Genomic DNA, 576716 nt, shown 5'->3' with positions numbered 1-576716 from the left:
CATAGAAAGCCAAGACACTCTGGCAAAAAAAAAATGACCTAAATGAAAGATTCTGAGTGAGATCCCAGCAGAAAAAAGGGGCCATCAAAGAAGGAAGTACCTTCTCTGAAGGGAGAAGAGAACTTCCACTTTGACTATGTCCTTGTCTAAATAAGATGAGTTGGTGAACTCAAGAGGCTTCCACAGCCTTGTCAGCTTATAACAAGAGCCTAGGATGATTACTGAAGTCATAAATAAGAATGTCAATTGTTAAATCAACAACAGGAGTCACTGTGCACTTACTCCACATGTAGGATCTCTGTCCTTAATGTGTTGTACTATGTGAATTAATGCTGTAACTAGTACTCAAACAGTACTTTATACTTTGTGTTTCTGTGTGGGTGCAAACTGTTGAAATCTTTACTTAGTATATACTAAATTGATCTTCTGTATATAAAGATAATCGAAAATGAATCGTGATGAAGAATGGCATGGGAGGGGGAGTGGGAGATGGGATGGAGGCGAGTGGGAGGGTGGTTATGGGGGGAAAATCCACTATAACCCAAACGTTGTACTTTGGAAATTTGTATTTATTAAATAAAAGTTTAAAAAAGCTGTGTAATAGAATAAACCTTCACACCTTATTTTTCAAGATTATGATGCTTATTCTTGTCCCTTTGCATATTTTAGAATGAGGTTTTCAAATCCTGCCCAACACACAAACTTGAGGCTTTTATTTGAACAGCATTGCACATATAGATCAATTTGAGAAAAAATGAAATTTTTAAAATATTGATTTTTCAGATTCATCACCATAGCATATCCATATATTTATCTGTCTTTTTTAATTGAACTCAGTGAGGTTCTTCTTTTCTTTATGAAGCATAATCATCTTGGTTTCATTTTTAGATGCTATTTTTATGTTGTTGTGACACTTATTTTTAGAAAAAATGATAAATTTTCGTGAATTGATCTTATAACCAACTCACTCCTTAAACTTATTCATTCGCATGTTTTATCTATATATTATTTGACTATATACCACACAACATAATCCATAAAAGTCAAAAAGGCAGTTTGAGTTCTTAATTTCCAACAGCTATGTTTTCAAAACAATTTTTATTGATGTAAATCTGTATACAGTAAAGTGTTAAATAACAAGTGCCAGAGAAATAGTATATGTATATACAACAACTAGAACTGGGCAAAGCCAAAGATGAGAACCAGAAACTCAATCTGGATCCCACAGTGGGTGTCAGAGACCCAACTACTAGAATTATAACCTACTGCCTCTCAGGGTGCACATTAACAGGAAGCTAGCTAGCACTGGGACCAGGAACCAAGGCACTCTGATATGAGATGCAGGCATCCCAATCCGTGGTTAACTGCCAGATTAAATGACTGCTTCAGCTATTAATAAGTGAGAAATAAAGCCAGTTGAACAAGGTGTCTTTTTTTTTTTCAAGAAAGTTGTTCTTCAAAGTCTTTTCTAGCCTTTTCAATGGTCATTGGTTTCATTCAAGTTTTCTGCTGCCTGGATTAAAAATAGCATATTATATTTTAATTAAATCAGCTACTTTCTCTAAATTTTAAAATTTATTCTTATCATAGTATGACCCTAAACTTCATATTTTCAGTGAATTTTGAAGTTAATTTCTCCATTGACCATTCAATGGATGATATTGATATTAAAATATTCACTTAAATAGTGTGATCACTTTGTTGCTCTATGTCCTATGATTTTAGTGTTCTATTTTTGCTTAAACTTTTAGTTTGTGCCTTCATTTGTTTTAATCTATTTTATTTCTTCATAAGCCATATATGCTTTTTTTCTCATCTCAAAATATGAAAATAGAAAATATATTTTGTCCCTAGCTCAAGACTTCTTAAATACCTAATTCATGTTACTTTTCTAGGTAGCTTCAGTGTTCTCAAGGAAAAGGGATCTTATTCCTGGCTTCCCAATTTTTTTGATTTTATCTCCAAAACCTCTTCCCTTCTCTATCTTAGCATATGACCCTTATAATTGCATAGATCCATCTACCCCCAATCTGATCCTTCCCTGTTCTTTCCTATGTATAAATAGGCACTAATTGTGAGGTGCCTTTGGTGATTTTAAATGGAGCTCTAAAATGCGGTTAGATTTGAGTCTAAATTCAAAGAATTGTATAGAGGTATTAAGTTATGAGACAAGCCCCTGGATAAGATGACATGGAAATGTGGAGTGGAGTGGTTACAGGTGAGGGCCTGGGGTTGAACCATAACTAGCTTTAATATTTAAAGGCCAGGCAGAGGAGTGTGAGCCAAGGTGGCCAAGAAAACAGGCAAATGTGGCCACAGAAGTTACAGGTGTCATGGAAGTCAATAGAATAGAGTGTTCTGGAAAGTGGCAATTTACAATGCTGAGAAGTGAAGAGTGGAAACTGTCAAGTAGTTTGCGTATTACTGAGGTTATTTGAGTACACATGAAAAGCCATTTTAGTGGCACGGAGGAATGGAAACCACATTGGAGAAGGTGAAGAAGAGAGGAATATTTAAAAACAATACGTTAGCCACTCTTCTGGAAATTATATTGTGAAGGAGAGAAGGATAAGTTAATGCAGGGGGTGGAAGTGCTTTTTAAGTATATTTTTATGGATAAAATAAAACCACAACTTAAATGAGCTTACCTCTTAAGTTTTTTGCAAATAGATGATCTTGTCTCTGTCTCCTCTTTTTCTTTCTTTTCCTTCTTTTTAAAGATTTATATATATATTTGAAAGTCAGAGTTATACAGAGAGAGAAAAAGAGGCAGAGAGAAAGAGAGAGGTCACCCATCCTCTGATTCATTCCCCAGATGGCCTCAATGGCTAGAGCTGAGCTGATTCGAAGATAGGAGCCAGGAGCTTCCTCCAGGTCTTCCCACATGGGTGCAGGGACCCAAGGACTTGGGCCATCTTCTACTGCTTTCCCAGACCATAGCAGAGAGCTGGATCAGAAGTGGAGCAGAGAGCTGGATCAGAACTGGAGCAGCCAGGACATGAACCGGTGCCCATATGGGATGCTGGCACTGCAGACAGCAACTTTACCTAAGCCACAGCACCGGCCCTTCTCTCTCTCTCTCTCTTTCTTTCTCTCTCTCTCTCTTTTTTTTTTAAGACTTATTTACATATTTGAAAGGCAGGTTTACAGAGAGGCAGAGGCAGAGAGAGAGTGAGATCCAAAACCAGGCGCCAGGAGCTTTTTCCTGGTCTCCTACATGGCTGCAAGGGCCCAAGCACTTGAATCATCTTCTACTGCTCTCCCAGGCCATAGCAGAAAGCTGCACCAGAAGCGGAGCAGCCGGAACTTGAACTGGCACCCATATGAAATGCCAGCACTGCAGGAGGCACTGCACTAGGCCACAGCGTCGCACCCCGCCCCACTGGTCTCCATCACCACTTGTAACACTATCCTCATTGTCACCATTACAAGATTCTTATTTCAAGTTGGCATCTTCTTTTTATTCTAAACAAGGTGTGCAACAATAGGTTACTCACTGATCTCTTCTTATCCTTTCTTCTCTTCTACTAATTGATTCTTCACACAAAGCCAGTGTGATCGTTCATAAATATAACTTGTATCATTCATGTGCTTCAAATATTTTAATGTCTGTTACTCTTAGCATAAAGACTGATTATTTTCTCCAATTCACAATACTCCTCTGTGATATATCCCCACTTTCTGCGTTGTCCTCATCATCTCGTGATCCTTTCCTGCATTATTTCAAGGCTGGAATAGGAGCATGGAACTCACTAGGGGTCTCTTCTGTGTGTGGCAGGGCCTATCACTTACTGCCCCGTATGGTATGCATTAGCAGGAAGACGGAATCCGGGGCAGAGCTGGGACTTGATTCTAAGCCCATGGGTTTGGCATGCAGGCACCTCAAGTGGCCTCTTGGCAGCTGTGCCAAATGTCTGCTCCCATTTCCCTACTCTGAACTTCAGGTGACACTGTTTTTATTTCAGCCTCCTGAGCGCACTAAGCTTCCCCACCAGACTGGTTCAGGAGGGATTGAATCATGTCTGTCTCACCGAGCAGGCTTTCCCAGGGCCCAGCAGAGCACTGTCTATGTAGCAAGTGTTCAGGGAAGATTTCTCGAATGTATTCATGATGCTTCTTGTGCTTCATTGACATATACGGGAAGAAAGAGGAAGTGAAGGAAAAGAAAAAGTGGGGAAAGCAGAGAAGAGGAACAAAGGGAGGAGTCAAGAAAGAAAGGGTGAAACAAACAAGGAGGGCATCGGTTGCTGCTTTTTCCTGCAGTGATGTAGCCATCAGTGGTGGGTTCTTCTGAGAACACATGGATGAGGGGAGACGGGGTACACAGTGAGGATTTGATTGCAGTGGGGACTGCAGCTTTATTTTGGAATCCATTCTTTTTTCACTTGCGAAACACCCTCAGAGCAAAATACTGTTGTACTGACTGACAAGAGATTACAGTCCTATGGACAATGGCTCCTGGTTGAGGTTCTTCTGAGACAAACTGTCTTATTTCTTTAAGAAGGCAATGCTTTGAAACAACCATCAAATGAATAAAAAAACCTGAAAGACTTTTAGTTATTTTAGAAACAAAGGAACTGGGCAAATAGGTTGAAATCATAATATCTGACACTATTAAAACAGCACACTTAAATCTGGGAACAAAATATACACATTCATTTGAATCTGAGTAAATGATGCCTTGATCGTAACTCATAATCCCAATTTGGAACTTCCCACAATTATCACAACTTTAGATTAGTCAAAAAATACATGATTAATTTAATTATGAAGATATACCATACTTTTTGAAGGAGGGGAAATAGTTTATATACCAAATATATTTTATAGCTGTACTATGTGCAATTATTATTTTTTAAAGTTAATGTGCTCTTTCATCCATTAATGTTAATTTTTTATAAACATATGGTGTTCTTATTTTATTTATTTATTTATTTATTTATTTTTACAATTTATTTATTTATTTGAAAGGCAGAGTTACAGAGAAGCAGAAGCAGAGGCAGAGAGATCTTCCATCCGCTGGTTCACTCCCCATTTAAGTGCAACTCCCAGAGCTGGGCGGATCCAAAGCCAGGATCCAGGAGCTTCTTCTGGGTTTCCCACACAGGTACAGGGGCCCAAACACTTGGACCATGTTCTACTGCTTTCCTAGCCACAGCAGAGGGCTGGGTCGGAAGAGGAGCAGCCGGGACTAGAACCGGCAACCACATGAGATGCTGGCACTGCAGGCGCAGCTTTACCCACTATGCCACAGCACCTCCCCCCTCCAGCCCCAGCCCTGGTCTCCTTTTCTTGTCACAGGTGAATAAGGTTTCTGGTGGGCAACTCCCGCTTGAGACTGATTATTTTGCTATATGCCCCTATTATAAACTGAACAGACCCCTTGAGTTTGCTTACAACTTGAGCAATGTTGGAAAGAGTGGATAATCTCGGTGTTAAACTGTTTAAGAAATGCATGGAGAGACTTAAGGCCTGACAGATGTATAGCTGGTGTATTCTTATAACACAACATTCAAAGGAAAGTGTTCTATATGCCTTAGGATTAAGGGAATGGAGTCTCTGACGGGGGAAAGTTGTAAGCAGGCATATAGGATAGAATTGATCAGGTTTGTGAGCTGGAAGACCACGCCATCACCAAGCCCCTGTGTAACCTCATGCCACTACCTGGCCACACCTATGTGTCCACCAGCCCATCAGGCTAATTAACCACTCCCCTTTGGACGTGGATTAAATGCCAGGGACATGGTGGCCCCAGCCCTTCTGTTTGGCCTTTGCCTCCAGGGCATGTGGCTTTTGGGGCACCTGCCCCATGCTTCCTGGCCTTCATGCGGCTCCACATAGCTTGCTCCTGGCACTCGGTATGAACCCAGATTTCTCTCTTTCAGATAAGGCCCTCACTCTCCTATACATTTCTCCCACCGAATAAAAGCTGAAAAACTTATTAAAAAAGAAAGTGTCCTCAGGGCATGAGAGGGAAGGGCGGCCTGGGGTGAGTGCTTTCTTGAGGAGCGAAGAGGACACCTGTTGCAGTGTCAGTGATGTGGACAGGGAGCAGTCACCGTGGAGGGGCTGCAGAGGGAGCAGTGGGAGCGGTGTCCTCAGGGTTGAGATAGGATTCAAAGGAAGCAACAAAATGAAGGGACAGAGTCAGAGTCAAAAGTAGGGAATTTTGTCAGTGGCTGATCGTGAATCCATTACAAAATGCCTGATGATTTGTCAACCTCAAAAAAGATATTTTCTGGTTTGGCCACCAACACTTTATTTTTTTAAAATCATACACATGAATCATGTATTGTATTTGTTCGGATTTAGAGATACAAATGATGCCAGGATTTTTAACAAGGCTAAATGTAAAATACAAAGAACCTTGACTGTGCTTCAATTACAGAAATAATTGTTGAATATCCCTTTAATTTTGACAATTTATTTTATTTGTTTGAGAGGCAGAGTGACAGAAAGAGAGAGGGAGAGACAGAAATCTTCATCCAATGATTCATTCCCCTTGTGGCCGCAAATGGCCAGGGCTGGGCCAGACTGAAACAGGAACCAGGAGTCTCTTTCCAGCCTACCATGTGGGTGCAGGGGCCCAAGGACTTGGGCCATCTTCTGCTGCTTTCCCAGCTCATTAGTAAGGAGCTGATCAGAAGTGGAGCAGCTGGGATTCGAACCAGCACCCATATGGGATGTGGGCACTGCAGGTGGCAGCTTTACCAACTATGCCACAGTGCCAGCCCTTAATATCATATCCCTTTAATTTCCATTTCATTTTTCAGAACATGAGCCATGAACAGGGATAAAAGCAGCAACTTATTAAACTGTTTGATGGGAAAGATGTGAAAAAAAAAAATTGGTCAAGACTATACATCTGGTCAGGACAAGAAATGATCCCAAGAGGAATTTGAAGAATTTTTATGTACTTTCACTAAATTCCAGGAAGTTTTCTCAGGAGAAATGACGGTGATTGAAAACCACTTCATTTTTGGGACAATAGGAACTTCTGGTCTGCATATGTGACCTCAGGGAGAAATAAATAATTCATATTTTGACAAATCCTAATTACATAAGGATGACTCTGTAGTAAAGTCATAGGGTAAGATGAAAATGGACATGGGTCTTGTTTTCCCTACTTCCTTTAGGACCCAGTGAGGAATAAGTGGAAGCAACACCATGAGTTAGTGTGTTCGTAAGCCCGCTATTTGAGCTCTTTTCTCTGTGTTGATTTATATTCCTGTATGTCACAGGCATTTCACTATTTCATCTCTGTGCACTTGTGGATTTGTATAATATTTCCTTATTAAAGGCAAGAATGTCTCTCACGACCCTCATATCCTGCATATTCTGAAAAAGGCTGGATATTCAAGAATTAGATTAACTTGATAAATCAAAACCTTCAGGTTTTCCAAATTTTCTATTTTTTAAAATACATGAATGATTACCAAGCTTCAGAGGTCAAAGAAAAAACAAAGTATTCAAAAGGAGTTAAGTAAAAACAAGCAAAAATAAATATGAGCCTGTATGTGGTTTGCATCTCTGCCTTGTCTTTCTTTTCCTTGTTAGTCTTGCTTGAAAGGAAAGAATTCAATTCTGAGGAGCAGACAGTTAACATTTTTGAATGTAGGATGACTGTTCCACAAAGAAAATTTCAACCTTCAAATTAACTTGCTCATGGTCTAGCGCCAACAGTACTTTCAAACCAACAGCCTGTCAACCGAGTAGATTAAAGCAAGTTAAAGCTTCGCTGAGATCTTTCTTGAAATTACTGAGTTAAGTCACATAGAGAACATACTCTTAACACTTACACAGACCTCTAATAAATGTCTTTTCATCGTAGTTCTTGTTTTAACGTATCTCCTGCAAATACATTGTTTCCCAGATCTCCTTTATTTCTCAGATACTTCAAACTCTCCTTTGAACCTTGGTGTTGATTTTACATGTTTTTCTCCATGGCCATTGCTCTATCCACTGATCTCCTGCAACCTTCATTTACACAGAAAACATTCAGAAATCTGGCAAATTGACTCTTCTTTAGCTGAAATGGGAGGAAATTGGCTTGTGAAAGCTCAAACTTATGTCTTAGTCCTGGCCAAATAAGTTGTAGTGGAGGCTGAGAGGAAATGAATGAGAAAGAGAGGTCTTTATTTGTTCTTCAAGATTTTCCATTAAAAAACTAGTAAAATATATTTACATTTAGCTTTTAAAGTCTAAGGATTTTCTTAGACATTTGCTTTAGTTTAAAGTTGTGTAGAAATGAAAACTCTTCATGTCTTTCATTCCATATATAGACTGATTTGTTATCCAATGATTCTCTTGCTTTTGCTCTGTTGATCTTAGGGATTTTCTCACTGCCATCCCCATGAAGGAGGAAAGGGCACACAAGGAGAACATTCTAGCACTGAACTTCATGCAGGGTTGAGGGAAGAGGGGAACTACCATCTTCCAGAAGGCCCTTCAAGTGAAACAGCTCACACATTTCCTAATTAGCAAGAGCAGACTCAGAAAGCAAGCAGGCAGGCTTCTGTTTACCTCAGGACCAGGAAGGAGCCCAGCTGGCTTGCCGTCAAAGATAGCAAATGCTATTTATTGCTGTGTGAAAGAACCTTGCCAGATTAAGAGTATTTGAAAAAAAAAATAAAGTTCACAGTGCTGTTTTTCAACCTCTGAAGAAAATGAGTGTGTTCTAGGATGCTCTGGAAGTCAAGGTAACTTTGCGGTTTCCTTCCCTTCCTTATCTACAAAATGAAAATAACAATAGTCGGCTTACAGGACCACAGATGGTTTTTATTAAAGCATTAGAAGAGATAAACTCTAGATTTCCATTTATATTATACATATGCAAAATATAATTTATTACAGTGCTATTATATCAAATTATAAGCCTTTCTTTCTTGAAATAAAATGAAGAGGAGTCATTAAAATTAGTTTGACGAGAGAATATTTTAATAATAAAATGTAAACTGAGAAATTTTCAAAATAACAAGCTACTTTTAGACTTAAATACCTTCTTTATTGAATTAGAACACAAAGAGAAACATTTTAATGTAAATAAATCTTTTAAGGGCTGCACAAAAATTTTGTTTCTAATAGTTCACTTTCTAAATAGACATGTTGCAATAATCAGTTGCAAGCACTGATAACTTTCCTATCCCAGAATTTGCTAATTGGAAGAGACCTCAGGGACGTACAGTGTTTCCCGGGGGTACAGATGTTTCGGACTTTTGGGGTAGGAGAATTCTTCATTTTGCTTTGGTGATGCTTGATCCTTGTATTCAGGGAAACACATCAGGCAGCTTTTCGGGTCATCGAGACAAGCATGTTGCCAGAATATCCCAACACATTTCCAGTATCCCTCAGGCTAGTTGTAAATCTTAATCCACTTTTTCTGAGCCACTTCATTTTACATGTATCAGGGTCAGAGTCCCAGGGAGACCTTCAAAAGCCAGAGTAGCAGACCTGGGAAGATGCTCTTCCATGTTGGTGTTTTTCCAATACTTCATGCAGGTTCTTTCCAAGACCCTTTAAAGTACAATTGGAGAGGGGCTGGTGCTGTGGTGTGGCAGGTAAAGCCACCACCTGTGACTCGGCATCCCATATGGCTCCTGGTTCATGTCCTGGCTGCTCAGGAGTTTGGGCCCCTGTCACCCACACAGGAGACTCTGATGAAGCTCCTGGCTCCTGGCATCAGTCTAGCCCAACCCTGGCCATTGTGGCTATTTAGGGAGTGAACCAGTGGATGGAAGATGTTTCTCTCTGCCTCTTCCTCTCTCACTGTAACCCTGATTTTCAAATAAAGAAGTCAATCTTTTTTTTTTTTTAAAGTGCACTTGAAGGCTCTCTGTAAAACTTCATGGCAAAGTTCTGCAGAGATCACTTCTCTATGATGAGATTGAGGAGATGAGGCAATGAAAGTAATTTCATTGTTCTACATTCTTGTATTCCTCGAAGAATTCACAAGAACACATTGGATTTGTAGTGTCTAAAATAAGACAAAAAATTTCTATTTGGTGTCTTTCCTTGCTGTTCATAAGACAGTTTAGAGAATATTTTCTACTCTGTAAAGTATCTCTTTCCATTTTTAAACATTGAAAGAGCACCATATGCTGCTCTGGGGGTGTTACTCTTCTGCACAATTGTAGCTCCCCCACTCTCTGCTGCTTGTTAGCATCAGACTTTTATGAGCAGGGTTTTTCTTTCTACTTGATTTTCTTATTCTTTGTGTCTTTTTCCCTCTGTCTCCCGTGTTACTCTGTAATTTCAATAAAATCTTCCCACATCATCATACATTGGTGCAGATATACTGAAAAATAGCAAGATTATGACAAGATAAAAAGGATTACACATTTAAAACACAAATGACAAAATACATTTATTCTGCATATGACATTTACAAATGTGAATGTGATTTTTTTATTAAGGGATAGCAGATGAGATGAAGTCATTTCTAATAGTAACAAAAAAATATCTATTTTGAAAATTGATAGTATCATTTACTCACAGAAAACCAGTAGTTTGCTGTAATAAATTAAAACTTTTCTGTTAAGTGGTGTACAGACTACATTCTTTGGAGTGCTTTTTTTGTTTTGTTTTGTTTTGTTTTCTTTTTGTACATGTTTCTTCACCAAAGTCTTTCTTCCCATGTAAATTCAGATGGGAATTAAGTTGAAAAGAGACTCAGTGTACTACCAAGCCACTCCTTCCCAAATTGGGCCAACTTCTCTCTTCTTTGAATGTATTGTTGTCATAGAAACATGTGTTCCAAGTTGACCTCTTGTTTTTCAGGGGAAAGATAAACATGCCACCCACTGTAGGGGCCGACTCAGGCTGCTCCCCGAGAACTGCCCCTTCCCAGCTGCAGGGCCCAGCATATGCGGAGGAGCGGATGAGCATCTCCCCATCCTGTTGGCAGCGACAGGCAGAGACTGGGTGCCAGGTGAATGAGGGCTGGAGCTTCAGGAACCCTTTCCTATTAGGCCACATCCTGTCTGTCTGTCGGGAGCACAGGAATGTTTCAGGTCAAATAAAGAGCAGTCTTATGCAATATAACCCCCAGGATTAATTTTTTGAAAATAACAGCCGGCAGGCCACCTGAGGTGAAGAGTGAGGAATAAAATCTCTCCAGCTGGACTTAATGGGAATATGCTACCTGTTATAGATGAGATTGCTGTAAGGGAGGTAAATGTTAGGGCTTATAAATTCTGCAGACTACAAATGCTTGGAAGACACCTTAGGTATAGAGAGCTAAAATCTGGGTCCCAAATCACAACAGCATTGCATCTAAGATACACTGAATCTTTGTGTGGCATTTTTTAAAATGTACATTGCTACTGTAAGTTTATATATTTATTAAAGATTTATTTATTTGAAAGGCAGAGTTACAGAGAGGCAGGGAGAGAGAGAGAGAGAGAGAGAGAGAGAGAGAGAGAAATTCTCCTATCCTCTGGTTCATTCGCAAGATGGCTGCAACGGCCCAAGCTGCGCAGATCTAAAACCAGGAGCCAGGAGCTTCTTCTGGGTGTCCTATGCAGATACAGAGGTCCATGGACTTGGGCCATCTTCCACTGCTTTCCCAGGCCATAGTCAGAGAGCTGGATCGGAAGAGGAGCAGCCGGGACTCAAACGGGCACCCATATGGGAGGCCGGCACTGTAGGCAGCAGCTTTACCTGATACACCACAGTACTGGCCCCTGTGTGACATTTTTAAAAGGACCCCCTCTGTGAAGATGTTGCTGGATACCTTTGTGTAACGCATTTGCTGCATATCGCTTGGATATCTATATTTGTATATCAGATATCTTGACTTAAATGTTTCAGAAACATCTTCATACCTAACACAGAACGTTTGATTTCTTCCAGAAACCTTTTTTCTCCTTTTCTCATTTCAGTAAAAGGAAGCTCAATATACATAGTTGTTTAAGTCAAAACCTGTGGTCATTCTAGAGCCCTTCCCTTCTCCTGGTGACTCCCCAATCCCATTTGCCACATAGGGACTGTAAGAAATTCTGTGACGCTCATCTCCAACACACTTTGTGAATAGCTCTCCTCAGCTGTACCTCTAGGCCCCATCCAAACCACCACTGCCTCTTATTGGGCCTGCAGCTGAAACTTCTAGTTGATTTCTCTGCTCCCTTGTGTTTTGCTATCATGGTCTGCTCTACATACAGCAACCAACATGTTCTTTTACAAAGCCAACTAAGCTAATTCATTTGCCCACTATAACGTTAAGTGTCTTCCAAATAGTCTTAGAATCAAAACAACGTCCTTATTATGGCCTGAAAGATCATGTATGGCCTGCCCCCTGCCAGACTGTCTATGTCCCCTTCACACAGCCCTGCCTTGCTCCTGACTCACTGTATTCTGTTGTCTTCTCCCAGCTACACCAGAGTGCTTCCTGATCAGACCTTTGTATGTACCAATCCACTGCCTGAACTATTCTTTCCCTAAAACTTTCACCACATTCAGTACTAACAATATCTCTTTGGAAGGGGCTTCTCTAGCAAACTTTTTATAAAGTAGATAAAATTAAATTAAGTTAAATAAAATATTTAAAAGGAGAAAACATTTTCCCAGGTACTATGGTATCAGCCAGTTGATTTCCTCTGTAGCAGTTACTGCAATCTAATACCTACTAGAACAGTGACTTTGTGGTTAACACATTGCTTGGAAATATGTGGAAAGCATCAATTAAGCACATAGATAAATACTCTCACATATACACACACAAATGCAATATCACAAGAAGACTAATATATTTTATTCCTGCTTATCAGTAATGTCTTTCAGTACACTTTCTTTCTGATGCTTACATTTTAGTCTACTTGCTTCTTCTGGAATGTAGTAGAATTACAACTTAGAATGCACAGGGAGAAAATGAGTTAATTCACAGCTAGTTTTATACAGTTGCTGGGTGCTAATCTAGCACTCTAGATCACCAGTCTACAAAAGTTCTTTCCCAAGAAACATCTGAATTGTTGTTTTAAAGAAGATTTAGAAGTGTTTTCCCTCCTTGGTTCGGCATCAAAGAGTGAATAAACATGTTTGGACTTACTGGAAGCTGCAGGGCATATGTATATAGATGAGTACGCTACACTCTAAAAACTTGCTCTCAGAAAATACACACATAACGTCCAAGCAGAACACACCCTGTACTGAGCTCAATTAGCTCCTGGGTGGTCCAGCACCAGAATCTTCACAATGATAGTTCAGTGTATTCTTCATAGCATCTTCAAGCCAAAGAAAGCAAAGTTTTAATCATCATAGTATTACACTGACAGTATTGAGTGTAATATTTCACTTCTGAGTATCATCAGTATTTTATTTAAAATAAAGGAAATATGTGTTTAGGCCATAAATTTAATTTAATTATTTTTCTGTAGCCAGTGATAACAGCTCTACCTAGTTGTGTGTTGGTTCTTAGCAAAAGCATTTTCCTCTTCATCTTCTGAGCAATCCTTACTTCAATCTAATTAGTTTTGTTCTGCTATCTAAAATGTCTTTATCCTTTAAATTATATATTTTTGCATTTCCTTCTTCATTTTAATGAGATTCCATAAACTGTACATATTTGTAGCTTATTTGCACCTCCTCACCCCTTTTTATCACTCTTTATTAGATGACTTCAAGAATCTTCGATCCAACCTACTTAAATGATTTCTCTGCCATGTCTCCTGCTAAAGCAATCTCCATTTTTTCCTACACAATTCCACTCTTGACTAACCTAGTCATTTAAAACTTTGTTTCTCCAAAGTCTTGGCAGTTTTAAGGTGAAGCAGCAAAATGCATGTGTCCTGAAGAGAGGACCCTGAAGGGCTCCACTGTGGGATCCTTGCTTCCCTTTCCACCAGAAAAGACCCACTTGGTCAATTTTAAATGGGGGAATCCTTAATAATAGTGTTTGAAGAAACTATTTTCACTCTAATTTTAAAAGTTGAAACATCATCATTTGACTTATGACCTGAGCAACCCTGGACAACACGAGGTATGGACCAGACAGAGGATGGCTTTGCACACCTGTTACTGTCAAGGAACTTGGGTCTATAATGCAGCAAAGTGTTTATACTTCCCAGATGTCTTGAAAATTGGTCTTCGGAACTCAGGCTGTGGGAAAAGCTCAAGTTCTCCCATGCGTATGACTGAGATTCTTTTTTCTAAAAATAACTGGATCATTGTCTCTAAAGTGGACTATATTCCTTGACACTTCATTACATTTGCATGAAACACAGATCTATATTTAGGACCTTCATGCCTTTTACTCCTGACTCTCTGATTTTGATTATATTGTCCCCTAAGTCTAGCACTGGGAATCTCTGCTTTTCATTTTAGCCATGGCCTTATCAAATATCATACTCATTCCTTCAGGTTTAATTAAAAAAAATCTCTGTCTTTCATAGAGCCTTGAATTATACTATCAGTAAAAAAAACAATTATTACTTCTTCTCTATTGCATGTCTTGCACTTTGATTTGATGCTAAAATCATCCTGTCTCTGCTTACAGTTTTTGCATGCAGTTCCTTGTAAAGAGCAGCCTTGTGTCTCACATGTTAGTATCACCTCTACCCCTACCCCTTCACTTCAGCACCTAAAATAGTTCCTTGAATTCAGTAAATAGTTACCATATTACTGTTTGGGATTTGTCAGAAAAGTAGGTGATCAATCAAGGTTCTTTTTTTTTTAAATCATCATATTTGGAGAGAGAGAGAGAGAATATATTCCATCCATTGGTTCACTCAGCAAATGGTTGTAACAGCTAGGGCTGGGCCATGCTGAAACCAGGAGTCAGGAACTTCATCTGGGTCTCCCACATGGGTGCACAGGCCCAAGGACTTGGGCCATCTTCCACTGCTTTCCTAGCAGCATTAGCAGGGAGGTGGATGAGAAGTGGAGCAGCCAGGACTCAAATTGGTACTTCTATGGGATGCCGGTGTTGCAGGTAGTGACTTAACCTGTTACACCCAATGCTGACCAGGAGTGAGTGACATCTTAACTGCTGTACCAAATGATCCTTTCCTCACTCCCATCCCCAAAGTTATTAATTTTAGGCTTCATAAGCCAATCCAGCCTAATTTAAGCAGAAGCACTATTTATTTAAAAACATTTAGCACTTGGGCCATCCTCCACTGCACTCCCTGGGCATAGCAGAGAGCTGGCCTGGAAGAGGGGCAACCAGGACAGAATCCGGCACCCTGATCAGGACTAGAACCCTGTGTGCCGGCGCCACCAGGAGGAGGATTAGCCTGTTGAGCCACGGCGCCGGCCACAATTCCATGCATTCTTAAAGGGGAATAAAGATGTTTATTTCCTATTTGCCTTTATGTGTATGATCTGTTTACTTTCAATTCTATCAGAATTATATCAAAATTTAGTTGCAATTCAATCCCAAATGCAACACTTTTATTGTATAAAGTAAAATTGCCCTGCTCTTAACTTACTTTATGCATACTTCTTCAGCCACACCTTTAGGATTTCTTTGGATAGTTCCTGTTTTCCACCAAAACTGCTTACTGTTGGTTGATACAGTTATGAAACAATACCTATTTTATATGATATAAACATTACCTCCTCCTTATAACACATCTCTTTTCTACACTTCCTCTCTAGCTAAGACTCTAAATTCATCTACTACTTCTTCATAACTGTTGATAAACCCTGGTATAAATTTACCAGTATGGGGACCAGCACTATGGAGTAATAGGCTAAGCCTTCTCCTGAAGTGCTGGTATCCCAGATGGGTGCCAGTTAGTGTCCCGGCTGCTCCTCTCCTGATCCAGCTCTCTGCTTGTGGCCTGGGGAAGCAGTGGAGGATGGCCCAAGTGCTTGGGCCCCTGCACCTGCGTGGGAGACACAGAAAAAATTTCTGGTTTCTGGCTTTGGATAGGCTCAGCTCCAGCCGTTGCGGCCATTTGGGGAGTGAACCAGCGGATGGAATACCTTTCTCTCTGGCTCTCCCTCTCCCTGTGTGTAATTCTACCTCTCAAATAAATAAATAAAAATCTTTTAAAAAATTTTAGAAAATTTACCAGGACACTCTTGTGCCTTCACCAACAGTGTTTTATTTGTAAAAATGAGTGACAACAAAATGTTCCTAGTCTGTTATGTAGAAGAAATTCTAATCCTTTTGCAACAGTTTCATGCTCTCCCATCATCCGAAGCTTACATAAAAGCTTCTTTGGAAGCTTATATAAAATATTCTCCAAGCCAGAAATGTGGCCCTTGGTCTAACTCCATGACATAATGATCAGGGCCCCTAAGTAGCCTTTTACTAAGTAGTTTCTCTCATTCTTTTACTAAGTGACTGGGTTCATATAATACATCTTCGAAACTCTTGAATGTATTGAAATTGAATTCATCTCAATAAACCCTTGTTGAGATATGAATCAGACTTTCCTAGTCTTGGGAGTATGTACTATATATAAGAAATAAATCTCTACCTTTAAGAAAGGCATGCGGTAATGGGAGATGGAAGGAATGGCATGCACAAAAAGTTCAGGAGCTTGAAAAGGCTTTCAGTGGTTAAAGAGAATTTTAGGCAATTTGCTTAGTAAGCTAGATGTGGTTGAAAGAGCATGTACAGAAGAAAGCATGTATGTTCGTGCATGCATGCCAAAAATGTTCAGCAGTAATTTAGCTTTAATCCTGCGGGTAATGGGAAGCTGTTGGGGAATGCTGAATGGGAACATGACATGATCAGACTTAGATTTTACATATATTAGAGAGATCCCTTTTGGCCACAGGTGGAGGAGGGTAACACTGGAAGTAAGAAGATCAGTTGAATAAGATGCTATTGTGCTAGAACATGAAAGAGATGATAAAAATGTAGCAACTAACTGAAGATAGGTATGGAAGTAGAGTTTTTTATTTTTTTGCTTGGGAGAACAGCTCCCTAATGAAGAAAGGAAGCCAGAGACAAAATTTCAGTGATGAGTGGAAAAAACATAACTTCCAGTGAGGTGTTTTATTGTTAATACCTAGTAGGCAATAAATGCATGGGTCAGGTGCTTTTCAGAAATCTCTCAGGTAGAGATGCAATGTTGAAGGTTATCGCCCTATAGGTTTTGAAATTGAGCTTTCCTAAGGGAGATGGGATAGATTCACAAGAGATCTGCAATTCAGAAATATAAATTTAAACAGCAGGTGGAGCCAGCATTATGGCGTAGGGGGTAAAGCCGTCGCTTGTGATGCTGGCATCCCATATGGGTGCCGCTTCTTGTCCCAGCTGCTCCACTTCTGATCCAACACATTATTAATGACATGGGAAAAGCAGCAGAAGATGGCCCAAGTACTTGGGTTCCTGCTGTTCTAGTGGGAGATCTTGATAAAGCTCCTGGCTCAGCTCTGGCTTTTGTGGCCACTCGGGGGGAGTGAACCAGCAGATGGAAAATCTCTGTCTCTGTCTCTCCTTCTCTCTCTGTAAACTTGACATTCAAATAAATAAATAAATCTTAAAAAAATTAAAGAGCTGGTGAAGATTTTCAAGCGAGTAAATCTGACATGTAAGAAGATAATCAAAAGCAAGCTTCATAGAAATCCAGGGTACAAAGGGAATAATTAAGAAGTCATCAGGGCCGGCACCGTGGCTCACTAAGCTAATCCTCTGCTTTGCGGCGCCGGCACACCGGGTTCTAGTCCCGGTTGGGGCACCGGATTCTGTCCCGGTTGCCCCTCTTCCAGGCCAGCTCTCTGCTGTGGCCAGGGAGTGCAGTGGAGGATGGCCCAAGTGCTTGGGCCCTGCACCCCATGGGAGACCAGGAGAAGCATCTGGCTCCTGGCTTTGGATCAGCGCGGTGCGCCGGCCGCGGCGGCCATTGGAGGGTGAACCAACGGCAAAAGGAAGACCTTTCTCTCTCTGTCTCTCTCTCTCACTGTCCACTCTGCCTGTCCAAAAAAAAAAAAAAAAAAAAAAAAAAAAAAGAAGTCATCAGATTATTTATCATCTCTGTTAATGTTGATTAAATAATATTATGTGAATAAAAGAAGCAGGTGAAGATTTTTTATTTTTTGAAATGAGAGATAGAAAGAAATACAACGTTCTGGAGGAGTTTATCAATGGTGGATACTAAACAGGCTGAAAGGACAGGTATAGTGGCTTCCTGGTGGTATGACTTATGTCCTCATTCCTGAAAATGCTGAACCTCTGGTAGTCTCTGGTTGAGATTGCTGTAAGTGTTCATTCACAGTTACAATTAGACATGAATACTAAGAGTGACCAAATGATTCATCTCAATTCCATATGTATTTTACGCTGCCTTCACTGTATTTAAGAAGATTTTACTTCTTCTGTTGATGGATTATCTGTGCCAAGATGGTGCCCCATCTTTTCACCTACGGGATGCTGCACAAACTTTTCCAAAATTCCCAGGTGGGAGCTACCTCTTATTATCCAACTGAATAACACTATAAGCTCTGGTAAAATACACCTCCTTTGGGAACCAAAATTTCTCTCCTGTAGGACCAAGAATTATGGAGACAAGGTACCCAAAGTTCCCCAACTGCTCTTTGAGAAGGATATTTAGAGAGGTCACTCCTCTGAACTATCTCTTGGTTCCTAGACTGACATGTATTTTCCCTAGTGGGGACATAACACCATACCCAGGACTTTGATTTAGTGTGTAGATGGCATCCCTGCGGGGCACATCCTATCCTTACAGACTATTTTATTCAAGCTAGTGCTTCAACTGTTCCTTAACTTATCCGCTCCATTGTTCCGGCATCTGGAACTTGTCCAGGCAACGACGCTGTGAATGCAGAATGGATACTGGAGGAGACAAACAATGAGAAATATTAGCGTGGCTCTGATATCACTGCAGAAGCTGTAGTTACCTCCACAACTTCTTCCTGGGGAGGAGAGAGAGAGAAGAAAAGAGAGAGAGTAGAGAAGAAATATCATTTCTCAGCCTTTTGATTAAGATCAAGTGTAGGGGCTGGTATTGTGGTGCAGCAAGTAAAGCTGCCGCCTGCGGTGCCAACATCCCATGTGGACACCGTTTCGAGACTCGGCTGCTCCACTTCTGATCCAGCTCTCTGCTGTGATCTGGGAAAGCAGCAGAAGATGGCCCAAGTCCTTGGTCCCCTGCACCCACGTGGGAGACCTAGAGGAGGCTCCTTGTTCCTGGCTTCGGATTGGCTCAGCTCTGGCCATTGCAGCCATTTGGGGAGTGAACTAGTGGATGGAAGACTTCTCTCTCTGCATTTGCCTCTGCCTCTTTGTAATTCTTCCTTTGAAATAAATAAATAAATCTTTTAACCAAAAAAGATCAAGTGCAGTGGAGAAGAGAAGAGAGAGGAGAGCAAGAGAGAAGAGAAAGAAGAAAATAGAGTCACAGAAGGACTGCGGAGGACTGCTCTTTGAAAATGTGTAGAGGACTTGTGTGAAGTGGGGGGTGCACCCGGGCAGCCCTGGAGGCATCCTGATATGAGAGGGACATTTGTAGCGTCAGATGCTGTGTCTTGATTATTCACAAGGATCACACCAAGACCATGTTCACACTAAGCTCTGTCAAGGTTAGAGCCCAGCAGTGATAGAGCAGGGCAGGTGCCAGGGCATTTCTGTTGAATGAAGGATTCCTCCGATGGAAACTATTTGCTTTGAAGCTCCCCACGTGGCTGAGACTTCCTTGGATCTGCAGTGTGGTCTGGGGCTCCTGCTTTCTCCTTTCTCAGATATCAAACCTAGTCTTGTTGACTCTACCCTTTCTCACTCAGAGGGACTTTCCTCCAAAACTCGCTTGCTGGCATCTTCTATCTGGAAGGCCTTACCTGACAGAAAAGGTAACTCTAAAATCTTTCCTGTGTCATTGAACTAGAAATTGTACTAATTTTGCCAAAAAGTTGAAAACAATTAAATTCAGAAACATTAGAGATACTTATTTCAACCTCATGATTTCCAATGAATCCTTGATTTCTTTCAAAACACAGGATAGAATATCAAGGAACCACCCCACAGGCATGAATTCAAGTCCAATAAGTAAACAAATTTTAGTTACACAGTGAATACTTTAGTTTTTTAATATTTCTGTAGAAAATAATGCCAGATGAGTTTAATTCTGAAGTCTTGTGCTAACCTTCTGTGGGTAAAAATAATGAATAAAAGGCAGATTTAGGAAATTAAATTCTTACACAAAATCCTCCTTTAATTTCCCCTCAAACAAAATCTTTTGTATAGTTTTGGCCAAAGTGTAAACTTAAAGATTTATATATTCACTAAAAACTGTCCCTGAGGTTTAAAAGCTTCAACTTCTTGAAAAGAATATACTTAGATTTCTAAAGCCAGCCTTAATTAAATTTTTTATCTTATCAAAAATTTATTAAAGTGTATATCAGGAATCAGAAGATATGAATATGATTAACATCCATTGAGTGCTATTAATAAAAAAATCAATAGCTAGCTTATGAAATTAAGGTTTCTATTCTACTCATTGATTATTCTAACTCATTGTCATCTTAGAATATTCAGAGTATGTTTCTGATGTAACATTAAGGAGTTAATTCTAATATTTAAAGTATGGTTGAATATATATTTTTCTATCCTTTATACTTATGGTCTTTTGAGATTGGGAATGTCCTTTTATTTTGAATTTATGCTTAAGGATCCTTTCTATTTCAAAAAGGAGATGTACAATTTGGGACATGCTCAATCGGACTTGCCCCAAATGGTGGAGTTAGAATCGTGCCAGGGGATTCCAATATAATCCCATCAAGGTGGCATGTACCAATGCCATCTCACTAGTCCAAGTGATCAATTTCAGTTCACAATTGATCATAATGATAGGTCTAAGAGTCAAAGGGATCACACAAACAAGAGTAGTGTCTGCTAATACTAATTGATAGAATCAAAAAGGGAGAGAATGATCCAACATGGGAAGTGAGATACACAGCAGACTCATAGAATGGCAGATGTCCTATATAGCACTCTGGTCTCAGAATCAGCCCTTAAGGCATTCAGATATGGCTGAAGAGCCCATGAGAGTATTTTAGGCATGGAAAGCCAAGACACTCTGGGAAAAAAAAAAGAAGACGACCTAAACAAAAGATCTCTGCAAGTGAGATCCCGGTGGAAAGAATGGGGCCATCAAAGAAGGAGGTACCTTTCTCTGAAGGGAGGAGAGAACTTCCACTTTGACTATGACCCTGTCGGAATAAGATCAAAGTCGGTGAACTCAAAAGGCTTCCATAGCCTTGGCAACTCATGACTAGAGCCTAGGGAGATTACTGACACCATAAACAAGAGTGTTAAATTGCTAACTCAACAACAGGAGTCACTGTGCACTTACTCCTCATGTGGGATCTGTCCTTAGTGTGTTGTCCAATGTGAAGTAATGCTATCACTAGTACTGAAACAGTATTTTACACTTTGTATTTCTGTGTGGGTGCAAACTGATGAAATCTTTACTTAATATATACTAAATAGATCTTCTGTATATAAAGGTAACTGAAAATGAATCTTGATGTGAATGGAATGGGAGAGGGAGCAGGAGATGGGAGGGGTGCGAGTGGGAGGGAAATTATGGGGGGGGGGAAGCCATTGTAATCCATAAACTGTACTTTGGAAATTTATATTTACTAAATAAAAAAAAGAAAAAAAAAGTTATCTCAAAAGGTAAAAAAAAAAAAAAAAAAAAGTGGAAACCCTGATTATGTTCCTAACCACAGAAGACAATTTGTTCCTTCATTGTTAATCCTTTAATGCTTTTTTTACCTCAACATTCTTGCTGCCTGGAGCCTTGTTACCCAAGTAGTCCACTTAATATATAGCTACTGCAGTGATCCATCTTTCGTAGCTCATGGTCTGCCTCCACGTCTCACTGAAGTACTGTGCTCTCTTCAGTCAAACTGAATTATATGATAACCTTCACCTGGGATCTTGCTCCTTTGAAAATGGCTCTCTTCTCCTTGACTTAAATCTTTAGAGCGTTTTCTACTCATTCCAGGTCTTGCTTCAGGGAAATATGAGGAAAATGATAACTGAACTGTAATTGAGGGACTTGGATTTTAATCCTGCATCTGCCGCTGACAAGCTATGCACATCTTGGCAAGTGCTCACCTCCTTCTGCCTCAGTTTCCTGTTCTGAAAAATGGGAAGGCATGGACTTAGTGATCCCTGCACCAGCAGCATCAGTATCATCAAGGATTTGTTAGAAATGCAAATTCTTGGGCTCCCCACCCCATCCCAGCTTTACTGAGCCAGGAAATCTGATGAGGGTTCCAAGAAATCTATGGTTTTGACAAATCCTCTAGGTGACTGATTTTCAATGAAGTCTGAGGACCACTGGAAGAGCAATGTCCAGGGCTCCTCCTCCATAATGTGGTTTAAAATCCTTTTATGCCTTCAGTGCTGGTGCTTTCACATCATTTGACTTTTCTCCTACTAATCATATCTTCAAACTAGAATTATTTTTTTAATTCATTAATTTAATTATTTTTACCAGATGATTCCCTGAAGTTTAGAATTTCATCTTACTTATTTTCATGTCAAGGGCAGTGTTTATCCCAAGAACTACAGTTCTGAGAGATGCTTAGAGAATATTTGAACATTTAAAACTTCATGAATTTTAATTTTCATTGGAAACAAAAATAATCAGAAAACTATTATTTGATGAAAAAAAAAAGTAAGCTAGTCCTGGAGCATAAATGAAGACATAAGAAGATTCAAATGCAATTCTTAGGTACGGAGTGGCAAAGCATCTCCCTGGGCTTATGTTCACAGAGCAGGCTACCACGTGGAGGGAAGAGCAGCATGAAATTGGTTAACTAAAAGTGACCCTTATCCTCAGCATATTCAACTGAGAAAGATTCAAGTTGGAAAAGGATTGACTTACATCCTGATAATGTGCAACATACAAAGATGTAAGGAGTAATCATAGTACAAGCTGTTAAACCTATGAAAGAATAGGAGGAACAACATGCTATTTAAGCCCCTTAAGACAGAATTCTAAGGAAAAGAATGACATTTAATGAACATAAAGAATAGAGTGTGTTGACTGTTAGAAAACTGCATTGAGACTAGTGTTGTGGTGTAGCTGGTGAAACTGCCGCCTGCAATGCTGGCATCGCATATGAGTGCTGATCCATGTCCTGGCTGCTCCAATTCCAATCCAGTCCCCTGCTAATGGTCTGGGAAGAGCAATGGAAGATGGTTCACTTGTTCAGGCCCCTGCCATCCATGTGGAAGTCCTGGATGAAGCTCGTGACTCCTGGCTTCAGTTTGGCTCTGCCCTGGCCTTTGCAGACACTCGGGGAATGAATCAGCACATGGAAGATTTCTCTCCCTCTTTCCATATCTCCCTATGTCTGTGTAATTCTTTCAGATAACTAAATACATCTTTAAAAAAGAAACTTAATATGTTATCCCTCTTAGTATTTTTTTATTTGTTCTACTTAATACTTTTGGTTGAATACTGTAATCAATACACAATTCTTCTTAAGTGCTGAAACTTAACTGAAAAGTGATCGCTGTTAAATATAAGAGTGGGAATAAGAGAGGGAAGAGATGTGCAATTCGGGACATGCTTAAGCTGACTTACCCCAAACGGTAGAGTTAGAAACATACCAGGGGATTCCAATTCAATCCCATCAAGGTGGCATGTACCAATGCCATCTCACTAGTCCCAGTGATCAATTTCTGTTCACAATTGATTATAATGATAGGACTAAGAACCAAAGGGATCACATAAACAAAAATAGTGTCTGCAAATACTAGCTGATAGAATAAAAAAGGGAGAGAATGATCCAACATGGGAAGTGAGACACACAGCAGACCCATAGAATGGCAGATGTCCTAAACAGCACTCTGGCCTCAGAATCAGCCCTTAAGGCATGCGGATCTAGCTGAAAAGCCCATGAGAGTATTTCAGGCATGGAAAGCCAAGACACTCTGGCAAAAAAAAAAAAAAAAATCCACCTAAATGAAGATCTACGTGAGTGAGATCCCAGTGGAAAGAACAGGTCATCAAAGAAGGAGGTACCTTTCTCTGAAGGGAGGAGAGAACTTCCACTTTGACCATGGCCTTGTCTAAATATGATCAGAGTCGGTGAACTCAGGGGACTTCCATAGCCTTGGCAGCTCATGACAAGAGCCTAGGGTGATTACTGATGCCATAAACAAGAGTGGCAATTTGTTAAGTCAATAACACAAGTCACTGTGCACTTACTCCTCATGTAGGATCTCTGTCCTTAGTGTGCTGTACATTGAGATTTGATGCTATAACTAGTACTCAAACAGTATTTTTCACTTTATGTTTCCGTGTGGGAGCAAACTGTTGAAATCTTTACTTAATGTATGCTAAACTGATCTTCTGTATATAAAGAGAATCGAAAATGAATCTTGATGTGAATGGAAGGGGAGAGGGAGTGGGAAAGGGGAAGGTTGCAGGTGGGAGGGACGTTATGGGGGGGAATCCATTGTAATCCATAAGCTGTACTTTGGAAATTTATATTCATTAAATAAAAGTTAAAAAAAAGAAAACTGTTTCATTTACGTGAATCAAAAATTATAAATTATAAATCATTAAGACAGGCCATGCAGAATGATTTGGTGATAGCCATATTGTTGGTAGAGAAGTTATTCTTTTTCTGAAGTTGGAGTCAATGCAGACTTGGGCAGCTAACTAATGAGACTCTGAGCCCGAGTGAAAGCAGAGCAGGCGATATTCTTACCTAAGACTCCTTCTCTCTTAATGATCGTTGAGAGGTCTTTTTACATAACATAATGCACTTGAGATCCATATATGTCATTAGTATGTATCAGTAGCTTATTCATCTGTTTATTTTTTGCTAGGGACTATTTAATTGTATGGGTACATAATATTGTATTCATTCATCTGCTAGAAAATAGATATGTGGTTGCTAGTATGAAAAACTGCTATAAACATTGAAATACAAGTCATTGTAAGGATACACACACACACACACACACACACACACATAGTTCCTGGGTAAATAGTTGAGAGTAGACTGCTAAAATATGGTAAACTAAATTTCATAAAAAAATAACAATATTTTGTTCTTTGAAAGATACTTGAAAGCATATAAAAAGGCACCTCACAAACTGGGAGATGAGGCAAATAATACATCTGATAAAGAACCATCCAGAATATATAAGTAATTCTTATGACTCAAAATAAGACAGTTTGTTTTTTTAAGGGGAAAATTATTTAATGTATACTTGATCAAAGATATATGATTGGTAAATAAACCATGAAAAAATGCTAAACAACTAGTCATCAGGAAAATATAAATGAAAACACATACAATAAACATTAAAATTTTGTTAAAATTTCTAATTTAAAATGATGATGACGTCAAACATTGGCAAGGATTTGGAGCATTCAGAACTCTACTGAACTACTGGTGGGAATGAAAAGTGCTAATACTCTGTGTAGAGAAACGTTTGACACTTTTTCATACAGTTAAGCCTACACTTAGTGTTTTTATTTGTATAATTTGGGCAAAATTTTACATTCTCCAAATTCTTTATAATCACACACACATACACACATTTGCATGTTATCCATTTTTACTAATTATTTGTAGAATATTGTAGATCCTACTGTTAATACAATGAACAGTCACTAATTCAACTTTTCTTCAAACTGCATACTTACTAGGAAGGATAATTTCTGACTGCCAAAGAAGAGTTTGTTTGTGTGCATTTTAATCAAATATCGGGGGAAGGGGTATCATATTTATTTGAGAGGTAGAGTTACAAACAATGAGAGGGAGAGACAGAGAGAAAGGTCTTCCTTCTGTTGGTTCACTCCCCAGATGGTTGCCAGAGCTGGAGCTGCACCGATCGGAAGCCAGGAGCCAGGAGCTTCTTCCAGGTCTCTCATGTGGGTGCAGGGGCCCAAGCACTTGGGCCATCTTCTTCTGCTTTCCCAGGCCATAGCAGAGAGCTGGATTGGAAGCGGGGCAGCCAGGACTGATACCGGTGCCCATAAAGGATGCCAGCGATGCAGGTGGAGGATTAACCTACTGAGCAATGGCGCTGGCTCCCACAATTTAAATTTCACAATGTATATTCAAAGACAGAGACAACAGCATTATTTTAAAAAAAAACAAAATATTTGTATTACATTAGAAATAAAATCCTTTGGAAACATACATAATTCTGAAGAAAAGTTTTAGTTATCAAAACTTAAAATAACTGAGGGTGTACATGATTATTAAAAATATTTCTATAGGCTAAATGAGCAAAAAGTTTAGAGATCAATGCTTAGCCCACCCAATCTGGGTAAGAGATGCCATTTTGAAGTTATTATGCTTCCTTCTATCACAGAATTTGCTATATAATTGTTTGTTAACAGTCTATTTATTTGTTTGCTTCCTCCACTAAAAAGGATACTTTTGTTAACAGTCCTGTTTTGTGCAAGCCATCTTGAGATTTTGCTAGTGAAAGTTTTTTTGGCTGAATAAACAAATGAAGTGAATTGTTTTGGGATGCTGATTTCTCAGTGTTAGTGTTTTGGTGCACCACCATTTATGCTTCTATTCTTCCTTTTGAACTTTCAGATCTTCATGGAAGGAAATCAATAATGTTTTATGGTAGAAAGAACGCTGTGCTGAAACTGGATGGAGTCCAACGGCTGACAACAAAACAGCTGCATGACTCTAGGCGAGCTGTAAATTCCTTAGACCAAAAATTCCCTTCTTTGTAAAATCAAGGATGAATTTTTAGATTTCTTCTTGCCCATGTTATTTTCTTCATTTCTTTTTTTTTAAATTTTAAGTTATACAAGTTTTATGTATTTCATATGTGCATATTTAGGAACAAAGTGATATTTACTTTCTTAAATATCTAAATAATGCCTTGACTCATAAATTGTTTTGCCATTACTAGGTAATGATTGTAAAACTCTAAGCACACAGAAAAAAAGAGATAAATATAAATATATGACAACTGTCATTGCTGTTTTATCCCTGAGTAAATGATTGTACTGTATCAAGATGGTAATTGTAATTTTACCTTAGTATCATATTAATAGACAAGAATAGATCTTAAAAATTATGCCTATTTGTTTGGTGCACTAATCTTTTTTTTTTTTTTTTTTTTTGACAGGCAGAGTGGACAGTGAGAGAGAGAGAGAGAAAGGTCTTCGCCGTTGGTTCACCCTCCAATGGCCGCCGCGGCCGGCGCACCGCGCTGATCCAAAGGCAGGAGCTAGGTACTTATCCTGGTCTCCCATGGGGTGCAGGGCCCAAGTACTTGGGCCATCCTCCACTGCACTCCTCCACTGTACTCCTGGGCCACAGCAGAGAGCTGGCCTGGAAGAGGGGCAACCAGGACAGAATCTGGCGCCCCGACCGGGACTAGAACCCGGTGTGCCGGCGCCGCTAAGCAGAGGATTAGCCTATTGAGCCGTGGTGCCGGCCTGGTGCACTAATCTTACTAAATATCTTGGACACAGGGTAAGGCTCATAATGTAAAAATAATGTAAAAAATTATTCATGAGTTAGTATATCTCCTTATCCATCAGTGATCTGTGAATTTAAGAAGTATTTACTGAATATTATGTTCTAGTCTCTGTGTCAAACACTGGGGATCCAGGCAGAAATTAACCTGCTCTAACTTTGACAAGTTGAAAAGTTAGATTTTGAGCAAAAGACTCTAATAGATGTGTAAACCAATCCCTACAGAAAACATTTCTTGTGCTATAATATTGAAATTGAAAATTGCCTTTTACGTGAGTCCTCATTTCCTGCAAAATACAAATGCCTAACAAGTATATTGAAAAATGCTTACAATCAGTGATCATCAGGGAAATGCAAATAAAAATTTTAATGAGATATCTTCACATAACCTGTCAGGATGGCTCTCGTTAAACACGCACAACAACAACAAGTATTGTCAAGGATGTGGAGAAATTGGAACACTTACATACTTGTGAATGGGAATTAAAACTTGTGTAGCTATTAGAGAAAACAATATGGAAGTTAAAAAAATTAAAAATGGAACTATGATATGTTCTAGCAACCACATTTCTGACTATGTATCCAAAATAAGTGAAACCAAGATTAGATGAGATGTTGGCAATCTCATGGTCATAGCGGTGGTAGTCTTAATACCAAGGTATGGAAACAATCTAACCATGAGAAGATGAATGGATAAGGAAAATGTGGTATATTCCTGCAATGGATTAGTATTTGGCCTTTAAAAAGCAGGAATTTCTGCAGTGTGCTACAACATGAGTGAAATAAGACCATCACCTGAAGACACATATTACATGATTTCACTTATATGAAGTATCTCTAAAAGACTCAAATTCATAAAATGAAAGAGTAGAATGATCATTGCCTAGATGGGCATAAATGTACAGTTAGGCAAGATGAATGAATTTTAGAGATCTGTTATACAAAAGACACCTATAGTCAACATTAATGAGTAGATCTAATTGTTCCTGCCTCAATAAAACAAATCAATAAAGTAAAAATAAAGGAGTTGCTTTTGCAACCCATGATCCCTCTAATGCATCCCTGTCTTTCTCTCTATTAAATTGCCTCACCTTCTATCAAACCAATTGAAAACCAATGCAAACTGTTACTCACACTTTCCTTGAAGTGATGAGAAAGCCTGTCTACATGAAACTGAAGTTTACTTAACCCATTTAGGAGGTCTTGGAACAGGATCCCTATCCAAATGGAGTGCAAAAGGGGTGAAAGCACAAGATCAGCATGAAAGAAAATCCACATTGCAAACTGCTCTGTACTCAGAACAGGTCAGATTTTGTAATCAGAGCTCTCCCAGATGTTCTCAGAGTCTCAGGGCGATCATGTGAAAAATAAGGATATGAGGCAATGAGAGAACTATATATCCTGGGGATTTGTTTCTTTATACCAAAACTCCGTTAAAGTAATTTATCAAAGTCACCCAAGAACTGAAGACATTTAACATGGCTTGTAAAATCTCAAACTTAGAGCTCTCCCTATGGAAATTGAAAATGCTGCAGGCTTTTTGGATTCGCTTCTTCTTCATAATGTCAGATTGCTACTTGCTGTAAACAGGAGAAGGAGATGATGAAAAAGAAAATGTTTTCAGAATACAATACACAGATGGCAAAAGTTAGAAGCTACTAACAGAGTTTATACTTGAGGTCATTTTTAAAAACATGACATTATGTATACTTGTAAATAAAGCATACACTCTAAGAGCAACTATTATTTCTGTTTTTGAAGAAATGACACATTCTGTGAATTTTAAGTCCATAAACATCAGGAACTAATCTCTTACATAAGCCATTTCTTATTATCTTCTCCAAAGTTGAGGTCATACACTAGGGAGATGGGGGTGAGTATTTTATTTCATACACACCCATTGCTGGCTGACTCTAGCATATAAGTAAAACTGTTACCCTATTAATTATATGAACTGAAAATGATTTTTGTTCGTGTCAGTCAGAAGTATATAACGATCTTTGTAGTAAGCAAAGGAAGAGATTACTTTAAAATGTTTTGGAGAATTTTGTAAAAACACAGTTGGGGCAGTCTGCTGCCAGCTGTAGAACTGCTTTTAATTAAAACCCTGTTCAACATGCTTGCTGCAGAGTTTTCTTATTTTCTTGTTATATAAAGATATACTGAGTCAGCAATTATTGGGCCCTGGACACGCTAGAAGGCTTTCTTTTGAGGTTCTTTAGCCAGCAAAATCAGCTGTGATTCATTAGATAATAACACTATCAGGAAGAATGCTCTCTAAGTTATCCTTTGGTAATAGGTCTTTGGTGGTTGTAGACCATAAAAGCACAAACTAAGAAAAAGACTTTCTCAATTAACATTTAATAGAAAATTTGTAATGAAATGGTAAAAGTAGATTTATATGCATGTAAGGTCAGTGAGCCTATAACAAAGTATAAAAGATTAACTGGTTTTCATTCACATCATTGTTAGTCTCTGCTTCACCATACATCCTTGTAAAACTTACTCAATACATAACACAAAAACTCAACTTGCCTATACATGAATATTATGCAATTTCATTTCAAATATGCATATTATAGAGGACCAGAAGAACTACCCTATAGTGCAGATTCTAATCCTGGGTGCTCTGGTTTTTTGGTCCAGCTCCCTGCTAAAGTTCCAGAGAAGAAAATTTCTTTGAATTCTACCAAACACTTAAAGAATGAATTTCAAGAATAAAAGAAAAGAAGGGAAAGCATCTCGAATCATTTTATGATGCCAAAGTTAATTTGATACCAAAACCAACTATAGTGCAACAAAGGAAAGTTATAGTCCAATATCCCTCATGACTGCATACACAAGCATCCTTAGCAAAGTGAATACAACAATATATAAAAAGAATGTCCATCATTTCTAAAGGAAGTTTCTTTCAAATTATGAGAAGCTGGTTCAAAATTTAAAAATCCACCAGTGTAATAATCCACCATCTCAACAGGTAAAGTTGAAAAATAACTTAATTAGATTAAAGAGAAAGATGCATCCATGCCATAGAATACTACTTGGTAATAGGTAGGAATAAACCGTAGTGCTGATAGAGGCAACAATTGGATTAATATCAAGGGAACTACGCTTAGTGAAAAAAGCCAGTGCAAGCATGTTGTATATCGCATGATCCCATTCATTTAGCAGTCCTGAATTGCCAAAGTTGCAGTAAACAGATTAGTGCCTGCCCAGTGTAATGGATCTGGGGGATGGATAAAGGAAGGTAATAGGCTATTAGTAAAGTATTATGAGAGGTATTATTAAACTGATAACATATAAATAAATTATACTTTTATAATTCTTTTTAAAAATAATAAAATCAATTACGTCTTCAATAAAATAAATTTTAATTTTTTAGTATTTTATTTGTGATTGATGCATAATAATTATACACACATATGGAAGCAATTCTTTTCTAAAATGTTTATTTCTTTGAAAGAGCAAGAGAGAGAGATGGAAAGAGAGATCTTCCATCTGCTGTCCAAATCCAAATGCTAACAATAGCTGGGGCTGGGCTGGGTTGAAAGTGGGAGTCAGGAATTCACTTGGGGTCTTCACAAGGCTGGCCAGGACCTGTGTAAATGAGCCATCATCTGTGGCTTCTCAGGTTGTACATTGGCAGGGAGCTGGATTGGAAGCAGAGGCAGGATGTGAATCCAGGTGGTCTGATATAAGGTGCAGGTGTCCTAAGTGGTAGCTTAACCTGATACACCATAATACCCACACCATTTAGGAACAAATCTTAAGAATATTTCTGAGATAACTCATTGAAGAAACAATAACCAAATATGATAGCCCTATAAAACATTAGCATGACTTTGAGTTAATATAAAACATTAAGCACCAATATAGTAATAAGTAGCAAGATGAATATTTAATAATATGTAAAGCACCTTACTTCCTTTGAATAGAGAAAACACTAGACATGATACTCATATTTCCAGAAAATACCAACCCGCAATTCTTATTCTAGGAATGTTTCATGTGGTTGTGCTGAGACTTTCAAAATGTGGCTTCAGACTTTGTCATAAAGATCAGTCCATTCTTGGCATCATAATTTCAGAGGATTATGAATTTTTAAAGAGAGTTCAAAAGAATTTCAGAACATGATTACAGGAGGGAAAAAAATATCCTAAGTCAAAGCTTAGGAATAAAGAATCATCAATAGTTTGAGGTAGAAGAGAATGATGTGAATGGCTTCAAGTTCTTCAGGTTATTTACCAAAGATAGTAATTGTCTACTGTTTGTAATCACAGAGAATGAGGCACAGTGACACAGTTTTATTTCTCTATTAGAAAAAGTTTTAGCCCAATAATAAATATATTTGAATGTATATACAAGAAGAAGTTAACGTTAACCTTTACATTATTAAATGACATCGCTGTATTGATTAAAAAGGAAACCTGGAGGTTTAGGTGTGGTGGGGGAGGGAATGCATTTTCCCCAAGGTTGCATAATAAATGGGAGGCTTTGAGTTTCTTATCAAGAATGGCAAATTTCAAGCAGTGAGTTTTGAACCAAAGTACCAACTCAGAGGTTGGCAATTTAATACCCATAGAAAAATCCAGCTTCAGGCTGTTTCTATATGAACCATTAACCATTCATTTCAAGGTAAAACTTTTTTTTTAAGAGAGTGATGTTTCATGAAATGCAAAGTTGTATAGTCAAATAACTGACTAGTTTTAACAGACACTATATGTGCCAAATATTAAATACTAAAACATTTTTATAGATTTTAATAACTCCTGCACTAGGGTATTCCATGCAATGAAAAACTGTACAGAGAAAATTTCAATCTTATAATCTTCTAGGAAGTGGAGAAATCTTCTCTGATGGGTTGTAAACCAGAATATATACTCTTGTGTCAGCATATGATGAATTTAGAGCCATCTTGAAGATTGGAAAGGAACTTGATAGCTTTAAAAAAAATCCTCTAAAGCAATTACTCTTTGTACTTTTAAGCACTCGAAATATATATAATAAAACTGGAATGAAAACCTAACGTGTCTCAAGTTACAGCTCAACAGAAATAGTAAGGAACCTACATTACACACTTGCATAAACTGGGCAGAAGAAATTATATGGATCAATGTCTGCCTAAATCATATAGCTCACCTTTTGTGTTCTATGTTATGTTCTAAATAACCATAAAAAATCAAAAAAATCATAAAAATCTCAGGAGAATTTATATGAAAAGACTTCAAAGAAATTAATACATTGACAGTGGTGCTATCATCCCATTACTTTCTTAAAATGAATAAGCAAAGGCTTTTACAGAAGACTTGAGTAGAAAGAAATAGAAGTTCTTGTACCTAGGTGTCTCTGTGCCAGCCCATGCTGACACCTTAGTTGAGCAGACACAACAGCAAGAGATACTTCCTGGAAAATGGTTTGTATCTTTAAAGCAATGAAGTAGAGTTTAGGGAGAGATGAATGAAAGAATAATTCTCTGTGATTTCTCCATTCTTCCTTTCATATCAGAGACACTATTTAAACCTTTTTAGTGTATTAGGTTTTCAAGAGGAATCTTTCTGTATTGTTTGTATGTGGGTAAATTATTTTCGAATTCAATATTTTTCAGATAACATTTTTATTAACAAAACTTGGTCTAGAGAAGCATTGTATTAGAAGAAGCCCTTGGGACTCTATCAAATCCAATGAAACACTTATCCAAAGAAACACCACCTTCTCTCTTCATTTCAATTTTGTTCCATTTATAAAATAAAATAAACAATCTCTCAAATAACTTCTGCACATGGTCACCCTCAAATAAATTTGTAGGCTAAAGAAGATAAATTGATAATAGATGCTGACCTTTTAAAAAGAATTCATCCCACTCAGTCAATTAGGCATTATTCTATTTCTACATATTTTCGGCTTAAGTAGTTTGGAAGGCAGACCAAGAATATTAAAGCATCTCACTCTGTCGAAACAAAAACACTGATTTTATTCATGTCTTCTATAAATGTTCTATAAATCTGGTTTTGGCATAATATTAGCTACAAAGAAATAAGTAAAGAAAGTAGAATGAATTTTGCCTTGGTTCATACGGAGAAGTTACTGTATGATTCAAGAGTGCTTTCAATAGTTGATGTTAAAACAAGTACCAAAAAGTTCTACTTTTCCATGACTAAGAGTAGATGTCTTCAGAAGTTCAGGAAAAGTTCACATTGCCCTTGAACAAATATGTTTTCCATATTTCACTGCCAAATTGGAGAGGAAACACAGGGCCAGAAATTAGTGAAAAACTCTGATCTCACTTTGTGTTTCTGGACTTCCCTAGAGTAGGAGGTACCAAAAATCACACTGGAGAAACTAATGTTTTTTTTCCCATTGTTTTTGCCAAGAGTGAAAAGTATTTCACATAGCTTGATGCCTAAGCTAACAACAGACTCAAAAATGTTCTACTTCTTCAAGAACTCAAACACTGACACATTTTCGTTTATCCAGTTAAGACTCAAATATTAGAAAAATTATTCAGCCATAAAATGGATGAAGTCTTGCCATTAGCGACAATATGGACGAAACCAGAAGTCATTATGTTAACTCACATAAAAACCAGGCATCCCAAGTAGTGGCTTAATCCACTGAACCACAACGTCCACTCCTCAATAGGCACACTCTTATAATTAATTAGCCAGCATCTATATTTGATATTTACTACCCAGTAGATTGTACCAACTTATATGCAAAAAATGTATCAGGTTTTTAAAGCCAAGGTTTTGAGGCCTGCCTGTGCTTTAAAACTCCATCTTCCTGCTAATGGCACCCTGGGAGAAAACAGATGATGGTGGTTTCCTCTCACCGACGTAGGAGGCCTGGAGGGAGTTCCTGGCTCCTGACTTTGGTCTGGACTATCCCTGGATCTTGTGGGCATTTGGGGAGTAAACCAGTGGATAGAAGACCTCTCTCTCTCTCTCTCTCTCTCTCTATTCCAGACTTTCAAATAACTTTTTAAAAATTAACATGAGAAAGGAATCCAGCAGTAATGTGTGTGGACCTAGTCCCATTGATGTGGAAGACACTGGCAGGCAAGAAGCAAAGCTTTCTTTTTGTTCTACATGTCTATAACCAACGTGGCCTTTCCACATCATTTTCAAATTTAAACCCCCTACTTAGCATAGTTTAGCATATGCTGTTTTGGATAAACCAAGCCCCAATAATGTATACTTCTCTAAGGGTCAATAACAGCCTTATCTTCCAAAAGACAAAAAAAGAAACAAATAAAATGGATTGAATCTGTAGCTGAGGATAGATGCTTCTGTAGAGTTCTACTGACCTACTTTTAGTGGGAAAGGTTTATCTCTGGCACAAGATTTTAATATGTCTTCCCATCTTAGCCATCAACTCCTGGGACATCATTAAGGAGCAACATTTCTTCAAATGAATGTTAAAATTAAAACTTTGTTTAGTTGTTTAGTGCAATAGTATTTACACAAAATGCTAAAATGAGTGTTTTTGTCTCATTCAATATGTATTCATCAGATATATACCTTTAAAATATACTATTCTTCTTGGAAAAAAATGATGTTAAGTTTTGAAAAGATGATTTTGGAGATTGTTTTAAAGATTTATTTTATTATTTATTTGAAAGACAGTTACAGAGGGAGGTATAGACAGAAAGAGGGATTTTCCATCTGCTGATTCACTCCCTAAATGGCTACAATGCCAGAGCTGAGCATATCCCAAGCCAGGAGCCAGCAGCTTTTTCCGGGTCTCACATGTGGATGCAGAGGCCCAAGGACTTAGGCCATCCTCTGTTGCTTTCCCAGCTAAATTAGCAAGGAGCCGGATGGGAAATGGAGTAGCCGGGACTTGAACCATTGCCCGTATGGGATATTGGCACTGCAGGCCATGGCTTTAACCTGCTGTGTCCAGCTCCAGCCCCAGGGATTTTTAGATTTATTTCTGTGAGTCTGTGTTTCCACTTCATAAATGTAGTCATATATCCTTATGCTTACAGGAAAAACATGACAAAAGCTTAGCTAATTCAATAATTCTGAGAATGGAATGCAAATCTTATATCAAGGTATGGCACCACCATTTTCTATTTTTAGTTTCCATCTACAGAAAATGTAGATCTATATTATTGCTACATTATTTTAATATAATTAGGTTAGGTATAATCTCTTTTGTTACATACCTAATTTCTCGGTAAATGAACAAGACCAATGAGTAAATTTATATCAGATAATTCTCTCTGAGTGTGTGTGTGCATCTTAGATTATAGAATGAATTGAACAATACATTAAACCTAACTAGGGCAAGCTGAATGAATTCAGACAGAATATTTGGTAGGTGGTTTTGCATGATGATACAAAATTACAGAGCATCTATAAGAGGAAACACTTTCACCAGGATTTAAAAAACAAGAATGGAATGATTTGGAATCTAAGCCAGCATATGCTAAGTGATCAGAAGCGTTTGTTAGTGAATTCGATATTAAAAAAGGAAATGGGCAGATAACAGCAGAGCATGGGCCCCTGTTGCCCATGTGGGAGACCTAGATTGAGTTCCCAGATCTCAGACACTTAGGGGGTGAACCCGAAGATGGGAGCTTTCTCCCTGTCTCTCTCCTTCTGTAGCCATCCTTGTCAAATCAATAAAATAATATTTTTTAAAGGACACAGAAGTTTTCAGATAAGGAAAGGGACCAGAGTCTGTGATGCCAATGTTTTCATAACAAATCAAAAGAAGTGACAATTACAGTATGCAGATTTCCCTACTGTCAATTTTCATTAAGCATTATTTATAATGGAAGTACTGGAGAAGTAATGCAGAATTTTCTGGAACACCAAGCAGAACTTCTCACTGCGAAGTTATGAGCCAGTACATGGAGAACTTATCTACTTTTTGATTTAATAATAGGTAAATTTCCCCAAATCTAATAGTTACATAACTGATAAATAGTTCCAAGGCCCATTTATTTATATGAACTTCAGGCTCACTTACTTCCCCTTTGAGGAGATGGACATGGTTTTACAAACAGCAGGTGCCCATGTATTATGACCAGAAGCCTTTCCTGTCTGCTGTCTCACTGATCCTCCTCAGAGAATCTCGGATGAAGACGCAATATTCCAAGTTTCATGATTTTCACTTCCAAGACAAGAAATCAGTAAAGAATTATTGAATTACTTACTCAGCAAGATTTTATTACCTCTTGTGTGTATTCCAAAGTTTGTGCTAACTTCTGTTGCATTTCAGACTCAGTTTGAAGCCAGCCATTTGAACCCTGGACTTTCAATTGTCCCATCTTTCATCATTGTCACTTTAAAGGTAAAGTTGGTCATCACAATTGACCATTCTGATCCAATCTCGATTTTTGGCCATAACACTTGTCATATTATTTTACTTGTCCATATCTCTTTAGGGCAGAAATAGGTCTTATTTTCTGTATCTTTTAGTCCTCAAAACAGGTTAGGTGACTTGGTTACATCAGTTATCATTTTTTCTCCCTGAAAATTGTTGACTTGCATTTTACCACAGTTTGAAATGTTAGGAGGTAATTCTGTAATGTTTCTACATTCCCAGAACTTAACCTAATACTCAATACAGAGAACTAGGACAATGACCATTTTCCAAAATTTAATATATAAATTAATACTAAACTAACTCCATTGCTGTTGCTCAAGCACCATTGTAACCACTTGTCTGCTTAAACTTTCCATCCATTTCTCCTCACTGGTAAAATTATGTTTAGTCCTGTGTTAATCACAGTGTCTGGTGAATGTTAATAACTTAATAATGTGCATTGAATGAATTAATTAAAACTAATTTCAAGTCAAATTCTACTTTCTTCATATGAATGTCTTAATCCACAACTAGATAAAAGTTGTACCACCTTGGGTCCCTCAAGCAATTATTTTTGAGGGACATTGTTGGGCAATGTTGTGTATATCTTTATATGTCTTAGAAATTAGTTAAATATTTTATTTTGTGGCTTTAAAGTGAATACTGTATCATTTCTTCAATTAGCTTGTAAAATTTTGAATTTGTGATGACTGTCATCAATACTTTCTGTTTTAATTGTCCCACACATTGTCAGGTTCAATAATTCTGACTTGAATGTCATGATGCAAAAAAAAAAGGATATGATATCTGTCTCAAGGAGATGGTGAATGTGAGGATGTGAGGCTTTACTCAAGCCTAAAGTGCAATTAACAAGGAAAAGAGGAAGACATATTAATAGTACAGTGAACCTGTACCTAGGAAACACTGAGGTTATGTAAAACAAATACTGTATCCGGGAAACAGCAGTTAAGGAAGTTTCCTATAAGGCATGAGTTTGGTACCTTCTCTTGAATCAGGATTACTGGAAAAATATAAAGAGGGAATTCCATGAGACTTTATGATGCAAAGGGAAGTAATACAGGAAGAGTTAGCAGGAAAAGAAAGGCAGAATACTTTAGCATGAGAGAAGCCATGACTCCAAGTGAAATGAGCATTCAATAGAAGGATTTTTTGAAAACGTCTAGAAATTAGAGTCCTGCTTATTTTACAATAACTATATCAGTAACTAAAGTATCGCTGACATCCTAGAACTACCTGGGAACTTCCTTGAGGATATAGAAGGGGTTAAGTGGTTGTAACACCGGCACCTTGGGTCCTGGGTAGACAATGTTAATTTGGTGAGGAAAATTGAAAATCCTTGCTAGCACATAGACCTCATTCTTTTAAACACTGCCTTAAAACTTCTGCCAACAATCTCATAGAGTCAGGGTTCTGAAACCATTATCTGGTCAGGCAAGACAACTGGGAAGCTGAGTTTTTCTCCCCTGTTGGATTTATTCTTATATATCACTTCATTAATTGAACTCTATCGAAGTTCCTGTTTGTCCTGGATTCTGGTGAGATAGATCAAAAATATCTTAACAATGTGTCCCCAAAGAAAACAAGAATATAAGTTCCACTGGGTCCTTATAAAAACACAGCTAGGGGAATTGGCATTGTGGCATAGCAGGTAAAGTTGCCACCTGTGAAGCCAGCATCCCATGAGGGTGCTGGTTCATGTCCCAGCTGGTCCACTTCCAATCCAGCTCCCTGCTAACAGCCTGGGTAAAACAGCAAAAGATGGCCTAGGTGCTTTGACCCCTATTACCCATATTAGAGACCTGGAAGAAGTTCCTGGCTCCTGGTTTCAGTCTGGCCCATCACTGGCCATTGCAGCCATCTAGGAAATGAGCCAGAGGATGGAAGAATTCTCTCTCTCTCACTCTCTAACTTTCAAATAAATAAATAAATCTTAAAAAAAAAAAAGGATCACAGCAAAGAACACATGTTACAATAAATCTCAGATTATGTCGTTCCCTTTCATTAGACTTTTGAACTGCAGGGAGACATGACTCCAATAGCAACTCCTGTTTCCAGTGCCTTCTTGTTTTCCTGAAGTCAATACAGAGCATGAAGATGTTAGCCTTTCCCTCTGCTTGCGGAAGAAAAGACGTATCTGCCAAATAGCACTGGCTCGAGGGATAGCCCTTCCAAATTCTTTTGCTGGAGTAGCTATTTATGTGAGATGGAAAATGGAAGCTTAACACCTCATTTGGTGACAGTGTGCATGAACTGTGCACATTCAGTGATAGTTTAAAAAAATCAGAGCTGGAGAGAGTTTCTGCTGACAAAGTTAGACAAACATGGATATTTAATAATATGAACAGTTCACAAAAATCAATCAGTTGGAATCTACAGAAGCCAATCAAATCTTGGTAATAGGTAAGGCAGGGAGAAATCAAGTTCACTTTTCTCTGACAATGCTCTGGAACTGTTAATGCAGCTCAAGTCTAACAGTCAGGAATTTTGTTCTGTATTCCAGATGTGAAGTCGTTGGCTGGGAAAAAATGTATAAACAAAACATGAAATAGAAAAATGAATGCCATATAATATTGAAAAAACTCACTTCATTTTCCTAAGTAAATGTGTTTTATCTCAGTCACAGGTGCTAATAGCACAATCATTGAATAACACAGTCATTCCACAAAACCAGGAAAGCATACTGTCACACTTAAAAGTTACTGCCATATAAGGACAACCACAAATATACAAAGGACTTTCCTTTTATAAGGCCATTTTTTCATGTAAAATCTTCATTATCTATATGATGAATATTTTCTCTCCAGTGCATTTTCCTTTATTTTAATTTTATTTATCAAGTGCTTCTGTTTCTAAAATTATATTTGTCTCCATTTTTATTTCAAAATGAGAGAGAGAGAGAGAAAGGGAGAGAGAGAGAGAGAGAATGGGTCTTGCATCTGCTGGTTCACTTCCCAAGTGCTAGAGCCAGGTCAAATTTAGGAGCCAGGAACTCAATCTAGGTCTCCCACATGGTTGGCAGGGACTCAAGTATTTGAATCATCACCTGCTGCTTCCCAGGGTGTGCATTAGACAGAAGCCAAAATCAGAAGTGATGAAGCCAGGACTGGAACCAGGCACTCTGGTATGGGATGTAGGCATGACAGGTAGCAACTTAATTGCTGTGCCAAAAGCTTGCCCCTTCTTCATATTTTAAAAGAAAATAAACAATATACTACAGACAAAGTTGTAGTACTCTTTGAATTTTCCTATCCCCTTCCCTGTCACATGTCTTACTCTTTCCTTGAGGGTACATTTATTTCATAAACTTGATATATGTGTTTTATATCTCTTTAAAATATTTTTGTTCACAAATATATTATCTCATGAATGTAATAGTATAAATAGTTGCACACTATAGATTTTCTGCCACTTTTTTTAAACTCAAAGTATATATATATATATATATATATTTTTTAATCACTGTTCCATGTGAATGCAATGTATACTATTTATCCCTTTCCCTCTGAGGTAATTGGGTTATTGGATTATTTCCATTTTTTTCCTCCATTAAAAATAGCACTGGCAACATTCTAGCACCTATTCTACACAAATGTTCAAGTAAAGCATTGATTTTCCAAACACTTTGCTTTATAATCTAATTCTCATAGAAAGCCTAGGATAATTTTGTTTTATTGATAATTAAGCAATTATGTCACCAGGGTTGGGTAGTTTTGTGAAGCTGATTAAGTTGCCACTTGTGATGCCTGCAGCCCATATCTGAACATCTGGGATCAAGTCCTCCCTCTTCTTCCAATCCAGCGTCCTGCTAATGTAACCTGGGTGGCATTGGATGATGGCACAAATGCTTGTGCCCTTGATACCCACGTTGGAGGTCTGGATGGAGTTCCAGGCTCCTGACTTTGGCTTGGCCCAGCTTTAGCTTCTGCAGTATCTGTGGGTAGGGAAACAGTGAATGACAGCTCTCTCTGTTTCTGTCACAGTGCTTTTAAGGTGGACAAAAATAAATAAAAAATAAACATTTAAAACATGTTTTAAAAAATTCATCAAAAAGGTTTAGAAACATTACCAAATTTACACAGCACATGAAAAGCTGGGATTACATTTTTGCCTATGGCTAATTGAAATCTTGTTTATTTGTTCACATGTTTATTTTGTCACATCCATTAGAATTCACAATCTATGAGGGCAATGGACCTTCACTTATTCCATGTATCTGTCATATTACTTATATCCATCTTACAAGAGGTGCTCAATAAGAACTTGTTAAATGAATGAACAAATAAATGGATAAAAAAAAAACAATAATTCCCTTGTATGTTGCAGAGTCCAAAAAGTGAAAGATTATAACATGATTTAGGGTCCCTAACTGAATCAAGTTTAATTTCAAATAATTCCATGTTCAGAATGCCCAGGAGTACTGTCCTGAGTTTGGCTCATAATCAAATGTCTGTGTTTGCTCAGACTGGGAATTTAGGTTTGTGTGTATTGGACAAGCAAATTTTGCATCATTTTAGATGTTGTACAAAAAAGATTTTGGTTCTGAAGGAGAAATCCAGAAAGTCCAAGTCAGCCCAGCTCATTGGCTTAGTATATTTATTGCTCATTTTGTAAACTCTGGGGAAAAATACATCTTCAGGCTAAAGCCACAAGTTAAGAGTATGACACATCATGCTCCCCTCAAAAATAAACAGTTAAAATAATACAAACTACTAGTGTCTTAAACCATCAGAATAGTCCGGATTCTGGGAACAGTTTACAATCCACTATCTTTAGAGTTGTTGGCAAAACATTTCCATTCCTTTATTCTCAGCCATAGACATTGGATACGCTATCAGGAAAGCTCTGTTAGCATTATTGCACTCAGGACAGTTATCAGCATTGGATTTGTTTGAGTCACGAATTTTATTCAAGCCTGAAACTAATTGAGTGATCCTAATTCATGGAGAATGAGTGATTCTGTTTATTAAATTTTTAGCCACTTATGATGTATAAAAAAGCCTGTTCTGGGCTGTTTTTTACCTTTGTATTAGCAACTTGCTAAAATGTGTTAAAAATATATGTTGTGATGCTATTGCATTTAATGTAAATAGCAATCCCTTTTGTTCAACATGTGGAATCCTATGTGTCTCAGGACCATCTCACTTTCAATAAACTCTTGAAAATTTTTGTAAGGGCTATAGCAAATGCATAGAAATTGTAAGACATATTCGAGGCTGGGCCGCGGCTCACTAGGCTAATCCTCCGCCTGTGGCGCTGGCCCCTGTTGGGGCGCATGTCTGTCCTCATTGCCCCTCTTCCTGTCCAGCTCTCTGCTGTGGCCTGAGAGTGCAGCGGAGGATGGCCCAGGTCCTTGGGCCCTGCACCCGCGTGGGGGACCAGGAGGAAGCACCTGACTCCTGGCTTCGGATCGGCGCATCACGCCAGCTGTAGCAGCCACTTGGGGGGGTGAACCAACAGCAAAAGGAAGACCTTTCTCTCTCTCTCTCTCTCAATGTCTAACTCTGCCTGTCAAAAAAAAGACATATTCTAGACTTTACTTTTCAGTGACTACGTGTTTTTTTGTTTTGTTTGTGACTACATGTTTTTAAGTAAAAATATTTGGGCTTATTCTACTTTTTCTCAGGTAACTGGAAAAGATGCTGAAGTGGGATCCCAATTACCTAATTATTTTGGATTACTATTTTCCGAGGTTGAGCATAAAGTGAACTAATATAGAATATAAAAATCACACATGTTCTTGTTTTGGGCTTCATATAAATAATACTTTATTAATAAAAAAAAAACAAAAAAAAAGTTCTACAAAAACAAAAGTGCTAACCCTATAAGTATGCTGATTTTTCTAGAATAGCCTCTAGTGTATTAATGCTAGAATGACTACTTAGATGTTTCCAATTTTCAAACATTTTGTAGTCTGTACTTATTTTACTGAAAAATATATACAATGGTAACCTCAAAAATTCTTGAAAAAAGTAATTAGAAGACAAGTTTATGGGGCCGGTGCCGTGGTATAGTGAGTTAAGCTACCACCTGCAGCTCCAGCACGCCATATGGAGGCCTGTTCAAGTCCTGGCTGCTCTACTTCTGATCCAGCTCCCTGGTAAATGTGCCTGGGAAAGCAGTGGAAGATGCCCCAAGCGCCTGGGCCCCTGCATTCATGTAGGATACCTGGAAGCTCCTGGTTCCTAGCTTCATGCTGGACCAGACCTGGCTGTTGCAGCCATTTGTGGGATGAACTATCAGATGGAAGATCTCTCTCTCTCTCTGCTTTTCTCTCTCTCTAACTCTACTTTTCAAATAAACAAAATAAATCCTTTTTTTTTTTAGAGTTAAGTTTATTTTGGTGTAAAAAAGCTTTGAGATCCTTGCATTTTTTTAAAAAACAGGAAACTACTTTGCTAAATATTTTGAAGATCCTTCATAATACTGTTTTACCTGTCCATTACAAATTAGAAAGAGTACTGATTGAGAAATCAAGTCTTTGTACTTAGATTTTAAAATTAGTTATTTATTTTGAAAGGAAGAGAGAAAGAGGAAAAGAGAGAGGAATAAATAAAGAGAGCATTCTCATTTGCTGATTAACTCCACAACAATCAGGACTGGGATGAAGCCAGGAACTCAATCTAGTTCTCCATAGTGAGTGGGAGGAATGCATCTACTTGAATAATCACAGGATGTGCATTAGCAGGAAGCAGGAAACAGGAGCTGGAGCAGGGAATTGAACTCCGGTACTAATACATGAACACCATTTCCTAACCGGACCCAACAACTAGCCCATCTTTCTACCATTATTTTAAACCTTTTATGTGGCACTTCCAAATATAGATCACAGTTGAGAATAGCATAAGTAATTCCATGAAACTATTACCTGGTATTAGTACACAGCAAATATTATTTTTTCTATATCTACTTACACAGTTCATTCTATTCATTCTTACTATAAACCTTAAATGGCAGAAATACTAATTAATATGAAGCAAAAATCTAGGTCCAAGTCTTTGCTCTACTTTGAAGAAGCTCTCTACTGTCCCCATAACCCACCCCACATACAACAGTGGGTATATGTTACCAGATCTCCTTAGGCTCCTTTTACGATCCTGTTTTATATCCTAAATTGTCATAGATTATTTTGGGTCAGTGGAATCCACTGAGCACACTCTGCATCTTCAATGACCTTTCTCTTTCTAAATAGAAACTTGGATATAATCTACCTAAGCCACAAAGGCAAAATTATAACCAATTTTAAAGAGAAAGTAGAACTTACAATGAAATAGTTCCTTTGACCACATTTACATAATCATTATAATGATGTCAGCACCTAAAAAATAAATGCTGATAGACAAAAAAGAAAAATGTTAAATTTAAATTGATTCACTATTTTATATAAATATGAAATCAATAGAAACAAAACTGACAATAAGAACGCCGAAAAATGAAACATTCTGAAATAGGCTTGTTGCATTTAAAATACAGACCAAAATTATAAACATTAATGATTCTGTCTCAGCAGAACAAAATGTTCTAAAGGTTATTTTAATGTGATGATGTTGTAATCAATCAGCAATTAAAACTGATTACACATGCAGAACCATGGAAAGATTAACTCAGTGAAGTGGAACTATGCTCATGTCACAAGTTGCCATTGTTTGCTTTTCATTAATCCTTTGGTGTCACAGACTTTGTTGACTGTGTTTATTGTTTCATCCTCAGTACTTAGCAGAGTATAGAGCAGGCACACACATACACAGACACACACACATGCACACAAATTATGAATGAATGAGTGTATTTAGAATCAGTGTATCATGTGAATGAAAAATAAATAATATTCATTTGAATCATGGTTATTTGGTTTAGATTTAATGAAATGGTATTTACATATGTTCAAATACAGTTTTTATTCTGATAGTGTTATACCTAAATACCTCCATATCTACATGAAGATAAAGGCTTGGTAGTATTTAGTTATCATTTTTAATAAAATTAAGTATGTTTGAAAATAAAGGAACATTGTAAAGAAGAGAACAAATATTTGTGAGTAAAATCTGTACTAAAAAAATCCAACAAGGTTTTCATAAGTACACAAAATAAAACTGACTGATGGTAAGCGGGAGCCTTCATGCGTGTGTAGTCAACAAAATTCACCAGCCAAACTTAAGGGGCCATGACTCAGCAGCAGTACATTCAGTAGCTCATGACTTCATTACCAAGGGGTTATACTCTAGGTAAATCCAGAATGGCAGATGAAACTCTCTCTGTGTACTGGTTACTAAATGTTTGGACCGTTTCTGCCAATTCTGAGTATATCCATTTAGGATTTAGGTTGATTAAAATCTATTTACCAAAAATAACACACAATTATATGTGATGCATATTTATGATAAATAGAAATCCTTATCTTAGAGATCTAGAACCTGATTAAGGGGAATGTGAACGTTTTTAAACCTATCAGTTGATGTCACCAAGAAGAGCAGCTGTCCCTTTTACTTTCTCAGCATGTTTTATATTACTTTCTTTCCATAAGCCAACGTCATAACTTGCGATGGTTTCCAAAGCAGTCAAATGCATATCTTCCTATGTCAGTTCTTGATCCCCATTCCAAAATTTCGCTCACAACTTAGCAGGAATTAGAACATTAGAGAATTTCTTCTAAAGGGATATGTGGTGAAGAGTACAGAATGGAAATGAAACTTACATTTCTTTTTATTTTCTCACTTAACTCTCACAACTCTATAGGAAATAAATGTCATTAACCCTACTTTGCTGAAACAAAGAAACATGACTCGGAGCTGGTACTCTGGTGTAGTTGGTAAATCCTCCACTTGCGATGCTGGCATCCCATATGGTTCATGTACCAGCTGCTCCACTTCTGATCCAGTTTCCTGCTATGGCCTGGGAAAGCAGTAAGAGATGGCCCCTGTATCCATGTGGGAGACCTGGAAGAAGCTCCTGGCTCTGGCTTCGGATTGGCCCAGCTCTGACGTTGCAGACATGTGGGGAGTGAACCAGCAGATGGAAGATTCTTTCTCTCTCTCTGTCTCTCCCTCTGCCTCTCTGTAACTCTACCTTTAAAACAAATAAATCTTTAAAAAAGAAACATGGCTCAAAACTGTCCATTGGCTTGATCAAGAATATATGATTTGGAAGCTATGCATCTAGTACTAGAAATGAACTCTACTGTATTTCAGGCTTCCAGTTTGATATGCAAGCAAGTTGTTTGTGGGCCCAAGAAATAGCAGCAATGTGTTTCAGGATGAGGGGTGGGGAGTTGGGAATAGAGCTCCTGCTGTGTTAGCTTTCTATTGCTATGTAACAAATGACTGGAAGCCATAGAAGCAGTACCTGCTATGCCAGCACTGGCCTGAAGGCTAATGAAGTATGGGAGACTCTATTTTTCTATGCAGAAAGCTATTCACTATGTAAGGCTTTGGCATACTTTGCAACAACCACACTGGGAGAGAGACAATCAAGTTACATGAAAGAAACCATGTAAATTGGAAACTGATGTGCATGTGGTGCCCCGCAAATGAGCCATTGTAGCTAGCGTCACCATCAGCAGAGATAAATTGCACAATTCAGCAGCATAACACTATAAATATGTAATATTTCAGTTTCTGTAGAACATATCAGTTTCATTCATTAATGTATTTCATGCTCAAGTATTATTAAAATAATATTGAATTAATAAAAATAAATGGAAGTATGTGTGATTAGGTGAAAATAATGTATTATGAAAATGGATACCATTTCTATGCACAATTGTTGCTTACATGATTACTTTCATTTAAGCTTTTTCTCCAAATATATATTGAAATTATTGGTAAAGCAATGGAGAAATTATTTGAGAAATAAAGCAGCTTTTGATTGATTACAGATGCAGAGATCACATATAGGCCCAACATAACACAATATAAAATTTCCCATGTTGAGAGCAAAGCCTAGATGAATTCAGGTGAGAGAGTTCTGAGAAATATACAGGACGTCATAGGGCAAACAGTAAGCTCTCAGAGAATCTGAACCAGAAAAATATGTGGCCTAGTCTAAAGAAAATTAAACTAAGCAATTTAACGTTATGACATTTGAGACTTGAACCACTAATCATCTGTCTCTCAACATATGGTAAGCAGATATGAATTAAAGCAAGAAGTCTGAAAAGCGGGATAAAACACCCAGCTTCTTCAACGATACACTGCAAAACAAAATAGTCAAACGATCACCATCCATGAAAACAGTTGACTCTATTCCAAGCAAGTGGATATTATTGGTTTCAATTAACACACTTGGAAAGAGAGGCTCCAATTAGGGAAAAAGCACTAAAGGAGCATTTGACTCTTCTCTACATACTTTACTTTCTGTACAATTAAGATTCCATTGAAGGAGGAATTATTTATTGGCCATTGCTTTTAAAAATAGTTGAAGCGTAGCATCATAGTTTTTAGGAGATTCTTGTTCTTCAGATAAAGACAGATGTTATTCTCAGGTCAAACACACAAACCTCACTGCCCAGCAGGGCCCTGCTGGGAAAACTCAAGTTTCAGCCCTAATAGTGCACAATAAAATAATTGAGCATATACAAGTATTTGAGCTTCTGTTTACAATTGTTTATGTGACTGGACCTTGGGCAAATGTTCAGAAACCCCAAACTGGGTATTAAGTAGCCTATTATATCCTTGTTTAATTCCATCTGACAGTTGGACTTCATTAAAATTCAGGAAAAATCAGAGTGTTAGACATTCTCAAAATACATTTTGTTTGGCATCAACACTTTCTAACAAACAAGACACCTAGGTAAACAGTAGTCAGCCTCTGGGAAAGTAAATGAGACTAAACGAAATCTGTCTTTTCAGGTTACTGTTCTATATAGGATAAATCTGAAATACTGATTGGAATAAGTAATCAAGATAGCATATCATTAATTTAATAAATATGTATTGAGATTATTGTTTACATTATTCTATTCTATTCACTCAGAACAAATCAGTGAACGATATAATTACTACCTCATTGAAGCTAACATTCTGCTGGGGGAAATGGAAGAGAATGGTAAGGATAACAGAACCTCATATAGTATGTGAGTAGGTGATAAATGCTATGGAAATAATAGTAGAACACCTTAAAGGCAGTTAGCATCAAAGCAGAAGGAAAGAATAAGATGTAGCATCAGTAGGACAGTGGCTAAGCCACATAGGAAGTTAACCATGAGCAAAGAGTTGTTCAATGAAGGGAAATATTTCATTCACATGCAAAGAGGCAGGAGAATACTTGGATGGTTTGGGCAACAAGGAAGTAACTATGGTGGGTCAGGAACAAGTGGAGTAATATAAAATAAATGAGAAACATTACAGTAGTGGTTGAGGTTGTTTCAGAAAGCCTCATGGCTTTTCAAGAGTTTTGACTGTGCCTTCCAATGGGAATGAGGAGCCACAGCTGGATTTGGGTACAGAAGTGCCATGTTGTGAATTAGGTTTTAGCACTCACATTGTTGCACTAAGAGCAGTCTAGCATGGTTTAACCCAGACATCTTCCAAGATTTTAATGTCAACTCCTTGCTTTACTACTCTTACTTCCTTCATTAACTCAACCACGATGCAACTGCTCACATGATTTGAACAAGTTCTTTAGAACACCTGGTCTTTATTTGCATCCTCTCTTCTAATGCCATGTAAATTAGTCAGAAGAAGGAGCTTTTGAACACACTAACAACTGACAGACAGAGAACAAATGTGAAGTTTTACTCCAAGTTCTCCATCTGTGAGCTCATCGTTGTTAAGTCCCAAATACTGGAAATGTTAATTAATTAAACATGTTTATTGCAATTCTTCTATGAGTCATGCACTATTCTATGACTTGGGAACCTAGTATTCAACAAAATAAACCAAGTCCCTGCTCTCACGAAGTTCATATTATGCAATATATACTTGTGAAAGCTAGCTATCAGCGCACACACATACAGACACACACACATATAATTTGCATCTTATTTCAGAGAGAGAAATGGAAGAAATCATCCTTAAGAACAAGACTGTCATCCATAGACGCCATGGCATACGAGGTCACAAGTTATTTTAGGTCCAGTTTTGTGTCTCTTGAATGGAGGACTTTTATTCTCATATTTAGCACATTCATCCTTCCTACTTCTTACTAAAAGTAATTCGAGTTTTAGCCTGGTTTCTATTCTTCTCTGGGGGGTCATGCAAATGGAGGGATGATGATCATTTTTCCAGGTATGTTTCAAATGCAAGAAGTCATCCAGCACAAGCCGTGCCCATAGCCTTTAGAAATGAGTACATGACCAGATGCAGGTCAGGAATGGGAGATGCCTTCTGAGGGCTTCTGAGACAGAGCTTTCTTATTCTCCCAAGAGAGCTCCTCAGGGAATCATATTCTGCTACTAGCAGATGATGGTAACCAGGGCAGCCATTTATAACCCAGTAAAAGCTTCCTTAGATTGAAACTATAGTCAGGAGGCCGGCGCTGTAGCATGTGGGTAAAGCCGCCTGCCTGCAGTACCAGCGTCCCATATTGGGTGCCGATTCAAGTTCCACTGCTCCACTTCCAATCCAGCTCTCTCCTATGGTCTGGAAAGCAGTAGAAGATGGCCCAAGTCCCTGGACCCCTGCTCTCAAGTGGGAGTCCTGGAAGAAGCTCCTGGCTCGTGGCTTCAAATCAGTGCAGCTCCAGCTGTTGCAGACATCTGGGGGAGTGAACCAGCAGATGAAAGACCTCTCCTCTCTTTCTCTCTCTGCCTCTCCTCTCTCTGTGTAACTCAGACTTTCAAATAAATAAATAAATCTTTAAAAAAAGAAATCATCATGGTAGTATTTCAAAAATAAATAAGTAAATAAATAAACTTTTTTAAAAAAGAAACTATAGTGAGAAGGGTGTCAAGGAGATCTAGAAAGAAACTAAGTGAGATGCGAGTGGGAAGAGGCCATCAAAGAAGAAGGTACTTTTCTCTGAAAGGAGGCCCTGTCTAAATACCAATGGAATTTATGGTTTCAAAAGGCTTCCAGAGCCTTGGCAGCTCATGATAAGAGCTTCGGGTAATCACTGGCGTCATAAATAAGAATGTCAGTTTTTAAATCAACAACAGGAGTCACTATGCACTTGCTTCTCATGTAGGACCTCTGTCTTTAATGAGTTATGAGAATTAACAGTAAAACTTGTTTTCAAACACTATTTTATACTTTGTGTTTGTGTGTGGGTACAAACTGTTGAAATCTTTACTTAGTATAGAGTTGGTCTTCTGTAAATAGAGATAATTACAAATGAATCTTAATGAAGAATGGGATGGAAGAGGGAGTAGGAGGTGGGATGGGAGTTGGGGTGGGATGGTGGCTATGGGGGGAAGAACTGCTATATTCCTAAAGCTGTACCCACGTAATTTGTATTTATTAAATAAGAGCTTTCTAAAAAAAAGAAAGAAAAAAGGAAACTGAGTCTTTTGTGATGTCTTGGAGATATTGGGTCACATCTTGCCTCAGGCCTAACATAGGTCTAGTCTTCAGTTACTTACTCCAATTAAGTTCTGTTGTTTAAGCCTGAGGTTGAGATAAGTTTTCTGCTATTTTAACTAAAGATCCCTTTGCGACACAACAACTATATGCCGGGGGCTAGCAACAGCAAAGGAATGACACAAGAGTTTTATCAAGGAACTTACATGTTAGTGGATAAAACAGATACATTAAGAAAAGAAACCCTCTAATTATATATTGTGATGAATTTTAGAAAAAAAAGGGAGGATAAGAGTCCACCCAGCAAGAATTCACTCTGCTGTTAGAGAAGAGTGAAGAACTGCTAGGGAAAATTACATGGCAGGAAATGACACCGAGGTGCCTTCTATAAATGAGTGAAACAGAAAAGTGAAGAGCAGTCAGTCAGAACAAACAGCGCCAACACTACCAATGATACTAACATTTGTTAACATTCACTCCTTGCTATTTCACTGTTGTGCTTAAATATTTGCATATGTTGTCTCCTTTAATCCCTACAATTTTGTGAAGTCATGTGTAAGAACTTTGATAAATGGGAAAATACAGCCTAATAAAATTTAAATAGCGTCTCAATTTCAAGTATCAAAGAAGTTGCACATCTGGGAACTCAACCAAGCACTCTGATACTTGCACTCCCATTTGAATCCACTCTAGTTTCTGGCATCTCCAACTTCAACACTACAGCAAACACACTGTAAATGAAGTCAAGCAAGTATTTATTTTGGAGCCTTGGATTGGAGGAGGGGTAAAAATATATGCATGGGCTAAAATAAAATCAAGGATTATATTCTGAAAAATGTATCATGTTCACAAGTTTGGAATTTAGGCTTGAAAATGTTCTTTCTTACAAAATGGGATCCTGGCCGGTGCTGTGGCTCAATTGGTTAATCCTCCGCGTGTGGTGCCGGCATTCTATATGGGTGCCAGGTTCTAGTCCCAGTTGCTCCTCTTCCAGTCCAGCTCTCTGCTATGGCCTGGGTGGGCAGCGGAGGATGGCCCAGGTGCTTGGGTCTCTGCACCCGCATGGGAGACCAGGAGGAGGCACCTGTCTCCTGGCTTCAGATCGGCACAGCGCTGGCCGTGGTGGCCATTAGGGGAGTGAACCAATGGAAGGAAAACCTTTCTCTCTGTCTCTCTCTCACTGTCTATAACTCTCTCTCTGTCTCTCTCTCTCACTGTCTAACTCTGCCTGTCAAAAAAATAAAAAACAAAAACAAAAACAAAATTGGATTCTAACTTTGGGATCTTATTAGACATATCTGATCCCCAAAAAACATCCATAATAAATAGATACCAAGTATTTGTATTCTCATTAAATAATAGCATTATTTGTGATCATGAATGAAATGTTACAGAAGTCCAAGGCCGGCGCCGTGGCTCACTAGGCTAATCCTCCACCTTGCGGCGCCGGCACACCAGGTTCTAGTCCCGGTCGGGGCGCTGGATTCTGTCCCGGTCGCCCCTCTTCCAGGACAGCTCTCTGCTGTGGCCTGAGAAGGCAGTGGAGGATGGCCCAAGTGCTTTGGCCCTGCACCCCATGGGAGACCAGGAGAAATACCTGGCTCCTGGCTTCGGATCAGCGTGGTGCGCCGGCCGCAGTGCACTGGCCGCGGTGGCCATTGAAGGGTAAACCAACGGCAAAGGAAGACCTTTCTCTCTGTCTCTCTCTCTCACTGTCCACTCTGCCTGTCAAAAAAAAAAAAAAAAAAAAAAGATATGTTACAGAAGTTCCTGGGACTTATCAACTGTATATATAACTTGTAGTAATATGAGGATACATGAAACTAATTAAACATTATCACATGTAGCTAAAGTGTTATAAAATAACAGGCAAAAATATTTTTCCACATATATGAAATATTTGATACATAGATACACATTTTAATAGATGATGAAATCTATAAAACACTACAACTGAACACCACATATTAATGCTTTTTAGCATACAAAATGGGAATTCTCATGGCATGATATATAAGTTAATTGATATTATTTGATTACTCATACTCAGAAGCAATTTTTTAAAAGATTTATTTATTTGCTTATTTGAAAGTCAGAATTACAGAGACAGAGAGAGAGCGCTTTGGTCTACTGGTTTACTTCCCAAAGGCTGCAACAGCTAGAACTGGGCAGATCCTAAGCCAGCAGCCAGGGTCTCCCACATGAGTGCAGGGGTCCAAGGACTTGGACCATCTTCTGTTTTCCCAGGCCACAGCAGGGAGCTGCATTGGAAATGGAGCAGCCAGGACTTCAACTGGCACCCACATATGATGCCAGTCCTGCAGACGGTGGCTTAACCATCTGCGCGCCACAGAGCTAGCCCCTCAGAAGCAACTTTAAATGAGTTAATTTAGATTTTAATTATTAAAATAAAAAACTGTTGGTACCAGCGCTGTGGCACAGCAGGTTAAAGCCCTGGCCTGAAGCGCCGGCATCCCATATGGGCACTGGTTCGAGACCCGGCTGCTCCACTTTCAATCTAGCTCTCTGCTATGGCCTGGGATAGAAGTAGAAGATGGCCCAAGTCCTTGGGCCCCTGTACCCATGTGGGAGACCAGGAAGAAGCTCCTGGCTCCTGGCTTCAGATCGGCACAGCTCCGGTTGTTGTGGCCAATTAGGGAGTGAACCATCGGATGGAAGACCTCTCTCTCTGCCTCTCTTCTCTCTGTGTAATTTTGGGCTGTCAAATAAGTAAATAAATTTTTAAAATAAAATAAACTGTTAATAGAAACTTTCATTCACTGCTAGTATGAATAAAAATGGTCTCACAGCTTTGTAAACTAGTTTGACAACCTTCTACAAAGATAAACACAGGTTTCACATGCAATCCAGCAATAATACTCTTGGATATTGACTGATGAGTTAAAAAACTTCCCACAAATGTGTATATCAGTTTTATTTATAATCACCAACTATTAAAAGTAGACACAATATTAAATATGATAATGATACACACCATGTGGTGGGTGCATCCACTGAAGGGACTATTATTCAACATTAAAAGTAAACGAGTCATCAAGACAACAAAGACGTGTAGGAACTTTAAGTGCACTTTGCTAAGAGAAGGAAATTATTATGAAAAGGTGATATACTACGTGATTCCAATCATAAGATATTGCGGAAAAGCCAAAACTAGAGAGACATCAGAAAAATCAGAAGTTTCCGAAGAGTCAGTGCCAGGGCAACAACTTTTACAGTGTTGAAACTATTCTGCCTGATATTGTAATGGTAGGTGCGGAACATTTTGCATTTGCCAAAACCCATGCTAATAGAAATTATGAGGAAGGAGAGAGAGTTTATGGGAAATTTCTGTGTAATTTTTCTCAGACTTAAAACTATTAGAAAAAAGTCTACTAAATTAAATATTTATAAATATATGATTTTTTTCCCAGTGTAAATCAAAGATAATTGAATTGTATGATTAGAGTGGTAAGTGTCAAGGCATTTCAGAGTTCACATGGCACCCAAAGATTCTCTATACATATATTTGTTCATTTTAGAAACACAAGTTCAGAAAGTTTAATGACTGTTCTCCTGGATGACTCCGGATGAGCCTGAATGTGAATTCAGTTTGCTTGACTCATGTTATAGCACTTGTTACTACACCAATTGTCTGGTTGGGTAGTGTGAAAAAGTCAATGAAGTAGAACCAGCAGATGTGAGATGCTTTTGAATAGTAGTGAAAACATTGAGTATATATATTCTAAATACTTTTGGTTTATCCAATATTAATTCATTTTTTGAAAATACACATGCACACAACTTTGGCACACATACACAAGCATCTACTACTATACACATAAACACACAGATGTAAGCACTCTCTAGCAGGAGTTTTTGGTGCATTTCATGTAAAGATATAATGATGAACTTTAAAAGATTTTATTTATTTATTTGAGAGGCAGAGTTACAGACAGAGAGGGAGAGACAGAAAGAAAGGTCTTCCATCTGCTGGCTCATTCCCAAAATGGCCGCAATGGCTGAGGCTTGGCTGATCCAAAGCCAGGAGCCAGAAGCTTCCTCCAGGTCTCCCATGCAGGTGCAGGAACCCAAGTACTTGGGCCACCTTTCGCTGCTTTCCCAGTCCATAAGCAAAGAGCTGTATGGAAAATGGAGCAGCTGGGACACAAACTGGAGCTTATATAGGATGCTGGCACCAGACCCATGATGGATTTTTTTTTAAAGATTTATTTATTTATTTGAAAGTCAGAGTTACACAGAAAGAGGAGAGGCAGAGAGAGAGAGAGAGAGAGAGAGAGAGAGAGAGGTCTTCCAACCGATGATTCACTCTCCAGTTGGCTGCATTGACTAGAGCTGTGCTGATCTGAAGCCAGGAGCCAGGAGCTTCCTCCAGGTCTCCCATGTGGGTGCAGGGGCCCAAGGACTTGGGCTATCTTCTACTGCTTTCCTAGGCCATAGCAGAGAGCTGGATCAGAAGTGGAGCAGCTGAGAGTCGAACCAGTATCCATATGGGATGTTGGCACTGTATACAGCGGCTTTACCCGCTACACCACAGCGCCAGCCCTAGGATGGATTCTTAAAGCAATGGACCTGATTATTTTGTAGATAAACTTAATAATATTTGTTTCAGTTGTTGGATTGCTTTTGTGGAGGGGATGAGTGGTTAAAGAACTATTCCTAGCTTATTGAATCCCTTCTTTTTAAAATCTAGCATCTGTGTAAATTTCTATAATTTGGCAGATCCTGTATTTGGAAATGATGAATTTCAGCTGGAAGAATATGTTGTGAAAAATTTCTCAGATGTCACATCACAAATGGGGACATTGCTAAACCCAAAACACAGCTGGATCATATTATTGCACAGCTATTTTATTTGCATTCTTAAACCCTAAGAAGTGAGTAGATTTCCACCTGGCATATTATATCATTCTTCTATGATGAGGGTAAAATGTTAAATAATTTATACTAATGGCATAAACACCATTTACAACTATCAATCAAGTTATTTAAAAATATTTTTCTTTAATAACTTAATAAGGAATTGTAAAACCAAGTGCATTTCAAAAATAAAGAAGAATAATATACATATGATCATTAAATATATTTCACAGAGTTGAAAAGAAAATTAAAAAGTACATGTTTTTTATTAATGTAATATTTAAGGAATATAAAGAAGTTTGTGGAAAAAAATGGAATTAAAAGATACATTCATTTGGGTGCAAACATTTTTGCACTTGAATAAACTTATTATTTAATTCCACTTTCCATAAAGTTTTGAGATATCCTCATATATTTAAGGTGCCTATTATACTGATTAGTGTTGTCTGATTTTCTCCAAATCATGAAACTAATCAATACATAACTCATGGCCAAAATACCACTTCTTCCCTGAGTTAAACAACAGGAAATTTTATGTTGTCAGGAAAGAGAGTGTTTTTGAGCTTTCCAAATAAATTATAATTAACATAAAAATTCTCATGTTTGTTATGTGACTCCATCGCTATAACAAGGCAAGTGTTAATATTATAAAAGTATAAACAACAGCATGGCTTCTCAGTGAGTTTAAGTGGACTCTCTGAGCTGGTGAAAAGTAGACAAAAATTTACCTCAATCTTCTGCTTTAAATTATACCTGTTTCTTTTGTTTAAGATTTATTTTATTTATTTGAAAAGCAGAGTTACAGAGAGAGAGAGAGAGAGAGAAAGGTCTTCTGTCTGCTAGTTCACTCCCCAATTGGCCTCAATGGCTGGAGCTGCACAGATCCGAAGCCAAGAGACAGGAGATTCCTCTAGGTCTCCCACACGGGCACAGGGGCCCAAGGACTTGGGCCATCTTCTACTGTTTTCCCAGGCCATAGCAGAGAGCTGGATGGGAAGTGGAGCAGTGAGGACTCGAACTGGCACCCACATGAGCTTTAACCTGCTGCACCACAGTGCCGGCCCTATACCTGTTGAGGCTGCTGGTACTAGAAATGACTCAAAGAACTGGAGGATGGAGGGAGAATTTATGGGCCTCACCTCCTCTCCCCACCAATTCATGTCAGTGACTGTTCCTCAGCAGTTGCCTCCACACCTAATCGAGACCCTCCCTGCCAGGGCTGAGCTTCTGCTGGAGCTGACCACACAAGCCACTGCCCTCTTTTCTGCAAGGATGATGGTCATTGTCACTGTTGCTGATTCCTGGATGGTCAATTATTCCTGTTGGTTTTCTTGATCACCTGACCACAATTTTGTATTGATTCATCATTTTTTGTCTCTGCTTAAATCCTAACAAATGCAAAGTAACAATAATAACTAATAACTTATTGTATTTCATTAAATGAATTTTTATGGAGTTTATGATAATTGTCTGAGGCTGATGTGCCTTATTTATAGAAAAATATTCTGAATCTTAGAGAATTTGAATGACTTCTCTCAAATCATGCATCTCATATTGATGAACTAGGTCTGACTCAACTTGAGATTTTCAGACACCAGCACCTCGTCTCTTTACTTCTATCAAAAATCATAGCACTCCTAAACAAATATCAAAGGAACCTATATTTGAAAGTGCTTAGGAAAAAAAAAAAAAGCTGTACTTGAGAAAATCAAAACAGAACTGGCTTTTCAAATTACTTTTTCAAAGGAACAAAATTTCTACATTACACTTGGCTATTATAGCATCAGATGATACAGCAAGTATTCATACTTCTTAAACTAATGGTGTATATTTTTACATGTGGAAATTCTGGTTTTAACATTAGCTACGTGTTAGTAGAATGCCTATATAAATCCACCCAACAACAGAAGAGTGAATGATATAACATCTGTCACTGTTTTTCTTCAAAAACACTAGCAGTTGGGCAGACTAATCCCACTGGGGCAAGCTGATCTCATCCTGCATTTGATGTCCTGAGAAATATCCACTGGTCTTTAAAACTTATCACCAACTGCAGCAGAGAAAATATCATTGGTAACTGTTAGAAGTCAGCTTTGCCATGAAAGCCTAACAATGCTGGAAAGTGACTTGTTCAAAAATACCTTTAAAAAAAGACAAGAAAAAATTTACCTTATCTATGCTTACTTATTGGACAAGGGGATGTGATAATTAGATATTACATGTTAGAGTTGTGCTAAAATGTTTTTTTTTTCTTTTCAACTTTTATTTAATAAATATAAATTTCCAAAGTACAACTTTTGATTTATAGCAGCTTTTCCCCCCATAACCTTCCTCCCACCCACAACCATCCCATTTCCCACTTCCTCTCCCATCCCATTCTTCATCATGATTCATTTTCAATTATCTTTATATACAGAAAATCAACTTAGTATATAATAAATAAAGATTTCAACAGACTATACCCACAAAGACACACAAAGTATAGAGTACTGTTTGAGTAGGGGTTTTACCATTAATTCTCATAGTACAACACATTAAAGACAGAAGTCCTACATGGGGAGCAGGTGTACAGTGACTCCTGTTGTTGATTTAACAATTGACACTCTTATTTATGACGTAAGTAATTACCTGAGGCTCTTGTTATGAGCTGCCAAGGCTATGGAAGCCTCTTGAGTTCACCAACTCTGATCTTACTTAGACAAGGCCATATTCTTCTAAGATATATAGATTCATTCTAGAGATGATGGATTGAAAATCATGGATACAAAGTTGAATTGTTATTATTTGTCATAGGTTCTATGAAAGTTCAGCAGCCTTAGTTATGCTATTCTATATGAAAGGGGGGTGGGCAGGGGACATTAGGTCAGAAGGACACAAAAACACAGTTGTATTTCATTCTTCTGTGTTGCTAATTTTAAAATATAAATATTACACACAAAGCTAAATTTAGTCTTGCCATTTTATCTGCCAATTACTCTGAGAAGTAAAAATAACTACATATGGATGGAGGGCCCAATAAATGAATGAACAACCTATCACATTAAAATAATGTTGCCAGGGCCTGCGCTGTGTTGCAGTAGGTTAAAGCTCTGGCCTGAAGCGCCGGCATCCCTTATGGGTGCCGGTTCTAGTCCTGGCTGTTCCTCTTCCCATCCAGCTCTCTGCTATGGCCTGGGAAAGCAGTAGAAGATCGTCCAAGTCCTTGGGTCCCTGCACCCATGTGGGAGACCTGGAAGAAGCTCCTTGCTCCTGGTTTCAGATTGGCACAGCTCCGGCTGTTGCGGTCATCTGGGGAGTGAACCAGCAGATGGAAGACATCTCTCTCTCTCTCTACCTCTCTCTCTGCAACTCTTTCAAATAGATAAAAAATAAATACATGTTTAAAATGTGTGAAAGAGAAAGGTGGAAAAGTTAGTGTTACTGTGTTGGCTTTGAGAAAGACAAGTTGTTACCACTGCCATTGATGACAGAAAGCGAGGATGAGCCACAAACTGTGCGTAGTCTGGAGGGGCAGGAAAAGATAAGAAGGTGGATTCTATCTTACAGTCTCCACTAAGGAATGTAGTGCTGCCTACTCTTACCTCCCTGACTATTAGATAATAATGTGTGCTGTTGTAAGCCATTCACTGTATGGGAATGTGTTACAACAGCAGTAGGAAGCTAATCCAAACTGCAGACACAAGCGTATCTTCCTCAGCACCACACTGTCTCCTTGTACCCACACATGCAAACGTTGATTCAAAGGCCGAGAAGGACTTGGTTAGAATGTGAGGCAGCAAGAATTCCAGATGTTGCACAAGACCAGCAGGCAAAGGGTTTGATCGGCCACTGATATACTTTGAGAACCATAACGCAGCAGGTTTTACAGGAAGGCGTATGGAAGAACGAACTCCCTTACCTCAGTGAAATGCCTTCTTTTGCCAAAATTGCACAAAACGACAAAGAAAGAGCATTTCTGTAGCATATTTTCATGAACACATTGTGCTTCATAGGCAGTTTTAAACCACACTGTCATTCTGTGGCTCCATCAGTAAAAACTGGTTACAAAAATACAGATTACTCCAAAGCAAAAGAACTCTCAAACAATGTATCATGTCTGTTTAACGCTACCTTTTAATCTAACACCAAACCAAAACATTTTGAGAAAAATGACCAACATTAAGAGTAACTTGTTCTATTTTAGAACTGGTAAAAATGGCTATTAGTAGTTTGGGTTAATTATGGTCTTTGGCACAGAACTGCCCTTCTGAAAAGGAGCTTCTTCCATTTCATAGAAATCAGGCCTTTTATTTGGAATCTACCTGGGAAGGGAAGAAGTCCCAAAGAGAGGGTGTAAAAATACCATGGACTTCAGGCAGGACTGCATTAGGAAATTAGAAATAATAGTAAGCACCCTTATCTTCTCACAGTAATTTACAGCAATTTACAGAAGAAGGTCATTTGCTTCTACCCAGAATTCTGACTCTTTGGAACATATTTTTGTGCCCAATCCTCAATCCCTGACCAGTTTTGTCTATCCAGTAAGTACTTAAAAGAGCCTCAAGGCTAGAATTTAGAAAGAATTAAAAGCTCCTGCCCCCTCCACACATGATCACCTCTTTCAGTCATGAGATGGAGCCCTAAGGTGGAGCCTGATGCGGCTGAATTTTCTTTCCTCAGCAAGGTTTCTAGGAGAAGTAACTTAAAACGATAGCTGGAAATTGTTCTATAATTTCCTGAAGTGAATGCATATGATAGGAAATACATATTTTCTTATTTATTCTTTCTCAAATTTGTTTGCAAGATTTTAAGTAATCACCCAAGGAGAAACATATGCAGCATAAACAAAGGTGGTATTAATACATAGAAAGTGTTGGTTTTTGTTTTTTGTTTTTTTGTTTGTTTGTTTGTTTGTTTTTAAATCACAGCTACTGCTGAACAACTGAAATTTGCATGTGGTCTCCTGGCTGCGGAAAAGCTGCACTCAGGTCAGGCACATGGAGACTGAAGGTCCTTTAGCATGGGTTTAAATGCTTAACTTACAGACTTCTATTTAAATTCAATCTCTGTTCATATGGACAAAGGGCCTCTTCTCTTACAATAGTCACGATTTCTACTGGTAACAAACTCTCTGTAGTTTTTTTGCCCAGTAGCAGAGAAGTAGCACCATTCTGAAAGCTTTTACAAAATGTTTTAAAAATTACTTATTTTCATTTTATTTGAAAGACAGGGAAGGAGAGAGAGAGAGAGCGAGAGAGAGAGAGAGAGAGCGAGAGAGAGAGAAAGAGAGAGAGAGAAATCATCCTTTGCTTGTTTACTCCCTAAATGCCCACAATATCCAGGGAGGGGTAAGGCCAAACCAGGATGCAGAGACTCCATCCAGGTCTCCTACAGGGGTGGCAGCGACTCAAGGACTTGAATCATCACCTGCTGCCTCCCAGGGTACCCAAGAGCAGGAAGTCAGATTGGAAGTGATGTAGCCAGGCCTGAACCAAGCATTCTGATATGCAGTGTAGACATTCCACGTGGTGACTTACGCCACTGTGCCAAACACCCACCCCCAGATTGTTTTCTTTAAATTAATTCAAACAAATGAAGAATGCAGAGAACCATTTGCCTCAGGATAAAACATGAATTTATTTTAAGAATGAGCGATAGCCCGAGTTCTAACCAGACTTACCTGAAAATTTCAGCTTTTTTCTTTTTGGTGGAGCCCTAAGTTGCCCTCTGGCACAGTAAATTGGAACCATTTTCAGCCTGGCACAGGTGTTATGAAAGAAGCTTTGGTGAGAAATCAATAGGTGTTCTTTTTCTTTTAATAAGTAAGTTATTGTTTGTTTTTTTTTTTTAATTTTATTTGAAAGGAAGAGGAACAGAGAGAGAGAGAGAGAGAAAGAGAAGGGAAGTAGGGAGATCTTGCCTAACTAGTTCACTTCTCAAAGGCTTGCAACAGCTGGGAATGACTTGCCAAAGTCAGGAGCATGGAACTCAATCTGAGTCTTCTAACAGTGGCAGGGACCCAAATTCCTGAGTCATCACCTGCTGCCTCCAAGGGTGTGCATTAGCAGGAAGCTGATATTAGAAGGGGAGACAAGCTTCAAGCCCCAGGACTCCAAATATGAGATGCAGGCATCTTAACCACCAAGGACCAGCCCCAAGGTGTTCATTTTAGGCAAGTGAACCAAAGCAAGGGTGACCCTTTGGGTGGGTAACGATGGATTAAAGTTTGATTTCAGCCTTCACTTCCACCCATCGTATTTGCTATAAGGCAGCTCCTTAACTGTCTAGAGTCATCCAGGACCATTAAATAAGTAGATTTCAATAACCAATCTCTGCCTTCACTCCTTTAAGCATTTTTAAATAGCACTTGTTTTGTTCTTTTGTCATGCAACAGTAATAGCCTATAGCTCAATGAAAAGAGTGAATAGGTGATTATATGAATAAAAGAGAATAGAAATAGAGTTGAGTGCTAGTAGCCTTGATGACTCTAGTGTATCATAAAAGCTTTGGAATAACACCAATGATCAATGACTCCAGTGAAGGACTTTATCATTTAAAAGAACTTTCTCCTCCAATTCTTGCATTATTCTACTTTGTCATAATAATAGGAAGGATATGTTTTCTAATTTTTCAAGTACAGACTCTCAGGCACTAAGTATGTACACATATAATATATACATCATGTTGAAGACATAATAATGATTGTAACATAAAGCATTAATCATAGGTAAAGTTGATGCATTGCCAACAGCAGCTTTTGAGGTGCATGTCCCTATGATTGTGTTTGGATTCCACAAGAAAGTTAGGTATTTAAAATTAGTATATGTTATATAAAAATCCATATGTTCACATTTGGCATTCCAAAATGGTACCAAACTGCTGGAGGTGAACAGTTGGCAACCCCTTAGGTAAAATGTATCCCTTTCAGGTGGCCACAGTCTCTGTGATTAACTCAATACCGGCAAATGCAGGGTTCAAGCAAAAAGAAGGTCCCACCAGTCTTTTTCTCTCCTATTCAAGAAGTTAACATCTTCTTTGATTCACTCAATCTTCATATGTATATTGAGGATCTGCCAAATGAATTATTTTGAGCCTTAGAGTGCCATGAAGAAGACAAAGTTAATTAACCTCGTGGAGATTAAATTATAATTCTAATGCGTGGGGCAGGCACTGTGGCATAGCGGATAAAGCTGCTGTCTGCAGTGCCGGTATCCCATATGGGCATTGGTTCGAGTTCTGGCTGCTCCACTTCCAATCCAGCTCTCTGCTGTGGCCTGGGAAAGCAGTACAAGATGCCCCAAGTCCCTGGGCCCCTGCACCCACATGGGAGACCTGGAGAAGTCTCTTAGCTCCTTGCTTTTAGTCGGTATAGCTCTAGCCATTGCAGAAAATTGGGGAGTGAACCAGCAGATGGAAGACCTCTCTTTCTCTCTCTCTTTCTCTCTTTCTCTGCCTCTCCTTCTCTCTCTGTGTAACTCTGATTTTCAAGTAAATAAATAAATCTTGAAAAAAAATTCTAATGTATGATTTTTGCTGGGACTTGATGGAGTCCTCTGTTATATTTCATTGTAAAGGCCACATGCAACCTTTTGAAACATATCCACATCATGTAGTACAGTGTTTGGGACTCTACTGATGAACTATGATATTTTAGGTGCTGTGGCAACAGATTGTATGTACTATCTAAAAGTGAAAGCCCTGCAATAACTCTCTGAGGCAGGGTTAATTATTTTCCTTCTTTCAAACATGATTCTGCAAACCAGATCTCAGGAAGAAATACTTGCTCATGACCTCTAATCTTTGAAGTTGTGAAGCTATGATTCAGATACAGGTCTGAGTAACACAAAAGACCATGTTTCTTGTAGTAATATATGATGTGTTGCTACAAATAATTAGCACTTGCTAGTTAGGCAGGTAAAACCAATGAACATATATTTGTGGTGGTAAAAAGAGGAATAACACCAATGCTTTCACATTAAAACATATTGAGTGATTAAAGCATATTACTCTCATTGATAGCAATGTCACATAGATTAATGGCTGTCAATGGATTCTGCATTAAATGTATGAATGTGAGAATAATTAGGCCTTAAAGAAATTAATTTCTAAAATGGTAAACTTAATTAAGTGTCTAGCAGAGCTGTTTTACAGCTATTGCAATTTCTTTTGTTCATAGATGGAAATTCTCATAAAATGAATTACTTTCTGCAAGTTAATGTTCTTGTTCTTAAGAGTGAAAAATAACTTTTGAATTCTAGTCTTCATCACACCATAAATCAACGAATCCTGTGTTTATATGTCAACCAAAAAAAAAGCATCTTGAGTAATATTTACAGTTATCTTCAGGGTATAATTTAATGCAAGTGAAAACATGTAGTAATGCATTGCTCCAAATACATAAATTATGTGTCTTCATGATTCATAGCCTTACACTCCACGCAAACATTATAAGAAAATTTGTGTTTCTTTTAGATTACAACCATATTTGGTCAATAGTTGCTTACAAAAAGCAGTGAGAGTGGAAAAGCTGTCAATTGATAATAAATTTGAAAATCTTGATTTAGCTACTTCAGTTATTCAAAACCATATCATAAAATATATATCTTAACCCATCAGTTACTCTATTATGTCACTGAAAACTTCTAAAAGTTTCCAAAATAAGAATTGTACATTTGAATTGACAGATATGTTTTATATATGGTAACCAATGCTTATCATTGGAATATGGTATAGTAAGACCACAAGATTTCACATTCAGCTTCTTAAATTTCAACATATAGCACTATCTCCAAAAAGTTATATAGTAGAGTAAGGCAGATAAGTCGATAAAATGTAAAGGGAATTACCACATTTCTTTAAAGGTACAGTTCATTTCAAATCCCATTTTTACATCTTAAAGTTTAAAATGTCAATCCATCAAATATAAGGAATATTGTTTTCTGCCAAACATTTAGAGACTTTAATAGTATGACATTTATTTAATGAAGGATTTCTTTGTGTAGTAGATATTATAAGAACATGTAGCCAGTTTTTAAATTAATGGTATCATAGACTCATGTGTCTATGTATTCATTCAACATGTATTTACCTAACATCTGTAGAACACCTATTGTGCTAGGTAATTTATGTATTAGTGTAGCATTTTTTTCTTCAGAAATGTACTAAACATATTGTCTTATAGAGAGAGAAAGAGAGAGAGAGAGAGAATTTACAAAGTACCTCGAATGCCATAGTTGATTTGAGAAAAGTATGTCCTAAGTATATGATGCAGTGAAAGACAAAAATGTAGTGACTATGTCTAAAGATCAGAACAGGAACAAATAGAATTGGAATTTATAGAAAAGTTGCAATTTAACAATTTCAAAATGTAAGTGAATTTCACCAATAAGTAGAAAAGTGTGAAGTATAAGCATGAACCAGGGAGTATAAAACAATAGGATGGAGATTAGAGTAAGATGGCAGAGCAGGGAGGGAGCTTGCAGCTCAAGTCTAGGAGAAGATATTTTTTAAAAAGTGGAAGGAGTGCAGTCTCAGAGAAGAGTTAGCAGAGGAAAATCTATATAAATTGGAAGCACACAGTGGACCTACGTGGAGGGTGAGGACATGCACAACTCAAGACTCTGCACCAGCATTGGAGAGCAAGCTGAGACAAGACTGCAGCAGCCCAAGCCACTGGCAAAAAAGCTGCTAGAAGAATCTAGAGAGAGTACAGCTGGGAGCCCCATGGAGGATAGTGTACCCTCCAAACTAGAGGAGAAAAAACAAGGATGGGGGCACATTTTCTCTCTCCCCAGTCATCCTGCAAAGGAATCTTATAACAAACTGACAGAGAGCAGGCACCATTTTGGACATATTTAACAGCCACACCAGCTCCTGTTAGCACCCAGCAGCCAGCCAAGCAGAGACTCCTCAGTCAGGTGGGGAGAATAGACCAGAGGCTGGGTGTTAGTGACTGTGGGAGGCTTGTGTGCCAAAACTGTGAAAACACTGAGGCTGTGTGGGAGGACCAAGTGTGTGGGTGGGGCATTGGGCAGTCACTGTGGGAGGCTCCACATGATCAGGGTTCCCTGGTTACCTGATGAGAGACATTGCTGGGGGATCTGAACTTATACTGAGGACTGCACAGATCCTTTGTGTGGTCCTTGTGGCAGAGCAGATGAATAATATACTCACTGGGGCTAGCACCTAGGCACACGACTCCTTCAGAGAGACTATGCCAACAGATAAGAAAAAACCTTCCCACTGATTAAAAAAAAATAAAGGAGATTTATCATGCCAAACCTGTGTGTGTTACCTCACACATGCTTTTCACCCTGGAGCACAGAACAGAACTCACTGGCTACTCCTACCACACACTTCTAGGTATTCCATGAAAGCAGACACTCTACTAATCTTCTCAGAGCACAATGCAATGAAGTTGGGAGCAACTCAGGAATCTCTAGAAGACTTGCAAACACAAGGAGACTGAACAACATGCTCTTGAATGAACAGGGGGTAATAGAAGAAATCAAAATATAAATCAAATAATTTCTGGAAACAAATGAAGATGACAATACAACATATCAAAACTTATGGGATACAGCAACAGCAGTGTCAAGAGGAAAGTTTATAGCAATCGGTGCCTACATCAAGAAATTGGAAAGGCACCAAAAAATTGAGCTACCAATGCATCTCAAGGAACTGAAAAAATAACAAAGCAAACCTAAAGTAAGAAGGAAATAATTAAAATTAGAGAAGAAATCAATAAAATTAAAAAAATACAAAAGATCAGCAAATGAGGAGATGGATTTTTGAGAAAATAAATAAAATTGACACAATTGTCCTAACTTACCAAAAATAGGTGGAAAAAGACCCAAATCAATAAAATTAGATAAGAAAATCTAACAACAAACACTACAGAAATAAAGAGAATCATCAAAAATTACTACAAAGTGCTGTATGCCAACAAACTGGGAAACCTAGAAGATATGGATACATTTCTGGACACATATAACCTACCTAAATTGAGCCATGAAGACAGAAAACCTAAACAGACTCATACTAAGATAGAAATTGAATTAGTAATAAAAAAGACCCTCCCAACAAATGAAAGCCCAGGACCAGATGGTTGCAATGCTGAATTCTACCAGATATTTAAAGAAGAACTAACATTAATTCTTCTCAAGTTATTCAAAAGCAATTGAAAGGGAGGGAAGCCTCCAAAATTCTATGAAGCCAGTATCATATTAATTCCTAAACCTTTAAAAGATGCAACAGAGAAAAAGAATGGCAGATCAATTTCCCTGATGAACATGGATGCAAAAATCCTCAACAAAATTCTGGCCAATTGAATCCAACAACATATTAATAAAGATCATTCACCTGGACCGAGTGGGATTTATCCCTGGTATGCAAGGATGGTTCAACATTTGCAAATCAATCAATGTGATACATCACATTAACAAATTGAAGAGCAAAAACTATATGATTGTCTCATTAGAGGCAGAGAGAGCATTTGATAAAAACAACCCCCTTTCGTGATGAAAAGTCTAAACAAATTGGGTTTAGAAGGAACTTTCCTGAGAACAATCAAGGTAATTTTGACAAACCCACAGCCAGTGTCCTATTGAATGGGGAAAAGTTGGAAGCATCCCCACTGAGATCCAGTACCAGACAAGGATACCCACTTTCACAACTGTTGTTCAATATAGCCATGGAAGTTTTAGGCAGAGCTATTACACACACACATACAAAAAGAAATCAAAGAGATTCAAATTTGTAGGTGATATGATTCTATATTAAGGGGATCCAAAAGACTCCCCATAGAGACTGTTGGAACTCATAGAAGAGTTTGGTAAAGTAGCAAGATAAAAACTCAATACACAAAAATCAACTGCCTTTGTATACACAGTCAATGCCACAGCTGAAAAAGAACTTTTAAGATTGATCCCATTTATAATAGCTACAAAAAAATCAAATACCTTGGAATAAATTTAACCAAGGATGTCAAAGATCTCTACAATGAGAATTACAAAACATTATAGAAAGAACTAGAAAAAGATACCAAAAAATGTAAAAATCTTCCATGTTCATTGATTGGAAGAATCAACATCATCAAAGTGTCCATTCTTCCAAAGCAATTTACAGATTCAATGCAATACCAGTCAAAACATCAGAGATATTCTTCTCAGATCTAGAAAGTGATGCTGTATAATTTGGGCCATGCTCGGGCTGACTTGCCCCAATTGGTAGAGTTGAAATTCATATTAATCATAGGAGACCTCGAATAGCTAAAGCAACTTTATACAACAAAAACAAAACAGGAGATATCACAATACCAGATTTCAAGACATACTACAGGGCAGTTATAATCAAAATAGCTTGGTACTGGTACAAAAACAAATGGATAAACCAATGAAACAGAATAAAAAAGCCAGAAATCAATCCAAAAATCTACAACCAACTTATATTTGACCAAAGAGCTAAAAACAATCCCTGGAGCAAGGACAGTCTCTTCAACAAATGGTGCTGAGAAAACTGAATTTCCACATGCAGGAGTATCAAGCAGCACCCCTACCTTACACCTTATACAAAAATGTATTCAAAATAGATTAAAGACCTAAAGATACTACCTGATACCTTCAAATTGCTAGAGAACATTGGGGAAACCCTGCAAGACATTGGCACAGGCAAAGATTTCTTGGAAAAGACCCCAGAGACACAGGCAATCAAAGCCAAAATCAACAAATGGGACTACATCAAATTGAGAAGCTTCTTTACTGCAAAAGAAACAGGAAAGTGAAGAGGCAACTGACAGAATGGGAGAAATTACTTGCAAACTGTGCAACTGATAAAGGATTAATAACACAACATATAAAGAAATCAAGAAACTCCACAACAACAAAACGAACAACTCAGTTAACAAATGGGCAATGGACTTAAACAGACGTTTTTCAGAAGAGGAAATCCAAATGGCCGACAGACACATGAAAAAATGCTCAGAATCACTAGGCATCAGGGAAATGCAAATCAAAACCACAATGAGGTTTCACCTCACCCAAGTTAGAATGGCTTTCATACAGAAATCAGAAAACAACAAATGCTGGAGAGGATGTGGGGAAAAGTCCCTCTGTTGGTGGGAATGTAAACTGCTTCAACCACTGTGGAAGACAAGATGGAGATACCTCAGAAATCTGAATATAGACCTACCATATGATCCAGCCATTCCACTCCTGGGAATTTACCCAAGGGAAATGAAATTGGCAAATAAAAGAATTATCTGCACCCCCATGTTTATTGCAGCTCAATTCACAACAGCTAAGTCATGGATTCAACCTAAATGCATATCACTTGAAGACTGGATAAAAAAATTATGGGATATGTACTCTATGGAATACTACATGCAATAAAACAAAATGAAATCCAGTCATTTGCAACAAAATGGATGAATCTGGAAAACATCATACTTAGTGAAATAAGCCAGTCCCAAAGGGACAAATACCATATGTTCTCCCTGATCTGTGATAACCATTAGAGCTCATAAAAGGAAATCTGTAGAAGCGAAATTGACACTTTGAGAAGCAATGACTTGAACAGCCCTTTTCTTGACTGTCAAAGAACAGCTCTTTTTTTTTTTTTTTTTCTTTATGGAGAATGGGACTGGGAATGGAAGAAGAAGGAGGCGGTGTGGGAGTGGGGTTGGGAGGATGAGCATGATGGGAAGAATCACTGTGTTCCTAAAGTTGTTCTTATGAAGTTTGTACTCATTAAATAAATGGGCTTTTTTTGGGGGGGGGATAAATAAAAGTGCTATTTGGGACAGGAAAAAAAATCCTTCAGGCAGAAAGAAAATTATGTGAGCAATATACATTGAACTAATCATTGAAAAGAAGAGCACCAGGCTAGGAGTGGGGGTGTGGGGGATGAAGATATAAGAAAAGCCATTTTCTTATTATAATTTGATCTATAACAGAAGTTTTCCAGAGTGGACAAATGGAGGCTATATTACAGGGAAGAGAGAAAGAATTGGAAATGCTCTAAAGTGCCTGCACTACAAGTAAAGCGAGATGGTGTTATTCGAATGAAAATAGTTACTAATTTGTGTTGGAAGGTCTGAGGAAACCGCTAAATTAAAGAAAAACTATATTCTAAGACAGGAGATAAAGTGGAGTCATATAAGATGCCGACAGAATAAACAGAAGAAGGGGAGAATAAAAGAATAAATGTAATAAATATGACACAGTTACAAATATGGAAAATACGATTGTACTTAATGCTGATGCCAATTCTCAATGATCAAATCCTGCCTAAAATACAGAGTTTACCAGAGTAGATCAAAAAGCCAAACAACCCAGGAACTGATTTCATGTTGTCTAACAGAAACTAACTTTAAAAATAAGATGTCAAATTGGGTGTGTGTGCTGTTGGGGGGATTGGCCAGGAATTTGGCCCAGCGGTTAAATGTCTTTGGAGACACTGGCATCCTATATCTATCAGGATGCCTGGGTTTAAGTTCTGGCTCTGCTTCTGAGTTTAACTTTCTGCTAATAGACACCCTAGTAGGTAGCAGCTGATGGTGCTCCTACTTGGAGTCCTGTTACCCAGTAGGACACCCAAATTGAGTTCCAGGCTTCTAACATCAGCATGGCCTAACCTCAGCTCTTCAAAGTATTTGAGAAGTGAACTAGCAAATAGAGGATATCTCCCTCTGTCTGGATGTCTGTCTTCTCTCTCTCTCTCCCTCCCACTGCCTTTCAAATAAAATATGATAAGTAAATAAATAAATATGGAGACCTCAGAATGGTTAAAAGTAAAAGAATGGAAAAAGATAAAACATGCTAGCATTAATAATAAAAATCCAGCATAGCCATATTAACTTCAAAGTATCCTTAGACAAAGCACTATTATTTTTAAAGATTTTAATTTTTTTATTTCAGTTTTATTTAAAAGGCAGAGAAAGTTTCTTCAACCACTGATTCACTTCCCCAATGCCTGGAACAGCCTGGGCTGCTCCAGCCTGATGCCAGGAGCACAGGACTCCATTCAGGTCTTCCAGATGAGTGGTAGGGGACCAGGTACTTGAGTAATCCTCTCCTGCCTCCCAGGTGCACATTAACAGGAAAGTGGATCAGAAATGAAGTAGCCAGGACTCAAACTAGGTCTTCCAATTAAGTCTACAGTCTCCCAAGCAGCAACTTAACTGTTGCACCAAAAGCCCATCCTAGAAAATTATTGTTGAAGAACAGGTACCACCTAATGGAAAAGCTTTTATTTCTCCTAAACAACAGACTATCAAAAAGCATGAAGCAAAGTCTGATAAAATTGAACAGAAAGATAGATGAATGAATCCACTACAATAACTGGAAAGTTCAACACTTCTTGTTCAATGACTGATACATCATCAGGGAGGAAATCGGAATATCTTTAACTTCAATCTTACTGTCAATCAACTTGACCTAATGGACATTATGGAATACTCTAGCCAACTACAGAAGAGTACACTAACTTCTCAAAATTCTATAGGACATTTAACAAGATTGGCCACATTTTGGGCACATAAAATATGCCTTAACAATTTTAAAAGAGTGTAAAACATATAAAGTGTGTTCTCAGATGCAATGGAATTAAAATAGAACTTAAACAGAAAAATCGTTGACAAACTCCCAAATATTTGGATATAGGTAACACAATTTTTAATAACATTTGAGTCAAAGAGTACATCTCAAAATAACTTTAAAAATAGTGAAATAAACAAAAATGAAAATAAAACTTTTGAACATTTGTGGGAGGCACTGAAATCGGTATTAAGAGAAAAATTTATAGCATTAAGTGAGAAAATTAAAAAACAACAAAGATCTAAAACTAATAGACTCAACTTCACTTTAGGAAGCAAGACAATTTTTTACATGTTGATTCTTTATAAGAGCAAACATTTTTAAGTTGATGCATCTAAGTTTATGTATCATTCTAATTATCTTATTTTAGAACTGTTTATAAATGTGAAAAACTGAGATAGCTTTATAGACATATAATGAAATGGGTGTTGAAAATTAAGACTTTTTCTCAGTTATTGAATGATTTGAACATAAATTAGTGTTGTTATGATTGAAGAGGAGTTTTAGGAAGTATCAGGTCTGAATTCCCCTAGTTTATTTAAAATGCATCACCATTTGATTTATTTATATATTTATATTTATTTTTTAAGATTGATTTATTTATTTGAAATAGTTACAGAGAGAGTGAAAGACACACACACACACACACACACACCCCACACAGACAGAGAGAGAGAGAGAGAGATCTTGCATCAGCTGGTTCACACCCCAGATGGCTGCAATGGCCAGGGCTGGGCCAGACTGAAGCCAGGAGCCAGGAGCTTTATCCTGGTCTCCCATGTAGGTGGCAGGGCCCAAACACTGGGTGATCTGCTGCATTTCCCAGTCACACTAGTGGGGAACTGGATGCGAAGTGGAGCAGCCAGAACTTGAACCTGTGACCTTTTGGGATGCCAGCATTACAGGCGGTGGCTTTACCGATTATGTCACAATGCCAGCCCCACCACTTAAAAAGTGCTATAAAATAGTGCATTTTGGTTTTGTATCCTATTAACAATATATAAATGGTTATGTAGAAGTCTATTAACCAAATCCATGATTTCAATACACTGTTACGGCAGTGTAATTTGATTAGAAGTTTATGGACATGTGTCAAGTTTCCAGTTTTTTAATTTCAATTATTTAACGAGCAACTAATGAATAGCTATACACCTCTTAGACCAGATGTCAGGAATACACAGTTGAAAAGGTTTTTGCCCTGCTTTCAATCAAGTTATGTCTAGTGAGAAAACATTACAAAGAAATTTTCAAAATAAAGGAAAATATTGTGAGCTTTATTTATAGGCAAAGAAAATTTGATATTTCCCTTGTGATAGGGTAGGAAGTTCCAGTGGTGGATGCTGTGGGTCATTGCTTCAATCTTATCTTCAGACTCTTAACTCTCTAGCTGTCAGGAGTTTTGAGAACTGTCAGTTCAGAGTTCGATCCTTTGCAAAAGGGAGCCACATTGTCTGAGGTTAAGCTTCTTCCCCCAGGGGATGCTCACATACCATGCCAGTCTGATGGGGCCCAGAGGTTCAGCTGTTGCTAAATTCAAGGCAATTTCTCAAGGGATTGGCTGAGGCTTTTCTTGTGACAATAATCCAGTTCAATTGCTCCTTCTGACTAATCCTATTTTCCACTCTCTCTTACAATTGTTGTCTCAGATTCTGCATTCTGGTGATCCTGACCTGACATCTCTGATTGTTTATACACATCAGATTTCAAAATGCCAAGAAAAGTATTAAGGTGGGCATTCTATGAATGAAATAACATACCCATGAGGGTATCTATTAGGGGAAATCTAATGTGGGATTTATAGCGTATTAGAAAGTCCATGAAACTTGATCTGGTGATTCTTGCTTCAGGTAACTCTACCCAATAAGAGCATCGTGAAAAATGGGCCTGCAACCCACACAGAAATAGATATAGCACTTGTTCCTAAGATATAAGGATAGTGTATCTTTATATAACTGCTACTGGGAATCCTCCATGACACAAGTTTTAATGGCTACACATGCTTAGAGAACTAAAGATATGTTTCCAATGCAATTCCAACAAACTAAAGAGGACTTTAGAAATCAATCCCCCATATACCTTTATTCCTGAAATCTATTATAGGTTAATTATCACCAATATCATATTAAATACAAAGTCTTGAAATTTGGTTTTACTAGCACTGGATTAAGGATTATTGAATATTTTCCAAAAAGTAATGCTATGCTACTATACTAATCGTAGGCAACTTGATTATAGGCGAGACAAATATGAAAAGTTTTATTAATAACTATATATTTATTTTAGCATATAAAAGAAAGTATAACAGAAAATATAGAAATCTCACAGGATTTTAACTTTCAGATTTTATTATTATTTAGAGTTATAAGCATTGAATAGATAATAGAAGGTGATAAAAGTTATGAAGTTGATAATCAATCGACTTTTGAGGATTTGAACTATGGAAGGATTATGATATCTGGAAAAACCTTGGCAATGGAAATGGAAGTAGATAGGCAATAAGAGGGATAAACAGATAATGTGTTGCAGCTTCACATCTTGGGTGTCTTGGAGTTAATTATGTGACTGCGAGAACAAATTAGGAAGGTGAAGTCTCACTCTAGAAAATGACAAGGAAATCTGGAAGAACTAAGATCTCCAAAATGATCACTTTCAATAGATGTTCAGCTCGGATGGATCTTGAAATTGATCCTATGCCCACCTAACAGAACTTTGCCTGTGAGGACAGAATCATCTAGAAGTTTAAGGAGATGCAAGACATAAAAACTGAATGTGCATTCCTCAGGGCTTGCAGAATCTTAGGTCCTACAGAGCTAATATTTCAAAACTGTCTACCTAGGTTCACCATGTGTTATGCCTGTTCTAGGCAGAACCATGACCAAAAGGGATGCTATCTTACCTGTTTTTTTAAAAAAATTATTTTCTTATTTTAAAAATTTATTTGAAAGGCAGAGTTATAGAGAGAGGAGGAGAGACACACAGAGGGAGATTTTCCACCCACTGTTTCAGTCCCCAAATGGCTGCAATGACTGGGGAATGTGCTAGGCCAAAGCCAAAAGCCCAGAGCTTCTTCCAAGTCTCCCACGTGAGTGCAGGGGCCCCAGTAATTGGGCCATCCTCACTGCCTTCCCAGGTGCATTACCAGGGAGCTGGATCAGAAGTGGAGCAGCTGGGTCTCACATGGCTCCCATATGGGATGCCAGCGTAGCAAGTGGAGGCTTAACCTACTAAGCCACAATTCCGGCTCTGCTTTCATTACTTTTATGGAGCTAGCATTCTTTTTGCCAGCCAAAAGATGCCTTAGCATTAGTTAGGTAAGGATATTAACTAAACAGTAATTTTTAAACTATGAGCCAAAGTAACTTTACTTTTCTCTTTTGCTTGGTACTGACTTTTTTTTTCTAAAAGTCTTTATCCGGTGTTTAAATTATTTCTATCATTTAGAATTAAACATTTAAGTGGTTTGTTATAAATTTCATAGTACTCAAATTTTTAAAGAAATTTAGAAAACACTTTATAAATTTTTTTCTTTCAGAAAATCTGAAGTATTTTCATAAAAACAGCTAGTTTGTATGGAAAATATTTCTAGCAAGATCAGGATTAAAGCTTTTATTTAAAAGATTCTTCTCCTGTGTCACAGAACTAGTGTGACAAGACATATACATTACTGTAGCTCTATTTTCCATACACAGTAGAGAATTTAAAATGCATATATGCAAACAAGGAGTCATTCTTATTGCTCCAAATGCATTAGCTAGTCTCCAAATTCCATCCTTAATGGATACTTTGTCAACAAATATTTGGTGACATTAATGCTTCCTTGATGAATTGATATATACAGACAATATGCACTTTTATTGTTAGTTTTCAGTTTTGCATTATTGTCATAAATAACACTATGCATTTACAAATTATACATCTTATATAATCACAGGACTTTTCTAGGCCTATCAGTTTAACGAATGAGGCCAGACTCTATTCCTAGAAGCCCTTCCCCTAGATAAGCATTGTAGTGCTGGCTCCATCATTGCCTTTGACCATTTCTATTCCCTTCCCATTTAAATTTGAGAAGAAAATTTAGCCAAAATACATACATACATATGTACATATAAATATACACACATGCATAGATAAACACATAAATATAGAAAGCTCATTTTTGCCTTCAGTTAAAAGTTTCTGTGATTCTACTTATAGGAGGAACCTAGAAAGGACAAATCTATGGAGACAGGAAATAGGACAGAAGCTGCACTTGGAGAGGAGGAAAATGTGGAGTTGTTTAATTGGCATAGAATATCTGTTTGGGATGATGAAAATATTCTGGCAATGGAGAATGATGATGGCTGCAAACCTTACAGAGTACTTAATGCCACTAATATGCACATTTAAAATCTAAAATGGTAAAAATTATGTTGTGTGTATTTTCCCATGATAAAAAAAATACACAAACAATGAAAAAAGTCCTTTGAACCATCAGATTTGCAATGGCAGCCTGATATACTCATTAATGTAATGTTGGTGCTACCACGTTTTAATTGCTGGTTGGCACCAGTAAAGATGTGCAACTACATGGCATTAGAAACAGACAAAAAAACCTTCACAATAGTTTTTGTAATCTCTCATCGGCTTTCAGTACATGGCTTGACTTTTAGACAGGCTCACAATGTTCTTATCATTCAGAGGGTTAACAAATCACCTATTTAAACAGTGTTTTGATGGCACAAACTTCTATCGTTCTTGGTCCATGGGGAGAATTAAGTACTGTTCCTAGTTGGGTATTTGTATTGTATTGTCTTAGACCATGAGTAATGCTGGGGAAGCTATTGAAACTAGCCTCCAGGAATGAAGATGTTTCATGAGAAGCCAACCTTTTGATGAAGGAAGCTACAAAGAGATTTAAACCTGAAACACTAAATGTGATCATGCCCCAGTTTTCTTTTATTTTCCCCAGAGGCTCATAATTATAAAGTAAGCTTGCATGTTGGTAATTTAATGCTTTTATAAATGATAAGCTCAGACATCATTCTATAAAGAATGGGCATATATATTATTTTCAAGCATTAATATTTCTTCAGATATTTGTAGTGGATTTATTTAAGATATAGAATTATTTCCAAAAATAAAACAGCATATGATTCAAATGGAAAACACGTTTCACTTTGTTGTCATGTTAATATATATCCGCATCAAAAAATTCATCTCATGAATTATGAAAGAAATAACCTCAACAAGGCAAATTACAAGGGATGAATTATTACCATTGAGGGGATAACTTGAACCAAATCCAGTAGCTCCAAAGGGGTTGTAACTATCTCAGAGAAAAAAAAAAGTCCCTAAACTAAGTCATTATTTCATAGTAACGACATTAGAATAAAACTTTTCATTCATTTGCCTACTTAAATTCTGGAGGGCTGACTCTGTGGTGGAACATTTACTTTTCCTAGGTTACAGAGTAAATTGAAAGGAGAATATTTACAGACCAAATAGGTGCCATGCAGTAAATACACATTGCACAGACATGACTTGCATTTGAATGCTCCAAACTAAACAAGACATAGCTTTTAGCCTAAAGTATATGAATAAAAGGCATTTAGAAGGAATCTTGCAAAATCCTGATCTATTCTGCAATTTTCATTATTTAACACGAACTTGCAGAGCTTGTCCTAAATGACAGGCTCTGTTCTAAACCCTTTACATGATTTAAGTCATTTTATCCTAGCATGAAGAGGATACTATCCTTAATGGAGAATCTGCCTACAGTCACACAGACCCTAAAAGTGACAGAACTCATAATCAAACCTAAGCAATACGACCTCAGGGTCGTAGCTCAACAATTATACCGTGCAATTTCCCTGAAAAGCTAATGGCAGAAGGGCTCTTTGCTTAAGGAAATTACAAATATGAAATGTCCTCTTTCGATAATTCAGGCAGTGTACAGTATTGCATTCTGTCTTGCCTTGTGTTTGACTTCAACTTTTGTCTTTGCACAAGATGTTTTTCTTTGTTTGAGAAGGAAATAACGCATTGCCAAAGGAGTCAGATTTGGCAGGTTTATGGTAGCAGGCCTTGTTTCCATCAACATTAGTCAACTAAGATACAAACAGTCAGAATCAGGGCCAGGAAGCTGATCTTCCAGGTAGTGTCTGGCTTTTATCTTTCCCTTGTGTAGTTTCCACTCACTTCAAATATGCACAGCTCCGAATCTGGTCTCCTCTGTAAAAAGTCAACCTTTCTGCCATCACTCAGGGTGAGAAGGCTTCATTCACCACCAGGTCCTTTCCCATGTGAGGATTCAGCCAGTCAGGGGAGGGCTGTGTTAGTTCTTTCTTCTCTCTTTCAGTCTATCATTCTGATTGCATAACTTCAGCATTCCTCACACCAGAGTTACTGTCAAGAGTTACTTTATTTTTGGACTCTTACCGTTAAATTAGCATAGCATGGTCGATTTCTTTTTTTTTAACTTTTATTTAATGAATATAAATTTCCAAAGCACAGCTTATGGATTACAATGGCTTCCCCCACCCCATAACTTCCCTCCCACCCGCAACCCTCCCCTTTCCCTTTCCCTCCCCCCTTCCATTCACATCAAGATTCATTTTCAATTCTCTTTATATACAGAAGATCAGTTTAGCATATATTAAGTAAAGATTTCAACAGTTTGCACCCACATAGAAACACAAAGTGAAAAATACTGTTTGAGTACTAGTTATAGCATTAAATCTCAATGTACAGCACATTAAGGACAGAGATCCTACATGAGGAGTAAGTGCACAGTGACTCCTGTTGTTGACTTAACAAATTGACACCCTTGTTTATGGCATCAGTAATCACCCTAGGCTCTTGTCATGAGTTTCCAAGGCTATGGAAGCCTTTTGAGTTCACCAATTCTGATCGTATTTAGAGAAGGCCGTAGTCAGAGTGGAAGTTCTCTTCTCCCTTCAGAGAAAGGTACCTCCTTTTTGAAGACCTGTTCTTTTCATTGGGATCTCACTTGCGGAGATCTTTCATGTAGGGTTGTTTGTTTGTTTGTTTGTTTTGCAGAGTGTCTTGGCTTTCCATGCCTGAAATACTCTCATGGGCTTTTCAGCCAGATCCGCGTGCCTTAAGGGCTGATTCTGAGGCCAGAGTGCTGTTTAGGACATCTGCCATTCTATGGGTCTGCTGTGTATCTCACTTCCCATGTTGGATCGTTCTCTCCCTTATTTTTAAACAAGACTAGTGTCTGCAAATACTAGCTGATAGAATAAAAAAGGGGAAAAAAAAGCATGGTTGATTTCTTATGCTATTTGCATAGGAAACAATCTTTTTTTTAGTTACACTTTTCCAATTAAAGCGTGGCTCACTAGACTAATCCTCTGCCTGTGACGCCGGCACCCTGGGTTCTAGTCCCGGTTGGGGCTCTGGATTCTGTCCTGGTTGCTCCTCTTTCAGTCCATCTCTCTGCTGTGGCCCGGGAAGGCAGTGGAGGATGGCCCAAGTGCTTGGGCCCTGCACCTGCATGGGAGATCAGGAGGAAGCACCTGGCTCCTGGCTTCAAATCCGGGCAACGCACCGAAAAAAAAAAAAAAAAAGAATGTTCTTGGGGAAAAGATGCAATCAAAGCTCTTATCATGTTATTACTTCATTCCAATACCTTTGATAGCATTCAGATTCTAGACAAGTAATTGTAACATACTAGTCACCCAATGAACATTTGTTGAACAAATAAATAAGTGGATAAGTTTCCTATGGAAGATTTTCAAGTCTTTTCACAATTAGATGTTACCCTCATTTATTTGCCCTTTAGCAATTTCCATAAACTTTAGATTTTTATTATCATTTGACTCCAATATGTCAGACATTATAGCAGCTGAATAAGCAAAGATGACAGAGGAGTTCATGGATTTCTGAAAGGAGGCATCCTCTTAAATTACAGTGACTTCTTTGTTGTCTCCTGCTTTCTCCTTGCTAAGATTTTTTAGTACATTTTGCCAGCCCCAAGGCCTTTTCTCTCCTTTCACTCCATGCACATTTATTTTTATCCCTCAGGGTTCAGTTCAAATTGTTCTCCATAAACACTTATCTAACCTCTCACGTGTAAAGTGATCTCTCCCTCGTCCCTTCTCTGACTTGCTATGATAATTATTTTTAATGCTTTAATTTGGTCAGGAGTTATGCATTCTAAGTTTTCAGGTATGATAAATACTAAAATGCTGAATTATACTTTATGCCATATCTCCTTGTGTTGTGTCAATCTCTTGTGGTCATGCCTTTCACAATGCATTTTGTGTTTTCCTGGTGTCTTCCACAGGGCCTGGTATGAACACATTCTCCCATAGTGGTTCCTCAGTCAATATTTCGGTAATGATTGATTGATAGGTTACTGGAAATTTCCTTGTATTTAACAGATTGGTATGTCCTGCACAGACTACTAGATAGTCAGTAAGTGTTGGCTTATTGTCCAATTACAAACTGATCAATATAACGGAGAAAATAAAATATCCTTTGCTTGCTCCTGAGCATTCAAGAAGTCAACAATGAAGGAACTGATTATCTCCTTGCATTGGAAATGAGGCCTATAACTCCAGATTTTTCCTCTGCCTTCATTCATTAACTAGCCTGTCCCTGACTCTGAGCTCATTTCTACTTCATGTCTTAAGGAAGAGATTTTTAACCTGGAGTCTCTGAACCCATCAAAAGTCTATGAATGAGGGCCGGCGCCGCGGCTCACTAGGCTAATCCTCCACCTTGCGGCGCCAGCACACCGGGTTCTAGTCCCGGTCAGGGTGCCGGATTCTGTCCCGGTTGCCCTTCTTCCAGGCCAGCTCTCTGCTGTGGCCAGGGAGTGCAGTGGAGGATGGCCCAAGGGCTTGGGCCCTGCACCCCATGGGAGACCAAGAGAAGTACCTGGCTCCTGCCATCGGATCAGCGTGGTGCGCCGGCCGCGGCAGCCATTGGAGGGTGAACCAACGGCAAAGGAAGACCTTTCTCTCTGTCTCTCTCTCTCACTGTCTAACTCTGCCTGTCAAAAAAAAAAAAAAAAAAAAGTCTATGAATGTATTTCTGTAGGCCTTGAAACTCAGTAAAATGCTATGCTTAAAGGAAGTCAGGATATTTAACAATGCAAAGTAGAGGCTTAAATTCAAGCTTATTTAGCTGCAAAATCCTTCTTTTCCAACTGTATCATAATGTAGGTGATTTCTTGGATTGGTAGAGAGAAAATCCACTGGGCTATAAAAAGAATGTGGTCTGCTTTTTGTACTGGAGTGTCCCAGGTCAGGTTTGTAATAACAGCCCTGAGAGCAACAGCAGTAGTAGCAACAACAAATATGTGTTGCTGGAGAGGTGTCAGGCACAGCTCTAAACATTTTCTGTATTACCGTCTTAAACCCTATCACATACCATAATAAAGGCAGTGCCATGGTTTTCTGGAGGTTCTAGACTAAAATCCTGAAGATCAGAGAAGTTAAGCTACTTGTACAAGGTCCAAGGGTACTGAACACAAGGTGATGGATGGGGGACGTGAGCATGGGAAGAAAGCCAAGGTAAGAGTCATCTACATGAAATTTTATTTCAAGATACCCTGCATTTAAGACTTCCCTAAATTCCATTCTAGCATTTTAGCTTGGTTTATGGAGCAATCTGTCTAGGGGGACAAGCTATAGAGCCAATAATCCACTACAGTGCCTGACTTAATCTTGAAGAGTTAGTTTTGAGAATAAACCAGTCACATCAGGTTTGTGAAGACAATCAGTTGCTTCCTGACCTCTAAGAAAATAACAGAGTGTCAAGAGGAGCCCTTTCTAAGCCTTTAGCCTTCTTCACATCCTCAACATTCAGTTACAATTTAACTCACTCATCGGTGAGGTTCCTGAGAAAGACTAAGTAGTCCAAAAATAGACTTCGACAATACGCAAAATGCAATTATTCCATTGTTAGTAGGTCGTCCATAGAACTTACACTTGAAGTTGTTTTAATGCCAGATGAAGTATGTGCTCAGAATTGGAATATTCCAAATATCTCTATAGCAGCCATGGTTTCAGGCAATCCTATCCTAAACATTCCAAGCCAGGATAAACTCAGGCAATCTCTACTGAAGTGCTGACTTTAGCCTAAAAATTCTTCCATTTCATGTCAGATCACAAGAGATCTGTATTCTAGTGATAATGCCATGTGATGTAATTGTGTATGGTTTTGTTGTTAGTTGCTTTTATCTAAAAAATGAGTGTGACAAACTATGTATAATTTAACTTATTACTAATGGTTCATATTTAAATAAGGTTATGGTTGTTAGAATGTTTGGGATTTCAAAAATGAGATTGTTATTAAAATTTAAAAAAGGAAATGTTTGCCTGTTCTCACATAAAATATAAATGTTTTTTTTTTTTTTTTTTTTTTTTTTTTTTTTTTTTATTTGACAGGCAGAGTGGACAGTGAGAGAGAGAGACAGAGAGAAAGGTCTTCCTTTGCCGTTGGTTCACCCTCCAATGGCCGCCGCGGCCGGCGCACCGCGCTGATCCGATGGCAGGAGCCAGGAGCCAGGTGCTTTTCCTGGTCTCCCATGGGGTGCAGGGCCCAAGCACCTGGGCCATCCTCCACTGCACTCCCTGGCCACAGCAGAGGGCTGGCCTGGAAGAGGGACAACCGGGACAGAATCCGGCGCCCCGACCGGGACTAGAACCCGGTGTGCCGGCGCCGCAAGGCGGAGGATTAGCCTAGTGAGCCACGGCGCCGGCTATAAATGTATTTTTTTAAAAGCACTGTAACTTGGGGCCATCGTTGAGGCGCAGCTGCTGCTTGCGACACCAGCATCACATACGGGCACTGGTTCGAGTCCTGGCTGCTCCTCTTCCCATCCAGCTCCCTTCTAATGTGCCTTGGAAAGCAGCAGAAGATGGCCCAAGTGCTTGGGACCCTTCACCCACATGCAAGACCCAGAAGAAGCTCCTGACTCCTAGATTTGGTCTAGCCTAGCCTTGTCCATTGTGGCCATTTGTGGAGTGAGCCAGCAGATGGAAGATCCCTCTCTCTGCATCTCCCTCCCTGTTCCCTTCTGTCTCTGTAAGTCTGCCTTTCAAATAAATAAAATAAATCCTTAGAAAAAGCACTGTAACTTGATCGCAGTTTTTAAAGCAGTCCCTAAAGGTATTTTACCTAAGAATTTGGGTAATTTTCTCTCCATTAAGAGTTTGCTATTGAGGTGTAACAAAACAATGGAAACTGGATTAGGTATGAGAGAACTGGTATTAGTTTCTGCTTCGCTTCTTACCAGCTCTGTGAACTTGGGACATCATTAGGATTCAATTTTTCTCATTCATAAAATCAAAATACTAAATAATGTCTTTGCGTAACTTAATGGTTTGCTGTGTATACATCAGAAAAAAATAAAAAGCTAATTTTATGTACAACCTATAAGGGTCATGGTCTATGTTAATTGATTTTTTTTTTAATTTGGGTGCTAGAGAGAGAGAGAGAGAAAGAGAAAGGTATTCTATCCACTGGTTCACTCCCCAGATGGCTGCAATGGATCCGGAGCCAGGAACCAGAAGCTTCTTACAGGTCTCCCATGTGAGTGCAGGAGCCCAAGCACTTGGGCCATCTTCAACTGCTTCCCCAGGTTATAGCAAAAAGCTGGATCAGAATAGGAGCAGCTGGAACTTGAACCGGTGCCCATATGGGATTCTGGCACCGCAGGTGGAGGTTTAGTCCACTACACTTCAGTGCCATCCCCAATGTTAATTGATTTATAAACTCATATATTGCCACATTGCACTTTCTCTCCAACCTATGATTAAAGTAATCATTTGTACCCATTTTACAGACATGGAAACAGATTCAGTGATGATTAATAGGTTTCCTGTGATCATACAGCTTGCTGTCATAGGGAGAAACTAAGATGTATATATTAACCAAAATGGTTCTGCTTTTATGAGTATAACATTATCTAATATAACAGTGTTATGGCATGGCCCATAGGCAATTATAAAGTCTTTAGTAATTCGTCAAGTGTTTCTTAAGAATTTACATATGTATATATGTATATGTATATATACATGTATATATATATAATGTACATATGTATATATGTATATGCAAACATATATTTGCATATATGCTGAATATACTCGCAAGGGCTCCACAAATATAAGCATGATGTACTTCTTCCCTTGGAGCAAGATATGGAATTAAATCAGTGTTAAAATAATAAGTAATTGCATGTCATCAAAACAGAGGTAATTCCCATGCAAGGAGAATTAAGAGGAGAAATTCATTCATTCCAAGTAAGAGCCTAATGGGTTTTACAAAAAATGTACAGAGAAAAATTGCTTGTCTTTTCCTAAACCATCAGAGAAACTGGGTATTTGGTTACTAAATAGCAAGAGAAGAGTGGGGTAAGGTATGAGAGTGGGTTTAAAGTTAAATTCCTTCAAGTTTCATCAAGGCAAAGAAGATTTACAGTGGAAGCATAAACTTAGGTAGCTGTAGGAAAGGGGGTGAAGATGGGAGGGGGATCCTCTCCTATTTCACAGATGTTGATTTCAAATTTCCACCTGGTAACAGCCTAGGGGGCTAGGGCATAAAGATACAAGTCAAAACACAAAGACCTACCCAGAGACAGCTAACTGCATCCAGCAAGGGAATTATAAAATCTCAAAAAATATCTCCAGTAGCTAAATAAATATCTTTACTTGTATTTGATCTTTTTTCCATTTACTAAAGTTTAGAAGGAGCCATAGAATCCATTACCTTTTAAAAATTCTGGATTACATAAAATATAGCCTAAGGATATCAGATTTTTCATACAGTGACTAAATTACCTTATGATCAACTTCCAAAGTGGTTTTGTTTAAAAAAAAAACAGACAAGAAAGCTTTTAAACGATGAGTAATGAAAGTAGTAAGTAGCATACTTTTTGTATAATACCATTGCTTTTTCCCAGGACTTCATAATTGCATTCAAAACACATAGAAAAACTCCACAGCATAGTATTTAAGCTTGCACAAATATTTCAAGGCAAGTAAGAATCCGAATGGATCTTTTTACATAAGGCTACTCATTTATTTTTGCAGACCACATTTAAAACAACTGCAAGATTAATTTCATTCCATTTTCTGGACTTGCACATCTTGAAAGCCAACAAACAGCAACAACAACAACAAAAAAAAAAACCCTGTCATTTTGGAAGCATAATAAATGTTTCTTATAAACATGGCTAAGAAGAGTGGCTAGCAGAGTAGGGCTGGGGGTGGGGAAGCAAATCCTTTAGCCTCAATAACTTAGGGAAAGAATCATCCGTAAGACAAATTTCAAATCAAGTTTTTCCACTATACAACATAAGCAGTTAAGAATCTTAAGCAGATGTAAAAGGAATACAGCAAATGGGGAGAAAAAAAAGGCCGATAAAGTTTCTGGCTACAATACAAGAGACATATCATTACCATATGATCTAATGTGGGTGTCAGCCGGATTGTGTTCATTGAGGGAAACCTTAGTTTTTAACTGTGCTATGGAGTAGAAGCAGGAGGTTTTCAACCTAGTGACAGTCACAGAGCAGCACCTACCCCCTCCTTCTTTCCACACCTGCAAACTCTTTTGCTTGGGCTGAATATTTAGTGTAATTACATCTCAGCTTTGAGGGCTCCAGTGGCAAATTCCCGGATTAAAAGGTATGGTTTTCAATAATTGTCCTGAACTCTGCTACAGACTCAAAACTTCGGTCAAATGGACAGCAACAGGAAATGTTTGGTGAGAAAAAGAAAGGAAAGAAAATTATGCTAAACTTTTAATAATTTCTTGAAACATTTTAAGCATGTATTGCTTGAAAACAGAGGTTAAATATTTGGTAAAATGGTTTAATGTGTTGTTTGAGCTCTTTATCTTCTGTTCTCACAAAGATGCTTATTAAAAAACTGTAACCTAACACCGTGACTGTCTGTATTGATGTTTTTGTATTGTATCAATTTTGTATTAATGAAATGTTTAGCTCTTTAGGAAGTGTTAACAGAAAAGTATTCTAAACTAGCATACTATTTGTAGCTGAATTACACATCTCAGGATTTTTTTCCCTGCTGAATTCTTGTACACTTTAAGAACTTTTAAAACCTTAGCAATGTTGGTGATTAGTTGCAGAGATCTAATGTATATTTCTGCAACCCCAGGAATGAATAGAAGTTACCACCAGAAAGGAGAAAAATCAACATAGAAAATATGTATGCTATTAAGACCTAAGATATTCTCATAGTTTCCTTACTTTAAAGTAGTGCCCCTGTCAATATTTTGAATGAAAATGAAATTTTATTATAAGATACACTCACGATACAATGAGGATTTGGGTTAATTTTTTTTCTAATTTTAAAACAGGGTAACATGATGACCACTGGTTAAGTGGGCTCACTGTGATGTAAATACCTGTGGCTTTTTCTTCCTCTTGCTATTTGCACTGGAAAAAGAGCCAACTGCCTCTTATAGCAGCCCCGTTAATGGTAGAAGCTTTTATTATTTATTTTTTAAATTATTCCTGTTATTACTTAATTTTTTATTTCACCCAGGGCTGGGGCAAAGCTTTTCTTATCTCTTATTGGTTAAATTTTTGCTTTGAAAATCACACCAAGAGCACAAGTAACATTATGCCAAATGTTGATATGAACAATATAGTTAATTTAACATGATTAAGTAGTTTAAGGAGTTAGAAACTGTTTTTGCTAAAACATTTATAAACTATGGTAACTAGCTTTATTGGAGGAGAAGCATTATACTAGCAACAAGCATCTAGAAACGTGTCATATGAGAACATGTGGAGAATAGTTGAAACAATTTCAGTGAAAATTTACAAGTAGATTATCTCAGTAATGATCTCCCTGATTTCAACATGAGTAACTGCTGTTTGCAGTTCATATCTTTGATTCATTAAGGGAGGAAGGGAATGGTTAAAGAAATCATTAGTATCAATAGCCCACATTAAATGTTTTAAGATGCTGGGTCTTTACGAATCATGACACTAATTTAAAATAAGTTATTTCTTGGAAAAACTCACATAACGTTTCTAGATATGCTGCTATGGTACCCTGGGACATTCATGGTTAAATGCAGCACAGGCAGTCTCCTACACACACACACACACACACACACACACACACAACAAATGAAAGTTATATAAAAATAAGTAATTGAAAATATATATTGCCTGATTTCAACTTCAATCAAAAAGAATATTGTGCGAAGCACTGCACCATTTTAACACAAGTAAACAAATATAGTGATGATACTTTTCCTCGGAGCAAATCTCAACATTTCCTTTTTTGGATTGTTAGTGAAATAACTAGGCCCTTTTTGCTCTGGAGAAAAAATTACAAAACGACATCTGCATTAACTCAGCTTGCTATTTATTAAATCTGCAGTTACTTTGCCTCATTTTTCTTCTAAAATTGTAATATATTAAATATGCAACGCCAGCAAACTTGTGGTAAACCATAAACATTGCATTTTAATGTAAAACAGATAGAAAACCACTTCCTTAGATTTAATCCAAGCAAACACACTGCCAAAACAATAGAGGCTCCTCTTAAAGGGAAAGTCAGGAACTCAGTGGGGATAGGCTGCTGGAGAAAACTTGATATTGAACTTAAAGTGACCATGCGACTAATAATAATTATGGTAGTTTTTAAGTGAAAAGCCATGTCTATATGTAATTTAGCGATAAATGGAAATTAAGAACAAATGAGTAAAAATTCGAAAAATATTTGTGTCCTCTTTAGTGGATCTTGCATAAACTTCTAGAAGTTACATTCATGTTAGAGCACACAACGATCTTTTTTCTCTACTCTTCTTTGCTATCTGTGCTACCACTGCACAATAAACAATTCTTTCAATCTGATCATGAATGTATAGCTTTATCAGTATATAATTCAAGGTAGAGATGATAAGACTAAATGTAACATCTGCAATATGTTTTAAGAATACTTAGAATAGTTTCATTAGGATTTATTTTAAAATAGATTATCTCACAAATGGACTCTGTTTTTCTATGCAATCAACTACATTTATTTAGTTCAATTTGATCAATTTAGAAATGTAGATATATACATATGTCTAGAAGCTCTTGTTTAATAAATGGATATTATATATATTTATACACTTGTCAAATCTGTACATTTTTAGTTTCCTTGTTGTTTTTAACAAAATAGCCCTGTTGGTAAAATCAGATAACATAACATATATGTCATATAAAAATAAGTTAGGATTTTCCATATGTATTTCTTGTATACTTAAAACAATTAGTTTGAAAAAGAAGCCAATGGAGTTAATATTTGATAAGAATGTTGATAATACCAAGTTTAGGTTTTCAATTTGGTAATTTTTTATACCAGAAATTAGATATAGAAAAAAGGATAATTGTGTGTTTTTAAAAATCAGAAAAATTGGATGCTAAGAAGAAATCAAAGAGATCGCATTGTTAATATATTTATGGTCAATTGAGTCATTTGTGTGCAAAATATTGTGCAAGGCCCGGGTACAGAGCAAGGGATAATAAGACACGCCCTGAAGGACTACATCTTCTGGTGGGGAGGACAGAACAAGTAGGCACAACAAATTACAATCTAATGTGATAAGTCCTTTAAAAGAGGTAAGAGCGACGTGCTTTGGGAGAACAGAAGAGAGGGAACGCAGCATCCTTCCTGGATGAGCCAGGGAATAGAGAAGGGAGGCCCATTGTCTCAATTCATCTCTGCAAGGCTCCTGCAAGGTAGGTGTTCTAAATGATGACAAGCAGCTTTGAGTGTTGGGGTTGAGATGGGGACTGGTAGTGGGGAGAAAATGAAAAGAAATATGACTAGAAGTAGCTGCTGCTATCAGATTATGAGTAGTCCTACGTGTAACACAGTCAATGTGCATCTTATTGTTAAGCCATGGAAAGTCAATGAAAGGTTCATAGTAGAAATTAACAGATGAGTTTTAATTTTTTTGAAAATGACTTGTACAACATAGTGGCTAGAAGTAGAGAAAATACTCAAGACAGAGATGAGTAGCACCTCTTGCAAAAGTTCAGGCAGTGGTGAGAAGGCCAGGACAAAATAAATACAGTAGGACCAAGATATCAGATTGGCATCCAGAGATATTTCCGAGGCAGGAATTGGAGATCTTTCATGTGTATAGACAGAATTTTATCTGACTCCTCCGTGGCTTGTGTTGAATGAGCAATGAAAAGTCCAACATGATTTATTATCGTGAGAATTTTGCAAATGATGTGATCACATAGTGTAATGTCTTAATTCAGACCCCAAATCTAAACAAGGAAGCCTAAGTAATATTCAAATTTCTCTTCATATGGAAATAGTTGTGCAAGTGAGACTGTATTGGACCCTATCACCTTTCAAATACATTTTTAATATTCTGCTTCTGAATAATAAGTGAAATCTTAGAATTTATGCTGTTCCCTGTGCTCATGCTATGGTGCAGCTTTACGGACCAGGCAATGCTACTCTTCCCAAACCTTCCATTTGTTTCCTAGGTTCCCTGGTTGTGAAAATACATGAAATAAATCATGACGGCAACTCTCATCCTCCTTCTGCTTGCACAAGTTTCCTGGGCCGGGCCGTTTCAACAGAGAGGCTTATTTGACTTTATGCTAGAAGATGAAGCTTCTGGGATAGGCCCAGACGAGAGAGCTCCTGAACTTCCCGACTTGGACATGCTGGGACCAGTGTGTCCTTTCCGCTGTCAGTGTCACCTTCGAGTTGTCCAGTGTTCTGATTTGGGTAAGTTGGGTGCAGGCTTTCATTACCTTCCTTGTTTGAGAGTTCAGTTTTCAATTTTAATCTCTGAGATTCAAATGCGAGAGACAGTGCCACCTAATGAGTAGGAAAGGAAGTAAAGTAGAACGGAAAGAGAAGTAACTGAGTTAGTAGTCCTTTGCTTTTCCTTAGTCACAGTTCTATTACTTCGGAATAAAATGCTTTTTTAAAAAAAATCTTTCTTAACTTCATGGACTCTATTTTTGCAGCATAAAGCTTTCAACAAAATACTCTTATATACTAGGATTGCAGAGTGATGGTTTATTTGCATTCTGTAAGTTGTGTTCATGAAATCTCAGATATTAAGAAAACCCAGGGAAGTCTCTCACTCTTGAATTGGCCCAGATAACAGAGTTTGAGCATTACTAAATTATAAAGTATGCAAAGTTACCAGCAGAAAAACAAGATAAATGTTACGCCACAAACTTATCTTTCAAGTACCAAAATACATGCTTAATCTTTGAGTCTTAGTTTTGCCTTTAACTTTGGCATTTTGTAATCCAGCTGTTTATATTCTTTAGAAAGTTTCAAGGGAAATATTTATAACTAAGGTACAGTGTAAATATTAAACATGGTCTCAGAGCATTTATCTTTAGCCTAACACCCCAGAGACAGTTTGATTTATCATCTTTTGAGAAAAAAAAATTGGCCTGGAAATTCCACAAGCAACATACTTAGAAGATAAATCTCCAGAAACTTTTGAGGCCTCAGACGATGAGCCAAAGGGAAAAAAATTACTTTACGTGGCAGCTGATTTATATTCATCTTTTCTTTTGATATAGTTTCTTACTGGAAAGAAAAAAACATTCCTTATAGTATGATTCTACCATAGTGCATTTCCTTACAAAAGAAATTCCATCACATAGGAAGGCATGTCTTTCAGTAACCCTGTACTTATACAGAACGTACTTTCTAGCAGTATTTTGAAAAAAGCACATTGTTACTAACTGCTGCAGTTGGAATAAATGACATGCAGGAATATGGAATCACATGAAATAGGTTCCACAATAACAACTGAAAATCGAATGCTGAGGTAGCTTCTTCAGTGCTGATATATATGGTATAAAACCCAAATAAAATGTGTATATCAAGGTTTTCAGAAAGCTACAGGAAATTTCACTTTCCTGTTTTCATTTAAAAAATTAAAAATTCATTAATATAAAATAACAAATTTCATGTATTTCATAGCTACAACTCTAAGAAGATAACATACGTCCCTAATTTGTCTATTCAACCCGCAAATCTACTGAGAGCATGCCATGGGTCAGCTCTGTGCCAGGCCAAATATGGTCGCAGTTCCTGTGAATCTTAGATGTTAGGGGTGCTGACTGGTCTTTTTTGATTTGCATGCTTGCTACAGGGGAGATTGAATTGCTATCAAGTTCTCCAGAAACTTTTAAAAGCATCTGACCTGTATCACTGTTTTAGGTGAGAAAACAAAAGACTGAAAAATCTGAATAAAGAAACCATCACAACTGATAGAGAAGTGATAAACTGTCTTTCTCTGAGATTACTAAAATGGCCAAGTTCCCAAGAAATATGCTGCAAGTTAAATTTCACATTATTTCTGACAACAAAGTTAAAAGGATTCATTACTCCCACTGCACACATTATCAAAAATGAACAGTTGATATTTTAAGGGAAAAATTAGATGGCTAGTGACTTTACTGAAATTTTATTTTTCTATATATATATTTTGGTTTGGTCCCATAACAAATTTTTAATAAAGCTTGACTCTGATTAAAGTAATAGGTCAGGACTATGGCTTGAAACTAAATAGCAAAATCTAGTTTTAGGAAAGATAAAGTTCACTAACTGGGGAATCTCATAATACAATTTTGCTGTTGTTCTCATTTTGCTTTGATTGTTTTGTTTTGTTTTCAGCCTGGAAAATTTTTACATTTCTAAAAAAATAACTAATATTATAATAACCATTTGTTTTAAGGTATCATATTTAACTAAGTTCTGGGGAGCAATGGGCTGATCCAAAGTATCTCTAGTTTTTATTGACTCAGAAATGCATATTAAAAGATACCATGAACATTTTAATCAGATATTTCTAAAGCAGAGTATACTTCTGAAGAGGAAGAAAAATGCCCTTACTTTGAAAGAGAAAAAACCAGCTCTATTCACAATTTCAACTACTATCCAACCCTTTCTCATTGGCAAATCGTTAAGGCCTTGACATCTTCATTTGCAGAAAAATCACAGTTAAGCCTAGAACTCCTCTTGTAAGTGTGAGATAGTTGGTTCATAGAGCATCTCGACTCAGTTTCTTATTGTATGATAATTATGTACATCAAAAAATGAAAGAAAATAAGAAAGCAGAAATGGGTAACTTCATTCATAGTTAGGGCAAAGTAGTTTGTTTCTTTGTTCCAAGTTCCCTAGTGATCTGACTATAAATCTTGAATTTTCATAATAAAAGAATAAGTGCAATGCACTTTGGGATTGGAAATGTTAATCATTATCTGTATCAAGGGCTGATGTTGTCTTCAGAATTATCCTCAGAAGTTACAATGAGCACAGAGAAACTACAGTGTGGAAGGACAGTAGTCCTTTGCCATCTTACTATCTAAACACTGTTTAATACAAACTTTTAAATTATGATCATTAACTTTTCCACTAAGCAATATATCTGATTAAGTTAAATAGCATCAAATTGTTAGACAGTTTTTCCCAAGCTAAGAAGTCAAAACTGCAAAATTAACACAAAATTATTCCATGAGAAAACTTTAGGGCATGTGGTAGATGCATTGAATGTTTGTGTCCCTTGTTATAATTCATCAGAGTAGCATTGCCATGTGCTTTTTGAGCCTGAAATACAAAGGAAGCAATCGTATATGCTTCATAAATTGTTTTGCTGAGCTTGTTATAATTTACATTAATAATTTAAATAAGAATTTTATGGTTAAAATGTCTTATTCTTAAAAATTGTATTCTTAAGGCATAAAACAATTCACTTTGAATTATAGCACTTATAAAAAACAACAGTATAAAGTTGTTAAATAAGGTTAGCAAATTGAGAAATTATGAATTACCTTAAAATTATAAAACCATAATGTCACTACTTCTTTTCAAATCTTTTGAAAATGTCCTAAATGCTATCCCATTGGATGTTCTGGTTCATGTGCTTGGTATCTTGAAGGAAATCAATTTCTCTTACATGTATGTGGACTCTTTGGCTCAGCCATTCAGTTTTGGATGAAGTGTCACCAGGGAGCTAACTGGCTCTGACTTCATCTCCTTGCTGAAATGCAGATTAATTCTAACAAGTCTAGTAAGCATAAGCACTGCCTTTAGACCATTCTCAACAATTAAAGTAGCTGTTACTGATATCTTTCTTATAAACAAGTCTCAAAAGGCTTGAAATGCCTTATATAAATTATTTGACAGTGTAAAAATCTTGGGCTAGGCAATTAAACACCTATGAATTCAAATCTCACCATTTACAAGCCGTGTAAGAAACTTTTAAAATCTTATTTCCTCACTTGCTAAATGGGACTATATCTTACTTCATCAGGTGATAATTGAAAATATATGTAAAAACGAGTATTATAGAAACCACAGTAATCAGACATCAAGTTAGCATTTCAGATAAGGTCAGTAACATTGTAAGGTTGTGTCTGACACATGTTTTTATTTTCATTTTGAAAATTTAGAATTTCTAATAAGAGTATGGCTTGTCAAGCTAGATACAAACTACCACCTTCTTTCCCCCTCCCCACCTAAAGATGGCCACATTATCTCCAAGTGGAAATAGACAAAAATCAGAAATACTATACAATTATCAAGAAAGTCAACATTTTCCAATCCAATATTGTTTTAAACAAAATTGCCTCAGATGGACTGAGAACAATGAAGCAATGGCCATGGTGTAATCACAAGATTCTAAACTTATATATAAGCCTTCTAAAAATGGTTCTAGGAGATGGACTGCATACAGATAACAACTGCTTGGGAAAACGTACCTCACAGTGCAAAGGAGATTTTAATTTTAAAGATCTCGGGAGAAAGTACAACTCTTTAAGCTGCAAAAAGTTAATTTCTTCTTCTCTTTAATCATTTTGCTTGAACTGGTAAAAATTTTATCACTGCTTGCCACTTGGGACATATACCACAGCTTATTGCATGAATGGGAAATTGATTTTCTAGAAATAAACCTTATATGGGAGATAAATGAACTGTAGGCTTCTCCCATGAAATCAACCCAGAAAAATTAACCAGAGCAGTTTTGTAGAGGAACAGACAGAATGCTGAAAGCTAAGTGTTTCCCAAGGCTTTTTTTTTTTTTCTTTTCTAGCTCTGCAGCCACAAGGATATAGATATCCCTTGTTCAGAGTTTCAGATACATAAAAAAGGTATCTCCAAGCATGGTAAAAGGAGGCTTGCATAGAGCATGCCCAGTGGCATACAAAGAGGGTGTAATATGACTGATCCTCATATGAAGCAAGAGAAATGTTCAGGTGTGACCTACAATACCAAGGCTCCCGATTCGAGGGGTTAAAGATGGGAGGAGGAAGAGAGAAGTCAGTGAAGGCTAAGGGAAGCATCTGTCTGCTTAACCCCACAGAGGACTGACATATCCCTGGTTTCCTTCTCTGTCCCTGGAGGGGGAGAGGGAGAAGCAGCTGTGTGGGATCAAGACATTCTGTTAGAGTGCAGCTGTGATGCATTCTCCTATGGAAGAAAATCCTGGCTCCAAGCAACAGGATGGCAATAGGTTAGCTGGAATATCAACTCCCTGGGTAAAAGAGGAAAACCATGAGACCGCCTAATCTTAACAAGGGCAGAAAGATGATTATGTGTATTTCCCTGAAAGTAGACATAAGTAAATTAAATCAGTTTTCTATCCCATCTCAGGAAAAGGAGAAAGCCCTATCACAACTTTGTTGTTAACACTCAAGATTCAATAACCTTTTAATTTACTCTGCGGATAGCTTTGAAAAAAACTTCTGTAACTTTTCTACTTCTGTACTTTCACCAAAATCTACATGAGCCTTGAATATTCTATACCAATCAATTACCTATATAGAATTATTCCGTATCTTTTAATTACATCTTTATGTATACACATACTTTCTATACCAAAAGGGAAGTGTGACAATTTACCTTTGTATATCTTCTACTCAACAAATGGCCTTATTCCTGAAAGTCTCTTCAACATCAAAAATGCCCGATGAATGAATAAATGGACATATGCGTAGCTTGGTTCTTGGATGAGGGCTTGGTTGAAAAGTCTACAATATTTTTGACCTCACCAAGCTGACAAAAGGAGGGGACATGGCAGACAGGAGCTGCAGCACAGTTTTGCTTCTTCCTTTTGAGGATGACCGAAAACCAGAAAGCTTAACTTCCATGAGTTTGTTTGAAAAAGAATGAAATTAAATCTTCTGTTTATGAAGCCTCCTAAAACTGTCATCACAGTCAAAAATTGCCATTTTTAAGAGTGAAATAGGTAAACACGCCTATTTTCAGCAGATAGGTTTTTGTTGAGATGGTGGCATCTAAATAGCACTTTGCTCATTTGACAAAAACTGGAGTGAACTTCCATTGTCCTATTTCTTCACTTGAAGATAGAATGATATAAAAGAATATTGGTGGAAGTCAACAAGAATAAACTTGGGGGTTTGGTCCCATGCCACAATGGTGGGAAAAGGGTGGTGTTTTAAGGCAACGTGGTCTTTGTCCAACACAGTGTTTACAGATTGCTGGCATTTGCTAGTAGAACAAGGCTATTCATCCTCCAGACAGCCAGACAAGAAAGACGGGAAGGAGATGGGGAGGAATTTCTTTCCAGTCTTTATTCAAGTTATTTTTTTGGTAATCTCTTAAGTAGAGTTTTCTTGACTGTGATAAATAATCACATTTAATTAATTAATTAATTTGTTTATTTTCATTTCACTTGAAAGGCAGGGAGAGGAGAGAGACAGAGAGACAGAGATAATTTCATCCACTGGTTTACTCTCCAAATGCTAGCAACAATCAGCACTTGGCCTGGTCAAAGCCAGAAGTCTAGAACTCAATCCAGGTCTCCCACGTGCGATGGAAAGGGACCCAAGTACTTGAGCCATCACCTGTTTCTTCTCAAGGTGTGATGAATAGGAAGCAAGATCAGAAGCAGAGAAGTCAGGATTGTAACCAGACACTCCAATATGGGATGCAGCATTCCAAGTAGCAACTTAACAACTGCACTGAACACCTATCCCATAACCATATTTTATTTTATTTTTTTTAATTTATTTGGCTGGAGCCATGGCTCACTAGGCTAATCCTCCTCCTGCGGTGCTGGCACTCTGGGTTCGAGTCCTGGTTGGGGCGCCGGATTCTGTCCTGGTTGCTCCTCTTCCAGTGCAGCTCTCTGCTATGTCCTGGGAAGGCAGTAGAGGATGGCCCAAGTGCTTGGGCCCTGCACCCACATGGGAGACCAGGAGGAAGCACCTGGCTCCTGGTTTCAGATCGGCACAGTGCACTGGCCGCAGTGTGCCAGCCGTGGCGGCCATTTGGGGGGTGAACCAATGGAAAAGGAAGACCGTTCTCTCTATCTATCTCTCTCTCACTGTCTAACTCTGCCTGTCAAAAAAATATTTATTTGAAAGTCAGAGTTACACAGAGAGAGGAGAGGCAGAGAGAGAGAGAGAGAGAAAGAGAGAGAGAGAGAAGTCTTCCATCCGCTGGTTCACTCCCCAGATGGCCTCAGTGGCTGGAGCTGAGCTAATCCAAAGCCAGGAGGCAGGAGCTTCTTCTGGATCTCCCATGTGGGTTCAGGGGCCTAAGGACTTGGGCCATTTTCTACTGCTTTCCCAGGCCACAGCAGAGAGCTGAATTGGAAGTGGAGCAGGCAGGACTCGAACTGGCACCCATATGGGATGCTAACACTGCAGGCGGCACTTTTACCTGCTACGCCATAGCACTGGCCCCCATAACCATATTTTAAAGATTTATCTTCTTTAAGAGAAATAGAGAAAACAAATTACTGTGGTGGCTTCTGTTTTAATGGAATATTTAGAATGTTTTTAAAGGATGCTCACTGAAAAACAAATTTAGTAGACAACTTTGTTCCTGTAAATTTTGGTAAATAAATATTTCACCAAATTATTATGGTTTAAAAAATTATATTCTTCTCATGAAGACAGGAACAAGAAATTTGGGAACAGCTCAGGTGTGTTGTTCTCACTTGGGGTCTCATGTATTTTCAGTCAAATATTAGCTTAGAGCTATAGTTGTGGGAAGGCGACAACCCCCAAGATAGCTCACTCTCAACTGGGAGTTGGTGCTGGAACTCAGTTGTTCTGTGATCTGCTAACTCAGGTGGCTTTTTCAGTATAGTAATCTCTGTGTAGAAATAGTTCTTCTATGAGCACTGGTTGTCACTATAGGAAGTAACCTAGAACTCCATAACAACTGTACCATTTTTATCTCACTTAGCCTTAAACGTCATGTTTCTTTTCTATATAACCTAATGATTTAGGAAATCCTCATATAGGCATCCCAGATTCAAAGGGGAGGGAGAAGAATTAGTTTTCATCTTTTTTTAAAAAAAAATTATTTATTTATTTTAAAGTCAGAGTTACACAGAGAGAGGAGAGGCAGAGGGGGAGAGAAAGATTTTCCATCTGCTGATTCATTCCCCAATTGGCCACAAAGGCTGGAGCTGAGCTGATCCAAGCCAGGAGCCAGGTGCCTCTTCCTGGTCTCCCACATGGGTGCAGGGGCCCAATGACTTGGGCCATCTTCCACTGCTTTCCCAGGTCATAGCAGAGAGCTGGGTCAGAAATGGAGCAGCCGGGACTCGAACTGGCACTCATATGGGATGCTGGCGCTTCAGGCCAGGTGTTAATCTGCTGCACCACAGTGCCAGCCAGAATTTATCTTTTGATGGATTCCTATTGTAGAAAATCATGTAGAATACAAAAATCATATCATTTATAATGAGAAGTATGAGGGAAAATCATATATTATGTAGAAAGTTTCACAGATACTATATGTTCCAATGAATGCCATTGTTTAAAATTGCAAACTATAATGATATATTGTTTAATGATGGGTAAGTTCTGAGACCTTCACTTTCTTGTGCAAGTATCTTAAAGTGCACTTACACAAACTACGATGACAATGATCTCACTAGGCAATAGAATCTTTTTTTTTCTTTCTTTTTTTTTTTTTTTTTTTTTTGTAATTTGACAGCTAGAGTTAGACAGAGAGAGAGAGACAGAGAGACAGAGAGAAAGGTCTTCCTTCCATTGGTTCACTCCCCAAATGGCCGCCATGTGCTGCACTGATCCGAAGCCAGGAGCCAGGCTCCTCCTCCTGGTTTCCAATGCGGGTGCAGGACCCAAGCACTTGGGCCATCCTCCACTGCCATCCCAGGCCACAGCAGAGAGCCGGATTGGAAGAGGAGCAATAGGAACCGGAACCAGAACCCGGCGCCCATATGGGATGCCAACGCCGCAGGTGGAGGATTAACCACGTGAGCCACGGCACCAGCCCCTAGGCAACAGAATCTTATGGAACCCCTAGAAGTTCACACATGTGTTGACTGAAATATCATTATGCAGCATAGGATTGAACTTAAGGTGTTATATAAGTGATATACAAATTAATGTTCAAGTTTACTTCATAGTTAAGTCTTAGATTTAAGATTGTAATAAAGGGATTAAATCATATTTCTATGACTGTTTTAATATAATGCATTTTTTGAAGAAAATTTTACCTGCCTAATTGATACATCACTTACAATGTCTGATGTCCAACTTTCTGTATCATTTTTCGGGTAACCATAAAATTTATGAGCATCAGTAAGAATGATCATGCACAGGGACCTGTGTTGGGGCCCAGGGGGTTAAGCCACCGCTGCTGCGAACATGACATTTGCTGGCATCCCACCTTGGATTGACAGTTCAGAATGCTGCTACTGTGCTTGGGATGGGAGCAGAAGATGGCCCGAGTGCTTGGGTCTCTGCCACCGATGTGGAAGATCAATGTGGAGTTACTAGCTCCTGGATTCAGCCAGGCCCTGCCTGGCTGTTGCAGCTATTTGGGGATTGAATTAGTCAGTTTAAAAGTACCCTTTCTCTGTGTGTGTGTGTCTCTCCCACTCTATTTTTCTGCTTTCAAATAAATGTCTTTTTTTTAATTTTTTTATTAGACAGGTAGAATTAGACAGTGAGAGAGAGAAAGAGAGGTCTCCCTTCCATTGGTTCACTCTCCAAATGACCGCTACGGCCAGCGCACTATGCCGATTTGCAGCCAGGAGCCAGGTGCTTCCTCCTGGTCTCCCAGGTGGGTGCAGGGGCCCAAGCACCTGGGCCATCCTCCACTGCCTTCCCGGGCCGCATCAGAGAGCTGGACTGGAAGAGGAGCAACCAGGACTAGAACCCGGCACCCATATGGGATGCCGGCACTGCAGGCAGAGGATTAACCAAGTGAGCCACAGCGCCAGCCCCAAATAAATAAGTCTTAAAAATAAAATTATATATAGTTAGTACAATCACACTTACATATAAAAATAGAATTTTTAAAGTTGTTGATATAAAAGATTTAAAAATCTTGATGTACATGAACCATTTCCAAAGAAGAATACCAGTTTTTATATTCTTTAAAGATTGATTTTTAGTTCAAATAAAATGTTTTATGTTATTCATAAAAAGTAATTCTTGGTTCTAGTGAATTTATACCTCAATTTACTTCAGACTCAGCATTTTCCGATGAGAAGCTTAGGGTTGAGGGATACTAACTTACATGTACTACTTGTCTCTAATTTGTGGCAAAGTTGACTTTAACTTATGTCATTCTGGCTCAAAGTTTTTATAAATAAGATATGATATTTTATAGATATGGCATTTTACCTCCATTATGTAGGGTTAAGTTGACCAGCAATAGCTGTTGGGAAGAGTGTGCTTACTAAACTAAAGGCTAACTATCCAAAGGTAGAGCTCAGTAGACAAGTTCCGCTAAGGCCTTGGACTTCAAAGGACCAGTGAAAAATACGACAAAGCTAGGAAATATTTGATTAAAAATTGACTGGAATCTTCAGTTGCAAATCTGAGTTTGATGTATCTGCAAAATAGATTTTGACCTTATAATTGTCTTACACAGGAAAGAAAAATACGTACAGACTAATAATCAGCAAGGTAATTAGCACTGTACCCTCTCTTCTCCTTTTGGGTAATGATTCTAACTAGCAGTAATTGATACCCTGCTCTGCACATTGGTAGGATACCACTTTGCAGTGTAGCTTGATTGCATAGAAAACTTCTATAAAATGTGTAAGACAGTTGAGGCACAGGAGCTTAAGCACAAAAGTTTGAATAAATTTAAAGGATATATATTCAGTTCATGGGTCTGAAAATGGGAAGTTCAAGATCAAAGAATATTTCTGATGAGGTTTTGCAACAGTCGGCAACTCTGCGCACAGTTGCAAGGCAGCACAGCAGATTTGATAGCTCAGATCACTCTCATTCTAAAGCTTTAGCTATCCCTATTCTCATGAGCTTATCTAATCCTAATTACCTCTCAAAGGTTGCACCTCTTACTATTATTAGAGCAGCAATTAATTCTTTTTTAAATTTTTTGACAGGCAGAGTGGACAGTGAGAGAGAGACAGAGAGAAAGGTCTTCCTTTGCTGTTGGTTCACACTCCAATGGCCGCTGTGGCCGGCGCACCGTGCTGATCCCAAGGCAGGAGCCAGGTGCTTCTCCTGGTCTCCCATGGGGTGCAGGGCCCAAGCACTTGGGCCATCCTCTACTGCCTTCCCGGGCCACAGCAGAGAGCTGGACTGGAAGAGGGGCAACCGGGACAGAATCTGGCGCCCCGACCGGGACTAGAACCCGGTGTGCCGGAGCCGCAGGCGGAGGATTAGCCTAGTGAGCTGCGGCGCCAGCCTAGCAATTAATTCTTAAGATGAGTTTCAGAGAAGACAAGCATTCAAACTATGGTAGAGAGAAAGGTCTGTGTTCTTCAAACGCACATGTGAAAAAAGGTTATTTCACAAATACATCAAAGCACAGAAGACAGTAAGAGGTATTTTCAGGGGGCTGAGAATGAGAATGGCATATCTGATGGTAGCATTCATTTCTAAAATGTTCCTGGTCAGCTGCCGGCGCCGCGGCTCACTAGGCTAATCCTCCGCCTAGCGGCGCTGGCACACCGGGTTCTAGTCCCGGTCGGGGCGCCGGATTCTGTCCCGGTTGCCCCTCTTCCAGGCCAGCTCTCTGCTGTGGCCAGGGAGTGCAGTGGAGGATGGCCCAGGTGCTTGGGCCCTGCACCCCATGGGAGACCAGGAAAAGCACCTGGCTCCTGGCTCCTGCCATCGGATCAGCGCGGTGCGCCGGCCGCAGCACGCCTGCCGCGGCGGCCATTGGAGGGTGAACCAACGGCAAAAGGAAGACCTTTCTCTCTGTCTCTCTCTCTCACTGTCCACTCTGCCTGTCAAAAAAAAAAAAAAAATTAAAAAAAAAAAATGGTCAGTTTGTGAATTAGAAAATTATGACTGCTGTGATCAGTGGCATCTTAACACCACTAAGGAAAATAGAAACCTACAGGATTACAAGATAGGGAGACATGTTGTGATGATATATGGCAGAAAATATCTCCATGCTCACCAACTTCCCATCAGGGACAGAAAGGCAGACAGATTCTAAAAACAATCAGAAAAATGTGCCCTATGAGTTAAGCACCTAGAGCAGCACTCTGATGAAAACATCATTAGTCTGCACAGAAAAAACCAACACTAAATGGAGGCAGTATAGTCTGCACACGTATGTCTACAAAAGAAGAAGTTTGGAATCTACTGTTATTTGGGGTGATCAGGATGAGTATTATGGAAGAGGGGAAATAATGGGTAAATTGTAAAAGGATTGTTAGTTTGAAAGTAGAAGGGAATGAGTAAGTGGTGTCTTCCAGAAAATAGGCCTTGTACAAATGAAATGACTGGCTGTAAATGAGCACAGTATGTCCAAGGGATAGCTGTAGATCCACTTTATTTTTATTATGTACAGTGGTGGCCGTCTGCATAAATGGCACACCAGGTAGTTGTGTAGTGAGCTTACTCAAACCATATTGATTTTTGGTCTAAGTAGGCTGGGAGACACTTTGGATAATCTTTTTAATTAATTTGAGTTTCTTTCTTTACCTATTACTAAAGAATATTGGATTAGTTTAAGAATTTCCTAATTTCTGGGACAAGTAGATGTTTCTGGATGTTGAACAAGTTAATTTATTTTTTATGTCAGAACCAAATCTAACAGAATAACAACAACGTGCTATCTACTCGCATAATAATTTTTAAGGAAGGGATATGTAAAATTAGAAAAGTGGAAGCAGGAATTGTTCTCAGAAATGTGTGTGTGTGTGTGTGTGTGTGTAGTAATGTAGGTTGAAACTAACCAGATTTCCCCAGTTTTTCTTTCCATCATGGCAGCTACCTGATCAGCACTTGAGAATAACAGACAAAGCTATTGTTTAAGGGCCCTCCCTATTTTCAGAACCATGAACTGAATTTGTGACATTTTAAAAACTCATGATTTGGATACTTTCTCCATTATAATCTGCCTCTAGTCTTTGAGGAAGACAGTTAACATCCTGATGCCTTGTTTATCCTCTAGTTGTACAGCGTCTTACTGGGTCTAATGTCAGAAAAATTCTCCCTGGGGACACAGATAGGTATGCACCAAAAAAACCACCCTGCTGGAAGCCTGGAGAGTTGTCTTTTAGTCCAGCCAGATGGGCTTATTCATATTTTAAACTTTATAAAAAATATCTGGAAAATGAAATTAGTATACTATTTTACCAATCACATTGAGTTCTTGTGAAGTGAATAAGATATCATATTTTTCAACTTTTCAAATAAACTTTAAAAGTTGCATAAACTGCTACCTCTGTATGTGAAGTCTATCAAATGGGTAGGGACTTCTTAATAATTTGGAGACGATTGTAGGATCATTATTTTCATCACTGGAATAGCTCTTCAAGAAATAAATAGCAAAAATCACCAGACTGAATATAGTATTTTATGTTAAATCCCCAGAAATTATATATATATATATATATGTATATATATATATATATATATATATATATCACTATGAAGTTCTTGTTGTTATGAAATTCTAGGATGGCAACAAAATCAAAATTGTCAGCCATCCAGACACCCTATTCTTTCCTTTTGCATCTGAAGTTTTATTTTCAAGTTGGCATTGACCAAACATGAAGAGAGTCACTGGAATTTATGTTCATCAACATATAAAAGTACATCTAAGTGGAAATTAAGACTTTGACAAAAGAGCACAAGGAGTAATTATGAAATGAGGGCAGTTAACTGTATTCCAAATGAGAGGAAATGTCTTTTCTTGGTTGGAGAATGCTAATTATCAAAGCTTTGGCAGAAGTCTACCAATCCTAATTGCATGAAATTAGCAAACTGACATTTCTGAAAATGGCAGTGATTACAACTGCATAGAGCCATTCAATAGCCTCCCCGCAAGGTAGCTGTTCTGGTGGTTTACTGTTCAGCACTGGAAACACTTCACTCTTGCTATTTCTGTGAGAACTGTTTCACTAGCAAATTCTGTATTTATGTAACATTTTTAAGATAGCTCAGAATCACTTGCATTTTGATATTAAAATTTATGTAGTGCTTACCGAATTAAGAATAAGAATTTGTTTCAACTATCAACAAAATAGTGGTATTGTGAGCAAAAATTATTTAAGAAAACTCAGAAGTAAGTGTTTTGGAATATGTTTTCTATGATATTCATGGAAGAAATGTAAATAGTTGAAATATGGCTACAATAACTGTTTATATGCTTATGTAAGACTCAAAATCCATGTAGCAATTAATACACATTGTTGCGGTTTTATTTCTAATTGAAAACTGTAGAGTGAATTTTATTTGTTATGAATTGCGGGGAATTTCTGTCTTGTTCCTGCTGTACCCTCAGCACCTTATAAATTGATAGTACCTATGCAGTGCTGGACAAAGCTTGGTTGAATGAATGAAAGAATGATCTTTAGTACTTCAGGTTTCAGAAATGATGGAGAGGTTGTTTCGACCAAAAGTTGAAACACTCCTGACACATGCTATTTTAAAATGTAGAAATTATTACATTAATTTTAGTTAATATTATAACAAATTTTTACTTAACATTCTGCATCAATGTGGGGCAAAGTCACTGTAGGAGAGAAATACAAAAGGCTTCCTTTAATAGTGTTCTCCATTAGCATTTATAATGATTTGCTGAAAATGACAAATATTTTGAATAGAATTGCCAAGTGACTAATGAAATATTTTTAATACCATGACCACTTGCTTATTCGATGAATTTACATGCATAAAGTAAAATCAATAATTCAGTTAGTCAGAACTAAAAGTAAAGTCCAAGACTAATGCTTCATATAATTAAATTTTGGGAATTATACTAACAAATTTATATGTTTCATAGTTAGCTGCTTACCTATTGGTCATAAGATGTTAATTGAAATTGATATTGTTTTAGCATTCCAATTAAAACTGAAAGCAGTGCTCTCTCAGAACTTTGGACAAGTTTTCTAGTTACTGACACAATTGGGTTACATGTACACATAATTTTAATTTTAGACTTAAATCTTTGCCAGTGTTAGATTTATCAGAAAGATCTTTATAGCTTATGCTTTGGCTAGAGGACTTGTCTATTGACAGAGTATTTACGTAGAATTGTGTAGATTCAAGTATTGGTCAGACTGAACACTTGCACAAGAGCGTTGAGGTGGAACACAGTGTGCACTGAGCCGGTTGAGCCACACATTATGGATTTTCTGCTTAAGCAGAAGAATCATCATAGGGAAAACATGTTCAGTTTATGACTAACAAACAAAAAATCTTTTGACTTCACTGGAAATGATAAACATTGTAAACTACAGTGTGAGCAATTTGTAGGAGAAAAAAAATATTTTTCTGGTAAAACTATCACTGCAATATAAGCTTGATTGTATGAATATATTCTCTGTGACTCTGCAGGCCTGTGCGCTTTCTACTCACTCCACATTCCTTTCTTTGACATGCTAGGTCTGGACAAAGTGCCCAAGGACCTTCCCCCTGACACGACGCTACTGGACCTGCAAAACAACAAAATAACTGAAATCAAAGATGGAGATTTTAAGAACCTGAAGAACCTTCACGTAAGAACAGTTTTTATTTTTAGTTACAAGATATGACTCAAAACATTTTCCAAAAAATAAAAACTAAGTAAGTTAAAAAATTTTATTGGGTAATGCACTAGTGCATAAGTGTTTATTAAATTATTTTCGGTGATGGTGGAAGAGGAAAGAATCATATTTATAGATCACTCTGAAATCATCCACTCTTCTTACATATATCTTTAGCATTAGCTTCAAAAGTACTTTATATCTTAATCCTCTCATGTTCTATTGAGTAAAACACTTATCTTCTGAAATAAGGGAACAGAATACAAAACAGGTTGATCCTGGTATAATTTATTTATTTATTTTGTTTCCTTTCATTCATTTTACTAAAAGAACTATGCAAGACCTTATAAAGTCTCAAAGATTGACACCAAGAGAAAAAGGGATAATCATTCATATCATAGTTAGTAAATATAATTATATTTCCAATTATATATAAATACACACACATTTTCTTACTTTGTATTTGGTACTATGTTTGTGGCATCCTTAGCTGTGTTGTTGTTTTTTCACTAACCTGCCCAATCTACCAGACACAATGCATTGAGAAAAGAGATCATACCCTCCAAGAGTTCCATACAGACTTTATAGAACGGACTGTTTGCGAAGGTGTACAGCCACCACCAAGCATTGTGAAGCGATCCGACTCCCAAGGCCTCAGGAACTAAAGCCATGGAATAGCTGAGGGGCTACAATCTTCCCCGCAATGTCCTACCAGTGTCTCCTAAGACTGAACCTACCTGAAGGCCACAAGACAAGTAGCATTTTATTGATGTGGTTTTCTGAGGTCATGTTTCCAGGACGTGTGAGAGGACTAAAAACAGGGCAAAGAGTGAATATATCTATAGTTGGGAGAAGGTATGCCATGAATGAAGAATAACAAACCCAATCAAGAACAGCTAACCTTGGGGATGACATTTTGACAGGCTGAGGAAATTCTCCTCTACTCCTAGTTTACCAAAATTTCCATAATTAGTAGTTATTGGATTTAATCAAATAAATTTTTGTGGCCCAGCACTGTAGCATAGTAGGTTGAAACCACTTCCTGCAATGCCAGCATCCTATGTGGGCACTAGTTCATGTCCCAGATGTTCCACTTCCTATCCAACTCCTCTGATAATGGACTAGGAAAATAGTGGAAGATGGCCCAAATACTTGGGCCCCTGCCCCATGTGGGAGACCTGGATGAAGCTCTTGCTTTCAAATAAATAAATAAATAAATCTTTATATAAAAGAAAAAACAAATCAAGAGTAATTAACCCAATCAACAATAACTAACCCAATCCAATAGGCATGAGACAGCCTTTCATAAAATTAGATTCATTATCTCTTCTCATAGGACACCAGAATAAACGTTATTTTATCTAGTCCAGAAATCTGTGAGATGAATATGATACAGCTTTTCCTTAAAATATTGGTGTACATTAGTATGTATACACCAGACTTCAGTGTGTAAAAGAAATACGATAAAAATCTCAACATATCTGCATTTCACTCTGGAAGGACATTCTTTTTGAATCTGGTCCTCAGCAAGATTCAAGAAATTTTAAGGAGGGCATCAAAGAGCATCCAGAGAAGGAAACTCACAGGGATAAAACTCTGGAAATATTGTCCAATCAGCACTGTTCGAGATATGGGTGTCTAGCTTGAATGTAATTCTCTTTGACAGGTCATGTTAGAGAAGGGAACCTGTGTTTACTTGCTTCATCGACAAGATGACAGAATTGCTCTACAGAGTGGAAATTGCAAGGAAACGAGAGAGAGAGAGAGAAATCTTACATCCACTGATTCACTCCCCAGATGGCCCCAACAGCCAGGGCTGTGCCATGTCTAAGCCAGGAGCTAGGAGCTTAATCCAGGTCTCCCACATGGGTGGCAGGAGCCCAGACACTTGGGTGATCTTCCACTGCTTGACCCAGACTATTAGTAGGGAGCTGGATCAGATTGCCTAGTGATGTGTCCCTACCCTGCATAGATAACAGTTCACAATTTCTTTTAATAGGTGTCACAAAAACATTCTTTGGTTTGAAAATATAAACATAGAAAACTAATTTCAAGGGGAATACACATTAATAATAGTTAATCCATAGTAAAGTAAAAGTATAAAATAAATCACCAGGTTAGTATATAATAAAAGAAGAAATATATACATGAATAAACCACAAAATTACATAGAAAAATGAAATTAAAAGGTAACCTTATTTTATTTACTTGAAAGGTAGAGTTACAGTGAGAAAGGAAGACAGAGAGAGAGAGAGAGAGAGAGAGAGAGAGAGAGATCTTCCATCTGCTGGTTCACTCAAGTGGCTGCAACAGCTGGGGCTGGGCCAGGCTGAAGCCAAGAGCTTCTTTTTGGTCTCATATGTGGGTGCGGGGAACCAAGCACTTGGGCCATCTTCCACTGCTTTCTTAGGCACATGAGCAGGGAGCTAGATTTGAAAGGGAGCAGCTGCGACTTGAACCAGTACCCAAATAGGGTACTGATGATGGTGTAAACCAATGTGCCACAATGCCGACCCTAGTAATTTTATTTTTGTACTTATAATTTTTGAAATCAAGACAAATATTTTTCTTAAAAAACTCATGGTAAATATATATTATGAAAAAGCTATGTATTAATTTTTAAAATTTTGCATTCAATTACTTTTCCACAAAATTTCTAAAGTACTTGTATACATGGGGCTATAATGCAGTATGAAACAGAATACATTGGTCATTAGGTATTACACAGCATGATCAAGATGATATTCAATTGTAAACTTCCTGACAGTCAAGATGGAAAAAGCAATAAACATTTATTCACTAGGATAAAATTTCTCAAATTTTTTTGAGGAAGAAGATATTTTCCCTAAATTTTTAAGATTCTCTATGGAATGTTTACAAAAAATAATAGCACATAATAAACTGTCACAGTCAGTTTATTGATGTGTTCAACAATATAAGCACAATGTAACTAGTGAGTAGTAAGGGCACAAAAAGGGTAAACTCAGGCATCATGATTTATGAGGTCACCAGTTAGTGTTTTGAGAAAACGTGGAACAAAAGAATTCTGATTGGCAGAGAGTGTAAGAGAGGTCTTTCAGTGCAAGAAGATAGCTAATGTAGAAGAAAATAAGGAGCAGACACAAGAGCACAAGCTGGTTGGAGTAAAACGTACTGGTTGTACTGGAGGACAGGGTTGAAGCTGAGGTCCTGAACCCTGCACCACTGACAAGATGGATGGTAGGCATGAACCCCTATTCGCCAGCTCTTCACTTTTATCTTACAGGTGTACTGGAAATGCGATGTGGCAAAACTGACAGGGTTTGTCAGGGACTACTTAACCTATCATTAGAATAAGTTTAAAGAGACTATATATAAATGAGTATAACTTACTTTAGTAAACTAAGATTTAAAACCTTCATTTTATTTGCATAAATTTACCCTGACTCTGCTGTTTTGAAGGAAAATGTTTCTCTTACTCTAATCTGAACTTCCTGTACATTTAAGTATAAACTGAACAATTTTTAAGGTCTTTCTATCCTTAAAAAAGAGACATCAATTTCTGTAACATTCTCATTAAATATGGCGTTCATGATAATGTGTTCTTTCTTTGCCCGTCTCTTTCTAAGCATGTTTTCTAGGTAACCATCATTTTAGTAATCGTTTTCTTTCAACCTCCAAGCACACATCAGATGGAAGAGGAGAGTTTATTAGAGCTTCCAAGCCCTCAGAGGATTCTGAACAGCTACTTTTCTCATGCTCTTTCATTCATGATCATTTTTGCCTCTGTTATTATACAAATAAACATAATAATTTCAGCTCAAAAAGCCATATGTGAATGAGAAGGCAGGAGAGAAATTAAAATTTAGCAAGGTTAAATATAGAAAGGATTTAACAGAAAATTATTCCTTTATTCTCCAATTATCCATTTACACATCTGGTTCATTATGAGTGGTACATGTTGTATAAACATAGTTTTATGCTTACCTACATGCAGTAGAAAACAACATATAATTGTATAGCAATTGCTATACACTAGGCACTGATCTTCGTACCTGATAAACATTAACTTATTTAATCTTATAGTTATTCTTATGACATATACATACTTGATATTCCTTTTTAACAAATGAAGAAGCAAAGACACAGGGAAGTCAAGTTGCTTTCTCATAGTCACACAGAAATTAGGGGCAAATCTCGAGTTTACAGACTCAGGGGCAGTCTGTCTTGAATGAATACAGTAATAATTGCCTATAAATAAAATGCTAACCAAAAAAGACCTTGAAACTAATCCTTGGTTACAGAATAAACCCTACATGAGTGGCTTTCGAGAAAAATGAACATGATATTATGAAGTCATATTTCGTCATGTAAAATAAAATAGATTTTCCATATCTTATTTAATACATTTAATTATATCAAGACTTCAACATTTTCCTCAAAGGCCTGCGACTGATTATCTCCTTTGATTTTCTCATTAAGCGTCTGCCATTTTGTGTGTCCTGTAGCAGTGCAAATCACCTCGCTCTGCTCCTCTGACTCTGGCTTTTACCAATTTCCCTAATTTTTGCCTGTGGATGACAATTTCCTATACCTTAACTCCTATAAATATTCGAGTTTTAACTCCTTTAAGTATTTGGGATTCCCTTAGAATTTTGTATTAATCAACCAATATATTTTATTATTTTTTGAAAAAAGATTTATTTATTTATTGAAAGTCAGAGTTACACAGAGAGAGAAGGAGAGTCAGAGAGAGAGAGAGAGAAAGGTCTTCCATCTGCTGATTCACTCCCAATTGACCACAATGGCCACAGTTGCACTGATCCAAAGCCAGGACCCAGGAGCTTCCTCCGGGTCTCCCATGCTGGTGCAGGGGCCCAAGGACTTGAGCCACCTTGTACTGCTTTCCAGGCAGAGCTGGATAGGAAGTGGAGCAGCCGGGACTCGAACCATCGCCCACATGGGATTCCAGCACTCTTGGAGGTGGTTTAACCTGCTTCACTACAGTGCCAGCTTTAACCACTATATTTTAGCTGAACGCTTTGCTAACAGATTATGCTACTTATAAAATGAAGTTGCAATTAATCAAATAGTGTAAGCTAATGAGGATGTTCATAGGTTAATTATACATCTTAATACTCTTGCATTTTTGAGACTGAAAAATTTCATTCTCTTTCACTATAGTCCCCTTTTCCTCCTTGTATTCTCAAATACACAGACATTCAACAATTGAGGACAAATTTCTTACACTTTGTTAAATTTGCCTAAGTGCCTTTATTCTCTCTCTCTCTCATCTGTCCCTTTGCCTTTTGAAATTTGCTTAAAAAGAAACATATTAAGGAGATGCTGTTTTTGTTCATACAGGCATTGATCCTCGTCAACAACAAAATTAGCAAAATCAGCCCTGGAGCATTTACACCTTTGGTGAAATTGGAGCGACTTTATTTGTCTAAGAACCATCTGAAAGAATTGCCAGAAAAAATGCCCAAATCTCTTCAAGAGCTGCGTGCCCATGAGAATGAGATCACAAAAGTACGAAAATCTGTGTTCAGTGGAATGAACCAGATGATTGTCATAGGTACGGATTTCTTATACTTTGAGACCAAGAATCAAGGTTCACTTTAAGAGATCTGAAGGACACTTGAGCTGTAGGAAGGTAAATCAGCTAAAGCCTACATACCTTAAGCCTAAATGAACTACGGAAACAGGACTGGGAAATTTGCGAATTTGCACTTGGTACCTTACAATGATGCTTCTCTTTCTTGTCCCTGAAAGTCTGAAAATGTGGAGAAAACACTAGGGCTACAGGTACCCTGTGACACACAGGACAGATTCAAGTCACCTTAAATAATTTAATTGTTACTTTTTTTGCACAAGTTTTAGGTCTTTTTCCTTGGTTCTAGGAAGGGACATTTTTACTCCCATTTTGCTATTGTTTTGAGGGACATTCTTTTAGTTTCTCTTTTGTTTTTCCATCAAGTTGTAGACCCAAATTTCTTTTTAGAATTCTTGCTGAAACAGACAGTATTCTGATTTTTAATACTCTAAAATGTTTACTAAAAGTCTTGCATTTCTTGCATTTGTAGAACTGGGCACCAACCCTCTGAAGAGCTCAGGAATTGAAAATGGAGCCTTCCAGGGAATGAAGAAGCTCTCCTACATTCGTATTGCTGATACCAACATAACCACCATCCCTCAAGGTGGGGAAATTGTCCAAAACATTTCAAAAATCTAAATTCTTTTGACATAGCAGTTAAGGCATTAGTTGGAACACCCATATGCCATATTAGAGTACATGGGTTTGAGTCCCAACTCTGCTTCTAATTCCAGCTTCCTGCTAATGCACACTCTGGAAACAAGTGATACTTCAAGCACTTGGATCCCTGACACACATGTGGAAACCTTGATTGAGTTTTCAGCTCGTGGCTCTGTCTCGGCCACACCCCAACTATTGTAGGCATTTGGGGAACGAACCAACAGTATGGATCAATCTCTCTCTCTCTCTGTATTTTAAAGTCTTTGACATTTAAAAATGTGGAAATTTTAATTATTAAACAAGTGGACAATGTTATTTCTGTTAAATTCTCTGTCCCTGGAATTATTTATACTGGGCATATGTGATCATTGGACTTCAGTCTCACTGTGGAGATGCATTAACTCCTTCTAAAATCCCTTCTAAGCTGTAACTGAACAACTGAACAGGTCACAGTTATATATTATGTATTTGTAATGTCACAAAGTATAGTTAGCTATTTTAAATAGAGCATCTCTGTATTACAGATATAGATATGCATGCAAGTACCTCTGAAACTGGATCAAGTTTTACTTTGATTTTCTAGTATAATTGGTAATCCTTTTCTATTTTAGGACATTCCAAAACTTAATAACTGAATAGGGAGTTCCATCACTCTTGCTTAACAGGGGTGGTTGTGTTTTGCAAAGTGTAGATTTTTGAAGTCAATTGGCTTGAGTTCAAGTTGTTGCTAATTGGCTTAAGGAACTTGAACAAATTATTCAACATCTATTCTTCAACTTATTTATCTGTAAAGTAGGAATGAGGTTAATATCCACCCTATTGAGTTGTTTTAGAATTTTAATATATTATTAAGAGAATATCTGGCATATGTGTGAGTAGGATATTATGATTACCTTGTATTTTTATTAAAAATATTTTTAATACTTGCTCAGTTTAAACTATGTGCCAAACACTGGAGATAGGTCAATAAATAAGATATGCTACCTGCCCTGAAGAACTTCTTACCCAAAGCAATGCGAGACAAGTAAACAGCCATCATCCCACAGTCAGAAGGGATGAGCTCACCATGCTGAGGTATATAGAAGAGGCACATAAACCGGTTTTTGTGAATCAGAAAAGGCATCAAACCACAAATAATAAATTCTTCTAATTTGTCCATTTTCCCTATGATAAGTTTTTCAGTCTCACATAAGCCCTTCTATGCCCTCAAGGTGTCTGTTCAGACTCTCCCTTTCTCAGCTTCAACACCTTGTTCTTGAATGAGGCACAAAATACAGAGACATACTCATAGGGAACAGGACTGGTCCTTCATCATGCTTTCACATGAATTCTAACTCTTGAGAGCACATATTCCATGGGATGCTTTCTTACTGTCCTTTGCTATTTCCAGTCTTTTTACTACAAAGCATGCTTTTGATGTCCTTAATACTCATTCATAACTACTGGGATGGAGAGATTGGCAGGCAAGTAGGCAGGCAGGTAGATAGGCAGAAAAAAGTTGATTTGTAGTGTAAAAAGAACTTTCATTTACTTGTTGTGCTCAACTAGTGATTTTTTTAGTTCCTAATGCAGGATAGATGATAGATGATGATAATGAAAGATAAATAGCTATGCATGTATATTTAGGTGTGTATACATACGCAAATATACAGTCAGATGTTGATCTCATGCTTCTATATCTGTAGATTCAACCAATCATGAATCGAAAATACAAAAAAAAAATTTGTACTGAACCCATACATAGTTCGGTGGAGTTTTTTGGTGTTTACTCAACCATACAGTTTAACCACTATTTGCTTAGCATTTGTTAAGTATTAAAATTAACATTTTATTAAGTATTATGATTTGAAGTATAAGGAGGATGTGCATAGGTAATAAGCAAATAGTACACTATTTTATACAAATGGCATAAGCATCCACAAATTCGAGTATTATAGAAAAGGAGTACTGAGACCACACACACACAACACAGAAGTTTATATCCAGAGGCACATCCCAAATCCTATCAGTACATATATCTATGCATAGATTTTTAAAATGCATTTCCACTAACTTTTTGAAAACCCTTCTTTTGCATAGATTTCAAGATTTTTTTGCACCAAAATAAACTTATCTTTTAATTCTATTTTCTAAATATATAGTTTTTACATATACTTTATACTTTTATATATACTTTATTTACATAAAGTATATATATTTTTACATATGCTTTAAAAATGTATTTGCTATTTTCTATTTATTTGCGAGGCAGAGAGAGAGAGAACTCCCATCAGCTAGCTTGATCTTCATTGTCCATAATAACCAAGGCTGGGCTGAGACCAGAGCTATGAGACAGAAATGCAATTCAGTGTGAGTGACAGGATTGCAATTATTTGCACCATTACCACTGCCTCTCAGAATCTGAATTTGCAAGAAGTTGGAGTCAGGAGCTGGAGCTGGGAACTGAGCCCAGGACATCCATTGTGAGATGCAAGTGTCTTAACTGCTAGGTTGAATGATGCTCCTCCAAGAGTTACAAAGTCATTTAGTGGCAGGAGTGGAAGTCACTGGATTTCCCCCTCACATCATGCAGACAATCGACTTGAATTAAGCCCATATTTGACTTTTCTGTTCCTACTAATGCATCCTCCAAAATATCTCTTGGTGAAATATCCTAATACTTATTGATGTATTTTACTTTACTCTCTTATATCTTCTACCTATGCTAGGCATTCTTTTCTCAACATTTCTCACTTGCTTTTATTTACTACCACTTAATAATATAATAGTTTTAGTAACAACCCTTTGTTAAACACTTATTTACAGTGAGGTATTATGCCAAATGTCTTTCATGGATTCTTTTAGATGATCCTCAAAACATCTCTCTATAATAATACTGTCATCCTTGTTTTGTAAATGAGGAGAATAAACCATAAAGAGGTGGACTGAGTTGCCACCAAAGTCTTATACATAGCAAGGATCAGATCTGTAACCTCACTGGGCAGATGTCAGAGCTCATGTGGTTAATTGCTTTGCTCTGCTACCATATTAAATCCTCTCTTCTGTGCATACCTCTGTCCAAAACACGGGTCTACTATTCTTAGACTGGATCTCTTAGGCACGCACATCATCCCCTCCTGGTGTATTCTCTTTCATCACAGTGTTAATGGAAAATCAGTAGAGTTTAGTGTACAGATGTAAAATTGTTGTGTTGGGTTGGACCAACCTGGTGAGAGACCTAACTCAGCCATTTACTTATTCTGTGACTTGAGGCTAATTATTTACCTTTCTGAAACATCAGTTTTATCTGTAAAATGGAAATTTTAATGATACCTATATTCTAGGATTTTTGTAAGGAACAGGTAGGGGACCATAATGTACACATGTAGTACTTGACCCAAGTGATTCTCATTAAATTCTATCTTAAAAATGGAAAAAGGAAAAGATAAAAATGAAATTAACTCAATTATTGGTTCTTTAGCTTAATACCTCAGTGGAAAAATAATGCTATCTCATAGCAAATTTTCTTCTACCATCAAACTTTCTTCTGGCTGTAACTTTTACTTTTGGAAAACTGATACCCTGAAAGTAGAAATAATTAGAAACTAGATGAGGTTGACAGATGATAAGAGAGAGATTCCAGGCACTTAAAATTATGTTTGTGTTGATGGGGAAGAAAGGATACATGTTTAATTTGCTTCATTACGTACTTGTTATACTTAAGGGAGTTTATAACAATTCATATTTTTTCTAAAGAAAACCAAATGGCTAAACTATCTTATTTCTAGAATGATGATTGGGATAATAGTCATTCAAAAGATAAATGCAGTTATTCCATTTGTTGCAGTAAAGAGCATATTATTTTAACTTCCTATTGGCATCCAGGATTATATTAAATTATCCACTTTTAAGAAAAACAACCCATGGGGCTGGCGCTGTGGCACAGTAAGTTAATCCTCTGCCTGAGACACTGGTTCTAGTCCTGGCTGCCCCTCTTCCAATCCAGCTCTCTGCTGTGGCCTGGGAAATCAGTGGAAGATGGCCCAAGTCCCCTGCACCCGCATGGGAGACTGGGAAGAAGCACCTGGCTCCTGGCTTCGAGTCAGTGAGTCAGTGCAGCTCCAGCTGTTGCGGCCATCTGGGGAGTGAACCAATGGAGGGAAGACCTTTCTCTATGTCTCTCCCTCTCACTGTTTGTAACTCTACCTTTCAAATAAATAAATTTAAAAATGAGAGAGACAGCCCACAATATTTGTAACATTAGTCTCTGTTTCCTTATCTATTATAGGGAATTAACAATTAGTAATTTATACATGGAAGAATTATTGGAAACAAATTAGGAACAATGCCATGATCAATGTTCAGTATTTAAGAAACCTAGTATAAGTAGAAGTTACTTTCTGTAGTATGTCACTTACAAAATATACTACCATAGCTAAACTATTTTTTTTAATCAAATATGGTCTAAGCTGTGAAATTAAATATACAATATTTACAGAATTTAGTGGGCTGTAATGAAAAATTCTGACCAAACCTAACCTGTAATTTTCCAATTCTATTACCTTTATAGACAACTAACCAAGTTATTCTGTCAATCAAATGTCAGTTCCATACATAACACATTTGCTATTTTCATTGTAGTTGCTATTCTTTTAAGTAGAACAATATGCTATTAAAAAGTTTCATAAAAACATGGTACATCCTCATGTGGCAGCAGGAAATGAAAATAAAACATTTAAACTTACATTTATATTACTAAATTTTTGAAACCACAACCATTCAAGAAGTACTATCCTGAGGCTTGATGGGTACTTTGCATCTAAAGTTATTTCCCCAGATGGTCCACATATGGCTTTTAAATGGGCTCTGTACTCCTCCAACATAAAGAAACAGTCATGGTTTTACAGATTCAATTGAGCTTTAACCTTTTCTATGCAGCCTATTGAAGAAAGCATTTCATGACTTTATGGAAAAGTACAGTAAGACTAATGCCAGACCAGCATATTAATGTTATTATTAATGATGCTCATTAATGAACCACCTGATTGGATTTGTGCATAGAAATAACTTATACATAATCTCTTCATTATAGTTCAAATGTTCACCTCTCCATTTAATAGTTCGTATTTTCTGTCAATGGCAGTGTTAGCCCATTAAAAAGGTGGAAGAGAATAATTAGATTGGAGATTTGACTTCAGTTCTGTAATTCCTACGACAAGTATTTACTACACGACAGAACCAATTTATGTTTTCTTAAAGCCTATCTATGATAAAACTAAAAGGTCTTGCACTACTTCCAAAAGCATGTATTAATATAAAAGAAGCAATGGGAAAAGGAAAAGAGGAGAAATGAAATCAATTACTTGAAACTCTGTATTTTAGAATAGTGATGGTATGCCTTCTCATTAAGTTGCTCTACTTTCTGTACGTAGAATGCTTATCTGCTATTTTAAATCTTGTATTTTTCTTATTCCAGGTCTTCCTCCTTCTCTTACGGAACTACATCTTGATGGCAATAAAATCACCAAAATCGATGCATCTAGCCTGAAAGGACTGAATAATTTGGCTAAGTAATAATATATTCTCCTCATATTCTATCAAAAACTGTCTAGGTAGATTAGTACCTATATGCTCAGAGCTAGAAACGTGATGATAGATTTTTTACTGCATCACATTTTGTTGTTGTTGTTTTTAACAGTCTCAGACTCCAACTTATCTGATTACTCTTTTAATAAAGCAAAATAAACAGGATACTTACTATAATCACCAAGATCAATTTCATATTTTTGAACACCATATTAATTTTATAGCTTATGAATAAGGTTTTCTATTTCAAAATCAGTTTTTAATGAATATGTTCATTGAATATATTCTAGTTTATTAATGTCAAACAGAGGATTAAGTAAATTCAGTGTCCTGAATTTGCAAATGCATCAGAATGAAAGCTACTAGGACGTGGAAATATCAGACTTCTGACAGATCCCTATTAAAAAACTTGTGATGAGATTTCCGAATCCTTTATTCTCTGGAGAGTTTAAAAGAAAATAAAATGGATCTGTACACTAAATATTTTTTTTCTCTTTCTGTCCATTGTTAAAATTTTTCTTCATAAATGATAACTTGTGCCTGTCCTGATTTCTAACAACCGCAGTCTCTGTATTCACAATCTGGTTAAGTAATAAGGAAGGAAAGCACTGGGAAACTTTCTCAGCTGTATTCAAGAAGTACTCTGTTCTCAATCCACGTATTTTGCTAAATGTTCCAATAGAAAAGCACAGTATTATGCCACATTGACTCTCTTGTCTTTTTGTATATAAACTCCGTGTTGATGAATAAAAACGCAGCACATCCTTGTATCTTTGAGAAATGCCTATGAGCAAATCGATGCAGAACACAGTTTTCCTCATTTCCATGGCTATTTCCCAATGATTCCGTGCATGAAGAAAACTGAAGAGGACCATACGCATGTTACTGTAGCTAAAATATATTATCCTGGTGTCCCAAATAGTAAGAACTGCTTCATCTAGAGCTATTTTAATTACAGTCTCTAAGGATGAAAACATTTTTCACAATGACATATGCATCACCTGCACCCCTTTATTGATTAGATCCCTCTAGTTGCTGAAAAATGTAGGCAGATAAGTTGTGTTGTTTTCTGTGTAAATTTGTCTTTATGATGGTTACTGTTATTGAATTATTATTATAAGTGGTTACAGCAGTAGTAGGAATAAATAATATTCTGAAGTGATAAATAGACTATATTCTAAATTATTCATAATGGATGTCTTTTTGAAAGTTCATATTTGAAAGTGGTAAGGAGGTCATGAGATTCTGTACCTCAGTAATGATATGTCATATGCTTTGTATCAGATGGAAGTGTAGAGAGCTAATATATGCTGAAAAGCCTAATGGAAGTTCAAATTTCTCTTTAAATGGACTTTGGATTCCATGTGTTAAATTAGAGCACATTACTGCATTGGTCAGGCAAATTTCCACAGTTCTTTAGTTTATCATGCACATTGCTTTTAGAATCAAATCCATCCAGAAACATCTATATATTAAACCACTAAATATTTTTGGTTTTTACTCCTCATTGACACTGGAACATGAGAAGAACTTTGATGCTGAAAATGAAAATTGTAAAATGAAAGAATCAGCCACCGATATCAAAACATTGTTTCATAGAAAGTGTTCCAATTTGTTATTGAGAAAAACAAGTCAGGAGAAAATAGTGAATACCTCCATCACAAAGAAAAAAATTCCTTACTGAATATACAATAGGTAGCTGAGTAAAGGAATATTTTCCTTGAATTAATTATTAGATATTTTAAAACAAACATGCCAGTCCACACTGAGACTTGAAATACTGTGAAGAATAGGAAATACAATTTGAAATAGAAAAATGAAAACTCAGAAACAAGAGGTGAACATTCAAGATGGGAAAAAACCAAAATTTTCTGAGTCAAGATGTCAAGTTAATAAGCAAAAGCTGAGATAAACTAATGATACTATCAATTCCAATTGTTTCAAAAAGCAAAACATGATTAAAATTGGGCAACTCTACTTACCTAAGTCGACATCCAAATCTCTACAGAGTCCATTGATCATACATAGCTTAAATTTAGGAAAATATATCTTATGGTGTGCAGATACTATCCCTTTTATTGAAAAGAATCCGATAGATTCTTCCTCTCTCTCTGTCTCTCCTTGTAATATTCTGGCTCTGTTCCATTATCTCCTTGCCCCATTCCTGGCAGCCCTATCTGTCTGGTGAATTGACATCATGCTATTCTTGAAGATTTCATTTATACAATGTCGAATAGTCTAGCAATATCCCCATGTCAACTTTTGTGCCTGAATTCCCATTTACAAGAAGGGGATGTCACAGCAGCAAAAACCTCATCTATTACACCTTTAACTTAAAAGATATGAGCCAAAACCTTGATTGAATCAAACCTGCAGGGTATATATGTGGGGCGGAGAGATATCTAACTCAGTACCTAGGAATGCTGGGGCCAGGAAAGCTCTGAGAGACAGAGGACCACTGAGGAATGTTCTGCACCTCTTATTTCCAATGAATAAATTTTTAAGATATATGATTGCTTATTTTCAAAGTGACCAAAACAATACACTACTTCTTTAGGTTCTCTCTTAGATGAGTTTGCTATATTCATTATACATGTAAACCAATTCAACATCTATTTATGGGACATGACAAATTCTGAGTTAATACCACAGATAACATAGAGTAATCATTATTACAAGGACAGGGACACACATTGGAGTACCTGGGTTCAATTCCCAACTCCAGCTCCTGATCCAGCTTCTTGCTAATCCAGACTCTGAGACAGCAGTGATAGTTCAAGTAATTGGGCTTCTGCTACCCACATGGATGTGCTGGCTTGTGTTCCAGCTCTCAGCTTTAGTCCCTGTTAAGTGCCAGCCACTGTGGGTATTTGGGGAATGATTAAATGGATTATAGGATCATAGAGTGTTCTCTCTCTCTCTACCTCTCTCTCTCTCTCTGCCTCTCAAATAAGCAAATAAATTTTTATAAAGATTTATTTTTATTTATTTGAAAGACAGAGTTATATAGAGTTAGAGCCAGAGAGCGAGAGAGGTTTCCATCCGCCGATTTACTCCCCAAATGGCCCCAATGGCAAGAGCTGAGCTGATCAGGAGCTTCTTCTGGGTCTCCCACATGGGTGGAGGGGCCCAAGAACTTGGGCCATCTTCTACTGTTTTTCCAGGTCACAACAGAGAGCTAGATTGGAAGTGGAGCAGCTGGGACTGGAATCAGCACCATATGGGATGCTGGCACTGCAGGCTAGGGCTTTAATCTGCTGTGCCACAGCACCGGCCCCTGCATATAAAATTTTAAAAAGCACAATCCTCCAAGTTTTATTAGAGGTTGGCCATTCAAGGTTATAGAGTACTAGTACAAGAACTCATGTTTTTGTCAGAGATATGTCAAAGAAAGTAACTTTGAACTGAAACCTTAAGAATAAATGGCTTTGTATAGGCTTTAAAAAGGTGGGAAAAAGCAGTCTAAGCACAAGGAATGATAGGAGCCAAGTCAAGCTCAGCCTTTTCTATCAACTTAATTATTGACACAACACATGTAAGAAAGGCACCCATATGTGGTGTACAGATTCATTTCTGCTTTCCGTTGCAGGTTGGGTCTGAGTTTCAATGACATCTCTGCTGTGGACAATGGTTCTCTGGCCAATGCCCCTCATCTGCGAGAGCTTCACTTGGACAACAACAAACTTATCCGAGTACCTGGTGGTCTGGCAGATCATAAATACATTCAGGTAATACAACACCACTGCTTCCTATGAGGGATAACTTAGAGTAAACGCTCCCTACGCTTATGCTAAGAGTCAGGAAGCACTACTTAGAAATGTTGCTTGCAGAATGTCTTAGCTAGAGCTCTCATAACAAAATAGCATAAATTGAGTGTCTTAAACAACAAAAATTTATCTCTCATCATAATGGAAGCTGAGTATCTGAGATCATGGTGGAGGACTGGTAAGGTTCTGTCAAGATACCCCTTCCAGTTTGAAAACTGCCAACTTCTTGATTTTTCCACACATGGCATTAAGAGAGCAGGCTAGGCCAGCGCTGCGGCTCAATAGGCTAATCCTCCACTTGCAGTGCTGGCACCCCGGGTTCTAGTCCCGGATGGGGCACTGGATTCTGTCCCGGTTGCCCCTCTTCCAGACCAGCTCTCTGCTGTGGCCCGGGAGTGCAGTGGAGGATGGCCCAAGTCCTTGGGCCCTGCACCCACATGGATCAGGAGAAGCACCTGGCTCCTGGCTTCGGATCAGTGTGGTGCGCTGGCCGCAGCATGCCAACCGCGGCAGCCATTGGAGGGTGAACCAATGGCAAAAGGAAGACCTTTCTCCTATCTGTCTCTCTCTCTTTCACTGTCCACTCTGCCTGTAAAAAAAAAAAAAAAAAAAAAAAAAAAGAGTAAGCTAGTTTTCAGGCATATTCCTCTAAGAGCATGAATGCCATTTACGTGGACTCTACATTTGGGTCCCCAAAGCCTCACCTCCAAATACCACCACACTGGGAAAGGATTTCATCCTCTGTGCTTGGGAAGGAAACAAACCTTCATATGACTGTACAGGGATACATTTTTAATGTTTCCATTTAATCATTCATCCTTATCTTATAAAACACATAGGTTCAAATTATTGTTTTCTTTTTTTTTTAAAAAAAAGATTTATTTATTTATTTGAAAGTCATAGTTACACAGAGAAGGAGAGGCAGAGAGAAAGAGAGAGGTCTCCCATCTGCTGGTTCACTCCCCAAATGGCTGCAATGCTCGGAGCTGCACCTATCCAAAGGCAGGAGCCAGGAGCTTCTTCCTGGTCTTCTACAAAGATGCGTGGAATCAAGGACTTGGGCCATCCTCCACTGCCTTCCCAGGCCGCAGCAGAGAGCTGTATTGGAAGCAGAGCAGCCAGAACTCAAACTGGCACCCACATAGGATGCCAGCACTGCAGGTGGCGGCTTCAGTTGCTATGCCACAGCACTGGCCTCTAAATTATTATTTTCACGATAACACTATTGCTTTGAACTTACTATAATACACCAAGTACTTTGGTCATTTTCTGCTGCCCTCTCAGATACGTTAGCAGGTAGTGGATAGAAAGTGAAGCAGCTGGGACTTAAACCTATGTTCATATGAGATGCCAGCATCACCTGCTGCACCACAATGCCTGATCCCCAGATAGCTCTTTATTTCATATCTAGTCAATTGTCAACTTCATTCTTAGCCACAAGAATTTATGGATCTAATTTATTGTATTAGTTTTAATTATGGACTAGAGTTTTGCTACTGAATTAAGAATGCTTTATGTAACTTCTAGAAATTTTATATTCTTAAATCCTAGCTTTATGTCTATAATCAAATTTTCAGTTAATTTTAGTATTTTATAATTATATATTATAAAATAAATATATAACTATAAATAGTTATAAATAAATAATTATAAAATAAATAAATTATATTTAGTAATTAGAGTCTAATTACATTTTGCACAGAGAATGCCAATTGTCCCAATAACATTTATTAAGAAGACTATTATTTCCCTAATGAATTGCCTTAAATCTTTGTTAAAAATCTGGACATAATGTAAAATTTATTTGTGAGCTTCAGTTCTGTAACATTTATCTATATGTATATCCTTTTATTATACCTTTTGATTTATGTAGCTTTTGATTAAATTTTTAAATCAGGAAGAATATGTGCTCCAACTTTGTTCATCCTTTCAAAATTGTTTGACTTTTCTTATTCCTTTGAATTCAGGGTAAGCTTTAGAATCAACTTATTCATTTCTGAAAACTAAAAATTTTTTCTGGGACACTCAAAGGGATTGTGTTGAATATAAATATCAGTTTATGAGAACTTGCATTAAAATTTCTTTTTTTATTTGAAAGGCAGAGACAGAGAGAGACACACACAGAGAGAGAGAAACAGAGAGAGAGAGAAGAGAGACCAACAGAGACAGTTTCCATCTTCTGGCTCACTCTCTAAATGCCCACAAGCCAGGGGTCTGGAATTTACTCAGTGTCCCGTGTGTGGTAGTGGCACAACAACTTGAGCCATCACATCCACCAACCGGGATGTGTGTTGGTATGAAACTGAAATTGGCAGCAGAGTTAGGACTTGAACTAGTCCTCTAGTATGGGATAAGGGCATCCCAAGTGGTGTCATAGCTGCTGTGCCAAACCCTCTCTCTAAGAATTGCCACCTTAGAAATATTGAGTCTTAGGCCAGCGCCGCAGCTCAATAGGCTAATCCTCCACTTGTGACGCCGGCACACCAGGTTCTAGTCCCGGTCGGGGCGCTGGATTCTGTCCCGGTTGCTTCTCTTCCAGGCCAGCCTTCTGCTATGGCCCAGGAGTGCAGTGGAGGATGGCCCAAGTGCTTGGGCCCTGCACTCGCATGGGGGACCAGGAGAAGCGCCTGGCTCCTGGCTTCAGATCAGCGCGATGCGCTAGCTGCAGCGGCCATTGGAGGGTGAACCAACGGCAAAGGAAGACCTTTCTCTCTGTCTCTCTCTGTCTCTCACTGTCCACTCTGCCTGTCAAAAATAAAAAATAAAAATAAAAAAAAGAAATATTGAGTCTTCCAATTCATAAGCAAGCAGTATCTTTCTTTTTATATCATTTTAAATTATTTTAAATAATGTTTTCTCATTTTAGATTATAAGTCTTACAATTCTTTTATTAAATCCAGCTAAGTTTTCATTATTTTTATGCTTCTTTGAATGAATTATGAATTTCATTTGTTTGTTGATGATAGAAATACAATGGATGCTTACATACTGATCTTATATCCTAATACTATGTTGTGCCTATTTTTAGTTGCAGTCATTTTTATAGTTTCCTTTGGAAAGTTTACTTCTTTATCAACTCATTGGTGAACAAAGTTTTAATTTTTCCTTTCTTATCTAGATTTCTTCATTTGTTTATTTCCCTTAAGTAAGAATCCTCAGTGTTATACTAGAAGGTTCAGTCTAATGTTGAATGGAATGTATTAAATTAGACATATTTTCCTTGTTCTCTCTTTTGGAATAGGAGACATTCAATTTATTAAGAATATTAGCTATAGCTCTTCAGTAATCCATCACCAAATTGATGAAGTTCCCTTGTATTTCCAGTTTATTGAAAACTTTTATCATAAATTTATTCAGTCTTTCTAAATGTGATAACTTGCTATGAAGAATAATAAGGCAGTGTAATTGTGTGATGGTGACAATGGCAAATCGTGGTTAGATAAGGCCTCTCTGGTAAGAATACATGAGTTTCATGAGGCACGAAACTTTACAGAGATCTTGGGGAAGTTTATTCCAAGTAGATAAAGTATGTGTGACTACCCAAGGGGAGAACCATGGTTCTTGTGTTAGAATTGCAAGTACGCAGGATGGTTGGGTTGGACAGTCTGCAGAGATGAGGTTAAAGCAGAAGAGGCAGACATGACATCATTGGTTTGCTTTTTAAAAGAATGGCTTGGAGAAATAAATAATTATATAAAAATAATAGACTTTTGGAGGGTGAAGGAGGAGACAAAAACAACATTGTGAGCAACTATAATCATCCAGAAAGAGACAAGGACTTGGACAAGGTTATTAGGACTGGACTTTGGGAAAAGAAGTAGATTATGTGTACATTTTGAAGGCTGAGGTACCAGGACTTGATGATTGGGTAGAAAGTATAAGAGTAACGGAGGACCAAGAATACGAATAATGTTAATAATTAAGCATCTGAAATGAGTGACAGGCAAGTTACTGTGATGGGGAAGAGTCTATCGAAGGGAAAAGCAAATTTGGAAAATTTGAAAAATGTTTTAAAATAAAAAAATTGATTTGAGAAATTCTAAGGTATTCAAACTGAAGGATGAACATATGACCAAACAAATTATTTACATGAAGATCCATGATGTATTTGGGAAAAAAATAACCATTACCCATTGTTTCTTATTGTAGGTTGTCTACCTTCATAACAATAATATCTCTGTAGTTGGAGCAAATGACTTCTGCCCTCCTGGGTACAACACCAAAAAGGCTTCCTACTCAGGTGTGAGTCTTTTCAGCAACCCTGTGCAATACTGGGAGATCCAGCCATCCACCTTCAGATGCGTCTACATGCGCTCTGCCATTCAGCTCGGAAACTACAAGTAACTCCCAAGAACACCCTCATGTTTATAACCTGGCAAAATCCTGTTAATGTCATTGCTAAAACTAAAAATAAAATAAAGAATAAAAGCTAGATACTGGGAACCTAACTGCAATGTGGATATTTTTCCCACATGACTTATGCATAAAGCTAAATATGCAGTTTAAATAATTGCCTACAATAAAAAAATTGCCTGCCATTTTGAGAATCATTTTTGAAGTTTTCTGTTGATGTTAACTGAGCTACCACAATTAATCTTATTTCACTAATTGTAAAATTTTGAGTAAATATACATATATCAATAATTTAGTAAAGTGTTTCTTTTTTAATTTTCAGAATGAATCAAATAAAGAGTGTTGGTCTTTTGTAATTCATAGGTCAGTTAGCTTTGTTGACATAAAGTGAAATACGATATACTAAGTGTGTATTAACCCACCACTGTTACTGCTAAAGCCACACTTGAATGTGTGAATTCAGTACTGGCTATGTAAACGTTCTGCTAATGTCATCACTTTGAAAAAATAAATTAAAAATACATTCAAAATAACTATGGCAAAAAAGTTTAATTGTAAATATTCCCTAAACTCAATTTTCTGTAGAGATTTGACAATAACAGCATATATTTTCAATTTCACAGCCTGTTTTTCTTGAGTATGGCAACTTACACTATCTACACTCAGGGTTAATTATATAGTGCACAAATCAGATATTTTCTGATTTGTCTCAATAATTAATATTCCCAGTTAGTAATTTGATAAGTCAATTTTAAAGCTATCATGTATATAATTAGGAGTATAGTCTGAGCGTTTCTACAGCTGATAGACATATTAAAATACCTTTGTCCACAGTTAACTACTGATTTTAGAATTTTTTCCATAGGATTTAGAAACAGCTATCAAAGTAGACAGTAGAACAAGTCTGAGGAATGAGCTGATTTCATCAGAATAAATATTTATCAGAAACATTTGATAACAATTACACTACCAACATACAATAAGCAAATATGTGAATACAATTTGTTTATTTTATGCAGGTAGATGTTTTATGGTTCCAAGTTAAAAACAAAACCAACTTTTTTAATCTACAAAGGCAATAAAAGATAGTCTTTCTATTGATGAACCTTCTGGTACAGTTTGTCCCCATTGATCAAACCCAAAATGAAAGTAATATAATAATGACTGATACCATCTTTGACTTTAACCCATTTGGACCCAACCTTCCAATTCTGCAAACATTTCAGCCACATAATATTTATTTCCAAGTTCCCAAAAGCAGTATATCTGTTGCTCAAGTGTTTATAGGTCTTTAAATGTCCTTTATAGGTGTCCTATATGTAGGACTATGGATCATAATGGATTTGATTATATAGTTTTTTTAAAGATTTATTTATTTATTTGAAATAGTTACACACAGAGAGAAGGAGAGGCAGAGAGAGAGAGAGAGAGAGAGAGAGAGAGGTCTTCCATCAGCTGGTTCACGGTTCACTCCCAAATTGGCCACAACAGCTGGAGCTGCATCGATCCGATGCCAGGAGCCAGGAGATTCCTCCAGATCTCCCACACAGGTGCAGGGGCCCAAAGACTTGGGCCATCCTTTATAGCTTTACCAGACCATAGCAGAGAGCTGGATCAGAAGTGGAGCAGCCAGAACTTGAACCACCGCCCACATGAGATGCCAGCACTGCAGGCGGCAGCTGTACCCACTATGTCACAGAGCACTGGCCCCTACTCTAATAGTTTAATAGAAGAAAAAGTGGTTGAAATATATCAGGATACATTTTATGATAGGAATATATGTAAGTTATAATGCTGGCTCAGTGTACAGTAGTATAATGAATGTAAAAGAAAATGAAAGACTTCTATGAGGAAGTCACAGTTAAGGTGGGTTTTGATTGATGCCCGAATTCAACAGAAAGAATTGACAGAGAAAAGCTAGTAGCGGCAGAAGATAACTTCAAAGACCAAGAGGTGTATCTGGGAACACTTTTTTATAAAACTATGCATTCATTTATTTGAAAGGCAGGGCAGGGAGACAGGGAGACACATACATATACAAACATACATATACAAACATACCCGACCAGAAATAGAACTTTAGTCCACTGATTCACTCCTGAAATGACTTCTAGAGCTAGGTCTGGGCCAGGTTGAAGCCAGGAACCTGGAACTTCATCCAGGTCTCATACATGGGTAGAACAGGCCCAAGTACTTGGGCCATCTTCTACTTCTCTGCCAAGCACATTAGCAGGGAGCAGCCAGGGTTTAAAACATTGCTCTGACACAGGATGCTGGCATCGCCAAGATGTGCCTTAACCTGCCATGCTGCCATGCTGCCCCCCGGGCACATCTTCAGATAAGCTGGCACGAAGAAGGGCTTTCTCAACTTCTTCACCTTCTGAGGCAGAGGAAGCAGATAACACCTACATTTGCTGTATCAGAGTTAATGACAACATTAGGGAAGCCATATTTTTCTCTTTCCACAGTCTTGTAGAACCAGAAAATATGAATTCCCCATATGTTCAACAACAGGGAAGGATACTATTTCTTGTCTCTTCTATCTTCCAAGAGATTCAGCTTTCACACTTTTGTGATTTGAAATCAGAAGAGGAGATTTCCACTGGAAGACAATCAGCTATTCAAAAGGGGTTCCATCATTGGATACTGTTTGCTTTTTTTTTTGTTTGTTTGTTTCAGAGATGAACTTTGTCTGATGCACCCTTACTTTTGTTGCAGCTTTGATGACATACCTTTCATATTGTAGTCTTTTTTTAAAGATTTATTTATTTATTTGAAAGATTTACACAGAGAGAGAAGGAGAGACAGAGAGAGAGAGTGGGAGAGAGAAAGAGAGAGAAAGAGAGGTCTACCATCCGCTGGTTCACTTTCCAATTGGCTGCAATGAGGATCTGATGCGAGGAGCCAGGAGCATCCTCCAGGTCTTTCCACATGGGTGCAGGGTCCAAGGCTTGGGCCATCTTCTATTGCTTTCCCAGGCCATAGCAGAGAGCTGAATCGGAAGTAGAGCAGCCAGGACTTGAACCAGTGCACATATGGGATGACAACACTGCAGGCAGCAGCTTTATCCACTACACCACAGCGCCAGTCCCCATATTGTAGTATAGAGTGATGCGAATTTCATGTTGGAGGTTTAAATGATGCACCTTCACACTGTAGCTTTTCTCCTGTTGAAGGAAAGCCTACAATTATCTTGCTACTTAATGGACAAGCAGGATAAAGGATGAGTAGACAGAACGATGGAAAGACCATTTTGGACTATCACTTGCAAGGCAGATCCTCCAGTACACCACCTCTTTTAAAACAAACTTATTAATATATAAAGAACAGATTTTATGCATTCCATAGGAGATACAGTCCTAAGAGGACAACCACATTTCCCTCACTCCCCTGCTCCCCATGAATCCTCATCCCTCCCTGCCCTCTCTTCATCAGTTTTTGCAAAGTCATAATTTTAAACCACTCTATGTTCACAGTCTTAAATCACCCCAATCTCAGCATTTAACAAGTAAAATGTAGGAAGACTGTAGTCATAGGAGTATATACAAGGACTAAAAATGGCAATCATATTCAAAAATGACCATTTCATTCCTATACATTTTTGGAATTCTATATTAACTGCCACTTATCAGAGAAAACATATGATATTTGTCTTTTTGAGACTGACTTATTTCACTAAGCATAATATTTTCCAGTTACATTCATTTTATTGCAAAAGATTGGACTTCACTAGTTTTTGTGGCTGAGTAGTATTCCATAACTTTCTATCAATAGGACTATTTCAGTTTTGAAAGCACAGAGAGGCCTGATTCTTCAGCACTCATCTCTACAGCATGAAAACAACTTCTATTTTCTTATATTTTTTTCCTGTGAAATAAAGATACATGCGGTACAACACACTGGGTTGCTTAGTTAATAGAAATTTATTTTCCTGCAGTTGCACAGGCTGGAAGTTCAAAAAAAAACAGGGTTTTGATTGCGCCAGGGCCCTTCCAAAGTGTCTAGGAGCAGGTTTTTCCTTGCTTTTTCCAGCTTTCACATGGCTGTACATATTCTTTGGCTGCAGCAGCACTGATGCCCAACTCTTCATGGGGTCTCCTTCTCTTGTGTGGCTACATCCCTTCCCCCTTCTTATAAGGACAGGAGTCACACTGAATTAGGCCTCCCCTCAGATTTATTGTGAGCTCAATTGAACTTTATTATGACTAAAATGATTGTATTTCCAAATAAAGTCACATTCACAGATACGAGAAGATAGAAGTCGAATATATATTTTGAGGTAAGACATCAGTAAATTATTAACATCCAGTCCCTTTTTCCTTTAAAAATATTTCTTTATGAATTAAAAATTCCACTTGACCATGTGTGGTTAACTTGATTGAAGAGAAACTGAATTAGCCTCTGGCCCTTTGTGGCTGGGCAAGGCCCCCTCATGTTTGTGCTGGCCTCATCTGCACCTTTTCCAGTCTTGAGAGCGGTCATCTTGCCATGTTCAAGTGACCCAAATTTTCCAGAATAGAGTGTGTGAGTTCTTTTAATGCATTTTTCTTCGCGACCTTGATTTGGCAATGAATGTTACTGTGTCATTCTCCTCACATAAATCAGGCATAAATTGGGCCTCCCCTTTCCTTCTGGTTCACTCAGTTCACTGAACCATCACCATTATCTTTCATTGTTATGCTTTCCTTTGCTCTTTTCCAAAATACAGTTCCAAGGACTTCTTCATTCCAACTTTATTGCATCTGCAGATGGAGGATGTCATCATTTTATCTTCATGCAAACGAAGAAACGCCCAATCCCTCAAGGAAACTTAAAATGTTCTATTCATTGGTTTCTCATTTACCCCAGAGTTCCAGACTTGCCTGGTATAAGACACAGAATTCTCCACAAGACCTCATTATCCTTCAGGTCTGATTTCCTGTAGCACAGGCATTTCTGTCTGTTGAGCTGACATTATAGTTACTCTTGACTTTTTCATTTTTAATTCCCAAACTTATTGCTGAGACATTTCTCTCAGTGAATCGGTTTATGTATTCAAGCATACCATCTGTAACAATTACTTCCAGTCACAGGTCTGTGACAGACTGTCACGTTCATGCTATAAAGTTGATAATGGAAAACAAAGTAAAATCAAGAGAAGGAAAACACTACACTTATTAAAATCACATACATCATAAACATCCAAGAATGTAGAATGACCTTCAATGAAGTTAAATAATCTTAAAGAGAAAACCCTTCTGTTCAGCAACAACAACAAAACAGAAGCTGAGGTGAGATGCTTCCTAAGTATGACCCCATTGATGTGTTAAGCATTGTGGTCAGAAGACGTTCTCTCCAGGGACATTTCTCCAACAGTGACTGAAGGAGTAACTGAATACACGCAGACCATCAGGAACAAGTATAGGAAGACAAATCAATTTTAAAATATACTCCCTCCACATATATAAAAGTATTAAACTCTCCTGTCCTGGTTTGATAAGTCTACTAGCACATATTCATTTCTTCAAAAATACTTATTAATGATCTTGGATGTGCCTAAAGCTGTTCTAGTGACTCAGATATAGCAATGAATAATGTCTACCAGACATCACAGATGAAGTACGGGACAGTACATCAGGACCTGGGAGTAAGACATGTGAGAGGGAAGACTTGCTGTTTTATATAAGATAGCAGTCAGAAGCGATATGGAGAAGAGAGATGGAGGATAGGATGACAACTGAATAAAAGGGATCCAAAATTAGGAAGATGCCTGGCAGGTACCAGTAATATCACAGAGGGCAAATAGGAGTAGATAAAGAGGTAAGGAGGGGCTACATATGACACAAAGTTGGAGGGATCATAGGAATTGAATCCAGTAGGTCTTTTTAGACATTTCATTTTTTTTTTTTTTTAATTTTTGGGCCACTCTAAAGACTAGATTTTACCCTGAGTGAGGTGGAAAGCTATCAAAGGGGTCGTGACTTGATTAAACTGTCTTCAGAAGGTTTCCTCTGGCTGTGTAGACTGTAGACGGATAGGAATAGGTGAGGAAAGAATACTTAGATGCTACTGCAATAAGCAAGCCACAAATGGGGTGACTGTGACCTGAATAATAACAGAGAAAGTATTCGGAAAGGATCAGAATACAGATCTTGTTTTGTAGATAGAGAAGATACGGATGCCGGAGCAATCGTATGTGAAGTAAGAAAGATTAGAGATTTGACCTAAGCCACAGGACTCCCAAAGGTTTGGCCGGAGCCACAGAAAGGATGAATTCATCATATTTTGAGATTGGAAAGACCGTGAGAAGATTAAATTGTACAGAGTGGGATGTTTGGTTCTGGATCAGTTCCTTTGGAAGCGCCTCTTCAACTTCCACAATGGAATATCAAGGAGGATTTAGAGCTAGAACTTCAGTGTCAAGAGGAAGGGTTGGGCTGTAGACATAAGTGCTAGAGATGGCAGAGTAGACATTGTGATCCTTCTTTATCAGCACAGAAATGACTTTATCCAAACTAAGCAATCAAATTGTACATGTTAGCAACAGATTTTACAGTGCCAATTCTGGACTTTTGCAATGTCTGTGGTTTCTAAGATAAATAAACCTATTATATGTTTCCCTCTGGATGCCTTTGCTATGATTCTGTGAGCTTTTCCAAAACAGTCATTGCTTAAACAATACCACGAAAGAAAGATCAACCTCTTGAGAAAGGATTTTATTGCTTTTTTTTAACTTTGTGTTTTCTCTTAAAAGTTTATGATTGTAAAAAAAAAAAAAGTCTAGTTTCTTTTCTCCTCAAGAATTCATATTAACAAAACATTCATTGGTGCCTGCCTTGAATATGGGTTGATAACTTGCTGGTGGTTTGACAGTTATAAATAAACAGTTAGAAAAAATGTTTGTGAAACTGCAAGAGGTCTCAGTGAGCTTCATGAACTGTAGCAGTACATTTAACAAGAAAAACATGGGACTGTGTATAAATTCCACAGATAAGACCATTTTACTTGCAATTCTGTTGTAGAATGTCTGCAGAGAATTCTGTAGTAGTTTATATTGATCACTAGCTTATAAAGAACTCATACAGTCACTTTATCTGGCATTGATATCTGTAAAATATAATAAAAAATTCTTTAAATAATTTACTTTTCCTCATTTTTTTTACAAAATGAGGTGTGGGTGTGTGTAGAGTTTTTTGCTCTTCTAGTCTGAACTTGCTCACATGAGAGCAAATAAAATTTAAATTAATTCAACTTTTTTTATTCTATCAATTCATACATTTATTGAAGACTTAGAATGTAGCAAGAAATGTGCTAGGTCTGAAGAAAATAAAAACAAAACAGATATATATTTTCTTCCCTTTAGAAGATAACTTTGGAATGTGAAAAAGATATTATTTCAATAAACTTTAAAAATGAATAAAAATTCAACATGTAAGGAAGTCCCGAGAGGAAATGAAAGTCAAAACTTATTTACCTATTCATGATTAAAAATTATAATGTTAAACAAATTTCCTGTGGCTACCCTGACTTCAGGAAAAACATCTGGAATGCTGTAAGAAATACCAGGCCACCTACAAATCACAGGACACAGCTTTTGCTGAGGTCCAGGAAATGACAAACAAAGCTTATGGGCCAGATGTTTCTGTATGCTGTTATTTTGATTAAGGTTCTTCTCAGACCATCTGGATTGCTAGATGGATTTTTAAAACTTTTAAGAGTCTATCTTCATCAATTCTCTTGGATAACTACATTAAAGATACATTAATGAAAGATGAAGGCTACTATCATGTAGTTTTCTGAAAAGGAAAGTTTGTGCAGAAAAATGCACTAGATGACTGGGCTGTGCAATTAATCTCATGTATAAAAGTGGCTGCCATTCTCAGAGCCTGCATTTCCTCCAGATTATAGCTTCATTTTTGGACTCCTTTCTCAGAAGGCATGCCAGGCCCTGGATGGCAAGAGATGGAAATCAAGTAATAATGTAAGAGCAGTCTTTTGGTTGACCACTAGAGCTGCTTAACTTTGGTTCTATTTGATGCCTAAAAATAGCAAATTTAATTCAATTTTCTATCCATTCTCTGAATTTTTGTTTGCAATATAAACAATAATAGTAATAATGTCATTTCATATTGATACACATACACACGCAATCTCATTGCTCTTTCACAGCTAACCAACAGGACCATTGAGTTACATTATGATAAGAGAAAGAGATAAGGAGTAAGTTATTTAAAAGTGTTTTGATTGATAAGATAATGATGCTTTGAGATTAGACATAGCCAGGAGGAAAGGAGTTGAGGAGTTAAATTACCAACCGGGAAAGAAAATGAGAAATACTTTGTTTTACTGGCTCCCTATTCTTCTCACTGATAGGCCCATCAGCCACCCTCTTGATGCATTCCAAGCCCCACAGAGCACAGACTCACACCCTTGCTACATGAGTGGGCCACGAAACAGTGGCTCTGGCTCAGCAGAGAGGATATGTGGAACTGGCGTGGGCTGCATCACTCACTCAGGTGTAGGTCTTAGAGCTGAGGGAGGATGTGCCTGGGGATCTAAGCATGGTGCAGGTAGCCTGGGTGGAGACCTAAAGTGTAGCTGCAGAATCTGAGTCAACGTATGCTGAGACAGAGTGGAGCAGCCACCAAGAGTGAAAGCCTGTGCTTGGATTCACTCGGAATAGTCCTCGTTTTGTTGCTTCAAGCTGCATGGAGTTGGGCCTGTTTAAAGTGGAGACAAATAATAAAGCTGCCTGGCCGCTAATTTACTTAGGACAATTATAAGACTATGGTAAATAGCTAAAGAAAGAAGACTTTCTACTGACATCAGGAAATAGCAAAAATGACTGATCTTAACTCCCCTGAGTCTTTTTTGAAAAGGTAGACCCCTTCCCCCCCCCCCCCCCCCACACACACAATCACACACGCACGCACAGATCTTCCATTCACTGGTTCACTTCTCAAATGGCAGCAACAGCCAGGGCAGTAGCAGGCTAAAGCCAGGAGCCTAGAACTCAACCCAGGTCTCACCCGCGGGTGGCAGGGACCAACCTACTTCAGCCATCAGCTGCTTCCTGCCAGGGAGTGCATTAGCAGAAAGCTGAGATCAGAAGCAGAGTTGGAACTCCAACATAAGCACTCTGATATAGGATGCAGGCATCCCAAGTGGTGTCTTAACTGCCATGTCAAATGTCTGGCCTGGTCTCAACATTTCTATTAAATATTGATTAGAAGATGCAGCAGAAAAGAGAAGTAAATGACAAGCATGAAGACTGAAAAGGAAAATGTGAAACTGTGTTCATCTGAATATGATACAAACATGTGCATAGGAAATCCTGCCCCCCAAAACACCCCTACCATAATTAGTAATTTAGCAATATCGCAAGATAGATAATCACTATATAACAATTATTTTATTTTTATTTTTAATAAAATAACCAGAAAATAGATCTCAATATGTTTATCTTAGAATCATAAAATACATAAAAGAATTTACAAATGAGTAAGAGATGTGAAAGATAAAAATCATAGAAGTACCAAATACTGCTAATGGAAAGCACAGGCCATCAAAGAAGGAGGTACCTTTCTCTGAAGGGAGGAGAGAACCTCCACTTTGACTATGAGCTTGTCTAAACAAGATAAGAATCGGAGAACTCAGAGGGCTTCCATAGCCTTGGAAACTCATGACTGGAGCATAGGGAGATTACTGATGCCATAGACAGGAGTGTCAGTTGGTAAAGTCAACAACAGGAGTCACTGTGCACTTACTCCTCATGTAGGATCTCTATCCTTAATGTGCTGTACATTGAGATTTAATGCTATAACGAGTACTCAAACAATATATTTCACTTTGTGTTTCTATGGGGGTGCAAACTGTTGAAATCCTTACTTAATGCATACTAAACTGATCCTAAATTTCTAAATTTGAGGTAACCAGAAGTTTCTTAGATAAGATACATAAAATATGAACCATGACAGAGTTGATGAATCGGACTTTATCAGAATTGAAATCCATGCTATTCAAAAAATAACTGAAAGCAAAGAAAGCTTCAGACTGAGGGAAATGCTTATCATGCATATATTTAACAAAGGACTGTATCTAGAGTATGTAGGTACTTCTATATACAGCTCTCAAACTCAATAAGGCCAATCAATCAAAGTTCAAAAATGACAAAAGTGCTGAATAGCTGGTTCTCATGCTTCATTCCCTCCAAGCACAATAAATATCCAAATAGCACATGATGAGATCAATTTCATACTCATCAAAGGAATGCTAATTATACTATAATAAGGAAATATCATTGTTTTCATATAATTATATCTATGAACTATATATTTTCATTTTCTTTATAAAAGTAAATAAAAATTAGAAAAAAGATAAAAAAATAAGATAGCACTATATACCCATAAACCTGATTCAAATTGAAAACTGCTAGATCCATGCCTTGGCTATGATGTACAACAACTGGAATTCTCATACACTGCTGATGATGAGGCTTGTTCTTAGAGCCACTTTGGAAGGCATGCATGTAATTTCTCAACAAGTTAAACAGAAACCAACCATATGACCCATGTATTGCATTCCAAAGTATTTAACAGAAAAAATAATGCCTACACAAAAACTATACTGAATTTTTACAGCAGTTTTATTTGCAATAACCAAAACTGAAATAACTGGAGGCCTGGTGTTTCATGCAAGGGTTAATAGTCCTGAATCCATTGTTGGAGTGCCTGGGGTCCAGACATAGCTCCTCTTTCCCTCCAGCTTTATGCTAATTTGCAATGGAAGGCAGCAGATGATATTAAAGTAGAGGAGTCCTAGAAATTCAAATAAGAAACCAGAACTGGGTCCAAACTCCTAGCTTCAGCCTGGCTCAGCCCCAGCTGTTGCAGGCATTGGTAGAGTTAACCAGTGCATGAGAAGATATTTTTCTCTATCTCTCTCTCCATTTCTGGGCTTAAGTATAAATAAAAAAGAAGTAAAGGAGTAAATATAATAACAAAGAACCCAACCCAAATGTCCACTGACAAATCAATATATTTTAATAAGTAGTTTATGACTAAAATGCATTAATACTCAGTGATAAAAAGAGATCCAAGGGATTGATGGATTGCAAAGGAGAACAAAATTCTTGGTGATGACAGTATTGTTCTGTGGTGATTAAAGTGGTGGCTTAATGAATATGTGTATCTGTCATAAATCACTGAATGGTAAATTTTAAATGTATTCTGTTTATGGCAAATTGATTTGGATAACAAATTAAAAGACATAGAAGACATTAAAGATGGTCCCAGCAACAAAGGCAACATGGCAGTAGTGTAGGATGTAAAGACAGAGACATCCAAGAGGACGCTGGGAAGGAAGATATCCAGTTGATGTGGTACGAATGGTGACAAGTGCTTTCTATTTTAAATTTTACTTTTCTAGGTTATGACTTCCTTATTATCCATACCAAATATCATGCATACTTTGCATATTTAAGAACATAGGCTAAATCTTCCATAAGGTGTACTTAAGCATTTCTTCCAGTCCTACCTACTAATTATTACAAAAAGATCAAAGGGGACTTGTGAAGGAAGTGGGGTTGAGAGATACAAGCACCATGAATTGTTTCTGGAAATTTTACATCATGTAGATTCTTAGAAATCTACATGAAATCTTAGGGAAGGGGTTCCATAAAACTCTATATGCCATGCAGAATGAGGACTCAGTCCATGTTTCTTGTGTATTAAAAAGACAGCAACTCAAAATGGTGGGAGGAGTTAAGGAAGGCTAGTTAGTTAATTGAACCTAATGATGAAATATTTTTTAACTTTTATTTAATTAATATAAATTTCCAAAGTACAGAATATGGATTACAATGGCTTCCCCCACCTCATAACTTCCCTCCCACCCGCAACCCTCCCCTTATCCACTCCCTCTCTCCTTCCATTCACATCAATTCATTTTCTATTCTCTTTATATACAGAAGATCAGTTTAGCATACATTAAGTAAAGATTTCAACAGTTTACTCCCACACAGAAACATAAAGTGAAAAATACTGTTTGAGTACTAGTTATAGCATTAAATCTCAATGTACAGCACACTAAGGACAAAGATCCTACATGAGGAGTAAGTGCACAGTGACTCCTGTTGTTGACTTAACAAATTGACACTCTTGTTTATGGCATCAGTAATCACCCTAGGCTCTTGTCATGAGCTGCCAAGGCTATGGAAGCCCCCTGAGTTCACTGACTCTGATCATATTTAGACAAGTCCATGGTCAAAGTGGGAGTTCTCTCCTCCCTTCAGAGAAAGGTACCTCCTTCTTTGATGACCCATTCTTTCCACTGGGATCTCACTCGCAGAGATCTTTCATTTAGGTTCCCCCCCCCCCCGCAGAGTGTCTTGGCTTTCCATGCCTGAAATACTCTCATGGGCATTTCAGCTGGATCCACATGCCTTAAGGGCTGATTCTGAGGCCAGAGTGCTGTTAGGACATTTGCCATTCTATGGGTCTGCTGTGTATCTCACTTCCCATGTTGAATCATTCTCTCCCTTTTTGATTCTGTCAGCTAGTATTTGCAGACACTAGTCTTGTTTATGTGATCCCTTTGGTTCTTAGTCCTTTCATTACGATCAATTGTGAACAGAAATTGATCACTGGGACTAGTGAGATGGCATTGGTACATGCTACCTTGATGGGATTGAATTGGAATCCCCTGGTATGTTTCTAACTCTACCGTTTGAGGTAAGTCAGCTTGAGCATGTCCCGAATTGCACATCTCTTCCCTCTCTTATTCCCACTCTTACATTTAACAGTGATCACTTTTCAGTTAAAATTTAAACACCTAAGAATAATTGTGTGTTAATTACAGAGTTCAACCAATGGTACTAGAACAAAAAAAAAATACTAAAATGGATAAAGTAACCACTTTTAATATTAACTGGTTTTATTTTTCTTACAGGTATCTCCATATTACTAATGGTATTAGTCTTGTTTTATTTAGCAACTTTAGGCAGCCAAATGGCTTCTGCTATGGAAGTTCTTTAGTATACCTGTTCTGTTTAATCCTCTTTCCTATATTTTGATAGGCATCATCTTATTATTTTTATTTCTTTACTTAGTCAACAAGCTGTGATGAAAGAAAACCTTGAGACCAGTGCTGTAGCATAGTAGACTAAGCCTCTACCTGTGGTGCTGGCATCCCATATGGACACCGTTTCATGTCCCTGCTGCTCCTCTTCCAATCCAACTTCATGCTAATGTGCCAGGGAAAGCAGTGGAAGATGGTCCAAGTGCTTGGGGCACTACCTCCACTTGGGAGACTCAAGAAACTCCTGATTCCTGGATTCAGATAGGTTCAGTTTCAGCTGTTGTGGCCATTTTGGGGGTGAACCAGCGGATGGAAGATTTTTCTCTCTCTGTCTCTCCTTTTCTCTATAACTCTGACTTTCAAATAAATAAATAAATCTTAACAAAAAAGAAGACAGCTGCAACAAAAAGGGATAGGGATTATGCATGGTCCTTTGGGTTACTTGACTGAGCAGACTAGGCCTAATTGACCTTAGACATATATTTAGGAGGAGGAATTCATTTGTGGGAGGTCAGTTTCCTACAGGGAATGCTATTTTTTATTGTTAGTAATATCACATTGCAGCCGGCGCCGCGGCTCACTAGACTAATCCTCCACCTTGCGGTGCCGGCACACCAGGTTCTAGTCCCGGTCGGGGCGCCAGATTCTGTCCCGGTTGCCCCTCTTCCAGGCCAGCCCTCTGCTGTGGCCAGGGAGTACAGTGGAGGATGACCCAAGTGCTTGGGCCCTGCACCCCATGGGAGACCAGGATAAGCACCTGGCCCCTGCCATCGGATTAGCATGGTGCACCCGCCACAGCGCGCCGGCCACGGCAGCCATTGGAGGGTGAACCAACGGCAAAGGAAGACCTTGCTCTCTGTCTCTCTCTCACTGTCCACCCTGCCTGTCAAAAAAAAAAAAAAAAAAAAAAAAGATTGCCATTACAAAATACTATCAACTGGGTGGCTTAAAAACAGACATTTGGGGCCCCTGCACCTGCGTGGTAGACCCAGGCTTCTGGCTTTGGTCTGGCCCAGCCCTGGCTGTGGAAGCCATTTGGGGAATGAACCAGCAGAGGGAATATCTCTCTCTGTAACTGTAACTTTCAAATAAATAAAATAAATCTTCAAAAAAAAGAGCAGATATTTCTTTCTCACAATTCTGGAGACTGGCAAATTTAAGATTAAGTTCAGTTTCTCCTGGGACTTATCACCTTGGCATGCAAATATTTTTTTTTATGGTGTCTTCACATGACTGCTCCTCTGTGTTACACATTCCTGATATCCCTCAGTACGCTCATATTTTGTCTTTTCTTAAAGACACCAGTCAGACTGCCTTAGGACCCTCCGTAAACTCAGCCTAAATTTCATTATCTCTTCAAAGAGTTTATTACCAAATACAGAGTCATTTCGAGGTGCTGGGAATTCTAGTGGCAACACATGAATTTTAGGTGTACACAAACAGTAGAAATGTGCTATGGTTTGAATGTATTCTCTCCAAAATTCTGGTGTTGAAACTCAATGGCCAATGTGATGGTATTGAGAGGTGGGCTAAGAAGAGGTGATTAAGTTGTAAGAACTTCCTCATGAATAGGCCTAAGGCCCTTCTATTTATTTATTTATTTATTTATTTATTTATTTATTTTTTGACAGGCAGAGTGGACAGCGAGAGAGAGAGACAGAGAGAAAGGCCTTCCTTTGCCATTGGTTCACCCCCCCCCCCCAATGGCCACCGCCGACGCAGGCGCATTGTGCTGATCCAAAGCCAGGAGCCAGGTGCTTCTCCTTGTCTCCCATGTGGGTGCAGGGCCCAAGGACTTGGGCCATCCTCCACTGCACTCCCGGGCCATAGCAGAGAGCTGTAAGGCCCTTCTAAAAGAGGTTTCACACAGTACTTGGCCTTTTGCCCTCCCAACCTTCATCATAAGGCGGAGTTCCTTCCCTCTGGAGGATCCAGCAACAAGCTACCATCATATTAAAAAGACAGCAACTCAAAATGGTAGGAGGAGTTAAGGAAGGCTAGTTAGTTAATTGAACCTAATGATGAAATATTTTTTTAACTTTTATTTAATGAATATAAATTTCCAAAGTACAGCTTATGGATTACAATGGCTTCCCCCACCTCATAACTTCCCTCCCACCCGCAACCCTCCCCTTTCCCTCTCCCTCCCCCCTTCCATTCACATCAATTCATTTTCTATTCTCTTTATATACAGAAGATCAGTTTAGCATATATTAAGTAAAGATTTCAACAGTTTGCACTCACACAGAAACACAAAGTGAAAAATACTGTTTGAGTACTAGTTATAGCATTAAATCTCAATGTACAGCATATTAAGGACAGAGATCCTTCATGAGGAGTAAGTGCACAGTGACTCCTGTTGTTGACTTAACAAACTGACACTCTTGTTTATGGTGTCAGTAATCACCCTAGGCTCTTGTCATGAGCTGCCAAGGCTATGGAAGCCTCTTGAGTTCACCGACTCTGATCATATTTAGACAAGGTCGTAGTCAGAGTGGAAGTTCTCTCCTCCCTTCAGAGAAAGGTACCTCCTTCTTTGATGACCTGTTCTATGATGAAATATTTTAATAGACATTTGAATGTTAGAGACACTTGATTTGATCTCTTGCATCTTCTGAATGAGAAACTAAACAAAACAGTTTTAGTTAAGATGACAATAGTTGTCATAGAAAAGAAAGTCTTCTATCCCCTAGCGATTTAACACAGTAAAAGCACCATTTGTCTAGAGTTAATTTCTGGATTAGAAGAAACTTTCAAAATCCTTAACCTGTGCCTTAATCAACTTTGTTTCTTTAACCATTGTTTTTGAGATCAGAATTTTAAGAAATACATACAAAATTGAGTAGAGGATGATAGTGTCCAATGATATCAAATATGAAATAGAAACATAATTCATTATTGTAACATCTTATATGGGCTTTTTGCTTTAATATTTCCTGGCAGAGCCACAGAAATAATACACTTTTGAGTCTCTAAGTTATCTGTTATATTTATATCCTGTCTGGCTAGATATGATGGCCAGGTGAAGTGATTGGGGGATTCTGGTGTTTAGCAGTAATATTCAGGAAAAGAAATTCTGCACATCACTCAGTTCTATTAATTCTATAAAAGCTGGGAAAAAAGAAATGGATGTCAAAAAGAACCTGAAATTTTGTTTATGTGCAAAGTATCAGCTTTGATAAAAATCACTCAAGGATGACAAAAATATTTTAAAAGTAGCTACAACCTTATGAAAAGATAAAGACTGATGCTATGGAAAGAAAAATCCTACTTTGGAGCCAGCATCATGTCACAGCAGGAAAAGTGTCTGATTGCCACCTTGGCATCCATGGTCTGAGTGCTGGTTTGAGTCCTGGATGCTCTGCTTCTGATTTAGCTCCCTACTACTGCACCTGGGAAAGCAGCTGAGAATGGTTCAAGACTTTGGTCCCCTGTCTCCCATATATGACATGAACAGAGTTCTGGGCCCCTACCTTTGGTCTGGACCAGTCCCAGCCATTTTGGCCATTTGGGATGTGACCCAGCAGATGGAAGATTCTCTCTCTCTCTTTCTCGTTCTCTCTCTCTCTCTCTCCCACTCCCTCTCTTTGTCTTTCTCTTTCTCTCTACCTACTTCTCTCTGTCACTCTGCCTTTGAAATAAATAAGTAAATATCTTTGTTTTTTTAAAGAAAGTCCCATTTTGAAAATCATGTCTATTTTACTCTAAACAAATATTGATTTCTAGCTTTTCAAATAAATATGCATAGTATATTATTATTAGCTACATCCTACAGTGCAATAGAATACCAGAACTTCTTACTCCTCTCTAGTTATACACTGGTACCCAATAAGCAACCTTTCCTCTTCTCCTTACATGCCCAGCCTCCGACAACCACAATTATACTTTAACATCTATGAGCTCACCTTTCGAGCTCATATGAATGAGATCAAGCAGTATCTATGCCTGGCTTATTTCATTTATCATGATGATCTCTAGTTCTATTCCTGTCATTTCAAATGACAAGATTTAATCCTACTTTGTGGCTTAATAGTATTCCATGAGTATGTTTCGCTTTTTTTAAAGCCAGTTAACACTTTACAGAGACTTCTGTTGTTTCCATTTCTTGGCTATCGTGAACAGTACTGCAATAAACAGAGTGTAGATGTCTCTTATACAGAGTGATTTAATTTCCCTTGGATATATACCAAAAATGGAATTGCTGGATCACATGGGAGTTCTATTATTTTTTAGGGAATCTTCATACTGTTTTTCATAATGGCTACAAAACTTTACATTTTCTTCAAAGGCTTCGTTTTCTCCACATTCTAGTTACCACTTGTTATCTTTTGCATTTTTGTTTGGCTGCTAACTGGAGTGAGGTGATATCTCAGTATAGTTTAGATTTGCATTTTTCCTAATGATTGGTGATATCAAGCATATTTTCATGTACCTGTTGAACATTTGTATCTCTTCCTTTTAAAAATGACCATTTAGTTCTACTATACATTTGAATTGTATTTTTTAAAAATTATTGAATTGAGTTCTTACTGTACAGTGATTGTTAACTCCTGTCAGATATATGACTTGAAAATATTTTCCACCATTTTGGGGGTTGTTTCTTCATTTTATTGTTGATTATTTCCTTTGCTGACCAAAAAGTAACTAGAAGACAGAATTTTAAATGTTTTCATAACCAATATATGACATATGTTTGGGGGGATAGATATGTTTAACTGATTTACATGCTATATAATGTAATGTATATATGTCACAAAACATCACATGCCATCCAAAAATAAGTATAATTTTCATACATCAATTAAAAGTTATAATTAAATAAATGAATACTCAATAAATTGTATAATAAAATTGATATTGAGATAAAGGAAAATAGAGAGCTAAATTATATAATTTAATTGTATATAAGGCTTATTTATTTGAAATGCAGAGAGACAGTGAGAAAGAGAGAGATCAAAAAGAGAAAGAAAGAGAGAGATAAAGAAAGAGAGAGACATGTCCCATCTGCTGGTTCACTCCTCAATTGTCCACAACAGGCAGCTGAAGTCAGGGACCCAAAACTTAATTTGAATCTTCCATGCGGCTGACAGACGTAAGTACTTTTAGTACTTTTTTTTTTTTTTTTTTTTTTTTTTTTTTTTTTTTTGACAGGCAGAGTGGACAGTGAGAGAGAGAGAAAGAGAGAAAGGTCTTCCTTTACCGTTGGTTCACCCTCCAATGGCCACGCCGCGGCCAGCATACCACGCTGATCCGAAGCCAGGAGCCAGGTGCTTCTCCTGGTCTCCCATGCGGGTGAAGGGTCCAAGAACTTGGGCCATCCTCCACTGCCTTCCCGGGCCACAGCAGAGAGCTGGCCTGGAAAAGGGGCAACCGGGACAGAATCCGGTGTCCCGACTGGGACTAGAACCCGGGGTGCTGGCGCCGCAAGGCGGAGGATTCGCCTATTGAGCCACGGCGCCAGCTGTAAGTACTTTAGTTAGCACTTGCTGCCTTCCTGGGTGCTGCATTAACAGGAAGCTAGAATTAGGAACAGAACCAACACTCAAACCCAGACACTCAACATGGAATGTATGTAATCTGAGTGGTGTCTTAACCACTCCACAAGCATCTGTCCTAAGTAGACAGATTTTAAATAAATAAAAACACTATATAGGAAAAAATATTGCTTCATAAACAGTACATAGAAGTAAATCACTACATTAGGAAATTCAAATAAGCCACATTTTCTGAATTTAGTGGTCCACTAAGAGGGGAGAGAAATAAAAATAAAGAGATGAATGGCATGACATCCAAAACATATCCTGAATACTTACCTTTTGATCATCTACCCTGCTACCACCTATTTCATCATGATGACCTCTCACCTGGGCTATGATATATTCAGGTTGATTTTTCTGCATCTACTTTGTCTTTTACTCACCCATTTCTCCAAGATTAAGCCATTCAAGGACTCCTCTTTGTTTTTGGACAAAAATTCCAATGATGAGGCTGTGCAGTATCCTCTCTTTGCCCACCTCTCTGAACTTAACTCTTACCAGCAGCAGGCCAAGCCTGACCCACTTCATGACATTTGTAATTGCTCTTCGCTCTACCATGGCCACTCTCAGATCTAGATGCCCAGGTCACTTTTCTGACCACTCTTAATAAAAGAGTATATGCTGTACTCTGATCCCTTTCTGTTGTTTTCTCTTACTCTATTTTATGTTTATAGCACATATTAGTGTAATAAAAGTATTCTCTTATTTATTATCTTTCTTCTCCCAAATACATCAGCTCTCAGGAGAAAGGACCTTTGGTGTCATGTTAGTTTTTGTATTTCTAGTACATAAGATGAACTCTAAATCCATGGCTGGGAATTCTGTATTTATTGAAATAATCAATAAATGATTAAACAAATGAAGGATCTGAACAAATAAGACATTGATCTCTGGACTCACCCTCAAAAATTATTCATAAGTCTTGGAATTATTTTAAACCATGCAAGCATTTATCTCTTCTTATTTAATTTTCGGGGTGGGAGGAAATGTGGAGTTAAAAGAGATGTTTTGTTACTTGATTTATGCCAGCAGAAACTAAGGAACTGACCTGGATACTGGGGAATGGGGAGATCAAAGCAACATCCTACTAACACATCTGAGTCTCCTTCACTGAGGGTAAATACCCATAGACACCCATGCTATGAAATGAGTATACTATTTGCAATTTTTTTTTAAATTTGAGAAGCAGACACATACATGTTCACACACATATGGGGCTGAGAGAGAGAGAAATCCTATACACTGGTTTACTCCCCAAATGTCTGCAATCGCAGGAACTGGGCTAGGACAAAAGTGGGCGCTAGGAGACAAGAACTCAATCTCTGTTTCCAGTATGTGTGTGGCAGGAACCCGATTACTGGAGCCATCACTGCTGGCTCCCAGGATCTACCTTAGCAGGAAACTAAATTCCACTGCCACATCTGGGGATTGAACCCAAGAAAAATTCAAGTACTCTGATATTGGGTTTGAGTATCTTAACTGGTGTCTGAACCACTAGGACAAATACTTGCTCCACATTGTACTTATGCTAATGGAAACCTTTTTTTTTTTTTTTTTTTTTTTTTTTTTTTTTGACAGGCAGAGTGGATAGTGAGAGAGAGACAGAGAGAAAGGTCTTCCTTTGCCGTTGGTTCACCCTCCAATGGCCGCCGTGGCCAGTGCACCGTGCTGATCCGATGGCAGGAGCCAGGTAGTTATCCTGGTCTCCCATGGGGTGCAGGGCCCAAGCACTTGGGCCATCCTCCACTGCACTCCCTGGCCACAGCAGAGAGCCGGCCTGGAAGGGGGCAACCGGGACAGAATCCAGCGCCCCGACCGGGACTAGAACCTGGTATGCCGGCACTGCAAGGTGGAGGAAGCCTAGTGAGCTACGGCGCCGGCCAGAACCCTTTTCTTTCAACAAGATTTCTTCAGCTGTCATTAAGTGTCCAAAGAATGTTTATAGGAAAGAAAAAGAAAAAGGGAAAGAAAGAGAAAAAGAGAAAGAGGTGGGGTAAAGAGGAAGAAACATAGAAAATGAGATGAGATAGAGAGAGAGAGAGAGAGAGGTACCCATTTCAACAACTGAACCAAATTAGAGAACCAAATGAAATTCCTTAGTTTGATTCTGGACCCAGAAAATTGCAGTAGTGATATAACAGCACATTATTTTCAGCAAACAAAATGAAGTAGAGTCACATCGGTGGTACTGGGTTGGCTGAATGGTATGAGTTAGGTGGATACCTCAGGGAATGGGCCTTAGGAGCTGTGTACCGTGAAGTGTAGATTCTGGTGAAATGGGAAATTAGAATCAATAAACTTTAACAAAAAACTTTAATTTCATCTCAATCATTCCTCCCAGTAAAATAAACCAGGTCTTGTTTGAGATTTGCTTATGTTTACAGTATAAATTATATCTGAAAAGCCTTCTTTGGTCATTGGACTGTATACATAATTAAAATATTTTGAGGTGCGGTAATGATTTCTGAGTAGCTAGTTTATTTTCCTTAGGTTAAATATACGTATATAAAATGAAGTAATAAGAACATGATAAAATACATCAATATTTTTATCACGCTACATGAAAATGTGGTGGCACTTGTACACTAATTTTTAATTTACCATCTGTCAAATTTGAGGCAGAAGATATACTTTATTTCTTTCTTTAAACTTTTAAAATTCTCTTACATTTTTATTAACATGTGATAATTGTGCATATCTATGGGGTACACTGTGATATTTCAATGTTGTACACTGGGTACTGATGATATAATTTTCCATTTCCTTATAATTTTTTTCATTTGGAGATTGCAAGCCAAGCCCCTGTCTTCTTGTTCGTCATAAGTATATAATGTGCTATTGTGAGCTATGTTCACAACACTGTGCTTTAAAGCACCCACCCCATTCTTCCCAACCTCTTGAACATCTTTTACCACTTCATTCAGAATAAAGTGTGTATGGCTGGGAGAGGGAGACCTTGAGATTTCATTTATGTTTGTATCATCCTCTTCCCAGTGTTACTTTTTCTTCTTACATTTTAGCATATTATTAGGAGAGAAATGATTTTTGTAATTGAGGAAGGGAGGGATGAGGTCAAATTAATTTATATATTAATGACAGTAAAGGAATATTTATACATTACTTCTTTTTTAAACTTTTCCTCAGATATAGTCCCCAAAATATATACTCCAACAATCTCTTTAGGCCATTGTGCATGCAGTCAAGAATCATATATAAAGGCTAAGAAAGTTGAAGTGGTCCATCTAAAAATAAAGGGGCACCCCCTGCTTTTGTACTTCCATTTTCTTTTTAAAATTTGAGAGGCAGAGTTACAGAGAAAGAGAGAAAAGTAAATGTGGAGAAAGAAAGATCGTCCATCTGCTGGTTCACTCCCCAAATGTCCACAACAGCCAAGGATGCTCCAGGTGGAAGCCAGGGTGTAGGAGGTTTATCTGGGTTTCCTACATGGGTGCAGGCGCCCATGAACTTGGGCCATCTTCTATTATTTTCACAGAGCATTAGCATGGAGCCAGATCAGAAGTGGAGCAGCAAGGACACCCACTGGCACCCATATGGGATATCAGTGTTGCAGTCAGTGTCTTAACCTGCTAGATCGCAGTGCCAGCCCAGTGTATTTCCATGTTCTGTGCGGTCCATTTTGTGTGGAAAACACAAACACATTCAGAGGACAAGGGAAGATGGCACAAATCATCAGAAGAGCAGTAATGGGAAATATCATTGAGAAGAAGGTAAGGATAAGGAGGAATGGGTGATGAGACTACTATTTTTTTTTTTTTAATTTTTTGACAGGCAGAGTGGACAGTGAAAGAGAGAGAGAGAAAGAGAGAAAGGTCTTCCTTTGCCGTTGGTTCACCCGTCAATGGCCGCTGCGGCCGGCGCACCACGCTGATCTGAAGCCAGAAGCCAGGTGCTTCTCCTGGTCTCCCATGGGGTGCAGGGCCCAAGCACTTGGGCCATCCTCCACTGCACTCCCGGGCCACAGCAGAGAGCTGGCCTGGAAGAGGAGCAACTGGGACAGAATCCAGCGCCCCGACCAGGACTAGAACCCAGTGTGCCTGCACCGCTGGTGGAGGATTAGCCTATTGAGCCGTGGCGCCGGCCAGAGACTACTATTGATCTTAATAAAACTCATGTACCAGAATGATCAACATTTGGGGAAGAATTCTCAATGGGTGTGGTCCTTAATCCAGTACAATCACTCTGTGTTTTTCCTGCATAGAGCCTTGTCTTTTTCCTTTTTTCCAAAGTGGCAAAATGAGATTATGATTCATTTCAAGATTCCACTATGAGTCACGACCATGGCAAGCACAGAAATAAATCCAGACTCGCCAGCACTCAGCTGTTCCTCCTCTGGTTGGCCAGTCCACTGTGCTGCATCACTTCTGGGAAGAACAATCCACACACCCGCAAGCAGACTTCCCAGTGTACTTTATAGGTTACTGCAAAGTCTATTCCCAGAAAGGACATTAACCAGACGCAGAATAAATCCATTGTAGTTTTATTTTCCCTGGCTTCCAAAGGAATGTTAAATTAGCAATTTGGAGATGTAACAGCTGAATTACTCTGCTAAAGATCACATCTCAACTCACTTTCCTAACTGGCTATGAAAAGCTTAAAGGAAAAAGTCAGATTCTCTGATTTTAGACTATAAATTAGGAGATACTATGTAGTGCAGTAACAAGTTTTTTTTTTTTTTAAGATTTATTTATTTGAAAGGCAGAGTTATAGAGAGGCAGAAAGAGAGAGAGAGAGAGAAAGAGAGAGAGGGAGAGAGAGGTCTTCCATCTGCTGGTTCACTCCCCAAATGGCCACAATGATGCTGATCCAAAGCCAGGAGCCAGGAGCTTTCTCTGAGTCTCCCACATGGGTACAGGGGCTCAAGGACTTGGGCCACCTTCTACTGCTTTCCCAGGCCACAGCAGAGAGCTGGATCGGTAGTAGAGCAGCCAGGACTTGAACCAGCACCCATATGGGATGCCAGCACTGCAGGTGACAGCTTTACCCACTACGCCACAGTGCCAGCCACCATATGGACACTTAAAAAAAAGATTTGTTTAATAGTTGATTTTTTAAAAGTCATTATCAAACATTATGAAAGTCGTAGAACTAACATACAGAGTTTTTTTTCCTATCAATCTTTTTAGATTTTGTGTAATTGAATGTATAATTTCAAAACAAAAAGTTTTGGAAAGTACAATACAGTAATAGAACTTCAAAAATGTCTGCTTTGTAATTGCCAGAACTTGTTACACTGTATGGCAACAGGGGCCCAGGTAGGTGGTGGAATCAAGGGTACTACTCAATTGATTTTAACACTGAGAGTTCATCCATATGGACTTAATTTACCACATAATTTTTTAAGCTTTTTTTTTCTTGATTTATTTGAAATGCAGAGTTACACACAGACAGAGGGAAAGACAGAAAGAAAAATCTTCCATCTTCTGGTTCACTCCCCAAATGGCCACAATGGTTGGAGCTACACCAGTCCAAAGCCAGGAGCCAGGAGCTCCTTCTGGGTTTCCCTCATGGGTGACAGGGGCCCAAGGACCTGGACCCTCTTCTGCTGCTTTCTCAGGCACTTTAGCAGGGATCTGGATCAGAAGTGGAGCAGCTGGGACTCGAACCAGTGTCCATATGGAATGCCAGCATAACCTGCCGTGGCTTTACCTGCTATGCCACTCTTTATTTGCTTGCTTTCCTACTGAGATTCCATCTTGTGTAAGATAATGGTGAAGGTTATAAACTTTGGAAGGTTAAAATGGCTTTAAAAATGGACAAGGACTATTTAAATAGCGATGAAAAAATGTAAATTAGCCAGTTCAAATTTCCTAATGTCCAATATTGATGGAAGAGAATATAAATTAAAAATCAGCAAAATTTGCCAGTTTTCTTATATATCTGAATATAGTTATTATTTTTACTAAAATTAGATGACTATTCTGTGATTAATCTTACCTGTGAGTATTTCTGAACAATAGGGAAATTCTTGAAGACCATGAGTCTTTCAGCATCTTCTTCCTCAAATTTGCATTATTCATGGAATGAGTGGGCAGGCATGAAATGGTCTTTCTGAACTCATCTCTTCATTTCTGCATCTCCCTTGGAGATTTTCTGTTTAACCATGGTTTCCCCTAATTATAGCCACATACATGCACACACACACACACACACACACAAGCAGAGACACTATTTCCAAAAGATAATTGAAAATGGACAAAAGTTACAAAGGGATTGTTTACTTGGTGTAATAGACACTAGATATCAGGATTTGGAATGTGAATTCCCTAGAAGGAGATCATTTGAATAATAAAGGGCTAAGGCCCCAAGACAAGAGGGTGATGAGATCTACTACACAGAAATAAAAACAGAGGAGAGAAGAGAATATAATTTATGTCCCTGGACCTAACAATGCCTAGTCACTTTTAAAAATATAGATTTCTCAGTTGTTCATACTCAATCAGGGTCTCCTAGGGGAATCTCCTGGGTAACTTTACTTTTTAAAAGTTATTAGAATAATTTTAATTGACAGTCAACTTTGGAAATTGTTGACTTACTATGAAATCTGAATCATGGACAACCCTACCCAGAACCACCCCCACTATGTTTTTTGAATAAAGAAATAATGAAACCAACAAATCATTGCAAAGTTGAATATAATGTAGCTGCCCACTTTTCTTTTTGGAAACTTTAAAAAGACTTTTATGCATTAAATTAATTTCACTGTTGTGCAAAGAAAACAATTGGGTCTAGGTTAGAATATAATAAGTTTGTGTAAGTATCCAAGCTATATATATTCCTCAGAAAGGAAGTTTTGAAGCATGGTAGGGTTTTAATTTTGAAATGAGTACCATTAAAGCATCTTTGTGGTTTATGAATAAGTCAACTACAACATGTATTTTAAAGCCCTAGAGCTATTTTCTCAAATTCCCTTCTGAATTTTAAGGGAAACCATATAACACTGGAAAATGTGTATCATCTGAAAGTGTATTAACTACTTAATCTTAAAGCCCAACCACTTCCTTGCAGATATAATGGAGGAAGGATATTTGAAATGACAAGTACATATTAAATTTCAGGACCAAAACTTTCAACACTAAAATAATGAGTACTTATACAGTTTTCCCTTAGAAGTCAATTTATTTTTGGTGGAACCTATTTTATAATGAGTCAACATTATGTCATTTACAAAACATGCCACATAATTTTGGTACTAAAAACACACATTAGAATTATCCAAGTCTTCAAAACTTTATATTTTTATGAGAATATGCCTACTAAACCACTAGGAAAATGTTCATTTGTAAATAGCTTGTGACAAAGAGTATTTAATCTTACATGTTATTTATGCTTAGTTAAACCTTCAGTTAATTCAGCCTCCTGGAAAAGTGTGTGCTCTGAGCGGTCCTAGAGTTGATCTAAAGACAATGCTCATGATTTCAGCCATAGAAAACCAGTCATTTCCCCCTAAAATGGACTCCCCCATTCATCTGGACCCTTATAAAGCTTTCTTTCTGCTTAGAATTGTCTGAATTTTGACCCCTTGGCTAACTATAGCTCACCCTTCACTCTAAAGCTGGATGTGAGTTCATTTTCATTCCCTTCAGTCAAACCCTCTTCAGCAACATAGAGCTGGTTTTGGTGCTGCTTCTCTATGATCCGGTAACATCTTCTTCTTCTTCCTGTTAAAGAAGCTGCCACATGGTGCCATAACTGCATGCTTATTTCATCTCTTCCACATAGAGTTTGTGCTTGTTAATGTCAGTGGCTGTTCTTTAGTGCAGAAGGTGCCCAAGTCTTCATGTTTGGACTCCTGAATAATGATTGAGCTTTCCTTCAAGGGGCAAATCCAATGTAAAAAAAAAAAAAAACTGCCTTACAAATAATTTATAGTTTTGTATTGATTTTAATTTGAATTGCACATTGGGGAATAGCAACACTCTCTCTCTCTCTCTGTGTCTGCATGTGTGTGCATATTTCAGTGCTCAGGGTCTTTAACATTCTTAATTAGGCTCTTCTACAGAAGGTTGAAAAGAATATTTTTATGTAGTTAACTCAGTACTTGATTATATTGCAATGGAATATAGCAAGTTCTATCCATCTCCACCGTCACTTCTCTAGTCCAAGCCATGATGTCCATTTCTTGCCTGGACTAACACTGTTTTGTCTCATCCAGACTCTCCCTTTCCATGTCATTCCACTGATTGCAAATGATCACAATCATCAAGCTCTAAAACAAAAATCCAAGCTAAATAATATGCCTATGACAACCTACATAAAGGGGCCTTCTTTATAGGTCCAATCATAATTTTCATGGCAATCAGCTATTAAACTTTTGCCACCGATCCTCTTTCAAAAATTCTGAGACCTTTGAATTGAACATTTTTTCTTTACCTCATTATTTTGCCCTATCCAGTTACACTATAAGTTTAGCCAAGAGGGGTTTTTTAATTCAATTTGCATTCTATTTCACTACCTTCCTGCCACTTTATTTTATAATATTTATGACAATCTGTACTTAAAATTTGTTATTTAATTGAGGGATACAAAGAAAGGAGATAGTTCTGCAAATGCCTGTAATAGTTGGGGCTTTGCTGGAGTCAAAGCTGGGAACAGGAATACAATACAGACCTCCCACATGGGTGGCAGAAATCCATTACTTCAGCCACTGTTGCTACCTTTAAAGATCTGCATTAGCAGGAAGCTGATGTCAGAAGTCAGAGCTGAGTACTGAACCAAGGTACCACAATTCAGACATGGACATCCTAACCAGCGTCTTAACCACTAAGGAAAATACTATGTATTTTGCTTCTTGCCTTTGTAAATATTAAGTGCATATTGAAGTAATCATGCTTTCTGTATTAGCTTACAAAACAAACCAGAATATGCTTCCAATGTTCCAAGTGATTTAATGTATCAACTCACTTAATTCTCAACATCCCCATGATGGAGGTAATCAACCTTGTTTTGAAAATGTGGCAAATGAAGCACACAGTGTTACTATGCATTGAGTTGGTTGCATAGCAAAAAATAGCAGAGACAGAAGCAAAGACTTCTATCATGGTGTGTTTCTGCTCCTAGACTATGCACAATTCTCCATATCACTGTCTTTTAAAATAGAGGAGAGTGATAGACATCTGTAACAATAGTAACCACTGGGCCGGCGCGGCGCTGTGGCTTAGCGGATAAATGCCCTGTCCTGAAGCACCGGCATCCCATATGAGCGCTGGTTCAAGCCTCAGCTGCCCCACTTCCAATCCAGCTCTTTGCTATGGCCTGGGATAGCAGTAGAAGATGGCCCAAGTCCTTGGGCCCCTGCACCCATGTGGGAGACCTGCAGGAAGCTCCTGGCTCCTGGCTTCGGATCAGCACAGCTGTTGCAGCCATTTGGGGAGTGAACCATCTGATGGAAGACCTCTCTCTCTCCCTCTGCCCCTCCTTTCTCTGTGTAACTCTGACTTTCAAATAAATAATAAATAAGTCTTTAAAAAAATAGTAACCACTAACACTTGTTAAATACCTACTATGTCCAAGGAATTATTCTAAGAATTTTTGAGACATTAATTCATTAAAGCTCACAAAGAAAGTTTTATTTGATGGGCACCAGGATCATTCCCATTTTAGAGATGTGCCAACCAAGGCTAAGTAAACATCCCAAGATCACAGAGCAAATGTTATGGAGCATTCTTCAGCTAGAATGCATTCCTTAATAGACATACACACACTAGTTGTTGGAAGAAGGAGGCTTGGTACCTGGTATCATCATTTTTCTTTTTAGCATAATACAAACTTGATGTAGATTTTTATTTTCATATTTATAATGGTAAATTACACTTTTCCTACTTCACTTGAATTAGATTTTGAAGTATCTGAAGTCATTATGTATATGACAGCACAAAAATATAAAGTAATAACAACTGGATGGCATGACTTACATATAGTGATATTCATCTATCATGAGAGCTTTAGAGAATATGTCAGAGAAACTTATTGGTTTGAATAAAAATACTATAAATGTCATGGACATTTTCTTGTGCTTTATCTGCTTCCATGAAAAAAATAAATGAAATTTTAGTTCTTTCCTGCTTATATCCTATACAATAAAATTAAAATTTATGATCTTTGCCCACAATATTTTCAGATTTGGTGAATTCATTCATTGAGATAAGATTTCCCGGAGAAAACTGGACCGGGAGAAAAGATATTTAAAAGCTATTGTAAATTACCTAATAGCAAACTAAAAATAGATCTATCACATGATTTGCCTATTCCACTTCTGAGGATTTATATCAAAGGAAATTAAATAAGCATAAAGAAGGACCTGTGCTCTCAGGTCTACTGCAGCATTATTCACAATAACAAAGTAATAAAATCAATGTAGATGCACACCAACTGGCCACAGTTCTCAAGGTGGGGATCGTGAGCCTTGAAAACTTCTTGGGAAGTTCTTTTTATTGTAATATTCAGTTGTCTGTGAGGTTTTGTATTTAATTTTCTCAGAGGTGACCCGGGAGGTTGTGACATGTGATGGTGTCTTTGTTCAGATGGGTAATAGAAGACCTGCTTGTATTATGTTTTCTGGAATTTTCTGTAGTTGTGAGTTTAGAGCAGAAACGTATTTTCAAAGTCTAACTCAGCTTGTTCTCAGTAACACGAATATGTTCTACTATCTTTGTTTATGTTTGCTTTTCCTCTTCTAATCCTGTAATCTACTCATTGTCCAATAAATCACTATTTTATAATCTTTTCAGTCTTGTTTTTGCAATAATTTTTCTTTTAAAAAATGTTTCTAGCAGTAGGTGGGTGGCACAGCTGCTATTTGGGGACACCCAAATCCCAAACCAGAGTGTTTGGTTTGAGTCCTGGCTACTCCACTTCCTGTCCAGTTTCCTGCTAATGGACATGCTGGCAGTACTAATGGCTCAGCATTTAGGACCTTGTCACTCATGCAGGAGATCTGCATTGCCTTCTGGGCTCTTGGCTTCAGCCTGGCCCAGCTCCAGCTGTTTCAAGCATTTGCAGAATAAACCAAGAAGAAAGATCTTTCTCTGTCTCTCTCTCTGTCTTTGCCTTTCAAGTAAAATGAAGAAAAAAATTTTAAAGTTTCTTAAAATTAAAATTGAATTTGTTATTTGTATTTTAAATGTTTTCTTCAATGATAATATAATATTCATATATTTCAAACTAGATTACTATCTTTAAAAAGGTACATTTTCATTTACAACCCACAGCTATATTGCACAAACTTGATAAATCACACAGCTCTGTGCATCATGGAAAGGTGGGCCATATTCCAAATAAAGTGGTTGAAAATGAACATAAGCAAAAAAATGATGAAATTCATATTTTTTCTGGACTTCCAGATATTAATAATTTACTTTCCCTTATGCAACAGAACATTTCAACTAGTTTAAAGGTAACAACTGGGTTGTGGCATCGCCATGGGACTGATGACTTTAAAGATGAGTTCAATGAAAAATGAATGAATTAATTATAGATATGATGGGTTCTAAAAGCCAAAGAAAATTGTCGCAGCTTTACAAACTAGAATTGAAAAAGCCACTAAGTATTTTTCTAGCTCAAGTACATTTCATGGTCTGAGAAGTGCACACAAAACTTGAGAAACTAAGATGGCTCTGCTAAATGCTTGCTGGATGAAAAGCCAGTGACAGAAATCAGTCACTTTGCAATGAAACAGTAATTCACCAAAATAAAGAATTTTCTAACACATGAAGACCGATCTAATATTGCATCGGCAGAATTTCATGCTTGCCTTACAAGTGCCCTTGGCATAATTAGCCACTTTTTTATGGCGCGCTAATTTTTAATTAAAAGTGGGGCTTATATACAAATTGTGGTTTGTCAGGTTTGGCAAATAGACTAAAAAAAAGTACAACTTCACTTCAAGGAGATTAGCTTCTATTTGACACATTTCAGCCTTTCAAACAAAAAGTAGGATTTTATACAGTACAGCAGAAAATATTGGAACAACGGGGCAAAAAAGAGGAAAAAGAGAAAGAGAGTGGAGGTATTATCTCTCCAAAGCACATCTACTAAAGTAACAGGCTCTTAGACTACCATGAAAAAGAGAAATGAAACTCTATTGTAAATACATTTTTTATCTGAAATATTTGAATTAATGAACAAAATCTGAAAAATGATTACTTCTAGAAATTGGGGTTTGAGAGTCAGCTGGGAGAGGAGTGATTTCATATTAAACCTTATACCCTAGTATGCTATTTCATATTTCATCAGGTTGTACCACTCATGTGCATTATTCTTATAATATAGACATAGTAATGGAAAAATATAAGCCATGTTATTGATAATTCTAAAAATATACTTGCCATGTAAGATGTCAAGAAAAGTAGAGGCAATTGAATAAGCTTAAAATATATATCCGTATGAGCATAAGGACTATGTAGATGAAAGATAGGTTCATGGCTCACAAGATCTGTGAAAATTAAGACTGGAAATGAGATTAATGTGATGAAACAGAAAGAAAATTTGAATCTGGTTACTCAAAAGGTGCTTTCATTTAACATGTGTCTATTCACATAAGCAGAGTAGATAGGTCAGGTACAACCTGTATAAAGAATAAAATTCTGGGGCCAGCATTCTGGCATAGTGGATAAAAGCAACATCTCCGACGCCATATTCCTGTATGGTTGCTGGTTCGTGTCCTGGCTGCTCCACTTCCCATCTAGCTCTCTGCTAACAGCCTGGGAAAAGCAATGGAAGATGATCCAAGGGTTTGGGACCCTGCTACCCAAGTGGGAGACCTGGATGAAGATCCTGGATCCTGACTTTGGCCTTGCGCAACCCTAGTTGTTGTGGCCATCTGGGAACTGAATCAACAGATCGAATATGCTTCCCAGACCCCACACCCCACCCGCTGGAACTCAGACTTTCAGATAAGTAAATAACTTTTTAGGCCGGTGCCGTGGCTCACTAGGCTAATCCTCCGCCTTGCGGCGCCAGCAACACCGGGTTCTAGTCCCGGTCGGGGTGCCAGATTCTGTCCCGGTTGCCCCTCTTCCAGGCCAGCTCTCTGCTGTGGCCCGGGAGTGCAGTGGAGGATGGCCCAAGTGCTTAGGCCCTGCACCCCATGGGAGACCAGGATAAGTACCTGGCTCCTGCCATCGGATCAGTGCGGTGCGCTGGCTGCAGCACGCCGACCGCGGCAGCCATTGGAGGGTGAACCAATGGCAAAGGAAGACCTTTCTCTCTGTCTCTCTCTCTTTCACTGTCCACTCTGTCAAAAAAAAAAAAAAAAAAAACCTTTTTAAAAAAATTCACTGAATGTGATTGTGCTTTGCAAAGCGTAAGAAACTGCAAATGTCCAATATTAAATATTTACACCTATATTATCGTGTATCTATATAACAGAATTTCATGTAGCATATAAAAGTGACATTAGATAATATCTAATGACATAGAAAAGTATGCCCTATTTACCAGTATATGAAATATGTTAAAACTATAAGCATATTTATTATTTATGTGAAAATAAAAGTATGTATGTCTTTATATTTGTACACACACACCAGAAAATTTTCTTTTTCCCCCTGAGATAATTCTCCAAATATGTAAAATTCTGATTTTATTCTTCCTCCCTGATTTTCAAAATATACTTAAATAAACTATCTTTATGAAATTTGTAATATAGAAAAAAATTTAGTTTAAAACCTAATGTGTAAGATGATAAAATAGAACATTCCTGAATATTCTCAGTGAACTGTTTTTACATTTCATCATGTTCTATGCTCTCAGGTAACTTCCCATTGTAGAAACTGTTATATACCACTGAATACAGAATGCAGGAAAACATGCAATACTGTTCACCCACCCAAAAGAAAATGCTGGCGTTTGTTTGGATGAGTTTCTAGGAAGACATTAGATTTAAACATTCCATGAGAAAAAAACACCAGCAACAGAACACTTGGAGAATTTATTTAACAATACCTACCAATTTGATGATGTCTGTGAATCATTCCAAATCTGTAGATCTATGATTCTGTGAATAACTAATGAAAACTGTAAGATATTAAATATGTTAATAACTTACATTTTGCTGAATCAATATACTAAAGACATTACACATATGGTGTTCTACAAAATCCCTAAGTTTTTCTATAGATTTCACCAAACTCATTTTAAGGAAGACACTGGAGTGTCAAGACCACATTTTCATTTCATTTTTACTACTATTAAGTACCCTGAGGAAGTTTTGATTTTATATCTACTCTTCCACAAAGTCTTGGATCTTAATTACTTTCTTATTCTAGGACGGAGTCTTCAGAGCTTACCAAGCTAGGCTGGCAATAGCAGGACCTACCATCAAAATGCTTATGGCAGCAATGAGAATCAAGTTGTGCTGATTCTGGAGGCTTTGGAAAGTTCAGCATTGAGTTCCAGTCAAGGTGAGTGAAGCAGGCATTAATGTTCACCATCATTCTTATTGATCTCAAGTCTTTGGGAATCCATTGGCAGACTGAGGGGAATGGGTGCAATTCAATGTCTTTAAACTGTTGTTTCCATAAAACACATTTACATCTCAATACTCATTTCCACAAATCCTATGAATCTCTATATGTCAGGATAGAAATTTCAAATATCACCCAAAAGTTCTGAAGCATGGATATGGCTTTGTAAGTTCCTGTAAGTGCATGATGTGCAAGCAAAGAGTATACAAATTAACATTTGTTCTAAATGTAACTATTGCCTAGTTAATATTTCTCCTTTTTCTCAAATGGCAATAATATTGCCTATAAAATGTTTTGAACTGATTGAATTAGCTGCTTTGTTTTCATTCAGTCCTGTCCATCTTTTTCTTAATGAGTGAAGATATTCATAGTTTTCATAATTTTAATTTCACATTTACTTATTAGATGATTTTCACAGAATTATTTTCTGGGTCTCTGTTTCTACTTCCAGAAAAGTGATAATAACATATAAGGATTTTAAAGGGTTATATTTAAAGAAATATGTGAAAATTCTGAGAATAATTCAAGAAAATAAGTAGTTTATAAATTTTAACTTCATTTCTTCTAACAGACCTATGAAATAAACTTTCAAATGTGCAGTTATTCAACTATTGATCTCATAGAATCAATTTTATTATAAAAAGTACATTGACAATATCAACTTTGCAAATAAACTGAATCAAATTTCTTGCATTTAAAATCTATGTTAGACAACATAACACAGTTATAACCTTATGAAAAAAATAATCCTAAGGAGTAAAACATTAGAATTTTTCAGGGAGCTCAGATTACAGAGTTTAATGAACACAATGCTTACAGTTTTTTAAAAAATTCTCATATAGAATGGCCAGTTAATTATAATTTACTTGTCTATTGTCTTTTTTCTTGATTTCTGATGTTTATACATTTGATTTATTATAAAACTAATACCTTTCAAAAATTTTTATGAATAACAATAGCCAAATTTCATGCTTGTGAATCATCCTACACATCTCTGAATTACTTTCAAGATTATGGTGTTTTTTTTCAATTTTCTTGGAACAAAAATGAGATACTTGGTCAAACAAATGCAATATTAGTGATGGAAATGAAATTTACACTGATTTTATGGCTAAAAAAATGGTATTTTAAGTGAAAAAGTATAATATGTTTCATTAAAATTTCTTGTTTTAAGAAATCTTACAAACATAAGTAAATCAAAATTTGGTGGAACAAGCCTATAAGTATAGGTGATCCTATCAAAAGTATAATAGACAAGGACTCAAATAAACTCTCGTTTCCTAGAAGCAAATGTTAGGAACTAACAATGAAAGATATATCAAATCAGGCCTGTGTGAGATTAAAACTTCAAATAGCTTTTAGCTTTAAAAAAATCATACTGTTAGCATTCAGTGACAGAATGAAAGATGATTGCCTTGTGATATTTTTAACATAAATTTATTTCTCTCTTTGTTCTTTTCTATTTTTTGGCATTAAGCTATAGAATACTATCTCCAAGTAGGGTTTTGGGTGAATTCCTAAATGAAATCCACAAAATAAGAAACAGGCAAAACATTGCTGATTGGTTCCAGACATGAGCAGCATAAAGAATTCCCTTAGCATAAGAAATAAAATGGAAATGTTGATAATTATCATTCCTATCAGAGTTATATGAAGTATTTTTTATATCTTAAAAGCTAATGTAAGTTGCCTTCTTGGTAAAAATTAAGTGAGGCCAAGTAAAACAGAAAGGATTCCAAGAATGATGGGCAGAAGGACCACAATCCTCTGAGTTTGCACATTTGTATTTTTCTGAAATTGTTTTGTTTATGATTTATGAGACCTTTAGATGAACATGAAAGTTGGCTGAGTTAATTGAGCTTAATTATTGCCACAACCACAGATGTAAAGAGGTTTCTGAGAGCAATGTTCTCACTGTGAGATGCCTTATTTAGAGTAAGACTTAATTCTTGGTGAAAAGCTATGCTATGTGAACTAGTTAAACATCTCTCTCTCTCTCTCTCAATCCATAGGGGAAAAAAAACAGGGCTGTGCTTGCTCACCACGTCCACCTGCACTTCGTTAGAGAGCAGTGTTCTCATGCCACACCACAAGAGCCCCACAGTGACATAACTCCACTCAGAGACTGGCGTGACTGGGCTGGTCCCCCTCCCTCCCCAGCTCTTGTATCACTAAGAATCTGGCAGCCAGCTCCGTCCTGACAGAGTTTACAGCATATATTGGTGGATTCTTGTCCACAGTGCATCTGCTTTAAGAATTAACGAAAGCAGAGGCAAGACAGTAAGGTAAGTGCTGTTTTAACTATTGCACTGGGGATGCTAACTATTTGGGACAGTGTTTATTGTAACAGGAACAGAAGAAGAAGAAAAAAAAAACTCTAGAATCACTTTTCCAACTGCTATTCAGCAGCAAATTCAGTTGTGATCATTTACTTTTGTCTTTTGCTTAATATGCTTTCTATTATTTATGGATTTTAGATAAATTTTACACAGGACTTTCTGTACTGCTTGGCAAGAGAAGTTAAAAATGTTTCAGAGTTAAAATGAGAAATTGTTAGAGACTGTGAAAAAAAGAATGGAAATTAAAATGTTTGCCATTTATCCAGTTATATATGTTAGAATTGTTGAAACCTAATATCAGATCAAAGAAGGACATTTCAATCAGCATTCAAAATACTTTTCAATGAATATATTTTTGCATTTTATAATAAACACCCTATGTTGTTATAAAATGTGAACTAAAGTACTTACATACATATAATTACTTGCTTCTATGTTATTGTTTTTAAAGATTTATGTTTTAGATGTAAGTCTTAAGGAACATATTTTAAAGTTATTCTGGAAAATGATTTACTTTTTGAAAAACCTATTTCCTCTACAGCAACAGATATGTGAAAGCACAGGAGAAAGTATATTGTGCTTTTGCCTCATAGTGGAGGCATTATATGGGCACAAACTCATTTTTACTCTGTAAAAAATATGGAAGATTGTTTTTGCTACCATTAAATACTCACATTATATTTCCCATGACTATCTATCACTAATTTAAATAAAATGGGAGCTTATTAATGAAGCAAGACAAATGTTAACAGTATCAACATACTGTAATTTATAAGGGATTTTAGGAGTCTGTCATCATGTTATTTTTAGTACTATTGAATTATTATCATGGTCAAGTCATGTAAACTAAATTGAATGTCCCTATTTTAATTTTAGGGAATAACTTACTAAGATGCTATTATGTCAACAACTGAAGTGTTTCTAATACCTTTCATAAATGTTTCATTTTCTGAAATCAAGTGCCTTATGATTAAACTTAAAGCAAAGAAAATTTATTTAAAATTCTTGGCCCTCAAAATCCTCCTTATCCAAACCATCGTGAGCCAATAGTTTGTGTCATACTTCTCAGAGGAAGATGATAATATTCTTTGCTACATATTGGAATGTTCTTCTTGATTTAACTTCTCTCCAAGAGCTACCAACTTGCTCAGTCATAACTGCACTCTACAAAAGTCCAACCCTTATATCTTAATTGTACTTCACCTACATGACTAATTCTGTACTTCCTCCAAACAATTAAAATGTGTTTTATTGATATTCATTTTCAAAACATGTACATTTGAGAAGATAACTCTTAGAGTTTATACTAAATCTGTGTCAGCTGATTCCTTCACTACATGTTTCCTAATAGTAGTGTTAAATAAAACTTTTATTTAATTCCAAGTGCTCCTGTACTATCATTATGTGAGGCCACTAAAATCCAGATTAGCAAATCATGACCCCTTAAATTTTGGAAGGAAGAAAGTAGAGAACTTGTAATTGAGAGAGAGAATTTAATTTCCAAACTTGAAATAAAATATCTTTCTCTACCTGTTTGAATCCATTTCTAGATGTGGGAATTCTTAGAGTTTTTCCTGATTAATAAACATAAGTCTTAAATATTAATTTCCTAACAGAGTTTTGTAAAGAACTTAAAAGTATGGAATATTAGACAAAACTTGAAATCTTATAAATACACCATAAATTCTGTTTCCTCTCCTAAGAACCAACAATAACCTGGCAGTTTAAAATTTATCATCCTCCTCCCACCCCCCCACACACATAATAAGAACACTCTTCTTCCAAACCAACCCATGGATTGCCCATGTTTCCAATAAGGATCTTCTTAACAAGACATTTTAATGATGTCAAATAGTAGGGTGAAGTGTACAGTCTGCAATTGTCTTCTAATTTTCATTTCTTCTGGTTTTGAGGGATATTCTGAAACTGTGTTCTAACATTGTGGTCAATGAGCATCACCCAGAAACTTCTTACAGGAAGGCATTTCATTCAGGAAGCACTTGAGCTGACAAGGACAATTAAGCTTAGCTCTCCCAAAAGGGGGCGCCTGTGTATGCAAACAAAATTGAAGTCCCCTTTTCTCTGCCCTGAAGTTATAAACTTACACCCTTGCCAACATACTTACATGAAATATTTTAAAACATCACTTAAGACACTATTGTAGATGCATTGAAAAAGCATAAAATAAAATACATATTTGCTAATGCACTTAACATTGAAAATAAAATTTCTTTTTCTTGAAGGTATGCCATTTTTATAATAATATATGTTTCCACTCTATTTAGGTTTCAACCATTTGCTGAAAATGAATCTAGCTGCATTTACTCTCTTCCTGGCATTAGTCAATGGTGCCAGTGGCCAATACTATGATTATGATTTCCCCCTTTCAATTTATGGGGTCTCATCACCAAACTGTGCACCAGAGTGTAACTGCCCTGAAAACTATCCAACTGCCATGTACTGTGATGAGCTGAAGTTGAAAAGTGTGCCAATGGTACCTCCGGGAATCAAATACCTCTACCTTAGGAATAACCAGATTGACCGTATTGATGAAAAGGCCTTTGAGAATGTCACTGATCTGCAGTGGCTCATTCTAGATCACAACCTCCTAGAAAATTCCAAGATAAAAGGAAAAGTGTTCTCTAAACTGAAGCAACTGAAGAAGCTGCACATAAACCACAACAATCTTACAGAGTCTGTGGGGCCGCTTCCTAAATCTCTGGAGGACCTGCAGCTTACCCACAACAAGATCACGAAGCTCGGTTCCTTTGATGGACTGCTAAACTTGACCTTCGTTCACCTTCAACACAATCAGCTGAAAGAAGATGCTGTTTCAGCTGCTTTTAAAGGTCTTAAATCACTTGAGTACCTGGACTTGAGCTTCAACCAGATGAGCAAACTGCCTTCTGGCCTCCCCGCATCTCTTCTAACTCTCTACCTAGACAACAACAAGATCAGTGACATCCCTGATGAGTATTTCAAGCGTTTCAATGGCCTACAGTATCTGCGTTTATCCCATAATGAATTGGCTGATAGTGGAATACCCGGAAATTCTTTTAATATATCATCTCTGGTTGAGCTGGATCTCTCCTATAATAAGCTTAAAAACATACCAACTGTTAATGAAAATCTTGAAAACTATTACCTGGAGGTCAATGAACTTGAAAGTAAGTAGAAAGCCATGGCTGTGTTTAATTGATGCAGCCTCAAGCGATTAAAGGCATAAGCTGTACAGCCTAAACACAGCAACACAAAAATATATCTCTAATTCAATCATATAAGAACACTGGTTCAATTGTACATCCAATATCTGGCCTTTTCTGAGAGTATGCAGATGAGGAACAATTAAGATTATAGTATTTGATGTTGAATTTCTTCAAATTTAATTAATAATCCTACTGTGTTATCTCTTGATAGCTACCTGTCATTGTTTGCCTCCTTCATGACTTCGACTTGGTCTCGCATTTGTTTATTTGCAATATCCAGCTGAGGGAGGAATAAACAAGTTCAGAAGAGGTAGAGCTATGAAAGGTGGTGAAATCTCCCTCCCATTTGTCCCCATAACAGACCATATCTTCATGGTCTTCCCTGATATCTTTACTTGGTACTCAACATGTTACTCTGTTTCCATGACAATCAGCTACCTCTCTTATCTCTGATACAGTATGTATGGTTTTCATAGCATTCTGATGGGGAATCCAAGAATGAAGGGGAGAACCAAGAGGACGGTTTGGGACATCTTTATTATTATTATTGTTATACAACCCCTTTTTATTATACACAATGTTTACACTAATTTGATTTTCCTATAGTTTGTTTTTTCCATTTTCTTGCTGCCATAGTTCCATTTTTAATTTATCTTCTGGGTGAGGTTAGACCTTATCTACTTGGATTTTGTGTGCATCTTTCTGACCTTATGGAAACATTATCAATTTAAGCAATACAGATTCAGGGACCATTCATCACCTTAGTCTTTAACAAAATTTGGCAGAAGAGAAAAGCCAAGATTCATGGATAAAGTTTTTAAAATGAAAAACCAAGTATGAAACACTGATTCATATTTATGGCAATAATAGCTACAACTTAATCCGTTGAAATTTAACATCTGTATTTAATGACATTTGGTTCCAATTTTATACTGGAGAAGAATATTGCTATCAGAAAAATTATAATGTATCCTATGAATGTGATATGTTGCAATTCTGCAACAATTTCATGAAACTTCTTGAGGGTTGGGATGGTCTCATAAAGGAGACCACAACTGCCAACTATGAAACTCCACATGTTCTTTGCTGTATCTGGAAGACAAGCAAGGGTTGGTGCTGTTGGACTACCATCCAATACACAGTCACACTAATCTAACTAACCCCCTAAAGTTGTTACAAAACTCACCATGTGGCAACATATGATCCCACATTTTAAACAGCTGTGGTTCAAGGGAAGAATATTCTGATAGGTTATAGTTCCAAAAGGATTAAACATGGGTCAGGGCTGAAGAAATCCGTCAGTTTTAGTAAGTGGGGTTTTGCCATATGAGCAGGATTACTTCTTTTTCTGAAACTAGAAGGAAGAAAGGCATAAATAGAGGCACATATACTGGAATACGCTGTATGGATGAAGCACAGAGTTCATGTGGGATAGGAAAGGCAGCCTATGGCAGAATAGCACCTTGGTACCAAGCTGGGACAGAAAACATAGTACCTAGCACATGGTGGTTATTTGAAAATGTAACATAAAAGGTACCTTTGCTCCTTCTTTCTGCTTGACATCTGGTCAGACATAGTTTGTTAGTCTGCATGTAGCTCCTTAATACAGAATATTTTTCAGGATAATAATCATGCATAAAATTGTCTCTAAATATAAATATTACAGCCCTGGATTTTTTAATGTCTAAGATCAAATTGAGTATCTGATATTTGTGTAATTCAGTATTCAATGTCTAATATTAAAGGTTATATCTTTATTAAGGTATAACCTCGAACTATTTTTCATATTTACAATTCTAAAAATTAGCCTAATCACAGATTTTCCTAATGTGAAAAATTTGGAAAAGAAAAAAATTGAAAGGATATTTTATTACCTAGGATATACTATGTACTGGTACTATGTGAAGTGCTGGACATACCTTAGTTAATTGTATAAAAACTGAAAATTGGCAGAGGTAAAATTTCAGCTCAGTCCTATGTCTAAATTTTCTCTCTGTTGTTTCATCATTTATAAGAAATAGGTACCATGATAAGATCTGGGAATTAGACTGATGAGTTATTTAAGACACCATCTTGGAGGAAAAGAAGTACAGTGTGATTGGGTTTCCATTAAAGTCATTGTGAACTAAGTTTGAGAATGAACAAAAGTAACAAGATAAGTGACCAAATAGTGTTAATCTGCAATAGACATATGTAAATATAGATAGTTTCTATGTATACACATAGATATGTAATCCAGTGAAGTCTTAATTTTTATTAAAAACTGAATCAGTTTTCATTGGTGGCTGCTTTTTTTTAAAAGATTGATTTGATAGGCACAGTGATAAAGAGAGGAGAGATATATATTCCATCCACTCCCCAAATGCCCTCAGCAGCCAGGGCTAGGTCGGGCCAAAGCCAGGATCCAGGAACTCCATTGGATTGTCCCACATCAGTCTTAGGGATCCAAGTACCTGGGCCATCTTCAGCTGGGTTGGAAGTGGAGGAGCCTGGACTCACACTGGCACTCTGACAGGGAAAACATGCATCATAAGCAGCAGCAGCTTAACTCACTGCATCACAATTTCTGTCCCGCAGTGGCTACTTTTTGACCACAGAAGAAAAGAAAAAGAACTTGGATGGTGGACATGGCATGATGTGCTTTTTGCCCCAAGACTTTTAACTACTGTCACAGTATATGGTTGCTGAAAAATTCATCAGATATCGTATAGTTAATCCTTCTTATTTTAGGATGCAAAAATCCAGATGCTTATATGGCAAGGTTGTTCATACAACAGCATCAACATATAAATTTTTTCAGGTCAGAATAAACATTTCAAGAGGGTTCTTAGATAATAATTAAATACTTGTAGGATACTTTTTAAAAGTCCATTGTTAGCCGGTGCCGTGGCTCAATAGGCTAATCCTCCACCTTGCGGCGCCGGCACACCGGGTTCTAGTCCCGGTCGGGGCACCGGATTCTGTCCCGGTAGCCCCTCTTCCAGGCCAGCTCTCTGCTATGGCCAGGGAGTGCAGTGGAGGATGGCCCAGGTGCTTGGGCCCTGCACCCCATGGGAGACCAGGAAAAGCACCTGGCTCCTGGCTCCTGCCATCGGATCAGCGCGGTGCGCCGGCTGCAGCGGCGGCCATTGGAGGGTGAACCAACGGCAAAGGAAGACCTTTCTCTCTCTGTCTCTCTCTCTCACTGTCCACTCTGCCTGTAAAAAAAAAAAAAAAAAGTCCATTGTTATCCATAAGCTGTACTTTGGAAATTTATATTCATTAAATAAAAGTTTGAAAGCCAAAAAGAAGTCAATTTCTAATAATAATTAAGTTCTTTTGTTCGAGAAATTCCACGAAATACTCTTGTCCACCCTAGTTACTGTTCACTAAATATTCCTGCATTATTTTTATAGCTACAAATATGACCTTAATAGTCCAAAATTTAAGATATATAGTACAAGGCTTTACTAATTGAGACTTACTTGATAATACAGATGAGAATTTTTGTAAAGATTCTTGGAAGCCAGTAACTAAAATACTCATTAAAGTTCTCTATTCTTTGATTTGCAGAGTTTGAAGTGAAGAGCTTCTGTAAGATCCTGGGGCCACTATCCTACTCCAAGATCAAGCATCTGCGTTTGGATGGCAATCACCTCACCCAAATGAGTCTGCCTCCAGATATGTATGAATGCCTACGCGTAGCAAATGAAATCACTGTTAATTAATACCTGCTAATTACAATTATGCTGAAGTGTATCCTGGAGCAGTACTCTATGGTTAGGTTTTTTTGTGTATCCATTTTTTATTGCTGTTTATTACTTCCAAAAATTTTAAATTCTGAGGGAAATGTTTTGTAAACATTGACCACATTTTTTTAAAAAAAGGAAAGATGAAAAGCAGGCCTATTTCATCACAATAGCACATGCACACACACATACAAATAGAGAGGAAACTAATGCTATATTTGTAAATTTAGTGTTTTCTATGTCTACTATCGAAGAATGTGCAAAACCTTTTACTGATTGCAGGGAAGTCAGCCAAGTTCTCTCATCCTTAAATCTTAATTTAATGTGTCCGCAAACATGGACTACACATGCATGTATGTTTACTGTCTTAAACAAAACTATCTCAATATGTTCAAATTTACTTTGTTGAAAAATTAGTGGTATATAAGGAGCTCCATAATACTCATGGAAAATTCATGTTATCTTTTAATTCAATTATTGTGTGCTCTTTTGTAGCCCCCTAGTATTATGGGACCAGTAATTTTGCAAAATAGTAAATGAAGTTTATACAGTCACATACACTTAGAAAAGTATTTTTAGTATTAAGAATTTGCATATTTACCTTGTGAAACTTTTCTTTCTTAGAATTAATTTTCATTCTCATTCATGTTCATGTTTCTTTTTGAGTATTTACATGTTATGTTAACAAGTTAATAGCAAAATAAAACAGCAAATGGCATCACAGTGCTTGGTGTTTGTGAAATTCGTGTCTTATATATAAGGTACCTAAAGGAATTGATTAGATTTCAAAAGATATCTCTGTTCTGCAATATCTTACTGATATGAAGAGAGCATTTTACATGATGTAAATTATCTGCTTCTAGAAGCCACTTACAAGGAGTTTTGAAACACGCATTAAGTCTCACAAGGTGCTTGGGTATTTGCTGTTACTTCCATTGCTGTTGTTTTCAGATTCTTATGCAATGAGATCCTGTTACTTAAGGAGCTGCTACAGAATCTCTGCAGTCATCCTTTGGTTGTAAGGTAAAAAGAGTGGCTAGCTACCAGGGTTCTCTAACATGGAATAAGCACAAAATTTTCCTAAAATGAGACCTTAAAAACCAATTTATGTTGTAGTCAACCAGAGGTTTTGAGCTCTGTTATGGGAAACTGGGTTTATAATTTATAAGAATAACTTCCATTTTACCTAGTTAGCAATAAAAACCTGTTTGGAGACTAATGGCATGCTGTCAAAAATGTACTCATTCCTAGTGATGTATACAGAGCCAATTATGTGTACAAAACAAAGGAAGCATTTCTCTAAAGCACAATGTGCTTTGGCAGAACGTTTTCAGTGAACACTATCTTATGGGAAAATGGAATGCCATCAAGAACTGTCAGCACTTAAGACTGAGTTGACTAGCAGATATACGATACATATTACATTAGATACAATGTGCATTTTTATGTAAAAGCTTTTTTTCTACAACTAGGTAAGTTACTTGAACCTTGCGCTGTGATACCACTCTCAGATTATGTTCTTTGGTATAAATTTAAATTTTATTTTCTCTCAAAAGACTGTATTATAGAAGAAATGAAAATAAACTTTCCTCCTGTCATTTACAAAATGCATCATCAATCATTGGAAAGCTATTCTTAAGTAGGTAATAGAGAATTTGCCATAAATTCTCTCTAGAAAGAATGTGAAGGGCTTAAACAGGCTTTTCCTCTGTGCTGCTTAGGGAAAATCTCTTCCCAGCTGGCAATCTGCCTTTTTAAAAGATCTTGATTTCTGTCTATCCAAAGTCCTACGGTATTCTTAAGTCTAAAAACTGTAATTTTCAAAACAGCCATTTCCTGTATAGTTAATGTCAGCTGACAATGATCAAACTCAGTGCCAAGTGATCCTTCTAGTAGAAGAATAGAGGGAAGGCAGTAGGGAGAGCCTACCTGAGGACAGCTCCTCTTTGCAGAGGCCGAATCTTACCTCTTCAGGGCACAAACAGCTGCAGAACAGCAGCTTCTTGCTGGCTCCTCCAGGCACCTTGCGTCAGTGGCCCATCCTGGAGAAGGGTAAAGGGAAGAAAATCTGGAGACTGCCTAATCTGTTCTCCCCGTGCCTGTCCTCCTCCTCCCCAGGTAAGGTAGTGCTTTTCGACATCTTAAATGAATAACCAGCATGTTGTGGTGCTTTGCTAAAAACAGAACACCAGACACAGTATCTCAGGTATATAGACTTGCTTTATTTAGTATGTCACCCAATGTAGGATTCTAACATTTTGAATCCCTGGGTGAGTCTTTTACTGGAGCTTAGTTAGAGTGTTACTATGATATGATACACAGCATAGTTAACATAGCTAAAAAGTAGAAAAGTTTTGTTCTCTAAGGAAGCAACTAGAAATAAACCTGTTATTCACAACATGCATACATGAGGATAATTTTTTTTTTTTTTTTTTGCATCTTCAATGCATTTAAGCACTCTGGTCCCCAATTTCTTCACCTGAGAGCAAGGCATAAAAATGCTGATTTAGAGGCTGGGGTTCTGGCACAGAGGATTAAGTCGCCATCTGTGATGTCAGCATATCATCTGAGGGCCTGGTTTCCAGTCCCAGTTGCCCCACCTCTGATCCAGCTCCTTGCTAATGCATCTGAAAACAGCAGAAGATGGCCTAAGTCCTTGGGCCCTGCCACCCATGTGGGAGACTCAAATGGAGTTCCAGGCTCCTGGTTTTAGCCTGGCCCAGCTCTGGCTGCTGCAGCCATGTGGGAAGTAAATCAGTGGAGGGAAAATCTGTTTCTCTCTCTCTCTCTCTCTGTCTCCTTGTCTTTCTCTCTCTCTCTGTAACTCTGCTTATCAACTAAATAAATCAATCTTTTAAAAAATGCTGGCTCATAGATATTTTTTCTGTTCCATTTTTCTACAGTTTAATTGATGTATATTCAAGGCACAATACACTGTACCTACATAAAGTGTATAGTTCAATGGGTTTTGACATGTATATCTTCATGAAATTATCATAATCAAGATAATAAACTTATCATCCCAAAGTTTCCTTTTGCTCCTTTGTAAAGTCCTAAAGCTAGCGCGAGACACTCCTGCACCAAGCGTATTTGAGAGTCGCTCTGCAATGCTTCTTCCTGCTCATGAATTTTTCCTTTCAGAGCCCTCCAGCTGGTGTTCTATCAAGACAGGTGGCTTCATGTTCATTCTGATGGAATTTCCAGGAAGGCATCTGGGAGATGTGGTCAGCAATAGGGTGAATTTTGAAAAGAACCTTCTCTCAATTGTTTCACTAACAATAACTGTGACTTTCTGTATAAACTTCCTCATCACTGAATTGAAACAAAGATGCATATGGATTCTCTCTTTCCTGATTCACTGGAGACTTCACTGCACTCCCTCATTTAGGAGGAAAATGTAAAACTGAGAAAAGTCCTGCTTTGTTTTCAAAACTCCATTTGGAAATTAGGGCCAGTGGATGCCTTTATGGTGAAGGAAAACTCCAATGCACTTGTTTTTGAGGTTTTTTGAGGAATTATCATGCCCTAATAAGTACAAAAACACTCAAATGAATAACAGACCACTAAATGAGCCAGAGGAATGTTGATTTCTTAGTTAAAAGTTCTCCTACTAGTAATAGCTATGTTTCCAGAAATACTGGAGGGTTAAAAAGACTGGTTTTTACAAAGCACTATGAATTTTATTTTCCCCATGATCTTTTAAATTTTGACTTCCAGCCTCTCTATAGCTGTAATTTCATCATAATGATGGCCTTAGATTTTTCTTTGGTTGAGTTTTGCAACCATCATGCATACTTGCTTAACATTTACCCACAAGCAAAAGAAAGTGCTTATGTGATTTAAAGAGAACTGCAAAGCAATTTCACTTCTATAATAAAAAGTATACCAAATAACAATAAGATCTAAATTAGACATATACCAAATATACAAAATAAACATAAATACATTTTAAAAATATGCAGGAAATTGTACTCATGCATTCAGTAGATTTTGTTTCCAGATAAAACATAAGAAATTAGAACATGGTCAGCGCCTTGGCTCACTTAGCTAATCCTCTGCCTGTGGCACCGGCACCCAGGGTTCTAGTCCCGGTTGGGGCGCCAGATTCTGCCTGGTTGCTCCTCTTCCAGTCCAGCTCTCTGCTGTGGCCCGGGAAGGCAGTGGAGGATGACCCAAGTGCTTGGGCCCTACACCCGTATGGGAGACCAGGAAGAAGCACCATAGCGGCCATCTGAGGGGTGAACCAATGGAAGGAAGACCTTTCTGTCTCTCACTGTCTAACTCTGCCTGTCCAAAAAAAAAAAAAAAAAAAAAAAAAAAAAAGGAGAGAGAGAGAGAGAGATTAGAACACATTGAGAATAGTAGAAATTTAGGCAACATCATAAAATGAGATCCTATATATCTTTTTTTTTAAAGATTTATTTGAAAAGCAGAGCTACATAGAGGGAGAGACAGAGGCAGAGAGAGAGAGAGAGAGAGAGAGAGAATCTTCCATCCGCTGGTTCACTCCCCAGATGACCACAACAGCCAGAGCTACACCAATCCAAAGCCAGGAGCCAGGAGCGTCTTCAAGGTCTCCCGCGTAGGTGCAGGGGTCCAAGGACTTGGGCCATCTTCTACTGCTTTCCCAGGCCACAGCAGAGAGCTGGATCAGAAGTGAAGTAGCCAGGACTCAAACTGGCACCCATATGGGATGTTGGCACTGCAGGTGGAGGCTTTACTGGCTGTGTCACAGTGTTGGTCCTTCATTACTTACCTGTTGACAGCCATTCAATTATGTATCATTTTCATGCTACTCAAAGCCTCACAGCAGGTACCTCAGGACACTGAAGGAACTTGGCAACCTGGTCTTTGGTTAACTTTTTAACTTCGTGTCTTACCAGGTCTTGCAAAGCCTAACCATGTACAATATTAAATTGCTTGGTTTCAACAATACTTACTAGTCTGCAATTAGTTAGGACAATTACTTTCTAAGAAGCCTCTTTCCTTTCTTCCAACAATCCCTTTACACTGTTTCTAGCCTGTAACAAGTATTTTTGTAAGATTTATTTACATATTTGAAAGAGCTAGAGGGAGAGACACACACAGAGAGATCTTTCCATACATTGATTCACTCCCCAAATGGCCTCAATGGACAGAGCAGGGCCAAGCCAAAGCCAGGAGCCAGGAGCTCCCTCCATGGTTCCCATGTGGGTTGCAGGGGCCCAGGCATTTGGGCAGTCTTCCACTGCTTTTCCCTGACCATTAGCATGGGGCTGGATCAGAAGTGAAACAGCAAGAACATGAACCAGCACCCATATGGGATGCCAGCATTTCAGGCAGTGGCTTTACCGGCTATGCCACAATGCCAGCCCTGACAAGCACATCTTTCAAGATTCACCTTCAGGGGCCTGTGCTGTGGCATAGTAGGCTAAGCCTCTGACGGTGGAGCTGGCATCCCACCTGGGTGCTGGTTCGTGTCCCATCTGCTCCTCTTCTGATCCAACTCCTCTTCCAATCCAGTTCCTCTTCTGCTAAGGACCTGGGAAGGCAGTAGAAGATGGCCCAAGTGCTTGGGTCCCTGTACCCATGTAGGAGTCTAGAAGAAGCTCCTGGCTCCTGGCTCTGGATTGGCCCAGTTCTAGCTGTTGCAGCCATTTGGGGAGTGAACCAGCGGATGGAAGACTGGCCTCTCTGTCTCTCCCTCTCTGTCTGTAGCTCTGCCTCTCAAATAAATACATTAAAAAAAAAAAAAAAGATTCACCTTCAACTGCTTTGACTCTTCACCAGAGTACCTCCTCAGATTGAATAACCTTTACCATTAAAAGAAAACCCATTATTATAAAAACAATTCCCTCCATTGCACCTGCATCAGCACGCATTAATTCATTCCACGTGTGTTTATTTATTGGGCTTCTACCAGACTCCAGAAACAGATTTGGTTCTCAGAATACAGTAGTGAACAAGACCAATCCAACCTGATCCCACCAAAGTCGACATTCTTAGAGGATGCAGACAATAAACAGATACACCAACATTCTGTGGCATGATGTCAGCAAGTGAGCGGTGTGGTGAAGAAAAACAAGCCACCTGCAGCGATAAGAGGGAGGCAGGGAAGTAATAACTCGGTGGATGGTAAGTAAAGACTTTCTGGGAAAGAGACTTCATTGTAATTATAACATTCATTTAGATTTTATGATGTGTTGGATAATTCAGAGAATATCCTTTATGTATTATTTTGGCTCAAGTAATATCTATAAGTTATATGTCTACTTAGCAGGGAAGAAAAAGCAAGATGTAAAGTCAGAAATATTTTCCGTGTTGTAATCCTCATTTGGCACCAGATCTCTTCTCCCAGAGTGTTGTAACTCAACAAACTCCCATGGCATTAAGAGGGCTTAGAATGTGTTTACGTGAGTGTCTGCAAATTCCTTCTCCCCAGCTCTGACTAAACACAGGGCCTGGCAGTAAGTTTTTAAGATGTGGTTGTTGAATAGAGTCACTGGGATTAAACTGTGGTGGGAACAAACAAATCACAAGGGTCAGTCTGCTCTTCTGGCAAACTCCAGTAGAAATGCTTCTGTTTTGTTCTGTTTAACTTAACAGAAACATTTCCATTTACTTTAATTCACAGGATCATCTACTTATATTCATCAAATCTATTTTTATTAAGATATATCTTAATCTCTATACCTCTATGAATTGACCCTTTTAACTATTACAATGCAAATATGTTACTTCATACAATGTTTCTATGTGTGTACCTAGCTTAATTCACTTAGTGATACATCCTCCGACTTCATCCATGTTATTGCAAATGACAGAATTTTTAAAGTTTAATGGTATATAATATTCCATTATATGTATAAATACCATATACACATAACATATATAACACTTATAAACTCTTACCTGATTTCATATCTTGGCTATTGTGCATAACCAGAGAACAGGTATGTTTTGAGACACTGATTTAAATTCCTGTGGACCTATACCCACTGTGAACTCATCCTGCAGAGTCCGCACTGCTGGGGACAGTGGGGTGACAGTGTTCTTCCACAAGAACTGGGGGACAGGCTTCAGTGAACATGTCCATCTTTATTCACGGTCACGTACACTTTTAAACGGTAGGCAGAAGGGGTGTAACTAATTCAGGGCAACACTGACTCTATAAGACAGAACCAACACTGGCTTGTATGCCTCTCCAATCAGCTTGAAGGTCACATAGCTAGGGTAGCTTTCCAGGTGGACCTGGGCCACACCTGGGAGAAATTTACCTGATTGGCAGAAGGCAGGTGTGGGGGGAAACGTGCCTGGGGGTCTCGCCGCCTTCCAGCAGTCAGGCTAACTGCATAAGCTAGACAGGAAGTCGCACAGGATCACCTAAAACCCACAAGTAAGACTATTGAATCATATCATTTATTTATTTTTGAAATTTATTTTATTTATTTGAAAAGTGGAGTTACAGAGGGAGAAGCAGAGGCAAAGAGAGAGAAGTCTTACACCTGCTAGCTCACTCTGCAAATGGCCTCAACAGCCAGGACTGGGCCAGGCCAAAGCCAGAGCCAGGAGCTTCATCTGGGTCTCACACTTGGGTACAGTGGCCCAGGTAGTTGGGTTATCTACTGCTGCTTTCCCAGACACATTAGCAGGGAGCTGCATCAGAAGGCGGGGTGGGTGGGGGCTGTTGGGAGTTGAACCTGTGCCCATACAAGATGAACCAGCGCCTATGTGGGATGCTGGTCTGGCAGGCTGAAGCCTAACCTGTTAGCCACAGTGCAGACCCTTATGGTTTATTTTTAATGTTTTTTTGAGGAAATTCCAGGCATTTTTACATAATAGTCATCCTAGTTTATATTCTCATTAACATTGTACAAGCATTCCCCTTTGCTCACATCTTTGTCAATAGCTGTTACCTTTTGCTTTTTGATAATAGTCATTCTAAGAGACATAGGTAATATCTCATGTTGGCTTTATTAAATTTTGCTGATAATTAGTGATGTTGATTATTTTTCATGTACTTGTTAGCCATCTGTATGTCTTTTTTTTGCCCATTTTTAAATCAGGTTGTTTGTGTTCTTGGTGCTAAGTTTTCTGTGATAACAGAAGAACTGTTCAAGGAGTAAGAAGAAAATTAAACAAATTAAATGGCAAATATTAGGCAAATGAAAATTGTCATTTAAATGTCCCATTAGACTGATTATGTTTAATTTTACAAACATAAAAAGTATAGAAGTAATATATGTAAAAGGCAAATTAAAATATATAAAGTGGGAAATGTAAGACAAGTGAACATTTCAAGCCCTTTTGCCCCTAGAGGGATTAGTGCTTTGTTTTACTTTAGTTTTTCAAGTTAATTGTGATATTTTAAGAGTAATAAAAATTAAAGTGTAATTTAAAAATCAATGAACATTTTAAATGTGGACATGTATTAAGTAAATAAAAATTGAAGGACGTGAAGAAGAGGAGAGAAACAAAAAGATTCGAAATCAAATACTAAGATGATAGAAAAGTTTCACACATCAGCATTTGCAAGACCAAATTCATTGGTTAACATACACAGCTGGTCATAATGATAAGGAAAAGTAAAATGTAGAGTAGAAAAAAGACCTGTTGAGTAAATTATAACTATAATCATTTTGAACAATGTACACCTGAAGTCAAAATAGATCATTAGGAATGAAAGGTCACAAACAATAAAAAAAAAACCTCCAGATAAAAATAAAAGAAATTAAAATACATTTTCAACTGTGATAATGTGAAACTTATAAATATTAAAGGAAGGTAAATATTCAAATAGAGTTTAGTAGATTTCTTTGCACTCCTCCAAATATGCAGTCAAGATGAAAAATCAGGAGATACAGAAGAGTAAGGTTAAAAAATTTCAAGTTTTGATTATTGCATAGACATCAAAAAATAAAATTTGCATTCTTTTTATTCTTTTTCATTTCAAATAGATGATTTGTAAAGGCATTTTACACTACACCACAAAACCATATTTGTTCCAATGAATTTAAAGCAGTATATAACCTACTGATGCCATTTACAAGAACAAGATAAATCAGAAGTTGAGAAAACATTTAAAAGGATAATCCCTCTATATTTAGAAATTACCAAAACAATTATACAACACATATGGATCAAAGAAAAAATAAGAATGGGTACTTAAAAATATAATACAAATAATTGTGAATATATTGTATATCAAATTGACTTTGATTCTTTATGTGGTATTTCAAGTTTAATTTTTAGCCTTAATCTATTTATTGAATTAGAAATTGATGAGTAAATGTTCTATTTTTAAAGGATGATTGCTTTTAAAATCTGAAATAAAGCAAAGATATTCACTGTCACCATTCCTATTTCTCTATTGGTGGAATTTGCCAGCATAATAAGCAAAGAAAAATAAATGAACTGCATTAAGAATTAAAAGAAGAAAATATAACTTCAAAATATTGCAGATAATATGATTGTTTGCAAAGAAAATAGAAGCAATTCTACAGATACGTTATTAAAAGAAATAAAGTGCCACTTATTTACCTATAGATTTTCACATCCAGAGCTATATCTTTACATTTTGCTATGAAGGGTATGGAGTTTCACAAGTTACAGTTCCTAAATGCCTCTGCCTGCAGAAGTCTGCCAATGGAAATACGAGATGAAAAACAAAAGGTGAAATAAGAAGAAAAGGAGCTTTCAATGTAATTATTTTATTTATTTATTTTTTTGGACAGGCAGAGTTAGACAGTGAGAGAGAGAGAGACAAAGAGAAAGGCCTTCCTTCCATTGGTTCACCCCCCAAATGGCCGCTACGGCCAGCATGCTGCACCAATTGGTAGCCAGGAGCCAGGTGCTTCTCCTGGTCTCCCATGAGGGTGCAGGGCCCAAGCACTTGGGCCATCCTCCACTGCCTTCCCGGGCCACAGCAGAGAGCTGGCCTGGAAGAGGAGCAACTGGGACAGAATCCGGCACCCCAACCAGGACTAGAACCTGGGGTGCCGACGCCGCAAGTGGAGGATTAGCCTAGTGAGCCGTAGCACCCACATCAATGTAATTATTTTGAGAACTTAACAAATGATTCTAAAATTCACATCAAAATCAATAAGCTAGGAAAAGTAATCAAGATAAGATAATACTGAAAAGAATGAAAGAGTTATCTACTAGAAATGAATAGAAAATCTTAACCATATTCACTCCTGTGCACATATGGAAATTTAAGATATCATTAGAGACATGCCATTGATTTTCACTAGAGAATGTAGGAGTACTCAAGAAAAATAATTGTAATATTTTGTAGTCCACAGCAATAAAAGATGATTTATGGTGCCGATGTTTTTGGTGCAGTGGTTAAATCTCTACTTGACATGCCTGCATCCCATTTTGGAATACCTCTCTTCTGTTCAATCAAGTTTCTCACGGCTGTACACCTTGGGAGACAGCAAATGATGGCCCAAGTATGTGGGTGACTGCCACCCATATGGAGACCTGGATTTACTTCTGGGCTCATGACTTTGGCCTGGACCAGTCCAGCTTGTTGCAGGCATTTAGGAAGTGAACCAACTGATGGAATATTCATTTCTGTCTGTCTCTTGGTCTCTTCCTCTGCTTTCACCTTTCAAATAAAGTGAAAATAAATTCTAAAAATTTGAAATGATGAACTTTGATACTTACTTCATCTTACAAACAAAATTCTATTCCAAATATTTGAAGGCTTAGGAACAAAGCTTTAAAGTGTTTATAACAAAACAGATGAGTATATTTCTGATGAGCCAAAAATTATATTTAGGTGTATTTATTTATGTGAAAGGCAGAGTGACAGAGAGACAGGTTGAGACAGGAGAGAGAGAGATTGACAAAAGAACAGAGATCTTCTACCAACTGGTTTATTCTACAAGTGCCCACAACAGCCAGGGCTGGGCCAGATCAAAGCCAGGCATCAGTAGTAACTTCATCCAAGTCTCAAACATGGGTGTGTTGGTCCCTAGTACTTAAACCATTATCTGCTTTCTCTCAGGCATGTTAGCAGGAAGCTGGATTATAAGCAGAGAAGCCAAGACTTGAACAAGCACTTCCATATGATATTCAGATGACCCATGTGGTGGTTTAAGCTGCTTAAGCTGCTACCAGAACGCCTACCCCAGGAATGATTTCTTAACTAAGACAGATCATGATAGAAGAGATTAATGAACTGATTTTATCATATATGTGTGTGTATATATATATATATATATATATATATATATATAGGAAGTGAATGAAAAGACTTAACAAAGAGAAGATAATTACAACATATATAACCAATGGAGGATTAATAACAAGAATTGCAGTAAAGCAGTTTTGAAACATAGGGCCTCCCATGTGTCACAACAGGTTAAGCTTCGACTTGCAACACTGGCATCTAATATCAGAGTGCTGATTAGAGTCCCAGCTACCATAATTCCTATCTAACTTCCTACTAATACTCCTCAGAGGACAGCTGAAGATAACCCAAGAGCTTGGGCTCTTGCCACTCACATGGGAGACCAAAATGGTGTTCTTGGCTCATGGTTTCAGGCTGTCTCAGACCTGGATGTTGTAACCATTTGGAGAGTGAACCAGAGTATGTAAGGATGGAAAATACTCTCTCTTTCTCTCCCCTTCTGTGTATGTGTGTGTGTGTGTGTGTGTGTGTGTGTTACTCTGCCTCTCAAATAAATAATTTTTTTTAAAATCTAAAAAAGACAATCATTTAAATTTCAACATGGTCAAAGAGAATGACTAAAAGAAATGAAGAGAGTTTTAAGTCATTAGAAATCATATAAATTAAAACCATAAAATGATATCATTTTGCCAATTCAATTATTAAATTAAGAAAACTGCCAATTTAAATAGATGAAGGAGTTGTGAACATTCTCATCTGGTATCAAATGGTGTAATTACTTAGATACAAATGTCATTATCTTATAAAGTTGAAAGTTTCACTTTTTACAGTACTTCCTGTGCTTTTTTTAAAAAATATTTATTTTTTAATTATTTGAATGGCAGACTGAAAGAGGGAAAGGGAGAGAGAGAGAGAGAGCTTCTATCCACTGATTCACTCTCCAAATGGCTGAAACAGCCAGGGATGAGTTAGGCCAACAAATTAAATTTATATTAGTTCAATCCTTTCCTACAAAATCAGCATTCAATGTTACAATAGATTGAGACCAAAAAGAATAAAAAAATCTTAACTCAGTAGTGGTTAAGGGGAACTTTTCCCTGTCCTCTTCTTAACTTTTGTCCTTTGCCATGCTGCATTCTCCTCCCTTCTCATCCCCACCTCCAACAATTGCTCAAAATATGTAGAAATTCAGTTGTAGCATATGGAAGCATTTCTCCTCCTGTGTTATCCTGAGGGGTGGAGAAAGTGATGTGCAAAATCTGTCAAATAAAATATGTATTTTGTATTTCCAAATGCTACTGATTGAAAAAAGTTTCACAGATCTGAGTTTCAGTTCATTTATGAAAGCTTCCTTTTACTAAAGTCAGTGTTTTTGTATCAGCTGGCTACTATGGAAAATAGTTCACCAATAGAATATATCAATTTTCTATGTTTTGCTAAAATATTAGTGGGTTTTTTCCCATGTTGTCATTTAGTCACTTAAGAATAGGTTTTGGGGGCAAGCTTTATGGTGCACGCATTAAACCATTGCTTAGGATCCCTTTATCCAATATCAGTGTCCCTGGTTCAAGTCTTTACTACTTTGCTTCAAATCCAGCTTCCTGCTAATGTGCCTGAGAGACAGACAATGATGGACCAAGTACTTGAGTCCCTCCCTCCCACATAGGAGACTCAGATGGAATTCCTGTCTCCTGGCTTCAGCCCAGCCCATACTCAGCTGTTGGGAGTATTTGGGGAATGAACCATTGGATGTAAGATCTTTCTCTATCTCTATTTCACTCTCTCTTTTACTCTACAAGAAAATAAATAAATCCTGTAAAAGTAAGATTTTAATTGATATAAAAATATCAATATCACATAGGATAATTGTATTAGCACTTGAGGTCACTTAAACAATCTTTTATATTTTAATAAGAATGTATATCTTTAACAAGAATTCTCATATGTAACAAGGTGAATAACATTGCTATCAATAATTTTCTTGTTATATGCCTTTTTGTTTCATCACTGGAATATGTGATGCACTGTGCAAGGCACAGTTCCCAATCTCTGAGGAAGCCAGATTCTAGTGAAAGAGTATCAGCCCTTATGGTAAATAAAGAGGTAGCCAGCAAGGAAGAGCTTTGATCACCATCTGTGACCCATCTGTAATGCAGCCCTGCCTGTATCACCTAAACCATTACCCTCTCCCTCAACTTTCTGTGCAGTGGAAGACTGCAGCTTTCACAAAACAGCTGCTTGGGACTGAAACCTACCAAAGATAACTAACATAGCTGCCATCTGCATCCCTGCAGTGATCTTTAGCCTATTGTAAGGTAATTGTAATAAAATTACCATGGCTGACACAACTACTTCCATCAGTCACTTGATGCCATGACACTTTCCGAGTTTAAAAACAAAGGGGCAAGGAAATGAATGGAACTCAAGTCCTTATTCAGACTGACCCCTTAGAATATTCAACTAACCATTCCAGGCATCACCCTGCTATGCTTCCAACTCATATAAATGGATGGCTCAAATAGTATTGAGTTTATTTCTCTCTTGATCATGCCTGAACTCCTTCTTGATTGTGTCAAGTCATCATGATATTTGAAGCATGTCACCAAGGAATGGCCATGCAACTTGAGTAGTGTCCATCCAGAGTATATCCTGAGGTCTAAGCTGAGTATAAATCTGATTAAAATCCAGAAAGAACTCTATAAATTGGGAAGGGATGAAAACACAAATTTTCAATAAAACTGAGGTTAACTTTAGGAGAGGTAATAACACAACCCAAAGATTATAACAAAATCATTGTAAAGTTACATTACATTATAATGTAAAGTATACTACAATTAAGTGCCCATTTCTCTGTTGCAATGGATACAAGCTGGGTAGATTTCAGTCCATGTTCTTGTTGCTGGTCAAGAAGGAATTGAGGGAAGGAAAGAAGAAAAGGAGGTAATCAGAGCTGGCACTCACCAGCTTTTTTGTTGTTGTTGTTCCCTTTTTATTTGATTTTTGAATGATAGACATTCTAACTGAGGTGAGGTGAAACTTCATTGTGTTTATTTATATTTCTCTGACTGACTGATCCTGTGTGTATATACCACTTCTATTTCATCGTTTGAAAAATGCCTGTTCAAGTCTGCCAATTCCTTAATGGATTTCTTATTTTGTTATTGTTGAGTTTCTTGATTTCCTTATATATTCTGGATATTAATCCTTTATCAGATACATAGTTTGAAAATGTTTTCTCCCATTCTGTCAGTTGCTTCTTCACTTTGTTGAGTGTTCTCTTTGCCATGCAGAAGCTTCTTTGCTTGATGGAATCCCATTTGTTTATTTCTGCTTTATTGCTTGTGCTTCTAGTCTTATTCAAGAGGTCTCTATCTATGACAATGTCCTACAGAGTTTCCCCAATGTTTTTGCTGGTAATTTCATGGTATCAGATTGTAGATCTAAATATTCAATGTATTTTGAGTAGATTTTTGTGTAAAGTGTAAAGTAGGGGTCCAGTTTCATAATTCTATATCCATTGATCCAATTTTCCCAACATCATTTGTTGTAGAGATTTTCCTTTCTCCAGAGAGTAATTTTGTTTCATTTGTCAAAAACTAGTTGGTTGTAGATCCATGAATTAATTTCTGAGGCTTCTATTCTAGTCCATTGGTCTACATGTTTATATTTGTACCACTACCAGGTTGTTTTGATTATAAGTGCCCCATACTGTGTCTTCAAATCTGATATTGTGATGTTTACCAGCTTTGTTTTTCTTGCCTTGATTGCTTTAGCCCATTCTGGGTCTCTTGTGCTTCCATATGAAGTTTAGCATCATTTTTTTCTAGATCTGAGAAGGATGTCATTGGTATTTTGATTAAGATCACATTGAATCTGCAAATTGCTTTGGGCAGTATGTACATTTTGATGATATATATTCTTCCAATCCATGAACATGGAATATTATTCCACTTTTTGTGTCTTCTATTTCTTTCTTTAATGTTTTATAAGTTTCATTGTAGAGATCTTTCACATCCTTGGTTAAATTATTATAAAATATTTATACTTTTTGTAGCTATTGTGAATGGGACTGATCTCACAAGTTCTTTCTCAGTCATGACACTGTTTGTGTACACAAATGATATTGGTTTTGTGTGTTGATTTTATATCCTTTAACTTTGCCAAACTCTTGTGAGTTCCAATAGCCTCTTAGAGGAGTTTTTGGATTACCTATATATAGGATCATGTCATCTCCAAATATAGATAATTTCATTTCCTCCTCTCTGATTTGTATCCCTTTGATTTATTTTTCTTGCCTAATGGCTCTGGCTAAAACTTCCAGAACTATGTTGTATAGTAATGGAGTAAATGGGCATCCTTATCTGGTTCTAGATCTCATTGGAAATGCTTTCAACTTTCCCCCACTCAATATGATGCTGTGGGTTTGTCATATATTGCCATTATTATGTTGAGATAAGTTCCTTATAAACCCAGTTTACTTATTTTTTTTATTTTTATCATGAAATGATGTTGTATTTCATGAGATATTTTCTATCCACCTATTGAGATAATCATGCAGTTTTTATTCATCAATTTTTTAATGTGAGGTATCACATTTATTGATTTGTGTATGTTGAATCATCCCTGCAACCCTGAGATAATTTCCACTTGGTCCATGTGGGTGATCTTTTTAATGTGTTGTTGGATTTTATTGGCTACTATCTTATTAAGGATTTCTATGTCAATGTTCATCAGGAATACTGGTCTTTCCTTCTTTCTCCTTCTTTGTTGTATCTTTTTCTGGTTTTGGAGTTAAGATGATGCTTTTCTCATAGAAAAAGAACAGAGGATTTTCTCCCTTCAATTGTTTTGAATAGTTTAAGAAGAATTGGGATTATCAATTTTATCTTAAAAGTTCAGCTCTTCATTTTTCTCCTCTTTAGTACATTTATTAATTTAAATTATATTTATTCTCTAATTTTCCTTATTTCATTTATCCTAGTAATTTTTAGTTTGTTTTTTTTTTCTTGTTTTTCTAGGTTAGATCATTTGTTTAATAACTTGCCAATTTTTGATGTAGGTCCTAAACTTTACTTTTAATGCTGGTTTTGCTGTATCCTGTAAGTTTTGGTATGCTATGCTGTCGTCTTCATTTGTTTCAGGAATTTTTGATTCCCATTTTACTGTCTTCTATGACCCACTCTTCACTCAGGAGCATGTTGTTCAGTCTCCATGTGTTTGTATATTTTCCAGAGTTTCTTGTGTTGTTCATTTGCAGGTTCATTCCATTGTGGTTAAAAAAGACATATGGTATTTCAATTTTATTGAATTTGATGAGAGTCACTTTATGTCCTCACTTATGGTCTATCCTAGAGAAAGTTCCATGCACTGACAAAAAGAATGTATATTCTGTGGCTATGGAATAAAATATTCTGTAGATATGTTAGATCCATTTGGTTGATAGTATAGATTCACTCTGTTGTTTATGTTTTGATTTTTTGACTAGTTGATCTATACATTGATGAAAGTGGGGGTGTTGAAGTTTTCCATTAGTATTGTATTATAATATATTATTGTATTGGGGCATATGTCTCTTTTTAAATCCATTAACATTTGTTTTCAGTAGCTGGATGACCTAGCATTGAGTGAATATACATTTACTGTAGTCGCATCTTCCTTTTGAGTTGATTCCTTAATCATAATGTTTTTGTCTTAAAGATAGGTAATCCTGCTTGTTTTTTTATTTCCATTAGCATGGAATATCTTTTTCATCCTTTTACTTTCAGTCTGTGTGTATTTTTGTTGTTGAGATATTTCTTGTAGGCTTTTTAATTCATCCATCCAGTCTGTATCTTTTAATTTTAATTTGAAAATTCAGTCCATTTACATTCAAGATTATTATTGATAAGTGATGACTTGGTGATGCCATTTTCCCATATAAATTCCTGTTGTTTGTTTTGGATATCCTTTGTACTTTTTAAAAAAATGTGTATTTTTTAATCTGAAAGTCAGAGTTAGAAAGAGAGAGAGAGAGAGAGAGAGAGAGAGAGAGAGAGATTCCATCCACAGCCAGGTCTCAAACTGGTGCCCATATGGGATGATGGCATTGTAGATGGTGGCTTAACCCATTCTACCAGCATGTCAGTCTGCTCCTTTGTGCTTTACTAGGAGGATTTCTGCCTTCATGTTCCTTCATGATTCTGGTTATCTTTCTGTTTCTGTGTGTAGCACATCCTTAAGTATTGTTTGTGAGGTTGGCCAGATGGTGACAAATTATTTAAATTTTTGTTCTGGAAGGTCTTTATTTCACCCCTATTTATATACGAGAGCTTTGCTGGGTACAATATTTTGGACTGACACCTTTTCGTTATGGACTGTAATACATCTCTTCAATCTCTCCTAGTCTATAGGGTTTCTGAATAGAAATCTGATATTAATCTAATTGGAGATCCTTTAAAGTAGTCTAGTGTTTCCCTCTTGCACATTTTAGGATCTTTCTTTTCACTTTTGAAAGTTATTTTTATGTCTCTAGGTGTGTTGGAATGCCTGAACCTTCAGGGAATATCTGAAGATGTTTGCTGGGTGGGAATAGGGAGCTCTGCCTAGCTTTTGCGGGTCCAGTAAAAGTCCAGGATGACACCCACGTTATGTGTGGTAGGTCTCTGTAGTCATAGGGGAGAAGGATGATCATCCTGGCTGGCATGATCACTGCTTTCGCTCTTCTCTGTGTCAAGGTGAACCTGTCTGTGCCTGCACACTGCCCCCCCCCCACCCTCCCTACACACACACTCAGGCACAGGAACAACACAAAGCATCTATGTGCTCCATAGTGTGAATGTGGAGCCCTTCACAATATCCATTCCCAAAACTCAGGGAATTTTGGGCTTCTGGAATTGGGCTCCATAATTGCCCAAAGACCCAGCCACACCCCACGCCTTTATCTGTTTCTGGGCCTATCACACTCACAGGCTTCCCACAGTCATCGGCTGCAGGATCCACTCTCTGTCTTGTGACCCTCCCCATCTACAAGAGTGTCACCCTGTTCCTGGAACTAGCAGTCGTCCTGCCAGATGTTTGAGGGTGACCCACCCTAGTAGGCTGAGTCCTGTGCTTCAGTGGTAGGAAGGGAGGAGAGAAACGGGCCAAGTGGGTGCTCTTCTTCACCCTCCCCTACCCCCAGTTCTCCAGGCCATATTACACTTGCCTTATTCTGGGAAGATGATGCTTCTGCTGGTTGTGTGGTACCTTGGTGGGGAAGGGAGGGAGACAATGTGGCTCTATTAACAAAATCAAGTGGACACCCTGACCCTTAAACCGGTCCATCTGCCCTGACTCAGAGTCAGTGGAGGCCACGGATTTCTCCCTCTGACAAAATCCACCAGAGGTACTCAGGCTACAGCAGCCTCCCCTTCCTCCCTATGGGAAGATGGTGATTCCTCTGCTGGTCACTGGCACCCTGTTGAGGGGAGAAGAGGGAAGCAATGTGGCCTTCATTCACAAAGTTGCTCCTGCCAACTTGTTTGCCTAAATTCAAAGTCAGTGGGGACCATGAGGTTCTCCCCCAGAAAATATCACCAGTGCATAATGGGCTTCTGCAGATTCCTCTCACCTCACTCTGGGAAGATGGCTCCCCGGCCAGCTGCCTGTCACAAGAGTTGCTGGTGGTGTCCTATGGGTTGTTGCATGTGAATAAAATAATTGAGCAGGAAAATATTCAAAGAACATTCCATTATAATGACCCTCAATGACTAATGGGGTCACTGGCATGAAATAGCCTAGTTCTGGTATTATCTTATGTACCATTTTCCTTCTTCCATCATATAGATTCCTGTGCTAATATCAGTTTGGTCTTAAATGTTGCTGTGAAAGGATGATGGGGAGAACCAGAGAGGTTTCTTTTGCTGATTATACATGGCTGGCATTAATTCTTTTGAAAGTTACAATCCTCCAAACATAAACTGAAAATCTGGTCCATTCCTGTTGGATTTGAAAATTTCATTGATAGGTAGGTGACTTCTCTTTTCTTTCATTAAACTAAACTTTCCCATAATTTTGCAGGTACATTTTAGATTTCTTACCTCAAAAAAAAATACATCTGTCTTCTTACTCCTATTTCTTGGCATTTTCCCAAATACTAGGCTAAAAATTTTATTTCAAGTCTTTTCTAATGGCTTTGAGTCCTGAGTGCAATCCTTTTAATTTTGTGTTTTATTATCGAGCATTCATTGCCGTGAGAAAATAATGTCCTTTATTTGTCTTACTTGGAAACCATAAGAACCATGACTTCATGCTATTAGCACATATAAGGAGTTTTTTGGATGCATTGGCCTTGAAAATACCAAGCCTTTGTCCAAATTATTTCCCAATAGTTGCTTAAAGAAGCATTTTTTAAATAAAAAAATGGAAGCAAAATGTTAATTGCTAAATTTTTTACTCATAGTTTATTTTATTTTTTAAATATTTATTTTTTTGAAAGAAGAAAGAAAGAGAGGGAGAGGAGAGAAATATCTTCCATCTGCTGATTTACTCCTCAAATGAGTGCAATGGTCAGGATGGGGCCAGGCTGAAGCCAGGAGCCAGAAGCTTCACCCAGGTCTCCCATGTGGGTGGCGGTGGCCCAGACACTTGGACCATTTTCCACTGCTTTCCCCAGGCCATTAGAAGGGAGCTGGATTGAAAGTGGAGCAGCCAGGACACAAATTTATATCTATATGAGATGCCAGCATCCCAGGCAGCAGCTTTACCCAATACATACAACACTGGCCCTGGTCACAGTTTAGATGTCACAATTTGGATAATTTTAGAAGGGGACATTTCCCAGTAAATATGTATTTAAGCCGGCACCACGGCTCACTAGGCTAATCCTCCACCTTGCGGCGCCGGCACACCGGGTTCTAGTCCTGGTCGGGCCACTGGATTCTGTCCTGGTTGCCCCTCTTCCAGGCCAGCTCTCTGCTGTGGCCAGGGAGTGCAGTGGAGGATGGCCCAAGTGCTTGGGCTCTGCACCCCATGGGACACCAGGATAAGTACCTGGCTACTGCCATCGGATCAGCGCCGTGCGCTGGCCGCGGCGACCATTGGAGGGTAAACCAACGGCAAAGGAAGACCTTCCTCTCTGTCTCTCTCTCTCACTGTCCACTCTGCCTGTCTATATATATATATATATATATATATATATATATATATATATATAGGTATTTAAGATTTTAGCTGGAAAGTTTATCTGAGATGTAAATAAATCTTCACTTCTAGAAGTTGGTGTATTTGCTTACATTATTTTCAAATACAGATATTAAAAGACATTTGAGAGGAAATTTCTTAGAGATTACTTGAAAACTACTTGTGATTACAGTTATAGATCATTTTCATTTTCATTAAGGTTTCAACTCTTGCTAAGGCTAGACCTTCCCAACAATTGCTAGAACTCTCCTAGCTGTCTCTGGAGTTCTACTTTCCCTGCAAAAATCAAAATCAAATGAAAAGGCACTTGTGCTGTCCTCTTTATATTTCCCTCATTTCACAGCTGAGTTATTAAGCTAAAAATATATCTAAAAATAAGACCCCCAAATGCCATAAATTAACTCTAGAACAATTTTGGCTTACTTTTATGCAGTATATTTTTTAAATATATTCTCAATTTCAAACATAACAACCAAGACTGCTTTATCTCTACACCCTTTTTATCTTTTCCCCCAGTTGTAAGATGCAAGTGGAATTAAGTTTCAACTAGACTTTGAAAAAGCTGCTAGAGATACATTTCAGCACTGTTTGTGACCAGGACAGATGCCTGTGCACTCAGCACTAGAGAACTCTTTCATTCTTGTACCTTTTTTATTTTTTTTCCCTATGCGGTATCTAGTTTTCTCTTCAGAGATGTAATATCAGGCAGTGGTCTGCCAGGTTCCAAATAAGTGATTTACTGTAAAAGTTAAATGCTTCATTGTTTCTTAGGTAAACCCATCCAGTATGTATTGAGCTGATACTCAGATTCCAGTAGCATGGGTCCAGGTTTCCCTCCTGAGAGGATGAGAATTTTTTTTTTTTTTTTTGACAGGCAGAGTGGACAGTGAGAGAGAGAGACAGAGAGAAAGGTCTTCCTTTGCCGTTGGTTCAAACCACAATGGCCGCTGATCCGAAGCCAGGAGCCAGGTGCTTCTCCTGGTCTGCCATGCGGGTGCAGGGCCTAAGGACTTGGGCCATCCTTCACTGCACTCCCTGGCCACAGCAGAGAGCTGGACTGAAAGAGGAGCAACCAGGACAGAATCCTGCGCCCCGACCGGGACTAGAACCCCGTGTGCCGGCACCGCAGGCGGAGCATTAGCCTAGTTAGCTGCGATGCCGGCCGGATGAGACTTTTTAACTAAAGAGAGAAGACCCTCTCTTATGTCTTTTCCATCTCTGGTTTACAGCGAGGACAAAGTCTGAAGGTTTATTATTTATCTGCAGTATGAGCCTTGGCAATGGGAACTTCTGACTCCTCTTCCTCCTTCTGTTCCTCCTCCTTTCTTCCTCCTCTTTTCCCTTCTCTTCTTCCTACTCCTTCTCCTTCTCCTGCTTCCTCCTCCACCTCCAGCTTCCTCACCCCCTCCTCTTCCAATATAAGCTATGAGAACAAACATATTCAACATTAACAAAATATTTTTATTTATACCAATAAGTTAATTTTTTCTTTTTAAAAACAGATTTATTTATTTTTTTTCTTTTTTTTTCTTTTTTTTTTAAACTTTTATTTAATGCATATAAATTTCCAAAGTACGACTTATGGATTACAATGGTTTCCCCCCCATACCGTCCCTCCCACCCACAACCCTCCCCTTTCCCACTCCCTCTCCCCTTCCATTCACATCAAGATTCATTTTCGATTATCTTAATATACAGAAGATCAGCTTAGTATACATTAAGTATGGATTTCAACAGTTTGCTCCCACACAGAAACATAAAGTGAAAATTAATAGATGATTTTTTTAAATGATGATTAAATCAGATCAGACCTATTGTCATGTTTAATCCCAGTGAGAGTCAAGTTGGGAATTGATAATTTCTTTTTTTTTTTTTTTCTTTTTTTTTTTTTTTTTACAGAGGATCAGTTTAGTATGCATTAAGTAAGGATTTCAACAGTTTGCACCCCCATAGAAACACAAAGTGAAATATATTGTTTGAGTACTCGTTATAGCATTAAATCTCAATGCACAGCACATTAAGGATAGAGATCCTACATGAGGAGTAAGTGCACAGTGACTCCTGTTGTTGACTTTACCAATTGACACTCCTGTCTATGGCATCAGTAATCTCCCTATGCTCCAGTCATGAGTTTCCAAGGCTATGGAAGCCCTCTGAGTTCTCCGACTCTTATCTTGTTTAGACAAGGTCATAGTCAAAGCGGAGGTTCTCTCCTCCCTTCAGAGAAAGGTACCTCCTTCTTTGATGACCTGTTCTTTCCACTGGGATCTCACTCGCAGAGATCTTTTGCCAGAGTGTCTTGGCTTTCCATGCCTGAAATACTCTCATGAGCTTTTCAGCCAGCTCCGAATGCCTTTAGGGCTGATTCTGAGGCCAGAGTGCTATTTAGGACATCTGCCATTCTATGAGTCTGCTGAGTATCTCACTTCCCATGTTGGATCACTCTCCCCTTTATTTACTCCATCGGTTAGCGTTAGCAGGTACTAGACTTGTCTATGTGCTCCCTTTGACTCCCAGTCCCTTCACCATGACCAACTGTGAACTGAAACTGATCACCTGGAACAGTGAGATGGCATTGGTACATGCCACCTCGATGGGATTGAATTGGAATCCCCTGGTATGCTTCCAACTCCACCACTTGGGGCAAGTCAGCCTGAGCATGTCCCAAATTATACATCTCTTCCCTCTCCCATTCCCACCACCATGTTCAACAGGGATCACATTTCAGTTAATTTTCAACACTTAAGAATAACTGTGCATCAATTACAGATCTAAACCAGTCATATTAAGTAGAACAGATAAAAAAACTACTAAGAGGGATAATGTATTTAGTTGTTCATTAACAGTCAGGGCTATGCTGATCAAGCCACCATTTCCCATAGTGTCCAGCTCACTCCAACAGGTTTCCCTCTTGGTGTTCAGTCAGTCGTCACCGATCAGGGAGAACATATGGTATTTGTCCCTTTGGGACTGGCTTATTTCACTCAGCATGATGTGTTCCAGATTCCTCCATTTTGTTGCAAATGACTGGATTTCGTTGCAGATTTATTTATTTTGAAAGTCACAGTTACAGAGAGAAAGAGATCATCCATCTGCTTGTTCACAGCCCAGAGGGCTTCAAGGCCAATGCTGGACCAGGTCAAACCAGGAGTCAGGAACTTTATCTGGGACTCTCACATGGGTGGCAGGGACCCAAACACTTGGGCCATCCTCTTCTGCTTTTTGCAGACCAGGGAGCTGGATCAGAAGTGGAGCAGCTGGGATGCAAACAGGTTCCCATAGGGGATGACGGTGTCACAGGTGGTGGCTTTATCTGCTATGCCACAACAGGTTAATGTTTTAATCATTGACGGTTTTACTCAAAATTCTCACATAATTACCTTCTTTACTAATCATATAAGTTCTGTGACTTGATTCTCATTCCCATTTTACAATTATTTGAGGGCTCAAAAGAGTTCAATTAGTCAGCCCCATTTCACACACATGGGTAAATTTTGCAGCTGAGACTTAATCCAGATCAATCTTACTTAAAAGACTACGAACTCTTCCATACACAGAAGCATTCATTTGTGAAAGAAATCAATCAGGTGGTTTCATGTAATGGAAAGGGAGCGTCAAGAGGAATAAAGAGGCCTGTATTACCGTCATGGTTTTGCTACTAGTATGATCACAAGACTCTCTCTCTGACAACTGGTTTCCTCACTCATAAGTCAAAAATACTGGACTTACAGCCTTTCATTCCTTTAGACTCCAATAATCTGTGTTGCTCAACCTAATCAGACCTGCAGAGCTAGATGGTGGGACCACAGGCATCTGGATTATCTCAGTTCTTTCAGTTGAGCCTGTGGACAAGCAGGAAACCGAGACCCCTAACTGAAGAAATGATAGTGTGCAGAACCAGACTCATGACATCCTGCAAAGGAAGCATATTTGTTGGATTCATGTTTATTTATAGGACAAAGATGCTAGGGTATGATTTATCTCTTATTTCAGGATGTTTAGGATTATAATGAACCCCTCCTCTCCTCTCCTGTCCTCTTCTCTCCTCACTTTCCTCCTCTTTTTCCTTCTCCTCTTTCTCTCTTTCTCCTCCCCTATACCCACAAGACTATTTTTTCTTATTCGTCTTCTTGCAAGTTGACAGATTAGTAGAATGGTGAAATTTTCTCTGCCATGCCTTTCTAGTAATGATGGAAATTAAGGTAAGCCAGGCACACGTCACTCATTTGTGAAATATTAAAGAAGTTGATCTCATAGAAGTTAAGATTAGAATGCTGGTTACCAGAGACTAAGCAGAGTAGGGGAAAGGAGAGATTGGCAAAAGTGGTTAATGGATAGTCAGTTATAGTTTTTTTTTTAAGATTTATATGAAAAAGCTACACAGAGAGAGGAGAGGCAGAGAGAGAGATAGAGGTCGTCCATCTGATGGTTTACTCTCCAACTGGCTGCAATGGCCAGAGCTGCACCGATCCAAAGTCAGGAGCCAGGAGCTTCTTCCGGGTCTCCCACGTGGGTGCAGGGGCCCAAGGACTTGGGTCATCCTCCGCTGCTTTCCCAGGCCATAGCAGAGAGCTGGGTCAGAAAGAGAGCAGCCGGGAAAATTGTGTTTGTTTGTGGCCTCTGAAGGCTGCTTCTAACCTAGGGAAAGGGTGTCCTCATAAAAGCCAATATTGTTACTTAGAAATATTGGGAGAAAAATTCTCAAAGAAATGTGGCCTTTATTTCTGTATATTTACTATTCAGATCACTGGGCTGGGAAAGTGGATTAGGATAGGATAGGGACCTGGTGATTCCTTGGTCTTGGCTACTTCTCAGTATCTTTTTCTTTCTGGATACGGGAAATCAAAAGGTTAAGAGAAAAAAACAAATGTCAATAAATTACAATAAATAGAACTAACCTGATGGAACTAATTCCTTACTCCATGTGTAACTCATCAAATTTTCCACATTATTGAAAAAGTACACGGGGAAACTCGAGCTAAAGAAATAAAATAAATTCACTATTAGATTCCATGTAGTATGTCTGTTGTCTTTTCCTAGAGGAGCCACTATAGCATCAATAAGTTGTGGTTTCTAAGCTAATTTAACCAAAATTTATTTTTTGTTTCACAGCTGAAGTTCAACAAAAGAAGGAAAAAATGTGACATCTGTGAAATGCCTTTTAAAAGTCTTTTTTTTTTTTTTTTTTTTTTTTTTTAGGGATTAGCCTGGCTGGATTTTTATATTTTTGACCAGATAGTAAAGAAAACTTTGTTATTTGGTGTCCTAAATGATTAGGCAGGTGATATAAGAGGAGTTTGTCATTTGTAACTGACTCTCAGAGTGTTCGGTTGTTTTGTTAAATGCTCCACAGCCTCTTCAAAATAGCCTATTCCCTGTCCTGGGGACTCTATAACTGGCACTTACTGATTAAGTGAATACAAAGGCTGATGAAGTGTTTATCAGGGATAATTCTCTCTACACTTTAAAGACAGGCTGACCATTCATTGCCTTCAATATTCCTGTATCACACCCAGGTCCCTCTGTTGTATGGCTGACTTCAATGTCACTGTTTCTATAAAGTCATTACTATTTCTCATCAGGAAATCTAATCACTCTATTCCTTGAATTTGACCCCCTTCTTTCTCCCTCACTCTTTCCTCTCCCATCTGACCCCGATCACAGTTATCTCTGTCTCATGCATGCCACATACTCATCTGTATCTTGTGTCAATTTTACACTCTTTGTTTATTCACATTTGGAATATGATTTCTATGAGAGAAGTGTTTATCTCCACTTATTCAAGTGATTACTAAGGACAGCATTTTTTTTTCCAAGAAATGTGCTAAGTTTCAGGGACACAAATGGATTTCTACCTGCAATTGAAGTTATGTGCTAAATGTGTTTGCTAACTGTTGTGTTAGGCCAGCTGGAAAGAGAGTATAGTTTCCTCCACAGCGCTCAGGGAATAAGCTCATGTCAAAAAAACAAATGAGCGAAAAAGAATTAATGGTAAACAGTAATTAATGCCTTTTGCAGTGATGATCATAAGTTTTTCAAGGAGTAAGTTTTTTCAAGCAAAGGGTGGCAATAGTGAATCTGTCAACACTGGAGTGTACAATGTTTCTCTGCTTCCCCCCTTCCAACCTGAGAGGCTTTTTTAAAAAAATGAACTGTTACAATAGACTGCATTTGGTGAAAATGGCAAAAATATTAACTTTGTTTTGGTTACACTCCCCACATTTGAATAGCTGCCAGTTGGCAAGAGTGCATGTTGGAGGTTTCTTGGATTTTTATCCTGTTCTTCTAAGCTTTGGAAATGTCTAAACTTTAAAGAACAATAAGGCTATATTTCAGAGGTGACAAAGTGAAATTCTCTGCAGTTTCTCCACTTCAAGTTCAAATAATTCATTAATACCACATTATTTATAGCAGAAAGAACAACTCTGGATACCTGGATGCCTCTGTCCTAGGCTTCCCCAAGAAGCATAAGAACAAATGGTTGAGACCAGGAATACAATTCAATAAAAAATACAGAACAATTTTTTTCAGAGTGTTACACTCAGCCAATCTGAATCAACACTATCCTGGAACCCTGAAAGAGTGATTCCTCAATTCTCTCTCAAACCTAAAGCCAGAACCACTGAAATTAGGACTTAATAACATGAAATTCTGTCAAGCTATTGGGATGGTTCTAAATTTTAAGAATCCATTAGGTAAAAATATATAAAAGATAAGGAATGATTATAAAAGAAATCTGTTAACTATTTGCTTCTTTTTTCCTTTTTTTTTTTGTTTAAAGATTTATCTGTTTATTTGAAAGAGTTACACAGAGAGAGGAGAGGCAGAGAGAGAGAGAGAGAGAGAGAGAGAGGTCTTTTATCCGCTGGTTCACTCCACAGTTGGCCAAAATGACCAGAGCTGTGCCAATGCAAAGCCAGGAGCCAGGAGCCTCTTCCAGGTTTCCCATGTTGGTGCAGGGTCCCAAGGAATTAGGCCATCTTCTATTGCTTTCCCAGGCCATAGCAGAGAGCTGAACTGAAAGTGGAGCAGCCAGGACTCAAATCTGTGACCACCTGGGATGCCGACACTGCAGGTGGTGGTGGCTTTATGCACTATGCCACAGAGTGCCTTTTGTCCTTTTGTTGTTTTTTCTAAAAGTTATTCCTAGATGATTTTTTTTTGAAATCTGCTTTTGTATTATTGTTTTTGTCTTCTAAGAATATGAAAAGGGTAAGATGTTTGTTTAAAATTACTTTTGCACACTCTCCACATATTCCTACAGTTATATGATAAAAGTAATGCAATTAGTTGGTCATTGAAAGATTTATGAAGCCAAATATTCCACGTGTTCTTGCATAAAGTTTATGAAATTGAGCTGAAATCCTAGAAATCAATGTAGGGAGTGAGTTTTCAATTTATGAAGCCAACCAGTTAAGGCTTTTTCAACAGTCGCAAATGGATTTAACAGTGAAAAAATTTATAGTGTTTGGCTGAAAGTATTATTCAGAATTAAGTTGCTAGCTTAGGAGAAATGTGAAATCTATAGTGTATTTTGCTGCCAATTCTTTTGAAATTTCTAATACTTCCAATAAAATCTACAATTTTCTATATGAGGGAAAATATCTGATGGCATTTATTCCTTTGTCCAAGTCAGCTCAACTTCCAACAGTTTCACTTTCCAAGAATTCTTTTCTATAAAATATGTGTGCTTGTTCCATTTCCCTCACTTTTTGTTAGTATTATTCTCTAACCTAATCTTCTTTAGTGAAATTCCAAGCAAACTAAAGATTAACTTTTGATTATAATGGAGAATATATGAGGGTGAAAATAATAATTCTGTTAATTTATATACAGACTTCTTCATAAAGAAAATATTTGAGCTCACTAAAATTTCAGCTAGTTATGGAAGAAATAGTTTGCAGTGTGTGGAAATGCATGGAAGTATTTTTGAAAACATAGTCTCACCGTCTTTTGTTAAGGTGTCAAGGTTAATTTCAGGGTCTACAGTCATCTCAGAGACTTTCAGACAGTCGTTTGATACTGGGCTATCTCATGTGGCCCAGCTGATTAGGTGTCTCCATGCAGAACTGGAACGGATAAGCTTGTGTAAAAATTTAATTTGATGTTGGTCTTTCACATCTCAGTAAGGTAACCCTCCTTCTCTCTCTCTCTCTCTCTCTCTCTCCCTCTCTCTCTCTCTCTCTCTCACACACACACACACATTTAAAGCTTAATAATTCTAGAAATAATATCCTCAGAATCAATTGAAACAGTTCAAATGAAGTGATATATATCACGCCATAAAATCTTTTAGTAGAAAAGTCAAATATGAGAAAACTCAATTGTTGTTGATTGTGTGATATTTCAAGGTACAAAATCCCAGGGAAGATTTATTCCAAGCTCATCTAACACCCTTGCACATACCTTGCACTTATGAAAATAAATACATCATAGTAGCCTTCAAATATGGCACAGAGATTCTGAGTGATCTGATTACAACAAATTATTTTTTCAGAGACCAAATTAACTGATGAATGAATGGTGAAGTAGTCTGATACTTAACTGAATTCTTGTGAATTCCAAAGTAGATTCTCTCTTCTTTATTTCTTGTAGCTTTTACAGACCTTAGCCAGATATATCTTAACTATTTGTAAATAGTTGTTGAGTTGATACTTATTTAAAACTGAAATTTTATGAAATTTCTGCTTAAATCATGCTACAGAATCCACATAATAAATAACTTCCCTCTTAGAATTTTTCTATTGAAATAACCATATATGCCTGCTTATATATGATTTATTTTATTTATTTGAAAGGCAGAGTTACACAGAGAAATTGTCTATCCACTGGTTCACTCCCCAAATGGCCACAATGGGCCAGGGCTAGGCCAGACCAAAGCCAGGAACTAGGAGCCAGGAGCTTTTTCCTGATCTCCCACATGGGTGCAGGGGTCCAAGGTCTTGGGCCATCCTTTGCTACCTTCCCAGGCACATGAGCAGGGAGCTGCGTAAGAAGTGAGGTAGCCAGGACTCAAACCAGCACCTATATAGGATGTAGGCACAGCAGGCAGCGGCTTTACTCACTACACCACAACACTGGCCCCTAAATAAACATATATTTCAAATAGTTTTTCTTTATCAAATAATGACATATTAAACCAACAAATTATCTTCATTAAATTCTAAATTACTTCTAAATTCTAAAGTAGCCAAAGAAAATGTCCATTTTAAAATTGTTATCCTCTTTTACCTTTCTGAAGCATTGAACACTGATAGATATTTGGTATTTATTTATTTTACTTTCCCCTAGAAATCTTGAATCACAAATATTATTTTCATTATTTTTATTTGCTCATGTATACAATAATTCATCTGCATTTTTACCAGCATTAATAATTAAATCATACAAAATAGAAAATTTCAGAAACCAGTTCATCTGAAGAGAGGTGAAAAGTAGTCATGATTTTTTTTAGTAGAAAAATATTGTTAATGACTTTTCCTTCATACTACTGGTAAAAATATTTTTAAAAAATTGGATAAAGAACAAAAGTCATCAGGTTGAGACTTTCATGGTCCAAATGCAATCTCTTTGTTTCTGTCTCCCCAGGTCAGCAGGTAGAGAGTGGAGAAAGATTGGCTACATTAACATCAGCACAGCTTATTCCTTCAGATTCAATAAATGAAATTCACAGTAGGGTCTGGAATCTCCATTACCACACTATCATCAAATACAGGATTAGAAAAACACATATTTTGATTTTATTTAAGAGTTATACTCAGAAAAGTAGGTTTGTGTAACACTTCTTTAGCACCATTAGCTATTGTATCCACACAAAAACATCACATATTTTTCTTTATAGTTTCTTAGACAACTTCTTTTTTAATGTTTCAAAAATAAATTATATTCTTTTAGTTGAAAAGAAATAGCACCTGATTCAAAATTATGAATATGGAAAATATGGATGTGATTTCCAGCCAAGAAGATGAATGACTATTCCAATAAGTAAATGAAGAAAAGAAAATTGTTATACAATATCCTAGCTGTTTTCAAGAATTTTCTTTTTCCAAAAAAAAAGTCAGATTCTTGATTAGAAGTTATGGACCAGATGTACACCGTACAAGGTCGAATCTTAAAAATAAGTTGTTCTTGCTTGTTGAAAAAATGAAACAATAAGACATAACTAACAATATTTACAAATATTGAAAACACACTTACCATTACGCTTAGTGAAATAAGGCAGTCCCAAAGTGACAAATATCGTTATCTCTAGTATATGGTAATTAATATAAAGTAGAGAAAGAAAAAAGTGTATCAGAATGAAACTGACTTCTTGTGATTTGGTTATTATTTATAGCCCTTGTCTATATTCCTGTAGGACAGTGGTCTTTCTACTTTTTACCTGTTGAATATTATGGTTAGAGGTGTATTAAGCCTGTAATATAAACTAAATTGAATTTCTATTATTGAAAAATTAAAGGAAAAAAAGAAAGGAAGGAGGGGGGTTGTAGTTATGAAATGCATGAAATTTGTTCTCTTTTTGTTAATAACAATTAAAAAAAGAAAAGGCATTCACATAAAAATATACATTTAAAAGCAGAATATGGGGCCAGCACAGTGGCACAGTGGGTTAAAGCCCTGTCCTGAAGCACTGGCATCCCATATCGGCGCCAGTTCTAGTCCTGGCTGCTCCACTTCTGATCCAACTCTCTGCTGTGGTCTGGAAAAGCAATAGAAGATGGTCCAAGGGCTTGTGCCCCTGCACCCTCTTGAGAGACCTAGAGGAGGCTCCTGGTTCCTGGCTTCAGATTGGCTCAGCTCTGGCCGTTGCAGTCATTTGGGGAGTGAACCAGCAGATGGAAGACCTCTCTCTCTCTCTGTCTCTATCTCTCTGTAACTCTTTCAAATAAATAAGCAACATATAGAAACAAAAATGTATGTGCTGATTATATAAAACGTATGGGGCATGTGGAGAGGCTTGAGGACAGGGACTGGGGAAAAACTGCAGAATATCAGTGAAACCAGAGAGGAGCCTTGTACGGACAATCAATGCATCATCCACAGGTGAGGACTAGCTCTTTAAACGAGAAATGCCTGCTGGCTTTCTGACTTCATTTAAAAAGTATGCTTTGGGGGACATTTCGTCAATCCACTTTTCACAGCACCTCCAATTTGACATTTTTTCTACAAACATTCTACCTTTCTTATTCCTTCTAATAGTAGTGTTAATAAAACTATCCTTAGATGAATTAATGTACTTTGGTTTGATATGTGTATGAGTCAGCTTTTCGTGACTACAACTGAAATATCTGATAGAAGCTACTTATGAAGGAAGAAGACGTTTTTCAGCTTTCAGTTTTAGAGGTTCACACATCAACAGCAGGCGAGCCCCACTGGTCAGAGACCTGATGAAGGTGATGGAATTTGTGCAAAAGAAGGACCAATTAACAAGCCAGGAAGCGAAGATAAAGGTTAGGACAAACTCAGTTTACAAAATCAACCCTCTTGGGGCCGGCATTGTGGTGCAGCAGGTTAAGCTGCTGCTTTCAGTGCTGACAACCCATATGAACTCTGGTTCGAGTCCCAGCTGCTCTACTTCCTATCCATCTCTCTGCTAATGCTCCTGGGAAAGCATCAGAAGATGGCCCAATATTTGGACCCCTGCCACCCATGTGGGAGGCATGGATGAAGCTTGTGGCTCCTGGCCCAGCTGCTGGCCCAGCCCTCAAATTTCAGAGGCCATTTGAGGAGTGAACCCATAGGTGGAAGTACTCTCTCTCTGATTCTACCTGTCAAATAAATTAATAATTATATATTTCTTAAAAACCCTCTCTGAACTACCTCCGAGGTCATGCCTTCGAAGACTTAAGGATCTCTCACTAGATTTACTTCTCAGACATCATAATTGGATCAAGCCTCCTCCTTCCTTACCCCATTAGCCATTAACAACACTTTGAGGAAGAAATTCCTAGTGAATTAGTCTTTGGTGGATACTCAAACTAATATCCAAATCATAATAGTCTTTCCTGGACCCCAAAGATTCCAGTTGATCTCACAGTGTAAATTACATTTATTCAATCCCCACCTAGTCCCAAAGTCTTAATATTACAAAGTCTTAAATCAGTCCAACATTCAAAAGTCTGTAGTCTAAAATTTTATTGACATCTAAGATAAACTCCTTCTGGGAACCTGGAAAAATCCAAGTGACGTGTTCTAAGATACAATGGTAGGGCAGATGCAGGGCACACACTTCCATTCCAAAAAAGGGAGACAAGGTGCAGAGAAAGGATCTATGGTACCAACACATGACCAAAACTCGGCAGGGAAAACCTGGAATCCTAAAGTTCCATGTCTGACATTCTGGGCATACTGGTGAGGGGAGTCCCACATCAATGGGTTTGCTGATCATAGTTCACACTTCAGTTCTTACATGTTGGCTTCCCTCTTCAGCTTCACTAAGCAGTGACTTGGCAGGAACTCGCTGTGGGAATTCTGACCCCTTATTTTCATTTGACCTTGCCATTGACAGGGTTTTTGGTAGTGTCTCTGCCTCTGTGAATCCTGGAGCTAAAACATGGAGAGCATTCTCATGCCCTAATAACAGTCACTGTATTCTTTTAATCAGGTAATTATATACTTCTGAGTATAAGAGTCTCATCTTCATCTGTCCCAACTTCAAACTCCTTCACTACATCTACCACAGAGTAATCAATTGCCCTTGACTGTAATCTTAATGAGCTCCCGTAGCCTACAAATATTGCTCTTCTCCCTGTCCTAGTGAAACAAGGGTGGAGCTTGCAGGGAACTTAGCTATGTAAATACTTGTTTTTGGCTCAGAATCTACATGCAGTCACCTCCGACAGTAATGACAGCTGAAAACTGTCCAGATTGTTTCTATTTTCCAAGAGCCTCCTTGTCTCCTCTCTGTTTTCTGAGTGAAGCTGTCCAACTTCCTCTCATTTATGTGATTCCATACATCTCCTCTGAACAAAAACCCTTTCTGCTACTATCTGGTACTTGCAACCCAGCAACTTCCATAACAATGGTGTTGATGCCAAAGCGTAGTTCCTGACATCAGATTTGGGATATATATATATATATATATGTATGTATGTGTGTATATATATATATATATATATATTCTTATGACAGTCTGCAGGGCAATGACCCACAAAAAAAAGCACATGTTACATGATGTTACCTAAAATGATACATCTCCAGAAGGTAGGACTTTGAGGGACAAGAAATAGGATTGAAAGTCAAGTAGCAACTTCTAAGGACCCAAGAAACACACAGAAAAGAGTGAATGGGAAGATGAAATCCCTAAATACTCAGCCCAAGTTCAAGACTAAGGGTTTTATATAAAATTTTTTTAAATATTTATATCTTACTTCTCCCCTCTGTAAGATGAGAGAGCTAAAATAACAATTGTATTGTGAATTGGAGTGAATGTACCCTTTACCTTGTCTCTTTACACATCATATTATTGATCTGACAATGAAGGGGGGTTCCCTAAGTATTGGGCTAGGACTTCTATAAAAGATCCAGATGAGTTGGCATGCTCAGGATCGTCACTGCCACAGAACCTTTGCTTGCTGAAAAAGCCCCACTTCCCTCAACTTGTAAAGCAATCCCTGCTTGTTTGAAGATACTGATACTCCCGCACACAGGGCATTGACTTTAAAAAGAAGCCATTCATCTCACGTCCTGCCTCCTTAATTTTCAATGTTTCTCATTTTATAATGAGGCAGTGACAGGATATCAATTAAAAAGTAAAAGCTTGGAATGAAAACACTCTAGATGAACTACAGGACTTCCCTAGTTTATGCCAGCGAAATATCAGGTAAGATACAAGGATACTTCAAAATGTTTGTGGGAACTGGAATTAAGGGATAAGTTTGGGTGTGTAAATTAAAATTTATATACTTTTTTCATAATAAACATTTACCATAAATCATTTGAACACCCCTTATATGTTTGCATTTCAATTTTCTTTGTACTAAAATAAACATCTTTTAACTCCATTTTTCTAAAAACTTATTGAAACCTCTTGTCAGTAGATTCTGAGGATAATCAATCCAGGAAGGAGAATGACAATCCTGAATAAACTTAGTTATAATATGCATCAGGAATTCTGGAGTCATTAAATTAGTTTAAGGAGCTTGGAATATGTTTCAGAGTTTACTAGGCCACTTATCACAAAATTGAAGTTAATGATAGTGTTACATTAAAATAAGTTGATATTTTGGTATACTGCATAAGTTAAAATCAAAACTTTCACAAAATAGAATTCCATGTCATGTATAATCCACTTCTCCAAACATGGAAACATGTTGGAGTGGCTGGCGCTATGACATAGGGGTAAAGCCACTGCCTGCAGTGTTGGCATCCCATATGGGCACCGATTCAAGTCTCGGCTGCTCCACTTCCGATCCAGTTCTCTGCTATGGCCTGGGAAAGCAGTAGAAGATGACCCAAGTCCTTGGGCCCCTGAACCAACTTGGGAGACCCAGAGGAAGCTCTTGGCTCCTGGCTTCAGATCAGTACAGCACCGGCTGTTGCATTCATCTGGGGAGTGAACCAGCAGATGGAAGGTTCTGTGTGTGTGTGTGTGTGTGTGTGTGTGTGTCTGCCTCTCTGTTACTCTTCCTTTCAAATAAATAAATAAATCTTTTAAAAATATGTTGGAGACAGGAGTACCAGCATCTTTAAGACTTTAGTGATACTCTTAGGTTGCTGGTTGTCTTAGTCCATTTGAGGTACTACAACAAAGTTTCACACAAATGCATTTATCACAGCTCTAGGGGCTGGATAATCCAAGATCAAGTTTCTGGTATATTCAGTCACTGGGGAAGGCAAGCCTTGTGGGGCATAGATGATGCCTTCTTGCTTTGTCCTCACAGGTGGAAGTGATGAGAGCTCTCTGTTGAGCATCATTTATAACAGAATTAATCTCATTCATAAAAGGCTGAGCCCTCATCACTCAATCATCCCCAAAGGCCCTCACCTCCTACAGTCACTTTAGGAGTTGGGTTTCAATGAATGAATTTCAAGTAAATGCAGACTCAGAACCACTAGTGGAGGTCATTGCAATGAAAATTGTTTCTCTGCCTTCAATGAGGAAGGAAAAATAACCAATGGAAGAGATGGAGCACCATCATTTTCCTGTCAGTAGGTGATACAGACACATTATTTTATTTTATTTTATTTGACAGGTAGAGTTATAGACAGCGAGAGAGAGAAACCGAGAGAAAGGTCTTCCTTCCTTTGGTTCACTCCCCAAATGGCAGCTACGTGTGCTACACCCATCCGAAGCCAGGAGCCAGGTGCTTTTTCCTGGTCTCCCATGCGGGTGCAGGGCCCAGGCACTGGAGCCGTCCTCCACTGCCCTCCTGGCCACCGCAGAGAGCTGGCCTGGAAGAGGAGTAACCGGGACTCGAATCCAGTGCCCATATAGGATGCTGGCACTGCAGGCGGAGGATTAACCAAGTGAGCCACGGTGTGGACCCCCAGACACATTTTCTATTGATAGGTATGAAGGCCGTAGCATAGCCAGACTGCTCTGACCGAGGGAGAACTTAGTAATGGTCAACTGAAATTAGGTTTATGGGGATGAAAGGGATGGGAAATCCACATCAGTGTTATTAGATTTGTAACTGCCCCAGAGACCTGAATTGGGCCATTGCATTAAGATGCAGAATTTTTGCCTTTCTCTGTTTTTTTTTTTTGTTTTTGTTTTTGTTTTTTTTATCCTCAGAAAATCATGAAACTTGAGCCTACAGAGAAAAAAAATACAGCTTCTTGTCTTGAATAAGTAACTTGCCATGGCATCACAGGCATGCACTACTATTTCCTTTAACTGTGTCTTTCCATAAAAGAATCAGGGATAATTACCTGAGAAAATAAGCATGATTTTGGACCACAGCTAATTTCTGGAGAACATCAGCCAGTTCTAAAGGCCACTAGTGAGGGGTTTGGGGAGCTAAGACAACAGATAGGGAATTTACCTCATCCTAACTAATTTTCTCTCAAATTTCTGTGTATACAGAGGGAATAAAGGACCTCAGAAAGTGATTTATTTCCCTTACTGGCTATGCAAGGACCATTCCATCTGAACAAACACATCAAAATTTCCATTGCTACTCACCTTAATACTAATGAATTTAATGTTAATTTATTAAATTAATAGTCTTAGTACTTCAATAAAAGAATCAGAAATATCAGTGTAACCTTTAAAGACTTAAAAGTTCAGGGTTAATGAGTCCCAGAAGCTTCTCATTTAAATCTAGTGTTTAGTGGTACAGTGCATGAATACTTCCAAAGGATAAAAATGGATTTTCCAAAGTTTAATTAGACGGCAGCTCCTGTTGCAACTGCTGTTCCATATGTGGTTGAGATCATTACAGCTTTTAGTGCTGTATATGAAGTAAATGATCTGAATAATGTCTTTTTTGCTCTATTCTTTAGTCAAATAAACAAAATTATCAAATACAGTCTGCTTTCTTTCACTAGATAAGAATGATATAATTTTGCCATATTATTTCTGGGTTGTGTCAACTTCTTACATTTATACTACACTTCAGTCTTCAGAAATACCATCTTGTAGGACATCATGTGACACAATTCAGAGGGTAAATTTTATTAACTAGATATATTTATTTAATTCTTGAATGCCCAAACTTTGGAGATGCAGTGAAAAACCAGATAGCTGCCAAATCATTGATTTACTACAGTAATTTTAGATGCTCAGAGAAGTGAGGACATTTCTCCAAAGTGAAGACAAATCATTGACCCACACACTCAGTACCTCTAGGAAAATTATAGTCTCTTTGAATTTTGTAGACCACATATTGCCACATGAGAAGCTACAGTCTTTTAGTCTGCCTCAAGACAAAAGAGTTTTGCCAGATAATTGATGCTAGTGACCCCACAAGTAAGTACTCATCAGATTAAAGAATTTTCAGAGTTAATGGCAGATCAGGCTACTATTGGCAGTCAGAGGTAAGCCTAATAAGAAACTTAATCCTTTAGCTTTCCAAAGCAAAGACATGCTATTTTTAGTAAGTTATTACTACTCTTTCAAGAAACAAGCTCCTAGGGGGAAGTGAACAACAATTGGTCATTAGCTGCTTTACCTGGACAGACCTAAGTTCCCCAGCATTACCCAACAAGTACATGATATAAATTGTAATGTGACCAAATAGGTGCTAATGCTTTGGCACTGCTGACCTTCTCTTAAATCACACTTGTGACCTCATAGAGTCTTTCTCTATGGCCAACTGACTGAGAAGAACGCAAGTACAATCAAACTTCAGTTAAAAATCTCATAATATGCAGGAACCAATTGATAGTGGACTATCACAGAAATACAGTTTCAGTATGGGATGGCTTGGGAAGCTTGGTTGGAAAGAGGTTAAGGATGACAAGAAAATATCCAGGATTCAATATACTTGTCTCAAGACCCTGAGACATATGAATCTTCTAGTATTTTCTCAGCATGCTGATGAAATGGTGTCATTCCCTGAGAGACCAGTTCTGAACTGTGTTGGAAACAAAATTGAGATAAATTGATTTTCATGTTGGTCGACTCTTGTTACCTCAGTCTCCTGAAAACCATTAGCATAAAGACTGGCTTAGAAGAAAAGGAGAACATTTTAGAAGGTGGAAGAAATTACCTAGAGTGGAGTGCTTCTAGGGAGTGGTAACAGAGCTTGCTCAACAAAGTATGAGTAGTTTTATTTTTTAATTCAGTGATAAAGTCCTTCCATATAGTCTTGCAGCAACTGGCATAGAAAGCTTCATAAATATGAAAGTTGAATCAGAATATAATTATCTTAGAAGAGATATGGCTTACCACTAGTTTCAGATCAGTATCGGAATCTGTATAGCCTCAGTATGTTTCAGATATAAGGACCAAGGTATAAATAGAAGTTTATTTGCTAAGAATATTTATTCACAATGACAGAAAAATTCCCAGTAGTATTAACAATACATTGTACTTATGAAAAAGCATGGCTGGCACCATGGCTCACCAGGCTAATCCTCCGCCTGTGGAACCGGTACCCCAGGTTCTAGTTCCGGTTGGGGTGCCGGATTCTGTCCCGGTTGCTCCTCTTCCAGTCCAGCTCTCTGCTGTGGCCCGGGAAGGCAGTGGAGGATGGCCCAAGTCCCTGGGCCCTGTACCCGCATGGGAGATCAGGAGGAAACACTTGGCTCCTGGCTTCGGATAGGCGCAGTGCGCCGGCTGTAACGGCCACTTGGGGAATGAACCAACGGAAAAAGGAAGACCTTTCTCTCTGTCTCTCTCACTGTCTAACTCTGCCTGTCAAAAAAAAAAAAAAATGCACTAAGAATACGTGTTTCTTTTCTTAGTCAATTTATACCTAGTGGAGGCTAGGCTAGCCTTAGTGTGTTAAGCCACTGCTGAAGCCCCTAACAATTGGGGTTAGGGTTAGGGCTCTATATTGTTCCAGTTGAAGTCCTGGCTCTCCACTTCTAATCCAGCTCCCTGCTAATGCACGTGGGAATGTAGCAGAAGAGACCAAAGTACTTGGGCCCCTATATTTATGTGGGAGAGCTGGATGGAGTTCCAGGCTCTTTGCTTTGGTTTAGCCCAATCCTAGCTGTTACATCCATTTGGGGTACTGAATCAGCAGATGGAAGATTCTCTCTCTCTCTTCCTCCCTCTATAATTCTGCCTTTCAAATAAATAAATCTTTTCAAAAATTTTTATCCAGTATATGCATGCATTTTTTGTGTATATATATACTATATATATAGTATATATATTTATTATATATTTATATATGTATAAATGTTTTTAGAGAGACACACAAAAGACAAAGACAGGGAGCTTTCATCTATTGGTTCATGCTCCAAATGCTTGTGTTAGTTGAAGCTGAGCCAGGCTGAAGCTGAGATTTGGGAACTCAGTCCAGGTCTCCCATATGGGGAATAGGAAAAAAAATTCTTGAGCTGTTTCTCAAAACCTGCATTAGCAGAAAACTAGAAATAGAAGTCAAATTCCCAACCCAAGTGCTTAAACAAAAACATCTGAGACAACAGGAAATGGTCCACGAACACTGAGAAGTTTGGCAGGAATGAGCAGAACACAAAATGGAGGCAGAAACAGAGGACATGGGAAAAGGAAAGCCCAGGAATACAGCCATCTTTCAGGGGCAGAAAGCAAGGCTTGCATTATCTGAAACTGCCTTAAAAGATGCTACTTCAACAGACTGTATGACCTTATTTTGAGTTGGCTTTAACTGACACTTTAGGTATGCTTAAAAATTGAAGAACCCACAACATCAACTTTTTAAACTTGGCCAAGCAGTTAAGATGCCAGCTAGGAAGTTTACATTCCATGTTAGAATGTTTACATTGATTTCTGGCTCTGGCTCCTGATCTCAGATTCCAGCTAATGTAAACCCTGGGAGGCCACCCATGTGAGAGACCTAGATTGATTTCCCAGCTTCTAATTTAAGCTCCTGCCATTGCAGGCAATTGGGAAATGAATCAGCAGATAGAAGATTGTGTGTGTGTGTGTGTGTATGTGTGTGTGGGTCTGTACCTTTCAAATAATAAAAATTATTTGATGCCATTTAGTAAAAGCTGAAGTTGATCTTTGAAGAGAAAATCATCTCTCTTAGCTAAAATTCAATGAAGTATTTATAAACAAAGATTCTAAAAGCATCCAAATAGTACAACCAATTCGTTGTTTTCTAGGTAGATATGCCAACAATTGAAATTCTACTTTACTAGAGTTTCCTGTCTCCTGTTCCTCCATGCATTGCCTGTGATCTTTAGGAATGGAGCAAGCTTAGTTCCACAGTATGATAGTTTAACATACTTTCCTCTCTAATAGGAAAAAGTAGAAACAGCATAGCAGCTTCAAGATACTTAAAAATGCTACACAGGAGCCAGCACTGTGGCATAGCAGGTAAAACCACCGCCTGCTGTTCTGGCATCCCATATGGGCACCAGTTCTAGTCCCAGCTGCTCCACTTCCAGTCCAGCTCTCTGCTGTGGCCTGGGAGAGCAGTAGATGATGGCCCAAGTCCTTGGGACCCTGCACCCATATGGGAGACCTGGAAGAAGCTCCTGGCTCCTGGCTACGGATCAGCCCAGCTCTGGCCATTGTGGCCAATTGAGGAGTGAACCAGCAGATGGAAGACCTCTCTATCTCTCCCTCTCTTTATTTCTCTGTCTCTCTCTCTGCCTCTCTCTCTCTGCCTCTCCTTTTCTCTCTGTATAACTCTGACTTTCAAATAAATAAACAAATCTTTAAGCAAACAGAAAAATGCTAAACAGATGAAATAGTTTTAACCAACAATAACAACTTCAACAGTGACACTTTACTTCTCAAGTTTCTGCAAGAACTATTGCAGGGAACAGGAAGTGTTTATTATCACCCTCTTAGCTGAAAAATAAATGAGTGGGCTGCTTTTCCACATATGCAAAAGGAAAGTTCTCGTTGACCTCTAATACTTCTTACCATGAAATTTCACTATACTCTCAGAGCATGCTCACTCTCATCATCTCATTTAATCATGTTTAAAGATTCTTTTTTTATTCTAGAAGTAGAGTTACAGAGAGAGAGAGAGAGTGATAGAGAGACATAGAGAGATATCCTCTATTTGCTGGTTTACTCCTAGATGGCCATGATGACCAAAGCTGGGCTGATCTGAAGCCAAGAGCCAGGAGCTTCTTCCAGGTCTCCCACGTGGGTACAGGGATCCAAACCCTTGGGCCACCTACTACTGCTTTCCAAAGCCATTAACAGGGAGCAGGATCAGGTCTTAAACCCGTGCCCATATGGGGTGCCTGCCCTGGGGGTGGAGGCTTAACTTACTATGCCACAGTGATGGCCCTGAGTTTCCTATTTTCTATATCTTTCCCAGTATTTGTTACTGTCTTTTTAATAATAGCCATTCTGATTAAGGATAATATGATGTCTCATTGTGATTTTGATTTGCATTTCCTTGACAACTAATGATGTTGAGGGCTTTCTCCTAAATGTATTAGCCATTTGATTTTCCTATCTTGAATAATGTCTATTCATATAATTTTCCCACTTGTAAAATTGAATTTTTTAAATATTTTTAAGACTCTTCATATATTCTAATTAGTCATTTGTCATATGAATAGTTGTGGAAAATTATCTATTCTGTAGCTAATCTCTTCATGGTCTTGTTTTCTTTGCTGTGCAGAAGCTTCTTAGTTTGACATAATCTCATTTATCTGTTTTTCTTTTGTGTTCTGCTAGTGGGTTATATGTGTTCACATGGTTTCATAATGCCAGCCAGTTACTTTTCCATCGCATCTCTGCATAGAACTCTCTCAAACATCTTTTGTGAGGCCAATCTTGTAGCAATGAATTAACCCAGGTTTTGCTTATCTTGAAATGTCTTTATTTCTCCTTTTATGAAGGATAGCATTGTTAGGTATGATATTCTTCAGTGGCAGCTCCTTTTAAAAGCATTTTATTTCAGAATAGCTTTAAATTTGCAGTGCAAAAACTGTGGAATATAAATATAATTGGGTTCCTTGAAGGAATCATGTTAAATGGCTTTTTCATATTTTTCATGTTGATATCTGCACATGAGCAATTGTCTCTCTTGCTCCTAAAGGGTAACTTTTATGGTAAGAGTCTTTTGTGTTTTTGAAACCATGTCTTTGGGTGTCGTATGCTACACTAGATACCATAGTTTAATCTCCTTGAACCTCATTTACTGTAAGCAATGCCAGCAGCACTGGTGGTCTAGGGCACTGCTCTGTGTTAGAAGAGTCCCATGGGTTCAACAGCAACCTGCATTAAGGGTTGTATGAGCACAGGCTTGCAGTCATGCCAGGGTCTTGTGAGTCCTGTGACAGTGACAGTGGTGGGTCTGGGTTGCCTGATGTGTTTGGGTTCTGGTGAAACTGCCCTGAAAGGTGGGAGGAGTCACGAGAATAGGGGGATAGGCCTTAATTCCTAGGGAGCAAGATTCCTAGGGAGCAAGATTCCCCTGCTGTTCTGTACTCCCTGTTCCTTGAAGGGCTAAGCAATGGGTGAGCTGGTGAACTAGAGTCACAATTTCTCTTCTGGGTATCATTGGATTTGTGAGACTGCAGACTTTTCTGCCAATGTGCTGGAATGTTAGTGGGGCATGCACGGTGGGTATAACTAGGGGGTTCTGTACACTAGGACAGTATGGATTCCAACAGAAACTCCTGTCTCAAGATGGCAGTACACTGTTGCAGCCCACTCTCTGGACGTTGGGGTAGTGAGGACATAATGAGAGTTCCTTTTCTGAAACGAAGCTACTGCAGGTATCCCTCTTTACTGGGCTCCAAGCCTATGATGACTGTGGATCCTTCCTATTTAGCTAGGATAACTAGATAGGGATCCCTCTAGCTAGCTAGGATAACTAGCATAAGGACCTTGTGGAGACGAGTTCTGCCAAAGCTCCCCTACTTACCATTCTCCCTGCCATTGGGATACCCTTGGCTGTGGGGTCAAGGTAGGCTTTGCCAGTTGGCTTTGTTTCTCTCTCCATGTTTGCTTCCCAGATCTCTGTAGCCTACAGCATTACTATATTTCCCTTGCTGAGTCCTGGTGCCCTCCCTCAAGCACTCATCTTGAAATGCAGCTATTTATTCGTTGATCTGTTTCGTCTCTGTAGTGGATGAGGCAAGCACTTTAAAGTCACCTTTAATTGGCCAACTTAAAAAAAATACTCCTTTTTTCCTTGTGTCTTAAGACTCTCCACTACAATCCTATTTATATATTTACACTAATTAAGAAAGCCATGGCTATTAAGATGATACATAGACCTTATGTGTGTATTTGTTGATTTATTCATTTGATGAGTTTTTTACTGAATTTTACTATGTGACAAGTTCTACAAACTTGCAAAATAACAATATGTCACAAAAGTGACATTGCCAATACCATATCATCAGAACTTAAGCTTACTTTCTCTGTCTTTGCAGAGAGCAAACATTCCTTCATTAATTCTTTTTATAACTATTTATTTGAGGTGAACAAATTTCATGTGTTTCATTTATATACAGATTTAGGAGCATAGTGATACTTCCTACCCTACCCTCCCTCCCACCAATGCTCCTATGCTCCCATGTCCTTCCTTTCTTATTCTTTCAATTTCTATAATGGCATGCTTTCAGTTTATTTCATAATCATAAGCTTAATCTTCCCTAAATACTCAACAAATTGTAATAAGAAAAAAACCACCCTTCCTCAACAGTAGAGACAAGAGCTGTCAGCAATAATCAAATCTTAAAATGGCAATTTTGCTCATATACATTATAATTTTTCTACAGCTATCATGATTCAGGCAGTATCACAATATTCTTAATTTAATGTATTAAACTTCCACAGAAACATTTTCAGAGAAGAGTTAAAGTCCCCATCCTCCAAGAATCAATAATCAATGGAGGGTAGATTAGAATGTTACAGGAAAAATCAAGATAAAGAAATTATAATATCTATGCTTTGAATCAGAAAAAAATGTATCCAAATCTAGTAAGCATAGTAGCTGGTCTTATTTAGTTATATCTTATCTCCCAGAATCCTTAAAATGTGGTTATCATATGCTCACAAAATGAGAGGAAATAATCCAGAATGATTTCCAGATTTCTGGTTTAGGAGACTGAATATGATGAGGGTGTCAATCAAAACTATAAAAATGACAAGAGCAGTTAGAAGTGAGAAAAGCCAGTGAGCTCTATTTTAGATATATGCCTGTGAGGCATTCAACAAATGTCTATGAAACAGATGTACACAAGTACACTGGCATAGAAGCGCTGCTCCAGAAGCTGGATGGGAGAAATACAGAGTAATACAAGGGATGATTTTAGCACCAAGGAATCGCACAGGAATTGTGGAGGGCAGGAAAAGCACAGAACAGAAGACAGAATCTCAAAGATCTCTAAAATCATAAACATTATTTTTTAGCTTATTTATTTGAAAGGGAAAGTGACAGAGAGGGAAAGAGAGAGAGAGAGGAGAAAGGGAGGGAGGGAGAGAGAGAGAGAGAGAGCAAGCGAGAGAGCCTCCATCCAGTCGTTTACTCCCCAGATACCCATAATAGTCACAAATAGGTTCAAGTCAGGAGTCCCATCCAGGTCTCCTATGTGGGTGACAGCAGTCCAAACACTTAAGCCATAATCCACTGCCTCCAGGTGCATTCGCAGGAAGCTGAATCAGAGTTGAGTGGCCAACACTCCAATATGTGATATGCAGATGTCCCAAGAGGTGGTTTAACCTACTGCAGCACAACAGTAGCTTCTGAAATGTTAATTTTAAACAACAGAGGAAACTGAGAGTTTTGGGATATACATAGAGACAAGTTGCTAAAGAGAAGATAAACTAAGAGTGAATGATGGCAGAAAGAATTTTCAGGGACATTTAATAAAAGGGATAGGTCAGTGTCGTCAAACATCTAAGGCAAAGTAGCTGGACATCAGAAGAATTTAACAGGTTGGTGCATATGAATATCATTGCTGATGTTTTTTCAGAGAACTCTTAAGGAAGTGATGGAATTAGATGTTATATTTTGGTGGGTGAATCATGAGTGGAATAGTTAACGGAAAGCAGATTCTCAGAGGCAGCCAGTATGCTACCTTAGCTTTTCTAAAGTGAACACGGAGCAACATTTGTATGATAATTTGAAGAAATGGTTGAAATCAGTTTGGCTAAAAAGAAAAAATGAAGAGGGGATAGTAGCTGGAGAGACCTGTGCAGATCTGAAGGTCATCTGTTGCTTATAATCTAAGGGTTTAGAAAATGAAGAGAGAAAAGAAAAAATGGAATAGCAAGAGGAAATAATCAGAGAACAATAACACTTGATTGTTTTCTTAAAATAGGATGAGTATACCTGTAGGACTGCTAAGTGACATGTCTCAATCAAATCTTAGTGTAAACATAAATGCATGTTTCAGTTGCAGATATAGAGATAATACTAAAAAAAGGCAAAAACTTTTGTAATAATTTATAACAAATTGGAGCCAATTTTGTGAGCAGTCTATTACTCTTTTACAGATGACAAAACAGCTCTAAAGTAACCTGCCTATGGTAGAGAGGGAGGAAAAATGCGGTTCAGAAAACATCTTATGAAGCCAGTCCTCTCTCCCTTTTGCTGTGCTTATCTTTGATAATACTCATGTAAGCAGAGTTGAATGGCTCATATAATTTCACTGCCTGATCTCAGAATAAGCTAGATTTTGGAAAACAAAGGACTGCAGTCAACAAAATAATGTCTAAGTTTAAAAATTTTTATTTCTATCTTTCCTCAAAAGGCATACACATTTTTTTCTCAAATAGAAGGAATGGAAGACACATTATCTTAGGCATATGTTACAGAGAAGGAAAGTAGCAGAATGTATTACAAAGGACTAAATGCAAAACATGTGTTTTGATGAGTTTTTCCTTTGGACTAATTGTTAAAAGAAATAAGTTGGAAATGAGATTCAAGAATTATTTCTATAAAGTGATACATAATTATATGCTATCAAATTCAGGTATAACTTCTTATATGTCATTTAAAATTTTTAAATATATTGTTTTCTATCTCTTTTCCCCTTAAACACATCCTAGCATCTATTTTATATATGAAATGAACAAAGCATGTCCACATAAACAGAAGACATTGACCTTTATGTCTTTGTATTCGATTAATAAAAGAGCATCATCTAGGAAAAAATGATGGAAAAGTTTTCGTTATACTTGACATTAAAACTGCATTCAGTTTTCTACTGTTGGAACAGGTCTAGCTATCTGTGTATTACAACATCTTTAAAACTTGGAATTAGAAGTAAGAGTTGCCCTGAATTTTTGTTATAAGATGTTGAGATTACAGTAAGAATTTCCATTGCTGGGCTGCCTAGGCACTGGCACTGAAGTGCTGCAGTTGTTGGAGGGGTTAACATTGGAGCCAGTGGCACACATATATTATGGAGGATTCATAAAAACACGACAGTGGAGCTTGGGTCAATCCATTACTGTGAACAAGCAGTGACCAATAGAAAAAGAAGAAGAAGATCCAAGGAGGCTGGGGTAAGCAGTCTTCTGAAGCCCTGTCAGAGTGGAAACAATAGATCAAAAGGTGTTCTTGGTGACCAGTCAGTCACAAGAGAGCCTTTTTTTCTCATAGGCTTGTCAGTACCAAGTAAAAACAAGCTGTTTTAGTCAAAAGTTATCTTTTTATCTTTTTAATTTTTGTTACTATTTGCTGATTTTTTTTTTTTTTTTTTTTTAGCAAGCTTCAGCCCCAGACGCAAGATTCAAGGGTGTATTCCTGGAAGGCAAGGTAACTATTTTGTACTTTTTCAAAATTCTAATGTATCAGATGTTCGATTAAAACTTCAATAAACTAAAGCAAATCCCCACTCTGAAAACAATTTTTTTAATAAGTCTCTGTTGGAAGGTGTCCAGAGTGGTATTCTATAGATGTGGGAAATTTGACAGCTTGCAAGCAGCTTTGCACTTGTCATTTTCTGCAATTTATTGGCAAAATTGAAAGATCAGTGATTCAAAAATAAGCTGCTTTGATCTTTTTCTAAGAAATAATTCACATTTATTTTGTCCTTTTTAACAAATGGTTTTGCCAAATGTGCATTGGTCAAAACATTACTATTTTATATACATTTATACATAGCATATACAGTATAAATATATGATTATATGTAAAGCATAAATATATATATATATTTCCTGCTTAAGAAGTTATTTGTATTTATACTCTTTGATGACATCAGTGGGAAGAGTTATGTGTTTTAAATGTATCAAATGTCAGTACGTTATAATTTTATCCAACTGATGAATGATTATGGTTGATATGAAACGTATAAAGGACAGTTTATAATTCTTCACTAAGCAACTTTGTTCTGTACTTATAATTATAGACATGTTTTTGTTCCCAAAATAAAACTTACCTGAGAAGTTCAGCAATAGCAAAAGAGGTTAATCAGAACTTTTCTTCAGGTCCTAGAACCGTCCATCACAATAAACTGTTGAAATATTCTTTAATTTTTGCATTTCTTTGTTTCAAGGGCCAAAAAGGTTGGAAATCTCATCCAGATGTTCTTCTCATTTAGCAGTAAAAGTAAAAGCATATGCCTACTTCTTAGGAACAGCACACACTCTCAATTTGAGTTATTAAAAATCATTTTTATATTTTTGCATTCAACTACTGGCTTTGGTTAAGTTCCCTGAATTAAACAGCTTGAAATGGAAAAGCACTTAGTGCTGCTAAAATTTGCTTTCCATTTCTCAGCTTTCATTGTGATTGGGTTAAAACCAGAGAGCTGCAAGTTGGTGAATTAGTTTCAGTGTTTGCAAAATACCTTGCCTAGGATGCCTACTAAATTAATATGTATTAATTGATATCTGCATAAGAAATGTTGATGTGTTTTCACCTTTCCTTTGAAAAAGCAATGCCCATTGATCATTTTGAGGCACACAATTATCCGAACGTCAAGATCTTCAAACACACAACAGTTATGTCTCTTATTTTATAGGTGGTATAATGGCAACTACAATCTGTTTCGTCATCTGGGTATTATTCATAACAGGCAGCGTGTGGACTCAAAGTGTGAGACAGGCCTATGAGGGAAATGATCCAGAAGACTGGAGTGCGGATGACTTTGATTGTCCCATGGAGTGTTTCTGTCCCCCTAATTTTCCTACTGCTTTATACTGTGAAAATCGAGGTCTCAAAGAAATCCCTGCTATTCCATCAAGGATCTGGTATCTTTATCTTGAAAACAACCTGATAGAAACCATTCCAGAGAAGCCATTTGAGAATGCCACCCAACTGAGATGGATAAATCTAAACAAGAACAAAATAACCAACTATGGAATTGAGAAGGGAGCCCTAAGCCAGCTGAAGAAACTCCTTTTCTTATTTCTGGAAGACAATGAATTAGAGGAAGTACCTTCTCCACTGCCAAGAAGTCTAGAACAATTACAGTTAGCCAGAAATAAGGTATCTAGGATTCCTCAAGGGACCTTCAGCAATCTAGAGAACCTGACCCTTCTTGATCTACAGCACAACAAATTGTTAGACAATGCCTTTCAAAGAGATACCTTTAAAGGGCTGAAGAACCTTATGCAGCTTAATATGGCTAAGAATGCCTTGAGAAACATGCCACCAAGACTGCCAGCCAATACAATGCAATTATTTTTAGACAACAATTCCATTGAAGGAATACCAGAAAATTACTTTAATGTGATTCCTAAAGTGGCCTTCCTGAGGCTAAATCATAACAAAATATCAGATGCAGGTCTCCCCTCACGTGGCTTTGATGTGTCCTCGATTCTAGATCTCCAGCTGTCTCACAATCGCCTCACAAAGGTCCCCCGAATCAGTGCTCATCTACAGCACCTTCACCTTGATCACAACAAAATTAAAAGTAAGTAACCCTCAGGGTGTGCCCCTCACACAAATGCTGAGTCATTACATTTATTCTATATATTCTTTAGCAATAGCAGCTGTGCCCTTCCCTCCCAACTAATGTGCCCTTAGGGTTTTTAAGTGTATTTTCATTTTTCAATATTAAATCATGTCTATTTGCAGTTTTAATGAACCAAGAATTCCAAGTCTTCAAACTGAATATTGGAAAGCGAACTTAATCATATACAGAAGGCTACTGTCTATTGGATAAGTTAATGTCTGTCTTCTTTTCCTAGAGTTTCTGCTATTTCTACCTCACCATAGGACAGCTGATACCTGAAACAGTTCTAATCAGAGTTTCTAATTATCGCCCCTAATAAGAGGGAGCCTCTCAGACTTCAATGTGTACAACTTTGTGACTCCACCCCCAGAATTTCTAACTCAGTAGGTCTGGGATTTTCATTTCTAACAGGTTCCCAGGTGATGGTTGATTCTGATGCTCTGGGAACCACATACTGAGAACCACCCATGTTTAAGATTTTACTTAATTGAAATGGAAACAAATGTCCTTGGAAGCTGGTAATACCCTAGGATTTAATGGCAATAAATACGGTATAATACTCTGTTTTCCTGAAAAGAGACTTGATTAAGAAAGTGAGGGATGAGTGAAAAGTCTTTGGAGATAGAGGTATCATTAGGGAAGAAGTCTTTATAGAAAGCAGATGCTGGAGTTATTAGAAATAAATCTGACATCTTCACAATTCTGCCCAAGGCCAAGCTAGACCTGCTGTAGTAGAGGGATATATCTTTGTCCAGCCACATGTATAGATATCTAACCTTGCACCTATCTATGCATCTGTAAGCACAGTGCAAGTTCTTCAGAAAAGCAATCTTGGAGAGTTTTCTCCTGGACAACCACTCAAAATGTGTTCCTAAAATGAAATTCACATAGAATGATTTATAAAAAAAGTAAGACTGATAATAATGCAACCATGAACTATTTTTCCACTGGGTACTGCAGTTACTCAATTTTTTTTTGGTAACAGCATACTTGGGCTTCAGATCCAGGAATTGAATGGCAGGCTGCCGCCAGAGAAGTTAATTTTTCCATGGTGATGAAACATCTTGTTTTATCTGTAGTCAAAAGCAAAAGAAGAAATAGAAATAAAAAAGTTTGTAGATTAACCCATTTAACTGAAGCAAATAACACAACAGCTAATAAAGACCTAAATAACAGTTATTTCCTAATGAGAGTTCTACACTTCTGCGGGCACATTCCTTATTTGACAACAAAAGCTCTGCAGACAATTGATGTGGAAAGATAATTTCACATGATTCTCACAGAGTCCTGCTTGTGAATTAGAAATCCTATACTGAGCATTTGAGAATGAGGGTGTTTAGGAGTGAAGTAAAAATACTCAAAACATGCTTGAGAAGTACAGGACTATGTCCTTCCTCCATTTAATTTCAGAGGGGTTCCCTAAGTGTTTTCTCATTTATTCCTGTTTGGCAGTCATTGTACTGGGCATGCATCATAATCAACAGTAGGGATTATTAACATACATTGCTGGGTTTCTGACTCAGGAGGTTTGAAATGAGACCTAATGGTTTAGTTCCCATGTAGTACTGCTGCTACTCATCCGTGGTTTAAGAAACCCCGATTAATCATCACAAGAACTTGTGTGATATGATCAGGAATTTCTAAGGAGAAACAGAAGCTCAGCGAGGTAAGGATAGTTCTCCAGGGCAGAAGAGTGCATTCAGCAGGGAGGACTTGGACCTAGGACTTTCCATCTTGTTTTTTCCACTCATGGACTATGATAACAGCACTTTTCTTCAATCTGGAAAAATAAGAATTTAGAAAAAAAACATCAATAGTGTTCAACAACAACACAGATTGAATTATTTGCTTCTTAATGTAGATATCAATGGTTGGCTTTTCTGTATTCCAAGAAAATAAATGTAAAATAAAAATCTATCTGGCCGACATTGTTGGCTTATAAACTATACCATACTATGTGATACAAATGTTAAAACACTTAGCTCTTCTTGTCATATAATCTACTCTTGCTGTTAGCAAGTGATTTCCAAGAAACATACCCTTTATATGAAGTCCACCGACTTTACAAGAGCAGGTAGTTTTCTCAAGCAATATGTTTATTTCTTCTAAAACCTCAAGAGACTTCAACTTTATTGAACATTGTTATCTATTCAAATACTTTATATTCTGGAGTTCCCTGAGAAATGCTACAATTAATTTATAAAAAGAACACTTATTTCTCACATTTCCTTGATTGAGATATACATTGATTATGGGCATGAGGTTGATAACATCAGAAGTGGCATGCTGTCTCTAGTACACAAGGGGTTCTACATAGTAAGAGACAGGATTAGCCTGGGTCTCACTGGTGCCACTTATTTGCTAAAATAATTTGTGTACATTTCCCCCTTTTTAAACCACTACTTCAATAATGCCCAGATGAGAATACTAACACTGACTGATATAGCCTGTGTATGGCATATGTGAAAGCCTAACTTTATAACCACAAAACTACTATTCAAAACTGAATCATTATTTTTTTCAAGTTAAAACAATCACAGAATGGCAAAAGGTCAGAGCACAACAACCTTGGTGCAAGGGTAAAACCGTTCAATATGTTGCATTAACGCACAAGTCCACACAGATGAGGGTATTGTTATAAGTTAAGTGAGTTTAATCAGAGATGATCTCTAGCCCAAAATAGTTCCAAAAAAGCAATGGTAAGGCAGTCTGTGGGTTCATAGTTGAAGTGAGACTTTGCACACTTTCCTTCATTTTGCTAGTTTAACTGCCCTTCCTTTCTGGATGCTTCTAAATCTTTGAATGGTTATTAGGGCTGAGAGCTCTGACTCCAAGCAAGTACACAATTTTTCCAATCCTAACCATGTGAAAAGGTTGATAGGATGTTTCCAGACTTGAATTATTTGTAATTCAATTTTTGGCAAATGTTTCTTTCTAATTAAATACACTTACATGTGAAGATTCAAGGTTATTTTCTGTACCATGTATATAAAGTTATGTTAATTATCCTTCTAAAATCTTATGCTCTACTATTCTGCATATTTTAGGGTGATTTCAAGTACTCTGTTTCTGTGTAAGATTACTTTTCTAACTCCCCTTTCATCCATCATCCGTTCATCCATCCATACACCTACCCATGTACCTAGCATTAATTCAATACCAGGTTTGAAATATTATCTCCACCTCTACTGCCCTCATTATGACCTGCTATGCCATAGTAATCTAAACATGCATTATGTAACCTGCAAAGTTAAAAGACAATGATATGTTGATATGCCCTTATTCCTATCACAGATCTTAACAATATTTCCTTTGTAGTGCTCCGTATTAAGTATAGCAGAACATAAAGTGAGATGACTACATATGTGTGTGTGTATGTTGCACAATTTTTCAGTTACTTTCATAAAGAGAAATATCTAATTTCCACAAAAGTCATTTGTATTTCTATTACTTTCATCCATATGTCACTAGGTCTTCCTTTAGAACCACTTCCTCCTCTAACTCTCTTATGTTACAGTTCATTCATTCATGCTGTCTTTGCCTCCTTAGGTGTGAATGTCTCGCTAATATGTCCTACCACCAGCACACTGCACACTGAACAAGATTCGTTCATCCATGGACCTCAGCTTAGCTACCTCCGCCTGGATGGAAATGAAATCAAGCCACCAATCCCAATGGATTTAATGACCTGCTTCAGGCTTCTTCAGGCTGTCATTATATAAACACATTTTCACTAATCAAAAATAGTTTTAGGGAGCTAAGGTTGCTGACTTATATAATTTGGTTACCATTCATAGATTTAGAAGAAAAATCACATTTTCATTTGCTGTTAGCCACTATTTTAATTTGTGTAGCTTGTTTTTATTTTCTATTCAAAGATGCTTTTGCCAATGACATACACGGCTTTTCAAAAAATTGAGTTTTTTTCTTTCCGTAATTAATAAAACAGACACAGAGTTAAGATAGTTTATCAGCTCAAAGATAATTCCTTTTATCTCTTTTACGGCTTATTAATTAATATCAAATATTAATTACTTTGTTATGCAATGAAAAGGATTTGTGTATTTTCAAAATTACTTCTGCAGCTATTATATTTACAGTATAAATACAATCAACAAATAGATTAAAATAAAATGAAAAAATGAGATATATCTTTATTGTGATATGTTGAAATAAATACAAGTTGAATAATCAGTTTGGACTAGCAAGCTTGGTATTTAGCTCACCAGTGGGTATGAAGTGAGACAAGTTCTAGTCATTTAATACCAAACAAAAAGAGCAATAGTGATTTCTAGTTACTTATTCCTTTTAACTGTTTTTCTGAAATACACTTTCTGAAGCAATTATACAACTCCTAATTTTGCATTTATTAAAATGCATTTCTCACAGAATCTTAGTCCTTTAGCACTCAAAATCCATTTGAATTAGAAATTATTCAGCTGTTATAGTTGTCAGCATTTTTGTATTTTTCTGAATAAAAAGAGTGATTGTTTTTAACAAAACAGAAGTGATATTTATTTCAAGGGATATTAATCACAAGCTTCATTTAAAACATTTTAATAAAAGTGTTATAATTAGCAGTCACTTATATTTTTCTAGCATGAATATATGCAAATATGTTTTCCACCACATTATTTCTCCTTTTCTTTTAAACATTTTAATTATTCATTTTTATTTAGTTGGAAAACAGAACTGGGGTTGCCATAACGACATAGCCGGTTAAGCCACTACCTGCATCCCATGTGAGCGATGGTTAGAATCCCTGCTGCCCAGCTTCAGATCCAGCTCCCAGTTAATCCACCTGGAAAATCAGCAGAGGATGGTTCAACTTCTTGGGGCTCTGCCACTTATGTGGGAGACTTGGGTGGAAATCTAAGCTCTGACATCAGCCTGGCCCAGCTGGGGAGTGAACCAGTGGATAGATCTCTGTCTCTCTGTCTCTTGTTCTCTCTCTGTAACTCTGCCCATGAAAAGCAGATAGTCAAATACCTGTAACAGCAGGGCTGAGTCAGGTTGAAGCCAGGGACCAGAAACTCAATCCAGGTCTCCTACAATAAAGGTAAAGGACTCAAGTACTTGATCCATCACCTGCTGTCTCCCCTGGTGTGCATTAGCATGGAACTAGAGTTGGAAGCAGAGTCAGGAATCCAACCCAGCCACTCTGATATGGGATGCAGGTGTCAAAAGCAGCATCTTAACTGCTATGTCAAAAGTCTGCTCGTTTTCCCGTTTTCTCCCAGTAAATATAAGAAAACATTTGTATCATAATTACTTGATTTAAAATATCTGTTTCTTATGAGTTCAAAAACCAGGATTTTCTTATGTAATAAAGTACACTTCAGCATGCTAATTTTATAGGATTTATTCTACAAATAATAAATATTCCACACAGACTAATTGATGCCTAACAGCATTCTGAAAAAAAAAAAAACTAAAAAATTTGATATATTTAGAAATAAGATCATATACACTTGTCAAACACTAAGTTAAAGAAAATCCAGCAGGTTATTTTACTCCCAAGCATCTCAGAATTTTAATTGCTATTCTGTAACTTTTATGCCACAAGAGGAGAATATAATGTGCAATAATGCCTATTGATGTTCACACCAAAAATTATTGGGTAACGTGGGAGAAGAACCAATTAACATACATTCTAGCTGAAGACAAGAATCAAACTAATTGACGCTAGAATAAGAATTAACTTTAAAATGTTTTAAAGCAAGAAATATATTTATAAAATTTATTTCATTATGAAATATTATGTCATATTAAGTTATGTCATAAAATATAGATAATCAGATAGCACTAGAATGAGAAAAAAAAATATGTGTACGGTTTTGTTTTCCATGGTTTCAGTTACCTGTGCTCAACTGTGATCCAAATATACTAAGTGGAAAATTCCAAAAACAGAAGCTCAGAGCAAGGTGCTCTGAATTGTGTAAAGAAGTCTTGCCCCATACCACTCTATCCTACCCAGGGCGCGGACCATCCTTTGTCCAGGTGAACCCTGCTGTATGCACCTACTGTTTGATAGTTACTTAGCAATCTTGGTTATCAGGTCAACTGTCAGTATTGCCATGCTTGTGTTCAAGTAGCCTTCATGTGGCACCCTCATATTATGCCACAATGCCAATATTGTTCACCTGACTTCATTTCATCACATGACATTGGATCATCTTATGTCATCATAAGAAGGGTGAGTACAGTACAATGAGATATTTCAAGAAAGAAACCACATTAAAATGACTTTTAATACAGTGTATTGTTATAGTTATTCTCCTTATTATTATTTATGGTTGTTAATCTCTATTGTTTCTAACTGATAAACTAAATTTTATCATAGGTAAGTAGGTGTAGGGAAATACACATGCAGTGTTCTGTGCTACTGGAGGTCCCATATTCCCACTAGGGGTCTTAGAAGGTATCTCCCACAAATAAGGCTTAGAAGAATTTTCCTCTCTTGGAACACCACCTTCCATGCACTTCCAGTAATACAGAAGTTCTCTGAACCTATCCTTTAGGGTTTTTAGGGAAGCCTAATTTTGAAGGCATGATTGATTATACCATGAGCCATTGCTGGCTCACTCAGTTTCAGATCCTCTTCCCTCCCTAGAGATCGGGGAGCAGGGATGAAAGTTCCAAACTTCCAATACCAGGTTGATTCCCCTGGCAGCCAGATCCCATCCTGAGGCTACCTAATAACTGCCTCATTGGAACACAAGGTGTTCCTATTACCCAGGAAATTGGTGGGAATGCAAATTTGTTAAGCCACTATGGAAGTCAGTTTGGAGATTCCTCAGAAACCTGAATAGAACCCTACCATTCAACCCAGCCATCCCACTCCTTGGAATTTACCCAAAGGAAATGAAATTGGCAAACAAAAAAGCTGTCTGCACATTACTGTTTATTGCAGCTCAATTCACAATAGCTAAGACCTGGAACCAACCCAAATGCCCATCAACAGTAGACTGGATAAAGAAATTATGGGACATGTACTCTATAGAATACTATACAGCAGTCAAAAACAACGAAACCCGGTCATTTGCAACAAGATGGAGGAATTTGGAAAACATCATGCTGAGTGAATTAAGCCAGTCCCAAAGGGACAAATATCATATTTTCTCCTTGATCGGTGACAACTAACTGAGCACCAAAGGGGAAACTTGTTGAAGTGAAATGGACACTATGAGAAACAGTGACTTGATCAGCTCTTGTCCTGACGGTTGATGCACAATGTAATACTTTATCCATTTTAGTATTTTTTTTTGTTCTAGTACCATTGGTTGAACTCTGTAATTAACACACAATTATTCTTAGGTGTTTAAGTTTTAACTGAAAGGTGATCCCTGTTGGGAATTTGGAAAACATTATGCTGAGTGAAATAAGCCAATCCCAAAGGGACAAATACCACTTGTTCTCCTTGATAGGTGACAACTAACTGAGCACCAAAAAGGAAACCTGTTAAAGTGAAATGAACACTGTGAGAAACGGTGACTTGATCAGCTCTCACCCTGACTGTTGATGAGCAGCTTAATATGTTATCCCTCTTAGTATCTTTTTTGTTTGTTCTACTTAATACTTTTGGTTGAATACTGTAATCAATACACAATTCTTCTTAAGTGCTGAAACTTAACTGAAAAGTGATCACTGTTAAATATAAGAGTGGGAATAAGAGAGGGAAGAGATGTGCAATTCGGGACATGCTCAAGCTGACTTACCTCAAACGGTAGAGTTAGAAACATACCAGGGGATTCCAATTCAATCCCATCGAGGTGGCATGTACCAATGCCATCTCACTAGTCCCAGTGATCAATTTCTGTTCACAATTGATCATAATGATAGGACTAAGAACCAAAGGGATCACATAAACAAGAATAGTGTCTGCAAATTCCAAGGATTTTAAGAACTCTGTCTCAGATATTTTATTATCCAGAAGATTACAAAGTTTTAGGATCTCTGTGTCAGGTTCAGGGTCAGGTATATATATTTCTTATCACAATATGGATGTTTGATATATATATATATATTTAAAATATAGAGTGCTCTATGAAATATGCATTACCTGGCAAGAGTTGAAAGTTTATCGGTTACAGTTAGGACTATATATCATACAGAAAGTGTTCATTTTTTTCTCAAAATTAACCACAAATGTAGGTAGAGAATGTACTAAATGCCAAGCTAGTGAACCACAGAGTAATTATTGAATCCAAAAGAAGAAAAAGCCTTTTTTAAAAGGATTTCTCCAGCAGATCAGACAATTTTACAAATACAAATACGTATGGTACAGCAGGTTAAGCCTCCACTCGGGATGCCTGCAGCCCATATCAGAGTGCAAATTGTAGTCCTAACAACTCTGCTTCCAAACCAGCTTCCTGCTAAGGGGTCAGGGAAGCAACAGGCGATGGCACAACGACTTGAGTCTCTGCCACCCAACATAGGAGGCAGAGAGAGAGTTCCCAATTCCTGGATTCAGCCTGGCCCATGGGCATGGGGGTAATGAGGAGAGAACCAGCAGATAGAAGATCTCTTCCTCTTTTTCTCTTTCTCTATCCCTCCTTCCATCTCTCTCTCCCTTTTTCACTCTTACTTTCAAATAAGTAAATAAAAAAGTAGATCTTTTTAAAAATGGTACCACATTACTTTACAAAAGAATAAAAAAAGGCAAATGTTGGAACTGATCCAGGTTACATGTTTTTAGTTTGGGTACAAAGGAGGGGTGACAAAGTGGGGCTGCTGGAACATCATGTTGAATTTGGATAGTGAAAGAAATGAAACCATGAGAGGATGGATAACTGAAATAAATAGCCTACAGATTCAATGAGATGAGGCATGAGTGTGAGGGGAATTAAAGTGTATGTGAGCTCAAAGAAAAGGAGTGACCTGGGCCTATGATTTCGCAGTTTCGAATGTCTGAAGTGACCCGATGCTGAGAAGTTTCTGGGTGTGATAATTGGAAAGAACTGCCAAACTACTGAGGAAGGAAAAGTCACCAAGGCCAACAGGTCAAGGAACTGTGATTTTGTACAAACGTCAAATGTTAGTTTTCACAGTTTTTTTTTTTTTTTTTTTTGAGCATCCTGGAGAGAAAAGTTGTCATAAAATGATGACATTTTTGAACACAAATAGTTGAAATATCCTCAGTGTAATTGCTGAATGACAGATACAGGACACAACCCCAAGAAATCTGGCTTAAGAGCCCCTTCTTTTAAACATTGTATTATACTGCTTCTAAAAAATATGACTCTATAGTTGAAATAAATAATCTGAGATAACACATACATATCCATAGCATTTTATATTATTAAAATATCAGCTTAAAAAACATTATGTCCTATTGAATGATAGTTTGCACAATATCTGAAGCCTTATATATACTGAAGGTAATTTATGATTTAGCAAAGCAGAAAAATGTCATAATGCCAAATCTCTACAAAGAGGTTTGTTCTTTTTGCATCTGAGACAGATCTCAAAACATTGTGCTGAAAATATTTCTATACTGAGAAAAGAAAGAAAAAATATATATAGCATGTTGCAGAATTCAAAAATGTCAAGCACATATAATGTGATTTGCAAAATCACAAGATTATTATTTTTAAATTTGTATTTATTGGTCTACCATTTAAAAATATCACTTTAATGTGACATTTAGTTAAGCAAGCAAAATTCAAGTGCAGAAAGAGATTCACTGAGTCTTAAAGATTTCAGAAGACAAGTTAAAATTTTCTTGGAAAAAGAACAGAACAGAAAAATGACTATCAGGACTTATTTTGAAAAGAAAAAAAAAAAAAACTGAAAAGCCGTCCATAGTGTTTGTTATGGTGCCAGGGTTTGTTTCCAAAAGGGCAAGAGTCCTGCCAGATATTCCATTCTCAGGTCTCTCACTTGGATTAAAAATGACATAACAAAGAAAGCTTCTGGTTAGTGGAAGTGTAGACCAAGAAGTTATCCAGATTAAGAGGTAGGGGCACAGTCTTCAGAGAACTGAAAAGAGAAACTGAACAAACATTATTTCTACACGATATATAAACTAATTATACAAATTTAGATGCATAGGTTAGAAGGAAGTGAGTTAGAATGAAATGAATCACTTAATACTACATATATTAAATTCAAGAATGATGAGATGAGGTATATTAGGAAGTGCATAGAGAATGTAGATTCCAATATAAATGTATTTGAACTTTAGATCTGCTAAGCAGATCTGAGGAAGTGACTTAAAATTTAGAGTTTTGTTTCTTTAATTACATATTAGGTAAACAATAGTACACATTTTATGTGTTAGATTTGTGTTAAACATATTTTAGACTGCAATAAATCTAGACAAATGTGTGGTGAAGGAACAATTTCAAAATGTTAAATATAGAACCTAGGTTCCTACCATAAGAGTATTTATTATAAAACCTTCCATTTTGCCAGTTGAAAGTTTTATAACAAAATTTTGTCAGAAAACTTTAAAAACAGAGAAATAATTTGCTAATCGATTGTTTCTTTTCTCCTCATAATATCTTAGTGGATTACAGAGGTTCTAAAATGCTATTTCAGCATTATACCTACCCCAAATTTTTAAAGAAACATCTGTATATTTTGATGGAGTTGTCCAAGGTTAATCTATACCATTTTTCTCATTCTTAGGGCACACAGAAGGAGTAAACTTTCCCACCTTCTTGAAAGGAAAAAAAATACAGAAAAATAAACCTAAATTAAGTTTTGGTCACCGTGCAATGAATGAACTTGACAGATATCACTTTCAGGGCAAAAGACTGCATAGTCCAGTTGCAACTTTTTTTTTTCAGTGTTATAGGTGGGGAAGCCAACATGTTCCAGGTTCTAGATAGCAGTGGGTCTGCCATTCTATTAGTCTGGATCTCTAGAAGATTATATGGGGCATTATATGGGCTCTGCCATCTAGTAAAGAAACAAGCATCATGAGAAAGAGGAACATTTTATTCAGTATTAAGTCAGAAATTTGAGATATTTGTCCCTACACTTTAATAGTAGGTTCTAATAATTCATTCATATTTTGATATCTTTCTAAATCATACATGAGCTTGATAAAAAACCAAATACCTAAGAAAAATTTCCAGTGAAAACAACTACTTACTGACCCACAATTTCCACCCCAGGCCAGCTCTCTAGAAGTAACCACTTTTTTTTTTTTTTTTTTCGGACAGACAGAGTGGACAGTGTGAGAGAGAGACAAATAGAAAGGTCTTCCTTTGCCGTTGGTTCACCCTCCAATGGCCGCTGCAGCCAGCGCACTGCGCTGATCTGAAGCCAGGAGCCAGGTGCTTCTCCTGGTCTCCCATGCGGGAGCAGGGCCCAAGGACCTGAGCCATCCTCCACTGCACTCCTGGGCCACAGCAGAGAGCTGGCCTGGAAGAGGAACAACCGGGACAGAATCCGGCACCCTGACTGGGACTAGAACCTGGGGTGCCAGCGCTGCAGACGGAGGATTAGCTATTGAGCCATGGCGCCGGCCAAAGTAGCCACTTTTAATATTAACTGGTTTTATTTGTCTTACAGTTATCTCCATATTACTAATGGTATTACTCTTGTTTTATTTAGCAACTTTAGGCAGCCAAATGGCTTCTGCTATGGAAGTTCTTTAGTATACCTGTGCTGTTTAATCCTCTTTCCTATATTTTGATAGGCATCATCTTATTTTTATTTCTTAACTTAGTCAACAAGCTGTGATGAAAGAAAACCTTGGGACCAGTGCTATAGCATAGTAGACTAAGCCTCTACCTGTGGTGCTGGCATCCCATATGGACACCGGTTCATGTCCCTGCTGCTCCTCTTCCAATCAAACTTCATGCTAATGTGCCAGAGAAAGCAGTGGAAGATGGTCCAAGTGCTTGGGGCACTACCTCCACTTGGGAGACTCAAGAAACTCCTGATTCCTGGATTCAGATAGGTTCAGTTTCAGCTGTTGTGGCCATTTTGTGAACCAGCGGATGGAAGATTTTTCTCTCTCTGTCTCTCCTTTTCTCTATAATTCTGACTTTCAAATAAATAAATAAATCTTAACAAAAAAGAAGACAGCTGCAACAAGAAGGGATAGGGATTATGCATGGTCCTTGGGGTTACTTGACTGAGCAGACTAGGCCTAATTGACCTTAGACATATATTTAGGAGGAGGAATTCATTTGTGGGAGGTCAGTTTCCTACAGGGAATGCTATTTTTTATTGTTAGTAATATCACATTGCGGCCGGCGCCGCGGCTCACTAGGCTAATCCTCCGCCTTGCGGCACCGGCACACCGGGTTCTAGTCCCAGTTGGGGTGCCGGATTCTGTCCCGGTTGCCCCTCTTCCAGGCCAACTCTCTGCTGTGGCCAGGGAGTACAGTGGAGGATGGCCCAAGTGCTTGGGCCCTGCACCCCATGGGAGACCAGGATAAGTACCTGATCCTGCCATCGGATCAGCGCGGTGCACCGGCCACAGCGCGCCAGCTACGGCAGCCATTGGAGGGTGAACCAATGGCAAAGGAAGACCTTGCTCTCTGTCTCTCAGTGTCCACTCTGCCTGTCAAAAAAAAAGAAAAAAAAAAAAAGATTGCCATTAGAAAATACTATCAACTGGGTGGCTTAAAAACAGACATTTGGGGCCCCTGCACCTGCATGGTAGACCCAGGCTTCTGGCTTTGGTCTGGCCCAGCCCTGGCTGTGGAAGCCATTTGGGGAATGAACCAGCAGAGGGAAGATCTCTCTCTGTAACTGTAACTTTCAAATAAATAAAATAAATCTTTACAAAAAAAAAACAGATATTTCTTTCTCACAATTCTGGAGACTGGCAAATTTAAGATTAAGTTCAGTTTCTCCTGGGACTTATCACCTTGGCATGCAAATATTTTTTTTTTTGTGGTGTCTTCACATGACTGCTCCTCTGTGTTACACATTCCTGATATCCCTCAGTACGCTCATATTTTGTCTTTTCTTAAAGACACCAGTCAGACTGCCTTAGGACCCTCCGTAAACTCAGCCTAAATTTCATTATCTCTTCAAAGACTTTATTACCAAATACAGAGTCATTTCGAGGTGCTGGGAATTCTAGTGGCAACACATGAATTTTAGGTGTACACAAACAGTAGAAATGTGCTATGGTTTGAATGTATTCTCTCCAAAATTCTGGTGTTGAAACTCAATGGCCAATGTGATGGTATTGAGAGGTGGGCTAAGAAGAGGTGATTAAGTTGTAAGAACTTCCTCATGAATAGGCCTAAGGCCCTTCTTTTTATTTATTTATTTATTTATTTATTTATTTATTTTTTGACAGGCAGAGTGGACAGCGAGAGAGAGAGACAGAGAGAAAGGTCTTCCTTTGCCATTGGTTCACCCCCCCCCCCCACCAATGGCCACCGCCGCCGCAGGCACATTGTGTTGATCCAAAGCCAGGAGCCAGGTGCTTCTCCTTGTCTCCCATGTGGGTGCAGGGCCCAAGGACTTGGGCCATCCTCCACTGCACTCCCGGGCCATAGCAGAGAGCTGTAAGGCCCTTCTAAAAGAGGTTTCACACAGTACTTGGCCTTTTGCCCTCCCAACCTTCATCATAAGGCGGAGTTCCTTCCCTCTGGAGGATCCAGCAACAAGCTACCATCTCAGAAGCAGAGACTAGGTTCTTACCAGCTAGTGCCTGAATTTTGGACTGCCAGCCTCCAGAACTGTGAGAAACAAGTTTGTTTATAAACTACCCACTGTCTTCAGTTACAGCAACACAAATGCTCTAAGATAGCATCTGAAAATACACCTTGTTTTCTAACTACTTTATTGAATAACAATAAAAGCACACAATAATACACTATATGTGTGCTTTTCCCACACATATGGTTTTGTAGACCAACCATTAATAATACGCACAAATATTTATGCCAGAGCTTTTAATTCTTAGAAGACAATCTGACTGCATTAGCTTCTGTAGCTTTAGGGTTGATCCAATAAGTTTTTTAAAAGGCTTAAATGAAAAACAACTCATAAAAAAGGAAATATATCAATCACTCCTGGATCCAGCTTTACAAAATATATCAAATTTAAACTATAAGTATGCAAAATTTCTGGTAGAAATAAACTAATAGGTGATGTGTTGTTTAAACTTAGTTCATTGCTTATGAGAAGGAAAGCTTTTACTCAGAGAACCTTAGCAAATAAACTTCATAAAAATTAGTGGTCAGTCTAAATTTTCAGTAACACTAAATCATGAAGATAGTTCAACAATTTCTAAGTTATCTGATAGAATCCTTTGGTTCCAAGGAATAATTCCAAATGTTTGGCAAAGGATCTCAACAGAATAACATGAGAATTGCCACATCAAAGTTTCTGTGTTTGTAAAAGAAACAGCTGTGACTAAGGAGCCTGAGGGCAATGAATTAATATTCAAAGTTATCTTTTTGAAATAGAGTTATGAATTTGGACACGTTCAACGAAAACATAATAAGCTCACACCCGTTTCAAAGATCTTTACAGATGCCATGTAAATATATACGAATCAGCTTTGCAATTAAATATCACATAATTAGTTCAGCAACTTCATGCCAAAAGTATGCTGTAATTCTACTGAATTTAAATTGTGCATACTGGTAAATGAGAATGAATATTCCAAAATGTTAGCTCATTTAATATGTTCCTTAGACACACATGCACACACACACACACACAGACCCCAGAATCAAACCAATGGAAATCTGGAAAGAATTAATCATTTCTTATTATCAAACCCGAAGGAAAAGTTCCAAATAAAACTAGTTTTACATATAATTTATCATATTTCATGCACACAATAAAATAAAAGTTGGCAAAAAATTCACTTCTCTGTATCATTTGAGACAGTAAAAAAATTGTATAGTCTACAACCACATTGTAAAGATGCCCAAAAGTCTTTATCTACTTTTTTAAATGACAAGTATTTTGATTCCAGATGGTACATATTACACAATATCATTTATCAAAAGTTAGGTGATTCCAAGTACATAGACTCTTGCTCAAAAAATGTGTAACAATACCGTTCTTCTGTTATTTCCTTTTTTCGTCCTTCTTTCTCCTTTTTTTGGAATTGGTGGTGGTAGTGGTATCAATTTCTGGTAGTGTGTTATCTAACACTATCTTTGCAAAGCTATAAGGATTCACAGACCGCTAGACTTTGCAGGTGAAAAATTAGTCTTTCCATAATTGTTTTTTTCTTAAATTTCAAAATTATTATTATTATTTGAGTTGAGAGACAAAGAGCAAACAAAAAGAGAGAGAAGAGAGAGCTCCCATCTGCTGGATCTCTCTCCAAAGGCCTGCAACAACCCCATCAAGTCAGAGATCAAAGCTGGGAGCTGGGAACACAATTCAGTCTGCCATATGAGTGGTAGGAACCCAACTGCTTGTGCCTTTACCTGCTACCTCACAAAGTGTGCACTAGAAGGAAGCTGGAGTCTAGAGCCATAGCTCGAACTCAAGCCCAAGTACATCAATGTAAAACATAGATGTTCCAACCGCAGGCTGAGGGCCTACTGCTCACACAGTTCTTCTAAGAAGCATTTCTTACGCTACACATTTTGTTTAGGGAAGTGTAAAAGACTAAGCAGACAAAACAAAATAAAACAAAAAGCCCAGAAAATCACAAATGTACACTAACATGACTAGAATAGCATAGAAAGTATTTGATCTAATTTTAGTGAAGGATAATGTGTCAAAAATATTATTCTATGCCTGTATGAGATTTTTAACATCAGAAACCAGGATCAAAAATGCCAGCAGGGTCCAAGATCTTGGTAAAATCAATTTCTTATAATTATAATTAATTACCTTGTTGTCTAAGATAACAATTTACTCATCAAGATTATGACCGGATAAAGAAGAATACAGTTAAACAAAGACAAATGGTCGTTGTTTTCAATTACCAAAAGGAAACTGCAAAATACATAAATAACCATATAAATACATTATAAATATCTAATGCAGAGACAAGCAGGTGGTAGTAGAAATATTAACTATGTAACCAGTGAGATTATTGTAAATAAGAACTCAGAGATGTTATTTCTTAGTTTGGGAAACAGAGGAGAGAGATGGCAGAACCAGCTAAGGTGAAAGAAACTCAATTCACATCTATTTGTGGTTTACATCAGCCACAGGGAGAATGCTTTTACATCCTCTAGTTGGTGGTGAATAAACAAGATATTATATTTTTCAGTCATAACACTGAATTACTGTAAGACTTCAGGCAACTTACAATATATAGAGAGTTTAATTTTCTCAATTATTAGATGTGATTAATAATAGATGCTATAACAGAAATGGTTGGTTAGCTATGCCAGGAGCCACTGCCAAGTCTGATGCTCTATCTTTCACTCCTCTGTAGAAACTAGAAATTTTAAATGTTTACTTTTCAATTCCACTTTTGTCTGAATTTCACTGATCTATAAATCAGATTCTGAATTTGAGTGTGTATTGTTAATGGAAGTTATCCAGAAGAATTGAATTGAAAGAAAGGATTGAAGAGTATAGCAAAAAATAAAGGAACAAAAATAAAAATGGGGTGATAAATTAGTATGATTTGTAACTAAGGATCAAACACCATGGAGACTGACTATGCAAAGCATCTCTTAGAAATATCCAGTGAGGAATGAGAAAGCTTTTTATCTAACTAATCACATTCTTACCACTTTGATTTTTATTTTGTGTGTAATGGGCAACTGAACATAACTGTATCACAAACACCAAGATGTAGGTATTGGTTGAGAAATGTCATGCTGAAATGAGAGCTTATACAGTACAGACAATCTGTCCTGATAGTAGAAATAGGACATGCTTTGATCTGGAGATCTGGTTTGTATCTTATCCCATCCTAGCCATTAGCTGAAAACAAAATGTCAGAGTCTCTCTGCATGGGCCTTAGAGTTTTGTCTTTTGGAAAGTGATGGCCTTCAATCACTGATGAATCTAACTCTTCTTCCTGTTCTAAGTTCCAAGAGTATTTTTATTAAATATGGTTTATGAGGTTTACAAACATCTACAATGCCTCATTTATCTTTTTTCATTAAATAGAAAATAGAATGTTTTTCAGAAGCAGAAAACCATCTGTAAATAAATGAATTAGCATGGTTAAAATAAAATCTCTCCACAGGAGAAATCAAATTATCTGTTAAAGTAATTGGACAAAACTCACAGATTTTCATGATAGTCCAAGTATAACCAGTAACCTTAGCTCAAGATCTGGAAAGAAGTTAGTAAATGTTTAATTTTGAATTTTAAAGAGAAAGGGAAAGAATGATACCATGTGTAAGTAATAAAATTGCAATCTCAAACCAGATCCTCAAAAAAAAAAAAAAAAAAACTCATGATCAAAATTGTTTCCCAAACTACCATTTTATTGATGCCAGATGTTAATCATGAACACAGAAGATAAAGAACTTATGGAGAAAGAAAGCCTCGTTTTGAACAGTAGGAAGTTAACTTACGAAAAAATGGAGTTCATGAAAGTCTAGTTGGGCAATGAGCCTTCTGTAACATTTTAAAATATTTTTTCCATTGACAACCATAGTTTATAGTTTAAACAGTCAAAATCCTTTTTACAGAATGAAAAACACAATTTCTTTCATAAAGTCTTAGACTGCTAGAGGTTAGCAGCCATACAATTAAAGAAAAAAAGGTATATTTTGAGAGATTTCTGGGGATATTTTTGTGAATTTTCCTACAAAGAGATTAGTCACATTTCTGACCTGTAGCTATAGCTCTAAATCCTGCCTTTCTCTTATAAGCTAAATCCACATTTCAGAGGTCTTGTTACACCTTGGCTTGATTGCTATTTCAGCAGCAAAAAGTTATTAAACCCAAGTTTAATTTCTCTTTTAAAAATATCTATTTTATTTGAAAGTCAGAGAGACAGAGAGAGTGACAGATAGTGGTCTTCCACCCACTGGTTTACTCCCTAGAGTAACTGAAACTGATGGGGCTGAGCCAGTTCCAAGTCAGAAACAGGGATGTGAGTCCCATGTGGGTAGCAGACAACCAATTACTCACTCCATCATCTTCTGCCTCCCAACGTGTGCATTACAACATACCTGCCCCCTGAACTCAACTTCTTTTACTTAAATGTTCTTCCCTTTGCTGATTTCCCTTTCACTCGACAATGCCTTCTTTCATTCAATCATTCCTTCATTTATTTAATCATCTCTTCATCCAGTGAAATATGTAAGTATCAGTGGGGTAAGGTATTTTGGTAGGAGCTAAAGTAAAAGAAACAAAAAATGAGGGGGTCTTCAAAAGTTCCTGAAAATGCATTTTATTAAAAAACAAACAAACATGAATTTCAGAAAATTGCACCTAAATAAGCTTGGGTTTTATTTGTATTTTTCCACACATTTTTGAAGTATCTGCATCTAGTGCTTGGTTTTGATGGTCCAGAGATTGTCATTTAGGGTAGTTATATTACAATAGAGCAGTGCTATCATTGGTGGTAATGAATCCCAGAGTACTTCTTCACATTGAAACTTCTCAAAAGTTGCTTTGGTTAGTCACTTGAATTTACTATTGAAAACCTATTCATGGCCGGCGCCGTGGCTCAATAGGCTAATCCTCCACCTTGCGGCGCCGGCACACCGGGTTCTAGTCCCGGTTGGGGTGCCGGATTCTGTCCCGGTTGCTCCTCTTCCAGGCCAGCTCTCTGCTGTGGCCAGGGAGTACAGTGGAGGATGGCCCAAGTGCTTGGGCCCTGCACCCCATGGGAGACCAGGAGAAGCACCTGGCTCCTGCCTTCGGATCAGCGCTGTGCGCCGGCCGCAGTGCGCCGGCCGTGGCGGCCACTGGAGGGTGAACCAATGGCAAAGGAAGACCTTTCTCTCTGTCTCTCTCTCTCACTGTCCACTCTGCCTGTTTAAGAAAAAAAAAAAAAAAACAAAAAAAAAAACAAAAAAAAACCTATTCATCATTAAGATCTTACACTTTAAGTTTTTAAGCTCATTTATTATTATCTATCTTTTTTTATTGAATTCAAGATTCAAGGTATTTTAGCATTGACTATTTTCTTAACTATAATCACTTATTTTTCTCATTATGTATCACTTCTTCACTTTACTGTAGGTATTGTGAGGGAGTCATTGCAGAAATTATGTTCTATCTTTCTGAAGAATAATGAGTTTTATTCTACTAGGAATTAAATCAACAGTGAAAACTGACAATTTAGGCTTTCTTGAAGTTGGCATCAGTTGAAACTGTGCATTTCTTAGTCTTCCAGCTGGTGTTTTAATCTGAGTTCTTGAAATTTCCTTTGCATTTGTGTAGTTCAATACTTACCAGATTTGGGACTCTCCCCTCTGTTACATCGTCCTCTAAGGGATTTGCTTTCTTGCTCTTTGCAAGTCAGTACAATTCCAGGAGTACACTAACCAAAGGGCACTTTCAGATGCAGAGAGGAAAGAATCTCCTTTGAAGGGTTTATGCCTTCTGGTTCCTATCTACTTTGGGTCCTCACTATTTTATTTGAATATTTTTATCCAGTGTTTGTCATTTTTATCTACACAAGCATTAGTCATAAATAAGCTATTCTATCAACCAGGATTAGAATCTTGGATAAGATTTTCATGACAGATTACACTTTTAAAATATACTTGACAAATTAGGTTTTCTTGTTTCCCTCTCATTTTTTTGATCATCTTTAGAAAGTTGCATTTTGTAAGTACTTGTTTATTTCATGCTTTTTTGTGAAATTTGAATGATACATCATATGGAATCTGAAACCAACTCTGCCTAACGACTCTGAGTTGTGAAGTATATAACATTAGTTTATTGATCATAAATTTGAGTCTGACTTTTCTTTTTATTTAATTTGAAAACATTTGACTGAATATCTATTAAAGAAATACTGATATAAATGAAATTGCTAAAATCTGGAACTTTAAAATAAAAATTAACTATATATTATCATCTATTAAAATCTTTCTGATTAAAATGGTAATTTCCCTAACTCAAATGTTTTCAATAACTGGCACAAATCTATGGTGGTGGTGTAGGAATGTGAAACTTTTGAATATTTCATTTAAAAATTAAAATAATTTTCTTTAATTGGTTCCTTGTGCATGTAAGTAAAATAATTATACAAGTTACCACCAAACATTGGAGGAAGAATTTATTGTAAGGATGCCAGTGGATATGAAGACATGAAAAAAGGCATGCAACTGGGTTTAAAGAATAAGGGGAACCATTCGTGTTCCATGGCATCACACAGACTGGAACTGAATTCTAAGTAGATCAGTAGTGATCAGTCTTTAATATAGTATTACTGCCGGCACCGCAGCTCAACAGGCTAATCCTCCACCTAGCAGCGCTGGCACACCGGGTTCTAGTCCCGGTCAGGGCGCCAGAGTCTGTCCCAGTTGCCCCTCTTCCAGGCCAGCTCTCTGCTGTGGCCAGGGAGTACAGTGGAGGATGGCCCAAGTCCTTGGGCCCTGCACCCCATGGGAGACCAGGATAAGTACCTGGCTCCTGCCATCGGATCAGCGCGGTGCAGCGGCCGCAGCGCGCCGGCCGCGGCAGCCATTGGAGGGTGAACCAAGCAAAGGAAGACCTTTCTCTCTGTCTCTCTCTCTCACTGTCCACTCTGCCTGTCGAAAAAAAATATATAGTATTACTGTCATCCAAATATCTGCTCTTCATTCTTTTTCTTAAATCATTCTATCTCCTTGATAACCTCCACTTTCTCCTAACTTTGCTTTCCTTATGATTCCTTATCATTTTCTTTGCCTTATGAAAGGCCTCTATCTCTGCTTCATTTATGTTTCCCTTTGCCTATGAGTACATATTCTTAGGCTGAATTGGGATACTTTCTATTACAAAAATTAATAGACAACTAAAGACTTAAAAAGTTAACATGAACAGAAATCAACATTTACTCGTATGCAGAATTGATTAAGTAGAAGTTTACCATTTAAGTTGAATATATTTCAGGGGCTCAAACCTCTCTCTCTCTGAGGACAGTACAATGGTACAGTGGGATAAGCCTCCATCTGCAGTGCTGGAATCCCATATGGGTGCTGGTTCATGTTCCCATTGTTCCTCTTCTGATCCAGGTCTTTTTATGGCCTGGGAAAGCAGTAGAAGCTGGCCCAAGTGCATGGGCCCCTGCATCCACATGGGAGACCCAGAAGAAGCTCCTGGCTCCTGGCATAGGATTGGCCCAGCTCCAGCCATTCTGTCTATTTGGGGAGTGAACCAGCAGATGGGAGACCTCTTCTCTCTGTGTCTCTCCCTCTCCCTGTCTGTAAATCTGCCTCTCAAATAAATACAATCTTAATAAAAAAAATTAAAAAAAAAACTCTCACTCTCTTTCTCAACCAAGCTTGTTCCATGTGGTAAGGCATATTGACTATACTAGTCCTACTAATACATCTCATTTAATGACTTAGTTAGAATGGAATGTATAATCTGACAGCTTCAACATACTATCATATTCACCTCATATGCCTATCTTGCAACCATTCTTTGTGTCATGCCTGGGATGGGTGTAGGGACAGTATCAGACCCTAGTGAGCTATCTCCAGTAGGTTTTTGATAAGTCAGATTACTCTAAGGAGAAATGTGAAAATAATTATTGGACATTAACACACAGAAAAGAAGGAAATCAGAGTCTAGTGCTCCTAATTCACATGCTGACAATATTTAGGGCAATTTCCATTGGTCACCTTTAAAATCTGAGTGACCCACTTCTCTTGGGTGCTGCATGCAGTCTAGTAAGATGTGGTTATGAACGGCATCGCACTGTATAAAAGTGGGTGTAGAAAGCAATCTTGCCTGTCAACAAAACAAAAAAGTGAAATTTTTTCCCTTAGACGTGGCTTTGGGATTGGCAAGTGTCATAACTGTCATGCCTCGTTGAGTAACTATTATTTCAAATGAGGAAAGTTGGTTGGCTATAGTCCTTTAATCACCTCCAAATTTGTCATTTTCTTTTTCAACCTCTACCTAATATGTTTATCAATGTATTAATTCTCATTACAATGACAGATTTTATAGAACATTAGCATTTTTGTAAACAGTTCTATCTGATAAGAGCATTTAGGTGGACTGGCAAGTTAAAAGAAGTTGTCACCAACCAATATTCCCTTTAGGGAACTGTATGAAGATCTGGATTTACTATGATTTAGTCAATAAAATTAAGCTATTCCAGAGTTATAATTCTACTGAACACAAAGATAAATTTATGAAAAAATGACCATGTAGACATGGAAAGGGATAGGATAAATTTCAATCTGAATTGTGCTGATATAAATATTATTATTAATAAACCTCAATATGTATTTAAATTATGAACGTCCTTGTATTTTAGTGTCCAAAGCAAAATCTGTCAATATGAGTCATTAAATTAAATCAGCTAGCGTTTCAGGGCACAGTGCTGAGCACCATGACACGGCACAAAAATGCATAGGACAAGTAAATAAGGAGGGAAACACAATGCTCTATTTTCTGGTTTTAATCTAAAGTAGGGCACCAACTGGGTATAACTGTGCTTCATTCTTTATGTATTTTCAGTATGATCGAATGCCAAAACAAGTAAAAAACAATTTCCATTCAACAAATAAAATAAAAAACAGAATGAATGTTCCTTTCCTTTGTATCTGTAAACCTAGGAAAGGCTTAACTTTGAAATCTGAATTCTACATTAAATATTCAATAATTCCAAAAGTTTCTCTGTAAGATTAAAAGGAAATTCTCTTTCCTGAATAAGAATTCCTCATGCATTCCTCAAAATAAGAGATACGGACTGATCTACTTACTCATCATAAACACTTGTGTAAACACCATTTGTTCTTGAAGTTCATAAAAAGTTCACTGCACTTCCCAGCCCTCCACATGTTGGAAATGTTTCACAGCCCCTACCGTAACTGAGAAATAGCAGCTGAGGCATCAAACTGTCGCTACAAACTTCTCACATGGCGCTTTTCAACTTTGCCGTGTTCATTCCAAGACTTTGAAAGCAACAATAGTGCCTCATCCATCAGTGAGTTTCTCAGTTATAATATCTGCCAAGTAATCATCTGGGATTTGCATGTAGCTCCCTCCGCACGGAAGAAATACAGTGACTAGCAGCTAGACCACGTGGCTCCAGCTCAGCAGGCAGGAGAGTGGCCAGGGCAGTGCTGGCCTTCTCAAAGGTAACATTGGCAATAAACTGGATTTCAAATCCATCGTTCGGGTGATGTCATCTTTCCACTTTTTAAATGGACAGAAATTAGAGATAGAGGACAAATTTGGTACCACGTTTTGACATAAAGAAAATATTTTACATGAATAATTTTTAACTGCTGCAACATCTTTTCTTCTATGACTTACAATATCCTTTCAATGGAATCACTATCTACTTGGTTTTGAGACATATTAATATTCCTGTTTTCCTCATTCTTTGACTCCATGTTATTTGCAGTATCTGCTTTGCTATGTGTTGTTTTCAATCTGTTAATGCTGTATGGATTTCATTTTTTTTTCAGTTCTCTTGAGCTCTACCCAATCATATTAGCTTTCATGTTGCCTTGCTGCTTCTCCTTTGAGCACTTAGCTATTTAGCTCTGTGAATTATATCTAATTAGAGCGAATTACTTTCAAATTACTTATACCCTCTATGCCTCAGTTTTCTAGGAATGAGATTGTAGGGGCTTAGCAAGAATTAAATGAGATAGGGTATGTCAATAAAACTTTTAAAAAGTTCTTGGCACAAAATTGACATTCAATAATGTTCATTATTTCATTCATTTCTTAAAATGCTTTATGGAAAATAACCACATACAGAAAATTTTTATTTTTAAAATGTATTTCTTGATTTGAGAGACAAAGAAAGCGAGCTCCCATTTGATTCATTCTTGCGATGATATTGAGGGGCAGGAGCCAAGGCCAGAGGTGAGGAAGACAATCCAGACTCCCGCACGGATGGCAGGGATTCAACTTTCGAGCCAGCACCACTGTCTCCCACATTGTCAGGGAGCTGGAGTCAGGAGCTAAAACTGGAATCAAAACCCAGGTACCCTGATATGGGACATAAGTTTATTTTTTGTTGTTGTTGTTAAGATTATATTTATTTATTTGAGAGCTAGTGTTACAGTGAGAGGGAGACACAGAGAGAGAGAGAGGTCTTCCATCCTCTGGTTCACTCCCCAAATGTTAGCAACGGCCGGAGCTGGGCCGATCTGAAGCCAGAAGCCTGGATCTTCTTCCCAGTCTCCCATGCAGGTGCAGAGGCCCTAGTGCTACAACAGAGAGCTACAGAGAGCTGGATGGGAAGAGGAGCAGCCGGGACTAGAACCAGAGCCTATCTGGGATACGGGCACTGCAGGTGGAGGCTTAACCTACTGCGCCACAGCACCAGCCCCAGGACACAGGTATTTAATTACAAAAATAAGCATCTACTCCTGTACACAGAGAGAATTATTTAGTGCAACAAATGACCAAGGATGTGAACACAACCTGTTGACATAGATTTCCTCAGAATATTCTCATCTAGTTTTTTAATAACAGGATCTTCAAATTTTTCCTTTTTAATTCTCATCTTATATCTCCTTTTTGCCTTGATCAAATTAATAAGGTATTTATCAATTGTGCCAGTTTTTCAAATACCAAATATTGCTTTCTTAATTCTTTTCTTACTTAATATTTTTATTATGTTATTCATTTTTTTCTAGAGTTTTCTACCTTAATAGAAATGCTTTAAATCAAAATTCAACTCACTAATATTTTGCCTTTTTCCTCAGATTAAATTTATACACTTTAGGCTACTTTAACTACAGCACATGGTCTTTTATATATTGTACTTTGTTATTGAGAGAGAGAAACACTGCTGGTTCACTCCCAAATGTCTTCAACAGTCAGGGCTGCCCCAGGCCAAAGGGCAGTAGCTAGAAATTCAACCCATGTGTCCCATGAAGGTGGCAGGGACTCAATCACTTTTGAGCTATCACTACTATTTCATGGAATATATATTAGCAGTAAACTGGAGTCCAGAGCCAGAACTAAGTATCAAGTCCAAGTACTCCAACACAGGACTGGAGCATCTTAATTGATGCCCTCCCTTAAACAGCTTTTTTAAAAGGTTTATTTTTATTTATTTGAAAGTCAGAGTTGCAAACACTGAAAGAGAGAGAGGGAGAGGTTTGGGGAGAAGAGGGAGAGACAGAAAGAGTAAGAGAAATCTTCCATCTGATGTTTCATTCTCCAAATGATAGCAATGGCTGGGGGCTGGACTAGGGGGAAGCTAGGAGCTTCTTCCAGGTCCCACACATCTAGGCCATCTTTTGCTGCTTTCCCAGGTGTATTAACTGGGGTTTGAATAGGAAGTGGAACAGCTGGGACTCGTCCTGGACCCGTTATGGGATACCAGTATCAAGGCGGTGGCTTAACCTGTTACATCACAACACTGGCTCCAAACCTAAACTTATAATTCCACTTTTCCACTAATTTTCGAAGTACTTGCATATTTATTAGGTTGAGTTTGTATTAGACCCTGCAATTAGCCCCGATTCTCTGCCCTCTCTACATTTCCATCCTTGCCATGGCCTCTCATGAACAGAATATATTTCTTTAAACCTTGATTTTGGCCTTGACTATATGATTCGCTTTAATTGCGTGTGACTGGAAGTGACAATGAGCCCATTTGGAGCTCGCAGTTTTAGAGGTCTCACAGGTTTCCAATAGCTTTGCTGTACTTTTTCCACTGGCAGGAACACATTCCTGTTCATCTGCAGGTCCTAGGGGGACAAAGTACTTTTAGTAACAACAGGCAGAGTTGTCCAGGGCAACTTCAGATGCATAGGATTAAATAGCTGATACTTCAAGCAGCTGAATTGTCAGTGGCTTGTAATATAGCATTACTTTGGTAATAGCTAGCTAATACAATTTCATTGTTGCCATATTATGCATCCTTACTGATATTTTGTCTTTACTGATACTTATTTTTTATCCTGTCAATTTGATTCACAAAGATGCATTTGGCCATCACATTTTTCAATGCTGTGTCAAAATGTTGTCTTTGTATGGAGTTTGATTGACTTAATTGTGCTATGACATTTTATTACAGATTTCTCAGGTACACTAGAAAGTTGAAAGAATTTTACATTGATATCTCATAACCTCACCATGATGATTTCGGAATTAACATTATAATATATATAAATTCTTCTAGCCATCCATAAAAAAAGCATTTTATTACTTGATGCTTCTCAAAATAAACTGCAGATTTCAGTATATCAGTCTAATAATAATAATAATTATTATAATTATAATATATATAATATATAAATATATAATGATTATGATTATATATTTATAATGTGTATTATAACATAATAATGATTGTTATAAATATATAATCATAATGTGTATTATAATGTATATTATATGTAATTATGTGTATTATAACATAATTATAATTAACATAATTATGATTATGTTCTAATACACATTATAAATATATAATAATGCAATATTATAATGTAGGTCTCCCACATGGGTGGCAGGGTCCCAAGCACTTGGGCCATCTTCTACTGTTTTCCCAGGTGCGTAAGTAGGGAGCTGGACGTGAAATGAAGCAGCTGAAACTTGAAGTGGCACTCTGATAGGGGAATGCTAGCATTGCAGGAGGCATCTTAACTCACTACACAACAGCCTCTAGGGTTTTTCTTTACTTTTATGTAAAAATTTGCATACAAAAATATATAGACCTTTAGATTTCATTTACTGACTGTTAACAAATACATATACCTATATATAAAATCCTTACTAAAATATAGATATCAATACCAGTCTAGGGGCTGGCGCTGTGGTGTAGCATATAAAGCCGCCACCTGTGGTGCTGGCATCCCATATGGGCACCAGTTGGAGTCCCAGCTGTTCCACTTCCGATCCAGCTCTCTGCTGTGGCCTGGGAAAGCAGTAGAAGATGTCCCAAGTGCTTAGGCCCCTGAACCTGCATGGGAAGACCTGGAAGAAGCTCCTGGCTCCTGGCTTCAGATTGGTGCAGCTCCAGCCGTTGCGGCCAACTTGGGAGTGAACCAGCAGATGGAAGACATCTCTCTCTGTCTCTACCTCTCCTCTCTCTGTGTAACTGACTTTCAAATGAATAAATAAATCTTTACCAAAAAAATACCGGTCTAGAAAGCTCCGTCATGGCTCTGTCCAGTCCATTACCATCAATCTCCTAGAAATGCATGCTTTTCCCATTACATATTAATATGTGTTATGGTCTCAATGTATCCTACAAAACTGACATGTTAAAAATAATCAATGTGATAGTATTAAGAGGTAGGGCCTTTAGGAGGTCCTTAAGTCATGAAAACACTGCCTTCACAGAAGAGAACAGAGCCCTCATAAACAGGGCTCAGGGAGGGATGCCCTTTGCATCCCTCTGCCACATGAATTCAGGGCTCATTCCCTCCTGGGGACACAACAAAAACAAGGCACCATTTTGGCATTGAAGACTGGGCCTCAACAGCCACGTTGATCTTGGACTTTCAGCCCCCAGAATACATTTGTTTGTATACATTGCTCAGTCTCAAATATTTTTGAATAGCAGCACAGGAGGACTAGACAACTTGTCTAGTCTAGAATTTGATGACAATGGAATCATGGAGTATGTGAGTTTGTATAAATTTTCTTGACTCATCACTATGTCCTTGAAATTCATCCACATGGGGTATGTCAATACTCCACTCCTTAATTGTATTATTTATAACAACTCTCTTTTGATAGGATGTGCTTTTGCTTTTTTATTTCTTTTCTCTTTTTCTTCTAAAACTGTTACTAGTATATATTTATGGGGTGCCATGTGATGTTTTGATACATGTATACATTATGGAATGTTCAAATCCAGGTAAGCATATGGGTCTCTTCAAATATTTATCATTTATTTATAGTAAAAAAGTTTCTTCTAGCATATACACTCAGAGTACATAGCTTTTTTTTTTTAAGACTTATCTATTTATTCAAGAGGCACCATTACAGAGAGAAAGAGATCTTCCATTTGCTGGTTCACTCTATGAGTGGCCACAACAGCCACAGCTCAGCCAGGCTAAAGCCATGAGCCTAAAACTCCATCCAAGTCTCCCACATGGTGTCAGGGGCCCAGGCACTTGGGCAATCTTCCACTGCTTTTCCAGGTGCATTAGCAGGCAGCTGGATAGGAAGCAGGGCAGCCAAGACCCGAACTGGTGCTTGGGATGCCAACATTTCAGGCAGTAGTTTAACCTGCTGTGCCACATCACTGGCCCCATTATCTGTTCAGTCCACTAACATTTAATTAAATTGTTGATATGCTAAGCTTCGGGTCTTTCATTTTATTATTTATTTTCTGTTGTACACTCCATTTTTTGATTCTCTATCCTGTTTTCATTTATTCCCCCCATTTTCTTTATTTGGGTGTATTTAAAACTCTCCTTTAATTTATCTCTTTGGGGCCGGCGCTGTGGTGTAGCAGATTAAAGCCCTGGCCTGAAATGCCGGCATCCCATATGGGCGCCAGTTCAAGTCCTGGCTCGTCCACTTCCGATCCAGTTCTCTGCTATGGCCTGGGAAAGCAGAAGAAGATGGCCCAAGTCCTTGGGCCCCTGCAACCACGTGGGAGACCTGGAAGAAGCTCCTGGCTCCTGGCTTCAAATTGGCGCAGCTCTGGACATTGCGGCCATCTGGGGAGTGAACCAGCAGATGTAAGACCTCTTTCTCTCTCTCTACCTCTCTCTGTAACTCTTTCAAATAAATAAAATAAATCTTTTTAAAAATATCTCTTTAATTTTACATTCCTTTTTGCTATATTTTTGGGGGCTAATCAAGGGATTGAACTATACAACTTGGAATTTTCTTATACAACTTAAAGTTTCTAAGTTGTTAAGAGGAATAATTGTTAAATAAACAACAGGAGTCACTGTGCACTACGTTCGCATGCAGGACCTCTGTCCTCAAAGAGTTGTATTATGAGACTTACTAGTAAAACTTGTTCTCAAAAAACTTTGCTTTAGTGTAGTAACTGGAGGTTATTCTTATGGCTCATAAGTTATAGTGATGTCTAAGTGCTTGCAAAAGATGTATCATTCTTGGGTTCTTCTTTAAAGATAATTAAGTTTCTAAGAAAAACGAAATTATTTTCGAGATGCAATGACTTTTAACAACCCTTATCTGGACTGTTGAGAAACATTTTTTTCTTTTTCTTTCTCATACAGAGTGTTGAACTCTTTACCTAGAACAGAGTTAATCTTCTGTGTATAAAGTTAAATGAAAAAAGATCTTAATAAAAAACAAGACTGGGAACAGAAGAGGGAAGAGGTAGAGGGTGGGAGTGTGGCTGGAAGGGTGAGTACGGTGGGAAGAATTACTATATTCCTAAAGTTGTATGTTTATGAAATGCATGAAAATAAATAAAAAAGCTTATATATTGCCCATTCTGCTTTGATAATTCATTTTTGAATAAAATATTTTTCTGTTGGCCCAATTGTTTGAAGGAGATGTTTTCAAAATATGGGTTGGTGTGATGCTCCAGGATGGTGGGAAATGTTTTATGTTCTAGGTTAATGTGTGTGAGAAATTTCTTTAATTTTACTTGAGCAAAAATATTGAGAACATCAGCTCGCAGGCAACCGCAGTGTCTGATTCCCATGCCCTGACCTTCAGTGAGGGTTGTCTGTATCTTCTTTCCCTCAAGATCAAGCCATCCCACAGAAGTCCCTAGCATTTAGGCAGGTATCCTGTCCCCAGTCTTCTAAATAAAACACAGGGTTTTGAATCTTAGGATTATTCCATCAACTTAAAAATAAACATTACTTATGGCTTTTTACATAAGCTCTGCAGCCAGGAAATTCTTTTTTCTGCATTCAGTTTGTTTTCAATGTTTGGACAATCCTTTCTCCTATTTAATGTCAGGATTGCTTGCCAGTATAACCACGTTGTGTTTGCTTATTTTTATAGAAGCTTCTTTATGTTTCTGTTTTTACCCTCCTTGCTGTCTTGTCTCCGAATGATCATCAAAAAAAGAGAGGGGAGCAGATACTGGTTCCACTTGGACTGAAATACAATTATACCTTCTCAGGAACATAATTTCCTCTTCACTTGCTTTATTTTCTTTATAGCACGTATCATTTTGACAAACATTTCTTTTTCTTTTTTGCCTGTTTCCTCCGCTGATACAAAACTCAGTGAGAGCAGCAGCTTTGATTTTCATCGATTATCCCTGCAACAACGTGCATAAAACATTCTGACACTGTAATTGACAAACATTTGTCAAGATAATAAGAGTTCGGAAATGTAATTTGAAACCTATAGTTTCACCCACGGAAAACAAATGTCTCCCAAAGCTTTGACACACTTCCAGTTGGCTGAATTAGAAACTTATCTTGGGCCGGCGCCGCTACTTACTAGGCTAATCCTCCGCCTTGTGGCGCCGGCACACCGGGTTCTAGTCCCTGTCGGGGAGCCAGAGTCTGTCCCGGTTGCCCCTCTTCCAGGCCAGCTCTCTGCTGTGGCCAGGGAGTGCAGTGGAGGATGGCCCAAGTGCTTGGTCCCTGCACCCCATGGGAGACCAGGATAAGTACCTGGCTCCTGCCATCAGATCAGCATGGTGCGCTGGCCGCAGCGCGCCAGCCACAGTGGCCATTGGAGGGTGAACCAACGGCAAAAGGGCAAAAGGAAGATCTTTCTCTCTGTCTCTCTCTCTCACTGTCCACTCTGCCTGTCAAAAAATAAAAAAAATAAATAAAAAAAGAAACTTGGCAGTTTACATAGGCAGATTTAAAATCTATTTTGAATGTGACACACATACTCAAACAACTGTCTACATGATTTCACAGAAATCATTAGACATATAGGGCTAAATTTGTGAAGGAATCAACTTTCACTTGATTTAATAAAAATATTAAGTAATAGAACAGTTTTATGTAGATATGAAGAAATGACTACAGTGGTCTGGGGATGATGGAAGTTTGGAAAATACTGCATTGAATCATATATTTAAACAAGGCATTACTAAGACACAGGAGCTTGGGACTTAAAAAAGTTGACTCTTTCTTTAATATTCAAATTGCAATTACTCCAATCTCCTATTTGTCCATATTGCCTCTTCTCATGACTGCTTCTCCAACTATTCCTACAGCCTTCATTCCTTCTCTTTGTAGACTTTGTTATAGGAAAGCATATTTCCATGTTCACCTATTGTCCCCAGTCTGGTGAATGAAGATTCAGATGGGCCCTCATCAAGGCATCCTGAAGCCTAAAATTGAGTCCACAGGAGGACAAGTGTTGGTGCTGTGTTTTTGTTTTTGTTTTTTTTTTTTTTTTTTTTGACAGGCAGAGTGGACAGTGAGAGAGAGAGACAGAGAGAAAGGTCTTCCTTTTTCCATTGGTTCACCCCCCCCCCACAATGGCCACTGCGGCTAGCATGCTGCGGCCTGCGCACGGCGCTGATCCAAAGCCAGGAGCCAGGTGCTTCCTCCTGGCCTCCCATGTGGGTGCAGGGCTCAAGCACCTGGGCCATCCTCCACTGCACTCCCGGGCCACAGCAAAGAGCTGGACTGGAAGAGGAACAACTCGGACTAGCACCCGACGCCCCAACTGGGACTAGAACCCCAGGGTGCCAGTGCCTCAGGCGGAGGGTTAGCCAAGTGAGCCGTGGCACTGACCACTTAGTATCTTTTAAAAGAAATGGCAGGCTTGAGAAAAATGGGCAGAGACAAATTGGATTTTGAATGCATCTCTATTTTTTTTCCTGCTTCCCCTTCAGGCACAGGTTCTTTTTCTCCTGATGGGATCTGCTGTCAGAGAGCTTTGGTCAAGGTGTACATTTGATCTTCTCCCACGTCATCTCTCACACTTCCTATATCTGCCAGAGGGTAAATTATTTACCAGTGGCCCCATTTTGGAAAATTATTTGTATTATCGGGAAGGTTTAACAAAGATGTCAGGAAATAGACTGGTTAACAATAACTTGGTGTTTACTTTCATACTTTTGGATGTTCTTTGTAGTGAGGCTGCCTTAGAAAACAGCCCACGATGAGGAAATGTGGCTCAGGTCAAATTTCAGTATTTCTTGGACATCCAGCTAAATAACCCATGAATAACACTAGTTCTAATACAAATCATTATGTTTTACAGGGTAGTAATAACTATCAATGTAAACCAAAGTTAAATTTATGAAATTCTTGCTGTATATTAGAAGTTGTGTCACACATACATGCAATACACCATTTAAATATATGATGATATTTCAAAAAGTTTGTGCTAAAATGGAATGGGAAGTTTATTTTGGTTCAAAACACTTGGGAAATCCATGTGTAGTGTTTTCATAATATGCATATTTCATGTACTTTTCAAAGATCCTTCATCCAGTCCTCATGTTAACTGTATAAGGGTATTGCTGTATCTGTTTTACAAGAAATCTGAGATTAGGTGACTTTTCAAGGTTACAGAATTGTAAATGTTGCATTCAGAGAACATCTAACTGCAAAGTAGAAGTTCTTCAGCCTATGTTCCAGAAGAAATGATTATCAGCTAACAGGGTTTATGTCACCTGGGCTAGGCTATGGTGGCCAGTTTTGTCAAGTAATGGTCTAGAGGTTACTGTGAAAATATTTTGTAGATGAAACTAACAGCTATAATCATTGACTTTTTTAAAAAAATTTATTTATTTGAAAGGCAAAGTCACAGAGAGAGGGACACACACACACACACACAGAGAGAGAGAGGAGATCTTCCATCCACTGGTTCATTCCCCAACTGGCCACAATGGCCCAGGCTGGGCCAAGCCGAAGTTTCTTCCTGGTCTCCCAGGTGGGTGGCAGGGGCAGGCACTTGAGCCTTCTTCTGCTGCTCTTCCCAGGCCTTTAGCCGGGAACTGTAGGGGAAGTGGAGCAGCTGAGACAAGAAACAGCACCCACATGGGATGCTGGTGTCACACGCGGCAGCTTTACCTGCTATGCCACATTGCTGGCTTCGATCGGTTATACATAAAGGAGATTACCCTGATAAGGAAGATGTAGATCCTCCTGTCAGTTGAAGGCCTTAACAGGGGAAATAGGTATGCCAGAGAAGAAATATTTCAGCCTCAAGACTGTAAGTTAGAAACCCTACAGGAGGAGTTTCCAGTGAGACCACCCTGAGAATTTTGAAATTACCAGGCTCCACAATTATAAGCGTATTCCTTAACATAAAGCAGAATCCATATAAGATGTATACAAATGTGTCTAACTTCTGTTTCTCTGTAGAACCCTGACTAATATTAAGGGCATTCACAATTTCTCCAACTTACATTATGTACTTCGCTAACCCTTAAGGAAGGTTGTTGGTCTCAAACCTACTTGAAACAGACTGTTCTGTAAAAAACAAAACAAAACAAAAACCCAAAACCCACAACATCTTATCATGCTCCATAGTGACTCATGCTGGCCACTGTAAAACAAAGAAATCTCTTTGGGTGCACGTTTCAGAAATACTAGACTCTGCTATGCTCTGACACTATATATACTTTTAACATTTCAGGCAACTTCAAGGGTATCACCTTGGGTTTCAAAGAATTAATAATCACCCCTGGCCTACTGCCACTGACCTGAGTCTCTAAACCAGTTCCTCCATCCTCCTTGATCAAGACTCAATTGCCTTCAGTGAAACCTTATTTCGTTTGAATACCTCCTGAGAGTATTTAAGTATTGTATATTTTACTTTCCTAGATGAACTTTAAATTCCTTGCCATTGGAGAAATGCCAAGGTTCTATAAGCAATCTTTGTACTGATGAGTTGAGATATAAAGAGATTCACTCTTCCTTTTTTTCTTATTTGAGTTCTGACCTAATTAGAATTAATGGTAAAATATAGGATGCTCTATTAATTTGAATTTCAAGTATACAACTCATAGTTTTTTTGGTATAAAATGCTACAGGAACCTACTTACAACAAAAATGAAGATGTTTGATTGCATGGTTAAGATGCTCACATCCTGTACTGGAGTATCTGGATTTGATACCTGGCTCTGCTACTAACGTCAGCTTCCTGGTCATGCAGACACTGGGATGTACCAGTGATGGCTTAAGTAGTTGAGTCCCTGCCACACAATGTGGGGGACCTGTATTAAGTTCTTAACTCCTGCTTTCCACCTGGCTTGGTTCTGGCCATTGCAGGCATCTGGGGAGTAAACCAGAGAATAGAAGCTTTTTCTGTATTTCTGTTTATCTCTGTCTCTTGCTTGCTTTCTCTTTTTTCTCTCTCTGCCTCTCAGACAGAAAGTTTTAAATGAGTGAAAAAATTATCATTTATTTGAATTTTAAATTTTACTAGGTGTGCTGTGCTTTTTTTTTTTTTGCTAAACTAGGCAGTGATTAATAGTAATTGAACAGGCCAGTGCCGCGGCTCACTAGGCTAGTCCTCCACCTAGCGGCGCCTGCACACCGGGTTCTAGTCCCGGTTGGGGCGCCGGATTCTGTCCCGGTTGCCCCTCTTCCAGGCCAGCTCTCTGCTGTGGCCTGGGAGTGCAGTGGAGGATGGCACAGGTGCCTGGGCCCTGCACCCCATGGGAGACCAGGAAAAGCACCTGGCTCCTGGCTCCTGCCATCAGATCAGCGCGGTGCAGCGGCCGCAGTGCACCGGCCGCGGCGGCCATTGGAGGGTGAACCAGCGGCAAAGGAGGACCTTTCTCTCTGTCTCTCTCTCTCACTGTCCACTCTGCCTGTCAAAAAATAAAAAAAATAAAAAAAATAGTAATTGAACAATAAAATTACAAAGTAAATTAACTAGGAGAGTAAAGCATCATATTTTCCGTTGATAAATTAATAATATTCATATAATACAATATTCATACAATAATAAAGTCAGAGTTTTGACTTTAATACTGAAGGGACTATTAAATACATTATCATAAAAACTGACATAAAGAATTCTGGCTTTTCCAGGTGACATGATTCCACAGATAATTTACTCATATTATTAAGCAAATAGCAGATGACTATTTTTAAGCTTAAAACTAAGACTTTGAGAAATGGGGGTGTTCATTTGTCGTGGTGGGTAACACACCAGGTAGGACACCCACTTTCATATCACAGTACCTGGGTACAAGACTTAGCTCTGGCTCCTGATTCCAAAGTTATGCTAATGAAGACTCTCAGAGGCAGCAGTGATGACTCAAGTAATTGGGTCCCTGGCACATACATTAGAAATTTGAATAGATTTTGGGCTCCCAGCTTTGGCCTGGGCCAGCCACTCCAGGCAGTTGAGAGCATTTGGGAGTTAGTCAGTGGCTGAGATCTCTCTCTGTGTCTTTTTTCTTCTCAAATTAATAAATAAAATGATTAAAAATCATCAAAATTATGGAAAATAGTAATTGTACAAAATAAAATAAAACAATATTACCTGTAATCTTTTGTTTGTTTGTTTGTTTTTGACAGGCAGAGTGGACAGTGAGAGGCAGAGACAGAGAGAAAGGTCTTCCTTTGCCGTTGGTTCACCCTCCAATGGCCGCCGTGGCCGGTGTGCTGCGGCAGGCGCACCACGCTGATCTGAAGGCAGGAGCCAGGTGCTTCTCCTGGTCTCCCATGGGGTGCAGGGCCCAAGCACTTGGACCATCCTCCACTGCACTCCCGGGCCATAGCAGAGAGCTGGCCTGGAAGAGGGGTAACCGGGACAGAATCTGGCGCCCCGACCGGGACTAGAACCCGGTGCAAGGTGGAGGATTAGCCTAGTGAGCCGCGGCACCAGCTATCTGTAATTTTAATGCATATATATATTACTAACGTTTGGGTGTACTTCCCATCAGTCTTCTATGTGTGTGCAAGTGTGCATATGTGAGTGTGTATGTATATTTACACAAAATGGAATATACTTACATATGTGTGGAATGCAGAATTGTTACCACATTTTCTTTACGGCTTTCTAAAACCTCCCTAGCTTTGAAGCCTAGAGTGTTTACTCACTTTTGAATCCTTAATACCAATCTGTGATTGGCAATGTCAGCATTCAATAGAAACTGCTCAAATGAATGAAGGGAGAGTTATTATAAAATGATGAGTGGGAGAAAAATTAGAGAAACTAAATGACTGCTCCCCAAGTGGCTACAATGGTACTTCATTCAAGCTAGTATCCAGTAATTGGCACCAGTTTCAGTGCTGACACAAGATACAATGAGTAAACACCAATACCAAGTACTGTTTGCAACAATAGATTTTTGAACAATATGAACAAATAGTGTCCTAGTGATCTTCCTAGATTTTAATTGATTTTGATGTATTTCTGTGTTAATTTCTCTCAAGGCATTGAGTACTTTAAATGCCCATACAATATAAATTTTGAAACTGTAAATTCTTCATTTAGCAGAAAATGATTGGCATCCTCCTTTGTCCCAGCAACAGAACTCATAGGTGGGAAAAGATGACATGATTTTTGCACTAGTAGAATTCAAGTTTTATGGAAATTAAATTGTTTAATAAATAAACGCAAAATATTCAGTTAAACATACAAAAAATAAAGCAAGATACTATGGAGGATAATCACAAGAAACATAATTTGGTTTCGAGGCTCCATGAAACCTCCCGTGAGACAAAGATGGTTGGTAGTAGTATTTTTGATAAGGAAATAATAGCACATACAACACAAAGGGAACAACACAGCAAACGAAACTGAAGTGGGGAAGAACTTGGTTTATTGGAGGAATTGTAGGACTGATGTGACTCAGCATGTAGAAATTTAGAAAGGTAGGAGACCACCTCAGGAAATATACCTTAGGTTACACTAAAGATTTTATATTTAGTTCTAAGGACTTTCTAAGGAAAGTCATTTCTTCATTGTAAATGACTAACGATAGAACACTCAAAAAAAAAAAAAAGTAACAACTGCATAAAATGATGTGCTATAGATAATTTAAAGCTCAGACTAAACATAGTGCATTAAGTGGAAATATAAAATTCTGTAGTCCTTTATATGAAAACATTGCCTAGAATTTCAAACAGAACACCTAAATTTTCACTTAGAAAACAGAAACATGTCTGACTTTTAAAATTTATAAGCAAAGATGGAAAAGATTTCAATTTACAGCTTTGGTGATTATGTCACCTGATGTACCATATCAGTACTTTTTTCAAATATTTCATTAAATATTAATAAGCCTAAATCCCATTTTTAACTTCTTTCTTAAGAGTTTTATATCTATATAAACATCCATTATGAATTCCTTTTGATAATTACAATGGCAATAATATTTTTAAAAACTAATATCTGGAAAATTACTGTAAGTGAATCAATCTATGAGACAAGGAGAGAAAATTTTTACTTTATATTTTGAAAGGTTTATTTATTTATTGGACAGGCAGAGTGACAGAGAGAGAGGAGGAGAGACAGAGAAAGAAATCTTCCATCTGCTGTTCACTCCCCAAATGGCCTGAATGGTCGGGGCTATTCCAGACCAAAGCTGGATCCAAGAACTCAACATTGTTCTCCTGTGTCAGTAGTAGGGGCCCAAGAACTTGAGACATACTCAGCTGCCTTCCCAGGAACATTACCTGTGAGTTGGATCAAAGTGAAGAAGCTGAGACTTGAACTTGTACTCAGATAAGAAATGTCAGCATGGCAAGCAGCATCTTAACCTGCTATGCCACAATGCTGGATCCCAGGAGAGAAAAATTTTAGGGGCAACTTGTAAAAACTGTACTGAAAGCTATCTCTCCAGGCCGGTGCTATGACACAGTGGGTTAACGCCCTGGCCTGAATCGCCGGCATCCCATATGGGTGCCAGTTCAAGTCCCAGCTGCTCCACTTCTGATCCAGCTCTCTGCTATGGCCTGGGAAAGCAGTAGAAAATGGCCCAAGGACATGGGCCCCTGAACCCATGTGGGAGACCTGGAAGAATCTCCTGGCTCCTGACTTTGGATCGGCACAGCTCTGGCTGTTGTGGCCATCTAGGGAGTGAACCAACGGATGGAAGACTTCTCTCTCTTTCTCTACCTCTCTCTGTAACTCTTTCAAATAAATAAAATAAATCTTAAAAAAAAGAAAGCTATCTCTCAAGTTACAAAGAGTAGAGTAAAATTAATAATTGAGGTACAGAAAGAGTGAAAGTTGGATGATGTTTTGAAATCTGCGTCAAGCTCAGAGCAAAAAGCCTATTCACCTACACCAGCTTTGAAAGCCAAAATGAAAAACATACCAGTTTGTAAACAAGTACATGAATTAACTTATTTAATTCAGAGCAAGTGATTCAACCAAATTAGAAAACATCCAAAAACACCGGTCAAGAGAAGACTAGATATGAATCATAACAGAGCAAATATCAGAGTTAGAAAACTCAGGACCAAAGAGCTAAGACTGCTACCATTTACATGTATGTGTAAACTTTAAAAGTCAGATGTCAGAGAATATTTTGCAGTAAAAATGCCATAAATGCACTGTGTGATACAGTTTCCTGCTCTAGTGAAAACTTCTTTTAATTTCAAATGTTTTGGTTAACAAAAAATATTTGCTAAAGACACAAAACTTGTTGAGTGTACGTATAATCTACACAGTGTGTGATCCTTGAAGACCAGTGAAGGATCCCATCTATAAGTGAGGTAACAGTGACAGTAATAGGACCCCTGAGAAGAATCCCTTCATTTTAAAACTTGGTCTCTCCTTAATCCACTACTGTATTCTATGTTTGTGTTCTTATTGCACCATTAGAATTCCAGGGGAATGTGGACCAAATACAGTGTCTGTGATATATTAGGTAAATAAAAAGGCGATTAGTGGATAAATGAAAGTATTGATCTTTTATTGGTAATGGAAATACTGAATTTAGAACAGAGATCCTCATAATAACTTCCTCATTCCTGCACATAATAATAATTATTAGCATATTGCATATAAGTGTGGGGCATTTGTTATAAGTAAAGAAACAATATTAATATAGTATTATCAAATAAAGTCTGTGGTTTATATTAAAGATCTCAAGTTCTGTTGTACAGTTCTGTGGGTTTTGACACATGCGTAATGACATGTATTCATCATTACAGTATCTTACAGGACCATTTCATTGTCCTAAAAGTCCTTATCCTTCACGTTCTACCTATTCAACCCTACCCATGCCTACTGAACCTTTGTTAACCATTTATCTTTTCACTGTGTATAGGTTTGCCTTTTCCAGAATGTCATACAACATGCAGATTTTTCAATTTTCCTTTAGTCTTTTGTAACTGGATAGTTCAGTTTTTAAAAAATACATTTCTGAATTATACTCCACTGGAAGAATATACAAATATCTATCCACTCACCTATTGCAGGATATCTTGACTGCTTCTAGGTTTGGGCAAGTATGAATAAAACTCCTATAAATAGAGTGTTCCCAATTTTCCTTGTTATCCTTCACAGAATTGTTGTTATTAATTTCATTTATCCATGTACTATCTACAACCAGTATATTATTTTCATTATTATTTTTAACAAAACATTACTCATTAGATAAATTTAAAATGACAGAAATAAAACATTTTATTTTATGTTCATGTATATCTACTCTTAAGCCCTTCTTAATGAAAGTTTCTAATCAGTATCATTCTCATAACTAAAGAAATTTTTTCTTATCCTTTTTAATGGTGTATTTATTTAATTGAAAGTCCAAGTTACAGAGAGAGAGGGAGAGGAAGAAATAGAGGAAGAGGTCTCCCATCTGCTGGTTCACTCCACATATGGCCACAAGGGCTAGGGCTTGGCCAGGTAGAAGCTAGGGGCCAGGAACTTCCTCTGGGACTTCCACATGGGTGGCAGGAGACCAAGCACTTAGACCATCTTCTGCTGTTTTTCCAGGCCATTAGCAGAGAGATGGATGGGAAGTGGAGCATCAGGGAGTTGAACCAGTATCTATATGGAATGCTGGCATTGTGGGAGGCAGGTTTAATGGCTCCGCCACAATGTTGGCCCTTAAAGAACTTCAGAAAACATCTAGCAAGACAGGTCCACCAATGACAAATTCCCTCCACCTATTTTTGCCTGAAAAATTCTACTTCTTCATTTTTGAAAGATAATTTCAAAGGATGCAAAATTCTAAGATATTTTTTCTCCCAACACTTTGTTTCACCCTATTCTGTTCCTGCTTGCATAAATTCTGATGAAAAATCCAATGTATTCTTATCCATATTCCTCTAGAGATAAGGCTTCCTAACCCTACCTGAACTCTTTTCGAGATTCCACAGATGAATGTTTTTTGGTATTTATCCTATGTGTGTGTTTTTTTTTTTTTTTTTTGAGCCTCCTGGATCTGCAGTTTTGTGTCAGTCATTAACTTTGCAACATTCTATTATTTTTTCCAATATCCGTGTTGTTTCTTTATATCTTTCTTATACTTCCAGTATTCTCATTACACAAATATTATGTCTTCTTTTAATTGTCCTGAAATTCTTGGGTATTTCATTTCTTTTCATTCCTTTTTTTGATTTTGTATATTTCAGTTGTGGAAGTTTTCATTAATGTATCTTCAAGCTTATGGCTTTTTATTTGAAGATTTATTTATTTATTTGAAAGTGTTACACAGAGAGAGAAGGAAAGGAAGAGAGAGACAAAAAGAAAAAGAAAGAGGTCTTCCATCCGTTGGTTCTCTCCCCAATTAGCTGCAATGACCAGAGCTGCGCTGATCTGAAGCCAGGAGCCAAAAGGTTCTTCTGGGTCTCCCACATGGGTTCAGGAGCCCAAGGACGTGGGCCATCTTCTACTGCTTTCCCAGGTCCTGGTGGAGAGCTGGATTGGATGTGGAGCAGCCAGGACTCTAATCAGCACCCATTTGGGATGCCTGAACTGCAGGCGGTGGCTTCACTTGCTATGCCACAGCGCCGGCCCTTGCTTATGGCTTCTTTCATGGCTCATCTAAAGCATTTTTCATTTCTATTACAGTGTCTGATATCTAGAATGCCATTTAAATTATCCATCTGTTCCAGCATATTGTTATTTTTCATTAGAGTTCTTAACAGATTAAACATAAATGTTTTAAATGATCTATCTGATAATTCCAAAATCAAGGTCATGTATCTTGTTCTGGTATTTTCTTTATCTCATCCATCTATTTTTTTCTTGCCTTTTAGCAAGTTCTATAATTTTATTTTGGTTGAAAACTTGGCATGAGTTAATGGGTAAAAGCACTAAGGTAATGAGGCTTTATTATGAGGTCTCATGTTAAACAGAGTAGGGATTGCAATGCATCTAATGACTGTTGTAGTTGTCAGTGCCAGGAGCTTCAGTTTCCTCTACTTTGCTTATTGAGTGTTTTCAAAAATTTTTGTTGACTCTGACTTCCCTAAAAACTCTTTATTAAATAGAGTCCATGTCTTCAATCTCTCTCAGTTATAATCCATTGTTTTTATACTGTAACCTTAAGTATTAGGATGGGTAAGCATTCTGTCTTCTTAAATTTTAGATTTTAGTGCACTTGATGTTCTGGGCTATGACCTAGAGAAACAAACATTCCTTAACCTTTTTTCCCTCCTCTTATATGATACAGAAAGACTAGAGGGACTGGAGTTGCCTGATTCTCCTTCTTCCAGGTAATATAGGGTGCTGCTAGAATAGTTTCATTTGGAGGGCAGGCCTCTGTTACTTATCTCTGGACATATTTCAAAATGTTAACTAAAAACAGTAGAAGAATGGAAGGATTAAGACAATATACAGAAAATAATAAAACTGACCAGAGTTAAAAACCATGGTGCTAAAAAAAGCAAATTGAGTAGCAATATGACATAACAGCTTAATTCAAGGGAAAAAGATCAAAGATTAAAAAGAAATACAAATTCAAAAGTATAGTAGAATACTTTTTACTAAAATTATAAATAACAATTAATTTTCAAGTAAAAATACATCTTCTCCTTCTTGAAAAATTGGTATGGAAACATAAAGGCCAAGTCATCATTTGATCATGTTCAAGGCCTACCAAACATTTTACGAGTCTCCAGAGAGGAAAATCAACTGACTTAATGGTGAAAAGTAATTGGGCAGGCTTCAGACTTTTCCACTGCAATTGAGTGCCAGAGTACAATGAAGCAATGTCTCAATATTGGAAGAAAAAAAATGTGACCCAAGAATATCCTACCAAAAATTTGTCCTTAAGAGTAAAAAAAATTTAGAGACAAAGAGAACATAGGACATATCAGAAATTTTGGGGAAAAATCCTCTGAAAATAAATAAAGTTCTAGAGTTTTATCAAAGGGGTACATGTGAAAATGTGTCAGATATGGTAAAAGAATAGATACTCCATATTAAATATTATTAGGTGAATATATATGGTCAAACATTGGCAATACAGCATTGTATAATGGACACAGAATGTTCTGGACTAGATCCTCATAGTTTCAGCTTTGGCACTTTCAGTTGTATGTTCAATTGAGAATTATTAATAATTACTCTTTTTAAGGTTATTTTTGAGAATAAATGTCTGTAGTATGTAGATGAAAGTGCAGGTGACGTAGAACTCTTATAAGTATGTTTACTAATGCAAGCAAACACCATGCACATAGATATAGGAAAACTTTCTCAGTTTCTGCAAAGTTAAAGCATAATCAATTGGAAAGTGGGATGAATTATAAATGCAAATAAGTATTCTAAGTCTGAAGTACTTAAATTGATTTTGCTTCCTCAATGTTTTTCATGATTAGTCTTTAAGTTAATAGATATAACAATATAATAATATTTTGTATAATAAAACACCAATTCCTTCAATTAATTTTTCATATTAAATATAATTAGTTAAATGTTTTAAATTATGTCATATCTTATAATGTTATTGATATCTAACTATCTCTATCACCTCTTTTTAGCTATAACTTTGCAAAGAAAATAATATTTGGAGAGATAAGCATTTAAGTGATCACTTGTCTTTTTTTCAAAACAATTATAATCCTTGAATTTTTATATGATGATGCATGTGACTTATACTGAAACAACAACCATTTTCTTAAAAAGGTAATCAAAATTCAAATAGAATGGAATGATTAGAGTCTAAATTATAATAATAAAATGAGTACTAATGGTGGCTAATTTTAATTATTATTATTTATTAACAAGGGTTAATTTGAAAAATGAATTGGAAAACATAGTGTACCTTAGATATACATGAAAAAAATTTAACATCATTACAATATCTTTCTTATCAATTTGATCAATTGTAACCAATTAATTTGGAAGAAAGATAAGAATCAGAACCATAGTGTAAGAGTCTTCAGCTCAGTCAAAATTGGTTTCCGGAAGGCCATGTGCTAAGGTTCAAAGACTTCTGATACTGGTCATTTGCTTATCCTTCTTCTACTAGTCCCTGTTGGGAACCTCTCTGTGTTACATTTGGCCTAAAGTCTTAGTCATTTATTTATTTATCAAATGCCTACAATTTATTATAGGCTGAGATGACAGCGATAAACAAAACTGATAAGTCACATTGTCATAGAGATAATATTATGGTGGAGGAAACAAATAAACTAATAATTTAGGCAGTCATATCAGATTGTTTGAAGTGTTATGAAGAAGTTGAACCTATTTTAAATGTAGCAGGCAGGAAAGGAAACATTTGAGCTGAACTTTGAGGTGAAGATTCAGCGAATTTGGACCCTGAGGGCCCCATCCTGATTTCTTTTTCCTTTGGAGTGATAAATACGTGGTTTGAACTATATTTTAGACTTTTGGAATGAAGAATTTCCCTCTTTCTGTTTATAGTTAACCTGGGGTGTAGCCACCTTCTCCAGTTTAAAGTCCACCCGAAAACAATACCAACCAAAGGAAGCTCTCTGGTAAAAGAGAAAATTCTACTTTTCAGTTAGTTAGGTCAATGAATTCCCTTTTCCTTAAGACAGTTTGATTTTGGGGTTTTTATACTGCTAAACAGAAGTGATCGTAAATGGTATCAAAGTTTCCTCAGATTTTCATAAAAAGTCCTTATCATACATCATGGTATGTGACAAAACAAAGTCTTTGCAGTAAATTTTAGAAATAAAATCCTACTTCAGAAGACCTATGGACAGCAGTTTAAAAAGTGTCCCTGGATAGCTGGTAGTTAGCTAGAACAGAAAGTAGTAATTAAAAATAAAAAGGGGCCGGCGCCGCGGCTCACTAGGCTAATCCTCTGCCTTTGGGCGCCGGCACACCGGATTCTAGTCCAGGTCGGGGCGCCAGATTCTGTCCCGGTTGCCCCTCTTCCAGGCCAGCTCTCTGCTGTGGCCCCGGAAGGCAGTGGAGGATGGCCCAAGTGCTTGGGCCCTGCACCCCATGGGAGACCAGGAAAAGCACCTGGCTCCTGGCTCCTGCCATCGGATCAGCGCGGTGCGCCGGCCGCGGCGGCCATTGGAGGGTGAACCAACAGCAAAGGAAGACCTTTCTCTCTGTCTCTCTCTTTCACTGTCCACTCTGCCTGTCAAAATAAATAAATAAATAAATAAGAAAAGGAAAAATGGAATTCGTTTGGCATCTAAGTCAACAACCGACCTTGTGCATATTAGAATAGTCCAAGAAAAAGCACAGTGGTTAGTAATTAGTTATTAATCCATTAATTCACTACCAATTAATTTTTCTATTGATTGGTTCAAAGAGCAATGAGTGTGAATTTGAGGCCAGGGACTTTATTTTATGACACTGAGGACACAACTGTGATTCTGACCAGAAAAGTCTATACATTATGGGGTTTACTTTGACTTACAATAGATACATTCTATATGAGAACAGAAATATATGACAGATTGTGGCAAGTGCCATGAGAAAACAAATGGTGGTGAGGTAGTACTGTGTCATGGGAAGGAAGGAGATCTACTTAGGTGTGGAAGGGGTAAAGGGAAGCTTCTTTGAGGTGATATTTGTGCAGACATTTTATCAAGTAAGGCAGCCACCATAAAACGTGGGACATAATGACTAAGTGTACCACTATGAGTTAACAATGATTTGGCACCATTCCATGACAGGAAGGTTGACCACATGTCTGTAGCACAGAGACTGAGAGAGTAGTGCTGAATCTCAGCTTGGAGAAGCAAGCAAGACCCAAGTCCAGAGGGAGCTCTTCAGACCACAGCTTAGAAGCTTTCATTTTACTCAGAGAAATATGAAGTTACTGAACATAGTTTCAAAGGAAACTATACATTCATGTATATTTGGATATATTCATATATTTATATATTGATATTTTTTTCACTGTTGCTGCCAGCAGAATGAATGATAGAAGGACAAAAAATGAAGCAAATATATATATATATATATATATATATTCGTCCAGGTGGGAGATAATGGTGAAATGAAATGCTTTTACAGTAGAACTGACTTCTTTGGTTAGATTAGTTGAAACATATGTTAATCCATTTTCTATTGCTCTAACAGAACCCATGAGACTGGATAATTTATATACAGCAGCTCATTTAGCTCATGGTTGTAGAGGTTAGAGGCCCAAGATCAGGTGTCTGCAATCACTGAGGGCCTTGTGCAGCAATGTAACTTGGCATCAAAGCAGAAGGGCCAGTGGACATATGCACAAGTGTCAGAACACAAGAGATAGCCTCGCTTTATAACTTGGTCCTGTGGTAGCTAATCTCGTCCCATGAACACTGTGTTAAGCCTTCTTAAAGTCCTGATCATCTCTTACAGTTCCTGCTCTTTCCCAACACTATTGCAATGGCAACGAAGTTTCCAGAACATATATTTTTAGGGGACACACTCTAATTGCACCAGAGGAGAAACATTAGGGGAAAAGAAGCAAACAATCCCAATTTTAAAGTTATGGTCCTGTGCCAACTAGAGATCTGATATCATTTAATCACTGTTACCAGCAGAAAGAAAACAAAACTTACAGTGCATCCGATAGCCATCATCCCAGATATATTGTTATCTTCCAATTAGACATCCAAGTGAAGGTGCCAAGTTCTAAGTAGACAGTGGCATACAGGAATCTGGAGGTCAGAGTGAAATAGGGGGATGAGAATGCAAAGCTGGGAGAATTTAAGCAGAGAGGGGTGCCGTGGTGTTGTGGTTAAGGACACAGACTCCGTGGCTGGACCACTTCATCTTTTATTGTGACTCTTATTCTTGTCGTCACTTACTCCTCTTGGGCCTTAGCTTCTTGTATAAATAACAGTAATAGGATGTCAGCCTTATAGTAAGGATTCAAAAATACAAGTTAAATGCGTACTCATCCTGCAAGACCCCAGGGAGAGTGGGGTGAAGGTGCTCTTCCACAAGAAGCACCGGGGACAGGCTTCGTGAACATGTCCACTTCATTAATGACCATGTACAGTTTTTATGGGCAGGCAGAAGGGGTGTAACTAATTCAGGGCAACACTGACTCTATAGGACAGAGCCAACACTGGTGCCAATATGCCTCTCCAAAGAGCTTAAAGGTCCCATAACTAGGGTAGCTTTTCAGGTGGGCCTGGGCCACACCTGGGAGCAGTTTAGCTGATTGGCAGAAGGCAGGGGTGGGGGAAATATCCCTAGGGCTCCCGCCACCTGCCAGCAGCCAGTCTGTGGGGTCTCTCCCAGGAGGGCGCCATGCCCTCTCAACCTCCTGCATGGGCAAGGCAGGCAGCCTCACAGGATCACCCACAGTAAAATTAACATTATTATTGTTTTTGTTGTAATGATAGCATAGAAACAGATGAGGTCACCCAAGGAGAAATGTCAAACAGAAAAAAGACTAAAACTTAAGGCACTCCAAAATGTAGAGGCTGAGTGAAGAAAGAAAAGGCAAAGAAATAAACCAATAAAGCATAGACAATAAGGGAGGAGAAAACCACCTCAAAACTAATACACAGTTGGAATTAATTAAGTCAAAGCCATAACACTAGACATACAGGGACCAAACAGCAGTGGAATGAAGAATGAATGGTAACAGAGCAAGCAAATGCTCCCAATGCATGCCTCTAATTTGAGATTTTTTTTTATAAAAGGTGACATAAAATGGGAAAGTAGATGGGTAAAAATGTTGTCATCAAAGGCTATCGTTTTAAAAATGTAATATAACTGCAACAATCAAAATTGATGGATTTTTCAAACTGCATTGAGGGGCCGGCGCTGTGGCGCAGCGGGTTAACACCCTGGCCTGAAGCGCCAGCATCCCATATGGGCGCCGGTTCTAGTCCTGGCTGCTCCTCTTCCGATCCAGCTCTCAGCTATGGCCTAGGAAAGCAGTGGATGATGGCCCAGGTCCTTGGGCCCTTGCACCCGCACCCGCGTGGGAAACCCGGGGGAGGCTCCTGGCTCCTGGCTCCTGGCTCCTGGCTTTGGATCGGCGCAGTTCTAGCCGTTGCGGCCAATTTTGGAATGAACCAGTGGATGGAAGACCTCTCTCTCTCTCTCTCTCTCTCTCTCTCTCTTTCTCTCTCTGCCTCTCCTATCTCTGTGTAACTCTGACTTTTGAATAAATGGATAAATCTTTTAAAAAAAAAACTGCATTAAGTCTGTAGATACATTTTCGATTCTAGAGTGATTTCATGTAATTTGATTTGTTTTTATTTATTTTCTTTAGAGGTAGCATGTATTTTCTAAATTGCTTCTATATGCCATTTCCTATAAATTTTCATTCCATTTCATTCAGAATAACTGCCTGGAGGTGGGGTGTCGTAGTATAGTAGGTAAAGCTACCACCCGTGACACTGGAACAAAATAAGGCAACAGATTTGAGTCCTGGCTGCTCCATTTCTGACCCAGCTACCTGCTAATAGCCTGGAAAAAGAAGCAGAAGATGGCCCAAGTACTTGGGCTCCTGCTACCCTTGTGGGAAACCCAAGAGAAGCTCCTGGCTCCTGCCTTCATCCTGGCCCAGCCCTGGCAATTGCAGCCAACTGGGAAGTGAACCAGCAGATGTAAGATCTTGTTCTCTCTCTCTCTCTCTCTCTCTCTCCCTCCCTCCCTCTCCTTCTTTCCCTTCTCCTCCGTCTTTCCCCCCTCTCTCCATAACTCTTTCAAATAAATATATCTTTTAAAAAAAGAATAACTGCTTAAACCTTTGCCCAAAGCATATGGTTATATTCATGTAATTGATCTAGTAGAGGATGAGAAACTAAGGATGAGATAACTGAATATACATAGACCCGAAAAGAATAAAAGGAATAATAGTTCAGATAATAAACATTTATTGTTATTTATTGGATGCAGGTATGTGTGGTTCTATTTGATGGTGGAAGATGGAGTATTTCACAGATGAATTCCACCTCTTCAGTGAAAAGAATATAGGATGTTTGAAGACAGAGGGCATGTTACAAAATAAAGTAGTCATCTTGGTGATGGAAAGGGAATTAACATCAGGAACAGATTACATTTGCCAGCCAGGGATGAGGCTTATCTTCAATAATTTAATGTGATTTTTATCAGTAATACACAGGCTATCAAGATGCAGGAGAGATATTAAGGAGTTACACTCAACCAAAGCTGAGAATTCCCCTATGAGGTGATAGAATGGATAGTGAAAAATGCAAATGATTACAGTACCCCACCAGTAAATGTTTTACATTGCTTACCTAGCAGATGTGACTGTGATGTGGGTAGGAATATGGTCACTTTACTCTATATAAGAGGATAAAGCAACTACCAAACCACAATGGCAGACAAACTGTTCACATGATCCACATCAGAGGAATATGTGTGAATGGCATGAGGGGGCCAGAAACCAAGAGATCAACAGTAAGAGATTGCCAGGAAGATCAAGCAATTGACAACAGGGAAGGGAACTCAGGCAAATGTCATGAGTTTCAGAATGGATAAAGTTTTTCAAAGAGTACAGAAAAGAAATCATTTGGAAGAGAATATTTAGAACAAAACAAATCCCACCATCTTAGATTTACATCAGTGAGGAACAACTTTAAAGGGGCCACAGCTAAAAACATTTGTCATTTATTTTAAGTAAAGTGGGTAAAGGAAAATCTTCCCAAAATAACAGAGGGCAAATATAAGTTTGTAGACAGTGTATCAATGTGAAAGATTCTGGCATAGGTGGGAAGAATTACATACAATTAGGGAATAGAGGCAGCATATTGCATACGGCTTTATGATGATTCTGGTAAACTTTAAGAGTCTGCCTGTTGTCTATGAGGCAACATGGGGTTCATCCTGATAGTTCATTACAGGAAGGCAGCTAATCATTGAAGATAATAGTTCTGTTATTTATAATTGTTGGAGTAGCATATATAAACCCTCCTGTAGTTCTTAATGATGTGGCATTTTGGGTCTGGGGGCAAGACCAGACCACAGCGGTCTGTCATCACAGTGACTGCTGCTCTCTGCTCATCATTGCTGCAGAGCAAAGAGCAACTAAGCATTAGGAGACTGTGCTTTGTTTAATATTAATTTTATTAAATCAAACAGAGGATTCTTTGTAGAGTTGTGGCAAAAATGTCTTGTGGCTTTATAGGGAAAACACACTGAAGACTCAGTTACTAGATAATGCAACTAGTCATAACAGCCAATCCCTGGAGAATCTCTGATAACCAAGCTTGAATTCTATTAAAAAATTATCATGAGACCAGAAGATATTTGCCAGGAATAAGAGAGGCTGGAACTGGTAATTAATCCTTCTTCACTGTTGAATGGTGATTAGGTCCTCATGAGATTGTTACAAAGCTGAGCTCTAAAAGTTGAAAATAGATATGGAAATGTTGGAAAGAGTCCAAAGAAGACTAAAGGAAATCATTTAACATTAATTTTTATAAGGAAAAGTGAAAGTCTTATGTGTCTGGAAGAAGGAAATGTTCAGGAGTGATAATTTCTGATTTCAAACCTATTCTAGGACAAGTAGTTGGTATTTCAGTTTTCATGAAATTTGGAATTCAACTGTATTAGCAGATAGTCTTTAGAAAACTAGGGAAAATGCATTTAAACACCAATGGTTCAACAAAAGGCAGTATGAACATATTATTCCTGAAAATGGTATTACAGGTTCAGCTAGAGACTTCCAGAAAGTGAGGGGGTAGGCAGGGATGAGGGACTCTATAGGATGACAATGTGTCTCTTGACAATGTGTACACAGAACAAAATTCAGTAATGACAGAAGAAGAAAGGTTAGCCATTTCATGGATATTGTATTAAGCTATTTTTTATCCCAAAGCACCTGAAAAGACCTAAAACCTGGTGACAGATAAATGTGTCTTGAAATAGAATCTTAACTGAGAGTTACCGCTACCTTTCTTTGCGTCCTTACATCTTGCAGAAGCACTCAGTAATGTCTGGAGCCTGAACCAGAGAAACTCCAGTTTGGTTTCCCTTTTCTTTGTATCACATATGATGCAAGGTCATTGAATGTCTAGGTCTTAGTTTTCTTATCTGGGAATAATGACAACCACTCTGGTTAAGATGCTGAGAGACTTGACTGATGAAACCAGCTGACTCACTGTGGGACTTTGCTGCTACATAGAGCCAACATCGGGACTCGGCTTCAGGCCTCCTCCTTCCAGTAATGATTGCCCAAGTGGCTGGATGCTGCATGCATCTCAAAGAAGTAGTATGATGAAATGTGACTTGCAGGATAAAAGGAAGACATGCCTGTCTCCAAGATGTCCTCACTATCTTTGAGACATCATGGTAGACTTTGTTATCTTACCCACTCTGTTTTTGTTCTGTATCAAATTGGTCCTGAGAAAAAAAAAATACATAGGAAGAGCAAATCATTTGGATGCAGGATCGGTTCATGAAGATGATGAACGAGAATGCCCTGAATAGATTGGAGGGACAAGCCTTTCTGGGAAAGAAAGGTGGAGTGCAGCAGAAAAGGAAGGGAGAAAGTCCTAAAACAGACCTTCTACTCCCCATCACAGTGCTCAGGAGCAAGTCTGCTTTCAGGATTCAATATAGTTATTTACTTCTTATCATGAAGGAAAAATTCTACGTGCACAAGTAAAAACCAGACTCCCAGATGGATGTAAACCCACCAGAATGCAAGATGCAAGTTTTGTCTTTCTCAGGAATTTTCACAGTATAAAAGTGGGCAACAGAAATATAATACATATTTTTTTCTCTATATACCAGTGATAAAGTTGTTTCAGAAACCAGGTCAGTACTCAGAGCCTAAAAGAAATCTTGTGTTATGTGGGATAATTTTTTACCGTAATTTGATTTGTCTCACTCTGATAGATAAAAGAATGAAAAAAGGCCCTATTTTCACCAGAACACTCAGATCATACATAACTTCAAGACACAACTTTTTAGAAATTTTTTATGCAATGCATTCATTGTTCACTGCTGTCAAAGCATTTCAAGAAACCAGAATAATTTGAATATCTTTCTTTTTTTACTTACCCAATATTAAACAGGTAAGGCTTTTGCAACTGTTCTTAATTTTTATGAAAATTAATGAAAAGTGAAAGAGCAATTTAAAGCATGCAAGGTTTGGTGAAATTATTACTTATTAGAACATTACTGAAGTATCTATATTTAGTAACACTGCATGCATTAATATATTTTCTAAATTGGTGAATTTGTTATAGATATGTTAAGATCAACTACTTCCACTTAAAAATTTTGAGGTGACACATTGGCAATTATAATTCCACTCACATAATTTCAAGAGCTTTATATATTATGTAATTTGGATTTTACTGTTTAGTTTGGGTGACTATAAAATGATTTGGGGTTTTTAAGGACTGAGAAATATTGCTCTAGGTTAGTTTTTGCAAACAGAAAGTTGAGTGTTATAAATTCCACCTCCCACAGACCAGAATTCACATCCATTGGTCAGGGGCAAATACCACTGGCTCTGCGTGCTCAGTCACTTTGTGCCATTCCACCAAGTCGGAGCCAAAGGTAAGTTTTTACACTTGCTTTCTTCTTGGGTCAGAGTTTTTTTTTCCTACTATAACAACCTTTAAAAAAATTATTCAACTCATTTTAATATAGCCTGGTGAACTTTGATCTAATGGATTTGGTTTAATTTTGCAATTGACTTTATATTTATACTATTCTTGGAAAATCCAAGATTATGAATTAGCTTAGGAATAAATAACATACAGCAAAACAGCTGATCATAATATTCATGACAGAAGCCAATAAAATTATGGTAGTTTCCAATAAATGCTTTAAATCAAGAACACTGATGCAGGCCATATACTGTGCCAATATAGACAGGCACTATTGATTGATATTGGTTGAAAAATTAGGCAAAAGGAAAACATAGAGTTACTGCATGTGCTGAAAAGTAGTCTAATGATCATATAGCATCATTCATTTAGAAAGTCTTTTTAAGCTAAATATTTTAAAGTCAAATAAATGTATTTTCAAAATATTGTAGAATGGTATAAAATAAACAAGTTCAAAGTGTTAACTAAGAAACTACATTAAGACTAACAAAATGTCTTGAGGAGAGAAACAAAATTTTTAAAACTACATATAGATAGATGTTCTTTATCTTTTTAAGGTTCACAAAGACAGTCTTATTATTGATAGCTTTAAGGCTTATGCCAAATACAACTCTCTGTCTCTCTCTCTCTCTCTCTCTCTCTCTCTCCACATATGTGTGTAGCCATTTATAAATAATAAAATACATAGTATAAAGTGAGAAAAAGCATAACAAGTGCATAATTTCTTTGAACAACTGAAGTTGCCAAAGATTTAAAAGGAAAATATTTTGTTAGGTTACTGGTGGTCACAGTTAATGCTTCCCACTTGAATATGGGAGAATGATTCCTGGAAGATTTGCAAATCAGTGTTTTATTAAATAAGACTTTGTTGGTTATTGCCTAGAACAGTTCCAAATCTGCAATCCTGCAAAGACTTAGCAAAAGCAAGTGAAATGCAGGCTTAGCTTATCCAGTGTGAATAAAAAATTTATTTGAAAAAAAGCATAGGAAGGGATAAAAAGGAGCTCCTTGTACTGCTTCTTATTCTCAGAGGAATTTCATATCCTTCTGCCTAAACATACTCCATAAAGACGTTCTTTCAAGTAACTGGAGGTCATTTTGTCTGCCAGTGCATTCAAGTTTAAAAGTAATATGTATCATGAATCCCCCTTTATATGGGAGCAGAGGCACCAACAGCATATGGAGTGTTCTTAAAGTAAACACAAGCAGTGGATCCAAAATACAAAAGATTTTAAAATTGCATGTGTTAGATAAAAAGTTTTTCCTGCTCAGCATATGGTCACTAGATAATTATTTTGATTGGACCAACTTAATGTTTAAAATAAAACCTGAAGAGGTTTTCTTTCTCCCATCAATTAATATGTGCTCAAAGGAGTACATAAATAATTAACAAAATTACCAGATCTTGATGGAGTCTTTCAAAAACACGATGTTATCATGGAAAACAAAAATTGTGCTTATTACATTATTTAAAAGAAGGATTGTCCTAATCTCACATGTGTGCAAATCTTCCTCACAGGAAAATTTGACAAATAATGCCCTTTGAACATTTATTTGTATTGATTCTCACTTTAAACTTTAGATGGCTACTAAAAGTTAAACAAAATACTAAGAAATAAGGGAAAATGTTCTTTCTGCTTTATTTTTGTTAAGAGCACTCTAAAAAATATTGCAGGAAATATTAATTTGTGTACATATTAAGTTATATTTGTATTTCGATACCCAAGGATAAGAAAGAAGTAACAATGGGAAAAGTTTCATTACTTTGTTCTGAAAAAAAGCCTTAGTCTTGAATATGCATGAGATACTTATGAGTCATATCAATATCCAACTCTATCTCAGCTCCCTTACCTGTAAAATGGTGTGACATTCGGAGTCATCATCATCCTCATCATCAACCCTATAAACCAGAGCTGATATAAGAATATCAATGCTCATTAAATAGTAAAACTCTTATGATGAAAAGATTCATAAATAAGGGTATCGAAAATCTTTCTGCATCCGATTTTTTCTATTTTTGTCTATAACATGAAATTTCTTTTTACTGTCATTAAAATACCCCCTGTAAAAATGTGGATAGATTTGGGAGTTAATTTGACCATTTAGTATCAATGGCCCTCAAAAGCCATAGAGTTCTATGTGTTAGGTTTATAAATTATCCTTGTAAAGAAACCTGCCAGATTTAGTTTCTTGAAATTGATGTTGATTTATCATTCTTATTTATTGCAAACTATTCATAAGCTATTATCAATTAAATATTTATACATTTTTATATTCTATGATTAGGAAGTTTGAAAAATGAACATTTTAGCAAGCCTTATTCTGGGACTTGTCTTCTTTGATGCTGCTGTGACAGCCCCAACTCCAGATTCCATCAACTATGACTCAGAAACCTATGGTGCCACCTTGGAAGACTTCGATAACTTATACAACTATGAAAACATACCAATTGAGCAAGCTGAGGTAATTGATTCCACCTGTTATTGGGAACACTGAACTCTTTGGATGAAGGATAATTTGGATTTATTCTTTTCAAAATAATTTTATCTTAAAATTGTCTTTTTAACCTTCTCTCCAGATATGTTCAATCTTTTGAAGCTTAACATTGGAAGTATTTTTGCTTTCTTTCAGGTCACTCTATTTCTTCCAAATCTCTTCAGAAAATTAAAAAATGTGAGTTTCTGTCAAGTTAGAGTACAGAAAATTAAAAGGAAAGACAATGAAAAGGAAAAGGAGAATTCAAATAATCCACATGCAAAGATGAGGAAAGTCTGGGTTAAGGGAAAAGCTATGATATTAAAATAAATTACAAGAAAGTAAAACGTGTGCAGAGAAAGGGTAACAGTTTGGAACTTGACGTACCAAGAGTGAATGTGCTTCCCTAAATGACTGATTGTTTCTCCTGCAGTAATGTAGGCATTGGCAAGGTTACAGCACATTGCATAAATCTGATATGACATGTCCCTAATTAAATGCTAGACTTTTTACATAACTAAAGGATACAAGCTAATTTTTATAAATCAGAAAACAAATAGATCTTGAAATGCTGGAGTGTAGTTAATGTACAACATTGACAGAAACCAATTAACTATAAATAAACAACAAGGAAATTGTATCACCTTTAATGGATCATAACATATTTTGGGCAGTCTTTCAAGCATAAATATTCTAGGGTAACTATTTTGGATAATCAGGGATATGAAATATTTAGCTAAAACCCATATATTTAACTTATAAGGAACATAAGTATATCTTTATTAAGAAGATGGCAATCTTTAGTATTTGCTGAAATGTTATTTATTTCAATAAGCAATATTATTTATTGCCTTATAAAAGAGTTAGATTTTCACAAAAAATGGTTTGCTTAAGTCTTCTCCGCCTTTCCTTCGCCTCCTCTCACTGTTTCTCTCTCTCTCTTGCTTACTCTCATCCTCTCCTCTGCCTCTTTCCCTCTTTTTAGAGAGAAGTTTCAGGCTGAACAGCTAATCACTTTTATTCTTACATTTGGTAGTGATTCTAATTCTTTATTAATATTCACTGTTTGATTCACCTGACTGTATGGCTTCAGTTTTATTCAGGTAATTTTCTACTAAGAGATTGTGGTCCTTCACACCAGTCTTTCGCTATGTGACTTCTGTATCTCTAAACTAACGCATCAATGAAAAGTATAAAAAGAATCTATCAATGGCTAATTCTTCTGCCATGCTTCTTTATGTGTATATATTTATTTGTGTGTTTATAAACCCTAATTGACTATCTACACTTATACATCAAATTAAATATTTTTGTTCAAACTTAATTTTCATTTCTAAGAAAGTGTTCCATAAGATCTAAGAGCCTTGATGACTATTATCAGTGAATACTATCTTTTTGGCAGAGTTCGAGAGTGAATTCAAGGGTTCTGCTTATTTCTTTCAGATGACAAAATGCACAATTGAAGAACCATGCTCCTTTATGCAAAATTTAAAAACAAATGTTTAATCTGGTTTCTTTTTTAAAAAAGATTTATTTATTATTTGAAAGACAGAGTAACAGAATAAGACAGAGATAGAAGAGAGTGAGAGTGAGAGTGAGAGAGAGAGAGGGAGAGAAAGAGAGAGAGAAGAGCAGAGAGATCTGCCAAAAACTCTGTCTAGGTCTCCAACATGGGTAGCGGGGGCTCAACACTTGAGGCATCTTCTGCTGCTTCTCAGGTAGATTAGAAGGGAGCTGGATCAGAAGAAGAGTATCCACTTCTTACTCTGGCATTCTGATATGGAATGCCAGTGCCACAAGCAGTGACTTAACCCAATGCATCACAATGCCAGTTCCCCAGATCTTTTTAAATACATTCTTAATCTCAGAAAGTTGTTATAAATACAATGAATATTTTTAAAATCCCACATAGTAGGCCGTTTTCTCTTTCTATAATGAAATACCTGAGGCAAACTAACTTTATAAGAAAAGAGGTTTATTTCACAGTTCTGGAGATTCAAGGACACAGTGCCAGCATCAGCTTGGTTCTGATAGGATATCACGGTAGATGCCATCACAACCGTGGGAGCACATGCAGGAGTAAGAGGTCACATCTGGCAGGAAGTCAGGAAGTAATTCAAGGATTGGGCATACTCTTACAGTAACTTCTTCTCTTGAGTGTTCAGGGAGATCATTAGTGCTACCTTAACGCATTCCAGTGAACTCAAGCTCCCCCAGTGAATCACAGACCCCACTAGGCCCCGCCTCTGAGAAACTCTACATCATCTCCCAGCAGTCACCCTGGGAACCAAGCTAGATCCCGAGTGGAGTGCTCAGGCACTCAAGCGCTGAACTTGTGATTCACAGAAAACAAGAACTAAAAAGGGGTTATAGTTTTTAGTTTCTCAGTTCTATGGTAATTTGTTGTGCAGCAATAGAAAATGAATAAGACATGTAATACAATGTATTGCTGAAAATCAAATTTGAATTCTATTGATCCATGTCCTACATTTGTTAAATCCAGCAGTTTATAAAGCCAATAAAAAAAAAACCAAAACATCCCCATAGCCCAGTGACAAACATCTCAATTGAGTGTTTTTGATTTGTACTGGTGGTGGTATGTTCACTGCCTCTTTCTTGGCTGGAAATAGTCATTAAGGGCTTTTCTGATCCTGAAAAATTACATGCACTAGTGATCCACACCAATGATTTACATGATTTCTAATGATATTGAACATCTAGAATCCACAGGAATCTGTGTTAGGAACACATTTTAGAACAATTCTATTGTTACACATGTTACTCAATACATACATTTGTTGGTATGAAATAAAATGGTTGTAGCTTTAATATATATTTAATTTTACCTTAATGGTGTGAATAGGAATTGGTCATAGGATATATAAGCAACCTACAGACATTTTGAACTCTGATAAACACTAATGAACGCTCAGTAAAAATTATGACCCAAATACAAGTATTTATTTCTTATAACCAAATTATTTTTCCCATTGATTAGTTGAGGATGTTGAAACAAAGAAGAGTTGAATAACTCTGCTAAGATTAAGCAGCAGACTATGTAGTCACAGTGATGCTATCTTCTCTTATTAAAAAGCAACTTTAATCAGGGTAATCAGCTTTAATTATCTCCCCTTTATTTTCCACTCTGTTTAAAATTGTTCTCTTAACTTGATACTGGCTTTAGTTTAACCTAATGTCCAGTCTCCAATATACACCTAAAAGAGAAAGAAAAGTGTTCTTCTATGGGTGGATAATGCAAGCTAGAAGTAACCTTTATCAATAACTGATTCTCTTTCTTTACTATAACAAAGAAATACTTAAAATTACTTCAAAGAATAATGATATTCCCCAACAATGTCTAACTTCCAGATAATAACATAACTTTAAATGTGCCATGTATCTAGTGGTCTAGGAAACATTTTTCTATTTGTCTTAAAGGACTCATCAGAAACTACACTGTTCAAAGGTTGGTATTGTTTGAGTGACTTTAATTCAGATTGTGTTTTTGATGAAGGTGGTTATTTGGAATGTCCATTTTCATGACATAGTTTCTGCATTATCAATAGTCCATTTCTAGTAGGTTGAAGGGAAATTCAAATTCTTTGCCAAAAGAAAACATTGACCCTGCTCAGTGAGGAATGATTTTTCCCAGCAAAGTGCCCAGTAGCAATATCAATATCCATGGAGCCTCTACTGAAGGATGAGAACTTCCTTTTAACAGTTAAATTTCCTGGGCTCCATACACACAATTAGACTTTCTCTAGCCTATAATACTAATTTAGTCCTATATCATAACTGTTACTTTATTCTACCTGTGTTATCCCTGTGTCTTCAACAAACCCCAAGAAAAGTTATATTATAGAGCCCTGTGGAACTCTTGCTTGCATTTTTGTATGGTAGAATCAGGAGAATTTATAATCACAACACATGTGCTTTTCATGAAGATGTATATGAAAAATTTATGTCCAGTCTCAGTGTCAGAATGGGTTGCAAATTTTAAGAAATTTGCTTATTTTCTGGGCTCAATATTGTATAACTGACTGCGCTTGCCATTTTTTCTTGCTTTGCCTTGCTGTTCAGGAATCTGGAACCCAACTTTGTTATTCTTCCCTGTGTTGTATAGAATATAGCACTTCCACCTTTATTTTCGGGTCACTATAATTTCTCACAGATATTGTGAAATCTTCAAGCTACCTCATCTCTTTTCTGAAAAGAGAAAAATAAATAATAAAACAACAAAAGAGTATCAGTAAAAATTGGCCAAAAGAAATGTCTTGCATGAAGAATGTTCTCTTGTGAATACCTCTCCATTTGATTATAAAAATTTCTCCCTTTCATAAAGAGAATAAGTTGTTGTATTGTTCAAATAATCATTATAAAGAAAACTGTCCTTGAAACAAATTAAGAAAATTTAGGGAAAAATAGCATTTAGAGGTGAAGAAGCTAAAAATTTCCTCTAAGAAATGACAAGGGCTCAAATGAAAGTAGTTGTATCAATTAACATTTGAGGAATGGTTTCTTTTCACCTGTCATCATTATAAAATAGTACCATGGAAAATAATTTTGGAGTATATACGGTTGCCTTATAACACCATAAATTGCTTAAGAAGAATCAAAATAATTTTGGACAACTTTTGGACATTGAAGTCCACCTCTGATATTGATACAAAAAAACTATCTTAACACTGGGTTTTCTAACTATAATAAAATTATATGAAACTTTGTTCATGTTAAAGTCTCTAAAACTCTCTCATTATTTTCTGAACCAAAAGTATTTAAATTAGTAGTATTTCAACTATATCTTTCCTCTGGTGACCAAAGATTTGCAATATTTTTATTTTTATATTTGGAATTACATCTCACTTTGGCTAAAATAGGATGTTTTCAGGTTTCAAATTTATGGTTTATATATCAAGTACTTCATATTGGAAGAAGAGCATTTACCTCTGTCAATCTGAATTAAATACTCTTTTCAGAAATTGGCAAAAATAAAAGCTAATCTTCTCCTTTATTAGAAATGTTCTGGAGGGAAGATGGGAGGGAAGGATTTTGCTGCTCAGTTTTCAGAGGAGTTGTCTGTTCACTTTCCATATGATTATTTTAATAGTGTTAAACCATTTGAATTTTATTTTAAGCTGTTTGAAAACCTTACACAATTAGGCAGTAAAAATATATAATCTTGGAAGCTCATGGGGAAACATTGATACTCTTTGTTAGTGAATTATTTATATTTGTATCATGCATTATTTATGAGACCACATATACGCATCAAGCCAGACAATTAACCATGGAAGGAAGATATTGTTGTACCCATTTAATAAAGAGTTACTGCAGATCACAATTTTGCCCAAGGTTAGTCAGCTAGCAAGAGTTACAGTAAAATTTAAACCACATATTTTAAAACCAAAGCAAAGGGAGTTTGGCACGAGAAGCCTCCATTATTTCTCTTTCATCTTTACTTCTTTTAGCTCTGTCCAATGCTGAGGTTTCTTTTCTCTGAAATTAAGTAATTTGATTATTAGGAATAAGACAAACAACAATTTTGAAGTGATTACAATTAACACATTGTCCAGACATCTCTGGTAGCTGTCAGAGTATTTAAAGGACCAAGAGGTAAGGTGATCCTTCTGAACTGAAAGCAGCTTTGTCAGAAATACAGGGACTGGGCAATCTTTGCCAAAAACACTTCTCCATCATCCGTTTTCAAGATAAAATGGAAAATAAAATACAGCTTTCATTGCCAAGTGCTCACAGTCACATTCTTTTAGATAATTAATATGGTCACTTAAATAAATTTGAGCACCAGGCTCATGTTTAAAGCAGGATTCCATTGTGCTTAATAAATCCACACACCCATATGTTAAACCCATAAGAATACATCTTTAGTAACACAGTCTGGACGGCTCAGAGTTCTTTAACACATTCGGAAAGCAATTGTTGACATCATGGTAACAAGAAGGAATAGCTTTATTTATTTAACCGTGTGGAAGAATTTGGGAGTAAGATAAATTCAAAATTCTACTTAGCTGAATAAAGATATATTTGTTTATCACTGAATTAAAATCCAAAAAATTCTAGATTTCGAATAATTTAAAAATTGTCTTTGAAAGCCTGGCTTTACTAATCAGGAATTGATTGGCACAGAGAGTATTTGCTTATCACAGTGCTAGCTTAACACAGGTTCTCATGTCTGAAACGCTGATTATACAACCTTGCACAGGGCATGAAACCCCTCTAAGCCTCAGCTTCCTATTTTGAAGTTTTTTTGAGGTTTTAACAACATAAACATGTAATCTGTAGAGCTTTGCACGAAGCAAATGTAAGTAGTTTTACCTTCAATCCATTTGTTCAATTAATACCATTTAAGCTAATGTGTTAGTGACAACAGGCATGCAATGGAAGGAATTGCATTTCAGCTTTATGGATGCTAAATTGTGTTGTTCTAGGGTTGACTTTAGGTCCACTTTCCAATATTTCACCGAGAACTGAATTTTTAACAGGTATATTAAACCAAGTCCCTTCCTGTCCTTCAGCATCTGTAATTTAGTACTCTTATAAATAGACAATTTCAACACAATAGAGGAAGTGAAAAAATCCATAAAAGAGGTCTTCAAAAATGCATGGAAATGAAAAATGCTCATTATCTTTTAATTTCCCCAGGTACTTTTACACATGATCTTAGACAAAAGGCTGAAGAGCGATCCCCATGTACTTTTTGAAACACCTTCATATGAGATGTTTGTATACAAGGCCCATAGTTACCCATAAAGATCAAAGTTTCTATGAGTTAATTTACAAAATGTATTATTGAGAAATTATATACCTGAATCTGTGATTAACCTTACAATTGATAGTTAATTTGAGATAAAAAGTATTTTATGTGTGTTATTATTTACCATATTTTCTGAACCAAGATGCATTTAAGGCCAAATAGATAAAGATGTGTGTGTATTTTTGTAAAATAACCATACATATAACTTCATATAACACTGAAATTTATTTGGCCAGTATCTGGTTTTTAAGGGACCCCTATATATACTTCTCCTATGTACTATCTAATGTACAAACTAGTTGACAGATAGGAATGAGACTCAAAACACCCCCCTTTAATACTAATAAAGTTATGGTAAAATATGTAACTTAAGTGTCAAGCATCTATGGGCTTCCAAATAAGTTGTACCATTAGTCAGAGGCAATACTATTCAACTACAGTCCCCAGAACATAGCCTACCTCTAAATCTAAATACATGGAGGAGCCAAACAGGATGCATGCCCTTAACAAGCAGATAATCCCTCCAACAATGCAAAAGAACAACCTAGGATCAGTACTCAGTGAGGCTCATCATTCCTCCTCCCTCAGGACTAAGGAAAGGCACCAACAGAGTCCATACTACCCAGGATAGTGTCTTCTCAAGCCATTAGGCTTAACCATGAAGTGCAATATTGCCCTCAGATCAGCCAACTTTTAGGAGTGTCATGCCAACCAGCACTCTCAGGTATGTAGATTTTTCCCTCCTGAAGTTTCTGAAATTGATCAAAGAGCACATCAAAAAATATATCTCAAAAGCTTCTCTGTACTTAATATTAAAATTTCTCAATTCATGTTATACCTCAAATTATATCAAGGTTCATTGTCTGATAAGAGTATATGAAAGGTTCAGCAGTGAAATAAAGTACTAAGTAAATTTGTGCCAAGAGTACAATTGCAAAAACATAAAGCTAAGACACATCTGTATATATGTGTAATTGATCTACCTCTATGACATTTTTGAGAAAAAAGACCATGCTTCTAGAAAATTAAAGGATCAATCTATTTAAATCCAACAGGATGGAAGCACAAAGAATGTCTTGCCTTTTGATTTAAAAGTCAAAAGAGTACATGCAGTACAAAATTCCTTTCCTCAATTTCTTTTGCTTCATCTCAATTGGATGAATTCTTTTGTTTTCAATTTCACTGCTATACATTACATTTTTTGGTACTCTGTTAGTTACCACAGATCAGGGAAAACATACAGTATTTGTCTTTTGGGGACTGGCTTATTTCACTAAGTATAATGGTTTCCAGTTGCATACATTTTGTTGCAAAAGAAAAGATTTCATTCTTTTTTTTAAGGCTGAATACTACTCCATACTCTCTCTCTCTCTCTCTCTCTCTCTCTATATATATATATATATATACTACAATTTCTTTATACAGTTATCAGTTGGTGGACATCTGGGTTGATTCTGTATCTCAGCTATTGTGAATTGAACTGCAATAAACATGGGCGTACAGATAACTCATATACTGATTTCATTTTATTTGGATAAATTCCCAAGAGTGGGATGGCTGGGTCATATAGTAGGTCTATATTCAGATTTCTGAGTTATCTCCATACTGTCTTCCCTAGTGGTTTTACCAGTTTACATTCCCACCAACAGTGGATTAGGGTACCTTTTCCCCAACATCCTCGCTAGCATTTAGCGTTTGAGAATTTCTGTATGAGAACCATTCTAACTGGGGTGAGGTGTTTGCATTTCCCTGATGGCTAGTACTCCTGAGCATTTTTTCATGTGTCTGTTGGTCATTTGAATTTCCTCTTTTGAAAAATGCCTGTTCAAGTCCTTTGCGTATTTCTTAACTGGATTATTTGTTTTGTTGTTGAGTTTCTTAAGCTCTTTATAGATTCTGGATATTAGTCCTTTATCAGTTGCATAGTTTGCAAATATTTTCTTCCATTCTGTTGGTTGCCTCTTCACTTTGCTGTGTTTCCTTTAGAAAAATGGGTGAATTCTTAGTGACTTGGTCAGCTAAATTCTTTCAGAAACTACCATCTGCGTGGACTCTCAGAGTTATAGTTGTAGCTCCTGCAGAAAAAGACAAATTTAATTTTAGCTAAGTACCAAGAATCCTGTTTACTTCATATTTAAAGAATATGAATCATTAATCACACACATATTATCATGCTCTGGCCCTATTCCCTTTATTTTTATTTTTTAAAAAGACTAATTTATTTATTTGGAAGTCACAGTTACAGAGACAGAGGAAGAGAGAGAGAGAAAGAGAGGAAGAGAAAGAGAAATCTTCCATCTGCTGGTTCACTCCTCAGATAACATGCCCAAGGCTGAAGTCAAGAGAAATGTTAATTCATAGTCCCTACAGTAGTCATTCCAGACAAAAGCATGTTCCTAGATATCAACCTATGGTATATGCCTCAAAAAAGGTTTAAAGGTATCTGACAAAAGTCAGAAGGTGGGAAACTTCGTAATTTAGCCCCATTCATGTGTTGGTCAGCTTATGCCTGTGGTCTTTAGCTCACAGTCTAGGTACTCAAACACAATTTGGAGAAATTTTCCATCAGGATTTAAATCCTGACATCAAATTTACCAGTATTATAGCAGCTCTCCTCAAAGTGTTATTCCTCAACTCAACACCTGGGAGTTGTGTCAGGAATGCAAATACTCACATCTCCCTCCTAAGGACCTAAGGTATCAGGGAATCAATGATCAGTGATTTACAGACCCTCAAGCTCATGCAGAAGAACCTATGGTTTTAAAAGCATTGAACAAAGGAAAAAAATCCTCACTTAATGGCTCTTTCAGAGTTGCATTAGGGATATTTGTGGGTTTGAACACAGTTCATCAATATTCGATGATGATAGTCTCAGCCATGGATCTAACCCATAGTTTCATTCTCTTTCTGCACATTCAAATTCCCATTTTCTTGCTAAGCCCTGTGTTTTTGGAATGTGATATTGCCCTGAGTATATATTCTGTTAGGTTACAGAATTTTCTTCCAAGGGTTTCTCCAGGCTGGGTGCTATATCCTTATTGGCTTCTACCATGCTTCCTGCTTGCAATTCAAGAAGTCTACCTCCCAGAGAGCTTTCCCCATTCTTCATGGGTTTTGTTTTCAGCAGAAAATCAACCTCAACAGATTCCTAAGCTGAAGCTGATGCTCTTATTTCTGATGCCTGTCCCCAAGGACCCACTGCAAACAATCCCCCTAACACATTCTCAAGACTTTGCTCACCGTTTCAATTAGCATTTCTGTCTCTCATGCCCCATTCTCAGAGTAAGTCAATTCTCTGGTGCAGTAAGTTTTTCCTTTGGCCACATATTCGAACCATCTCTGGAACTTCTAAAAATCCCAATGCCCAAACTACACCTTAAAAAGTGAAATAAAGTATCTGTGGGTGAGACCTATTTGACTTCCCTACACTATTCTTTTAGCACCATTCAGTTGCCATTAAAACAAACAAAAGATCTTTTAAACTAATATGCTTCTTTACTTCACTAGTTTTTTGTGCTAGATAAATGCCTTCTTTTCTTTTTAGTTATTTCCTGTTTTCTTTCTGGTCAATAGTGTAAGGAAAAGGGGAACAAATTGGTGTCTCCTCCCACGGGGCACCAAATGTAAGAAAGAGAGCACAGAACAGAGAGGATACAGAATTTGAACACACAGTCAGACCAAATTTATTCCAAGAAACTAAACTTGCAGAGATTGAGTAACCACCAGCATGCACACAGATCAAACACATGGCAGAGGGCCCAGACCCCAGTAGGCTGGGCCTTTTTATATCTTAGGTGGGCCAGGACTGGTAGGGGGGCAGTAGGTGATGGTGAGCTTCCCCATACAGGTTCTTCAGGGTTGAGCCACTCACTTCCAAACCTGGGGAAGAATGCAGGGGGTAGGGTGGAGAACAGGGTGTGAGACTGGTCTCTTGAAAGAAAGCAGGTGTAACAAGAACCTAAAATGGCTGAGGCTTATGTCCTTGTCCCAACATATAGTTTTGTTTCCCTAACAGAATCCTCTAGATTTTTCTTGTGGCATCTTTCGTAGTGACATATATAAAAACCTTAGACTGTGAATGTAAGAAAAGTAATGCTGTGCAAAAAAAATGTAAATTTCCATGTGTCTAAGGTGGAGAACCTGCTTGGGTTATGTGTTCTTATTGGACTATTGTCTAAATTAGGATTGGACTTGAACTGTTACTGTCCTTCCAAACTCTCGATTATTATTCCTGATTTTCAGTAAGTCTTCCTTAATTCTACAACTTCCTTATCTGTGCACTTCTAGAGCAAGGTCTGGTAAACACTTCTTTGAGTATGTTTTTTTTAATGAAAAAACAGTTTATGCTAGGTTTGTCAAGGTCCACGAGTTCATATTCTGCCTCCTCTCTGATAAAGGATAATCTCCACCATTACATTTACGCTTTGAGTTAAATGGTATGCTAGCAAATATGTACTTTAAATATCATTCTCTGTGATATTTGAGAAGAACAAAGAAAACATACCCCCAACATATTGAGACTAGATTAAACATTTTTGCAAGTGGGTTCTCTTTGGAGTTTTAATATGAAAATTGATTAAAGACATAAAAATTCACAAATAAAGTCCAGGTCTTGTACAATAAAAACTCTTAATTAAAACTACAGTGAATCTGTAATACATGCAAAAAGAAAATGGAGGTTGAAGGGGATCAGCAAATTTTCGGCACAGAGGGAAATAAATAGGGAGTTCCTGGAGGTCACTGTTGTGAAGTCTACTAAACTACTATTCAGCTGTCTTCTATGATTGGAAGGGTGATTTCTATCATGCTAATAACTGCCAACTTTTTAAACTTTTATTTAGTAAATATAATTTTCCAAAGTACAATTTATGGATGACAATGACTCCCCCCCCAATAACTTCCCTCCCACCCGCACCCCTCCCATCTCCTGCTCCCTCTCCCATTCCATTCACATCAAGATTCATTTTATTTATTTATTTATTTTGACAGGCAGAGTGGACAGTGAGAGAGAGAGAGACAGAGAGAAAGGTCTTCCTTTGCCATTGGTTCACCCTCCAATGGCTGCTGCAGCTGGCGCGCTGCGGCCAGCGCATCGCGCTGATCCGAAGCCAGGAGCCAGGTGCTTCTCCTGGTCTCCCATGCGGGTGCAGGGCCCAAGTACTTGGGCCATCCTCCACTGCACTCCCAGGCCACAGCACAGAGCTGGCCTGGAAGAGGAGCAACCGGGACAGAATCCAGCGCCCCAACAAGGACTAGAACCTGGTGTGCCGGTGCTGCAGGCGGAGAATTAGCCTAGTGAGCCGTGGTGCCTAAGATTCATTTTCAATTATCTTTATATACAGAAGACCATTTTAGTATATATTAAGTAAAGATTTCATCAGTTTGCACCCACACAGAACATAAAGTGTAAAATACTGTTTGAGTACTAATTATAGCATTAATTCACATTGGACAACACATCAAGGACAGAGATCCCACATGAGGAGTAAGTACACAGTGACTCCTGTTGTTGACTTAACAATTGGACACTCTTGTTTATGGTGTCAGAAATCTCCCTGGCTCTTGTCATGAGTTTCCAAAGCTATGGAAGCCTCTTGAGTTCGCTGACTTCAATCTTACTTAGCCAAGGTCATAGTCAAAGTGGAAGTTCTCTCCTCCCTTAGAGAAAGGTACCTCCTTCTTTGATGGACCATTCTTTCTACTGGGATGTCACTCACAGAGATCCTGCCATTCCATGAGTCTGCTGTGTATCCCACTTTTAATGATAGTCAACAAATTTACAAATTCTGGTCCTTTTCCTTTTTTGCCTCACATATTATAGATCATATGTTCTTTATTTTATGCAGTTCTTTGTTGTGATTCTATTGTCATCAATAATCTTTTGATTATAATTAGATTCCTAAGTGTAACTTATTATAGAGAATGTAGTAATGGGGATTCAGGGTGGCATTATGGTTTAAGGCAGTCTTTAGAACTTATTTCAAGTAGTTCTACCCCCAAGAGAAAAAGTCCTTTTTTAAAGAGCTTGCCATGGATACCAGATAGTAGAAAAAAATCAAATGTAATAATCATTCTTTTCAAAATAAATTGGCTGTTAACTGGTCCTTCCTGGGACATATTCTGGAATTCCACATTTTTTTCCTTATTCTGAATGCCTATAGTTACTCTGGGATGAAAATTTATTTTCATTATCATCTTCTTCATGAGCAAATAGTACTTTTATGCAAAGAAGTTACACAGGTTAAAAGGCATGGTATATTATATTATGTGACTCAGGGCTGTGTTAAAAGGGATAATTTGCTTTGTGATAGGGAAGATAGAAACTTTAAAAAAAAAAACATTAAATTGCTCCATTGAAAATAAAAAGCTAGAGTTTAGAAGGTTCCAAATATCTTGGTTTTTAGTCCAACTTTTTGTTTCCAATTACCGTGACTGACTTGTTTCCCCTAGCCCCTTCTTCATAAGATTACTGATTGCAGCCTGCACTAAGTTATCTGAATTCTTCTGGCATCCTCGCACAGGGAATAAGGACTCTAAGGGGAAAGGGAACATGAACTGCTCTTGCTGTGAGATAATATTTCTAGAGTCCTTGCCAGGGTTCCTTTCCAGTGTTATTTGGAGACATTCAATTAGAACTAGATAATACACATTGAGATAATGAAGATATTGGAAACCTGATAAATTCCTGTAGCCTAAAGAGGTGATGGTGAGTCTTGAATAAACTTGGGATGAAACTAGAGTACAAAACCTTCTGGCAACTGAAATTGGAATATTGCTATTTTCTGACAGCAAAAACAAGGATATAAGAAAATAAACATGTGAGCAAAGAAGAAAATATTGAAGTCTCCAAAGAGATAAAATTCTAGAGGGTATGAGGACATAAAGTCTTAAATCAATTCCTGTTTATTTTGCATTGAATTTCCATTTATGCAGTACATTGAACACAAGGAATTACATACTTTAAAGTTAAAAATTGATAAAAAAAACCTAATCATATATTGGGATAGATTGAAAAAAAAAAAAAAGCTAAGGAAGTATTTACATGTCCCAAATACATACTATCCTAGCAATAAACATCAAATGTTATGATAATTTTCTTATTTTTAGATAAACAAAAGGTAGTTAACTAATTTTGATATTCAATTTGCAAGTATATGTTCAATGTGTAACTTAATTTTGGCTTGCTGGTAAAAACCTGAAATTAAAATATAAATGGAAAATATTCACATTTTATTATCTATTTCTGTAAGTAGTACACCAAATAATCAAGATCAAAGAATAGTTGTTTGTAAAGGAGAAATGAGAGGACAGAGAGACAAAATGAGATGTGCTACACACACTGACCTATAATGATACTAAAAATTATTTCCTCAATATAAATAGAAAATAAATAAGAAGCAAAAATTGAAAACATCTGTCTTAGGCAAAGGTATAACAGTGGCTGTACAAACAACAAAATTGCAGTTAGTTTTTTTTTTTTAAAGATTTATTTATTTATTTGAAAGGCAGAGTTACAGAGAAGCAGAGGCACAGAGAGAGAGATAGAGAGAGAAGGAGAGAGAGAGAGAGAGAGAGAATCTTCCATGCACTGGTTCATTCCCCAAATGGCCACAAAAGCTGGAGCTGGGCCTATACAAAGCCAGGCACTAGGAGCTTCTTCCAAGTTTCCCATGTGGGTGCAGGGGCTCAAGGGTGTAGTGGGCCCTGTTCCACTGCTTTCCCGGGCATCTTAGCAGGGTGCTGGATCAGAAATGGAACAGCTGAGACTCAAACCACCACCCATATGGGATGCTGGCACTGCAGGCGGCAGCTTTCCCAGCTACACCACAGTGCTGGCCCCTAGTTAGTTAGCTTAATGAAATCAAAATTGGTGTCTTGTTGACATATCTCTAGTAAAAATCAATACGTTTACTTTCCTCCATGTAGCTATTTGGAGAGCCAACTTCTTTCTACTATCTTTAGATTGAGATGTCAAGATCTATTTGAAGACCAATGGTTCAATGTATCTTCCTTTGTCAGATTAAAGGAAGAGAAGGAAATGTGGGGAAAGTAAACTTGCTCTTACTGAGTTGGACCAGATGTGGCCTATCACTCCCTACCCCATTCAATTGACTAGAAATAGCCACATGACCCAACCTAGATTCAAAAGCAGAAAATGTATTTTCAATGAATTCCCAGAATGAAAACAAAACAGTCTAAAGAAAGGATTATTTCAGTTATCATCTTGAACCAAGCTAAAGTTTTATTCTAACACAAAATTTATTTCTCATAAAAGCAAGAGAAAATTCTGATTGTATTTAACATCAATGTTAACTGATATTTTAAGGGTTTATTTTTATTTTTTGAGAGGCAGAGTGACAGAGAGACATGGAGAGGCTTTCATCCACTAATTCATTCCCCACATGGCTGAAACAGCCAGGAATAGGCCAACTGAAGCCAGGAGCCAGAAACTCCAAATGGGTCTCTCATGTGGATGGCAGGGACCTAAGACCTTGGGTCATCTTCGTCTGTGTTCCCAGCTGCATTAGCAGGGAGCTGGATCAGAAGGGAAGCAAATGGACTCAAACCAATGTTCCAATATGGGATTCCAGCATCACAGGCAGCAGATTACCCGCTACATCACAATGCCAGTTCCAATTATAATTTTCAAACTTATTTGTGAACTTTTTTGAAAATTGTATTTATTTATTTGAAAATCAGAGTTACAAAGTGAAGAGGAAGAGACAGAGATCTGCCAACTGCTGCTTCATTCCCAATATAGCCACAATGGCCAGGGCTGGGCTAGGCCAAAGCAGGAATCAGGAGCTTCACCTGGGGATGCCTCATGGGTAGGAGGAGCCCAAGTACTGGGGCTCTTTTCCACTGCTTTTCCTAGGCCAAGAGCAAGAAGCTGGAGCTAACACATATACAACGTAAAAATATGGGGAAGGTGTGGTGCAGTGGGTTAAACCACTGCTTGGAATGCCCACACCCCATAGTGGAGTGCTTGTTCCAGTCCTGGCTACTCTGCTTGGTACCTAGCTCCTGCTAATGCACCTGGGTAGCAGTGTATTAGAGCCTGGGTACTTGGGCCCCTGCTACTCATGTGCAAGCCCTAGATCTCTGCAGCCCTGGATGTGGCCATTTGGGAAATTTCTCTCTCTCTCTCTCTCTGTCTGTCTGTCTGTCAGTCTGCCTTTCAAATAAATAAATCTTTCTAAAGTGTATCACGAGGCCAGCACTGTGGCGTAGTGGATAAAGTCACCACCTGCAGAGCTGGCATCCCATATGGGCGACAGTTCGAGTCCTGACTGCTCCACTTCCGATCCAGCTTTCTGTTGTGGCCTGGGAAAGCAGTGGAAGATGGCCCAAGTCCTTGGGCCCTGCACCCGTGAGGGAGACCTGGAAGAATCTTCTGGCTCCTGGCTTCAGATCTGTGCAGCTCCAGACATTGTGGCCGATTGGGGAGTGAACCATCGGATGGAAAACCTCTCTCTCTCTCTCTCTCTCTCTCTCTCTGCCTCTCCTCTCTCTGTGTGTAACTCTGACTTTCATATAAATAAAAAAAAAGTGTATCAGTAATTTTTGATTGTGTAAAAACAATTCCAAATTTTGGTAACTTAAAACAGTAATTTGTATAGTTTGCAACTCTATAGTTCCACTATTTGTGTTCTGTTGTGCTTCTGGTTCGCTCTGTGTGCACTCATGTATTTGCATTCAACTTCCAGGAGAGCTCAGATCTGGCCAGACTCTATTGGTCTCATCTGAGATGCCTTTTTTTCTTTTTTAAAATATTTTATTTATTTGAGGTTTAGAATTTAAAACAGAGAGAAACAGCTTCCATCTGCTGCTTCACTCCACAAATGGCCCCCAAATGGCTGGAGCTAGGCTGATCCAAGGCCAGGAGCCAGGAGCCTCTTCTGGGTCTCCCATGCGGGAGCAGGGGCCCAAGCACTTGGGCCATCATCCACTGCTTTCCCGGGCCACAGCAGAGAGCTGGGTCAGACATGAACCAGTGCCCATAGGGGATGCTGGCACTGCAGGTGGAAGCTGAGCTTGCCACAGTGCCTCACCAGAGATGCCTTTCCTCTTATTCACTGTGTGCTTTCTTTTCTGTGAATAGGCTGGCCCCAGATTTTTTTCTATGATGACTCGACAAGGCTCTGAGAGATCCAGGGAAATCTGCAATGTTTATGAAGGACTAATCTCAACATCGGCATGACATTACCACACTCTGTTGACTAAAATAAATTAGGAGCTGAATTTAAATGCTAAATTCAAAGAATGAGAAATTAGATTCTACCTTGTGATTGTAGGAAGTGACAAGTCATCTTGCAAAAGATGATGGTTCCAGAGAAGGAAATAATTGCAACAATTAAAAAAATCTGCCACAAATTCAATGGCTGATGTGCCAGAAAGAAGCACACAACACTCTGAGAGCCACCAAACATATTTCTAAATAGAAAGACATGAGAATTTCCCTGAGGAAGTGACATTATTTAAGGATAAACAGTTAATTAGAAAATCTGGGGAGAAGAGAGAGTTCCAATCAGAAGGACTATTGCATGCCAATGTCCTATAAGAGGAGAATTTAAATTATGAGAAATTAAAGACAGTGTAGGCAGCTTAACCATATGGCAAAACAGCCTAACTGGTATGATTTGTAGGATGGGTACATATAGATGGACCAGGTCAGGGCTGGCACTGTGGTGCAGCAGGTTAAAGCCCTGGCCTGCAGCACCAGCATCCCATATGGGTGCTGGTTCGAGTCCTGGCTGCTCCACTTCTGATCCAGCTTTCTGCTATGGCCTGGGAAAGCAGTGGAAGATGGCTCAAGTCTTTAGACTCCTGCACCCACGTGGGAAACCTGGAAGAAGCTCCTGGCTCCTGGCTTTGGATCAGCTCAGCTCTGGCCGTTGCAGCCATTTGGGGGAGTAAACCAGCAGATGGAAGACCTCTCTCTCTCTCTCTCTCTCTGGCTCTACCTCTCTGTAACTCTGTCTTTCAAGCAAATAAAATAAATCTCAAAAAAAAAAAAAAAAAAAAAACCAGTTCTCACCCCATGTCACTGCCAGGGGGTGCTTTAAAAAAAAAAAAAAAAAAGAAAAGAAAGGACCAGATCACACAGGACACACAGGATCCTGTAAACAAAAGGGTTTTGAACTTGTTCTAATAATAATAGCAAACATTTTATGACAGTTACTATGTATCTGGAATTATTTTTAAAAGTTTTATATGCATTGGATTTTCAATCGTAATACAGCTGTATTATGTAGACCAGAAGTTTACAAATAGATGAACTGTTGCTCAAGGATGCAAACTAATTCGTCCAAGGTCTCTAAGTGAAGCTAGATTCAAACTCATTTAGTTTGAATCCTTCCCCTTAACCGATATGTTACAGTACCTCTGCAAGGCTTGTCTTTATCAAGAACAAGAAAAGACCATTAAAGGATTTTACCAGACTTGATATGATTAGCTTGTCTTTTAAGAGTTCATTCTTGCTGCATAGGTACTACCTTTGTACAGACTGTTGCTGTATTCAAGCAACAGAGGTTAGTAATTTAGACCATGAAGATGATAGGGGAAAAAAAATAATGGTATTGATAGAAAAAATGGCATTGATAGAAAACACTACAGACAAGTGAAATGGAAAGTTGATCATAACTTAAGCATAATTCTTGGCACAGACATTCAGTCTGGTTGATTTGATAATAACAAAGACTGGTAAACTGTCCATCAGTTACAATTCATCCATTGACTTGGTGATACTTTCATGTATTCATGAAGGTAACCTTAGCCCTTTCATAGCACTATAGCTGCAGTTTAAGTACTAAGATAAAAAAATACAAAAAGATCGAAACCACATCGAATTTTAGTAACTAAACACAATGCTGGACTGAAGATAATTGTTTATAATCATCACAACCTTTCGAGTATTATCAAGGTGTTCAACAATAAGACTACACCGGAAAGATTCTGACAAAGAAATCAGCAAATGTGACTGCTGATATTTCTGAACACACTAATTCAGTTTTTCTAACTAGACTTTTTTTAGTATTTTTCTTGGAAATTAAGAATAACAAGTTAATTAACCTTAGCAGTAGCAATAAGTTACACGGATCATATAGATGTGAATTTGGCTATGAACAAATGGAATTTATCAAATTTATTTATTTTAAACAATTTATTTATTTATTTATTTGCAAAGCAGAGTAACAGAAGGAGAGAGAGAAACAGAGAGAGATCCTTCGTCCACACAGATTCAATTCTCAAACACCTACAAAAGTGAGCTTTGGACCAGACTGAAGCCAGGAGTCAGGAACCCCATCCTGACTTGCCACACGGGTGACAGAGGTCCATGAACTTGACCAATCATCCCACTGCCTTCGCTGGTACACTTTCAGGGAGCTTGATCAGAACTGGAGCAGCCAGCACTCCAATATGGGATTCTGGCATCAGAGGCAGAAGCTTTCCTCCTGTATCTTCTATACCATAATGCCAGCACCAAATCAAAATCATTTCTGGCCAAGTGTTATCACAACTTCAAATGGTGCTGAGAATTTTTACAGGGACTCTACTTTGCTCAACTCAGCTGATAATTGAAAAATGAAAGTCTTAATTTTTTTTTCAGAATTGGTAACAATAGCATAAATATTGCTGGTAAAAGTATCAGTACAAATTGATAGTTGAAATGCAAAGGGATTTTTTTCTACTGAGTGTCTTTATTTCTCCAGAGAGTACAAACTTCTGAGACACCCAGTTATTTGCATGGAAATTACATTCAGGTGCTGGGTTGCTTTCATGGACTCGAGGCTGATCAAGGAGCAACTGAGGCACACCTGAGGATTTTTGTTTCTTGAAAATTCTCTTCACTCTGAGAACTCACCAATCACTTTCCTTGGACTATTCTCTTTTCATCTCTGCTATATATATGCTAAATGAATGTTCTGGTAAGCATAGTCTACCACGACATAATTTAGCTACAGTTCTAAAGCCAGGCAAACAAGAGAAGAGGAAGAGAAAATTTACTGTAAATCAAACCTTACTGGTACCAGGATCTACAAGTGTAGTGATGCCTAAGATCAAGTTACATGTCATAATGTTTCTATACTTTAGAGAAATATAATGAATAGATTAACAGCAGATTCAATAAAAATCAAGTTAGTAAAATAAGGAGGTAAAGGAAAAAGAACTCTTGATGAACTAATGAATATTTATGTAAGGGGATCTATTATATTTGCATTTGAGTGTTACTAACTGTAGCTCAAGAAAGGGAGCCAGGATGTATTCTGGCCATTTGTGTTTATATCCAAATTTAGGTTTTTGCAGCATAAGCATAAAATTCCGCCACATGGAGAACCAGGTGGTTATGTTTCCCTGGGCTCATTTTTTAACATGTACTGCCTCATATCTTCATATTGTAGTATGAAAAATTGTTAAAAGAGGGGAAAAGAAGCTCAAATGATTTCTATTTAGTGGTAAGTTTAAATGGGTCTACAACACAAAAGGCTCTCAAACAGTGCTGTGAGATTATAGCTCCACAATTGTGCCTAACTGAAAAGGAATTCTTTTTCCTTAGTTTTAAAAGTTGTGTATTCTCATCTTATTCACAAGCATGAACAAAATGGTCCCTGATACACACAAAAGCTGTTTTGCCTCATTATACTGGATGACAAATGAGATCTTACAGCTTCACATCAAATCAGTGGAAAAACAATTATCTGTAGAAAGTATGTGCAAACACTTTCCTACAAAGCTACAGATTCAAGGCAATGTGTCTGGAATGTGTTTCTCCCTTTAGGCTGCTCCCATTCCTGAAACATCTGTCTCAATTTCCGCCCTTGCTGGAGCCTCTTTTTGGTCTCTGTGCAAATTCATTCCTTCTGAATCTGTCTCATTCTGAATCTACTGATGGAAACCAAATGTCGCCTTTTAAAGAAATGCACCCAGTCATCTCAGCTGGAGCTTTCTGGCCACACTTTATACTGCCTTCATGTATGGCTCCTAAAGTATCAAATACAGCATAATCTGCTCTTGGTTTCATTTCATGACTTAAATGTTTTAAAGTAAGCATTAGCACATTCATTGAATCTTTTCAGCAAAACCTCTAAAATCAAACATAGAGTTGTGAATCAGATATATTTAAGATAAGCAAATCTTTAAAACAATTACTTAATTATTGATCTATTGCCTAATATGTTACAGCCTAAAGTTGCAAATATAAGAGACATGACTCTGTTTACCAACTAGTAGGTTTGGACACACAGAAGACTAGTGGAACCAATACAATACAGTGAATGCCAAAACAAAATGAACTATGGAAACAGAAGGAGGCATAATTCAGAAATGTAAAGTGACAAAAGGTTAAGGTTTCTTAAAAAAGATGTTTCATTTAAAATATAGTGTATTCAAATCTGGAGACAATAAATAGTAGGTATATCTTTAAAACCTTATGGTTATCTACAAAATAAAAAAAATCTGGTTTAATTATGTACTGATCTAACAGATGAAAGAATACTTTGTGTATCATTTTTTCATTAATTTGAAAAGCAATTATGTTTCCTTGCTTTTTTCATGAAAGCAAATAAGGAAAAAAGTGGAAAGGATTAAGAGAACATGCAAAGGTCCATGAAGGTAGATATTATGAAACATTTGCATGGATTTAAGATAATTTTTGCACAAAAATAAACATTTTTAAATTTTTTTCCGTGAAGTTTCTGAAGGCTCCTCACATTGGTATAGTCAAGGGAGAATCTGGAATTTGAGGCTAGGATGAAGACATTGACCCAGAAAGAGTGTGGATGTCATCCTCCCCTGGTTATGGTGAGCAGATTTCCAGGCCAACCTTACAAGGTTGTAGGGGACAGGGACATTTAGCTCATAATTAAAAAGCAATAGACAATGGTAAGGGAAGGATGCTGAAAGTGAGGGCTTATTTTAAATGCAAACAACATCTTTAGAAACAAAACAATACTTCAAATATGCAAGTAAAAAAGCAAGAATAGTCTCTGATAAAGAATGTTGAATATTTTTGCAATTTTATAAAGGCCTCCTATTGCCAATCTCAGTGAAAAGTTAATTTTAACATGTCCAAATACTGTTCATGTCTATATTATTCCAATAACATTAAACATGTATGAGAAATGGTATATCATAATCAAATCATATAGTTTTTCTGTCACCATCCTGTTTTATTTTAGTAGAAAGGATTCTTTTTGGTAAAGTGCTATGAGAGGAAGAGTGAACTCTTAGTAATGAATCCAGGAAATCAAGTATTAAAAGGACAGAAAAATACACAAAAGTCTTTTATCCTTTACTGTCTTTAGGGGGAGTAAAATTATAACTAGAGAGTTAAGGGGATTTATGGTTTTTCTCAGCACATTTCTAGATTAATTTGAGTCTTTCACTATAATAATGTATTCTTATAAAACTAAGTATTACTAGAAAATAATAAGTGAGATTTTTAAAAACCTACAAAAATGAACAGACAAGTAAGATGTTAAAAGAAAAAGGCCCCAAAACACACTGGATGCAATTTCCAAGATTTGAGAAATAAAATAATTAGAAACAACAACAATTTCTAGAACCATATGTGCTCTGTCAAGTAGGCAGGCCAGACACACTGTGCAGAACTTCAGAACACCAGTGCCCTCTGGTGGCAAAGATGGACACATTTTACATGAGTGTCAGGTGGCAAAACGCTGCCACAGGGTGACTCAGAAGGTTGCTTGATGAAATTTTACTTTTTTTTCAGAGTGAAATAGCAACAATGATGCCTTCCGGAAACAGCGAGCTCCTCACTCTGCCCCCAAAGCCAGAAGAAACTCAGGAGGAGGAAGAGGAAGAATCCACCCCCAGGCTGATTGATGGGTCTTCCCCTCAGGAGCCTGAATTCACCGGGGTTCTGGGCCCACACACCAATGAAGGTTGGGGCACTTCATAGCTGAATAATTATTGAGTTCACTTCATCATCTCTCAAAGCTGCCAAGCGCCAACTCCACAGGGAACCCTGTGTGACCCAAGGAGAAAGTGTTGGAACAAGCTAGGTTTAACTCAGGAGTTACACTTGTATTTTGTGCTAAAATAGACCAATTCCAGGCATTCTACTTTAACCTTATGGAAATGGCCAAATAACCAAAGATTTTAGGAGGAATTATTTGCCTGGTATCACTACTCCACACCTTTTTGGTGGGATGCTTCTCTAAAACCTGAGACAATCAATAAACTGTCAAATCTGCGCTTTTGACATCAGGCCACACAAAGTGATAATGGATGGCAGTGATGATGATGATTTTAGTAATAATATCTTACATTGAATGAGCATGTGACTCATCAGTTCACAGTATCTCATTGGAATAATATAAGTTCTCTGTGAATGTTCTAGTATTGCTTTTTATTTTCATTATTACCAAGAAAACTGTAACTCAAAGTTGTGGTAATTAGCCATACATCACACAGCTATTCGTACACTCAGTTTGAAGCCAGTCATTGGGTTCTTGTCTATGTGTTTATTGGAAAACATGGTTTTTTGTCCTCTCTCAGTCCTAGAAGCAACAGAGGAAAACATCCTAGGACATCAAATAGCATCTTGTATGGCCTGAACACAGTCTAAATCAGGGCATTTCAGTTAATGACAAGCAATTCCTAGTGCTAAGTGTGATTCCATGATTTGTCTGTATTTCTTATTATAATTTGTCAGTGTCAACCTTAAAGGTATTCAACAGGACTCATCCCAGAGTATTTTCAGACAGCAAGAACAGCATAGTGAGGATGTAGAACACATGAGCGGGTTCCCAATGCAAAGACTTGGTAGTATTGGTCATTTCTGTATTCCAAGCTCTGCAGATATGAAACTGATTTTTGAAATGATATTGTTCTCATGGATCTTTCTGTCCAGTATAAGAAAATATATAGAAGCAATAATATCCTATAAGTATTATGAAAAACATCTGAAAAGAACATAGCAGGATACAAGAGGAGAAGCAAGAAAAATATAGCACAAAGTAAGACTAGGACTAAAGGGACATAGTCAAACTGAGTCTTGGAGAGGCAGAGCAGCCAAACCACATGCATTCAAATACCAGCTCTGCGAATTGCTGGGTCTATGTCTTGAGCAAGGTATCAATATTTTTGTGCATCATTTATTCCATCTAAAAAAGGTGACTTAATAAATAACAGAACTTTCCTAATAAAGTTGTTGTAAGGATTATAGAAATGAAAATAATGCCTGGTCCACAGTAAAAAGTAATAGATGTTAGTGGTTGTCAATCTGATGTTCTTTACAGAGGAGTATATCCATTTTGTAAACTTTCTTCATGATTTTTTCAGTGAATAATACCATGGAGTTATCTATGTTGTATAAGAGATTTCTAAAGCTTATTTATCCTGCATATTTGAAACTTTATATCTGTTGAAAATCTCATCTCTCCTTATCTCTCCCCAGTTCCTGGTAACCAACATTCTACTCTTTGCCTTGATGAGTTTCTGATTACCACTATGTATGCTTTCTATATGCCAGCCACTTAAATATTTTATGTCCATTAATTCCTTGGAGTGTCATAACATTGTTTTCTGCATTTGATAAATAAGAAACTTAAAATGCAGTATACCACATATACACCTGCGATTATGGAGGTAGAATATCGTGCGTCAGAATGTGAGACAGACCACCAAATCCTAAGTCAATGTCATTAATGATGCCTCATATTCTTTTTACATACTTAAACCTCTAAATAATAGGATACACTATAACGAGAGCCAGGAAGACACACACACAATAAGAAGGAATGCAAATGTCCAATAGAAAGCATCCCAAATGAGAAACTTATATCCCTAGAATATTATTACTTTTGACAGTACAGCAGCAGTATCTGCTCTTGGAGTCTTTCACTGAGCCAGGAATAACACAGTAGCATGATTCCCATTCTTTTTAAAGGCTGTGTTCAAGACATGGCTCAATAATGTCAACTTTGGAACAACATAAAATATTAAGAACTTTCTGTCTCTAGTATGAGGGTAAATAATGAAGTTAAAAACTTTACATTCTGATTTCCAGAAAAACATCAAACATTCATCAAAGTTCAACAGTTTGAAAATAGTAAGAACATTAAAAATCAAAATGTCATATTTTAACTATTTAATACAAGCTTCTAAGAATAACATTTTAAAGATAGATAATGTAGGCATGAGTTGTGAGTAGAAAAACTCAAACTAAATTATAACCAGCATGAATATATATAAATTATAAAAGCAATTACAGCTAAATTAATGAGGCCATGAATATTCAAAAGACTTTAACTATTTATCTTTTAAACTTAAAATTTTATTGATAAGTAGAAAGTATGAACTTATAATGATTACAGAAATTAGTAAGTATTGAGGCCAGCGCCTTGGCTCACTAGGCTAATCCTCCCCCTTGCGGCGCCAGCACACCGGGTTCTAGTCAAGGTCGGGGCTCCGGATTCTGTCCCGGTTGCCCCTCTTCAAGGCCAGCTCTCTGCTGTGGCCAGGGAGTGCAGTGGAGGATGGCCCAAGTGCTTAGGCCCTGCACCCCATGGGAGACCAGGATAAGTACCTGGCTCCTGCCATTGGATCAGCGCGGTGCGCCGGCCGCAGCGGCCACTGGAGGGTGAACCAACGGCAAAAGGAAGACCTTTCTCTCTGTCTCTCTCTCTCTCACTGTCCACTCTGCCTGTCAAAAAAAAAATTAGTAAGTATTGAATATTTCATAGTGCTTGCTTTTAAAACAATTTCTGGATTTCCATTTTTAAGTTTTTTTTATTCCTGAAGTGATTGCTAGCAGTAATTTTTTATCTGATGATAGCAATATGATCTTAGTAGGTAAACAATTGGTTCCTGATCATACTCTGCAAATGGACTCTTAATTATGGTGACCAAATGTTCCATTTTGGGTGTGACTCTCAATGTGAAAACCAGAAAAGTCTCAGGTAAACAGAGCTGAATTAATCACCGAACAATGCCAACAATTCTCCTATCACTTCTCACCTTCTCCATTCATCTGACATCCAACAGCCCTTCTCATCTCCTCCCTGTACTCCACAAGCTTATCAGATGTCCTAACCTCCTCCTTCACAGAGAAACATGCAATCTCCCAGTCAGCAGACCCTTGGTCTCTGGTTCAAGACATAGCATCTCCCTATGTCTGCATCCATGTATCCTGACTCCTCTCCTCCCAACACAACAGAGGAACTGCCTGTTCTCCCACATGCAGGATGTGACTCCTTGCCACTGTGCTTTGAGCCCTATTTCCAACTTTTCTCTCAGGATCCTTTTCATATTCAACCTCTCATCCTCTGGACCCTTTCCTTCTAATGCCTCCCACTTCAATTCCCCCTCCTCCAGCACACAAGACACCCATGCATCCTATTACAGTTATTTTCTCACTCCTCACAATCAGACATCTCAACAGCATTGTCTGTATTTGCTTCAAGTATTCCCTTAACTCCAACTTTCTCCTTAATTGACTTGAATCTGGCTTTTAAACTCCATCAATACACAGTTCGAGTAAGTTCCTGGATAACCACCCTACTGTAATAACTAAGCAGTGATATTTTCCTGTCATTGACATCTCACCAGCATTAGGCTGTTGATTATTTCCTTTCACTTAACACTCTTCCCACCTGGCCTCCACAATATTGTCTTCTCCTTTCCTTCCAGTCATTAATTCTGTTTCCTTTAAACCTTCATTGTTCTCTACACAACCACTAGACAGAGCGTGAAGAAGGGGCAACAGCTCTGTGTGTGCGTGTGTGTGTGTGTGTCTGCTATGGCCTAAACATTACAATGTTCTCAGAGTTCATACATATGGATCTTCTTTAACCCCCTTCACAATGAAGGGACTTGGTACACGCTTTTTCTCTTGCCTGTCATACCGTTTTCTTGCTATGTGCAGTCAACTCCTCTTCCTGCAGATCACAACTCCATTATCACCTTCTGAAGGGACCCCTCCCATGACTCTCAGAGTGGGTCAAATTCTCCCATGTTATGCACATATATTTATCAAAGTTACAATTTTATTTAACTGTGTGATTGACATTCATCTCACATACTGTCTTATAAAACAGAACGGGGTTGCTTTGTGCTGTACAGTGTTCCACAAGCTAGCATACTGTCATTTACACATAAAGGGTTTAATAACATGTATTGAATGAATGAATATTAAAACTATTACTTTTTTCTTGAAGCACATTAGGTTTCAATCGAATATTTAAATACTGAACCAAAGATCAATGAAAGTATGACATGTGAACTCTTAACTTTATAAGTAGCATAATGTTAACATTTATATTTTGAAAATAGAATTTCTAATAAGTATGAAAGTAACAGTCATGCTATATCCATTCAATAATTTTAATTAATTTTTAAATGTTATGGGAGAAGCTGCAATTGATATATTTGACTTTAATGTTCCATTTACAGAAAACTATAAGAAAATATGAAACATACTGGGATGATCTGTATGAGACTCTAATCTTGCTCATCAAGCATTCATAAGCAAATTATGTCTTATAAATTATTTTGCTATTTATATATGATTATTTACTTCTATTTTTCAGACTTTCCAACTTGCCTTCTGTGTACTTGTATAAGTACCACTGTATACTGTGATGACCATGAACTTGATGCTATTCCTCCACTGCCCAAGAATACTGCTTATTTCTATTCTCGCTTTAACAGAATTAAAAAGATCAACAAAAATGACTTTGCAAGCCTAAGTATGGATGGTCACATTAATGTCTTTCTATTCTTTTTTAGACATCACTAAATTTTTTACAGTGTAGAATGAAAGTTAAATGTTAAAATATGGCTCATCAATCATTTTTATTTAATATGTCAGAGTTTAATAATGATAAGGAAAACAATTAATGGTATTATGAAATGGCATAGTTGTTGATATTTTCAAATGAACTATGTTAATTAGCTATAAATTGTAAATAGTTTTATTCTCTGGAATGTATTATTATGTTATGACATAAGAGTAAATGTCAAGTCATATATTTATGAGAATTTGGCTTTTTAAAAAAAGCTTCCATTAAAGCATAGCTGTTTTATGATTGATCAGAACAAATCTACATTCTCATTTCAAAGTTGTTGCTAACTTTGAAGAACTTTGGCACTTGTCTTTATAAAGTATTTTAATCATTTGAAGATTTCTTTTTTAATGCTTATATCTTTGACTACTAGAAAATCTATCCATTTTCCAGTACTTCAAAGTTTTTATTTAAAAAAGTATTTATTTATTTTTATTGTACTTGAAAAGCAAAGAGACACAGAGAGACAGATGGAGACAAATGCAGATTGATAGGGAAAGAAATATACTTATTGCTTCCCTTCCCAAATGTCTACAACAGTCAGGGCTGGGTCTGGCCAGAACCAGGAGTTTGGAACTCAGTCAGGGTCTTTCACTTGAGTGTCAGAGCATCATCTGAGGTCTCCCACGATGCACATTAGCAAGAAGCTGGAAATGGAAGCTGAGCTGTTACTCAAACTCAGGTCTTTCAAAATGAGATGAAGATATCCCAAGGATTATACAAACTGCTGTGCCAAATCTTGCCCCTTGGGAGACTATTTTAAATAGTAAAATCCGAAGTTTATAAATAATGTGGAGAAAAGATGAGTTATTTTAAATATAATGTGCCAATGTCTTTGCTCAAGTTGCAATATTTACAAATGCATAAATGTGAATAGTATTTGGAGAAAATATTTTACAAAATAATTATTTTTATTAACTATCAGTTGTTAATTAAATTAATTTTATATATGTTATGCGTGGGAAAATTTATACTCAGATTTTTACTTGAGTAAAATATATTCAAGACTATTTAAGTACTTAATTTTTTTCCTAGATGATTTAAAAAGGATAGATTTGACATCAAATTTAATATCTGAGATTGATGAAGATGCATTCCGAAAGCTGCCTCAACTTCGAGAGCTTGTCCTGCGTGACAACAAAATAAGGCAGCTCCCAGAATTGCCAACTACTTTGACTTTTATTGATATTAGCAACAATAGACTTGGAAGGAAAGGGATAAAGCAAGAAGCATTTAAAGTAAGTTTTAAGTCTGATACAAGAAAATGTCACTTTCCCTTGGACTTGCTATTAATGACCAGCCTTTTTTATTTCTATAAGGGGATTTAATTTAATGAGACTTGACTTTCAAAATGAACTTCACAATTGCATCTCTCATGTTTTTGGGAAATACTTTGTCCTGGTACATGCTGTGGGTGCTCAAGCACCATGAAAATAAAGCAGGGCTGGAATAAGAAGTGAGTGGTTACCCGAAGGATGCATCTACAGGAGCTGCTGCAAGTGGTATAAGCCAGAAAATATGTGTTGACCAGGAACTCAGGGAGAGATTTTTATGTGATTATAGGGACAACAACTTGGGTAGGGTATGGGTGGCGTTTTGAGGGCAGAAGGCTTCTAAATGACCTTGAAAGGAGGTTGAGTTCAGTTAACTGAGCAGATTTTGTTTTCTAAGTGAAGAGCCAGATTAGGGCTCTAAACAATAGCATAACAATAGCATGAACTTTCTCACCCACTCTCACTCCATTCAAGCTGCTCCTCAAAACGTACCTTAAACAAATGATTTTAAATTGGTCTTTGAAGGCACATCACATTATTCCCAGGCAGGTCACAGGGGTCGTGTGACCTTATTCTTGTTACTGCTGAGTGGTTGCGAAAGCCCTGCCTCTCCTCTAGACCTCCTGTGATATCACTAATGGAGAACACAGGGGTTGGGTACTTCATTCTAGCTTGGCAACAGGTTCTCCTCGCTCATTCTCATGTTGGCATGAGCTGTTAGGAGTCACAATCTACTCTGGAGTGTTTTGCTAGTGTTTTGTTGTCTGTTTTCTGTCTTGCTAGGAGGCCACTTTCTGGGTACTTGGGCTAACAGGCTTTTGTTGAGGAGGAATTCTCATTTCTCCACACTTCTAAAACAGAGGAAATTCTTGCTATATCTTGCCAAAATCCTCTAAGCAGCAATACAGAATGTCTTTCATGAGTAGTTGCCTTGTTTAAACTGAGAATATGAGACTGAACAAAGCAAGGTTCTTCCTAGAGATTGAAGAAACATGTTTCATTTCCATGAAGAAGTATTTGCTTATGATCCATTTTTCAAAACTCATTTTTAGTGCCTAGTAATGTAAAAACTAATTTCTTTCAACTGTACAAGACAAGACCTGGACCATGTTATTAAAATAGCTGCATGAAGAGGGAATTGAAAATATAACCATGCACAATTAATGGCTATTAAATCCTTGCATGTGACATGTTCACAGGATATGTATGATCTCCATCATCTCTACCTCACTGATAACAACTTGGACCACATCCCTCTGCCACTCCCAGAAAATCTACGAGCTCTTCACCTTCAGGTAGGCTTCTTCCAATAAGGTATGCCCAAAGTTCCAAGTTAACAAATCAAACAGAAGGAAGTCAGAAAACAAAAACCTGTTTAAAACAGCAGGTTGATCCACAGTAACAAACTTAGTTCTTTTTCTCTCTCCTCTTGTTAATTTATTCAATTTAAAAGTTTATTTATTAGTTTCTTTAAAAGCATAGTGATGCAGGTTAGGGAGAGAGAGAGAGAAGGGTCTTCCCTGTCCTAATTCACTCTCCAAAGGGTTGCATCAGCTGAGGCCAAGTTAGGCTGATGCCAGGATCCAGAAATGCAATCTAGGTGTCCCACTGGGTGACAGGGACCCGAGTACTTCAGCATTCCTCTGCTGCCTTCCAGGGTCATTAGAAGGTAGATTGGAAACTCAGTAGCTGGGACTCAAACTGGCACTTGGATATGGGGTGCACCGGCCCATAGCAGTGGCTGCAATCACTGCTACAACTCTGGTTCCTGCCTTGAAATTTATTTTCTCTCTTGATTTAAGTACAAGACACATACATATTCATATTCTATTCTGATAGATATCTTAGTCATTTTAAAGTTCTTTTCCAAGTCAAAATACATCTTTTTTGTGTAGAAAACTTCTTTAGAAAAAAAAATGAAAGCTGTGATGAAAAAATGTCTAAGAATTAGAAGTTGAAGAGAGCCGGCGCCTTGGCTCAATAGGCTAATCCTCCGTCTTGCGGCACTGGCACACCAGGTACTAGTCCCAACTGGGGCGCTGGATTCTGTCCCGGTTGCCCCTCTTCCAGGCCAGCTCTCTGCTGTGGCCCGGGAGTGCAGTGGAGGATAGCCCAAGTGCTTGGGCCCTGCACCCATATGGGAGACCAGGAAAAGCACCTGGCTCCTGCTTTCGGATCAGCGCGGTGCGCCTGGCCGCAGCGGCCATTGGAGGGTGAACCAACAGTAAAGGAAGACCTTTCTCACTGTCTCTTTCTCACTGTCCACTCTGCCTGTCAAAAAAAAAAAAAGTGGAAGAGAAAAAGGAGCAATAAAAACCTTATTTGGCTTCCAGTTTTCAGAGAAAAATTTTGTCAAATTTAGTTTTCTACTTTAATGTTTATGCATTGAATTAAATTCAATCCTAAAGTATTCCCATGTGCTATGAAATGACATGTTTCCATCTTTCTGGATAAAGAAAGTTCAGCTTCTTTTTTATAACCAATATAGCAGGAAGTTTGGGTTATTTTAAATCTCATTAAGCTACATATTTTGTCTTTGAAGTAATAAGTGAAAACACATTTCACAAATGCTATGATGTCATCAGTTCTAAATATATATCATTTTCACTCAGTGACTGAAGATTTGTTCAAGTAAAACTGTCATTTTTTTTTTTCAACTAAAATCACTGAACTGTATGATGGAAGGGGATAAATTTGATAGTGAAATATGTTCAATAAAGCTATTTTTTAAAATACAGTCTTGGGTGCTGCAAGTATCTTCCTGCTACTTGTTCTCCCTCCTCCTCCATGCACTGCACTTCAGCCCAATTATTTGAATGTTGGGTTTTGAGGGAGCAATACTCTAAGCTAATGCTCAAGACTTTGAACTTGATGTTCTTGTCATCTAGTATATTCTTTTTTCTAAGCTTTATTTTATTTATTTGAAAGACAGAGTTACAGAGAGAGGTTGAGAGAGAAAGACAGAGACAGAGAGAGAGAGAGAGAGGTCTCCCATCTGCTGGTTCACTCTCCAGATGGCTACAATGGCCGGAGCTGTGCTGATCCAAAGCCAGGAGCCAGAATCTTCTTCCGGGTCTCCCATATGGGTCCATGGGCCCAAGGACTTGGGCCATCTTCTACTGCTTTCCCAGGCCATAGCAGAGAGCTGGATCAGAAGAGGAGCAGCCGGGACTAGGACCGTGCCCGTACGGATGAGGCGCTTCAGGCCAGGGTTTTAACCCGCTGTGCCACAGCACCGGCTCCTATCACCTAGTATACTCTAACCGTACTCCTCCTTCCTCATTCCAATCTCAATTATACAGCTGCCTCTTCAGATGGCTTTCCACAGTCATCATCCTTTCTTTATAGTACTCATCATCTTGAAAATAACTTTTTTCTTTAAATCTATTTTCACCTTCTTTCATTTCCCTTACTGAAGTTATAGGTATTATAAGGGCAATAACATGTCTATTTTGTTCATTGATTCATCCCCATTGCCTAGAAAGTGCTTGGCATATAATAATCACATAATATTTAGTTATAATTAGGGGAAAGAACAAAAGAATCAAAATGAGGGAGAAACAAAATATACTATGATACCAATCAAAACTAAGGACATATATCGCCTTGTCTTACAATGTATTTTCTTTGTTTTTAGAATAACAACATTCTGGAGATGCATGAAGACACCTTCTGCAATGTTAAAAATGTGACTTACATCCGTAAGGCACTGGAGGACATTCGACTGGATGGAAATCCCATTAACCTCAGCAAGACACCTCAAGCATACATGTGTCTACCTCGTCTGCCTATTGGGAGTCTTGTCTAATTTCAGATAATGGTTAACATTTTGATATCTACCATAACAAAAACAATTGTTATTGCTTCCTTCAAAAACAAAAAGCATGGCATTTTCAAATTATGTTCTGAAATATGTAATTACATAAAAGTGCTACGATATGATGAAAATATAGTAATGTAAGACAATACCAGATGAGTAAGGAGTAAATTAGCAGTATGGAGATTATTTCGCAAATACTCTTATAAATCATATATAACTTGCAAGTTTTGGGGGTTCATATTCTACATAATTTCAGATTAAATATATCACTAGAAAAAATCTCTAAGTGAATTCTTTTGGTCTTTTGCAAAGATTTAGATCTTCTAATTAAACTTTTCTATTCCTTTTTTCACTAAAGCATGTTTTCCCCCTAATTCATTAAACAGCATGAAGAAAAGAATAAATGTAGTTGAATATAGCAATGGTCATGTGGGGGAATATTTGTTATAATTAATATACAAATAACCATATCCAAGAAAGATATGTACAACCTTTTGTGTTTGAATGATAACTTTACCATCTTAAAGGTCTGTAAATTTAGTTTAGATCTTTCCTAAAATGAATAGTTACCTGATGTATTTCTGTGCTTATGAAAAAATAAAATATAGAAAATGGAAAAATGTATGATATTATAACCACACTGGGGAATAAGTTAAGAATTACCTTCCAGGGAGAGTTGATCTTCCTGACTTGTATAGCCATTATACAGGCACATGGTTACAAATTTAAGGAAAACAAAAAAAAAATAATATTTTATTTATTTATTTGAGAGGTAGAGTTACAGCGAGAGGAAGAGACAGAGAGAAAGGTCTTCTGTCAGTTGGTTTACTCCCCAGACAGCCGGAATGGCCGGAGCTATGCCGATCTGAAGCCAGGAGCCAGGTGCTTCTTCCCAGTCTCCCATGCAGGTGCAGGGGCCCAAGGAATTGGGCCATCTTCTACTGTTTTCCCAGGCCATAGTACAGAACTGGATTGGAAGAGGAGCAGCTGGGATTAGAGTCCAGCGCCCATATGGGATGCCGGTGCTGCAGGTGGAGAATTAACCTACTGCGCCACAGCGCTGGCCCCAAGAACAACGAAATTTTATCAAGTGAAACATGAGTTTCCTTCCAAATGTGAGACTGTGAGTTCAATTTCCTAGAAATAATGCGTCCTTGAATACTTTTATGACATTTTCCATAATAAACAAGACTTGCACAAAAGGAATTTCTCACTTTTTACAAATATAAAAAGGAGGGTACTTCAAAATATTTGTGAAAAACAAAATGCAAAGTGAAGATATTTTTGATACAAGAATTTGTTGAAATCTATGCATACTAGGGTTCTTCAGAAAGTTCACATAAAACATGTAGTATGAAAAAATTACATATAGGTTTCAAATCATTGGCACCAAAATGAACTTATCTTTTAATTCTAATATCCTCATGCTTTTAAAAATATACTCATACACATGTGCTGCAAATACACTTATCACTATGTATGTATAAATGTAAACATGCATTGTAAGGATAATTTTGAAACTCTTTTTGTAAGCATTTTGTAAGCATTGTAAGTACTAGTTTGAAACTTTCTTAATTTGCTGAAAAATATTTCTCAGTGGTTTTCCATAGTAACACTAGCAGTTTTACTGATTCTAAGACCACCTATCAATCCCTTACAAACTGCACAGAACACACTTGTATGAACATGAATAAATTTGCATTACATGTGAGAGTACATCTACAACTAAATTCATAGAAGTAGAATTCTGGGTCTAAGATAATTTAAATTTTAATAAATATTACTAAATTCGGAAACTGCTATACCAACTTACAATTTTACTAAGATTGTGAGAATGTATATGGTCCTCTACAATCTAACATGGTCTAATGTAAAACTTTTAATCGTGGTTAATCTATCTCTGAATAGATTTTAGTGAAGTAAAAAAAATACTGCATTTATATTTTTAACTATATTTTTCAAATATATTTCTTTTTAAAAATAGTTTTCTATTAACATATAGATCTTGTGTAGTTCATACATACAATTCTAAGAATATAATACTCCCCTTCCGCTTCTTCAATTCCTCCTCCTTCCTTTCATCTCACTCCCTTCCTCCATCCTTCTCTCTTTTTTCCCTTTCTTTCTCTCTCTCTTTCTTTCTTTATTTCTTTCTTCTTTCTCTCCTTCCTTCCTTCCTTATTATAACATCTTTATATCATGTTATTTAAATATTAAGCAACCACAGCACATCATTGTTTTAAAATAGAAGAGGGCAAAATACAAGAGACAATAAGTGTACTTCAGTGGATATGTCAGAAAATCCTTTTTACACCTAGAGTTTAATTTTGAGGCATTCTAGATGTTGCATGGTAAAAGGTAGTATGTGTAGCTGGCACTGCGGCTCAATAGGCTAATCCTCTGCCTGCGGTGCCAGCACCCCAAGTTCTAGTCCCAGTCAGGGCACCGGATTCTGTCCCGGTTGCTCCTCTTCCAGGCCAGCTCTCTGCTGTGACCTGGGAAGGCAGTGGAGGATGGCCCAATTCCTTGGGCCCTGCACCCGCATAGGAGACCAAGAGAAGCACCTGGCTCCTGGCAGTGGATCAGCGCAGTGCGCGGGCTGCAGCGCACCAGCCGCAGTGGCCATTGGGGGGTGAACCAACGGAAAAGGAAGACCTTTCTCTCTGTCTCTCTCTCTCTCACTGTCCATTCTGCCTGTCAAAAAATTAAAAAAAGGTAGTATGTGCATATGCCATACATACATACATCCAAATTGTTACAATAGCAACTAATTATTGAATATAAACCATGTATCAGGTATATAGCATGTATTAATTCACATCCTAAGAGTTGGGTCTAAAACCTATTCCAAGTTACAGGTCATACAAGAGAGCTTAAACAACTTGACCTGGGTCAAGGATTGACTCATAACCCTATTGTTGTGCTCTGATGCTAGAAAAATACCTTTCCCCAGTTTTGTAGAGACTGGACAGAGATGCAATGGTCAGCATTGTCTTTGTGTGCAATGGGGACTTTCACATGACCAAAGGCCTGCTTTCAAATCAAGATGGTAGAATATAAGAGGGTCCAGTGCTTTCCTCTAGATCCTGGCCTTGAGAAGATCTGCAGAAAGATGGACTGAGTTCCTTAGAGCCAAAGGGGTAAATGGAAGCTCCTAGCAGGCAGGACTGATGTACTCATTAGGCACAGTAAGCGCAGTACTGAGGACCCTCAGTAAAGTATAGACCAATGAAAATGTTTAGTTCTTCTTAAAACGGAACCTGAACATAGCAATAATAATAAATATGCAATCACCAACCTATCCTGTATTATATTCCTCTTTATTCAACAAGCTCTATAGTTTTGGATGATCTTTATAGAAGAAAGGGCCTGCAGAACATTATGGATGGCATCAGATTCCAACATCAACTGGCCCAGAATAACTTCCTGTCTTCACAGCCTTCTCAGCATCCCGTCATTACAAAACTGGGGCGGGGGCGGGGGGAGGCTTCTAGCCAGAAAAACTAAATAGTGACATGAAAACGACATTATTATGCAACAGTTTCTGCTAATGGACATGCTCACAGGTATTATACCTGCCTACCCACAAGGCTATTTCACAGATAATTCACCATGAACCCTAGGTACTTACTCTAGGTACTTACTCTAACCCTAGGTACTTACTCTAATCTTGAAAATCATTTTAATCCCATCATATTTAAATGGTCATTTTCAATGACTCACATTCTCAATTGACAGCTCTAATTCTAAAAATGACCCATGATTAAACACAATATAGTTTTTTTTAAAAAAACTGACTTTTTAATTGCTACACATTTATTTTCTCTAAGTATTACAGGTTATTTGCCAAGAAATAAAATAAACAACATTGCTCTCTACTGCCCTAGAACATATTGTACTTTAAAATTATTTATAAGCAAACCTCTAGGCTCCTGACTCCTATTTAATTATTGCTGAGTACACAAGTTTTTCGGATTTATGAGTCTAATATGTTAATTTTCTTAAGATTAATAGTATTTTCAAAAAGTGATGGCAAATAATACTTACATATACTATTATGAGTGTAAAACTGTTACTTCTCTTTAAATCTCACTTCTCTCTCAATCTGTAGAAATGGTGTGGTTACAACAAAGTTAATGTTCTCTTCACAATGTTCTTAAAATGATTTGAAGATTTATAAATGGATAAATACCACACTGGCATTTGATGCACATGCCACTTCACAAATATGAGAACTAACCCTAAAATTTCAAAGTATGGAGAGACAGCAGAACATTTTTCTATCTCTTGATCTCCCACTTGAAAAGCAAGGGTTAATATTTTGTGCTTAATCTTTGTGACCAGGAAATGGCAATGACCATTTGACTTTAAATTCTGTATGTGGATGTCTTTCTAGTGTAAAAAGGCAAGTCTTTGAAAGGATATAACATGTATTCTATTACTTATCTATTTTTCTATCTCATAGCATTGCATCAGTTATATGGAGGGCTCTAAAAACATTTGCTCAGTTTCATTTATCTGACTCAATATATCAGGTATATCCAAATTCATTTTCAAGAATTTTATTTACAAGTTTAATTAGCTGACATTTGCTTTTGGAAACCCAATTGAAAAATGCTAAAAATCTAATAAACACACCTAATTGCACCACACCAGAATAAAGGGTATTTAGAACTGGCAATGTGAAAGAATCTAAAATGGAATTCATGAAAAAATATAAAAATGAGGTGTTTACTTCTCATGGTTTGCTTTGTACTGGGACTTTAACTGATTGAATTTTGAACGAGCTACTACTGCCATCCAGTGTTAGACTTTATTCTTTCCATGTCACACAAATGCAGATTTATCAACAAGATGGAAAAGTGCTTCCAACTTAAGAACACAGTGTTCTGCACAACATAAACATGGCATAACCTGTGCTTTCCTATGATATTTATTGAAATTTCAAAAATGCCAACAATATCTTTAAAGTCTTCCAAATTAAGTTGTAACTAGTGACTATTGAAATATTCATTTTACTGGAAATATTTCATACATATGGTGAATGGTCTCTAAATTGACCTCTGACGAGTTTTCAGCTCCAGGTATTCAAACCTTTGTGTTTTCTCCCTCCCCTGCCTTGGGTGCTGGTGGGAGCTGGTCTTTGTTCTATCCAATAGCATTTGGTGAAGGTACAGGGCACAAAGGTTGAGCCTACAATGATGTGTGTGTAGATATATCCGTGTATGTGTGTGTGTGTGTGTGTGTGTATCTATAGATTATACTTGTATCTCCATCTTGCTAGGAGGATGCTCTTTTTTCTGGCTTGATGAAGCAAACAGTCATGCTTTAAAATTGCACTGAAAGGACCTGTGGGTAAGGTCTGGGAACTGCCATGGGCTCCCAGGACTTGTGAGAGGCCTCTTAGTACCGAAGGTGGCCTCCAGTCAACAGACGGCAAACAGGCAGGACCCTCAGTCATACAGCCACAAGCAAATGAATCCTGCCAAAAGCACAATGACTGGGAGCAGATTTTCCGAAATCGAACTCTCAGAAGAGAATACAAACCAAGTTACTTTATATGCTATGCAGTCACAGAAAACTAATAAAATATAGTAGAATGTAGCATATGTGCTCCATTTTAATATCAAATCAGAATATTTCCTTTTCTGCATAGTATTTTAAAAAATATGAGTCAATTAAACATGTGTCTTAAATGGCATTTGACCTAGCTGTTAAGGTGCTTGCTTGGGATGCCCACATTCCACATTCGCCTGGCTGGACTGCAGTCCTGGCTTTGCACATAATTTCTCTTTCCCGCTGATGTTCACCCTGGGAGGCAGCAAGTGGCAGTTTGTGAACTCCAGTCTGTGCCACCACTTGGGAGACCTGGATTGTGTTCCAGCTTTCAGCTTAGGCCTGATTCAGCCCCAGCCATTTTGTCATTTGGAGAGTGAACTAGCAAAGGGGGAGGGGACTCTGTATGTTGTTCTGTCTCTGTTTTTCTGTCTCTCTCAAAAAAAAAAAATTGTCTTAAAATTACTTAATTGGATTTCTAACTGTTAGATGTAACATGTTCTGGTGGTAAATATTCTTGAATAATTTACCAGTACTCAAAATATTTATCATATTATTCCAATTTTAGAAAAATCTACAAATAAAAATCATAATGTTTGGCTTCTCTTAAGAATGTGGCTACACAACAAACACCAAGCTGATTTTTTGATAAAATTAATATGAAAGATAAATTTCTTGCTATAGAAAGTATACAAAGTCATAATTATTTGCACAAAGCTCACATCAAATGGTCAAAACATGGTCTTAATTATCTGTAAAATGAGTCAGTCATCTTTTTTAAAACGAAAACAAATTAATGAGGATTCTAATACAGCAATAAGGTCAATTTCTGAAGCTCTCAAATAGAGTCCAATATCACATAAAACATGGATGTCCCAAGAGAAGCAAATCTAGATGATCCCCTCTCCATTTTGAGTCAAGCAGAGTGGGAATAAAGTGTCTGCCAAAGGTGTGAGTCTGGAGCTGGAACGGGCACCTGGAGGCCATCAGTGGCAGCATTGTGGACTCTGAGCCAAGCAGGCTTCCTTCAGCGGACCACACAGCAAATGAAACTGAAAGATTCCTGTAGCATCTACACATCTCACAAGCAATGGTTGGAGTCCTGATCCAAGAACCCCCATACTGTTCTCCGTTTTAGCCAAGAGGGCATAGAAGAATTTTGCAGGCTCCAGGACTTTTGCACATTTTGCTTCTCCTGCCTTTACCAGAGGCTTGTCAAAACTGAGGTTCCCTCCAGTGAGCAGCACTCCATTCTGCACTGACTCCATTCTGCCACTGACCACAGGAAAGTGATCAAGGGAAATATTCTGGGATGATTTTCTCTGGCTAAAGCCTGGGAGCACTTCTTTGATGTTTCTACCAAATGTGGTAAGACAAGGCCACACTGCTTATTTGTGCATCAAGACCAGGGCTAGGGGAACTTATTTACACCCTATCACCTCCTCTGAGAGTCTTAAAATAGGTAAATACTAGAATTGTGATGGTCAGTTACTGAGTACTTACAGGTGCTTGCTTTAAGTGAAGTGTACCTTACTTAATCCTTAACAAAATTGTGTGGAATAGGCACTGTATTTATGGTATGAGTAAACAATTTGAAGCAAGTGAATGCTGGGTGAAGCAGAATCACATCAATTTAAATCAAAACCCATATGCTCGGCTGGTGCCGCGGCTCAATAGGCTAATCTTCCGCCTGTGGTGCCGGCACCCCAGGTTCTAGTCCCGGTCGGGGTGCCAGATTCTGTCCCGGTTGCTCCTCTTCCAGTCCAGCTCTCTGCTATGGCCAGGGAGTGCAGTGGAGGATGGCACAAGTGCTTGGGCCCTGCACCCCATGGGAGACCAGGAGAAGCACTCTCTCTCTCACTGTCCACTCTGCCTATCAATAAATAAATAAATAAATAAATAAAACATATGCTCAACCATGATACTTTACAGGCTTCTGATGCGTATGCTGTAGGATCAGTGAAGGACCAAAAGTACTGACATAATTGGAATATTCCTATTCTCAAGGCAAAAATTCAAGGAATTCGTCTAAGTAATAATGTTAGTTAAATCAGCGGAAACATACATGGTCTATTACAAGGAACAAACCGCTTTCCAACATGTATTTCATTTACTTGGCCCAAGAGTCCTATTTAAGATGGGTTGATAGTACCAACCCTGGAGGTCACTGGCTCACTTTCCTGTTGTGGAAAACTTGGTAACCAAGCCTACCATTTAAAACAGATGATGTGTCGTGAGTCCCCCGCGCTTAGGAAGCACACGTAACAAATGCTGGCGGTCCCGTTTTATGTGCGAGGAATTCCGACTCCAGGGACGCATGGTGGTGGACACTGGCCATAAGGTAAGTTACAGGGCCCAGTTTTCTGACGGTGGGATCTTTTCCTTACCCCATGGGCCCTCCAAAGATGCGGACTACAGGTTTTTCAGCACACAAGTTCTCTCGCACCGTTCAGGTGAATCCCTGCTCACCAAAGTAACAGACAGGGTTCAACTAAACTGCCTCAGGCATCGACAAAACCCTGTCGGGGCCCCTCTCCCCCAGTGCCCTCAAAAACTTCGTCACAAGCCCCCTGCGAACTTTCACGGGAGACCTTGTTCCGGTCAGAACCTGCCTCCACCCCCAAGGCAGAACAAACTCGGTCCGGATTGGCTGTTGCCCTGGGCAACCAAGGACGCGGTGGGCACGTGAGCCTCCCGGCCGGTATTTAAAGGCTGCGGCTGCCCGCACCACCTCAGTCCAGCCAGGACGGCGACGGTGAAGCACCTGGGTTGAGAGGGAGGCTCAAGGTAACGCGGGCACCCCCTGCTTCCCCTGTCCCCAGCCCGCGCCTCTGGCGAGGCAGGGTGTATGTGGGACCCGGGAGCGGGTCTCACTGCGTGTCGCCCAGCAACACCTTCCTCCCGCACCAAAGTTATTCGGCCCCAGGCACAGCCAATCTACCTGGGCAAGACAACTCCAGGGCGAAGGACACGAGCGAGCAAGCGGAGGAGAGAGGGGGTCCTGCTGGAGAAGGCTGGGTCCCGGCAACGAGCACGTGGTGCTGCGTGGACACACGAGAGGACGAGGCTTTCCGGATCCTTGCATCCGGCCTAATACGACCGTTTCCAGGACGCCCCCAGTTCCACCTCTCGAGCTTCCTGAGCCATGACCCAGGCCCCCGACAATATGGAGGACCCTGTTAACCTGGGCGGCGGCTGTGGCTGGGCATCCTCGGCCCCCTTGCCCAGCTGGTCCTCCTGCCACCGGAGGCGCAGGGGCGCCCCGATGTACAAGCGGCGGCAGCGCTACGGCCCCAAGGCGGAGTATGAGCCCCCGAGGAAGCAGCCCAAGTACCATTATGGCCGGGGCCCCTGGTTCCAACCGCCCCGACGGCCCTCTTGGGCCATGTATTCCCACTGGGGGCACTGGGGAGGGCCCTGGCACCCTCCTCCTGCCACATTCCGGAAGCCCCCGAGACAGGTGCAAGTGATCCGGGTGTATGGCCTGCCGCCATTCTGCCTCTGCTGCTGCTCCTGCTGGTGCGGGCCCTGGAACCCCGGCTGGATGAGACCTCCAGGCAGGAAGAAGCGCTGGGGGCGCAGGGGCCGCGGCCTGCGTCGCCACTCTCGCCGCCCCTTACCGAGGAACCCGCCCGCGGAACTGAACAAGCTCCTTCGTCCGGTCAACATGTACGGGTGGCAGGCGCCCGGAATGCGTGCTCCGCCCAACACCACGCAGTTCATCATGAACCAGATTTACGAGGACATGAGGCAGCAAGAGAAGCTGGACCGCCAGCAGGAGGCGCTGCGCACGCAGCAGGCACAGGCCGGAGGCCAGGCCTCCCCAGCGGGCTCCTCCGGAAGCGATGTGCCCCTCATTGGCAGCGAGGAAGAACCCTTTTATGGATTTGCGCAAAATCCATCTCTCCTACTCAGTCCCGCCCCAGAGGAGGAAATGCAGTCGCTCATCCCGCAACTGGTGGAGGAAGAGGAAGAGAAAAATGAAGAGAAGTATGACAAGGGGGTGTACGATGCAAGAGAGGAGAGTGAGGAGGAAGAAGCTGAGGAAGAGGCAGAGGATGAAGAGGAGGAGGAGGAGGTCGAAGAGGCTGACTATATGGAGGAAGGGGAGGAAGAAGAGGATGCAGAAGAGGAGGAGGGGCTAGTTCTGCAGGAGGATGGGCAGAGAGAGGAAGAAAACCCTTTGCCTCTGGAAATGCCTTTATCAGTCTTAGTAGGGGATGAAGAAGAGAGAGAGGACTTTATAAACTATGCTTATTTCAGCCCAGAACAGATAATTTCCCAATTGCCGCAGGATACTCTATTCATGGTACCAGACATTAACTGTTAGACATCAGGAAAGGGGTTGAGGAATGAGATGGAACTAATTGGAGGCTAAAGTGGATTAGCAACTTATTAAAAATTAAAAACTGAGTTCCGTGAAAAAAAAATATATATGTAAACCCCTTCTTTGGCCATTATAAAAAGTTTAAACAATGACGTGTTTGTGTATGACTTTGAGTGGGGGTGGGAGAGCTTTCAGTTATAATTTTATTTGAAATGATTAAAGGCCAGATATTTTAATTAATCCACTTTGAATACATTCATTTGGTGTTTTCCCCTCTAGACAATTACATTTTTTTTTTTTTACATTCTGGCAATGCTGAAGAAGTTTCTTTTTGTAACAAATTTACACCACTTGTGTATTTAAAGAGCTTGGAATCAACAGATATTTTGACTGTTACAGGCTTAAGAAGTATACATCACTGCTATTAATTGTCCACTGGTGCTCTTAACATAAGTGAAGGCCATTTTAAAAGTGTATTTTGCTAAAATATTTTTCTTTGTAGATTCTCCACCTTCAGAGTTCACTTTTTGAGGGTTGTATTTTGGTAACCTCATTTGGCTGTCTTGTGGCAACACTCATGTCTATTCCTTGTTCCGCAGTGCTGTGGATCTTCCTCAGAAGATCATGAAGTTGCTTCTGTGGAACTGGTTCTCTGCCATGGCCTCAACAATCCATAATCCATGCATGGAGAGGATTCCCCATGGTCAGAAGTCAACTTGCACATCTAGTTAAAATCCAAGGTAACTGAAAACGATGGAGCATAGTGCAGGTTTTGAAACCTTGTTCCTGGATATAATCCTTGTCATAAAAAGTTTTTGCAGGATGGATTTTTTAAAAAAAAAAACATTACTGGCCTTTTGGAAGTAGAATATCCTATTTCTCAGTTTGTCTCCCTTTTAAAGGAGAGTGAAACAAAGATGTGTAAGTGTCAGTCTTTATGAGCTAGTTTCTGATGATGTCTAATTAATTGGGAGACATCATTCAAAGTAATAGTTTTGTTCAAATATTTGTTCAGATTTCTTCCTTGGCTCTTAATAAAAGTTTCCATTATGCCACATTCCCATAATATCCCTAGATAAGGAATTTGAACCTGCCTTCTCAAAATTTACATCTTTTGCCAAACTAGAACTCTAGCTTGAGCCACACCTTAGTATTTATTGAGGAGAAGACTATATATTGATCTTTTTTGAATATTGATTTTTATTCATATATCACCCTGTATTTAAGAAGATAAGATGAAGTTGTCAATAAAAAAGTATTAAGTGAAAGTACTCTGCTTCTTATTTACATATTATAATTCTATTCAGCAACATTTCAGTGGTGAACAAGAGAAACAAGAAGAAAAACACATTATGGCAATTTTAAAATTATACTAAGCCTTCCAAATTATATCAATGCATAACAAAACATTTAAGTATCCATAAAAAAATCATTACAATTTCTGAGTAGTGGCTTAGGATTGGCCTGTTTTTATTAATGTTCCAGTGTGTATATGTAGCGAGAAACCAGGAATTATCCTCTTCATATGGGTCACTATGTCCTTATATATTATGTCATATATCGTAGCCCATCAATACTGAAGAAACACAAAATGATCCCTGGATCAAACTCATCAAAGAAACTCACCAAAACTGAGCTTATTCACAAGCATACTTGCACAGTCCTCAATTTCTTCTTGCAAAGATTCTTTTACATTAAAAAATGCAACACATGTTGAATTGGCCTCTATATGCACAAGGCATAAATCAGAAGACATTTTAAGGAATATAAACATGAGCAATGCCTTAGGAGTTTACATTCTAGATCATGAGTCATTATTCAATAAATATTCACTTGGGTCCAAGCACTATGAATAGTGATATACAGTGGTGAATAAACAGTCACTGATCTCACATTGGTTACAGTTTCAGCAGAAATGACAAAATAAGACCTAGAAAAAGTGGTTCCTGTTAGTATTCTAAAGGAAATGTTCCAACATGAATGCACAATTCATACAAGAACCCAAGGGTCAGGCTGTGGGTATCTTTTGGGCAGAGGAAGCTCTGAGTCTAACAGTAAGAAGCTGGGGAGATTTTGATGTCTGTGAGGAGTGCTGGACAGAATCAGAGTGTCTGGAAGTGGGTCGTCAATGAGAATTGAACGAGATGAGCAGAGGTCACCTATGGATTCCTGTGCTACTCATATCTTTTTAAATGAGTGGCAGCAAAAATCGAGAGGGGAAACTATTAGTCATCTTTGATTCTCTATCTGAACTTTTTTTAATAAGCCAGATGTTTTGATGGTCCTTTTATTAATCCTGAAGGCTAATACGAAATGATGAAGCCATGTTGTGTGTTGGGGAGACTGGTATTCTACATACTCCCAACATTACACTTTGCAGAGACCTCTCGACTCACTATCATGTGATGGAAGGATATGAAGATTTGTTGTTCAGCCTGCTTGCAGCAACAGAGTTCTCAGCTCTCATGGAGAACCTCTGCATAACATATTCAATACAATTCAACTCAATAGAGTCTACAGTGTTACTAAAGCTCAAAGTAAATCCAATCTCTGAGGACTAAGTGTATTCAGAGGAAAAGAAAAAAGCACAATTTTCCCAGGTGAGTGTTTGGCTCAGCAATAAAATCCTGCTTGGGACACCCACATGCCCTATCACAGTATCCAGGTTCCAGTCCCTGCTCTGTTTCCTATTCCATATTCCGAGTAATGTGCACTTTGGGAAGCAGTGGGTGATGGCTTAAGTAATTAACTGACACCCTTGTGGGAGACTTGGATTGAATTCCGAGCTCCTGGCTTCAGCCTGATGGAGTCATGGGTGTAGCAGTCAGTTGGGGAGTGAAACAAAGCAAAGAAGTCTCTTTTCTTTCCATCTGTATACATCTCTGCTTTTCCAACAAAAGCAGAAAATAAATACAATGTTTTTTTTATAACGCAACTTTCCAAAATAAGCTTATTATTCTTAAAGACATTTCAAAGGTTGATGGAAAGACATTTCAAAGGTTGATGGGGATGAACAAAGTGAAAGAGGCACCAAAATGGGCATTTTCTTCAAGGATGAAGCTATTTTGTCAATTGTCAGAAAAATAACATCAACATCACAAACATACTTTGTTTTTTTATTGCTTAATGTCTTTATATTTTTTACCCAGAAACCTTTTATTTAAGGTATACAAACTTCATGCATTTCATAAATACAACTTTAGGAACATAGTGCTTCTTCCCTGGGAAGAATCAAACATGATTTGAAAGCACACTCTTGTCAAGCAACTTTGCTGTCTATTCTGATGTGTTTTTATATGTAGAGATTCTGCTATTTTCCTAGTGACTGACAGCATTTACTGTCATTACTTTGCTTCCACAGTAACTTATATTGTTTTTCTATGAAAATATTAGCCCTTTAAAGATGGTAAATACACTTGACATTTACAGAGCAACATTGAGCTGAGTATGATTTTATAAAATTTTATAACATCTGTATATAAAGAAGACAGCATTTCTAACAAATTTAGTCCTGTTAAAATAAACATAAGAGGTGAAATAATCTCCTGCTAGCTATACCAAATCCAAAGATTTGGAACAATGGGACTAAGAAAACAGATTAATTTTGGTTGTAGCAGCATAATAAAATGATACATCCAGTTTTGGTGTTTGTAATCAGACAGATTCTTATTGATGTGAAATCACTGAAAATTATCCTTAATGCTTCTAAATAAATTTGGCCTTGATCTCCTGTGCATATAAAGAAAACTAAGAATGTGACTGTGTCTAAGATGTTTCAGTATTGGCTCTTTTCTGTGTCAATATTGGTATAGCTAATTCATGGAGCAAAGCCCAAAAGCAAGCTCAGCTGATAGAATGAAGGAAAGGAATGCACGCATGATCTCAAAGGTTTGGATGTTCAGTGACCTGCTGGCTAAGTGACCCGTGCTGGTAGCCACTTGCTTTGGGTTTCTGTGTCTTCAAAAGTTAGTGATCATACATACATATTAGACTTATTGTGAACACTAGGTACCTGGTATTTAAGAAGATTTGTAGTATATACCATAATTTACTGATAATCACTATACACTACATTTTATAATCAAAATTGTTATGTCACTTAAAATTTTGACTATTTGATCTACTTAGATTGGTTCACAAGTCAAGGGAATTGCATCTCATTGAAATCAGATACTCTAGTTGTTATCACTGAACTAAGCATGAGCCAACTTATCCTTGAAATTTAGTTTCTAGTAAAACAGGGTGCAAATGAAGTGGTGTATTGCCTTGATCCCAAAGTGTGGTCCATGAACCAGCAGGATTGCAACCATCTGAGATCTTGTTAAAAATGCTGAGCTCAGACCCCTCCCAGATTCCCAAAGAAAATTAGAACATACTTTGTAAAAGTTGTCTAAGTGACATGCATGAATATTAAAAATTTAGAAGCTGTGTGGGAGAGATCATTCAGTCTAGCAGTTAATATGCCTGCATCCTATTTCAGAGTGCTCAGGTTAGATTCTCACTTCTGGCTCCTGTCTCCAGCTTTGGCCCAGCTTAGACCTGGCTGTTATAAGCATTTGGGGAATTAGCCAGTAGAAGAGAACTCTGACTGGCTGTCTATCTCTTTCTATCTCTCAGTTTTGTTTTTTTGTTTGTTTGTTTTTAAGGAAGCTCTATGGTTTGGGAGTTTGATCTACTGCAGATATCTCATGGAAATGTAATAGCTATTGTTTGTGTTTTCAAAACTACTATAATTTACTATTTGTGTGGCCTCAGGGATGTTTGTTCAGAACAGTGACATTCAATAATTATTATAATATGTATCTAATACACACAGAAATTATACCACTGATGTATTATATGGTATCTAAAAGTTACTTGTTAGTGATTGGAACAACTATAAATGTAAAAATCCCTCAAGATCATTAATAAATGATGCATTAACTCTGTCCCAGTTTTTCAGATTCATTACTTTGAGCTCTACATACTGTTGTCGGACTTTGAGAATCAAATCTCTAGAGCTGAACTCATTCTTTTTTTTTTCAATTTTTTTAACTTTTATTTAATGAATATAAATTTCCGAAGTACAGCTTATGGATTACAATGGCTCCCCCCCACACACATAACTTCCCTCCCACCAGCAACCCTCCCCTTTTCCGCTCCCTCTTCTCTTCCATTCATTTTCAATTCTCTTTATATACAGAAGATAAGTTTAGCATATATTAAGTAAAGGTTTCAACAGTTTGCACCCACATAGAAATGTGAAAAATACTGTTTGAGTACTAGTTATAGCATTAAATCTCAATGTACAGCACATTAAGGACAGAGATCCTACATGAGGAGTAAGTACACAGTGACTCCTGTTGTTGACTTAACAATTTGACACTCCTGTTTATGGCATCAGTAATCACCCTAGGCTCTTGTCATGAGTTGCCAAGGCTATGGAAGCCTTTTGAGTTCACTGACTCTGATCATATTTAGACAAGGTCGTAGTCAAAGTGGAAGTTCTCTCCTCCCTTCAGAGAAAGGTACCTCCTTCTTTGATGACCTGTAGAGCTGAACTCATTCTTAACAAATAACATTTTCTGTCCTGTATCTCTCTCATCCCCTTGCCTCATGTTGATGATGCTTCCTTTCTTTTGACATCTAACAACTTGTTTCAAGAATAATCCATTCATTTCCAAACAAGCAATGAATATTACAATTAACCTTTCTGAACTACAAGTACATTCATTTATAATAATTAAAAAATTATTTCTCTTAAAAATTTACCTAATAGTTTATGTAAGTCATGTGATAACAATGCAAAACACTGATTACATTTTATATGCGTTTGTGTATATGTGTATACATTTAAATTTTATATATGTGTATGTGTAAATTTTATGTTCCCCACCCATATGTTTGGTGGAAAAAATTATCTCAGTGGGATAAGCTGGACTAATTGTTGTTGTGCTGTTTCTCATCTATAATTAAAATTTTACTTTGGAAAAATATTCTTAAGATTTGTAGAGAATGTTATAGGTGTTTAAGATAACTGGATATCAGTCATAATAGCAACATTTAAAAATTGTTGTTTTTTTATTTAGAAGCAGAGAAACAGAGAGTATCCATGTAGAGAGAGGAAGAATTCCCATCCTTTGGTTCACTCCTTAAAGGCCTGCAATGGCCAACACTGGGCTGGATGCCAAAGCCAGAATCAAGGAATGCACCCCAGGTCTCTCTCATGATTGGCAGGGACCCAACAACTTGAGCGAGCATAGCTGCCTCTCTGGGTCCACATTAGCAGGAAGCTGGAACTGACAATAGAGCTAGGACTCAAAGCTAAGTACTCTGATATGGGATGCAGACATCACAGGTGGCTTTTAATGGGTAGGCCAAATGCCTATCATATATTATCACTTATTAAAGCATATGTTTTATTCTATATTTAAAGAAAAACTTAAAATAGCCAGACCCAAAGGGACAAATATCATATGTTCTCCCTGATCGGCGACAACTAACTGAGCACCAAAGGGGAAACTTGTCGAAATGAAATGGACACTATGAGAAACAGTGACTTGATCAGCTCTTGTCCTGACGGTTGATGTACAATGTAATACTTTATCCATTTTAGTATTTTTTTTTTGTTCTAGTACCATTGGTTGAACTCTGTAATTAACACACAATTATTCTTAGGTGTTTAAATTTTAACTGAAAAGTGATCCCTGTTAGGAATTTGGAAAACAGTATGCTGAGTGAAATAAGCCAATCCCAAAGGGACAAATACCACTATTATCTAATTTAAAACAACCTATCTAGAGATAAAATTCCTTTTAATGTATGACCTCAGTTTCAAAGAGGCTAGAAAATATTATCGTCTCTTCAGTGCGAGAGTGATAACAGAGGAATCTGAGGAAGAGACACAGATGTCCCTGTCTCAATTATAATTCTCAACACAGTGTTGCAAGTTTGGTAGACAAGATAAATTCACCCTAACCAGAACTCCAGGCTGGGACCATTCATCTTGGATTAAGGGTACTTTTCATGTGTCAAGCAGACTAAAAATGGACTTATTTGGAAGGACGGAGATATTGAAAGACTTCTTAGAAAATACTGCTAAACCTAAATATTACCGCATAGGAATATCATGTAGTTTTTCTACTACTAAGAGCATTATGGAAAACAGGAAGAGAGTATTTGAGGAATATTTATCCTGAAACAAACTGGATTCAAATAGTTCTCTTGGCAATGTACCAAATGAAGCATACTTTCTGCTCAGAATATATTCAGTCAAGATGGTTATAACAAGTGTGGAATTTAACTTTTAGATGTCAACCATTTTAGAAAATCCACTTACATACAAATAGATGTATAAACACAGGCAAACAGCAGATTCCTTGTAAGAGTAAAACCTTGCATTCGGAAGAATTCTCAAGTGTAGGGGTTGACAATTACTCCATTTGTGTAATATACAACTATAGGATGGATTACCGTGTTGCATGCAATTCTAAACATTAACTCCTAATCCATCATATTTTATAGCCCCTATTCACTCTCAAAAACTTGGTAGGAACATTTCTCCACTGCAGATGCTATAGTATTCTCATGAGTTTACCCCAGAATGAGAAACTGATTTCCAGCATGTAGACTGTGCATGTAATTCTAACATTGGTTTCCAACTACTAGAGTTTCTACAGTTATCTCTGTTATTGCAAAATGTAAATGAGTATGTTTAAATCAAGTCACCTTTTTCTCCCTTCAATTTATGTGAAATGTATGCTTCCTGTGTGACAATCACATGCAGAACTATTTTTACATCTTAAAGCACACAGTCCTATTTGCAGCAATACGAAGTTCTAAAAGTTTATTTAAAAAATAAATTTAAAGCACTCTGGCCTCAGAATCAGCCCTAAAGGCATTCGGATCTGGCTGAAAAGCCCATGAGAGTATTTCAGGCATGGAAAGCCAAGGCACTCTGGCAAAAAGATCTCTGTGAGTGAGATCCCAGTGGAAAGAACAGGTCTTCAAAGAAGGAGGTACCTTTCTCTGAAGGGAGGAGAGAACCTCCACTTTGACTATGACCTTGTCTAAACAAGATAAGAGTTGGAGAACTCAAGCGGCTTCCATAGCCTTGGAAACTCATGACTGGTGCATAGGGAGATTACTGATGCCATAAACAGGAGTGTCAATTTGTAAAGTCAACAACAGGAGTCACTGTGCACTTACTCCTCATGTAGGATCTCTGTCCTTAATGTGCTGTACATTGAGGCATAATGCTATAACTAGTACTCAAACAGTATATTTCACTTTGTGTTTCTATGGGGGTGCAAACTGTTGAAATCTTTACTTAATGTATACTAAACTGATTGTGGGGAGCAACTCGGACTAGACTAAGTTACTGGAATTAAGACTTATTCTATGCATCTGCTCTCCCACAATATGGCGCTGAGAAGGGAAACAGCTTCTACACAGCTGCCTCCAGTTCAACCAATAAACTGTAGGACCTGCTCCTCATTGGAGGAGAGCAGCGTACTCGGCGTGTGGGTAGCAGAGTTAGGATTGGTGGAAGAGGACTATAAAGGAGGAGAGAGACAACATGCACCAGGAACATCTAAGGGGAACATCTAAGGGGAACACCTGTGCAGCCCCCGAGAGAGCCGGCCGGCAGTGTGCCACTCCCCCGCGGAAGTGGGGAATGTGGCAGGGGGAACCGCCCTTCCACGGAGGTGGAAGGGACGGTAGCCAACCCGGGAAGAACCAGCAGCAAACCCGGGGAGGGCCGAGCAGACGAAAGAACAGCGCAGGGTTTAGTGTCGTTCCTCCACGAAGAGGGGGAGCGACATAATGGTGCCGTGACTCGGATATCAAGCCTAGGCAGGGTCCTGTGTCGTTCCTCCACGAAGAGGGGGAGCGACACTGATCTTCTGTAAAAAAAAAATAAATTATCAATTCCCAACTTGACTCTCACTGGGATTAAACATGACAATAGGTCTGATCTGATTTCATCATCATTTAAAAAAAATCATCTATTATTTTTCACTTTATGTTTCTGTGTGGGAGCAAACTGTTGAAATCCTTACTTAATGTATACTAAGCTGATCTTCTGTATATTAAGATAATCGAAAATGAATCTTGATGTGAATGGAAGGGGAGAGGGAGTGGGAAAGGGGAGGGTTGTGGGTGGGAGGGATGGTATGGGGGGGAAGCCATTGTAATCCATATTCTGTACTTTGGAAATTTATATTCATTAAATAAAAGTTAAAAAAAAGAAAAAAAAATAAATTTAAATTGGTTTTTGACTACCAGTTGGGTCCCAGGGTTGCCCAATAAGAAAATAAAGGTAATATATTTCAAACACCAGAAGTAACTGGATAAATTTGATGCATCTGAGGTGCCTTTTGGTGAAGCATTCCTGATTCTTCACACCACTGCTGGTTTTCTACATGCCACCTTGATAGTTCGTTTTACTCTAACTCTGTCTAAATTCAATACTGTGATTTTAATAAATAAATGCAATGCAATACTTAGAGAGTTTATACAGTTCTTACTTTCATGGCCTTTTTTAAAAACATTTCCTACAAATTCCATTGGTGGTATTTTCATATCCCTGTAAAGTTACTTGGAATAAACTTTTAAAAAGATTTATTTATTTTGTTTGAAAGGCAGAGTAATGAAGAGATATAAGAACACACAGACAACACACGCACACACACACACAAAGTGAGAGAGAGAGAGAAATCTTCCATCTGTTTGTTCACTCTGCAAATGATCACAACATCTAGGGCTGGGCCAGGGTAAAGCCAGGAACCGGGAACTCCTCCAGGTCTCCCCAGGCAGGGGCTCAAACACTTGGACCATCTTCCCCTGCTTTCTCAGGCGCATTAATTAGTTTGGGAACTGGATCTGAAGTGGATCAGCTGGGATTTGAACTGGCACCTATTTGGGATACTGGCACTGCAGAAACTGGATAAGCCACAACATCAGCCCCTGAGAAAACTTTTAACATGTAAGAATAGAGAGTTTTTATTTCTTCTCAAAATTTTTGGATTAACATAAACTGGCATTTTTAGCTTCTGTTTAAGCTGCTAATAGTGACATTTTGGGATGTTTTCATTTGACATTTGAAATTTTTAAAATGATTGATAGTTCTGCTCTCAAGTATTGTTTAAATTTTGTCTCTTTTGAATGTATTTAGATTTTTAAGCATGTCATTTTAGTAGTTTAAGACCCTTAACCTGTTAATTTACCATTTCTCACAAAAACCACTATTATATTAGACACTTCATCTGGTGTTTACCATTAAATAGTACTACCAAAAGCAGAATTTTAATACTGTCACAAATAATTGTGGGTTTTATTTTTGTTAATTGTAGCATTTGCTTGAGCTGGGAGATTTTAATATAGAAAAGCAAACTGAGATTAAGACTAAGTGGTTCTTCCCATGGTGGGCTTTCCAAAGTCAATGATTGTAAAAATAGAATATTTAACATTTTTCTGCTTTGAAAGGCATTATGAGTTCTACATTATTTCCTGCACAAATATTTGAATACAAAACAAAGTTAACACAACTAGCTTTCCTTTCTCTCATTTATTACCTTATCTTGCCCCCTTGGGTTCTATGCCTATCAATATATAGGTGCCACCTAGTGGCAAAAGTGAAATATTTAGATATGAATACTTTGTATTTACAGATACACTCTTGGAGAGAGTTTGAATACAAATACATACACAAATAGTATTTGCATAGTGCTGTTACAAACTACTATATTAAGATATTTACATTATTTACTTGAATATGTGGCCATATGGCTTGATGCTTAGTAATTAGTATTTTTTGGCCTACAGGACTAAGTCATAAACATAAGCTATCAAAGCATGTGAAGGAAACGGGATAAATAGACCCACAAGAGTCATTGGAGCTCTGTGGATTATTATTTTGATACATTTCTAGTAATTTTGTACTGTTAGTCATGTTTTATCTAACGACATTTCTACAATAAATCTATTTTGAGTTCCCTTTGACACTAATGCCATTAATTAACGTTGGCAATCTTCATTGACAGTATTTTCTTCTGCTTTTAATACTGACATTACAGAACACAATTAACAAATTTGTAATCTATACTCTTAAATTTTAAATCCAAATTACCAAACTAAATAATGCTTATGATTTTAATCCTGAGAGCTATAAATGAGACTATGTGTTTACTGACCTAGTTTTAAAAACAAGATCTGAAATAATCAGTCACCTCCTGGGACTTGAGCATTATTTAATTTATTAATGATAACAGCCACTAATTAGAGCACGACTTGTTAGGGAAAGAAACAAACCTGCTTGTTTGCTGGTCTGGCACCTAAAGGATAATTAATATTTTTATTACTGCCCTATTTCCTAACCACTTCTATAGGGAGCACAGATCAGTGCTAAGGATGAAAGTCAGTTTCTGCATTTGCAAAGCCAGTCATGAGTTGTTCCAGAGTGCCCATAGGAAGAGTAGGTTCTTCTGCTCTGCTCTTCCTAAACTCACTGTAAGACTTATTCTCTAGGAAAAGACTATAAAGCAAGGGATTGACAATGTCCTTATTTCCAGTGCAGAGTCTTGCAATTAAGAAGATTTCAATACATAATTTCAGTATTAAGATAACATTTCTAAAGTGATGGTGGATAGATAATTCCAGTACAGGAGCATAGTTACTTATTCGTGTGTGTGCACTAAAACCATTTCCAGTGGGAAAGCATGGAGAACGGGGTACAACGGTTGCACAACGGTCTGGTCCTTGTGGACAGACATTTGTAGGAACTGTACACAAAATTTGTCAATGTAACAACCAGCTCTTGGCTCCCCGTTTTGAGCCACAGAATTACCACAGGCCTGAACCACTCTGAAAATGCCTGGGGTGATGTTTCTTCTGAAAGTGAACCTGAAAATACATTCAAAAGTATCAGGATTCTAAAATTTAAAGCACCTGATATAGAAATTTAGAACATACAAAATTTATTTTCCTCTGTTTCACTTTTGTTGAGCTCTTATGGTACTAGGGTTCGTGCTAAGCCTGTATGCCTGTAGTCTGTAAGAAAATGACAGAGATGTTAAGGCACATGGTCTATTCCCTTAGGATGACATCATAATTCCTGTTCAGAATCTTCAAGAGCATTACTTTGAGTCAATATCCAAGGCCAAACTTTTACAGTCATACTGTATATTGTAACATTGTCCTGGTTGAGTCTCAGTAATTGGTGTCTTAAAGTTTTGTGATAAATTATTTATGGAATGATATGTTTCATAGACAGGAAAGAAGCAGAGTGCAAAACTGTGCTAGAATATTTGCATTGTTAGAGTATTTTCCTGGCCCTTTACCCCCCGTCTTCTAAGGGAAAGTATATAGCTTACTCTGATGGTTGAATTCTTAATTCTCTAAATTAAGAATCAGTTGTCAGTATGGAAGTGGACCAAAATAAGAAATTGGTAGCTACTGATGGGAGGATGGCCCAACACCTGCCATGTGGCAGTCATAGTTTAACAAAAGGGAAAAATAAAAAGTAATAGTAGTAGCTACTATAAGGAAGGCAGTTGAATATAGATGGATATAATAAAGAATCAAAGTGTAAAGGCAGAGAAAGGTTTATTATGAGAGAGATATCAGAACCCACAGAATGGCAAGAAATTAGATAGAAATATGGATTAGAATTATTAAGTAATAAATTCAGCCAGGAATGATACCATGTAGGATATTGAAACTTCTACATCTCTAAGGTTAACATGAGATGGGGCCACACATGTAGGAAAAAGACATGTTTAAATGTTGGTATATCTGCAAACCCTACTTCCAAATAGTTTCTAGCGGTAAAAGGCATGTCTTCTATCTAAAATATCCCATCTGAACCACACCATTTCTTTTCTGTATGGCAGGTTTCCTTTTTTCTTTTTCTGTAAGTCAACTATTTTATTTAAATATTTTATACCACACTTATCATAGATAGTTGGCAATTAATGATGTCCAATGGGCACATTCACATGGATTAATTTATCTAGTTTACAAGAGTTGTTGACTTAAGAAAATAGGGTCTGGGCCGGCGCCACGGCTCACTAGGCTAATCCTCTGCCTTGCAGTGCCGGCACACCGGGTTCTAGTCCCGCCCGGGCACCGGATTCTGTCCTGGTTGCCCCTCTTCCAGGCCAGCTCTCTGCTGTGGTCAGGCAGTGCAGTGGAGGATGGCCCAAGTGCTTGGGCCCTGCACCCCATGGGAGACCAGGATAAGTACCTAGCTCCTGCCATCGGATCAGCACGGTGTGCTGGCCGCGGTGGCCATTGGAGGGTGAACCAACGGCAAAAGAAGACCTTTCTCTCTGTCTCTCTCTCTCACTGTCCACTCTGCCTGTCAAAAAAAAAAAAAAAAAAAAAGAAAGAAAGAAAGAAAAAAAAAGAAAGAAAGAAAATAGGGTCTGTAAAGAACAGAAAAAGATCATATATTTTTAAAGATTTATTTATTTATTTGAAAAAGAGAGGGGGAGAGAGAGAGATCTTCTATCCACCGATTCACTCCCCAAATGACCACAATGGCCAGAGCTAGGCTGATGGGATGGCAGGAACCAGGAGATTCTTCTGGATCTACCATGCAGGAGCAGGGGCCCAAGCACTTGGGCCATATTCCACTGCTTTCCCAGGTGCATTAGCAGGGAGCTTGATTAGAAGTGGAGCAGTGGGAATGCAAACCAGTGTGGGATGACATGTGGGATGTCAGCAATGCACAGAGCGCTGGCCCCAAAAAAGATGAATGTGATGAGGATTCAAACAAGTTGATGCATTACCAATAAAAGCTGTTAGGGAGAAGCTAATCTATGAAGATGGCGTGTGCAAAGGCAGACCCACTAGCATTCTTCTAAAATCTTTGAGGCCCAGTATGTTTGGGAATGCAGATGCTTTAAGAAATTAATGTGTTCATGATTATCAGACATTTTAACACAAAAGATTTAGAATACTAAACTTTAGACTCATAACGCATATATCTTGCAAACCAAAGTAATTAGTACATGTTGAATTTAGAATAATTTAGGAATGTTATAGGGGGATTGCTAAGGAATATAAAGAATCTTGCCAAATAGCTATCTCACTTGTCCAGGTACATAAATTCATCATAAGGCATCTTAAAATCTTTTCTATTTCATGATTGAATATACTGATGATTGTTAAAATTGTGTGTGTGTGTGTGTACATGAGAGAGTCTGGAAAAAGTTCATAGAAAATGTGTATTATGAAAAAACTATGCATGGTTTTCAAAATTTTCTTGAATTAGAATACACATTTTTAATTAAGTTTCCATAAATTTTAGGTAACCATACATGCATTTACATATATATACACACATAAAATTATGTAAAAAATATAGTTGCCTTTAGGGTGTCATTGGGGTAGAGCAGTCTCTATCCCCCCCACACTTTTGCCTTATATATGTCATTATTTATTACTTATAGCAGATACACTTCTTCTTTTGTTTGTTTTGTGGGGAGAGTGGTGCATTCCATAAACATATATTTACAACAGGAGGCAGGTCATTTTGAAATTATTTTCAAAATTTTAATCACTGGGCACCATTCAAGCTGTACAGACATTAATAAACTAGTCCCAAGGAATTAACGGCATATGAAACATGATCTCTCCCTCAATGAGCTTATCACTTGGTGGTGAAGATTGATTAGTGAATAGGCAATCACCAGAGTGATAAGCATAGATAATAAAGTGATTTTCTCCCTATTTAGACTCTTGCTTACTCCCTAATTCTGATACACTAAACATTCATAATCCAGAAACATTTAATGAATTGAAGATTGTTATCTTCAGAGCATGTGGTTTATAAATTAGTTTTAAGACTTTTAAAAAAGCCTTGACTTTTGAAACTGGTATTATTTTGATAACAATAACAAAGGAAGGACAGAGATTTTTATAGCTGCTAAATCATCCATTTAAATTTATTCTAAATATGTGTTGCTTTCCAGGACTCTTATCTGTAATAAAGCATGCAAGTATTACTGCATAGATCGTATTTCATGCAAAATATGTTTTCAAAAAAATGCAGTGAGTCTCTAAGATATGTATCAAGAACATCAGAAATGAAAAGAAAAATAGCCTATTACTACCTGAATGAACCAAAAACATTATCTTCCACTTTACTTGCCCTTATTTAGAGACCTAGTTAAAAATTCTCAGAAACAACTAACTATGGATATATAAGGAGAAACATGTTCAGACAAATTCTTTTACATGTAAGAATCTTAAACACTTTCAAAGTACTAATTAAAGCTATTTATTTTAAAATTGCAAACCTTTCCCAAAATGTAAGTTTTAACCTTATAACCCAACAAGTATCCATTTTATAAAAATGTCTCTAAGTATGGAGGGAGTAATTACAAGTTGAACCCTATGATGTAAACAAAAACTATAACCAATTCTAGTGTTAGTAATAAAAATAAAGTTGTGCACAAACATACTTTTTAGGCCCAAGGAAATTCAATGCTTCTTTGGTGGCCCACTCTCATCTGCTATATTGAGAACCCGTTGCATGTTTTTCTCCTTCAGTATGTCAAGCAGGTGTTATGCCGCAGATGTGGTGTGGTGCATTGCAGATGTGCCTTGAGCGTTGTTGATTTCCACTAGGTGGCGATATTTTCAAAGAAGCTAGACACTTCCACATAAGAGAAACTAAGTTGATATACAGTAGCACATCCTACTATAGCCAGTATTTTCATTTCCAGCAAGGGGAAAATAGCATTTGGGAACACACCAGGATTTGAAAGTCTGTCATCAAAATCTCACAGAACTAAAGAGATGGACATTAGCTACTTAAAACAAGTATGTTTGAGAAGTGATACTTCAAAAAATTAGGAGATTTTTGTTAATTACGGAAGAGGCTATGAAAAATTCTGCTTAGTTTATGGGATCCTTGTCTATGGCACTTTTTTTCCCAAAAAAACTGGACATTGTGACTGAATGCTGTGCTTTTTAAAGTTCTTTAGATGTATATATATTTTTTTTCATAGCAGTATGAAATGTACCCTTGCTCCTTGTGACAACCCTTCCAGGCAGGCATTCCACTGGTAAATGAAGACAACATGTAGTTAAACTAGCCATCCTTGTATCTTAGGCTCTACAGTAACAAAATGAAAGAGAGAGACAATAACATACAGCAACAGACTCTTTGATGTAGACAAATGGTATGGAATAAAAATTATCCTAATACTCAGAAAAATAAGATCTTCCTGTTCCACGTTCTTCCCCTAACACATAACTCTAAGACGTTCATTCACTCTCCACTCTTGACATTTGTATACATAAACTTAGCCTTTCTCTGCTTGGGAATTTCGCCTTTTGCTTTGCTTTTTTTTTTCTTTAATTTTCCATTGTGGCACTTTAAAGTGATGAGGAGTTGGTAATAATGAAGCATGCCTACAGTTTGTCATGGTTTTGCAAAAGCTGTCAGTAAGTAATGTCCTATCTTCCTTAAAAAAAGTGTGGGTAATTAAAGTAACACTATTTAAATAGCAATTTGCAAGGAAAACCTCAAATTAATTATGTACTTTAACATGTTCAGCAACCCGGAGCAGTCGGGAAGCAGGAATTACCATCATGCCTATTTTGCAAATAAACTTAGAAGACACTGAGGTCTTACATAACAGTTCAAAAGTTGGTAACTGAAAACCCAGGACTCAAAGCCTTTTATTTTTACTCTGTAAATCGATAAGTTTTGGTCATAACCAGCTGTTTCCTGAGACCATACCCTGTCTCCACAGCCATCCTTTGGCTCCTACATGTCCATACATACCATAAGTTCCCTGCTGTATTCGATATAAAAAACTGTTACAAATTTTAAGTGAAGTTTATCTAACATAGTCCATGGGAAACAATTTATTGAACACCACACAAAAATCTCTCAACTTTCTGTTAGTACTCTGAGCAGAGACTGTCAGCAATAAACCTCAACACTGAGTACAATATAGTCACTAAAATTTTGGCCAGAGTTCTATTTGGATCTTTGACAGGTTAATCTCCCTTTCTCTTCACAAACTTATCCCTGGCTTCTGCACAAAATGTGTTCATCATACTCCATCATCTCCACTTATCCACCCATCCTTCTTAAAGTCCCGTTTTTATGTCCCTTCTCTCTACTGTGACCTTTGCCTCCCATCAGGATCAGCTACATATTCTGTGGGACCTAAAATCACAATGCATATCTCTGTGCACAAAAAGTGGGTGGAAGAAGCTTGTTCCTTTTTAAAATTTATTTTATTTTTTAAAATTTTATTTATACTTCAGGCATGGAAAGCCAAGACACTCTGGAAAAAAAAAAAAAAACTAAATGAAAGATCTCTGCGAGTGAGATCCCAGTGGAAAGAATGGGTCATAAAAGAAGGAGGTACCTTTCTCTGAAGGGAGGAAAGAACTTCCACTTTGACCATGGCCTTGTCTAAAAATTATCAGAGTCAGTGAACTCAGGGGGCTTCCATAGCCTTGGCAGCTCATGACAAGAGTCTAGGGTGATTACTGATGCCATAAACAAGAGTGTCAATTTGTTAAGTCAACAACAGGAGTCACTGTGCACTTCCTCCTCATGTAGGATCTTTGTCCTTAGTGTGCTGTACATTGAGATTTAATGCTATAACTAGTACTCAAACAGTATTTTTCACTTAATGTTTCTGTGTGGGAGCAAACTGTTGAAATATTTACTTAATGTATGCTAAACTGATCTTCTGTATATAAAGAGGAACGAAAATGTATCTTGATGTGAATGGAAGGGGAGAGGGAGTGGGAAAGGGGAGGGTTGCGGGTGGGAGGGACGTTATGGGGGGGGAAGCCATTGTAATCCATATTCTGTACTTTGGAAATTTATATTCATTAAATAAGAGTTAAAAAAATTTTATTTATACAAGTTTCATGTATTTAATGTATACAGATTTAGGAACATAGTGATACTTCCTTCCTACCCTCCCTCCCACCCACACTCCTACCATTCCTCCTCTTCCCTCTCCCATTCCCACTCTTAATTTTTACAAAGATCTATTTTCAGTTTACTTAGTGATTGTATAGTTAACCCTACTCTAAGTAAAAGAGTTCAACAAATAGTATGAAGAAAAAAAATACTGTTCTTCAATGGAAGAGACAAGGGCTATAAACAATCATTGAATCTCAAAATGTCTATTTCACTCTAATCCAATACTTTTCAGATACTCTATTGTTTACCTTGGATCAAGGAAAACATATACCTGTCTTTTTTCGTACTGGCTTATTTCACTGAGTATAATGGTTTCTAATTGCATCCATCTTGCTCCAAAAGACGGGATTTCATCTTTTTTATAGCAGAGTAGTACTCCATAGTGTGTATATACCATAATTTCATTATGCAGTCAATAGCTAATGGACATATGGGTTGATGCCATACTTTAGCTACTGTGAATTGTGCTACAATGAACCTGGGGGTACAGACAACACTTTAAGAAGCTGACTTCTTTTGGTTTGGGTAAATTCCCAGGAGTGGGATGGTTGGATCATATGGTAAGTCTATATTCAGATTTCTAAACCAACTCCATACTACCTTCCATAGTGGCTGCACCAGTTTACATTCCCACCAAGAGTGGAGCAGGGTACCTGTTTCCCCACATGCTTGCCAGCATTTGTCGCTTGTTGATTTTTGTATGAGATCCATTCAAACTAGAGTGAGGCGAAACCTCACCATGGTTTTGATTTGCATTTCTCTCTGATGGCTAGTGATCCTGAGCATTTTCTCAAGTGTCTGTTGGCCATTTGAATTTCCTCTCTTGAAAAATGCCTGTTTAAGTCCTTTACTCATTTTTTTGGCTGCAAAATATCCATGTTTTATGGATAAACCATTACTTTTTTACTTTGTGATTTCTATATGAGTTCATGGGAGTAGAGAATAATATAATGTTATACAAGGTTACAAACATACATCTAAGTACTTCAAAAACCTCAGAGCTTCCTTCACCCTGTTCCCAAAGAGAACAAATGCTTTTCCAAAACCCTTAGCAACTGAAATTAGTATTAGCCCAACTTCCTGATATCAAGGATATATATTCTAAGGAGCAAAGCAATTCAAGTATACTTTGATATGTAATAAATTCTTTTTCTTACCATTCAGAACTGATCTTAGTTTGTCCCTTGTCTTCATCTGAAGTAGACATGTTACAAGTGTGAGTTTATGTAGGCCTGCTCCAGTAGTCTGGTAGTGTGACCAGCATTGTGGTTACTGGTCATGCATAGAACCCCAGTAACTCCAGTTTTGCCACTACTAGAGAGATCTTTGCAAATGAAGAAAATGAGTAGTGTAGTAGAAATCTTGTCAACTCCAGTGAAACAAAGAAAAAGAAAAAAACTACAGTGATAGAGTTCAAGTGAAAGGAGTCTGATTAAAGTAAGCACAACAAAATACAGGGCTATTGTCACAATCTAGGAGGCTTATTAAGGGTCTTGGTGGTAATTTGTTTTCCCCTTTCTCATTTACCTTAGGCTATCATTCCAAAACTTTTCTTGATAAGAAATTACTTTGAATCCTCTGGTTTTATGGTAGCTATTGGGGAGGGACTGCTAAATCAAAGAAATCACTAGTGGAAGAGTGAGTTTAGGTAGCAACAGCACTTAAAGTCTTTCCAAGTAAGCAGCAGAGAAGTAAGCTACATCTCAAGGCCTTAGTCAGTTTAAGACATATTAACTGAGCACCAGCCATGGGTATGGTTCAGTGATGGAGCCCATGGTACTTGGCTGCTGTGCTTCCCAAAGGCAGTGGTGGACACCTTATGGGATATAACAAGAAGATTGGTTGCAACACTAACCCGAAGGTAGTTGACTTCGTTATAGCTTAAAATTGTAGCACTTTGGGCTTCAGATGATTCCACTTCTTCCTCAGTTCAGATCTGGTGCTATCAGAAGCAAAGATGTAGTTGATGGATTCATGCGATAAATCCCACACCTGAGACTGGGTCAAATTAAATGTTTCAGCTGCCAGCCGGTACTCTTGAGAAAGGTATGTTGCAAAAAACACCTTTATCATCGGTACAGATCACAGAAGGATGTACAATGCTGCACCAGAATCCGAAATGATGCTGGTCATAAGATGGAACTGTCTGACTTTTGATGTTTGAGGTCAAACACAGTTCCAGAGGTATCCAATGTTGCCTCACAAAGTCCACCAGATCCAGGGATCCTCCCTCAGAAGAGTTGAGGAAAGTCCCATGCCAGTTCTGTCAGGAAGTAGATCCAAGAGCATTTGGGTTTCTTTTCCTTGGTTTGGGATCTCTGAAAGACGCAATGCCAACTTCAGACCTGCATTTTTAGCTTCTAAAAGAGGTTCCAAGAAGTCTTCTGCTCGTCCTATAGTAGGGTCTCCACTAAGGTCAAGGTCAAGAACTACATCCTGAGTAGAAAGGAAGAACTCCTCCGCAAGTTTAACGGTCTCCTTGGCAACTGAAGGGCCGCCTCTTCTTTCGATTGCTATCAAATACCTAACATCAATGTCTGAGTTTTCTTGTTTGGACTGTTTTATACCCTCAAGTATAGATTCCACATAACTCTTTTTAGTCATTCCAGTAGCATTTTCTCTTCTGGGAGTGCTCCTTAGTTCCAGATATTTGACACCATCATCCGCAAATTCTTTAATGCCATCTTTTATGATCATTAGAATATCTTTACTCATTTCTTAACTGGATTGTTTGTTTTGTTGTTGTTGAATTCCTTGAGCTCTTTATAGATTCTGGATATTAACCTTTTTCAGTTGTGTAGTTTGCAAATATTTTCCCCCATTCTGTCAGTTGCCCCTTCACTTTGCTGAGTGTTTCTTTTGCTTGCAGAAGCTTCTAGGTTAATGCAATCCAATTTGTCAATTTTGGCTTTGATTGCCTGTGCTTCGGGGGTCTTTTCCAAGAAGTCTTTGCCTATGCCAATTGCTAGCAGAGTTTCTCCAATGTTCTCTAGTAATTTGATGGCATCAGGTCGAAGATCTAGGTCTTTGATCCATTTGAGTGGGTTTTTGTGTGAGGTGTACAATACAGGCCTAGTTCTATATTCCTGCATGTGGAGATCCAGTTTCACCAGCACCATTTGTACAAGAGACTGTCCTTGCTCCAGGGATTGCTTTTAGCTCCCTTGTCAACTGTAATTTGGTTGCAAACATGTGGATTGATTTCTGGAGTTTCCATTTTCTTCCATTGGTCAACGCATCTGTTTTTGTACCAGAACCAGGCTGTTTTGATGGTAGCTGCCCTGTAGTATGTCTCAAAATCAGATATTGTGATGCTTCTTGCTTTGTTTTTGTTCTGTAAGATTGCTTTAGCTATTTGGCATCTCTTCCATTTCTATATGAATTTTAGCATTTTTCTACATCTGTGAAGAATATCATTAGTATTTTAATTGGGATTACACTGAATCCTTAAATTGCTTTTGGTAGTATGGATATTTTGATGATGTTGATTCTTCCAACCCATGAACATAGAAGATTTTTCCATTTTTAATGTCTTATTCTATTTCTTTCTTCACTGTTTTGTAATTTTCATCATAGAGATCTTTGACATCCTTTGCTAAATTTTTTCCAAGGTATTTAATTATTTTCGGAGCTATTGTGAGTAGGACTAATCTTAAATGTTCTTTCTTAGCCTTTATATTGTCTATGTATACAAAGGCTACTGATTTTTCTGTGTTGATTTCATATCCTACCACTTGACCAAACTCTTTCATGAGTTCCAATAGTCTCTCAGTGGAGTCTTTGGATCTCCTATATATAGAATCATGTCATCTGCAAATAGGGTTAGATTGATTTCATCCTTTCTAATTTGTATCCCTTTGATTTCTTTTTCTTGCCTAATGGCTCTGGCTAAAACTTCCAGGACTTTATTAAATAGCAATGGTGAGTTTGGGCCTCCTTGTCTGGTTCCAGAACTTAGGCTCCACAATGCTGCCTCATCTATAAGTCCTTACTACTGGGCTGGCACTGTAGTTGTAGTAGATTAAGCCCGCCTGCAGTGCCAGCATCCCATATGGGCTCTGGTTCAAGTCTCGGCTGCACCACTTCTAATCCAGCTCCCTACTAATGCACCTAGGAAAGCAGCAAAAGATGGCTGAAGTGCTTGGGCCCCTGCACCCACATGGGAGATCTGGAGGAAGCTCCTGACTCCTGGCTTTGGATACGCCCAGCTCTGGCTATTGTAGGTAGTCATCATTTAGGGCGCAAACCAGCACCTCTCTTTCTATCTCTCCCTCTCTCTGTAATTCTACCTCCAAATAAATACATTTTTTTTTTAAAAAAAGGCCTTATTACTCTTTCAACCTAATGTAAATGAGGTGGACATCATTAGTACGACAACCAGTTTACACTTCTCATCTATCAGCTATCTACTTAATCCACTTTCCACTGTCATTTGATTTTCTCTGGAATACACTCTTCCTTTCCACTCTCAATAGCTATGCTGACATGCATACAACAATCTCTGCATCACAGGCCCTTCGCATGAATCACATTGATTTTCAGCTCCACCTTAAATATTTAGGTTTTGGGTCATATCCTGGACCTTGTCATAACCAGAAGTTACTAGACCAGTGGAATCTTAAATTTAAGTCTCTGCTCCCAATTTTCTGCTCTTACTCTATTCTATACATCCCTTATTCACATGAAGACTGACACAACATTATAGGCAAAAGAGACACTCTTTTGATGTGGTAGAGAGGAGTTTTCATTTTCTTTTGAGTTTTAAATTGGTAGACAGAAGATAGTCTTGTGTCATGTTTCTCAAGTTTTGTAGGCAATTTTATATTGTCTTGATAGTATTATCATAATTCAATAATTTTACTAAAAATTTTATTTATTTAATTGAAAGACAGAGAGAGGAAGGAGAGAGAATGAGAGAGTGAGACAGCGAGAACTAGAGAGAGATTACCTATGCACTGGTTCAATTCTCAAATGCTCACAAGACCTGGGCTGGGTCAGGCCAATACCAGGAGCCAGGAACTCAATCTGGGTCTCCCACATGGATGACAAGGACCCAAATACTTGAGCCATCAACTGATGACTTCCATGGTGTGCATTAATAGGAGCCTGGAATTAGAAGCAGAGCCAGCACTCAAACTTAAGTGCTTAGCTATGCGGTGTGGTCATCCTGAGCAGGAGCTTTTCTACTCTACCAAATTTCTCTCTCTCTCTCTCTCCCCCCCCCCCCTCTGGGTGTGTGTGTGTGTGTGTGTGTGTGTGTATCTTTCACTCTGGAAATTTGAGACATAAAGGACAGGATTTCTTCTTTTTTCATCATGCTAACTCTCCATGTAGGTACATTACACATTTTTACTTGACTTCATTGAGACACTCAGGGCTTCCAACACTCACTTTTCTATTACACTGCCAAATCTTTACTGGCTTCACTGAAATTAGCAATGTCTAAATTTCAGGATCTATTACAAGAACTGCTTTGCTGAAAATATCTTCCTATCCTTTGTCTTTCCACTGAATTGGTCTGGAAAACCATGAACTCTAGATCAATGATAATGATAAAAAAATAATGTTAAATATTGCATATATTATATATTTCATCTTGGTCTTATCCACTTTAGTCTTCACAACTGTCTTATGACAATAACATAGTTATTCTCAATTTACAAGGAAATGGGATCAAGGAGTTTTAGCAACTGTTTGTGCTAAAAGATAGCATTTGTGACTCTCAAACTTTAGTCTGAAAAAGCAACATTAAAGATCTTAAATACGAGGGTCTCACCCTGGAAATTCTTTTTTTATATATATATATGTATTTGACAGATAGAATTAGACAGTGTGAGAGAGAGACAGAGAAAAAGGCCTTCTTTCCATTAGTTCACCCCGCAAATGGCCGCTACAGCCTGAGCTATGCCGATCTGAAGCCAGGAGCCAGGTGCTTCCATGTGGGTGCAGGGAGCCAAGCACTTGGGCCATCCTCCACTGCCCTCCGGGGCCACAGCAGAGAGCTGTACTGAAAGAGAAGCAACCAGGACTAGAACCCAGCACCCATATGGAATGCTGGTGCCACAGGCGGAGGATTAACCAAGTGAGCCACAGTGCCGGCCCCTCCCCCTGGAAATTCTGATTTGGGAATATTTGAGGTACAGGAATATGATGTTGAATTCTCTGTTTGATTCTTAAAATGAGACTCACTTGAGATTTCTATAACTGTGTTTTGATTATGTCTTTTTTTTAAAAAAAAAAGATTTATTTATTTTACTGAAAGTCAGAGTTACACAAAGGAGAGGCAGAGAGAGAAGAGAGGTCTTCTATCCACTGGTTCATGCCTCAGATGGTGCCAACAACTGGAGCTGCACCGATCAGAAGCCAGGAGCTTTTTCCAGGACTCCCACGTGGGTGCAGGGGCCCAAGGACTTGGGCCATCTTCTACTTCTTTCCCAGGCCATAGCAGAGAGCTGGATCGGAAGTGGAACAGCAGGGTATTGAACCTGCACCCACATGGGATGCAGGCACTCAGGCAGCAGCTTTACCCACTACACCACAGCGCTGGCCCCTTATGTCTTTATTTAGACTTCTCCTGGTCAAGAGGCCATTCTACAGAATCGGAAAGCAGTCTGGAGAACTCCTGTTCTTTTCAGGGGGCTCTAGCAGTCCCACTTAATTGCCCACTTGCTAGCAAAGATAGATGATAATTATCTATGTTCAAAGCCAAATTGACATTGAAAAATAAACCATATAATGAATAAAATATCAGTTATCCCCACCAATCAAGTATATGAAAAATAGTTTAATTTATTGACTCAGCTTGAAAGTGCAACAATATTTATTACCAAGTCTAATGCTTTATCTCTTTCTTCATTGATTTTGACCATCATGAACTTCAGTAAATTTTTCTGATGAGCAGTAGTACTAACATGATTATAAATTTCTAGTTCGGACCACAAGCAAGGAAAACACACGGAGGCATGCTCTCACGGTTTGGTGTAATTATACCCACAGTGATGACTTAGAAGAATAAGATTATAAATCTTATCATAATAAAATCTTACATAAAATCTTACCAATAAGCAATTGTAAGTATATCAATGACAGAAACAACTGACATTTTTGATTTATTTAATAATCTGTGATTTTTCTCATTTGTTAATAATGCATGTATGGAAAAGGTATTGTCTTTGAAAATCTGAAATTCTACATGCATGATGGCCGCTGTCACTCTTCCCAGATTCTTATACTTGCATGTTATTCTGATTTAACTATGTTCATATTATTCAAAATGCATCAGACTATCTGAAGAACCTCTGAAATGTTATATTTCATTATTTTTTATTCCCTTATGTCAGTGGCTGCTTTATTAGATGTAGACAGCTGGGATAGCATATGTTTCTTTAAAAGAAACTTTTAGGATTCAAAATTTGAAGAACACATATTTAAAATCCACCAGGGTGGATTTCATTTCTTATAAGATTTAACAAGGTATCTGAAAATATTCAAACATAAATATGTAAGGAAACCCATTTGTACTTGAAGGTTCAATATATTAGGAATTAAGTCCAGAGATATTTTGATCAATGCTTGATATAATTTTATGTAAATCATTCAAAATAATGGTACCATATTTCTTCATTATAAGTCAAAGTAGAATTACTTGCTTTGTTACCTTAGAGTATATTTTTAAAACTACATGAAATGATGCAATAAAGGCACACTGAAAAGGTAGGAAGCAAATGATAAGAGAGGAAGTAGTGTTTACTGAGTACCATTTATGTTCTAGGTGCTATACAAAGCACATCACACATATTTTTTTATTTAATTCTCACAATCTGCTCAGTAGAATAGAGATATTATATCTATTTTAGGGAAATAATACTAAAGTTCTAAGAAATTAAGTAATTTGCTTCAGGCCAAATAGTGAACTGTGCAGCCTTGATTATCTTTGATTAGGTTGAGTCTACCTTCCAAATGCTTCCAGAACCTCTCACAGCATCCACCATTACCACTGATTCTTATCAGGACTGTTGGAATAGTTTCACTCTTCAAAAATTTTTTCAGTGGATACATACTAATTGCACATAAGGATTCAGTGTGACATGGCAATACATATACACGATATGTAATGATCAGGATAATTGCCGTATCCATCACCATAAAATAGTTCTATTCATCCTACTTTTGCCTTTGTCTCCCTACAGTCTGTTCTTAACACACAAGAGGGAGCCTTTTAAAATTTGTCAGATCATTCACACCTCTCCTCAAAACCCTGAAGTAAGTTCCTAATTCATTCAGAGTAAATGTCAAAATCCTCAATGTATTGTACAGCTTGTATATATTGTCCGGACTCCCATCTACTATGCCTTTGACCTTTATTTCTTACTGTTCTGTTCTTTCAGGCTGTCATACAGTCACACTGACTGACCAGCTAATCATTTTTTTAAAAGATTTATTTATTCATTTGGAAAGTCAGAGTTACAGAGAGAGGGACACACAGCACAAGAGAGATCTCTTCCATCCATTGTTTCTCTCACCAGCCAGCTCTGGGCCAGGCAGAAGCCAAAAGCTTCAAGGTCTCCGACATGGATGGCTGGGACCTAAGCACTTGGGCCATCTTGTGCTCCTTTCCTAGGTATGTTAGCAGGGAGCTGGATGGGAAGTGGAGCAGCCTGGGCTTAAACCAGTGATCATATGTGATGTTAGTGTCACAGGCAAGGGTTTTACCCACTATGTCATAATGCTGACCCCGAATTTTTTCCATAAACTGTTCTCTCCACCAGATGTTCTTTTTATCTTCTCATCTCTCAAATCTTTGCTCTAAAGTCACCTTCTCAAAGAGGCATTACTTAGTTCACATCACCCATTATTGACTCTTCCCGGCTTTCTTTTCTCTTCATGACATATCCACATCTTCCTTAATGAAATACGTTATTCATGGACAGTGTTTCCCATTCCCTTAGCAATAGATAAGCATCATGAAGCTGTCAGGTGTTTTATTCCATGGCACGCAGTTCTTTTCCTGTAACTGCCCTTGGCTAAAGGGGATCTTCCCCATAATGGGAAGTACTTTTCTGAGGGAATCCCCCACTCAGTGACTGGTAGATGACAATACAAAGACACAGATCCTTTGCCACAGTCTGAGAGGACATGAAAGAGCCACTGAGCTCAAGAATTGCAAGGGCTGCGCTGAGGGCTTTCTCACGACTGGGAAATTACTGTGCTACTTTCAGCTTCTTCCTCTGACCAATTCTGCTTCTTTCATTTCCCTGTGAATGTTTTCCTGACAGCACATCACAATAAACTTCCTGCAAGCAAATCTCCATCTTACACTTTGTTTCTTAAGGAACCCAGTCTATGCTCCCACACCTGCAAAAGGCAGCGCACACAGCAGTTGCTTCAATAAATAAATGGTGAATAATTGAACAAACACAAATAATAATGGTGAAGAATTTGAGTTCTGAAGTTTTAAAATATGTATATTTTAATTCTTGCTGTTCCTCTTAATTCCTAAGACTTAGAAAAATTTGCTCAACAATCAGTAGTCCCCATCCATGGGAGAGATTATAATAGTACCTTTTAAAATAATGTTTAAAGGTTTATTAATTTTTTGAAAGGCAGAATGACAGAGAGAGAGGGAAAGACAGAGAGAGAGAGAGAGAGAGCCTTCATCTGCTGTTCATTCCCCAAATGCCTGTAACAGTCAAGTACAGGCCAGGTTGAATTCAGGAGCCAGGTACTCTATCCAGGGCTTCTATATGGATGGTAGGAACAAAGTACTTGTGCCACCATACCCTGCAGAAAGCTGGATTGAAACTATTGAGTAGGAGGGATTTACCCAGCCTGCCAATATGGGATGCAGGCATTACACAAGCATCAACTTAAGTCCTTGAGCACAATACCTATTGCTCTCAAAGAATATTTGTTAGGATTAAATGGGATAAAGCATATAATGGTTCCATCAGAAAGCCTGAAATTTAAGTTCTTTATAGGTGATATTAAATAACTATTATTGTTACTATCTATGCAAGAAAAGCACTTAACTTTCTTAAATCAAGAATTTGTTCTTTCTTGTAACTTGGTTCAAATCTATTACAAGATGAGAATGAGGAGAAGGAAGTAAATGGACACACTTTTCTTTTTCATCCCTAGGAAAATATATATGAATGTAAATGAGAGAAATACAAAAATAGTAATGATGGACACGGTTAAATAGAATAAATAATATGCCCAGACTTCCAGAACAGAAGATATTAATAGTACAACATACCGGGCTGGCACCGTGGCTCACTAGGCTAATCCTCCACCTGTGGCGCCAGCACACTGGGTTGTAGTCCCAGTCGGGGCACTGGATTCTGTCCCAGTTGACCCTCTTCCAGGCCAGCTCTCTGCTGTGGCCCGGGAGTGCAGTGGAGGATGGCCCAAGTGCTTGGGCCCTGCACCCGCATGGGAGACCAGGAGAAGCACCTGTTTCCTGGCTTCGGATTGGTGTGGTGTGCCAGCCGCAGTGGCCACTTGGGGGCGTGAACCAACGGTAAAGGAAGACCTTTCTCTCTGTCTCTCTCTCTCTCTCACTGTCCACTCTGCCTGTCAAAAAAAAAAAAAAAAAATAGTGCAACATACCAATAAGCATTATAATTCTGATAGAGCAGTTCAAAGGGCACTGGATCAACCTTTTGGTTTTAGGCTGGACTTAAGCAATTCAAAGCATTGAGGATGCAGGGGTATTTCAAGACAGCCCACTAAAGTTTGTTTCAGTGTTTAATCACTTTGTAGCATCAGGAGATTCTTCTTCAAGTAACTTTTAATGGACTTCTAGAACTTTAATCTATTTCATCTGGTTTTGGCCACTACACTATGTAAGACTACGAATCTGTATCCTTTGACCCTCAATTTAAGTATTTTAATTAATAGACTGAAAAAAAAAATCTTTTAAGTTGAGTTTTGTGCCAAGCATTGGGCTGGGCTTGATGACAAGTTTTAATTCATGATCCTTCTTACTGTTTTCTGACCTCCTTAAAGTCTCAGAACTCCTTTCATCTGTTCTAACAGTCTTATTTTCATTTTTGTTGATCTTTGAGTGAGCTCCAATTTCTCTTCCACTTTCACAGATACTTCAGGAAAGGCTTGATTATTGCCAAATATGGAAGAAAGATTATTACTTATGATAAGGTACTCAAGTGCCTATTAATATTTTCCAGCATAATGTTAGCTTTTTAAATAATTGCTTTATGCTGCTGAATCATCCAATTTGTTTTATATGATAAGTATTAGCCATTTTCCCCTCAGTACTTAAGCACACAGAATCTTTCGTTTCTTTAATCAATGGAAATTTTACTTTGCTTCTCACTGTAATTTTTCATTTAAATTGATTAAATTGCATTCTAGATTTTTATAGCTTTTATAAATATTCAAGTTGAATTCTCATCTTTTTTTAAAATTAGCAATTTTTCCTTATCTTCTTCCTAGTTCAGTTCAGTTCAATTAAACTCAGTGTTTGATATCCCTTATGAACCAGGAATTATGCTAGATATTTAGGCTAAAAATGGTAAAAACAGACCTTATTAAGAGATTCTTAACATAGAGGTGACAGAAAATGTGTTCAATTCCCAATACCAAGAAAAGGAATGCATAAAATCAGAGGTTGGTCTCTTGTAAGGCTACAGGCAAGCTTCCTCGTAGAGATGATGCAAAATTGAGCTGCACAGATTGAATGAGAATTAAGTGATGAGGGAGGCAGAAGTAGAGCTTCCCAAGCAGAGGGAAGTGTGCAATCAAAAGCGTAGAGGCATGTAGCAGTAAATATGTATGTGGGGACTCTAAACAGTTTCTTAATGTTAATATAAGATGCAAAATAAAAAATCGTATGAAACTTAATTAACATTATGTCAACCTCACTAAGGAATAAATAAGATATTATTAAACTTTTGGCTTTTCGGTGGTTGAATCACCATGATTAAGGTTTCATTTTTGTAACCTGTAAATCAATGGTCTCAGAATTTTTGTAATCATTCTCAGACAAGTGTAGAGTGGTGAAAAATTTGATTGTCCAACCTGCAGGTTCCCAGTAGAGGCCAGATAAGGTGATGCTCTGCCTTCGTTTTCAACTCTGTTACTGTAAACAAATATCCTTTTTAAGGTCTTTGGAGTGTCACCATTTTTGCATTTTTATATAATTTTTGTTCATGATTTAACCATTTTAAATGCCCTCAAATCATAGTACTAAAATGTAATCTGATGTTCCTATTCACAGAAAGGCAGTGATGTGTGTGCTTCATGCAGAAAACGCACATATTAGATAATATTTTTTCAGGCCTGAGTTACAATGGAGTTCAATGTGTGTTCAGTGTTAATGAATCAATAATATACATTAAAAAGGTGTCTTTGAGCAGAAACACATAACACCAACTTATGCATTACTGATTGCTGAAAGTACTGTGAACAGAGACTTGCAGAAACCTAATACTATTTCCCCTTGGAGCAATGATTTAACATTTGCAAATACAACATTTTAAGCAACTTTACAAAACAAAACCACCATGAACAACAAGAATCAACTGTATACTGTGCAACATACTAGCTGGTAAAGAAGAAAACAATTAAAGAGGTTACACTAGGAATATGTGAATTGCATCTCCTAACAAAACTTCAGCAGTGCCTAATTTTAAATTCTGTCAATATGAGCGGTAGTGACAGATGTCTCATCTCATGATTTAAAGAAAGGATCCGTATTGTCATGGCATGCTTAACGTTGAACATCACAACAAATGAAGTTCTTGAGTGAAAGCTATTATCTGCATTGAATTTGTGCTGACTACATAGTAAAGAAATTCTACAAATTGTGCTATGCCTCACATTTATAGACATTCCGTTACTCTTTATTGATGGTGAAATATAATGGTGGAGGTATAAGCAAATCTTGTACATTCTCGAAAATAAAGCAGCTTAATTTAGCCTGGGAAAATCTATTCTTTAAGGGTATGTCTGATTCCATTAAATATAGCTGATGTGTACTGAACCATTCTGCATGCATGATTTTGTACTAGTACTAAATAGAGACAACAGTCTCCGCCCATAAGAATTTTAAATTTTGTGACATTTTAAGGTTAAAAAACTATTTATGTTAAAGTAAGGTGCACAAAGGGAAGGAGTTATAGTAGTATGCAGTTTTAATGGTGACTGAAACTTAATGGTGATTGAAACCATACTTCATTATGTGAAAAATATTAGCAAAAAACCACATAGGGAAATGAAGTTTCAGGTAATCTTGAAGGAAGCACATCCAAAGTCAGGAAAACATGAGGCATATTAAAGGAATGAAATCCTTGGTTTTGTGTGACTATACATTTCATGAAAGGAAGAGCAGGAAATATGACTAGAAAAGTAGATCATACTTTATATGTAATTGTAGGTTTTTGAGCAGGGGGTTTAATATAAGAAATACTCCACTTTAGATTTTTTAATCTTGTAGAGGTGTTTAGAAAGAGACATGGGGAAAGTTAAATCATTCTGGATGTAGCTTTTCAGAGAGGATTTCAGTCCTATCAATAGAGAGTGGCAGGGTTGGCACTGTGGTAAAGCGGGTGAGGCCACTGCCTGCAGCACTGGCATCCCATATTGGCATCGATTCTAGTCCTGGCTGTTCCATTTCTGATCCAGCTCTCTGCTATGGCCTGAGAAGGCAGAGGAAGAGGAAGTTATGTACATTTTTATGTATGTATTTTATGTGAACATTTCTAGCATGTATATGATACAGTATTTGAATTCAAATGGTGTTGTCTCATTAAATTCTCAGTATGATCTTATGGGTCAGTAGCCAAATAACTTAAAAAAAAGGGAGAGCTCTTCTATTTTAGCATCAAGAAGGAAAAGTAAAAACATGCATTCCCTACCCACAACAAAATATAAAGGAGAAGATGAAAATTATCCCAGAGGCCCTTAAATTTCAAATAATCTCCCTGCTTTATGCTTTAGTTTGGTTATCTAATAATACTTACTTGGATAGTGCATGATCTGAAAAATATTATGAAAGAAATGAAAAATGAAGTGGCAGTAATCAACAGAAGGGTCAGTTTCACATACAAAAATCATTTTGAAGATGAATTATTTTAAAATATATAGTTAGGTGAGAAAAAGAAGAATGAAAAGGAATGCATGCTTATAAGAATTTTGTGGCAGAAACAAATGAGCAAATATTTGGATTATTGGAGCTCAAGAAGGACTTGAGTTGCCAAAAGGATAAAAAGCTTATTTAAAGTAGTAACAACAGAAAAATTCCCAAACCAAGAGAAAGTTACAAATATCTGGGGACAGGAAGAGCAAAAATAACCAGGCATATTCAACCCAAATATGTCTACCCCAACATACAACCACATTTTCAGAGGTCAAAGACACAGGGACTATTCTGTTGGTACCAAGAGAGAAAAGAAAGAAAACAAAAAGGTGTTTCAGTTTGCCTGACAACAGAAGTCTCAGTAGAAATCATATAGGCCAGAAGGCAGTAGGACAATACATGAAAAATGCTAAAGGGGGGGCCAGTGCCATGGCTCACTTGGTTAATCCTCTGCCTGCGGCGCCAGCATCCCATATGGGCACCTGGTTCTAGTCCCGTTTGCTCCTCTTCCAGTCCAGCTCTCTGCTGTGGCCCGGGAGGGCAGTGGAGGATGGCCCAAGTGCTTGGGCCCTGCACCTGCATGGGAGACCAGGAGAAGCACCTGGCTCCTGGCTTCGGATCAGCGCAGCACCAGCCATGGCGGCCATTTGGGGGGGTGAACAACAGAAGGAAGACCTTTCTCCCTGTCTCTCTCTCTCACTGTCTAACTCCATCTGTCAAATAAAATAATTAAATAAATAAATGCTAAAGGAGAAGAAGTCTCAATGAAGAATATAATATCTTATAAAAGAGTCTTTCAGAAATGAAGGAATCAATACACCAGGCACTCCAATATGGAACCAAGGGTCTTAACTGATGCTTTAGTTGTTATACCAAACACCATCCCTAATTTTAAACATGTTAGCACTCAACACCTTTATGAATGTTTAACCCTCACAGAACTACCTTCTCAGGACACATCACTAGAAGTAATTACTACAAGGTGTTGTGAGATATCTGAGATATCCAACTCAGCACTTTGCCTCTTTAACCACAGTTGACTTTGAATTTAATACCACCACTCAGCTTCTATGACATAATAAGAAAAATATAATTAAAACCTTTAGAATCACAGGATAACAGTTAGATGTCTCTGCCTCAGTAACCCCTTAACTTTTCTTCTCAGTTGGCTCAATTATGTCAGTACTAGCAGAGCAACATGGATATATTAATGACTAGACAAAACTCACTTTCCTGGAAAGTTATGAAAATAAGCCACCATTGTTAACCCCAGACCAGTACTCATTCCCACTAATCACTGTTTCAGCTCCTGTAACACATTTTTTTAGAAAGATGTAGGCATTATGGCACAGTACGTTAAACTGTCACCTAGGATTACTGCAATCCATATTGGAATGTGTGGTTCAGTCCTAGCTACTCCACACTTCTGGTCTACCTTCCTGACATACACTTGGGAGGCAGCATATCATGGCTCAAAATATTTGCATTTCTGTCACCCACATGGCAGACTCAGATGCAGTTCCTCGTTCCTAGCTTTGGCATGGTCTAGCTCTTGCTGAATGTTTTTTTTTTTTTTTATTTCAAGTTTTTCTTCAGATTCACAAAAGTAATGTTCTCTAAACACAACAATTTAATGTTTTTTTTTTTTTTTTTTTTTTTTGCAAGCACTGCATATCATCTTGAAGAATCTATGGAGAATTTCTTAAATATTTTTATTTTCTCTGCTTAAGACCTGTGTCTAAACTAAGTTATTCATGCACAATATTTTAAGGCAAAATGAAGGCAAAAACTTATAATTCATAGAAAATGGTATTTGGAGATTATAAGATTTCAGTTACATGACAGTCTAGTTAGCACTGATGATTCCACTAAAACCATTTTGAGATAGAAGATATTTGGGTGTGCTCAAATTTTCAATATATCCATCTTTGACATGGAGTCTGGATTCGGCTAAATGAGAACTGAAGTCTCTGGGAACTTAAGCCCGATTCTCTGGGCCTATTTTTTTTCTCAGTTATCTTGGTGAATGTAATTCAAACCCAAATTTTGAGAAATAAAGAGAAATCCAATCTAACCTTGAGTCTTCAGCAAACCGAGCTAACACAAATTTTTAAAGTCTAGTTCTGGGAGAGCTCTTGTGTTCTCCAACATTTCACAATATAAAGGAAGAATCTTAGTAGAATGCCCATGTCCTGAAATATATTGAAAGGAAGGCCGGCGCCGCGGATCACTAGACTAATCCTCCGCCTTGCGGTGCAGGCACACCGGGTTCTAGTCCCGGTCGGGGCGCCGGATTCTGTCCTGGTTGCCCCTCTTCCAGGCCAGCTCTCTGCTGTGGCCAGGGAGTGCAGTGGAGGATGGCCCAAGTGCTTGGGTCCTGCACCCCATGGGAGACCAGGATAAGTACCTGGCTCCTGCCATCGGATCAGCATGGTGCGCCGGCCGCAGTGCACTGGCCGCGGTGGCCGTTGGAGGGTGAACCAACGGCAAAGGAAGACCTTTCTCTCTGTCTCTCTCTCTCTCTCACTGTCCACTCTGCCTGTCAAAAAAAAAAAAAATGGAGAGACAGGAAGGAAAGTTCTTTGGTATGTCTTGAGATATTTTCAATTTAATGTTATGAGAAAAAAACTTAATAGTTACATTCCAGGGCCAGCACTGTGGCATAGTGGGTAAAGCTACTGCTTGCAATGCTGGCATCTCATATGGGTGCTGGTTCAAGTTCCAGTTGCTCCACTTCTGATCCAGTTCCCTGCTATTGCACCTGGGAAACCAGCGGAAGATGGCCTGGGTACTTAGGCCCCTGCACCCACATGAGAGACCTGGAAGAAGTTCCAGGCTCCTGGATCTTAGCTTCGAATCTGCCAAGTTCCAGCCATTGTGGCCATTTGAGGAGTTAAGCAGCAGGTGGAAAGTATCTCTGTCTCTCTCTCTGTAATTCTGCCTTTCAAGTAAATAATAAATCTTAAAAAAAGAGTTACACTCTCCACCCTCTAATTGTTCTTGACAACAAACTTGTGTTTCTTTTAATGGTACATAATAAAAGATAGGGCCACAAGACACTTGGGCTTCATGTATTCTGTTTCTATAATACATAGGTTACTGCATGACTTTTTTTTCTCAAGGACAGTGTGCCCCTTAATTGAGATAATGAATGCAAAGAACCTAGACCATAAAGATCATAAAGGGTTAGCAGTGAAAAGAGGAGACTTAGGCATCAGTGCTCTTTTCTTTCATTTTCCAGTTTGATATATGTCAATCCCACATTTGCATTCCCCAAAGTTTCAAACTGTGACGTATAGTGGAGGGCATTGCAAAATGTGGTTTCCCAGAGTAGCATCACCATGATTACCTGGGAATTTATAAATGCAAATTCTGGGACTCTAATGCAGACCTAGTGACTAAAAATTCTGGGAGTGGCACCTACCCACTACCAACTAAGGCCCACCCCATGCTCTATAGATTTAAAAACAAAGCTGTCCTTATTAGCCTATGTGGCTTAATAGCTTCATAATTTGCTGGTAAGCTATGCTACTCCACAAGCATTTTAACAAGCCCTCCACATGAAGCTGATGCATACTGACATTAACAACCAGAGGCATATGACTTGCTCATTCTCTTTTGTGGAGCCTCCTAAGCTGGCTTAGGGAAAAAGAAATGGCATTTTTTACAAATTAGTATTTACATAGAAATTGATGGCAGTGATTTAACATAACTGAACCCATATTATTCTCTTCCCAAACATAGAATGCATCCCCAAACATCAACCCAAAATTGAGGAAATATTTCTTAACTATTCTGTACTTGCCAATAACATTCTAATTTGACACTAGTACTATCTCTGCTGTGTTCATATTTATCCCTTTGAAGAATGCTGTGGTCTGCTTCAGTGGCTGATCTGTAAATTTAATGAAATTCTTTTCAATGCTTGATTTTTATTGGTTAAAGCTCTCAGTCTCTCTCTCTATACTCATGCACAATATAAACAGGTTTTTAAGAGTTGTTTTTGATGAATACTCTGGAAAATTTTTAGGAATGGCATATGAGAGCACTATTTATCATTTTACTCTGACAGACAATATGTTCCCAGCATATTAATCATAAAGGTTTGATTGAGTTTCAGAGGCTAGAAACCTCCTAATAGATGAAATAAGGTGATTCATCATTTTTGTACCAACCAGTTGGTACAAATAATTTGCTTGTACTCATCCATTGACACAGTGTATTATGCTTGGAATCAGCGTTCCATAAAATCCCATAATAGACAGGCTTTGCTGATTTAGATGAGGTTAGTTTGGTTGTAATAGTCGAAGTGAAGCAATACCATGCATTTGCTTTCTTGTTTTGATCATTTATTTGAGAGGGAAAGGGAGAGAGGGAGACACGAGAGAGGTCTCCCTTCTGTTGGTTCACTCCCCCAGTGCCCACATTGGCCAGGGTTGGCTGGCTGGCACCAGGAACAATGAACTCAATTGAGATCTTACATGTATATGGCACGGACCCAACTACTTGAGCCATCACCACACTCTCCCAGGGTGTACACTAGCAGAAAGCCATATTCAGGGGCTAGAGTCAAGAATTAAACTCAAGGTGGTGGCATTGTTATACAGTGGGTAAAGCTGCTGTCTGCAGGGCTGACAATCCATTTGGGTGCTGGTTTGTGTCCTGGCTGCTTCGCTTCCCATCTGGCTCTCTGCTAATGGCCTGGGGAAAGCAGTAGAAGAGGACTCATGTTTGGGCCCTTGCTCCGCAACATAGCAGACCCAGATAAAGTTCCTGGCTTCCTCCTGGCTCAGCATTGGCCGTTTCAGCCATCTGGGGAATGAATGAGCAGATGGAAGATCTTTCTCTCTCTCTCTCTCTCTGTAACTCTTTCAAAATAAACAAATAAATATTTAACAAAAAGAGAATTAAACTCAGGCACGCTGATAGGTGACACAGATATCTCAAACCATATATTAATCACTAAACTGATGCTCACCCCATGCTTTCTAGTTTTAACTGTCCTTATTTGCCTATGTGGGCTAATAGCTTGATAAATTGCTGGTAATCTTACAACTTTATATTTATTCCTGCTACAAATGATAAGAATAAGCCTCATAAAATTAAGTCTACCTACATTCAGCTATTTCAGCTACACATAATGCTTAGTTGGTTATGCCAATGTTTTACAAATTACATGGGTATCCATTTTCTAATGTCTTAGCTAAGATGTCATGGTATTTTTATTTTATCATTGAAATATTGAAGTTCATCTCATTGATCAACTTTGGATTTGGAGGTCCTATTGATGATGCAGTACATGAAATCAATCTTTGAGTAACTTAACTATGCTGCAATTACTGATTTGACACTTGAGGGAATATTGTGCGGAATACCCATCCCATGGGTACCGTACATTTCAAAATCTCTAAGAGAATAAATTTGAAACATTCTCTAAACAAATGAATTTTGCTATGTCTCTATTTTCCTAATATCCTTTGTCTGGAGTATTTTTTTTTTCTTCTTGGGCAATTTCTTCTCATTCTTCAGTACTCAGCTCAAAATGACAGCCATCGTGAGCTTTCTTTAATCATCATAATATGACAAAATGATGTGTGTCTTTTCCCCAAAGACCCTGAAATTTCTTTTTCATTTTTGTGCCAGTAGCTGAGTCTTGTGTATTAGTATGAGCAGTGTGATTCATTGAAGAACGTGTGCTGAGGAAACAAAGGACAGCAGTGCTCAGCTGTCAACATTATTACAGACTGACTCAGATGCAGAAAGCCACCTAAACAAGATCACATTCTTTCCACATATTGTTATTTCAATGGATAATCAATAAAATGACAGTAACGCCTGATCATCTTGCTTCAAAGTTGGCCAACTCCAAAGCGCAATTTAGCTGTAGGTCTTCTTATAGAATTATCCGAGGCTATCATTGGGCATACAAGGCTTCTCAACTGTTCTGTCTACCTAACTCCTCTTTTTTTAACCTTCTTTTGCACAGTTGTCAATAATAAGATACGGCCTAATTGTCTACAAAACAGTCCATATCAGAGTCTATCTTTTGAAGAACTCAGTCTTTAATGATTGGTATTAAGAACAATCCAAGGAAATGGAGATATGTAAGTGTTTAGAAATTGCATCATTTGCCATCCACTTACCACCAAAAACCCAATACTTTTATTTAATGAGCCCAGATAACCTTTGTCACATGGCTGTAACCAGTTACTAAATTTCTGTTGATGTGTATTGGAATGGTATACTAGTATGGAAGTGGATGAGAATGTACTAGCTGGTGCATTGTGTCGATAGTTTGAGAATTATGAGAAAAAATAGTTCATTACAAGGTCAGTGTAATGGAGTAATTGTTGCTAAACTTACCTGACTTTTTAGAAAATAATAACCATAAATGGAGAGTTATTAATCACCAATAGAAGGGTAATATAAAAGTCTCATGGTATCACAAAAAGGAGTCCTCATCTCTGTAAAATAGAGTAGAGAATACTAAGGTCTTGGTTGGAGCCTTAATGATTAGAATAACCAAGTTTAGACTCCCAAACAGAGAAGGTCTGCAATGAAGTTCATGGCCTTCACTGAGGAAGAATAGTATCATAACATGTAGGGCAAGGATGTCTGGGATGAGGTCTGCATAGCAAGGGTGCATTCCTTTCTGGTAGCCAGGTGGTAAATATGTTTCCAAACTCATTCAGGTTGTTGGCCAAGTCCAGTTCTTTGTGGCTGTAATTCTGAAGACATCATTCATTTACTAGCTTTCAGCTACAGATCACACCCCAGCCCCTAAAGGCTTCTTATTCCTCTATGTGAGAACCTCAGAGCTGGAAGCAATGTATCAAATCCTTACTACATTTGGAATCCCTTGGAGTTTTTATTTTCCACATCTTTCCTTCCTTCATGTGCACAACATTCTGACTCCATCTGAAAAAATTCTGTGCATGTAATGACTCATGTTATTAGATTAGGGCCACTCAGATAATCCAGGATAACTTCTCAATTTAAAAATTATTTATTTTAATATACTTGAAATGCAGAGAGAGAGAGATTGATTTTCTCTCTATTGGCTCACTCCCCAGATGCCCAAATCCAGGAGGCTGGAACTTCATCCACATCTTCCACATGGGTAGCAATGGCCAGGCATTTGAGCCATCATCTGCTGCCTTCCATGATACATCAACAGGAAGCTTCATTGGAACTGGAGGAGCTGGGACTCAAACTAGCACTCCTATATGGGATGTGGGCATCCCACCTGGAGGCTCAACTCATGGTACTTCAATGCCAACCTCATAACATCCCAATTTCAAGGTTAAGTTGATGTCACTACATCTGTCAAGTCTTAGAGACTTGACTTGCACAAGTTACAGAAATTAGAGTGCTCTGTCATCTTTGCAGGACTTTTCTCTCTATCCCATTTTCCAAGTTTCTGGGCCTGAGCCAGTTTTCAGACAACAGCCAATTTACTGAAGAAGAAGCAGAGTTTCCTAGAGTAACATTCTTGAAGTATCTTGATAAATGAGCATGTAAGCTTTGCCCCATGAATTTCCAAAGTAACTATGACAATCTTCTCAAGTAACTATGCACCAAGAATGGACAATACTCATACATTTGGAGGAGAACTGAGCATACCAACTATGACCCACTTATCTGAGTATAGACAAATGACATGATGTAATAAATGGAGTTCTGGCCAATATCCAGCCTACACATTATGAACAGATATCTAGGGTTCTGAAACACGGTCACACCATTCAATAGAGAATTACTTTTCACTTGACAAACAACCCCTGAATAGCTACTGGGCCCTGGTACACATGGAAAATCTGATCACAGGGTAATAAGTGATCGTATCTGTATTCTGACAGACCACTAAGTCATAATTTATGCATTCCCAGAAATATTTATTCATTGAAAGACTGGAAGTGATGCATTCAAGATAAGCAAAGGCAAGAAAAGGTCACATGCAAGCTGCATGAAAAAGTAGCCAAGACAATTTTTTTGACAGGCAGAGTTAGACAGAGAGAGAGAGAGAGAGAGAGAGAGAAAGGTCTTCCTTCCATTGGTTCACCCCCCAAATGGCTGCTACAGCCGCACGCTGCACCGATCCGAAGCCAGGAGTCAGGTGCTTCTTCCTGGTCTCCCATGCGGGTACAGGGCCCAAGCACCTGGGGCCATCCTCCACTGCCTTCTCAGGCCACAGCAGAGAGCTGGAATGGAAGAGGAGCAACTGGGACAGAATCTGGCGCCCCAACCGGGACTAGAACCCGAGTTGCCGGCACCGCAGGCTGAGGATTAGCCTAGTGAGCCGTGGTCCCAGCTGCCAAGACCATTATTTAATTCTTACAGTAGCAACAATGCCTTTTCCTCAGATTACACATATGGAAGGAATCTATATTAGCAGAGGATAGTAGAAGAACAATCTCCAGCTTGGATTCTGAATTATTCAGCTCAAAAAATGTGTGTACAAACTAAAACTTGAGATCATTGATGATAGAAATATAGAGTAATCCTTCCAGTTGACAAAGTTTCTGACAGTGTTTCTGGTCCTTAACTTTGTGTTAGAGAAAAATTGAACCATGTTACATGATTGCTGGACTCATGAGTAGTGACATATTGCTTAACTAGCTTGTCACGGTCTGGGAGGCAAAACATTGCAAGGTTAGAAACAAGGGGCCCAGGAGCAAAAGCTGGTGGATGGATCTGAGAGTGGACCTAAAGATCAAAGATCTTTGTGTTGTATACTAATGCCTTTCAAAGTAGATCAAAGGAGGCCAGTTGAGTCACTCTGGTTTAGTTATCAAACAGCCTAGTTTTGACAGGATTCACCCCTAGTTCTGGCCTGAGTGGTAGTAATGGAGGCTATGCCTGGTCCTAATGGCATGGACTCCGAACCCATTGTTGCTGATCTAGCAAATGCTGTGACGCAGTGTGAACCTGAGTCCCTAATGCAACATCATCCCTCAAGAAGACTAACTAGTCAGGCAGTTAACTGATTATGCCTTATTTCTTTTCTCTGAAAAGCTTTGCAGTTGTAGGCTAATAGGAAAATACTAAGGATGGATATCAGAAAGCTTCAGCCAATGACTCACAGAATCTATGCTGTACCATCACAACTTTTCATCTATCATTACACCAGGACAGAGAAAAGTACTTTTCATCAAACTGGAAGTAGACCAGAGCTTATAGGCTTCAAACAGAGAAAAGACAAGGAAATGGAAATGGAAAAATAAACACAGTTTATACTGTATACATACATTGAAATATTACATGGTATCACATAAAGATGTATAATTATTACATATTTCTGAAAGCATTTTAAAAAATGGAAAATATAAATAAAAATTTAATAAGTTAGGGTAGGTCTAAGACTATAGGAACTATTAAAGTCATATTACATGCCAGACCACCCAGAAATCATAGCTGGATAGAGCATTGGGAAAGTCTGTTAAAGGCACAGCTGTAGTTATAATTCCACAGATATAAATTCTCTGAGATGTCCTAATAATCACCCTGCGCCCTGACCCCCCTTCTCAGTTCTCTCCTCTTAGACAAACCAAAACACAACATAGATAGTTAGCTTCTCAGTCAATGCTTGCTGAAATGCATACAGCTTCACCATCTGATGCTAACATACTCTATAGTGTGCATCATGCTTGACTGTCAAATATACAGTCCTTCCAGAGAAGTTTGAACCATCAGAATTAGTCCATTTCCATGGCTAGGGGCCATTCTTCTACTGCTTTCTTTATATTTACAATATATTCTCAGTCTAACAACTTCTGGTAAAGTGGGTTCACAGGACACTAGTGTCAATTCCAGGGAAAAATTAGAAACATGCCCTCACTGCACCTTTGATGGTGCTAATTTCTATCACTTGCATGAGTCTGATGTGACAGAATGCTTGCACACAATTTATGTAACATAATGTTATTACTTACAGATAAGCAATAAAAAATCCATAAAAAGCCTAGAATGCCTAGGGATCTGGTCCCTAGGCTCAGGAAAGTTGCACAGGGCAGGGCAAATGAAATCTCATTTTTGCTCACCTCATTTGAACTGCAACTGAGAAATCCTGGAAAGCAGCCTGCCCTGTGTTTTATGCACGAGGGTAACATGACACCCTGTGTGAGAGCGGTGCAGGACATCCAGTTCTGGGAGGTACTGGAATAGAGCCTTGGCTGTTCTGGCCTTTTCTTCCCAGGTGCTTCAGGATGTTGCGTTTCCAAAATATGCTAGTTGTTCTTCAGAAGGGATGAGAACCATTTTGATCCAAGACCACCCTGAGAACTATCCTATTCTTTTAACCACTATTGTTTTTTTCTCTTTTTGTTTTAAATTTGTGCTTCTGCTAACTTTTTGCCTCTGTTTCTGCAGTGTCCCCCATGTCTATTCTCTGCATACAGAATGATCCTTTCCAAAATGTAAATCAAATCATACTACTCTATTCTTCAAAACTATTCAACACCTTTTGATCTCCCTTAGTACACAGTCCATCCTTACACAGGCCTTTAGAACAGTCATGACATGCCCTCCTGCTTCACTTTCTGGCCTCTGCTCCTTATATATTCTACCTTTTTAAAATTCTGTTCCAGTCACCTGCCCTTCCAAAATATTTCTTGAACTTTTCCAATTCAAGAATTTGGACTTGTTTCCTTTCTATAGAAAAATATTTCTTAAGACAGTCTCAAGGCCTCCCATCCCTCAGTTTATTCAAATCTCTTCTTCAAAGTCACTTCCTCTGAAACTCTTTCTATGCCCACCCTCTTAGCTCATTCAATTCTTATGTTTTATATACCTATTCTTTACTTATTATTCTATTTTTGTTTATAGAATTTTTCATAGTATGACATTATGTCTTTGTTAGCTTATATATTTTCACCTCCCTACTTACAAATAAGCTCCATGAAAGCAAAGATTGTATGTAGTTTAATGGTGCTGTATTATCAAATGTCTACAACAGTGCTTGAGACATTATATGAACTCTATAACTATTGGCTAAATGAAAAGATACCAAGATTCACAGTACAGCTCTGATTATGTGACATGTGGAGTGAAGTGTTTAAGTGTCTTCCAAGACATTCCTAAGGTAGACTGATAGGAATAATAAGGATTGCTCTTTTCCTCCTGGATGTTGGAAGTATGAGGTCCAGAATTATAGCAGTCATCTTTGATCTGGCCTGAGGAGTAAGCCCGTGCAAAGCTTGAAGGTAAAGGAGAGGACAGATGGAAAGAACCTGAATCCTTGATGACATCACTTACCTGCTGATTCAGCTCTACCTCAACCATCCTTATTAGGGCTCTACACTTGTGAAAGAAAGCAAATGTCTGAATTCCTATGTCACTGCAATATCACATTGTTCTTGATTTCATTTATCCTGCATTCAAGAGGAATAAAACCAATTTGACAGATGTATATACTTTTTCTAGAACTTCCTACTGTACATTTCCATATACCTCAGTCCTCAGACACATCAACATTTCAGATGTCCAACTGAGGGTTCATTTATGTTTTTATTCAACTCTTCTTTCTACCCCTTGCTTCCACACAAATAAAATTCTGCTCAACCCTAACACTTTCTTTTATCTGGTTGACTCAAATGGTTCCTCCTCTATAATGTTTTCCTGACACCTTGCTGCTGCCCTAAAATCCATTCTGCTTTGGTCTAATTATTCATCGTTTCTTCTAGATCCTGCTAATTCAGGCTTCATCCTCCTGTAATTTATTCCACTTTCCACTGTTATTCATTCACTTATAATGTACTCATCAATATTTATTCAGCATTTATTTCCAGGTTCTAGAAACACATCAGTAAGAAAAAAATTCTACTCTGATAGACCTTTAATTCTTGAGGGTGAGAATGAAGAGATCAATTCAATGCATTATACAATTAAAAATGAATCAGATGATAAGTGATGTGAAGAAAAACAGAGCAATGTGGGGGTGGTTATAAAATACCAGTACATGTACAGAAGATTTATAATTTTAAATAGGAATAGTTCAGAGATCTCATTTGGAAGACAACATATGAGCCGAAACTTGAGTCAGGAAAAACAGCAAGATATATATCTGGAGTATAATGCTATAGACAAAAGGAGATAGTGAGTAGCATCCCTAGTGAGTTTAAGAAATAGTAGGAAACCTTAATGCCCAGAGACGAATGAAAGCAATAGCAAATAAGGAATATATCTTCACTCCTCATCTTGCCTCAGGAACACAGAACAGTTCCTCAGCCATGAAGGCATCAGTAAGTGATTATTAAAAGGACATTTTCTTTGTATGCATTTTTTTCTACTTACTGGATTGAAAATTGTATAAGCCATACAATCAGAAATTATTTCTCATTATAGATTATAATAAAATATATTATGGTTCATATCCTAAGATATTACCAGCCACCAGTGTTAAGTTTATTAAAGTTTGGGGTTAATTTCTTAATTCTAACATTAGTTCTAGACTCAAGGTTCATCCACTTGAACTTGAAGCTAGATGCTAGAAAATGTCACAATTGTACCTAGAGGTAAAATAAGTCACAATTGCAAAGTGGACAATCAAAAACAATACACTATTCAATGATTTATTGTCATATATTTTGGCCTCTAAATAGACACGCTCTTGTTAATAACCAAGATTCAATCCACATTGCTCGCGGTTCCTGGTATCATTAGTCATCAAGTGTGCCCCTTCGTGCAAGACCATCTCAACTGCTACTGCATCACAATACTTCAGCTGTTGTGGCTGCCACCACTGTATTTCACACAGCCTCGTTACTCTTTGCCACTGGCCAAGAACCAGATAGAAAATCTATTATCATTGCCTCAGAGAAAACTGTATTATTCACTTCTTTCTTGTGAGGACCATAATAGATATACATGTGAAGAGATGTTTCCAGAACTCCCTAAACCAAAGAAGACCACTGAGGTATTGGTGCCTAAGGATACATAACAAATATAGGTACTGATACTATCAGTGAATGTTCACTTGGGGGGCCTTGAGAAGTATTTTCTGCAGTTTAAGAACATTTGTCTCAGGGGGCCGGAGCCACAGCTCACTAGGCTAATCCTCCACCTGCGGCGCATGCGGCACATGTTCCAGACCTTGACCACTTTCTTATGATTTGTATTCATCCTTTCTTATTTTTTAAAATTTATTTGAAAGGGAGAGTTACAGAGACAGAGATCTTACATCTCCTGGTTCACTTCCCAGTGACCTACATGGCCTGGAATGGAGTATGCCAAGGCCAGGAGCCTGGGACTCTTTCAGAGGGCACCAGTATTTGCCCCATCTTCCGCTGCTTTCCCAGGTACATCGGCTGGGAGTTGGATGGGAAGTGGAGCAGCTGACTTGAACATGCCCTGAAATATGAGATGCAGGTATTGGCTGCAGCAGCTTAACCTGCTATGCACAACCCTGGCCTCATGTCTTCACTTCTATCAAATAATTTCTCCTGCAGAAACAAGAAACTAAATCAAAGAAGGGAATATTTAATCTGATGCTTTTCATACGTAGTCAATAGTTAGAAGTTAGTACTGTTTCCTTATGAATAGTTTTTAAACTGTGCATGCTAAATTAGCTTCTTCATGTTTTGATTAGTAGAAAGAAAAATAATTATCACACTTTATTTTTCATAAATGTAGTGTCAACTGTTAGAATTCATACAAATTTATTATCATCCTTCAATTGTTATGAAATAGAAACTGAAACATTTGTATATAATTCATGAAATAATGCTAAAGATGGGTTTCTCAAAAATTTTCAGATGATTCTGCTTTTACATAAACAGTTGTTCAAGAAAGATTATTGAGTCTAGAAAGGAAAGAGAGAGAGAGAACATTTTTTCCATCCCTAAGTAGAGTGAATGTAATTGAATTTAGCATCTCGATTTGTCTTCTGTAAACAGTGATTTTCTTAGTTTCTTTTCATGTTTATATTAGAAGTAAACCCAAATAACAAATTTTGTTAATAAACACATCCCTTCATTTGCTATGTTACTTAGAAACAATAAAATCTTTCTAGTTTTGTCAGAGTTAGCTATTTTGTATTTATTCTTTATGTGTTACCTTATATTTATAAAATTTTTTAAACTTTAAACTTTTGAAGACATTCATTTCTTTTAAATTTATTAGAGTAAGAAGAGACCTGAGGGTAACAGAATGCAACACTGGCAAGTCTGAAATTTGAAGGTTCACTTCTTTCTCTTTTTCTGAAATAGTTTCAGACAAATGATTGCATTCCCTATTTAACTTTTAGTAAAAATGATCATTTCATTTGTCTTCTACCAGATGTACTCATTTGATGATTTATTTATTTTAAACCTAGACAAACACTGTGGATACTTCTGTAAAAAAAAAAAAAAATTCAGGTTTATAAGACATGGTCACTTTTTTTTTTTCAGGAATTTTGCAATCCAACTGAATGAATCAAGTACATGAAAAGTAGTCTATACCATGTTTGATGAATGGTACTTATAAAAATAACTATAAGAAATCATACATATTCCTTCTAGTCATTTCATAAGGAAAGATACCACAAAGAGTGTATTTTGGTCTTTGTCATTGACTTTTTGAAGCCATTAGGAGCACAGATTCTAAAGTTAGATGGTTTCTGTCCAAACATAAGCTTTTGTGGAATGCATGCCTTTATAATTGTAGACATAACAATATCTATTTTGTATGGCTAATGAAAGATCAAAGTAGTTGATATTATAGAAGTCTTAGAACTGTGCCTTGGCTGGCACTGTGGCTCACTAGACTAATCCTCTTTCTTGCGGCGCCGGCACACCGGGTTCTAGTCCCGGTCGGGGCGCCGGATTCTGTCCCAGTTGCCCCTCTTCCAGGCCAGCTCTCTGCTGTGGCCAGGGAGTTCAGTGGAGGATGGCCCAAGTGCTTGGGCCCTGCACCCCATGGGAGACCAGGATAAGTACCTGGCTCCTGCCATCGGATCAGCGCGGTACACCGGCCGCAGCACGCCGGCGGCAGCGGCCATTGGAGGATGAACCAACGGCAAAGGAAAACCTTTGTCTCTCTCTCACTGTCCACTCTGCCTGTCAAAAAAAAAAAAAAAAAAAAAGAACTGTGCCTTTTATGCTGTATATGGTTAAAAGTGTTAACTATCATTTCAGTAGGTACTCAAGTATAGTGAGTACAGAACGAGGGAAACTGTCCCAAGCAAGGGATATTGCAAAAGGAGTGTTTTCAAGAAGACTCAGCTGAGATACACTGTGCTCATTTCCTAGGAGGGCCACAATCCATTACTACTTACCTAGGTGAATTAAAATAAGAGACATTTATTCTCACACCACTCGGAAGTTGTAAATCCTAATTCAAGGTATCAGTAGGGCCTCACTCCCTCTGAAACCTTTAGGGAAAATCCTTCCTTGCCTTTCAATGTCTGGTGGCACTTGGCATTCTTTGGTTTGAAGAACTCAAATTTCTGCTCCTGTCTTTACCTGACCTTCTCACCTGTGACTTCTTCCCTTCTCTTCTCTCCTAGGTACACTTGTTATTGGATTTATGGTTCATTCTAGTCTAAAATTATTTAATTTCAAGATTATCAACTTCAGAACTTCTGCAAAGACACCTTTCCCAATTAAGGTCAAGTTCATAGTTTCCCTGTAGTCATATATTTTAAGTATGACACCACTGAACCTATTATACTTATATTTGGAATGCAAAGGCACACAAAGGGGAGCTCTGGAGTAGAACTAGAAAAGAGGAAGTGGTTTTTGATACCTAAGTACAAGATCAATAATTTGTTTATAAACATTGGCCAGTCATTGACAATTTGACTAACAAGATGAGGACTGTGATTTAGAAAGATTAATATAGTGGCAGAATACAGAATTTGATGACTATGGAATAAACTGGAAGCAGAATATCAGTTAGGAGATATGTGTGGATGCCTAAAGGGAAGTTAAAACTTGATTTGATGTCCCGATGCTGAACTTCAGAAAAGTATTGTGAAGTAAAGATTTAAAGACGCTACTGACAAATTGGATATGAATGTTTAATAATAAGGGATAGGTTAAGGATGCCTTTCAGATTTTAAGCATTTGTGATTCAGGGAATGCTGGTACATTTGGGGACAACGAGATTAATTTTTCGTAAGGCATACTGAATTTCTGTTGGAGACTGAGGTCTAGATTCCAGGAAAGAAAATAAGGACTTGAGATGCAGATTTTCAAGCCACTTTGATAAGAATGTTGCTTGAAACAATGAGGCTAAGTAATGTCTCTAAGAGAATTTATAGTAAAAAATTTTAAGAGACTTTATCCAGAGATAATCCTTAATATGGTATATGTATAAATTTATATACATATATATGGTAATGTTGTTATTTGTTATATCTCACTTGATGATGCACTCCTCCAATGGAAACAACAGCTGGGGCTGCGTCAGGGCAAAGCCATGAACTAGAAACTCAATCTCAGTCTGTATAGTGGCAGGGACCCAAGTACTTGAGCCATCACCTAAAGCCTCCAAGGGTTTGCATTAGCAGGAAGCTATAATCAGAAGCAGAGCTGGGATACAAACCTAGGAACTTCAATATAGGATGTGAACATCCCAAGACACATTCCAATGGACATCTTAACAATTCTAACAAACGTCTACCCATCTGTTTTCTTTAAATTTCATTATTCCAAAAACTTTTGATGTACCCTTATGTGACCAACTGTTCCTGTTGCCCGTTATCTATCTATGAAATAGATGCAAAATTCAAATCAACACTTGCATATGTCCATGAGGCAGCATAAGAAATTAGCATGTAGACTTTAAGAGAAAAGTTACTGTTGTATAAATATTTGTTTTGATATTAGGGATTTAGATAATTTATACTTTCCTTTCTATGGAAATTTCCTTTAAGTTTTTTTAAAAAAGATTTATTTATTTATTTGAAAGAGTTACAGAGAGAGGTAGAGACAGAGAGAGAGAGAGGTCTTCCATCCTCTGGTTCACTCCCCAGATGGCCACAACGGCTGGAGCTGCGCTGATCCAAAGCCAGGAGCCAGGAGCTTCTTCTGGGTCTCCCATGTGGGTGCAGGGGCCCAAGGACTAGGGCCATCTTCTACTGCTATCCCAAGCCATAGCAGAGAGTTGGGTCAGAGGAGCAGCCAGGACTAGAGGCAGCGCCCATATGGGATGCCGGTGCTTCAGGCCAGGGCTTTAATTCATTGTGCCACAGCGCCGACCCTCCTTTAAGTTTTTTTTTTTTTTTTTTTTTTTTTTTTTTTTTTTTTTTTTAAATCCTGCCTCACAGAATAGTTGTGCTTATTAAATGAGTTAATATATGTACAGTGCGTAGGAAAATGCCTGACATTAGTTTTATTGGCCTCAATTCCTGTACTTGGTAGTTGTGGTTACAATCTTTTTTAAAAAGAGTTATTTTATTCATTTGGTAGGCAGAGTTAACAGAGAGAGAAAGGGTTAGAAACAGAGTTCTTCCATCTGCTGGTTCACTTCCCACAAGTCCACTACAACTGAATCTAGGCTAGGCTGAAGACAGAAACCAGGAGCCAGGAGCTTCTTCCTGATCTCCCAAGTGGGTGCAGAGGCCTAAGCTCTTGGACCATCCTCTCCTGCTTTTCCCAGTCATTGGAAGTGGAGCAGTCAGGACTCCACCTGGTAACCACATGGGATGCTGGCACTGCAGGTGGCAGCTTAATCTGCTGTGCCATTACGCTAGACCCATAGCTAATATCTAAGAGAGTCTTGAGGACAGTGCTAAGGAAGAGTCTGAACCAAAAATGTCTTCTTAAAACATATTCCAGACACAGTAAACAGAGCTGAAGAGAGACAGGGATTTGGAGAGGAAATCACAGTTTCCTTCTTGGCATGTTTATTTATTTTCAGCTGACTGTGAAATATCCAAGTGAGCCTTTTGGAAATCTGTGAAATACATCATTGAAGATCAGGGGAGATCTGAAGTAGAGACATAATTAATGATTGTTAACATGTAGTAAAGGAAACCATTGAAATGAATGAAATTACTTATAAAGAGAGTATACAATGATGTTGGACTTTTGAGTTCCCAGGAAATGGATCCTGAAATGGAAACTAGCATAGAGGAAGTTTACCAGAGAGTATTTTTAGGTTAAAAAAATTTAAGAGTTGGGACTGACTTTTGGCCTAGAGATTAAGATGCTGGTTAAAGGGGTGGCACTGTGACATAGTAGGTTAAACCTCTGCCTGCAGTGCCAGCATCCCATATAGGTGCTAGTTCTTGTCCTAGCTGCTTCTCTTCCAGAAAAATAAATGAATGTTTTAATTATAAAAGGAAATAAATGCACAAATGGGTAGTGGGAGAAGTAGGTCCACAATGAAATATCCTCAACAGCATTAAATGACCTTACAGAGAAGTTGAAACAAAAAATCCTTATATTGTGCAAAGACCAGGGAAGTTTTCAGGGAAAGTAGAATTGGAAGAAGAGGCCAGAAAAGTAAAAAAAAAAATAAATGATATACTTCATAATGAACACTAAGTAAGTAAATTATAAAGGATGAAATATTTCACAGTGTTAAATATTGTCCAGTTTGAAAATTTAAAATCCATTGTAAAGAGTAAATTAAGTGCAAAAGAAAGAGATAGAAGAGAATAAAGATTAGAAAAATAAATTTCAGGATAGAAGAAAAATGTAGGAAGTCAATTAAACCAAATTTTCAATCAACAAAAATGACAAAATATGAGCAATAACGATGAAAGAAGAAAGACTCAAAACCTTAAATCAAGGATGAAAGAAGAGATAATACAAATTTTATATAAATAAAAAGCCTTATAACTATGCACCAATAAATCAACTGACATAGACAAAAGGAGCAAACTCTTGGGTAACACACTGTTTATATACAATAATTCGAAGTAAATGATTCAATTAATATAAGAAATAAAACTATAAAAATCATAAATAATAGGAATGAATTTTTCTGATCTTAGATTAGGCAATGGTTTCTCAACATGACAACAAAACACAAGTAAAAGAAGCAATTCATTCGAAATTTCTTTGAAACTGTGTTTCAATAGTGCCTTATTAAGCATCTTATCAATAAAGTTAATAAAGTAAAAAGATGTTTCCAGGTGCCAGCATGGTGGTATAATGAGTAAAGCTGATGAGATCAAAAAACTCCACAACAACAAAACAAACAACCCACTTAAGAGGTGGGCCAAGAACTTAAGAAGACATTTTTCAAAAAAGGAAATCCAAATCGCTAACAGATATGAAAAAATGTTCAGGATCAGTAGCCATCAGAAAAATGCAAAGCAAAACCACAACGAGGTTTCACCTTACCCTGGTTAGAATAGCTTTCATACAGAAATCAACAAACAACAAATGCTGGAGAGGATGTCGGGAAAAAGGTACCCTAATCCATTGTTGGTGGGAATGCAACCTGGTAAAGCCAGTATGGAAGACAGTTTGGAGATACCTCAGAAATCTGAATATAGTCTGACCATAGGACCCAGCCATTCCACTCCTCAGAATTTACCCAAGGGAAATGAAATCAGCAAATAAAAACGCTGTCCGCACTTCCATATTTATTGCAGCTCAATTCACAGTAGCAAAGTCATGGAATCAATCTAAATGCCCGTCAACAGAAAGTTGAATAAAGAGATTATGGGATATGTACTCTATGGAATACTGCACAGTGGTTAAAAAAAAAATCCAGGCATTTGAAACAAGATGGAGGAATCTGGAAAACATCATGCTGAGTGAAATAAGCCAGTCCCAAAGGGACAAATATCACAAGTTCTCCCTGATCTGTTACAACTAACAGACCATGAAAAGGAAACCTGTAGAAATAAAATTGACATTATGAGAAGCAATGACTTGATCAGCCCTTGTCTTGACTGTTGAGGAACACTTTATTATTATTTTTATTTTACTATTTTCTTTTTCTACTTGATACCATTGGTTGAACTCTTTATTTAACACAGAATTATTCATAGATGATTAAATCCTTTTGAAAATAGACCCCAGTAAAAAAATAAGAATGAGAATAAGAGAAGGAGAAGATGTACAGTTCAGCACACATTCCCATGGACTTATCCCTAAGGGTAAAACTAAAAACTTGCCATGGGACTCCAAATCCCATTAAGCTGAGTAGTACTAATGCCATCTTACATGTTAAAGTGATCATATTAAGTGTGTAACTGATCATATAGATAGGATTAAGTGTCAAAGGGATTGCATAAATAAGACCAAGTGTTTGATAATAACAATAGATAGAATTTAAAAGGAGAGAATGATCCAACATGGGAAGCAGGCCACATAGCAGACTCAGCTTGACAAATGCCCTAAACAGGACTCTGACTTCAGAATCAACCCTTAAGTCATTCAGATCTGGCTGAAAAACCCATGAGAGTATTTCTGGCATGGAAAGCCAAGACACTGTGACAAAAAATGATCTACATGAAGGTTCTCTGTGAGTGAAATCCCAGTGGAAAGAAGGTCCATCAAAGAAGGATGTACTTTTCTCTGAAGGGAGGAGAGAACTTCCCTTTGCTTATGGTCGTGTCCAAATACTGATAGAGTTTATGACTCAAAAGGTTTCCATAGCCTAGGAGGCTCATAACAAGAGGCTTGGGTAATCATTGACATCATAAATAAGAATGTCAGTTGTTACATAAACAACAGGAGTCACTGTGCACTTACTCCTCATGTAGGACCTCTGTCCTTAATGAGTTGTACTATCGGAATTAACTGTAAAACTTGTCTTCAAACAGTGCTTTATACTTTGTGTGTCCACGTGAGTGCAAACTGCTGAAATCTTTACTTAGTATAGAGCTGGTCTTCTGTATATAAAGATAAGTAAAAAAGAATCTTAATGAAGAATGGGGTGGGAGAGGGTGTAAAAGGTGGGACAGGAGTCAGGGTGAGAGGGCTGGTATAGGGGAAGAATATTAAAGCTGTACCTATGAAATTTATATTCATTAAATAAAAGCTTTCAAAAAAAGAAAGAAAAATGTCTGTTTACATCCTTTGCCCATCTCTTAACTGGGTTATTTGTTTTGTTTTTGTGGAGTTTCTTGATCTCTTTATAGTTGCATAGTTTGCAAATAATTCCTCCCATTCTGTCAGTTGCCTCTTCTCTCTCCTGAGTGTTTCTTTTGCAGTACATAAACTTCTCAATTTGATGCAATTCTATTTGTTAATTTTGGCTTTGACTGCCTGTGCCTCTGGGGTCTTTTTCAAGAACACTTTGCCTGTGCCAATGTTTTGCAGAGTTTCCCCAATGTTCTCTAATAATTTGATGGTGTCCAGCTGTAAATTTAGATCTTTAATCCATGTTGAGTGGATTTTTGTGTAAGGTGTAAGGTGGGGGACTTGCTTCATACTTCTGCATGTGGCAATCCAATTTTCCCAGCACCATTTGTTGAAGAGACTGTCCTTGCTCCAGGGATTGGTTTTGGCTCCTTGATCAGACATAAGTTGGTTGTAGATCTTTGGATTGATTTCTGGTGTTTCTATTCTGTTCCATTGGTCTATCCATCTGTTTTTGTACCAGTACCAGGCTATTTGGATTATAGCTGCCCTGTAGTATGTCTTGAAATCTGGTATTGTGATGTCTCTGGCTTTGTTTTTGTTGTATAAGATTTCTTTAGCTGTTGGAGATCCCACCATATGAATGTCAGCATTATTTTTTTCCAGATCTGAGAATGTCTTTGGTATTCTGATTGGTATTGCATTGAATCTGTAAATTGCTTTCAGAAGAATGGAAATTTTGATTATATTGATTTTTCTAATCCATGAACATGGAAGATTTTTCCACTTTTTGTATCTTCTTATATTTCTTTCTTTAATGTTTTGTAATTCTCATCGTTGAGTTTGTTGGTATACAGCTCTTTGTAGTAATTTCTGTTTACTCTTTTTATTTTTGTTGTGTCTGTTGTTACATTTCCTTTTTCATTTCTAATTTCATTGATTTGGGTCTTCTACATCCTTTTTTTTTTGGTTAGTTGGTTCAATGCTGTGTCAACTTTGCTTATTTTTCAAAAATCCAGCTCTTCATTTTGCTGATTTTTTTTTCAATTTTGTTGATTTCTTCTTTAATTTTAATTATCTCTTTTCTCCTATTAGTTTTGAGTTTGGTTCGCTGTTGTTTTTCTAGATCCTTGAGATGCCTCAATACTTCATTTATTTGGTGTCTTTCCAATTTCTTAATGTAGGCATCTATTGCTATAAACTTTCCTCTTAACACTGCTTTTGCTGTATCCCATAAGTTTTGATATGGTGTATTGTCATCTTCATTTGCTTCCAAAAAGTTTTTGATTTCTCTTTTGATTTCTTCTATGACACACTGTTCATTCAGGACCATATTGTTCAGTCTCCATGTGTTTGCATATGCTCTAGAGATTCCAGAGTTGCTAATTTCCAACTTCATTACCTTGTGGTCTGAGAAGATACATGGTATGATTTCGATTCTTTTGAATTTCCTCAGATTTGCTTTATGGCCTAGAATGTGGGCAATCCTAGAGAAAGTTCCATGCACTGCTGAGAAGAATGTGTATTCTTCAACTGTAGGATGAAAAGTTCTGTAGATATCTGTTAAGTCCTTTTGGTCTATAGTGTCAATTAAATCTGCTATTTCCTTGTTTTTTTTCTTTCTGGTTGATAGGTCCATTGGTGAAAGTGGACTATTGAAGTCCATCAATACTATTATATTGGAGCCTAAGTCTCCCTTTAAAATCCTGTAACATTTCTTTTAAATAGCCAGGTGCGTATGTGTTTATAATAGTTACATCTTCTTGTTGAATTGATCCTTGCATCATTATGTAGTGCCCTTCTTTGTCTCTTTTAACAGTTTTTTTGTGTTGAATTCTATTTTGTCTGATATTAAGATGGTTACACCGCTCATTTTGTTTTCTGTTGGCATGGAATATCTTTTTCCATCGTTTCACTTTCAGTCAGCATGCATCTTTGTTGGTGAGATGTGTTTCTTGTAGGCAACAAATAGATGGATTTTGCTTTTGCTTTTTAATCCATTCAGCCAGTCTGTATCTTTTAACTAGGGAGTTGAGGTCATTTACAATCAAGGTGACTATTGATAAGTAATGACTTTGCCCTGCCATTTTTTCAAACATAATCTTATTTTTTATTTTGAATCTCCTTTGAACTTTTACTGAGAGATTTTCCTTCCTTTATCCTCTTTTGTAGTGATGACCATGTTTCTGTGTTTCTGTGTGCATCACATCCTTAAGCATCTTTTGTAGGGCTGGACAGGTGGTGACAAATTCTTTCAATTTCTGTTTTCTTATAGAAGGTCTTTTTTCTACCTTCATTCATAAATGAGATATTTGCAGGGTATAATATTCTGAGATGACAGTTATTTTCTCTTAAGATTTGGACTATATCTCACCATTCTGTTAGCCTGTAGGGTTTCTGATGAAAAGTCTGCTGTGAGTCTAACTGGAGCCCCTCTGAAAGTAATCTGGCATTTCTCTCATGCACATTTTAGAATCTTTATGTTTACTGTGGTGAGTTTGATTATACAATATGTGATGGTGAGGATCTTTTCTGGTCATGTCTATTAGGAGTTCTGTGTGCTTCCTGTACTTGGATGTCCCTTTCTTTCTCCAAATTTGGGGAGTTTTCTTTTATTAGTTCACTAAAAAGGCCTTCTAATCCTTTCTCTCTTTCCATGCCCTCAGGAACTCCTAGAATTCATACACTGGGCCTTTTTATAATCCTGTAGATTCCCAACAGTGTTTTATATTTTTTAAATTTCCTCTTCTTATCTTTGGTTTGACTGTATACTTTCATGTACTTTGTCTTCTAAATCTGACATTCTTTTTTTCTGCTTCACCGATTCTGTTGTTAAGGCTCTCCACTGCATTTTTTATTTGTCCTATTGAATTCTTCATTTCATTTTGATTTCTCTTTAAGATCTCAATTTCATGGAAGAAATTTTCTTTCAAGTCCTGTATGGATTTCAGTAGTTCATGCGTTTGCTTTTGATTATTTCTATGTAATCTTATGATCAAATTTTTGAATTCTGTTTCTTGTATTTCTTCTATCTCTTCATGTTCACAATCTAGAACTGAAGTGTTGTGTTCTTTTGGGAGCATCATGTTGTCTTCCTTATTCTTGTTTCTTGAATTTGTGCATTTGTTGTTCAGCATTTGTGGAGATACTTATTGTTTTCTTTTTCTTCTTCCCTTTTTTTTTTTTTTTGCTGTGGTGGCTTTTGTCTTTGTACTATGATTCTGTAGATAAGTGGAAAGTCTGCTTTCATTGAATGTTTAGAGGATTGTAGTAGGTGTGGCCAGCGAGCTCTGTTCAGTTCTCCAAGGTTAAGGACATGCCTAAGGTGACACATACAGATTTGTTGTGATAAATCTCATCTCTCTCTTGTTTTTTTTTTTTTTTTAATCAGATGGAAAATTTATTCTGCTCAGCTGAGCGCCTCTCCTCAATATAGACCAGAGTCTGAGTGCTAGCTCCAATGGGTATAACATTTGTCCTCTCTGTCTGAAGGACACTAAGTATCTGTGCAGTCCTCAGTTGAAGTTCAGTTTCCCAGCAATGTCTCTCATCAGGTAGCCAGAAAGCCCTGAGCATGTGGAGTCTCCCACTATGACTGCTCAAAGTACCAGCCACACCATGAGTCCTCCCACATATCCTCAGTATTGTTCACAGTCTCGGTACAGAAGCCTCACACAGTCCCAAGCTCCTAGCCAACTGATAGTTCTCTCAATCCAGAGTCAGGGTCTCAACTCAGCTGGTTGCTGGGCACAGGCACAAGCTGGTGCAACTGTTATATGTCCAAAATGGCAACTGCCTTATCAGCGTGTTACAGGATGCTGTTGTGAAGTGATTATCCTTTTTTTTTCCTCCTCTAGTTTGGCTGGTGCACTATTCCCATGGGGCACCAAGCCAGGTTTCCTCTAGGCTATTCCTGCAGCTATTCGCCAGTGGCTTGGGCTGCTATGGTCTGGTCTCACCTCACTTTCCAATGTTGGTGCGTAGGCTCTCAGATGCTGGGTAGGCTCTTGGCTACTGGGTACACTCTAAGTTGCTGGAGTCCTGAGCCATGAGTTCCCACAACCCACCACATAGCTCTACCATATTTCTCTAATTTTGGTAGAGTTTCCTCTGCCATTTTCTCCCTAACTCTTCCATAAGATTACACTCTTTTCACCACTTTTAAACTATCTTCTCTTGGACTAGATCAGTAAGTTCCCTCCCTACTCCACCATCTCAGAAATGTCCAATAATCCAGATATGTTTTTCAAAAGAGGAAATCCAAATGGCCAACAGACACATGAAAAAATGATCAGGATCACTAGATGTCAGGGAAATGCAAATCAAAACCACAATGAGGTTTCAACTCACCCCAGTTAGAATGGCTTTCATATAGAAAACAACAAACAACAAATGCTTGCGAGGATGTGGGGAAAAGATACTCTAATCCACTGTTGGTGGGAATGTAAACTGGTAAAGCCACTATGGAAGACAGTATGGAGATAGCTCAGAAATCTGAATATTAACCTACTATATGACCCAGCTATCCCACTCCTGGAAATTTACCCAAGGGAAATAAAATCAGTAAATAAAAGAGTTATCTGCACCCCCATGTATATTGTAGCTCAATTCACAATACCTAAGACATGGAATCAACCTAAATGCCTATCAACCGAAGACTAGATAAAAAATTATGGGATATGTACACCATGCAAGGCTACACAGTGGTACAAAATATGAAATCTGGTCATTTGCAAAAATATAGATGAATCCGGAAAACATCACACTTAGTGAAATAAGCCAGTACCAAAGGGACAAATATCATTTGTTCTCTCTGATCTGTGATAACTAATAGAGCACCTAAAACGAAATCTATAGAAGTGAAATTGACACTTTGAGAAGGGATGACTTGAGTCAAAGGACCGGTTTCTTTTCTTTTTTTTGGGGGGGGGGGGTTCTTCATACTATTTATTGAACTGTTTACTTGACATAGTGAATCATATGTGTATAAATTCCAATGAGGATGGATCTCAGTAAAAAATAAGATTGGGAATAAGAGAGTGAGGAGGGAGTTTGTAGCTGTAAAGTTGTATAGTTCTCCATACATAACTATAGACTTACTTCTGAGGGTACAGTTTAAAAACTTGTTATGGGACTCAAATCCCATTAAGCTGGGTGGTAAACATGCCATCTTAAGTGTTAAGGTGATCATATTAAGTGTTTAAGTGATCATATAAATAGAATCAAGTGTCTTGTAATAATAATAGATAGAATTAAATGGGAGAGAATGCTCAACATGGGAAGTAATCCACACAGCAGACTCATAGAATGGCAATCACAGCCATTGACTACTGAACAATATTTTTTTCATGCTATTTGCTTAACTCTTTACTTAGTATAGAGTTCATCATATTTGTATAAAATTAATTGAAAATAAATTTAGTGAAAAATAAGAATAGGAATAGGAAAAGGATAAGGAAGAAGAGTGGGAGTGCAGGTGGGATGGCAGGTATGGTGAGAAGAATCACTTTGTTCCTAAAGTTGTACTAATGAAATGCGTTAAGTTTGTATACCTGAAAATAAGGGGAGTCTGGGGAAAATAAGATATCTCCAAGAATGAAGGAAAATACTTTAAATCATGTATCGACAAAGGAACTTATAGTCAGCATTTACAAACAGTCTTATGATTTAACAATAAAAAGACAAACTACTCAATTAACAAATGGACAAAAGTGGGAATTAAGACTAGAATTTAAGGCACCTGAATCCTGCATCAGAGTCCCTGGGTCTGATTTCCAGCTCAAGGTCTTGACTCCAGCTTTCTGACATTGATGGCCCTAGGAGGCAGCAGTGCTATTTCTAATAATTGAATTCCTGCCACCAATGTGGAAGATAGGAACTGAGCTCCCAGCTATGACCCACAGTCCCAGTGCTGGCCATTGTGGTCATTTGGGTAGTGAACCAGCAGATAGAATCTATCTATCTGTCATCTCTATCTATGTATCTATCATCAATCATCTATCTATCCATCCATTCATCCATCATCTATCATCTATTTGCCCTTTTTAATCTCTCTATCTCTCCTCTCTCCCTATGTCTCTCTACCTCTTAAATAAGTAAAAAGGCACTCTTTTGCATCTTGCAAGATAGTGGGTGAAAAAGCTTCAGCTCAGAAGCTGGACACTAAGAAGGATCTCCAGCCAATAAGGTAAATACTGCCAGCAGCAAATTTAAAAACAGTAACCTCGAGGATAAGAAGTCCAAGAAGAGGAAGCACCCTGCAGCTGAAACCCTGTCCTCATGAGAGTGAATGACAGATATTCCCTACCTGGTGTGTATTACATGGAGGCCTTGTACAAGAGGAAATATTCGGCTCCCAAATTCAGGATCCCAAATCCAGGATTGAAAAGATGAAAGTTTTTGCTGCACAAGAAAACAGATGGTGGTTAGAAGAATGACGTCACCAGGGTTTTTAAGCTTTGCAAAATGCTTAGATGTTATTTCACTGAAGTGTGCCTTGAAAGCTCTTCAGCCACAGCAAAAGCCCTTCAGTGAGCACATGAGGAAACTGCAAGCTGTCATCACCCCTGGGATCATTCTGATCCCCATCACTGGGCACCACAGAGGCAAGAGGGTGGTTCTCCTGCAGCAGCTGAATAGTGACTTGCTGCTGGTGACTGGACGTCTTCCCCCAAGTTAGGTTCCTCTGTGTAGAACACATCAGAAACTTGTCATTGCCGCCTCCACAAAAACTGATATCAGCAGTATGAAAATCCCAAAACACTTCATTGAGGCTTATTTCAAGGAGAAGCAGCTGCAGAAACCCAGACACCAGGAAGGTGAGATCTTCTACAGGGAAAATGAGAAATATGCGATTACAGAGCAGAGCAAGGTTGATGGGAAACTTGGGTATTCACAAATATTTCCAAAATCAAGCCTGTTCCTCAGCTCCTGGGCTACCTGAAATCTGTTTTTTGCCTTAATGAATGGAATTTATCCTCACAAACCGGTGTTCTGAATTTTTTATAGAAAGCTTTTATTTAATAAATATAAATTTCATAAGTACAACTTTTGGATTATAGCGGTTCTTCCTCCCATACCCGCCCTCCCACCCCCAAACCATCCCACTCCTACTCCCTCTCCCATCCCATTCTTCATTAAGATTCATTTTTAATTATCTTTATATATATAAGATCAACTCTATACTAAGTAAAGATTTCAACAGTTTGTACCCATACAGACACACGTAGTATAAATTACTGCTTGAAGACTAGTTGTACCATTAATTTTCATAGTACAACACATTAAGGAAAGAGGTCCTACATGAAGAGCAAGTGCACAGTGACTCCTGTTGTTGATTTAACAACTGATACTCTTATTTATGACGTCAGTGATCACAGAGGGTCTTGTCATGAGCTGCCAAGCCTATGGAAGCCTCTTGAGTCCACAAACTCTGACATTATTTAGACTTGGCCATAATCAAAGTGGAAGTTCTCTCCTCACTTCAGAGAAAGGTACCTCCTTCTTTGATGGCCCCTTCTTTCCACTGGGATCTCACTCACAGAGATCTTTCACGTAGGTAATTTTTTACCACAGTGTCTTGGCTTTCCATGCCTGAAATGCTCTCATGGGCTTTTCAGCCAGATCTGAATGCCTTTTTGGCTGATTCTGAGGCCAGAGTGCTATTTAGGGAATTTGTCATTCTATGAGTCTGCTGTGTGTCCTGCTTCTCATATTGGATCATTCTCTCCTTTTTTAATTCTATCTATTATTATTAGCAGACACTTGGGCTTCTATATATGATCCCTTTGGGTGTTCTGAATTTTGTAGAAAGAATCTAATTAAGTAGCTGATAATATCTTGAAAATAAATAGGCAAGTTATTTGAGTAACTTTTTCTAATAAATAAGCTAATAAAATGGACCGTAAGTTAAATAAATGAAGAACATTATCAGTCACTAGAAATGACCAACAAAACAGTGAGATACCACTTCATTGGTTAAAAAGGGATAATTACAAGTATTGAGGATACAGAGAAAGTGAAGCATTCTTACATTGTTGATGATATTATAAAATGTATAATACTTTGCAAAACACTTTTTTAGGTTCTTCAAAATATTAACTATAGAGTTACCCTATGACCCACTGACTCCATATATTGGTATGTATCTAGGAGAACTCGGAACATATATGCCCACACAAGAACTGTGAACAAATGTTCAAAGAAATGCTACATAATAGTCAAAAGAATAAATAACCCAAACGTACTCCAACAGCTGAATGAATAAGCAACTTGTGCTATGAGTATATTCATATATACTCATATGTAATATTACCAGTCAGTATAATAAATGATGTACTGATGCATGCAGCAACATGGGTGAACATAAGAATAGAGTGTGGAGGGAACTCCAGATTCATGACTAATTGTGGTAAACTAATATCTCTGCAAAAGATATCCACATCTGAATCTCTGTAACCTGTAAATTATCTTAGATGGCAAGAATGGCTTTGCAGATGTGATTAAAGATCTTGCCATGAGGAGATTATCATGGAACATTCTGTCAGATCTTCACCATCACATGTACTATCTTTTTTTTTTTTTTTTTTGACAGACAGAGTGGACAGTGAGAGAGAGAGAGACAGAGAGAAAGGTCTTCCTTGGCCGTTGGTTCACCCTCCAATGGCCATCGCGGCTGGCGCGCTGCGGCTGGTGCATCGCACTGATCCGAAGCCAGGAGCCAGGTGCTTCTCCTGGTCTCCCATGGGGTGCAGGGCCCAAGCACTTGGGCCATCCTCCACTGCCCTCCCGGGCCACAGCAGAGAGCTGGCCTGGAAGAGGGGCAACCGGGACAGAATCCGGCGCCCCGTCAAGGACTAGAACCCAGTTTGCCGGCGCCGCTAGGCAGAGGATTAGCCTGTTGAGCCGCGGCACCGGCCATATGTACTATCTTAAGAGGGATGGAAGCAGATAGGGAATGTGTGTGTGTGTGTGTGCGTGTGTACATACCTATGTATGTATATATTTGTATATTTTGACATAAATATATGATACACCTAACACTTCAGAAGATTGCTTGAATAGCAATTTTTAGATTTTGATCTCTATTAAATTTTCTTTGTATATAAATATAAAGAGTATAAATGTAACAAGTTGCATCAATTAGGTACCAATGAATGGTTATGGAAAGAAATCAAAACTTAACATATATAAGCTTTGATTTGACAGAAAAGTGAACTATCACATAGATGAAAATCCCAATAAAGCAATTATAAAGAGAAACTTGTAAAACTTTGATGTTCATAGGAAAATAAGAATCTGTCCTTGCCTTAACTAGAAATGCGACTGAAATACATTTATTATTTACAAATTAAATCATCCATCAGCAAATATTCACTAGTTTGATATTGCATACTTAGACCTGATATCTTTAACTAATACAGAGAACAAGACAGAGTCCTGAGCCTGAAAGAATTCACACACTGGAGAAATGTCCCAAATGTGGTTCTGGACCGGAATCATATAGAATACACTTTGGCCATCTTATACAAAAATCTTTGCCAAAGGCCCCTCTAAAAATATACTTTATGTTTTAGCAGTGGTTTAGGTCTTCAAAAAAATTGAGAAAATAATATAGGATGTGATCATATATATCTTACATATTTGCCATATTTTTGACATCTTAAAGTATTATGGTATATTTTAGACAACTGATGAACCAACCAGGACACATTACTATTAACTGAAATCTGTAATTTACTTAGACTTAAATTTCCTTTCATGTCCTTTCTGTTCAAAGATGTAGCATGACATTTGATTGTTATGTCTCCTTTGGACCCTCTTGGCAGTGAATATTTCTCTCAGATTTTCTTTTATTTATTTATTTATTTATTTATTTATTTATTTATTAATGACTGAAAACCTTGAGCCTTGAAATAAAAGTGTTTTGCTGAATGGCTTTGCAATAGCTCTTGGGGATTTCTCTGATGGTGTTCCCATAGTGGAGTGTGGTAGTGGACTTGGGCGAAGAAGAGGGTAGAGGTAAGTTTCTATTTTCATCACACATCAGTATACATACTGCCAACATTGTCTGTGACTACTGTTGCTCTATTTGACCCCTTCACTGTGGTTGTGTTTTCAAGATTTCTTCAGTGTAAAGTTACTCCCTTTTTCCCCTCTCCATAACGTACTCTTTAGCAGGAAATGACCATGTTCAGCCCACATTTAAGGAATGAGAATTTATACCAGCCTTAAGGGAAGAATGTCTACATAAATTATTTGGAATTCTTGGGCACATGTGATTTGTCTATTCACCTCCATGTATTACTTTATTTAATTATTTATTTTTATTTGTATGAACTCATGAATAATTATTGTATGCTTTATAATCCAATACTACCTTTCTTATTCTCTGCTCAAAATATTCCAGTTTTTGCTATAGTAACTCTTTCCATTGACTCCCTATTAACTTTCTCCATTCTCTATGAGTGTGAATATGATTTTGTTTGTTTCTTTAGTACTTTATATTCTGGTACTACAGAATGCTCTTGGCTTTCCTTTCCTGTCCCAGTTTTATAATCAGCCATTTCATTTTTTCTTTTTTTTGTAGAATAGTATTAGACACAAGATATCTGAGTGTGGTGTACTTGTTGTTACTAGGATGTCATTTCTTTCAGGCACTCTTCACTAATAGAGCAAAGAAATATATAGGTTTATATTGATCTCTGGAAATATACACATTTGTAAGTGTTTTTTATGTGGCCATCTGTCTATGTTAAGCTAAACATGATTTTTTACTGATGTCTCCAACTCTAATGCATCAGAACATGGGTCATTTTAGCCTCCTATCCTGGCTTAAATGCAAATTCATGCAACAACATGAAGAAATCTTAGTCCCTTCACTCACCACCCTTAATTGTTCATTTGCAATAACTAAATATAGCAGTTTCTGAAATTTTGATCTGGGACCAAGCATTTTAAAAAGCAATTTAAAAAGCACTTGAGATGCTTCATCGCATCCTGGAGTGCCTGCTTCAAGTGCCAGCTCCTGTTTCCAATCCAGTTTCTTGCTGATGCACACTTTAGGGGTAACCTTGGTCCCTGCCACTCACTGCCCTAGTTTTGCTGGCCCCACTCTGGCTGCTGCAGGCCTTTGCCTTTCAAATAAAGTGAAAATAATTCCTTTTTAAAAAGGGAATTGCTAATCTGTATGCCTCCTAACATTTTCTTAGCAAACTTAGTTGCTTCTTGTACACATCAAAGTGATAAAGTGGGTCAACCACAATCAATAAGTAATTTCTGAAATTAATTATATTCATTTTTCTTCCTTAAGAGATTTTTTAAAGTCTGCATTTTTAATTAGGACCATCATTTTCCATTTCTGTATTTTAAATATTTAATACAAAATATTACAATTAAATATAGTTTATATTAACTTTAAGACTTATCAGTGATATTGAAGTAAAGAGCTGTAGCAATAATCACAGTGGTAATTTTTCACTGCATTTCATCACTGTGTTAATAAGTAATAGATTACATTTAATTAGGTGAGATTGTCTACCTCTGAAGGCTCTATTTATTACTAATAATAAATGTACTTCATTAGAAAATTAAGTGTTAGCAGTTAACTGTCTTACAGAACCAGGATCTTAGTCAAAAGTTAGAAATCAGCTAGCATTGACCTATATAAGCTAGCACAAGTGGAAGGAAGGGGTGGAGTGGTATAGATGAGAGCGGCTCAACAGGAACACGAAGGAAACAGGAAGGTGGCAGAAATACACTGCAAGGAGGAACTGCCAAGCTGCACTGATTTTTGTTTCTCTGTTCCCTTTTGTGAACCTTCTGTCTTTTGCTCTCTTAGCCTCTATGGTTCACATGTCTAATAGAAGGTGATCATTCCATGCTTGGGATTTACTGGTTCAACTGCAACAGAGATCTTAACATGGACACATTTTCTCTCCCTTCCCTTCCCTTCCCTTCCCTTCTCTTCCCTTCCCTTCCCTTCCTTCCCTTCCCTTCGCTTCCCTTCCGTCCCCTCCCCTCCCCTCCCCTCCCCCCTCCTCCCCTCCCCTCCCCTTCCCTCCCCTCTCCTCCCTTTCACTTCCATCCCTTTACTCTCTCCTTCCTTCCTTCCTTCCCAATTTATTTATCTATTCATCTATTTATTTATATAATTTATTAATTTATTTTAAAGGCAGAGAGAGAGAGAGGTCTTCCATCTTCTGGTTCACTCCCCAAATGGCAGCAACGCCTGGGGATGGATCTATTCGAAGCCAGGAGTCTGGAGCTTTTTTCAGATCTTCCACATGTAGGCAGAGGCCAAGGACTTGGGCCATGTTCTACTGCTTTCCCAGGCAGTAGCAGAGAGCTGGATCGGAAGGGGAGCAGCCAGGACTTGAACTGACACAAATATGGGATGTTGATATGGCAGGCTATGGCTTTACCCACTACGCCACAGTGCTGGCCCCATGGACACATTTTGAGACTCTTCTTATCATCTGATTTACTGGATGAAGACTATAAAGTAAAGTACAGGGGATGCATTGTGGTGCAAAGGGTCAAACTGCTGCGTGCAATGCTGGCATCCCATATGGGAGGGTTTCATGTCCCAGCTGTTGCACTACGATCTAGCTCCCTGCTAATGCTCCTGGGAAAGCAGTAGACACTTGACACTTGGGAAAGTAGTAGTTGACACTAAAAGATGATACTTGGGCTCCTGACACTATGTGGGAGACCTGGACTCACTGTGTGTGTGTGTCCATCTCTCTGTAACACTGCTTTCAAATAAATAAATAAATAAACCTTTTTTTTTTTTTTTAAAGAGTACACTGATCTAGATGACTGCCATGGCTGATCATTGTATAGGAGTTGTCGATAAAGAAACAGTGGTTGTGACCTGCAATTTCTCCAAAAGTGTGTTGCAAAGCCTAATCCAACACTGAATATCAGTAAAGTAGTAATTTTACCTCAGTCAAAACGACTGACAGACTTTCATTTTCTGAAGGTTAGGAGATATGAACCCATTCTCTGCTACATAATTTTTGTCAAATACCTTTATTTAGTGTCCGAAAAACAACATTTATTAATTTACTCCTTCATTTTTTCTTCTAAATGCCTTTCTAGACTAATTTTAGGCTCACAGTAACACTGAACAGAAATTACAGAGACTTCTTATATCATATATTTGCTGCTTGGATAAATGAATAGCCACCCCCACTACCAACATCCCACACTAGAGTGTGCTTTTGTTACAACTGATGAACCTACAGGAACATGTCTTTTTCACCCAAAATACACAGTTTACGTTAGTGTTCACTCTTTGTGTTGTACCTTCTTGTATGGATGTTGACAAATGCCTAGTGATACATAGGTATCATTATAATGTCACCAGGAATAGATCGACTGTTGCAAAAAAATAAAATCTTCCATGTTTTGCCTCTTCAGTCCTCCTTTTCACTAACCCCTGGAAACCACTAATCTCTACTCTTTGCTCATTTTGCCTTTTCCATAATGTCATATAGCTGGAAGCATACTGTAATACCCTTTAAAAATGACTTCTCTCACTTGGAATTATACATTTAAGTCTCCTCCATGTCTGGTGGCTTATTTATATTTAGCACTGAATAATATTCTCATTCATTCACTCTTGATAGGTCTTATTCAGAATCACTCCCTCCAAATTAACTAAATTACCTTTGTCACACATGCATCTAGGAGTGAGAACTGTTCCTTTCCAAGTTCCCATAGACTAATAAATTACCCAATAATTTGGTGTGATTCATCATTTTATGCCACACTCTCAAAGATAAACATCTCAGCTTTCCCCATTTTTCTCAACTCAAACTTTCTATCTCTCCAGCATTTACTAATCATGAAATTGTCATTATTATAATGCCTCAGAGATCTGGAAAGCCCAGGTGTACTCAGTGAACACTTAAAAAAGAAAAAAAAAATAAAGGTCAACACAGGCACAGCACAGCACCTAGTGCAAATACATCTTTAAAACTACTTTTATCACTTAAGAAGAGGTTTTGTAATTGAATCCCTCAAATGAGAGAAGAATCAGTCTGAGTGGTTTACAAGTTAAAGAGTACACTTCAGGAGTTAATGAAATGTGAGAAACACATATAATTTTCTACTAGATGATACAAAACAACTCTGGATTGTCCCATCAAAAGATAATGGAATGTATCTTCCTATCTTCCACTTACGAAAAAAATAGAGTACTGCATAAATTACATAATGTGCCTTTATATGCATAAAGAAGAGGTCTCACTTTTCACCACCTTTCCTTTCTTTAGTTTCTAGAATTTACAGAGTCTTCAATTGAAGTGCGAAGACACACTTACTGCAGAGCTGTGTTATTATAAGCACAATTGCCTGGCTTCCTGATGTCAAACCCAGTGCACAGTGATACATTCACGAAGAGCACTTTGTTTTTGAAAAGTTCCCTTAGTAAATATTCCCAGGTTGCTATCATTCATTTTGGACATTGGATTCCATCAAGACTTGTCCAGTTATATATTAAGTTAATTATTAATTTCATAATTCATTCTCAAGGACAAGGAAAGGATGATGCTTCCTTGAAATGAACATTAAACTAATATACAGACATATGGTCATCTTGAACAACTTAATACCAACAGAAAATGCCTGCAAAGAAGAAGAAAGAGAGAGGACAGAGACAGAGGGAAGACAATTTCTTTTCTGGAATAATGAGAGTTAAAAATCTGTATAGTGTGTATAGCTGCACATGGAGTAGATTACATCCATTGTTAAATCTGGATACAGTGAATCATATGGATGGATGATTTTGCTGGCAGCAAATACAGAGAAGGCCGTAAGGCAGCAAGTGTATGCTAAATATCAGGTCCTAGGGCTATATTATAATAATTAAATTTAGGCAATAGTCTTAAGGGGGCTACAGTAAAACAAAAACCAATTGTCAACTTCTGTAATTAATATTCACTAAATATATTTTATAAAATATATATTTTTCTGTGAAAGCCCAAACAAGCACACTAAGAAAAAGAAATAAAGATATTGTGTTTCTTACTGTATTTATAGAGTTCCTGAGAATTACAGAAACTGAAGGTGGTGAAAAGTGGGGAAATCTCTATTTTAGGCATATATGAATATATTATGTAACTCCTGCAGCATTCAAAATTTTAATTTGCATATAGTGTTACTTGCCAGAAGCAGATATTTTATGCATAACCACAGATGGAAGCTGTTAGCTGGGATTTTGTCTTTAGTTTATCATCATTAGACATTAATCAGAATGGATCAGTACCTGCCTGCAGGCTTTCACAAGAAGGAGAAAAAGGCAAAGTTCATCAGTTTGAAGATCAGAGTTCAACTAAGAAGAAGAGTATCACAAAGTATGTGAAAAAATTGGCATAGACTGGCCAAAATAAATTGGCTACACTTGATCAATTTTAGTTTTGTTTTTTTTTTTTAAAGTCAGGTGCTCTAAGATGTATAAGTCAAGAGTGTGGAAGAGGAAGAGTTTACGATTCTCTTGAAAAAGATTCAAAAAGTTTGAAAGCTTAAAGAAAGAATAAGAAAAGAAGGAGCACGGAGGGTGGGAGTGTAGGTGGGAGGGAGGGTAGTGTGGGAAGTATCACTATGCTCCTAAATCTGTATATATGAAATACATGAAGTTGGTTCACCTTATATAAATTTAAAAAAGACATTTACTTTGGTGCAAAAATTTTAAATTCATGCATAATTTTCTCAGAACACATTTTATATGAACTTCATGAAGATCCCTCACATACATGATTTCCATTTTTCTTGCACCGAAATAAACTTACGTTTCAATTCAGTTTTCCACAAACGTTTCTCATAGGAGTTATGGAAAACTACCCCTGGAAACATAGCAAAATGAAGTCAAGAGAAAGAAAATTGACCACACTATTTCAAAAATATTCTTCTTAAACGTCAGTAAATTTTGAACTGTTTCTATTAATGATCCTCACAAATATTCTTTATCAAGTTTCTTTCAATATATGTGTAACATATATTGATATACACGTTATATTTATTATAATGTAATTATTATAACATTCAATTTATTCACGTATTGGAGGCCTAATTTTTTTCTTTTAAAGACTTATCTGTCAGTCTTTATCTTCAGACTGTTTAGTTTCTGCTGTATATTAATTTACATTTAAATAATACCAATATAAAGAGAGACAGATTTGAGAACAAAACATTTTAAAAAAAGACAATCTGGCAGCAGCAAGTGGTAAGGAGGAAATGTTGCTATCATTTGGTTTCTAAGTTTTTAGTACTGCTTCAAGGAACTTGCTTTCGGAGGTTTGGATGCAGACCTCAAATCTCATCACTTTTGTCATTCCAAGGATCAGTTACTTCAGCGTGAACCACGTAGATACTAAATTGGATACTTATTTCACAAGGTTCTTAAGAGAATAAGTTAATATGGTAAACTAGGAAGCACCATGCAGATTGTACATTAATAGTGATTTCCAGAGATTGCGTGAGGGTAGAGGGAGTGGTAGAAGAGGAGAATCTATCCGGATTCAGGAGAACTGCTGCAGATTAACTGACAGAGGAAGAAGAGACTGGAAGAAGAGAACGCTCACAGGTCATTTCCCATCAAACTGCCCCCTTTTCTCAACTATTTTCTGTCCTTTTTTTTTTTTTTTCTAGTAGGGATTGGAAACCTCAGGATTGGTGTATCAACCTTCCTTTATTCTTCTTTGATGATAGGTGTCGATGAAGATAGATCTAAAAAAGTGAAAGCAATGAGGTGTGACTGGCATTTCCTAAATGGAAATCCCTAGAGGAAAAAAAAAAATGGAAAGCTTTGACAATTTTAGACACTTCTTGAATATCAACTCTGATAAATCAATATATCCCTTTGCAATATTAATTTTAACCTATAATACTATAATAACATAATTTATGCTAACTTATAATGATCATCTCATAGTTTCTCAAATTTAAGCTTTCAAACATTAGTCTTATTAAATGAATAGCAAATGTCAAATGTATTCTTAATCTTGTTAGTCAATATGTGAGAGTGACCAATGGAGACTGAGTCTCTCACTGAAGAATTTGCAATTTAGTTTAGAAAACAAGATATGAATAAAAGCAACAGCAAGGCGAATGTCATACAAATCTATACACATTATTTTCTAACCACCATAATAGTGGTTATGGAATGTCATAGATAATCAAGAAGAAAAGAAAAAAAGAAATACACTCTGTAGTCCCATGCAGCATTTAAACTAGGAAAGGAACTTAGAAATCACCTGTAAAGCCCGGATTTGTATGCAAGAAAGTTTCAAGTTTGTTATTTGGCTTAAATTAGAAGTGATATAAAAACTACAATCCTCATTTTCAACATCCTAGGCACCTTCTATTTAGCAATGGAGGATGGACAAGCTTTGGATGACAGCACTGAACATGTTGGACAAGCAGTTGAGTATACAATGAACAATGTTACATGATTTCATAGATAGATCTATTATGCAAATAGCTTTACTAATTTATAGAACTCATCATATTAACAAAGAACTTTAACATTGCAGTGCTACCAAATACATAATTTGTTAAATTTAAAATCACAATAATTTGACTAGTGCAAGGGAATCTATTTTGTTTTACTTTTGTCCTTTATAACCCTAAAAGAGAATATGATAGAATTATCAGTCCTCTTAGAATTGTTTTTGGCTAGAAAAGAGTGAATTTAATGTTTGGAGATTGCATCTCCATTCCTCCATCTACCACAAATTTTACACTTTTATATTCTTCTTTAAAATTGAATAGTAGATAATGTCAGATAATCTTTCTGAGTTATCATTCAGACTATTTGAATGAAAATCCATTGGCTAATGGAGAAGCATAATTTGTGAGCTAATATTTGAAGGAAGAGCAATGCAACAAACAGTGTTAATGCTGATTTAATATTCTTGAGACTAGTTTTTCCTTGATTTATGATCATTTCAAATTCATTTTCCTGATTTTGATGCTATTTTCACTGATTTTATTTTCACTCATAAAAATATTTATTTAGCATATGCTCTGGGTCAAACACTGTGAAGTGATGAAAATACTTAAATAAAAGGCAATCACTATGAAATTCTGACATTTGGAACAAAATGGATGAAAGAGGAGAATGTTAAGCTAAGTGAAAAAAGCCAGACCCATAAACAAATATCATGTGCTGTCTCTTATTTGTGGAAGATAATATAGAAGAGTGCAAGATTTCTGTGGATGTGCTGGCATCGTGGCTCACTAGGCTAATCCTCCGCCTGTAGCGCCGGCACACCGGGTTCTAGTGCTGGTCAGGGCACCGGATTCTGTCCCAGTTGCTCCTCTTCCAGTCCAGCTCTCTGCTGTGGCCCGGGAGTGCAGTGTAGGATGGCCCAAGTACTTGGGCCCTGCACCCGCATGGGAGACCAGGAGAAGCACCTGGCTCCTGGCTTCGGATTGGCGCGGTGCACCAGTCGCAGCGCACCAGCAGCAGAGGCCATTGGGGGTGAACCAATGGAAAAGGAAGACCTTTCTCTCTGTCTCTCTCTCTCACTGTCCACTCTGCCTGTCAAAAAAAAAAAAAAAAATCTGTGGATGTTATATCATTTGGTATATGGTTTTAATTATTGCTTCACGGATTCATACAATATAGCTGACAATATGCCCTTGTTTCCTCATGTTATGATGATTGTAATGAATCCTTCACTTTAACGTATTAATCTATTGTTTTTAAGAAGATAGTATACATATACATACATAACTATGTATACATATGAAGGGAACATGGCAAAATGTTAAAAACTTAATTTTTAAACTATGAAAACAAACAATAAAAATGATCATAATCAATGTGTAAAACAATGTCATCTTTTAGAATCTAGTATCCCCAAATCACATTTTATTTAATTCTTACAAAAATCAATAAATTATCTTTTGTTTTACTGAAAAGGAATTCAAATATTGCCCAATATACAGTAAACTACAAGAAATTAAGCAGATGATTAAGCAGATATAACATCTTTTTTAAAGCAAATAAAATTATTCTATATTTAAAAGAAAAACAACTTTGAAAAATAATTTACCTTTGAATTTAATCTTATCATATTTCCATTGAAATGTATTTCCTGAACATAAAGTGTGTTGTATTTCCCCTCCCAATTGGTTCTAGGAGACTACAGTGAGGGGAAGTGATTAAGCTTTTACAATTCATTGGAATAAAGGTAAACTGTTCATTTATGCATTAAAAAATAGAGTGGTGACTAAAAGTTTAATTAGCTTGAAAGCTACTTAGAGTTTAGTCCTGTGTTCTGTCTGGAAAACTCTCAGTCGTCCCTTAAGACCTATTTCAAATGTTCCTCTTATTTAATTATCAATGCATTTTATTATGAGTCATATGTTCTATTAGATACTGAAAAAAAACACGATGAAAAGATGAGGTCCTTGACCTCAAGATGCTACAGATCTGTTAAAGACACAGACATCACACAAATAATTAAGATAGACTGCAAAAATGGTAGAAGGCCTATGTATCAGCTAAGATTTAAAAAAAAAAAAAAGCCATTTTCAATTATCCAAGTACTAGGGGTAGTGTAAGAAAATACAGAGATACTTTGAAAAATTCATGGAAATAGGATTAAAATGTAAGCTTATTTTGATCCAAAATTTTGTGAAATTTATGCACATGATAGTCTTCAAAAATTCATGGAAAATGTGTACTTTAGAAAAACTAGGTATAGTTTTAAAAAATGTTTACACCAAAATAAACCTGTTTTCATACATTTTCCACAAATCTTTTTGTACCCTCTCAGAAGCTTAAACAACTGTTGGGAGATGTAGCAGACATGGAGAAGCATCCCCCTATGCCCTCTCAAAGAATTTCTGCAGGTGCTTTGGTCTGCAGATGGCTGCCACCTGTTAGCTCTTCTTCTTCTTCTTCTTCTTTTTTTTTTTTTTTTTTTTTTTGACAGGCAGAGTGGACAGTGAGAGAGAGAGAGAGACAGAGAGAGAGAGAAAGGTCTTCCTTTTGCCGTTGGTTCACCCTCCAATGGCCATCACTGCCTGCGCGCTGCGACCGGCGCACCACGCTGATCCAATGGCAGGAGCCAGGTGCTTCTCCTGGTCTCCCATGGGGTGCAGGGCCCAAGCACTTGAGCCATCCTCCACTGCACTCCCTGGCCACAGCAGAGAGCTGGCCTGGAAGAGGGGCAACTGGGACAGAATCCGGTGCCCCGACCAGGACTAGAACCCGGTGTGCTGGCACTACAAGGCGGAGGATTAGCCTAGTGAGCCGCGGCGCCGGCCCTGTTAGCTCTTTAAATGTTGCATCAACTTCCAGAGTTTCCCCTTGACCATGGTTACCATTTCTGCAGCAGCCTACATCTGGTGACTGGGCTGACACAAGGTATAAAGTTAAGCCATTTTAACCCAACGGAGAACAATGTAAGCTGTTTCTACAGGAACAACTTTGTCTTTATCATGCTTCTTGGATCTTCACTCCACAGTAGACCCTGAAAGACATCTTAACCTTTAAATATGGCCTCAACATCTGGTTCTGGAAAACACCAACCTATTCAGAAGTTGATGGAGGATGTGAAGTAAGGATAGTTGTGATACATATCAGAGGATAACACCTGCATGTGCTTTTCCATTTTTTTTTCTAACCTATGGAAGCTCTTCTAACCAAAGTAATTCATGTCTTCCTTGTTGCTGAAACTATGAGCATCTGTACGACCCTTTTAAAACCTGTAGGAATTGACACTGCTGACCACTGCCTTTTCTCAGATCTGTATCTGTCCTTGTTCAGGTAATGATTAAGTGCATGCATTATAAACTCAGACTCGCATCTCTTTTACATCTTGATTGGCTGTTAGAATTTTTGCACGCAGACTCTCTGTGCCTGTTTTCAGTGTGTAATATGTTAGCAATCATTGGCATCTACACCACAAGACCATTGTGATGATTAAATGTGTGTATGTCTATAAAATATTTACGATAGTGTCTGTCACATAAGAATCAGTACATGTATGTCTTTTTTTAATTGTCATTCCATTTTATTTTTTCTCCTTCTGCCTTTCTGACAATTTTTAAACCCATTCATTTTAGCTTTCTTTGAGCACCAATTGCTTTCTTAAATTTCGATAATGGTTTCCTTGACTTCCTTATCTTTTTCTAAAGTCATGTGACAAATGTTATTTAAAATGAATATTTTCTTAAGTATTGAGTCCATATTTCCAACTCCATACTGGATATATAGATTTTAATGTCTTATAAGAAACAAAATCCAACATATTGTAATACGGATTAAAATTTCTCTACAGCATTCCCACATAAAAGACCACAAAAACCTAGTGACTGATACTACCAAAGTTATGTGTGTTCAGTTGTCTAAGTCAAATGTTTGATACTCATTCTTCAATTTTCCCTTAACCATATTTGTCATGTGCCTGGAGCATTCAGAGTTACATGGAGAGTCTTCAAAAAGTTTATAGAAAATGTATTATGAAAACATAGACATGGATTCAAAGTATTTTTGCAACTAACTAAACTTATCTTTTCATGCATTTTCTGTGGACCTTTTGAGTTATCTTCGCATATATAAACATTATCAGCCATTGGATTTTCAACTCTTCTTTATACTCATTAATATTTCATTTCAGTAGGTAGTTTGTGTTTATTTTATTTTATTTTTTATTTATTTGACAGGTAGAGTTATAGACAGTGAGAGAGACAGAGAGAAAGGTCTTCCTTCCGTTGGTTCACCCCAAAATGGCTGTGCCAATCCAAAGCCAGGAGCCAGGTGCTTCCTCCTGGTTTCCCATGCGGGTACAGGGGCCCAAGCACTTGGGCCATCCTCCACTGCCCTCCCCGGCCACAGCAGAGAGCTGGACTGGAAGAGGGGCAACCGGATTAGAACCTTGCACCCGTATGGGATGCCAGTGCTGCAGGCAGAGGATTAACCAAGTGAGCCATGATGCCAGCCCCCAGGTAGTTTGGTTTTGTTTTAGTACCATTATGAACACCAGCTCCTATCTGGTCATCATATAGCACAGTCACTTTCTCCCATTTTTTTCCCTTACTCTAGTCTATGTGGCTTTTCTTAACTGATTTATTTCATGTCATTCTTTTGTGTAATTCTACTTATTCACCCACGTCTTTGAGGAGGAATTCTGAAATACTCTATGCTACATACAATGCTCTATGTAAGTTATCCTGTTTTACTCCCTACCCATAATTTCTAGTTAATTTCCCAATTTTATGCAGTAATTAATTTGAAGAATTTATAGTTTTCTAAGAGCCATTTACTCCTTTACAAATGGTCTTCCATTTGATTGAAATACCACTTCCACTACCAGTTTCAAATTGTTGCTTTTCAAACAACCACAAAATGTGACCCTCATTTGGTTAGGAGTTAGATGACTTAGGCTGGGCTTTGCTCCATGTGACTCCCATTCTCTGTTTGGGACCTACATACTATACTGAGCATATTCTTTATCAGGTGGTGGCAGAGGTACAAGAAGGAATGTGGAAGTATTCAAGATCTCTTAAGTCACAGTCACAAAATAGGACCACCGTCACTCCCATCCCAGAACTGTCCACACCAAGTGACATGTATTTATTCAGAGTCAAAAGGAGGGAAAACATACTTTCTCTTGTTTGCATAAGAAACGGAAAAGTTACATGACAGCAACTCTGAGTACAGGGAGGAAAACATTTGGCCAATAATGCAATATATAGTACCTCATTTCTTGCTTTGCCTCTGGCTCTATAAATTTAATTTCAGGCCTCATGTCTTCCTGGTATCTTTACCCAGCCCTTTGTCAGGTATTTGCATTCCTGTGCACTTAATTGGCTGCTGATGCACACCTGCCTTTATCATGATATGCAACTTTGTACAGTCGTGTACTTATTTTTTTTTTTTTTTTGATATGCAGAGTTAGACAGTGAGAGAGAGTGACAGAAAGAAAGGTCTTCCTTTTCTGTTGGTTCACCCCTCAAGTGGCCGCTACGGCCGGTGTATGCGGCCGGCACGCTGCGCCGATCTGAAGCCAGGAGCCAGGTGCTTCTCCTGGTCTCCCATGCTGGTACAGGGCCCAAGGACCTGGGCCATCCTCCACTGCACTCCCAGACCACAGCAGAGAGCTGGACTGGAAGAGGGGCAACCGGGACAGAATCTGGCACCCCAACCGGGACTAGAACCTGGTGTGCCAGTGCCGCAGGCGGAGGATTAGCCTAGTGAGCCATGGTGCTGACAGTCATGTACTGTTTAAGGCAAAGGATATTTTCTTAGAAATGTGTCAGGCAATTGTGTCATGAACATACATCTTAGAATGTACTTACACAAACCTAGATGCCTACTACACACCTAGGCTGTATGGTATAGCCTACCGCCCATTAGTTGGAAACATTTATAGCAAATTAATGTACTGGATACTGTAGACAACTGTCCACAAAATTTTAAAGTTTGTGTCTCTAAACAACTGAAAACATTAAAAAGTATAGTAAATAGGCCAGCACCACAGCTCACTAGGCTAATCCTCCACCTGCGGTGCTGGCAGGGTTCTAGTCCCGGTCAGGGAAACGGATTCTGTCTCAGTTGCTCCTCTTCCAGTCCAGTTCTCTGCTGTGGCCCGGGAAGGCAGTGGAGGATGGCCCAGGTCCTTGGGCCCTGCAACCACATGGGAGACCAGAAGAAGCACCTGGCTCCTGGCTTCGGATCAGTGCGGTGCGCCGGCCACAGCGCGCCGGCCACAGCGCGCCAGCCGCAGCGGCCATTGGGGGGTGAACCAACGGCAAAGGAAGACCTTTCTCTCTGTCTCTCTCTCTCACTGTCCACTCTGCCTGTCAAAAAAAAGTATAGTAAAAATATGGTATAGAAGATTTTAAAAATGGTATGCCTATGTAGGGCACTTACCATAAAGGGAGTTTATACAGATATGTGTTGCTCCGCATGAGTCAGTGAGTGAATGTGAAAATCTAAGACATTACTGTACTTTACTGTAGCCTTTATGCACACTGTACAATGAGGCCATGCTAAGTTTACAGAAAAATACTTTCTTCTTACAATAATAAATTAATCATCTCTTATTGTACCATTTTAGGTTTTTTTTTTTACTTTTTGATTATTTTGTAATAACACTTAGCTTAAAATACAAACATACTACATTATCTGTTTAGAAATATTGTTCTATAAGATTTTTTACACCTTTAAAAATTATTGTTTTTGTTCTACTGCTTTGTGGTAATTTAAAATATATTTATTTATTTAAAAGGCAGAATTAGAGAGAGAGAGGGAGAGATCTTCCATCTGCTGGCCCATCCCCCAAATGACCACAATAGCCAGAGCTGGATCAGGCCTAATCCTGGAGCCTGGAATTCTATCCAGGTCACCCTCATAGGTGGCATGGGCCCAAGCACCTGGGCTACCTTCCACCACTTTCCCAGGTAGAGAAGCAGGGACTGGAACCTGTACTCATATGGGATGCAGGGATTACAGGTGGCAATCCTGTTTTACTTTGCAAGCATTTTGTTTAAAACTAAAGTATAAACTACACATTAGACTGAACAGGATCAGGATCATAGATATTGCTGTGTCTCATCTCTATGTCTCTTACTAAGGTCTTCAAAGGCAACATCATACATGGATCTTCATCTCCTATGATAACACCTTCTCCTGGAAACTCCTAAAGGACTTGCCTAAAGCTCTTCTTGAGAAGGTGTCACTTTTCAGAACTATGTCCACAGTTTGCTTGCTTTTTTTCTTTTTTTTTTTTTTTTTTTGACAGGCAGAGTGGACAGTGAGAGAGAGAGAGACAGGGAGAAAGGTCTTCCTTTACCGTTGGTTCACCCTCCAATGGCCGCTGCGGCTGGAACGCTGCGGCCGGCGCACTGCGCCGATCCGAAGGCAGGAGCCAGGTGCTTCTCCTGGTCTCCCATGGGGTGCAGGGCCCAAGCACTTGGGCCATCCTCCACTACCTTCCCGGGCCACAGCAGAGAGCTGGACTGGAAGAGGGGCAACCGGGACAGAATCCGGCGCCCCGACCAGGAGTAGAACCCGGTGTGCTGGCGCCGCAAGGCAGAGGATTAGCCTATTGAGCCGTGGCACCAGCCACAGTTTGCTTTCTTCACCAAAGATCTGTTAATAAGCAGATGATGAATCGTAAATGCTCCCTTCTACCAATGGAAACTTTCTGTTTGGGAGGCTCATGCTTTCAGATTTTTGAATGACTTGTTGAAGTCTGTAAAAGCTTCTGCTAAACCCTCCATTGTGAATTTTCTGGGGATTTCTTCTTCTGCAGTTTCCTTTTCCCTCCCTCTTCCTCAGGTATGAGATTCTGTTCCCATTTTAACAAATCCTCATTAGATGATTCCTCAGGAACCACCCGTAGGAACTCCTCAATGTCATATTCATCCACATGCTTCATCTATCAAAACCACAGTCTTGTTGCTTTTGGAAACTCCTCGTCCTTGGAAAGTGCTTTGAAGTCAAGGATGAGCCATGTCTTCTTGTAGATGCCATTCACATACTCTGGGTGACATTACCCAAAACCCAAGCAAGGTTCTTCTTGCATTCATAGATGCTCCAGTCCTTCCAGAATTGCATCACTGTCCCTTCAATCTCCTCCTCAGTGGCAGCAATAGCCTGGGTACAGTCTTCCTTAGATAGCAGGACTTAAAAACTGCTGTAGCTCCTTGTTCTATTGGTGGATCAAAGAGGTAGTGTTTGAGGGAGAAACATCATTGTGATATTGGGATGAAGATCGCCAACAAAAGGAAGATGAATGAGAACATAACAACAAAAGCAAAATCTTAAAAGGTATGTTGCCTTCCAATCAGTACTTCTCTATTTCACTGGCAAAGTCATTCAAAAGGGCATCTTAGAAGATGAGTTCGGTCATCCATGATTTCTAATTGCTTCTGTAGTAAATGGAAGAGTGTGCATATTAACATGCATGGAGGCCCTGAGAGTCTCACTGTGCCAGATCACAGAGGTCTCAATTTACAAACTTCAGCGTTGCTCCCAAGCAATGTTGTTATCCTGTCCTTAAAAGTCTTGGGACCTGGCACTGATTGGCCTCCTTGTGGACGAATGTGCTTTCAGGCATTAGTTTCCAGAACAGCGAGGTTTCATCCTTTGCTCTGGCAAATAATTTTTCTCCACTTTCAGCTTATCTAGAGTTTCTAAAAATTCCTCAGCTCCTCAGCTGTCTTCACATCAGTGCTGGCAGACTCAACACTCACTCTCTCACATTATGTAATCAGTATCAGATGATTCTTGAATCATTTAAACTACCCAGAACTGGCAGTAAATTCAACATCTCAGTCAGGTTCAACCTTTTAACACAGCTAACCTTTTGTTATGGCTGTGATCATCATGGTGCTGAGAGGAATATGCTTCTGTGTCTAGTAATCAATCCAGGCCAAAGTTTCTCCATATCTGGTAGAGGCTATTCTTGATTTTGTTAATCTTGTTGCCTTCACTAAAGCAGATCTTTTAACAGCTTCCATTATTTTGCTCTTGTTCTTCAAGCCCATAGCATGATGGAATTTGATGTGCCTGACAGGTAACAACTACTGATTTTCCATGTTTGTAGTCCTTCACTATGCTGAATTTTGTTTGTTGTCAGTCACTGAGCTTAGCCTCTTAGCAGCAGATTCTGTACTTTAGAGGCCACGATGAATAAAACAACATAAGATTAAATCAAGGATAAGAAGAAATGATGCAATCAAGAGACGTAGAAATAGTGGACATATGAGTCTGTTGCTGGCATAGCATGGGGTACCATTTTACAGTAAACTGTCTTAATAAGTAAATAAGTAGGAGTATATATAAACTATGATAAAAAGTGTATAGTCAACACCCTAACAGATATTTTCACTGTCAAGTTTTAAGTAGTGATTAAATTGCATTTGCTATAATCTTGTATGACTGCCAACACAGTAGATATTTTTGTAGCAGCATCAACACAAACATGTATTGATGAGCTACACTACAAAGTTATGAGCTTGGTGACATCACTAGGACACAGGAATTTTTCATCTTCATTGTCATCTTATGGGATCACCATGTATATGTGGTTTGTCATGACTGAAACGTTATGTGGCACATGACTGTAACTGCAGTTGCCATAACTTAGTTTTTCTGTTTCTAATATATTGAAGGCTCCGGTGTTTTGGTTTGATTTCCAATCAGTGTCCTGGAATACATGACATATACTCAATAGTGGTTCAGGTATTGCTGAATAAGTGGCTGTGTAAATACTCATGTGATTGGATGAAAGTGTAGATGAGTGAATAGTGCACAGAAGAGTGGATAGGTCTGAAACCTGATCAGTGACACAGGCAAAGGAGGGAGTTAATGTAAATCATGATTGGCAGACAGGATTGTGAAGCCTTAGTAACTGATTTGCTTAGGGATAAAGGGAGTAGGGATAAGAAGTATATTCAGAATATCTCTCAGGTTTATGGCTAGAGAAACTGAGAGAATTATGGGACATTCATCTTAATGAGGGAAACAGGAGGTAAACAAATACGATGAAAGAAAAATCAAATATTTAAATATGATACATATTCCTTCATCTCAAAAATACATAGATTTCATAATTAAACTGGAGTGTTAGGGGCGTCTATTTGGAGAAGCAGCTCAACATTACTATAGTGTGATTCACAGGGGTGTTCATTTCAGAAAGGACTCACCTACTGTGAAAGAGAAAATATATTTTGACCTAGATTCCTATGCTTAAGATATGAAACCTCAAGACTAGTGTCTGTCCTTCTAATACACAAGGGACATTGATCAACTATGAACACCATGTCAACCTATTTCCAAGCCCACAAAACTTGTATCACTAAGCTGTCTTGAGTTAAAATATGACCATGTACTGGCAAATATAGTCTTAAAATAATAAATGAATAAATATTCCACATCACTCTATTTCAGGATTTCTCAAACTCAACTGGCATTTATTTTGAACTAGATGATTCTTCGTCAGGGCAAGGGAGGCAATAGGGATGTAGAGGAACATCTTGATCCCCATCTAGTAGAGAGTAGTATCCTCAAGTGTCACACCAAAAACGTCTCCAGGCACTTGCAGATAGTCCCTGTGGACAGGGGATGGTGATGTAAAATCACTCCCAACTGAGAATCACCATCTGAATCTGAACTTAAGAGATGGATGGTGGTTATAGGCAATTTTAGCTGATAATGTGTTATTAAGATACAGACAGGACATTTTCAATGTAGAATTCACACTAATTAATTGACTGAAGGAATGTTGAAGACAGTGATCTATACTTCCGAAGCAGCAGACAGTGTGTCCTTTTCTCTCCCTCCTTTTTTCACTCCCTAACATGAATTAAGTAGTATCCATAGATTCCAAGTATTCAAGTTACTCTTTGAAGCCAGAATATTTTTCTCTGAGCCCTCATAAGACTCCCCTCCCCCCAACAGGTTTAGAAACTGTCAGTCCTCCAACTTTCCAAGCCTGAACTTTATCCTCTATTATCATCTTCCAAAAAGTCATCTCTTATCTTACCTGCTCTGTGTAAGGCAGTTTGTGCACAGTTGCTAGTTATTATCATTAGTTCTGACTGGTTTGAATGATTGATGATATTTCTAATGTAGTCACTGGGATTCTTTCATGGCCTTAATGGTTACAGAAATCACGGATCTCCTTAAAATGGAAAGGGGAAGGAGGATTGTATAATTAAATATCTGAAAAGCTTTAACTGAATGCATTTTTCAAGATAAGAGTATTTTGGAAATTCATAAGCATAGCAAGAAGACATGTATACCTAAAGCATAAGTGTGTCGTGACAATATCTGGTATTCAGATAACATTTTTACAATAAAATATTTTGTGGATTGGAGATAAATAGCATGATCTGGTCAGACACATATATTTTTGCCTTAAATTATCTTGTCAGATAAAATAGTTGAACAGACATTATATTGATTTTTCACTCCCTAGACTGGTCTTAGTTCTGTAGAAATAAGTCTATGAAAAATAAGCTCTCACATAGGAGATACTTTCTTGGGAGATAAGGATCCCAGAGAAAGACAGATGTGCTCCAACTGGCGAGAGCTGGAGTTCAAGGGTTGTTACTATATGAAAGAACACTGCTGCAGTCAAGGGCTGTTAAGAATACAGGTGATGAATTGCTTCTTTAGAATGTGCTGTGAGATTATGTATACTACTCAGGATTTCTTTTTCTGATAAAGAAATGTCAAAATAAGTTTGACCCCTGAACACCCAAGTTCTTAGATTGAGGAGGGCATCACTGCCTGCCCTTTGCTGAGATTGTCAACTTTAAGTATCAGAAGTGAAAATTCTCCTGAAACTATTGACGGAACCATGGATAGCTCAAGTATTTTACAGAATAATTATGAATGTATGAATGTTACTGAGTTTTTCTTTTCCTATTTCAACCAATTAAAAAGCTATCTTGTCTGACCTAGAAAAACTTTTGGATAATTTCTTGAACTCAAGTGCATCTGATACACAGCCAGAGGCAGTAAATCAATGGACAGTAATTTTAAGTACATATGGATAAAGGTATGGATGATCTATGTATGTATGTAGAAAAGATGAATCTGCTCAGGTTTCAGTTGTATATTTCCTCTTATAAATCATTGGAATGCATTGTCTCTATCACTGTTAAAAATATGCTAGTTGCAGGTTGGGCACCATGGGTGCAGTGGGTTGAGCTGCTGCTTGGGATGCCCACATTCCAAATCAGAGCGCCTGATTGGAGGCCCAGCTTCCTGGCTTCCTAGTCAACTCTTGGTTAATGTGCCTGGGAAGAAGCAGGTAACGGCTCAATTCCTTGAGTAACTTGGCTCCTAGCTTCAGCATGGCTTAGCCTTGGCTATTTTAGCCATTTGGGAAGAAAACTAGCGGATAGGAGATCTTTCTCGCTCTCCCTCCCTCTATCCTTCACTTTACTCCCTTTAAAATGCATAAATAAATCTTTAAAATAATATGTTGGGGAGAGGGTACAAGATCGCAGATTAGGGATCAATATACTGCACTAGGCCAGCAATAAATAGTAAAAGAAAACGTGTAGAAATTGCACTCTCGGGGGAGAATTGAAGAGAAAATCTCACTGGAAATCCTACAAGAGGAAGAGGAATGTCATAGACCTGTGTGGAGGCTGAAGGCGCGCAGCACAAACATGGACACAGCAAACAAATGCAGCAGCCAAGAGCTGGAGCAGGAGGCAGCTTGGCAGTGGTTTGGAGACTGAGGTGAGACCAGACTATAGCAAACCACGGTGATAAAGCTGGAGGGAGAGAGTGGCATGAATCTGGACAGCATTGCTAGCGGTTGCCCGCGGACCCAGTGGAAGTAGAGGGGCCATTTTTATCTAGCACCAACTTCCCCACAACAGCATCCACTGACTGGCTGAGAAAGGGTGGGAGCCATTTTGGGTTTGGGCGGCATCTGCGGAAGCCTTTGCGCACAACAACTGGCTGAGACAGGATGCCTCCTCTGCATGTACTAGTGGCAGTGGTGTTGAGACAGCAACAGTCCGCAGTGGCTCTCGTGTACGCGTATGATCCAAAGATTGTAGTAGAGGGAAATATCCAGACTCCCCACTGAATATGTGCCTGGCTGGGAGGTGGGGCACCCACACAGAACTGTAAGGTGCCCCCAGCATCCCAGGATCAAGACACATAGGTGGAGCTAGCTCGAGGAACATCTGCCTCTCTATTGACTGGACAGACGAGCAGGGCAGAACCAAACCTCTGCACCCAGCGACTGTGGGAGCTCTGTGTGCTGAGACTGTGGGGACTCGATGGTTACCTGAGAAGGTGCAGGGTATAGCTGGATCTCTGGGCATTCATGCTTGGAGCTTGTTAGTTGCTTGGGGCAGGTTACTGCAGCGGGAACTCTGCTCACAGTGGGCAAGCACTGATCATTTGTGTGTTTCAAATGGTGGTGTGGATGACTGCTGAACACACTGGTGGCTAAAACTCAGGTATTGCTAATCTTGGAGGAGAGGAGGTAAGGGGGTGATCACACCAACAGAAGTGACCATTCCCTTACTTCTGTAAAGAGGAGACCTACCACGCCCAACTTGGGTATTATCCCGGATACTCGCCCCACCCTGGAGCACTGACCATAGCTCCCTGGCCACAGCCACCACATACTTCTCATTATTCACTGAAAGTGCAGACATTCCACTAACCTGTAGAGGCATAGCTCAAAGATAAAAGCCATCAGAGGAAAAAAAAATCAACTCCACAAATGTCTAACAATACACACAAAAAATTCAAGAAATAAAAATAAGGAAGTCACCATGACCCTCTGCGCCCCACCAAAGGACCACAATAACATTTTAATATTAGAATGCAAAGATGCATAGACTGAGGAAATGCCCGAAATGGAATTAAAAAATTAATCATAGGATTAATTAAAAGCAATCAGAAGCGAATCCATGAACTAAAGAAAACCATACATGACATGAATGAAAATTTTTGCCATAAAATTGAGATTTTAAAGAAAAATGAAGAATTTAATAGATCAAATTAAAAAATGCAGTGGAAAGTCTTAACCACAGACTTGGCAAGGCAGAAGAAAGAATATCTGAGCTAGAAGACAGATCTTTGGAAACCTTTCAGTTAGGTTCTCCACCTCCCAAAGGAAAAAAAAAAAAAAAGAAAACCAAGAAGAAATTAGAAAACTTAAAAACAGTGTTGGAGATTTAAGGGAAATTATCAAGTAACCTAACATATGGGTCATAGGAATTCCTGAAGGTGTGACAAGAGAGAATGGACTAGAAGGCCTATTTAGTGAAATAATTACATAAAACTTCCCCAATTTGGAGAAAGAAAGTGACATCACAGTAGAGGAAGCACATAGAACTGCTAACAGACAAGAACAGAAAAGATCTTCACCATGAAGCATTATAGTCAAACTTTTCACAGTAAAACATAAAGAAAAGATTCTAAAATGTGCATGAGATAAATGCCAGAATACTTTCAGAGGATCTCCAAATAGGCTAACAGCTGATTTCTCATCAGAAACCCTATAGGTAGAAGAGAATGGCAAGCTATAGTCCAAGTCTTAATGGAAAAAAATTGTCAACCTAGAATACTGTTCCCTTCAAAGCGCTCACTTATGAATGAAGGTGAAATAAAGACCTTCCATTGCAAACAGAAATTGAAATATTTGTCATCTCTTGCCCAGCCTTACAAAACATGCTTAAGGATGTGCTATTCACTGAAACACAGAAAGATAGCCAAAAAAACCAAAAAGAATGTATGACAGAAAATCCCTTAGGAAAAGTATAGAAGAAATCCAAAGTAAACAATAGGAATATTTATGGAAAAATGGCAGGGACAAGTCATTACTTATCAATAGTTACCTTGAATATAAATGCCTCCACTCTCCAGTTAAAAGATAAAGACTGGCCAAATGGATTAAAAAACAAGATCCAACTATTTGCTGCTTACAACAAATACATCTCACCAACAAAGATACACATAGATTGAAAGTGAAAGGATAGAAAAATATGTTCCCTGCTAACAGAAACAAAAAAGGGAAGATGTTGCAGTTCTAGTATCAGACAAAATAGACTTTAACATAAAAACTGTTAAAAGAAGGGTACTATGTAATGATTAAAAGATCAATTCAATAGGAAGATGTAACTATAATAAATGCATAAGCACCCAATTACAGAGTAACTGGCTATTTAAAAGAAATGCTAATGGATCTAAAGGAAGAGATAGACTCCAATACAATAGTAATAGTAAAAGGGTATTCAACATCTCACTTCATCAATGGACACATCAACTCAACAGAAAATCAACAAAGAAACAACAAAGCCGATTGACACTGTGGAACAAATTGATCTAATAGATATATACAGCACTTTTCACCCCACAGTTGCAGAATACACATTCTTCTCATCAGTGTATGGAACTTTCTCTAGGATAATTATCCTTAATTATCCTTAATTCTAGGATAGACCATATGCAAGACCATAAAGTGAATCTCAGCAAATTCAAAAAAATCGAAATCATACTATGCATCTTCTCTGACCACAATGCAATGAAACTGGAAATCAAAACTCAAAAATCCCCAGATCATATGCAAACATATGGAGCCTAAACAGCATGCTCCTGAATGAACAGTGGGTCATAGATGAAATAAAAAAAAAAATCTCGGAAACAAATGAAGACAACAATACAACAATGAAAACTTGCAGGATACAGCAAAAGCAGTGTTAAGAGGAAAGTTTATAGTAAATGGGGCCTACATGAAGAAATTGGAAATGTACCAAAAAAGGAACTATCAATGCGTCTCAAGGATCTAGAAAACAACAACAAAAAATCCAAAATATGAGGAAAGAAATAATTAAAAATAGAAAATAACAATATTGAAACAAAAATACAAAAGATCAGTGAAATGAAAAGCTCATTTTTTGAAAAAATAAACAAAATTGATATACCACTGCCCCAACTAAAAAAAAAAAATAGGCAGAAGACACAAATCAATACAATCAGAGACGAAAAAGGAAACGTAACAACTGATAACACAGAAATGAAAAGAATCACCAGGAATTACTACAAAGAGATGCATGCCAAAAAAAAAAAAAATGGGAAACCTAGAAGAAATGGATGGACTCCTAGACCCATACAATCTACCAAAACTGAGTCATAAAGACAAAGAAAACCAAACAGCTAAATAACAAAAATGGAGATTGAATCAGTAATAAAGACCCTGCAAACAAAGTAAAGCCCAAGACCAAGTGGTTTCCCTGCTGAATTCTATCACACATTTAAAGAAGAGCTAATTCCAAATATTCTCAAGCTATTTCATACAATTGAAAGGGAGTAAATCCTCCCAAACTCCTTCAGAAGCCAGCATTACCTTAATTCCCAACAAGAAAAAGATACAACAGAGAAAAAGAACTATAGCCATATATCCCTCATGAATATAGATGCAAAAATCCTCAACAAAATACTCGCCAATCAGAAAGGTCATTCACCTGGAACAAGTGGGATTTATCACTGGTGTGCAGGGATGATTCAACATTCACAAATCAATAAATGTGATACATCACATTAACAAACTAAAGAAAAAACATACGATTATCTCCATAGATGCAAAGAAAGCATCTATGCTGGCACATAACAGACTTGTAGACCAATGGAACAGCATAGAAGCTCCAGAAATCAATCCACACATCTACAACCAACTTATCTTTGAAAAAAAAAAAAAAAAAGCTCAAACAAATCCCTGAAGCAGGGACAGTCTCTTGTACAAATGGTGCCGGGGGAACTGGATCTCCACATGCAGAAATATGAAACTATACCCCATCTTACGCTTTACACAAACATCCACTCAAAATTAATCAGACATAAATCTACAACCCAATACCATCAAATTACTAAAGAACATCGGGGAAACTCTGCAAGACATTGGCACAGGCAAAGACTCCTTGGAAAAGACCCCAGAAGCACGGGCAATCAAAACCAAAATTAACAAATGGAATTGATATCAGAAATGACCCCCAAAAATCTATATGAAAATGTGGTCCCTGAAAGTTCCTCAGAAGCACCATCAGGGGTGCCACATATGCTACCAGAATTTGGGGTGCCATATGATATCACCATATGTTTATTAATAAATCCCCAATATTAATAAGCCCAAGAGGGTTCTTGCCTAATATTTAAAGAATTCTAAATACCGGCATAAATAAACGAGGCAGCATGGTACATTTTAGGCAATTATTTAGTGCGAAAGGTGCATAGGAGAGTAAGAGCTTTATCTAAGAGACAGAGGTAAATCTGGGTTCATACTGAGCACCAGGAACCAGCCACGTGGAGGAGCATCTAGGCCAGGAAGCCTAGGGCCGGTGGCCCAAAGGCCACGTGCCCTGGCGGTTCAGGGCTACAGCAAGCCGCCTCCTGGCAAGAAGCCAGGAAACAGAAGAGAAGGGCGGGACACCATTTCCCAGGCTTTTAACCCACTTCCAAAGGGAAGTGATTAATTAACTTGATTGGCTGGTGGGCACCCAGGTGTGGCCAGGTAGGGGCATGAGGTCACACAGGGGTGTGGTGAAGGCGTGGTCTTCTAGCTCACAAACCTAATCGATTTTAACCTGTATGCCTGCCTACTTCAGGATTATAACAAGCTGAGAAGTTTCTGCACTGCAAAAGAAACACAGCAAATGAAGAGACAACTGACAGAATGGGAAAAAAATATTTGTAAACTATTCAACTGATAAAGGGTTAACATCCAGAATCTAGAAAGAGCTCAAGAAACATAACAACAACAAAACAAATAATCCAGCTAAGAAATGGGCAAAGGACAAATGGGCAAAAAGGTATTTTTCGAGAGAGGAAATTCAAATGGCCAGCACACACTTGAAAACTGCTCAGGATCACTAGCCATCAGGGAAACGGAAATGAAAGCCACAATGAGGTTTGATTTCACTCCAGTTAGAATGGCTCTCATACAGAAATCAACACCACAATAAATGCTGGTGAGAATGTGTGGAAAAAGGTCCCCTAATCTGCTGTTCGTGGGAATGTAAACTGGTGCAGCACTGTGGAAGACAGTATGGAGATACCTCAGAAATCTGAATGCAGACTTACCATAAGATCCAGCCTTTCCCACTGTAGGGAATTTACACAAACCAAAAATTATCAGCATCTCAAAGAGCTGTCTGTACCCCCATGTTCATTTCAGCACAATCACAATAACTAAGATATGGAATCAACCCAGATGTCCATCAACTATTGACTGTATAAAGAAATTATGGTGAACTATATGGTGAACTCCATAGAGAACTCTATAGAGAACTATTCAGCTGTAAAAAGAAGAAATCCTGTCTTTTGCAACAAGATGGACACAACTGGAAACCATTATACTTAGTGAAATAAGCCACTGCCAAAAAGACAGATATCATGTTTTCCCTGATCTGAGGTAACTAGTATAGATAAACTAAAATATAATAATTAGGAGTGAAAAAGACATTTTGCAATTCAATGATTGTTCACAGCCTTTATCTCTTTTGTTGAGGAATGACTTTTTTTTCTTCATATTATTTGTTGAACTCTTACTTAGTGTAGGGTTAACTATATGATTATTAAGTAAACGGAAACTATATATTTGTAAAAATTAAGAGTGGGAATGTGAGAGGGAGCTAAAATAAATCCCTGAAGCAGGTTGGAAGGGTTGGAGCTTGGGTGGGAAGGTGGTTGGGAGGTGAGTAAGTATCACTATGTTCCTAAATTTGTATATAAGAAATACATGAAACTTATATAACTTAAATAAAATTAAAAAAATAATGTGTGCTATGTCTGATTACCTGTTGATTTCTTCCACATGACTAGGAGCTTCTAAGAGATAGGTGTTTTTTTTTTTGTTTTTTTTTTTTGTTTTTTTTTTTTTTTTTTTTGACAGATAGAGTTATAGACAGTGAGAGAGAGAGAGACAGAGAGAAAGGTCTTCCTTCCCTTGATTCACTCCCCAAATGGCTTCTACGGCCAGCGCCGCGCTGATCCGAAGCCAGGAGCCAGGTGCTTCCTCCTGGTCTCCCATGCGGGTGCAGGGCCCAAGCACTTGGGCCGTCCTCCACTGCCTTCCCGGGCCACAGCAGAGAGCTGGACTGGAAGAAGAGCAACTGGGACTAGAGCCGGTGCTCATATGGGATGGCGGCGCCGCAGGCCGAGGATTAACCAAGTGAGCCACGGCGCCAGCCCCAGATGGTGTTTTAAATACCTTTAAATTCCTAGGAACTGTGACAGTGACCAGTATGTGATAGATACTCCAATCACTATTACATGAAGGATTACCATGTCCATATTTTTATTATTGTGGCCAAACACCTAATAACTAACTGAAAAAGAATTATGAGAAAAACTTTTAAGTATCTTATTACCTTGAATACTATACTTTATTTGGAGGTTCATTTCCCCTCCCCAAAGTTAGGATAGGCTTGAATAACTTCAACCTTGTCTGTATTCTCAATTTAATTCCTTTTCATTGCTTTATTTAAATTAAACTGCATAAGAATTATAAATTGTTGTTGCAGAAGAGAGTTCTTCTTGGTATGCAATTGTCAAATATGTCTCTTAATTATATGGACTCTGTTTTCATTAAGTAAGCTCACTGACTAAATCACATAAATGAAACACTATGATCAAGAGTTTCTAAAATTTTGAATATGTAGAAGTTCTATGTTTTCAACATATTAAGTGTTTTAAACAGGAAAAAACTTTAACCATACAAGCAAGAATAGAGTAATAAAGTAAAATATGTTATTTTTTGGCCATTAATACTTGGATGATGAATGAAAAATATAGTAATAAAATTATGAAATATTTGAATACAATTTTCCCAATTTTCCCTTACTCATTTTTGTTGACTCACAGGATGACAACAGAGCAAAGAAAAATATCTGTCTATGATTGATGTGGTTTGTACTTTGTGATGTAACCTTTCACTGTACTTATTTAAAAAAAAAAAACCCTTATTACAAAAAAATCGAAGGAATGAAAGTTATAGCTAGATGAAAAATTAATAAGTAGGTTTAGAATAATATTTTCAAAGGAACTCAATGATTGAAGACAAAAAGATTGCTAAACCCTAAAAAGCAACATTTATTGGCAGAAATCCATCACACAACTAAACTGGCTTCACTGAATCCTGAGGTAAGCTGTCAGTTAGCACTGTAGTCTAAAATAATGCACAAATAATAATGAAATAACAGGGTTTATTTTTTAAAAATCAATATGAAGTTAACTTCTGTATTTACTTCAATGAAAAACAATATTAAACGTATCTTTGTCATGTATCTTTTGATCTTTAGGATAAGAACTGACATCTTGAATTTACATCTTTCTCCCAAATTTGATTGCCTTCCTTCTCTGCAACATCAAGGTTTTATTTTTAATATATATGTAACACTTTCAAGGTAAGCTGTTATCACCTTGGAAATAATCAGATTTTCACGGCGCTCTCCTTCACTTAGATGAGACATCTTAATTTCTGAATCTCAGATGATTGTTAAGATAATAGAGAAACACAGATGATTATGAATTCAGGTTTGCAAAATTTCAAGTTTTGTTGTTCCTATGATTTATGAAATCAGCACGCAATGCTTCATTTTGTAATGACTTTGATCTATGAAGTGTAGAAATTTAGAGACCCTTAAAATCGGTTCTACTTTATGTACTCAATATCAAGTGGATAGTCCTGCAAGAACGTAGCAGGGAAATCACTGTAATTTTATGTAATATTTCATTTTGACAGAACAGGCTTAGATCTGAACACTTTCTTCATTCTGTAGTGATAATTAGAAGTAATTCTTCAAGCATACACTTAATATTGAGTGCATAAAACTGCAATTTTAATCTCTTATCAACGTTTTACCTACATTTATAAGTTCCTCATGATATCCTGAGATTAAAATTTATTTATTTGAAAGGCAGAGTCAGGGATATACATATATATATATATATAGAGAGAGAGAGAGAGAGAGAGAGAGAGAGACCTTCCATCTTTTGGTTCATTCCCCAGATGGCAGCAACAGATAGAGCTGGGTGGTCTGAAGCCAGCAGCCTGAAGATACTCCCAGGTCTCCCATGTGGGTGCAGAGGTCCATGAACTGGATCATCTTCAACTGCTTTTCCTAGACCATAAGCAGGAAGCTGGATCAGAATTGGAGTAGCCAGGACATGAACCAGCACCCATATGGGATGCTGGCCGCTGCAGGCAGCCGCTTTCCCCAATATGCCACGGAGCCGGCCCTGAGATTAAAATTTACGGCATTGATCAAACAAAAGTCACAGAGTTTTTGACCAAAAATGCAAATTAAAAGTTATTTTTCCATGAATTAAATTCCTTCAAATATATCATCTCTTCACAAAGCAGGTAACCTATGCCATTTTTCTCCCTGACCTATAGTCTCCCTATTCCCAGCCGGCACTAATTATCTTATTGCTGGACTCATTTTTCTTGTGTAATAATAATGATGAGGATGCCAATGTATCACCACCTACCAAGCTCTTACAAGATAAAAATGTTGCAGGCAAAAGTATTTGATCCATTTTTATCTCTTCCATCTTTGAATATCCCTGGAGTGGGGTAGTATTTTGCAATTACATAAATTGATTCAGGAACTTAAAAGTTCTGAATTAAAGGCACAAAATGTTGAATAGCAGAGCAATGGTTCAGTTTAGGTAGGTCTGACTATTTATGCTTCATGAAATTAACCACCAATTTGTAAGGCATCCTTGAAGACCAAAGACTCCAAGGACCTAAAAATTGGATTAAAATGTTCAACTTAAATTTTCATAACCTAAAATAATCCGCATTTTTCCTTTTCCAAAACATTTATATGCATTTAAATGGGTGTGCATAATTATAGCTCCAATCCACCACATAGATGATTTTGCTAAATATTTTTAAGTGCTAAAATACTTTCTTATAGTATGCTTACATTATATTAGACAGCAAGAAAAGATTTTTTGGATACTTACTACTTAATTGAAATATAGCACATTTTCTCACATTCAAAGTTAAAACTTCATAATAGTATTAGAATATATAAATAAATTTATACTAAGAAAAATCTCACGTGTAGTATGATCAAGATTCAAATACAGACATATATATGTGTACAGGGGGCATTTTTAAAAGTTCATGAAATGCACAGAACGAAAAAATTATGCATGGGGTTTAAAAATTGTTAGCATCCAAAGAAACCTGCCTTTTAATTTCATTTTTATCATGTGTGTGTGTGTACATATATACATATTTTATGTATCCCTATTGCATGTATATAAATAATATGCACATATGTTCACAGCCATATGTACCACATACTTATATATCATATTTTCCCTATGGCAAATTTTGAGCATTAAATATTGTAAGAATAAGTGACAATTAGAAAACCAATACTGTTTATCACAGTTCTAGGCATTCAAATGTATTTAAGCAAACAATTTTTTTTTATTGACAGGCAGAGTGGACAGTGAGAGAGAGAGAGACAGAGAGAAAGGTCTTCCTTTGCCGTTGGTTCACCCTCCAATGGCCACCGCGGCCAGCGCGCTGCAGCCGGCACATCCCGTTGATCCGAAGCCAGGAGCCAGGTGCTTCTTCTGGTCTCCCATGGGGTGCAGGGCCCAAGCACTTGGGCCATCCTCCACTGCACTCCTGGGCCATAGCAGAGAGCTGGACTGGAAGAGGAGCAACGGGACAGAATCCAGTGCCCTGACCGGGACTAGAACCTGGTGTGCTGGCACTGCTAGGTGGAGGATTAGCCTATTGAGCCACGGCGCCGGCCTTAAGCAAACAATTTCTGTAAATTACCATGTTAAATAATATTTTCTAAAAAAATGCCATTCAATTATCATGAATTTAGAGTAAACATAACTTGCTTCTACACACAGGTGTTAGTGATTTTTTTGTTTTAGTGAAGTAGAATAATTATTAAAACCCTTTTAAGGGTGTACAAAAAGAAATTCTGGTTGTAAATGAACCATCTGATTGTATATATGACTTACAATATCATGTAAATTTAAGTTGAACATTTTATCTAATTTTAGGTCCTTGGAGTCTTTAGTCTTCAACCTGGATATTCTCCTCAAAACAGAAGTGAAAAATAAAGATCTTTAGACAAGAATGTAAACTGCTGGACACTTACATGGTTTGTCTCTCTTCAACTTGAAGAAGTATTGTGACCTAAAGGATTTTCATGTAAAAAGAATAAATGTACTTCTCCATTCTTCTCTCTTAGCCTCTGTCTCTTTGTGCTTCCTTCCCTCCTCTCCCCCCACACATCTTGCCAGCTTGTTCACTTTGAGCCACTAAAAGCCATCATCTTTGCAGCAGAACATTGTGGAGTAAAGCATCACTGATCCCAGAACCTATGCATCCTCGTTTATTGGAGGCTTAATTGATGAAACACTGCTTTCAGTTGCTTTATGACCAGAGATTACTTCTCTAACAGCAAGGTTGTTGGATTTTGTTTTTAAGACAAATAGAGGAAAAGCTTCTAAGTGCTGATGATTCATTCTGAAATGTTTACGCATTGACTTAACGAAAATGAGATCATGTAGACTCACATTAGTGCCAAAGGAGATGTGACAGCCTCTCTCTTAAAGACCATCATTTGTTATGGCCAGGAATTAAATAATGTCCGATAGGTGACATAAAATGTATTTTTGGTTATATCATATTTATTATAGGGAAGAATTTTCTCAGGAGGAATCCTGTCCAGAAAAATCAAGGGAGTTTTGCAAAGAGGAAGGCAACGAGAAGGTGAATGTGCTTCCTTTCAGTCTGAAACCTCAGAGTGCTTCTGTACATCACAGGAACATTAAAACAATTGGGCAGTCCCTTTGCAGAAAATGCCAGGAATCTAGAACAAGGGGGCCTGATGAAAAGAACTAAGGTGCAGTAGAGAAATAAGTGGCAGGGCTTGCAATTCTGTGTAATGACTCATCTGTAACCTTTTGCAAAATTTAATGTGGCAAAAGTACTGCGTTATTATGATGTACCATGTGGTGTCCCGATTTGTCATCTTAGCTTGACATATTTTTATTGAGGGGTACAAGAAGAAACCCCACATTGGCTGGCTGAGGAAAATTTTTCTACTTACATCCCACACGGAGATTTAAAAATATATTCCTAGAATTTGGCATTTACAGGAACATGCTTCAGTTTTGTCATTTAGTTGTTCTGAAAGAAGATAGCTTATTTTTTAATTTTTATTTTATTTTACTTTATTTTTTACTCTTTGAGTAGAATAATCTATAATCCTAACACATCACCACAAGAGGGCTAATGGAACTCATCTAATTTGGTAAATGGTAGGGGTGGGGAGGGCAGTGGACAAACATTTGAGTTCTTTTTGCCTGTTTATTTTTCTACAGTGTTGATCTATTATTTAGATGACATCTCTTTTTTTCCTTACTCTTTACCTTACAATTTCAGAAAATATTGTGTTATTTTTTTTCAAATCCAGTAAGGACCAAATTAGAATCTTTCACTCCATAGAAAATTATTCCATTCTTGAACTCCATTATATTACAGTATAGTAATTTAAATAATTGTGTAATGTAGTTTTTATAATGGCACTTGATATATGAAGTTGAACAGAAAAAAATTAATGCTTCCACAAGGTAATGATGAATGGAGAAAGGCATCACATTCTTTTTATGATAAGGAATGGAATAATTTCCATAGGATAACCCCCTGGATGAGAACATCTTGTAATGAAGTTGTTTTCATGGGTTCAGGCATGAAGGATATTCAGAAAGTTTGTGTAGAATTGAGTATTATGAGAAAATTATTTATGGATTTCAGAAATAATTTGCACAAAATAGGCCTATTTTAATTCCATTTTCCAGTACCCTCCTATGGAAAATAAATCTTATAAACATAAATGTATCTCAAGTTAATTTCCATAAAGTGATCACAGTAAACATACTCATATATTTGTTTCTATACTATTTTTAATTTCAGGTAATAATATACTATCTAGGAAAATCTAAAACAATGGCATTTCTCCATTCAAAATGTTAGTTTTTGTTATCAATAAGTACATAGAGATAAGAGGTATGATGGAATATGTATTTTCCAATGCAAACTTTGCTATTAAAACCATTGCTTTTACTATTAAAACACTGTTCATCTTTCCTTGGTGTAATAAATATGCCAGCAATAGTCTAAAAAAGACTCAGATTGCTCTCTAGGTTGTATCAGAAGTTACTTGGATTGCTTTTCAGCTGAATACTTGAGTCTAATAAAGTAAATATGGTGTCCTGACTTGCAAGCATGCTTCATATGAATAAATGAATAAACAATAACCCTGTGTTACATTATTTTCTTCTTATAGTCTGGAAGAATAAAATTAATTACATATAATTCCATTAGCTTTTATATCTATTTCTGTTACTTCAATTTCCACAACATATAAAGTTATTAGTCACTATGATGGTGCTTCCTAATCTCCCATGTACTTCCCGAAGGGGAAGATATATTATTTATCTCTGAAACTTCACAGCCATATAGTGTGGGTTTTAATAGAAACTCAATAAAGTTAATTAGGTTTATTTCAGTGATGACATATTTTGTAACTAATGATACAGACTTTATTTACCGTAAGTTCTCCTAGAATGATATCTGTTTCAAACTACCTCAAAATTTCCCTTATTAGATGGAAAACAGTTCATTTATCCATCACACATTGGCAGTGCTAGCCCAATAACAGGATGTCAAACCCGCTTTTCTGCAGAGCATTAGGCACGTTTTTCCTCCTGTTTCATCTTATTTAGAAGGAAATCTTAAAGGATCATATATTTTCTTTGGAATTTTCAGTAACATATAGATAATACAAAAGTCTGTGATTTTATAATGACTTTATGATATGTACTCTGCTGTCAGATGGAATACATCATAGTCCTTGCTTCTCTACTTAGATGCAATAGTGATGACCTAAGGAGCTAACACACGCTGAACACTTTCTGTGTGTTAAGAGATCTTTGAGACACTTCATACATGTTTTAATTCATTTAATGCCTTGCTAAGATTGGGCAAAATGCCCACTTTTTTTATCTTTGCACTTCTAATATATATGACCTTGTCTAGAGTCCAGACGTACCGAATATAAAGCACCTGTCACAGTTAGGTTTCTTACTAATAACAGTTTCCTTCCCTTTTTCCATTTAATAACTCTTCTGTTGTTCAGCAATGATCATGATTTTAATATGGACTGTTTTTATCACTACTTAAGCCCTTACGTTGAGCCAATATTACTCGGCCAGGTAATTTCATTTCAGTTTTACAATAACCAACTATGGTTGTGTTAGACGCAAGAGGTTCTGCTTGGATTCGTGTCAAATAATATCTCAAGTGGAAATAGTTTTATTTACTGTGAGAAGGAAAAAAGATGGTGGGGAGGTAAGTTCCCTAATGAAGCTTCTTGCCTGAGAAGCAGTTTGACAGGGTTGTTAAGCAAGATTTAAGCAAGTGTCCAAGATGCAATTATATATAAGGATGTAAAAAAAGAGGAATAGGAGGGTGCTTTCTTTTCCAGTAACATACATCTTCATACATTTGTATGTTAAAAATGCTGACTCAGGAGCTGGAGCTGAGGTGTAGCTGATAAAGCCACCATCTGAGATGCCAGCATGCCACATGGGTGCCAGTTACTGTCCTGCTGCTCCACTTCTGATTCAGCTCCTCACTAATGCACCTGGGAAAACAGCACAAGATGGCCCAAGTACTTGGGCCTCTGCACCCACGTGGGAGACCCTGAAGAGGCTCCTGGCTCCTGGTTTCAGACTGGCCTGTCTCGTGTCATTGTAGCCATTTGGAGAGTGAACCAGTGGATGGAAGACCTCTCTTTCTGTCTCTGTCTCTGCCTGTCTGAAACTTTGCCTTTCAAATAAATAAATAAATAAATCTTTAATAAAGAAAAAAAGTAGTCTTCTTTCACTGAATTTAGGCTTATATGAACTTTGCTGATTTCTAAGCACTTTTTTTTTTCTTTTAAATAAACATACTGCTTTTTCTGGGGTTACCTAACAAAAAAGCAAGTAGCCTGTACAAGTCATTGTGCATAGTTTGAATTAGAAAGCCAATGTACATTTAGGTCATAAAATAATTGTACACACATATTACATCATAATTTATTAGCTTTGTTCATAATACTTATTTATCTTTGGATTTTGGCTTTTACTGTGTGACATAAAATAATTTGTTACGAGATTAGGAATTAAAAAGACTCGCTATGTGCTGTTCAACTTTAGTTATCTTGGAATGTTACAAGACTTTTCTTTTTTTTTAACTTTTATTTAATGAATATAAATTTCCAAAGTACAGAATATTGATTACAATGGCTTCCCCCCATAACATCCCTCCAACCCGCAACCCTCCCCTTATCCATTCCCTCTCCCCTTCCATTCATATCAAGATTCATTTTCGATTCTCTTTATAGACAGAAGATCAGTTTAGCATACATTAAGTAAAGAGTTCAACAGTTTGCTCCCACACAGAAACATAAAGTGAAAAATACTGTTTGAGTACTAGTTATAGCATTAAATCTCAATGTACAGCACACTAAGGACAAAGATCCCACATGAGGAGTAAGTGCACAGTGACTCCTGTTGTTCACTTAACAAATTAACACTCTTGTTTATGGCCTCAGTAATCACCCTAGGCTCTTGTCATGAGCTGCCAAGGCTATGAAAGCCCCCTGAGTTCACTGACTCTGATCATATTTAGACAAGGCCACGGTCAAAGTGGAAGTTCCCTCCTCCCTTCAGAGAAAGAAAGGTACCTCCTTCTTTGATGACCCATTCTTTCCACTGGGATCTCACTCGCGGAGATCTTTCATTTAGGTTTTTTTTTTCCCCCAGAGTGTCTTGACTTTCCACGCCTGAAATACTCTCATGGGCATTTCAGCCATATCCACATGCCTTAAGGGTTGATTCTGAGGCCAGAGTGCTGTTAGGACATTTGCCATTCTATGGGTCTGCTGTGTAGCTCACTTCCCATGTTGGATCATTCTCTCCCTTTTTTATTCTATCAGCTAGTATTTGCAGACACTATTCTTGTTTATGTGATCCCTTTGGTTCTTAGTCCTATCATTACGATCAATTGTGAACAGAAATTGATCACTGGGACTAGTGAGATGGCATTGGTACCTGCCACCTCGATGGGTTTGAATTCGAATCCCCTGGTATGTTTCTAACTCTACTGTTTGAGGTAAGTCAGCTTGAGCATGTCCCGAATTGCACATCTCTTTCCTCTCTTATTCCCACTCTTATATTTAACAGTGATCACTTTTCAGTTAAGTTTCAGCACTTAAAAAGAATTGTGTACTGATTACAGTATTCAACCAAAAGTATTAAGTAGAACAAACAAAAAAAATACTAAGAGGGATAACATATTAAGCTGCTCATCAACAGTCAGGGTGAGGGCTGATCAAGTCACCGTTTCTCCTAGTGTTCATTTCACTTTAACAGGTTTCCTTTTTGGTGCTCAGTTAGTTGTCACCTATCAAGGAGAACAAGTGGTATTTGTCCCTTTGGGATTGGCTTATTTCACTCAACATAATGTTTTCCAAATTCCTAACAGGGATCACTTTTCAGTTAAAATTTAAACACCTAAGAATAATTGTGTGTTAATTACAGAGTTCAACCAATGGTACTAGAACAAAAAAAAATACTAAAATGGATAAAGTATTACATTGTACATCAACCGTCAGGACAAGAGCTGATCAAGTCACTGTTTCTCACAGTGTCCATTTCACTTCAACAAGTTTCCCCTTTGGTGCTCAGTTAGTTGTCGCCAGACAACAGGCAGAGTTAGACAGTGAGAGAGAGAGAGAAAGAGAGAGAGAGAAAGGTCTTCCTTCCATTGGTTCACCCCCAAATAGCTGCTACGGAGCCAGGTGCTTCCTCCTGGTCTCCCATGCGGGTGCAGGGCCCAAGCACTTGGGCCATCCTCCACTGCCTTCCCGGGCCACAGCAGAGAGCTGGCCTGGAAGAGGAACAACCCGGACAGAACCCGGTGCCCCAACCAGAACTAGAACTCCCGGGGTGCCGGCGCCAGGCAGAGGATTAGCCCAGTGAGCTGCGGTGCCGGCCACAAGACTGTTTTCAAAAACGCTATTTGGTATCAGAAGCAAAAATCCACATACTTTTAGGGCAGCTGTTTCTTTAAAAAACAATAAAAAAGGAAATCCAAAGTGGTAAAGCTTCATGGAAATGACAGTCTCATTTAAAACCCAAGTGGTTCAAGATCCTGTTCAGCCACTTAATAATCCTGTCACATAAACAAATTATGTAAACTATTTCTGCCTTCATTACTTTCATATACGTAAAATGAGAATTAACAGTTGTACTTTTCTTATAGATTTCTTCTTAGTTAAGCTTTTTATTTTGAGGTAATTAACCATTCAAATGCTATTAAAAATAAGAGAGATTCTTGCTATAGCTTACAGATTTCTTCCCAGTGGTGATGTCCCATACAACTACAGCGCAAAATCACAGGCAGACTATTGATGGTGATAGAGTTAAGATACAGGACACTTCCGTCATGATCCCTAAGTTACACTTTTACAGACGCATTCATTTCCTTCTCTCCTCCACACCTGCCAATCACTAACCTGTTCTTCATTTATGTAATTTCTTGTTTTATAAATGTATATAAATGAAATCACACAGTAAATAACTTTCTGGGATTGATTTTTCACTCAGCATAATTCTCTGGAGATTAATTTAGGTAGTGTATGGTATCAATATTTTTATTGTTTAGTATTTCATGGTGTATAAATACAGTTTAACTATTTACCTATTGAGAGATATCTCTGTTGCTTCTAGTTAAGAGCTATTTACAAATAAAGTTTCTACTTTAAGGTTTTATGTGAAAATATGTTTTGGTTTTTCTTGAATAAATGCCCACAATGCAACTTCTATTTTATAGTGTACTTTTTAATTTAGCTTTATTTTAGTTTTAAGTAACTCTCACACTTCTTTTCACAGCAGTCGATACCTTGCCAATAGCAATACATAAGCAACTCAGTTTCTCAGCACCTTTGCTGACATTTCATGTTGTTATTGTTTAGTTATTCTGACAAGTATGTAGTAGGATCCCATTGTAGCTTTAATTTGTATTTTCTTGATAGTTAGAAATAAGTTTTTAAGTGCTAATTTTACATCAATATATATTATTTGCAGAAAATATCTCTTCTGATATCTGCTCATTGTTCGGATTGTTTATGTACTGTTGAATTAATATATATTTATCTCTGTATAATATATTCCATATACATACATATTTAACTCTAGTCCTTTGCCATTGGTATATGTGATCTGTAGAGATTGTCTCCAAATCTATACTTCGTCCTTTTCATACTTCTAACAGAGAGCTACAGTTTTTAATGTTAACAAGGTCAATTTTTATGAATTTTCATTGTTAGGGATCACATTTTTAGTGTCAAGTTTCATAACTGTATGCCTAGTCCTTGATTCCAAAGATTTCCTCTTATTTATAAAAGCTCCATAGTTTTACCTTTTACCCTTAATTCGAGAATCCTTTTTGGATTAAGTGTTTTCTAATTCCCCTGAGGTTTCCTCTTTGATATATGGAATATTTAGAAATGTGTTGTTTAGTTTCTAAGAGTTTTGAGATTTTCTTACTTTCTCCCAGTTACCGATTTCTCATTTGACTTGATTGTACTCATAAAAAACTTATGTAAGATTTTGTCCTTAAATTTGTTAAGGATTGTTTGTGGCTCAGTATTTGGTCTCAACAGGGTTCATGGAGACTTGCAAGGACTTCCTCCATATTCTACCTATGTTCATAAAATGAACACAAACATAAAAATATTGTGTCAATTTCTCAATTTATTACAGAAACCCTCCTTTTAGTAGTAATGTAGTAGAAACTGATCTAATACTTCTGGAGATCTTATATTTTATCTGGTAGCTCTTTCCAACCAACAAATTCAAGTCATAAACTCACTTCATTCATCCATTCAACAAATATTTATGAAGTGCTAATTAATTGGTGTGATTTGACCACACCAATGTGAGTCAAACTCGCCACTCTGATAAAGGAGACAGGCATTAACAAACAGCTACGGTAGTAACAAAAAGCAAAGACACATTGTCAGATGGACTGAAACTCAATTTTAAGACAGCAAGAAACAAGAGGTTTCCTTTGTCAGGAAAACTTTGTTGAGCAATACCTGAAGAATAAGCAAGTGATACATTCTACTGTAACCAACTTTACAAGGAGAAATCTGCCAATATTACACCAGTTCTCAAGGTGGGCATGAGATCGTCCGCTATCATAGGGAATGATAAAGTGACTAGGATGGGAGGTGAATGCTACTGTCTTAACACATTCAATATCTCTCTGGGGTCAGTGTCAGCTGTTGCTGGCCTGCTTTCCTCACACAAGTCTCCTACAAGCTTTTCCTTCCTGTTTCTCCCACTTGGCAAAGAGTTAGCTCACATCTTAGGGAGAACTTCCACTGCAGAGCACCCTCCAGTAGATTTAATATCTCATGAATATCTCTTCTGTATTTCATCCTTTCATCAGCCTCTCTCTTCTTCTGCAAAAAAGTCACATGTTTCTAAAAGTTATGGAATCCATGTGATTTTTCCCCTGGCTATGTGCATGTGTATATGCTGGAGTAACACTGAGCGCAGAGGACAGAACAAGTTTATTGTATATGACATGCTTTTGGCAAGGGGATAGGCAATGGGATGAGAAGTTAAAACCAGTAAAGAAGAAAAAAATGTGCACATATATAGATCATTAGATTCAACCTCTGCTGTTCTCGCCTTTCTCTCTCCACAATATGTTCTCACTATCTTTTCTCACCAAAGATGTTTTAGATATATCCATAGGTCTTCCTCAAGTAGTGTTTTCTTGAAATGCTCTTCCTTTCCAAAACCGAAAAGATTTATCTCAGTTTAGGACCTTTGATGTCAAACTGCAGAAGCTTTCCTTCAAAGGTGAAAGGAATTTTCATTTCAACTTCCGTCACTTCTTGTTTACAACATTCCAAGAAATTTGCTTCAAATTGAAATGTTACAGTCTTGGTCTTATGAGAGATGTTATTTTTTTTTTCATTTGTTCCACATCCCATCTCTATCATTCCTCCTCCAACACCCCCACTTTAAAAAAAGTAAATTAAATTGGCTAAGCTATTTTTTGAGTATGAGACAGTGAAAAATGTATGTTTCCTCCTTTTAAAAATTGCTTGAAGCTTCATTTGTACTGGTTTAACTCAAAAGTAGATATAAACTTCACACTTGGCAGTATTACGAGAGGAAAGAAAACATCAAGCCAAATTTTTAAAAGAATCTTATACAACTTGAAGTTTAAAATACAACAAACGTTTTGTTCTGAATTTTTGTTGTCCACATATATAAGATACACTTTCATGTAACTTTTAATGTTATTATTGAACACCTGTTATGTTGAACTCACTGAGAACCATGAAGAAAATATATGAGTGAGATTATGTCCTCACTATTAAAAGAATCTAAAATGGGAGCACAGGGTTATTATAGTACAAAGAAAGAGATATAAACAATATGTTAGGGGAGTTCAGAAGAGGACAGAGTCTGGATCAGTCTGAAATTCCATCAGAACTATCGTGTTCCAAGCAGCCATTATCTACTCTCAGACCAAAGCAACAGTCTCCTGACTCCAAACACTCACACTGATTTTTTAGTGTAAATTCAATCACATCACTCCATTGCTTAAAACTTTGTAGCTGTTTCTTATTGCCCTTGGAATGCACTCTAAATTCTTCACTGCAATTCACAAGGAGCCACATGATCTAGCCCTGCCACGCTCTCTCAGGTATGTCAAGTTCCTTTCTGGCACGACTGCTCTTGTTCCATGAGCTTGGAAATATTTTGCCAAAAATCTCACCATGTCTCACCCCTTTATATAATATATGCTACAGGTCAAATATGCATGTAAAGTGCTGAGAACAATACCTGACATCATAATAAAGCTCTGAGAGTGTTTGCTGTGGATAATCACTCTATCTTACAGCGTGTTTTTGCCACTTTAAAAAAAAATTACTTGGTATTATCTTCCAAACATGCATTTTTATTGGTCTGCTTGTTTATTATCTATCTCCCCTAACTAGTGCAAATATAATAGGATTTTTAGATTGCAATCGTATAGTTCCATTTATATTCCCTGTCATTTTTGTTATATTGTTTTATATATTTCATCTACACACATTAGAAATCCCACTAATTAAATTTATGTATGTTTTGTATTCCAAAAATCGTATTTATGTGTATTTTAAGGAAATGGATTTTTTATATTTACTCAGATATTTACGCTGATGATATTTAGAAGATCTAAATTTCCCTCTAGTATATCACTTCCACCTAAAATCACTTTCTTAAGCACTTTTTACAAGGTAAATCTGCTCTTAATGAATTCTCAAAATTTGACTTTGTCTAAAAATGCCTTTATAAAATGCATTTATAATCATTCTTGTTATTGACTAAATATATGTGCCCTGTCACATTCCAAATGCAAATGGTGATACCCTAACACCTAGTGTGGTTCCCTAACACCTAGTGTGGTTGTATATGGAGTATGGATGTAACGAATATAAAATACCCTAAGAGTAAGTCTGTGATCTGATAGAATTAGTGTCCTTAAAAGATGAAACACAACAGAGCTCACTCACCCCTATCTCTCCAAGGTCATACCTCAAGGAAAGGTCACGGCAGCCCATGGCAGGATGGCCTTTGTCTGCAACCTGAAAGGAGGACCCTCAGCTGACATCAGCACTGCTGACACATGGATCTTGGTCTCCAGTCTCTAGAATTGCAACGGCTTGAGCCACCCAGGTGTGCAATTTTGTTATGGTAGCTGGAGCAGACTAATACAGTTCTTCAAAGGTAATTTACTGGACATAAATTTCTGGGTCAAAAGTTTATTCCATTCCTTTGATTTTCTTTCAGGACCTATTATCTCTTGGCCTCTCTAGTTCTGTATTTTCTGATGAGAAGTCAGTGATCAGAAATTAGTGGTTCAAATTTCTGGCTCTCCTGTATGTAGCATGTTACTTTTCTGTGTCTGTTTCCCATATTTATTTATTTATTTGCTTATCAACAAATTGACTGTGATGTGGGTAGACACGGTTTTCTTTGTATTTATCCTGTTTGTAGTAGACTACTTTCTTGAATTTATAAATTTACAACTTACGTCAATTTAAGTTTTAGGTTATTATTTTCTTAGTTATTTATTCTGTCTCATTCTCTTTTCTAGTTCTCCAACTGAATATATAGTAGACTTTTTGATAATATCCCTGACATCCCTGTCTTCATTCACTTTAAAACATTTTTCTTTGTTCTTTATGTTGGAGCATTTTATTGGTCAATATCTTCAAATGAGGAATTTTTACTCTTATGTTTCCATAAGCTCATCTAATTAATTTTTATTGTCTGTTGCTTGTAGTAGTGTACAGTTCTAAAACATTCATTGATTCCATTTTTTGTCTCTATTTGCCTGCCTAACTGCCTACCTTTCATTCATTGTCAGAAGATTTAACCTGATTAGGCGTGTCATAGAATCTTTAAAACTAGTTTTTGTACTTGATAAAATATCTGGGTTATGTTCATAGTTGATATCTGAAGATTATCATTTCTCTTGAGAAATAGTCAGATTTTCATGATTCTTTGTATGTTGTTAATTTAACCTGTAGTCAGTATATTATGCTGTGGATTCTGCTACATTTTTTCCAAAAAGTACTGCTTATTTATTTGTTTCAGTTGATAATCAGTTAAGTTGGGTGCAATTTATAGATTCTATTTTTGAAGATGCAGATCTAATTTTAGCTCCTTGTTTTACCTTAAATCGGAGTTGTTGAGAGCCAGAGATTTGGCAAATTTGTGCACTTAATTTTAGTAAGAAGTGCAATAAAATATTTTTTAAACATATATCAGTCAAGAGTCACATCACTGAGCCTATATTTGTCAGCTATAACATTAAGAACTTGTATGTCAGACAGTGGGATAGATGGTACACACAGGACCACATACTATCTTATTATCAATAAGGAGCTATATCAATATATTATCAATAAGGAATTATAATGAGTGAATTGGAGCTGTTGTGCTGTCCTGCCTTGTCTTTGGAAGGCTACTTTAGAGAACATTAAGCAGATGGGCACTTACCTGTGCTGCGAGACTTTGAGAAGCTTTTTCTACTCATCCTATAGGGATTGTCTACAGGATTTTCAATGGTTAAGAATCTTCAAAAGCTTCCAGAGTCAGTGGCTCAGATACTTGAGGTAGAGAGGACCATTAGTGATATGATAAGCAAAGCTTCTAAGGGCTGCACTTGGCATGAATTGAGTAATATTAAAACTCATCCCCAATGTAGATTCATTACCTCAAAATCTGGTGGAAGTCCAGGATAGAATATTTCAAATAACTCTGGGATTTTAGGCCAGTCATTCTGAACTCTCTGGCTGATGGTTTATGTATTTACAAAATGCAGGTGATTATATTTACCTTCAAGAGATACTGTTAGGAAGAAATAACATAACCTTTATCTTAAAAACTGGAAGGATTAAAAGTCCTCAAAAATACCAACATTTTGATCATGAAAAAAACTAACAAGCAATTTCTACTATCTCAAAAGTGATCCTGTTCAAAGCTCAATTTATAACTAATGCTTTTTCTAATGCTATTGTTAAAACTTTTATATGACATTCATTCATTCTCTCATTGAATATTTATTATTACTCTATTCCAGACACAGTGATAGGTACACGGGACAAACCAATACCAAGCAAAACACAGCCCTGCCTCTTATGCGTCTTAACAATACAGCAGAACAAACAATAAAGAATGAATCAATAATCATTTAATTATGATTGTGAGAAGTACTGTCAAGGTCACAGACAAGACTTGCAATTTCTGCTTGGAGTCCTTGGAACATTTCCTACTGGGACCCTTACTTTCCCTTAAACTCCAGTTCCTATCTGGAGAATACAGGTGGAGAATCTTTGAGGCTACATGGAAAGAAAGAACCCAGTTGAATCCAGTCTTTCACATGTTTCCAGCAAGACAGTGGAAAACTCTGTTAAATCATTAAACATTCTGAAGACCACACAGGCAGTAACTGGAAACAAATTCCTAATTGATATTATATGACACCAAATTATCCCTATCCAACAAAATTCCTGACCAGTTGGTGATAAAATATGTATATATAATAAAGGCAGGTTATAAAAATTATATTGACAGCAGGATTTTGCACAGCTTGTTTTTAATAATATAGAATAGACTTGAATACAAAACAATAAATACATGAACACTGAAGACATTTTGCAAGAGTGAGAGATTTTTATTGGAAAGAGCTGAGGAGACAGTCTTCGTTAGTCAGGGCCATGGTTGTAACTTTCCATGAGATGACTAGAACAATCTTGGTAAATGTGGAGTTTCCTGTCCTTGAGCAAAGACTGTCATATTTCTGACAGAAGTCACTTGCAAGTAAATACTGTCAAACAGAGAGTCCAGGAGGCAGGCATATTGATAAAGGGCAGATATTCTTTCACTTGCTCTGTGCAGGGCTTGAACAACTGACTTCAGATACCCTTCTTGTTGACAGATTAGAAGAAGAATAATATTGTAACACATGTAAAAGCCTCAATACCCTCACATATGGAACATTTATGCAATAGAATTCTAATGTCTACACCTTTGTTGGGTGGATTCTCTGTTATCACAGTGCCCCTTGCCCTGACACTGTGTGTATGTTCATAGATGTAGAGAAGGGCTCACAGTAGGGACCGTGAAACAATGATACCAGAAATCGGAAGTACTGTGCTGGTAATCCCAGCTCTGCCACTCACCAGAACTGTGTAGCGTTGTAAAAGTTGCTGCAACTCTTTTACCCATAGCTTTCTCAACTATAAAATGGGAACAACAGCTATCTCATAGGGATAAAGGTCAAGGGAACTATTCTGAATGTAAGTGCTATATTGAAAAAAGTAAGGTAACAAGTAGTTTGATTTGTCAAACTTCTTTCCCCTTTAGTTTTACATATAATATGTTAGCAATAATTTCACAAAGTCGTCTAAAATATAATTGCCTTTAAAAAATACAGAGTGATTTTGTAATTCTTTTCCCTTTGCTTAAATGCTCACATACGAGGTTTTGGTTGCTTTTTAATTGTATGAGTGTTAAAGCGAGGGAAGAGCATTTTGCTTTGAAAATAAAGAACTTCAATTTTTTTCAAGGTGATTTGGCAGTTTTAAAAAAATTATTTAAATATTCACTAAGCAAAATAAGGAAAATCAAATGACAACATGTGTTCATTAAGGTACTTTCAAATTGAACTCACAACATCAAGACTAATTTTTAGCCATATTTTCACAAAGCTTTTAATAAAGAGTTGAAGTTCTAATTTTGTTATGCAAAATTGATAGCATGGGGAAGTGTTTATTAACATTTCTAATGGAAAATTTGGGTTATTTATCTATCAACCACATAATATAATCTGCACAGTCTACTGTGAACTTGAATTGTATTATATTATTTATATATTTTACTACATACTTATAATAAATATTATAATTAAATTTATGTAACTAAATATAATTATTCTACATTATATATGTTTATATATAATTTCATAAAATTTTATAGGATTGAAGTTACACAGTTCATTTTGCAAAACTACCATATTTATGATGGAGCTTCGTGGTAAAAATTTACTGTAATCAATTTTAAATATTAATGATTTTACTAGGTCTGGGCTAAGATCACTTTTTTGAAAGTAGTGACTCAATTAGTTACTTTATTTTTTTTTTTTAGCATTTTCTTAAAGATATGCTGTCCAGCAGTTGGTATTAGCACTTTCCTTCTTACACTCATAGGAGTATGACCATTCCATTAAATAATGCTTTTATACTCCTAAGGATATACATTGTATTTAATTAAGACTTTACAAGTAATCATTCATAGAATATACTTAAAAGGAGGCAATAATTATGTTTGCTAGATATTCCATTCCAAGGGCAGGCTTTTGGCACAACAATTAAGACACTGCTTGGGATATCTCTACCCAGTGGTGGAGAGCCTGAGTTCAAGTCCTGGCTCTGTTCCAAATTCTAGCCTCCTGGTAATGCATACCCTGGGAGGTAGGACGGGATGACTCAAATATTTGGGTCTCTGTCACCCACGTGGAGAATCCAGACTGAGTTTCCAGCCCCTGGCATTAGTCTAGCCCAGCTCCAGTTGTTGCCAGCATTTGAAGAGTATACCAAAGGATGGAGGCTCTTTGTCTACTTCTCTCCCTCTCTCTCTCTATCTATAAAATAAATCCAATTCATCGTCAAATTCTTTTTCAAAAGACATCCATGGTAGACATTTTGGTGCAGAGGGTTAATCTGTCACCCATATTGGAGTGCCTGACTGGTCCCACCTACTCTGCTTCCAATCTTCCTTGCTAATGCACCTCCGGGGAGGCAGATGATAATGGCTCAAATGCTTGAGTCCTGCCACCCATGTGGGAGAGTAGTATAAACTTCAGGTTCCTGGCTTTGGTCTGAACCAGCCCCAGGTGTTGTAAGCATTTGGGGAGTAAATCAGCATAGGGAAGATCTCTAAACCACCATTTCTCTCTCTCTCTCTCTCTCTCTCTCTCTCTCTCCTTCCCTCCTTCCCTTCCTCTCTCTGCCTTTCAAATAAATAAACATTAAGAGAAAGTACATCCTACCTCAATCCTTTTGATAGAAAGGAAAATGATATGTCAATCAGAAGACCTTGAAAGCTACTAATTTAAAATGAAAGAATTTCACTTTCTGCACTACCCAGTGAGGGGTCCATATGGTATTGTTCTTAATTCCTGGAGTAACTTAAAGGGAAGCTCACAATGTCTGCAGCCCTTGATGTCCTACAAATGGAGGAGGAGGATGTTCTCAAATTCCTTGCAGCAGGAACCCACCTAGGTGGCACCAACCTTGATTTCCAAATGGTAGAGTACATCTACAGAAGGAAAAGTGATGGCATCTACATCATACATCTGAAGAGGACCTGGGAGAATCTTCTGTTGGTGGCTTGTGCCATTGAAAACCGTGCTGATCTCAGAGTGATATTCTCTAGGAACACTGGCCAGAGGGCTGTGCTGAAATCTGCTGCTGCCACTGGAGCTACTCCTATTCATACTTCACTAACCAGATCCAGGCAGCCTTCGGAAGCACGTCTTCTGGTGGTTACTGACCCCAGGGCTGATCACCAGTCTCTTACAGAGGCATCTTGTGTGAACCTGCCTATCACTGCCTTGTGTAACACAGACTATCATCTGTTCTACATGCACATTGCCATCTCATGCCATAAAAAGGGAGCCCACTCAGTGGGTCTGATGTGAACGCTGGCCTGGGAGGTTCTGTGCATGTGTGGTACCATCTCCCATGAACACCCATGGGAGGTCACACCTGATCTCTGTTCTACAGAGATCCTGAAGAGATTGAAAAAGAAAAGCAAGCTGCTACTGAAAAAGCTGTGACCACTGAGGCATTTAAGAGTGAAAGGATTGTCCCAGCCCTTGAGTTTCCTGCTACCCAGGCTGAGCTGCAGACTGCCTGAAGGTGTGCGAGTGTCCTTGGTGCCTCTTCAGCAGTTCCCCACTGAAGACTGGAGTGCTCAGCCCTCCACTGAAGACCAGGCTGCAGCTCCCACTGCTCAGGTCACCAAATGGGCAGGAACAACCACTGAGTGGTCTTAAGCTGTTCTTCACAGCCTCTGAAGCAAAAACGGAAATGAAGTCAATGGACAAAAAACCAGAAATTAAAAAAATTGAAATGACTTCAAAAGGCTCGTGGAAAATCCGCACTGTCATTTAATATCATTTGTGCATGAACATTTTGAAGCACTTTCATATTAAAGAAAACAAAAATGCAAATATTGAAAATACTCACCTAAGGTAAGGTTTATAAAATGATCATGTGTTTGAAAATGTCCCTTATTAATATTTGTCTTGACTGATGATGCATCTAAGAAAACAATTCTGATGTATCTCAGTGACATTGTTAGACATATTTTTTTAAGAATTTTATTCATTGAGTCAATTTACTGTGCTATGTCCAATGACTGTGTATGTTCCTTGTGCAGGAGAGGTTAAAGGAAGAGAGTATCAAAGGTTTGACTCAGGTATAATCCAGGGGCTAACGTAGGGACAAATATTACTTAGGACATTAGGAAAAGAGTCATTATCATCAATAAGTTATCTCAGATCCTGGAATCAAGTTCAGTTCTCTTGTTTCTCCCATTTTTCCACACTCTTCCTTCATATATTTTTTCAATTGCAATAATGTGTTTGATCTGTGGAATATCTAATGGCAGACATTTTGTTTGCAGTACATTAGTTTTTTAAAGGCCTGATAGGAGCCATTAGATATAAAAAAAAATTTAAATAACTGTTCTTCCCTAAACTCTTCGACTTTGCACTGTGTAAAATAGTCTAAAGGAAAAATATGAATATACAGGGCAGATACCACATTCATATTCCATGTCAAATTCAATCTGTCATCTGGTATGGAGATTTTCATCTATCCTACATATTTTTCTGACTATAAAATATTACTATTAAGATCAAGAACAGAGGCCGGCACTGTGGCACAGCAAGTTAACACCCTGGTCCGAAGCGCTGGCATCCCATATAGGCACCACTTCGAGACCCGGCTGCTCCACTTCCTATCCAGCTCTCTGCTGTGGCCTGGGAAAGCAGTAGAAGATGGTCCAAGTCCTTGGTCCTTGTACCCACGTGGGAGACCAGGAAGAAGTCCTGGCTGCTGGCTTCGGATCAGTGTATCTCCGGCCATTGTGGCCAATTGGGGAGTGAATCATTGGATGGAAAACATCTCTCTCTCTCTCTCTGCTTCTCCTCTCGTTGTGTAACTCTGACTTTCAGATAAATAAATAAATCTTAACAAAAAAAAAAAAGATCAAGAACAGAGAATACTAGACATGTAAAGTAAAATTATTATGTATACACAGCTAAGTATAAATTTAATTTTTTACTTGTAATTTATTTCATGCAAGAGGCAGAGAGTGGGAGAGAGAGAGAGAAACTCCTGTCTACTGGTTCACTCCCCACATGCCTGCAACAACAAAGGCTAGGCTGGCAGAAGTCAGGAGCTGGGAACTTAATTCAAGTCTCCCATGTGGGTAACAGGGATCCAATAAATTATCTGTTGCCTCCCAGGGTGCATATTAGCAGGAAGCTGGAATCTGGAGCCAACGTTGGCAATCAAACTGTCACTTGATTATAGGATATATACATATATCATTAACGTCCTGACAGTATTAATTGCTAAGTCAAATGCCGACCCCAGAAGTATAAATTTAAAATTGATAATCAAGTATCTTCTACAACTAAAATAATTAAATCAAGGATAAATATTGAACAACTACTTTTTACAAGATCCTATAATTTTAGTTATTAAATATGATAATTTTAAATACATTTCTCTTAGGAAGTATGCAATCTATTGAAGGAGAAAGCTAGATGTAAATATATGCAGAGTTAAATATAATTTAATAGGCATAATTTTCATAGCACAAAGTAATGTATTATTAAATTACTAATGATCTTGATCCCATGGAGTACCCTAAAGACTCCTGAGTATTTGTCAGGTCTGAAGGCTTAACCCTCTCCACTTATCAAAACCCATGTCCTAAGTCCCATTCCCAATTGTGAAAAGAGAGGTGTTTACCTGTTCCTCTGTAACCTTACACTTTAAAATATCTCTGTTGATCTGACCCAATCTTTTATAAGGAAGAAAAAGTTCCTTTCATAGAACCTTTCCACTGTGTCCTTTTGAACTTTAAATCTGTGATCTGTGTACATCCTTAAATTCTTACTCTCTTCTCTGATTGTTCCCTTCAAATCTATGTTTTACTGAAACTGAGCTGTCCCCTGAGGAAATGGCTTCTTTTCAGATGGAATCAAAGTTGTTTTCCTTTTCATTCCTCAGGGCCTGAGGGGAAGTGGACTTCCTCCTTGCTCTTCATTGATAGTTTCCAAACACAACAACCTCTTCCTTCTGCAAATACCTTGCCCATTGGATGCCTGTGCTATCAGGTTATGTCACCCATGCCCTCCATTTATTGATTTACCCCAGAATCTCTTGTCAAGTTCTCTGTTCACTCCAAGCTTTCACTCTCATTTATTTGCTTAAGAATGTCCATCATGGTTATTTTTTCTACTTTATTATTATTCATTAGCTTCCACTTTTCCTCACTTTCTTAAGTGTAAAACTGATTTTTGTAATCCATATTAATAGACTAGTAACATGAGTTAATGTTTATTGCGTACTTTCCTAATGCCAGATAGAGTGCTTGTTTTATGTGATTTCCATTCAATTCGCCACAACCTTAAGAATTAATGTCCATTATAATCCGCATTTCCCAAATGAGGAAATCCAGTTCCCTCTGTAATTTACATATTCTAAATTATTCATTTTTCAAGCCCTTAATTTTCTCATCTGCCTCCTTCTTACCACTGTTACAAACTTATACAACTTTGACTTTGGAATAATGCAGTCACGCCTCTTATTTGTGCCCAAGCAGTTAAATATTACTGAAATAAAAAACACAACTCACAATGCTGAAATTTGAAATCCTGTTCTCAGTGACCACCAAGGACTGCTGACAAGCCTATTATATTTTTCTACCATGTGCAGTTCCTATTCTTCAATAGTTAACAGTTACATATTCTGCATTTTAAAATAACAGGGAAGAATTTTGAACATTTTTACTATGAAGACATGAAAAACATTTTAGGTGATAAATATGCCAATTACTTTGCTTTGATCATTATACAACATATACATATATTGAAAAAACACACTGTACTCCATAAATATATGCAATTATTATGTGCCAATTAAAAACAAATGAAAACTTAAAAAAGTAAATTATATGTGTTTTATATATTGGGTTCTCAATAAATGGTTTGTTTTTGCATATTCAAGCTTCATAAATATTTAGCATTAACTATCTCATCGAAAGTCTCTTTTCATGTCTCCCACTTCTCACTCCTTATGCCTCTGAAGTAGGCAGGCATACAGGTTAAAATTGATTAGGTTGGTGAGCTGGAAGACCACTCCTTTGCCACGTACCTGTGTGACCTCACACCCTACCTGATACCTTCACCACGCCCCTGTGTGACCTCATGCCCCTACCTGGCCACACCTGGGTGCCCACCAGCCAATCAAGTTAATTAATCACTTCCCTTTGGAAGTGGGTTAAAAGCCTGGGAAACGGTGTGTCCCGCCCTTCTCTTCTGTTTCCTGGCTTCTTGCCAGGAGGGGGCTTGCTGTAGCCCTGAACCGCCAGGGCACGTGGCCTTTGGGCCACCGGCCCTAGGCTTCCTGGCCTAGATGCTCCTCCACGTGGCTGGTTCCTGGTGCTCAGTATGAACCCAGATTTACCTCTGTCTCTTAGATAAAGCCCTCATTATCCTATGCATCTATCTCACTAAATAAAAGCCTAAAATGTACCATGCTGCCTCATTTATTTATGCTGGTATTTAGAATTCTTCTCTAAATATTAGGCAAAAACCCTCTTGGGCTTATTGATATTGGAGATTTATTTTTTTTTTAACTTTTATTTAATGAATATAAATTTCCAAAGTACAGCTTATGGATTACAATGGCTTCCCCCCCCCCATAACTCCCCTCTAATATTGGGGATTTATTAATAAACATATGGTGATATCATTTGGCACCTCAAATTCTGGTATATAAATTTTAGGGGTCATTTCCCAATATCACCTCCTGCTCACCTGATGACTTCACTACAAGCATCATTTAGAAGATGCCATCCAGAGGAAACCTCACTATTTTCACACAAATAACAATCCTGCCTCTGTAGCCTCTGAATTCCCATGATTGTGATGGGCCTTTTTTCATTTTTCCTGCCTAAGGCTCGGCCCTACATGATGATACAAAAGAAAAGAATACTTCTGGAACCAGCATTTAGCCTAGCACTTGAGAAATTTGAGTTCCACCTGGGTTCATTTCCAAACCCTGGCTCTTGATTCCAATTTCCTACTGACGCAGAATCTTGGAGGCAGCAGGTGATGGCCCAAGTCACTGGGTTCCTGCCATTCATGTGGGGGAGCTGGACATTGCTCCTAGCTCCCAGCTTCAGCCTGGCTCAGCCCCAGCTGTTCTGGCATTGGGGTGTAAAACAGAGGTTGGGAGCTCTCTTTCTCTCCAATAACATACAACTAAATTAAGTTTTAAAAAAATACTTCTATTACCTACACTCTGAAAGTTCAATAGACTACCCATCTTACTATACTATTAATTAACTCCATACCACACTAACTTTTATTATGACATAATCCGTCAGGGGGCTAAGTTCACACAAAATTTTCTTAGCCCCTCCTACTTCTTATCTTTTTCCTCTTTATTGCAAGTGGCTGCTTCCTTCCTCTGGAACCAAGTGAGGCCTAGACTAAGCACACATTATATGGAGCAAAACCCAAAAAAGTGTTCACAGAAGTCCTCCAGGATTTCCTTTAATTTTGTTGACCAGCGCTGGGTTTCATGGCCACTTCAACTTCAAGGGAACCTTCCATGTTCATTTAGAACAATCATAATGGGGCTGGCGCTGAGGAGCAGCAGGTTAATGCCCGGCCTGAAGCACCAGCATCCCCTACGGGCGCCGGTTCGAGACCCAGCTTCTCCACTTCCAATCCAGCTCTCTGGTATGGCCTGGGAAAGCAGTAGAAGATGGCCCAAGTCCTTGGGACCCTGGCCCCATGGGGGAGACCTAGAAGAAGCTCCTGGCTTCTGGCTTCTGATCCATCGGCACAGCTCTGACTGTTGTGGCCAATTGGGGAGTGAACCACTGGATAGAAGAACTCTCTTTCTCTCTCTCTCTGCCTCTCCTCTCTTTGTTTAACTCTTGCTTTCAAATAAAATAAATATTTTTTTTAAAAAAAGAGCAATCATAATTTAAATCTTTCTATAACTTTACTTTAATGAGTACTGAACACTTAATGAAGGATAACTAAAACTGTAATACCAACTAGGGGTTACTGATAGGAGGACAGTACTATAATATTAGCAAAGGAAAGTTACATAAAATTTTCACATGAGGTTATAAATTTGTACTAATTTGGTATTAAAAGGTCTCAGTTTGCTCTCAGCTTGATCCTTAGCTTGATTTTTCCCATCTGTTAAATGAAGCTGATAGTTATCTGCTTGAATACTTTTCAAAGGTGCTACAGGAACCAAAATGAGATAGTCGACATGGTCTTTATAAAGACTAATCCACATGACACACCCATGTTTCTGAATTTTATATATATGTAAACCTTAATTTTGATGATGGAAAATACAAGGATTATAAATAAGCTTACACAGGAAAATAATGTGATATTGACATTGCTATTCATAGTTAAAAATGGATATTTATGATATATGTAAAGCTCAGAAACCTTCAAAAAGAAAATTTTAAAGTTGTTAAAATTACTACTTGGAGGATTTAATTACTTTTATTCAAAAGACAACTCCTCTTTGAGTACACATATACAAATAACCAAACAATCCAATGGAAAAAAAAAAAAAAACACCAATGTTTAGTGCTTACAATATGCCAGATGCAGTTCTATATTGTTTGTGAATATTACTTTGTACCTCCTTAAAATGATGTGAAGTAATAAATACTACTTAAGTATCACATATGAGGAAACCTGGGCAAAGAGGGCCAGGGGACTTGCCAGACATCATAAAAATAGTCAGTTTCACCACTGGGATTGAAGGCAGTTCTGCACTCTGTTATCTAGGCTGTCTTACTCTTATACCAGTGAGATCACATTTAAATATGTGAAAGAACAATGAATACAGTAAAACAAATAGGATGATACTTTCCTACACCACCTAAAATCTGGAGGTAGGACACTTTTGCTAAGTTACTCAGAAGAGCGGCATTAGGGACCCATGTTGTTTTTCGTTCTTTTGTTTTTCTATTTTGCTGTAACCTCATTATCTTAAGATGCTTTCCCTATTCTCACAAGCACAATCAAACAAGATGAGTGTACAGGTTGCACTACAGTGCTTAGAAGTAGTCCCGGCTAGCACCGCTGCTCACTAGGCTAATCCTCCGCCTTGAGGCGCCGGCACACAGGGTTCCAGTCCCGGTCGGGGCGCCAGAGTCTGTCCCGGTTGCCCCTCTTCCAGGCCAGCTCTCTGCTGTGGCCAGGGAGTGCAGTGGAGGATGGCGCTTGGGCCCTGCACCCCATGGGAGACCAGGATAAGGACCTGGCTCCTGCCATTGGATCAGCGTGGTGCGCCAGCCCGCAGTGTGCCGGCCGCAGCGGCCACTGGAGGGTGAACCAACGGCAAAGGAAGACCTCTCTCTGTCTCTCTCTCTCTCACTGTCCACTCTGCCTGTCAAAAAATAAAAAAATAAATAAATAAATAAAAAAATAGTCCCCTTGCTCCTTACTACTCAAATCCAGCCTATTCTTTTTATTTATTTTTATTTTTTTAACTATACAGTTTGAATGGAGAGTCAGAACGGAATAGGGATAAAATGCATTTGCTATCAAACTAGCAGTGGTTCAAGTTCTACTTGAATGGCCTTCAACAAGTTATTTTTAACCTTCCTGAACCTGAATTCTCTCTTCTTTATAGTAGAGACAATAACTTCTAACTTCAGGATTGTTGTGGAGAATACACATGTGTATATAAAACTTCTGATTTATAACTATCGTAATTAGCAATAAGCTCCATTACATAAAATCACTAATCCTTTAATCTATAGGGGGTCACAGTTTAATATATGAATTGAAAACATTGTCTCTAGCTATTGTGTGATCCCCAATGGATCTTTCCAGGCAATAGATTCATTCTCTTGCCTTTTTAAATGAGATTATTAAAGTGGTTCTAAATTAACTCAAACCAGTCCTGAATGTTGCTGAGTAGCATTTACCCTTTCTTGTTTGTTTAGTTTAATTGCTATCGCACAGATTTTTTGCAGCACCAGCTTCATTCTGTTCTTAACTGCCATTTATCTATGGTATCTTCATTTGTAAGGGAATTAGAAAAACGTCTTTTCTTCTTGAAGACCACACCCTATTGCCTCCTATGATCCCAATTATTCTGAAATAGAGATCCACATTTTCAACTAAGCAAAGCTCATATAAAATGGGGAGAAACTGTCCTTCTAACATGTTCATTCCCTGAGTCCCTTAAGTCTGAATTTTCACTGAAATGAAGAAGTTACATTTTAATTTGTTCTTGGTAAACCCTGAGTCCTGTTGTTATCTCCTATTTGTGCCATACATAGTCTTCCTGTACAGAGTTTAAAAGTGTGAGAAAAAGTCCACGGTGAGGAACCTTTGGCCTTATATCTACTTCTCTTTTTCTGTGGCAGAAAAACTTGAATTTTCAAAAATGGCCAATTCTGGGATTTCAGAGTAAGAGAAAAACTCCAAGCTAGAGTAAGCCAGAGAAAAAAACATGGAGGAATCAAAAAGAGAAACACCGGGGGTGGCACTGTGGTGCAGGGGGTTAAAGCCCTGGCCTGAAGCACCAGCATCCCAAATGGGTGCCAGTACGAGTGTCCTGGCTGTTCCACCCAGCTCTCTGTTATGTCCTGGGAAAGCAGTAGAAGATGGCCCAAGTCCTTGGGCCCCTGCACCTACGTGGGAGACCTGCAAGAAGCTCCTAGCTCCTGGCTTTTGATCAGCGCAGCTCCGGCCATTGCAGCCAATTGGGAAGTGAACCAGTGGATGGGTGACCTCTCTCTCTCTCTCTCTCTCTCTCTCTCTGCTTCTCCTCTCTCTCTGCTTCTCCTCTCTCTGTGTAACTCTTTCAAGTAAATAAATAAATCTTTAAAAAAAAAGAGAGAGAAACACTGGAGGCTGTTTCCTGTGTCCTTCATGAAGAATGAACACTGGTAATGGGGAGCCAAGACTTCCTGGGAACCATACTGGGAAGCTACATTAGCAAAACAACCAGGCCTTCTATGAAATCACAGTCCTAATTTCTTTTGCATCTTTTAGGCAAAACCTTCCCTGCTTAAGCAGATGTCTTCTTGTATTGTTTTCTAAGTACAGAACATGTCTCTATCATGGAAACATTACTTGAGTACTTTAAAAGGTCACTTTCATTGTGGTGGTGTAGGATAAGATCTGTAAGCAGGAAGGGTCTGAAATCATTGATGGAAACCTGGAGAAGCAGGCAGGGAAAGTAGGTCAAGCACAGATGGCTTGACTATTTGCCAGATCAGAGCCTATCTAAAGGATGACAGAGGAAAGTCCAACAGGAGACTTTGAAACACAAGAAGAATGAAATCTACTGTGGGATGTTAGAAACTGCAAATGGAAAGCAAACAGGCTCCAGCACTGATGATGTCTAGCACATGATCAAAAGTGAGAATAAACCCAGATGCTGACAAAGCGAGGCAAAGATATCAAGTTTGTTCTAAGAAAGGAATCAACCTATTCCTCGTTAATAACTGTACGTCAGTATAATTCAACAGATCCAAGACACATGGGTAAAGATGAGTGTCAGAAGCCCAGTCCTTTAACCGTACAACAAAATATTAGAAGTTATTGGTATATTAGTGCTGGAATGAGCTATTCCTAAATTAGAGATAGGTGATTATAATACAGATCAAAGCTTTTCCACTTGTGATGTCTGTAACTTACCTACAACTTGGCAGCTTTAACAAAATATATACACACTATTTTGAACCCTGACCACTCAGTCTCATCTTGCTCACACTCATATGTGATACATTATGCTACTCACTGAATTGACTCTCCCCATTCCTGCCTTGTATGTGCCATGAAAAGAATGACTCCCTTGAGTTACCCCTGGGAATACCTTTTACTCAAGTATCCAACTGCCTTCTTTGCAGTCAGCATTGACAGAACTTGTTACTAATACCTAAGTATGCGAATCCTGAATTTAATAAATTTCATAAAGACAAGAATGAAGCCTATCTCAATGGATGCACTGTCTCCAACAACAAATTATTAGGTGTTTAATGAATGAGTGAGTGAATGAATAAATCAGGCTTCTAGACATGAACTGAAACAAAAATCAACCTATTCAACCTAGTGAATAACAAAGAATTATATTTATTTGGAGTTTTTTAGAATGAAAATCTGGGAGTCAAAAAATTCAAGCAGTCTTGAGAATGTATTTTACAAAATATTAGCTGATTTTACAGTTCAAACAGCAAGGGGGGATTGTTAATTATATTTGCCATTTGTGAGGAATTATGTTCAGTGCAACAGAGGTCAAACTGTCTTGTAAGAGGAGTATTGGAGGCAGTCCCAGGCAGCAAGGGGGATGTTTTCATAAAACGTTTTAGAGGTAAGTGAATTTGGTTCCAGAAATAGCAATTCAGCCTACTCTGTTCACAAAGTCTGCGTGTACCCAAGTGAGTACTGCAAAACAGCTCAGTTCAAGATTTCTGCTACGGACACGCATGAGGCCTGTTTTAACAAAGCCCCCACTAGACTGCATGTTGAGTACCTCAAATCAATGTTGCTCCACTTTACTTTCTTCTTTGCCATGGCAGACAGAATGTATTTCTGATTATCTCCTGAACTTACATATTGTTATAAGTGATGGAGTCAGTAACAGTTGTATGTTAAATGCATCAGGCACATTTTTGTTTAAATAGAATTTTATGACTTAACCTGGAACCAAATCACAGTAAAACATTGTTCCTAAGGAGAAACGTATTCCAATTTCCAAACAACTGGTCTGCAAATGAACTTTTAGAACATGAACCATCTGTGTTCCGGGGACTGTATGTCTTTAAACTTAATTTATTGAATCATTTTTTTCCGCATCTCAAAATTTCTGCTCACAGGATGTGTCTTAACATGTTGCGTTGAGCTTTCTCTTTCCCTTTGTTCCTTTTTTCCCCTTTAAAAATGAATCTGATGGTCTTGGCCACGTGTCAATGCAGTATTCACAAGGATTAAGGATCAGCAGGGCTGCTGTGCAGCAATTCAGAAATTGAGTACATCCTGTGGATTGGCAGCACATAGCCTGCTATTGTACAGGAGGCACCAGTGTTCCAGCAAAGGCATGTTAAATTTAGCAGCTGTCTTGTATTTGCCACTAGGGATGGGTGGAGGCGGTTGGCTATAAACTAGATCCATTTGGGAGTTTGACTTAAAGTTTACTTTAAAAGATTCCTCCAAAGGAGAACATGTTTCACCTATTATTTTTGTTTGTAAGTTGTAGCAACTTTGCAATGAAAACACACACACACTCACACATGCAGGTACTGCACAACCCACATTATCAACCTTTAAAGTGTATATCCTCTCTGTTGTAAGGATTCCATTTAATTTCATACAAGTTACGAGGCCACTCAATGAGAATCTATGAAGGTCATCATTCTGGTTATCTTTATTCATCATGTACGTCTATTTCTGGCACAAAAATAAGTCTTTATAAAGAAGTGGGAAAAGGTAAGCAAAGAATTAGTGGTGAATTGTGATGGCATACAGAGGGTTGGCTTGTTTTGTCCCTAACAGACACTCAGATAAGTTGATAATGACAGCTAAACTAATTTATATTAAGTTCCTCCCTTCCCATCCATAGTTTAATTGTGCTAACTGTGATAGAGTCAAGAAAACTCCACGATAGAATTTAGCCTTGGAATTTAGCTAAGCGACGCCCTTATTTAACTGCATGCAAAACTGAGGCACAGAGAAAAGAGGAAGGAACTGGAATAAGATAGTCGTGGCCTAACTGGAAATAAGACACTTGATTTTCAGCCTAACGCCAATATTATTTCTTTCTAATAATTTCTCACCTTCCTGGAGTAACATTGAACTTTTCTTTGCATCTAGGTTTCAGACTTGCATCTCTCTGTTTCTGAAACCTGCAGAGTGACAATGAGTGAATCTGGAGTAGGTTTTCATACATCCCCTTGCTAGGACTTCCGATGGGACAGAAAAAGGGGTTGACCCATAATACCAACTCTCAGTGTTCAATCCTTTGGCAGTCAATCCTACATGCAAAGTGAGAAAGGACAGAAGTTAACAACGAGAGAAATAAACATCATAAATTTCAAATACAACCTAAGTTTAAATCCTACATTCTACTCTGCGTACCATAGACTTGAAAGTTGTTTATGAGATAACAATTTGGAATCTTTGCTCTAGGCTAATCCTCAGGTATCTTGACAGAGATGAGCAGGTATTCTAAAGGAGAAGTATAATGTGTATGACTTTGTTTTTTCATTTAAGTGAATGACATTTGTGCCAAAAAATGAACTGGCCAAGTTGATGGTGGCAGCAGTTACCACTCCACATACTTGATATCATAAAATACTTTTACCTCCCAGGAAAAATAATTTAGAGCTATAAGCTCTTAAAAAACATATCTGTACTTGAACATGTTTATATAGATAAACCATTGTACTTCTGTATGTAAATTTTTAAATGGCATAATCCACCTAAAATGAGACAAAATATTTAATATTCAAGGAAATGCAATACTCATGTCATCATTATGAAGTCCTGGGGAACCCAAAGCTAAGTAAGTTATACCCTGTCATTTCATGGGACACATGATTTCCCTGTCCTATCTGAAATATTATTTAGTTTGGATTTGTAGGTATCTCCTATTTAAATCAATTCTTTTTTTTATTTTTTAATCAGTATAATCCTAAGCAATGATGCCTGTAAATCATAGGTTTCATGTGCACACTGTATTTTTCCTGTCACGGATTAAAATATACACACAATTATTACATAAAATAGAACACTTGTTGCTGCCTATTAAGAGTCACTCATGTACCACTAATGTTACACAAATCATGTTTAGGGAAACATGTTGTTTGGCAGTGTAAACCCACAAATAAGTAAAGCCATTAAAAGAAACATATTTGATATAGTAACATCACTTAACTGATCAAAACATTGCCAGAACTACTCTCCACATCAAAACTAAATGAAAAAATGTGTGCATTTTAGTCAATGATATAGAGTGATAAATAATGTACAAGTCAGGGATAGTACAAAAGGGCATAAATTATTTTCAAAACCGATTTTTTACTTTAAGGAGAACTAAAGGAAGAAGGGACAATATTGAAATGTGACCAGGAACTTTGAAAAGCCCAGAGAGTATCCAGAGAGCACTGGGTACAGGAAAGAATGAAATCTTGTATCCCTAGTGAAGAGAAGAGGAACTCATTTTTTCTGAGGACCTTGTAGCTCTAGGTCCAAGCGCCAGTGATTAAACTCATCCACTGAGTTACTATGGATGCTAGTCCTCCAGGATTGTACTATACTTTTTTGCAATGGGTATGTTGTGGGCTTCATCTACACCATTTTTACTGAAGGAAGAGAAAAAAATCTGGCTGTTAAAATGGGATTTTTTTTTTTTTTTTTTTGGCGTGGGGTGGGGAGCAAGGGAAAGCTGGTGCTCAAATGGGTTGCTTGCATCACAGGCTGCAGCTTTACCTACTATGCCACAACACTGTCCCTCCAGTAAGTACATTTGAAGTTTTAATGTTTTTACAGATCTCAATTTGCAACTCTCTTTAAACTCATGTAGGTAAATATTTAACAATTGTTTTGAAAAGAAAATGTGATATGCTGAAATTCAGTGAGCATATGACCCAGTGAAATATGTAATATCATCTTTCAATGGCTGTATAGTGTCCATTTCATCATATTAACTCTGTTGATAAAGTACTAATTTCATAATTTTGAAGACATTTAAATGAGTGTTCTCATTTGGTTAGGTAACAGCAATAGACGGTTGATCTGAGCTGCTCCACAGCTGTAATGCACGCTAACCCCATTGGGGTAGGAAAGGACCTGGTTGTCAGAAAGTCATCAAAGATACACAACATTTAGAATTTCAGTGTATAAATATGAAGTACTAAGTGAATTGTAATCAATTTTGAAAATGCCTATCATAAAAATAATTTAAAATAATCTTAACAATGTAACAAATTATAAGAAGGAAATCACTTGTAAGACATTATTGATTATGGGGGGGAAGCCATTGTAATCCATAAGCTGTACTTTGGAAATTTATATTCATTAAATAAAAGTTAAAAAAAAAGAAGACATTATTGAAGAATGCTTTTTTAAATCAATTTTTTTATCTCTGGCTCATAAAGACAAATCAAGGTTGAAGTCTTTGATATAAATACCACTAAATAAACATCTGAATTTCTACTATCTGGGCATTAAATATGAAATATAAATATTTAATAATAATTTTTTTTTGACAGGCAGAGTGGACAGTGAGAGAGAGAGACAGAGAGAAAGGTCCTCCTTTGCTGTTGGTTCACCCTCCAGTGGCTGCTGCGGCCAGTGCACCGTGCTGATCCGAAGGCAGGAGCCAGTTGCTTATCCTGGTCTCCCATGGGGTGCAGGGCCCAAGCACTTGGGCCATCCTCCACTGCATTCCCTGGCCACAGCAGAGAGCTGGCCTGGAAGAGGGGCAACCGGGACAGAATCTGGTGCCCCGACCGGGACTAGAACCTGGTGTGCTGGCGCCGCAAGGTGGAGGATTAGCCTAGTGAGCTGTGGTGCCGGCTTTAAATAATTCTTACCTTTTTTTTTTTAATTTATTCAGTGGCAAAGATGATCTTTGGGTCATATTTTGGCAACCTTGCCTTTGTGTTTATTGTGCATCAGAATAAAGTAATTTTGATTCTTTGAGTTTTGGGAAAATGACTTAATTTTAATACACTTCAGCATCATAAGAGATCCCCACATCCAATGCATTTATAACCACTGATGCATTATTTTTTTTTCATTTTTTTCTTTCTGTCTCTTTTTGTTCTTAGTTTATGATCTTTTTCTCTCTTCTTCACTTGGGTTATGGAATAATAGATTCTTTGTCTCACATCATTTTGATGAAGTTTCACTCATTTGCAAAATGCAGAATAAATGGACTTTATAAATAGTGATGGAAAGCAAAACATGTTGAAAGTAAGTAGTCAGAAGAATTTATATGCAAGGAAGTTTTACTTATTGCCATAAATTTTCAGTGCAAACAAGAATATGCAACCCAGTTAACTCTACTATGAATATTCATGATGGATTCTCTGTATTTGGAATCCTAAGAACCATGAAGATATTTTCACATAATGTTGCATTAATATATATTTGTTTTTATAAATTTTTCTTTGAATACAGATAAATAAATGAATATATTCCAAGACTGGCAAAAGGGGAACATTGATATGGTCCTATCAAAAGGTCTATTGTTCTCAAACCTGGTTGAAGGTTGTAATCATTTACCAGGTCTTCAAACAGTAGGAACTCCTCCTGGGCACATCTACAGAGCAGTGCTGATTTCTTTTCTCTACTCCAGCCACTATCGCTAAGTACCTGTAAGATAACATGTAAATCCTGATGAAGGCATATGAGACTCCCTTTTTCTCACAACCAAGACTGGATCCAGGTTTTCAGAATCTCACCATTCTTGTTGAACTAAATCACAGTGTCAGTGGACCACGTAATTGAGCCAGTTAGTTGTAATCAGAGATCTTTCTCCTAATATTCTATACTGAGTATAACCTCTACATGCTTTATTCACTCCAGAGAAGAAAACACATTAACATTCAATTTAACTTCCTATTGGCCAGAGACATGTGGGAAGAGGGCTCTGAGCAATTAAGTGACTGAGATTGATTATACCAGCTTAAAAATTACTTAACAATAAATTAACAAAATATTTGTAATAATATGTATACCTGAAACGATATAAAATATCAACTAAATAAGTTGAGCAACATAATATATTTATGCTCAGAAGAAAAACACTTCAATTTTTAAAAAAAGCCAAAAGACTTCACCAAAGATGCAATATTAATGTCACATAAACTCACTGAAACATGCCCAATGTTACTAGAACCACATATGAAAGTCAAAGTGAGATGCCACTCACTGAGTTTCTACTGGAATGACTACAACTGAAAACCACAGACTAAATGTTATGGTGAGGATGAGGAATAACTGCATCCCTCACTATCTTGGAAAGAATGCAAAATGATGCAGATACTTCAAAAAACAATTCAGAAGTTTAATATACAATTAAGCATACACTAACCAGATAATTTTCCAATTCATTTCTCCCATTACCATCATTTTTAAGAGAGAAGAAAGATGAAGTATGTCCACACAAATTCCTGTGTGAATGCTTATTATGATTATTACTATTTTATTCACAATATTCTAAGGTTGGAAATAGCCCAAAGGTCCATCAACTGAAGAACAGTTAAACAAATTGTGTTATATATGTATAGTGAAATACTACTCAGCAGTAAATTAAAACAAACTGCTACTATACTTACACAACATAGGTGAATACCCAAAGCGTTATTTAAGTTAAAGAATATTTCTGCTGAACTGGGATCTTTTTACTAGCTAAACTCTTTATTTAGTGGAGCATTAAGCCTTTGACTATAATGTAAATTAAAAATGTTATCTCAAATATTGAAAATAAAGAAGAAGGAGAGAAAGAGAAAGGAAGGAAGGAAGAAAAGAAAGGGGGAGGGAGGAAGGAAAGTATCATTACATTATTGCAATAATATAAACTACTGGAATGACTACAACATTATTGCAAGTGTATCCATGAACTACATTATATCTCCTCTCTTTGAATTAACAACACATATGAGAATTGATATGAATTATATTGTAGTAATTAGCATGAATTTGCTTTGACCCTGAGAACCTAATGTATTCATAAATTTCTTTAACAAATATAAAAATACGTAGCAAAAGAAGAAGTCAGACTCTGATGGTTTCATTAATTCTCTCTCATCTTTTTTTCAGTTTTTTATTTGAAAAGAGAGAGACAGAGAGAGATCTCCCATCTGCTGGTCCACTGCCCAAATGCCTGCAGCAGCCAGTGCTAGGCCAGGCCTAAGCCAGGAACTGGTCATTCAATCCGGTTCACCCACATGAGTGACCCAATTAATTGGGTCCTGGAATCTGGAGTGTAGCCTGGACTCAAATCCAGGTACTCTGATGCAGGATGCAGGTGTCCCAAACAGCATCTAAACCACATTCTCCCTAAGCTTCACTTTTATGGAACATATGCAAAAGGAAATACTATGGTACTAAAATTATATCAGTGGTTTCCATGGGCTGGGAAAGGAAGCAGAAGTATAATGATAAAGGGACTTGAAATAATTCTTGAAGACGATGGAAATATTTTATATCTTGATTGTTGTAGTAGTCAAGTGAACATATACATTTTTGCAAAATAATTGGGGAACACACCAAGAAAAAGATTAATTTGGGTGCATTTTATTGTATGTAAATCCTAGGTCAATAAACCTTAAAAATAAAACGGTGAGTCAATCAAACTGAAAATATCAGGATCATTGTGGAACCAAATTCCTAACCAACACAAGTCCCTATTTCTCTTCTATTGCTTGATGCAGTCACAGAGGCTACCAGCAAAAATATAAAGCGGCAATGAAGCTGGAAGTTGGAGTTGATTCCAAGGGGCATTTATAGCAGAAGTCACAGTCTTGTCTTGAACAAAATTTCATACGGAAAACTATGTTCGATTGCCTTCTAGAATAATTCATGGATAATCTGGAACTCGATGACCCCTATTTCTGAGCTCACTCAGTTTTGCTAGGTCATTGATCTCTTTGCCATCTATATGAAATTCAGAGAGGCAGGAACCAGAACAGGCATTTGCTGTGAGTGAACATTTGTTGTGCAAATTATATTTGAGTTCCTTACCATTTCTAAGCCTAGATTTTCTTTTTTTATTTGTAAAACTGAGGTCTTTAAATCTGCTTCAGAGAGGTGATCTCATATGTAGAATAATGCAGGGGGAAGCACATTGTAAACCATAAACTCTTTTAAGAGCTCTGGAATTGTTCTGTGTTTCATGTTAGTCATAGACAGATTATTGTGTCCACTTTCAATAGTTTTAAGATGATAAAAAGAATCTGGTGAATAATCAAAATGAGTCAATGGTTGGAAAACAGGCACTATGATGTAAGGTTAAGAATGATGGGAGGGGGTTAATCTAAAGAGGAAAAATTATCTGAATTTGTTCTATCACTGTTTTCATATAGAGAACAGAGGGCAGTTATTAATCATCAAAGAGTCATGAACAAAATGGAATAGGCATACAGAGACAAATTATAACAAACCCAATAGAGCATGAAAACCTCTTAAATATAATGTCAATTACATATTGGAAAAGTCTTCCAGAGGCAGCTTTATGTTACTGGAGAAAGGTTAGAAAACCATCGGTGAAATGACTTACAATTTATATACATAGTGAGTAGGTGGCCTAGTCACTTGTTGAAGTGGCATCCATCTGTCCGCTGTGACAGAATAAATATTAGTGCTTCCGTGTTAAAGGTAGCTACAAAGGGTTTCCTGGGAGCTCAGATTGGGCTGTTTTTTTTTTTTTTTTTCAAGTTTGCTGTTTCTACTCTGGTCTGTGGACTACTATCAGAATGTCTCTGGTTTCTTGTTAAAAATAGGAGGTATCTGGATGCTGCCACACTGGTGCTACTTAATCAGATTGCCAGAGAGTTAACACAAAAATCTAAACTTAATAAGTATCCACAGTGATTTGATATATATTCAAGTTTGAGACTGCTGTTTAAACACATGACTTACTGCCACTGCTCTATTCCTATAAAATTATGCTTTAAATTATAATCACATTTCCCAACTAAGTATCACCTGAGCTTCCTAGCTCCTTTGTGGTATAGTTAGCCTTCATTATATTTTACTTGGTGATTAATATTTCAACTGTCCTTATCAGTAATTAAAAAGAGTAGTTTATCATTTAGTTCTTCAGTTGGCCAGTTGTAAGAGAGCCACCTTCCCTCACCAGAAACACAAACATTTTTTCCATACATATCATACATGGTTGGATTTTAAAAGGCAGTATGGAAGAGTATTAGTAAAAATAAAATTTTATTAATTTCATGATAAATCATGTATTTATTGAAAGTAAAACTATAAATAGAATATGAGATTTTTAGGGAAGGGAAAATATGATATCTGATATTATAATTAATGGTGGATACCCATCTTTGTATAGTTGTCCAAACACATAGAATATAGTATGCGATCAGTGAACCCCTACTGCAAACTATGGGTATTAACTAACAACATATCTATATTTATTCATCAATTATAAGAAGTGGCACACACCGCTTAGGATAACAACATTGTACTTTCTGTTCATTTTTTAAATAAAAAGAAAGCTAAACTAAAATAGCCTACTAAGTAAACTTTGTTGTAAATCAAGTCTATTTTTAAAAAGAATGGCTGTATTGACATTTCAGTCTATCAATGATACTGAGATAATTTACACCACAATGTCACTTATTTAAAATTTACTTGATATATTATTAGAAAATATGACTATTATTGTAAAATCATGCAAACATTATAAAACAAATATATTTCATATGTGGTGTTTCTATATTATATATTTTAATTATATTTACTTTAAAGAGTTTTGTGATTCAAAAATAATTGGTAAAATCAACACAGAAAAATCAAGGGCTTTTGTTTACACAAACAATGTCATGTCACAGCTGAGTAAGATCAGTTTCATTTATAAAAGCTCCAAAAAGAATAAAATACCTTGGAATACATTACCAAGGATGTCATAGCCTCTACAATGATAATTACAAAACACTCACTAAAGGAAAAAGTAGAAGAAAACATTAAAAAATGGAAAAATTTTCCATATCCATGGATTAAAAGAATCAACATAATCAAAATGTCCACAATACCAAAAGCAATTTACAGATTCAGTGCAATCCTAATCAAAATACCAATGACATTCTTCACAGATCTAGAGAAAACTATGCTAAACTTCTTATAGAAAACAAGAGACCCCAAATAACTAAAGCAATCTTATATAACAAAAACAAAGCGAGAAGCATCACAATACCTGATTACAATACATACTACAAGGCAGCTATAATCAAAACAGCCTGGTACTGGTACAAAAACAGACATGTAGACCAATGGAACAGAATAGAAACTCCAGAAATTAATCCACACATTTACAACCAACTTATCTTTGACAAGGGCACTAAAATCAATCCCTAGAGCATGGACGACATTTAACAAATGGTGCTGGGAAAAATGGATCTCCACATACAGAAGAATGAAACCAGACCCCTACCTTACACCTTACACAAAAACTCACTCAAAATTGATCAAATCCCTAAATCTATGACCCAATACCACTAAATCAGTAGAGAAAATGAGGGGAACTCTACAATACATTGGCAAAAGACCCCAGAAGCATAGACAATCAAAGTCAAAATTGGCAAATGGGATTACATCAAGCTGAGAAGCTTCTGCACTGAAAAAAGAGACACTCAGCAAAGTGAAGAGACAACCGACAAAAAGAGAGAAAATATTTACAAACTACACGATGGATAAAGGGTTAACATCCAGCATCTAGGAAGAGCTCAAGAAATTCAACAACAACCAAACAATCCAGTTACAGCATGGGAAAAGGACTTAGATATTTTTAAAGAGGAAATTCAAAGGGCCAACAGACATAAGAAAATGCTTAGGATCACTAGCCATCAGGAAAATGCAATTCAAAACCACAGTAAGGTTTCCCCCCTTACTGTATGGCTTGCGTACAGACATCACCAATGATAAATACTGTCAAGGTGTGGGTAAAAAGGTATCCTGGTCCATTGTTGGTAGGAATGCAAACTGGTGCAACCACTGTGGAAAACTGTCGCTCCCCCTCTTCGTGGAGGAACGACACAGGACCCTGCGCTGTTCTTTCGTCTGCTCGGCCCTCCCCGGGTTTGCTGCTGGTTCTTCCCGGGTTGGCTACTATCCCTTCCACCTCCGTGGAAGGGCAGTTCCCCCTGGCCGCATTCCCCACTTCCGCAGGGGAGCGGCACACCGCCGGCCGGCTTTCTCGGGGGCTGCACGGGTTCCCTTAGATGTTCCCCATAGATGTTCCTGGTGCATGCCGTCTCTCTCCTCCTTTATAGTCCTCCTCCGCCAATCCCAACTCGGCTGCCCACACGCCGAGTACGCTGCTCTCCTCCAATCAGGAGCAAGTCCTACAGTTTATTAGTTGAACTGGAGGCAGCTGTGCGGAAGCTGTTTACTTCTCTCCCAGCGCCATATTGTGGGAGAGCAGATGCATAGAATAAGTCCTAATTCCAGTAACTCAGTCCAGTCCGGATTGCTCCCCACAGAAAACAATATGGAGATACCTCTGACATCTGAACACAGACCTACCATTTGATTCAGCCATTCCCACTTCTGGAAATTTACCCAACCAAAAGAACTCAGTGTGTAAGTTGTATGCACCCCCATGTTCATTGCAGTATGATTCACAAAAGCAAAGGTTTGGAATCAATGCAGATGTCCATCAACTGTTGAGTGGATGAATAAATTATTGTTTATATACACTATGGAGTACTACTAAGCTGTAAAAAAAAATCCTGTCTTTTGCAACAAGATGGACAGAACTGGAAACCATTATACTTAGTGAAATAAGCCAGTCCCCAAAAGACAGATACCATATGTTTTACCTGATCCAATGTAACTAATAATTAGGATACCTGAAATGCAATGTATTGGAGTGAAATCAACATTATGAAAACAGATGATTGTTTATAGCCCTTGTCTCTTACATTGAAGAACTGTCTTGTCTTGTGTTGTCTTTTCCTTTCCTTTCCTTTCCTTTCCTTTCCTTTCCTTTCCTTTCCTTTCCTTTCCTTTCCTTTCCTTTCCTTTCCTTTCCTTTCCTTTTCTTTTCTTTTCTTTTCTTTCTCTTCATACTATTTGTTGAACTTCTTTACTTAGAGTAGGATTAACTATACAATAATTAAGTATACTGAAAATAGAGCATTTTAAAAATTAAGAGTGAGAATGGAGGAAGGGTTGGAGCATAAGTGAGAAGAAGGGAATGGGGGAGGGAATCCCACTATGTTCCTAAATCTTTATAAATGAAATATATGAAATTTGTATAACTTAAATCAAATTTAAAAATAATTGTGTAGTAAGAAAAAGTTAATAATGCCTCATATATTTTTGATAATTTAATTTTGTAAAGAAATTGAAATACCTGAAATTAAAACCTATCAGCCTCATTTTAAAGAAATATGATTTAAGATTAACTATACCATGTTGCCTGACATTTTTCTCTGAACAAATATAGAATTTTTATTTCACAGAAAATCATAAGTATTAAAGTGGAAACTGACTAAAATAAATACCTCAGGTTTACATGGATTTATATTTCTAGAAGAGATTAAAAAACTGTTAAACTAAAGGGAATGAGATCTCTCTGTCCTCCAGCTGGATTTTATGAGAAAATTAGTTTTGATAAGCTTTTACATCTGGTTTATTACCATTTTGGAGAGTGGAGACCAGTAAAAATGGTGGCCAGTGGATTTTTGGTTACACTCTGATTGGTACACTGAGATCCATTCTTTTACATGCAGCTCATCATTCTGAAGAATGTTTTCTTTGACTCTCGGAGTTATGTTAGTAGCTTTTCCTCCCTATTTCATAATTGCATTCACACATAGCAGATGTTTCTGAGCCTATCTCTTCTAATCCTGCTTTCATGAGCTTTATGAAGAAGGAAAATTGACATAAGAAATTATAACAGAAAGCGAATAGAGACTGCTCAACATAGTCAAATGGCAGTTAAGTGCAATGGAATAACGATGAGGCAAAGTGGATTGGTAGTGTATATGATGGGATATTCATTCAGTTTTGAAAGAGGGTGGGTAATGGCTCATTAAAATGTGACATTTGCAGGGTAGGGGAACTAGATGACATGAGGTCGTAAATCCTGTGGATCTATTGTGGGAGAGTATTCTAGACTGAGGAAAGATCAGCCTTGAGGCAGTGGTATGATGAGCATTACTCAGGAAGAGCTGTAGTATAGCAAGTCAGGGGCAGGGTGATGGAATATGAAGTTAGAACGGTAGTAGAATAGGGAACTTATTAAGGGGGGAGAGGTAGTTTGCAGCAGTTAATGAATAGGCAAGTATTATACTCTAAATTTTAAACATTGGAAATAAAAGATAAGGAAAATATGCTTCAGTTGTTGCACATTTCCAGATATAAGAAATATGTATAACAGGACTTCTTTGCCTACTAGAACTTAAGTTGTTTGTGTATGGACACTTCTATACATCTTTAATACTTCTGATAATGAGGATATTTACTTGCATAGAACTCACATATGTTCATGGCTAAAAGAAAGCAAAAATAATAATTGATGAAACATTAATGTGCATAAAGATGAAACTTTTAAATAATTTGTAAAACTTTTTCTCTGATTTTAAGAACATATGATTCACCTATTAAAAGAGGTGAGTGTTGTGGAACAGCAGGATAAGCCACCACTTGGGACACCCACATGCCATATGGGAGTGTTTTGGATTGAATCCTAGCCGTGTTTCCAATCCAACATCCTGCTAATGCTCACCCTGAGAGGTAGCAGATGAGGGTTAAAGTATCTGGGCCTCTGTGACTGATGTAGGAGACTTGGATGGTGTTCCTGGCTTCTGGCTTTGATCTGGTCCAGCCCCAGCTTTTGTGGGCATTTGGAGAGAAAAGTAGCAGATGGAAGGTTCTTCTTTTCTTTCTTGTTCTTTGCTTTTTCCCTTCCTCCCAAATAAATAAATGAAAATGAATGAATGAATGAACTAAGCTATTCAAATATGAGTTGCTGAAGTGGACATTTAGCCTAGCAATTTTTTATAGAATGATTCTATTTAATAAATACAAATTTCATAAGTACAACTTTTGGATTATAGTGGTTCTTCCCTCATACCCTCTCTCCAACCCCCAAACCATCCTACCTGTTACTCCCTCTCCTATCCCATTCTTCATTAAGATTCATTTTTAATTATATACAGAAGATCAGCTCTAAGTAAAGATCTCAACATTTGCACCCACACAGACATACAAAGTATAAAGTACTGTTTGAAGACTAATTTTACCGTTAATTTTCATAGTACAACTCATTAAGGACAGGGGTCCTATATGGGGAGCAAGTGCACAGTGATTCCTGTTGTTGATTTAACAATTGACACTCTTATTTATGATGTCAGTGATCACCTGAGGCTCTTGTCATGAGCTGCCAAGGGTATGTAATCCTCTAGAGTCCACAAACTCCGACATTATTTAGATTAGCCTAGCAATTAAGATACCTGCATTACACACTGGAGTATTTGGGTTTGGTATCAGACTGGTTTCTCACTCCAGCTTCCCACTAATACACACCTGGGAAACAGCAGTGACAGCTGAAGGAATTGTGTTCAAGGCTCTCACATGGGAGATCTGCATTGAGTTTCTTCACCTGGCTTTGGTCCAGTCATGTTCCAGGCACTGTAATTACATGAACCAGCAGATGAGACTGTGCACTCTTTCTCTGTCTCTCTGCTTCTCAAATGAATACATTGAAAAATTAAATTAAAACGTGTTTTATTTGTTGAGATGTGACTATATCCTCTGCATTTAGCTGCCATTCTGCATCAACAATTTTTGGACTTCTGCTGCATGTTTGATTGAAATATCTATTATTAAATCTGATGAGGGTGTATCATATCCTATATATTAGTTTTTCAGTACTACATTAAAAAGTCACCCCAAAACTTAATGTCTGAAAATATTAAACATTTGTTATCTCACAATATATGCCTATCAATAATATGGGTTTGGTTAGCTAGGTGCCTATAGTTCAGCTCAAGTGTACTCAGAGCTCAGCATATTGGTTAGGGATATGCTCATTGTTCATGTCAAGGCTCAACTGCGGCAGGCTTTGAATATAGACTTACTCATAGCACTGCTGGTAAGCCTCAAGGTAGGTCTTCACTGATTACATGTTGGCATTAGTTCCTTGCCAAGTGAGTCTTACCATGGAGCTGCTCACAGCATGGCAGAGAGAGGGCTCTGAGAGTAAGTGAGCAAAAGACGGTGACCCAGATGGAAGCTAAAGTCTTTCTGTAATTAGATCCTAGGAGCGACATCCAATGGTTTCAGTACTGTTTCAGTTGTTAGAAGGAAGTCATTAGGTAAAACTCATACTTATCAAAAAGGCATTACAGAAGGGAATGAATGACAGGGGCCAGGAATCACTGGGGTCATCTTCAGTATTACCATGATCTGAGAATCTCAATAATATATAAAGTACTGAACAGAAAAATGCCCTCAATAAATATTTAGTAATTTATGGGTATTTCTTTAAAACAAATTAAATCTTCAAGGGAAAAGGAAAATATTTTCTCAGAGTTCAAACTAACAATGTAGTTTTAGAAAAATTCATATATGTCTTCCAAAGGATTTGGAGTGATTTAGTATGACTGGCATTGGCATTTTGGCATGTCTTTCAAGTGTTAAATATAATTTGAATGTAAGGTAGGAAAAATTAGGTGATACTTCTTGTTCAAAAGATTATACTTAACAAGTATATACTTAGCAAGTTTCTTTTAACTGAATACTCTTATTTGAAATGCTTTAGTATATTTGTTCTCAGTTTTATTTTATTCTTACATTTTCTAACATTTGTAAAGCTTGCACAAATATCATTGGCATTTGCTTTGAGATTCTCTAGAATTCCTGGAAAATATACACTCTGAATTTTTATTTCACATTAGAGATATAATCTGCAAAGAAAACTTGATCAGTGTTTATAAAACTGGAGTTAACTTGTTTGTGTATTTTCAAATCATAAATTTCTCAATTTGCTACATAATAAAAAAGGTCACAGCCAGAAATAGTTCTATCTTTTCCTGACTTGTTTCTCATATCATATTCACATTCTCAAACGTGTGACATAGAAGAAAAAACAGAGGTATGTAATAAGAAGTTGACAATTCCTGATGTTTTCACCTATTAATAGTGTGACATTGGCCATTAATCTGAGTATCTTTGTGTAGATCTGGAATAAATACAGCTTGCATAGTTGTGCAGATAAAGCATATTAAACGCTTTATAAATTGTCAAGTTACACAGAAATATGACTCTTAATAAACCAAAGGATAAAAAATGGACAATTGCTCTTGAATGTCATAATATCTTCTTTAATAAACAGAGGTTTCTGGGTTGTGATAATTCAATTTAGACTCCTTATTCAATGTTTCTTTTGGATCAGTTTCTGTGAAAAACACAGGGAAAATTAAATTGAAAAATCTGCACATTGCCTTTCTGGCACTGAAAATTTATGGATGGAAACTGTAGTACAACTAGACATTTAATGAAACTGGGGGAGATTTTCAACAACCTAATACCAGAATCTCCAATTAATAATTAGAGCTGACTTTTGTCATAAGCCAATATAATTTTCTCTCAAGTCAATTCTGAGGGTAATGACTAGAAAAGATTATCTTTAAATTGCATCATTCTGTAGGTTTCATTTCAGGATGTAATAAATCCTTTCAGATGCAGCAGTAATTTTATCTGGAACTATTTGAGAATTCCCTGTAGACGTACATCGTTTATCATAATATATACAGTGGGGTTGTTGAAAATTTAAGATGGCATTGACTTAGGACAACTATATCTTCCCAGCTGTGCTAAAGGAAGACAGTATTTCCTTACTCATTAAACACCTAACTTTTCTAATTGGGCAGATACTTCCTAAAATTAAATAATTCACTAGTTTACTTACTAAGAACAGTGTATTTATTATAAAACTGGATCTCCATCTCAATTTGTTTTAGTGAGCTTTGGCTGAGGTAACAAACAACTCACTCAGTGAAAGTAGTTTACATGAACAAACATGCTTTTCTTTCAAATGCTGAATGAAGCCTGTGGTTTTCCTGTGACTTGCTATAGGTTTATTGGTTGACTAAAGGTCAGGCTCTCTTCACATTTTTTTCTGTGTCCCAGGTTGAAGGAATGGCTTCTATCTGGAATATTTTGCTCTTACAGCATAGAGCCAAGGCACAATCAATCTGAACAAGGTTCAGATCAATCTGAACTAATCCATTTGCATTAAAGCACATGTTCATATATGGCAATTTGTCATATTCACTCACAAGTCATCAACCATAGTCCCATAGACAAGCCCAAGTCATTGGGGTAAGTCAGAAAAGATAATTCTAAAAAATAATTAAATCTATGATGAAATCCTATGAGAAGACAGAGTAGAAATATGTCCTCATTTAAAAGATGCACCAGTACAAATATAGAAATTAAGGGTCAGTATGGCAAAGTGGTTGACTGGGACCCTGAGTAACACAGATTGGAGTCTGTAGTTTGACTTTGCCACTTTCTAGCTACATGTTCTTTGACAAATGAACTCTTTATCTGTAAAATGTGAATAGTAATCCATATTTCAGGATAGGCACCAATATTTTATCAGATACAATATGAGGATACTTCAAAATCTTTGTGAAAAATGGAATTCAAAAGTAAGTGTTTTGGTCCAAAATTTTGTTTTGAAATCTATGGCTGGTTCTTACATAATACACAATTCTATGAACTTTTTGAAGTTCCCTCATATTTGAAGGGCCTAGCAGTGTTCTGCCTATAACAATGAGCTCATATCTGATCAGTATCAGATGTGACTTTCAAAAATTATTATGCAGAATTGTTCCGAGGGAAGTACGAGAAATGTGTGCTGGGATATGTCTGTATCTCCACTTCATAAAAGTAGAAATAAGCAAAAATGTTATGTTACCACTATTTAAAGAAGTCATATATTTTGTGGTATCAAGAGTTCCTTGGTCGGGCCGGCACCGCGGCTCAATAGGCTAATTCTCCGCCTGCGGCGCCGGCACACCAGGTTCTAGTCCTGGTCGGGGCGCTGGATTCTGTCCCAGTTGCCCCTCTTCCAGGCCAGCTCTCTGCTGTGGCCCAGGAAGGCAGTGGAGGATGGCCCAAGTGCTTGGGCCCTGCACCTGCATGGGAGACCAGGAGAAGCACCTGGCCATTAGGGGGTGAACCAACGGAAAAAGGAAGACCTTTCTCTCTGTCTCTCTCTCTCACTGTCCGCTCTGCCTGTCCAAAAAAAAAAAAGGTACTTGGTAAATTACCATATTCTTTCTTTTTAAGTAAGCTGGTTTTAAACAAATCAGTCACTTGGCAGCTTTTTTTCTCTTTTGCTAATGACAAAGCTTTTGTCCTGTGGTGGGCATTTTAGTACAAGTGGTTAAGAATACCCACATCCCATATCAGCATGCCTGAGCTGTAATCCCCACACAGCTTCTCATCCAACTTCCTATTAATGTGCACTGTGGGAGGCAGCAAATGATGGTTCAAATACTTATGTCCCTGCCACCCCTGTGTGAGCCCTGATGGGTTCTGGGTTTCTGGCTTGTACCTGACTTAGTTCTGGCTGTTTCAGGCATTTGGAGAAAAATCAGCAGAAGGAAGATCTCTCTTTCACATATGCACGCTCTCTCTTTAGCTGTCATTCAAATAAATAAAAAGTAAATAAGTAAAACTTTTAGAAAGATAAATAGATTTTGTCTTTTACCTTAACTTTCACTGAATTAATATAATTTTATTAAATAAAATAATTCTACATAATTCATTAAATATCTCACCAACTATAATTTTGTTTTGTTAAAGATTTATTTTTATTTTGAAAGACAGAGTTACAGAGAGGCACAGGCAGAGACAGAGAGAGGGAAAGAGAGAGAAAGAGGGTTTCTCTCCGCTGGTTCACTCCATAAATGGCTGCAACAGCCGGAGCTGCGCTGATCCAAAGCCAGGAGCCAGGCGCTTCTTCCGGGCCATCTTCTACTGCTTTCCCAGGCCATAGCAGAGAGCTGGATGGAAAGCAGGGCAGCAGGACTTAGGCTCCCATATGGGATTCTGGCCTGCAGGAGGCCTTCACTCACTATGCCATAGTACCAGATCCAGTGAATTACAATTTTATTACACGAATTGCACAAATCAGTAAAATGATGTCAAATAATATATTTTTTTAAATTTTTATTTATTTGACAGGTAGAGTTATAGACAGTGAGAGAGAGAGAGAGACAGAGAGAAAGGTCTCCCTTCCGTTGGTTCACTACCCAAATGGCCGCTATGGCTGGTACACTGCGCTGATCCGAAGCCAGGAGCCAGGTGCTTCCTCCTGATCTCCCAGGCGGGTGCAGGGTCCAAGGACTTGGGCCATCCTCCACTGCACTCCTGGGCCACAACAGAGAGCTGGACTGGAAGAGGGGCAACTGGGACAGAATCCGGCACCCATAGGGGATGCTGGCACTGCAGGCAGAGGATTAACCAAGTGAGCCACGGCGCCAGCCCCAATAATATTTTAACATAATAATGAAAAAATATACCTTTTATCTGCAAAATAATTATTGTGAGATTTAAACACAACTATAATTAAAAAAAATGCAACCAACTGTTAGAAAATTCTAATATGAGAATCTTATTATGATTAAAAGTATACCATATTATAAAATCGGGTTCCTTTTATGAAGATTCATTTATTATTTATTTATTTATTTATTTATTTGAAAGGCAGTGTTGCTGAGTGAGATCTTCCATGTGTTAGTTCATTCCCCAACTGCTACAATGGCCGGGGTTGGGCCAGGACAAAGCTGTGAGGTTGGAAGTCCATCCTGGTTTCCCACATTGGGGTTAGGTGCCTAAGTAGTTGGGCCATTTTTCCTTCCTTCCCCAGACACATTATCAGAGACTCAGATTGGAGGTGGAGCTGCCAGGACTGGAACTGGTGGCCATTTAAGCTGTTGGAGTCACAGGTGGTGGCTTAACCCACTGTTCCACAATGACAACTTCTTGTAAAGTCAGTTTTAAAACAGATAGTCTTTTCACTGTATAATGGATTTCTGAAATATCAAAGTCACCTAATAGAGTGTAAAATAATGTAGAGTTCTTTATTTTTCAATTAACTGAACCAATTCATTAATGTGATAATGGCTCATTATTTTTCCCCTGCATTTCTAATGCAACAAAATATAGTATTAAGAGATATGATCCATTAGAATTGTGTTAAGGCTATCTAATGGTTTATTAATTTATTAAAAATACACACATTGAGTATCTAATACTTGCCAATAATTTTATAGGCACTACAGATAGCACTAAGAATGAATCAACTCAAATTCCAAAACCTTATTTAATTTAGTAAAAGGAGAATCTAAGGAACATTTTCTTTCCAAAAATAACACAATAAAGTTATTGTTTCCTACTCAACCTACAATAACATATTACAAACAGAAAAAGATGTTTTTGGTTCGCCTTGATTTACACATTTGATGTCCCCTGTGTAGTTATCCATATGGCTGGAAGGGATTTATAAAATATTTTTATATATTTTTAGATCATTTACCTTTCTATAAAAGATGTGCAGTTAGAAAATGTGAAATGGGCTGGCCCCATGGTGCACTAGGTTAATCCTCTGCTTGTGGGGTCGGCATCCCCTATGGGTGCCTGTTCTAGTCCCGGCTGCTCCACTTCCAATCCAGCTCTCTGCTATGTGCTGGAAAGCAGTGGAAGATGGCCCAAGTCCTTGGGCCCTTACACCCACGTAGCAGACCAGGAAGAAGTGCCTGCCTCCTGGCTTCGGAATAGGTGCAGGTCCAGCCTTTGCTTCCATTTAGGGAGTGAACCAATGGAAGGAAGACCTTTTTCTCTGTCTCTCCCTCTCACTGTCTGTAACTCTACCTCTCAAATAAATAAATGAAATCTTAAAAAAAAAAAAAAAAGGAAAATGTGAAACTAATGTTATTTTCATTCTGATGCACTTTGCTTTTATGATTTTAATCACCTACATTTTATTATGTCTGATCCTGTGGAGTTTTTCAAGCCTTAACTTGGAAATCCACTTTGAATGCTACTGTGTTAACTTAAAATCAACACACTCTGACACTAAGCAAAGTGGATATTGAACACAAAAGAGGAATGCTTTAAAATAACAGTTTGAATTCCTGTGATGCAAATCAGTTCCCCACAGGTTTATCTTCTGAACAAACACATAGATAGATGAAACAGCATAGTGAGTAATTTCTTGATTAATAGAGTGCTGATGGCTTATAGTGTCTAGAATATAAATGCAATAAGGGAAGTGAAACAATAATGAAAGGAATTTACCCAACATCTAAAACACTGGAGTAGTTGAAAAAAATTTGTGCACATTTTATTGTGAGTAGCAACTGAAATGACATGCACTTTAAATTTACTACAAGTTTTGCTTTTGTTTTCTTCTGTAATCTGAAGTCCCTCAGTAGAACTACAAAAGAGAGAACATTAGACACAATGAGAAAGGTTGTGCTGATAAAGGAAATAAAGAGAAACATAGTCAAAGTCATGACTAGCTGGAAAACAGCCTGGATTCATTAGGTGTAGGAGAAAAAAACCTTTTACAGCTCAGTAGCTCCTAAGGGCACTGTTGTTCTGCATTATAAGTTGTTAAATTCAAATGATCCAGCCCTGTGCACTCTAACTAAAAATTCAAGAAGTACATAATGTAGATCTCTAATACTAGAACAGATATAATCCTTATTCTGTGACATTAATTTAAAATTTTATAGCATATATCACACTGTGAAAGATTTTTAAAGTGGACAAGTCTGAAAGCTTCATATGACTATTTCATGCTCTAATAATAATCTGGGTTTGTTTCTAAGGTATTACTCTCCACCAAGACAAACAATGCCTCAAACAGCAGCTGCATCCATGTTTATGAAAGCTCACTGTACTTTTTTTTTAAAAAATATTTATTTATTTGATAGGTAGAGTTACAGACAGTAAAAGGGAGAGAGAGAAAGATCTTCAATCTGCTGGTTCAATCCCCAAATGGAATCAATGGCTGGAGCTGTGCCCATCTGAAGCCAGCAGACAGGAGCTTCTTCTAGGTCTTCCACGAGGGTTCAAGGGCCCAGGCATTTGGACCATCTTCAACTGCTTTCCCAGGCCATAGCAGAGAGCTGGATTGGAAGTGGAGCAGCCGGGAGTAGGACCAGTGCTCATATGGGATGTTAGCACCACAGGCAGAGAATTAACCTACTGAGCCACAGCACAGGCCAACTCATTATACTTTGATGAGCCAGAAATGTAATTCCTGATAAAAGAGAAAATGACAACCTCCTTTAGGTGACAGTCTAATGTCTGGTCTCTCACATAAGACACAATTCTCTATTCTGTAAATTTGTGTGGTTTCTACAAGCAAGTAACTAAAGGACTCAAGATGAGATTTCTATGTGTCATGAAACTAATCAAAACCCAATATTGAATATTAACTTAAAGAAGGAGAACTAAGCTGTCAGCGCTGTGGCTCTGTGGGTTAAAGGCCCAGCCTACAATACTGGCATTCGATTTGGGTGCCAGTTCCAGTTCTGGATGCTCCACTTCTGATCCAGCTCCGTGTTAATGTGCCTGGGAAAGCAGTGGAGGATGGCCCACAAAATTGGGCCCCTGCCCTCATGTGGGAGACCAGGAAGAAGCTCTTGGCTCTTGGCTACGGATCAGCTCAACTCTGGTCATTGTGGCCATTTGGGCAGTGAACCAGCAGAGGAAAGACCTCTTTCACTTTCTTTTTCTAACTCTTTCTGTAATTCTTTCAAATAAATAAAAACAAATCTTAAAAAAAAGAAAGAGAACTAGTCTATGAGATGAATGGAATAATTTTGTCAAAAGAATAGTGGTGTATATTAGAGTCCAGTTAGCCCTGACTAAATGAGAATGAAATTTAGAGATGTCTGGAATATAAACAAATATCAAACTGCTCCGGAATGTTACACAGTTTCTCAGAAAAAGATTTTATGATATTGACATGTAGATTTTAAAATTTTTACTTTTAGGGTCTCTTTTGTCAATAAACAATTTGTTTCTGTCTAAATGGTAGACGTGGCAGTGCAGAGATGCAACTGTGTCACCACTGACATCATCATTAAAACGTGAACCTCTCCATATTATGGAACGCAAATCACACAGATCTTCCCTAACCTTCACACCTCTAGAGCAGGCTTTTTAAACCACTTTGACATCTTGGGACAGGTATTTCTCTGCTGAGGAATACAGGAGGGTTATGCTGTGTTTAACACAACCTTGTCCCAAACAATTAGATGCTGCTAGCAGTTCTCCAGTTAAGACAATCAAAAATGCTTCCAGACATGCCAAAACACCCTGAGAAGGGAGTTGGGAGTTGCAAACCACTCCTCCTTGCAGAACTTCTGCCCTAGACTTAGAAACTATGGCATTTAATTATCCCTCACTAGAGACCCAATTTAATCTCTTGTGATCATTCACATTCAGCAGTATTTGAAATGTTCACTAAGTAAAAAAAAAAGTAAATTATATGCATAATCAGCTACCCAGAGATAATTAAACATTGTTTGCATCTCTGTACTTATTTTATCATGATTATTTATGCACAATATAGATTTTTATGTACATTAATGAATTCTATTTTTTCAATGAATAATATTATTTTGAAAACACAACAATTGGTGGATCTTTATGAATGTAATTAAACTGCAAATTTAATTACTAGATTAACTATTAAATCTTCATTATTTCAGAATTATAGCTATTTCAAAATTTTAGCTATTATAATTAAGACCAAAATGAATATTCTTATTAACTTAGATCTCAGAATTTCCTGAGAAAGCAAAACTGAAAAGGACAAAGAATATAAACATCTCAACAACTTTTAATATAAACTGTTAAAAACACACTACAATTAGGTGAACATTACTACAGTGCCTAAAAGTTCTTGTTTACTTATATGTTCTCTAACTGGAAATTAAAACATAATGGAACAATGCCATCAATCATTTGAGAGGAATAATTTTCAACTTCTATTCTGTTTATCTCTAAATTACCAAATGGAACAGAAAAATAACATGATTGTTTTTGCAAAATTATAAAAATTAATCTTCCCAACCAATAAAAATGGTTCTTGATAAAAAGGGGAAAATAAAAATGAAAAAAGAGCACACAATATCTAAGAGAAAATGACACAAAGAAAGAGAGAAGGAGAAGGAAGTCTAAGGTGGAAAGTCTCCTGGAAAAAGAAATGCATCTAGAGGATTATCTGATACATTGGACAGGGCGATGATCAATTACATTCTGGGCAATAAGGATTCTAAATTTTATATATCACTCTCAGATCTCCCATCTTCTAGATTTCACACTTTGGGTAACTCCCTACCTTCACATTCTTGAGTGTGGGTGGCGCCTATGACTAGCAGCAAGCCAACAGTCAAAGAGATGGGCTTCCACCTCCTTGGTGATACTACATACAATTGCAAACTCCCTGCTATAATTCAGTCTCTTTTGCTGACTTTGAGAAAGCATGCTACAATCTTGGGAAGCCCATTTGGTAAAATGAACAAACACACACACAAAATTAAAAAAAAAAAAAAAAAAAGCAAACAGCAAGGGTAGCCACTAGCCACCTGCCACTAAAAAACGGAATCCCTCAGTCTAACATCCTACTCAGACGTGACTGCTCGCAACATGCACCTGAGCTTGGAAGCAGAGCCTTTTCTCGTCAAGCTTCAGAAGAAACAAGCAGCCTGGCTGTCCTCTGTCTCCCGCTGAACAAGAGTCTGAAGCAGAAGACTCAGCAAAGCTGTGCTAGAACTTCTGAGCCACAAAAACTTTAAAATAATAAATGTGTGTTATTAGGCATCACTAAGTTTGCAAAATATTGTTATGTAGTGACAAAAACTAATAGAAGTAGATTATGTAAGTCAGAATGAGTTGAAAAATTAATTTGTAGAAACCAAATGAAAAAAGTGTTGATTATTAATTAGATGATTTTCTTTTTCCTTCATTCTATCCTTCTTTCTTTCAAAAGAATTCTTTCTCTCCCTCCCCCACACACAGGGAGACAGAGAGAGAAAGAGAGAGAGAGAGAGAAAGAGAGAGAGAGAGAGATGACTTTTCATCTGCCGTTTCACTCCCTAAATGGATGCAATGACTGAGACTGGGCCAGGCTGAAGCCAGAGCCTGGAACTCCCAACTGTGTTTCCCAAGGGGGTGGGAAGGGTCCAAGTACTTGGACCATCTTCTGATTTCCTAGACACATTGGCAGGGAGATGGATCAGAAATGAAACACCTGGGACTCAAACTGGCATCTGATATGGGATACCAGCATCATAAGCAGTATCTTAACCTGCTACACCACAACCTTGGACCCAGGAAATTCTTTCTCATTACCTCATAAATTGAAATCAAAACAATGTAGAGAAGCCTGACCAATTTTCTGGATCACAAAGGCCCTGGATCTCCAAATCAGAAGGAAGGAATTAGGTAAAAAAAAAAAAATTCCAACTGTATTCCATCTATCCATCTTTCATACAAATGGGTCTGCTTACTTCCCAATGGTAATTTTTTTCAGCTTTAATTTTCATATTCCTTTGAACTTACATACAGAAAATATATTCAGATGTATCTCTATGTTCTTTAGAAGTAATAGATTTATAATCTATAGAATATTACAGAAGTTTATAAAATATCTTATGAGATATGCAGGTATGGACAATGTAGAACATAATGTGGGCCAGGATAATATGTTCAAATCATAACGTCTTTTTTCCTTAGTGCTATCAGAGTCTCAAAATAATAAAATGAAAATTTCTGCAAACCATTCTCCATACTCCACACTAAGGGTATGTCAGGCTTTGAGATACAGGTTTGGGGGTTCCTGAGTATTAATTTTAGGGGCCCACTTTTATAAAATGAACACAAAATTATAAATTAAAAATGAAATTTAAAATGAATATTTACTTAGAATAAGAAATCCAAACAATTTACATATTTTGGAACAGGCACTTTTCAAAAGATTAAATGCAAATGGCAAATAGACACATGAAAAAATGCTTAGGATCACTAGTCATCAGGAAAATCCAAATCAAAACCACAATGAAGCTTCACCTCACCACAGTTAGAATGACTTTCAAACACAAATCAAAACACAATAAATGCTGGCAAGGATATGGGGATAAAGGTACCCTAATCCACTGTTGGTGAGAATGTAAACTAGTACTGCCATTGTGGAAGACAGTATGGAGATATCTCAGAAAGTTGCAAATAGATCTATAAGATCTCACTCTTGGAAATTTACCCAAATGAAAATTCATTTGTACTCCCATGATTACTGCAGCTTAATTCACAAAAGCTAAGATATGGATTCAACCCAGTTGGCCATCCAACCAATGACAGAATAAAGAAAATTTGGTATATATACACTATGGAATATTACTCAGAAATAAACAACAAAATCCTGTCTTTAGCAACATAATGGATACAAGTGGAAACCATTATACTTAGTGAAATAAGCCAGTCCAAAAAAGAAAAATATGGTATGTTTTCCCTGATCTGTGGTAACTAATAAAGCATACAAAACATAATATAAAATTATTTGCATTTCAATTCGCATAAAATTATTCCTGTGCATAAACTATTCATAGAAAATGGCTTGAAGTCTAAATTAACTCAATTATCTTGTAACTGCACAGGAATTATTTGGATGTTATATTGTCATTGATTGTATTTCACTGAAAGAAATTATAAATGACTAATTGACAAAAAACTGTATATGGATGAAATGGTCATTTTCCCATTCAATTATGGTTTATAACCATTGTCTATAGTCCCACTAAACTAGAATCTTTTGCTTTTACCTGTTAAATTTTCTTATTCATTGAAGTTATTAAGCCTATTTATTGCAATGTAAATTTAAAATATGTTATCTCAAAAACTAAACAAAAAGAAAGAAAGGTAGAAGGGAGGAGGGTGGGAGAGAAGAAGGTGATATCATTATATTCTTAGACTTGTATGTATAAATCATATTGAATCTGTTAAATTAATTAAAATTAAAATTAAAATTAAATTAATAAAAATAATATGAAATAAAAAGAAACTTGTATATATATTTATGTATTTGATGAACTACAGCTAAGCCATTAAAAAGAATGAAATTGTGTCTTTCAAAACAACCTGGATGCAACTGCAGATCATTATGCTTAGTGAAATGCAGCAGTCCCCAAAAGACAAATATGCTTTATCTGACTTGGGGTTGCTAATACATAGAGTATAAAAATTTAATGTATTTGATTGTAATTGACATCTTGAGGTTTGATTACTGTTTAGAGCCCTTGTATATACACTTGTGGAACAGTGGTCTTTCTACTGTCAACTTGTTGAATTATTTATTTAGCTTATTTATTAAGCTTATGATTACAAAATAAACTGAAAGCATGTTATTGCAAAAATTAAAAGAAAAATAACAAAGGAAAGAGGAGGGAAGATGAGAAGTATTGTTATGTTCTTTTTTTTTTTTTTTTTTTTTTTTTTTTGACAGGCAGAGTGGACAGTGAGAAAGAGAGAGACAGAGAGAAAGATCTTCCTTTTGCCGTTGGTTCACCCTCCAATGGCCGCCAAGGCCGGTGCGCTACAGCTGGTGCACTGCGCCTATCCGATGGCAGGAGCCAGGTGCTTATCCTGCTCTCCCATAGGGTGCTGGGCCCAAGCACTTGGGCCACCCTCCACTGCACTCCCTGGCCACAGCAGAGAGCTGGCCTGGAAGAGGGGCAACCGGGACAGAATCCGGTGCCCCGACCGGGACTAGAACCCAGTGTGCCGGCACCGCAAGGCGGAGGAGTAGCCTATCTAGCCGCGGCGCCGGCCTGTTATGTTCTTAAAACAGTATGTAGTAAATACATGAAATCTGTTCTCTTTACATAAATTTATTTTGAAAAAATAAACAGATAATCCAGAAAAATGCCTAATTTGCCACGTGGTCCACTTATATAATACTTTCCTGTCCTTTATTTTTGGTTGTATATACTTTTGTTGTCTTTTCATTTAAAATGATTCCAGGATATCATAATCCATAGAGAAATAAAGGTTAATTCAGTTTTTTATCCAACAAAATGGCTGAAAATCAAAATTTTTGTTGGTTTATTATTGGTAGTCTTGAAAATTTTTTCATTTTGCAATTCTGCTGCTTCTTAGTCTGCAAAACAATGTTAGCAACATACAATGTAAGTACTGCAAACCAATGAAAATATCCTACAGTGTCAAACTTAATTCACTTTAACCACATCTATACCCACTTGTCATCCTCCACTTAGACAGTGGAATCTACCTACAAATTCAGAGAACAAAGAGATGGTAGTTTTAGCAACTACAGTCAAATTGCTTTACTTCATAAATTTGACAGAATCACATGACTTTCATGTGAACAAGTTTGAGTGCCTTTCCAGGAATTTGGAAGGGACTCTTGGAAAAATGGAGTTCTGAATCTTAAATATCATTCACTTTGCAGTATACATGCCACTCCTGCTATTATCAACATGTCCTACCTCCCATAAATGCACACAACAACACATTTTTACCATGGAATTCACAAATGTGATATGAAAAAGGTATATCCAAAGGTTTTGGAATCTTTGGATTTTGTTTTGTACTGTTAAGGAATGAAGTTGAAATTGTATCCTCTCACCCTGACTCCCAAGATGTAGGGGAGAAATGAGTCAGAAATGGTGGCCTATGGAGAATGGCTACACCAGGAAGATATTCTGCAATGGTCAATTGAATAAAGTTTGCAGCAAGTTGCACTATCTAGGAGATAAGTCATGGCAAAATAATAACAACAGATTTTTCCCAACCACCTGGTGGGCAGAGGCTACTCTGGAATTAATTTCACTAGGGTAAATAAAATGTAACATTTTTCTACATAAGGGGTAATGTGGCAGATTCACACTTGTTACAAACATACTATATATTCATAATTAACTGTGCCAGTTAAAAATAGATCTGTAATCATGATGAACTTCTTTAGTTCTTAATTTGCAAACATAAAATTATTAAGAAAACACATTTAAAATTTGAAAACAAGCTAAAATGATCACTGTTTATTCTTTCAGGGTCATGCAGTGAGAGTTCATGCATCTAGGAGCATCATGTACCTTGGTTGATTTACCACCTTCAGGTCATTAATATAGCTTAAGTCTCTGAAGAAAGGATGTTAATTTGTAGTTAATCAACAGCAATTCAAATAATCCCTGAACTCTAGCAAACAAATGCTTCTTTGTTGAATTTTGAGAATTCTCTATATAGTCTATATAGAGATATATTTTCAAAATGAGATTTGTATATATCCTACATATTAATCTTATTACTTTATTATATTAAGACCCAATTTATTCATTATTTGATTCCATGGATCATGCTTTCAATGTCATGTCCAAGAACTCTTTATCTAATGTCGCTCCCCGTTTTCGTGGAGGAGCGACACTGAACCCTGCCTAGGCTTCATATCCGAGTCACGGCACCATTATGTCGCTCCCCCTCTTCGTGGAGGAACGACACTAAACCCTGCGCTGTTCTTTCGTCTGCTCGGCCCTCCCCGGGTTTGCTGCTGGTTCTTCCCGGGTTGGCTACTGTCCCTTCCACCTCCGTGGAAGGGCAGTTCCCCCTGCCACATTCCCCACTTCTGCGGGGGAGCGGCACACCGCCGGCCGGCTCTCTCGGGGGCTGCACAGGTGTTCCCCTTAGATGTTCCCCTTAGATGTTCCTGGTGCATGCCGTCTCTCTCCTCCTTTATAGTCCTCCTCTGCCAATCCCAACTCGGCTGCCCACACGCCGAGTACGCTGCTCTCCTCCAATCAGGAGCAAGTCCTACAGTTTATTGGCTGAACTGGAGGCAGCTGTGTAGAAGCTGTTTTCTCCTCTCCCAGCGCCATATTGTGGGAGAGCAGATGCATAGAATAAGTCTTAATTCCAGTAACTTAGTCTAGTCCGGGTTGCTCCCCACATCTAATTCTAGCTATCAAATATTTCTTCTAACTTCCATAGTGGCTTTACCAGTTTGCATTCCCACCAACAGACGGTTAGTGTCCCTTTTTCTCCACATCCTCGCCAGCATCTGTTGTTGGTAGATTTCTGTATGTGAGCCATTGTAACCGGGGTGAGGTGAAACTTCACAGTACTTTACACTTTGTGTTTCTGTGTGGGTGCAAACTGTTGAAATCTTTACCTAATATATACTAAATTGATCTTCTGTATATAAACATAATTGAAAATGAATCTTGATGTGAATGGAATGGGAGAGGGAGCAGTAGATGGGAGGGGTGCAGGTGGGAGGGAAGTTATGGGGGTGGGGAGCCACTGTAATCCAAAAGCTGTACTTTGGAAATTTATATTTATTAAATAAAAGTTAATAAAAAGATTTCTTCTAGTCTTTTCTTCTTATGTTTTGATGGTTTAATTTGAAACTCTAGGATTTATTCTGAGGTAATTTTTTTACAGGATGTAAAATGTAGGTCAATTTTTATGTATGCTTACCTATGTACTATTTGCCATTGATTCTAGCCACATACATTGAAAAGATTATTTTTGTATATTTGTCAAAATCAATGGGCCACATTAACATCTATTTCTAATCTATTTTATTATGACCCATGATATATACACCTGTACTTTCAGCTACCATACACTGTTTTTATTATTGTCTCAAAATCAGGTAGTATGAATTTTTGACTTTGTATTTATTTATATATAAATTTTATACAATTTTTATTTATATTGTTTTCAATATATATTTTATTTTAAACTTTATATTATTTTATTTCAAAGGCATAGATATAGATAAGGAGAGAGGGATGGAGGGAAGGGGAAAGAGAGAGAGAGAGAGAGAGAGAGAAGGAGGGAGTGAGAGAGAGTGAGACAATCTTCCATCCAAACACTTCCCAACATTCAGGGCTTGGCCAGACAGAAGCCAGGAGCCAGGAGCTTCTTCCAGAGTTCTCACATGGATGCAAGTGCCCCAGGCACTTTTGCCATATTCTTCTGCTTTTCCCAGTCCATTAGCAGGAAGCTGGATTGGAAGTGGAGCAGTTGAGACTAGAATCAGAGCCCATATGGGCTGCTAGCACTGATCTCTCTTACTTGATATTTGTCATCAGCATTTTGTAGTTTTGGGAATAAAGATCTCATGCATTTTTAGTCTTATGCTCAAATGTTTCATTTTGGGGAGCTACTTGTTAGAAAAATATATTAAATATGTTTTCCAGTTATTTATTGCTGTCATAAAGAAAATGATTTCATATGTTGAGATTTAGCCAGTAAAATCAGTAATATGAGCTTTATTATTATTTGAAGTATATTTGCTAAATTCTTTGGGATTTTCTACATTTGCATACATGTTATCTACAAAAGCATTGATTTTATTTTTATGTTTCAGTTGGAATTTATCTTTCTTGCCTTATTGCATTTTCAGTATGATCACAAATGAAATAGGGAGAATAAACAACCTTGCCTTATTCTCTGTTGTGTAAATTTTTTTTTAATTTTCAACACTTAAGAATAACTGTGTATTAATTAAAGAATTAAATCAGTCATATTAAGTATAACAGACAAAAAAAGTACTAAGAGGGATAATGTATTAAGTTGTTCATTAACAGTCAGGGCTATGCTGATCAAGTCATCGTTTCTCATAGTGTCCATTTCACTTCAACAGGTTTCCTTTTTGGTGTTCAGTCAGTTGTCACTGATCAGGGAGAACATATGGTATTTGTCCCTTTGGGACTGGCTTATTTCACTCAGCATGATGTGTTCCAGATTCCGCCATTTTGTTGCAAATGACTGGATTTCGTTGTTTCTTACTGCGGTATAGTATTCTAAAGAGTACATATCCCATAATTTCTTTATCCAGTCTATCGTTGATGGGCATTTAGGTTGGTTCCAGGTCTTAGCTATTGTGAATTGAGCTGCAATAAACATTAGGGTGCAGACCGCTTTTTTGTTTGCCAATTTAAATTCCTTTGGGTAAATTCCAAGGAGTGAGATGGCTGGGTCGAATGGTAGGGTTATATTCAGGTTTCTGAGGAATCTCCAGACTGACTTCCATAGTGGCTTGACCTGCTTGCATTCCCACCAACAGTGGGTTAGTGTCCCTTTTTCCCCACATCCTCGCCAGCATCTGTTGTTGGTAGATTTCTGCATGTGAGCCATTCTAACCGGGGTGAGGTGAAACCTCATTGTGGTTTTGATTTGCATTTCCCTGATTGCTAATGACCTTGAACATTTTTTCATGTGCCTGTTGGCCATTTGGATTTCCTCTTTTGAAAAATGTCTATTGAGGTCCTTGGCCCATCTCTTAATTGGGTTGTTGGTTTTGTTTTTGTGGAGTTTCTTGATCCTTTGTAGATTCTGGTTATTAACCCTTTATCTGTTGCATAGTTTGCAAATATTTTTTTCCCATTCTGTCGGTTGTCTCTTCACTCTCCTGACTGTTTCTTTTGCAGTACAGAAACTTCTCAATTTGATGCAATCCCAATAGTTGATTTTGGCTTTGACTGCCTGTGCCTCCCGGGTCTTTTCCAGAAACTCTTTGCCTGTGCCAATATCTTGAAGGGTTTCTCCAATGTTCTCTAATAACTTGATGGTGTCAGGATGCAGATTTAGGTCTTTAATCCATGTTGAGTGGATTTTTGTGTAAGGTGTAAGGTGGGGTCTTGCTTCATGCTTCTGCATGTGGAAATCCAGTTTTCCCAGCACTATTTATTGAATAGACTGTCCTTGCTCCAGGAATTGGTTTTAGATCCTTGATCAAATATAAGTTGGCTGTAGATGTTTGGGTTGATTTCTGGTGTTTCTATTCTGTTCCATTGGTCTATCCATCTGTTTCTGTACCAGTACCATGCTGTTTTGATTACAGCTGCCCTGTAGTATGTCCTGAAATCTGGTATTGAGATGCCTCCGGCTTTGTTTTTGTTGTACAAGATTGCTTTAGCTATTCAAGGTCTCTTTTGCCTCCATATGAATTTCAGTATCATTTTTTCTAGATCTGAGAAGAATGTCTTTGGTATCCTGATTGGAATTGCATTGAATCTATAAATTGCTTTTGGGAGAATGGACATTTTGATGATATTGATTCTTCCAATCCATGAGCATGGAAGATTTTTCCATTTCTTGGTATCCTCTTCTATTTCTTTCTTTAAGAGTTTGTAATTCTTATCGTAGAGATCTTTAATGTCCTTGGTTAAGTTTATTCCAAGGTATTTGATTGTTTTTGTAGCTATTGTGAATGGGATTGATCTTAGAAGTTCTTCCTCAGCCGTGGCATTGCTTGTGTATACAAAGGCTGTTGATTTTTGTGCATTGATTTTATATCCTGCCACTTTGCCAAACTCCTCTATGAGTTCCAATAGTCTCTTAGTAGAGATCTTTGGATCCTCTAAGTAAAGAATCATATCGTCTGCAAAGAGGGATAGTTTGAGTTCTTCCTTCTCAATTTGTATTCCTTTAATTTCTTTTTCTTGTCTGATGGCTCTGGCTAAAACTTCCAGAACTAAGTTAAATAGCAGAAGTGAGAGTGGGCATCCTTGTCTGTTGCCAGATCTCAGTGGAAATGCTTCCAACTTTTCCCCATTCAATAGGATGCTGGTCGTGGGTTTTTCATAAATTGCTTTGATTTTATTGAGGAATGTTCCTTCTATACCCAATTTGCTTAGAGTTTTCATCATGAAAGGGTGTTGAATTTTATCGAATGCTTTCTCTGCATCTATTGAGATAATCATATGGTTTTTCTTTTGCAGTCTGTTAATGTGGTGAATCACATTGATTGATTTGCGAATGTTGAACCATCCCTGCATAACAGGGATGAATCCCACTTGGTCTGGGTGGATGATTTTTCTGATGCGTTGTTGTATTCTATTGGCGAGAATTTTATTGAGGATTTTTGTGTCTATGTTCATCAGGGATATTGGTCTATAATTTTCTTTCAGTGCTGCATCTTTCTCTGGCTTAGGGTTTAAGGTGATGCTGGCTTCATAGAAAGAATTTGGGAGGATTCCCTCTTTTTCGATTGTTCTGAATAGTTTGAGAAGAAATGGAGTCAGTTCTTCTTTAAGTGTCTGGTAGAATTCAGCAGTGAATCCATCTGGTCCTGGGCTTTTCTTTGTTGGGAGGGCCTTTATTACTGTTTCAATTTCTGTTTCAGTTATGGGTCTGTTTAGGTTTTCTATGATTTCATGGTTCAATTTTGGTAGATTGCATGTGTTCAGGAATCTGTCCATTTCTGGTAGATTTTCCTGTTTGCTGGCATACAGGTCCTTGTAGTAATTTCTGATGATTCTTTTTATTTCTGTGGTGTCTGTTGTTACGTTTCCTTTTTCATCTCTGATTTTATTGATTTGGGTCTTTTCTTTTTTTAGTTAGTTGGGCCAATGGGGTGTCAATTTTGTTTATTTTTTCAAAAAACCAGCTTCTCGTTTGGCTGATTTTTTGTAGTGTTTTTTTTTTTTTTTTGGATTCAATCCTGTTAATTTCTTCTCTGGTTTTAATTATTTCTCTTCTCCTACTAGATTTGGGTTTGGTTTGCTGCAGTTTTTCTAGGTCCTTGAGATGCGCTTAAAGCTCATTTATTTGGTACCTTTCCAATTTCTTGATGTAGGCACCATTGATATAAAGTTGCCTCTCAATACTGCTTTTGCTGTATCCCATAAGTTTTGATATGTTGTGCTGTTATCCTCATTTACTTCCAGAAAGTTTTTGATTTCTCTTTTGATTTCTTCTATGACCCATTGTTCATTCAGGAGCATGTTGTTCAGTCTCCATGTGTTTGCATATGCTCTAGGGTTTCCTGAGTTGCTAATTTCCAGCTTCATTCCACTGTGGTCTGAGAAGCTGCATGGTATGATTCTAATTCTTTTGAATTTGCTGAGACTTGCTTTATGGCCTAGTATGTGGTCAATCCTAGAGAAGGTTCCATGTACTGCTGAGAAGAATGTGAAGTCTTTAGATGTAGGATTGAAAGTTCTGTAGATATCTGTTAGATCCATTTGGGCAATAGTGTCAATTAAATCTGCTGTTTCCTTGTTGATCTTCTGTCTGGATGATCTGTCTATTTCTGAGAGTGGAGTATTGAAGTCCCCCAGTACTATTGTATTGGAATATAAATCTCCCTTTAAGTCGCTTAACATATCTTTTAAATAGACTAGTGCCCTGTAATTAGGTGCATATACATTTATAATGATAACATCTTCCTGTTGAATTGATCCCTTAATCATGATATAGTGTCCCTCTTTGTCTCTCTTAACAGTTTTTGTATTAAAGTTTATTTTGTCTGATATTAATATGGCTACACCTGCTTTTTTTTGGTTTCTATTGGCATGGAATATCTTTTCCAACCTTTCACTTTCAGTCTGCATGCATCTTTGTTAGAGAGATGTGTTTCTTGTAGGCAACAAATAGTTGGGTTGTGTTCATTGAGCCAATCAGCCAATCGGTGTCTTTTAACTGAAGAATTAAGACCATTAATATTTAATGTGACTTTTTTTTGGATTTTTTTTTCTTTTTTTTTTTAAACTTTTATTTAATGAATATAAATTTCCAAAGTACGACTTATGGATTACAATGGCTTCCCCCCCATACCGTCCTTCCCACCCACAACCCTCCCCTTTCCCACTCCCTCTCCCCTTCCATTCACATCAAGATTCATTTTCGATTATCTTAATATACAGAAGATCAGCTTAGTATACATTAAGTATGGATTTCAACAGTTTGCTCCCACACAGAAACATAAAGTGAAAAATAATAGATGATTTTTTTTTTAAATGATGATGAAATCAGATTGTCATGTTTAATCCCAGTGAGAGTCAAGTTGGGAATTGATAATTTCTTTCTTTCTTTTTTTTTTCTTTTACAGAGGATCAGTTTAATATGCATTAAGTAAGGATTTCAACAGTTTGCACCCCCATAGAAACACAAAGTGAAATATATTGTTTGAGTACTCGTTATAGCATTAAATCTCAATGTACAGCACATTAAGGATAGAGATCCTACATGAGGAGTAAGTGCACAGTGACTCCTGTTGTTGACTTTACCAATTGACACTCCTGTCTATGGCATCAGTAATCTCCCTATGCTCCAGTCATGAGTTTCCAAGGCTATGGAAGCCCTCTGAGTTCTCCGACTCTTATCTTGTTTAGACAAGGTCATAGTCAAAGTGGAGGTTCTCTCCTCCCTTCAGAGAAAGGTACCTCCTTCTTTGAGGACCTGTTCTTTCCACTGGGATCTCACTCACAGAGATCTTTTGCCAGAGTGTCTTGGCTTTCCATGCCTGAAATACTCTCATGGGCTTTTCAGCCAGATCCGAATGCCTTTAGGGCTGATTCTGAGGCCAGAGTGCTATTTAGGACATCTGTCATTCTATGAGTCTGCTGAGTATCTCACTTCCCATGTTGGATCACTCTCCCCTTTATTTATTCCATCGGTTAGCGTTAGCAGGTACTAGACTTGTCTATGTGCTCCCTTTGACTCCCAGTCCCTCCACCATGACCAACTGTGAACTGAAATTGATCACCTGGAACAGTGAGATGGCATTGGTACATGCCACCTCGATGGGATTGAATTGGAATCCCCTGGTATGCTTCCAACTCCACCACTTGGGGCAAGTCAGCCTGAGTATGTCCCAAATTATACATCTCTTCCCTCTCCCATTCCCACTCCCATGTCAACAGGGATCACATTTCAGTTAATTTTCAACACTTAAGAATAACTGTGCATCAATTACAGAACTAAACCAGTCATATTAAGTAGAACAGATAAAAAAAACTACTAAGAGGGATAATGTATTAAGTTGTTCATTAACAGTCAGGGCTATGCTGATCAAGCCACCGTTTCCCATAGTGTCCACCTCACTCCAACAGGTTTCCCTCTTGGTGTTCAGTCAGTTGTCACCGATCAGGGAGAACATATGGTATTTGTCCCTTTGGGACTGGCTTATTTCACTCAGCATGATGTGTTCCAGATTCCTCCATTTTGTTGCAAATGACTGGATTTCGTTGTTTCTTACTGCGGTATAGTATTCTAAAGAGTACATATCCCATAATTTCTTTATCCAGTCTATCGTTGATGGGCATTTAGGTTGGTTCCAGGTCTTAGCTATTGTGAATTGAGCTGCAATAAACATTAGGGTGCAGACCTCTTTTTTGTTTGCCAATTTAAATTCCTTTGGGTAAATTCCAAGGAGTGGGATGGCTGGGTCGAACGGTAGGGTTATCTTCAGGTTTCTGAGGAATCTCCAGACTGACTTCCATAGTGGCTTGACCTGCTTGCATTCCCACCAACAGTGGGTTAGTGTCCCTTTTTCCCCACATCCTCGCCAGCATCTGTTGTTGGTAGATTTCTGCATGTGAGCCATTCTAACCGGGGTGAGGTGAAACCTCATTGTGGTTTTGATTTGCATTTCCCTGATTGCTAATGACCTTGAACATTTTTTCATGTGCCTGTTGGCCATTTGGATTTCCTCTTTTGAAAAATGTCTATTGAGGTCCTTGGCCCATCTCTTAATTGGGTTGTTGGTTTTGTTTTTGTGGCGTTTCTTGATCTCTTTGTAGATTCCGGTTATTAACCCTTTATCTGTTGCATAGTTTGCAAATATTTTTTTCCCATTCTGTCGGTTGTCTCTTCACTCTCCTGACTGTTTCTTTTGCAGTACAGAAACTTCTCAATTTGATGCAATCCCAATAGTTGATTTTGGCTTTGACTGCCTGTGCCTCCCAGGTCTTTTCCAGAAATTCTTTGCCTGTGCCAATATCTTGAAGGATTTCTCCAATGTTCTCTAGTAACTTGATGGTGTCAGGTCGTAGATTTAGGGCTTTAATCCATGTTGAGTGGATTTTTGTGTAAGGTGTAAGGTAGGGGTCTTGCTTCATGATTCTGCACGTGGAAATCCAATTTTCCTAGCACCATTTATTGAATAGACTGTCCTTGCTCCAGGAATTGGTTTTAGATCCTTGATCAAATATAAGTTGGCTGTAGATGTTTGGGTTGATTTCTGGTGTTTCTATTCTGTTCCATTGGTCTATCCATCTGTTTCTGTACCAGTACCATGCTGTTTTGATTACAACTGCCCTGTAGTATGTCCTGAAATCTGGTATTGAGATGCCTCCGGCTTTGTTTTTGTTGTACAAGATTGCTTTAGCTATTCAAGGTCTCTTGTGCCTCCATATAAATTTCAGCACCATTTTTTCCAGATCTGAGAAGAAGGTCTTCGGTATCTTGATTGGTATTGCATTGAATCTGTAAATTGCTTTTGGGAGAATGGACATTTTGATGATATTGATTCTTCCAATCCATGAGCATGGAAGATTTTTCCATTTCTTGGTATCCTCTTCTATTTCTTTCTTTAAGAGTTTGTAATTCTTATCGTAGAGATCTTTAATGTCCTTGGTTAAGTTTATTCCAAGGTATTTGATTGTTTTTGTAGCTATTGTGAATGGGATTGATCTTAGAAGTTCTTCCTCAGCCATGGCATTGCTTGTGTATACAAAGGCTGTTGATTTTTGTGCATTGATTTTATACCCTGCTACTTTGCCAAACTCCTCTATGAGTTCCAATAGTCTCTTAGTAGAGTTCTTTGGGTCCCCTAAATACAGAATCATGTCATCTGCAAAGAGGGATAGTTTGAGTTCTTCCTTCCCAATTTGTATCCCTTTAATTTCTTTTTCTAGCCTAATAGCTCTGGCTAGAACCTCCAGAACTATATTGAATAGCAGTGGTGAGAGTGGGCATCCCTGTCTGGTACCAGATCTCAGTGGAAATGCTTCCAACTTTTCCCCATTCAATAGGATGTTGGCTGTGGGTTTTTCATAGATTGCTTTGATTGTATTGAGGAATGTTCCTTCCAAACCCAGTTTGCTTAGGGTTTTCATCATGAACGGGTGTTGTATTTTATCAAATGCTTTCTCGGCATCTATTGAGATAATCATATGGTTTTTCTTCTGCAGTCTGTTAATGTGGTGTATCACATTGATTGTCTTGCGCACATTAAACCATCCTTGCATACCAGGGATAAATCCCACTTGGTCTGGCTGGATGATCTTTCTGATGTGTTGTTGCATTCTATTGGCGAGAATTTTATTGAGGATTTTTGCATCTATGTTCATCAGGGATATTGGTCTGTAATTCTCTTTCAGTGCTGCATCTTTCTCTGGCTTAGGGATTAAGGTGATGCTGGCTTCATAGAAAGAATTTGGGAGGATTCCCTCTTCTTCGATTGTTCTGAATAGTTTGAGAAGAATTGGAGTCAGTTCTTCTTTAAATGTCTGGTAGAATTCAGCAGTGAATCCATCTGGTCCTGGGCTTTTCTTTGTTGGGAGGGCCTTTATTACTGTTTCAATTTCTGTCTCAGTTATGGGTCTGTTTAGGTTTTTGATGTCTTCCTTGTTCAATTTAGGTAGGTTGCATGTGTCTAGGAATCTATCCATTTCTGTTAGGTTTCCCTGTTTGATGGCATACAAGTCCTTGTAGTAATTTCTGATGATTCTTTTTATTTCTGTGGTGTCTGTTGTTACATTTTCTTTTTCATCTCTGATTTTATTGATTTGGGTCTTTTCTCTTCTTTTTTTAGTTAGTTGGGCCAACGGGGTGTCAATTTTGTGTATTTTTTCAAAAAACCAGCTCTTCGTTTGGCTGATTTTTTGTAGTGTTTTTTTTTTTTTATTCAATCCTGTTGATTTCTTCTCTGATTTTAATTATTTCTCTTCTCCTACTAGATTTGGGTCTGGTTTGCTGTAGGTTTTCTAGATCCTTGAGGTGAATTGAAAGCTCATCTATTTGGTGCCTTTCCAATTTCTTGATGTAGGCACCATTGATATAAACTTTCCTCTTAACACTGCTTTTGCTGCGTCCCATAAGTTTTGGTATGTTGTGCTGTTATCCTCATTTACTTCCAGAAAGTTTTTGATTTCTCTTTTGATTTCTTCTATGACCCATTGTTCATTCAGGAGCATGTTGTTCAGTCTCCATGTGTTTGCATATGCTCTAGGGTTTCCTGAGTTGCTAATTTCCAGCTTCATTCCACTGTGGTCTGAGAAGCTGCATGGTATGATTCTAATTCTTTTGAATTTGCTGAGACTTGCTTTATGGCCTAGTATGTGGTCAATCCTAGAGAAGGTTCCATGTACTGCTGAGAAGAATGTAAAATCTTTAGTTGTAGGACTGAAAGTTCTGTATATATCTGTTAGATCCATTTGGGCTATAGTGTCGTTTAAATCTGCTGTTTGCTTGTTGATCTTCTGACCGGATGATCTGTCTATTTCTGAGAGTGGAGTATTGAAGTCCCCCAGTACTACTGTATTGGGGTCTAAGTCTCCCTTTAAGTCCGTTAATAAATCTTTTAGATAAACTGGTGCCCTGTAGTTAGGTGCATATACATTGATAATTGTTATATCTTCCTGTTGAATTGATCCCTTAATCATGATATAGTGTCCCTCTTTGTCTCTCTTAACAGTTTTTGTGGTAAAGTTTGTGTTGTCCGATATTAAGATGGCTACGCCCGCTCTTTTTTCATTTCTGTTGGCATGGTATATCTTTTTCCAGCCTTTCACTTTCAGTCTGTATGGATCTTTGTTGGAAAGATGTGTTTCTTGTAAGCAGCAAATAGATGGGTTTTGTTCCTTAACCCAATCAGCCAATCGGTGTCTTTTAACTGGACAGTTCAGGCCATTCACGTTCAATGTGACTAATGATAGGTGGTAACTTTGCCCTGCCATTTGCCAAAGATAAGTTCTAATATATGCTTTGAATTCCCTGTGATCTTTTGCTGTGAGCTTTCCTTCCTTGGTTTCCTTCCTTTACCTTCTTTCCTATTGATGACCGTGTTTCTGTGTTTCTGTGTGTAACACATCTTTAAGCATCTTTTGCAGGGCTGGACGAGTGGCAAGAAATTCTTTCAGTTTCTGTTTGCACTGAAAAGTCTTTATTTCACCTTCATTCACAAATGATAGCTTTGCAGGATATAATATTCTGGGCTGGCAGTTTTTCTCTCTTAGTACCTGGGCTATATCTCGCCATTCCCTCCTAGCTTTTAGAGTTTCTGATGAGAAGTCAGCTGTGAGTCTGATTGGAGATCCTCTGAGAGTAATCTGACGTTTCTCTCTTGCACATTTTAGGATCTTTTCTTTATGTTTCACTGTGGAGAGTTTAATTACAACATGCTGTGGTGAGGATCTCTTTTGGTCGTGTTTATTAGGGGTTCTGTGAGCTTCCTGTACTAGGATTTCTCTGTCCTTCTCCAAACCTGGGAAATTTTCTGCTAGTATCTCACTAAAAAGGCCTTCTAATCCTTTCTCCCTCTCCATGGCTTCAGGAACTCCTAGAACCCGAATGTTGGTTTTTTAAATAGTATCCTGAAGATTCCCGACAATATGTTTCAGATTTCTAATTTCCTCTTCTTTTCTTTGGTCTGACTGTATCCTTTCCTGTTCTCTGTCTTCTAAGTCCGATATTCTCTCTTCTGCTTCACCCATTCTGTTTGTAAGGCTCTCTATTGTGTTTTTCATTTGATCTATTGAATTCTTCACTTCAGTCACTATCACAGTTTCCTGTTGTACTAGTTGTTTCGTTTCATTTTGATTCCTCCTTAATATTTCATTTTCACAAGAGAGATTTTCTATCTTGTCCATTAAGGATTTCTGTAGTTCAAGAATTTGTTTTTGAGAACTTCTTAATGTTCTTATCAATTTTTTGAGATCTGCTTCTTGCATTTCTTCTATGTCATCATCTTCATAATCTTGAATTGGGGTGTCTTTTTCATTTGAGGGCGTCATGGTGACTTCCTTGTTTTTATTACCTCGGTTTTTGCATTTGTTATTTGGCATATTGGAGATATTTGGTTTCTTCACTGTGGTGCTTTTTCTTGTTATACTATGACTCTAGATTAAGTGGACTATCTGTTTTTGATGGAGCCTTAGGGCTTGAGATGGGTGTGGGCTGAGAGCTCTGTTTGGTGTGCCAAAGGTGACACTCCCAGGTTATGCGTGGTAAATCTCTCTCTCTCTCTTTCTTTTTTTTTTTTTTTTTTTTTGATTCAAAAGGGAAGTAATTCCGCACAGCTGAACGAAGTTGGAGGTAGTTAGCAGGCAAATGATATACCCACAGGAGCCAGAGATCGGAAGCTCTTTCCCAAGAACCCCACAGGGAATCTGTTCGGCCCTCAGATTGGGCTCAAATTCTCCTTCAGCCTCCCACTGGGTTGCCAAAGTTATGGAATTGTAGCGTCTCTGGAGAGTGTTCACGTGAATTCCGTGAGTTCTCTCCCCCACCTTCTCTTTTTTCACAGTCTCAGTTCAGTAGCACCACAAATTTACTAGGTCCTAATCTCCTGTTAATTCGCCCCGCCCAGAGTCAGGTTTTTCTGCTAGGCTCAGGGCCGGTGCAGACCTGAGGTCGCTCTGCTTATGACGTATGTCCAAGATGGCGCCTGCTCTTTGTCTTGCTCGCCCTTGAGAGGTGAGCGGAGAGAGAGAAACCCGTGTCCGTACTAGTCACCTTTTTTTTTTCTCTCTCTCTCTCTCTTCCAGTTAGCCTTGTGAACTTCCCCCCCCGGGGGTCGTTCCCTCTAGTCTCCTCTCTCCGCTTGCCTGCCGGTGTCTCGGGCTATTGAGGTTCAGCTCACCTCGCATTCCAGCGCTGGTGTGTTGAGTCTGCCGCTGGTGTCCCGAACTGTGGGCTCCCACGCTCTCCATGCAGGTCCGCTGTGAGTCATGCGTTCCGGAAGAGTTTCTTCTGCTGTTTCCTCCCCTACTCTTCCTCGAACCTGCAGTATCTCCACTTTTATTAAACTATCTCTCCCCAGACTATCAGTGTGCTCCCTTCCTATTCCGCCATCTTGCCGGAAACCTAATGTGACTATTGATACGTAGTGACTTTGCCCTGCCATTTTCCCGGAAATATTTTCTAGTATATGCTTTGAGCTTCCTATGCTCTTTTACTGGTAGGTTTTCTTCCTTTACGTTCATTCATATTGATGGCCGTGTTTCTGTGTTTCTGAGTGTAGCACATCTTTAAGTATCTTTTGCAGAGCCGGACGAGTGGCCACAAAGTCTTTCAATTTCTGTTTGCTATGAAAGGTCTTTATTTCACTTTCATTCACAAATGAGAGCTTAGCAGGATATAATATTCTGGGCTGGCAATTTTTCTCTCTTAGCAACTGTGCTATGTCTCGCCATTCCCTCCTAGCCTGTAGTGTTTCTGACGAGAAGTCTGCTGTGAGTCTGATTGGAGATCCTCTGAGAGTAATCTCATGTTTCTCTCTTGCACATTTTAGGATCTTTTCTTTATGTTTCACTGTGGAGAGTTTAATTACCACGTGTCGTGGTGAGGATCTCTTTTGGTCATGTTTATTGGGGGTTCTATGAGCTTCCTGTACTAGGATGTCTCTGTCCTTCTCCAAACCTGGAAAGTTCTCTGCTAGTATCTCACTAAAAAGGCCTTCTAATCCTTTCTCTCTCTCTCCATGCCTTCAGGAACTCCTAGAACTCGAATGTTGGTTTTTTTAATAGTATCCTGTAGATTCCCAACAATATTTTTTAGATTTCTAATTTCCTCTTCTTTTCTTTGGTTTGACTGTATGTTTTCCTGTGCTCTATCTTCTAAGTCCGATATTCTCTCTTCTGCTTCACCCATTCTGTTTTTAAGGCTTTCTAATGTGTTTGTCATTTGATCTATTGAGCTCTTCATTTCATTTTGATTTCTCTTCACTATCACACTTTCCTGTTCTACTAGTTTCTGCATTTCATTTTGATTCTTCCTTAAAATTTCATTTTCATGAGAGAGATTTTCAATCCTGTCCAATAAGGATTTCTGTAGTTCAAGGATTTGCTTTTGAAAACTTCTAAATGTTCTTATCATAATTTTTTTGAAATCCGTATCTTGCATTTCTTCTATCTCATCATCTTCATAATCTGGTCTTGGGGTGTTTTGTTTATTTGGAGGCATCATAGTGTCATCATTGATCTTGTTCCCTCGATTTCTGAGTTTGTTGCTTGGCATAGTTAATTCTTCTTTCGTCACTGTGCATTTTTTTTATTTTATACTATGTCTGTGTTAAGAGGACTGCCTGCTGTTGGAGGAGCCTTGGAGGCTTGAGATGGGTGTGGCCTGAGAGCTCTGCTTAGTTCTTCAGGGTTACGGGTGTGCAAAGGTGACACCCTCAGGTTATGCCGGGTAAATCTCTCTCTATTTATTTATTTATTTTATTTATTCAGGGGGTAAGTAATACCACATGGCAGGGCTGTGCAGAATTGATGGTATTTAGCTTCCGATCTCTGGCTTCTACCCAGAGAGTCTGTGCAGGTTCTGTTTCTCCTCTGGACTCCCACTGGGTTGCCTAGGCTACTGAATTGTAGTGACTCAGTTCCTTAGCTCTCCCCTGTTGATATGTAAATCCAGAGAGGGGGCCTGCTCTTTGTCTCTTGCAAACTCTTGCAAGCCTTGCAGCCTTGCAACCTTTGCAAGTTTGGTGGAGAGAGAAACCCCCCACCTTTTTTTCCTTCTCTCCAGTAGTGAGTCTTGTGCACTTTCCCGCTCCCCTCTAGATTCTGACCACCGTTTCCCCGCCAATGTCTCGGGTTATTGAGCTCACCTCCCCTTTCAGCGCCGATGTGTGGACTCGGAACCCTGGGCGTCCCAACTCTCCCCTCTGGTGTCTGTGTGACATGCACTCCCCTTCCTGCACTGGCGCGCAGACCCTGCTGCTCCCGCGGCTCGGCTTCCACGCGGTGGGCAACCTTGTTCTCCCAGTAGGTCCTCCGAGTCACAGCCACTAGATCCAGAAGAGTTTCCTCTGCAATTTTTTCCTGGTCCTTTTTCTGAGGCTACCGTAACTCCACTTTTATTAAACTAAATTTTCCCGGACTATCGGTGCGCGCCCTCACTATTCCGCCATCGTAAATTTTCTCTTGACATATATGTTATTATTAAAATCTTGATGCTTTTAATCACAAAGTTGCCATTCATGGGCATTCTGTGTATGGTTTTGCTGGTCTCTTGTTCAGACTATGACTAGGCAGTAATCACAGTTGACTAGAACTATGGTCTCAAAGTTACAGTGTTAGAAGAATTCTGTTCCTTGAGGTTGGCTGACTGAAGTCCCTATTTCTTTCTAGCTGCTGGTTAAAGACACTGCTGTAAGCTCCTAGAAATACCCTCAAGTTCTTACCTCCTGACCTCCTCCACAGGCACTGTCACTACTGTCAGTAGTTCTTCAAGGCAAAGAGAACATTTTGCTTTCTAACGGCACTTTCTTTAAAGGGCCCTCTAAGAATGCTCTTCCTTTTGGTCAACTCAAAGTTTACTGATTAGTAATATAATCATAGACATGATATGTCATTATAATGCCTGATTTCATCAAGGAGAGAAGGATATTCATAGTGTGCCCAAGAGGGGTGCCCGTCCACCACAACAATCTTAGGAGGGAAGCATTTATCTTTTATCAGTAAGAATGACATACTTGAAGGGGTAAATTTCTTTGCAGAAATCCACTTTTATTTCTAGTGTGTTGAAACTGTTTTTTTTTTATTAATGGGTATTGAATATTGTCTATTTCCCCCAATATGAAGTGATATGATCATATGCTTTTATCCTCACTCTATAAATATGATGGATCATATTGAATATTTTTCAAATACTAAATTAATCTTCTATTTTCAGAAGAAGCTGAACTTGGAGATGGTGTATTACTCCTTTTACGTATTCCTGATTTTGATGTGTTAATATTATGTTGAGATTATAACTCTATTTACCAGGGGTATTCATCTATAGTTTTCTTATGTTGACTTTGTAGAGTTTGGCTAATGATAGACTTATAAAATGAGTGGTAAAATATTAACTCCTATACTATATTCTGGAAGAAATTGTGCAGCCTAGAATGAATGATGCATGGGATTTCTTGGCGAAACAATTTTGGCCTACAAGTCATCATTTTCTAAATATTCTAAACTAATTTCTAGTTTAAAATATTTAATCATTATATGACTGTTCATTTTATTTCCTCATGAATTAATTTTCATATCTTAGAACTTTCAAAGAAATGCTTCATTTCATCTGAATTCTAATTTGGTGTTTAAGTTCTTTGCAGTATTTTTTTATTAAATATCTATAGGCTCAGTAGTGATATTTCGCTCTCATTCCAATTGCTAGTAATCCATGTTTTTCCTCCTTTTTGACAGTCTACTTAGAGATTTATCAAATTTATGGTATTTGCATTAGTATACTCATGATATATATGAATACAGATTTACATATAGCTCTTGATAGACTGAGATATCATTGAGGAAAACAATTAGTAAATCTATTCCATCTAAAAGTTTTGTAGCTTTAAATTTGAAGCTATTATCAAAACAAAAGGTAAAAAAAAAAACAGGTATAAACACTAAAATACTAAAAAGTAACAGCAAAAGAATCAGAATACAATTCAGTCTTCAGTGCTCTTTAGATTTTATGGAGACATTGTAGAGGATAGCATTTTATTTAGTGGTGCTTTGTGATTCATTACATACAATACTAGATCATAGCTGATATTAAAGTCTACATAGAAAGATTTGAGTAATACTTTAAAATTACTGAATTCATTAACAAAGAAAAGTGTAACTATCAGCATGTATATCCTGTTTGTGCTAGGCCCTGCAGGTCTCTTTTCACTTTACAACGGCTTTTCCATCTGCAACTACTTGATTAAGTCAGAATCATGGCAGCCCAATATTTAGTTGTAGAAATGAGAAAGGGAACCTGCTATATTTCTCATTCCAATCACAGAATTACATTGGAAATACTATGAAAACCACTCTCCCACCCTTTATGTTGTTTATTGCATAGAGAGGTCTGAACATGAGAATGGCTTACTGAATTCTACTCCATCAAACTGAACACTGTTTGCCTTAATTCAGTTGAGTGAATCTGTTCTCTATGTCTGTCTCTTCTGTCTCACCACTTGCCACATACAACATATGACATAAAAGTGGAATATATATGTATATTTAATTTTCATAATGAGTATACCAGTGAGGCACAATACCCATCTTACTTGCTAAACTGTTTCATTATTTGTGAAACATAAGTCAAAAAGATGGCATTCTATTATAATGACTGTGTAACTAACACCAGAAATTTTTATTAGCTTCATTGATTTTTTATAAGTATTTTTTATTTAAATAACTGATGTAAGGGACTACACTATACCTATCAAGTCTGACTAAAATATTAATTTCTATTTTCCAAACTCTTTGACATTATTCCCATACAGCACAATTCAATCTTTTTAATGAAAACGATTTGCAGGAACTCAGAAATATCGAAAAACATTATTTTATTATCAATAATTTAATAATATTGTGTGAATAAACAATTAATGAAATAATAATTGATTTGATTACTATCAAAGTTCAGCTTGGATGATACAAAAAACTACCTGATCATACATATAACACACAAAAGCAGAACTAGTATTAAAAGTAGTTAAAAAATAACGTAGGTACAGTTTTTGTTTCACTTATGGCTAGAAATTTACCCTGCATGTAATCAAAATTCCCAGGATATAGAAAGAATAGGAAGAATTCTCAAGGATTCCTTTTAAAGAGTCTCATTTGAATTTTTATTTAGAATAAATGCACATGTGCCTTGTCAAAAAGGAGACTAATCAGTTTGAATTGTGTTAAGGGGCATAAGAGTGATGGAAAAATTTTATCTTACATTTCATTAAGCAAATAAATGTGTTGTGATGGCTAAGATTAATGACTTCTCATCATTTGAACTTGGAAAATTAACCATTTTAATCTAGAAAGGAATGAAGCAGAATATTTGGGTAAGTTATTCAGTCTGTTAAATATGAATGTCCTCTATTTTTTAAAACAAATATGTTTACAAAATTTGTTTTCATGTTTATGAAGCATCTAAAATGTACATTTAAACACAAACTTTTTGTTTCAATCTGTCAGGTTTAATGATGGAGACATTTCCCACAGAGAAGGTGAAGCAGAATTCCCCAACATAGCTTTTTTTTCCTAATGCTGTATAAGTATTTTTCCACTAGTAAATAATTATTTTGCCTTGTTGAACTCTTTACCTAGTATCTAGTTGGATTATGTGTATAAAGTTAATTGAAAATGGATCTTCCTGGAGAAAGGGACTGGGAATGGGAGAGGGAGGAGGAGGAGGGGTGTGAGTGTGGGTGGGAGGGTAGATATTGTGGGAATGCTCATATACTTCCATTATAAAGCAACCCATTTTAGAAAAGGCAAATTATTTGAATAGACACTTTACAAAAGAAGATCTAAATGGTCAGTAAGTTCATGAATCAATATCACCAGTCATCAGGGAAATGCTACCAACCCACGAGAATTTTAACATTAAAACATAAACAAGGACTGATAATGACCTCCTGGAGATAATGTAGGACGTTTAAGACTCATACATTCTTGATGAAACGCAAAGATGTACAGCCACTTTGAGAAAAGATTTGATTGTTTCTTTTGAGCTAATCATGTGTTTGTTATATAAATCTGGCATACTCTGTATTTTCCAAAGACACGAATATATGTCTGCAGATTTGTATGCAGATGTTAGCATCAACATTACAAATAACACCAAAATGGAAACAAATCAAATGTCCTTCAACTATTTAATAAATAAAATGTGTTAATATATTTAGTACAAAATATTAATTATATTTTGAAATTGCAGAGTATTTGAGGGATTTTGAGATTGATCAAATCAAATTATATGACCAAATGAGCCAGTAACACACAAAGAGTTTTATTGGGTGGTGCCTGGACAAGTTGCTAGAAGGGAGGCATTCCTAATGAAATGAGACTGACTTGAGGCTTGGGTGAGGGGACCACCATCTTGAAGGGGGACTCCCAGAGAATAAGATTAGAGGGGGGACTTACAGTCCAGGTGACATCACTCAGCAGCACAACAGAAGTCTCTGGGTTAGTAACCAATGAACACTGATTGATAATGAGCATAGCCTCTTGGGGCCTTATCACCATAAAGCAGAAATGCTGTTTGGTAGTTTCTCAAAGTATGCAAAGCAGGAAGGCTCTGAATGACTAAAACTGTCTGCTTGCTTGCCAGATTTTAAAACAATTGTAGGAATAAGAATTTGAGTTTGGTGCCAGCAGGCTTTTGAGCTTAATGGAACTCAAGAAACAACCTAGAGGCCAGTACACACGGTTCATCTTGGCACAGTTAAAGAATTGTAATTAAATAGGAAGAATTATTAGTACATTGAACAATATGCACAAATCTCAAAGGTATTATTGTGAATGAAATAAGTAAAATACAGAAGGATATATACTGTATAATTATATTAAATGAAATACAAGAAAAGACAGACCTATAGTGGTGGAATTCAGATCACTGGCGCCTAAGCCAATAGTTGAGAAGAAATAACAAAAAGGGAAAGAAATTATTTGGATCAGGGGCCATAAAATTATAGTGATAGTGGTTACACAATTGCATTGAGTCTTGATTGATTGATTCCCTCTGAATAAGCAGTAAAAAACACTACAGACTCAATGGTAAAGAAAATGAGAAATCTTAGGAAACTAAAAATGAAACATTTCATAACATCCCCATCCTTAACTTCATAGTATTACAGTTCTATTATTATTATTCCCCAGTATTGTGATGCAACTGGAATACTACCAAATCTAGATCACTGATATTCTAAACTTTCTTTAAATTGTCTTTGGAATGCAACTCTCAATGAAATTAGCATGTGTGGGAAATTTTGTTCTGCTAAAATTATGAGGCTGTTAAAACAACAACAAGGGACCATAGTTATCTTTTTTGTTCTGTTGCTATCTCACCCATTTCTTCTTGCAGTCTACTCTATGCCCTCTTAGCCCTAGATTTGCACACTTTTAGGCTGTCCTGGGTCTTCCAAACTTTCACTGGATCATGGGCTTGTTAAATTATCATCACTGGGATTCATCAGTGACAAACATAAAAAGGCTTAATGTATACTGAGATGTGAACACACCTAGCAATTGTATTCCATAGATTTAATGTACTTCTATTCCATCTTAGAAGATTTATTCTAGAAGAACAGAAAATTGTGCAGGATAAAGCAAACATAGACCATTAAAAAGAATTTTGAAAGTGTATTGCCTAGAGATAATAGAGTGTTAAAAAGTTTCAAATTTATACTTTCAAAATTTCAGTCATATTTACAAATGAATATTTACAAATCTCCAGCGATACAATTCATATTATTTTGTATTTCTTTCTTCTTCATTTAGAATTCAAAATTCATAGTTCACTTTGTTTTGGAACAGACAGCTTAATTTCCCCCTGTCTATATGTGATAGATAACATAAACTAGAATGCCACTTCATATTTTTCTATTCATGAAGTCAAGAGATCTGATTCTGGTGTAGTTTTATATCATTGTAGTTTAGTCTCTTTTGCTCTAAACACTAATGCCCTCATCTCTAAAATGAGACAAATGATATCAGCTCTGTCTGCCGCACAGTAAGGTTATGAATATCAAGTGCTTTTGAAAGAGCTTTAAATACTGCAAAGCCATCTGTAAACAGGAGATGTGCTTAGCTCCAAAATGGAATAATAGTAAGCATACCATACAAAGTCATTTTTATTGATTCATGTATTCAATAATGCAATCTTTTTCCTCCCACTGAACAAATACTAAAAACCTTCTGTCCTATGCGCTAAAGAGAAAGAGACATAAAGGGCATTGTGCTCTCCTTCATACACTCAATGTCTGTGCTTGGGAGACAGACATGTAAGCAACTAATTAAAACACAAATCTCAATTCCCACAGTAGATATGCTAAATATACATAACAGAAGGCTGAAGAAATAGAAGAACCCAAAAGAAAATGATTCATGGAAAAGGTGATTAGAGGTGAGTTTGGATGACTGGTGTAGTTAGAAACTTGACTTATAGTAAAAGGATATAGGTAAAGCTCAAGATTTAGCCTGCAGTCTGGTTGCAGAAGGGCTGGAAGGTCATCCTTTGTACCGAGGTTTTGCACAAATGATGCACAATTTAGCCACATCACTACAAAGACTTTGGTTGAATAAACTGGTAACAATCATCAATGATAGGCCTGAATGGATCAGAGTGATGAATTCAATTACATTATTTTATGGTTTTAGAAATTCATTGTCATGGGGCTGGCGCCATGGCTCACTTGGTTAATCCTCTGCCTGCAGCGCCGGTATCCCATAGGGCACCAGTTGTAGTCCAGGTTGCTCCTCTTCCAGTCCAGCTCTCTGCTGTGGCCTGGGAAGGCAGTGGAGGATGGCCCGTGTGCTTGGGTGCCGCACCCGCATCAGAGACCAGGAAGAAGCACCTGGCTCCTGGCTTTGGATCGGTGTAGCTCTGGCCATTGCGGCCATTTGGGGGGCAAACCAATGGAAGGAAGACCTTTCTTTCTGTCTTTCTCTCTCTTTCACTGTCTAACAAGGAAGGAAGGAAGGAAGGAATTCACTGTCAGGGCCTGCACTGTGGCGTAGCAGGCACAGCTGCCACATGCAGTGCTGGCACCTCATATGGGCGCCAGTTCGACTCACGGCTGCTCCACTTCCAATTCAGTTTTCTGCTATGGCCTGGGAAAGCAGTAGAAGATGGCCCAAATCCTTGGGCCCCTGAACCTACATGCAAGACCCAGAAGAAGCTCCTCGCTTTGGATCGGCGCAGCTCCGGCCATTGTAGCCAATCGGGGAGTGAACCAGCGGATGGAGGACCTCTCTTTCTTTCTCCCTTTTTCTCTTTCTCTCTTTCTCTGCCTCTCCTTCTCTCTGTAACTTTTTCAAATAAAAAAATGAATAAAGACATCTTTACAAAATAAAGAAATTCATTGGCAGCAAGTATCCTTCTGGGGCCAGAAGATAGAGGACTCTGGACTACTTCAGTAATAAACAAATGTGCCATCAATTGAGAGAGATATCCAGGCCTAATTTCCAAGCCTAAAAATTCCAACTCACCTGAGATGTTGATAATAGGAAAGAAAGGCAATGCTTTGGATAGAATACTTGCTGAATGATGGAGGTAAGCAGAGCAGTCTGTAGATTTCCTTGTCCAAGTGTTGCTTACCTAAGGAATTGCTTTGTAGCCGCCTTTGTTGCTCAATGTTAGGCCAAATGAGAACTTTTTCTGAGATATTGTTGTTTCTAGACTCAAATGCTAATATTTCTGCTAAATTATGAGAAATTTTAACAGGGAAAAGTAATCTGATTATTAATAGTTGACAAAGACCCTGGATTTGATCTTGTACACAATAAGGATGATGGCACCAAAAAAAAGTTACATTAACTTTTCAAATGAATACTCTGGCAGCATCAAGGTTGTCAAACAGAAAAGGGGATGAGACTGCCACTGACAAGAGAAAAGGGAAAATTTAATAATTTATTGAATTAGAGGTAAGATCCTTCATAGTGCATGGTAGTGGTAACAGTGGCTTAATATTGGCAGTGATAAAGTACTGTGGTTAGAAATACTTCTACTGAAGTATTAACAAAGTGATGGGGTTAGTGTGAAGAAGAGTTAGTAGAAGGAGTTAAGGATTCTGATTTTGGAGTCTCTGTTGATAACAGTACCATTCATTAAGACATGGCATATAAGTAGGATAGGTGAGACAGGGAATATAATTGGTACAATTTGAATGCATTGATTTTCAAAGGACTTGTCGAAATTCCAGAGAGAAATACCAACTTGAAAGCCACACGTAAGGTTCTGATATTCAAAGATCTACAATGGAAATAACCACATAGGATCATTAACTGGATTCAAGTCAAGGAAGAGATGGAATGCTTCAAAATGACCATTTTAATTGAAAAAGGGCATCATTTACAGATAGCCTGAAGATGAAATGCCAACCAAGAATTCTAAGGAAGAATGTTGCAAAGTAAGAGAAAGTAGCCTTAGAATTAATTAAAGAGAGTTTTGACAAAAGGGAAATGATACAGATAAATGAACCAAGTGCTGTAGTGATATTGGTAGGTAACAGAATAAAAGTCCCAAAGTAGAAAATTCAAGTACATCATTAAAGTTAACACAGAAATTTGCATTATGGTTGGAGCAAAATTAAATTTTAAGGGGTAAGTTCATGGATGCCAAGAAGCAGTCCATAAAAGTACATCACTGGGATTGGTACTGTGGCACAGTGGGCTGGGCCTCCACCTGATATGCCGGTGTTCAGGTGGGTGCCAGTTCCTGTCCTGGCTGCTCCTCTTCCAATCCAGTTCTCTGCTTTGGCCTGGGAAAGCAGTGGAGGATGACCCAAGAGCTTGGGCCCCTGCACCGATGTGGGAGACCAGGAGGGAGCTCTGGACTTCCGGCTTCGGATCGGCTTAGCTCCAGCCATTGTGTTCATTTGGAGAGTGAACCAGCGGATAGGGAACTTTCTCTCTGTCTCTCCTTCTCTCTGACTGTGACTCTGCTTCTCAAATAAATAAATAAAATCTTTTTAAAAAAAGTGTGTCACTCTTTGAGGTTTATTTCAAAACAATTAAATAAAAAGATTGCAACTTGGAAGAGAGTTGAAATAGAGTTTTGTAAAAATTAAGAATGGGAACAGGAGAGAGAGGAGGAAGATGGGTGGGAGTACAGGTGAGAGGGAGGGTATGGTGGGAAGAATCACCGTGTTCCTAAATATACAAATACATATATATATATATATATATATATGAAATACATGAAATTTGTATACCTTAAATAAATTTTTTTAAAAGGAAATAAGGACAAACATTTATTCTTTTAAATAACTGATTTCAATTTAAGAAAGGCATATATAACTACTAAAAGAATATGCCAGGACTAGATGCTGGACCTAGATGTTCTACTGTGAGGCAGCATGTTGTGAGAGATCTTCAAGAAGTTCACGGAAAATGTGTATGACTCAAAGACTATGCACAATTCCAAAAGTTTTGGGTACCAAAATAAATTTATCTTTTAATTCAATTCTCCACAATATTTTGAAGTATACTAATAATTGATAGCTCAATTAATTTTCATACGAAGTAAAGGAATGCTAATACCTTTCTCATAGATGGCTTATGCCTGGTATTCAGTAAGTACTCAATAAGTATTAGTTATTTTGTGATTAGACTATTATTTTAGATTTCCTTCTATGACATAGAAAGGAATCTATATATACTAGCAAATAATGCATTTATTAACTGAGATTTTGGCTCCAAATAAATTATTTTAAGAGCCAATTCAAAAACCATTCTCTCCATAGCAACTTCTATGATTAGTGAAAGTTGCCAATTAAACTGACCCGAAGGTGGAATTGTTCTCAGACTGTTTGAAATTCCAAAACAGGGGCCAGCGCTGCGGCATAGCAGGTAAAGCTGCCTCCTGCAATGCCAGCATCCCATATGGGAGCCGGTTTAAGACATGGCTGCTCTTCTTCTAGTCCAGCTTTCTGTTATGCCCTGGGAAAGCTATAGAGGATGGCCCAAGTTCCCGGGCACCTGCAACCCACGTGTGAAACCCGGAAGATGGGCCCAAGTCCGGCCATTGTGGCCATTTGGGGATTGAACCAGCAGATGGAGGACCTCTCTCTCTGCTTCTGACTCTCTGTAACTCCGCCTTTCAGAAATAAATCTTTAAAAATTAATAAATAAGTAAATAAACTCCAAAATAAATTTTATTCATGTTGGTATCAAAATAGCACTGGAGATTAAGGTCTTTTCTCAATAATAAAGACATGTTCTAGCTTTTGAGTACTTGGCCTAAATATGTATCTCTTCATTTAGTTTGAGGCTTCTCCACGCTTTACCTTCCCCAGCATTGGTTCTGTTGGATGTATTTTCATTTTACATGGAAAACCACACTAGATGTGCAATATAAAAAATAAACGAAAAGTGGCCAGAGCAAGTCCTAACTTCCTTAATTATGCGTCCATAGAGTAGAGAGCATGGTAAAGATAGTGGCTAAACTTTTGGGTTATGCTTTTAAAATTATTAGCTTGTACTTGATTCTAAACACATGGGAAATGGCAGTGACGACAAAAGGGTTGAATAGAAGCATTTTTCTTCCATGGTTTTAACTAGCCTGATCCATAGTTCCTTTCCCAGAGGCCTATTCTGGTTCCACCAGAGTTGTTTTTTTTTTTTTTTTTTTTTTTTTTTTTTTTTTTGTATTGACAAATTGTAGCAATACATGCATATTGGGTACAAAGTAATGTTATCATTTCTGAATTCAGTATGAGGTGAAAAAAATCAATCCATTTATCATCCATGACATCTTCCATGTTGAGGACATTATCACTTCAATTAGAAGTAGAGAGTAGACATATTTATGCCATAGTTGTTGAAATCAATGTAACACAAAGATGACAATGTGATCAGGATAAGATTTATTTCCAATAAAAGATGGAATGCAAAAAAGAAGGTGAAGAAAAATGAGGAGGAAGAGGAAAAGAAGAGGGAGGAGGAGAAAAGAGAAAGGCTAGTAGGACAGGAGAGGGTAAAGAAAAAAGTGGAGGAGGAACAGGAAAGGACGGAGAAGGATAACTGAGTGGGAGGGAGAGGAGGGAAGAAAAAGAGCAACAAGGATGCTACTACCACTATTCAAATACACGAGTTTCATGTCAGAGAAAATTTACTTTTTAGGGAAAGAAGAGAGAGGGAGAGAGAGAGAAGGCAGTTATATTAGCTGGTTCACTCCTCAAATACCCAATAAGATCTGGGGTTGGGTCCAGCTAAAGTTGCAAAGTGGGCACTCACTGCAGATCTCATATTTTGGGGGTAGGAATTCCATTATTTGAGTAATTATTGCTACTTCCTGAAGACTGAATTAGCATGAAACTGGAGTCAGGAGTCAGCTGGATACTGAATTCAGGCACTATCATGTAGTATGATGGCAACTAAACCAGCATCATAATCAATAGGCCAAATGGCAATCACGAGAGTATATTTTTAAATCCTACATTCCCAAGAAGATATCAGAGCACTGTAGGTTACTGGAGACCTAATAACACCAGTTTGTTCTTGTCCTTATCCTCTTTCTTAGTTGTTGAGTGGGGGGCATGATAAGCATACCCACAAGAGCTGAAGCATTTATTACCAAAGGAGAAGTCTGTACAAAATGCTTAAGGTAAAAAAGTAAATAAATGAAGAGAGCTAATAAATAATGGAGAAAGCATCATATTTATAGAGTTAAGTTCTAGAGAAAGAAGGAGAACTTGTTTTTCACATATGAATTAACTGCAGAAGAATGAATGTTGTTAAGAATGTGTACACTAAAGCAGGTGGGAAATGGTGCTTATGTTCTAACTCTGTGCAAAGTGTAACAGAAGATTACTTACTAACTTAGAAAAAGAGGGCTTGAAGAGATCTATAATTATTTGCATTATACCATAGAGCATCCAATGGGTAAGGTCATATAAAAAGACTGTTGTACAGTATTGTTAAATGAACAGAGATTTGAGAATCACGTCATATGCTGGCTGGGTCCAGGTTTGTCTCCAACTCAAGAAGGAATTTGAGGATGAGGTCAATAGAGAAGAATTATCTCTGTGGAAATTTAAAGTACACAATCAAGAAGGAGTTCAGGCATGATCAAGAGAGAAATGAACTCAATACTATTTGAGCCATCCATTTATATGAACTGAAGCATAGCAGGGTGATGTCTGGAATGGTTAGTTGAATATTCTAAGGGGTCAGTCTGAAGAAGGACTTGAGTTCCATTCATTTCCTTGCCTCTTTATTTTTAAACTCAGAAAGTGTCATGGCATCAAGTGACTGATAGAAGTAGTTGTGTCAGCCATGGTAATTTTATTACAATTACCTTACAATAGGCTAAAGATCACTGCAGGGATGCAGATGGCAGCTATGTTGGTTATCTTTGGTAGGTTTCAGTCCCAAGCAGCTGTTTTGTGAAAGCTGCAGTCTTCCACTGCACAGAAAGTTGAGGGAGAGGGTAATGGTTTAGGTGATAAAGGCAGGGCTGCATTACAGATGGGTCACAGATGGTGATCGAAGCTCTTCCTTGCTGGCTACCTCTTTATATACAATAAGGGCTGATACTCTTTCACTAGAATCTGGCTTCCTCAGAGATTGGAAACTGTGCCTTGCACAGTGCATCACATATTCCAGTGATGAAACAAAAAGGCATATAACAAGAAAATTACTGATAGCAATGTTATTCACCTTGTTATATATGAAAATTCTTGTTAAAGATATACATTCTTATTAAAATATAAAAGATTGTTTAAGTGATCTCAAGTGCTAATACAATTATCCTATGTGATATTGATATTTTTATATCAAAATCTTACTTTTACAGGATTTATTTATTTTCATGTAGATTAAAAGAGAGAGTGAAAGAGAGATAGGATAAAGAAAGATCTTACATCCAATGGTTCATTCCCCAAATATTCCCAACAGCCGGGTATGGGCCGGGCTAAAGCCAGGAGACAGGAATTCCATCTGAGTCTCCTATGTGGGAGGGAGGGACTTAAGTACTTGGTCCATCATTGTCTGTCTCTCAGGCACATTAGCAGGAAGCTGGATTTGAAGCAAAGTAGTAAAGACTTGAACCAGGGACACTGATATTGGATAAAGGGATTCTAAGCAATGGTTTAATGCATGCACCATAAAGCTTGCCCCCAAAACCTTTTCTTAAGTGACTAAATGACAACATGGGAAAAAAAAACTACTAATATTATAGCAAAACATAGAAAATTGATATATTCTATTGGTGAACTATTTTCCATAGTAGTCAGCTAATACAAAAACACTGATTTTAGTAAAAGAAAACTTTCATAAATGAACTGAAATTCAGATCTGTGAAACTTTTTTCAATCAGTAGCATTTGGAAATACAAAATGCATATTTTATTTGACAGATTTTGCACATCACTTTCTCCACCCCTCAGGATAACACAGGAGGAGAAATGCTTCCATATGCTACAACTGAATTTCTACATATTTTGAGCAATTGTTGGAGGTGGGGATGGGAAGGGAGGAGGATGCAGCATGGCAAAGGACAAAAGTTAAGAAGAGGACAGGAAAAAGTTCCCCTTAACCACTACTGAGTTAAGATGTTTTTATTCTTTTTGATCTCAATCTTTGTGACACTGAATGCTGATTCTGTATGAAAGGATTGAACTAATATAAATTTCACTATTTCATTACTCTTACCATCACTTAAAACACCCATATGCACTGCCAACATTATTTTGATAGTGGAAGTTCTGTTTACTGATAATTCTTGCCTTACAATGCAGTTTATTTTCAGTTACTCTGAAGATATAAAAGCCCAAAAGGCAAGACATCACATCACAACTGCTTTCCAGTTTAAAAATTCTTAAACTTTCTATTGCCCATGCGCCCTTCCTCCTTGCCCATCTTTTTAAATTATTTTTGCTGGTGGTGTTTTACTTTGAAAAGGAAGAAAAGGGTATGAACATTAACACAAAGGAAAGAGTCATTGAAAGAGTAGTTGGTAGCCTGAATAACACAGAAAATCTAATTCACAGAAAAATAAATGTCACAAACTCCAGCTCCAGGATCTAGGTAGCAGGGAATGAGTGGAATTTTCTTTGCACTACTTTCTCTTTGTCAAGTCAGTTTTATCTCTTTTTCAATCCTTGTTACTCCAATGAAGAGAAAAATCTTAGCAGAAAGTGTGTAATTGGTCTCCATGAAGTCATAAGTATATACCATGGCAAAGACAGAGCAGTCTCAGAAGGCTGAATAAAATAGGAGGGAGATATCACCTTATAGGAATTTGAAATGCTGTAGGAAAGGGTGTAAATTGGAGGAATATGAAAAATTAAAGAAATACTGTCTTGATTTTTGAAAACCAAAACATTGTCATGGATTCATGGATGGTAGCTCCCCACCACCACTGATGATTTTGAACAGACATTTTCATTCAAAATTATGTCAGTTTGAAAACTAATATACTTTTAAATTTGATCTTTTCAAATCATAGCAAAAATATCATCTTATTCTAGTTTAAAATTAAGTTTCAGCCAAAATCTGCATCCGAGAACGGAGAACAAAAGGCACCCAAGTGCTAAATTGTACTTCACATAAATAATAGATAGAAAGGAGTAAACATTTCTAATTTAGTTTATGTGTAGAAAACTGTCAAACAGGCCGGCGCTGTGGCTCACTAGGCTAATTCTCTGCCTGAGGCACCAGAATCCCGGGTTCTAGTCCTGGTTGGGGCACCTGATTCTTTCTCAGTTGCTCCTCTTCCAGTCCAGCTCTCTACTGTGGACCGGGAGTGCAGGGGAGGATGGCCCAGGTCCTTGGGCCCTGCACCTGCATGGGAGACCAGGAGGAAGTACCTGGCTCCTGGCTTCAGGTCAGTGCAGTGCGCTGGCCACAACTTGCCAGCTGTAGGGGCCACATGGAGGGTGAACCAACGAAAAAGGAATGTCTCTCTCTCTCACTAACTGCCTGTCAAAAAAAAAAAAAAAAAAAAAAAAAAAAAAAAAAAAAAAAACCTGTCAAACAGAATTTATTAAGCATTTAGGAAATGAAGCTGAATAACCACCTGTGCACAGTACTTTTTAGCAGAAATGTTTTGTCTTGCAAAAGTCTTCTATTTGGGTTTGGTTCACAGGAGACAAATTAAAAACTTCCTCTGACACTTCTGATTATTCAATATCTATGCTACTTATAGAAGCTATATAAAAATAAAAAATTCTATTCTGTTGTCTGTGGTTATATAACACCACTGGAAATATCTATTGCTCTAAAATATTTGAAGTGTATTATAAAGATAGTGAGAAACTTAACATTGGTTTGTTTTCCCTGATGAAATAAACAAGCTTGATAAGGGTAGATTCTGGAAGGGATTTATGTTCAATTAATTCTACTTGGTTTAGTATACAAGCAGATGAACCTTCTTCTGGGAAATTTGTTTTTTCTTTTTTTTTGTGAACGAGGTAATAAAGAAAATTGAAAAGTACACTTATTTGGATGTTCCATATTCAAACTGTGCTTTGTGACCTTCAGAGAATATTGCAATAAATGATAAATGTCCACCTTACGCTCAAGTTTTTTTTTAAGTATGAAGTGTTTATCTTATTTACAGTTTTGATTGGTCATATGGACTTGCTCATATTTTATACTGGTAATGTATTCATTGTTAAAAAGTTAAACTGGCTTTTTATTATTTACTTGAAAGTTTATTCGCTTCATGAATTAAGTACTGTCCTTGTGTTTATCATTTGAAGAAATAGTTTCAGCAATTTCTCTCAAGATTTTATACACTGGAAAGGGGGTTGTTAAAAGACTGTAGAATTTAAGGCAAAACAATTGACATTGTTCGTTAAGGCTGGATAAATGTTTGTACTGTATAGCAGTTTCCTAGAATTATCTTTATAAACAATGCCTAGTTTAAAAATCAACATTGCACTCAATGATGCTTCTATTTTTTGCTGTTCTTGATCAGTACCAAGGGAAGAGAATATAATGGGGATTTCAGAAAGACTTTTCAGGGTGACATGGAATTCAAAGGAAAGCTAATCATCTAATGATTTCAAGGCAGTTTAAATTCTTGCTACCCAGTTCACTTCTGTAAACAATCGGTGCCTGATGAGTACCCAAAGGCCAAAACAGTGACTGCACGTTTCTGCTACATTTACAAGAATAAAGACATACACATGGCCAAAGCATGTGACCCATGGACTACTGGAACCATTTGCCAGGGCTCAGCTCAGAAAATAAGGCAAGATGAAACAGGATGTAAAATTGGTTATAGATCTATAAATAAATGTGTTAGTTTGCTTTACTTTATAAATATAAGATGATGTCTAAAAGAAAAATGTATGCGATGGTATTGAATAAGAATATATTCTATACTTGAAATATAAAACAACCATTTAGATTCAGAAGTGTTTAATACATACTTTGAAAGAACTGCATATTAAAATTACCCAATTTTTTATAAAACCATATTTGTATAGGGAAAAATCTCAAAGACTTAGTAAGAATTGTCAAAGAAAAAAGCAGAGCTGAACAGTACTTCAATGGCAGAACGTGGGTTTTCACTCAGGAAATATTACAATAGGGAAGAAGAAACCTCAGTACAGAACTGGTCTCCATTCAGAAAACAAGGAAAAGCAGAGCTTTGTAGCCAGAGCAGACTGGGCAGGTCGGGACATGAAGAGGAACTGTCATGAGTTAGGGGACAGCTCTGTTTAAACTGGCCTGCCTGGATTCTGAAGGTGGACAGAGTGATGAGACACTGAAGGCAGGGGATTCTTTCTAAGCTGATAATAGCATAATTTGCGTATTATCAGATCAGACACTGAGGTCCAGGCCTAGGATGCTCAGAAAAACTGACCAGAGTTGGATCAAGGAGAATCTTTACTAAGAAACACTGTAAATAAAATGCATTTCTCTCTGCAAGTATGGTAACTTGGAGTATGACAACTCCTCAAATAAAGTTATTCAGGCAATTCCATTTGCTACCTAACTTTTTTTTTTTTACTGTTTAGAAAACTTAAATTTTAAGCTTTTCACTGATACAACATTTCAACAAAGAATTGCCAGTTTTACAGCTTGCTTAGCCTTGAACCAAAATGAAATCCTTTGACAAAATGTCTTTTGGTAGAGAATCACTTAGTAAGGAATGGCTCCGGGCCTTGTTAAAAAACCTCAATAATACCAAAAAACAGAATAGGGGAAGAAAAGAAGGAAAATCTGGACTAAGTATGGTATAAAAAATTAATTTAAGACATTCTTTTCCCCCCTTGCTTTTTCTAACAAAGTAATAACAGTTGGAAATCTTTCACAAGGAATTGGCCTCAAGCAGTCCATGAATTACAAAGTATAGAGTCAGAATTTAAGCTTGAATTGTTCCAAAGGCCTTTAAATATATTGTCCTTAAATAAAAATATGTAAATAGAAGACTTGAAAGATGGAATCAAGGAAGTCTGGCTGTTGGGAAGAGAAATGGAATCACATGTAAATACCTAAACTCAAGACTGAAAATGTATTTAGATTATGGCATCAAACACTTCTCTTAATTTTCTAAGGGGAATATCAAACACACTACTGTGGTAACAATCAGACATAATTGATGGTGTCTTTATTAAAGTAATCATTTTTTAAAGTATAGCTTTTATGTTTTATTTACACAAAAGAATTAAATTTAAAAATGGCACCTTCTATACTACTAAAAGCTAAGAACTTTATACATAAATATATCAATATATTTATAAATAAAGATAAACATGCAATATATTCATTCTCCAAATCATGTCTTCCCATATTTTACATTCTATATATATATATATGTGTGTGTGTGTGTGTAGGCACACATGGTATAATATGTATCAGATACATATGTTATATTCATTTATATAAAGATTATACACATCTTTAAAATGCCGGTATTTCACAAATATATTCTGGCTTCTTTCAGTTTAAGGCACACAACATTGATTTCTTCATTTTGTAGCATGAAATATGAGGCAGAAATATGAGAGTCATTAAAACTTATGGTGCAATCATTAACATTGTCACAAAAAGGAAAAATTAATATGTCAAGTATCTCAAGTCTAGAATACATAAGAGGGTAGTTGAAAATGTTTTTGTAAGGACCAGTGCCATGGCATAGCAGTTTAAGCCACTGCTTGCAACACTGACATCCTATATAGGCACCAGGTTCTTGTCTTGGCTGCTCCACTTCCAATCCAGCTCCTTCGTATGGCCTACAGAAGCAGGAGAAGATGGCATAAATGCTAGGTCCCCTGCCATGGATGTGGGAGACCTCGATGGAGCTCTTGGCTCCTAGGAGGCTTTGGACTGGCTTTGGCCAGGCTTTGACCTGGCTCAGCCCTTGCTGACATGGCCCTTTGGGAGCGAACCAGTGGATGGAAGAGCTCTCTGTTTCTTCCTCTCTCTAACTTTGTTTTAAATTTCAATATAAAAAAAAAGTCTTAAAAGAAAAGTTTCTTATAAATGTAATTAAAAATCGGTTTATTTTAGTGCAAAACACCCATGAAATCCACACATATGAGAGTTCTTCCAAAAGTTCATGGAAAATGCATACTGGGAAACAAACAAATGTGTATTCAAAATATTTTGTACCAAGTAAACTTTTATTTTCCCATGAACTTCTTGTAGTTCCCTGGTATATATCATCTCTCTGTAGTAATTTCAGGATATGTTATACTCATCAATTCTGTTTCCAGATCTAATTATTTTATTGTGCTTATATCTAAAGATGGTATAAAATGAGATGAAAGGGAAGTTTAGTAGGAAAAACCTAGGATAATACTATTGATAATTAAATGTGAAATAATTTTCAGTCTTTAAATACATCTCTAAAATTCCCAGCAACAACAATAGCTAACAGTTATATTACAGTTATTATGTGCCAGAAATGATTCTGTAAACATAAGTTAACCTATTCCCCATGTCAAGGATGTTAAATTGCATACCTACTCTCTTAAGCATTTTGCATCTGAATCTGAGAATCACACTGACATAAAATGGATTATCAGAATTGTAGAAAAGTAACTAAACTATGTGGCAATGCTAATGGAAGATAAGAATGATTTTAACAAGGTCTGTACAGAATTATTTTACTCTTAACTCCCCATCCCTGGTGATAAGAATGCTATTTTCTTCCTGAAACAAGCAAGGCATCTCTCTTTTAGGGTGATGGCTAATAGGCATTTCAAACCCCATATATCCAAAACAAAACAAAAACCATAACCAAACCTTTATATCTCTTTCCTCTGCCCTCTAACCCTCTATTCACAGTTCTTGTCAACTCATAGATGATAAGTTTTTGTTAAGTTCTCAGGCACGAAAATGTGGAGACAACTTTAGCTGGTCATTAGATACCTTCTCCTACTAAAATTCCTCTTTATTCTAGACCCCCAAAATACATACAGGTTCCAACTTCTTGTCACCTCCATCATTATTGTTTCACCTGAGTCACCAACGTGTCTCACGTGATGACAAGCCACTGACATCTTTTGCTTGGATTGTTGTCATAACTTCCCAAATAGCTCACTGCTTCTTCTTTTGTACCTTCATTCTTCGTTTTGACAGTTCCACCAGGGAAGCTTTTCCTAAATACCCCATATCCATTTAATCTCCTGCTGAAAACCCTACAGTATTTCCTTTGTTCTCATGAAATACTAGTTTCCTATATATATATGGAAAAATCTCATTAGTATTACAAAAATAATAAACTTTTAACTTGATCAAATTGTCCCAGGAAGAGAAAGTGTCATATATAAACGCTATTATCTGTGAATAACTTTGTTTTATCCCTCATTTCCTTTGACAGGGATAAAAATAGGGCAATGTAGAAAGCATCATTCGTTTAATTAAATTTTCCTTATTAGAAACCCTATGTTCTGGGAGTTCTGCTGATGTTAATACCTTTTGATTTTCATGGTGCAGTTTTGTATTTTGGGAAGAGTGCTCTGTCACTGAACCCAATTTGTATTTGCTTAATTAGGATTCTGAGGTGATGAGAGGTGGGAGATCCCTTAAACTGTTTGTCAAAAACTGTCCCTTTGTGGTCATAATTCAAATTGTTTAATTCAGTAATGAAAATCTTATTGAAGATCTTCTGTTTTAAAATATATATCAAAAGAGATATATTGACAAATGTCAACCAAGAGCATAACATTTTGATTTTAACTCAAAACTTAATTGTTGCTATATATTCTCCTCCAAAATGTGAATTTGGCTTGAGGATAAAAATATCAAATAGATGTTGACTTGAACCTTTTACAGAGGATTAAATGAAAAGTCATTAAAGCTAAAAATTGTTTGCCTTAATTATTTAAAAAAACTGAAAACAAAGTTACATCTAAATAGTATATTTAGGATCATCATTGGATGCCGCTTTGTTCAAGTTTTTTGTTTTTTTCCTCCTACCCCGGCTCCTGACGGTATTGTTCCTGGATCACACCCAAAGCATCTACTCAGCTATGTCTCAGTCTGTAATGTGATGCTTCTGCTATTAGTGGGAAAGAGCACTCAGCTCTGGTTCTGAGTTTTAAAATACACCCCATGGTTACTTACCCTGGCCCCTCTGCTCATTTGCTCAGCAGATGGTCAGGGTTAGGGGCACATCTGTGAGCATGAAATAAATATCTCTTCCATGTAAACCCAACTGACCTAAATAGGGAATGAACTCCTGATCCTCTCTCTGGTTATTCCTTTATTCTAACAAAACAAGAGTCAACCTAGGTGCCATGTCAATAAATTAAGGAAAGACTAATCTATGCCCATGCACAAAATAACAGATTCAGAACTATATTTTTGTGTGGTAATATTTACTCAGGCCAACATCCCTGAACAGAAGTGCTGAAGACTTCAAAAGTGAAGGATAAAATGCAAGTCAGGCCATTAAAAAATACTTATGAAGAAGAGCTGGTATGCTGTAGGCAGCTATGTAGAATGGCAGAAACAGAAGGAGGAAACAAATTAGAAATATAAAAGAAGTAGACTTTGAATATGAAAACCAGATAAATTGTCACCATGATTTATAGTATTGAGAATTATACTATGTACCTTACATACATTAATTATTTCTTGCAACATCCCAAAGTAAACATCTGTATTTTCATATTGCAGACTGAGGAATCTGGTAGTTAGAGAGGTTAAGTGACTCGCTCAAGGTCACAAATATCTACAAAGGTCAACAATCTTAAGAACTGAAAAAAGGATGACATAAAGAAAAATAAAATAAAATCAGCAAGTAAGAAAGAGTGGTTTTTAAAGATTTTCAGTTTCAAAGAATTAAGAATAAATGCAGAAATACAGCATATTATGAAGTAGTAGCTGCAAAAGTCATAAGGTGAGTTTTGGTGATTCACAGTGGGCTTATTGTCTCATACCCCTAGCACTGAAGGTTAAATATTATCAAACCAGCAAATAAAATTAACAAAACATAAAATATCTAAAACTAAACAATTATGAAGCAGGGTAACAAAATAATGAAAGCTAATCTAATATACAAAGAATTTACATGAAGAAATCTAATAACAATGAAGAGAAAGAAATATTTAAGAATTTGGGAATAACATTCTTAAGTTTGAAAAAAATTAAAATAATAGAGTTCCTTTGAGTTATATTATGGTATTGCTTTTATATGTCATAGGAACCTTTTTATGAAAAGAAGATCTGAAACTTAATTTCTTACAGTCCTTCAGCTGGGTGATTGGAAACACTTTATCAATCTTTTCCTTTTTGAAAATTGATTTTTTGAGGGTTATCAGAGAAGCAACATTTTCATATTTGAAAGTCTCTACTTCATAAATAAACTGAATGTGGGAAGCTTAACCTACAAGGATGGAGACAGACACCAGCATGAAACTCCAAAGGTTAACAAGTCTTTAAGGACAAATCAGATAAATGCACTTTTTTTTTTTTTTTTGGACAGGCAGAGTGGACAGTGAGAGAGAGAGACAGAGAGAAAGGTCTTCCTTTTGCCGTTGGTTTACCCTCCAATGGCCACCACAGGCGCGCTGCAGCTGGCGCACCATGCTGATCCGATGGCAGGAGCCAGGTACTTCTCCTGGTCTCCCATGGGGTGCAGGGCCCAAGCACTTGGGCCATCCTCCACTGCACTCCCTGGCCACAGCAGAGAGCTGGCCTGGAAGAGGGGCAACCGGGACAGAATCCAGCGCTCTGGCTGGGACTAGAACCCGGTGTGCCGGCGCCGCAAAGCGGAGGATTAGCCTAGTGAGCCGCGGCGCTGGCCAAGGCAAATTCTTGTCAGAGGTTAACTTCCAGTGTAAATAACGAAACCTCAGCCATGTGAACTTTCAGAGGGGTCCTATATTGCCTTGTTATAAAATGAAATGCAAGGATTTTAAGAATGCAATTCAATAAGTTCAACAATTATAGGATGTATCCATGTTGGTCAATACCATAATAAACCCAGAAGACATTTCCAACACACCAGAAAGTTTCCAAGTCTGTTTCCAATACCCTGGTCCTCAAAGGCAATCAACAAACTATCAGAAAACTTCATATCAATGGAATTTATAGTGTTGTATTCTTTATTGTCTGGCTTCTTTTACTGAAGTATATATTTTAAATATACTCATATTACTAGATGCTTCAATAGTGCATTCATTTGTATTGTTGGACAATGCTCCCTTATTTTACTATATCATTATTATTTTATTATCCTACTGGTGAATAGCACGGCTTCAAGTCTTGGCTATTATAATTATGAATACTATAAATGTTCGTATTCAAGTCATTGTGATTAGTTATGACATCATCTCACTTGGATACATACTTAGTGGTAGGACTGACTTAGAAGTTTCCTAACAAAGTAGAAAAAAAATTGAAGTGGCAACACCATTTTATACTCCTAGAGATAATGTATATGGATTCCAACTGTTCCAGTTTGGTCTATATTTGATGTTATAAGATTTTTATTTTTTATTTTATTTTTTAAAGATTTATTTATTTATTTGAAAGTTACACAGAGAGAGAAGAGGAGGCAGAGAAAGACGGGGGCGGGGGTGAGAGGTCTTCCATTGCCTGGTTCACTCCCCAGTTGGCCGCAACAGCCGGAGTTACACTGATCCAAAGTCAGGAGCCAGGGGCTTCTTCCAGATCTCCCATGTGGGGGCAGAGCCCCATAGACTTGGGCCATGTTGTACTGCTTTCCCAAGCCATAGCAGAGAGCTGGATTGGAAGTGGAGCAGCCAGGACTCAAACTGGCACCCATATGGGATGTTGGCACTGCAGACACTGGCTTTACCCACCTTTATGCCTGCCTCGGGGTGGGAGCGGCGGCGTGGGGGTGCGCCTTGCGAGGCCCACGGGGCCCTGCTTTCCTGCTTTGGTGCGTGCGCAAAAAAAAAAATAAATAAATCTTTAAATCCATTAATGCATGAGTGACTCTAAGTTCTATATGTTATAACATAAAAGTTTACTGGTCATTGGCTAGGCATATCTAAAATTTAATTGTAAATGGAAAACTCTTTTCCAAAGTGATTGCACTAATTTCTCCTCCCAATAAGAAATATGAAAGTTCCTTTATAAGTTCTTTCCAACATTATAATTGAGTTTAATTCTGTCCAGACTTCTGTGATGTCCCATTTTTGCTGTATATGCATTTATCAAACTCATTATAACTTTTTATACATTTCATTCATACCCTGAAATTGAGCTCCCTTTAATTTGCAATTTATATATTTTCTTTTTATAAATGTCCAGTCAAGACTCTTTCTCATGGTTTGGTGTCTTCAGTTTATTAATTAGTAATTTATTGGTGATGTTTTTATATTTGAGTTATTAAAGTGTTATATTATTTATTGCAATCCTCTCTGGCCCTTTATGATATCTTTCTCATATACAGAATTTAATTTAATATTTCTAAATTTATCAAGCTTATTCATTATAACACATGGAATTTCTATCCTAGGAAATCTTTTCCTCTGCTGATGTAAAAAGACATTTTTCTATATGTCCTTGGAAAAGCTATGGAAGATTGCTTTTTACACTTAAGTCAGATCCACTTAAAATTGATTTTTGGTATTAATTTTTGATAAACAACAACAGGCAGTTAAATTATCCTTGAATTTCTTTTTATTCTATGGTTCAAACAGAGGAAGATGACATATTTATAATATTAAAAATTGCGATTTCTAAAAATTGTAATTGTATTTAATCCAAGAATTCATTTCAGGAAAATTGATAGCTTTACAGCATTGACTCTTTCAAACAAAGAGGATGATAATTTTTCCTATTCAAAATTTTCAATGATCTATATAAAGCTTTTATATATTTTCCCTGAAGTTGTAGTATATCTTTTTTTTTTTTTTTAGAATAATTTACTTATTTGAAGGCAGAGAGAGAGAGAGATCTTCCATCACTTGGTTCGCTTCCTATATAACTGCAACTTCCAGAACTTGGCTGATCTAAAACTAGGAGCAGGAGTTTTTTCCAGGTCTCTCACATGGGTGCAGGGGCACAAATACTTGGGCCATCTTCTGTTGCTATTCCAGACACAATGGCAAAGAGCTGGATCAGAAGCGGAGCAACCTGGACTGGAACTGGTGACCATATGGGACGCTAGAGTGACAGGCAGCTGCTTTACTCACTTTGTACAGTCCCAGTCCCAGTATATTCTGTTACAGGTATTTATTTAATCATCTTACTGTCAAAGAGGGTGTTTTAAATTTTAATTGTTTAATTACTTCCTGCTGATTTCTTAAAATATCATTGTTCTCTGTGTACTGATTTTATATCTAGACAAATTTCCAGATTCTATGATTAATTCTAATAATTTATAAATGAGTAATTTTGGATTTTAACTTTCAACCTCTTACTATTATTTATGCTGCTGACTTGTTGTAACTATTCAGGATAAGAAAAGGACTTTTTAACCATATTAAGAACCTTAGAATTGTATCTGTAAAATATGTGAAATCTGGTCAATTTATACTAATAAAAATTTTAAAAAGAAAGATACTTTTTCTTTGATTTTTCAAATAATTATGAATAGATGACAAATTTAATCAAATACATTTAATGCATCTGTCAACATAACACTTATTTTTCTACTATAATTAATTGTGATAGTATATATTAACTTGCATTACTTACAACTTTGTATTACTATGATTTACCCAACTCATTATGCTATTCCTTTTATACATTAATGGATTCAGATAGTGCTATTTTAATTGGGAGTTTTACATCTCTTGTCATAAGAGATATTGATTTTTGTGTTTATTTACATACTATCATTGTTAAATATTATGTTATTCTTATGACAGATTTTTTATATTGCTTTTATCTGAAATGATTTGTGTAAGTGTGGCACTGCTTCGTTCTCAAAGGATAGGTTTGTGGAACTCAGTTTAGAAAATATTTTTAATGCTGATGATGTCATATTTAAAGACTTCATGTATCTTCATAACTCAGCTGAAGAAATTATACACTTCTAGAATTGTCTATTTCATCTTTATTTTCATATTTATTGGAATAGAATTATTCATAGTGAGCTTTTATTATCTGTTTGATATCTGCAACATTTATAGTATTATTATGTTTCATTCCTGGTTTTCTTAATTTGTGCCTTCTGTTTTGTTTTCTTGACCAACTTCATCAAAGATTTGTCTATGTTATTAATTTTTATGCAAAACTAAATTTTGGCTTTTTTTGGAGTCTTGTATTTTATTAGTTCTGTTCTTTATTATTTTCTTCTTTTTATTGCTTGGATTTAATTTTCTGTTCTTTCTCCTATTTTTTGAGATGCTGCTGCAATGTTTGATTCTCTGCCTTTTTATTAGGAAGCTTCAAAACGTTTGTGAAAAACAGACTAAAAGATACATTATTTTGGCATAAAAATTTGAAGCCTATGCATAGTTTTCCACAAAACATATTTTCCATGGACCAAAAAATTCTTTTAGCAGTTCCTTTGAAAGACAGAGAGACAGACAGACAGAGCTCCCACTCCTCGTTCACTCCCCAGACACAACATCCAGGGTGGTCAGCTGAAACCAGGAGCCAAGAGTTCAGTTTAGGTCTCTCACCTGAGTGGAAGAAATCAACTACTTGACACACCTGCTGCCTCTCTGAATCTACATTATCAGGAGGTTGGAGTCAGGAGCCAGAGTTATGTACTGGGCATGTATACTGTTATGTATGACACTGCATCTTAAGCAAAATCTTAACCACTAGGCTAAATACCTGCCCCTCCACAAATTTTTCAGGATTCCTGCTATGCATGGTTTTTAAATTTTTGCCCAAAGAAATCTTTTATTTAAGGAATACAAACTTCATGCATTTCATAAGTACAACTTTAAGAATACAGTGATTCTTTCCACCATGCCCGCCCTCCCACCCACACTCCCCCACCTCCTTCTCCTTCGTCTCTGCTTCCCAGTCCCATTCTCCACTAAGATTGATTTTTGCTTAAATTTACACACAGAAGACCAACTCTATACTGAGAGTTCAACAATGTGCACAGGAAAAATAAAAACAAAAATGAACAAAACAACTGTTCCTCAACAGTCCAGATAAGGGCTAGTCAAAATCATTATATCTTGAAGTTAGTTTCACTTTTTTTTTTTTTTTTAGAAACTTAATTAACTTTAAAGAAGCACCCAAGAATGATACATCTTTTGCGAGCACTTAGAATTATAATAGAACTCTTTGAGGACAGACATCCTGCATGGGAAAGTAGTGCACAATGACTTCTGTTGTTAATTTTAACAATTAACACCCTTATGTATGACATCAGTGATCAACTGAAGCTCTTTTTTTTTTAACATTTATTGAATGAATATAAATTTCCAAAGTACAGTTTATGGATTACAATGGCTTCCCCCCACCATAACTTCCCTCCCACATGCAACCCTCCCCTCTCCTGCTCCCTCTCCCCTTCCATTCACATCAAGATTCATTTTCAATTATCTTTATATACAGAAGATTAATTTAGCGTATATTAAGTAAAGCTTTCAACAGTTTGCACCCAAACAGAAACACAAAGTGAAAAATACTGTTTGAGTACTAGTTATAGCATTAAATCACAATGTACAGCACATTAAGGACAGAGATCCTACATGAGGAGTAAGTGCACAGTGACTCCTGTTATTGACTTAACAAATTGACACTCTTGTTTATGGCATCAGTAATCACCCTAGGCTCTTGTCATGAGTTGCCAAAGCTATAGAGGCCTTTTGAGTTCACTGACTTTGATCATATTTAGACAAGGTCATAGTCAAAATGGAAGTTCTCTCCTCCCTTCAGAGAAAGCTACCTCCTTCTTTGATGACCTGTTCTTTCCACTGGGATCTCACTCATGGAGATCTTTCATTTAGGTCATTTTTTTTTTTTTTTTTTGCCAGAGTGTCTTGGCTTTCCATGCCTGAAATACGCTCATGGGCTTTTCAGCCGGATCCGCATGCCTTAAGGGCTGATTCTGAGGCCAGAGTGCTGTTTAGGACATCCGCCATTCTATGAGTCTGCTGAGTATCTCGCTTCCCATGTTGGATCGTTCTCTCCCTTTTTTTCATTCTATCGTTAAGTATTTTCAGACACTAGTCTCATTTATGTAATCCCTTTGACTCTTAGTCGTATCATTATGATCTATTGTGAACAGAAATTGATCACTTGGACTAGTGAGATGGCATTGGTACATGCCACCTTGATGGGATTGAATTGGAATCCCCTGACACGTTTCTAACTCTACCATTTGGGACAAGTCCGAATGAACATGTCCCAAATTGTACATCTCTTCCCTCTCTTATTCCCACTGTTATGTTTAACAGGGACCACTTTTCAGTTAAGTTTCAATACTTAAGAATAATTGTGTATTAATTACAGAGTTCAATCAGTAGGATTAAGTAGAACAAAAAAATACTAAAAGGGATAAAGTATTAAACTGTACATCAACAGCCAGAACAAGAGTTGATCAAGTCACTGTTTCTCATAGTGTCCCTTTCACTTCAACAGGTTTCCTTTTTGGTGTGTGGTTAGTTATCACCGATTAGGGAGAACATATGATATTTGTCCCTTTGGGACTGGCTTATTTCACTCAGAATGATGTTTTCCAGATTCCTCCATCTTGTTGCAGATGACTGGACTTCATTGTTTTGTTTTTTTTTTTACTGCTGTATAGTATTCTGTAGAGTATATGTCCCATAATTTCTTTATCCAGTCTACTGTTGATGGGCATTTAGGTTGATTCCAGGTCTTAGCTATTGTGAATTGAGCTGCAATAAACATTAAGGTGCAGACAGCTTGTTTGTTTGCCAATTTCATTTCCTTCGGGTAAATTCCAAGGAGTGGAATGGCTGGGTCGAATGGTAGGGTTATCTTCAGGTTTCTGAGGAATCTCCAGACCGACTTCCATAGTGGCTTAACCAGTTTGCACTCCCACCAACAGTGGGTTAGTGTCCCTTTTTCCCCACATCCTCGCCAGCATCTGTTGTTGGTAGATTTCTGTATGTGAGCCATTCTAACCGGGGTGAGGTGAAACCTCATTGTGGTTTTGATTTGCATTTCCCTGATTGCTAGTGATCTTGAACATTTTTTCATGTGCCTGTTGGAAAATGTCTATTGAGGTCCTTGGCCCATCTCTTAAGTGGGTTGTTTGTTTTGTTGGAGTTTCTTGATCTCTTTGTAGATTCTGGTTATTAACCCTTTATCTGTTGCATAGTTTGCAAATATTTTTTTCCCATTCTGTCGGTTGTCTCTTCACTCTCCTGTTTCTTTTGCAGTACAGAAACTTCTCAATTTGATGCCATCCCAAGTGTTAATTTTGGCTTTGACTGCCTGTGCTTCTGGGGTCTTTTCCAAGAAGTCTTTGCCAGTGCCAATATTTTGCAGGGTTTCCCCAATGTTATCTAATAATTTGATGGTGTCGGGTGTAGATTTAGGTCTTCAATCCATGTTGAGTGGATTTTTGTGTAAGGTGTAAGGTAGGTGTCTTGCTTCATGCTTCTGCACGTGGAAATCCAGTTTTCCCAGAACCATTTATTGAATAGACTGCCCTTGCTCCAGGGATTGGTTTTAGCTCCTTGATCAGACATAAGTTCATTGTAGATCTTTGGATTGATTTCTGGTGTTTCTATTCTGTTTCATTGGTCTATCCATCTGTTTCTGTACCGTACCATGCTGTTTTGATAACAACTGCCCTGTAGTATGTCCTGAAAACTGGTATTGTGATACCTCTGGCTTTGTTTTTGTTGTACAAGATTGCTTAACTATTTGAGGTCTCCTGTGCCGCCATATGAATTTCAGCATCATTATTTCTAGATCTGAGCAGAATGTCCTAGGTATCTTGATTGGTATCACAATGAATCTATAAATTATTTCTGGGATAATGGACATTTCGATGAGATTGATTCTTCCAATCCATGAGCATGGAAGATTTTTCCATTTTTTGGTATCCTGTTCTATTTCTTTCTTTAAGATTTTGTAATTCTCATCGTAGAGATCTTTAACGTCCTTGGTTAAATTTATGCCACAGTATTTGATTGTTTTTGTGGCTATTGTGAATAGGATTGATCTTAGCAGTTCTTTCTCATCCATGGCATTGCCTGTGTATACAAAGGCTGTTGATTCTTGTGCATTGATTTTATATCCTGCTACTTTGCTAAACTCTTCTATGAGTTCCAGTAGTCTCCTAGTAGAGTTCTTTCATCATGAAAGGGTGTTGTATTTTATTGAATGCTTTCTCTGCATCTATTGAGATAATCATATGATTTTTCTTCTGCAGTTTGTTAATGTGGTGTATCACATTGATTGATTTGCGAACATTGAACCATCCCTGCATACCAGAGATAAATCCCATTTGGTCTGGGTGGATGATCTTTCTGATGTGTTGTTGCATTCTATTGGCCAGAATTTTATTGACAGGCAGAGTTAGATAGTGAGAGAGACAGAGAGAAAGGTCTTCCTTCCATTGGTTCACTCTGCAAATGGCTGTTATGGCTGGCATGCTGTGGCAGGTGTACTGTGGCCAGTGCACTGCACTGATCTGAAGCCAGGAGCCAGGTGCTTCCTCCCGGTCTCCCATGTGGGTGCAGGGCCCAAGCACTTCGGCCATCTTCCACTACCTTCCCAGGCCACAGCAGAGAGCTGGACTGGAAGAGGCGCAACCGGGACAGAATCCGGCGCCCTAACCGGGACTAGAGCCCGGGGTGCCAGCACCACAGGTGGAGGATTAGCCTATTGAGCCATAGTGCCAGTGCCTGAAGCTCTTAACATGAGCTGCCTAGTCTATGGAAGCCTTTTGAACCTACAATCTCTGTCAGAATTCAGACAAACCATAAGCAAAGTGCAAGTTCTCTCCTCTTCAGAAAAAGGTACTTCCTTGTTTGATGTCCACTTCTTTGCACTGGGGTCTCACCCACAGGTGTTTTTCCAGTAAGACACTTTTTTTATCCACAGTGTCTTAGCTTTCCATGTCTTAAATGCTCTCATGGACTTTTCAGCCAGATCACAATGCCTTAAGGGCTGATTCTGAGGTCAGAGGGCTACTTAAATAGTCATTGTATGAATCTGCTGTGTGGACTGCTTCCTATGTTTCAGAATTCACTCCTTTTTAATTCTATCTATTATTACCAGACACTTTATTCTATCTATAAGATCACTTTTAACACTTTAGATGGTATTTTTACCACCCAGCTTAAGGGAATTTAGGGTTCCATAACAGTTTTTAAACTGTGCCCTTAGAAGTAAGTCCATAGGAATGTATGCAGACTTTAAATTTTTTGCACTAAAAGAAATATTTAACTCTACTTTACATGAACTATTTGACTTCATTCATATTTCTTTACTATGAATTTAGAGCTATACTTCTTCCTCTAAGTACTGCTTAGCATTTCAAAGGTGTCTAATGTATTATTTTTGTCATGAGTCATTTCAAAACATATTTATCTCATTTCTAGAATTACCTGATACATTCTAAAATAAATTTTAATTATTTATTTACATTTTATGTGGGAGGAAGAGAAAGAAACAAACAGACAGAAACGGAGGGACATAGCAAAGAAAAAGATTTCCCATCTGCTGCTTTACTCTCTATAAGTCTACAGCAGCAGAAATAGGCCAGGCCAATTCCAGGAGCTAAAAATCTCAATCTATGTCTCCCATTTGGGTGGCGGTAACCTAAGTATTTGAGAATAATATCCTGCCTTCCTGGGTACTCAGTATCATGAAGCTGAATCAGAAGTAGACTACCTAGAACTGAACCAGACACTCTGATATGAGATGTGGGTGTCCCAATGGACATCTTAACTGCTGTACCAAATGCCTACCCTCATAATCTCCCAACATCTTAAAGGTTTGCCATGCTTCTTGACTGGAACTCAATCTTGAGCTACAAAAGCTATGGCTTTTCATCATTTGTTTTCTATAAACTCTGCCAATTTAACTGGCAGAAGCACAATTTTTTCAACTCTTGTCCAAAACTGAGTCTGTCTGTTATGCACCAAAATTACAAATATCCACACTCACTCCCATGATAGAAATCCTCTGACAGATTAAGTTTTTGGGAAATCTCCAGATACGAAATGCAACAGATTCCCCAGAACTCTACCAATTTTTCACTAATAAGTGCTTCTAAATAGGTGATCCTATTTTTGTCTAGTTTCCCAAATAGGTGAACACAATTTCTGTGGTATGTGTTATGGAGAAAGTTTCCAATCACTTTAATTTGTTGTATTTTGAAATCCCCTGTATGCAAAAAAATTTGACCTGACTAAATGAGTGTTCTTACAGTGATTTATCTGTTTGCTTTTAATGAATGCTGAAGACAAAATTACATAAAACTTAAAGTCTACCTATTCAATGTCTTGGATAATGGTCATAATGAGAATCGAGTCTGCAAATACATAAGTGGAAAAAACTTTTAAGCTGGGATCTTGCAAAGATTATTTCTTCTTTGGTCCACAGCAAAGTTCTTGTTCATATGACCCCTGAAAGTTGGGGTTTCTCTAGAATTATTTTGGATTCATTTGGATATCAAGGATTCCTAAGTCAACATTTTATCAATTTTTATTAAATTTAATAAGTGTTGAATATAAATTTAATATTTTATTTAATATATACAATCTAATGTTATTTAATACTTGATATAGTAACATTTAATGTGCTATTAATTAAATATAAATTTAATATTTTAATAAAGGAAAGTTTTCCATTTGATTTATTATGCAACTTATACATGGAGTTTAATATCTCTTCCTTTATCCTGATATCCTTTAAACTACAACTCGAATTCTCCAGATTTGTAAAAGACTAAAGGGGCAGTCTAGTTTTAAATGTATCTAATTTTTGTTAGCATTTGACCTCATGATTCTTTTAAAATTATCAGCTGTTAGGAGAACGTATAGTTTAAAAAATTCTATTAAAATGCTACTTGTAAAAAATGCTAATTGTTTACAGTGCAAAGGTTTATTCAAATATATGACCAAACATCTACAGGGCAGAAAATGGAAGCCATCCACATGGCCACTCTATCTTGGAAACAGCTGTGAGACCAGCTGTAGCTCTGAAGGGAAGGCCATGACAGAATCATTCTAGTCTTATATTTGGCACAGACTGCTAAGCAAATAGAAGTATAGGCATCTCCCAATCATTCATGCAAGAAATACTGATTTTCTCCCATGTTTTAGGATATAGCAAAAATCACAGGCACTGCTTTGTTAAATCGTAAATGAGAAAAAACCAGTGATTAAATGCCATTAAATGTTAGGGCAATCAAATATTACACACAATTATTTTTGTATAAAAATACATCAAATAAATTTTGAGGGGAAATCGTAGAACCTATTACAATAGAGCTATCATGCTATAAATCAGAATTGGTAACGTTAATTTCTTCCATAAACAAAGATAGTTATATGGATAATTAGTGCTCAAACATCAATTTTTTTTTATTTTTTTAACTTTTATTTAATGAATATAAATTTCCAAAGTACAGAATATGGATTACAATGGCTTCCCCCCCATAACGTCCCTAGGCTCTTGTCATGAGCTGCCAAGGCTATGGAAGCCCCCTGAGTTCACTGACTCTGATCACATTTAGACAAGGCCATGGTCAAAGTGGAAGTTCTCTCCTCCCTTCAGAGAAAGGTACCTCCTTCTTTGATGACCCATTCTTTCCACTGGGATCTCACTCACGGAGATCTTTCATTTAGGTTTTTTTTTTTTTTTTTTTCCCCCATAGTGTCTTGGCTTTCCATGCCTGAAATACTCTCATGGGCATTTCAGCCGCATCCGCATGCCTTAAGGGCTGATTCTGAGGCCAGAGTGCTGTTAGGACATTTGCCATTCTATGGGTCTGCTGTGTATCTCACTTCCCATGTTGGACCATTCTCTCCCTTTTTGATTCTATCAGCTAGTATTTGCAGACACTATTCTTGTTTATGTGATCCCTTTGGTTCTTAGTCCTATCATTACGATCAATTGTGAACAGAAATTGACCACTGGGACTAGTGAGATGGCATTGGTACATGCCACCTCGATGGGATTGAATTCGAATCCCCTGGTATGTTTCTAACTCTACCGTTTGAGGTAAGTCAGCTTGAGCATGTCCTGAATTGCACATCTCTTCCCTCTCTTATTCCCACTCTTATATTTAACAGCGATCACTTTTCAGTTAAGTTTCAGCACTTAAGAAGAATTGTGTATTGATTACAGTATTCAACCAAAAGTATTAAGTAGAACAAACAAACAGAAAAATACTAAGAGGGATGACATATTAAGCTGCTCATCAACAGTCAGGGTGAGAGCTGATCAAGTCACCATTTCTCATAGTGTTCATTTCACTTTAACAGGTTTCCTTTTTGGTGCTCAGTTAGTTGTCACCTATCAAGGAGAATAAGTGGTATTTGTCCCTTTGGGATTGGCTTATTTCACTCAACATAATGTTTTCCAATTTCCTAACAGGGATCACTTTTCAGTTAAAATTTAAACACCTAAGAATAATTGTGTTTTAATTACAGAGTTCAACCAATGGTACTAGAACAAAAAAGAAAATACTGAAATGGATAAAGCATTACATTGTCAAACATCAATTTGTAACCACACTCAAATTAAAAACTACCTAGACTCAAAATTTGCTTTAAAAATGGTGTTGGAACTTAGTTTTTCATAAACATTATAAGTAATAGTCTGAATCACATTTAATTTGGGTCATCTACTAGTAAATAATATGCACTTTTGCCTAGGAATATACAGAATATTCTACAACTTCCAATAAAGCTGTGCTCATTCAGTAGTCAATAACCATAGTTGGGTATTTATATTTTAATTAATTAAAGTCAAATAAAATTTGAAATGTCAGTCACTGAGTCCTCAGATTTCATGTGGCTCATGGTTACAGTACTGGGTAGTACATTTCTAGAGCACATCTCTATGGCAAAAAGTTTTATCAGGCAAAGCTGCAAACAGAGTCCTGGAAAAGACTTCAGGGTAAGCACTCAGATAACTCAAGTGATATAAATGGCAGGATTACTTAGCTTGGGAAAAATGAAAGACTCCTGGTCTCACAATAGTTTTGCCTGACAATAGGTGACAAAGGGAAGTATCTGGATGTTTTTCATACACTGAATATACAGGAGTAACTGATTTAAAATGTAGCAATGAGGTTTAGGCTAAAGAGAACAAGAAAGGAGACTTTATTAAATAACTGAATGACTTATAGGAGTCTGCACTTTCAAGACTTTCAGTTTGGAATCACTGAATATTTATCATTGATAACTCATCCAAACGCTTGGCATCCTTCTGATAGCGCCAATCAATCATTCAATAAATATTTACTAGGTACTTACCATGTATCAGGAACTAATCCAGAGATAGATTATACGCTAAGAGCACTGAGCACACATTTTTACACAATTTACACAAATTCTAGCCTTTGAATTACATGAGGGTATTCAAAAGTTCATGAAAATGCATACCATAAAAACTCAATGCAAGTGTTTTAAATTTTGGTACCATAATAGTCATCTTTTAATTTAAATTTCAATGCATCTTTTAATGTAGCCTTGTATTCCTGGAGTAAAAAAGGGAACTAGTGAATTCATGAACACATACATAAAATAGGTTCAGGTAACAAAAGAGATTTTGAATTAAATAAACTAGCATAATAATGAGGAGGTGACTGCAAATAGTACCTGCATTTGGAAGCTCAGGAGTTGACATGGTGCATGGCTTTCCATAGGAAAGAAGAGTGTGGGGAGCAACTGGGAGCAACTCGGACTAGACTGTTACTGGAATTAAGACATATTTTATGCATCTGCTTTCCCACAATATGGCGCTGAGAAGGGAGTAACAACTTCTATGCAGCTGACTCTCGCCAGCTTGAGTGATGACCTGCAGGAGCAGGACCTGTTCCTGATTGGAGGAGAGCAGCGTACTCGGCGTGTGGGTAGCAGAGTTGGGATTGGTGGAAGGGGACTATAAAGGAGGAGAGAGACAACATGCACCAGGAACATCTAAGGGGAACATCTATCTGAAGGAACACCTGTGCAGCCCCCGAGAGAGCCGGCCGGCGGTGTGCCGCTCCCCCGCGGAAGTGGGGAAAAGTGGCTAGGGGGAACCGCCCTTCCACGGAGGTGGAAGGGACGGTAGCCAACCCAGGAAGAACCAGCAGCAAACCCGGAGAGGGCCGAGCAGATGAAAGAACAGCGCAGGGTCCTGTGTCGTTCCTCCACGAAGACGGGGAGCGACATAATGGTGCCGTGACTCGGTATGAAGCCTAGGCAGGGTTTAGTGTCGTTCCTCCACGAAGAGGGGGAGTGACAAAGAGGCAGCAGATAATATGGGCTGTGCCAATTTGAAGAAACATCAAATGCCAAATCTTCAAATATCATATATTAAGGGGAAAACAAAAGCCACTACATCTTGAGAGTCATGTGGTGGGGGGAAAGAACGATTTGAGACAGCTTGGAGAAATAGTGAGGAAACAGTCCATGCAGGGCCTCGTGCATCATGCATGCCATGGAGTCATCTATTCTTTTTTTTTTTTTTTTTTTTGACAGGCAGAGTTAGACAGTGAGAGAGAGAGAGACAGAGAGAAAGGTCTTCCTTTGCCGTTGGGTCACCCTCCAATAGCCGCCGCGGCCAGCGCGCTGCAGCCCCTGTGCTGCGCTAATCCAATGGCAGGAGCCAGGTACTTATCCTGGTCTCCCATGGGGTGCAGGGCCCAAGCACCTGGGCCATCCTCCACTGCACTCCCTGGCCACAGCAGAGAGCTGGCCTGGAAGAGGGGCAACCGGGACAGAATCTGGCGCCCCTACTGGGACTCGAACCCGGTGTGCCGGCACCGCAAGGCAGAGGATTAGCCTAGTGATCTGCGGCGCCAGCCCATCTATTCTTTTGATTGTAATAGGAAGTCAATAGAGGGTTTCATAAGATCTTTTTGGCTCCTCTTTTGAATCATCTCTGGGATATGAAGGTGTGGAGAGGGAGGGCAGGGAATTCAGTCAGTGAAAGATACCATTATTGGACAAATATCTCATCAGTAGAAATGACAACAATTGTTCAGAATTACTGTTCGGATCCAGAATTGAATCCACTGGCAAGATGAAAATAATGTATAAGATAAAAAAAAGTAAATGATTACTCCTAGTATTTTGGCCTGAGCAGAAAGTGAAAAGATAGACAGTGGTGGGAATCCCTCAAATAGTGAAGCCATGGTGTTGGTAGCTGGGGGGAACATAACGGGATATAAGGCTAAGCACTACACCTGCTATTGGAGATAAAATGTGAGGAAGGCATAGTTCTGGCCTCAAGGCAATGTATAAGTAAATAGGCAATTAATAGAGACTGATACTTTCTGTGATGGGAATAAATACACCATGCCATGGGAGCATGAGGAGGGACACTAAGCACCTCACTTGGGTATGATGGAGGAGGTGAAGGGGCCTTAGAAGGCCTAGAGGTTGAGAAGAATGAGTCAGATGAAGAGGAATCATGTTGGGTGAGAAAATACGCTGAGGCTTTAACAGTTTCTCTAGGTATATACCACTTCCTCTTTTAGGGCTGAGCACTCTGGTGCTGGTGCAGCTTACATTAAGTAATAAAAGAAATTTACACAAGAACCAGAAATTTGACTCGGGAAGACTCTATGCCTGTCCATGCCTCAGAAATTTCCCAGAAAATCCTTACTGCATGACACCAGCATTCTACAGGATTCTACAGGAATCTTTAGTCAATTAAATATTGAATAAAACTATGCAAAACTTCATAAAATACATGAGACTTAAAGTTGTAACAAAAAAAAAATTATTGGCCTGGTAAGTTTTCTAGATTGCTGGAAAATACTAATTAACTGAATGTGTGAGTGATTTCTCCCATCTTTTTTTTTTTATTTTATTTTTATTTTTTGACAGGCAGAGTGGACAGTGAGAGAGAGACAGAGAGAGACAAAGGTCTTCCTTTGCCGTTGGTTCACCCTCCAATGGCTGGCGCGCTGTGGCCGGCACACCGCGCTGATCCGATGGCAGGAGCCAGGTGCTTCTCCTGGTCTCCCATGGCGTGCAGGGCCCAAGCACTTGGGCCATCTTCCACTGCACTCCCTGGCCACAGCAGAGAGCTGGCCTGGAAGAGGGGCAACCGGGACAGAATCCAGCGCCCCGACCAGGACTAGAACCCAGTGTGCTGGCGCCGCAAGGCGGAAGATTAGCCTAGTGAGCCGTGGCGCCAGCCGATTTCTCCCATCTTAATAACCAAATTAGATTGAACAACCCAAATGATTATGTGATGATCAGCCAATATTATTGCCATTATTATAATAAAAATGTTCAATTATTCACAGTTTAATTTGATCATTTCACAATGACAACCATGAAATGAAAATGTTAGAAAATAAAAGATGCAAAATGTTTTTTCTAATTGCTTAAATTAAATTTCAATATAGAACATACATATAAGGGACTAGGCTGAGGAAATGAGAATAATAAGTATTGACTGAAAATGTGAAAATTATCTCACTATCTTTCAAAGAGTTGTCCAAACATTTGGGAAATCAGGTTTGTTCTCTCCATAAAAGACAATATGATTTTCATTAGTTTAATCTTTCAGAAAATTATACAGGCAATATTCCTGGGTCCTAAAATATAAGAGTTTCTATCTCCTGTTGAGAATAATATGCTTTTATTACAAATAATATTATTAAGGTCACAGGAGAAAATCATAATTATTAGTTGAGTCATTCTATTGTAAGTTAATAGTTTCTTGTTGCACGTCTATTTTATTATACATGCCCACAATCAGGTTAAAAATCATGATGTCATCTATATTGATCCCACAGATCAAAGGTACTAGAGATACATTCAAGGTATTATAGAATTTCCATAGATAACATATGCCTATAAATTTGAACAGAAAGTATTCAAAGGAAAAGCTGCTGATTCCAAGTGAAGAACAAAGAAGCACTGAACTATTACCCATACAACTATATAGCAACTAAAGAAGGATATTAATTGACTGTTAATTTGATCAAATACAGCAATAAGCATCTATCACCAATTTATATAACTAACCTAAAAGTTAAGAAAATCATTAGGTCAAAAGTGAAATATCTGACATAATTTTTAATGCTGATATAAATTCAACATTTAAAATTGAAGACTTTGAGGTAAAAGTGTGAATACAATTGTTGGTAGAGCATAGTTTGAAGAAAAAACTGATTCCTATTGATTGATAAAATCTAAGAGACAGAAATTTGAATTGATTGTGATTAACATCTACTTTGTAATTGTGTAGAAACTAGCTGTATTATTATAGCAATTTAAATAGAAGCTGAAATGTCAAAATGTACAACTTTTTTATACACATATATTTAAAGTAATTTTTCATAATGAAATTGATATGAAATGCAAAAATATATTTTTTTGACAGGCAGAGAGTGGACAGTGAGAGAGAGAGAGAGACAGAGAGAAAGGTCTTCCTTTTCTGTTGGTTCACCCCTCAATGGCTGCTGTGGCTGGTGTACCGCGCTGATCAGAAGCCAGGAGCCAGGTGCTTCTACTGTTCTCCTATGTGGGTGCAGGGCCGAAGCACTTGGGCCATCTTCCACTGCACTCCTGGGCCACAGCAGAGAGCTGGACTGGAAGAGGAGCAACCGGGACAGAATCTAGCACTCCGACCGGGACTAGAACCTGGTGTGCCGGCACCACAGGTGGAGGATTAGCCTAGTGAGCCGCGGCGCTGGCTCGAAAATACTTTTTGACTTCACTTCTTTGTTGTTCCGAGAGAGAGAGAGAGAGAGAGAGAGAGAGAGAGATTTTTATTGAAAGAAAGACAGGACAGGGGCCACACATAGAAAGACTGTGATCTTCCATCTGCTGGTTCACTCTTCTGATACCTGCAATTATCACGGCTAGACTAGATCAAAGCTAAGGCAAGGACCCAAAAATTTCATCAGGGTCTCCAATGTGGTTGGCAAGAACACAAATACTTGTGCCTTCAACTGCTGTCTTCCACATGCATTGGCAGGAAGTCGTATTAGAAGCTCAGAGTAGCCAGGACTCTTACTAGTACTCCCATAGGGGTTGTAGATGCCCCAAGAGGCAGTTAATATGCTATGTCATAATGTCCACACCTGTCTTAGCTTCCTTTAATTGACTGATGTTAAGCATTTATAAAGCTGCAGTTTTTTTGTTGATTTGTATAGATCTTAGTTTGCAGGTACTATAATGAGTTTTACCTTTTTTTTATTCTTTTTGGCATACAAGTCTTCTAAATTTGTTTGTGTTTTGTTTATAGTTTCTTTGAAATGTTTGATCAGAATCTTTAACACATATGCTACCAAATGATTTCAAGTTTTAAAGGTTTTAATAAACAAATACTTTTATTAAAATAAAACACATCAATAGGAAACATGAAAATTTATTTCCAGAAGAGTGAGAGAGGTACTGAACAAAAATGAGAATGAGAGCCCTTATAGTATTATGATTGAATTTTGTGGGGCTGGTACTGTGCCACAGAGGGTTAAGCTGCAAAGGTGGTCTTGATTGCTGTGCCCCTACCACCCCTGTGGGAGACCCAGAAGAAGCTTCTGTCTCTTGTCTTTGGCCTGGCCTTGCCCTGGCCTTTGTAACCGTTTGTGTGTGAACCAGCAGATGGAAGAAATCTCTGCTTTATCCTCCCTCTCTCTCTCTCTCTCTCTATGGGGAGACTTATTGGTGTTGATAACGTGCCTGTCTTCGGTGACCTGCAGCCGCCCACAGGTGCTTATCGTCTTACTAATCAGGCAGACCGAATCCAAGCTCTCTCATTGCCATGTTGTGGGGAGGCCTTATTTTTCTCTATATCTCCGGGCATTCCTATCTCTCCTATTTTACTTCTATCTACCAGCATTCCTATTTCCCTCATTTTACTTCTAAACTTGTTTCTCTTATTCCCCCGGCTTCCCAGGGCCCGCCCTGCGGCAGCTTCCCGGCTCTGCGCAGCTTACCGGCTTCTATTCGCGCCCCGTTGTGCTCTCCCCGTTTGTGCCCCGCGCGCTCTCTCTGCGTGCAGCGGCTTCCGCGAGTCACACAGCCCAGCTCACGTTTCCGCCACCTGCATTCAGTCCAAGTTCCCCGGGCTAACCTGGCGAATTCAACCTAGCTCACGTCTGGGCCCCCCGGTTTGGCTTCCCGTCTTTTGCTCCCCGGGCTAATCTGACGGATTCCAACCTGGCGGCCCACGTCTCTGCCTCTGGTTCCAGATTTTCGCCTTTTGCTCCCCGGGCTGACTTGAAGAATTCCAAGCTAGCTTACGTCTCCGCCTCAGCCTGCCCCCGCGGCTTCATCCTCCCTAACATATTTTTCTCTATCCGGTATGTTTCCTAACTTTTCTTCCAACAATATTCCCTTCTCATTTCTCCTGGCTTCTCCCCACAGTCCGTATCCGAGTCTGTTTGTTCTAGCTTTCACTTTCGCTTTTAATCTCCTAGCTTCCCCACCATAGTCCGCATCCGAGTCTGTTTGTTCTAGCTTTCACTTTTGCTTTCAATCCTAACGTCCAATCCTAACTTCTTTCCCACAGTCCGTATCCGAGTCTATGCCTAGGCTTTCAATAGCTTCTTCCGGCACCTTTTCCGTCCGGCTTTTCCCTAGGCTCTTTGCTAGTCTCTCTCTCCGGTATTTTCCCACTTCTTCCCGTTTCTTCCCTCCTAGGTTTGCTATCCAAGTCACGGCACCATTATGTCGCTCCCCGTCTTCATGGAGGAACGACACGGGACCCTGCGCTGTTCTTTTGTCTGCTCGGCCCTCCCCGGTTTTGCTGCTGGTTCTTCCCGGGTTGGCTACCGTCCCTTCCACCTCCGTGGAAGGGCAGTTCCCCCTAGCCACTTTCCCCACTTCCGCGGGGGAGCGGCACACCGCCGGCCGGCTCTCTCGGGGGCTGCACAGGTGTTCCTTCAGATAGATGTTCCTGGTGCATGTTGTCTCTCTCCTCCTTTATAGTCCTCTTCCACCAATCCCAACTCTGCTACCCACACGCCGAGTACACTGCTCTCCTCCAATCAGGAGCAGGTCCTGCAGCTTGTCAAGTTGGTGAGAGGCAGCTGTGTAGAAGCTGTTTCCTCCTCTCCCAGCGCCATATTGTGGGAGAGCAGATGCATAGAATAAGTCTTAATTCCAGTAACTTAGTCTAGTCCAAGTTGCTTCCAGTTGCTCCCCACAGAGAGGCAGAGAGAGAGAGAGAGAGAGAGAGAGAGAGAGAGAGGTCTTCCATCCGCTGGTTCACTGCCCAAAATGACCAGAGCTGTGCCGATCCGAAGCCAGGAGCCAGGAGCTTCTTCCAGGTCTCCCACGTGGGTTCAGGGACCCAAGGACTTGGGTCATCTTTTACTGTTTTTCCAGGCCATAGCAGAGAGCTGAATCGGAAGTGGAGCAGCCGGGACTGGAACCGGCCCCCATATGGGATGCCGGCACTTCCATCGGTGCCTTTACCTGCTATGCCACAGCACCAGTTCCTTTGTATGATTTTTTTTTTGACAGGCAGAGTTAGACAGTGAGAGAGAGAGACAGAGAGAAAGGTCTTCCTTCTGTTGGTTCACTCTCCAAAAGGCTGTTACGGCTGGCGTGCTGCGACTGGTGCGCTGCGGCTGGTGCACTGTGCTGATTCAAAGCCAGGAGCTAGGTGCTTCATCCTGGTCTTCCATGCAGGTGCAGGGCCCAAGCACTTGGGCCATCCTCCACTGCCTTCCCGGGCCACAGCAGAGAGCTGGACTGGAAGAGGAACAACTGGGACAGAATCCGGCGCCCCAACCGGGACTAGAACCCAGGGTGCCGGTGCTGCAGGCGGAAGATTAGCCAAGTGAGCTGCGGCGCTGGCCTGTATGATTTTTTTTTTTTTTTAACAAAGTGAATATACCTACCTGTGTGACCTATAGCCAGGTCATATAAAGAACATAACCAATTTTCTGGAATCACTGTGAGATATCTCTCAACTGCTAAATTTCCATATCTAGGGTAACTTTTAATATATGTTGTCAAGGTCATGAACACGCTCTCTAACATTACTCTTTGTGTCTAATTATTTAATTTAACATCATTTTTGTGAAATTCACTCACATTGTTTTGAAATTGGTAGTTTTTAGTGTTCTCCTTCTTGTGTGATAATCCATTGGAAAAATAAACTACAATTTATTTATCCTTACTATACATGATGGACATTTGGACTGTTTCCAGTTTGTGACTATCATGTACAATACTCATATGAATATTCTTTCTTTTTTAAAAAATATTTGTGTTTTTGAAAGTCAGAGTTACAGAGAGAGGGAGAGAGAGAGGGAGAGGAAGAGGGGGAGGGAGAGGAAGAAGTGAGGGAGGGGGAGAGGAAGGGGGAGAGAGGGAGATGGAGGGAGGGAGAGAGAATCTTCCATTAGCTGGTTCATTCCCCAAGTTGGTACAATAGCCAGGGCTGAACCAGGCCAAAGCTAGGAGCTAGGAACTTCATCCAGGACTTCCACATGGTGGCAGGAGTCCAAACAATTGGACCACCTTCTATTTCTTTTCCCAGTCCATTACCAGTGAGCTGGATTGGAAGTGGTACAGCTGGGACATCAACTGGCACCCATGCGGGATGCCGGCATCTGCTATGCCACAACACCAGTCCCTGTATATCAACATTCTTATACAAGTCTTTCTAAAATGTTTGCATATTCCTAATATATATTTATAAAACCTTACTTTACTTTTCTTCATTCATTTTTAATAAATTACACCCTTTTTAAAGGTAAAGTATTTTTCCAATGAATACCAATGCAGTTTAATATCTTGAGTAGGTTAGTAAACATTTTACACATTTTTGTAACCTTCTGTTATTATATATTAGATTTATATAATCTATGGATTCAGTCCATTTTTGCTGCCTCTGTGGTATCTAGTGACAATCCTATACAGTTGTGAGGTCATTTTGGAAAAATCCTTCCTATTACCTTATTCCCCATATTATGGCTTTCATAATCTTCCTCAAGACATCCAGCAATCAGTTTGAACCTCAATAACAGAACATTGGTTTCAATTGGATTATAGATATTTTCTTTTGGAAGAAGATGAGTTATAATATATTAGTTATATAAATAGTATGTACCAAAAATATTGATTACACATTTACTGTAAGGGACAAGTTTAGTAGGACAATTAAACTTTATTTTAATTTAGTAGTTAGCTATAGTTTAATTTACAACAATTAAACTCTTGTTTCAAAACTCTTTATGGGGCCAGAAGTTTGGCCTAGCTATTAAGACAACAGTAGGATGTTCATATCCCATATGAAATCCCAGCTTCATTTTTCATTCCAGCTGTCTGTCAATACAGACATCCAGAGAACGGGGGAAGTGGTCAGTGCTACCTACAAAGGAGTACTAGATTGAATTCTCATCTTCAGTCTGGTCTATTCCCGGTCACTGCAGGCAACAATTGAGTGAGCCAGTGCATGGGAAAACTCTGTCTTTCTTTCAAATAATAACAATAGCACAGATTTTAAACAAAATCCTTTATAGAGAATCTTCAAGAAGAAAATAATTACCCTTACTAACATATATGCCAATATAGATTGGAGGTTAGATCTCTATTTTATTTTCAAATACATATTTTTAAATTTACATTATATTTAAAGCCTTAATGGCCTACTAAATAAAGACTTAACAAATCAAAAGTAAAAATACCAGAGTTTAGCAGGAAAATACAGAGGGCTATAAACAATAATCAAATCTTTTTTTTTTTCTTTCACCTTCTGAGCAACATGGTATTTTGTTGAAATGCAATCAGTTGTTTTGGTGTTAAACTTCAGCATTATCTATTTTAACATTTCTCTTTAAAATATGAGATTATTTGTTTGAAAAAATATAAAATCTTTGTAAACATTCAGCCCTGGGAAAGAAGTCTGCTTCCCATGCATTTTCTGTATCTAAGAGTCATGTTGAAATATGGATATCAGCAAAACACCATTAATACTGATTAACTATAGGCAGAATTCAACCAATTTAGTGTCCCTTAACTATCACTTTATATGTCTGAGTCATTTGTATACTTGGTGTAATCTGCCTCTAAATTTTTAATAAATGAATTTAAATCTTTATATAATTGAACAATTGCAGGCAAACTCACATATATTTACCACTCCTATTGTAATTTTAAGTTATAAAATAAAAATAATTATAGAAAATGCTCTTCTTCTGATGCGTGAACAAGAAATGAAGAACTTCAAGCAAATAAATTCGATCAGATTTGGATCTAACACATAATAAAAACAACAGCAACAAAAGCAACAATAATAATATCCATTTCTTATTGAGGGCTTATTATCTATGTACTGAGCCTGATTCTGTGCTTTATTTATTCATTCACTTATTTTATCACAGAAAAAACAATATTTAGGTAGGTTAAGCACACGCATATTGTTACAGAGCAGGTAAGCAGGGAAACGCAGAACTGCACCCAACATTATGTAACATAAGCGTGTAGCCTCTTAAGCATTGCCCCAGTTCTCATTAGAATCAAGAAGGATCTTTAATAAGAATTAAACATGACAATAGGTCTGATCTGATTTCATCATCATTAAAAAAAAATCATCTATTATTTTTCACTTTATGTTTCTGTGTGGGAGCAAACTGTTGAAATCCTTACTTAATGTATACTAAGCTGATCTTCTGTATATTAAGATAATCGAAAATGAATCTTGATGTGAATGGAAGGGGAGAGGGAGTGGGAGGGGGGAGGGTTGTGGGTGGGAGGGACGGTATGGGGGGGAAGCCATAGTAATCCATTATTCGTACTTTGGAAACGTATATTCATTAAATAAAAGTAAAAAAAAAAAAAAAAAAAAAAAAAAAAAAAGAATTAAAACAGAGAAAAGTTTTCATTCAACAGCACGGTTTTTCATTCATCCCAAATAACCCTACATTTCATAATGTGCCCATTATGCAAGGAGAGATCTAGGAACTAATTTCTCTAGATTAAAATGGAGACAAATTCTTATGACTACTATGAGGTGACTGGGTGTTCAGTATCCTTCACAAACCCGTGAACGCAATGTGCTTTCAACTTTCCTGACCCTATGGAAAAAGGACCTTTTAAAAATCAGGTTTTCTGGCCGGCGCCGCGGCTCACTAGGCTAATCCTCCGCCTAGCGGCGCCGGCACACCAGGTTCTAGTCCCGGTCGGGCGCCGGATTCTGTCCCGGTTGCCCCTCTTCCAGGCCAGCCCTCTGCTGTGGCCAGGGAGTGCAGTGGAGGATGGCCCAGGTGCTTGGGCCCTGCACCCCATGGGAGACCAGGAAAAGCACCTGGCTCCTGGCTCCTGCCATCGGATCAGCGCGGTGCGCCGGCTGCAGCGCGCTGGCCGCGGCGGCCATTGGAGGGTGAACCAACGGCAAAAGGAAGACCTTTCTCTCTGTCTCTCTCTCTCTCACTGTCCACTCTGCCTGTCAAAAAAAAAAAAAAAAAAAAAAGCCGGCGCCGTGGCTCAATAGGCTAATCCTCCACCTTGCGGCGCCGGCACACCGGGTTCTAGTCCCTGTTGGGGCGCCGGATTCTGTCCCGGTTGCCCCTCTTCCAGGCCAGCTCTCTGCTATGGCCAGGGAGTGCAGTGGAGGATGGCCCAAGTGCTTGGGCCCTGCACCCCATGGGAGACCAGGAAAAGCACCTGCATCCTGGCTCCTGCCATCGGATCAGCGCGGTGCGCCGGCTGCAGCGGCGGCCATTGGAGGGTGAACCAACGGCAAAGGAAGACCTTTCCCTCTCTGTCTCTCTCTCTCACTGTCCACTCTGCCTGTCAAAAAAAAAAAAAAAATCAGGTTTTCTTCTGAGTATTTCTTACTTTTATTGCTATAACATATTATTTCTTACTTGCTTCTCCTCACCACCCACATCAAGGTCATAAATTCTTGCCCACTGCTGTGCTTTTGCCTCTGCCTGCATTGTTTCACTTAGTCCTCCTACCAGCTTTCCCAATGTCTCCCTTCATTTTAGACATTGCATCTTCCACCTACCTGCACAAACAGCTGAAGATTCCTTTAGAGAATTCTAACTGCTCTTTTATGAACAGACACATTTTCTTAGGCAAGCTTTCCCTAAGAAATTGTAAGTTTGCTTTTTTTCTGTGATGTACAAGACAAATATTCTAAGTATACTCTTATAAACACTAGTATTGAATGAGTACAATACCTTATTGAGTCTCATCTATAGATTATAAATTACCTCTTCATAAGAGTCCACATTGTTATGATTCCTCATACTTTAAAATAAAGAATATTAATTACATTATAGTATTTTTGTATTCGTTTTATACTAGTTTATGATTTTTGCATTAACCTCTTGTCAGCTAGCAAGTAAGATATATTGAATTTTACTTATTAGTAGGTCATTCTATATTATGTTTAAATAAAAATGTGTTTGTAAAATAAAAAGTTATACTATATAGAATTTACTTTAAAATTTAGTAAATTAATTCATTCAACAAATATTATTTGATACCACTCTGCAACAAGCAACATAGTGGAAGGAATGAAGTGATGTTGGGACAAGGCAAGTTTCAACTTTATGAAGCCTATGGTCTAGTAGGTTACATAGTAAAACAAGTTAGCAAAAAAACATGTATATTAAAGAGATATTGAAGTTTTTTTGCTGGATTTTTTAAAAAAGATTTATTCATTTACTTGAAAGAGTTACAAAGACAGTAGGAGAGAGCTAGACAGAGAGAGAGAGAGAGATCCATCTTCCATCCACTGGTTCACTTCCCAAAAGGCTGCAATGACCAGGCTGGGCCAGGTCTAAGCTGGGAGCTTCTTCAGGGTCTCCCATGTGGATGCCAGGGGCCCAGGGGCCTTCTTTTACTGCTTTCCCAGCCACCTTAGCAGGAAGCTGGATTGGAAGTGCAGCAGCCGGGAGAGAAACAGGTGCTCATTTGGGATGCTAGCACTGCAGGCCATAGCTTAACTTGCTGTGCCACAGTGCTGGCCCCAGTACTGGAGTTTTTTATTTAGTTAATCATCAGTGTCCCAAGAAAATAAACAAAAGGAAGAAGAGGGAGTATAACGGGACTGTAAATGTTTTGATCCTTAATTTAGTAAGTAGTACTTGAAATTTTAGATTCATTTAAAGACCTATCCAATCACTGTCACATTAGAATAGTCTTCCTGATGTTTTCAATTTGTCCTTGAAAGTGTATTTACTCACAAAGCTGCTGTTTTGCTTATGCTGAGGACTGTGCTTTGGTCACTCAGCAGTGGAACGAGAGCTGGGAGAGTCAACATTCAGTCTTAGCCCTTTCGTCCCCACTTAACTAAATCAATAAAGCATTAGAATATTGAGTCTCTTACCCATAACATCAGGGAATTGGACTAGTCAGGTTTCTTAACAAGGGTTCCATAAACTTCTAAGTATCCCGTGGGTAGAATTAATGAAGTTTACAAACTTAGATGAGAAAAACAAAACATTTTTAAAAATCTCTAATTGAAAATGGGCATTAACTTCAATTATTATTAAAATTTTATTAAACTATTAAGCTATTAATTAAACTATTCAAACAGTATGGTCACTACCTGTGAATTTTTCATAAATAGAAACCGATCAGATATTTTTGTTATGTTATGGTTGTCACAATACCTCAAGTGATCATTTACTCCCATCACTTTTGGTAAATTTTGATAATTGTTAGCTCTAAAGCAAGATCTGCATGAATTAGGAAGCACATTATTATTAATTCCATAATACCATTTTAATGTAATTTTCCTACAGAATTCTATATATATTTCATTTTGTGAAATAAAAGCAGGATGTTATGGGAGAATGATTCTATGAAATACAAATATATGAATATAAAATAGAATATGTACATTCTGTTTTAAAATTTCAACCAGGAGGGACTCCACAGGTAGTGGAGCTATTTGAGTGTGGGGCAGTGAGTCCTATGAAAATTGAGGGAGGAAGCTCCAAGGCACGGAGACAGCCCAGGCAAAATCTCTGAACAGATAAGAACCTGGTGAACATTTATGAGAGGCAGGAAAAAGGAGTGTGACAATGAAGAGTTATGTATTTGTTTCCAGCTACACTTAGCTACATGGGTACTGAAACCAAACTGGAAGATTGATAAATTTTAACCAGTTTAGGGTTTACTGAAGAGAGTTTGACAAATCAGAAGAACAGTGGCAAACATCCATACCAGTGGTTAGTAATAATGATCATCATGAACATGAATCATTATAAGGAGAAATATGAATATTGAAAGAGGAGGAACACACAGGAGGAAAACAAGAGGATGGTGAGATTCATCGGTGTGTAGACCCCAGTTAGATCTAAGGAGTACTGGATCTGGATATCTGAGGGAATATGTGGGAAGTCTGTTGTAGTACGACCAGTAAAAGGCAGCAATCTATGGATATTCAGAGACGTGTATGACTCAACGTGTTTTAGTGTTAGTGTTCTTAGTTTACTGGCAAGTGAGCTCATTGAAGTCAGTGAGCTCACTTATCTCACCAGTAAATAGCCGTCTTTCTTGGGAGTGAAAGTTTCACTCTTTTTTTCCAAGCCTTTAGAATCACTCTTGACACACAGAAGGTAATAAATAAATGCTAAAATTGAATAAATGATTTTATGTGTGATCAGGATACAGGAAGACCACCAGAGTGGGGTACAGATATGCAGTTATTTCATAAACAAAAACCATAAATGTTATTATCATCTTCAATTGTTCATAACAATTCTTGTTGTGCATCTATTCCAACTGAAACAGAAATATTATAGGTGGCATTCCCAAGTAAGCTATCAAGTGTGAACAGAGTATTTTCAGAACACAAAGATGAAGGAAGTCTGAATGCTTTCTAAAGTATAATTTGCAGGCACAATTGAGCAAAGGCTACCAAAATTGAAACAATTAATAAACTGTGGACAAGCCTCAAGTGCAATTTAAGGACATCTCTAAGTTATTGCCTTCTGAAGCCTATATTGTCCTTTAAACATGCAGTGTTGGGGCCGGCACTGTGGCAAAGCCCATAAAGTTGCCGCCTGCAGTGCTGGCATCCCATAGGGGCACCGGTTTTGAGTCTCGGCTGCTCCACTTCCAATCCAGTTCTCTGCTAGGCCTGGGAAAGCAGTAGAAGATGGCTGAACTCTTTGGGCCCCTGCACCCACGTGGGAGACCTGGAAAAAGCTCCTGGCTCCTGGCTTCGGATCAGTGCAGCTCCGGCTGTTGCAGCCACTTGGGGAGTGAACCAGCGGATGGAAGACCTCTCTCTCTCTCTCTCTGCCTCTCCTTCTCTTTCTGTGTAACTCTGACTTTCAAATAGATAAATAAATCTTTAAAAAAAAAAAAAACAAGCAGTGTTATTAAGCAATTAGTCAACTTCATGATTCATTGAAGATAATTATTTCTTGGTATATCACATGCCATGAACAAAGCAAAACCAAAGGCAATTATAAATTCCCCCCAAAAAATGAACCACTAGTAGAAAGTTGTAATCCAAAAGGGGAGTTAACAAAATATAAATCATTTGGAGGAAACTAAGTAGCATTTTATTAAGTTATTTCTATTTGTAAGGGATACGGATAGAGAGAGAATGAAAGTCAAACAGAGATAAAGCAAAATCTTTCAGAGATAGGGAGAATTCTTCCATCTGCTGGCTCAATTCCCAAATGCTCTCAACGGTGGAACTGGGTCAGAACGAAGTCAGGAGCCTGAAACTCAATCCAAGTGTCCCGGGAGAGTAGCCAGAACCAGTTGATCCATCACTTGCTGTTTCTCAGGGTGCCCATTAGTAGATAGCTGGAACTAGAAGCAGAGACAGGACTCAGACCCAGAGATTCCAATGTGGAATGTGAGATTTCTCAGGTTACTGCCTAACTGCTGCTCCAAATGCTGTTCCCAAGTGGTATTTTAAAAGACAATGCAATTGGTTTTGATGATTATAGCATTTCATCTAGATGACACCAATTTAACAATACAGAATTATTTTTCTCTTTAAAATCTACTCCCACAACTTACCTAGTTATTCAGAATTTTAATTTTACATTTCAAAGACTGTTTATTTCAAAATGTGTCAAAAACTTTATTTCAAGTGTAATACTGAACTTATATCAGTATGGCATTTTTATCCTACTGAATTGGAGGTTCCTAGAGGACAGAGTTCTGTATGAATATCACCAAGAGCAGTGTTAGCCATGACAAATATTTCTTGATATAATCACAGAGCATATCTACTGTTCCCTTTGATAGTTTGGTGCAAGAGAAGTGGAGGGAAATGTAAGGAAATTATTTATAATTATTTAATTATAAAATATATCAACAAAAAGGAATTAACAGGATACAACCCCATTTTCATGGAACTCACAGCCCAATCAGGAGCCATCCATAAATAATTGAAAAACTAAAATGCAACTGGTTCTGTGACATGGGCATTAAAAATATAATGAATAAATAAATAAGTATAAATAAATAAGAATAAATAAGTAAAAAGAAAATTTAGTTCACCACAGGGGAGAGACTGAGGAAGGCAGACACCTGTGATGAGGGTTGACAATAATGAATAAGACACCTTAAGGAGACTGAGGATGGGATGTGGCACAGAGAACAAAACATTAAAAGGATAAATAAAGGAAAACAGGATGGCTGATGAATAGATTGGTTTGGAGAGAGACTTGGACACTGGAATGGAGGGGCAAATGAGGATGAACCAACACGTGTGTGTGTTTTGAACTTCTCCTTGTGCCTTCTACAAAGGTACAGTTTTTTAAAAGCCTGTAAACCTACTTATTAATAAAAAATTTGTGGGAGATGATTCTGAGGAAAGTTAAGGCGTATTTGGAATAAGAATAAAATAACAGATATTTAGGCAATGATAGAGGGATCACTTTTCTCAATATTGTACCTAAAGGAGCCTTCAAAGAGAAAGAGTGCAACATGTGAAGTTTATTTTATTTTAGCAAACTTTGACAAAAGCATCCCACACATATTTCAATGACAAATTGCTTAAGAAAACTCTCATAGACATCAATAGTTCTTGAAGCTCAACTTTATTGCATGTGTGTTCTTTCAATTTGTTTACGGATGGAGAGTTGTACTGTATCCATGATTGATAGTTGTCCCTTCTAACTGACTATGAATTAAAAATGCAAAAGCTATTGCTAAAACAAGAGAAAAAAAAACAGGAAGACGGCAGGAAGGAAGGAGGGAGAAAGGAAAGGAAAGCAAGGGAAGAAAATGGAAGGGGAAGGACAGGGGAGGGAAAGGAGGCAGGCAGGAAGGAAACAACAAAAGAAGAAAGAAAATTATCCAACTAATTATTGTGCTGGGAATCCCTGCACTTGCTGTATTTAAGTGTTTATTGGCAGAAAAGTAAATATGCATCTTGCTTGCTTTCATTTTCCTAAAGCACAGCTTAATTAATGCTGTCACACACCTCCTGGTAACAGACTCACACCATAACAGTCCTCCCACGCCACAAGATCAACGGAACCCTGGAAGCTACAACAGAAAGAAATTAGAATGTGCATCAAATTTGTGAAGCTCATAAAGAAAACACATTTGCCCTTCATGTATTTTTAAAGAGTTTCTTGTTTCATTTTATCTTGTGAATGGCTTCTCTGTTCAGTACAGCTGATAGAACTGAACTTTGGTAGTATCCCATTTTTCAGAATAACAGAATGCCATTCAGTTTTAATAAAGATTTTAGTGGCGATGTTACTGTAGTTAGGTGCCTAGTTATTCTATGGGGACTTAGTAATGTCTAAGAAAGAACCTGTCATCCAAACTCATTTATTTGCCTCACTTTATTTTCTCCTTTCTTTTTAATATTTAGGGAGAAAGTCATCTTTCCAACAAAAAGGAAGATTAACTTTTTGATCAGCTATTTCTCATACTTCTATGTTTAATAGCATGTTTAATTGTATAACAGGAAAAATAAAACTGATAATTTGGCATGTATTTTGGAATATTTATTCATTTAAATCTATTTGTTTTACTTTATTTATTTGAGATGTAGAGTTAGAGAGAGAGAGAGAGAGAGAGAGAGAGAGAGAATCTTGCAACAGGTTGGTTCATTCTCTAAATGGCTGCAACAATCGGAGCTGGGCCAATATGAAGTCAGGAGCCAGGAGATTCTTTTGGGTTTCCCACATGGATGCAGGGTCCCAAGCACTTGGGCCATCTTCCACTGCATTCCCAGGCCATAAGCAGAGAACAGAATTGGAAGAGAAACAGCCGGACACAAACCGACTCCCATATGAGATGTCAGCACTACAGGCAGAGGTTTAGCCTACTACACCACAGCATTGGCCCTTCTATTTGCTTTAGACTGTAACTTTTATATGAAAATGCTAGCTTGGCAGTCACAATGTTTTATTCATCAATTTTAACCTGGGGATTAAACACTCAAGTCTAGTGGAACTCAGTTTTACTAAAAAATAACATTCACATTGGAAAAACATGCTTCATCTTTCTCATTTCATTTGTAGTGACTTGTTGCATCAATACACCCCTTTTGATTTTTTACTATAGATATTTATCACTTGCTTTTCCAATAATGAATCATTACAGAATAGAATAATCAATTGAAAACTGAAGAAATCATTGCAATGTTACAGTCTGTACTTACTGATTTTACTATGTTGTGGTACTGACAACAAATATGACAGAAAAACAGACTTATGAGAAAATTATTAATGCTTTAGCACTTTGAAAAATAACACTGTTGGACCCAATACTTTTGTAAAACTTTTTTTCAATTAAAAAAATCACCATATAATTTGTATTATCTAAAATTGTAAATAGTTTAAAAAAGTGTAAGACATTTTGGTTATTGAACTGAGACATCTTTAATTAGTTGGATGAGTTACTATTAGATCAGAATTTTCTAAATATATTTTAATATTTTGGAGGAGTAATAGAAACTACAATATATTATCTTAAGGATTATTGCTCAGATTTGTAAAACCTTAATTTATTCACCCCAAGACTAATTTTAGTGAGCTACTAGATTTTTAATAGATTTTTATGAGTTTGTATCTACATATTTTGCCCAGACTATTAAACTAATTTTAATCCATGCTTTCAATGTAATTTAAAAAGTAAAGTAGTTCTTTAAATTTCATACTACCAATTTAAAATGATGATTCTTTATTTCCCTTCTGTTCTAAGTAATGATGCACAACTTTAAAATTTTGCTAAAGCTATTTTGATTATACTGGAGGAACATTTAAAGTGTTTAGTATCAGCAACCCAGTTATAACATATCAAGCTTCTCTGCAACCTTGAAAAACATAATGACTTTTTTTAGGCAGGGATTAAAAGAATCACGATTAAATGTCATAAAAAATGTGTTTTTGATTAATACTTGCTATTGTTCATTTAATGTGTGAAGTCAGTATTTTGTCATAGCAATGAAATTCAAGTTTTTATATTTGAGTGTGAATAAGAAAAATTATGTTAATAATGTAATGAAAATCACACTGTGTCAAGGCATTACACAACTGGATTACTGCATTACTTTGTTACTGTTTGTAATGAAAAACATCAATGCTCAAATATCCCAATGTCTAAATTTCTCTATGTATTTTTCTGCACGTGATAAAATGCATGAACAAAAGAATTTTTAATTATCTAGATTTAACAGATATAATTAAGAAATATATCAAAAACAATGAATTTAAGTGTTTACTTTATTTTTTTTATTGTTTCACCAAATCTACTCATATTGTGCCCTAAAGTTTGGCTCCAAAATCAATGCCTCAGTAGCTGCTTACAAGAGCTAGATGAATGGCATATAGTTAATGTTATGGAGTGTAGACTAAATTACTTTTTAGAGTAGTAGTAGTATACTTCAAATGTTAGCACTGGTTCAGATTTCAGCAGGCAAATCACTTCTCTGATGACCCAGAGTAATTTAGGGAGGGCACATTGGTGATAATGGCAGCAAGGGCTATGTTTGCATATATGAGCACTTTAGTAATCTTTACATATCATTTTCAGTCAACTTCACTTATTTTTTGTTAAAAGTTCTTCCAAGCTAATGGTGTGAGTATACATGTGCATGCATACATGGCAAGGATTTAGGTCTAAATATTAGATATTTCCAAGAATTTCACACAACAAACAACATTCTCATAACCTGTATTTATCAGGTAACACTGAAGTTAGAGGCAAGTGATTTGTAATAACACATAAAATGCATCTGTAATTGATGTTCAAGTCACTTTTCATTTCCAGTCTAAGTCAGAAATTCAAGGAGACTGGCCGGTACCATGGCTCACTAGGCTTATCCTCTGCCTGCGGCGCGGGCGCCCCGGGTTCTAGCCCCAGTTGGGGCACTGGATTCTGTCCCGGTCGTTCCTCTTCCAGTCCAGCTCTCTGCTGTGGCCCGGGAGGGTAGTGGAGGATGACCCAAGTGCTTGGGCCCTGCACCTGCATGGGAGACCAGGAGGAAGCACCTGGCTCCTGGCTTCGGATCGGCATATTGCACCGGCCGCAACATGCCGGCCCTAGCGGCCACTTGGGGGATGAACCAACGGAAAAAGGAAGACCTTTCTCTCTGTATCTCTCTCTCACTGTCTAACTCTGCCTGCCAAAAAAAAAAAAAAAAAAAAAAAGAAATTCAAGGAGACAAGACATTTCACTTGTCAGATTTTGGAATAGGGGCTGGCATTGTGGTGTGGCACATTAATCTGCCATTATAAATGTACACATCCCATATCATAGTGTCAGTTTGAGTCTTGGCTGCTCCACTTTCTTTCTAGCCTCCTTCTATTGTGCCTTAGAAGGTAGCAGAGTGCACGTGCTTTGGTCCTGCCACTCATGTGGGAAACCCAGATGGTGTTCCAGGCTCCTAGCTTCATCCTGGTTCAGCACTGGTTCTTGTGGGAGTCAACAAGCAAATGAAAGATTTCTCTCTCATTGTTTAGTTTATTAAAAAGTAGTAACCTATGATCTTTCCATTTGAGAATTAACTCATTAAATTTATTATAACAAATCATATCTTTCAAAACATTTCGAACATCACTTTTATGAAGAAATTTTAAACATTGAAAAAATTACTGATATTTATATATATTGCATTTATGTCTTTATATATCTGGATTGTGATAGACAAATGGATAGTTTTCTTCCCTTAGATACAGACTGGCTTGATTGCTAAGCAGAAAATATGGAAAAATGACTATTATCAAGTCCACTCATAAAATTGAAGGGAAAAAAGTTGGGAAAAAATAACAGATATATGTGAAGTCCATTTTGTTCTATCTTTCATCTGATGATTCATTTTTTCTGAAATTTTTAAGTAACCTCTTTCTCCAGACTCTCATAACTAGCATTCTACTCTCACTTCTAAGAGTGTGACTTACTGAATTCCACTAAAAGTGAGATCATAGTGTATTTATTTCTCAGAAACTGGCATAGATCACTTAGCATACTGTCCTTTAGGTTCACGATTACTACAGTTAATAAAAATGTGTTGTATATTTTAAATTAGCTAGAAGATATATTTTAAATGTTTTCACCAAAAGAAATGATAAAATATTTGAGGTGATGGATATTGTAAATAGCCTGCCTTGATTATTATACATTATATATTGTATGCAAATATCAAAATACCACATTGTACCCCATAGACAAATCTCATTATTGCTTGTCAATTGAAACTAAAATAAGGCTTTCAAAAAGTTAAAAAGGTGATATGGATGAAGAAATGAAAAACAAGTCATACTTAAAAGAATTTGGAGAAATAAATAGGACTTAAGATGCAATTAAATAATACAGGCCTGGCCTAAAATATTATTTGGTAGAAAGGAAAGTTATGATGAATTTTAGGGAAGGGCAAATAATCCTGCAAGGTGACAATGAAGGGAAACAGAAGAACTAGCATGAATATTGTGACAGGCAATGGATAAAGATCCAGGAAGTCAGGGGACTGAACCCCAAAGACGAAGATGGAAGAATGTAAATATTTTCCATTGAGACTACGGGAGAGTATTGGAAGGACTGAGTCAGCTTGCTATGCTTTGAAATGCAACAGTCATTTTTCAATTACAAGGATAACCGTAAAAAGATTACAGAATAGCTCACAGCAGTACTGACTAATTTGTTATACAGAAGAAAACCAGAAGATGTATAAGTCTTGATCAATTTAGGAATCAATGTCAACATAGTCTTCCTAGAAAATATATTATTCTATAAATGCTGAATCAGGATGCTGGGTTCTTCATTTGTTAAGTACTGTAACATCTGAAAAGATAGTATATTCTTTGTGAATTTGATCATTTCTAAAATCAGGAAGTTAATATAAATAATTTGTATTTAATAAGAGGATGGAAGGTCAAAATGTCTAGCTTGTATTATGATATTAAATAATTCAATTTTACTCAACATTTCTTTGGTTATTTGGGGCCTTTTATGGTTTTAAACATTACCATGTCCTCATAATTGCAAAGATAAATCATGTAAATTAGAATTTGATGAACTTTATGCCAGTTTTAATAAGAAAACATATTCCAGTGATTATCAATAAAAAGTGACAAATATCTCACAGAAATTTTATTATATTCTGTGTCTATATGGGGGCTGTACCATATTTTTAAATTTAATAAAAGAATATGGAGCTTATAGTGTAATTTACCATGACTCTGAATTTCAAGCAGCTTTAAAAATTCCATCATTTTGTGATTAATGAACAACATCACAATATAGCTGGTGATGGATTTAGAAGATTTCTTTATTTCAAACTCAAAGTTCTATTCTTTGCTAGTGTATTTAAGCAATTATTTATAATTGGATTCAGAACATAATGTGAAAATTTGGAAATTACTCCTTGAAAGTTTAAATAAGGATTTTCCCTCTTTCCCATTGCCTTTTAAATTTTATAGAGCTAGAACTGTATATTTTTGTTTAAAAACTCAGAACTTGAGACTAATATAAAAGTTGAGACTAGGTTCTTTATAGCTATGACCTTGCATTTCTCTATGAAAGTGCTTCTTTATGTGTTTTCAATATACTCTCAAATTTTTATAGCCCAATCTAATAACTGTCACAGAAGCTTAGAGGAAATATAGTATATATAACAAACAATGTGGAATAGTGGCTTTGATTTTAAATGATCCTCAACACTCTTGGGCTCACATGTAAGCATTCCATAGTGCTTTTCTCAGCTTCACATTCAATACACACAAGCATTTACAACAAAGCTAAAGTATCAAAAGCAGAAAACAGTAAATTCAATGTCAAATAAAGTGATTTGGAAAAGCCAAAGGTTTCACTCTGACTTAGTGCATCATCAATGTCTGTGTTGAAAAATATACATACACCACATATCCACATAAATCAGAACCCCAGTGAACTACCTTCCTTACCACTTCTCACCTATCTGCCAAATTAAAAAATAATAAGGATAGAAGAATACACTGATTTCAGCATTATTCTGTTTCTTCCCTACTCCATGTAAGACAGAATTTTTGGAGACGCTTAGACACATTCTTCCCCTTGCACTGCTGTTAGATAATTTTGTCTGCCTGAATCTATGGAAGATACAACACACAGTATTGCAACCAGGCTTGAATGAGGATGTAACACAAGGAGTTGGAAACAAACAAACAAACAAAAACCTTGTTAGAAAATTAAGAGAAACATCAGAAGCATTATATTCTTTGGGACTTAATGTTTCATACCCATGGAGGTGCATGCTTTTAGCATAGGGGCTAAGATGCCACTTTGGACATCAGCGTGTCCTGGTTCTACTCCCCATTCCAATTTCCTGCTAATGTGCACTCAGAAAGGCAACAGGTGATGGCTCAAGTGACCAGGTCTCTGCTGCCTACCTGGGAGACCCAGAGTAAGTTCTGATTTCAGCCTGGCCCAGCCCCAATTATTGCAGACTTCTCAGGAGTGCATCAGTAGACAAGAACTTTTTTTCTTTCTCCCGGCCTTTCAAATAAATTAAAGAAAGATTTATTAAAAATCACATGGTTTCCCCAAAACATGTATAATTTTATGTGTCTGTTAAAAACAAGAACTAGAGAAATAATTTTACACTTCTGTTAAAACTCTCCAATATTCATATGTGCCTCAGGATAAAGCCAAGCTACTTACTGTGATATCTACATCCTTGCTCTTGCAAACACCATCCGTACTTGGCACTTGATTCACTTCCTTTTCTCCACTTCATCTACACTGCTCTCCTTGCTGTCCTCAAACATGCTAGTTACACTCCCAACTCAGAGTGTTTGCTCTTTTATTCTATTAGACTGGAACGTTCTTTCCAGAGTTTTGAATCGGCTGATTTAACAATTCCTTTGTGAAATTTTCACTAGCCACTTGATCTAGAATTCAGTATGTACTCCTCCAACACTACCCACTCCTCTCCTAATGATGTTTTTCTCCTTACCAATTATCTTTTTTTTCACTTAATATTCTTTTGCATGTATGCTTTCTTCATCAATATATAAGCTTCCTGAAGGCAGATTTCTTTAAATTCAATTTTGTATACTCAGAGCCTGGAACAGCTCCCAGCATAAATACTGACAATTACTTTCTCTATGAAATACAATTAGAAAACTGAAGGGGAAAACTTCCAGGGTTTCTTTGGCATAATTCTGAAGAATAATATCATGGGTGCATATTACTTTCCTTTCTTTACATGTTTCAAAAATAGTATAATACGAAACTTCTGCCTGGTAAAATTGGAATTCTTTATAAGATTTATGTAACTGGGTAGTAACTTGAAAATTCAGGATCTAGGTATTTATTATTCTTGTCAGATCATGGCCTCATGGATCCAAAAAATGGAAAGCATTGTTAATTGCTTCAATAGGTGAAAGCAATGACTTATTATTACAACTCAGGAAAGTTGACAGATTTATTACTGACAAAACATAGTTTCAGGCTGGTATGTATGTCATCACATCTCTAAGTGGAGATTCCATCAGTGCTGCAAGTTAGCAAGAAGTCTGTACAAGAAGGAGCCCCAAAGGAGCATTAGGATAGAAAAGACAAGGTGAAATATTTAGAATCCTAGGAAAAGGCAATTATTGGGTGGAGAAAACCACCGACCATAGGCAGCAGGGTCATGACTTTTGAAGTGGGACTTAGGATGTAAGTATGGGAATCTGAGAAACACACTTGGATTTCCAGCTACTACTGGAACATGGCAGAAACTAGAAATTGATTTCATCCACAAAATAGGGTTCATATGGATTAATCCATAAGCCTACTGGCTAGCATTGCAGGTCAATACCCCGTACTCAGTCCAGGACCAAGAATGACTGAGCAGGGGAAGGCAATATGGTATAGCAGGTAAAGTCACCACCTGCGATGCCAGCATCTAATATGGGTGCTGATTGGAGTCCCAGCTGGGCTACTTCTGATCCAATTCCCTGCTGAAGAGCTGGGAAAAGCAGCTGAAGATGGATCAGGTATTTGGGCCCCTGCCTCCCATGTAGAGATCCGGATGAAGCTCCTGGTTTCAGTCTGGCCCAGCACTGACTGTTGCAATCATCTGTGGTGTGAACCAGTGGATGGAAGATCTTTCTTTCTCTCCCTCTCTCTCTGTAACTCTTTCAAATAAATAAATAAATCTTTAATAATAAGAATAAAAAAAGAATGAATGAAGGGGTGGGCACTGTGGCACAGTGGGTTAAGCCAGTCCTTGGTTGAGATGTACTCATACCAGATCAGAGTGTTTGGTTGCAGTCCTGAGTCCTGGCTGCTCTACAATTCCAATACAGCTTCCTGTTAATACACCTAAGAGGCAGCTGATGATGGCCAAGTACTTGGGTTCCTGCTCCTCATGTGGAAAACCCAGATGGAATTCCTGGCTCTGGCTTTAGCCTGCCCCAGCCCTGGTTATTGCAGGCATTTGAGAAGTGAATTGGAGGACTAAAGATCTCTATAAATTTCTCTATCTCTCTTTGAATGAAATATGCATTAAGCGTATTAACAAAGGACTTGAGATCTCACATAGTCGTTACACCCAGGGCAGTGGTCATTCCAGGGCAAGGTGCCTTGAATTTTTCTGTCTAGATTTTATGACAGAGTCTACATTGGTATGTTCTTCCTCATATCTATAGTGGCTTGGACCTCCAGAGTATGGAATGGCATGTGATTACAGAAGTTAGTAAAGGAGTTGCTTTTTTTCCCATAGACATTTTTCACTATAATAAATTTTGTATATTTATGTATTCAGTCAATAAGTACTTGATCTTTTTTTAAATGTCACTTTGAGCTGGATACTGGCAATAAAGCAATAAATAAAACAGACTCAGGCCTTACTATTATGAAATTTTGCCTTAGCTATTATTTTTGTCTTTAATGTATCATCCTATATAGAATAGAAGATAAAATAGTCCTTTTAGTTTGATGTCTAGTTCTATATTGATAGAGTTTTATCTTTAAGTCCGAAATGAAATACCCTTTTAAATGATTTCACAGTGACTGAGGAAATGTCTAATTATCAGAGGGATAGTTCCCAAGGTTACTAGTATAGTGTTAATAATACATGGAGTCTGGGGTCATTTCCACCATTAAACTGACATAGATGTTAACATTAGGAAAGGATGCTAGAAATTTTCTAAACCAAACTCTTCAGTTTATATATCTAGGAAGATACAATGTATGCCAAAACTTATGTGAAATGTAGCAGCGATCAGAAGGCAAATATCCTGATATCATAAATTCATGGATTTTCCTCCTAAATACTGCTTCTCAACCTTCATATAAAAGCCTTATTCTAGAGTTATTCTGTGTTTGTTAGTCACATTAGTATCCTTGCTCTCAAATCAGAACATTCAGTATACTTCTCTGGAAAGGAAAGAAAATTGGCTTTCTTTTTTTGTCTGTATTTCTATGTAGCACATAAAAAAGATTTTTGAAAACAACAAATTAGATCACTGAATTCTATTAGAGGTAAAGAAAAAACTATGCTATAAGTGTCACCCAAAGAAATCAATGTTTGTAGTTAGTCTTTGTATAGTGAAAACAAGGAAATTGACACTGTAATATTTTTCTCATCAAAAAACTCTGGATAGAAAAACTAGTTGAGTAAAATATTAGTTGTGTTCACAGGTACTTCCTTCTTCATCATCATTTTCTCTGTCTTCACTGCTCAGAACCATTTCCATGGAGCAGTTATGAGGAAAATCAGCGTGTTTGGTGAGGCCAGCAGGAAGCAAACACCTCCTTTCATCACTGGCCATGACTGCAGCCCTCTGTGGGTTGGTTGGTGCAGTTACTCATAACCAGTGTCTGACGATGAGTGGCTCTGCAAAACGGGTGAGCCGGATGGATCCATAGCAGCTTGGTCAGTCCTTTCCTCAGGGTGCTCCACAGACGACAGCTTGGAGGAGAGGGCTTCTCGATCTCCCTCTAACCCGCTGAGCGGTGCTGTCCTCAGGGCTCACTTACAGGTCCAGTTTCACCATGGACAAGCACTGTTGACTACAATAGAAACATCCTTTGTGCTAGTCAGCCACTGAGAACTCTTGGGGCTACCAGGAAAGTTTCTCTGCAAACTTCTTTGGGGACTTTTACTTTGAGCAGATGACTGACCATGGACAAAGATGAAGCACATTAAGTGACTGAACATGTGGGTTTTGGTCTGAGTGTGCCAAGAATATCAAAGCCAGCTTTTTTCTCTATTTTTTCCTATTACTCTCTTTTATCACCTGAAATTTAAAGATCTTTATTTACCTCTTTTTTTTTTTTTTTTTTTTTTTTTTTTTTTTTTTTTTTTTTTTTAGGTTCAGACACTGCTATGAGCATTGTGGGATAACAAGAGAGTCACATGATAAAATAATAAGTTGCAACTATCATATTAAGAAGTTTCACATTTATCATATAGAAATCATTGCTTCTCTCTCACCTATTTCTTATTGAAGTTTTGTTTGTTATTATTTTATTGGGAAGAGTTCATAGTTCTCTGTTCATTTTTACTTATTAAATGTTGCTTCCTCCAAGTTTAAAACTCTTTTCTTATATTTGATTCATAGCCTATACTCTTCTTTTCCTCCCATGAGCTATAGTTCATCTCAGTTTTTGGGAGCAGGGAGTTGTTTTTCTGTCACTTTGCTGGAACATACTTCTTGGAAGCTTGTACTTGCTGTATGGCAGTCATCCAAATTCTGGTATATTGTCCAGTTCTAACATGAAGTTTCCAACTGACATTCAGAATCCTCTAAGTGTAGAGCCCCATAATTTAGTAAATACAAATCTAATGTGATCTCTCATGCATTAGCTTCCATCACCAGTGACACACCCCATAGCCTCTCACCTCTGACACCACCCTGGTTGAATACATACTAAACAACTAAAATTCTACACCTTACCAGATGTCCTCTAATGGGAAATAGCCACTCTAATTGGTAAGATAAGGTAAATTCAACCTTGTTTCACCTCTCCTCTTGCTAATCCATTTCCCTTTCTTTAGACAGGTACATTCACAGAACAGCCTGAGCAGTCACACAGGGGAAAATGGAAGGCTAACCTCCATTTCTTGTAGATACTCCTAATTTTTGACTCTTACCATACTTGGCTTTCAGGGTAGGATAAAGAAGTCCACCTTCCCTTGTCTTTCCTAGCCATCTCTACTGATTCTTTTTTGTTTATTATTTATTTATTTGATAGGCAGAGTTACAGAGAGAGGAGAGAGAGAGGGGAAGGGGAGAGAGAGAGAGAGAGAGAGAAAAAGAGAGAGAGAGAGAAAGAGAGAATCTTCCATTTTATGGCTCACTCCCCAAATGGTTGCAATGACCAGGCTGTGTCCAGGCCAAAGCAAGGAACTTGTTCTCGGTCTCCTGAGTGGGTGTAGGGGCCCAAGGATTTACACCATCTCCAGCTGCTTTCCAAGGCATATTAGCAGGGAGCTGGATTGGAAGTGGAGCAGCCAAGACTCAAACTGGTGCCTATATAGGATTCCAGAGCTGCAGGCCATTGTTGAACCTGCTATGCTAGAGTGTCAGGCCCTCTACTGATGCTTTATAGGGATGGTTGCATGTTAGTGTGTTCAGAGTAGGATTACTTTCACTGCCTCTGTTTTTGTCTACCTCTGCTTATAGGTTTTTTTTGTTTGTTTGTTTGTTTTTGACAGAGTTAGACAGTGAGAGAGAGAAACAGAGAGAAAGCTCTTTGTTCCATTGGTTCATTCCCCAAATGGCTACTACGGCCGGAACTACGCCGATCTGAAGCCAGGAGCCAGGTGCTTCCTCCTGGTCTCCCATGCAGGTGCAGGGCCCAAGCACTTGGGCCATCATCCACTGCCTTCCCAGGCCACAGCAGAGAGCTGGACTGGAAGAGGAGCAGCCGGGACTAGAACCAGCGCCCATACGAGATGCTGACACTGCAGGCAGAGGATTAACCAAGTGAGCCACGGCACGGGCCTCAGGAGTTTTTTTAAAGATGTTTAAAAATTTATTTTCTTTAAATACTTTCTTTAAAAAAAGTATTTAGAAACATTTAATTAATCTTGTTTTTAACTGAAGAAAACTTGTCAATTTGGGGTCAACACTGTGGAGTAGCTGGTAAAGTCGCTACCTTTGACACCAGCACACTATAAGGTCACCAGTTCAGAACAAGCTCCCTGACAATGGCCTGGGAAAAGCAGCAGAAATGGCCCAAATTTTGGGGTCTCTGCCACCCAAAAGGGTATCTAATGAGGTTCCTAGCTCCTGGCTTTGGCCTGACCCACCCTTGGCCATTGTGGCCATCTGGGGAATAAACCAGCAGATGGAAGATATCCCTCTTTCTCTCTCTCTTTCTCTCTCTCTTGCTCTTACTCACTCACTCTCACTATTTAACTGCGACTTTCAAACAAATAAATAAATATATTTTTAAAAGAAATATCAATTCTAGAATAGTAATAAATCCCAAATAAACATTCTTTGCCATAAACAAGTAAGTATCAGGTAATACTAAATATATGGAAATAAAACAAGGTAATATAATAAAGCTGACAAATTTAGAAGTTATAAATTTCTCACTGAGAACATACATAGTTGAGACCCAAATAATCACAAGGGCTGGGCAGAAACCAGGCTCAGATAATTGTAGGTAGAAGAAATAAGTATTGAGTAAGTGAAAAGTTCTCAGACTGAGAATGGAACTAGAATATAGAAAGAAGGGAACTTTCAGTATGGCTGTAGAAAAATTTCACAGTGTGGAATATCTTATGTTTGGTTGCAGGTGCTTAGAGGTAACAGTAGTTTAAAATAGGATAGATCTGACTCAATTGAATGATATATTTCAAAGTAGAGTTAAAAGAATGTGCTGATTAATCTGATTAATTGGATGTGGGTACAAGCAGTAAATAAAATGAAAACTGAAAATGACACACCCTCCTCCTTTTATTTTAGTTCGAACAACTCTAAGCATACTATCGCCCACTGAAGTGACAAAGACTAGGGAGAAAAACATGCTATCTTTGCTGATTGTATCAGTCTCTCAAGTCTGCCATACAAAGTATGACAATGCTGCCATTCCTGTAAGTACAGTTATGTAGTCAACCTAAATTGGCATCTTTGAAATGATGCTTTTAAACTTTTTGGTACCTAACCCAAAGAATAGGCAACTGTGTTACTAAACAACAGTCCAAGGACCAGAACAGACCTCGTTCTGCTGCCCAACAGTGGATTCAACCACATCTATACCCTGCCAACAACAGATAAGAGAGGCAGAAAAAGGAACTGGGGGCATCAATAGATTTGCGTTTTGCTAAGGTGTTAGAATAATATGCAATATACTTGACTGGAACTTTATTAAAGTCATGACATTTTCAAGAAGGGTCATTCAGTATCATGGCCAAACCCAGATCAGTTCCAGAGGCATAGCTGGAGGGGTGAAAGAAGAAGGAATGCTATAGAAAGATCAGAAAAGGACTGGAGTCAGCTATTCCTGATAAAGAGTATAACCTAAGCTCAGCCACTGCCTTTGCTTCCAAATTAAAATGAATTCCTTTTTCCTGCAAGGTGGATTTCTTCTCCAGTCCTATACTACCTTTATTCAGCAAGAGCACTTGAAGTTAAAATTAAATTTGGAAGATCTGAAGAGAGAATTTGGACAAAGGCCAAGAGCAGTCAGAGAGTGAATGAAAATCATTTTGAAAATGCTGGTGGTGAAAAATCTGGAACAGGAAATATGTCTGGCAGCAAATCTACCCTTTGTAACAAGAAATCAAATATTTGTGAGAACATTCTTTGTTTCACAATGGATTATTTGTGTCTTTACTATTAAAGCTTTCAGGAAATATATTTATTGAGAGATAATTGCATCTCTACAATAAATCTTTAACAATACCAATGACCCTTAGTTCTGAGATATGCATTTGGTGTGGAAAGGTATAGAAAAGAAAGCATGCAGTGCATGATCTGGAAGAGAACGGAAATTTAGCTAAGCGACAAAGAACATATCTAAGAATGTAAACGCCATGCATAATTGCATAATTTGAATAATACGCAATTTGATCTAAGCTACAAATGAAATGCAAAATACTTAATATATACCAGAGAGTTGTGCTCTGAAACTGCATAACTGCCCATTGTGTGGTCATTTTCCTCACTGTCCCTTATCCCAAAGCATGGAGAAGTAATCCCATAAAGTACATTCAGGGACAAGAGTCAAAGAAAAGAAAAACTGAGGCAATATTAAGTACATGAAGAATTTGATTCTGATTGGTTTAAGAAGGAGAACAAACAGTTTTTGGGAAATGTTGGGATATTGTGGAGTTTGAAGTATAGTGGAGGTTTAAACACATGACATGGGTTCTGAGCACACAATCCTGCATTTCTTAACTTCACTGTTAGGAAAAGCAAATATGCCCCAGTCAAGTTTCTCACAGCCTCAGTTTCTTCAATTTTTGTTTATTTCCACAAATTAAATGAGATAATGTAAGGCATTCAATATAATATCTGCAAAAATCATTGGTCATTGTTTTGGTCACATCATTGGTATCTTAAAAGAAGCGTGAGCTAAATATGATGGCCTAAAAATGGATGAAGAGGGATTTGAAAATACAGATAGAGCTAAATTTGTAAACAAAATAATATAATTCTGAATAAAGTGATATTATTTAATTTTATAGTATATTGAATCTAAATTGGGAAAGAATAAAATATATTACGTTGATGTCAGATATATGAATCTTCACAAAGATAGAATGCATAATTAAAAGTTAGAAAAACTCTCTTGATTTTTTTAGAAGTATTATATTTCTAATTTTCAATAATCTAGGCATTAAAACTGCTCCCTTTCCTTTTTCTCACTATTTGGGGGCATCTTAATAACTATGCACATCTTCAAAGCAGAGTACAAACTTGGAAAAGAGGTAGAAGACAAATTAAATTTTTATGCTTGCCTAGAGAAGTGTAACACTATTGACCAACTCGGGACTTCTCTGTGGCTTCCATTGTTTCTTAATATTCCCTTGTCCCTGAATGTACTTTATGGGATTACTTCTCCATGCTTTGGGATAAGGGACAGTGAGGAAAAATGACCACACAATGGACAGTTATGCAATTTCAGAGCACAACTCTCTGGTATATATTAAGTATTTTGCATTTAATTTGTAGCTTAGTAGATCAAATTGCATATTATTCAAATTATGCAAAGCTGCACTGAAAATAAATGATGCATGTATTTCATTCCTTTTACAGGAACACTGCTAATTACTAAATGTCGGTTCCATAATTTGCAACTGGGTTAGCCACCTACATAGCATATTGTAATATACCAGTTCTATATCAATTCCAGGCAGTAAATAATCAAATATCATCTTCAAATGTACATATACAAGATAGAATCATAATCTACACTAGTGAGAAAATTGGATTATCTAATTATATTCACATTAAGTTGAAAAATCCTGGTAGTACCATCACAACTAAGTTTTATTTTAACTAATTAAAATTTTCTTCATAGTATTTTGTTGTTTGTCTTACAATTTGCAAGTATAAACACATATTTTATATATAGGGACTTAGTACATACTTTCAAATGATATTTGTGAAGAAATTAAGCCTCTAGCCTAACTTAAATGAATCTATTTTTCTTTGTTTTACTGTACTAGTATAGCAATCTGACAGGATAACAGCTGAATTTTCTTAGTAGTTCATTTAATTATATTTAGACCCATGCATTTGGGTTTACAGGCATAGGCATACAGACAATTTCCCTCAATATTCATTGCAATCTTAAGGTGTCACATTTTGAGTACACATTCCACTGCTATCATTCAAAAAATTTTAATGCATTTTGATTTGCAGAGATGGAATCAAAAGTAAGCGACAAAGACATTGGTTGAAAATAAAACATTTCTGTCTCTTCAAAGATTTTAAAAGACTAAAATATACAAAGACCTATAGCAATTGTTCTTACCTTTTTCCACTTAGCAGTGTCACATTTGAGCATTTGCATTCTTAGATGGCATCAGCACAGAATACGAGCATCTCTTTGAAATCAGATATTTTTGTGACCTGTCAGATTCTAGAGAGGATGAAAAAAAGACAGAGCAAAGTATTGAAGAATTATGGGAAATGTAGTAGGATATAGTAACTCAGTAGCAGTGATACAAGTGAAAAAGAAAGATGATAACACTGGAGATGGAGAGATCCTAACACTAGAATTTATTCTGTGTCATTGCAGTGCTTCCCTGGAAAAGGCAAATACAGGAAACAGGAAGAAATATAAAATTATATAGAAATCATTGTTACAATGCCTTTTTGGGAAAGGGATTTGCATGTAATTATGCTTCAGCCTACAATATCCAAACCAGGGCAAAACTAACCTTCCTAAGGTGCTGATTCAGTTTGTCAATCCTAATGAAAGTACTTCAGGGAGTATTAAAACTCTGGTGGTCTCTGCTCCAGGTTCCCAGAGTGTTTACTGTCTGGCTCATGCTCCATATACATGAACAAATATGACAACATATTAAAACTGAAACATATCATATAAATATGCAATTTCTGGCTTTTCTTAGAAATTGGTACACTTGCCACATGAGCCCAAATTTTCTTGTTGTCACCCTAGAATGGAATTGAGAGAAGTACATCCTTGAGAGAAGGCAAATACTCCCTACTGGCCATACTGTCCCTCTGGTCTCCCTGATATTTTGACTATCTGTGGTATTAATAGGGTGACATCAATCTTATGAATTCTCTTACAGAATATTTTTCTTCTTTTTAATTTTCTGCATTTTCTTTTCATTTTGATACCCTACCAGGAACTTGTATTATTGATACCTGTTCTTTCAGCTTCCTTTTACCCACAGTCCTTGATTAAAAGCATACTCTTCCGTCTGACCTATGTACACTCAATATTCTCGAACTGTGTTTCAGGAACTCATTCAGCAAGTGATCACTGAATGCTCACAGCGATTCTACACGCCGGTGCAGTGGTAGTGGTGTTAATGGAAGCAACACAGGGGTGAAAAGCACACAATTCTCATTCTCAAGAATCTTAGAATTTATGAAGAGTGAGAGTTTACATAGAATTTTAATTCAATCTAATGATAAGTAAGGGGGTGATCATCAAATGCTATTGGTGTAAAAATGTGCAGGATGTCAATATCAACTGAAACACTGGTTGGGACAGCTGGGCTGTTGTAATAGATGAAGTGACACCTGGACCATACTTTGAAGAACTTTATGAAGACTTGTAGATATAACATTTAATGTTTATGAAACTGAGAATATGCACAAGTCTTTGCTACTCCTTTTATTTGAGTCAATCTCTTGCTTTTAAAAAGGAAACCACCAGCATGCCTGGTTGTCCTTTTCTCTTCTGAATCTCATTTTCTCAGGATAAATATCTGGTGGTTCAGCAGTGTTTCTACTTTTCCTCTCTTTCCTTGAGACCTAGACAGGATTTAAGCAGATCAAGTGATTCTAGTTTAGCTATTCTATGAGCGAAGTATTCTTGTGCTGGTCAGTCTGGAATGATTGTGTGTTATGAGTTCTAAACAACAGCTTTGAATTACCTGTATTTTCAGATGTGTGTGTGTGTGTGTGTGTGTGTATTTAGAAGGTACAGAAATACACAATGATACAGCATGTTCAGAACTCTTAGACACATCTGAGATTTAAAAACATTGGCATTGATAATTCATTGGGTAACAGCCTGAATCATCATTATTAACCAAGATGTTTTGTTGTGGAATCACACTATGCTTTTTATCATACTCTATTTTCCATTTAATTCAGGAATGATTATCTATCCTTAGTAATTTATAGCACTCAATGGAAAATTAATGTATCCTAGCTCATTATGGTTTTAAATGATCTACCAAATATCTTGAAGAGATATATTGATAAGGGTAATTGACATAAAGATGAATGATCAGCCTTGGAGTCTGGAGTAGGGCTGGCCAAACTATCATGCTATGCTGTGGAAATGGATTTGCTATCTTTTGAGTTGAAGCAAACTCTATTTCATCGAAGTGTACTTATTCATTATATGAAACAATATTAAATCATAAAATTCACAATATGAATAAATATAAATAATATACATGTGACCTTTTTCTATCTGGTAAAAATCCTTAAATGAACTCTATAATATCCCCCTAAAAATGAACGATAAAAATAAATGATATTTTCTCAAAACTATCTCAAAATTTAGGTATTTCAGTTTTTTCTTTTCAATCTTTATGCATTAGAAAAGGTATCAAAATTTATTTTGGCCAGTGCCGTGGCTCAACGGGCTAATCCCCCGCCTAGCGGCACCAGCACACAGGGTTCTAGTCCTGGTTGGGGCGCCGAATTCTGTCCCGGTTGCCCCTCTTCCAGGCCAGCCCTCTGCTGTGGCCAGCGAGTGCAGTGGAGGATGGCCCAAGTGCTTGGGCCCTTCACCCGCATGGGAGACCAGGAGAAGCACCTGGCTCCTGCCTTCGGATTGGCGCGGTGCACGGGTCGCAGCGTGCTAGTTGTAGCGGCCATTGGAGGGTGAACCAACGGCAAAAAGGAAAACCTTTCTCTCTGTCTCTCTCTCTCACTGTCCACTCTGCCTGTCAAAATAAAAATTATTTCAAACTCAACATAGTTTCTTAACCTCTAGAAAGAATCTATTTAAACATCCTGACATTTTTAGGCTTATGTTTGTATCTCTTTTTCCAATAAATTAACTCAATTCAATGATACTAATTAATGAAATCTGATGTACTTTTAGTGAGGCGCAAGTACAGCACAATTAATATACTTGGTTCCAAATCCTAATTTGGAAGTTATCAATCAAAATATTGGAAGAAGCTTTGGCTACACCGCTTTGAAATGAGACCAAAACCTAATGGAGGAAGATTGAGTGGACAGATCCTTCCTTATCAATGCTTGGATTGTTTCATAAATTATGATTTACAATTATCATCAATAATTTTATAATTCACAGGACAGGAATTTTCACTCAGAATGCTGTCTCAATTCTTCTGCTGTTCCAACTGAATTTCTTTGTATTGTTTTGTACTATTATCTTGTTTGATCCTACTGTTTGGTAGCAATGTGTATCTTTTAAGTGTCTATTGTTAAAACATGAAACAGCTTTACTTGTGAGACATAACTGATTAGTCGAACCAGCACAAAGTGGTATTTGAGGTTGGATATAACAAAATAGAAGCAAGCAGGCATCTATTTTACAAGAAATCCATGTTTTTAATAAAACTGACTTGGTAAGTAGTAAATGCCAGAAAACTTAGATGGGCTTTCTGTGACTTTATCATAAAGTGTCCTGTTGTAATATGAAGCTCATCTTGTATCATTACATCCAGTCATATTAACAGAGTAAAATAGTAGGGAAGTTAACAGGGTAATTATTCACTTGTTATCTAGCCATATAAAAAACTCTGGCCAGGGAACTAGGGAAAGTTTGGAGCTACTCCTGTGAAAGTGAACGACAAGATATAAGCAGGGTGCAAAGGATGCAGGCACAGGAACTAAAGTTCAAGGTGAGTCCCTGGTTAGCAGCTTATGAATTTGGCATACATTTGCAAATGATTAGTATGTGCCAAGAATTCTTCTAGAGCTGGAAGAAAAAAGTGAGTAAGATATATCTCCTGTTGTGAAGGATTGAATAATTTAATGAATTACTTAGGCACTTTTACAGATTGTTATGTACAATGAAGTAAATCACAGATTGACAAAGGTACCAGAGATTATGCAGGTTTTGACAAGAGGCATCTAATTCATTTTGAAGAGTTGTGGCATAATGAGGGAGAAAGGTATTCCAAGTGAGAAAACAGAATGAACTAAGACACTGAATAGGAACCAGTGGTATTTCACTCTTGGTTGAGCGTAAAATGGAGAGGAATGTGCAGTCAGAGTGGAAGCTGATATAATATGGAGGTTTTCAGAAGAGAAGGGCTTTGTCTTCCTTTCCTAATATTGCTACCCTGTCCATGGTAAGAAATCACAGCAGGGACTTGGGAAGGTATAATAAATTTGCATTTTAATTTAATTATTCCTGCAGTTGTGTAGATGATAGATAAGAGGGGTTAAGTCTGAGGGCAAAGTTTTTAGGTTGGATATTCTAATGGTTCTTCTGGAAAAATGATGGTCTGAGGAGGATGCACCTGGCTCCTGGCTTCGGATCGGTGCAGTGCACCGGCCATAGTGGCCATGTGGGGGGTGAACCAATGGAAAAGGAAGGCCTTTCTCTCTCTCTCTCTCTCTCACTGTCTAACTCTGCCTGTCAAAAGAAAAAAAAAAAGAAAAATGATGGTCTGGCCCATGAGAATATGTTTGATTGGGATATGGATAGAGGCGGAAGCAAATCTACAGAAGAAGTAAAAGAGGAAAAATTATTTTATGCAAAAGAGTTACAGCAAGAACATATTATGTATTAAACATATCCTTTCACTTTTCCTCCAGGGCTCATGTAAACACTACATTTTCCAGCCTACATTGGTCAGTGGAATATAGGCAGAAATATTACTTCACATTTCTTTTACTGACTCATAAAAGCTTTTTTTCTTACCATCTTGTAGTCATTCTATTCATTCATCTAATTTACAGGTTTCCAAGGAGTACTTTGAGATCTCAATGTAGGGTATAGCACATGATGGAAGGAATACATATTTCCCCAAATACTCTAAGAACCAAAGCCTACAGAGGCTAAAGGTTCAGTACTGATCTTTATTGAATCTTATTTTTTTAAAAAAAATTGATATCTTTTTTTAAACTTTTATTTAATCAATATAAATTTCGGAAGTACAACTGTTAGGATTATAGCAGTTTCTCCCCCCATAATCTCCCTCCACCTGTAAACCATCCCATCTCCTACTTCCGCTCCCATCCCATTCTTCATTAAGATTCATTTTTAATTATCTTTGTATACCAAAGATCAACTAAGTATATACTAAGTAAAGATTTCAACAGATTGCACCCACACAGACACACAAAGTATAAAGTACTATTTGAATACTAGTTTTACCATTAATTCGCATAGTACAAGACATTAAGGACAGAGATCCTACATGGGGAGTAGGTTCACATTGACTCCTGCTGTTGATTTAACAATTGACAGTCTTATTTATGATGTCAGTAATCACCAGAGGCTCTTGTCATGAGCTGCCAAGGCTATGGAAGCCTCTTGAGTTCACAAACTCCGATCTTATTTAGACAAGGCCATAGTCAAAGTGGAAGTTCTCTCCTCCCTTCAAAGAAAGGTATCTCCTTTTTTGATGGCCTGTTCTTTCCGCTGGGATCTCACTTACAGAAATCTTTCATTTAGGTCATTTTTTGCCACAGTGTCTTGGCTTTCCATGCCTGAAATACTCTCATGGGCTTTTTAGCCAGATCTGAATGCCTTAAGGGCTGATTCTGAGGCCAGAGTGCTGTTTAGGACATCTGCGAATCTATGAGTCTGCTGTGTATCCTGTTTTGCATGTTGGATCATTCTCTCCTTTTTAATTCTATCAGTTATTAGTAGACACTGATCTTGTTTATGTGATACCTTTGACACTTAATCCTAGTCTATGAACAATTAAGAACTTAAACTGATCACTTTGACTAGTAAGATGGCATTGATACATGCTAACTTAATGGGATTTGGAATCCCATGGCACGTTTCTAGCTCAACCATTATGGGTAAGTCCAAGTGATTGTGTGCTGAACTGTATATCTCCTCCCTTTCTTATACTCAATATTATTTTTATCAGGGATCAATTTTCAGTTAAATTTAAACACCTAACAATAATCGTGTGTTAGTTAATGAGTTCAACCAATGGTATTAAGTAGAACAAAAAAATACTAAAGGAGTAAAATAGTAAACTGTTCCTTGACAGTCATGACAAGGGCTAATCAAGTCATTGTTTCTCATAGTGTCCGTTTCACTTCAAAAGGTTTCCTTTTAGATGCTCAATCAGTTGTCACAGATCAGGGAGAACATATGACATTTGTCCCTTTGGGACTGGCTTATTTTACTCAGCATTATGTTTTCCAGGTTCTCCATTGTTACAAATGACTGGATCTCATTTTTTTTTTACTGATGAATAGTATTCTATAGAGTACATATCCCATAATTTCTTTATCCAGTCTACTCTTGATGGGCATTTAGGTTGATTCCATGCCTTAGCTCTTGTGAACTGGACTGCAATAAACATTGAGGTACAGACAGCTCTTTTATTTGCCAATTTAATTTCCTTCGGATAAATCCTGAGGAGTGGGATGGCTGGGTCATGTGGTAGGGCTATATTCAGATTTCCGAGGAATCTCCAAACTGTCTTTCATAGTGGCTTTACCAGTGGACTATCTACTTTCAGTGAAAATCTAGAGGCTTGTGATAGGTGTGGCCAGAGAGCTCTGTTCAGTTCTTCAGTTTAAGGGTGTGCCTAAGGTGACACACCCAGGTTTGGCATGATAAATCTTCTACCTCTTTTTTTTTTTAATCAGAAAGGAAGTAATTCTGCTCAATCAAGTTCTTTTCCTCAATGGCAATCAGTGCCTGTGCGCTAGCCACAGTGGGTATTATATTCGCCTGCTTTGTCCCAAGGACCACAGAAAGGATCTATGCAGTCCTCAGTACAAGCTCAGATTCCCTTGAAATGTCTCTCACTGGGTAGCCAGGGCCACCCGAGCTTGTCGCATCTCTTACCAAGACTACTCAAAGTCTCAGCCACACCGTGAGTTCTCCCACACACCATCAGTGTTTTGTTTTGTTTTGTTTTGTTTTGTTTTGTTTTTTTTCACAGTCCCAGTTTAGAAGCTCCACACAGTTACTAGGTCTTAGTCTCCTGTTTTTACTCCTCACCAGAGTCAGGTTTCTCTGCTTGGCTGATTGCCGGGCACAGCCCTGAGCTGGTGCCGCTCTTACATATGTCCAAAATGGAGCCTGCTCTATCGGCTCGTATGCCTTTGTAAAGTTATTGGAGAGAGAGAATTGTGTCTGTACTGTCCCTTTTATTTTTTTCTCTCCTCTAGTTAGGCTGGTGTACTTTCCCCCATGGGGCCTCAAGCCTTGTTCCTTCTAGGCTCTTCCTGCTGCTTTTCCGCCAGTGTCTAGGGCTGTTGTGGTCTCGTCTCACCTCACTTTCCAGTGCTGGTTCAGAGGCTCTTGGCAGCTGGGGTCCTGAGCCATGGGTGCCCATGCCCTCTGCATAGGTCCACCATGTCTCTCTAATTATGGAGTTTCCTCTGCCTTTTTTCCCCTAACTCTTCCCTGAGACTACATTATTTCCACTTTTATTAAACTATCTTCTCCTGGTCTTTCAGTAAGCTCCCTCCCTATTCCGCCATCTTGGAACCTCCCTGATATGACATCGTTTATTTTATAACAGCAATTTATCTTAATGAATACATTGGTGAAAAAAGTAAGCCAATAGAAACATACTTTGATAGGAGAGGATTAATTCTTTTTTTTACATTATAAATTGGAGATGACTATGAAGTGATTAGCATGGGAGTCAAAAAGTCATTCAGGAAAATGGCTGATAAAAAATAGCAAATCAAGGGTGGAATTCTGGTAGTATCAAAAGTTAGTCATAAGAGGAAGAATAAATTGAGGTTAGAGAGAGATTTGAAGTCTAATAAAAAGAGATTCTAATTTTGATAAGAGTTTTACTTCTCATTTGAAATGAGAAGCCTCTGATGGTTTGAATCAAAGGAGTGATATGGTAATATTTGCATTTTATTTAGATTGTTTTAGTATGAAAAACACAGACAACATGTGTGTGTCTAAAAGCTTGGAGAAGAGACAGGAGGTACGTGCTGCTGCTGTGTTGCAACTAGCTAAGATGCTGCCTGCAATGCTGGCATCCCATGTACCAGGCTGGAGCACCCATTTGAGTCCTGGCTGCTCTGCTTCTGATATACCTCCCTGCTAACATGCTTGGGAAGGCAGTGGATGATGGCACAAGTACTTGGGCCTCTGCCACCAACTTGGGAGATACAGGTAGAGTTACAGGCTCCTGATATTGGCCTGGCCTAATCATGGCTGCTGTAGCTACATGGGAAGAAAACCAGCAGATGATTTCAGCCTCTCTCTCTCTCTCTCTCTCTCTTTCTCTCACTCTGTCTTTCAAATACATAAAAAATCTTAAAAGAAAATAAGAGTCAGGAGTCTCCTACCATGACTAGCATGAAGCTTTGTTTAAATCAAGTAAGTAAATTCCAAAGAAGAGAAAATACATTTGATGGAGGAATGATCCAAAGTGCCAAATTCAAAAGAATTCATTTTTTAAAGATTTTTTAAATTTTTTATTTATTTATTTGAGAGGTAGAGTTACAGACAGTGAGAGGAAGAATCAGAGAGAAAGGTCTTCCTTCCGTTGGTTCACTCCCCAAATGGCCACAACAGACGGAGCTGTGCCAATCTGAAGCCGGGAGCCAGGAGCTTCTTCCAGGTCTCCAATGCAGGTATAGGGGCCCAAACACTTGGGCCATATTTAGCTGCTTTCCCAGGCCATAGCAGAGAGCTCGATTGGAAGATGAGCAGCCAGGACTAGAAACCGGCACCCATATGGGATGCCGGTGCTGCAGACAGAGGGTTAACCTACTGCGCCACGGTGCCAGCCAAGAGAATTCATTTTTATAATAACAGATTTGGAAATATGGCAGCCAACATGGATTTTACCTATATTGAGATGGGGTGGATCATCACTAGGAAAGGGAAAATAAAGACTGCAAAGTAAATAAGCTTTGTGAAAATATAAGGGAAGAAACTGAACTGTAGCCAAAGGCATGCATTTAGGTTAAATGATTTCTCTGTTGATTGCTTGTTAGGATGGAAAATATGTAAACATAACTATATGCTATGAGAAAAAGTCAAAAGAGATAAATTTGGAAGAATATGCAGAGAAAAAGAAGTAAGTGAGATATGAAAGCCCCTATAGTAGTAAGGAAGTAGAATCAAAGTCCAAATTGGTGATGTAACCTGAACAGGACATGATGGATATCTTATTATCAAAGTCTAGTGGAAACAATGTGGGGACCTCCAACATAATCAATGTCTGTAGGAGTGAATATCAGAAAGGTGACATAGTTGATATCTGATTTGCTCTGTATTCTCAAGGAGAAATGAGCAATGATGTTGTACAAGGTGATGGGAAATGCATGTAAGGAATGGTCTTTCAAGGGCATCACTAATATTGTATCCAAGGACAAGTAAAAGGTACTACATGTAATACTGAATACTATTCCTTTAAAATGAAGAATATAGGACTCCAGAAACATGACTGGTATACAATTTCCAAATCTTCATTTTAGTGATTAGTTCAAGTGTTACATTTTCATTTCTTTTTTTTTCCCCAGGAGAAAGCGCCAACGCAGTCCCCCACTACCACAAATTATGCAGTTGAGTTTCCCACATTTGGGGAAATCGCAGGGGTCAGCACATCTGGAGTGTAATAGATGAGCCTCGCCCTGGGAAAACCACTGTCGTGATCATGGTATCTCCCCTTAAGTATTTTTTTTTTGACAGGTAGAGTTATAGACAGTGAAAGAGAGAGACAGAGAGAAAGGTCTTCCATCTGTTGGTTCACTCCCCAAATGGCCGCTACAGCCAGTGCTGCCATATCCGAAGTGCTCCACCGATCCGAAGCCAGCAGCCAGGTGCTTCTCCTGGTCTCCCATGAGGGTGCAGGGCCCAAGCACTTGGGCCATCCTCCTCTGCCTTCCCGGGCCACAGCAGAGAGCTGGACTGGAAGAGGAGCAACTGGGACTAGAACCCGGCGCCCATGTGGGATGCCAGCGCCACAAGGCAGAGGATTAACCAAGTGAGCCACGGTGCCGGCCAGATTATCATTTCTAAAACTAGTTATTTTGCAGTAATTTTGAGGTTTCAATGCAATCATATTTGTAATTAATTCAGTCATTTCTGAGTTGCTTTCTCTACTGACCATGTATATAAAATATTTGCAACATAATTCAACAAAAGTGAAATATACTCACATACATGAGGGCCTTTTCCTGTCTTCTCAAGTAGTGTGGGAAAATGGGTAGACAGCATATCATACCATTAGTATTTCTAATTCTCATTTCTCACATATCATCCTAAAAGAAACAATCCTTCCTGAAATAGAAAAAACAAAGAATATCAGTTTTTGTCCATGGAAGAATTTAATGAAATGAGACTTCTTACAAAATAAGTCTCAGTTGGGGCTGATGACAAACTCAGTATCACTGTGCAGATGTTAAATATCATTTCTTCTAGAGACTATTCCTGAAACATCAATGTTGAGTTGGGAATTTCTCCTCAGATTCACTCATCAATCCAAATATACATCTGATATAATATTCCTGGATATGCAATCAGACTCCTGTGTCTGCTTCCCTTAATAAACCTAGTTCATTGACAATGGGGATCATGACTTGTCCATCTATACTTCCAGAATTTTCAAGACTCTTCATATATTGCATATAAACAGCAAATGGTAATTGAAAAAAATATTAAAAGTAACTGAATTATTATTATTTAAAATAAGTGAATTACTTAATAAATAAATAGTTGAATATTCTATTATTTCTAGAAAATACATATTTCTTCAGTTTACCATCCAGCTACTGAGATAAAGCTAGTGTTTATTTCCTCAAAAGCAGAAATGGAAAAAAAAGGAAAACAAGAAAAAAGAATTTTTTTTTCTATTTTAATGAAGAACATAAGTAAGAAAATACATCTCATTTATAACTACAATAGCAGCTGTGATATCATTGTTTATTTGTTTAGAAATGATAAGGAAATTAGGAGAAATACCAAAAGTAGAATATGCTATTGCATTCAAAATAATGCTGCAATACACAATGCAATTTGCAAAAAAAAAAAAAAACAACACTTTTCAGTTAAAATTTAAACACCTAAGAATAATTGTGTGTTAATTACAGAGTTCAATCAATAGTACTAGAACAAAAAAAAAGTGATCCCTGTTAGGAATTTGGAAAACATTATGTTGAGTGAAATAAGCCAACCCCAAAGGGACAAATACCACTTGTTCTCCTTGATAGGTGACAACTAACTGAGCACCAAAAAGGAAACCTGTTAAAGTGAAATGAACACTATGAGAAACTGAGAAACGGTGGCTTGATCAGCCCTCACCCTGACTGTTGATGAGCAGCTTAATATGTTATCCCTCTTAGTATTTTTTTTGTTTGTTCTACTTAATACTTTTGGTTGAATACTGTAATCAATACACAATTCTTCTTAAGTGCTGAAACTTAACTGAAAAGTGATCACTGTTAAATATAAGAGTGGGAATAAGAGAGGGAAGAGATGTGCAATTCAGGACATGCTCAAGCTGACTTACCTCAAACAGTAGAGTTAGAAACATACCAGGGGATTCGAATTCAATCCCATCGAGGTGGCATGTACCAATGCCATCTCACTAGTCCCAGTGGTCAATTTCTGTTCACAATTGATCGTAATGATAGGACTAAGAACCAAAGGGATCACAGAAACAAGAATAGTGTCTGCAAATACTAGCTGATAGAATCAAAAAGGGAGAGAATGGTCCAACATGGGAAGTGAGATACACAGCAGACCCATAGAATGGCAAATGTCCTAACAGCACTCTGGCCTCAGAATCAGCCCTTAAGGCATGCGGATCCAGCTGAAATGCCCATGAGAGTATTTCAGGCATGGAAAGCCAAGACACTCCGGGGGAAAAAAAACCTAAATGAAAGATCTCCGTGAGTGAGATCCCATTGGAAAGAATGGGTCATCAAAGAAGGAGGTACCTTTCTTTCTCTGAAGGGAGGAGGGAACTTCCACTTTGACCATGCTTGTCTAAATATGATCAGAGTCAGTGAACTCAGGGTGCTTCCATTGCCTTGGCAGCTCATGACAAGAGCCTAGGGTGATTACTGAGGCCATAAACAAGAGTGTCAATTTGTTAAGTCAGCAACAGGAGTCACTGTGCACTTACTCCTCATGTAGGATCTTTGTCCTTAGTGTGCTGTACATTGAGATTTAATGCTATAACTAGTACTCAAACAGTATTTTTCACTTTATGTTTCTGTGTGGGAGCACACTGTTGAAATCTTTACTTAATGTATGCTAAACTGATCTTCTGCATATAAAGAGAATCGAAAATGAATCTTGATGTGAATGGAAGGGGAGAGGGAGTGGATAAGGGGAGGGTTGCGGGTTGGAGGGACATTATGGGGGGGAAGCCATTGTAATCAATATTCTGTACTTTGGAAATTTATATTCATTAAATAAAAGTTAAAAAAATAAAAATAAAAATAAAAAACTTTCTGGCTGGTTTTTTATACCTTAGAAAAGGAAACTAGAGATAACATTAAAGTCACTGAATCACAACCTAGGATGTCATTTCCTCAGCCCATAAAGCTCTGCCATAGCTTTTTTGGCTTGCTAAAGAAAGAAAAATTAAAAACGTTACTGTAGATTCTTAAGGATTTCCAAATGTTTATTTGGAATTCAGTATTTTTAAGTCTTCATTCTGATTTCAATTATAACATATGACAGAAGATATCAATTTTATAGCAAAGTCATTAGACTTTGACAGAAAATTATTAATTTTACAAAATATACTGCTTTGTAGTATTAGTAAAGAAATTATAGCTTCCTCTAATTTTTACTATTATAAACATTTTATCTCTTACTCAGATAAGTTCACTTTGACTAATTTCTTACAGTATTGAATATTCAGGGATTGTATTTATATTCAATCTTAAAAAATTGCAAATGTCCCCTAAATAGTGTTTTTAAATTAATTTCAAAATTATTGATAAGTTCAACACATCATTCAGTGCTTTCTTACTAATTCTGAATTGTTATACAATTGTACTTCTAAAAAGAATTCATGGTGTTAGTGCTGCTATACTCAGCATATCAAAATGAGACATTATATTGTAAAAAGGCATTTTTATAGGAAATGCAGGTATTAATGGAGGCACTCTACTCTGTGAACATAGCTGCTACCTCATCAATCCAAAAACAATTCTCAGCCTCATTTTTTTACTTATGAAATGATTGCAGTGTGACTTGTCCCATCTGTTCTGCTAGTTTTTATGATGATAAAACAAAAACATATTCCAAACACTATCTAAGTGGAAATAACTATTAAATACTAGATAATTTAATTTTCCCATATATTTAAAATATTTTGGAAATACTGTTTGATTTCTTGAGTGTTAGCTACATATAATTTTGTTCCATTATACTTTTGGGCTTTTCTTAACAAATAAAAACATCAATAAATATGATACACACACACACAAACAAATGTATAAGACTGCTTTTGTTTGAGGGCAGGCTTTGTGACATAGAGGATTAAGCTGCCACCTGTGATGCCAGCATTCCACATGACTACCTGTTTGAGACCCTGCTGTCCCACTTCTGATCCAGCTACCTGATTCTGTGCCTAGAAGAGCAGACAGAGATAGCCTGAATGCTTGGGTCCTTGCCACTCATGTAGGAGACCCAGATGGACTTTGAGGTTCTGGCTTCAGCCTGGCCCAGCCCTGGCTATCACCTACTTGGTGAGTGAACCATTGGATGAAAAATCTCTCTCTCTCTCTCTCTCTCTCTCTATATATATATATATATATATATATATATATCTGTGTCTGCTTCTATCTCTGTTTCCCTATCTTTCTCTGCAACTCTGCCTTTCAAATAAAATAAATAATTTTAAGAGACTTCTTTTGTTTCAGATTTGTTTATTTTTGCTTTTTTTCCTTAAATACTAATTATATCGAGTAAATTAAATAAAGAGAAGTAGCAGTAAGATGCTTCTTCAACCACCAGTACTAGGCCCTGAGCTAGACTAGCATACTCTGTTGATTATAAAAGTGGAAACTTGGGGGCCCTGTGATAGCATGGTGTAGCAAGTTAAACTGCCCCCGTGATGCCAGCATCCCCTATGGGCACCTGTTTGAGACCTGGCTGCCTCACTTTTGATCAAGCTCCATGCTAATGCTCTTGAGAAAGCAGTGGAAGATGGCCCAAGTCTGGGGTCTCTGCACCAAAGTGGGAGACCCAGAAGAAGTTACTAGCTCCTAGCCTCAGCCTGGCATAGCTGCAGCTACGGAGGCCATTCGTAGGTTGAACCAGCAGTTGGAAGATATATATATATATATATATATATATATATATATATATCTGTATCTCTGCTTTGCAAATTAATAAACCTTTAAAAAAAGAATGGAAAATGGACTTATTTTAAAATACATTCTTTGTTTGACCTATGTGTAGGCTGATTTATTAAGACTAAATTTATGACATCACATTATTTATTTAAAAAGTTCTGAGTCAGCAAGATAATCCATGTACAGGTGTTTCTGATAAGTAAATTTATCATTCTACATAGCAATGTTTACAGTTGATTTCACTACTGGAAGAATGCTCTCTGAAGAGATTACTATGATGCAAATTTCCTGTTTGAAATGACTGGTATGATAAGTGAGATAATGTAGAATGCAGGGATAGGATTTAGAAAAAAATATCAGAAGCAAACACATCATTCAATATCCTTCAAGTATCCACTGACCCTCTGTTGTCTGCCAGGACTGTCAGTAACAGAATGCTAGCACCTGGGCTAACGAGGAAACTGTCAGTCGCAACTGGTCTGTGAATGGGCAGGTTGAGTCGTCATTATGTCAAGAGATCAGATGTCAAATTTTATGTTTCTTCATTTTTCACTTTATTTACCATCTTCAAGTCTTCATAAAATTATTTAAATAAAATAACCCGTTGGCACTAGGTTCCCGTGGATGCTGCTGCATCATGTTCCTACCACAAATCCGTGACTTCAAACAACAAAAATCGATTCTCCCTCCAATCTGAAGATCAGAGTTCCTATCAGCATAACTGTGCTGAAAAAAACGTGCTAGCAGGGCCATGATTTCTCTGAAGGAGAATCTGTTCTCTCTCTTCCAAATTCTAGTATGTGGTGGCAATCATTGGGTTGTGGCTACATTATTTCAATCTTCAAGGGGAACATGTTCAAATCTCATTTTGTCTTCACCTCACCCTTTCTTTCTTTGTGTCAAATCTTCCTTTGCTTCTCTCTTAAAATTATATCGGATCCATTCTGATAACCCATGATAATCTTTTCATCATAAGTTTCCTGACTTAGTTGTATCTGTAAACAGCCTTTTTCCCTCATAAGATAGCATTTTCAGGCTCCAAGAATTAGCACCTGATCTTTGACAGGACATTACTGTGTCTATCAATCTTTCCTTTTTACCCCTGTGTAGTTGGTTGTCAAAATAATTCTGACCATTTAATGCAAACCTTTCAATACACTCTTCAAGAAATGAAAAGAATCACAACACAGTGAGGCAACCCCCACACCAACAGCATAACTGAAAGAAAGAGCACACCCCATCTTCATTTCACCAGCAAGCCCAAAAGATACTCTGAGTGGAGAGTCAGTGCAGTCCAGGAACAGCAGCACAGATGAGAGAAGAGAGGTGTGATCAGTAGGCCCAAGATTCATCTAGAATAGTTTCCAAACATGAACATGTATCTTAAATGAAAAAAAAAAAAAAACAAATCTGAAGAGGTGGAATAGTTGGGCTGGACAGTTAAGGGGTGAGTTAGCAGTTAAGTTCTCACTTGGGACTCTGTCTAACTCATTCTAGAGCGTTTAGGTTCAAGTCCTGATTCTGTTTCCAATTTTAGTTTCCCACTAATGTGTATCCTGGGAAGCAGCAGGTGATGGCACAATTATGTGGGTCCCCAGCCCCATATGGGAGGCCAGGCTGAGTTTTGTGCTCCTGACTTTAGTCTGGCTCAGACCGAGCTGTTCCAGGTACTTGGGGAGTGAACCAGTGTGCGGATCTCAAACTATCTCTGCTTCTGTTTTGCCTCCCACTTTCTTTCTTTCAAATAACTATTTTTAAAAGGCATCACAGATTAGTATACTTATTTTTGAAAGAGGACATAAATTTCATGTGTCTATACAAATTTTGTACATAGATGTTAATAACTTATTTATAATACTAAAATCTAAAAAATCACAAATGACTTATCAACACATAAACAGATAATCAAATCATGCTATGTCCACTCAATGGAATATTTATCAATAAAAAATAAATGTCCTGACACTGAAATCTGTATCTGGTTCTTCTACCAAATTATCCATCTACACACAACTACATAAAGTGGGCAACAAAAAACATATCCTTTTATTGGATCAGAATTCTCTTTCATATCTGCTACTCATTAAAACTAGTATTTAGGCCCTGCTAATATACACCTTTAAAATATGTCCACATTTTCTTAAATTATCTGCCTTTAAGAACATTATCTATTATGACCTGTGTCTTAAGGAATTAATTATCTGGCTGTTACAACTCTCTATCCTTTGGACACACTGCATTGCTCACCTAACTATAGCATTTGTAGATTTCTTCTTTTGAGCTACAATTTCAATCTTATTCATAATATTTACTGTGTCATAGCAACCCAAAACCCATCACTTCTTATAATCTTTACTATCACCACGGTGGTGAAATTCTGCACAGGTACTTGCACATATAGCTGCAATATCCCCTTCTCATTTGTGTATTTGCTCCTATACAGTCCATTTTACATTTTACAGTTTAAGTCATATTGTGATGCATTTTTTCAAAACATTGTTTTATATACATTTTTGCTAAACAAAACTGATTTAATGTAGTTCATAAACAAAATTCTAAGAATACTTCCTCCCTCCTTCCTTCCTCCTTCACTTACTGCCTCTGCCTGTTGTCCTTCTGCCTCCCAACACCTCCCTCCTTCCTTTCCTTCCTCTCTCTCTCTTTCATTCCTCTTTTTAAATTTTTAGAAAGCATATTTTTAATTTACCTTAGAGTCAAAGGCATAATGCTCGACTAAATAAAAAGTTCAATAAGTTAAAAGCAAAGACTATCTTCAGCAAGAATGTAGATAAGGGTTCCAAATAGCAATCAAGTTAAAAGATGTCAATTTCATTCATATACAGTAAATTTTTATATCCTCTTTATATAGTAACCACCACAAATCACAGAAAACATGTGATATTTGTCGTTTTGGGCCTGCTTTATTTGATTAAGTATGATGATCTCTGGTCACATCCACACTGTTGTAAAAGTCAGGATTTCATTATGTTTTATTGTTATTATCCTATCATTATAGATAGAACATTTTCTTCGTTCAGTCAGCAATTGATGGACATTTATGTTGATTTCATATAGTAGCTACTGCAAATTGAGCTGCTAAAAGCATGGGACTACAGGTTACTCTTTCATATGCTGATTTTACTTCCTTTGGATATATTCACAAAATGAGATAGCTGAGTCATATGAAAGATCTATTTTAGTTTCCTGGGGAATCTCCATACTTTCTTCCAGAATGTTTATCGGTTTACATTCCCTTCAACAGCACATTAGGATTTTTCTCTACATCCTCACCAGCATTTGTTATCTTTTTTTAGATGACAACTATTCTCACTTGGGTGAGGTAATACCTCATGTGGTTTTTATTTACATTTCTCTGATGCCTGTGCTCCTATGCATTTTCTCATTTGTCTGTTGAACATTAGTATTTCATCCTTTGAAAAACAACTATTCATGCCCTTTGCCTACTTCATATGCAGATTGTTTCTGTTGAGTTTTTTGAGTTCTTTATATATTCTTGATATGATCCTTTATTGGATGTGTAATTGTAAATAATTTACCCCATTCTGTCAGTTGCCTCTTCTCTTTGTTGAGTGTTTCCTTTACTGTGCAGAAGATTCTTAGCTTTATGTAATCCCAGATTTTCTATTTTTACTTTTATTGTCTGGGCTTCTGGGGTCTTATCCAAGAAGTCTTTGCCTATGCCAATGTCTTGTCAATGTCTTGCAGCATTTTCCTGTAGTAATTTGATGGTTTCTGGTCTTAGATATGCTTGCTTGATCCCTTTATACAGGGCATAAGGTAGGGGTCTTATTTTATACTTCTGCATGGGAGGATGCAATTTTCCTGACACACTTTTTAATGGGACTGTCTTTTCTCCAAGGACTGATTTCAACTTATTTTTCAAATATTGGTTGTAGATGCATGGATTAATTTATGGGGTTCGTATTCTGTTCTGTTGGTCCACACATCTGTTCTGTGTCAGTATCAGGCTGTTTTGATTATAATGACACTGCAGTTTGTCTTGAAATCTGGCATTGTGATGCCTTCAGCTTGTTTTCATTATTTGAGACTTCTCTGGCTATTCGGGGTTATTTGGGTTTCTATATGAATATTAGGATCATTTATTCTAGATCTATGAAGAATGTTTTTGGTATTTTTCATGGAGATCACATTGAATCTTTATATTACTTTGTGTTTTATGGACATCCTGATATTAATTTTTTTGTTTTTGTGCCTTCTATTCTCTTTCATTAATGTTTTATAATTTTCATTGTAGAGATATTTCACTACTTGGTTAAATTTATCACAAGATATTTAAGTTGTTTTTTTTTTTTCTTTTATAGCTGTTGTGAATGGGACTGACTTTATAGGTTTTTTTTTTTTTTCAGCCAAAGCACTGTTTGTGTATAATAAAGCTACTGATTTTTGTGTGTGGTTTTATATCTTGCAACTTGGCTGGATTCTCTTTATGATTTCCAATAGTCTCTTATTGGAGTCACTTGGTTCCTCTTTTTTTAAGGGTAATGTCATCTTCAAATAGGGGTAATTGGACTTTCTCCTTTCCTATTGGTATCCCTTTGATTTCATTTTGTTGCTAATGACTCTGGCTAAAATTGCCAGAATGTTTTGAACAGTAATGGTCAGAGTGGTCATCCTTTTCTGGTTCTGGATCCTAGTGGAAATACTTCCAGCTTTTCCCTATTCAATATGATTCTAACTGTGGGTTTGTCATATATTGTCTTGTGTTGGTGTATGTTCCTTCTATACCAAATTTTAAGATTTTTATCATGAAAGAATTTTTTTATCAAATGCTTTCTCTGCATCAGTTGAGATAATCATGTTTTCATCCTTCATTTTTTTGATGTGATATATTATGGTTACAGTCTGCATATGCTGAACCATCCCCACATCCCTGGGATAAATACCATTTGGTCTGGGTGGATTATCTTCTGATGTGTTGTTGGATTCAATTTACTAGTATTTTGTTGAGGATTTTTACAAGTATGTTTATCAGGGATATTGGTCTATACTGTGCTCTCTCTCTCTCTCTCTCTCTCAGGAATCAAGTTAAGGCTTCTGAAATATAATGACTTTGGGTGGGATCTCTCCATTTCAATTGTTTTGGGTCGTTTAAGAATAATTGAAATTAGCTCTTATTTAAAAGTTTTGTGGGGTTCATCAGTGAAGCCATATGTTCCTGTGGTTTTCTTTGTTGGGAGGCTCTTTATTCCTAATTTAATCTCCATTTTGGTTATTTCATTGTTCAGGTTTTCTAGGTTTTCATGCCTCAGTTTTGGTAAATTATGTGTATCCAGAAATCTATCCATTTCATCTACAATTTCCAATTTGTTGGTATGTAGCTATTTGTACCAATTCCTAATGAATATTATTATTTCTGCAGTATCAAGTTGTAACCTCTTCTTTTACATCTCTTTTTATTAAGTTGGGTCTTCTCATTTTTTATATAGTTGGGCCAATGGCTTATCAATTTTGCTTACTTTTTAAAAAAATAGTTCATTTCACTTATCTTTGTATAGTTTTTTATTTCTATTTCGTTTATTTATTATATAATTTTTATTATTTCTTTACTCCCCAAAATTTTGGTTTCATATGTTCTTATTTATCTAGGTCCTTCATATGCATTATCATAATTTATTTGATCCTTTCCAGTTTTTGGATGTCAGCCTTATTTGTTACAAACCTTCCTCCTAATGCTTGTTTGCTGTATTCCATAAGTCTTGATATGTTGTATTTTAATATTCATTCACCTCAAAGAATTTTTAATTTCCATTTTGAATTCTTTTATAACCCACTGTTCATTAAGGAGCGTGCTATTATGTCACCACCTGTTTGTATATTTTTTAGTGTTTCTTTGTTATTAATTTCTAGCTCCACACCACTGTGGTCAGAAAAGATAAATGATGTAATTTCAATTTTTTTCGAATTTGTTGAGACTTGCTTTATTGTCTAGCATAGGTCTGTCCTACAGAATATTCCATGCACTGATGAAAAATATGTGTATTCTGTAGCTATGGGATGTAATGTTCCATAGTCATCAATTTTGTACATTTGGACGATAGTGTACATTAGCTTTGGTTCCTTGTTTATCTTTTTGTCTGGAAGTCTGTACACTGAAAAAGTTGGGTTTTAAGGTCCCCATTTTTTTGTATAGGTCCATAATTCTCCCTTTAGATTCATTAACATTTGCTTTATACAACTGTGCCCTATCATTGGGTGCATACACATTTACTATAGTCACATTTTGAATTAATCCCTTAATCATTATGTAATGACCTTGTTTGTCTCCTTTAACAGTTTTTATCTTTTTTTTTAACTTTTATTTAATGAATATAAATTTCCAAAGTACAGCTTATGGATTACAATGGCTTCCCCCCATAATGTCCCTCCCACCCGCAACCCTCCCCTTTCCCACTCCCTCTCCCCTTCCATTCACATCAAGAGTTTTTATCTTAAAATCTATTTTGTCTGATATGAAAAAAGCTACTTCTTATTTTGATTTCAATTTGCATGGAATACATTTTCTCCATCCTTTAACTTTCAGTATGTGTGCATCTTTATTGTTAAAGCATTTTTTTGTAGGGAGCATAGAGATGTGGTTTCTTTTTTAACCCATTCAGCCAGTCTGTAACATTTAATTGGAGAATTTAGCTCATTTACACTCAAGGTTATTACTGATAAGTATAGACTTGATCATGCCATTTTTTCACAAATATTCCAATTGGTTGTTTTGAATCCTCTTTGGTGTTTTTTTCTTTAATTTATTTGACAGGTAGAGTTACAGATAGTGAGAGAGAGACAGAGAGCAAGGTCCTCCTTCCGTTGGTTTACTCCCCAAATGGCCGCTATGGCTGGCGCTGTGCCGATCCGAAGCCAGGAGCCAGGTGCTTCTTCCTGGTCTCCCATGCAGGTGCAGGGGCCCAAGCACTTGGGCCATCCTCCACTGCCCTCCCAGGCCACAGCAAAGAGTTGGACTGGAAGAGGAGCAGCCGAGACTAGAACCCGGCATCCATATGAGATTCTGGCACTGCAGGCAGAGGATTAACCAGGTGAGCCATGGTGGCGGCCCCCTGTTGTTGTTTTTTTTTTTTTTTCTTTTAACTAGGAGGATAACTGACTTCATATTCTTTCATGATGCTGATTATCTTTCTTTTTTTCTGTGTATTGTATATCCTTATGTATCATTTGTAAAGCTGGCCAGGAGGTGACACATTCTTTGAATATTTGCTTGTCTTGGAAGGTCTTTTTTAACTTGCATTTACGAATGAGAGTTTTGCTGGGTACAGTATTCTGGGATTGCAGTTTTTGTTTTGTTTTCTTTTTTTGTTTTTGTTTTTGTTTTTTTTTTGTTTGTTTGTTTGTTTGTTTTTTTTTTTGACTTTGACTATGTCTCTCCATTCACTCCTGGCTTATGGGGTTCTTGTTGAGAAATCTACTGTCACTCTGATTAGAGATCTTCTGAAAATAATCTGGTGGGGTTCTTTTTCTTGCACATTTTAAGATATTTTCTTTATGTTTTACTTTTAAAAGTTTGAGTATAGATCCCAGAGATCACAGACACTGTTTTCTTTGTATTTTCTTCTCTTTTTTTTTTTGGCTGTAATATTTCAAAAGACCTGTCTTCTAAAGAAGTCTGTTGTTAAGTCTTTTCATTATATTTTTATTTGACCTATTTAATTCTTCATTTCCAGCATTTCTATTTGATTTTTCAATATTTCAATCTCTTTGTAGAATTTCTTATCCATGTCATGTATAGATTTCCTTAATTCATGTAACTGTTTCTCTGTGTTTTTGAGTGGGGCAACAGTCCAGGGTAACATCAAACTTGGGTATAGTGTAGCTCCTCTTACTACGGTCAGTATGAGGAGGGGATGTTGACACTGGCTGATGTGTTCACGGTCCCAGCCCTTCTCTATCCCAAAGTGAACCGGCTGATTCACTGGCTATAGTGAGTTTATAGCACCTGCTCACCCCACCCACTCAGGCATATGAACTTTAGAGAGCATTGACGTACTCCATGGTACAATCACTGAGCCTTCCGTAAGATATAGGCCCTCCACTCAGGGATCTCTGAGATTCCAGAGTCAGACAGGATGTGTGTGTCTCTCTTAGCCCTGTGGCCAATGTCCAGAACTCCCAAAGTCCCAAAGTTCAGTTGGCAACTGCCCTGTTCCTGGTATGAGCTTCCTCACATCCTCTGAGTCAGGACAGAGATCACTTGTAGCTCTCCCTTAGAAACTAAGTCTGACATTTTATTGAGGGGAGAGAATGGAGGCAATTTGGCCTTTCTTTATGGAAGCAAAGCAGATACCCTGCCCCCACAAGCTCCCCATGCAAGAGTCAAAGTTATCAGGGATCATAGAATTCTCCTTCAGTCAAAACGTCAGTGGTTTGGACCTTGGTAGCCTCTTCTCACCTTGCCCTGTGAAGATGGCTACTCCTATCTGGTGCCAACAGCGGGCTGCTGCATATGTGCGTTCTCTCCATTCTGACCCATGGAGCTTCTGTTCTGTTTTTTATGCCCTGAAAATTTCAATCCATCAATCAACCCCCCTGGGAATATAGTTCTTCCTTTGTTTTGTGGTATCATTGTGTTGCTGAAATCAGTGCATCTTCTCTCACTATTCAGCCATCTTGGATTTTCCAATGACTCTACATCCCATTAAGAGAAAAACCTAAATCCTTATAATAGCTGTTTTAAAGACCTTAGATAATACAAAGGATAAGTCAGTCAAAATGATATACATGTGAATTAAAAATCTTATTCAGTATCAAGCCCTACTAATAATTTTAAGGACAAAGGAACCATGAAGCATAGGCAAAGCAATAAAATGATCTAACATACAGCTCCCCATGTCTTCTCTGAACAAACAGGAATATTCTTTGCTGCACATTAACAAATAATTCTCTAAGTAAAATATGTAGCTACATTACTTCCTCAATCTTTCATTATTTTTAGTGAAATATCTCCATTTTATTCTCAAGTTCATGATATTTTCCTGGACCTATGCTCTATACATGATCAATTTCCAGGTTTTTTTTAATGCTATGTGATTCTAATTAGACCAGCTATATCTGCAGAAATCACTCTATAAACAAAATCTCTTCAACTAATAAATACAGGCAGTTACACAGAGGTTGTATATAGGCATATTTTCAGATTGGACTAGTCCAACTTCTTTCTTTTCTATAGATGTTTCTGTGTAAGTGGAATGACTACATTACAGGCTTACTCCTCACTCATTATTTCCCCAGGTGTCAAATATTTGCTTTCATTTTCATAATGATTTCATTGCATACTTTTCATTTAGTTCTATCTACCTCAGCCATCCTAGTACATTTCCTTTTCTTCAAAGATACTATGCTTATGATTCAGAGATTTTTTACACTTGATGATAATTTCTCTGTTTAGTTGCTTGGTTCAAATTAGAAACAGTAGGTAGAGTCTCTCCTATGTCTTGCTTCCCTTTTTTTATGTTCATGTACACATGGAATACTATGTATTTATGCTATTGTTATTTTATGATACAAGTGGGGTTTGGGGCCTATCTAGCACCCTTTATGATAATAAATAAAAGGTATGCGTTTAATTTCATCTTTTGTAAAATAACTATAGCATTGCCCAAGAGATAATATTTGTTCTTACATCTTACCTGGGGAAATTCCAGGCACAGCAGCTCTCCAGAGGATGCTGCACAGGCACTGAGGTTTAATTCTGTGTCCTTGAATACCCCTGTAGAACTCCAAGATGACCAGATAGAGGCATCTACTGTTTATTTTCTCCCCTGTAGAGAACAAAATAGGAAGTAGAAAATTTCACTTCAAGGTGAAAGTATAAAGGAATATTATGGAGCTCATCAAAGGACACCCAAGAACCATTTAGAACAGAGAGATATGGGATAGCAGCTTAAAGAGAGTAGCAATGTCCAACAACAACAACTGAGTTCCAGTCCCTACAATCTACAAGAATTCTTGTTGCAGGGAAAATGGCAGAGAGGAGAGACCCAGCAGATTCATTTCCACAGACATTGAACATTTAAAACCTTAACTTTAGAAAAAATTCGGTTTCCACAAGCTCGGGCCCCAGTAATAGGAACCACCTAGAATACACATGGTGGATTTGCTGCAGAAAACAAACTCTTGTTTTCTTCCCCCAAATCCCCAGGGCACAGTGGCAGTATGACACTATCTTGAAGAAGAAATCACTGATGGTATAGACAATGGTGGTATGGATCACCCTAGAGGACAGAATCCCTCTCACGTGCCCAACTTTGAGACCTCAAAGACATTCTACAATATTAGCAACAAGGATTGTATTCTCACAAACCAAACTAGATCCAGCAGCAACAGTGACCACACCATCTTAGCTGAAGGGTGTACTGTACTACATGGGACATTTGGTTCAGCACAGCAGGATGAGTCCTGTCCCAGCATCTTGGAAGCCAGGATGCTTGCCTCTACAGACTTGGATCCATCCCCTTTACTTCCTTTCTCTTCCTATGTCAGTGCACCACAGTAAAAGATTACAACCAGAGCCAGTCCTCTCCAACTGTCTTCCCAAACCAGTAGCAATGCAGAGGGATGGGGTGTAGTTCACATACAAACTTGCCTGGGCAATGTGGTTCACTTCTCCAACCGTCCTGGCACTGAGGAGTAGCACTCCTGACCCCAGCATTGGTACAGTCTGAGGCCACCCTGTCTTTGGTGGGTACAGTTAATCACACACACTCATCTGGAATGTGAAGCTTTCTTCAATTATGGTGAATCCTCTAGATTCCAGTCCGCTGTCCCAGGTTTGGTGGGAATGTCTGCTCACACATACCTGGTTGAGATGCATAGTTCACTTCTCCAGTAAGCTCCAGCTTTTGTGATACCTAGATTCCAAGCTCACCATGGCCTGTGTCCACCTCAACTTTGTGGGTATTTTGGTCACACACAGGTGCTTGGGCTGTACAGTTTCCTTCTACAGACCACCTTTGCTATGATGAACAAAACTGACTCCAGCTTCAATGCAACCTGAGCTAGCTCTAGCTCTATTAGGTACAGTTGGTGCTGCATAGTTGCTCAAGCTGCATGGTGTCCTTCTCCAGTGAGCCCTAATTTGGGTGAGCATTCCAGACACTAACCCCATTGTGGTCTGAGCCCACCTTGGTTTTGGTGTATGTGACTGGTTGCACACATCTGCCCAGTCTACACGACTCCTTTATTCTGCAAATCCTTGGCTTTGGACTCCAGTCTCACCATGATCCAAGTAAGTTCTGGCTTTGGTGTTTTCAGATGTAAGAGAAAACAGTCCCCAGATTTGAATATGGCACTGCCAAACCCTAGTCACACTACCAACACATGTTTGCCCCTGTTGGGATTGAGAGGAACCTCCCATACCTTTGATGCTACTATAGCCATTAACAGTGAAAAATGATAGTTACTAAACTTTGGTGTTCAATGTGAACATAACTGAGGTAGCCATTAAACTGAAATTTGAAATTATATCTTCATGGGGCCGGTGCCTTGGCTCACTTGGATAATCCTCCGCCTGCAGCACCGGCATCCCATTATGGGCGCCAGGTTCCAGTCCCGGTTGCTCCTCTTCCAGTCCAGCTCTCTGCTGTGGCCCGGGAGGACAGTGGAGGATGGCCCAAGTGCTTGGGCCCCTGCACCTGCATGGGAGACCAGCAAGAAGCACCTGGCTCCTGGCTTCAGATCGGAGCAGCAACAGCTGTGGCGGCCATTTGGGAAGTGAACCAATAGTAGGAAGACTTTTCTCTCTGTCACTCTCTCTCACTGTCTATAACTCTACTACCTAAGAAACATCCAAAATTAAAAAAAAAAAGAAATTATATCTTCAGGGAAAAAGACTTCAATCCACAAAAGCCATCCTTTAAAAGTTATAGGTATAACTGATCTGCCATATGCACAAAAATACACATAATGACATAAGGAATATGAAAGAATAAGGAAATGTTATCCTACCACAAGAATAAAATAACACTTTAACATCAGACCCCATGGAAAAGGTGATTGACAAAAGAGCAGGTGAAGAATTCAAGAGAAGTGTTACAACAATGATCAAAAAAGATGCATGGGAATACAGGTAAACACGTAAGTTAGGGAACCAATGTGAATATTGTGAGAAATTCAGCAAAGAGAGATCTGGAATGAGAATCAAACATAAATCTTAGAATTAAGTGCTGTGAAAATCAAATTTAAAAATACATCTGAAACCATCAACTCCTGATTAGGTCAGTCAGAAAACAGAATATCTGAATTGAACTTGAAGATAGGTCTTTTGAAATATCCCACACATATCAAAACAAGGTAAAAAGAAAAAAAAAAGAGATTGAAGACAGACTCTGAGATATGTGGGACAACATTAAAAGAACAAATATTCAAAGTATAAGAATTCCTAGTAGCAAACAAAGGAGAAGAGACCTACAAAATTATTCAATGGCATAATAGCGGTAAAACTCAACCAATCTAGAGAAAGATAAAGATGTCCAAGTATAGGACCCTAATTAAACACATTAAAAATAACCTTATCACATCAGAATATCATGTTTTCTCTGATTTTTGATTTCAAATATATAAAGTACAAAATATGTAATATATATGAACAAAACTGACATTTTGAGATTTGATTAATACTACAGCACTTGTCTAGATTCTTGAGGAACAGTAGTTTTTCTACTTATTATTTTTTGAATTCTTTATTTAGTGGAGTTCTTAAATCTGTATATATGAAATACATGAAATATATTCACCCTATATAAATTAAAAATTCAAAAAGTTTTAAAAATAAAAAATAAAGAATAAAATTCTAAATTACAATACCAGCCTACTTTAAAGGAAATCCCATAATCAGCATATGAAAGAGTCATGTGTATCCCTATGTTTATTGCAGCTCAATTCACAAAAGCTAAGATGTGGAATCAACCCAGATGTCCAACAAGTAATGACTGGTTGAAGAAACTGTGGAATACTACTCATCTATAAAAAAGAATGAAATCTTGTCTTTTGTAACAAAATGGATGCAACTGGAAACCATTATGCTTAGTGGAATAAGCCAGTCTGAAAAACACAAATATGCTTACTCTGATATGTGGCAGTTAATATAGAATACCAAAAAATGTTGAGGAATGAAATGGTAATTTTGGGAAATGATTGTCGTTTTTAGCCCTTTTTAAACTCCTGTGGAACTGTGATATTCCTATTTTTTACTTGTTCAATATTATGATTAGTGGCAAATAAAGCCTTTGAATCTAGAGTGGATTAAATTTATGTCTTCGTAAAAACTGAGGAAGAGAGGGAAGGAAGGGAAGAGATTGTCGGGGAGTAAGGGTGTAAGGGAAGTGTGGTTGTCTTCTTGGAATTTTACTTATGGAATACATAAAAACTGTTCTCTGTATATTAATTTAAAAATTATCAATGAAACTTTTAAAAAGACAATATTTTTAACAAATAGTTCCAGGGGGAGTGAGAGGGGAATAAAAAAGAAAATACCAGGTCACAATGAAGGAAAACCCATTAAATCAATGAAGATTTTTCAACAGAAACCCTACAGATCAGATGGGAATGGAATGAAATATTCCATGATTGCAAAGAAATCATCTGCTAACCAAAAAAATTTTATCTCGTGAAGTTATGTTTCATAAATGAGGGGAAATAAAGACTTTCCAAGATAAACAAGAATGAAAGGAATTCATTACCAGCATTAGAAAAGATGATAAAGATTCTAGAACCATAAACAAAGAATAATAACCAACATTATGAAAGCATATAAAACTATAATATTCAACCAAAAAAGAACAAAGGATTTTTAAAACAATCAGAAGGAAGTTTAAAAAAAAAAAGATAGGACTAGGTCATTACCTATCATTAATATCTTTGAGAATAAGTGGTCTAAATTCCCCAATTAAGACATGCAGACTGGCTAAATAGATTAAAAACAAGACCAACAATATCCTGCCTATAATAAAAGCATTCACAAGAAAATACATACATAGTTTGACAAACAAAAGAATGGACAAGGATATTTCAGAGAAATGAAAACCAAAAATAAGCAGTTGCAACTTTTATATCAAAAAAAAAGAGAGACGTAAAAAATAAAGCTATCAAAAGAGACAAAAAAAGTCACCGTTATAACATTAAGGGCTAATTCAAGAAAAATATGTCTGTACATAATACCAGAACACACAACTTTATCGAACAACCATGATTAAACCTAAAGTGAAAGGTAAGCTGCAACACAGTAACAGCTGGGGATTTCAAGAACCCACTTTCATCCGTGGACATATCACTCAGGCACAAAACAAACAAACAGAACCAAAGAAACATCAGAGTTTCACAAAAGAAGTATCAACAATTTTTAAAAAATCAAAATCATGGCATACATATTCTCAGATCAAAACAGAGTATATCTAGAAATTAACAATGAAAGACATTCTAAAAATTATCCAAATTCATACAGACAGAACAACATATTCCCACATGAACAACAGGTAATAGAAGACATGAAAAGGAAAATGTAAAAATTCCTTGAAACCAACTAAAATGGAAACACTATCCGTCAAACCTATGGGCTACCATAAAAGAAATACTTTGAGAGATGCAATAAACAATTTACATCAGAATATAAAGACACAAAATAAACAAGCTGACAATGCATCTCAAAAATATTTAAAAGGAAAAAGAAACTAATCCCTAAATCAACAGAAGGAAAGAAATAGTATTAGAGTGGAAATAAAGAAAATAGAAACTAACACTAACAAAAGCGAATACACATACACACACATAGAAAGAGAGAGAGAGAGAGAGAGAGAGAGAGAGACGATCAATGAACTAAAGAGGTGGTTCTTTTTTAAAGATTATTTTATTTATTTATTTGAAAGTCAGAGTTACTGACAGAGATGGAGACACAGAGAAATATAGATTTTTCTACCTGCTGGCCCACTTCCCAAATGACTACAAAGGTTGGGACTGCATCAGGACAAAACAAGGAAACCAGAATTCTACCTGCACCTCTCACATGAGCAGAAGCAGACCAAGTACTTGGGCCATCTTTTGCTGATTTCCCAGACACATTAGCTGGGAGCTGAATCAAAAGAGGAGCATCTGGGACTCAAACTGGCAACTTTATGAAATACCAGTATCACATGCAGCAGTTTAACCCATTGTACCACAATGTCAGTCTCAAAAGATCGTTCTTCAAAAAGATAAACAAAATTTATAAACTGATAATTTGACTAATTAAGAAAAAAACAGAAGATGCAAATAAGCAAACTCAGAAATTAAAAAGGAGATTATTACAACTAATACCACATAAACGCCAAGGTTCTCTAGGGACTAGTATGACCAACCAATTTGAAAACCTAGAAGTAGAATAAATTTCTGGATACATATATCTTACCCAAATTGAATCATGCAGGCATAGGAAACAAAAACAGTTCAATAATGAGTAAAGAGATTTTATCAGTAATCCAAAGTCTTTCAACAAAGAAAAGCCAAAGACCAAGTGATCACACTGCTGAATTCTTCCAGACTTCGAAGGAAGAACTAAGTATTGTCAATATATCCAACTCTTTACTTAGTACTGAGTTGGTCTTCTGTGTACAAAGTTAATTGAAAATGAGTCTTAATGGAGAATGGGACGGGGAAGGGGAGAGGGACGCCAGGAAGGGTAGCAGTATGGGGTGGCATGGTGGGTATGGTGGGAAGAATAACTATATTCCTAAAGTTGTACAGATGAAATTTGTATTAATTAATTAATTATTTAATAAAAGAAGGGAACCCTTCCATACTCATTACATGCAGCCAGCATTAACTTGATTCGAAAGGCAGTCAACAACATACCCAAATCAGAAAACTTTAAATCAGTCTGTCTGATGAATATACATGAAAAAATTTCTCAAAAAAACCTAGCCAATCAAATACAATGACATTAAAAAAACATTCATCATGATCAACTGGGTTTATCACAGGGATGCATGGATAGTTCAACATTCACAAATCAATGAACATAAGTCATGACATCAACAAAATCAGGTATAAGTATCCAATTGCTGGTATTGGTGCTGTGGTGTAGCAGGTTAACCTGCTGCCTGCAATGCCAGCATCACATGTAGGTACTGGTTTGAGATCCATTTGCTCCACTTCTGATCCAGCTCCCTGCTAATGTACCTGGGACAGCAACAAAAGATGGCCCAGTTTTATGGGCCCTGGAACCCCTATGGGAGACCTGGATGAAACTCCTGCCTCATAGTTTTTATCTGGCTCAGTTCTGGCCATTGGGGTCATATGGGGAGTGAACCAGTGGGTATAAGATTTATCTCTCTCTGTTTCTCTGTCTCTTCTCTCTGTGTAACTCGGTCTTTTAAATCAATAAATATATATTTTTTAAAATCAGTTACCACCACCATAGGTGTAGAAAAATCATTCAATTAAATCTAACTTACATTCTTTATAAAAATATTGGCTAAAATAGAGTAGAATAAACATTCCTCAACATAAGAAAGGTTGTGTTTGACAAACTCACAGCCAACATCATACTGAACAGAGAAAAGCTGAAAGCATTTACTTTAATCTATAGAACCACACAAGGAATTCCACTCCCACTGCTCTTACTTAACTCTTATTTAAGGCCGGCGCCGCGGCTCACTACGCTAATCCTCCACCTTGCAGCACCGGCACACCAGGTTCTAGTCCCGGTCGGGGCGCCGGATTCTGTCCTGGTTGCCTGTCTTCCAGGCCAGCTCTCTGCTGTGGCCAGGGAGTGCAGTGGAGGATGGCCCAAGTGCTTGGGCCCTGCACCCCATGGGAGACCAGGAGAAGCACCTGGCTCCTGCCATCGGATCAGCGCGGTGCACCGGCCGCAGCACGCCGGCTGCGGCAGCCATTGGAGGGTGAACCAACGGCAAAAGAAAACCTTTCTCTCTGTCTCTCTCTCTCACTGTCCACTCTGCCTGTCAAAAAAATAAATAAATAAAATTAAAAAAAACCCTTATTTAATATAGTACCAGATGTTTTATCCAGAGAATGTAGGCACAATAAAAAATAAAAAGAGGAAAGGAGAAAATCAAATTATCACTGTCTGCAGTTGACATGTTTACATAAATATATATGAACGCAAATACTCCATACGACTATTAGATCTAATAAACAATTAAGTTGCAGAATACAGAAACATACAAAAAAAAGCACTTATATACCAATGACATTCTTCCTGAGAAAGAAATAACAACATCCCCATTCACAATAACCACATATAAAAAAGTAAAAATAAAATGCCCTAGAATAAAGTTAGCCAAAGATATAAAAGACCTCTACAATGAAATTTGCCCTTTTATGTTACTGGATTGAAAGAATTCATAGTATTAAAATCTCCATACTACCCAAAGTGATATTCAGATTCAACACAATGCCAATTAAAACACATGTCACATTTCTCACTGAACTAGAAAACAACAATTGTAAGAGTCACAGTATATTATACCCCAAATAGAAATACAAATGGCAAAAAAAAATTAAAAATGCTCAGTGTTACTAGAAATCAAGAAATGTAAATAAAAACCAATCAAGATATCATTTCACTCCAGTTAGGATAATAATTATCGAAAATTATAATCACTGGTGAGGATCTGGAGAGAAGTATACTCTTATGCACACTTGGAAGGCATGCAATTTTATATATCCTTCATGGAAACAGTATGCATGTTCCTCAAAAACTAAAAGCAAATCAAAACCTAAAAGTATATCTACTGTGTGACTATTACAATTCTGGGTATACATCCAAAAAGAATAAAAACAGCATATAAAAAATATACCCTCTGTTGCATGTTAATCACTACATTATTCACAGCAGCTAAGACAGGGAATCAACATAGGTGGCCATCAATGGATGAAAGTATAAAGAGTATGTAATATAGTTACACAATGGCATACTATTCAAGCATAAAAATAGTGAAATCCTGTCACTTGTTGCAAAATAGATGGAACTGTAGATCATTGTGTTAAGTGAAGGAAGCCAGACACGGAAAGATAAATATTACATGCTGTCTCTCACTCTCTGCTGTGGCCAGGGAGTGCAGTGGAGGATGGCCCAAGTGCTTGGGCCCTGCACCCCATGGGAGACCAGGATAAGTACCTGGCTCCTGCCATCGGATTTGCGCGGTGCACCGGCCGCGGCAGCCATTGGAGGGTGAACCAACGGCAAAGGAAGACCTTTCTCTCTGTCTCTCTCTCTCACTGTCCACTCTGCCTGTCCAAAAAAAAAAAAAAAAAAGTAATGATTGATCTGAATTCAGAATAGCAATTAAAGGCTGGGAAGGATGCAGGGGTTCAGAGATAATTGTACAACAGGTACTAAAATAAAATTAGGTCTGAGTGTTCCACACTACAGTGGAGTAACTACAATTTACAATAATGTATCACAAGTGTATAAAAAATAAAAATTAGCAGAAATGCTGCAAAAACAAAGTATCAAGAATATAAGACTAGCTTCCTCCTCAGGTTAGCATATGGCTGTGTATGTGTGCTGAAAAAAAAATCACACCATGCTCCTTATAATTGTACAAATATTTCATGGTCATCAAAAATTTTAAATAGTAAAATGACTTTTTTTTTTCAAAAAATATTGCAAATTAATAAAAGAGAGAAGGGGAGACAATGATTGTAATATGGAGTGCATTTGGGTCAGGAAACTTTGCTTGAGAAAACTGTAGAGAATTGAGAACAACAAAATGGACTGTGGAATCAGACACCTTCAGTTCAAATACCGGTTCTACCACTTATTCTCTGAATGATCTTGAGCCACTGATTTTCTCTTTATTGTCTGAGGTTCTTCAATATAAAATGACAATAAAAGCAGTACTCTGTTAATAGAGACATTTGAGGATTAAATGAGGTACTTGCATGTAAATCACCAAGAAAATGCCTGACACATAATAAGTAACATTTTAGTTATAAACCTTTCTTTTCTCTTATTCACTATTTTAGGATTATGAAAATAATAATCAAAGACAAAGCCACCTAAATATACAATGTGAGTAGGCTTTTACTATGTACAAATGCTGTTTTTGTTCTGTTTTTGACTTATAAACACCTCTATTATGACTAATGCTCAATCTTCACACATCATCTAAATATGTTTGTATTTTTATTTTCATTTCATCTCCTGCCATGTAATTTAACTGAGAACTAAATCCATTCTTCTGTATTCCTTTTATGCTTTCCTGTCTGCTTTCTGGTTGTTAATAAACACCAATTAGCATTTCCAAATATATGTTTTATAAATGCAAACACTGAAATTATTTGAAAGGCTGAAAAACACCCAAAATAAAGAGTAAAATATAGCACTGTATTTCACTAATGCAAATATAGTGTATTTGAAAATTTATTTTTTATAAGATTTATTTTATTTATTTGAAAGAGTTAGAGAGAGAGGTAGAGACAGAGAGGTCTTTCACCTGTTAGTTCACACCCCAGATGGCCACAACAGCTGGTGCTGCGCCAATACAAAGCCAGGAGCCAAGAGCTTCCTCCAGGTCCAAGGATTTGGGCCATCTTCTACTGCTTTCCGAGGCCACAGCATAGAGCTGGATCAGAAGAGGAGCAGCCGGGACTAGAACCGCGCTTATATGGGGTGACAGTGCTTCAGGCCAGGGCTTTAACCTGCTGTGCCACAGAGCCAGCTCCTGAAAATTTATTTACAGCATTGAATCT

At 37.6% G+C, this 576716-nt stretch overlaps 5 protein-coding genes, 2 long non-coding RNA genes, 1 other non-coding gene and 2 pseudogenes across 14 annotated transcripts; 7 read left to right on the top strand and 3 right to left on the bottom strand.

Moving 5' to 3' along the window:
• Positions 1-83612: 83612 nt before the first annotated feature.
• Positions 83613-124038, top strand: DCN (decorin). 3 transcript variants are annotated; one of them, XM_008256722.4, is made up of 8 exons: positions 83613-84276; positions 88119-88365; positions 103446-103558; positions 108929-109142; positions 109651-109764; positions 115276-115369; positions 118975-119113; positions 123302-124038. In XM_008256722.4, the coding sequence occupies exons 2-8, from the start codon at positions 88152-88154 to the stop codon at positions 123494-123496; spliced, it is 1083 nt and encodes a 360-aa protein (XP_008254944.1). In that variant the 5' UTR covers positions 83613-84276; positions 88119-88151; the 3' UTR covers positions 123497-124038.
• A 32123-nt stretch (positions 124039-156161) lies between these two features.
• LUM (lumican) lies at positions 156162-166577 on the top strand. Of its 3 annotated transcripts, none has more exons than XM_070051260.1 (4): positions 156162-156518; positions 158594-158866; positions 161206-162087; positions 165679-166577. In XM_070051260.1, the coding sequence occupies exons 3-4, from the start codon at positions 161226-161228 to the stop codon at positions 165831-165833; spliced, it is 1017 nt and encodes a 338-aa protein (XP_069907361.1). In that variant the 5' UTR covers positions 156162-156518; positions 158594-158866; positions 161206-161225; the 3' UTR covers positions 165834-166577. The 3 variants fall into 3 exon arrangements, with proteins under 3 accessions (XP_069907361.1, XP_069907360.1, NP_001182609.1); XM_070051259.1 differs by lacking the exon at positions 156162-156518 and adding an exon at positions 158311-158497; NM_001195680.1 differs by lacking the exon at positions 156162-156518 and having other exon boundaries at positions 158793-158866.
• A 47059-nt stretch (positions 166578-213636) lies between these two features.
• KERA (keratocan) lies at positions 213637-219068 on the top strand. Its single transcript, XM_051845743.2, has 2 exons — positions 213637-214524; positions 218116-219068. The coding sequence occupies exons 1-2, from the start codon at positions 213639-213641 to the stop codon at positions 218286-218288; spliced, it is 1059 nt and encodes a 352-aa protein (XP_051701703.1). The 5' UTR covers positions 213637-213638; the 3' UTR covers positions 218289-219068.
• LOC127491050 (uncharacterized) lies at positions 213995-566781 on the bottom strand. The gene is made up of 7 exons (XR_011380189.1): positions 566657-566781; positions 552831-552951; positions 542836-542943; positions 402830-402967; positions 370647-370741; positions 216069-216346; positions 213995-215639 (listed from the first exon to the last, which is right to left on the bottom strand). It is a non-coding gene; the product is annotated as an uncharacterized lncRNA (long non-coding RNA).
• Positions 264905-302065, top strand: EPYC (epiphycan). 3 transcript variants are annotated; one of them, XM_070052689.1, is made up of 8 exons: positions 264905-265491; positions 266152-266241; positions 268581-268757; positions 291275-291446; positions 296097-296255; positions 297387-297589; positions 298825-298920; positions 301263-302065. In XM_070052689.1, exons 3-8 carry the CDS (start codon positions 268593-268595, stop codon positions 301431-301433), a joined length of 966 nt encoding a protein of 321 aa, XP_069908790.1. In that variant the 5' UTR covers positions 264905-265491; positions 266152-266241; positions 268581-268592; the 3' UTR covers positions 301434-302065. The 3 variants fall into 3 exon arrangements, with proteins under 3 accessions (XP_069908790.1, XP_069908791.1, XP_002711429.1); XM_070052690.1 differs by having other exon boundaries at positions 265372-265751; XM_002711383.5 differs by lacking the exon at positions 264905-265491 and having other exon boundaries at positions 266063-266241.
• CCER1 (coiled-coil glutamate rich protein 1) lies at positions 309684-311480 on the top strand. Its single transcript, XM_002711382.5, has one exon. The coding sequence runs from the start codon at positions 310147-310149 to the stop codon at positions 311329-311331; it is 1185 nt and encodes a 394-aa protein (XP_002711428.1). The 5' UTR covers positions 309684-310146; the 3' UTR covers positions 311332-311480.
• Positions 329311-335001, bottom strand: LOC127491048 (adenosine deaminase-like protein pseudogene; annotated as a pseudogene).
• LOC100343556 (large ribosomal subunit protein eL6-like) lies at positions 370773-371336 on the top strand (annotated as a pseudogene).
• Positions 393719-405167, top strand: LOC103348345 (uncharacterized). The gene is made up of 3 exons (XR_007919526.2): positions 393719-393873; positions 402146-402250; positions 404889-405167. It is a non-coding gene; the product is annotated as an uncharacterized lncRNA (long non-coding RNA).
• Positions 552189-552350, bottom strand: LOC127491253 (U1 spliceosomal RNA). The gene has a single exon (XR_007919839.1). It is a non-coding gene; the product is annotated as a U1 spliceosomal RNA (small nuclear RNA).
• Positions 566782-576716: the final 9935 nt, after the last annotated feature.

This window comes from Oryctolagus cuniculus, chromosome 11 (assembly GCF_964237555.1).
Source record: "Oryctolagus cuniculus chromosome 11, mOryCun1.1, whole genome shotgun sequence".
NCBI classification, from domain to species: domain Eukaryota; kingdom Metazoa; phylum Chordata; class Mammalia; order Lagomorpha; family Leporidae; genus Oryctolagus; species Oryctolagus cuniculus.
The sequence above is the reverse complement of the archived record's forward strand: the minus strand, read 5'-3'. Positions and strand labels throughout refer to the sequence as shown.

What these genes read in the sequence shown, in the direction of transcription:
- LUM (XM_070051260.1), top strand. Translation starts at nt 161,226, where the DNA reads ATGAATCTAGCTGCATTTACTCTCTTCCTGGCATTAGTCAATGGTGCC. An exon ending in GGAGGTCAATGAACTTGAAA is followed by an intron (nt 162,088 to 165,678) that starts GTAAGTAGAAAG and finishes TTTGATTTGCAG; the next exon opens with AGTTTGAAGTGAAGAGCTTC.
- DCN (XM_008256722.4), top strand. Translation starts at nt 88,152, where the DNA reads ATGACGGCAACTCTCATCCTCCTTCTGCTTGCACAAGTTTCCTGGGCC. An exon ending in TGTCCAGTGTTCTGATTTGG is followed by an intron (nt 88,366 to 103,445) that starts GTAAGTTGGGTG and finishes TTGACATGCTAG; the next exon opens with GTCTGGACAAAGTGCCCAAG. An exon ending in AGAACCTGAAGAACCTTCAC is followed by an intron (nt 103,559 to 108,928) that starts GTAAGAACAGTT and finishes TTGTTCATACAG; the next exon opens with GCATTGATCCTCGTCAACAA.
- KERA (XM_051845743.2), top strand. Translation starts at nt 213,639, where the DNA reads ATGGCAACTACAATCTGTTTCGTCATCTGGGTATTATTCATAACAGGC. An exon ending in TGATCACAACAAAATTAAAA is followed by an intron (nt 214,525 to 218,115) that starts GTAAGTAACCCT and finishes TTGCCTCCTTAG; the next exon opens with GTGTGAATGTCTCGCTAATA.
- EPYC (XM_070052689.1), top strand. Translation starts at nt 268,593, where the DNA reads ATGAACATTTTAGCAAGCCTTATTCTGGGACTTGTCTTCTTTGATGCT. An exon ending in GGGCCCACACACCAATGAAG is followed by an intron (nt 291,447 to 296,096) that starts GTTGGGGCACTT and finishes TCTATTTTTCAG; the next exon opens with ACTTTCCAACTTGCCTTCTG. An exon ending in AAATGACTTTGCAAGCCTAA is followed by an intron (nt 296,256 to 297,386) that starts GTATGGATGGTC and finishes TTTTTTTCCTAG; the next exon opens with ATGATTTAAAAAGGATAGAT.
- CCER1 (XM_002711382.5), top strand. Translation starts at nt 310,147, where the DNA reads ATGACCCAGGCCCCCGACAATATGGAGGACCCTGTTAACCTGGGCGGC.